The sequence below is a fragment of the Aotus nancymaae genome, unplaced genomic scaffold (assembly GCF_030222135.1).
Source record: "Aotus nancymaae isolate 86718 unplaced genomic scaffold, 86718_ANA_hifiasm-v0.15.2.pri h1tg000040l, whole genome shotgun sequence".
In the NCBI taxonomy this organism is placed as follows: domain Eukaryota; kingdom Metazoa; phylum Chordata; class Mammalia; order Primates; family Aotidae; genus Aotus; species Aotus nancymaae.
Genome location: NW_026988454.1, coordinates 19,124,683 through 19,701,398, shown reverse-complemented (window position 1 = coordinate 19,701,398; position 576,716 = coordinate 19,124,683). Strand labels below are relative to the sequence as shown.

Here is a 576,716-nt window from a genome sequence, read left to right as displayed (position 1 = left end):
ATTAGTTCTGTCCCTCTGGAGAACCCTGACTAATACAAGTACTATTAAGGAAGACATCTGATTTAAATAGACAATATTCTACATTGAGAAATCAATGAAATAGACCAACAAGGCGGAGGAGAGTACCTATGAGTAGGCACTTAGCCGTTTAGAGATTAAGAAAGATGCCCGTAGTTTCATTTCAGTCATTTTTTGTACACAAATAGAGAGTTTAGAATAGAGCCAGGTTTTTAAATTTCCCAACAGAAAGCAAGTAATGCAAGTCCAACTACAATGGGAAATCACTTTCTCAAAAAGCAAAAACCAAAGATAACCCAAAAAAGAACCAAAAAATACAGGTATATGACAATATGTTTCTTCTCAAGTCTCAAATTTACATGCAGCGATTGAGGAGATGACATTATCATCAGTTTATTTTGCATTTGTGCCTTTGTGGTAACTATGACTGGTCCATTAAGTATTTCTGAAACAGACTAGCAGTTTGCCTGAAAGAAGGTGGGAATGAAAGTGGTGATGTCTTCTTTTAAAGAGATAGGGATAAACGACTTTTCTTGAAAAAAAAAAAAAAAAAAAAAAACCCTTTTTCCTTTAATTCACGAAGATTCCTGTCCTGGATGTCCAATTAATCTATCAAGTACAGGATCTTTCAGATTTATCAATTGGAGAGAAACAGGAGTTGCCTAAGTCTGGATTTTTATTATTTATTTCTTTATTTTAAGAGAAAAAGTCTCTCTCTGTCTTCTAGGCTGGAGTACAGTGGCACCATCATAGGTCACAGCAGCCTTGAACTCCTGGTCTCAAGGAACTCTCCCACCTCACCCTCCTGAGTAGCTGGGACTATAGGCATGTGCCACTGCAACCAGTGGTTTCTGGATTTTGATGAACCACTTCTTAAACTGCAAACATAGAAGTACTAATAAAAGACTCCTTAGAGAGAATTTAATCTTAAAAGGAAGAATAACTTTTACCCTTTAAGATAAACTGTACCCTTCATGCATAAAATGAATTTTATATCATTTGGAAATTTTATATCATAGAAAAAGAAATTTATGTACACCAACATTCAAGCTTCCACGAAATATTGAGCTGGGAAGCTGTGTGAAGTCACCAGAGGGCTGGATGAGGATAGGTAGGAAAGAGGTACAGGGGTGTGAATTTGAAGAGAGCGCAATGAACCCAGGCAGTGTTTTTCTCCTTCCACATGCAGGGGAGGAACAGGACGACAGCGGAATGTAAATGGGTTCAGACTTTGTCACGCTGGTACATCAAAAGAGGAGGACACTGAAGATATATGCAAGGGGGTTATTCTAATGGTTGCCCGTTATGTTTTTAGCTAAATAGAGAGGGAAGTAAGGACATGGGGACAAGTGAAGTCATGAAGAAAGAGGGAGAGACAGAGAAGAGAAGATTGATGAATTTTAGAGCTGACGGAACTAAGGATTGGAAGGGGGATCATAGAAGAATTTGCATAAAATATGATGTGTTGGTCATAGAGCCAGGTGCTGAAAGTTAAGGTTGTGTAGTGGGTATTGATACTGAGAAGGTCTAGGTCTGATGACCATGGGAGTAAGTGGCTGAAGTAGGTGGAGGACAAGATCCTTTGAAGAGAGGAGGTCAAGAAACTGAGAGGCCAGGAAATTGGGTGAATTTCTTACAAGGATATAAAAATCACAAACAATTTTAACAGGAGTAATTTTGCAGAGTGAGCCAAGCCCCAGGAAGTGAGATTTCTTACTTAAAATCTTCAAGTAAGAGCAAATGTCCTGGGGCTTGGTAGATAACTGCAACAAGATGTTACAGCTTGAAAATTGAAACTCAACAGTGCTTATTTTTTAAGGAAGAAGGGAGGAAGAATGATCTGGAAGGAGCAACAAGGGACAAGGAAAACTCATACCTCACCTCTGAGACCAATGAGGGGAGGATTATGGGACGAAAATGGCTACTACTTGAAAGGGCATCAGAGGAAACAGTTTTCTTGGTGGGAGCCAAGGACAAGATGCAAGGGAAACATTCAGAAAAGAGGTCAGGGTGTGGGGATTCTGCCAATGACTGTGATTTCCAGAAGGCACAGCAGAAGGTTTCCCACAGCCTTATGGGAATTACTGTGCAGGAGAGGAAGGCAGACCAGGGCTTCATATGGTGGCTGACATACTCGGGTAATAGCCATAATGACATTAGTCCTGAATGCCTCTAGGCAGAAAGTGGTGAGAATTCTTTGAATAATGTTAGGCAGATCAGCGAGTGGTCTTGCCAGAAGTGGGCAAAATTCTGAAGATCTCTTTTGGCCCCCGACAATGAAGGCAGTATCATGCTAGAAATCTCTGTATCTATATTATACACAGCTGAATTGCCACCTACTTGTGTGTGCCTTGACTTTCCAGAAAGACTGTGAGGTCTCCGATCACGTGTCATTGTGTTTTTGCATTGTACTTTCTTGCTCTACTTGATTATCATACTTGTTAAGGCTTGAACTGCCTCCACTCCCCAGATTCAGATGCCTTAATCCCCAGTACCTCACAATGTGACCTTATTTGAAGATAGGGTTTTCACCTTACTTGGAGAGAAGATAATCAAGTTAAAGTGGGGTCATTTGGGTGGCCCTAATCCAACATGAATGGTGTTCTTATTTTTAAAAAAGGAAATTTGGACACCCAGAGAGACACATACAGGGAGAACGCTACGTGAACATCAAGTTGGCCACTTACAAGCCAGCCAGAAAGGCCTGAAACAGATCCTTCCCTCACAGCCTCAGAAGAAACCAACAGTGGCAACAGCTTGATTTTGGATGTCCAGCCTCTTTAACAATGAGACAATAAATTCCTGTTGTTTAAGCCATCTAGTTTGGGATACAGTGTTACAGCAGACCTAGGAAGTTATTAATATTATAATAATTCTATATGAGAAAATCAATAATTCTCCTTGAGAGCAGGAACTAAATTTCGTCTGCATTTCCAAGACCTCAAAACCCTGCACATAACCTTACTCTCACTCAGATTTAACTGCTATTTATCTCCCGTATAGGTTTACTTTTGTATTTCAGTTTACTTGTTAATTGTAAAGCCATTAAAGAAGGAACCAGTGGCAACAGCTGAGGAGTTAATTTGCAGTGTTAAATGATCAGAGGAATCTTTAAAGTTACTTTCAGGAGTTGGATTATAGCTGTGCCACTGCCTGCAAAAGCCAAACCCAGTACCATAGACCAAAGTTCAGCTACCTGCCTTCAGCTTTATGCTGACATCAAAACATCCTACTTGCATTTCTCTCTCATTTGCTCAATTGTTTAGGTGACTGGGCCCAATTTACACTAACACAGATCTTTCCTTTGGATTCCAGTTCACAGGACTTGTATTGACCTCATATGTGACTTTGTGTCTTCATACCAAATAAATTGGAGGCTTTTTTTTTTAGAAAACCTACTTCTACTGAAAGGTAGTCAGGGGAGACTTGGTTCAAGTGCACCTTTGATGTATTACTAATTATATTCTTATAATTTATTGAAAAGAGGGAGAATAATTTGGGGAGCTTTGGCAACCTAGATGAGTAGAATTGATGATGGAGGGAAAACCTTATTATAAATAGCCTTGGAAGTGGAATATATTTGAATGGATTAAAGGTATTTATCAGCAGTAAGGGTGACAGTTCACAGAGTGATTTGCTTGGCTGTACACCTACCGAATCTGATGAGATCCCTTTAGCTCAACTTCCATGGTAAATCTCAAAATTCATAGTTTCGATGTCCACAAGCAGTAAGATTATCATTAAAAACCAAATTCAACAAGAAACAAGAAGCAAGAATGTCAGCAGAAATGCAAATTTCTAACTTAAATTTGAGAAATTATTATGCAAGATTTGAACTGCCTGAAGTGTACTTCAGATGTTCTCTCTCTCTCTTTATACATACATATTACACATAAAACTTTTGTTAGAAGGGGAGAAACCTAAAGAATTTAACAACCTTTTTGAGGCTTTATGCGTCACTGGCCTTTTCTCAAATGCAATATATGTATATAAGGTTACATAAAACTTTAAAACATATCAAAGCAATAAAAGTGAATAGGGTGCTGAATGTGAGAGAACTAGTTGCTTCCTTTCTCTATTATTGTATAACAAATAATCCCAAAACGAAGTGGCTAAAAACAGACATTAACTCATGGATCAGGGGTTGATTGGGCTCAGCTGGGTGGTTTTCACCTGGGGTCTGTTATGCAACCACAGTCAGACAGTGGTGCTAGATATGGAGTCATTTCAAAAAATTTCCCTCTCGCATGTCTGACAACTAACATCAGCTGGAATCTTGGCTGGGGCTTTCTGTAGAATACCTATAAATGGCCTCTGCTTCCTCATCACAGAGCACCTGGGTTCTGAGAGCAAACATCTCAAAAGAGACCAGATTGAAGCTCTGTCTTCTTGTATGACCATGCCTGGGAAGTTACATCACTTCCTCTGCAGTCACATGCCTGCCCACATTCAAAAGAAACATAATGCCACCTCTCACAATGTAGCAACTACATTCCTCCCGTGAAAGACCTTCTTGTGGTCATCTTGAAAAAGAGAATCTGCTACAGTCCTCTCTCTGGCCAAGATAATTCACTTCCTCCCACATGTAAAACATACTCATTCCCTTCCCTCAAGCCCCCAAGACAACCCATTATGGCACCAGGTCTAGGAATCATCATCTAAATCATGTCTGCATGCTAATTAGAATCCTTGGATGTGCTGGGTTTGGCCCCTTAAGTACCATTCCTCCCTATCTGAAAACCTGTGAATTAGAGAGTCAAGCTGTCTGACCTCCTCTCTCCCAGTTCCCCCACATACAATAATGAGACTCAGATCACCACTTTGCTTACTCTTATTCAAAAAAGTGAAGAACTGGAGGCAAACAGCAGTCACTGTCTCATAGCAATTCTGAAATCCTGCTAAGCACATACTGCCAGTTCCCTAAGTCATGCTCAGTCCTACTGTCTTGTTCATTGTGGCTCTTGGCTCTTCATTCTACCTTCTATGTCATACTTTCCTTCCCAAAAGAAAACTGAATTTGTCACTGAGTGGCTTTCTCAACCTGCTTTCTGTCCATAAATGTGTATGCATTTATGATCCACTCTATTAGAAAAGGTCATATCTACAAATCTCTTGGAGATAAACCCTTCTCCATCTAGAAATCCTGGTGAGACTCCTGTGGGACAATGTCCTTAGCATGCTGGAGGAAAGAGGGGTTTGTCTGTTCGAAAACACAGCCTTAGATCTTTTTAAGGTGGTAACAAAGCATTCTACAGTCACACCTGTGGCTTCATCCTTAGACCACATTTTCCTGACACTTTTTACCACTTTCACCCTGGATTTGATCTGTGTGTGTGTGTGTGTGTCTGTATGTGTCTGTGTGTGTCTGTGTCTGTGTCTGTGTCTCTGTGTCACCACTCGAATCTTATGTTATGTTAAATTGTAATCCCCATGTGTTGAAGGAGGGGCCAGGTGGGAGGCGATTGAATCATGGGGGCAGTTTCTCATGGCATAGCACCATCCCCCTAGTGATGTTTTGTGAGTGAGTTCTTGCCAGATCTAGTTGTTTGGAAGTGTTTCAGCACTTTCCCCTTCACTCTCTCTCTCTCCTGCCACCACGTAAGACATGTGTCGTTTCCCCTTCCACTATGATTATAAGTTTCCTGAGGCCTCTCCTGCCATGTGGAACTGTGATTCAATTAAACCTCTTTTCTTTATAAATTACCCAGCCTCCAGTAGTTCTTTTTGTTTAATTTAGTTAAGTTTTCTGAGAGCAGAATTTGATTCTTTTTTCATTAACTTTTATTTTAAATTCTAGGGTACATGTGGAGAATGTGCAGGTTTGTTACATAAGTAAATGAGTGCCACGGTGGTTTGCTTCACAGATCAACTTATCACCTAAGTATTAAGCCCAGCATCCACTAGCTATTCTTCCTTATGCTCTCCTTTCCCCGACCCCTCACGACAGGCCCCAGTATGTCTTGTTCCCCCTGATGTGTCTATGTGTTTCCATCATTCAACTCCAACTGTAAGTGATCACATGCAGTGTTTGGTTTTCTATTCCTGAATTAGTTTGCTGAGGATAATGGCTTCCAACTCCATCTATGTTCCTGCAAAGGATATTATATCATTCTTTTTTATGGCTGCATAGTATTTCACAGTGTATATATGTACCACATTTTCTTTATCAAGTCTATCATGGATGGGCATTTGGGTTTATGTCTTTGCTATTGTGAATACTGCTGCAGTGAACACGGGCATGCATGTATCTTTGTAATAAAATGATTTAATTCCTTTGGGTATATACCCAGTAATGGGATTGCTGGGTCAAATGGTATTCTGCTTCTGGATCTTTGAGGAATCACCACACTGTCTTCCACAATGGTTGAACTGATTTACATTCCTACCAGCAGCATAAAAGCATTTATTTTTATTCACAACCTCATCAGCATCTGCTGTTTCTTGGCTTTTTAATAGCATTCTGACTGGTGTGAGATAGTATCTCATTGTGGTTTTGATTTGCATTTCTCTAATGATCAGTGATGTTGAGCATTTTTCATGTTTGTTGGCCATATTAGAACTGTCCATTCATGTCTTTTGCCCACTTTTTAATGTGGTTGGTTTTTCTTCTTGTAAATTTTTTTAAGTTCCTTGTAGATTCTGGATATTAGACCTTTGTCAGATGGGTAGGTTGTAGAAATTTTCCCCCATTCTGTAGGTTGTCTGTTCACTCTGATGATAGATTATTTTGCTGTGCAGCTCTTTAGTTTAATTAGATCCCATCTATCAATGTTTTCTTTTGTTGCAATTGCTTTTGGTGTTTTCATCATGAAATCTTTGCCTATGCCTATGTCCTGAATGGTATTGCCTAGATTTTCTTCCAGGGTGTTTAATGTTTTGGGTTTTACATTTAAGTCTTTATTCCTTCTTGAATTAGTTTTTGTATAAGGTGTAAGGAAGGGGTCTAGTTTCAATTTTCTCCCAATTCTCCCAGCACCATTTACTAAATAGGGAATCCATTCCTCATTGCTTGTTTTTGTCAGGTTTGTCAAAGATCACAGGGTTGTAGGTATGCAGACTTATTTCTGAGTTTTCTATTCTATTTCATTGGTCTTCATGTCTGCTTTGCACCAGTACCATCCTGTTTTTGTTACTGTAGTTTTATAGTATAGTTTCAAGTTGGGTAGTGTGATGCCTCCAGCTTTGTTCTTTTTGCTTAGGATTGTCTTGGATATTCAGGCTCTTTTTTGATTCCATATTAATTTTAATGTAGTTTTTTTCTCATTCTGTGAAGAATGTCATTGGTAGTTTGATAGGAATAGCATTGAATCTATAAATTACTTTGGGAAGTATGGTCGATTTCATGACATTGAATCTGCCTATGCATGAGCATGGAATGTTTTTTTTCATTTGTTTGTGTGCTCTCTGATTTCCTTGAGCAGTGGTTTATAGTTTTCCTTGAATAGATCCTTCGTTTCCCTTGTTAACTGTATTCCTAGGCATTTTACTCTCTTTGCAGCAATTGTGAATGGGAGTTCATTCGTGATTTGGCTCTCTGCATGTCTATTGTTGGTGTATAAGAATGCTAGCAATTTTTACACATTGATTTTGTATCCTGAAATTTTGCTGAATCTGCTTATCAGCTTAAGAAGCTTTTGGGCTGTGTTGATGGGGTTTTCTAGATACAGAAACATAATCTGAAAACAGAGACAGTTTGACTTCCTCTCTTCCTATTTGAATGCCCTTTATTTCTATCTCTTGCCTGATTTCCCTGGCCAGAGGTTCCAATACTATGTTGAATAGGAGTTATGAGAGAAGGCATCCTTGTCTTGTGTTCGTTTTCAAGGGGAATGCTTCCAGCTTTCACCATTTAGTATGATGTTGTCTATGGGTTTGCCATATGTGGCTCTTATTATTTTGAGGTATGTTCCTTCAATACCTAGTTTATTGAAAGTTGTTAACATGAAGGGATGTTGAATTTTATCAAAGCCTTTTTCTGCATCTATTGAGATAATCATGTATTTTTTGTCTTTAGTTCTGTTTATGTGATGAATTACATTTATTGATTTGTATATGTAGAACCAACCTTGCACCCCAGGGATAAAGCCAGCTTGACCACGGTGGATAAGCTTTTTGATGTGCTGCTGGATTTGGTTTGCCAGTGTTTTATTGAGGATTTTTGCACTGATGTTCATCAGGAATATTGGACTGAAGTTTTTGTTGTTGTGTCTCTACCAGGTTTTGGTATCAGCATGATGCTGCCTCATGAAATGAGTTGGGAAGGAGTCCTTCCTTTTTAACTGTTTGAAATATATTTTCAGTAGAAATGGCACCAGCTCCTCTTTGTGCCTCTGGTGGAATTCAGCTGTAAATCTCTCTGATCCTGAGCTTTTTTTTGGTGGTAGGTGTATTCATTCATTCTCATGCTACTATGAAGAAATACCCGAAACTGGGCAATTTATAAATAAAAGGGGTTTAATTGAATCACAGTCCTGCATGGCTGGGGAAGCCTCAGAAAACTTACAACCATGGCTGAAGGCCCCTCTTCACAGGGTGTCAGGTGAGAGAATAAGAGCTGAGTGAAAGGGGAAGCCACTTATAAAACCACCAGATCTCATGAGAAATTACCTACTATCACAAGAATAGCATGAGCTAAACTGCCTCAATGATTCAATTACCTCCCATCAGGGGAACTACAATTCAAGATGAGATTTGGCTGAGGACATACCCAAACCATATCATTCTGCCCCGGCCCCTCCAAAATCTCATGTCCTCACATTTTAAAGCACAATCATGCCCTTCCAAGAGTCCCCCAAAGTCTTAAACATTCAAGCATTAACCCAAAAGTCTAAGTTCAAAGTCGCATCTGAGACAAGGCAAGTTCCTTCCACCCATGAGCCTGTAAAATCAAAAGCAAGCTGGTTACTTCCTAGATACACTGTGGGTATAGGCATTGGGTAAATATAGCTGTTCCAAATGGGAGAAATTGGCCAAAACAAAGGGGCTACCGGCCATATACAAGTCCAAAATCCAGTAGAGCAGACATTAAAGTTCCAAAATTATCTCTTTGACTCCATGTCTCACATCTGGCTCATGCTGATGCAAGAGGTGGGCTCCCATGGCCTTAGGTAGCTCCACTCTTGTGGTTTTGCGGCCCCACTCCTAGCTGCTTTTACAGGCTAGTGTTGAGTGTCTGTGGCTTTTCCAGGTGCACAGTACAAGCTGTTGGTGGATCTACCATTCTGGGCTCTGGAGAACGGTAGTCCTCTTCTCACAGCCCCATTAGGCAGTCCCCCAGTGGGGACTCTGTGTGGGGTCTTCAACCCCACATTTCCCTTTCATACTGCCCTTGCAGAGGTTCTCCATGAGGGCTACATCCCTGCAGCAAACTTCTATATATATCCTCTGAAATTTAGGCCAGGGTTCCCAAACCTCAATTCTTTACTTCTATGCACCTTTAGGCCCAACATCACATGGAAACTGCCAAGACTTGGGCTTTCACCCTCTGAGCCAACAGTGTATGTTGGCGACTTTTAGCCATGGCTGGAGTGGCTGGAATGCAGGGCACCAAGTCCTAAGGCTGCACACAGCAGAGTGGGGCTGGACCTGGCCCAGGAAACCATTTTTCCCTCTTAGGTCTCCAGGCCTGTGATGGGAGGGGCTTCCATTAAGGTCTCTGACATGCCCTGGAGACATTTTCCCCGTTGTCTTGGTGATTAACATTTGGCTCCTTGTTACTTATGCGCATTTCTGCAGCCCACTTGAATTTCTCCCGAGAAAGTGGGGTTTTCTTTCCTGTTGTGTCATCAGGCTGCACATTTTCCAAACTTCTGTGTTCTGCTTCCTCCTGAATGCTTTGCTGCTTGGAAATTTCTTCTGCCAGATACCCTAAATCATTTCTCTCAAGTTCAAAGTTCCACAGATCTCTGGAGCAGGGGCAAAATGTCATCAGTCTCTTTGTATAGCAAGATTGACCTTTACTTCAGTTCCCAACAAGTTCCCCACCTCCATCTGAGACCACCTCAGCCTGGACTCATTGTTCATATCGCTTTCAGCATTTTGGTCAAAGCCATTCAACAAAGTCTCTAGAAAATTCCAAACTTTCCGACATCTTTCTGTCTTCTGAGCCTTCCAAGTCTCTTGGAAGTTCCAAACTTTCCCTCATGTTTCTGTCTGCTTCTGAGCCCTCCACACTGTTCCAACCTCTGCCTGTTAACCAGTTCCAAAATTGCTTTCACATTTTCATTTACATTTATAGCAGCACCCCATTCTCTGCAGTACCAATTTACTGTATTAATCCATTCTCATGCTTCTGTGAAGAAATACCTGAGACTGGGCAATTTATAAAGAGAAGAGGTTTAATTGACTCACAGTTCTTGGAGGCCTCGGAAAACATAACCATGGCTGTAGGTACCTCTTCACAGTGTGGCAGGGGAGAGAATGAGAGCTGAGTGAAAGGGGAAGCCCCTTATAAAACCATCAGATCTCATGAGAACTCACTCATTATCACAAGAATAGCATGGGTGATGATTCAATTGGCACGCCTTGATGATTCAATTACCTCCCACCAGGGATTATGGGAACTACAATTCAAGATGAGATTTGGGTGGGGACACAGCCTAACCATATCAGTAGGCTATTTATTACTGCCTCAGCTTCAGAACTCTATCGGTCTATTTAGGGACTCAGTTTCTCCCTGATTCAGTCTTGGGAGGGTGTATGCATCCAGGAATGTATCTATTTCTTCTAGATTTTATAGTTTATGTGCATAGAAGTGTTTATAGTATTCTATGATGGTTGTTTGTATTTCTGTGGGATCAATGGTGATATCCCCCTTATCATTTTTTATTGTACCTACTTGATTCCTCTCTATTTTCTTCTTTATTAGTCTAGCTAGCAGTCTATCTTATTAATTTTTTCAAAAAATCAGCTCCTGGATTTACTGAGTTTTTGAAGGGTTTTTTTGTGTCTCTATCTTTTTCAATTCTGCTCTGATCTTGGTTATTTCTTGTCTTCTTATAGATTTGGGGTTTGTTTTCTCTTGCTTCTTTAGTTCTTTTAGTTATGATGTTAGGTTGTCAATTTGAGATCTTTTTAGCTTTTTGATGTGGACTTTTAGTGCTATAAATTTCCATCTTAAAACTGCTTTAGCTGTGTTCCAGAGATTCTGGTATGTTGTCTCTTTGCTCTCATTATTTTCAAAGAACTTCTTGATTTCTGCCTTAATTTCACTCTTTAACCAAGAGCCATTCAGGTTGTTCAATTTCTATGTAGTTGTGTGATTTTGAGTAAGTTTCTCAATCTTGGGTTCTAATTTGATTGCACTATGATTTGAGAGACTACTTATTATTATTTCAGTTCTTTTGCATTTGTTGAGGAGTATTTTATTTTACTTCTGATTATGTTATAACTTTAAAGTAAGTGTCATTTAGTGATGAGAAGAATATATATTCTGCTGTTTGGGAATGGAGAGTTCCGTAGATATATATCAGGTCTATTTGATCCAGAGCTGCATTTAAATCCTGAATATCTTTGCTAATTTTCTGTCTCAATGATCTGTCTAATTTTGTTAAAATTAGGGGTGTTCAAGTCCCCCACTATTATTGTGTGGGAGTCTAAGTCTCTTTGTAGGTCTCTAAGACCTTGCTTTATGAATCTGGGTGCTCCTGTATTGGGTGCATATATATATTTAGGATAGTTAGCTCCTCTTGGTGAATTGAACATTTTACCATTATGTCATGCCTTTCTTTGTCTTTTTTTAATCTTTGTTGATTTAAAATCTGTTTTGTCAGAAACTAGAATTCCAACCTCTGCTTTTTTCTGTTTTCTATTGGCTTGGTAAATTTTCCTCCATCCCTTTATTTTGAGCCCATGTGTGTCTTTGCACATGAGATGTGTCTCTTGAAGACAGCACACCAGTGAAGCTTGACTCCTTATTCACTTGCCATTCCATGTCTTTTAATTGGGGCATTTCACCCATTTACATTTAAGATTAATATTGTCATGTGTGAATTTGATCCTGTCATGATGATGTTAGCTTGTTATTTTGTAGACTTGTTTACGTACTTGCTTCATGGTGTCACTAGTCTGTGTACTTCAGTGTTTTTTTTTGTGTCTGGTAATGGTTTTTTCTTTCCATATTTAGTGCTTCCTTCAGGAGCTCTTGCAAGGCAGGCCTGGTAGTGATGAATTCCTTCAGCATTTGCTTGTCCGTAAAGGATCTTATTTCTCCTTTGGTTACGAAGCTTAGTTTGGCCAGATATGAAATTCTTGGTTAGAAATCCTTTTCTTTAAGAATGTTGAATATTGGCTGTTAATCTCTTCTTGCTTGTAGGGTTTCTGCTGAGAGGTCTGCTGTTTGTCTGATGGGCTTCCCTTTGTAGATGACCTGGCCTTTCTCTCTGGCTTTAACATCTTTTCTTTCACTTCAAACTTGGAGAATCTGATGATTATGCATCTTGGGGTTGATCTCATGGAATATCTTACTGGGGTTCTCTGGATTTTCTGAATTTGAATGTTGCCCTGTTTTACTAGGTTGGGGAAGTTCTCCTGGATGATACCCTGAAGTATGTTTTCTGACTTGGTTCCATTCTCCTTCTCTCTTTCAGGCACTCCAATCAGTTGTAGATTTGCTCTTTTTACATAATCTCATATTTATATTTACATAATCTCATATTTGTTCATTCCTTTTCATTGTTTGCCTCTATCTTATCTTCCTGTATTATTTCAAAAAGATAGTCTTCAAGCACTGAGATTCTTTCCTCTGTTTGGTCTATTTGGCTATTGATACTTGTAATTGCATTGTAAAGTTCTCATGTTCTGTTTCTGAACTCCATCAGGTCATTTATGTTCCTCTATATACTGGCTATTCTGGTTATCAGCTCCTGCAATATTGTATCACGTTTCTTAGCTTCTTTGCATTGGGCTAGAACATGCTCCTTTAGCTCAGTGAATTTTGTTATTGCCCACCATCTGAAGCTACTTCTGTCAATTTATCCATCTCAGCCTCAGCCCAGTTCTCTGCCTTTGTTGGAGTGATGTTGTGATCACATGGAGGAAAAGAGGTTCTCTGGCTTTTTGAGTTTTCACCATGTTTTCATTGATTCTTTCTCATCTTTGTGGGCTTATCTACCTTTGATCTTTGAGGTTGCTGACCTTTGAATAGGGTTTTTGTGAGGTTTTTTGTGTTGATGTTGTTGTTGCTTTCTGTTTGTTTTTCTTTTAACAGTCAGGCCCCTTTTCTGCAGGCTGTTGCAGTTTTCTGGGGATCCACTCCAGGCCCTAGTCACTTCAGACCCTCCCATACCTGGAGGTATCACCAGTGAAGGCTGCAAAATAGCAAATATGGCACCCTACTCCTTCCTCTGGGAGCTCTGTCCCAGGGGGGCACCAGCCTGATGCCGACCCCAATGTTCCTGTAGGAAGTGTCTGGAGACCTCTTTTGGGAGGTCTCATCCAGTCAGAAGAAACAGGATCAGGGACTTGCTTAAAGAAGCAGTCTGACTGCCCCTTGGCAGAGTGGATGTGCTACACTGGGAGAAACCTGCCTCATCCATACTGCCCAGACTTTTCAGAGCCAGGGGGCTGAACCACAGATACAGTGGCTGCCCCTCCCCAAATGGCTCCATCCCAGGGAGAGATCAGAGTTCTGTCCATAAAACCTTGGCTGGAGTTGCTGAAATTCCCACAGGGAGGCCCTGCCAGATGAGGAGGGATAGATCACGGTCCCACTTAAAGAAGCAGTCTGACCATGATCTGCCACAGCAGCTATGCTGTGCTACAGGGAATTCTTCCCAGTTCAGACTACCCAGATTTCCCCGAGTTGGCAGGCCAAAATGGCAGACTCAAGCCACGGAGATGGTGGCTGCCCCTTCCTCCAGGAACTTGGTCATCTCAGGCAATCTCCAGTCTGTTATTGCTGGCCGGCTGGAATTCCAAGTCCGTGGATCTTACTTTATGAGCTGCCATGTGAGTACAGCCTGCAGAACACGACTTGGCTCCCTGGCTTCAGCCCCTTTCCTATGGGAATGCAGACATGATTTCCTATCTCACCAGAATTCCTGAAACCAGGTATGCAAAAGACTCCTGGGTCTCCATACATGCCTGAGTGGCTGCCAAGAGTCCACAACACTCTATGCTTTGGACCCAAGGCCCTGGTGGTGTGGGCCTACGAGGGGATCTCCTGATCCATGTGTTGCAAAGATCCACAGAAAAAATGTGATTTCCTGGGTGGAGTTCCATAATCACTCATCACCTCCCTTGGCTAGGGGTGGGGACTCCCCTGGTTCTGCCCTACTCAGGATTGGGCCATTGCCCCACCCTGCCTTTCCTCACTCTCTGTGGGTTATGCCAATTGCCCAGTCAGTCCCAACCAATTTCACCTCTTAAAAGGCATTTCTTAATGTTAGAATCATTTGCCATCCAGAAAGCCTATGAGAAAATGTATTATTTCGAACCCACCAAATTTGGGGCCCTTTAAATATAATAGTTCTTTCTTGGCTTACCTCTTTCCTTTCATATTTAATCACAGGCCACAAGAAAAAGTCAGATGGCAATTTTAATATTTTGCCTGGATCTTCTTCCTCAAGTATCTGACATTTAATGCTGATTGTCTGCTAGAACCTTAGTGGAAGCTGTTGGCTAGAACAGCTACATGTGGCCTGGGCTCCTTCACAACATGAGAGGTGGGTTCTAAGAGCAGGTGTCCCAAAAGAGAGGCCAGGTGAAAGATGCATCATCTTTTAAAATCTGCTTTAGAATTCCGGGCGCGGTAGCTCACACCTGTAATCCCAGTACTTTGGGAGGCCGAGGCGGGCAGATCACAGGGTCAGAAGGTCGAGATCAGCCTGGCCAGCGTGGTAAAACCCCATCTCTACTAAAAGTACAAAAAAATCAACTGGGCATGGTGGCATGCACCTGTAATCCCAGCTACTTGGGAGACTGAGACAGAAGAATTGCTGGAACCCACGAGGCGGAGGTTGCAGTGAGCTGAGATCATGCCGCTGCACTCCAGCCTGGGCGATAGAGCAAGACTACATCAAAAAACAAGACAAACAAAAAAAAAACCTGTTTTAGAAGTCACCCAACATTTCTTCCCATGTACTCACAAGCCTACCCAGAATCAAAAAGCAGGAACACAGAATTCACTTCTTACTGAGAAAAGTGGCAATGTAACATTGTGAGAAAAGCCTGCAGGATGACTGATCTTGTTGCAGCCACCTTGGAAAATCCAGTCTGCCAAACTGCTGGTGTCCACAAACCCGGCCATAATAGTTGTTGAGCTGAAATTACCAAATCACTCTAAGAAGTTGGTGTTTATCTGTAATCATATAACAGTTTATCCATGGAATCCAAAATAAAATTTATATTTTTCCTGTTCTCAATCTGTAATACCAAGCTCTAGGCTAAAGAGCTTATACCCAAATATCAGGATTAACAAAGAGGGTGGAGAGGGATAACATGGGGAGAAATGCCAGATATAGTATGCACCTAAAGTAAAATAAATAAATTAAAAAAAACAAACAAAGAGATGGATGAAACTAAAGAAATTTATTTTTCTTTTTGTGTTTTAAAGTCTGAAAGACACATGACAGTGGATAAATCCAATGAAACCGTGCCATGTAGGTAACTTGATAAGACAGGCGGGATAGAAGCTTCCTTAACGCAATTGTATTCTCTATACCTTCCCCCAAATCACCCGTGATGAACTCAGCCTACATCAGAGAAAGCACTCTGACCTCTTCCATTTAAATACTGATGCAAGTCCTTGAAGTGGAAATGTGGATCACAGTATCACGGTCAATATGTGCGCTTTAAGTGTTCATAATTTTCAAGTGAAAATTTTATTTATTTGAAGCCTAGTCCAGAAGAACCAGTTGTAAGAGAGAAAACCACTATTGCAGGTACCTGCTCTGTGAATCACCAGGCACTCAGAGACATCTAGAGACCCACAGGGCTCCATGGGCACCAGGCTGGGGAGTGCTTGAAGCCTCCAGTGTCTTGAGTTTCAATTCTTAACGGAGCCGCTGGCAGCATTACTGAAATAACTTCTCCCACTTCCAAGCAAGCAAAGCTTAGTGTTTCAAAAAGCTTTCATTCATTTTGAAGCCTTCCCTGGAGCACAAGTGCTGATGAAAACCCCTTAGAATCTTACACTTGTGGCCTGAACCAAGAAAAGAGTCTCGCTGGGCAGAGAAGGGAATATTCAGTACTCTTCATTAATTCTCCCAAATATTATTAAGACTACAACCATCATTCTTTTTTTTTTAATAGAACTAGTTCTTTCATGTCCAGTATCATTCCATTTCTGTCAATACCTCTTAAAGAAGAGAACTCTTTTGAAGTGAGTTTCAATGTTAAAACTATCTTTATTAAATTCCACCAACATTTTTTCAATCTTGATTGTGCTCCAGGCACTTAAATCTGCATTCCACCCCCTAACCCCACCCAAGCCGCAGTGGGTACAATTGACAGATAGTCCTTGCCCCAAGAGAATTTACACTCTAAAGAGGGAAGTAGGTGCAAGGAGCAGTGGGGTAGATGTAGGATACATACATGACCTCTAAGAGATGATTGGACTCAAAGTCAGAAGAACCCTGTTGTAGCCACTGTTTAGGTCTGCCATTAAGTAGGATGTAATTTAAGGCAAGTCACTATGTCCCCTTTACCCTAAGTTGCTTCATAGTTAGTAAATACTAATTATTAACACAGTGATAATATCTTCCTCATAGATTCTTTTGTTAAAAATACCTGAATTGGCTCATGTAAAATGCTTAGCACAGTTTCTGAAATTAACATTTATTGAGTGCACACAGTATGCACTCGATAAATGTTAATTTCATCGTGGTGTAGAAGTAGTGGTGATAGGAGTACCTCAAAGTGCTTTGTAAACTGTGAAGTCATATCAACATAAGTATTTCCGTTCATAAAAGGCAAAATATGTAACATCCTACTGAAACCTATCATTCTCTGCTCACCTTCCAGCTCTGCCAGACACTACCTTTTCATGACTCACACTTTAGACTGGATAATTTGGAGAATCCTTTCTGGCAGCAGGCCATCCTGCACATTAGGATGTGTAGCAGCATCTGTGGTCTCTGCCTACTAGACACAAGTAGCATCACGTGCTCAGTTATGCCAATCCAAAATGTCTCCAGATATTGCCAAAAGTCCCCTGTGGGAAAGGTTCCCTCACCTTCCAGTTTCCCCATTCCCACCACTGAACTAGACTGAATGGTACGTGGGCTGAACTTCATTATTGATATGGACTGAATGTTTATGTCCTTGCCCCACTCATGCCCAACAAAATTTATATGTTCAAATTCTAACCCCCATATGGTGGGATTAGGGACCTTCGGGAAACAGCAAGGTCATGAGGGTGGTGCCCTTATGAACAGCACTAATCCTCTTCATAAGGGCACCACCCTCATGACCAGTTATTTCCAGAAGGTCCCTCTCTCTTTGCTCTCCGCCATATGAGGATACAACCAGCTGTGTGCAAACCAGGAAGCATAAATGAGCCCTCGTCTAACAGAGATCTGTTGGTACCTTGATCTTGGACTTCCTAGCCTCCAGAACTGTGAGAAATAAATGTCTGTTGTTTAAGCCATCCAGTCTATGGGTCTATGATAATTTGTTATAGCAGCCTGAGCTAAGACAATTACTTTACAGAATCCAGTTTTGAATCAAAGAAATATTTACCTAATGAAGTTAGAAAGTAAGACGTCAATTGTGAAAGACTCCTTTTCTCCCTGGGTGAGTCCTCTGTCCCTCAAGCTCACCCTCACTGGAATATAACCATCTAAGGCTTTGTCTTAGGCCTGGGATAGGTGATTATCAAAACGTCAGAGCAGGAAATGCAATGTTATGGTTGTGTTACACGAGTGTCCTTGAAATTCAGAGCTACATGTTTATCAAGATGTATTCCTCTGTCACCATGGCCACCCCGTGTTGCTTTGGACTGCAAAGAAAAGACAAGGAATGATCGAATGCGTTTTTTTTCTGTTCATGTATTGTACCTGAGTTCTGTCTTAGTCGGCTTCCTAAATAGAATAATCAATGCCATTATCTCTTCCTCCCTCATCTAAATCACATCAGGACTCTACAGTAGATCGATAGTTACAACAAAGAAGGCCCGAGCTTTCATTCCAGGGGGACTCATTACTCTGCCGCCCAGTATCTGCGTATGGATTCCACATAAGGTTATCTACTCTTCCATAGGAGTTAACAACAGCTGTCAGTTATTAATCCTGTGCCGTGACCCCACCTTCCAGGGCTGCGTGTGTGCAGAGAACACATCCGGAACAAAATAAGCCTCCTTCCTTCTTTCCCTCTTCTTTTGGCTTCCTTTTCCTTTTTGTATTTAAAAATTGTCCTGTCTAGCAATCTAAAATGTTTGGGACTTCATTGAGATTCTCAGCAAGTACAGGTTGTATTTAAGTGGACTCACATCTGCTGCAGTATTACAAAGACTCATTAAAATAAATTCAGATCTTAAATTAGTCCTTTCAGTAACATTTATTGCCTAAGCTGCTGGGGTGATAAGGTATATAATTCGGTTAAGTTGAAGAGAAAAGTGATATTTGGATTATGTTTCTTGACCAGCCCCCTAAAGAAGGGTAAGATAAGAGAATAATTATAATCTCAGTTGCTACTTTTCCCAGTGGCAGATATTTCCCCCTAATGATTCTTCGTAGCCTGGGAGCGCTCTTATTTGACTGACAGGAAGAACTAGCCTATCTGCAGTGTGAGCTAAATCATGCTGTGGTAGATCAGAGGGCAGACCTCTCAGTGAACAGGTTGGTCACTATCATCTCCAGATCCTCTCACCACTCCAAGATTCTGCAATGACCACTGTTCAGGCCAGAGTCCTCACAGAGCGATATTTTGTCAGAAAAGGCCTGTAAATCAGGGAGAACCAAAATTATGTTTACTTGTCTCCAGGTCTTCCAATGCCTCATATGGATTTTTTTTAGCCAGCTGCCAATGTGATATTTTAGTAATTTCACTCTATGGCTGGAATTCAGTACTGCTCTGGCCAGCTCTATGTATCCCATTGTGTGAAAGTGAGTTTCCCATAGACTTCAAAGAACTAATCTTTGCTTTATCAAATAAGATTCATTTTTTAGTTCAAGAAGCTATTACTGGGAGTTTGCAGAGTGCTCAAATTCTGGCCTATGTATATTTATTGCTCTTTGGGGGATGGTTTTAAAGAAAATTATAGCGAAGAACAGAAGTGCCATGGTATTTTTATAACTCCATACAGCAATCCACATAGTTTCTTTTTTAATAGTTACCAGCTAAATGTCCTTGACATGTTCTGAAATACCCTGGAAAAGGCGGCCAGAAAGCAGGTCCATTCAATGTATTATGAGTTGGGCTGTGTTGCTGTTGCTGTTGCTACAGGAGCGCAGGGCCTACCATGATATTTCCCTCTCTGGCATCTCAGGAGGACATGGAGCAATGAAGCTTGAGCCAGATGTGTTTCCCAAATGCACAGTGATCAGAACAGTTGGTACATCTACCACCATAAGCATGCCTTGGAAATGGGACCAGAAATCCAGAGACATAGAGCTTTCAAACTGTTTGAGTCCCTTGAATAGACAGACAACCTCCGTCTCCAGGGCTCTGGCTGCTAACTGGGCAAACTTTGCTATCTGGAATTCAGGTCATTCAGAAATGTATTAACTCGTGAGATTTACTCTGGAAATGTTGCCTCTTACAAATTATACTTTTTAAAAAATTCCCTCCATTCCCTCTTACAGTATTGTTTACATTATTTTTTTTTCTGTTTTCCTTTTTGATTTTAATTTTACTTTAAGTTCTGGGCTACATGTGCAGAACATGCAAGTTTGTTACATAGGTATACATGTGCCATGGTGGTTTGTTGCACCCATCAACCCATCATCTAGGTTTTAAGCATCACATGCATTAGTTGTTTGTCCTGATGCTCTCTCTCTCCTGGCCCCCCTCAACCCCTGACAGGCCCCAGTGTGTGATGTTCCCCTCCCTGTGTCCATGTGTTCTCATTTTTCAACTCCCACTTATAAGTGAGAACATGCAGTGTTTGGTTTTCTGTTCCTGTGCCAGTTTGCTGAGGATGATGGCTTCCAGCTTCATCCATGTCCCTGCAAAGGACATGAACTCATTCTTTTTTATGGCTGCATAGTATTCCATGATGTATATGTACCACAATTTCTTTATCTGGGCTATCATTGATGAGCATTTGGGTTGGTTCTACATCTTTGCTATTGTAAGTAGTGCTGCAATAAACGTATGTATACATGTGTCTTTGTAATAGAATGATTTATATTCCTTTGGGTATATACCCAGTAATGGGATTGCTGGCTCAAATGGTATTTCTGGTTCCAGATCCTTGAGGAATCACCACACTGTCTTCCACAATGTTTGAACTAATTTACATTCCTACCAACAGTGTAAAAGTGTTCCTATTTCTCCACAGCCTCACCAGCGTCTATTGTTTCTTAAGTTTTTAATAATGGCCATTCTGACTGGCATGAAATGGTATCTTATAGTAGTTTTTAATTTGCATTTTTGTAATGATGTTGAAATTTTTTGTAGTGATGTTGAAATTTTTTCGTATGTTTGTTGGCTGCATAAATGTCTTCTTTAGAGAAGTGTCTGTTCATATCCTTTGCCCACTTTTTGACGGCGTTGTTGTTTTTGTTCTTGTAAATTTCTTTAAGTTCCTTCTAGACTCTGGATATTAGCCCTTGTCAGCTGGGTAGATTGCAGAAATTTTCTCCCTTTCTGTAGGTTGCCTGTTTACTCTGATGATAGTTTCTTTCGCTGTGCAAAAGCTCTTTAGTTTAGTTAGATTATATGTGTCAATTTATGCTTTTATTGCAATTGCTTTTGGTGTTTTAGTCATGAAGTCTTTGTCCATTCCTATGACCTGAATGGTATTGCTTAGGTTTTTTTCTACGATTTTTCTGGTTTTGGGTTTTACATTTAAGTCTTTAATCCATCTTGAGTTAGTTTTTATATAAGGTATAAGGAAGGAATCCATTTTCAGTTTTCTGCATATGGCTAGCCAGTTTTTCCAGCACTATTAAATAGGGAATCCTTTCACCATTGCTTGTTTTTGTCAGGTTGTCAAAGATCAGATGGTTATAGATATGTGGTATAATTTCTAAGATTTCTTTATATATATAAATATGATATATATAATTTCTGTTTCATTGGTCTATATATCTGTTTTGGTACCAGTACCATACTGTTTTGGTTATTGTAGCTTTTTAGCACACTTTGAAGTCAGATAGCGTGATGACTCCAGCTTTGTTCTTTTTGCTTAGGGGTTGTCTTGGCTATATTGGCTCTTTTTTGGTTCCATATAAAATTTAAAGTAGTTTTTTCTAATTTTGTGAAGAATGTCAATGATAGTTTGATGAGAATAGCATTGAACCTATAAATTACTTTGGGCAGTATGGCCAGTATAAATTAATTTTTTGTTGTTGTTGAGATGGAGTCTCACTCTTGTTGCCCAGGTTGGAGTGTAATTGTGCAAACTCAGCTCACCACGACCTCTGCCTCCCAGGTTCAAGCGATTCTCCTGCCTCAGCCTCCCGAGTAGCTGGGATTATAGGCATGCATCATCACACCCGGCTAAAAATTTTTTTTTTTTTGTAGTTTTAGTAGAGATGGGGTTTCTCCATGTTGGTCAGGCTGGTCTCGAACTCCTGACTTCAGGTGATCTCCCCACCTCAGCCTCCCAAAGTGCTGGGATTACAGGCATGAGCCACCACATCCAGCCTAAATTTTTTAAAGTTATATTTTTTAACAGTTCCTTCTTCACGGAATTGCACCCACGTGTATTCAACTTAATATGTTATTATATTTCCCTTGAAAATGATTAGCATTATACTTACTTATTCCATTTACCCTTGGCCTTAATTATTCAACAGCAATTCTTGCTATGCATTCTTAATGTTTTTCTCCATTCCTGTGGTGTTTCTACTCTACCTGTTTAAAGTTGGAAAATGGAACTTTGTGCTATAATGTTTTCCTTTGTGATTCAACCCCAGCCTTCTTCCCATGCCCTTAGAAACAAAAGAAGTAACAAGAGTAAACTTCCCATGTGCCTTCTTACCTGTTTCTTGGAATGCCTCCATTAGTAACACCTCTGGCTTCTCCCCACTAGCTGCCCCACCCGAGGGATTGTGGCATGAATGCCCTGCCACGCTCACCTTTCAGTCTTTGCAGATGTAAAGTATTTTCATTAGACATTTTTCCACACATTTCTCCGAGGCCTTTTCTAATTAATCATCTGGCACCTGTCTTGGTATTAAAAGATGCTACTTGCCTTCCCGCAGTGAGAAACTAGATCAATGGAGAAAGGCTTGCTTTTCTGGGTATTTGTTTGATTCCTGTGTTAGCGTTTCATTTCAAGAATGATTTATATCCATTTCTAATTTCTCCTGTAGTTTTTTGCTTAGAATTTATTCTTCCTAAGCTGCAATTAGAGGAAATAGTGTGTGCATATGCATAAATGTATAAATACATTGTATAAATACACACATTCACACACATTAAACCGAGTGCATTCAGAAGCATTTTGAGATAAGAATATGGTCCCTGATGCTCTGCTCTCTCTTGCTTTAGGATAACAACCACTAAGGGATGTGTTGGCAACTCCCTCGTGACCCTTTCAGAAGCCTTAATTAGAGTTAATTTTAACAATTAAATCTTGTCAACATTATTTGTTTAAACAATATCCAAAAAGCTGAAAGACTGAGGAATACTTTAATTTCAGTAAAACACTGGCCTGAACTGACCACAAAGACATCCTCCCTCCATAAACTATTTCCCCACCAAGATCTTGCAGGTCTCTGGGGGTAGAGTTTGGGGTGAAAGGGTTCTTTTTTTCTTTCTCATTTTTCTTAAATTTTTTTGGTTATAGAATTCCAGTGTTAGATATTGACTGACCAACGCCTGTGTCCATTTTCACCAGACCACTCTAATTAGAGGCTGCTTAATCAATTGGGACCGTGTGCTGCCTGCAGCTTTTTGACCTTTGCTCCCTGATTGTCTCTCATTAATCCCCTTGCTCTCTGGTGTTGAAACCTTTAAACTTTGGGAATTCACCGATGCTGGTTCGATGTGCGGACCTTCCGAGCTTGCTCAAGCCCTTTAGGAGGTTTCCTTGTGCTAATAACCATCTGTCACTGCCCGTGTTTCACGGCAGTCAGGGCCCTGAGCAAACGCTTGCACCTTTAAATCAAAGCATGATCGTTAAGTCACACCCACCCCCCTCCAAATGCCAACAGCATCTTGTCGTATAAAACTGCAAAGTTACATTAGGTGTAGCACTTTAACCTTTGCCGTGTTGAAGAGGTAATGGTTATCAGAATTTAGTTTCCATCCCTCAAGGGCCCATAAACACACTGTGTGGAGGCCAGGTGATAGATCACAGGCTTGTAATATGTACAGTTCTCCGGGTTTCTGTACCTCTATTGCTTTTAAAACAAGACAACTGGTAAATTACACCACATCATGAACAATCCACCTCTGCAACGCACCTCTTCAGGTACCTCTGACAGTGTTTGGCATTCAAAGGAAGGATAGCTGCCAGCCTCCTCGTCTGGTACCGCTTAGCACCGCCTGAGATATTGACCTTCTTCCCCAACACGGCCTGCGCGCTGGAGGTGTGTTCTGAGTTCTCAAGAAGTTTTGAGTGCCATTCAACTGCTTCACCATGTCAGAGTTCCCCTTTACAAGGTTTGTGAAAGGCAAAGAGAAAAAACAAACATAAAAAAAGAAACTTTTTTTTTTTTTGAGATGGAGTCTTGCTCTGTCGCCAGGCTAGAGTGCAGTCGTGAGATATTGGCTCACTGCAATCTCTGACTCCCAGGTTCAAGCAATTCTCCTGCCTCAGCTTCCTGAGTAGCTGGAATTACAGGTACACACCACCACATCCAGCTAATTTTTTTTTTTTTTTTTTTTTTTTTTTTTAGTAGAGAAGGGATTTCACCATGTTGGCCAGGATGGTCTCAAACTCCTGACCTTGTGATCCGCCCACCTTTGTCTCCCAAAGTGCTTTTGCATACAGTGTTTTTAGGAAAATTTAAGTAATTCGAGTCATTTTAATTAGAGAGATTGGGGCAATGAGGGTTGGGAGAACACATTAACTGCAGAAAGATCGTATGTTCAATTCTACTGTAAGTCATCATAGCCCCAGGGCAAATATCTCATGAGATTTTAAAAACATAAGCAAAAAAGTTTGTTATAAATATCAAAGTCTGTTATAAATATCAACATGTACTATGCATTTCTCCCTCCCTCCCTTCTTTTCCTTTTCTTTGCCTCCCTCCCTCCCTTCCTCCCTTCCTTCCTTCTTCCTTCTCCCTTCAGTTTCTCTTCCTTCTAATGCCCCGTGTACTTAAAAATGTCTCCATTCAGGTACTATGCAATTTCTTCACTCCACTTCTCAAATGTAAATTTCTGGTCAGAGTGTTCTATTCTTGCTGTATTCATTTTCCCACCTCCTATTCACTCTTGAATCCACAGGAATCTGGATTCTGCCCCCAACAATTTGCAAACGTTTCTTTTACTAAAATCACAAATGGTACTGCTCCTAATTGGGAAACCTAGTAGTCACTTTTGAATTCCTATCTTATTGTTCTCTGCATTGGTTGAACTTCTGAATTATTTCCTTCATTGTAGACTTCTCTATTTCTTCAAAGTTCAAAGCTTCACATTCTCCTTATAGCTCACTACCCACTCTTCTTCTGTTTCCTACATGGCCTCTGCCAGTGTCAAAAATGTGAAGTAGAGCTGTGCAAATTCCATGGAAACATAAGGGAGTATATTTATGAATTCTGCAAGACACGTGTACATACAAAGTTAAGCACAACAAAAGGAGTGTATTCAAGAGAATACACGACAGGAAATGTGGTTCAGAGGAAGAGCAGATGGAGAGTGTGGGTAAGAGTAGACCTGGAAGCGTCATGACAATATGGGATGAGTGTGGCATTGGGGCTGCAAATGCCACTGCAGTGGGATCCCAGCACTGACAGCCACAGGACCTTGGGCAAGTTACTGAGACACAATGAACACTCTGTGGGAATAGTAATACTTATGTCCTGGGACTGTTGAGAAAATTCAACAAAATCATTAAGCCGTTTTTTGCAGTAGTATCTAGTATGTGCTTCATGGATATATGCTCATTTTCATATAGAAAGAAAGTCTTGAGAACTCTTTTCTCTGTCCTCCATCCAAGCCTGAAGAGGGAGAAGGAGCTCCAGAAGTTGAATGGAAGCGCACAGAAGGGAAACAGTGAGCATTGTCACTGCTGCACCCTCATCCCCACTATGATCTGCTAAGCCTCAGACAGCCTGAGCCGGGGAAGGGAAAGTGTTAGATGACCAGCAGGTTAGACAAGACCTTTGACCATGTCAGAGGTGCCTGGAGAAGGTTTGAGACCTGGCTAAGATTTCACCTGGGTACAGAGGATAATTTAAAGGGCGGGCTTGCTGGAAGGCAGTGGTATGATGAAATCATGCCATTCTTATTTAATTTTAACTATATCAGTTCTGTCTTGTTCAATAAATAAGTTATATATACTTATAAATCATTAACAGGTAGTACTGTCAAACCATACTTTAAATATTCATGAGATTTTTATCCTTTCCTTTTCTAGATAAAGAAATAGCAATAGAGGCACCCCAGTGGATGTCCCTGCACACCTCCACTTTAGGGAATATTCTAAGAGCAGGTCCCCAATGGGGGCTGCAAATGCTACCGGAGGGCAGGTGATCCATGATGAGTGGAGGCAGAAAAAGAGAAGGTGGCAGTGATGGAGGTCGACATTGCTATGGTAGAACATGGAAGGAAAATGAAGATGGGAAAAAGTGAGGCTCTTCAGTTGCATTCCATGTAGGGGAAGGAGGGGCAAAAGTAAGAGCATTGTTCAAGAACAACCAGGTAGAAAAAATAAAAGGAACAGAGAATGCCTTGGCCTCCAAGGGAAGAGAGGAAGCAAAGTCATTTGTGTGACAGTCCAAAGAGGAGAGTCCAGAGTAACAAAGATGGAGTCTTTGAGTATCCCCAAGAGGCTTATGAAAAGGAATTTTACTTACAGATAAGCAATGATGGTGTCAAATTGAAAAGAACAAAAGAGAAAGAAACTAAGAGAATTGACAGCCTGGATAACAAGTGTATGAGCCCTTACTATAGTCATGCATTCTCAGCAGAGCTGCTAAACAAAGCAGTCATCTCAGTAAAGCAGGACTAGGTAAGAATTTAAGAATCTATCAGTCCCGGGTTGGCAAGTGATGGGCAGAATAATTGGCCGGACCCCCTCCAGCTCAGTTCCTGGGATGCAGAGAGGCTGGTGGAAGCACTTTGCAGCACAGTAAGGTGAGCGTTTGAAGGGGCTTCACTTTCTGAAAAATCTCTCTTCGTCGTCCTGTTTTTGCATTTCAGAAATAATTTAAATTAAAAAAAAATTAATATTCTTGTCATCTCTGAACACATACTGAGTGCAGGGAAAAGCACCCTGCAATAGGAATTTGTGATCTCCCTTTTCCTTTGTTGTCATTCAAGAATCCCAGCTCAGCTTTTACAATCTGGTGTCCTTCTAAATTGAGGAAGCCATGCCGTTACGAACACTCCCCTTCCCTTAGAAGAAGACACGTGAGTTGGGTCTCAGGGAGATTAAGGAAAGAAAACCTCTTTGCTGGGGACAAACAATATCCCAGAACACTGGATTCTCTGTCTGTAGCTTATGACCCCAAGAGTGTCACACGGAGCTTTGGACTTAGGAAAAGTCACATAGCATCTTTGAGCATGGAGTCCCCATTGGTAATGATGATATATGTTGCTGCCTGATGGTTCAGGATATTTTCTTGAAAGACCAGTTTCCACAGTGCTCTGATTACGCTGTTTGGGATTAACAGAATAGGCATAGCAGTTTAGACAGGAAATTTTAGGAATGACAAACTAAAGAACACTGGAAAATACACTGTACATTCTGCCAAGGTTTGTCAATATGGATGCTGGCATAGTAATAAGAATAAATCGGTAAATTCTTTTTATAAAATGAAGGAAATCAATTACTATGTACTCTTAAAAATGTGTTGCCTCAGTGCATGATTTGATTTTAAGGGTCACATCCTCAAGACATGTGATACCACCCTAGCGCTGTGTAATGTTGTAAAGTTTATAAATTGCTTTCACTCAGTCTTCTTCATCTGATTCTCACAATGACCCTATCCAATTGGGAATATGGGTTTCATTAGCCCTACATTACTAAAGAGATTCAGAGTCTCAATTGACCAACATCATGCAGTTAAAAATGACAAATGGGAATTCTGAACCCAAGTCTTCCTGACCCCAGAGCCCATGATCTTTGTACTGTATCATGCTTCCTGAGAAATTAAATGGACCTGTCTTGCAGAACTATTCTTATTCTAACTAGGGAACTAGAGGTGTCTCAAGTAAATAGGTGGGTGGCCTTAGGGAGGGATGTCTGGAAGCACCTGTTTGGAGTCCCAGCAGGCTGGCGATACTCTGTCCATAGGTCTGGCAGCTGGCAGTGGTAACTTAGCCATGGCAAAGGGTCTGCAATAGGAGGTCCTCAGTGCTCAGACCCAGGGGAGAGAACTGTGGCTTCTGTTTGTTTCTACAGATCTACTCTCTACAAGTCTTCACCCTGCTCTCTGTTTGGGATGAAATCAAAGAACCCCCTTACCCTCTGGCTTGGGGTTGCCTTTTGCCAATGAAAGCAGCGACAGAGCATCAGATCAGAGGTGGGAGTGAGGAAAGAGAGTTTATCCCTCTTCACTGTCCTTCCACCTCTGATCCTCTGTCGCTGCTTCCATTGCCATCTACTCCTTCCATTGGCAAAAGAAAGGTTGCCATGAGGTTGCCATAAGCGTGCTGCAGCCCCCCAGTCTCCTATAAAACAGCCTTCCCCATGGGGTCCTTTTCCTACTCCTCCTCTTGCCCCTTCTGACCTTGCCCCAGGTACAGCACCGTATTACTTATCTTTTCTTATACCTTTTCCATACCTTTGTCAATGGTCTCTTTGTTGGACTCCTCACATTACCCAGTTCGAGTGTGCTTTGTATTTCCTGATGGACTCCAGGCTGATCAGACCTGACCCCAGAGGACCTGGGTACCAGAATCTAATGTCTAGATGAAGGCACATGAGCAAAACACAGACCCTGCTAATGGAATTGAAATTACAATGACCTAGAACGAGGGAGACAGGGCCAAGCATGCCCTAGCGGAACAAGGGACTAGAATAGGGTAGGACTGGGAAGAAATCTGACTTGAGACTGCTGGGCCACTCTGCTAGAAGGGCTTTTCTGGTCTACTGAGATAAGGCTATTCACAGATGCTGCAAATTGGTGGTGCAAGGAAGGCAGCAGGAACTCAAGAGGGTACAGCGTCTAAGGAGAGCCAGAGCCATGAACCAAGCAGAGTGGCTGGGTGTTTGAATCCTTGCTGCTAGTGCCAGACTGACTGGCTGTTCATCAAACCCATTTTTATTTCCTCCTGGGCACATGGACTATGGTCCTCGTGTGCTTGAGCTCTGGCCAATGGAATGTGGGCAGAAGAGATGTACTGGCCCCTAAACTTTCCTTACTCTCTCCCACCTCTTGCCAGCTGTAATGAAGAGTCACAATAACATCTATTATCCACTCATTCATTCATTCATTCATTCATTTCTTTCATTCCCCAAAACAAGAGCCAAGCGTACAGCCTCTTAAGGAGCTGACTCACGTGCCCTTTCATCGTGCTGGCTTAATAATAATGGAGATGCAGTAGGCCATTGTAAAAACCTACAGAGACAGAGCAGAAGTGGCCAGCATTCCTATGGCAGTTCAGGTGTAGATCCTGTGATGGCTGCAGCATAAAACACCTTAGTAAGCTCCATCTCCTATCCTTTTTCCCTTCAAAAATGATGATCATTTCATTGAACGCCCACCCTGCACCAGGTGCTTCTGAAACCTTATGAAAATACAGTATTTTAAATGTGAAAACGGGGGCTTACATAATGCTGTGACTAATTTGAGCCTCGCTCAGCAGTTAGGCAGCTTCAATCTTCTTATTAATATACAAGGACTGGTTGCTGATAATAGATACGTTTTCAAGCCCAAAGGTATCTTGACTGTGCATGCTGAAGATTGGGAAACAGGAAACTTCCAAGGATTTCTTCTGCTATCTTTGCATCCGTATACACACATGAGTTGTCTTCGTGTTTTTATCATAGAAGATCCTTAAAAGTTGACACAGGCAATCTCTGGGTATGTGCATCGAGAGATATTTCCCAGAGTCTGTTTTTCTGACATCCTTTCATCATCATTTTATCTCTCAGCATGAATTAGTCACCCAACAACTCCTGTGATCATCTATAAGCCTCTTTAAATACAGTTTTTGATGTCTTGGGGTAATGTATAAAGAAGGCAAAAACAAAAGATTATGAGTATCACTATTCATGGATACTAATTACCAAATGTACTTTTTAAATTAAATCCTTGTTTGAATGGAGGTTGCACAGAAATGAATGTTTTGTTGGCAGACTTCTTGAGACCAGAATGGGTTTAAGTAATTTTGCGCCATGGGAGAAAAACGTTCCTGATGTTGGAATCCTAATGTGGGTGAATTATGTGAAATGCTGCTTTAGCAAGGAGCTGACTTCCGGGCTCCCTTTTCTGACGGAGTTGGGCAGAGGTGGGGTGGTGACAGTATGGTGGAGGCAGAAACTTCTATGTCCTGATTCCCTTGTACTAGAAATTTCATTACAGATACTTTTGCACATCAAACGCATTGTTGGATTAAAGTGTCACATGTTCCTTCACAGATGTTATTTCAGATTAAGCCACAGACAGCGGGGAGTGGACGTGGCATGCATTTTCCTCTTCACTTGGTAGCATCTCATCTCCCAGCAGTCATTTGCAGAGCAACATTGCTTGCATAACAATTGAGCCGATCTGATATTTTAGGTTATGATGTCAAGATATTATACTGCAGCCTACCGACTTTATAAAAAAGTAGCCAAAGAAAAAAAATGACTAGGGCCACGTTGGGATTGAAAGGGACCTAAAGGGATGTCATCTGTTACGTGAATCCTAAAAGCTTCTAATGACCCAAAGGCACTTGCTACTGTGACGATTGAATTTATTTTTTACTAAACAAGCTTTGCATTTAATGCCATCCTTTTTTATGGTCTGAGACCCACAAGACCGTATTTTACTTTTTTCTGAATAAAATACTTGGTCAACAGTTCAGCATACAATCATCTTTCTTTATGATTCCATGACTCTATTTAGTATTATTAAGTATATTTGTGAATTCTTCTGTTATAATACTTTTCTGCTCAAGAATGTTTGATGTGGTATATTTTAAAGACCAAGTGTCATCTTTGCTTTTGTAAATATATTTTATAGTCTTAAACTGAAGATGTTGTTGGTGAACATTTTCATGGCATAGAATGTATGCACAAAGCTTAGAAATAAAGTAAGCCTTTTAAAAACAGCAACAGTGATTATCACCAAATCACAGTGTTTTTAGGGTAACATGGACTATGGTCCTGTTGTGCTTCCTATGAATAATCCCACCTCCCTTCTACCTGACAAGGTCTATAACAGAAGATGCTGTACGTAATAGGTATTCAATAAATATCTGTTGGATGGATAGATGGATTAGTGGATGGATAGATGGAGGAAGTAGATATGTGTGTGATTTGGGGTTGAGGGCTGTGCTTTTTCTGTGAGCCCAGACTTAAGTCAGTCTGTTTTGCATCACTGAGCTTCACAAACATTTACTGGAAGTCAATGCCCTGCTGTTCATGTGAAGAAACAAAAGTGCAGAAGGCTAATGAACTCTTAGGAGGATGGCACTGCTTTCCATTAAGCAAAGCCACTTTATTTTTGGCTTAGAAAATGAGTTCAAATTTGAAATTGCTTTCTCCAAAATGGTTGCAGTCTTTCAAATGAAAGAACCCTCCTGGAAACTGGAGAATAAATAAAGATGCAAGGATCCCTGCTTTGGTGAGTAAGCTCACAAGGATGGAAATAGGCACAAAGGAAAAAGTGGCAGTGGCTCTGAATTGTCATTGGATCTGAGTTTCTTACAGAACAAATCACTTTCATGCAGCCGTGACAATAAGTTGGTCAGTTCCACCCCAAGAAAGACTCTGAATAGGGCTGGAAAGCAGAAATAATGTATTATTTTGTTGAGCTTATTAACATTTGGGCAGAAAGGATAGATTCTTTTTACATAGTTAGGCATCATTTTAACATGCACATTATAGGTGGTGGCTTTTTTTTTTTTTAACAGAAATAAATGTAGCTATCCCCTAACGAGAGCAATTTCCCTTCATATTTCTTGCAGCTCTTGTCCCATGAGGCAACAGATGAGTATGTGATAGCAATACTGATTCCAGTGCTGAGATGCCATCTGATCCACTGGGAGAGCTGGTGGATTCAAATCAATGTCAGCCCATGCCTTCTGGGCAGCAGTCTTTCAGTGCAGGATTTGCTCTGTGGATCAGAAAAACAGCTGGTGACTTGCAATATGTTATACAAAAGACCCTTAAAATGTTTTGTTGTTTCCAGCTATGATGTAGTGTGAGTCACTTCAATTTTTTTTATTTGTGCGCCTTTCTGATGGAACAAAATTCTGTAAGGCAACTGGTAAAAACATAATAGTAATTTAAACTGGTGCCTGTAGAATACTGAGGCTCAAGAGTGACTAGAAATAAGGTTTTGCTTTAATGTACATTTTTAATGTAAAAATTTTACCCATGGAAAGCTTTTATTGGAAATCCACTCCCGAGATTCCCTGTAAAATATGCCAAAGCCAATAATTCTTGTGGGTTATTTGGAATTCTTGGGAAAGAAGAATTTTTACCGAGTTATTTTGCTAAGTTGTGGGTTACAGTTATTTGTTTCCAGGGTATTTTGTTTGTGTATAACAGAACTTTGGACTTTTTTCTTTCCTTTAGTCAAGTTTTTCTCCATAAAAGATGTATAATAATTCCTAAGAACATTAAAACATTTATTTTTGGAGGAAATACTCAATGATTTTAGTCCCAGAACTAATCTTCTTTCCCTCATGGAGTCATTTTTGGTTTTTATACTTTCATTTTTCATGGAGTTTTTAAAATGAAGTTTCTTTCTCACTTTAAAAAAATTTTTATTTTCTGTCTCTGTAGTCCAAGTTTCTGGTAACAATTAGGATCACTAGTGCAGAAATACAATGTGTGTCTAGAAAAAGGGGCAAAAATAAACTAGCAAGATTCTTGGATGGTCTGGATACCTAAAAGACAAGGGATTTGAAATTTTCTGAGTGTTGGTGAGTCCAGTTAGTGGATATTTGGTATCAAGTGGGTACCCCAAATCTAATGTGATTAGCCAAATTTCCACACCAATCATCCAGAGCCAATGCCAGAATGATGCATCAATTCAATGGCTATAGTTTCCTAATTGCTTTCTATAGTTCTCAGTTGAATACTTTAATGAAATAACTAAATAGATGCCAGCCATCTTGGACATCTCTGTGGATAAGGAGCTATGTGAAATACTGTCGTATTCAATATTGGTAGGAGGTGAGTCTTAAGTCTGTGGTCCTGTCAAGGAGTCTCTCACTACATTTGACTGCAAGCCTAATTAGCAGTTGGTATTCAGTGTGCAAGGAATTTTGGCTGATTGGGCTGTATTTTAGGCCTTGTCAACATGAACAAAACGTATCATCGAGTTCATCCACCTTGCATAGCTATTTTTATATGTACTTGAATATTCCAGCAATGCTAATGTCCACTGATCAATTAAGGAAGCAATCCTAAAGGAAGATGATAATAAAAGAAGGAAAAAGACTCACAAACCAACAGAGCATTTCCTAAAGTGTGTCTGAGAACATTAATTATTGGAGAAGTTAGTAAGATCTGGGTGGGAGGGAAGTGGGTAACCCAGTGAGATAAGGTTGAGAAATGCTGAGATAAGCCAAGTCAGCATTTTTTTCTGTATTTTAGGGCTCATCAGAGCTTTTAACATGCCATGAACATTATAAATCTCAAAAAGGGAGACCTAGCTTCCCCAGCTTAATGGAACGCCTCTCCTACTTCCCACCCTCTGATTTTTTCCCAAAAAAAATATTTTGAAAAACAACCTTTTGGGATGTTTACTTAGTATAAGCAGACTTAAAATTAAATACTAATAATTACAAATAACTAATTTAGTTTTTGGGCTTCATAAATAATTCTTTGATTTATCATTTATTGAAAGCCTGCTATGCACCAGACACTGAGTTAAGTACTGTTACATATATTAAAATTGTAATAGCCCCATAGAGTAGGTGCTGTTTTACCATTTTAATGAATAAGGGACTAAAGCTTAGAGAAACCTGGTAATTTTCCCAAGTTTGCAGAAGTAGGAAGTGGTAAAGTTAGAATCCAAACTCAGGCTAGAACTGTTTACCATGAGACTACAACAAATAGTATAAATAAAAATAATAAAAATTGTATGTTTGTGTGTGTAAGAGAAAGCTGGACCATAGCTTTCATCTGATCCTTGAAAGGATCTAAGACCTAAAAAAATTTAAGAATTATTAAATCCACTTCTCAATGTTTAGAGACCCACAAGAGTAATGTCATTTTCTAATGATAACACCATTAATTGATGAACAGAAAGGAGCTGGTACCGTACTCTTTTTTGCTGCCTTTGTTGATAAGATGCTACATCATTCTTGATGACTTTTTAATTAGTTGACTCCTGAAAGTGAAGCAAGATAATATTGCTTTAAAAAGTTTAGATCTGTAAACCAAACACCACATGTTCTCACTCATAAATGGATGTTGAACAATGAGAACACACAGACACAGGGAAGGGAATATCACACACTGGGGCCTGGGGGGTGGGAGTCTAGGGGAGGAATAGCACGGGGTAGGGGGATTGGGGAAGAATAGAATTAGGAGAAATACCTAGTGTAGATGACAGGGTGATGGATGCAGCAAAGCGCTACCATGGCACATGTATACCTATGTAGCAAACCTGCACGATCTGCACATGTACCCCAGAACTTAAAGTATAATAAATAAATTTTTTAAAAAAGTTTAGATCTGTTTTGTTATTAGATTATAGGAATTTGCTATTAAGTTCATTGTTTCATGAAGAAAAAGCAGACTATAAATAAAAGCATATTTAAAATATTTAAAATCATCTGAGTGTTAAGGTGAGTGAGAAAATAGTGTCCAGGAAAAGTAATATCACACTATAGCATTTGAATAATAAATGACTCAACTGAAGTAGAACAGAGGCTTTTTTTTCTCGAGGATCAAAGCATAACCTCAGCTTTATTTATAGGGGTAATAGTCCCCTCTGTAGTGTGAAATGAGATGGGGCACTATTATGTTGCTGCACAGTCTAAATTTCTACTCTTACATGCATTATATTACATTAAGGCAATATATTTCAGTAGCCATCTGTTTAAATGAAAATAACTCTGGAGCAAAAATACATACATACAAATATTAAACCCAGTCTGAGCTTGCGCTTCGCATATCTCTTTTTATTGGTGTCAGGAAATATAAAAGATAAATTTTGATGGGAGGAGGCTCATATGGAAATGGTCAGAAAATGAAAGAATGCCTGGGGCAGGCAGTCTAAGTACAGGCAGCAATTTATCCCAGAAGAAAGGAATGCAGGAAGTGAGGTCACCCAGAGGAAAGATGATCCTAGGAGATGCTGGATGGCACTAAAGACATTCAATATTGTAACTTTCGACGATATAATCCAATCTTAGGGATTATCTCTTTACCATCGAGAAACATATATTTTCAACCTTCTCAGCTTTTGTAAATTGTTACACTTTTTGAAAATGATTGGTAAAGAAAAGTCTGGAGGAATCTAACTCTAGCACTGTCCTTGAGCAGCTCTCATCAGGTATAACAGCTGCAGTGTCTGTAAGAGAAGTGGGGGATGGCTGGGAAATAAAATAAGTTGTTCTAGTGTGATCTCCTGAAATAGATAGAAGACTTGCAATTTCACACCGAGATCCACAGCCTGGCCTTGTTGTCTAGTTGCAAATCTGAAAGGGTAGTAATCCATCTGTCAGCCTGACATCTTTTTATGCACCCTTTCAATCACTCCCAGAGGGAAAAAAATCTTTCAGATTGATTCTGATTTGGGCAGCTTTCTTATTGCCTAACACTTTAAGGACATTAAAAGATAGTAGCAGATTTCATTTTCTCTCATCCTGCAGGATTTTAAAGTCGAAATTTTACCCATTTTTTGGGGTCCTAAGAATAGTAATATAACTTACAGACAACTGACTAATAAATAAACTGGAGAACAACTATTCTGTTTGTCTTTACACACATGCTTTAAAAAGTGATAGAATTGGTTTATTCACTCACTAAACAGACATGACCCAAGTGCATAACAGTACATTGGAAAGTTAAATTCCTATGAGGGAGATGTCATTCTGGGCTGAACAAGGCTGTTCAAGAAGAAACAGGCCCGTTCAAGAAGAAACAGGCCCAAGAATCTGATTGAGAATGAAAATGATGATGGGCACCCTGTGTGGATGCAAAGATCATAAAATAGGCATTTTGTGCCAGAGAGATTCAAGTGGAAAGATTGTTGGGAATTCAGAAAAATCCTCAAGGGCCGGGAGACTAATTAAGGTCAAGGCCTGTGGGGAACAGAATCTGGGAGATGTATCATCAGTTGCCATATGAGGAAGTGGGGATTCACAACCAAAAAACAGGCTCTTTGCTTTCCATCTCACTTTGTTTTGCCTATTGGGTTAGGATGATCCTTATACATGAAAAAACTAAAAAATAGACTCAAGATTCCAGGTTTTGGAAGAGAGCCATTTATGTAATGCCAAAGTACACATCAAAATGTGCAACAGAGAGTGGGTAGTGACACCATCAACTAAAGAACTAGTCAAAGTTCCTTCGAGCATGGCGCCACAGAGCCAAGCTTCCTTCTGGGTTCTCAGTGTCTTTGAGGGTAGCTCTGTCAGAGTGACCATGAATTGTACAGGAATCCTGTAGACAGAAGATCAAGCCTTAAGAAATAGCGTATTTATCTATTTGGAGGTAGAAGTATTGTTTGTTTTTGTTTGATTTGGTTTAGAAGTTTTGGCTATAAAAGAGTTTCATTTTGTGATTCAGAAATATTCACTCTTTAAAATGTTGGTTTCATTTTTAGCATCCTCACATTCTTTTGGCTCCTTTTATTAGAATTCCATCTTATAACCTAATCCTATTAATATGTATAGGATTCACATGAATATGAAATTAGCTAGAAGGCTCCATTTATGAAAAGGGACTAACTATTAAGTCCTATACTTTGTTTTTTAACTTTGGAATTTGATTCATGATATCTTGTAAAGCTTTGAAGTCAACTGACAATGTGACAGATTTACAAAGATCTGTTTGAATTTGGAGGCCTTCCCTTCTCTTCTGATTGAAAGTAATTATACTCCCCTCCTGCACCTTTTGCATTGTTTTATGTTGTCATATACTCGTTGAGTGCATGTACACATATCTGTCACTTCACTTAGATTGAAAGCTTCTTCCAGACAGAAATTGGGTCATTCATCTTTGGATCCTCAGGGGTACTCACAGAGTCTGGCATATAGTTAATGCTCAGTGTATTTCTAAGGAGGGTAGAGATGACATCATCATAGTAATAAATAAGAGGAACTTTTCTTAAAGACCTGATTTTTTTTATTTATTTATTTTTCCCCGAGTGAGATTTTTTTTTTTTTTATTGCATTTTAGGTTTTGGAGTACATGTGAAAAACATGCAAGGTTGTTGCATAGGTGCATACATGGCAGTGTGATTTGCTGCCTTCCTCCCCTTCACCTATATGTGGCATTTCTCCCCATGCTATCTCTACCCAACTCCCCACCCCCTGTTGTTCCCCCCACTCCCCGCCAACAGACCCCAGTGTATAGTGCTCCCCTCCCTGTGTCCATGTGTTCTCATTGTTCAACACCCGCCTATGAGTGAGAACATGCGGTGTTTGATTTTGTGTTCTTGTGTCAGTTTGCTGAGAATGATGGTTTCCAGGTTCATCCATGTCCCTACAAAGCACGCGAACTCATTGTTTTTGATGGCTGCATAATATTCCATGGTGTATATGTGCCACATTTTTCCTGTCCAGTCTATCATCGATGGGCAATTGGGTTGGTTCCAGGTCTTTGCTATTGTAAACTGTGCTGCAATGAATATTCGTGTGCATGTGTCCTTATAGTAGAACGATTTATAATCCTTTGGATATATGCCCAGTAATGGGATTGCTGGGTCAAATGGAATTTCTATTTCTAGGTCCTTGAGGAATCACCACACTGTCTTCCACAATGGTTGAACTAATTTACACTCCCACCAACAGTGTAAAAGTGTTCCTATTTCTCCACATCCTCTCCAGCATCTGTTGTCTCCAGATTTTTTAATGATTGCCATTCTAACTGGCATGAGATGGTATCTCAATGTAGTTTTGATTTGCATTTCTCTAATGACCAGTGATGATGAGCATTTTTTCATATGGTTGTTGGCCTCATGTATGTCTTCTTTTGTAAAGTATCTGTTCATATCCTTCGCCCATTTTTGAATGGGCTTGTTTGTTTTTTTCTTGTAAATCTGTTTTAGTTCGTTGTAAATTCTGGATATCAGCCCTTTGTCAGATGGGTAGGCTGCAAAAATTTTTTCCCATTCTGTTGGTTGCCGATTCACTCTATTGACTGTTTCTTTCACCGTGCAGAAGCTGTGGAGTTTGATTAGGTCCCATTTGTCTATTTTGGCTTTTGTTGCCAATGCTTTTGGTGTTTTGGTCATGAAGTCCTTGCCTACGCCTATGTCCTGAATGGTTTTGCCTAGGTTTTCTTCTAGGGTTTTTATGGTGTTAGGTCTTATGTTTAAGTCTTTAATCCATCTGGAGTTAATTTTAGTGTAAGGTGTCAGGAAGAGGTCCAGTTTCTGCTTTCTGCATATGGCTAGCCAGTTTTCCCAACACCACTTAATAAACAGGGAATCCTTTCCCCATTGCTTGTTTTTATCAGGTTTGTCAAAGATCAGATGGTTGTAGGTATGTTGTGTTTCCTCCAATGCCTCTGTTCTGTTCCATTGGTCTATATCTCTGTTTTGGTACCAGTACCATGCTGTTTTGATTACTGTAGCCTTGTAGTATAGTTTGATGTCTGGTAGTGTGATGCCTCCCGCTTTGTTCTTTTTGCTTAGAATTGAATTGGCTATGCGGGCTCTCTTATGGCTCCATATGAAGTTTAAGGTGATTTTTTCCAGTTCTGTGAAGAAGGTCATTGGTAGCTGGATGGGGATCACGTTGAATCTGTAAATTACTTTGGGCAGTATGGCCATTTTCACGATATTGATTCTTCCTAACCATGAACATGGAATGTTCCTCCATCTGTTTGTGGCCTCTCTTATTTCGTTGAGCAGTGGTTTGTAGTTCTCCTTGAAGAGGTCCTTTACGTTCCTTGTTAGTTGTATTCCTAGGTATTTTATTCTCTTTGTAGCAGTTGTGAATGGCAGTTCATTCTTGATTTGGCTCTCTTTAAGTCTGTTGTTGGTTTATAGGAATGCTTGTGATTTTTGCACATTGAAGACCTGATTTTAATACTTAGGAAATGGATATTACCTCAAAGGGGAGAAGAGAGTGAGAGCAAGAGTGAGAAAAGAAGAAAATGAATGGAGTTTATGAGTACCTAGGAGTTGTTTGGCTGCAATAAAACAAGTGTTCCATTCCAGAAAATGAAGATACTATAAAGAGCTACTTAATTTTTTTTTAGTGGACTAAGTAAAGAATCCTGGTAATATAGAGTTTCCATCCCTGGGTAGTCATGCCTTCCTTATAGTTATGGAGCATGTGGTATGAACGGGGAATAGTTATCTATCTGAGTTGCCCATATTAACCTAAAATATGGCAGTAAAGTAACCATGCATACCTACTGCACATCAGTAATAAGGCAGTGCTTATTTCTTTCAACTTTTTAACAGATGTCTTGAGCTATAATCTACATACCGCAAAGTTCACGTGTTTAAAATGTACAATTCAAAGGTTTCTAGAATATTTTCAAAGTTGCACAGCTGTCACTGTAAACTAATTTTAGAATAATTTCATTATCATCCCCCCAAAATAATCACTCTCCATTCTCCCCTCACTCCCAAATCCTAGGTAACCACTAATCTACTTTTCTCTGTACATTTGCCTATTCCAGATGTGTCATATAAATGGGGTCTTATAATATGTGATCTTTTGTGACTGGCTTCTTTCTCTTGGCATAATGTCTTTGAGTTTCATCTATGTTGTAGCATGTATCAGTACTGCATTTTTTGTTGTCAAAAAATTCCGTTGTGTGGGTATGTCACATTGTGTTTAATCAGTTGACATGCACTTGGATTTTTTCAATTTTTGGCTGTTATAACCACTTTGTTTAAATCAATAAACCACAAATGTATGGGTTTATTTCAGAAATCTCAATTTTATTCTATTGATTTATATGCCTATCTTTATGTCAGCATCAGAGTCTTAATTACTGTGGTTTTATAATAAGTTTTAAAGTTTGGAAGTGTGACTGCTTCATCTTTTTCTTTTTCAAGATTATTTTGGCTATTTGTGTTCCTTGAATTTCTATACAAATCTTAGGATCAGGTTATTATTTTATGCAAAAAAAGCTAGTTAGTATTTTTATAAGAATTGCATTGAATCTGTAGAGGAACTTAGAGCATATTGCCATCTTTGTAACATTAAGTCTTCCAGAAGAATAATGTCAGCAAAATGGAGGAATACAGGAGCTTTCTACCCTCATCTCCCCACTGTGCACCAATTTAGACAGCCACCCATAGAAGAGATTACCTTTGTAGGAGTCAGGGAGTCCAGGGAAGTTCAGCATGCTGTTGGAGCAAAAATCTAAGAATTGATGCACTGAAGAGGGTAAGAAGAACAGTTTCATTTTACCCGCATTACTCCTCCCCCAATTTGGCATGGATCAGTGGCAAGAGAGACCCCCATGGTCCACAAGTTCCTCCCATGAGGGGAAGTAAAAAACATAGTGAATGAGCTCCTGGCTTTCCCAGCTGGGCAGGATGCTGCTCAAGAGGCCTGCCTCTTTCTTGCCCACCCAGAATAATGGGGGAAAAAATCAGCATAACTAAGTAGCTGGGAGATGCTGGTAGCAAGGAAGACAGGAAGGGACTCGCAGCAACCAACCAGGAAACTCAACAAAGGGCCGTGTAACCTACTACCCATCTTCTCAGATTCCATCAGGTAGCCCACTTACAAGTCAGTTGGGATTCCTCAACAGCATGCTCACCCCGAATGGCCCCAGGAGGACTTTGAGTCTTCGTCATGGCTCACCTTCACTCACACTCTGTGACTGGATGCCCGTGCATTTCCCTCTCATCCCCTCCAGTCTTATTCCCAATGGACAGTAAGTGTGAGCCTTTGCAGATGGCTTGGGAGCCTGCACCAACATCCAGCTTGCCTCTGCAAAATTAAGAGAAGACACATAAACTTGAGCATTTTTTCCCTAGGGTATCACCCTAAGCAACAAAGCAGAGGCACTGAGCATCCACTGTGACTAAGTGTGACTGAGAGAAGGCATATAATCTTAAGAATTCCTCTTCAAAAGAGAAGAAGAAAGTAGGATGGATGCATCCATAGAAAATATCTGAGACTATGTGCAGTGGCTCATGCCTATGATCTCAGTACTTTGGAAAGCCAAGGCAGGAGGATCGCTTGGGCCCAAGAGTTTGAGACCAGCCTGGGCAACCTACAAAAAAATATTATTTTTAATTAGCTGGGTGTGGTGGTGTGTGCCCATAGTTCCAGCTACTCCAGAGGCTGAGGCATGAGAATTGCTTGAGTTCAGGAGGTCAAGGCTGCTGTGAGCCATTATTACACCACTGCACTCCAGCCTGGGCAACAGAGCAAGGCCTTTTCACAAGAAAGAGAGAGAGAGAGAGGAAGAAAGAGAGAGAGACAGGAAGGAAGAAAGAGAGAGGAAAGAAGGAAGGAAGGAAGGAGGGAAGGAGGGAAGGTGGGAAGGAGGAAAGGAAGGAAGCAGGGAGGGAAAATCCAGAGAATACCTAGCTGGACTGACTGGCCAAGTTATTTATCTCCCTAAGCCAGTCAGTAAAAATTAGAGGAGATGACTGCTTATTTAAATGCAAAGACTTCAAGGAACATGAAAAACTAAGGAAACATGGCATCACCAATGGAACACAATAAATTTCCAGTAACTAACCCCAAAGAAATGGAGATTTATGAATTGCCTGATAGTAGTATTCAAAATAATTGTTTAAAGAAAGCTTAGTAAGCTATAAGAGAAGCACAGACAACTAAACAAAAGCAGAAAAAAGTACATAAGCAAAGTGAGAATTTTTGTTTTGTTTTTTTGTTTTTTGAGACAGAGTCTCACTCTGTAACCCAGGCTGGAGTTCAGTAGCATGATCTCAGCTCACTGCAACCTCCTCTTTCCACATTCAAATGATTCTCCTGCCTCAACCTCCAGAGTAGCTGGGATTACAGGTGTTCACCACCACACCTGGCTAATTTTTGTATTTTTAGTAGAGACAGGGTTTTACCATGTTGGTCAGGCTGGTCTTGAACTCCTGACCTCAAGTGATCCACCTGCCTCAGCCTCCTAAAGTGCTGGGATTATAGGCATGAGCCACCATGCCCAGCTTAGAAGTTTAACAAAGAAACAGAAATAATTAAATAAACAAACTCTCGGATACAATAAATGAAATAAAAAATGCAATAGAGAATTTCAACAACAGAGTTGATCAAGCAGAAGAAAGAATGTGTGAACACGAAGACAGGTCATTTGAAATTATCCAGTTAAAGGAGAAAAGAAGAAAACAGAATTGAACAAAAAAAACTTATGGGATTTATAGGTCACCACCAAACAAAATAATATATGCATTATAGGAGTCTCCAAATGAGAATAAAGAGAGGAAGGAAAATAAATTTATTTAAAGAAATTATAGCTAACATTTTTCTAAGTTTTGGGTCAAATGTGGACATCCAGATACATGAGGCTTAAAGGTTCCCAAACAGGTTCAAGCCAAAGAAACATTATAATCCAATGTCAAAAAGCAAAGATGATGAATTTTGAAAGTAGTATGAGAAAGATCTGTCACATCCAAGGAGAAAAGCAGGAAAGAATGGGATCATATAGTCAAAGTGCTACAAAAAAAAAATGCCAACCATAAATGCTTTATCTAGCAAAGCTATCCTTCAGAAATGAAGGGGAAATGAACATTTTTTCCAGACAAACAAAAGCTGAAGGAGTTTATCACCACTAAACTGTGTCTTAGCCCATTTGGGCTGCTGTAACAAAATGCCATAAACTAAATGGCTTTTAAACAACAGATATTTATTTCTCACAGTTCTGGAGGCTGGAAAGTTCAAGATAAAGGTGTCTAGTGAGGGTTCACTTACTGACTCATAGACAGTTGTCCACACTGATGGAAGAGGCAAGAGCTTCTTATATAAGGGCACCAATCCCACTCATGAGGGCTCTACCCTCATGATCTAGTCAAGTCCCAGAGGCCTCAGCTCCTAATATCATATCATCACATTGATTACTACATTTTAACAGGTGAAATGTAGGGAGGCATAAACTTTCAGAACATAGCTATATGTTAGTGGGCAAAAGAAGCCTTAACAAATTCAAAAAGACTGAAATCATATCAATTATCTCTTCCAACCACAAAAGTAAGAAACTGGAAATCAATAACCAGAGGAGAACTGGAAAATTCACAAATATATGGAAAGTAAACAACATACATATGAACAACCAATGAGTCAAAGAAAAAAATTGAAAGAACATTTTAAAAATATTGAGCCAAATGAAAATAGAAACTTAACATACCAAAACTTATGAGATGAATCAAAAGCAGTTCTAAGAGGGAAGATTATTACAATAAACACCTACATTAAGCAAAAAGAAAAATCTCAAATGAACAACCTAACTTTAAACTTTAAGAAACCAGAAAAAGAAGAGCAAACTAAGCCCAAAGTTAGCAGAAAAAAGAAAATAGCAAAGACTGGAGCAGAAATTAATAAAGACTAGAAAAACAATAGAAAGGATCAACAAAACAAACAGTTGATGTTTTGAAAAACAGAATTGACAAGCTGTTAGCTAGACTAAGAAAACAATAAAAGGCTCAAATACATAAAGTAAGAAATAGAGGAGAGATTACAACTGATACCACAGAAATACAAAGGATAAGAGACTACTATGAACAACTATATGTAAGCAAATTGGATAACCTAGAAGAAATGAATGAATTCCTAGATACATACATCCTATCAAGACTGAATCATGAAGAAATAGAAAATCTGAAGGTACTGCTACTAAGTAAGGAGATTAAATCAGTAATCAAAAATCTCTCAAAAGAGAAAAAGTGAGGACCAGATGGCTTCGCTGCTGAATTCTATCAAACATTTAAAGAATAATTTATACCAGTCTTCTCAAACTCTTCGAAAAAACTGAAGAGAATGGGAACATTCTCTTCAAAAACTGAGGCAATATTGTTGATGTAGCTGGGATGAAAACTAAAGTGTGTCAAAGATGGAGTCAGAAATTAGAAGATAACGTCGTTTGATGGGAAGAACAGTAAATGAAGTCTGCAAATCTGGATTCAAGTTCCAGCTTAGCTGTTAACTAGATGCATGTCCTTAATTAAATATTTATTTTAATTATTTTTATTTTTATTTTTTGAGATGGAGTCTCACTCTGTCACTCAGGCTGGAGTTCAGTGGCACAATCTCAGCTCACTGCAACCTTTGCCTCCCAGGTTTAAGTGATTCTCCTGCCTCAGCCTCCCGAGTAGCTGGGATTACAAACACACACCATCACGCCCGGCTAATTTTTTTGTATTTTTAGTAGAGATAGGGTTTCACCATGTTGGCCAGGCTGGTTTTGAACTCCTGACCTCAGGTGATCCACCCACCTCTGCCTCCCAAAGTGCTGGGATTACAGGCTAATTAAATATTTAACCACTCTATTCCTGTTTCCTCAGCTAGAGAGAGAGACTGAGTAGATTATCTCAGACAACCACTTTGAGAACTGAAATACAAACCAAAAAGAAGGAGGAGGAGGAGGAGAGAAATTGAGACAGCTTATGTAGATATCATCCAAGATAAAGATGATTAAAGAAACAGAGCAACTGGAAGATAATAATTTAAGAGAGTTTTGATTTTAGGAGATAAAATGTCTTGTAGAAAAAATTTACATAACACATTTTTAGGTGTTCAGGATATCCAAATCCCGGCACTTGTTATTCTTACCTATAGGGTTCCCTGCCAAAGAACACCTACAAAAGGATCAATAAACAAATAAGAAATCCAATATCAATTTTGTCAATATCTGGACAACTCCCTGAAAATCCAAGGGAAAGCTGGATGGCAGGCGTAATTTGGCACAAAGAAGATATGGAGTCTCTTATGTCCCATCCAAAATGTAGTCCTTGGGATCCTATGCTCATGTGTGGGGGACAGTGTGTATACATATGCTCTCTCATGTTCAGAGGGCTGGTGGATGGAGGAAGAGGGAAAAGGAGAGGCCAAGGACAGCAGAGAGAAAGATAAAGAACCTGAATGTGTGGGCATGCTCACCTGTCTAATATCAGGCTAAACTGAGCCCAGAGATACCCATTATATTTCTGTGCAGCATTACTGATCACTAGGGGAAATATGGCCCTGTACGTAACAGATTTAATCAGATAAGCAGCTCCTCTCCCATCAGAACAAAAATAAAATGCTGGCTGTGAGGGATTCATCCAAGAATCCACTGATGAGCCAAGCAGGGATGGATACTTTCTTTCATGTGCTGAGATAGAAAGCCGGGAAGAAAAGGGAAGTGTCTTACCCAACAGTATTATTTTGCTACTTCAATTTTTACGATATCATGTCCTTTGATGATGGGAATTATGTCTTACCCATCATTGCTCCTAGCTTACTGGGCTACAGTGAATGATAATTGAATCAATAAATGTATTAATAATCAGGATTGATTGGATTTAAATAAGATTACTGCAACTCAAAGAATCCTTAGAAGAGCATCATCCATCTTCACCATTTGCTATGAACTCCTCATGTGTATTAATTCACTTAATGCAATAACACTGTAAGGTGGGAACTATTATCATTCTCCCATTTTACAAATGAAGAAACGGGGGTCTGGAGGACCCACCTTGCCCCATCACACAGTTAGCAAGTGGCAGAACAGGAATGGGAAGCAGGTATTAGATCCAGAATCTATGCATTTGCCTCCACACACACTGTCAGCCAAAAACAGGCTTTTCCTCTCCAAGAGCACAACCACTAGCTTTCCTTACTGGCTTATGAAAACTGGAAACCCAGTTTTTAAAAGACTATGAAAATTAAGCCAATATGTTCAACATTTTAAAAGGTACACCATTTAATTGAGGATATATGTTTTCATACTTTTATTCCCAAATGGCTATCACTTCCTTAAGTAATGCATCAATTATATTTGTTCATAAATATGTATGTGTGTGTGTGTGTGTGTGTGTGTGTGTGTGTGTGTGTGTGTGTGTAGTGGGCCCTCAATAAGTATTTGCTGAACATTTTTCTTTTCTGCAAAATTAGTGTTTGCTAAATTAGTATACACAGTCCTTCTACTGCTGTTTAGAGGGAAGGTGAGATGATTTCCTGTGTTTTTAAAATCAGATGGTTCGATATGTTCATGCCACATTTAGAGAAGAAATCAATTCATAGTCTCAAAGGCTTTAAGTCTCAATGTAATTTATCAGTTTTACTTATCAGCAAACTTTTATTTAATCCTCTCTGTATACAAAAAGCTTACTAGCAATCACATTATAAAGCAGTTTTTTAAATAGCTAGCGCCTTAAAATGCCCACAGTATAGTCCAGAAAGAAGACATGAATACAATTGGATTATGTAGCACAGTATTTAAAGGTTTATTCACACTTTACACCCTCCCTCTTCCATTCCTACCTATTCTTCTAGCACACAGGGCCAGGTCCTTTCCAGCCGCCTGTCTTTCCTCACGCTACCTTGGCCCACTTCGCCAATTTGGTGCATGCAGACGTTGTTCATGCAGAGAGGAGGCTAAGGAGGAGGTTTTAGAAAGAAGCTGATGAGCTGAGTGATGGACATGTTGAGTTTAGGTGCCAATGAAAAAGTACAAGTAAATATATTGAAGGACAATTGAATAATAATGTTTAACAATTTGATAACTATGTGTGGAGTAAGGGAGAGGGAAAGTTTGAAGCCTAAGATGTTGGAAGAAAGATGATAAAGAAAAAAGTAGGAATTCAGTAGGAAAGTTGATTTTCAGAGAAAGATGCTGAAATCAGTTTTAGATTCGTTGCGCTTCCAAAGGTGATGCGACATTAAAACTTATGTTGATAATGTAATCTTCAGGATGAAAATGAAGTCGAGATTGAGGAACTGATCTAGATTGAAGGAGACAGAGAGAGACCTGGAATTGAGAAGTGAGAGCCAGGTTTTCTGACTTCACCAGTGACAAGTCATTCTCCTGTCTCTCTCCCTTTCCTCAAGCCTTCTTATTCCCTGAGACACAACATTGAAATTAGACCAATTAGTAACCCTACAACGGCCTCTAAGTGTTCAAGTGAAAGAAAGAGTAGCATGTCTATCACTTCAAGTCTAAAAGCTAGAGATGATTAAGGTTAGTGAGGAAGGCATCTCAAAAGCCAAGATAGGCTCAAAGCCAGGCCTCTTGTACCAAACAAACAAATTGTGAATGTAAAAGGAAGAGTTTTTGAAGGAAGTTAAAAGTACTACTCCAGTGAACACACAAATGATTAAAAAGTGGAACAGCCTCTTTGCTGAGATAGAAGTTTTAGTTGTCTGAGTAGAAGATCAAACCAGCCACAACATTCTCTTAAGCCAAAGCCTAATCCAGAGCAAGACCTTAACTCTCTTTAATTCTATAAAGGCTGAGAGAGGTAAGGAAGCTATAGAAGAACAGTTTGAGGCCAGAGGAGGTTGGTTCATGGGATTTAAGGAACGAAGCCATCTTCATAACATAGAAGTGCAAGGTGGAGCAGCAAGTGCCGGTGTTGAAGGTGCACCAAGTTATCCAGAAAATCTAGCTGAGATCATTGATGAAGGTGGCTACACAAAACAACAGATTTTCCCTAATATGAAACAGGCTTCTCTTGGGAAAAGATACCATCTAAGATTTGCATAGCTAGAGAGCAGAAGTCAATGTCTGGCTTCAACGCTTCAAAGGACAATCTGCCTCTCTTGGTAAAAGCTAATGCAGCTGGTGACATGAAGTTGAAGCCAATGCTCATTGACCATTCCAAAACTCCTAGAACCTTTCAGGATTATGCCGAATCTACTCTGCTTGTGCTCTACAAAAGGAGCAACAAAGCCTGGATGGCAGCACATCTGTTTACAGCATGGTATACTAAATATTTTAAGCCTATTATTGAGATCATTGCTCAGAAAAAAAAAAAAAAATTATTCCCTTCAAAGGTTACTCCTCATTGACAATGTAGCTGGCCACCCAAGAGCTCTGACAGAGATGTACAAGCAGATTAATATTGTTTTCATGCCTGCTATCACAGCATCAAGTCCTAGTATTTAAGAAATACATTTTTTAAGGCTAAACCTGCCATAGATAGCGATTCCTCTGATGGATCTGGGCAAAGTACATTGAAAACCTTCTGGAAATGGTTTACCATTAAGAATATTTGTGATTTATGAAAGAAGGTCAAAATATCAACATTGACAGGAATTTGGAAGAAGTTGATACCAGCCCTCCTGGATGACTTTGAGGGGTCAAGACTTCAGTGGAGGAAGTAACTGCAGATGTGGTGGAAACAGCAAGAGAACTAGAATTAGAAGTGGAGTCTAAAGACGAGACTGAATTGCTGCAATCTCATGATTGAACTTGAATGGATAAGTTGTTTCTTATGGAAGAGCAAAGAAAGTGTTTTTTGGTTTTGTTTTGGTTTTCTGAGACAGTGTCTCACTCTGTCTCCCAGGCTAGAGTGCAGAGATGTGATCACAGCTCACTGCAGTCTCAACCTCCCCAGGCTCAGGTGATCCTTCCACCTCAGCCTCCTGAGTTGCTGGGACTACAGGTGCTTGTGACCACACCCAGCTAATTTTTGTATTTTTTGTAGAGACAGGAGTTTCACCACATTGCCTAGGCTGGACTTAAACTCCTGGACTCCAGTGATCCTCCCGCCTTGGCCTTCCAAAGTGCTGGGGTAACAGGCATGAGCTACCATGCCTGACCAGAAGGTGGTTTCTTGAGATGGAATCTACTCCTGGTGAAGATGCTGTGAACATTGCTGAGATGACAACAAAGGATTTAGAACATTCCATAAACTTAGTTTAAAAGCAAGAGCAAGGTTTCAGAAGATGGACTCCAACTTTAAGAGAAGTTCTATCATGGGTAAAATGCTATGAAGCAGCATCAGATGCTGTGAAAGGAAGAGTCCATCAATGCAGCAAACTTCATTGCTGTCTTACTTTAAGAAATTGCCACAGTCACCCCAATCAGCAGCAGTCACCCCAATCAGCAGCCATCACCCCAATCAGTCAGTAGCCATCAACATCAAGGCAAGACCTCCACCAGCTAAGAGATTATGTATGACTCACTGAAGGCACAGATGATCATTAGCATTTTTAGCAGTAATGCATTTTGATTAAGGTCTGTACATTTTTTTTTAGATATAATGCAATTGCACCCATTTAGACTGTAGTATAGTATAAACATAGCTTTTTTTATTTAGATGGAGTCTCGCTCTGTCATCAGGCTGAAGTGCAGTGGTACAATCTCAGCTCACTGCAGCTTCCACCTCCCAGATTCAAGCAATTCTCCTGTCTCAGCCTCCTGAGTAGCTGGGATATCACAGATCCACACCACCGCACCCAGCTAATTATTTATTTAGTTTATTTATTTTTGTATTTTTAGTAGAGACAGGGTTTCACCATGTTGGCAAGGCTGATCGCAAATTCCTGACCTCAAGTGATCTGCCCACCTCAGCCTCTCAAAGTGCTGGGATTACACGCGTGAGCCACCGCACCCAGCCTTGCTTTCATGATTTTAAAGGTATTTTAAATCAAAAGGTCAAGAAGTACACAAACTCAGGATTAATGATTTGTATTTAGGATTATTTGCCACAGAGTTGCAACCACGGTGGCCAAAGTATTTGAAGAATAGACTATAGAGAGAGGAGATCAGAGTGGGTCAACAGAAGCACTGCAGTGACCCACATTTGGAAAAGGAGAGGAATGTGCTGAGCAGAGCTGACGGATGATTAACTAGCAACGACGGCCCTGAAAAGTGTATGTCTGCTAGTGTTGCTGAAAAGGTTGGAGTGTGGGTGTATCACATCCCAAAAAAGGCTAAGGAGAAGAGGAACTGAAGAAAGGACCTACAGATTCACTATAAGGATTTCCCACCAAGAGGCCTTCAATAAAGACAAACTGGCTTTTATAATGCAACTCAAACACAAATTATTTTTTAAATTAATTCCTGTGGTTTGCATTGATATTTTAACATGAGGCATGGAGTTCAGAAACTGCAACAAAAGGGATTTGAGCAGTGCTAAAATATTTGTAAGCCTCTCCTGATGACCTTGCCACTGAAAGCGAGTGTTCTCCTGTGTCGGAGAAGGTTCTGGACTGCCTTTCCAGCAGCGTTTTATCATCAGAAAACTGCTCACTTCATAAGGTTTATAACCTTCCATAAAACTGCAGAACATTTTATTCTTTTTTCATTAAGCCACCTTTGGAATCATTTTGGTCCCTTTATAGTCTCTTACTTAATCTGTTTTTTCATAGACTAAAGGAAGAAAAAAATTCTATCAATGGTCAAAATAGTAATTGGATAGTAGAAGTCACAGCCTGACGGCTTCAAGGCATACATACTTACTACCTATCTCCTCCATCTACCTTCATCAGCGAATTCTTTTACTCTCAAGCACATCTTTACCTTTTTCTTAAACAATGGAAAAAAGAAATTACCAAACTGTGCATTTTCCCAATTATAAGAGTTACTAATGTTTATATTCTTTTCTATTAAAGCATCGTTCCCATGGTGTAAAAGCTCTTTTTACCAAACTCTAAGGAAAGCATGAATTAATAAAACATCAAGAGATTTTATTTCCTAAGTTGAAAATTCCCTTTATTTGCATAAAATCAACAACTGAATCTTTTGGAAATACATTTAATCACAAGGAGAGGAACATTAAAACAGATAAACCCACTGCAAAATAAATCTTAAAACCACGTTCAGGTTTAAAAAAGAAGAAAATATCATTTCTTCTTATTCCTGAAGGATTTTTTTAAAAAATCTTTTAATTAATGACAGCCCTCAGGGCACTGAGCAATTGTTAATTAAAACAAGGAGAAAAGGAAGAGGAAGTAGGCAAAAATGCTAAGACGAACACGTTTCCTTTTCTCTGCAGGGGAATGACATTACCAAATGAACATTAATAAATATGAAGACTATTGAGCAGAAATATACAAAAAAAAATTTTTTTAACTCCTAACTCAGCTTGACACACACTAGCAGCTACATAAATTCATTGGGGTGCCTCACGAATTATAAATCCCTGGTGTCCCCTTTTGTCTAATTGAGTAGCGGCAGCCACCACCCACCCTCAACAGGATGGATTGCTTCTTTCTCGGTGCAAGCTGACTTCTGTCAGGGGGTAGTGCTCGATCAAAGGTCTTCTAAGGGATTTCATTCACTTCCATTCTTGCAGTGGGCGGGTGTTCAAGTGGGCAACCGCCATCATTATAAAATGTTTCTTAAATGCGAGTTACAAGCCAGACTCGCTGCCCATTCAATTCACTGGTCTTTTTCTTTTCAGCCATTAAATTTTTACTTAGAAAAAAAATAATTATCAGGTCTTTTGGTTCACCCCCTGTGCACACCTAATTTGGGCAGGTTATTAGTAATAACATTTTCCCGGTCCTTCCCTACCACTTTCCCCTGAAACCCACATGAAAAAGGCTTTTTTATCTTTCTCATATGCTCAGAAGTCCACTTAACAAGCAGAGCTTTAGAAGCCAAGCACGAGAGAGAAAAAAAAAAAAAGTAGGAGAATCTGTTTTCTACTTTATTTGGAGGGTGACAGAACCCCAAATCTCATAGGCTGTATGTTTAGCATGAAAAAAAAAAGTTATCATTTGAAATTAGAACAACCTGGGATAGTTTTTCCCAATGTTTAAATGACCCCAGTTTTACATAATTTTATGGGCTTTTTATCAAAGTTGTTTTTCAAAAATAGAACTCCACCCCTTAGGGTTTAGGAGATTTTCCCCTTTTGTCTTAGAGCACACACCCCTTTGATCTTCCGCATGCTAGCGTATCAGGGTCAGTGCATGGGGCCAGTGTCATTTACAGAATTTCTCAGATGCCAGCTAAGATCAGTAGCTAGGAGACAACTTAGAATTTCATTTTGCTGTTTGTAGTCAGATGCATTCTTCACCACAGATAAGATCTTACCTCCTCAGCAGTCTATCTGTAAAAGAACAAGCTCTAGGTAATCAAAAAGCTATATTCTACCCCTGACCAAAAAAAAAAAAAAAAAAAAAAATCTGCTTATTTTAGCCAATACCTGGTCAAGTATAAATGCCAGAGTAGAAAAAAAAAAAGTTAGTTTCTCTTTCCCTTTCCTTACTATAATAATATATATCTGTTGAAAACTCCTGATTTTCCTCAGATGACCTGAAAAGCTTTGTCCATTGCTTATGGTCATGTAGTAACTAAAGGAGGTTATTTACAAGGCACAAAGGAAAAATACATAGCCCATCTATTCTGCATCACTTTTTTGTTCTCTTTGCTTGTGCATGGTATCTATTAATGACTATCTGGGGATAGCAATTTACATAACTTTGAAATGGAAAAATTAAAGGAACACTTTTGCTACGTTTTTCAAAGTGGATTTACCTAAGAAGCACCACCATGCTTATTAAAAATGCTTTCTTGGTTCTCCTCCCTGATGTCACAAATCTGGGGGTGGAACCTAGAAATCCATTTTTTGTTTTTGTTTTAGATCAAGACAGGGTCTCCCTCTATAGCCCAGGCTGGAGTGCAATGCTGCAATCATGACTTACTACAGGCTTGAACTCCTGGCCTCATGCAATCCTCTCACCTCAGCCTCCCAAAATGCTGGGATTATGGACACAGGAATCTATTTTTTTAACTAGTATGAGAGCCACTGATAGGCCAAATTTATTTATTTATTTATTTATATTTATTTATGATAGGATCTCGCTCTGTCACTCAGACTGGAATGCAGTGATACAATCACAGCTCACTATAGCCTCAATCCCCTGGACTAAAGTGATCCTCCAACCTCAGCCTCCCAAGTAATCGGGACTACAGGCATGCACCACCACACCTGGCTAATTTTTATTTTTCATAGAGATGGGATTTCACTACGTTACCCAGGTTGGTCTCAAACTCCTGGGCTCAAGCAATCCTCCCATCTTTGCCTCCCAAAGTGCTGGGATTACAAAAGCGGGCCACCTTGGCCAGCATGTTTTTTGTGGGATCTTGTGATTTTTAACTATCTTGTATAATATCTAATAATAAAATGTATATGTCTTCTTCATTTTATTTCTATATAGAGCATGTATTATTAATACATGTCATTATGATGTCTAATTGCAAATACATATGAAACTCTATCCAAACTCCTATTCAATCTCTTGGTAGTAGTAAGTACATCAGTCTCAGGAATAGAACCCAGAGTCAAGGTCCTGGAGTTTGGGCCTTGGCTAGAGAGCAGAGTAGGCTCAGGTCACAACACGAGGATGGGATACATGGAAGAGAAGAAGGAAGATGGGAGGAAAGCAAGACTATAGGACTGCCCAAAGAGATCAGGCAGATAAAACTCAGAGACCTTCCAGCAAGACCCAAAACACCACCAGCCACATGAGAGGTTTCAGCAATTGACTCATCTGCCCCTAGTGGGGTTTTTAACTACAGACTGGTATTAGAGTTGACCTGTTTAGGCTCACTCTCAAACCTGCTGTCTTGGGCCACTCCAATTTAGACTACACTTTGCTGAAGTTCTGAAATTCAAGAATTGCTCCTCACCTCCTTGTGACCTATGAAGAGATATCATTATCTGGGTCCACTCACATTCACTTGGGAGTTCATTCAACAGAACTTTGCAGTAAAATTTAATGGGTGTCCCATAGGGGTTAGGGACGGAATTATTTTAAACTCTAGTTTTGTTTCAAGTAAGATAGACAGTAACTAAATTTTCCAGAAAAATTTAAAGATGCTTTTATCTCTCAAAGTGTTTTTTTAGTCTACTTCAATCCCACTGATGTTTCCACTAGCTTGCCTCCAGGATAATGCATTTGATATCAGTGAATGTGAATACATCCTTCCAAATGCTATGCGCAGGCTGATGCACAAGCTCTCTTTAGACTTTTGCTAATCAGAAATTGCTCAAGAGGGAAATCTGTGAGCTGTTTCCAAATTGCCTACTGCCTTAGACTTATGTAACTATGACAGGTTTATTGATGCAGCTGGGAGCAATTTTTTAATCTTAAAAAAAAGCTTACTTATAAATAGAGATGCATATACTTTTCATAAAAGTATTTCTAGAGGCCTTTTAAAATGCATTCATCACTGCATTTTAACTAATAGAAATAATAGGTTTAAACTAATAGAAATAATAATCTTTAAATATGTTTATCAGTAGCATCACCAGAATTCACATGTTTATGTCTTTGTATGAATTAGATTTCATTGCTGAACCTGTGAAAAATCTCATGGTATTAGGGAATTTGAAATTTTGTTTCTTCGTATCATTCAGGAATTACATATTTTTAATTTTTTAAAAAGTTAAATACCTGGAGAGAATGTTGCACTCTGAAAAGGCAGACCTGAGACCTTATAACCAGTGCTTGGTGGCTGTTCTGTATTCTCTGGGGCAGAGCTTCCTGAGTTAGTCCCCACGGTTACTACCTCTCCTTCCTCACCTTTCCTCTCTTGCAGCTCTCTCCTTCCCATCTTCACTCATTTCTCTTCCCATGTCGATCCCTTAAATGCTGCTGCTCTTTCATAGAAATCACCTCGTGGTCCCCCTCCTCCACCACTCACATTCTATGTTGGCAGACAGAGACCACAGAGATAGTCCCCCATGTCTGCTGTACCGTGGGAGGGACATGATACTCTACCATGTCTACCGTCAAATATTTTTCACTTCATTGTGCATAGTTACCTACTACTTACTCACTGGGAGTAGTAATTTGCAAATTATTTAAAAGGAAAAATTTGAAGAAAAAACTCTTTGCTCTAGTTTTCAAAGTGGACTTACATCAGAATCACCTTGAGTGCTCATCAGTGTTTCTGGTCCTTTTCCCTGTGTCAATCTGGGGCATGTCCCAGGAATCAAGATTTTTCACAAGAAGTCCAGTGATTCTCATGATTACTCAAGTGTGAGATCTACTGATAGGCCAAATGTTTTTTATAAGACAACATTTTTAGGGAGTCATCACCATCTTCTCATTTTTTCTCAACCCCAACCCCGCATCCAGTAAGTCTTGAAGCCTTGTTGATTCTGAATCCTCCCCCTGTACCCCTCTTCTCTGTTTCATCCCGTTTTCCTCTTTTTGGATCCATCATTCATTCCATCTGTGCCTCCGTTTACCCCTCCATCCTACATCCACAATATGTGTGGTTTTGGTTAACACTGAAATCTGATCATGTTTTACCTGCTTAAAATAGTCACTGACCCCAGGTGTTCACAGGTTGAAACCCAAACTCCTTCATGTTAGCTTGCAAGGCTTTGTCACCTGCCCTCAAGCTCCCACTCATGCTCACATGATCCTGCTTGGCACCCTCTGCATAACCACACTGCATAGTCTTTCAGTTTCTGAAGACACACTCTCTCTCACCTGGATACTTTCACACATGTTTACACGCCGGAAATAACCACCCTCACCCTCCCACCTCTCCACTGCTCTCATCCACTTGGGGAAATTCCATTTGGCTCTACAGTTTCTGCTATGGTTTGAATGGATCCCCTCCAGAATTCAGGCATTGTCAATGTGATGGTATTACAAGGTGGGCCTTTAAGATGCGATTACGCCATAGGGGCTCCTCCCTGGTGAATGGGATCCCCTCCAGAGGCGATACCAGATACCAAATACCGGTGCCTTGATCATAGATTTCCAGACTCCAGAACTGTGAGAAATAAAACTCTGTTCCTTATAAACTACCCAGCCTTTGGTATTCCATCATAGCAGCACAAAATGAACTAAGATGTTCTCCTCCTCTTTGACATGTGACTCCACCAGAATGACTTGGGTGCGTCTTCTGTGCACCTACAGACCCTGTGTAGATGTGCAGACATCAGCATCAGCTCTTTCCACACCATGTTGCGGCTGTGTGCTTGTCTCCCTGTGGCCCATTTCCCATGCATAGGCTAAGGGACCAAACAGGTATCCAGGACCTGGCCAGGTGGGGTGCCAGCGGCCAGATAAGAAGAAAGGTATCGATCCTAGGCAGTCAGAAACAGCTCTAGTCCCAGAAGTGAGTGTTCATTAAAAGAAGGAAGAAAAATTTGGTCCCAGAGAGGATTGTCGCCTTTTAATTTAATGAAACAATGCCACGGAGTTATTCATTGTGTCCACTTGAGGCCAAACATGATCTTAAATTAAAGCAGGGTGTATTTCAGTTAGACATGTGAAAGATGGCTTTACTGCGAAGTTGATAAAAGACCGAAATAAAATAGCAAGAAAAGTGATGGTGTAAGATTCTCTTCTAGTCTCTCTTTAAAATGAGAATAGGTAAATGTTTATCTGTGACCCTGGGAAAGGTATTATATTTTACATTTTCAGATCTTTCCATATATCTTGAACAATGTTGAATTTCACTGTTAAATGAGTTCACATTTTTTATGATTTCTGTAGGAAAATTTCCTAGAAGTAGAATTAATATATCAAAACATATAAAGATGTTGAATGTTCTTGATATATCTAGATAAGTTGTCAATATTTTCTCTTCTGATAGTGAAAATGGTACTAATTATTATTTTGTTTTTTATTTCTTGATTAACTTGTTAAGTATTTATATGCTTATTAGCTACTCTTATGTCTTAATTTATAAATTAACAGATTATTTTGTTTTAATTTTTGCCCACTCCTCTTCTGAGATCTTAGCATTTCTCTTATTTATGTGAAAGAGTTCCATGTAAGTAAAAGCAATTAACCTTTTATCTCCGGCATTATTCCTTTATTTGTTATTGGACTTTTTTATTAATGCTGTTTTTGCTATATGGAAACATACCTGGTTTACAAATTCAGGTAATACTATCTTTCAATGTGGAGATATGTGGTGTGTTTATTTTATCTGTAATTATCCTGGTCTTCCTTATAAGCTCATATTCACTTGGTAGAGAGGCAGAAATGAATGTTAGGCCTTTTTTATTTTTTAATTGAGCCTGAACTTATCCTTTAAATAGCCCTTTATAGTAATGTTTGGTTTTTTGAGGTAATTGCTTAGTCTCTCTTGTTCTCAACTTCTTCCCTGGCTCCTTTCCAAGATGGAGTTAAGTGTCTCAAGTGGAAGGGACTCAGGTAACCTCTGAGTGCAGTGAAGAGCAACTTGGATTCACAGGATCATTGGGCGAGCTGCCAGCCTTTCCACCTAACGGCTCCCTCCCTCCCTCCCTCCCTTCCTCTCTCTCTCTCACCTACTTTCTCCTCTCTCTCTCCCCGTCTCCCTCCCTCCCTCTCCCTCCCACTACTTTCCCAGCTGGCTGGGTTCTTCTTGAATGTCTGCTATAGCACCCTCTGCCTCTCTGCCTTATTCTTCTGGGGATGAAGCTGTCCACCTCCAGCCCCTGTGGAGAGGTCCTCTCACCTTACCATGGTAAGCCTATGCTGGGCCCACAGGCTCTTAATTCAGGTCCAAGACCGTCTAGTCGGCAGGTCCCCACGACATCATATGGGAACAAAAAGGTGCCAATAAAAGCTACATGTCCAGGCCTCCCTGTGCCTAAGCAGCCCCACCACGAAGCATATCATGAAGCTGTACCACGAAGCCGTACCTTGAAGCGGCTGCACCTAAGTAGGTAAAAGAGCAGCCAAGGAGTCATCTCTTTCTAAAGCACTAGCTGGAGGCTGAGACAGAGATCCTTCCTCCCTCTGAATTCCTCGTATCACGGGCCAAAGCAGGACACCCACTTCTGACCACTTCTCTTCTCCTCCCCCTTGCTTCCCTGCTCCTCATACGATCCCTCTGGCTGTTTATTTTTAACTTCCCCTGTGTTGGATAGTCTTGCTAGCACAGAAACAATAGGCCTCCTGGACTCATGGGCAGAAGTACATCTTCACATCCCAGGAGAAGCGTAGGATCTGATGGGCTATGCCCATTCTCTGATAAGTTCAACTGTGACTAAACAGATTTCAGCATTTAGCAATCCTCTTTATCCTGACTTTCCAGCATTGCTCAAGAGAGCAAATTAACATCCCCTCCTTCCCCCCGCCCCAATCTGGAAGTCTTTCTGCAGCTTGGCCTTGGAGGGGTGAGGCTACAAATAGGACACAAATAAAGGGGGATATCAGGATGTATCTATGTAATCTTTGCACAATATTTTCCTGGTTATGTAGATTTTTAACTTTTTTATAGCCATATCTCACATTGTATGGTGATTAATTTCATGTGTCAACTTGACTGAACTACAGGGTACCCAGATATTTGGTCAGACATTATTCAGGGTGTTTCATTTGAGGATTTTTTTCCAGATGAGAGTAACATGTAAATCAGTAGACTTAGTAAAGCAGATCACCTACTCGAATGTGTGTGGGCCTCACCCAATCAGTTGAAGACCTAAATAGTACAAAAAGATCCACCCTTCCCCAAGTAAAAGAGGATTCTTCCTGCATGAGTGCGTTCTGACTCATACTGAAACATCAGCTCTTCATGGGTCTTGAGATGGGGACTACATCATCCATTCTCCTAGTTCTCAACCCTTTGGACTCAGACTGGAACTGTACCATGAGCTCTCCTGGGTCTCCAGCGTGCCAGATCACCCTACAGTCTGAAGATTTGCATGCTTCCACAATCTCAGAAGTCAATTATTTATAATAAACTTCATTATATGTGTGTACATATATAAATGTGTTTATATATGTGTATATGTATGTATACATAATGTGTGTGCATATATATGTTTATATGTGTATACATATGTAAATATATAGAGAGAGAGATTTATCGTAAGACATTGATGTGAGATTATGCAGGTAAGAAGGTCTCAGGATAGATGTATATCTGTGTGCACATATATCTCTTATTTGTTCTGTTTCTCTGGAGAACCCTGACTAATACACTTTGCTTTTACTCTTAGAAAGTTTTTTCCCATTCAACCATCAAAAAAATATTTATCTGTGGCTTCTTTTAGTTTTTAAAATTTCTGTTTCTCTTTAAAAGTCTTTGGTCCATATGGGATGTATTTGAGCAAATGTTGTAAATTAAAAGTCAAAGCAGTTGTGATTTTTAGACGTGAGTCAGTGCCCTCAAACCTTTCATATGCTCGTTTCCTTGGCTTCCACATGCTACCATTTTCTAGGATTTTGTTTTCTTTCCTTTCTTTCTGCTCCTACATGTGAACATTCCATATGTCGCTATCAATTTCCCATTTCTTCTCAACCCTCTTTTCCTTCAAAATTATACATATTCTATGTCAGCCATCTTCAATAGGTAGGCACTGAAAAAGGTTCAAAAGGCTGGAGGCTGTGTTGTAATCTACCTGTCGGACTTCTCCACTAGGATCTTGCCCCAGCTCTGTAACTTAGCATGTATACACCAAAGTGTTCATCTTCAATACAGCCTTTTTGTGCCAAACCTCAACCTGTTTCTGCCTCCCCTGCCCCATTCTTGTTGATGGCATTTGAACTCTTGGATTCTTTTGTCCCTTGAAATCCTGCATGTTCTTTGGGGCCAATTTAAAAGATAGCTTCTTTCTAGCACTTTTACTTTTTACTCCTCCCAAATCAAAGCAATCTCTATTTATCCAAATTCTCATAGCACTTTGTACTTTTCTGAAAGGACTATCTCACTTGACCTTGTATGACAGCTATTTATACATGCCAATTTCTCATTCTATATTTATATTCTATATTTCATTTGTAAAATTTCTCGACTACCTGGTAATAATACAAAAAGAATGATACTTTCTAAACAAAGCTGATATTTAGAAATAGGAAACCTATAGAATGAGTATGAGATAAACCGATCTGACAATTAACAAAACTATTAATAACATAGTGAAGTTCATGATCGGCTTTTGACCATGGCATGGATTCTGTCCTTTGCTCCCTCTTCTGTCTGACTCCGCTGTCCATGCTCAAACTCAAGGACAGACTCTATCTATATCATACACTTTTGTCTAATCTGCATTACCAGAATGGTATCTTAGATGCAATAGAACCTCAACACATATTTGTTAAAGGAATGAATGAATGATTGAATGATTGAAGGAAAGCAATGGTCATCTACAAATAATATGTGATGTATTGATATAGTACCATATTAATACATGTTTCTGTGTTCTCCTGTCTCTGAAGATTCCTCTTAGTGAGTTGGTATGGGCACCTCTGCCCTGCCCCTTAGCAGCCCAGGGTTACAAGCAGGAGCCTGCCAGCCTGGGGCCCCTTCTTCCCAGGTCCAACCACACATACATAACCAACCTTTATTCATAAGTTTTATGCTACTCACCCTAGGTTCCAAAGTATTACTTGTAAGAAATGACTAGAACCATAAATAACAGAGGTTGGAGGAATTCACTGGAGGTGTGGATAAAGAAACATAAAACCAACTTTCATATGCAATGAATAAAATAATTCCATATAATCAAAATTACACATAAGCCGAAGCCTCCCCCACAGTGTGACAGAGTGACAGAGTGACTAGTGAGTCAGCCTGTGCTTCTAATTTTTTTTTTAAGAGACAGGGTCTTGCTCTGTTACCCAGGCTGGGGTGCAGTGGCACAATCATGGTTCGCTGCAGCCTCAATTTCCTGGGCTCAAGGGATCATCCTGAGTAGCTAAGACAACAGGCACACACCACCACACACAGTTAAACTTTTTAAAATGTTTTGTAGAGACTGGATCTTGCTATACTGCCTAGGCTGGTCTCGAAGTACTGGGCTCAAGCAATCCTCCCACATCGGCATCCCAGAGTGCTGAGATTACAGGCGTGAGCCACCATGCCTGGCTGACTGTGTTCCTTTGTTATGACCACTACTGGCATTTAAATGTCTGATGAACCTCCATATTAATTGTGTGCAACCTATATAGCCAGAAATGTCAGTAGCCATACAAACAGCCCCTCCCTGGTTAAGGGGGCCAGGCTTCCACAAAGTAATCCCTCCCGATTTAGCTGTAAATGGGTTGCTAATCAGAAAGGCCTCAGGACAAAGGAAAGTGGCATAAATTCCTATTTACTGAATTAATACGACTGGTTCCCTGGGTGCCCTCCTTCTACTTGGAAGCACTTTTGGCGGTCTGATTTGGGATTTTTATCTGGCACTGTTCTGAGACTGGGGCTTTGGGGCCTATATTAATTTTAGATCCTAGTCTGTGGAGATTAGTCGGTTCTATGAACTCTAATGTAGTGGTTGAAATAGTTTTCAGGAGCAAAACTGCTTGCTTATCCAATCCATACTCTTCCGTGTGGATTCCACCTTAACATCCTATGTTAAGGATGGGTATGATTAATTCATTACCCAAGATTACAGCAGTATGCTAAAAGCTACCTGGAGGCATTTCTTTCGGTGTGAAATATTAAAGATTCAACATTTTTATCAGTGCACCTAATTCATATTCCTGAGCCTGTGGGCTGAAAAAAGAACTTGGAAATATTCAGTCGTTTTTTACCATCAGCTTGTTAAAATGTTTAAGAAGGTTATTGTTTTAACTACCTGTGAATACGAACAAGGAGAATTCTCTTCAGGAAGGCTAAAACACAAAAACTAAAAGCTATAATGTCTTTTATTTCTTAAAACTGATATAGGTAGGGCACAATGGTTCACGCCTGTAGTCCCAGCACTTTGGGAGGCCAAGGCAGGCAGATCACGAGGTCAGGAGATCAAGACCATCCTGGCCAATACAGTGAAACCCCGTCTCTACTAAAAATACAAAAATTAGCTGGGTGTGGTGGCGTGCGCCTGTAATCCCAGCTATTCAGGAATCTGAGGCAGGAGACTCGCTTGAACCAGGGAGTAGGAGGTTGCAGTGAGCCGAGAATGCACCACTGCACTCCAGCCTAGGGAACAGAGCTAGACTCCATCTCAAAAAAAAAAAAAAATGTATAAAATATATTTGCCAAATGTTAAGAATAATTTTAAAGCTAACACGTGTGTGTCTGCCACCTATTCAAGAAACAGAAGCATGCCCGTCTGCCCGCGCCTCCTCCGTCCAGTTTAGGTCCCTGTGGAGTCTAAACTAGAAATATTTTATAGAAGCTCAAGTGGAATATTGCCTTTCTCTTGTCTTTCAAATCATACTCCCACTAAAAGTTTTTGCTGAGCTAGAGATCTTGTATAAAAGGGTCATCATTGACTAAAAATAAAAACAACGTATTCTTCCCTGAATGGCAAACATTCAAAGACTTATTGAAAATTAATCCCTTTAGAAATAGTCTTTGGGAGCAAATCATCAAGATACCATGGAAGAATCTGGGTAAAGTACACATATAGAAGTATTTTAAAGAAATTTACACAGTCAATGTGTACCAATTCAAATTCTTAGGCAACTACTGAGCACTGTATTAGGGTTCTCCAGAGAAACAGAACCAACAGGAGGTGCACACATTGAAGAGGAGATTTATTATGAGAATCGCCTCACACAGCTGTGCAGGCCAAGAAGTCCCACAGTCTGCTGTCTGAAAACTGGAGAACCAGGAAAATCAGTGATGTGTGATTCAGTCCAAATCTGAAGGCCTGAGAACCAGGAGCACTGATGCCAGGGGGCAGGAGAAGATGGATGTCCCAGCTCAAACAGTAAGAGCAACTTCATCCTCCTTTCAACATTGTGTTCCATTGGGACCTTAATGGATTGGAGGAGGCCCACCCACACTGAAGAGGGCACTCTTCCTTACTGAGACTATCAATTCAAATGCTAATCTTCCAGAACTGCCTTCACAGACACACCTGGAAATCATGCTACTCAGGCATCCCTTGGCCCAGTCAAGTGGCAGATAAAATGAACTATCACAAGCGCCATGCGAATGCAAGACAGCCTACTGGGTGTTCTAGAGCATGTGAATAGTTATTATTAAAACATCTGCTCCACACACACAAAGTTTCTGTGGCCAAATGCATTTTCTAAAACTTTTCTTTATAGAAAAATTTTTATTTCTAAAACAGGTATATAGCATAAAATGATTCCCCAAGTTTTCTGGCTAAACATGGCCAACATGGTTCTTTTACTTTGTTTTTTGGAGAAATAGTCAAAAATGCTGATGTTTTACAGAAATACAGGAAAAACCAAGGATAGCAATATATATTATCAATCAAGTACCTACAGATCCCCAAATCCAACTTGAAGTAGACTAGGTAACTCAGTCTGTTTGTGTTGTTATAAAGGAATATCTGATGCTGGGTAACTTATAATTTAAAAAAAAAAAAAAGGTTTATTTGGCTCACAGCACTGCAGGCTATACAAGAAGTATGGTGCCAGCATCTGTATCTGGTGAAGGCCTCAAGCTGCTTCCACTCACAGCAGCAGGGAAAGGAGAGCCAGCATGTGCAGAGATCACTTGGTGAGAGAAAGGAAGGAGGCAGGGAGGGGCCAGGCTCTTGTTGACAACCTGCTCTCCCTAATAGAGTGAGTACACTCCCTCTGCCCCCACTGAAGAATGAGATGAATCTATTCATTAGGGATCCGCCTCCACTACCCAAATATCTCCCATTAGACCCCACATCCAACACTTCAGAGAAAATTTCAACATGAGATTTAGAGACGATGCATAAACCAAACTATAGCACTAGATATTTAAAAATCAGAAAAACGGCCAGGTGCAGTGGCACATGTCTGTAATCCCAGCACGTTGGGAGGCTGAGATGGGCAGATTACGAGGTCAAGATATCGAGACCATCCTGGCCAACATAGTGAAACCCTGTCTCTACTAAAAATACAAAAATTAGCTGGGTGTGGTGGTGTGCACCTGTAGTCCCAGATACTCAGGAGGCTGAGGCAGGAGAATCGCTTGAACCTGGGAGGCGGAGGTTGCAGTGAGCTGAGATCACACCACTGCCCTCCAGTGTGGGCAACAGAGCAAGACGCCGTCTCAAAAAAAAAAAGAAAAAAAAGTATAAAAAAATTTTTTTGAGCCATCCAAAGAAATCTGGAAAATAGTTTCGCCACTGTCCCTCCATTACAGCTGGCCTCTGAATGAGACGCCACTGGCGACACACTCTGGTGGAAAGAGCCCTGGCTTGTGAGCCAAAAGTCAGTGTTATTACCTCTGTCACCTTGTACAAGGCAACCAAACGTGCAGGGCCTCCGTTTTCTCATGGGTATAATAGAAAGGTTTAGATGGGATTCTTCTAAATTACCTAAATCAGTGTCTTCATCTTTTTTAAGAGTTGAACTATCTCAAACAAACTGGCTTTTGTCTCAAAATAAATGACCCTGAACTAAAAGAAATAATGCAACAAACCCATGACATGTCAATTTTTTAGCTTTACTTTTGTGGTGTGGTGTTTTTTTGTCCTACTGATTGTTTAATTAAATGTAAGCATGTTTTCCACGCCTCAGGTAAATCAGCACATGCTGGATTTTCTTATAAGCCACGGTGTAGTTTTGCTGGTCATTCCTGGAAGGTGCGAGATGAATTGGAACCAAATTTCCGCACGGTTTAGCAGGGCTTGGTGTGCTTGTTTACCAGATTGCTCTTCACTGTACATAAATAATTAGTTAAGTCTTATCAGACCCTAAGGGTAATTTGTCAAATAATGTGTGTTTTTCCATTTTAGTGTTAAATCCCATTACACATTATTAATAGATTATTAACTTTGTTTAAACATTTTAGGGAAAGCCATTCAGTTAGATTTATTTATTTTCCAACATTTTAATGAGACAAGACAAAGTGATCTTAACTACTGAACAATTATACACAGTTAACAAAGTTTAGAGCAAAAATTAAGACATCTAGCTCATAACATAAGCTGGCCAGAGGGTATTATTTGATCAGTTACAAATTGTGAACTCCAAGAAAAAATATTCTAAGTCCAAGGCAGTAGCAGTATCCCATGGAGAATAAAACCTGGAAAATATAAAAATGGAAATGGAAAATATGTATTTGAATGTCTCCTTTAGTTAGAGCAAAGAAAATAGAACAGCATGTCTTATCTGCTTTGGGTTATTAGAAGACTTTTAGAAATGCTGGCCTTTCAGAAATCCTAGGCCCACCTTGGTTGAGAGAAGAATGGAAAGTGCAATTTTGCGTTTAACTGAAATATTCAGTCACTATTTTTTTTCTTCAGAATTTTGGTCAGAGCAGCACGTGCTTTGGGGACAGGAAAAGACCAGATCAATTAGTAATAAAGATCTGCTTCTATGCTTGAGTCCTGGCTTTGGGGAATAAGTAGGAGATCAAGATACATTTTCACAGTTGAGCACAGACAAGCAAGACAGATTGCTCTGGAATGGTTGATGGCTCTGCAAACATTGATGTTAAAAAAAAAAATAGAGCAATGATATTCCTGGAGTGGATATTTACAAATGTAAATGCATTCCGCTTTGCTTGTGAGCACAGAGCACCTGGCAGTAATATATTTGCTTTTCTGGGTGAAGATCACTAGAGTATACTCTTAATGGGAAAATATTAGAGAAATTATAGGAAATTTGTGATCTGATATGCATTAAGAAAATATGACATGTTTACAATAATTTCAGCAAAGGATCTTTCAATACTTCAACAATAGGATTGTCCATAGGCTTTGGAAGGAGAAATGAATGCCAAGAGGTGAAATTCATATTCCAGTAACAGTGTAACTGAAGAAAGTGAGTGATGGAATTTTGATTCTTCTAATTCTTCTCAGATTTGCTAACAGATTTCTCCTTCCACATGGCATTAATAGAAAATCAGTAGTTTCAGTTGTAGATTTTTAGCCACATCTCCTCCTTCATTTTTTTCTAAGGAAAACAGATGTTGTCTGTGTTGTGGGTTGAGGTACGGTATCACATAAGTAACTCATGAAGTTCCTCAGGGTTATACCTCTGCATGATGGGGCCACAGGTGAGCTAGTCAGACTGAGGATAACACTGAGTCGGAAATACCTGGTCATCGTATTAAGGTTGAAGATTTGCTGCCTGGTTATTTTGTATCATTATTTCCTCACAGTTATCTATTATAGCACATGTTTTACCTTTTAATTGTTTGAGTAGATTTTATGTGGAAGGCACAATATAGATGACCCAAGTGTTAAATCTGGGCTCTTTGGAAAAAATAGTTCATTGATTTCTTGGGGGCAGTTCTAGGGGTTAAACCTGGATAACTTCTATTTTCGTGGTGGGGGTGGGGGGTTACTGGCTATTTGTCATCTCTCTTCTTCAACTGACTGAGAGACTTGAGGGGGATGATAGGAAGTTTAGTGCTAGGTTTACATTTTAGGACGTTCTGTAAACTTTTCTAGTACATTAATTCTGAGTTCAATATTGCATGTGATTTCTGTCATTGACAACAAAAGGGAAAATGTCCCTTATTGTCTGGTGGCAGGTTTGTTTTGTTATATCTTCAATTGAATATGGATGTAAGAAAAATGTTCTTTAAGATTTCTTGTGTGGTTGTTAAAACTTTGATTGCCAACTTCATTGGAAAAATACAACAAATCGTGTGCAAAACTGCACTGATTTCAGAAAGTGAAAGTATCACATCCCTTTTGAAAAGGGAGGAAAACCGTTACTGGAAGTTAATCTAAAAGGAATGCCTTGGTTATAATGAAAGCCCTCTGCTCTAATTCAGAGTGAAGCAGACCTTATTGTCTTTTCAAAAAGTCACCTACTAATCAATAGGACCAAGATTTCCTGGAAATTTAACTGTAATTTTTAAAAAGTATATATATCAATCACTACTTTTTTCCAATTTGTATTCATAACAAAACTTGAAATAAGTAACTAAAGTCAAAAAAGATGGCCCCTTGATAACAAAATCACACTTGAGAATGAAACTAGATTATTAAAAACTTATAAATTTATAAACACTCTTAAGTTGTAGATCCCACATTAAGAAAATTTTGAAAAGGAAGAAGTTACATCTCTCAAAGATAATTGCTATTCCCAGTTTAATTTTTATTATATTGATTTTTATAGTTTGTATAGATACAATTAAAATATATATGCTTAGCTACATATTTTTAACTTAACACTAAAACTTAAGTTTTTCTGTGTTGCAATATAATATTCATAACCATTCATTTACTGGCTACCCTGGGTTAATACATTAAAATAATCATTTCTTTGTTGTTGAACTTATAGGTAAACATGACCAAACCTGTTAATATACATATTTAAATAAGAATCGATTGCATTGGAAAAATGTATTGTATTTACTAAGTAATAAAATGAATATACAGCAGCTGAGATACCAAGACAAGGGCTGGTCTTTGGTCAGGCGGGTTAGCACTTGCTCTGCTTCCCCAGGGCACCTGTTATTCTTGTTGGTTTCATTTGAATTGCGCTTTCTTCTGTCAGGCCTCATTATCAGCTTTGGAGTAAAGAGGGAAGCTTCTTCTAACACTGTACATCTTCAAATTTTATTTTTTCTTCTCTTTCCTTTTTAAAACTTCATTATAGTGCCCTATCACCTTACTCTACTATAAAACAGTGTAACAAATGCCTCTTATCCAAAAAATGTTCTTTTAATGGGGAAAACATTGAAGGTAAACTTGGCAGCGATACATCCACCACACATGTGCATTCGTCTTATAGAAAATTAGAAGTGGTGCACCTATTTCAACATGGTAGTTATGCTTTCCTTCCTGGGACACTGTTGCCAGGTCAGTCCCAAAACACGTGGAAGTTCTAAAACTTCTGCTCTGGTCAGTTAAGGCAATAAATAGGTAAAGACTATTTACCTTTTCCAAGCATCTTGCAGGAGAAACAAGTCCTGTGGCTAAACAAGTTTCTGAATCCTCAGTGCTGCAGCCATCTTTCAAAAATTCAAGTTGTGAAGGGTCCTGCAGTTTAAAAAGTCCCTCTCGCTTGGTTGAACCCAGTACTTAGCAGATTGATTTCACCATGGAATCTTGTTTTCAAGTCAAAATTTTTTTTTTTTTTTTTTTTTTTGAGACAGAGTTTCACTCTTGTGCAGAGTGGAGTGCAATGGCCGAGTCTCGGCTCACTGTAACCTCCACCTCCCGGTTCAAGTGATTCTCCTGCCTCAGCCTCCCAAGTAGCTGGAATTACAGACGCCTGCCACCACATCTGGCTAAGTTTTGTATTTTTAGTAGAGACGGGGTTTCACCATGTTGACCAGGCTGATCTCGAACTCCCAACCTCAGGTGATTTACCCACCTTGGCCTTCCAAAGTGCTGCTGGAATTACAGGCATGAGCCACTGCACCCGGCCTAAAACCTATTTTTTAATTTATAGTGTACCTAAACCCTACCATGAAAAGCATACATGTAGTGCAAAGCTGTATTTTGAGTTACACATTTTTTAAATGGCACATTCCTCCTCATTCTTTCATTTGTATTCCACAGTATTAAGCACTTCTTGTTTACAAGGCCCCGGGTTGCACTTGACCTTCTTTCACAATCTCAACCTCCAGTCAAAAGAGCATTCCCAGGAAGAAAAATGTTATAACGACCTTACAGGCACCTTTGACCGTGTGACTTATCTTTGGAAAAGCGAGGAGAGATTTGTTAAGGAGCAAAGGTGGTGCTCTAGGGAAAGAAGCCAGTAAAGAGAATCCTCCCCACTCACCTTCAAGGACTCTGGTCTGGAGAGGTCCAGGGCTTGCCTCTCCTTGGGAGAATTTTAGACTATTAATCATGAAGAGGAGTTCCCTCTCCTTTCATTCATCCCCAGGGGATGGATACCACTGGGTCCCAGATCTAGCATTCCTTGCAACACAGCAGATAAAGGGGCATGTGGTAAGAGGATCCATTTCAACGAGCTGGTAGAAGATGATCAATGACCTAGGAAATCAGCGTTGAAGAAGGAACATCAGTGCCTTGAAATGTTCCCTAGAGCTCTGACCCCCGCAAGGGTTTTAACTAAATGGCTACTTAGTTTATTGGATTTACCCACATAACACATATTTAAATGGAATGGATGGCAGAAAGAACCTCTGCACTACATGGCAGAAAAATGACAAAAAGCTTTTGAAGGTCAGGGAACATAGCACAATCACTTTAGACTAGTGAGAAAATGAAATTCTTCTCAAGACCTTGTAGACCTGATGGTGCTATCAATTTTAAAACCAAGGTAGTGCTGTAGGAGGCGTGTGTTTCATACTAAGTGACTTGCACTGAATTATAATAGCTTTGAGCATCCACTTGAGACCTTAATGAATGAGTTACATAAAATGTTAATATCATTAATGCCAGAGAAATTATTTATTTATTACTATCATCACATATTACAAAGCAGAGCTACCAAATTCTTGGCAAAAAAAAAAAAAAAAGAAACCCAAAAACTCAATCTTATTTTAGTGATTGTCTTTAACAGAGGAACACATCCAGCAATACTCACCCAAAAGAAAAAGTTGACTATAGAATTCATTTTTGCTCCCCAAATTCTTTCCGTTAGCCAATCTCATCATCTCTATATAACCCTGCATAGTATAAAATATTATCTGAACTTTCTTTAGCAAACTGAACAGACATGAAGGAGTCTGTATCACTCAATGCATTTTTTTTTTGAGGCAGGGTCGCCTCTATCACCTAAGCTGGAGGGCAGTGGTGTGATCACAGTTCACTGCAGCCTCAAGTGATCTGCCTGTATCAGCTTCCTGAGTAGCTGAGGCTACAGGTGCATGCCACCAGACCTGATTAATTATGTTTTTAGTAGAAACGAGGTCTCACTATGTTGCCTAGGCTGGTCTTGAACTCCTGAGTTCAAGCGATCCTCCTGCCTCAGCCTCCCAAAGTGCTGGGATTACAGGTATGAGCCACCACTCCCACCCTGATTTTTTTTTTTTAATACAGTATTTTCCAGGCTCAACCTACACATTTTACTATGAAATGAAAACATCTATCATATATAATAACAATGCACCAAATTCCAAAATAGTTTGGTGAAGGGCTATTTTCAGTGTTTGGCAATGCCATTAAATGTATCAAAACACTTTCAACTGAAGAAGGTAATCATCTGTGAGGAGCATGTGTGGACAGTAGCGGTAGATGAAAGCGCCATTTTCTAGAGGGTTTGTGTATGTGTATATGTATGTGTACATAACGTTTGCTAGGGCCACGTTAACCAAATACCACAGACTGGGTAGTTTAAACAACAGGAATTTATTTTCGACTTATTCCAGAGGTTGGAAGTCCAAGATCAAGGTGTCGGCCTGTTTGATCCCTTCTGAGGTCTCTTCTTCCTGTGTCCTCACATGGCCTTTCCTCTGTGCATCAATCCCTGGTACCCCGATTTTACATCCAAGGTTTCTTTCCTTATAAGGATAACCAGTACGACTGGACTGACCCACCCTAAGAGCCTTGTTTTATGCTAACCACCTCTTCAAAGACCTTGTCACAAATACAGTCACTGAGGTGCTGGACGTTAGGGCTTCAACCTAGGAATTTGGGGGATACAACTTACGCCATAGCACATAGTATATATAGAAATGCGTAATTGGAAGGAAAATTATAAGTATTGTTACCACTGTTAACATTTTTCCTCTATGTGTGTGCCATCATTAAGACTGTTCAAGTGAGATGCCAGCGTAAAAAACGGTAAATCAATTTTCTTCCTAAAATTAAGTGATGATCAATAGTTCGTAAGGAAAACTTTAGTCTAAGCAGTAGTTTACTTAAAACTATCACTCCAAAAAGCCTTCTGTATTCTTTCTTATTAAAATAATTATAAAATAATTTGCATCCATACATGATTCGTTAGGAAATGAGGGAAAATGCAGAAATATGATTTCAAAGAAAATGTTGACTTTGGATGGAGCAGATGAGAAGAAATTCTAAGAAGTCCTTTGATTTAGCTTTGGAATCGTATTTCAGTAGTTCCCCCATTATCCATGGTTTCACTTTTCACAGTTTCAGTTATTCAAGGTCAACTTTTGTTCAAAAAAGTTAAATGGAAAGTTCCAGAAATAAAGAATTTAAAAGTTTTCAGTTGCGCACTGTTCTGAGTAGCATGATGAGGCCTCTTGCCATCCCACTGTATCCCGCCTGGGACATGAATCACCCCCTTGTCCAGTGAACCCACACTGTCTACCCTGCCCACCTGTGGGTCATTTAGTAGCCATCTTGGTTGTCAGATTGACTGGAGGGGTATTTCAGTGCTGTGCTCAAATCGCCCTTATTTTACTTTATGATGGTCCCAAAGTGCAAAAGTAGTGATACCAGCAATTTGGATATGCCAAAGAGACACATAGAGTACTTCCTTTAAGTTAAAATGTAAAAGTTCTCAATGTTAAAAGGAAAGAAAAAATCATATGCTGAGGATGCCAAGATCTACCATAAGAACCAATCTTCTGTCCTTGAATGTATGATAAAGGAAAAAGAATTTCATGCTAGTTTTGCTATCGTATCTCAGATTTCATCATAGGTATGTATGTACAGGAAAGAAACAGAGTTTATTTGGAGTCTGGTACTAGTCAATGTTTCAGGTATCCACTAGAGGTCTGCAACTTATTTTCTGCAGATAAGAGCGAACTACTATATAGCTTTTCGTTTTCAAGTACACTCCCTTTTTTTCTTTTTTTGAGAAGGAGTCTTGCTCCTTGGCCCAGGCTGGAGTACAGTGGCACGGCTCACTGCAACCTCTGCCTCCTGGGTTCAGACGATTCTACTGCCTCAGCCTCCCAAGTAGCTGGGACTATAGGCGCGTGCCACCACGCCCGGCTGATTTGTTGTATTTTCAATAGAGATGGGGTTTCACTGTGTTAGCCAGGATGGTCTCTATCTCCTTTCCTCAGGTGATCCACCTGCCTTGGCCTCCCAAAGTGCTGGGATTACAGGCATGAGTCATCGCACCCGGCCGGGCAGGTGTACCCTTTTTAAAAAACTAGAATATCATGTGGAAGTATTAATAATGTTTCGTATGCTAAAGAAATTACATTTCTCAGTAGTTTTATAAATCAGTTTAACTTAGATTTATTTAGCCATGATGTAATCTTAGGATTTTAGGGTTGACAAATCTTCAGGAATTCCAGAGAAGGGATCCTAAAACCCTGTTGCTCCATAAAAGGCCTGAGAGGCCTGGGGGAGGGAGGGATACTGAGCACTTGAGGCTCCTGCCTTCATTTCAACCAGTGGCCCCACTCTTATGTTTAGTACGTATTGAAAAGTCATGCACAATTTCTTGTGAAATCACTTTCTGCTGCTTTAAAACATTAAAGAAAACCTGTAACCTAGTGTATTCCCAAGGCACAGCCGGGAAACTGAGGCTCGGACAAGTTAAATGAGCTGCCCAGGGTTACACTGTTAGGTTCTCTGATTCTCCGATCAATCTGTCTTCCTCTGACTATACCGTATTACTTAAATAATGTTTGATTAATTCTTTTTTTTTTTTTTTTGAGACAGAGTCTTGCTCTGTCACGCAGGCTGGAGTGCAGTGGTGCGATCTGGCTTACTGCAACCTCCACTTCCCACGTTCAAGTGAATCTCCCACCTCAGCCTCCGGAGTACCAGGCATCTGCCACCATGCCTGGCTAATTTTTGCATTTCTATAGAAATGGGGTTTCACCATGTTGGCCAGGTTGGTCTTGAACTCCTGACCCCAGGTGATCCACCTGCCTAGGGTCTGAAAGTGCTGCAGTTACAGGCATGAGCCACTGCACCCAGCCTGTTCGATTAATTCTTATGCTCTCCATAAAAATGAGATTTTACCGTGGTTTTGCTTGACAGGTAAAAGTAAAGGTTGAAATTTTAACTTTACTGTGATCATTTGGGATATGAACGGAAAGCCAGGGTAGGATGAGGTCCCCTCATTTGTCATTCTTGGATGACACTACCTTTTTTTTTCAATTAATATGATTTTAAGTACTTTTACTAGTTCTATATTACCCGTAATTAAAGTTTTGTTTCCTCTCCATTGGCAACTTTTTAGGTAGATCTGGGCTGAACTTGCACCCGGGAAATTGCTCTGATGGCAGTTCTTGCTGACGTTCAGCAGAGCCTGTGTCTGTTTCGTTTCGTTCAGCCTTCTCTGAGACGTGTATTGCTTTGTCTCTGGTTCCAGGATAGGTATGTTTGATATTGTATGCAGGTTAATGTATGTAAACCTATACAATGAACCAAATATGCTTGAGTAAATGTATTTCTAGAAAAAAGGCACCCCATGACCTTGCAAAGTAACTACATATTTTAGAATAACATTTGTTCTAGTTAAAGTTTCCAGAGAGCAGAGAGAAATGAGCCTTACCTTGTGTTCTGCTACTATCATGCTTGCTTCCTTCCCTCCCTTCCTGTTTGGGTACCTCCTTTTACTGGACAGTGGGTGGGAAACAGAACAGGAAAACCTGGAAAAGATTTGTTTGTTTTAAAGAGGAACACTCCTAAGCCTCACCTTCGAACACTGAATTCAGAATATCTATCTTCTTTTTCTTTAGACAGTTTGAAAACTCCTCCCACGATAAAAGCAAAGACAGTTTTATTGAAGGCAATTGTTGTTGAACAAAAATTTTAAGATCTACTCTTTGCTAGGTATTAGCCCTATACCTGGAAATTATTTTATTTCTCAGCGACAATTAGAAATCAAAGTAACTGAAGCAATCAATGAAAATCATATTAACTTTATAAAAAGGGGTTATGGGTAGATCAAACAAGATTGGCGAAATTGATGATTGTTGAAGCTCAGTGATGGGTTCATGGAAATTTATTGTGTAATGAATCATTCACCAGGTAATGATTATTTCCCTTTATGCACATTTTAAAACCTCCTAAATAAAGAATTTTAAAATATATATGCCTGGTGAAATCTGGGTAGGTAAGAGCTCTCTACCAAAGGTAAAAACTCCGGTGTCAAGACCAGAAAAACAAAGCAAGGAGGCTTAAGAGGAAAGAGTCAGATCAAAGAAAAAGGAGGAAAAAAGATTCAGAGCCCACACAGAAATGAGAGGATTCTCACTAGGGTTTTGTAGTATCGTGCTGGGGTAAAGCTGGTAGCTTGAAGCAGGACCAGGCTAAAGCTGTGGTTGAATAGCATTTCTAGTGCTCAGTGCATGTTTGTAAGTAGGATAACTGCTCTGCAACTTATATGTAGTTCTCTTCAAAGTATACAATACTTCTTTTCCTCAGGTCTTTTTTAATCTCCTGAAGGTCAGAGGCTGTATTTTGCTTATGATTTGAGCCTCAATAATTAGATCAGTAATGGCACATACTGGATATAGTAGTCCCCCCTTATTGGAGGGGGAACATTCCAAGACTTCCAGTGAGTGCCTGAAAACCACAGAAAGTACTGGGATATATATATAGAGAGAGAATATATATATAAACATAGAAACATATTTGAAAAGTATATCTATAGTGTGTATATATAGTATATATAAAACCTATATAATTTTTATATGTATTTATGATATCATATATATACTATGTTTTTATATGTTTTTATGTTTATATCACATATATACCATGTTTTTATATGTTTTTATGTTTATATATGGTGTGTGTGTATATATATACACACACTATGTTTATTCCTGTACATACATACCTATGACAAAGCTTAATTTATAACTTAAGCACAGTAAGAGATTAACAACAACAACTAACAACAAAATAGAACTATAACAATATGCCAGCATCACTACTCTTGAGCTCTGGGGCCATTACTATAATATGGGTTATTTGAGCATTGCAATACCATGATGATCAATCCAATCACCAAGTAAGCAACAGACAGGTGATCCGTGTAAACAGTGTGAATCCGTCTAAATAGCGTGGATCTGCTAAACAAATGGATGATTCACGTCCTGGGCAGGATACAGTGGGATGGCCCAAGATTTCATCATATTACTCAAAACTGTGTGCAATTTAAAACTTATGCATTGTTTATTTCTGGAATTTTCCATTTGATATTTTTGGACCTTGGTTGACTGGTGAATAATTGAAACCTCAGAAATCAAAACTGCAAATAAGCAGGGACTGCTATATTTTAAAATAGTTGTTGAATGAAGGTTTTGAATATCCCTATTAAAAGTTCTTGTCATTTTTCCTTGAGAGGAGCCTGAGCCAGTAACCTTACTGACATCTTTATGTGGAATTCTGGAAACCAGGTGGGTAAGGCAGATACACAGTTACTCCTAGGGAATGTGCCATGATAGCTGTTCTTTAGACTAAAGTGTGCCTTGAATCTAACCACAGATTAATCTGTTTTTCATCATACCTTTTTCCTTTCTGGTTCTTGGATGGATGCTGAATTACAATGGCCTTGTGTTTGATTCAACAGCAAGATTTCCTCTGTGCAAATTTAGCAGCATTGATCCCTTTATACTAGGCTGGTGAGCGTGTCGAATTGTTGGCATCATTGTTTGATGAGTTTATTATTACTGGCCAGGGAAAGCCTCATAGGATGTTCTAAAACCTGAAACTTGAGTTAAATGGCATTTTTATTATTTTTTAAGAGACTCTTACAAGTTAGTCTGCAGGATTTATGTAATACTCACTCTGCGGAGCCCTATTCAATGCCCTGAGTGCATGCAAAGAAATCAGAGAAGCGGTCCTTGTCTATGAAGCACTTACCACCTAGTTTGGAATTTTCAGTCTGTCTAGCATGAGTTAAAATTACACCCTCTCCTTGAATACTATTTTCTTGTATTAATTTAAACTGTGATTAAAATAGGTTGATAACTGGTTTATAGCCTTCTTTATAGAATTTTCATTGTCGCTCAAGGCCTGGAAATAGCAATTTAATTAGAGACTTACAGCCATGCATTTCATTGTGATAAATGTCCTGTGAATATTTAGACTATTAGCAAAGGTAAAATATTTTTGGGTTTCCTTTCACTTATTTAATATTCTTTGTTCCTGTAATTTACTTTACAAGCAGATTTCAAACTATTATTCCAGAAGAAAATAGTGCCAACGATGTTCTATTTTAAGGATAGGTCTAACACTGCTACTTCCCAAAGAATCCCTACTATGTCAGAAAAGACCATTGTTACAGTTTTTCCATACAAACATTAATAATAGAAATCTATAGGCCGGGCACGGTGGTTCATGCCTGTAATCCCAGTATTTTAGGAGGCCCAGGCAGGAAGATCACTTGAGGTCAGGAGTTTGAGACCAGCCTGACCAATAGTGACCATCTCTACTAAAAAATACAAAAATTAGCCAGGCATGGTATCAGGCACTTGTAATCCCAGCTACTTGGGAGGCTGAGGCGGGAGAATTGCTTGAATCCAGGAGGCAGAGGTTGCAGTGAGCCGAGATCATGCTATTGCACTCCAGCCTGGGCAATAGAGTGAGACTCTGTCTCAAAAATAAAATAAATCTGTAAAAAGAAATATTCTCTTTGCTCTTTATTTAAAGGTTTACTTGTCACAAAACTCATTATACACATACATATGTAAATATATATACATATCTCATATATGTCCATTCTATTTGAGAAAGACACGTTTAACAAATACCCAGCTATTGTATGAATATTTAGTTTTGAAATATTTCTATGACATAAATGTATAGTGATCTAGACAGCATTTTTGCCTATGTTATTTCAACTGTTTAACTAAAAGAATTTCTGACCAGTAATATTTCAGCAAGAGCTGGTACCAGCCACACACAGCCATTCTCTGCTTTCCAGCAAAGGAGTAAAATCTGGGTTACAATTTTAGTGACAGGGGCTGTGCCTCTGTCTTTGTCACCACCAGAAATGGGAGCGACCCAGGTCTACAGGTCTTCTTAATTTATACACGTGTATGTGTATGTGTGTGTGTTCAACATCTGGAGTACCCATGCGGGGCACACACGTGCTTGTACACAAGACTCCTCTGCTACCTTAGTTCAGTTCCTTTTGCTTTCTTCCTCTCTGTCTGCTGCTGAGCATTCATAGCCCTGAAGGTGTGTATGAGATGCTCTCGGGTCTGGGAAACCATTTCAGCCACTGCTGGAGCTCTGGCTGCCACCTCCTCGGCTGTGCGGTGGGGACCGTATTTCTGTCAGCCGAAGGGTCTGCCCGTACCTTGGTCAAGACGTTCATCCTTCCTGCCTGCTCAGCTACAGGCTGTGTGCGCCCCATGTGCAAACCAATTGCAACAATCACCTTAAAACATTTGATCTCCCACATACTCTCCTCCCCATAAAAAACAAGACTACCTTCTATAATGGAGCAGCTATAAAACCCCCAAACATTAGTCTTGCCAACGTTTTTGTAAAACAACCGTTTAATGTTTACTCGCTGTTTTATTTTAGCTCCATTACCTTAAGATTCATGCATGAGTCCTGGGGGAGTTGAATCTGTAGTTTCTTGGTGTCCGATTTGAACTGGACAGTACAGTAGTTCCTTTGTTTGAGACTTAAATTGAGAACATATTAGTCTCAGAACTGTATCATCAGCCTTAGAAGCGTATCCTTTACCTTCATTGTCTTATTATCACGGAAGTTCATGCACTATGCATGAGTGTCCTTACTTACCCTCCGGGCCCCTCTAGGGTGGTTGCCACCCAGATACAAGAATACAGGCTCACAGTAAGTCAGGAAAGACACAGTTTTGCGCAGCCCACCACTGCCCAGCTAAGAAGCTGATCAGCCCAGCCCTGCATCCACACTGGTTTTATATACCAACCAGTCAACCAGTAACTGTGAGGAATGAGCAATATTTTTATTTCATACATGTACAATTCAAAGGTATTAACCATAGTGTTATGTTCACCTGTTTATCAAATCTCCCAGCAGTAATCTGAATTAAGGACTACTTTGTAATCTTTTTTTTTTTTTTTTGAGATGGAGTCTCTTTCTGTCACCCAAGCTGGAGTGCAGTGGCGTGATCTTGGCTCACTGCAACCTCCACCTCCCAGGTACAAGTAATTCTTCTGCTTCAGCCTCCTGAGTAGCTGAGATTACAGTTGCCCACCACCATGACTGGCTACTTTTTTGTATTTTTAGTAGAGACAGAGTTTCACCATCTTGGCCAGGCTGGTCTTGAACTCTTGACCTCGTGATCCAACCACCTCAGCCTCTCAAAGTGCTGGGATTACAGGCATGAGCCCCTGAGCCCGGCCCGATGCCCAACTAATTTTTGCATTTTTTGTAAAGACAAGGTTTCACCATGTTAGCCAGACTGGTCTTGAACTCCTGACCTCAGGTGATCCACCCACCTCAGCTTTCCAAAGTGCTGGGATTACAGGCATGAGCCACCACGCCCGGCCCTGCAACCCTATAAAATAAAATAAAATAAAATAAAATAAAATAAAATAAAATAAAATAAAATATTGGCTATCTTAAATCAAGATTTTTAAATTCAAAATTTCCTTGACGAAAACTCTGTCATTAAGTTCTTCAGAATAAAAATTATATTTACTTTACAAAAGAAATATTTACCAAATTATACAGACAGTATTTCTGTCTTTGGAACACTGAATGTAAACATTTGAGGAATTCAACATGCCATTCCCTTGAAGGTTTGAGTTTAGCTAGTTATGAGATTTTCTTTTTCTTTTGATAAATCTGGATATTTTCACCATGGAAAACACAGCTCCCTCTAAATCTGGTTTGCGGGAGAGCAACTGGCTGGGACATGTTCACATCCCTAAGAAGACAACATTTCAAGAAAAAAAAAAATCTGCTGCTCTAAATATGTTTCATTTCTTTCTTTTTTCTTTTCTGTTTTTTGTTTGTTTGTTTGTTTGCTTTTGAGATCGAGTTTTGCTCTTGTTGCCCAGGCTGGAGTGCAATGGCACAATCTCAGCTCATCACAACCTCTGCCTCCCGGGTTCAAGTGATTCTCCTGTCTCAGCCTCCCAAGTAGCTGAGATTACAGGCCTATGCCACCACGCCCAGCTAATTTTGTATTTTTAGTAGAGATGGGGTTTCTCCATGTTGGTCAGGCTGGTCTCGAACTCCCGAATTCAGGTGATCCACCCGCCTCAGCCTCCCAACGTGAAGGGATTACAGGTGTGAGCCACTGTTCCCTACATTTATTTTTATACTGTTTCAGCTTCAGTATGAAATGCCTGGGTAGAAAACATTTTCGTTTCATTAATAACTTCTGGGCGTGTGGCTAATATGTAGCTCTAAGAAATAAATTTCATGCATTTATTCTAGTGTATATTTCACTAGTTTTAAAGCAAGAGAATTTTGAAAAACAAAATATGGGTTTTTGCATAGCCCTACTACCGCATATGAAGGTGACAATATTGTGTAGCGTGCCATGGACAAATTCGCTGTTCGACATGTAAGTACCATAGACAAAGTTATGACTACAGGCAAATCTTACCGGGTGTGACAGGCACTTTGCTCTACACAGAACCGGTGTCCCTCACCAAGGTCTTCTTCTTGGGCATCTCCTCCTTCCTTCAATATTTTTGTCCAGAAGGCCTCTTGGTCACTCTCAAAAGGGGACCCTTTCCCAGCATTGCACAGGCACATCGGAATACTAGTTTGAACACAACTGTTGTTCAAATGGCTACTACAGCAGAAATACTGTAGACTGGGCTGCATATGAACAACAGAAATTTATTTCTTACAGTTCTGGAGGCTGGGAAGTCCATGATCAGGCACCAACTGAATCAGTGTCTAGTGCAGCTTCCTGGTTCATGGATGGCACCTTCTTGATGTATCCTCACATAGTGGAAGGGAGAGGGCAGTTCCCTGCAGTCTGTTTTATAAGGACACTAATCCCATGCATGAGCTCTTATGGACCCAATCGCCTCTCCAAGGCCTCACCTCCAAATACCATCACACTGGGTATTAAGTTTCAACATGAATTTTTGGGTTACAAACACATTCAGTCCATGGCTCCCTGCTACATATATTATACACATTATTCTGTCACCATATGCAGTGGAATATGTACTAGGTGATTCAGTATGGGAGACCTGAGCTCTTAAAGAGCGTCGGTAAGAACAGAGTGCTGGCTTTGCTATTTCTCTGCAAACAGCAGTCTTTACAACCTTCTTGGTTATCTGTGTCCAGAGAGGCAGAAAGTGGTCTTGACCCTCTTTAGAAGGACAGTTTCCCAGGATCAACCACTTATAATTGTAATGAGGCACTTAGCACCCCACCTGCAATCTTAAATACTAAAGATTTTCAGCTTCTTCCTTAGTAAGCATGAATCATTATTTACTTTGTGTGACTAAAACATCCCTAATTCATTTCCTGTTGTGGTAAGCTTGTTACCTTTTACTAACTACATTCAGATCCTCTGTGAAAGATAACCTTTTCCCTTTGAAGATACGTGTTGAATTTTTATGGTAGACTCCCCTTTCATTAAAAAATGATCTGGGCTGGGCGCAGTAGCTCACACCTGTAATCCCAGCACTTGGGAGGACGAAGTGAGAGGATCACCTGAGGTCAGGAGTTCAAGACCGGCCTGGTCAACATGCGAAACCCTGTCTCTACTAAAAATACAAAACTTAGCTGTGCGTGGTGGCAGGCGCCTGTAATCCCAGCTACTCGAGAGGCTGAGACAGGAGAATTGCTTGACCTGGGGAGGTGGAGGTTGCAGTGAGCCGAGATCATGCCTCTGCACTCCAGCGTGGTGACAGAGTGAGACTCCGTAGATCTGTCCCCATGCACGGCATCCCATCTTTGCATGCTTGGCTTGGCCATTCATGTCCAGTTGCAGACCACAGCACTGCCTCCGGAATCACACTGCTAGATGTGGTCATTGTGTCTTTAGTCAATGTTTAAGCAGAGGTTAAACAAGAGCCCTATTTCTGGGGCATTACAGGTTACTCCTGTCATGATTCATAATTCTTCAAGGAAAGTATACAGCAATCTTGTCCTATAACTTCAATGTCAAGGACTTTGGGTTTCTCCTCATCTTCCACGTGCTTTACACAATCTTCATTCACACTACTGCTTTCCCCCATCTACAAGAATATAAAGGAAAATGAATTCTATAAGAATTGGAATTCCTACAGAGATAGGTGCCATCTAGATGTAAAATGTAGCATCTATTTTCCTAATAGCCCTAATAACAAAATAATGACGAAATGGTTTGTGTGAGCTATTTCCCAGTGTATTATCACTACCCGTGAACAGTAAAATGCCTCCTCTCCAGCCTAGAGAACCGCCTACTAGCCAAGTTGCTCCTGAAAGTAGCTGGGATGCATTAAGAGGTATGGCTGAATCAGCTCCTCGCCTCCAGCCATTCTATCACCTGCTGCCGTAGTTCATTAATTGGCTGAGAGGGCTTTTGAGAGTGGTTTGAGTGAAAAAGAAATAGTTTAGCTGCATAAAGACAATTTCTTTCCTAGTCTCCAACCCCAGTTTTTACTACTACATCAAAAAATACTTTTTGGCCCATATTCCTTTTGTTATTTACATGCAAAAAAAAAACAAAAGCAAAATTAAAACTTGGTTGACCTTCGGGATCAGGGATGAGGACAGAGTGGAAACAGTACTGACTTTAATGTTCTGTAACAAACAAGGGGAAAAGATATAGAGATACCGACTTTGAGGGAAATGTTAATTATCTAAAGCTTAATTACAGATAACATCATGAGGAGAATACATAAAAGGCTTGAAATGCAGCCAAACTGTTTCCCCGAGAACATTAAAAAATGATTGTTGTTTACAATTCACAAATCGCACAGACATAAAGTTGAGACGGGAAAAACGGAGTCAGGCTTGAAATAAGGGCCCAGCCTGCTGTTTTAAAAACCAGTTCAGGGGAGAAGCAATAGCATTTGGAGTTAGCTCATGCTTTGGATGTAAATGAGATTCTGTTCATGTTTCCCCTTTAAAATAAAAATTAGCAGATCGCTGGCAAACACATTGAAGTAAAATCCTAGGAGACAAACCAGCCCAAATAAAAATAAATAATTTATGATATCTTAGAATGGGAACTACAAATAAAACAGAACACACGGACATTTATCTCCATGTAAGTACAATAGAAATAAAGGAGAGGCAAGATTTTTACGTGCCTGTCACTTCATTACCATCCAATGATATAAAAATACACCTTTTCACTGAAACGTAATTTTTACTTGGCGTAGCAATGAATGGCTTACACTTATCTAGTCGGCCTTTACATATGCGCTTCTGTCTCTTTTTTTGTACAACTGGTATCTATTCACGTCCCATTACCTTTAAAGGTGAGTTTCAGGATAATGGAATGTGGCATTTTGGAAGTTTGCTTTTAAGGAGGTTTGAGGAAATAAATACCGGGCGGTTCTTATTTACCTAAAGTCAGTGAGACACATGTTCTAGGCAGGGACACATTCCCAGATTCCAGGGTCTTGGGGGTGAAGACCAGAGCTCCAGATCCTGGCAGGCTGGGCCCTTGAGGTGTTGCATCAGAGTTACAGACAGGTGTTGAGAAGCTTCATGCAACAGTTGTAACCGGAGGTCTCAACACTTAATACTTTTATAAAAGAATAGGAATGGAGAATGTTTCTGTGTCACAGGAATTTGTGTGTATACATTTGGGTGAGTGATCAGAGAGAACTGGGTTATCAAAGGGAAAGGACAGGCCGGGCTCAGTGGCTTACATCTGTAATCTCAGCACTTTGCAATGCAGGCAGTTTGCTTGAGCTCTGGAGTTTAAAATCAGCCTAGGCAATATGGTAAACCACCATCTCTACAAAAGAAAAATAAAAAAAATTAACTGGGCAAAGTGGCACACACCTGTGGTCCCAGCTACTTGGGAGGCTGAGGTGGGAGGATGGCTTGAGCCTCGGAGGTGAGGCCGCAGTGAGATCTAGACACTGCACTCCAGCCTGGGTGACAGAGTGAGATCCTGTCTCAAGAGCCAAAGCGGAAGGAAGGAGGAGGGGAGGAAGGACAGTGACAACTATGAGATGAATTACATGTTTACTGAGATGACAGTTAGAGATACAGCAATGACGATTCGCTGAGCTCAGAGAAAATATACCAAGAACGATTTTTAAGCTCAATAAACATTTATTAAAAGAATGAATGAATGAATAACTAAAGAGATTGGAGATCTCTATTTGACGACAACTATTGAGAAAGAGTTGCTCTTTGTCCTGTTCATGTGGGGTTTTTTCTCTCCTCATTCCTCTCACTTTCTAAAACTGAGGTAAATTCATATAACTCGTATTATGACATTTTGGAATGAACCATTCAGTGGCATTGACAGCACTGGGTAACCACCACCTCTATGTAGCTCCAAAACATTTTGATCACACTAAAAAACATCTCCTGCATCATAAATGACACAAAAAATGTAAAATAAAGAATTGATTTAAACTTACAAAATCAGATTTTTAAAAAATTAGACATTATAATTTTTTAACAAAATGGTTTCAGAGGAGGACATTTCCAGCTGGCTTAAGGGAGCTGCTGACAAGTTCTGACTGCCCTAGGGGCTCCTTCTGAGGTCCAGCCACAACCCCTCTTCACCACTGAGGCCCCTTTCCTCCTTGGGGGTCCCCAAACCATGTCCTCACCAAAAAAAAACAACTTTTTCCCTGATCTTAATGGCTGGGGGAGGTGAGTGGTGTAAAGCGTCCATTTGAGTCCATTGACTTGGCTGTGTCCCATGAGCACACACACAAGCTGCGCATCCCTCGGTTCACAGCTGGCTCATTTTACCATTCCCTCGGCAAATGATTATTGAGAGTCTCATCCCTCAGGTCTTGCTTGGTTTGGTGATTAGTCACTCTGTCCCTGTGATTTTCCTGTCCAATTATCAATCTGAGGGATTATTTGTTTTGTTTACTTGCAAGGCTTTCTGGCTTTATAACAAAGAAACATGCTGCGGAAGGCTGGAGTCACTTTGCTGATAGGTTAGAAATACAAGGAAAGGGGCACGAGCTAACTAGGTGGCTTTTTATTATGGAAATATGACTATTTGCAAATGTTAAAAAGAAGAAGCAATTTTTCATCAATTCTAAAATCAGACTGCTTTTGTCAAGAAATTGTTATTTAAGCCTGCGTTAGAATTACATGGAAAAATGAACTATCAGTATCATACTTTCTGATTCAGAAATGTAAAACAGTTGGTGAATGATCCACCAGACACAGCACTTTTGAGGTCTTACAACTGAGACATATAGTGTTATCTTATGAAAATTGCTGAGTGGTCTCCTCTAGAAAAATTGAATGAACCTGCATGGATCTATTCAGGGTAGGTAGCACAGTGAAGACTACATTTCAGTTCAGATTGAGACTTGGTGATGGGACAACAGTTAGGCCTTTGTTTTAAATAAGCCCATGGTGGAAATAAAAGAAGACCAACCAAATGAGAACAAGCAAAGACTGCTTATTCAGAGCTTACTATGCAGCAAGGGAGTCAGGCAGTGTTACCTGCATCTGGCAAGACTCACAGGCAGGCAGAGGACTGGGAGAGCTTTACAGTGGAAAAAAGAGAAAGTTTCAAGTATACTCTGATTGGAGAGTTTTGGCATGGGGAATCTGGACACAGATTCTATGCCTAGAAGCAGGATATCCTCAGTGACTGGTCAGGGCTTTCTCTAGTTAGTCCTAAGTTGTAAGCATAGACAAAAATTAGGGAAGCTGTCAGTTATTAATCAAATCCTGGCCATCTCAGGCAGATTGTTAGAGGAGTTATTGTTTGGGTTTCTGAATTGTTACTGGAGATAGTGGTCTGATTTCCCATGACTCTGACCTGCAGATAGCAGGCTGGCTTTCTGGCCTGGCTGCTGTAGATAATAGATCAGTTTCCTGGGCTGGTTGCTGCAGATTGTGGGTCAGAGCTCTATTTTTACATATGGTTGGCCATTGTCCATTTGCATATACAGTCTCTTACCATCAAACTGAGCTCCATGTGCTCATCTCCCCTTCTGAAGGTCACTTTCATCCAGGAATCATTTGTATTTCCACCCTTTCCAGCAGCTATGGGCAGATCTACAGGGGGCAGTAACACTGAAGGCATCTCTGCTGGTGTTGAGTGAGGTGACCAAGCAGGGGCTCCATCACTGAGCGGAACTGCTGCCCAGCTGCTCAGCCTGGTACAGTGCACTACACACCATGCCCCATAGGGAAGCGTCTTAGATATAAGAGGCCTGGACTTTTTCCACAGAATTGCAACCAGTAGCATGTAATGAATTCTTACTACATGCCAGCCATCATAAGAAATATTTAAAGATATTTTCTCATTTATTCCTCACAATAAAACTGTGAAATAGATACCATTATTTCCCATTTACAAATGGTTAAACTGAGGCTGGGAGAGATTAAATAATTTGTCAATGATCACTCAGCTAAGAAGAGGTGAGTTTGGTATTTGAACCCAAGTGACTTTAATCCACATTGAATCGTTATGCCACTGTGGGAGAAAGAGAGGGAAAAATAGACCTCTTTCTGTACTAAGCGCCTAAGAAGGAAAGCTCATCAGAGTGCTTTGCTTAAATAAGTAAAGGAAGACATGGAAGCCTTCTGAAGTCTCCAAGAAGAGCTGGTGATAAAGATAGCTAGACAGTCAGGGGTCTCAGAGCTTCCTGTGGGCCCAGTCCTCTGAGGACACAAAGAGATGTAAGAAATAATTCCTGCCTTTAAAGGTTTTATTTTCTGGCAGTGGAGCCCAAACTAGCACAAAGGAAACTAGTCTTGAAAAATTAAGTGCTACCCTTTGTATGTATCACCAGTAAAAAGGAACTAGAAAGATGAGAAACAGATAAAGGCAGAAAGTAGATAGTATTTGATGAGAAGGGTGGTCCGAAGCTGGGCTCTAAAGGGCAAGCAGACTAGACAGGCCTGGCTGGGGATGGAGAACATTCCAGAAAGGGTCTTTTAGGTTTAGCACATGGATGTGAGACAAAGTGTCCATATAGAAGGAGTTAGGAGAGTTCTCCATTGTGTAATGCTTTATTCTCCTATATAAATATTTTCTGTAACTACTGAAGTTATTTCCACTGTAATTATTTGAAACTGTGGCCTCTGAAGTTTTCTCACCTTCCTAGAAATTTCATGGCTGTTTTTTTCCTTTTTTCTTTCTGATCCAAAATAAACTTCTCTGCTGTCATGAAAATTGCAGTTTCATAATGGAAAAAAAAAGATATTGCTATTTCATTTTTGGAAAACTGAGCCTTTTGTCAAGTGTAATTGAAGTGGCTCAACTGAGTTTTTGCCTGAAAGTGCAGTTAATCCATTTTTGAACAGAGACAACTGTGTTTTTCTCCTTGAGTCTAAGGTTTAGAAATGTCATTCTGTTCGTGTCCCGTAAGCCACGTTGTTCTATATCTCATCCATACCACTGGGAGACCTTTGACCATCAACTTTTCTAGGCCTCCTTTTTCTAGTCCTTGAAATAAAATATAGAGTATGGATCAGCCAAGTGCTAAATTGAGCTACTTGCTTTTTTGAAAATACAGTTAGAAAAGCAGTGGCATCAAAACATTTGAAATAAAAGCAGTAAAAATGTCTGCTTTATTTTAATTATTTTATTTTCTTCTATTATTAAATTAATTCATGGATAATAGAGAACTTTTAAGATTTTACTTAACTCAAAATTGACGAAAAGACAAATTATCCTGCTTTTTAAAATTCATAACATTGAACTTTTATTTTGTGAACGATTAAATAAAATACAAACATGATGTGATTCTCTTGCTGACATTTGATAATCAAAGTGTGGTGTGGTAAATCTTTCTTCAAAGTGGCTTGTTGGCTGGGTACAGTGGCTTATGTCTGTAATCCCAGCACTTTGGGAGGCTGAGGCAGGCAGATCACTTGAGGTCAGGAGTTCGAGACCAAGCTGGCCAATATGGTGAAACCCTGTCTCTACTAAAAATACAGAAATTAGCCAGGTGTGGTGTTGCATGCCTGTAATCCCAGCGACTCAGGAGGCTGAGGCAAGAGAATCACTTGAACCCGGGAGTCAGAGGTTGCAGTGAGCCGAGATCACGCCACTGCACTCTAGCCTAGGCAACAGAGTGAGACTGAGTATCAAAAAAAAAAAAAAAAAAAATCAAACAAAAAAAAAATGGCTTATTGATTTTCAGTAGTTCAAAGTGGCAGATTCTTATTGATGGCACCAAAATGCCCATTTTAACTGCCACTATAGTTTAAAAACAACTATTTTTATATTTAAATGTTCTTTTATTTAGTTAATATTCATAGAATGGATACAATTTTATTATCTGCATTTTATACCATATACCATTGCTAACATTGTTTTTATTTAGTTTTTGTATTTAGCAACGCAATGCATATAGATAGTTTTCACAGGTAGGCCTGATAAAGAAAAACAAGTATTCATTCCCATCTCCTTGCTCCTAATTTCCCACTCTACAGAGACAATCACTTTCAAGTCCTTTAGTATTTACCCCCATATCAGTACATTACATGCTTAACTGTACATTTGTTTATTTATTTTGAGACGGAGTCTGACTCTTGTTGCCCAGCTTGGAGTGCAATGGTGCGATCTTTCACAGCAACCTCTGCCTTCCAGGTTCCAGCAAGTCTCCTGACCCAGCCTCCTGAGTAGCTGGGATTAGACACCCACCACCACACCCGCCTAATTTTTTTTGCAATTTTAGTAGAGACAGAGTTTCCCCATGTTGCCCAGGCTGGTCTCAAATTCCTGACCTCAAGCGATTCGCTGACCTCGGCCTCCCAAAGTGCTAGGATTACAGGCGTGAGCCACCGCACCCAGCTGATGTATTATTTATTTTTAAATTATAGGCATTATTGATTTCCTTCTTGCCCAACCTCAGCCTTTTTGCCCCATCCCCCAACACACTCTACTGTACCCCATAGTTCAAATGAAATTTAATTACAGTTTTTATTTATATCAATGCTACATTGCTTATAATTCTGTAAGTACCGTTCACAGCTGAGTCATGTAGTTTACTATCTTTTTTTTTCTTGCTCAAGGTTTTGTTTTCGCTGGAGTTAATAATTTCCTTGGTCTCTTTGCATGTTGGTTTGCTTCCTTTTCTTTTTATTCATCATGAATTCAGCCCTAACGTTTCCAAAGGAAATATAAAACTTTTCCTAATGTTGTCAAACCATCAGATAATAAAATAACTTCCTTTTTTGTTTTTGGAAGCATTCCTTCTAAACCCCTTGCTGTTTTGCTCCACCCTACAAACAACATATGTTCTGGAAGCTACCATCATCATTATTCAGGGAACTCCCTTCCCTTTGCTCCCATATGGGATTTCCTGTTTCCCTGATTCCATCTTTCTCTCATGTGACCTGCTCTTTGATTTTGGTGGTGCACACTCACCAGCAACTTCCTGAGAACAAATGCGACAGGGGCAAATTTTTGTGTTACTATTACTATTGTGCCTGAACATGATTTGTTTTGAGTCCTACACTTGCTAGTTGGATCAACATTATATCTAGATGGCAAATCGTTTTCTCTAAGAATCATTGAAATCTTTGCACTATTTTCAAGCTTCCTAGTGATACCATTGTTCAAAGCCATTTTGATACCCAATTCCTTGTATGTGATTTAGTGTTCCTTGTCCCGAGAAAAAACATTTAAAGAAGTTCTCTATAAACCTTAAAATTTCACAATGATATGTCTTGGTACGAATCTTTCTTATTTATTGTGCTACACATCTGTGGGCTCTCTCAATCTGTGAATTCCTGTTTCTCGTAAGTTTCTTCTTTCTTTTTAATCTAGCTTTTTGAAACTCCTGTTTGTTAGATATACGATCATATCTGATATATGGTATTCTAGTATTCTCATCTCTTCTCCTCTATTTTTCATCTCTTTAGCTTTTCTTTCTCTTTTTTATTTATTTATTTTTTTTGAGCTGGAGTCTTGATCTGTTGCCCAGGCTGGAGTGCAATGGTGCAATCTCAGCTCACTGCACCCTCCGCCTTCCAGGTGCAATCTATTCTTCTGCCTCAGCCTCCCAAGTAGTTGGGATTACAGCCACTTCCCACTATGCCTGGATAATTTTTGTATTTTTAGTAAAGACAGGGTTTCACCGTGTTGGCCAGGCTGGTCTTGGACGCCTGACCTGCCTGCCTCAGCCTCCCTAAGTGCTGGGATTACAGGTGTGAGCCAAAGCGCCCAGCCTGGCTTTCTTATTTTACTTTCTGGAACATATACTAAACTTTGTTACCCAGCTTTTCTATTAAAGTTTTAAAATTTTTATTATTAGTGTTTTCATTTCTTTTTTTAAAAAACTTCATTGATATGTTACAATTGTACATATTTTGGGGGCACTTGTGATATTTTGATACCTGGGTACAATGTATAATGATCAAATCAGGATAGCCAGGTTATCCATTACCTTAAACATTTGTCTCTGTTTGTGTATTGGAAACATTACGATTCTTCTAGTTTCTTCTTTTTAAATATCTAAGAGCTCTTTCTTGTTGTTGGGGTGCTTTTGTGTTTCTTTCTCCTTTTTGTTAATGAATGCTTTCCTCTTATAACTTCATAAGGACACTAATAATAATCCTTTAGGAATTTTTTTTCTGCTCTCTGAATTAATCTGTTTCTTCTGAATTCCGTCAAATGTTTTGGGGTTTTCTCACAAGTCCCACGATCCTTAATAGCCCATTAGTGTCTAAGAGAGAAGTGTTGAAATCTGATCAGATGCTCTTTGTGCACAAATGAACTTTGTGTCTTACCAACCTAAACATTGCTTTGGAAACCCCAAGTATTAATCAGGGTCGCCCCCCACAACCAACCCCTTGCTGATCCATTGCCCCTGAGTAAAACACTATAATTTCTCCTGAATAGAGGTCATAAACTCGGATTATCAGTTATCAGACAATGTTCTGAGATGCAGATGGGGCACAGAGATGGGGAGGATGCACCTTATCCCAACCCCTGTGTTTGTATCACCTGCCTCCTTCCCATGTCCACGGCCTCTGTGATTCCTCCTCTCCAGCAAGTAAACTGCTTCCTCTGGGAGCTGAAGAGACTGGGTGGGGGAGGAGGATGGAGGGTCCAACTGCGCCAATTCAGCTAGTTCCATTTCAGCTCCAGGTACCTGTGGCTTCCAATTCCTAGGACATTCTGGAGATCTGTGGTGCAAAACACGTATTTTCTGGTTGGCGCTCCACTACAGCCTTGAGTTTTGGGTTTCTTCTCTCTGCTCTGTTACTCCCTGGTTTCAGCTGTCCATGTTTCAGAATTTAATCATCTTGTCTGCTCTCTCATTCTCTCTTATCCCTTGGGTGCTTGTACCATTTTTGTTATCTTTATTACCTTTTTAGAGAAATTTGGACAGAAGCAAAGATAAGCACCAGGGTTAACCTGGCATGGCTTCATTAAAAGTTTCTCCCTCTCTTGGATTTATACTACTATTTCCCACACTCATATCCTCCAGTTTTCTTCCATGTCACAGTGGTGTTCTGAGTGACGTGAGATATTCCAAGGGAAGAGGGCGGGTTCTGTGGTCAAGGAGCAGAGTACACTATTCCTTCACCTCTTGCTTCTAGTTTCCTTTGTGACGTCTGAAATATTATGTTTTTTATTCCCATTTAATTTTTTGTTATGTCTCCCCAGCTATAGTGTTAGCCCCCTGAAATTACAGTGCAATGCTTGCTTGTGTTTTCTATTATGCTTGCTGTATTATAGATGTACAACCCTTCAGATATCTCACTCCTGCTTAGAATGTAAGCCTGTTGGCCTGGGACAGTTCCTTATCCATCTCTATCCTCTGTATCCCCAGCACCTGGCAGAGTAGCTGTCATATCACAGGGATCACTTGAGTGTCTGCTGATGAGTGAGTGGGTGCAGGCCATGCTTTCTCGTACAGACATTCCATAATCCCTTTCTCACCGCATATCTGGGGAGAGTCCCTGAAAGCACAGTAGATGCCATCGCATCTTTCGGCTGAAGTATTTACCTGCTCCTAAATGCAGAATCGTCTAATACTGAGCATTATTCCCATACAGTAGGATAGGGACATAGTGATTTGGGGAAACGATATGAATTCTGCCTTTCTCTCCTCACTCCATGCACATGCCTGCACTTCAAGTACCTGCCTGATCACTCCAGCCAGACCCCTTGCCGCCCCCCAATCAGAAGCTAGGTGGTCTCTGTACTTCTCTGAAAGAGAGGAGTGTTTCAGGTAGTCCTAAGGTAAACCTCAGAATTAATTTTCCCAGACAAATTTTAAAAATGGTTGGCCAAGTTTAGTAGAAATGGTACTGTTGGTAAAATATTTCCAGTTCAGGCCAGGCGCGGTGGCTCATGCCTGTAATCACAGCACTTTGGAAGGCCAAGGCGGATGGACCATGAGGTCAAGAGTTCAAGATCAGCCTGGCCAAGATGGTGAAACCCTGTGTCCACTAAAAATACAAAAATTAGCCAGGTGTGGCGGTGGGCGCCTGTAATCCCAGCTGCTCAGGAGGCTGAGGCAGGGGAATTGCTTGAAGCTGGGAGTTGGAAGTTGCAGTGAGCCGAGATCATGCCATTGCACTCCAGGTTGGGTGAAAGAGCAAGGCTCCATCTCCAAAAACAAAAATAAAATTATATATATATATATATATATATTTCCAGTTCAATCTCGGTTAAATCGATTTTAGGGGTTACCCTTGGAAACTAATTATCATATCTTAAATTTTTTTCTGTGAGAAAATGTATTTTGAGTTCCAAATGACTAAGTTACATATACACCTTAGGAACACTGCTCATTCGTGTGTTTGGGACTGATTATATTGTATTTGTAGTCCATCTGGGGCTGTGAGAACAAAAAGAGAATCAAATCATCAACTGGATAATATTACCACTGGGAGCAACAAATCTAAAGTAACAAAATAGTCCATAATATGGAATATCACATCAGAATAAAAATTAATGTATTTTACACAGTTTGTGATATTGGTGGGCTGGCTTGGTGTCTGCAAGAAAGAATGTCTCATAGAATTGTACTGAGTTGGTCTAATAAGATTATGTTTGATCCTGTGCTAAGGCCTGAGATAGTATAACTTAGTTATGAGTCCAGAATAAAATGATGATGGGCAGTGTGCCATTTACCACCTATATAGAGGCCTGAATCGTTACACAGTGTATTTTTTAAAATCTTTTGAAGCCTTGTGAATGGACTGAGATTGACTAAGTGGTGGAAGAAGAAGCTCAGAGGTTAAGGTCCTCTCTCAATTTTGTTTTGTTGCTTTTTTATTTTGATCACATTAATATGATCATATTGATAGTCAACTCAATTATTTCAAGCAAAATGGAGACAGAATTCTGGACATTCCGAATTCTGGTGAAACAAACACTTCACACCAGGGGGCGCAATGGAGCCATTGCTTTTTATTCACACAAGCACATCGATAATGTCTACGAGCAGCAACTGGTGGAACAAAAGAGGAAAAACAAAATAGGAGAGTTTTTCGTAAGAATAAAGTCTGCAGAGAGACTAACTTCTCCTAAAATTAAAATCATGCTACCACAGGCTTTATGTTCAATTGTATGTCATTTAAGTGGCCTGAATACTTTTTACTTGGTAATTAATCTATAGATCCAAAAATACAGAATGAACATTGTTTATTTTGCTAAAGTCTTAGTGTTATAAAATAATTTATAATCATGAAACAGATTCATTATAAGCCAAGCTCATTCAGTTATCATTCAGAGACTATATATGTTTTTTGGGTTTTTTTGTTTGTTTGAGACTATGTCTCACTCTGTCACCCAGGCTGGAGTGCAATGGCGTGGTCTTGGCTCACTACAATCTCTGCCTCCCAGGTTCAAGTGATTCTCCTGCCTCAGTCTCCCAAGTAGCTGGGATTACAGGTGCCTGCCACCACACTCGGCTATATATATGTATAGCATTTTTTAAAGGTATAGATTGACAACTACAAATTCTATGTATTTATGATGTACAACATGATTTTTTAATACAGGTACACGTTGTGAAGGAGTTGAAGCAAGCTAATCAGGGAACATGTATTGATTGAATACTTTATTTGAGCCATTGAATACTTACTTTATTTGAGCCAGACGCTGTGCTAGCTGCAAGCTTTAAATTAATTACTGTGGCTACAGGGTTTAATAAAACCATTTCATAATCTGTTGCTGCTGGAGTACAAAAAGCTGAATGACCTTACAAATTAAGTATCTCTATATTTGTCACTATTTATTTTATTGAATATGTTGTTTCCTGCATAGTCCTAATATTACAGTTCTTTTATGCTTATATTCTAATTGAATAAATATTTTCAATTGAAGAAACATTTTAACATCTTTCACATTTTAAACTAGAGCCAAAGTACAGGTATGCTTAGCAGTTTACAGTTTTCGAATTTTCAAGTCATGTAAATTTGATTAATTCCATTTAATAAATGGAGAAGAGATTGGGTACGGTGGCTCACACCTGTCATCCCAACACTTTGGGAGGCTGAGGCAGGAGGATTGTTTGAGGCCAGAAGTTCGAGACCAGCCTGGGCAACATAGAGAGACCCTGTCTCTCCAAAAAATAAAAAAATTAGCCTGGTGTGGTGGCACACTACTGTAGTCCGAGCTACTCAGGAGGCTGAAGTGGGAGGGTTGCTTGAGCCCAGGAGTTTGAGGTTGCAGTGAGCTATGATAGCGCCACTGAACTCCAATCATAGTGAGAGAGCGAGACTGTGAAAAAAAAATGAAGAAGAGAGTAAAACATGATGCTAAGTTACTAACCAGATACTTGCTAAAAGGTAAATGATAGATTTTAAAATGTAAAAAGTTTTTGACTCTTAATATCCCATGGAAGCACAAAAACCCACAGAGGTTTGTAGATGGTGATAACTTTTTTTCTTGGCATCTCTAAGAATCTATTACCTACCATAATGATTGTATACTGTCAGGAAATAAAACATTTTTAAATAATATTTTTAAAAAACCTAGTCTCATGAAAGGCAAAAGTTTTTAAGTATTAACTACAAAAAGTTCAGTTGTAAATTTCCGCTCTTCTGAGAGGTGTCATCACCTGAGTAGCTCCTAGCTCTGACCTTCATGTGACCTCATACATCACCTTCACCTCTCTCAGAAAAACTATTTCTTCATTCTTAAAGGTGAGGACAATAATCTACTTTGCCATAGAGGAAGGGGTCAATTAAAAGATGAGATTACCTGTGTGTAAGCATTTTGTACAGAGGAAGCACTTTTTTTCTTCCTCTCATTTTCATCATTGCCTGGACTCATTTCCTGTTGTGCCCGGAAGGCGGAGGCACCTCTGAAATTAGAGTGCAGCAGAGCAGGGGGTTTTCATTGGCTCAGTTCCTGCTGGTGCTGCTGGGTAACTTCACTCACATCCTGTCTGGAAGGACAGACATAGATCAGACTGGACGCAGGCTGGGACACCATCAGCCTCTCACGGTTGCGTTTTCTCTCCCCATCATGGGTCTGGCCTGTTCTTAGAACTGAGTCTCCGCTGATTATTCTTCCAAACAGGAAAATCCAGGATACCCTAGCGTGCCCACTTTTATGTGCTGACACATTCCAAGCCTCACACTTCATCCGTAGTTTTAAGAATCCCCTTGAACCATGGAAACGAGAGGGAAGTGAGAGGAAAGAGGCGGTAGGCAGCTCTGGCAGCAGGTGTTTTCACCAGGGGAGACCAGTTCTGCTGGGCTGCATCCCCACCATCCTTCAGACTGATGAGCTCTAAAGAAGGGATTTGCTCTACAGTGTGTCAGTTAAATGTAGTAATCACTTTTCTTTGAAGGAAAAGGAGGCAGTAAGAAGCACATGCTCACTCACCAGCATTACAGCTTTTGAACCCTGATCACAACAATATATTTGGGCTGATTTCCTATTTTCAGGCAATCAGTGATGGGAGGAGAGGGAGCCATTAGCAGCAGCCCTAGTTGACCTTCAGCTAAATTATCATCCCTTTCCCCTCCTGCCTTTCTTTCAATACAAGGAGAAGGGGAGGAGAGTAGCTCTACATTAAAAAAAAAAAAAAAAAAAAAAGAAAAAGGAAAAGGAAAAGGAAAGGAAACAGGTGCATGGCCAGAGCTGTCTAGCAAAGGATATAATTGATGGTGACAACAGCATTCTGAATCTGACAGCTGTTTTGGTTCTTCCCTCTCTTTGTGTCATCAAATAGAAAAATAATTTATTAGAGCTAGTCACATCACAGATAGTCAATAAATATCAGTTGGGCTACAAGTATATTGGATATTGCTTGAAAAAAATGAGGTTTGTTTTTGGTTTTTAATTTTTTCTAAATCCCTAATGGTAAAGGCAAAGATGCAGTCTAGTTAGCTTTGGCATCCCAACACAGTCCCTGAAAGTAGTTTTTCCAAATAAAGCGCTGCAACCAAATGACAATCAGCAGATTTCAAATACACAGTTTTTGACTCTTGCTATGTCAGAGAGGGCCTATCCAAAGAGAAGATGGAGACCCAAAATATTGAAAGCTCAATTCATTGTCATCTCAAATAAATATCTCTCAGGCTGTGCAAATGAGTTACCAGTAAGTACAGTTTGAAACTTGGATAGAAATACATTACTTTCCAACAATTCTTATTGAAAATAAAGCTACTGACAAATAGAGCCATTTGTGGAGATTGGATGTTCTCCTGTTATAACTTTTGGTGCATTTTATATCACTTGGGGAAGACCTAGAAGTGTTTTTCAGTCGTGCTGTGTAAGATGAATTCTTCCTAATAGCTTACCTCATTGTTATTACACATGAGTTCAGCATGAGTAGTCAAGGAGGTAATATCACTGCTAATGGCACTCAGTGCTAATGGGTATTGGGGTAGCTTAGGTTAACATAAAAAGCAGTTAGGTAAAGTGTGGGGCAGGCCACAATTAATCTCAAGTAGAACCCAAATAAAGACAAAGACCATAAACATCAATAATGGCATTCTCTTGTAGCTCAAAGGAAGAAAAGTTGAGAATTCTTTTTTGTTAAATATTTTTAACTGCAATATGGAAAATCCCCACATAGTTAAGTGCTTCATGTCCATTGACTTATAAAAAGTCTACCTCATGATGCTCATGACACATAATGATCATCTCTGTGAACTTTCTAAATTTACTGCCAAAAGCTGAAATCAAGCTATAGATTTAAAGGCAATCAATATTCTATAGGTTTCCATTAATGCATTTTATAAAGGAAACATCTTTCATTCTCATAAAATGTTTGATACATATATATTTTATATAATATATATAAATTTATATATGATCAAGTTACAAATTAGTATTATAAAAAAAAAACAAAACATGAACCCATTACTCCACTTAAGAAGTAGAACATTACCAATACTGTTGCGATTTTCTGAGAGTTTCCTCTCCATTCTTATCCCTCCAGCCCAGCTAGTTGCTATCCTGATGTTTTTGGTTTATGTGTTTTTTAAAAATTTTCCATCCACTTTGTCATTCATTTTTTCATTACCTTTATGGTTTACCATGTACAAGTGTATGTGTCCCTAAACAATATACTGTTTAGTTTTATACTTTATAAAATATGTAATACTGGCCGGGCATGGTGGCTCATGCCTGTAATTCGAGCACTTTGGGAGGCTGAGGCAGGAGGATCATGAGGTCAGGAGTTTGAGATCAGCCTGACCAATATGGTGAAATCTCATCTCTACTAAAAATATAAAAAATTAGCTGGGCACGGTGGTGCGTGCCTGTTGTCTCAGTTACTTGAGAGGCTGAGGCAAGAGAATCACTTGAACCCAGGAGGCAGAGGTTGCAGTGAACCAAGATCGTGCCACTGCACTCCAGCCTGGGCAACAGACTGAGACTCTGTCTTAAAAATAATAATAATAATACATGTATATTCTTTTGTTGCTTACTTTTCAATGTAATTGTTATTTTATCCAAGTTTCACAAACACATAAAGTGGCTAATAGCATCCCAAGTCTTGATATAAAAAAACTTCAGTTTCTACCTAACACTCACCCCAATTTCCTGCTCCCTGGAGGCAGTGGCATTCAACTTTCTCAATGGAATTATTTGAATACTTACCTAAATATCTTTAAATAGTATGCTTATTTGTGACTAAATGATTTTTTTCAGATTTAGAAAATACCTGTTATCTTCTCACTTTGGAATATGAGAATTTCACTCTTTCATAATTTTTCCGTTTCCGCCCTTCTCTCAGCAGGTTAGATCCTATTTTGGTAGATCATTAGCCAGAGTTTACATAATTATGACTACATGAACATTATTCCCTGCCTAGCCATGGGTACACTATGATACTACAATTACTTTTTTATCTGTGCAATGTTGGGCTTTCCCTAAAATTAACAATTAACTTTTGTTTGATTCATTTATTTTTCTATATGACTATCATGAATTTAATTCCCAAATGTCCCCCAGTTGTGTAAATCTCCTTTCACAATGTTCAAGCATATTAATTAGTCTGTTATCTTTACCATCTTGAAGAAATCTTCTGACCTGTTCCAATCTGGATGATTGCATTAGCCCATTTTCATGCTGCTAAGAAAGACACACCCAAGACTGGGTAATTCATAAAGGAAAAGAGGTTTAGTGGACTCACAGTTCCATGTGGCTGGGGAAGCCTCACAATCGTGACAGAAGGCAAAAGGCATGTCTTACACGGTGGCAGACAAGAGAGAATGACAGCCAAGTGAAAGGGGTTTCCCCTTAATAAAACCATCAGATCTCGTGAGACTCATTTACTACCACCAGAACAGTATGGGGGAAACTGCCCCCATGATTCAATTATCTCCCACGGGGTCCCTCCCAAAACACATGGGAATCATGGGAGCTATAATTCAAGATGAGATTTCCGTGGGGACACAGCCAAACCATATCAACGGTCAGCAGCTGTCATTAGGGATCTCCCTTCACGGTCACTCTACGGACTGCCTTTGTGTTTTTTGCTGCATTGGATCTCCTGTTTCCTGGGTTCTACATTTTTCTTTCTCTTGTTTTACAACCTTGTCTTTGTGAAACACATGTGCCAGTAGCTTTGTAGGAAAGGATGACAGATGATTACATTTTTGGTATGTGAATGTCTAAATGTGACTTTATTGGCTGGTTGTAGAATTGTAGGTTGAAAATTCTTTCCCTTGTGAATTTAGAAAACATCTACTTCCAGTCATGCTATTGAAAAGTCTAATATTTCTGTGTTTTGATTCTCTGTATGAATGCTGTATTTTTTTCTCTATAAGTTTGTTGTTGCAAATCATCTGAAATTTATAACAATGTGCCATTCAGAAAGGGGCTATTTTCATCCATTCTGCTGCATATTTGGTGAGCTTTTCAACCTGAAAAATCATGTTGTTCAGTTCTGGAGAATTTTCCTTCAGCTATTTCATAAGTATTTTTCTTCTGTTCAGTTTCTCTGATCTGCTTATGTTGGGCCTTCTGGTATAATTCCCGCATTTCTTTAGTTTTTTCTTACCTATTTTTCAATTGTTTGTCATTTTTTTTCTATATTCTTGGGGACTCTTTCAACTATATTTTCTTATCCTTCAATTGAGCTTTTCATTGTGCCAAAAAAGCCTTTACTTTTTCCAAGGGCTCCTTCTTTACTTGGAATATTTGTTTGTTAAAGCATCCTGTTTTTATTTAATAGATGCAATTCTACATATATCTAAAGATATTGATTATACTTTTTAAGTTTTTTTCTAGCATATTCTCTCCATGCTCTAAGTTTTTTCATTTTTCTTGTTGTTACATTGATCTTTGTCTTTTACATATAATGCTTTCCTCAAAGCCTAAAGATCTTTTTCTGCCTGCTCATCTTTGAAAGTAGTGTGCTAAATAGAATTAGAATTCTAGATGAATGTGTTAAAAATATCTTTCTCAAACTCATGGTTTGTCTTTTTGCTTTCTTCATTCTGTCATTCCATGAAAGACTTTCTTAATTTTAATATAGCATATTTTAATTTTTTTTCTTTAGGTTTCTTTGCCTGTTACTTCTTGTTTGATAAATCTCTCTTCATCTTGTGGTCATAAAGATCTTTTTGTATTGTCTTTTAAAAGTCTCATACTAATAATAGTTGTGACTCTGTAATTCACCTGGAATTAAATATTCACCACATGGTGAGAGAGAGACATCCAATTTCATCCTGTTCTCATATGGATAACCAACTGCCCTTAGCACTGTTTAGTGAAAAGTCCATTCTTTCCCCTACTGGTTTCAATGGCAAAAATGTCATAACTCAAGTTTGTAGTTGTGTCTATTGCTGGGATATCTATTGTGTTTCATCGTTCTAATTGTCAATTTCTGTATCAACTCTATTTAGTTGTATAGGACTCGATATTTAATAAGGACAGATTTCCCCCACCTTATTCCTCACCTAGAATAGCGTTCTGAAAATAAAGGGGAGAAAAATCTCCTAATGTGAAAGAAATGATAAGCTTAACTTCATTCATTCATTAAGAATGTATTAAGTACCATGTTTCAGACAAGGTCTAAGAATCAAAAAATTAAAAAGAAAAAATTCCTGCCCCAAAGGAATAAACAACCTAGGAGGGAAGACTGATAAAGAATTGCACTTTAATTCTATTATGAGGAAGAATAAAGGATACACAAGAAACTGTGCATAGAGAGAATGGAAATAATTATGCCCTGAGACAGTTAGGAAAGTCTTGACTTACTTTCCAATATGTAGTAGTTTCAACTTGGTCTGAAGACAAGAAACCGGCATTTTATAGGAGAGAAAGGGAAAGAAATTCCAGGCAGGGGGCGCTCCATGGAGGTACGAAAGTGCATGACGTTTCCTAATGAAGGATCATGCAAAAGACATCAGGTTAGAGAGGAAGTTATGGCCAGATAGGGACGGGCCTTGTCTGCCCAGCTGAAATGTCTGAACTTTATACTGAAGACAGAGGTAGACCCAGAGGATTTGCAGTCAAAAGGCAATGACACTTTTGTCCTGTATTTGATGGTGTAAAAGCAGAGGTAAGTAGGGCCTGGGGAGGGCACTGTGTATGGGAAGTCCAGTTTGGAGGCTGCTGTATTCTCCAGGGGAGAGATGCTGAGGTCTGAGCCTATGTAGGAATCAAAAGAATGGACCCGGTGCGGTGGCTCACGCCTGTAATCCCAGCACTTTGGGAGGCTGAGGTGGGAGGATCACCTGAGGTCAGGAGTTCGAGACCAGCAGGGCAGGCCAACATGGTGAAACCCCATTTCTACTAAAAATACAAAAATTAGCCTGGCGTGTTGGTGGGTGCCTGTAATCCCAGCTACTCAGGAGGCTGAGATAGGAGAATTGTTTGAACCCGGGAGGTGGAGGTTGCAGTGAGCCGAGATTGCGCCACTGCACTCCAGCCTGGGGAATAAAGAGTGAAACTGCATCTCAAAAAAAAAAGAGAGAGAGAGAGAAAGAATGGAGAAATGTAATAACAGATCAGAAGACATTGAAAGGGAACTAGAACAGGGCATGGTGACAGTTGTGGTTAGATGTAAGGGAATGGGTTGAGTAAATGACAATAACTACTAGCTTGTGTAACTACATGGATGGGGACATGACTCACTGACCTTTGGAAGCAGCAGAAGGAATACTACAAGGTGTTTGGCAGAGACAAGGGACGATCCATGACTTCCAGTTTGATCAAGGCGTGTGAGTGGAGAGACAGGTTGGCAGTTGGAGGCATAGGTTTGGAGCTGAAGAGTTATCCACCATCCAAACCTAAATCTCAGTGCCCTCTCATTAGGTCGTTTGGAATAACCTGGCTCCTCAAATATGCTCAACTCTTTGTTCACATCCCACAACTGTTAAGGACAGATTTTCCAGATGAATATACCCAGGGTTTTAGAGTATTCGTGCTTTGTGCATTTTTAGCTTTAAGACATATATAGGACAATACCTTATGCTGCTTTTCATGGGGAGGTTAAAGGGGAGTGGGGACCAGCTCAATGACGCTCTAGGACCTAGTAACAAAAGAGGTGCTGCCATGGAAAGAGTTGAGTATCAATTCCTCAACACTTACAGAGTCTCCTCCACAGTGATAAGAAGAGAGGTGGCATTTCAGTGTGTACCTAGCCCTTCATCTCCTACAGACACTCTGCCAGCATGCTTTGGAGGACCTTTGGGGGCCCTCAGCTCATCATGGAGAGAATGATATTGGGACGAGAAAAAGCACTTGGAGTGCATGAAGGCAAAAAGGGGTTTGTTTAGTTAAACCCTGGGCTATTAATATAGGTTTCTATTTGTCTTACCTTGTGATTAGGATGTGATGATTATGTTTCTAGAGTAAAAATAGTATAATGAAAAGAGATTGATTTCAAACTACTTATAGAACACTTAAATATATGTTTTCTCTATTTCATAAAGTATCTATGGCAATTTTCTAATGATTGCCATTATGCATTGAATTTTAAAAGGGCCTAGCCTGATAGGAGTTGGACTGCATCCCCCTCCCCAAATGCCCATGTTGAAGTAACCCCTCTTACTTAGAATGTAATCTTACTAGGAAATTGGTTGTTGCAGATGCAGTTACTTAAGGTGAGGTCATATGGGAGTAGGGTGGGCATCTAATCCAGTAGAGCTGGTGTCATTATTAAAAGGGGAAATTTGAACACAGCCAGGCAGTCAGGGAAAATGCCTGTGAGCAGAGGCAGAGATGGGGTAATGCACATACCAGCCAAGAGGGGCCAAAGGTTGCCAGCCAACCACAGGGAGCTTAGGAGAGAAGTACGGAACAGATTCTCCCTCACATCCCTCAGCAGGAATCTGCCGTGCCAACACCTCCATGTCAGACTTGAGACAACAGCCTTCTGCGATTTCAGCCACCCAATTTGTGGTATTTTGTTAGGAGAGCCCTAGCGAACCAACATTTAGCCTATATCCTAAAGAAGAAGGAGGGGAATGACGAGGTGATTAGTATCCATTCGTAAGAGCAGAAATGACAACTTTCTAACAGAACAAAATTAATCATTCTTCGATTATCCACTTTATGGCCTTCTGATTCCTAAAACCGTAATTGCCATATGTAGTATTAGAGATGGAGTGAAAAAAGGTCTGATGGAAACCTGTTCTTTCCATGAGTGATGTACATTACACTGAGGGATGGTTGATGGATATATTTGAGAGAATGAGGGCCTGTTCTAGTAAAACAGACTCAGACCTGCATATAATCTAAACATATTGGTGCCAAGGGCCCAATACATAAAGCTTCTGCTTTGACATTAAACTGAGGTATGTGTTTAAAAGATACTAAAGGCAAATGTTCAAAAATAATCATAGACCGGTTTTTCTATTCATAAAGAGGAGGAACCCGTATATTTCGCTCTTGCATAGCTACGGTCAGAATTGAATGTGAAATACCAACAATATCGGAAGGTGAAATTGACAATGAAATAAATATTCTCTATTCTTGAGTTTCCTAGGAGGGAATTGAAAGATCACAAGTTTTGGAGTCAGATAGAGCTGGGTTCTATTCCACTTGTACTACCTCCTACTTATTTAACCTTAATCAAGTCATTTAACCCTCTGAGATTCTGTTTGATTACCTGGAAAATGGGGAGGATGATAGCTCCCTCAGAGAACTGGTCTGAAGATTAAATGAGATAATATTAATAAAGTGACCAACACAAGGCCTAGTAATATACTCAATGGTGATGTTCCATAAATGGTTGCTGCAAATTTCATGTTTGTCTCAATTAGCATTGGATGCAATTGTTCTGTATTCAGACACAAATCACTTTGGCAGCTCTGAACTAGGAGATCCATTTACTGGTGTCTAAATGGGAATGACCATGGTGAAGCCTAGAAGAATCACTGAAGTTGCTACTACTAACATGTCCCTTTTTCTTTTCTTCCTTCTTTTCTTAACCACAGTATATACCTAGATTGTGAACTGAAGCCCTAGAGTATAATGGCATAGCATATACTTGGGTTTGAATCAACCCCTGTTAAAGTTGATCCAAGTGAATCCTCAGTCAGAAATACTTCTTATTCTAATGGACAAATTAAAATGAAATAGACCTGTTCAAGAAAAGGTGATTCCGAGATAAAGTTTTAGGAAATTGAGACTGCACAGCTTGGTGTCCTTAACCTCAAGGCAGTCTTTCTTTCACTCACCCGATTATAAGCCATGCCTTTAAACTTGATTCCCATCAGTGTCATCTCTGTGCGTAGTCTCTGAAAAAGTTGTGCTTTGAGAACTGGAAATACAAAGCCAGCAAAAGGTTTGAAGGAGAAAAGTGTGTCTCTCCTGATCATCTCCAGCACATCCCTGGGCAGCCTTTTTCTGCAAGGAAAATAGTTATGCTCCATTGTGATTGCCAGTCAGCAGACTCTAAATTATGCCAGGTAGTTTGGGGTTTAAAATAACGATTTCATGGGGAAGGAACTAGCCAACCAACTCATTTGATGTCAAGGCACCGCTTATTGGAGGGCTGTGCAGTGAAGCTTCTGATACAAGTGCTCTCTTGCCATTGGGCAGCTCCAGGTCTCCAATGCCCCTTCAGCGTTTGAACTCTGTCAATTCAGCATTGCCACGTGTTTTCCTGAAAAGAGGTTAATATTTTCTCATTTGAATCTAGTGAAATACTCCAGGTAATATCCATCCATCCCCTTCTGCCGACCCCCTCTACCCTCATGTCCCCCACTGTAACTGCCCATTAATCAGTCCTGAGCTTGCCAATAGGAAAATGCATCCACGGGGCTGTGAACTCAATGGAATTAGAACAAATTAGCCTGTGATGTGCAGGGACAGGCTCAGGTTGAGGGACAAGGCTGGAATGCACAATTGGGTGGACAGAACACCCTTGAGCAGAAGGGGCTGCAGCAGAGCTGTGGATGTGAAGCATCCGTTTGTCTTGTACAGAGACAAAATGAAATCTGAGCTGCTTAACAAATTAAATAAAATACCACTAGGATAGCTTTTACATTTAGCACTCCAAAACCAAAGGAACTTAGACGATTTAAGAGCTAGACGGGACCTTACGCATAGCTTATCTAAGTTATTTATTTTATAGATGAATAAACTGACGTCCACCCTGGGAAAGTTACCATGTATAAGGTCACACAGGACTAAAGCTCCACTCTCCTCATTCCTAACTAAGGAAACTGATCAAGTTATCAGTATAGGAAAGAGTTCATTCAAGCACAGCATGTCTAGATTCTAATGTTGCCTTGTAAGCAAGTTATCCGTCTACTTGCCCGGTGTCGGAGGCCCTCCTTGCCACATGAAGTGCAAACTCAACAGAGCAGGTCAGGGCCCTGCCTTAGTTTCTCCCTTTCCTCTTCTGTAGCAGGGCGCTTAGAGTACTGAAGAGCTGGGAAATTCTTTCCTCCCCTACAGAGGGGCTTCAGGTTCTGTCCTCATCTGCTAGAATCTGAGCTATACCACATCCCCAGCACCGAGCACATTGTGAAGGGGCACATTTTAGACTCCCAGAAAACCAGCTGGTTGTCATTTCTCTCACGTAGTAACTAGTGGTGGCCTGAAATGGCCAGAAAGAAAGGTGACCCAAATGACTCAGAGTCAGGTGAGGCAGTGGATGCGCTCTGCTGATGAGCAGCTTACAGGCAGCACTATGAGCCTTCTTCCCTGGATTCTTCTAAAAGGCCACCACACAGCCAGGTGCAGTGCCTCATGCCCATAATCCCAGCACTTTGGGAGACAGAGGTGGGCTGATCACCCGAGGTCAGGAGTTTGAGACTGGCCTGGCCAACATGGTGAAATCTCATCTCTACTAAAAATACAAAACTTAGCCGGGCATGGTGGCTCACACCTGTAATCCCGGCACTTTGAGAGGCCGAGGGGGTGGATCACTTGAGGCCAGGAGTTCAAGACCAACCTGGTCAACATGGCAAAACCCAGTCTTTACTAAAAATACAAAAATTAGTCAGGCATAGTGGTGCACACCTGTAATCCCAGCTATTCAGGAGGTTGAGGCAGGAGAATCATCACTTAAACCTGGGAGGCGGAGGCTGCAGTTAGCTAAGATTGCACCACTGTCCTCCAGCCTGGGCAACAGAGCGAGACTCCGTCTCACTAAAACAACACAAAACAGAGCAAAACAAAACGAAGGAAAACAAAACAAAACACCAGTATTGCTAACGCTCATTTGTCTTTATTATTAAAGCTCTATCTGGAGTTGGAGAGTGGAATGGATAAATGACACTATTAAGTCCCTGAGGAACTTGAGATGAATTTCTTTTATGTTAAAGACAAAGATTGTTAGGGGGACAGTGGCATCCTGAGGGCCTCTGCAGCTGGAAAGGAAGGCGCGAGTTCAGGCCACTGGGGCTAGCGGACCTCAATGCCAGCTCTGTGTCTCCCTGCCACCCCTCTTTACCTGGCACTTCCAACTGCCACATTCAGATTTCTCAGAGATTGGGGTAACACTTCCTAAATACACTTACTTGGAGCAGAAAATCAACATCCAATCTGTCCGTAGGACCCTCTCTCCTCTGTCACACACAGTTAGTAGCCCTGTTTCTGGACCTCTGCTTATTCCACTCTGTGATGTAGAATCACTTATTTACATGCTTGTTTCCTAGGAGACGGGAAAGCCTTTGAGGATAGAAATGATATGATAATAGTTCACCGATTGCACCCGTTACTTATTATAGCCTGCCGCGCTTTGTGCAGTTTTACTTCCTCTTAAAAAAGAAATTCAGTTCTACTACATGAAGGGTTCGAATGGAATTTTAAAATCTACTCTTAGATTTTAAATATTTGTTAGAATGCAACCCTGCTGTTTAACACTGCCCAAAATTTCACAGAATTTTTTTTGGCAGGTGGTTTGTGACATTTATCACTGGAAAAGCCTTATTGTGACACTTAACTCCTTCATACCAGTAGCAACAACTCCTAGCAGTCACCAGATGGTGAAGGAACTAGGGACTCTCTTATATGTCCATATGCGGGCTGAATCTTTGAGGATCAACATTCTGCCTGCCGTCCAGGCCACAGTGCCGCTTGCAGCATGGAAAGTTCTTCCAGCTTGCGGCTTGCTGGGCACGGGAGTTGTTGCCACTGGTTCTCACGTGCATGGCCCAGTGGGTGAGTCTCCTTAGAATTTGCACCCTAGGCGGGCCCCTCACTTGTCTCATGCTAGTCATAGCCCTGATCCTATGTTAACTTTGAGCCCTCTATCCTCATCTTATGGATTCTCACCCTCATTGCATCGTCCAGCACAGTGGTCAACATCCCCTTAGGAAAACAAGGGTGTCTACTGTCACCATTTTTATTCAGCCTAGTAGTAGAGATCCTAGCCAATGAATAAGGCAAGAAAAAAAGGTAAAACATAAAAATTCTCAAGAAAGAAGTAAAACTGCCTTTATTCACAATGGGATCATTTGCTTAGAAAATTCTAAGGAAGGAGCCGCAACACCACCACCACCACCGCCGCAATAAAATATATTAGTACTGGTAAGTGAGTTTTAGAATACAAGGTCACTATGTAATACAAAGCCATAAACTCATCATCCATAGAGTACGGTCTTAAATAAGCCATAGTATGTGGCCGGGCGCGGTGGCTCACGCCTGTAATCCCAGCACTTTGGGAGGCCGAGGCGGGTGGATCACGAGGTCAAGAGATCGAGACCATCCCGGTCAACATGGTGAAACCTCGTCTCTACTAAAAATACAAAAAATTAGCTGGGCACGGTGGCGCGTGCCTGTAATCCCAGCCACTCAGGAGGCTGAGGCAGGAGAATTGCCCGAACCCAGGAGGCGGAGGTTGCGGTGAGCCAAGATTGCGCCATTGCACTCCAGCCTGGGTAACAAGAGTGAAACTCCGTCTCAAAATAAATAAATAAATAAATAAACCATAGTATTAGGTTAGCCATATGAAATTGCTACTCAAACAACAATTTATGTAGTTTTACCTAAGGGGAAGTAAAGTTTGATTACATAGACTTCATAGATCAACCATTATTTCTAAGGAATATTGGTTATCTACATGTAGAATATTTGCATATACTAATATCTAATTTGTGACCTAAGCGAGGTGAGTGGTTCATTTATATTCCTTTTTCCTTTTAGCTTTAAAAAGAAGTTTTTATTAAGGTATAATTGATATACAAAAGACCATGAATATTTAATGTATATAAATTGATGAATTTAGACATATGCATACACTCATGAAACCATCATCACAATCAAGGTAATAAATATATTCATCACCTCCAAAAAAAAATAAAAAAATAAATGCAGATTCTCACGTCTCAGCTCAGACTTGCTGAATCAGAAATTCTGAGGGTGGAGCCCAGCTATCTGTATTTCCCTCTGGGTGATTTTGATGCAAGCTTAAGTTTCAAAGCCCCGGGTCTAGAGGTGGGGGAGGTGGGTACTGATTGTTGAAACAGTTTGGGGCCTGGTATGGTGGCTCATGCCTGTCATCCCAGTGCTTTGGGAGACTGAGGACCAAGAATGACTTGAGGCCGGGAGTCTGAAGTTACAGTGAGCTAGGACAGAGCCACTGCAATTCAACCTGGGTGACCGAGCAAAACCCTGTCTCTAAAAAAAGGAAGGAAAATAAAAAGCAGCTTGTCCAGTTTTCTGACTGTGAATCTTCTGGAGTCACTGCCTCTCACCCCATCAAGCAGACTCCAAAGTGCAGCCTGAGAACAGCTGGTACCTCCCACCCCCTGCCTGGCTCTGGTTTCTGGAATATGGCAACCTCCATCACCCCCAGTGTCAGAGCCCTAAGCTCCCAGTTTTTGGGAGAGAGGTCCGAATATGTCAAGAGTATGAGAAAAACTGAAGTTCAGTCTGAAGAAGGAGAAGATTAAGGATGTGATACATGACTTCAGATATTTTAAGGACCATTATGTAGAAGATTTAGAATTTTTCTGTATTTATATGTTAGAAGCAGGACCAATAGACAGAAGTTACTGGAGCTCAAATTTATACCAAAGAATAAGGAAAATCATCCTGACAATCACAGGTCCACACATAGAATTCACGGCCTATAGGGATCATGGGTTCCCTCACTGCTCTTGTTCAGGCAAGGGGCATAGCATTCTTGTCAAGGATAAGATAGAGGAACTTCACCTAAGACAAGGGTTACCTTAGATTACCTTAAGGTTTCTTCTGACATTCTGTAATTTTAGTACCTTACATTTAATAGTTACTCAATATACATAGGAAGGAAGGAAGAAGAGAAAGGAAGGGACAGAAGGAAGGAAAAAGGAACAGTGTGAATCATCCAAAAAGTATTGGTACCGTGATTATTTGGTTTTCACTGGTATTGATTATGTAACATCAAGCTCACCTTCCTACTATGTGTTGAGTTTATACAGTGTTACTTTTTATAATAAATATGCATCTGTGAGCACATGTAAACTGTGATTGGGAGAAGCAAAGGGGTGATTTATTGATTTAGGCAACATATGCAGAGATGCCTCTGGAGCCAGGCATTGGCAAAGTAGGTGATGGGGATGCAAAAAACAGCAAGACACTGAGGCTCAGGCCTGTCTCAGACACGTCCACGTAGACAGCTCCCTAATGAGGGAGGCCCCAAGATGATGAGATATAAGAAAAGAGCTGAGTTCAGAAAGGTGTGATGGCTAATCTAAAAGCAGAAAATAAAATTCACTAATTCTCGATTCATTTTCCTCTTCTGACTTTTCCAAAATTACTTTTTGTATTAGTTCATTCTCACGCTGCTAATAAAGACGTACCCAAGATTAGGTGATTTGTAAAGGAAAGAGATTTAATTGACTCACAGTTCAGCATGACTGGGGAGGCCTCAGGAAACTTACAATTGTGGCAGAAGGGGAAGCAAACATGTCCTTCTCCACATGTGGCAGCAAGGAGAATAATGAGCAAAAGAGGGTCAAGTCCCTTATAAAACCATCAGAGCTCATGAGAACTCACTCACTATCACAAGGACAGCATGGAGGTAACTGCCCCCATGATTCAATTACCTCCCACCAGGTCCCTCCCATGACACATGGGAACTATGGGAATTATAATTCAAGATGAGATTTGGGTGAGAACACAGCCAAACCATATCACTTTTAGTTTTTGCTTCCTTTGGGAATTTCTTTTTCTTATGTCCTGTACCTTCAGTAAACTCATAGCCGTATCGTCTACTAACTTCCCAGCATATTGTAGAAAACAGTGCTTTTAATCATTACGTTAATGTTTTTAAAATAAGAAAGAAAACTAGATTTGGCAAAAAAAAATCTGGAAGAAGAAAAAGTTGTATAGTACTTCTATAATGTTTGTAGTAAAAGAATAGTTAATATTTTTATTACTAGAAAAATGAATTTACTGGTGGTTTCCCAGATGTGATCTTACTTTTCATATTTGTCTTCAGACTCCCTACTTTTCCCCAATCCCTGACACTTGAGTCACTCCATGCTCTCATGAAAAGGATTTTAGATGTCAGAAAGTCTGGAAACCAAATGCAAATTCATACACAGTTCCAAATACAAACACGAAAGTGAAGACGGCCAGAGATTTTACTGTAAAATTAACCTGCTTAGGAATATTTTAGCTTCCTGTATTAAAGAGCATTAATTCCTGTCTTAAAAAATACATGTATATGTTCTTTATGTGGCAAATGCCTGTTGATGCAGAAAGGTTGAGGATGTGTAATATGCTGATACATTGAACACTCTAGAAATAAACTCACTACATTCAGCACATGAAATGAAAATGTCCACTTCACGTTCAATGCAGAGCACTGAGCAGTATCACAAAGACTTTAATCTCTGGCGATCTGAAGGCACATCAGTGTCCACCCTCCTACCCTAGTGACCCCTCTGAGCATCAGCTGTCATTGTCCAGTGTTGCGGTCCTGGAGATTAGCCTGAAACTGTCTGATCTTCCCCTGTGACTGCTCTGGAAATTGCACTTTTGAATCCACTCCCCAAAACTGTTTGTTAACTTCACGTTTGTCCTTGATGCACAACAATCTAGTCAGAAGTGGGCGGAGAGAATCCCCCCAGAACTGGGTTGCTTTCATTGCTGAGATAACTTTGGGACTGAGAACGGGGTCCTCCATGATGATTCATGAAGCCTGTGCTGCCTCCACACTCTCCTCTCAGAGGCTGTGACTCTGGGAGCACATGTGGTGGCCCAGGCTTCATGGGTCACGACCAGCAAGAAAGCAGTTGGGAGCCCTGCTCCTATGAGGCACATCCATGGCGCCATCTTTGTATACAAAGAGCTGCCTGTTTTGCATCCATTCCAATACCGCATTTAAGAGCCTTTCTGCCTTCTCTGGCAACATTATGTGTGCTGAATGCTACATTTATTAAGAGGAAAAGAATGGAAACCTCCATGATGGTATTCGGCTACCTCTTCGGATAATTTATCCAAATCTTTCAGATACATGTCAACAATTCTTTTGTCCATGATTTAAATGTTACAAATAATGCCAGTGTTCAAAGCTGAAAATGTATTCCTCACATAGCTGGCATTGCCATTCTCTACTTACAGTCCCACTGTCATGCTAGGCATACAATGTTCTTCTGCATAAAATGTTCTTTTGCCTTTGTCTCTCTTCTCTGCTTCCTGCCAAGCTTCGATTCCAATGTCCCTCCATTCTGGCTCCAGTCAGATACCTGGTGCTCCTCTGCCTGCCATGCTAATCTCTCCTGCATCTATTCACCTGTCTCTATACCCCTGCTATTATCCTAGCCAGACCTGTAATTTTTGGAGCTGAAAAGGACCACCTGGTCCAAGCCTTTGCTTTTGAATGAAGAAAATAACCTAAAGAAACGAAGTTAATGGTCCTCGCTTTAGGACTATAGCTTGACTATGACCATACCGTAAGGTTTGTTCTTGGGTTCTTGCTGAGTTTAAAAAGAAGAAACTGAGGCCAACACAAGAAGATCCAATATGAAGGAATTTATTCAGGCTCCCGGGTGAGGTTCTGCGGTCCAACAGGAGGGGCCGGAGAAGTTGCACAGACTCCTCTCAGACGTGGGGTTTTATAGGGAGTGAAGGAACTTGATTGGTTGTGGGAGAGCAGGACTACTATTGGGTAAGGTTAGAAGCCTTTGTTTGCATACAGGACTTGGCTGCTATTGGTTAGAATTACTCGGCTGCTATTGGCTAGAAAGACTCGGCTGCTATTGGCTAGAATCACAAGACCCCGCTTGCATACTGGGTTAAGGAAAGGCCAGGCTGTGTGAGAAGGGGAGAAGGGAACATGCCCGAGCTTGTCTGAGCTTTTGGACAAAGCCGGGGGAGGGGCGGTGTGCGTCCGAGCTCCTGGTAAGGCACCCGGGCTTACACATATCATCACCTCCCTCTAGACCTGTATACACTGTCACACAGCCAGTCTCTCTCCACCTCAATACATCCTGCACAGATTCCAGGCTTTTCTTTCTGAGCTACTGCCACTAGGCTACTTCTCAGCTCAAAACCTTCAGTGGTCCTCCATTGCCTCCAGAAAAAAACCCCAAACTTCTAAACCTCCCATTCAGCCATCAAGCTGACTCTCTTCCCAATCCTACCCTTTAGATACACTTTGTAACCAAGTAAACTGACCTATTCATCCCCAAGTACTCTTCACCTGCCCAGGCAAGCTTTTACTCTCTACCTATGAGCAGGCAATTCACAAGTCTGTATCCCACTCCCAGATCAGAGCAGATGTTGAGCGCCCCCTCTTTCCAAACACGCCTTCCCGGTTCCCGCCAATTAAAAATAATCTCTCCTCCACTATATCGACACAGTTTCTCATTCATAGCTCCCTTATGTCACCCATTAGCTTGTATAACAATTAGGTGAACACTCACTTGATATTCTCTGTGGGTCTAAAGCTTCTTACAGAGACCATCCTAGTGTGCTTGGCTTTTGTATCGCCAGCAACTGCTTCATACAGCACCCACTCCCCCAGGATTCAGAAACACCAGTTTGTTCATATATTTTCAAGTATTAGACAGTAAAGTTAGAACTCTCTAATTCCTCATAATCAAATGTTAACTTTTTGTTCCTCCTTTTTGTTATTTGCAGTTGAGATGGCGACTATGTTATTTTGTTAGGATACACAGCTGAACTGTTAGGATAATCAGTGTAACTGTCACCCACTTAACAGCATTTTAAATTAATTATGTGCTAGTAGACTTATTTGACATAAAATGTAAAACAATGTAAAACATCAGATAAAGAAAATTTTATTCTAAAGGAAGTCTCACCACCACCCCCCCCCACACACACACACATTTACACACAAAAGACTAAAGTTATCATAGAAACTCATCAAACGTTTACTGCCATCTTGTGGACAGACACGTTAGCAAAATACCTAAATGGAAGAACAGCCTTTTATTTGCCTAAGCAGCCTCTGCTTAAACGTTGTATGATTAAACCAAAGGAAGCAGCCTCTTCGTTAATTAAACCATTTGCCCAGAAAGTGCTTAGTCAACGCCAGAAAGCCTTTGTCAATTGTTCTTTATCATTACAGAACCCTAAAATGGTTATCAGAAATGTGCATACAAATTATCTTCATGTTCTCATTCCAAATATCCAAGAAGGGGCGGGGGCTGGGCGGGGGCAGGTCAGGAAAAGGTGACTGGATAGATTTGTATAGGCTTTGCTTCCTGAAGCAAACAAGCACAAGAATGTTTTAATTAATGCATTAGCAATTAGCAGTTTGCACCCCAAAGTAAACAATTTACTGTTGATGGTTCCACAGTCTCTTTGCTGAATTGCTCCCAAAGAAGTAGACATTGAAGATGAAGAAATGCCTGTTTCTCCACGTTAGCATAAAATCCATTTCACAGAAGGGTCTACCAAAGGCCATGTCATTACCACTTGCATATAGGAATTTAAATTAATCTATAAGAAATGAGCATGAAATAGGGATAACAAAAGAAAACATTAAACAAGTGCCATTTCCCCTCCATGCCAGGAGACCCCATCCCTACAAACTTTTTGTTCTTTGGGTTTTCATTGGTATATCAATGATCTCTTTCAAATGGCATAGTTGTTTAGAAGGTTTTCTTTTTCTTTCTTTCTTTCTCTCTTTCTCTCTTCCTCTCTTTCTTTCTCTCTTTCTTTCTTTCTTTTTGAGACAGAGTCTCATTCTTTTGCCCAGGCTGGAGTGCAGTGGCACGATCTCCGCTCACTGCAACCTCTGCCTCCTGGATTCCTGGGTTCAAGCAATTCTCGTGCCTCAGCCTCCCAAGTAACTGAGGCTACAGGCACATACCACCAAGCCTGGCTAATTTTTGTATTTTTAATAGAGACCAGGTTTTACCATGTTGGTCAGGTTGGTCTCGACCTCCTGACCTCAAGTGATCCTCCTGCCTCAGCCTCCCAAAGTGCTGGGATTACAGGCGTGATCCACCGCACCCATCCTGGAAGGTTTTCTTTCTGTTAAATACAGTCCTTTGAATAAGGACTGTCCTTTGAATAAGGACTGTATGACTGTATAAAGTTGGACCATAGCTCCAAACATTTTCATGCTATTACTTTGTCTCCAGGACACTTTATTGCCTTCTGTTGGCCTATAATGAAACTCGTATGTGGCATTTGACTTGTCTTAAAAATAAAAATGATTTCTTATATACATAAAACTAGACCTGAAAGAGAACAAACCAAGGTGTGTAGCGCTAACCTGACCCATGTAGCAGGCACTTTCCCTGCGGTGTCCCTGCCCCTCTGCCCTTCCCTGCCTTGGCTCTCTGGGCCTCAGGATCACTGTGTTTTGTGTTTCTTTCTTTCATCTTTGCCTGCCTGTGTTAATCACCCTAGGAAAGTTGTTCCGAAATTAGCTGTCAGATAAGGCCATGCCCAGCAGTCAGAAGAGAATCAAATATTCACTTATTTATTCATGGAGCCAAAATGATTGACCACTTACTAGGTACCAGATTCTCTGTAGGCCTAGGGATCCAAAGGTGCAGAATCACTCACCTGCATCTGCTCAGGCTGAGGGGAGTCAAATAGTAGACAGGACCAGAATTGCCTGGTAGGTGCAATGCCAGAGGTCTGTGCACAGAGGTAGCAGTAGCTTGCGGTACTAGAAGCTTGGTGCACGAAGAGGAAATCAGGGGTGGCTGTCCTGAAAGAGTAGGGGAAAACCTCATGCTAAAGGAACTTTGATCCATGTCAGGGAGCTGTTACGCTCCCGGGGAGTGGTGGTTGATGGTAAGTGACGTGGCCAGAGTTTCAGTTCACGTCTTTGGGAGCAATTTAAATGTAAGAAGGGAGAGGACACATGCAAAGGGACCGAGACTGGAATCAAGAAGAGTCGACCTGGTGCAGGGGCTGATGCCTGTAATCCCAACACTTTGGGAGGCCAAGGCAGGTGGATCACCTGAGGTCAGGAGTTTGAGACCAGCCTGGCCAACATGGTGAGATCCCCGTCTCTGCCGAAAATACAAAAATTAGCTGGGCATGGTGGCGGGCGCCTGTAGTCCCAGCTACTCAGGAGGCTGAGGTGGGAGAATCACTTGAACCCAGGAGGCGGAGGTTGCAGTGAGCCGAGATTGCACCACTGCACTCCAGCCGGGCGACAGAGTGAGACTCTGTCTCAAAAAAAGAAAGAAAGAAAGAAAAAAGAGTTGTTATGAAAGTCTTTCATTAATCCTGGCTACCGTGGTCATACCCTGAGGCAGGCAGTGGAAATGGAGGAGACAGATACTCGGCTCCTAAAGAGGTAGAAATAGCAAGGTTTAGTGACAGGTTGAATATGGAATCTGACTGCAAAGTGTTGACAATGACGCTCTGGTTTCTAGCGTGGGCGACTATGTGAAGTGTGGTGCTACGAGGGAGAAAAAGTAATATCTTTTTCTCACCCATCGCAGTTCATGGCTGAGACCCCTATCACAAAACACAAATTAACAAGAGGAAAGCATACAGATTTATTTAACCTAACTTTTACCTGACATGGGGGCCTTCGAAAATGAAGACCCAAAGAAATGAGGATAAGTGTGTATGTTATAGACAGTCCTGAAGAAGTGTGATTGGAGGACGAACCGGTATGATCTAATGATAATCAACTGGGGAAGCAGAGCAAGGCGTGTTTGTTCAGATTCTTCTTGACATCTCTGTGTGACAGGCTTTTCCCCCAGGTACGGATAGGAAAGGGAATCCTTCATGGTGAAAGCTCTAAGAGGAAGTGGGAGGGACAGGGGAGGATTTGAAATTAGCTTTGAATGGAAGGAAAGATATCTGGAAGTAAGGTTATAAGAAAAGATGGGTGTACATACAATTAAGTTTGTAGGTGGGAGGGCGAGAAGACTCTTCATTATCAACATGACAGTAATTAAATGCATCCTCAAACAGATCAGTTTGAAATGCCTCCTACTGTGAATAAACAAACTCGTTATGAAAACATCTCAGGAGCCTCCTTGCAGGAAGGATGGGTAGATAGATGCTCAGATTCCTCCCAGTTTCTGCTTTGTCTTTACTTCCCTAATTCCCACCCCGCCCCCAGGGCTAACCCATTCTCAACTCAGAGTGGATCTTGCCCAGGTAGGTGATATTCTCTTTCTATATCCACTACTGTTTTATCTTCTTCACTGCCTTCATCAGTACACATTAGGCTTCAGGATAAGCCACGGAGGCCTCATCCTGCCTTCTGCACATTTGTGATTTGACAGACAACAGTGATCTAGATGGAGGAGCTAAATATTAAACACGTGACAATACTGTTGATGGTTATCTCAATTCTGTGTGTGTGTGTGCATGTGTGCGCGTGGGCGTGTGCGTTCATACGCATGCATATGTGTGTCTATACATATATTTGGGGAGGGACGGGGTAATGGTTGCCTCCATTTGCAAAGCTCAGTGCTGTATTTGGCTCTACCTTTTCATCCCAGGACAGTTTTGCTCACACACACCAATTGCAGCTCCGTTTAAGGCACTGAACTCTGATGTGTTGGCTGCTAATATTGCCTGGAAACCAGTAGCTCTGTGGTCATTCTTCAGGCTGCCTTCATATTGTTCTGGTAACACCCCCTGCTGTGAAGATCTTTCTGCTCCCTCTGCTACAAATGTAGAGGATAGCTACGATGCTGTCTCAGTCACTGTCACCTTTCTGAGCAGTACAGCCAAGCTATGACACATGAAGTCAATTTAATAGGCATGACCGCTCTAGAACCTTTGGAGAAATAGCCATCCTGGCCTCCTCAGAAACTGTCTTTATTGACCAGATTTCCACACTCAGAACCGTCTCTGATTGTTTCTGTCCTGTTGAATCTGAAATTAAGACATTCAAATGACAGCAAAGTGAAGCTTTTTACACTTAAAGGTGTTGAAACTTACTCTCGACAAAGTCTATTTTAGGCTTCTATTTCATGAAAAAAACATGATCCACGATAAACTTTGATGACCCCACACATTGATCCATTAACAAGATCATCGTCTCATTTTCCTGCTAGAATCATGAAACACAATCTGTTCCTTTGGGGAGTGCCTTAAAAACATATAACCCTAATTGGAACTGTCTAGAGGTGTTTTCTTAGTTCTCTTTCAGCCCCTTCTTTAAAAGCTGCATATTTCTACAGATAAGCACAGAAACTTTGGAATGAGACAGATTACTGACCCACCAGATGTGTCCCTCCTGCTCCAAGCCTATCTTCATCTATCAGAAGCCAATAGTATTTGCCACCCTGTCACAACTGTGTTATCATCATATACTGAGACCCTGTAGGGACAGTAACACAGTGCCTTCCTCACAGTGAGGGCTTGGTAAACATTAACTTTTTTTTTTTTACTTTAAGTTCCGGGGTACATGTGCAGAACATACAGGTTTGTTACATAGGTGTACATGTGCCGTGGTGGTTTGCTGCACCTATCAACCTGTCATCTAGATTTTAAGCTCCAGGTGCATTAGGTATTTGTCCTAATACTCTCCTTCCCTTGCCCCCCACCCCACAGCAGGCCACAGTGTGTGTTGTTTCCCTCCCTGTGTCCATGTGTTCTCATTGTTCAACTCCCACTTATGAGTGAGAACATGCGGCGTTTGGTTTTCTGTTCCTGTGTTAGTTTGCTAAGAACGATGGCTTCTAGCTTCATCCATGTCCCTGCAAAGGACATGATCTTATTCTTTTTATGGCTGCATAGTATTCCATGGTATATATGTACCACATTTTCTTTATCCAGTCTATCATCGATGGGCATTTGGGTTGGTTCCAAGTCTTTGCTATTGTAAACGGTGCTGAAATAAACATATGTATGTATGTGTCTTTATAGTAGAATGATTTACAATCCTTTGGGTATATACCCAATAATGGGATTGCTGAGTCCAATGGTATTTCTGGTTCTAGATCCTTGAGGACTTTTATTGAGGGAAGACAAAAGGGAGGAGAAAGTAGGATAAAGATTCTGCAAAAGGAAAGAGCCTAGGTCTTTGTTCTACTATATCCCTTACAGGCTACTATAAGGAGGAAAAAAATCCTGTGTGTAAAAATCTTGTGTCAGGCAGAGTTTTTTACTTGAACTATTATAGATTTTTTTTCTTTCTTTGCTTTTACTATATAAATAATGTGACTCTGCAATTGATCATGTTTTCCTCTTCATATTTTATGCTAGAAAGCCAACCACAAGCAAAACTCCTTTTTGATACTAATCTCACTTCTGGCACTATCTGATTTTAATGCACAATTTTTCTTTGCCTTAATTTTTGTTTTTATTTTAAATCTATAAGAGATAGCTGTATTATGTGCAACCATGTAAGCTGCTCTAAATCACTTTTTGGATAAAGGATATCGTTGATCAAAAATAAATAATGGATAACCATATTTTTTCCCTTTGGGTTCTGGTTTGGAATAATCCATTATTTGTCTCAGAACTCAGCAAGTCAGAATCTTGCTCCAAGCCAGCAAAATCATCTAAGAGAATCCTCCAGAATTACTGCAAAGGTCACCTTTAGGCGTGAATGGACAATGCATTTCAAATGGCCCATTCATTCTGTCCTTGGCACAGATGCTGTTGTGGGTAATTATTTTGATGCTAATATATGTGTATATCTTTTTTAATGTGGATACCAGACTGAAAAATTGGACTGAGACCAATAATCAACAGATGGCAATCACTCGGGGTCATGACTATTCTGGGCCACATTTCCAATAGTGACTTTCAATTATATTGAGACTTACAGTCCCAGTCTGGCCTAGCAGTATCTTCCCCATCGTCTGCACAGCCACCCAGCCCCATCCCACTGTGACAGTCTATGGATACTCGCCTTAAAGGAAAAAAGACTTTCCTGTATGTGCCTGCACAAGAATCCCAAAGTAGAGATTGTAGAAGTGTTTCACCCTCAGTAAACTTGAAGTATCCCCTATTTTTATTCCTTAGTGTTATTACATTTAGTGTAAGTGACGCTTCAAAACCTATCCTTTGTAAAAAGCATCTGTCTCAAAGAGTATCATTTGGAAATAGCACCAAAAAAGTGTGGTAGGTAATTGCAAAAATAGATTTGACCTGTGTCCGTGATATTTGAATGATTCAGTTTAATCTCACACTTTGCTATTGAACACATATTCTTTCCAAGCCACTTTGTGTGTGCTACAGGAGGGCTGATCTGCAGGAGTCCATGATACCTGTGGGGGCAACATTGTCTCGTTATGATATGTAACACGGAGGACATAGAGATGAGGATTTCCCACCATGCTTCCCTTAACTGTGTAGAGCCTTATTCACGCAATGATAGGAACCAGCTGAGGCAGCTGTCACCTCAGAGGCAGCTCAGTCATCCCCAAATACCTTGGATCTGACCTCTTGAACAACAGTGATAAGATATCCAACTCAACCTAGATCAAGCCAAAACGGGGAATTTATTTTCCAATGTAATGAAAAACTCAGGGCTTGGAAGCTACTTCAAAATATTCTAATCTTGTGGCTCAATGTCACTAGGATCCCATCTTGCTCTCTCAGAACCTGTAGCTCTGCCTGCCTGTGCTGGCCTCAGCCTCAGACACATCTTGGTCACTTGGCAGCCCATGAAGCTCTATTTTCACTTCCTTACAACTATGAGGGAAAAGGCATCTTCTCTTTCCCAGCTGCTTCAGTACAAGTCCTGGGATTCATTCTGATTTGCTGAGCTTGATCATCCCCACATGAGTTTGCTAGGGCTGCGTAACAAAGTACCCCACAATGGGCGGCTTAAACAACAGAGATTTATTGTCTCACCATTCTAGAGGCCTGAAACTGATCAAGATGTCAGCAGAGTTGGTTCTTTCAGAGGCTATGTGCATCTGCTCCCTGCCTCTCTTCCAGCTTCTGGTGCTCTGGCCTGTGGCTGGCTTTCTCCCTGTGTCTTCACATTACCCTCCTCTATATGTGTCCAAGTTTTCTTTTTTATTAGGACACCAGTTATACTGGATTAGGTCCCACTTATTTCATTTAAACTTGGTTACCTCTATAAAAATTCTATATTCATCTGGGCACAGTGGCTCATGCCTGTAATCCCAGCACTTTGGGAGGCCGAGGCAGGTGGATCACTTGAGGTCAGGAGTTCGAGACCAGCCTGGCCAACATGACAAAACCCCTATCTCTACTAAAGATACAAACATTAGCCAGGCATGGTGGCACATACCTGTAATCCTAGCTACTTGGGAGGCTGAGGCAGAAGAACTGCTTGAGGCTGGGAGGTGGAGGTTGCAATGAGCTGAATTGTTCAACTGCACTCCAGCCTGGGTGACAGAGTGAGGCTCCATCTCAAAAAGAAGAAAGAAGAAGAAGGAGGAAGGGGGGGTGGAGAAGAAAGAAGAAGAAGAAGAGGAAGAAGAAGAAGAAAATTTATATTCAAATAAGGCCACAGTGTGAAGTACTAAGGGTTAAGACTCCAACCCATCCTTTTTAAGGGAGACACAATTCCCCATAACAACCCAACAAAAATCACTTTTTGGCCAGTTCAACCCCAGAGCTGACAGTGGTGTTACCTCCTTAAACATAAGGGGTAAGAGTGAAAAAGGATTGGTTCTCCCAGGAACAATCAGACTAATCTATCCAAAGAACGGGGACCAGGTGCTGAGCAGGCAAAAGTAATATTAATTACAGTTTATTTACATCAAAATAAAGTAGTATGTCTTATGTACATACCTATATCTGACCTACATATGAACAGCCAAATCAATTACTGAGTGCACATACTGTATTATTTAAATAGAATCATAGCATTCGCATTTCTCTCTAGTACTCCACTGCTTAAGAGAAGTCTTGCATTTGAGCATCATTTTAATAAGGTGAAATTGCATTGGGCTGCTTAGATGCCAACAATGAGGAGAGTAGATCTAACAAGAACAAGAAGACAATATTGATCGCCTACTTTCATCGGTTACCAAAGAACAAAGCGTCAGGCTGGCCGTGGCGGCTCACGCCTGTAATCCCAGCACTTTGGGAGGCCGAGGTGGGTGGATCACAAGGTCAGGAGATTGAAACCATGCTGGCCAACATGGTGAAACCCTGTCTCTACTAAAAATACAAACATTAGCTGGGTGTGGTGGTGCACGCCTGTAATCGCAGCTACTGAAGAATCGCTTGGATCCAGGAGGCAGAGATTGCAGTGAGCCAAGATCGTGCCACTGCACTCCAGCCTGGTGACAGAGTGAGACTCTGTCTCAAAAAAAAACCAAAAAAAAAAAAGATCAAAGCATCAATACTTGAGGAGCTGAGAGATGGACATGGCATCACCTTTGGCTGCTGTCTGTCTGGCCATGGATGAAAGCAGGAAGGAGCAGCGAGCTGTCAGTCAGGGATGTTGAATTTGCAGCGGGGGGTCTTCCCATCCTCCCTCATGTCACAGTCAGCGTTACACATCAACCAAGGCATTTGTTTCCAATGAGCCTCAGTGGAGCTCAGAACCAGGCAGGTGTGTGGTCTCGGCATCTGTTGCACCCAGGAGTCACACAGCCCACCTCTTCATGCCCACGCCTGGCAGCCAAGTGCCAGTTTCTTCAGGCCAGGCTCCAGGTAATCTTTACTACCCAATCAGAAGTGGCTCCGGAAATGCAAGCCACTTGCCTTCTGGGCCTTAAATCCTCCACTGGGCCTTCTAAGATTTCTTTGTTTTTCTTTCTTTTTTTTTCTTTTGCAAACGGTTTTGCTTTGTTGCTCAGGCTGGAGTGCAGAGGCATGATCACAGCCAGACACACTGGCTCCTGCCTGTCATTCCAGCACTTTAGGAGGCCAAGGTGAGAAGATCACTTGAGCCCAGGAGTTCAAGACCAACCTGGGCAACATAGTGAGATCCCTGTCTCTACAAAAAAATTTTTTTAATTAGCCAGGCATGGTGGCATACACCTGTACTCAGGAGTGTGTGGTGGGAGGATTTCTTCTGATATTTCTGCCCTACGAGTGCTTCCTCTCCTGATCTCTCTTAGGCCCATCTTTTTTCTGGATGCTTATTTTATATGCATTCAAATGTGCACAAGACATATATTCAGTATCACAAAATAGTAGCTTAATAGTATGTCATAAATCCTCAGCTTGGTGCCCTCTTGTGTAGATTAGAAACAGTATTCTTTATGTCAGTGAATGTCACCACTTCTGTCAACTACTTCTAGTTTCTACAGGCTCAAGAATGCCTTTTCTTGACAATGGCTCAGGACCTAGGCTGGTATTCTGCCAGCCTTCTCACTGTTAGTTCATTTCTTTAATAGCATCTTGGTAAGAGTCTTTTCAGAATGCAGGGACTCCAGCCTCCACCCCTTCTATTAACTAAAAATCCCTGAATAACCCTCCATATGGTGCTGCCATGGCATTTGATAAATACCTTGCTGATTATTTATCTGACTTTACATTTATTTTGACAGGTTGAGCGCATTAGTCCGTATTGAAAGCAAGCTCTTGTTGTAAATGTCTTCGCACGGCTCTCTGCGGCTGTTAGGTGATCTCCTCAACTTCTGCCACAGCAAACTTGGGGGAGATGAGAAAAAGGAAGGCACGCTCAGAAACAAAAGCAGACAAAAGCAATTCTGAAAAGCAAGAAAAGGGACGGAACTCTACTGGAGGTCCTGGTGAATATATTTGTACCTTCTGTCAGCATGTCTCCTGACTGTAAACTGCTTTAACTACCAGGATCGATAAAGGGCAAGGCCTCGAGATAGTAATTATGCTAATTGGTAGTGACTAGAAAACACGCAGGCTGCAGGATAAGCAGACAGTGTCTCGGGAGAAACAGACACATTTGTTAAGAAGGGCAAGGTCTGGTACCCTTCGTGAGACGTTTCCTATAATCAGTTTTCTAAGAAACATCACATGTATCAGCCAACATAGCTGAGTTCTTCCCTCAGTGGAAGACTGTACCAGGCACTGCAGAACAAAAGAAAGACTCAGCACCTGCTTTCTGGAAGCTTACAGCTTAGTTCATTCTAGAGCATGCCCAAGCACATGCATGCACGCATGCGCGCTCGCGTGCACACACACACACACACACACACACACACACAAATTGAAAGACATTTTTACTGTAAAAAAAAAAAATGTCAAGAACTGAGAATCATCCAGGCATGGTGACTCATGCCTATAATCCCAACAACTTGGGGATGCTGAGGCGGGAGGATCACTTGAGGCCAGGAGTTCAAGACCAGGCTGGCCAACATAGTAAGACTGTCTGTTTAAAGGAGAATAATAATAATTTTAAATTAGCTGGGCTTGGTAATGCACACCTGTAGTCCCACATACTAGGGAGGCAGAAGCAGGAGAATCACTCGAGCGCAGGAGTTGAAGGTTGTTGTGAGCTCTGATTGTACCACTACACCGCAGCCTGGGCCTCAGAGTAAGACTCTATGTTAGAAGATTTTAAAAAGAGAGAACTAAGAACATAAATACCAGAGTGCTATCCAAATGAGACGGGACCAAAGTCAAGTGGTTTGTAGGTACCATGTTTGAGATGGGGCTTTGACTAGAGAGTGGACGAAGGCATCTCAGGGCCATCATCAAAAAGATTTTTGTTCTTGGTAAAGAAAGTTCAGAATCTCTGACTCAGAAGCTTCCCAGTAGTCACTGTATTACAGTTGTGAAAAACACCTTATTAGATGTGGAAGCTTAAAAGCTGTCATTTACCATGTCCATGAATGTAACATGGATACTGCAATGATTGTACCAGGCACTGCAGAACATTATCAAAGAAGGACTCAGCACCTGCCTTCTAGAATCTTACAGCTTAGTTCATTCTAGAGCATGCCCAAGCATATGCATGTGCATGCACGCGCGCGCGCGTGCGCACACACACACACTGAAAGACATTTTTATTGTAAAAAAAAAAAAAATGTCAAGAACTGAGAATCGTCCAGGCATGGTGACTCATGCCTATAATCCCAACAACTTGGGGATGCTGAGGTGGGAGGATCACTTGAGGTGATCCTGAGCTGAAAGTTTGTGTCCCAGCAAAGTCCTTATGTTGAAATCCTAACTCTCAATGCAATGGTATTGGGAGATGAGGCCTTTGGGAGCTGATTAGGTCTTGAGGGTGAAACTCTCGCAAAATGGGATTAGTGCCCTTACAAAAGAAACTGCAGCGACCTCTCCATTCTCTTTCTACCGTGAGAGGCAACAATAAGAGAGAAATCTGCAACCTGAGAGAGAGTCCTCACCAGAACCCACCCATGCCAGCACCCAGATCGTAGACTTCCAGCCTCTCAAACTGGGAGAAATAAATTTCTGTTGTTCATAAAACGCCCAGTCTATGGTACTTTATTATAGCAGCTCAAACTGGCTAAGACAGACACTATCTTGGAACTGGTAATTAAAATAGTTAACCAAAGTGTGTGGATAGGTACCATAAGAATAGACAAGCCAGATAATTTCACATTAATTACCTTGCTGGGCCACTGTGAAATTCTGAACTTTCCAATAAACATTGACGATTAAAATTTTAGACAAAATTTTCTTGATTATTTGATTTATAGTGAAAATTCAAGTATTAATAAAGCCTAAATAAAACTTAGTTAAATACATGAACATCTAGCAAGACTATTGGAACATCCTCGCTCTGTAAATATCAAATTCCTTTATCTTAATTGCAGCCTCAAATCACTAGCTCCAGTTATGAAAGATTACTTTCTCCAGAAACTAGACTATAGAATAGTAAGTGAAGTTTCTGTCGTTTTATTCCATGAAAGAGATGTGGGAAATCGTAAATACCACACATCCTAGGAATCACGTTTCAGTGTTTAAAGAAAATTCTGACAGTTCTAATTAAATAGGTCAGATCCGAAGGATAAGATTCACCATAGAGGTCTGGACTCTCATATGTATCTTTAAACAGAATGTCCAAACAGCAGTATCATGTTAAACACTACCTATTTTGTGAATTTCGTGTGTTGGGTGTGTAGAAAGAGACCTGAACTGAAACCTGTGATGATTGATAAGTCATTTCCCCTCCAAGGGCTGGCTGCAGCTTCCACTCTGCAGAAGGGGTGAAGCGGAGCAGGGAGAGTGTGACCTGGATGATCTCTTTCGAGTTCTGAACAAATGTTGGAAACGGATTTAGGGAACATCTGTTTGCAAGGTTGCATAACTGCTACCAGCAGGGGGCAGCACGGCTCAGATAATTACTATTTCTTGCCCTTCGTCATTTAGGAAAAACCTATGGAAAATAGAAACTTAGCCCTCAGCCTTCAGTAGTCCTGTAGCACGTAACGGACCAAAGCCAAGGACTGCCCTCGCCCCTAAAGGGTTTGATTTTTCAAGGCACAAACACCTGATAGGTGCATAGTCAACCACACTTCCCACAGATACCTTCAATGATGGTGTGACTCAGCGTTGACTTTCCTTTTTATCTTTGTCTTCTCTTTATTTCCTAGTTTTTTTTAAGTAAGAACTCTTTACCAATCCTTCCTTCCCCAACATAAAGTCTCCTATTTGAAGTGGAGTTTGAGGCAGGGACTCGAGAGGCAGTGCCTCAAGAAAGCCATACACCGTACAATGGAGAGCAGGGATGAAAACGTTGTGTGGAAGGAAATGACTCTTCCTTTTGTTAGGAAAGGAAAAAAGAAAAAGAAAAAAAGCCATTAGCTGAGCAGTGCTGCCCCCTGCAGCTGAAAGGAAGTGAGGAAAGAGGCTGAAACAATTGAGCTGCCTTGTTCTATGAATGGCGTTTTCTTTGCACAATTACATGTTTATTTCAAAATCCAACTTGCATTATAGCAGAATACTAAATTCCATCTTCTAATTAATTTTTAAAGCTCAGATTTGATAGCCGAATTAATCTTAGCCTTATTTTCAAGACAATTTAAAAATTACCAAAGGACATTTGTTCCATTTAATAAGAACATATTACCCTTCAGTAAATTGCAATTTAGATTATATGTTGAGCTTCCATTTGTCTGAAGTGTGCACTCTTAAAATGGTTCGTCTAAAATTAGAGACCATTTTCCTATAAAACAAGAGGGCTTGAGGGCTTGAACATCCAAAAAATGTTACCTAAAGAGTAAGAGGGGCTGTGGTATAGAAATTGCCATCATCAGATAATTACAGCTACTTAAATGAAAGCACCTTTCTCTGCTTCTTTCTTTCCCTTTCATCTCCTTTTCTTTGGGCATCATTCATATGCTGTCATAATTCCAGGCAGAGTTGCATAATGGGAAAAAAATAAATAAAACCTGTGCCGTGAGCTAAGGATACCAGGATTTAACACCCTACTCTGCCCTTTACAGTTTGACCTTGAACCGGCCACATTAGTATTTTGAGCTTATTTTTGTCTTCTCCAATATAGGAGAAATAATAAGACCTATCTTACCAGATTTTTGTGAGAATTGACTGAGAAAGCAAAGAGCTCATAGCAACCACTGGATGATGGTAACTGGGGTACTTCTCAAGAGAGGAAGTCTGCAAGATGGCTGTCACCGATTCCTCTTCTCCATATGTGCGTATCAAGAGACATAGGCTAATTCTTCTCTTCTGAAACTGGGCTGGCCCGAGTGACTAGTTTGACTGATAGAACCAATGGCAGTGACATTCTGGGACTTCTACGGCCGGGCCATGGAAGTCTTAGAGCTTCCTCCTGGGTCTCTTGAATGCCTGCTCTTACAATGCTGTCCTTCACAACCCAGCCACCAGGCTGCGGAAAGCCCAAAGCACATGGAGAGGGCACGTGTGGATATTCCAGTTGGCAACCCAGCTGAGCTCCCAGTTGGCCGCTGGTGTCAACACAGGCCACAAGAGTGAGCCATCTTGGGCATCTATCCCACTTGGGCCTTTGGGCCCTTCAAACTCCAGCCATATGACAGATCCTGGACACAAACTACCCACTGAGGCCAGTCAATCTTCTGGGCTACAAGAGAAAGCATAAACTGTTATGTTAAGCCACTGAATTTCAGGGTATCCGTTACACAGGCAACGATAGATAACTGGAGAGTGCTACAAGGCAATTTTCTATTTTAAAGAGCAAATAGAAAAAGCTCAGGGAAACAGCTGAGGGAGGGGGTCTTACTATAAGCTTTTATCTATATTTCATCCTTTCGCCTCTCTAGTCATTGTTTCAAAACTTCCAGATCAGTTCAATTAGATTTTGAAGGGACGTAGTGGGAGTTGAACAAATGTTGTTTGGATGACTAAGAAAATGAGCCAATGGATGATTGTTTGCTCTGACATTAGTCCTCTAGTAGAAAGTATCTAATGATCAAAAATCAGTCAAAAATTTCCTTAAGAATTTGTTATTTATTGGCTATTTTGGAATATAACCCTATCCCAAAGAAGTTCAAGTCTTATAAATATCAATTAAAAGGACATTCGAAATAATAATGTGACCGGGCTTGGTGGCTCACGCCTATAATCCCAGCACTTTGGGAGGCTAAGAGGGGTGAATTGCTTGAGCCCAGGAGTTCAAGACCAGCCTGGGCAATATGGGCAAACTCTGTCTCCACAAAAAAATACAAAAATTAGCTGGGTGTGGTGGTGCATGCCTATAGTCCCAGCTATTTGGTAGGCTGAGTGTGGAGGATCATTTGAGCCCAGTGAGGTAGAGGATCACTTGAGCTGCAGTGAGCCATGATCACGCCACTGCACTTTAGCCTAGGCAACAGAGTGACACTCTGTCTCAAGATAGATAGATAGATAGATAGATAGATAGATAGATAGATAGATAGATGATAGATAGATAGATAACAGATAGATAGATAGATTAGACAGATAGATAGAATGATAATATGCAGATTTGTTTGGTAGTAATTATAGACAGAAGATGGATTGGGGATGAAGAAATGCACTCAGATTGCCAGAGGTAGGAAACACCTTTTCTGGGATATGGATCACCCTGCACACAGGAGACTAGGTGAGATGACAGAAGGAGTGCTCTGGAGGCTGGATGTGGTGGCTTCCGCCTGCAATTCCAACACGTTGGAAGGGTAAGGCAGAGGATCACTTGACACAAGAAATTCAAGAGTCTGGGCAACATAGCAAGATCCCATCTCTATTAAAAGAAAGAAAGTGAGAGAAGGAGGGAGGGAGAAGGAGGGGAAGGAAGAAGGGAAAAGAGGGCGTTCTGGGTGAGATGTTTAGGAACCAATAAGAAAGATTTTATGGTGGGGATTAGTACTCACATGAGTAGGTGCCCAACACCTGGAATGAACGCAGGATTGCAAGAGGCACAAAGTCCAGCATGATCAGAGCCCCGTCAGGGCCATGACAGACCAAAGTTCCCCTCTGTGGGGAATTCAGTACGGTCTGGAGACAGGAAGAAGGGGAGAGAGCAAGCTGAGAAGCTTCAGTCCCTAGGGGTTGCAGGTGTGTGGGGTGACCCATACATTCCCCTGGCGTAAAAACTCAGGGAATTGGAAGGGAGGGGCACTTATTCATGCTGGGAGGGGCCTCATACCATGAGGGTGTTGCGTCACCACAGGCACATGATGCCATGGGCATTTTCAGAGGATCTTTCTCTTTGCTGCCATCTCTCTGAACCCTGTGAAACAGGGAACATAGGAAACTGAACGTGGGGTGTGGCCAGGCCTCCTGCCCTATGGGTCAAGCTCACACCAAACCGCTCCACCCTCTCCAGATTTTATTTTGTTTGGGGCCCACCAATGTCTCCAATGACCTTGTTTACAGCACAAAATAATGTGACCAGGCTGCTCTTTAAAGCTCCTTTGAGAAATGGCATATTACTCTCTGTTAGAAATAATGATTCTGATTGCTGGACCAAAATAGAGTACGTCTATCACCGAAATAATTCAAAAAGCTATTTTTGTGGGTCACATTCCATGTGATAAAAACCGTCATTTTAGTTGACTTTAAAGGACACATCTCTCCGTAAATCCATACAGTGTGCTGTAGTCTGTCGGCTGAATGTGACACCTTCCACAGAGAGTATATAAATGACTCTGATTCAGAACGGAGGTTGAGCAGATAGATAAAGTTGACAGTTCACAGAAGAGGTCTTCATTACTAAATTATTTGGGGAGGTTTTGTAAGTCAGGAAAACTAATCTGTAACTAATGCCCCTTTGGTGCCACTTACCCCATATCCATCTCCTCACACTGACTGCAAGGAGGCGCATGGAGTTTTACCTTCCCCTCATCAATTACAAATATGTCCTTTTTTTTCCTCCTCTCCGTGAGATTGCATCTCTTAGAAATTGCTCCACGCCGGGGCTTTGTGATGTCAACATCCAAATTTCAGAGGCATCTGTGTCCACCTAAGCCAGAGAGTGACGGCCACCCTCCTGGAGCTGCTAGAGCCAGGCTGGCCCCACGCGTGGTCCGACACAGTGGGAGGAGGAGGGAAGCCACATGCTAGGTCACAAAGCTGCGTGTCCACATCCCACGTGATGGATCTGCAGAGGCTGCTTGGCTTGTGACAAGCTGATGGTCACAGACACAAATCAAGCCAGTACCCTCTGCCAGAGCCCTAGAGCAGACTCTTCCTGCGGCTGTTTGGTGGCAAGGGTCAGGGACCTTCTGCAGCACAGATGGCAGGAGAGCTGCTTGTGGATGCCACGAGAAGGCGGACACCATTGGTGGGTGTCCACTGGAGGCCAGTCCCCTGCTGAGGAGTGTCATGCTCGGTCCATCAGCTAGGAAAACCATCACTGCACACGGTTTAAAGACCTGAAAGGATCAGCTCTGTGTGTTGCTGTCAATCATTTGCTGGGTGACATAAAGGGTTGATGTGTGTAGGAGAAATCTTTATTTTGAAATCTAACAAACTGTCTAAGAATGTTCACAGGTTGCTTACAACAAATAGACTTAAATATAATGATTTATACTAATTTTTAGAATTTAGAAGATACAGAAGAAAATATAGTATAGGAAGATAATCTATATTTTTTCCTTTGATTCTTTTCTTCCACACAGGGTCTGGCTCTGTCACCCAGGCTGGAGTGCAGTGGCACAGTCTCCGCTCACTCCAGCCTCCACCTCCAGAGCTCAAGTGATGCTCTCACCTCAGCCTCCTGAGTAGCTGAGATGCAGGCACAGACCACCATGCACAGCTAATTTTTGTATATTGGGTAGAGATGGGGTTTCGCTATGTTGCCCAGGCTGGTCTCAAACTCCAGAACTCAGGCTATCTGCCCAACTTGGCCTCCCAAAGTGCTGGAATTATAGGCATGACCCTAAAAAAGGCTAGGCCTGGCCTTTTAAAACTCTTTATGCATGGCTCCACGTGGGTGCTCCTATCAGAAAAACCTATTTGATTTGCTTCCCTGCATGAGTATTGTGTGCAAGGTAGAAATGGCTTGATATGCTTCTTCCCGTCTAATTCAGTTTGTTTCCTTGTGTTTCCATGGTTCTCAAAAGTAAGGGCACGTCAGCATTTGACTTATAACATGTTTAGTGAATGTTTGTGCTTCTTCAGCCAGGAACGTGCCCTTTGAAGTTACCAAGAATTTAAAAGATTATCAACTATTTGATCAGGTTCTGCTTAAAAGAACATGAATTAGTCCACAACTCAGCTCAAAGCCCTGGTTTTCTGGAAGATCGGTGTAAAGGCAGTTTAGGCAGAGTACATAGGAATGGCTACTTTTTAGGCCTTTTCTAGGGTACAAGAAAACAATGTAACTGAGCTTCTTAATGTTCTCTAAATTTGGAGACCACTCTTATTTTATTTTATTTTTATTTATTTAAATAAATATTTATCTTGAGACACCTTTTATTTATTTAAAATAAATTTTTTTATTTTTTAATTTTTTTTAAATTTTATAATATATAAAATTAAATATTAAATATTAATATAAAAATTAATAAAATAAAATTAAATATTTAAATAAAATGTTTAATATTTTATTTAAAATATTTAAATAAATATTTATCTTGAGACAGAATCTCACTCTGTCACCAGGCTGGAGTGCAATGGCATGATCTCAGCTCACTGCAACCTCCACCTCCTGGGTTCAAGCAATTCTCCTGCCTCAGCCTCCTGAGTAGCTGGGACTACAGGCATGCACCACCACACTTGTACAGTTAATTTTTGTATTTTTAGTAGAGATGGGGTTTCACCATGTTGGCCAGGATGGTCTCAATCTCCTGACCTTGTGATCCGCCTGCCTCAGCCTCCCAAAGTGCTGGGATTACAGGTGTGAGCCACTGTGCCTGGCCAACTGGAGGCCACTCTTAAGGTGACAGAGGATAAGCCTTGGTGGATGTTGATTAGTATGGGTTTGAAAGAAGATTGTGGTTTCTCTTCATGAGAGTTTAGATGATCAGGGCTAGACCTGGTATTCTGCTATTGATGTGCCAAGCTGAGGAATGCCAGTCATCTCCCTGTCGATGGCTGCAGGGGCTGCTGTGACATTTCCAAATTAACTCCCAGCCTGACACTAGAAGCAGAGAGAGCAACTAAATGCAGCATTAACCCCAGAATCATGGAGCTTCCTGGTCTTACCATGACTTTACGTGCCTAGTTTTAGTTAGCCACTCCCATTCTTCTCTTGCTCCCAATAGGACTGAACTCAGCACACCTTTTTATTTTTCTTTTTTTCTTTTTATTTATTTATTTATTTATTTAGACAGAGTCTTGCTCTTTCGCCAGGCTGGAGTGCAGTTGCACAATCTCGGCTCACTGCAACCTCCATCTCGCTGATTCAAGCGATTACCCTGCTTCAGCCTCCTGAGTAGCTGGGACTACAGATGCGTGCCACCATACCTGGCTAATATTTTGTATTTTAGCAGAGATGGGGTTTCACCATGGCCAGGATGGTCTCGATATCCTGACCTCATGATCCGCCCGCCTCGGGCTCCCAAAGTGCTGGGATTACAGGCATGAGCCACCACGCCCAGCTGAGCACACCTTTTTAAATGGTCCTCTTGCACCTTTTATGGGAAAGAGATGTGGATCTTTTTTTAAGACAGCTCATTATTGTAATACCCACAAACTAATGCTTCCATGGAGAGCAGCTGAGTTTACTAAGCTGGGCTTAACAAGGTTGAAGACTGCTGGTCCTCTAACTGGCTTGCTGGACTTTTATTTCAATTACCAAAAAGCCATTTTTCCCCTTGGATATTAGTAGCTGCTGGTTCAGGTTTTTGAATCAACATGTTTAAGAAATGTATACCAACTAGAATTTCCCAATAATGAACACCGTCTTATAAAAGCAGTGTATTCCCCTTAGAGAATGCCCTTTGATGATGGCAAGGTAACCAAGTTAAGGGGTTCTGTTTTTTAAGGCTGAATTGCACTCTCTGTTCTAATTGCCTCTGCAATGAGTTCTTCCGGTGCACACTGTCCTTCCTTCAGCACAAACGAACCTGTAGAATGCCAAACGGGAATCAGACTGGAGCTCAAAGGAAAGGAGGCATTTGTCAGAATGCAGAAACCTGACTGGGCATGGTGGCTTATGCCTATAATCCCAGCACTTTGGGAGGCTGAGGCAGGCAGATCACTTAAGGTCAGGAGTTTGAGACCAGTCTGACCAACACAGCAAAATCCTGTCTCTACTAAAAATACAAAAATTAGCCAGACATGGTAGCACATGCCTGTAATTCCAGCTACTCGGGAGACTGAGGCAGGAGAATCACTTGAACCCGGGAGGTCGAGGTTGCAGTGAGCTGAGATCCTGCAACTGCACTCTAGCCTGGGTGACAGAGAAAAAAAAAAAAGAACGCAGAATTCTGATTTTATCGTAGACCTAACCAGAGGGATAAATGATGTCTTTGTGGCTCAAAGACGTTGAAACTTCATGTAATAGCCTGAGAAAATAAACTGGGAATTGGGATGAAACTGATGGAACGTTCTTCTGCCCTTAAATGTCCTGTGAGAAGTTTCCATGAAAGACGATATGTACATTATGAAGAGTTACAATAAGAATTGGGGATTCCATATTCTAGCACCCCCATCTCTGTCCATCAGAAACAGGGTTAGAATATAATGCCAAAGCAAGAAGATTGCATCAGTGCAAAATGGGACCAAACTGTACCCTTCAGGATTCTCTATGATTGCTAATAGTGGGTCACAAATTTGGTTTGAATCAACTTAGCAGCTATTGCCAAGAAACGTAGACCCTGTCCCTACAGCACATTTTAGGCTACATTTTGCTTGACTTTTTGTATGGGTAGATTTGATTCCAAAAATATATTTTAAGATCATTGGAGGCCAGGCACGGTGGCTCACGCCTGTAATCCCAGCACTTTGGGAGACTGAGGCAGGCAGATCGCATGGTCAGGAGTTCGAGGCCAGCCTGGCCAATATGGTGAAACCTTGTCTCTACTAAAAATACAAAAGAATTATCTAGGCATGATGGCACACACTGGTAATCGCAGGTACTTGGGAAGCTGAGGCAGGAGAATTGCTTGAACCCCAGAAGTGGAGGTTGTCATGAGCCAAAATTGTGCCACTGCACTCCAGCCTGACGACAGAGAGAGATTCTGTCTCAAAAAAAAAAAAAAAGAGTGGTCTCCAATATCCAGTAGTTGAATTACACTGTTTTCTTGTACCCTAGAAAAGACCCAAAAAGTAAGCCATTTCTATGTACTCAGTGAGCCGAGATGCCACCACTGCACTCCAGCCTAGGTGACAGAGCGAGACCACGTCTAAAAAAAAAAAAATCGTTGGAAACAAAGAAGCTTTTTAAGTTAATAGGCGATTTGTTTTAATGATTAATTTCTCTTTTTTCAAGGGAGGGAATGAGCAGAGCGAACAAAACAGCAGAGAGATGTTGCCAAATAACTGTGCCCTGACATGTCCACATCTGGCGGGAGGGGCCCAGGAGGCAGCTCGGGGCTTCTGTTTCTGACAGAGAGCACCCTCGGCATCTAGAGCTGGTTGTGATGTTCCGGAGACTTATTCTCTACCTGGCACTGTGTCTGTAGTCTAGGTTCCAAGATCCAGACACTGTGATTCTCAGAGAGGCATGAATAACTGAGACATTTTCTACTCAATTATCCTTTTCCAATTTTTGAGAAACCTATCTCTAATATTTATATTTTAAGCTGTGAAATATAATTCAGAGTAAAATATAAAGAAATATGAATAAGTAAAGCAATATCAGCCAGATAGTATTGGATATCTATTCTCCTGTGGTCTTCAACCATTGTCAATCACTATGTAATTTAACCTTGGCACAGTTTCTGTGCTGATAGGAAAGAAATCAGTTAGACTTTCTTAACCTAGAGTTAGGTCTTTCCTGCATCCTTTCAGCGACTCCAGCACACAGTGACTTTTACCGACTTTTATCCAAGGGCTTCTTAGACATCCTCTGTTTAGACTTGTACCTTTTCTTTAAAAGAACAATATTGTTACTTACAATTTAGAGGGAAAGGGGCATCATGAGATAATGGAAAAGGCATGAACTTTGAGGCAAATCAGACTGGGTGTGAATCCTGGTTTAATATCTAAATGACCACAGTCATGTTATTGAAACAGTCTGAGATTCTCAATTTGCACGATTGGCGTAGACCTTACTTGGTTATTGGACAATTAAATAAGTATGTAAAGCTCCCAGCACATAGAGAAGTTGTGGTCTTCCTTATTACCAGCAGCTCAGCCATCTCCAGTAAGTTCACTATTACAAGTACTGCCAGCTAGCTGACTGCAAGAAATCCAGGTAACTCTCTGAACCTCAGAGCTATAAAGACCATGAAATGCTAACACCTAAAAAGTGCTAGGAACATGGCATGTACTCAATACATTTTAGTTCAAAATCTTTTCCTCTTTTCCCCTCTTCTTAAAAGTAGCAAGAACTCTTCAGACACTGTTGATATTCCCAGGCTCGTAGTTCACTCTGATCTTGAGATTAGATTACAGCCTGGAGGGGCATCTTAAATGCACTCTAAAATAAAACTGATTCAGGTCCAGAAAAGATTCACGCACGGCTCCCAGATTGATCCACACGCTACTACCTACTTCGCTAGGTCTGAATCAATCTTTAGGCTATAGAGAAAGCAAGAAATGTGTGTAGCACATGAATATTCCTCTGAGCAGATCTTTCTCCTTTTCCTTCAGGGACTCTGCATGACCAATGTCCAATACCTGGAGAATAGGCAGAGAATATATCTCCACCTTTCCCCAGGCCCCTGCCTGTGCTCAGTGGTTAGAGAGTACATCCTCCTCTGGATGTTTCCTGGCCTCACTCACCATGTTCTACTGACAGAGGCGAGAAAATAGGCCACCTTTCCAAGCACATTGGGATCCTGTATTGTCCACCAACAGCCACCTAATGCAGGACAAAACGTGGCTGACCACGCAACCTGGCAATTGTCAGATTCTTACACTTTTTTGTTTGTTTGTTTTGAAATGGAGTTTTGCTCCTGTTACCCAGGCTGGAGTACAATGGCACGATCTCGGCCCACCGCAACCTCCGCTTCCCAGGTTCAAGCGATTCTCCTGCCTCAGTCTCCCCAGTAGCTGCGATTACAGGCATGCGCCACCACGCCCGGCTAATTTAGAATTTTTAGTAGAGACGGGGTTTCTCCATGTTGGTCAGCCTGCTCTCAAACTCCCGACGTCACGTGATCCGCCCACCTTGGCCTCCCAAAGTGCTGGGATTACAGATGTGAGCCGCCGAGCCTGGAGATTCTTACCCTTTTTATAGAAACAGTCAATGAATATGAAGACGCAGCCTTGGTATATACCTTATCTTGCACCCACACATAGGCCATCCATTTCCCTCCTCTTTTGCTGCTGTGCTCTGTGTATGAATACCTTCCGTCCATGAAAGGAGAAGCCTGGCTCCCCTCATCTGTGCTTGTGTGGCTTCCTATAGGAGGGGGTTAAGGTTTTCTTCTAGCTCTTGGTATTCATGTAAGGTTTTGTAAGTTTCATCTGTTACACTTCTATGGATCGTTTAAAGAAGTCTGAAGAAGATCCGATTTTCTGTTTGGTAGGCCCCAAGCCATCATGGCAGGGCTCTTGTTTAGTTTTATTTTCTATTTGCATCTGTCAGTGGTCCTGGAAACTACTTGGCAATGAAGATAAGCAATATGTGCAATACATTTTCAGAAACTACTGTGCTTAACACTGGAAGAACAAGGCCAGGTTCACTTCTGGGGTGACAGCTCAGTGCTTATGGTCCTGTGGAGTAACTGAGATCCTAAACGGATCTTTTTTTTTTTTTTTTTTTTGAGACGGAGTCTCACTCTGTCACACAGGCTGGAGAGAAGTGGTGCCATCTCAGCTCACTGTAGTCTCCACTTCCCAGGCTCAAGTGACAGTCCTGCCTCAGCCCCTCAGGTGCCCACCACCGCGCCTGGCTAATTTTCGTATTTTTAGTAGAGATGAGGTTTCGCCATGTTGGTCAGGCTGGTCTCAAACTCCTGACCTCAGATGATCCACCCACCTCAGCCTCCCAAAGTCCTGGGATCACAGGAGTGAGCCATCACGTCTGAACTAAATGAATCATTTTTTCTGCTATAGAATTTTATTTGGCATAAAATAAATGATGTGCTATCATTTATAGTTCAAAAGCCAAAATTAAAAGGAATGTGATAATCACCTCTAATTCAGAAATTTCACAATCTCAATCTGTTGTTTCATCCTCTGCCCCTTAACTCTTCAGGGTCAGGAAACAACAGCAGTAAACTGTCCACCTTGGGTCCCCGTGGTAGAGTCGAGGTACTCCCCAGACACTTTTGGATGACCTTGAGTCTGGGGAGAAAGTTACACAGAGGGCTATCTGCTAAGACGCTCTGGTTCTCTAGTTATAATGCTAGGGACATGACTCCTCCTGCTTACTCTTCAAAAATCTGAGCAAAAAATTGGCCTTGCCCCAGTGTTTGGCACCAGAATGAATGCCTGGTATGAATCTTTATCCTTAAACACTTATATTTGTTTTAAAGCCAATGGGAGCCCCTAGCTGTTTTTCATTTTTGTCATTGTTGAGCTCCCCTTTCTTTCCCAGAGTTGCACCAGATTCGAGGAAGCTTATACAATATCCAGTAAGGCAAACGGCCTTGGCTGTGGTCTCACCAGCACACCCCACTGTCCCAGACCACAGTGGCCCCTTGGACGCCCAGCAGTTCTCTGCTTCCTCTTTGCCCTCTGGAAATAGGAAAATCCTTGTGGAAGCTGTGAATCCCAGTCCCGTCACTTCTCCTCCTGCAACATCCCACAAGCTTTCCTTCCTAGGGTCTTCTGCCTCCCAGAGGAAAGCCAGGGAACCACGCTTCTCTACGAGCTTTGGACCTTGCTCTCCTCCTAGACCAGGGGAAGCTGCTTTTTCCTACACGAAAGCACCACCACACCCCACCATGACTTGTTTCACAGAGACAGTCTTTCCTCAAATTCCATCTCCCCTTTGGAAATCAGGCTTTTAGAAAACACAATCTAGGAAGCCTTGCATGCTAGGTCTGTTTTCTACCATACTGAGGCATGGAGGTATGGAGAGACATAGGAAAAGGAGAAAAATACACAGAAGGAGAAGAAGGGGAAAAACCCTAAATTAAAACCTCCCCCAGCACTTGGGGAGGCTGAGGCGAGTGGATCACGAGGTCAAGAGATCAAGACCATCCTAATCAACATGTTGAAACCCCGTCTTTACTAAAAATACAAAAATTAGCTGGGCATGGTGGTGCGCACCTGTAGTCCCAGCTACTCAGGAGGCTGAGGCAGGAGAATTGCCTGAACCCAGGAGGCGGAGGTTGCGGTGAGCCGAGATCGCGCCATTGCACTCCAGCCTGGGTAACAAGAGCGAAACTCCTTCTCAAAAAAAAAAAAAAACCTCCAAACCTTGTTGCTATGGTAGTGATAAACATAGCACTTTACATTCCTCGTGAGCATCTAGCCTGCTCTTCAAAAACTGAATGAACATTTTGCAAAGAGAAGGAACTTTGGGTTTCCGTTTTGTGTTGTTAAGATGGAGTCTCGCTCTGTCACCAGGCTGGAGTGCAGTGGCGCAATCTCTGCTCACTGCAACCTCTGCCTCCCGGATTCAAGTGATTCCCCTGCCTCAGCCACCCAAGTAGCTGGGATAATAGGCATGCACCACCATGCCCAGTTAATATTTTTTGTATTTCAGTAGAGACAGGGTTTCACCATGTTGGTCAGGATGGTCTTGATCTCCTAACATCATGATCCCTCTGCCTCAGCCTCCCAAAGTGCTGGGATTACAGGTGTGAGCCACTGTACCTGGCTGAACTTTGGGTTTTCAATGCCCTGGTTTTGTAAAAAAGGGGCAAGAAGGTTAAAGGTTTATCTTCAAGGCACCACTGCCTCACCCTTTACAGATTGCTCTTAAAATCATTTTAATTTGTTAAAAAATGTAAACTGATTTTGCATCCTCTTTTTCCTGTAAATTGTCTACACACGAGTAAAAGTCACTAATACACAAAAACACTTGGGTTTTTTTGTTTTTGTTTTTGTTTTTGTTTTTTGAGATGAAGTCTCGCTCTGTCACCCAGGCTGGAGTACAATATCATGATCTTGGCTTAGTGAAATCTCACCTTTTGGGTTCAAGCAATTCTCCTGCCTCAGCCTCCCGAGTAGCCGGGATTACTGGTGCACACCACATGCCCAGCTAATTTTTTGTATTTTTGTAGCGACAGGATCTCACCATGTTGGCCAGGCTGGTCGTGAACTCCTGACCTCAAGTGATCCACCTACCTTGGCCTCCCAAAGTGCTGGGATAACAGGTGTGAGCCTCTGTGCCCAGCCTAAAAAAAGCTTTGATAACTCTCCCTGGAAAAGGATCAGTATTTACCTGTAGAGCCACTTTTGTGCTCTGGTGACCTTAGTTGAGTTCTTCATAGGCCAAATAGGCTGAGCTAGTGTCCCTCAATTTAGTAAATCACAGTCTATAAAATGCCACACTTGTAAAACATTCATTTGGCAAGTGGTTTTGCAAAAGTTGTAAAACCTTACAAGTGGATATACCAGGGATTCCTTTAAGTGTCAAGATGTCCTTGAGTTTTCAAAAAATATGACTCAATTTCGAATCATGGGTTTATTGTAGCTTTGCAAAAGTATATCTTTGTAAAGGTACATGTGCCTGTACTCAGTGAAATAAATATTAAGCCAGATAGAACATTAGATTTCACCAATAGGAAAGAAGAAAACTCCCTGCCAGACCTAAATAGTTGTTTCACGTATTTGGAAGAGTTGCACGGTATGCGGGTGACTCACCAAGTCACACACACCAGCACAGAGGTGGACTTGGTTATGAGGCAGGGCTTGTACAACAGGTTCTGAAGGCGCAGTGGTTAATGAGGTAGTTAAGCTAAGGGTAGCCCGCCCCAGGCTCCTGGGGAAGGAAAGTAAACAAGGACTTTTAGATATCTCCCCAGCAAAATCCTATTTTTCCTCTCGAAAAGTTACTATATTTTGATGAGCTTTCCCTTCTCCCAAGTCTCTTAGTTTGTTAATAATTGTTTTTGTGTAGTTAAGCAGTTAATCTGGCAAAGCTAATACTAATTTGACATAGCCAGGGAACAGAGAAAATGTACCAGACATAACTGTTTTCCTGGGAAAATTTTATAAAACTAAGCATTTTAGAAAGCCCTACTCATGTTTAGATGTGAGAGGGAGGGTGGACTCTCCCTGAAGGAGAAAAACTGTCTAGGGGTGAATTCCACACTGGAACAATATGAGGCTGGCTTCTGATTTTCCACTCCAGGCTTTGGAGGTAAAGTTCAGCGTGTGACCACGGTTATGCTGTGCTATAAAGGGCCACTACACAGCAAGTCCTGTGGAATTAGGAACTGGCAAAGGAAGGGAGATGTGGTCAGAACACTCAAGAGAAGGCTTATTAAAGGGTAAAAGCAGTTTTCGCATTTGAGTTTTGCTTTTCATCATAACCTTTTACAGCTTCATTGGATCCAAATATCCAAGAAATGCTCATTGAACATGTAAAGTCCACAGAAAGAAAGGACCAGAATTCTTCTAGGTCTCTACCATCAGGCTTCATCTGGGTTCTGCCTTTCCTTGTTTGTTCCACTTGCAGGAATGGTGGGTAGTAGTGTTCGACTTCTCTGTTTATAAGAATGTTTCTTCTGAGTATCATTAGAGTAATCAGTACGAGTAAAGATGAGTTGTGCCTAAGGTAATAACCATAGATCCAGTTCTCAAGGATATTTTGAAGAAGTTCTATCTTCTCCTGCCTCGTTTCAGAAAAAAGGAAGACTATTATAAGCACATAAATCTTCATATGGCTGTTTAAAATCCTATTTTACCTGTTCTAACAAAGTAGCATGAGGATGAATCATTTGGTCGCCAACCTTGGTTAATTTTGCCCACAAGATTGCCAAAAGTTTTCTTCCAGAACTTGCACTTCTGCTTGCATGCCAGGAGTCCATTCTTGTGTACCAAACACACCTTAAAGTGAGCTGGGAGATTTATAATTACTAGAGTCAAAAAAAAATGCCAGAAGGAAACTTCACCGCCCACTGAAGGATTGTCGTTGGCATGATGACTGAGGCGTGGCACCTGTGGACATGGCAGTGTGAGTTGCCCTAAGTGGCAGCAATGCTAGGGGATACTTTTCTTCTTTGACTTATATTATTATCTTCTTGAATAAGACATATCTTGGTTTTGAATCATAACTGTGAGAAATGCCCACACCCATCTCACCTCAACATATGTAAATTCCATTTCTCCCAAGACTCCCAGCTATGAGGGAATGCAACCGTCAATATTGTGAAAGTGGCTCAGCTAAAATGTTTGCTTCCCTGTGCTCAGTCACTTGAGCAGCACAAGTGACACATTTGACAAGGCAGAAGGAGAAATTTATCCCTTCAATATGGAGCAATTTACGAGGGAAGCTGAGTTTTGGAGCAAACTAATGGTAAGTTGAATAAAGTGTTTAAATATCAAGGACATCAAGCTGGCCATTTTCCTTGTGGCTTTCTATAAAATAAGATGAAAGGGGAATTTATAGTCAAAGGATTGTGGTCTTGCTCATTACTTTAAGTGAAACATGCCTTCTACATATTAAATTTTGTTAGTGATGAGTGGCTTTGAATGAATGGTTTGGGAGGAACTTTTAAAAATTCTATTGATGAAGAATACTAATGGCTTATGGGCATGCAAGACTTTATGACTTTATGGAAGCAATACAGTTTGCTGGCGGAAAAGAATTCTAAGATGTTTAACATAAAGGAAGGATTTCTTAGAACTCTGTATTGGCTTTTTACTTTTGGTTTTCTTTAACTGTACCTCCTTTAGGATTTTCTCTAAGTTGTGTATAGATACATATGATCAGAAGGGCATAGTAAAGGAGGATTCTAAAGTCTAAGACTAACCTTTATGATTTCTGAACTGAACATATTCATACCTGCCATGTTCCTTTTATGTGACCAAGAACTGCTGAGTTTACTTTAGATGACTTGGTACAGTGTCGAATGCATCAAAGAATGCAGAGGTTCCCTGACTTTGGTGATTCAAGCTGATGATGTCATTTTATAGTTGAGTAAACTGAAGTCCCTCTATTCAAACAACCCGTAGTCTGGCTACAAGATCCAGACCCCACCCCCTATTCCAGTGGTTTTGTTGTTGTTGTTATATTTCACTGTCTCATAGCATAAAATTTCATTTTGTTTTCTCCTTTCTAATGTAAATTTCAGCTTCAATGGAAATAAAAAAGTTCTGTTGCAAGCAGGTCATTTTTAGGCTGGATGGTATAACAAATTATCTTTCGGTGGCAACAGTAGGACTTTTTCCTGGCAATATGACCTATCTACCTTCTTTTATGACACTAAGTTGACTCTGTGAACATCCTGAAACACTGGTTTCTAGAGTAGTCACTTCTATTCATTAAAGAATGTTCAGTATCTCTGATGTCTTCAATTACAATGCTATATCTAAGCTGGTAAGCCATTCTGTGTGATGTTCTGGAGAAAGGAGGGTAAAAAAAAGTACTGTTCTTTCTAAACATAACTAAAAAGCACAATTTTCAGATCAATATCCAAACATTTAATACATTTACTTTTGTGTATCCAATTCTTTCACTCATTCACAAAGCAAGCATATCAATACATTATATTCTGGAAACTCAATCATTTCTGTGCTCTTACAATACTTCAGTTTTTAAAATGTCTGTATTTTTGTTAAGAGTTCATTTTGATGAACTATAGAAAAATTGAAAAGGTTTTTTTTCTGCGTGTCCTCCAGGCAGAGAGGAGCATCTGTGCTCCAAGGAGCTGGGAGCTGATGTAGCAGTAGGTTCTGACTGATTCGAGTCTTAAACCTGTGGGGACTGAGCAGAGGCTCAGGAAATTCACAAAGGAATGAGATGTGGGCATTGGTCCTGTCCACCCAGAACAGCCCTCAACCCCATTCCTGCCCGAAGAGTTTTCCAAATAAGATAGTCACACGAAGGAACATCGGACGTATAAGCAGCTAAGCAGCTACCACGCAAATTCAAGCTAGCCTGTTGCTTTGTTAAATCATGGTTGTCCAAACTGCCATTTTGAAGATTCTGCCCTCATTTTGAACCTCTCTTTCACCCCTGGCTCCACCACGGCCACTGCATGTTGTCGCCAGTTCCCCTGGCAGGTGGATGGTGGCTTCCCGTGAGACAGCCAGGTCAGCAGCCCCAGAGACTGCCTCAGGGAGCTGGTGGCAACTCATTAGCCTCTCCTAAGCTCCTTCCAGGCTGTGTCATGGACAGAACACCTGCCAGCACAGACACCCAGTAACAGGCACAGCCCAGGACAGGAGGGACTGCAATTTACTATGAACCGATGGCTACTCAGCCTGTGTGAACTAACAGAAATTTTGGAGGGCCTGGTATATTTTCACAGTGTCTTTCTATCACAATGAATGCACCCAACCTCTCTTGTGGTCAGCAGGTTATTATCTGAACTGTGTAGATCGTGAGACATAGAGATTTAATAACAGGCTTGGCGCTCTCTGGTTAGTGAGTGAGCTGGGAGTAAGAAATCTAAGGTTCTGGTGACTTCCTACAGGATATTGGACATTGTCTCTCAGCCTTCTCCACCAGGAGGATCAGAGTGGTTCTTCCATCAAGAGTTCTCTCATCATTTTTTGCTCTTAGTGCATCTGAGTTCTTGTATGTCTTCACTCTTGCAGAATACTTGAGTCACCTAGACGTTCACTTCCATGTTGGACATAACTGGATCATGCTTCTCTCAAAGAGGACAGTAGTGACCCCTGGGAGCTCTAATTCAGAACCTTGCCTCCAAGTGCAGCTTTAAATCTCCAAGGCTGTGAGCTGGTCCAGGACAGTTGGTGGATCAGGTCTCCCCTTGCTTACAACCCAGTGCAACAATTCAATCTAGTACAACTTCAACAGCATGAACCACATATGAAAGTGCAGGCAGCAGAGGGCATGATGGCTCATGCCTGTAATCCCAGCACTTTGGGAGAACGAGGCGGGTGGATCATGAGGTCAAGGGATCGAGACCATCCTGGCCAACATGGTGAAACCCCGTCTCTACTAAAAATACAAAAGAAATTAGCTGGGCGTGGTGGTGCGTGCCTATAGTCCCAGCTACTTGGGAGGCTGAGGCAGGAGAATTGCTTGAACCCGGGAGACGGAGGTAGCAGTGAGCCGAGGTCGCGCCACTGCACTCCAGCCTGGTGCCTGGTGACGAAGTGAGACTCGTCTCAAAAAAAAAAAAAGAAAGAAAGAAAGTGCAGGCAGCAGAGGGCATGATGGCCATGCATGCTTACTTACTTGGGGAAAGTGGACAGTGGTACCTCTCTACATAGTCCTGTCTGATCATCTCCTCCCAAGAGACCCCAGCCTTCTTTCTTGGCCCCATCCTCTTTCTCCCAGTGAGCTCATCTGAATATCTGCCTCAATGAAGCATCAAGCAAGTGCTCACTGAGCCCAGGCCTATGACTAAATCCACTGTTTCTATGGAGAATACAGAGGAAGAAGACATGATCTTTACTCAGGAAGGTCAAAATGTAATTGTGAGACAAGACAAACATGCATGAAACAATTAGAGAACAGAATAATATATAATTGATTGGCAGAGGGCATGGTTCAGAAATTAAGTGGAATAGCAAGTATGAAGTCAGGGAAGTCTGTGAGGCTCAGAAGAGTCAAAGAAGGTTTCATGATGGAAACCGATGGACAGAATGTGAAAAGGAGAGGGAAAGGCACCCAGGTGAAGGGGATGGTGTTGAGTGTGGGAAGTAGAAAAGTTCCTTTTTAAAGTTTCCTTTCTTGTTAAGGAATAAGTGTGCAATAACTTTGTTAAGCCCTATCCTATGTAGCTATTAAACATGCCATGCTTACAGGCATGTGTTACATTCTATGTCCTTGTACTTTAACCAAAATATCTGTGCTGGTCGTGCTCACAGGCATGTCCCAGTTCTCCATGGCTTTTACCTGTTTAGAAAAGTTTTAAGTTATTACCCAATCGGATTTTAGTTTAGATTGTGAGGTCTGGCTCCAGCCAACGGAGATCAGACACAGCAGTAAGGACGACCCCAAATGCGTAAAAGATAAATTTGTGTGTTTTCCTTTGTTCATTGTACTCTCGTGGCATGATGGCTAGCAAGGGTACCCTTCCTGCAGCCCAGGAAGTAAAAAATTGCATTGCTGAAAGATCCTTTTTCCCAGTGCTGATTTTCTTTGTGGCACTGAGCATCTATTTCCAACATTGAGTAAATGCTGGGAGGCAGAAATGCCTCTGGTGATGGGATACTACTGACTGACTGAACAGGAAATAGGTATGAGGGACTGGGGAAAGACAGAGAATCGAGCAGATCTGGAGAGTCTTGAGGTCAAGCAGAGGATCTTAGACTGGGGAGGACATGGGAGCCATGGAAGGAGGCAGAACAGTAGAATGGCTTGATAAAGGCAGCATTTAAAGAAAATGAGTCTGGCAAGGTAGATTGGATTCTGAAGATTCTAGGGGCCAGTCAGAAAACTATTGTTACAGGACCTACACATGAGATGGAAGTGGCCCCAGACCAGTATGGTACAAGTAGAAGAAGGAGAAAAACATATCTTTAAGGAAAAACATGAAATACCAGTCAACTGATGGGATTGTATAGGATACAAACTACATAAAGTCAGCCCCTTATGGAGATCTTCTGTAGACAGCAGTCTATGTTTGCTCAAGATAAGAGAGAAGTGTAATTATTTTCCATAGATTTACTCCTAAGACCAGCAGACCTGTCTCATACTTCTCTCCCTGTCCCATGAGTTAACCAATCCCTTTCTTGATAATTCTCCAGGCATCAGTCCCCATCCTCAGAGTTCAGGCCAAAATTTCTCTTGCAGGTAACCCTCCTGCCACCTGGAGCATTCTGCTCCCTCAAAGCTCCTCCTTCCTCACAGCTGGATTCAGGCTCCTGAGGGTCATTTTCTTACTACCTGCTCCCAAGCTACTGTTTGATGAACAGGAAACATTTTTCCTCTTTCTTCCTCACTGACCAATATGGCTCGGCTCTGTGTCCACACCCGAATCTCATCTCTAATTATAATTCCCAAGTGTCAAGGGAGGGAGGTGATTGGATCATAGGGTGGTTCCCCCACGCTGTTCCCCTGATAATGAGTGAGTTCTCACAAGATCCAATGGGTTTTGTTTTTGTTTTGTTTTGTTTTGTTTTGTTTTGAGATGGAGTCTCACTCTATCACCCAGGCTGGAATGCAGTGGTACGATCTCGGCTCACTGCAACCTCTACCCTGCATGTTCTAGCGAATCTCCTGCCTCAGCCTCCAGAGTGGCTGGAATTACAGGCACCCACCAACACACCTGGCTAAGTTTTGTGTTTTTAGTAGAGACAGGGTTTCATGTGTTAGCCAAGCTGGTCTCGAACTCCTAACCTCAAGCGATCCACATGCCTCAGCCTCCCAAAGTGCTGCGATTACAGGCATGAGCCACCATGCCCAGCCTGAGATCTGATAATTTTATAAGGGGTTCTTCCCCCTTTACTTGCTCTTCTCTCTCCTGTCGCCATGTGAAGAAGGTCCTTGTCCCCCCTTTGCCTTCCACCATGATTGTTAAGTTTCCTGAGGCCTCCCAACCATGTGGAACTGTGAGTCACTTAAACCTCTTTCCTTTGTAAATTACCCAGTCTCAGATGTTTCTGTATAGCAATATGAAAACAGACTAATACCCTGACTTAGTTTTATTTCTAGTTTGTGAGCTTCTCCCATTACTCCCTTCTGTCTTTATTCACATCAATGCATCCACCCACTGATATTTGGCTGCTTGGCAGCATACTTCAGGTCAACATGATTAACTTTTCTAGGCATATACATAGCTGCATTTGACATAAATAAAGTGTCTGCTACACACAGGAAAAAGGGGTACACAATCCACCTGATGTTTTGAAAGCGGAAGCAAGCCACCACAGCAGGTACACAGATGATGAAAATTAAGGTCTAAACCTGATGTTTAGACTGACAGGACTTAGACAGGTTTCAGGAGAAATTTTGAATCACAGAAGGCCTATCAACATGCTCTGTTTGACCTACATATTGTTTTGATAACTGTTATTGTTTTATTTACATTTTTAGAAAATACTTAAAATTAAGACATTTTCACATAACAATCAGGGACTTTTTTTTTGAAACAGAATAAAAATATGACAATTATCAGCTGGCAGTGAGTATAGCTGTCCCCTGTAGACAGGGTAAGCATTCTCCTCCTTATCTACATTTTTGAGTACTTACTGGGACCTGTGAACGTTTCAGCTATGACCCCTGATTTAGTCAATCTCTCATTTTATAAAAAAGGGAAACTGAGGCACAAAGAAGTTAAGTAACTTTTTCATTATTGCCCAAGGGGCTTGGTATCGGTACAAGGATGAGAACTGAGCTTTGCTAGCCAGGCGTAGTGGCTCACACCTATAATCCCAGCACTTTGGGAGGCTAAGGCAGGTGGATCACCTGAGGTCAGGAATTCGAGACCAGCCTAGTCAACATGGCGAAACCCAGTCTCTACTAAAAATACAAAAATTAGCCGGGCATGGTGGTAGATGCTTGTAATCCCAGATACTCAGGAGACTGAGCAGGAGAATCACTTGAACCCAGAGGCAGAGGTTGCAGTGAGTCGAGATTGTGCCACTGCACTCCAGCCTGGGCGAGAGTGCATGACTCCGTATCAAAAAAAAAAAAGAACTGAGCTTTGCTATAAGGCCTTGCCCCCTTTTCTCTCTTTTGAGGACTGTAGTTGTTTCTTGAATACAGAATCCAAAAGGCTGGTAACTGGGGCCAGGAGTTTGAAACCAGCCTCAGCAACATAGTGAGACTCCATCTCTACAAAAAGTTTAAAAATTAACTAGGTGGGATGGTGCACACCTGTAGTTCCAGCTATTTGGCAGGTGGAGGAAGGAAGACCGCTGGAGCCCAGGAGTTTGAACTATGATGAGCTCTGAGCCGTACCACTGCGCTCCAGCTTGGGTGACAGAGCAAGACTTCGTCCTGGGGAAAAGCAAGCAAGCAAGAAAGAAAGGCAGAGAGAGAAGGGAGGGAGGGAAGGAAAGGAAAGAAGAGGGGGTAGAGAGAGTGGGGAAGAGAGAGAAAAAGAAAAGGAAGGAAAGAAGAGAGAGGAAAGAAAGGAGGAAGGAAGGGAGGGATGGAAAGAAAGAGAAAGAGGAAGAAAGAAAGAGAGAGAGAAAGAAAGAAAAAAGAAAGAAAGAAAGAAGAAAGAAAGAAAGAAAAAGACTGGCAACCTGGAGAAACGCAAAAACCAGCATGTGGAAAGAAACTCATCAGTCAAAATTGATATTCTGAATATCAATTGAGGGATATTGAATAGGTGACCCTGAGAACCAGAATCTGAGAAACCCCAGAACAGTAGTATTTCTCATCTGCGACTCTTGATGGAGTTGTATTTTAAGTGATTGCACTTGCTACTTACAATGCCAAGAAGGAACATACTTCAGAATTGGCTTTTTCCTTTGATTATACTTCTTTGGGTTAAAACAAAAAAAGTGGACTTGCAAATATGGCAGTTGTGATTGCAGCATTTTAAACATTTGTATTGAAGATGTCCCAAATTTCTAAATGAAAGTTACTAATAAAAAAATATTTGTGGATATTTTCCTGTTCGGTTTCTCCTCCTAACCTATCGTGTGTCTTTAGAACTCTGACCTGAAAAGTTGGTTCAGCTAGTTCGTCTTGAATATGTTAAAATGACATTGGCTGTTGGCTAGAAGCTTGAGGCTGCGCTGCCTCCCACAGACTCAGCGGTGCTGTGATCTCTGCAGCTCACAGGGTGAGCGGGAGGGGGCCGTGATCATCTGCTTATCATTATTGATGTGGCTTCGGCGACCTCTGCTGTGTTTCTGTCCAGTGCGATTCTGGATGCAATTCAGAAACACCTGCTGAAATCCTGGCAAGAGATGCAAGTGCATGCCAAGGCGAGGTGATTGGTGTGGCTCTTGAACAATGTGAAGGTCAACCTCTTGGCTCTCCTTTAGTAGTTATTTTAATGAACGTCAAAATTCTTTACTGAGTGAATTTCAGCACAGACCTCGCACAGGCTGGCGTTTCTATTTTTTGGATAGTAACAGTCAAAATAGCCTTTTGTCTAAAATGGAAGAAAGATGGAGATTTTACAGGGCATTAACAATTGGAGGACAGAAACAGAAGAGAGATTCTCTGTGTTCTTTGAAATATAGAGAAGCTTTAAAATTAATTTTTGATCTTTCCTTTCACTACTCCACCCACGTCCTCCTCAAAGAATCAGACCTCTGTGACTGCTTTCTTTTATTTTGGGGAGACTTTTCTTCCTCCTTCTCAAGCTCTTAGAACTTTTGGCTGATGTAACAAGATCACTTCCTCTCCACTGGTAAGGGAGTTTCAGCCCCACCACTTAAGCTGTTGTATTCAGTATAGATTCTACACTTCCATCTACCATGTAAATATGTGAGCTATAAATGAGAGTTAAAAAAATCACCGTAGGCCGGGCACGGTGGCTCACGCTTGTAATTGCAGCACTTTGGGCGGCCAAGGTACACGGATCACGAGGTCAGGAGGTTGAGACTGTTCTGGCTGACACGGTGAAACCCCATCTCTACTAAATATACAAACATTAGCCAGGCATGGTGGCACATGCCTGTAGTCCCAGCTACTCAGGAGGCTGAGGCAGGAGACTCACTTGAACCCAGGAGGCAGAGGTTGCAGTGAGCCGAGAACGCTCCATTGCACTCCATCCTGAATAACAGAGCAAGACCCTGTCTCAAAAATAAATAAATAAATACTGTAGAAGGTTACTATATGTAAAAAGGTCATTTGACCTTGGACCACACTGATTAATATTAATGATTACACAATCACAATAATAACTAACATGTATAGCAAATTTAGCTTGTGCTAGAAACTGTGCTGGATATTATCTAATTTTGTCTGCACAATGCCCCTATGTTTCTCTAAAATGAATAAAGGTGTTAAGGTTTATTTTTAGGGACTGAAATTTAAGAGAGATACAAGCAAACCAAAGCACATTGCTATCCAGGTGGGACCACTTGAATAGAGTAGTGATTCTCAAACTTGTCCCTGCAGTGGAATCTCCTGGAAGGCTGATTAAACCCAGATGATGGGCCCACCACTGTGCACCTCCCCCCAGAGTGTCTGATTCAGTGGCCTAGGGTGCGCCCCCCAAATTTGCATTTTTCTAAGTTGCCAGGCAATGCCTATACTGCTGATCTCGGGGGCACACTTTGAGAATTGCTATCCTAGAGTTCAAAACCGTATCACCCATGGAACAGGTGCAGTGATCCAGAATGCTTTCGGTAGAGAAGAGACTGCTCTGGGGTGCCCAGAAGCCTCCTGGGGCCTGTCGAAGGCCTGGAGGGTGTTGGTGATAGCAAAGATCTGAACCAGGGCCAGGAGAAGTGACACTGAGACAAACATAGGCTGAGAGTAAAGGAGAACAGATGGAGTGGGGGTTGCCGGGGGAGGCCACAAAAAGAAAAGAAGTGGGGCTGTGCTTGAACATAAAAGCATGGCGGGTTGCTGAGCAGGGATGGTGCCCCGGTGGCCCTGAGGCTGGACACGCCTGCAGATGTCCCCTGGTGGGAATGCACAGGCTGTGAGGCGTTTTACCTTGAATGTTATTAAAGGCGTATATCCTCCAGTTCACCCAGTCCATATTATCTCTTAGCCCTTACGTAGTCACCCACTTATACTTACTAGCCTGACCACATGTGGTCCTGGAGCTGAAGGGCGTACGTGCAACAGGGTGGTCAAGCAACAGGCAAATGCTGGATTCAATTTTTTCTTTTTTTTTGAGACAGTCTTGCTCTGTTGCCCAGGCTGGAGCATAGTGGCGCGATCTTGGCTCACGGCAGCCTCCAGCCTCCACCTCCCAGGCTCAAGCTATTCTCCTGCCTCAGCCTCCTGAGTAGCTGGGATTACAGGTGCCCACCAACACACCTGGCTAATTTTGGTATTTTTAGTAGAGACGGGGTTTCACCATGTTGGCCAGGCTGGTCTTGAACTTCCAACCTCAGGTGATCCGCCTGCCTTGGCCTCCCAAAGTGCTGGGATTACAGGCATGAGCCACTGCACCTAGCCAATTTATTATTATTATTATTATGATCTGTGATTTGAACTCCAAAGAATGAGAGTCGGGTTGCTAGGTGAATTGTTCACTTGCAGGGGGTAAACCTGCAATGGTACACCAAAAGAGAGGACCCACTAAAAACTATTCCACAACGGAAGCCGACTCTAACATTGCCAGCCAGGACAGAATTTCCTAGTGTGCCCTTCTCAGTAGGGCACAACGCTGGTTCCACGTTAGTAGAGCTGACCCACAGGGCCTACGTAGCAAAAAGACACCCAAGGGCTGCAGCTGAGCCCACCCTTTCCATCTCCTCCTGCACACCACCCGGGTCTGCCCTCCCTGAGCCCTGGTGGGCTGTTCCACCCTGCTGGGAGACAGGTGGGCTCCCGGGAGGCTGGAAAACCAGGCAAGAAGTCTTGGAAGGCAATCCCCAAGCCTCAGCAGAAAGAGAGATAAAGGAGGAAGGTTTAGGATTGAGTACAAAATACCTGGCACCAAGAATGGAAGGTTCTTGTGAAGAAAAGCTTATACAGGAATTTCTGGGGAAAGAAAGAATATAAGGCCGGGCGTGGCGGCTCATGCCTGTAATCCCAGCAACTTGGGAGGCCGACACAGGCAGATCACCTGAGGCCAGGAGTTCTAGACCAGCCTAGACAACATGGCAAAACCCCATCTCTACTAAAAATACAAAAACTAGCCAGGCATGGTGGGATGTGGCTGTAATCCAGCTACTCTGGAGGCTGAGGCATGAGAATCACTTGAACCTGAAAGGCAGAGAGAGATTGCAGCAAGCAGAGATGGTGCCATTGCACTCCAGCCTGGGCGACAGAGTGAGACTCTGTCTCCAAAAAAAAAGAAAGAAAGAATATAGAAAAATGGAAATGACAGCAAGAGGTAACAAGACGAAATTAAGAAATGGGAAATCTAGATATATTGTCATGAGAACTATATTGACTGTAATGGACTCTTTGTCCTTGAAACATTCCAAATAAGAGCAAACTGGAGGTATGCTTCAGAAGAATCCTTCACTGACCTGTCTAAATAGCCTGATTCCATCTTTTCCATCTTTGCCTTCTAGTTTTGGTCACCAAGTATTTGGCATTATAATTCTCAGGCTAACACATCGCTGTTGCCATTGTGAGAATTCTGGGGTGGAGGAACAGCGAGTTTCCCCTTCCTTACCTCCTCTCTTCATTCACTCTCTTTCTTTTCCTTTTTCTCCTTCTTCCCATCTTCTCTCCTTCCTTTCTGCTTCTCCTTTATCACGTTAAATGCAGCTGACTGCAAATAAGGAAAGGAAAACTTGGGGAACGCTGTGTTGTGGGTTTCTTCCAATAATAACCTTGGCAGGTAATTTTTGCACATACAGAGTGAGTCATTTTCTTATAACTGAGATCAGGGCCTGGATTCCTCCCAGGAGGAAAAACACTTATATTGACATGTTTATGTTTTGGAATAATAATATTTGTCCATGTGAAAATATGTGTGAGTCCTTTCTGCCACACCATCTGGCTTATAACTATTCATAATCCAAACAGTAGCAGCTGCTGCAGAGCACGAGAATGAGTTTTCTTGAAGTAAAAATGGGCTAACTATTGGATGCCACACGTAGCTTTCACAGCATCACCAGTTACTCGCCAGAAAACCTACATGTCAGTCCACTATCACTCTCTTTTTTTTTTTTTTTTTTTTTTTTTGAGACCGAGTTTCGCTCTTGTTACCCAGGCTGGAGTGCAATGGCGCGATCTCGGCTCACCGCAACCTCTGCCTCCTGGGTTCAGGCAATTCTCCTGCCTCAGCCTCCCGAGTAGCTGGGATTACAGGCACGCACCACCATGCTCAGCTAATTTTTTGTATTTTTAGTAGAGACGGGGTTTCACCATGTTGACCAGGATGGTCTCGATCTCTTGACCTCGTGATCCACCCGCCTCGGCCTCCCAAAGTGCTGGGATTACAGGCGTGAGCCACCGCGCCCGGCCTATCACTCTCTTATATTAATCCATTAGGTTCTTTATTAATGTCGCAAAAGCTCACTTTGCTATCTTCTTCCATTCCATCCAGTAGAGAAACTCTATCATGTAACCTTTGTCTCAACCTGTGGCCCTTGTACCTTGGGAACGTGCATGTGTTTTACCCAAAACTGTTGGCAACTGAAGGTGTCAGTTTGGGTTTTGCTGACTGATGACAGCTGTCAGAAAAATTGCAGGGAATTTTTGCCGCAGTTCTCCACTGTGGCTTCTTACACTGCTGAACCACATTCATTATGTATTTGTGGCTAATCAGACACATGGGGACACGGCAGCAGTTAATGATTCCCTCTCGGGCCACTTGGCAAGGCTCTGATGTCATGGAAAGTGTAGGGTAACACTTTCTGCAGATCATTCAAATACGGTTTGCAGAAACCCTTGAGGTTTAAGAAGGAAGTGGTTTGTGGAATAGGTGCTGGATGCTACTGTTGAAACCACAGCAATCGACAGCACAAGAGACCGATTTCACAGGGGAGAAGTGTCTGCAAGGCTTGGTCTTTGTTTTGTTTTGCTTTTTCATTACATAGTCATTCTGAGTCTCTCCTAAAAGTTGAAGGTTTTCGAAAAATAAAACTCTTGGCCGGGCACTGTGGCTCAGGTCTGTAATCCCAGCACTTTGGGAGGCCGAAGCAGGCGAATCACCTGAGGTCAGGAGTTCAAGACCAGCCTGGCAAACATGGAGAAATGCCATCTCTACTGAAAATACAAAAATTAGCTGGGTATGGTGGCGGGCACCTGTACTCCCAGCTACTCAGGAGGCTGAGGCAGGAGAATCGCTTGAATCCAGGAGGTGGAGGTTGCAGTGAGCTGAGATCGTGCCATTGCACTCTAGCCTGGGCAACAAGAGTAAAACTCCATTTCAAAAAAAAAGAAAGAAAGAAAAAAACTGTTTATGCTGATTCTACACATCACTATAGTAAGTATCCAGACCATTTGGTTTAAAAAAAAAAAAAAAAAGAAAGAAAAGTCTTAACCCCAATGGCCCAAAATTTGTGCCCAAAATGAAAGTATATAAAATTGTGTTAGTTTTCAACACTTCAGTTGGTTGAGTCATAATAATACTTGCATTTGCACATGTTATTAGTAATTAAGACTTTTTTCCGAGAAGGCTGTCAGGTGACCTGCATCCGTGGGCACTCGGGAGATTGGGCTATTATCTCTGTCCAGCGTGCTTTGTCCTGTTCTCTTCACAATGGGTATCACTGATTTCCAACTTGTATCAGGCGACTTCAAGCAGCCATTTGTCTTTTCAGATGTCTATTGGTCAGTCCTTCAAGTACCTGCTGCTTTTATCACAAGTTATAATAGGGTGATTTATCAATGTCATTCGCCTTGCTCGGCAACAAGAGAGCAACTATGAGATATTATAGAAGTGGTCCGCATACCTGGCCTTTAACCACACTCCTCTGATTCGAAATCACTCATACCTCTGTCATCCCAGAACTTGTCAAGAGGTCTTGGGTCAGCCTTAACTGGGTCTTGCACTTAGTTGCCCATCAGCCTTTGCCTTCAGGGTGCATTAGATAATTGTTTCATAAACTCCTTTTTTCCAAAAGCAATATCTGCCAGCATTCTGAAGTCCCATTTTGTGTTTAGGGGTTGCATTATGTGTATCTCTGGTTCTCATTTCTGTGTTTCTTATCATCATAATTGGCCTGACTCAGGCAAAGTAGGTGATTGTCTCTATACCTCTATCGTGATGTCAGGGCTAAAGAGTCCTAATAGGTCTTCCTAATAGAGGATGCCCTATGTCCTACCTCCCATCCTTGCCTTTCCCTCGTCCCCAGAAGATCTTCACCCTAAATGCTCAGCTCTGACCACCACTCCCCCAACCAATCCTCCAGCCAGTCGTCATTACAAAAGCAGTGACTCATCCTACTAACCTAAGCCTGGTGTCTGCTGGGCCTGGCTGAGCCCCGGGCACCCTCTCTGCTGACCTGCCCTGAGCCTGTGCCATACTCAGCAGGTGAGCGCACATGGAGCATTGCTCTCTGATTATACTGATGCCCTCTTGCTCGAATCCAGCAACTCCACCCCTGCTCACTGTGGGTGCAGCTGAGCAAGCTCTACCCTCTTGCGTTCCATTGCCTCCAAGGTTCCTTCCTGGTTTGCCTAGGAATGGGCTGCATTATGATTTTCATGGGCTCTAGGCACTTTTGCCTTCAGGAACCCTTTCCTCTGTAAAAAAAAAAATATACAGAAAGTTGCATTTTACAACTGTCAGTGTAAAGATAAATAACATTCTATATTAAAATGTTTTCTTTGACATTTATTTTTTCCCTGACTTAATCTCTTTAAGAGAAAATTTATTTTAATACATTTTCATGGGCCCTTGCTATATTGTCGTTAACCTGCTAAGCCTGGAAACATGATGGCTGTCAGTGCTGTGCCTCGCGCACCTGATGGAGAAATCAGCCCTACCTAGAAACAAACCTTCATAGCGGATCCTGTTGCTTTAAATCAGGGTTTCTCAAAGTTCAGCAAACCATATGAAACTTTATCCCATATTGCATTTCACCTGTACAAGTCTTCATCTAATATTTTTCTTCAAATCTACTTCCTCTGAAATTTTGATAGCTGTATATTTAAGAAATTTAATGTCACTGGTATAAAGGCAATATAACTTGCCATAAATAGAAAATTTACATTAATACAAATTATCAGGCCAGGTACAGTGGCTCATGCCTGTAATCCCAGCACTTTGGGAGGAGGCCGAGTAAGGCGGATCACCTGAGTTCAGGAGTTCAAGACTAGCCTGGCCAACATGGGGAAACCCTGTCTCTACTAAAAATACAAAAATTAGCCAGGCGTGGCAGTGGACGCCTGTAATACCAGCTACTCAGGAGGCTGAGAGAGGAGAATCGCCTGAACCTGGGAGGTGAAGGGTGCAGTGAGCCGAGATCGTACCACTGCACTCTAGCCTAGATAACAGAGTAAGACTGCATCTCAAAATATATACATATATATATACACAAATTAACATAAATACATTATGCATTTTTTTTTTTAAATTCAGCTTGTTCATGTTCCACCCAACTCCAGGCATTTTGCTGTCCTCAGCACCTCTTGTCCTCTAGTGATCCCTGTGGAGTTAATAATTGGGTCAATCCCTAGCACAAATGGGCCCCCTCTGTGCAGAGTTTTTTATTTGCTCATTGTCTACCCACTGACACCCCTACCCGCTCCAGGCTCCTGCTCCAAAACAGATGAGCCAACCAGACCTTCCCAAACAAATTAAGCGATGGCAGAGCATCCCATCACCTTGGGTTTTCCTGGGAACAGCACTATCTGTCCCACCCTGATTCCACGTTCCCCAGAGCAGCACTGTCCATGCGGACCTTCCATGCTGATGGAAATGTGCTGTCTCTGCATTTGCCAACACAGTACCCGCTAGGCGCAGTAACTACTGAGCATTTGTAATGTGCTAGTGTGACTTAGGAACGAAATTCTTCCTTTCATTTCATTTTAAATCATTTAAATGTAAACTCTACAGCCTCATGTGGCTAGTGGCTACCATACTGAACAGGGCAGCTCTGGATGCTGTCAGTTAGACTGATGACTGTCCTCCTTGGGTTCTAGATCTCCATCCTGATCAGTTCTAAAATTCTTTCCCTTTCCCTCAGATCTATTTTGCCACGTAGCCAAACTTATTAGTGAAATGATGATACTTAAGCTGTTATAAGTTATTCACACCTTAGTGTGAAAAAAGGCTCTGGGAGGAGGTAAGGCAGAAGGACACACAAAGAGAATATGGGAGCCCTGTGTGCTGCCCCAGGATCTAGGGATGTCGGCGGGTGGAGGTACAGACAGAATGAAGAGGTCCATCAGTTTGCCCCTGCTTTTCAGTTATGCAAGAATGCCCAACATCTAAACTGTATTAACATTTTATTTCCTGAACATCCTTCTCTTTGTCCCTTGTAAGGCATTTGTGAGTCAGAGTCAAGATTCAGGTTCAGTGTAAGCCATCTGCTCAATCATTTGTCATTCACCTTCTGAGCTCAGAAACTGTTTGAGCTGGCTTGAGTCCCCAGACTTTAGTGTTCAAGTCTGTGAAGCGATGGTATTGAATTAGATTCATGACAAAACCTGGCACTCTCTCATCAGTCCACTGAGGCCCCAGAGACCCATGACTGCACTTAAGTAGACCTTTAAGGATCACGGCAATGGCACACGTCTGTCTAGCACACACGTGGATGACCACCCACCCATTCCTGCCCCACCTCCTCCTGCTTCCTCACCAGCTGAGCCCCCGTGCGGTGTGGTGCCCAGCCTCTTCTGGGAGACCATAAGCTCAGGACGTCAACACGATATGGAGGTCAGAGGATGAGATGGTAAATCTGATTAAGCCAATCAGAGAATTCCTCTTCTCTAGCCACTCAATGATTTTGGAACAGGAAAATGACCTAATGCTGGCCAGTGCAATGCTAAAGGAAATCTGCTAAAGGACTATTAGGAAAACTTTCCTACTGACAAAAAGAGATGCATAGGACATGATCCTTCTCCCCCTACTGGCATCGTTGGGTTCCCAACTGAAGTCAGAAGGTACAGCAGCCATTTGTCACCTTTGAAGTGCAGGGATGACCTCTGGATGGTGGGCGGGAAGAGGGGTCAGGGTCCCGGACAGCATAATAGAACTGTTATTGGGAACTAATAAACCTCCTAGGAGGTTAAGGCATTTTGAATTCTTCTTTTCTTAGCAGCCGACGTCATTATTACTGATAAAAGAGTAATAAATGATGGTATTTCTATTGCCTCTAATTTGACTTAAACTTTTGCTTCCTCGCCCGTTCCAGAAAATGAAGAGGGGATGAGTTTGGCTTTTTCTTGCTTTGTAAATTGGAGAAATTGTCTTTTCCGGTACCATTTGTTATTTTACTTCTGGAATGCCTTTCTATATAAATTACTACCAAACTTTGCCTATTTCTTCATCTTTGACATGGGAATAAAGGACTCAACAACTGCTCTTTCAACTGTAGAGAAACTGACTGACACAGTTACTACTAACAATAAATCCCAGATGACACATTCTAAATAGCAGTAATAAGATGTGGCCATTTGCTATAATGCCTTTAATTACAAATATAAAATATGGTTTTATTAGCATCCTTAAAAATAAGGTCTTTTTCTGCTGAGCATAGATATTGAACTTTTGTTTAATAGGCAGAATTCTATTTCCATTGTGCAAAAGACACAAATAGTAGCTTTCGCCCCAAAGCAGAAACCCTTCAGGGAATCTGTCTCCACTAATGCATGTATTGATACACATGCATATTTCCCATTAATACTAATAGAACTTAATGTGCCTTTATAAATCACCTGAATTTTGATTCAGTGTGAATCTGATGCCAGATGATTCAAGACGAACTGACAAAATACATTTGTCTGGAAGCTATTCCGTAATACACCTTCATCTCATAGCCGAATTCCTGTCCTGTGACTGAAATATTAATCAAAAGCTGTTTCTTCTTGGTCTCATCTCCCACACACTGCCTCTTACCATCAGAAGAAATGAAGTCGACTCATCTATGTGACTGCGTACCTCTACTCAGTCAAAATTGAACATTCTATTGAATAAAATAAAGACGGAATGAACAAAGAAGAGAAATCCAATTCATAAGCATTTTTCTTTTCATGGGAAGAAGTATGCGGGCCTTGGTTAAATCGAGTGTACACGTGTTCTTGAGTCCTGGAAGGAGTGCTGAGCCACAGAGCCAAGTGTGAGGCATCCACATATCTTTATTCCCGTCTTTGTCCTCACCCATTGTCAGCTGTACCAAGCGTCTTCCCTCTCTGTATCTCAAGCCTCCAGAATAGCAGATTTTACATCTAGCATCCATGGACTCTCTGGGAGAAATGCATTTTAACACCTCTCAGAATGGTGAAGGGCTCCTCAGCCCGTATGCCTCCCTCTTCCAAGCTTGGCTGTTCTGGTCGCATCTAACTTCAGCTTCTTTTCCTCTCTGATCTTTCCCTTCTCTTTCTAGGATTCCAGTCATAATGATTGCTCTTGGAGAGAGTCTTTGGTTTTACTCTGTTATAGGTGAAAAAGAAGGAGTGTGACCTAAGAAAAATGAAACACATACCCACAGTGTATTTTCCCCAATGTGTCTTTCAGAGATAGCAAAAGGAAGCATCAGACAGAAAGGAAAATGTAGATTGTAAGCAAAAACCCTACATAATCTTTGTTTATGGCTTGACCACATATTGAAATTATGAAAAATTAGCACTGAAAGGGCCTTTGGCAGTATATTACAGTAACGTTTCACCCAAGAGATGTGACTTTTCACAGTGGCCAAGCCAACTATGTCACCAAGGTGTTTCACACAAGCCTGGCAAAAACTGCTGATGCCCCTTTTACAGATAAAGAAACTCAGGCTAATTGAAAATGCTGCAAAAACAGACTGGGCATGGTGGCTCATGCCTGTAATTCCAGCACTTTGGGAGGCCGAGGCAGATCGAATCACCTGAGGTCAGGAGTTCAAGACCAGTCAGCCTAACAACATGAGGAAATGCTGTCTCTGCTAACAAAAAATTTAAAAATACAAAAACTAGTCAGACATGGTGGCACACGCCTGTAATCCCAGCTACTTGGGAGGCTGAAGCAGGAGAATCCCTTGAACCCGGGAGGCAGAGGTTGCAGTGAGCCTAGATCGCACCATTGCACTCCAGCCTGGGCAACAGAGCAAGACTCTGTCTCAATTAAATAAATACATAAATGTTACAAAAACAATATCATTGCTGTCTATACTAATGCATTAAAAGTCATTTGGTTTTCTTCTCTATTCCAAGAAAGTTGGGGAGTAATTAACTATAGAACTGCTTGAATAGGCTTTTAAATTCAAAGTGTCTTAATTCCCAAAACTTATGTGACACCTCGAATGAATCTTGAGGTCTACAAAACCTTTCAAAGTTAGTTTGGTCATTATAATCTGCTTGAACCCAAGGGAATGTTGGGATTAATTAAGCTCTAATTACTAGTAGTTGAGGATTCATGACAAAGGTATAGAATTGTAGGAGATCTTCAAATATTGCTCTAAATTGACATATTTTCTTAAATGGAACACTTTTCATCCTGGTTATTGGGATGTGTTGCTCAGTGTATAAAATTTAAAGTTCTGTTAAAAAAGAAAACATTGTTGAGTGGAAGAGCTTATAACAGTCTAACTCTGTTATCCATGTCCAAGGGAAATATGGTTATTTGGATTATGAAGCTATAGCCCAGCCATCCTCACCCTAGTGGCTTCTTATCAAATGGTGGATATCAGATTTAGGAGCAACTAAAGATGTGCTACCTACCTCAGAAAGAATTACATTCATCCATTCATTCAATCAACAGTTTACTACCTGTCTGCTGTGGACCAGACCCCGTGCTAGGAATAAATACAAAGAGAAGACAGGTTCCTACCCTTTGTGGGTCTCCCGGACTGGCAAAGAAAAGCCTTTTGAAGGGCACTAAAGAAGGCCGGGCACAGTGGCTCACACCTGTAATCCCAGCACTTTGGGAAGCTGAGGTGGGTGGATCACCTGAGGTCAGGAGTTCAAGATCAGCCTGGCCAACATGGTGAAGCCTCACCTCTACTAATAATACAAAAATTAGCCAGGATTAACCTGGGAAGCGGATGTTGCAGTGAGCCAAGATCGCGCCACTGCACTCTATCCTGGGCGACAGAGGAAGACGCCATCTCAAAGGAAAAAAAAAAGCACTAAAGGAAGGTACCAGATATTTATTAGGGCATTTATATAGGTTAGTCCCTATTTCATAGCTGAGGCCCAGAAAATTTAAAGTAGCGTGCCCCAAGTTCACACAGTATGTGAGAGAACTAGAAACCCAACCCCTGTGTCTCTTCATGCTCTTTCCACTACACCAGTGATAAGCTGCATGATCCCCACAGCCATACGGTACGATGTGGGTGGCCTGTGACGGCTGCTGCCTGTCATGACTGCCACCATGCACTGGAAGCATCTCCCCAGCTGTTATATGGATGCTGGAACCCCACGTTCCTTCTCTCAGGGCACTCTAGAATGGGGAAGAGAAGCCAGGAATGCTGGCCTCAAGAGGACCTGCTGCGTCATTGCCAAGCCACCTGGAAGCAGCTCTTGGGCATACCTGGGTAGGACTGAGGAATGTCCCCTCTCTGCTTCAGGAAAAGAGTGTTCTTCTAGCCAGTGAACCAACCAGCATCACTGGGAGTCACTCTGATAGTTCCCTGAGAATATATTGGGCAGCAGACGGCACTGGAATAGCAGAGCTGTGGCCAGAAGGGTTGCCCATGGAATTGGGAGTTTAGGAGAGCCTGGAGGAGAGGGAAACTGTCTTCACCCAGAGCATCGGCAGGAAAGAGGAGCCACGAGATTAAGCCAGACACTGAGCAAAATGAGCATGAAGGTAGGAGAAATACATGCAGGAAGCAGGTGCGGCCAGGGGGCAGCGCTGATGTCAAGAGATGGGAAATATGGGGACAGGCCAATGTGGGTGGCACAACAGTGATTAAGAATTAGGACCTTGGGGACTGAAGAAAGTAGGATTCAACCAACAATTGTTGAAAAAAGACGTCTATAATTGCTTCTTCTCAAACTCGAAGTCCGAGATGCTCTGAAAGCTGAACATTTTTAGTGGCAAACCCCGCCCCGCATTGACGTACGGCTGTCTGTAATCTTCATTCCTCTCCCTTAATGTGACTATTCATAGTGTTTTGCTATAGAAATATGCACATATCTGATTATGGATGATGCGGGTGGTATTATAGAATAGTGAAGATAAAAATACAATTACATGTATGAAATCCCAAAGCCTGAATTTCTAAACACATCTGTTCTCAAAGGTTTCCAACAGGGGACTGGGGTCATGGGCTCAATTCCTCATTATCTCATTTAATCCCCACACGAATCTTAAGAGGAAGGTATTATTTTTCTCATTTTGTAGATGACAAAAGTAAGATAGGGAGGCATTTATTTGACCCAGGTCCCACAACGAGCGGAAAGTAACAGAGTGAGGCTTGAACCAAGTTTCTGTGCCTGAGCCAGGCATTCTGCTGACGGGGACTGCAGAGCAGCAAGCAACGACTTCAGGGCAGGGGACTCAGGGACATGGCTAAGCTTCTCCTGGTAAGAACAGGATAGCTCATGATCCTCCTTTTATATTCTCCTGCCTCTGCCTGTGACACTTCCAACAGTTTTGGGTTTTATTTCAAAAGAAACAACAGCTGGACAAGAGCCTCCTGTCAGCATGAAGTTCTAGCAATGCTGAGTTAGAGTGAAATCAAATTAAAAAAAAAAAAACTCTAGTGTCTTTCAGATACATCAGCAGACCCCTAAGACCGCAGTTTTGAAACTTGAAGCAGTCTCCAATTCCTTTGCAAACTTGATGAGGACAAAGAACCCTCTCCATGGGATACTGCACAGACACCTCCACAGACTTAATTTTTCACTCTATTTCAGAGGCTCCTACCCACAAACCCCAAATTCAGAATCTCTGTTCTCAGCTTTTATGGGATAAGTAAATTTTCCATGACAAAATTAATAGCAAAAAAAATTCAACTGGAAAGAGTCAAGATTATTTCAATTAATATGTCAGTGACTCTGTGGTGATGTGATTGCTGTAGAAGCCTGGAATTCCCTACCCAAAGGGTGTGTATGTGTGTGTGCATGCGTGTGCATGTGTGTGTGCATGTGTGTGTGTGTGTGTTAGAGTGTTGAGAAAAGCAGGGCAAAGGAAGGCTCAGGGGATCATTCTCATTTCTCAAGAAAATTGCCCATACGGGTATTATTAAATCCTTTAAGTTCTTTTGACCTCTCTGCTCTTATAAACAACCAACTGGTCAGTCCTGAAAACAGGCACTAGATTAGAGGTTGCTTTCAGTTCAGGATCTCATCGTGATCTCTGGTCTGTACGTGCTTAGAGACCTCAGATCTCCTAGGCAGGTTCCTTTTCATCATCTGCAATACCAAACTCTCACACCACTGTCAGGCCCCACTATAAAAAATCTCCAGCTGGCATCTTAACTGTCTGGTTTATTTCCCCATTGCTCTTGATTTACTAGAGTTCTAAGTCATTATTTTCTAAAACTAAATGTTTCCTAGTCTTTTATATCTCTGCTTGATAGTTATGATAACCTGCTCCCAAGAGTATAAAACTAGAAATGATGAATAGAACAAGCGTGTTCACCATTAGCCAGCACAGAAAACAGCTTCTTCTCAGAAATTCAAAAAGTTGATAATGGCAGATTGGGGTTTTTACATGATTACCTTTATGACAGTTCTGTCACTCCACACCAAATGCAATATATTCAGGCTGGCTTTTCTCTGACAGGGGTATCCATCGCTCGTGACACTGGACTGAGGTCTAATTCTGATTTGGTAATTGACAGAAACTGATGGGGCGTGCATGTTGATGTGAAGCAAAAAAAACAGACGTTCATACAAAATGCTTGTGTGCCCCTTATTTCCCACGTGTTAATACTAGAAGATTAAACGATAAATGCAGTTGAGTGAAAATGGTTAAGTTCTTGAACTCTGTAGGTAATTTAACCTGGATTTGGATATTGAACCACTTTTCTGCTATATAACTATAGGTAAGCTACTCTATATCTTTACCTCATTCTCTGGCATTAAAACTAATATTACCCCATAGAGGAGCTTTAAGGATTAATTGAGATAATACATGTAAAGCACTTAGAACAGTGACTAGTTCAGTATGTGTTTGCTATCATCAATATTACCTCTCAGAATAATAGTGGTTTCCCAGCTCTGTTCTCCCACCAGATCCCTCTCCAGCATTGTTTGGACCCAAATACAACGGAGCCCCAAAATGTGCCAAGCTGTAGATTTGGTATTTCTCCCAGCTCTGATACATCAGAGAATTAGTGCATGGATGAGGGAGGGGGGAGGTAATTCTCATGTCACCATAGTGATTTCCATGACGTGAGATTTCATGCCTCCATTACACATAGCTTTTCTTGGGTACTGTCTAGCAGTCTGTAGGTGCTCAATGTATTTCTGCTGAAGTGAACTGAACCAGGAGACAAAGAAAATGACTGTGCTTATTGTACCTGCTTGCACTCTGGGGCCATCCCTGCCCTGGCCCTGTGGTCATCACCGGTGGATGCATGTAGAAGAGCTATTCCAGAACAAAGCATTCTGAGGAGTCTGGCAGGCTCATTCCTATCACCCCAGTGCCCAGGAGCCCAGAGATGCCTGGTGCATGTGGATCATCACGGGAAATCTGCCATGCTGTCACCTGGCCCCGTGGAGAGTTAGGCAGAAGACTGTGAGGGGTCTGCCAGCATCTGGACAGGCTCCCTGTGAGAAGGGCCACTCGCCTTGCTTTATGCTTGTGTCAGCTTTAAATTGCTTTCAGCCTAAAACCACGTGTCTTATTCCAACTGAAATTCAATAAGCATCTGAAAAAAAAAAAACCAACCCAATTTGGAAACCAGTAGGAAACCCAGTCAATAGCTATCTTAGTTTGGCCAAAGTGTGCAAATCTTAGTTTTTTGGGAAACTTACAAAATTTCAAAATCTGTATGCCACTGAGGCAGTCATTCTAGAAAAGGAAAGGTTGATAAGACCTGGAATGTTTAAATCATGGTAAGTCAGTCTTCCACAACTTGGTCAGCCAAAGCTAACGCTCTGGGCTTCTTCTGTTTGGGATGGGTGCTCTGGAGGGGAAGAAGTTTGTCCTCATGAGGACAGATGCAGATATTTTGCCAGACTGCTGATAAGGAAACTTGTAATATTTTAAAACCTTTAAAAATTAGATTCTCAGTAATAAATCGCCTTGTATTAGGTATCATAGAAAGCAACATTGTAATGACTGTCTTATTCCTGATGATAAATTGTGATGTCATTTCATGGTATCTCCAGATGTCAGGTTCAACTGTAAAATCAGAGACAATGTGCTGTGCTGGCTGGAATTTTTCCACAGCACTAAAATTTTGCTATGGTGGATAGTGGGCAGAGATGGCAGAAAATACCTAGTTTTTAAATTTTATTTATTTATTTATTTATTTACTTTCAAGGCAGAGTCTTGCTCTGTCACCCAGGCTGGAGTATAGTGGTGTAATCTCAGCTCACTGCAATCTCCACCTCCTGCGTTCAAGGGATTCTCCTACCTCAGTCTCCCAAGTAGCTGGGATTACAGGAGCCCACCACGCCTGGCTAATTTTTGTATTTTTATTAGGGACGAGGTTTCACCACGTTGGCCAGGCTGGTCTCAAACTCCTGACCTCAAGTGATCTGCCCACCTCAGCCTCTTAAAGTGTCCGACTTTCTTTTTAAAAAAGAAAACCTTTTCTCTGGCAGGACTATACCAGCAATACCTTCTAATGCGTAACAGTAGATGGTAAGTTTCTAGAATATGGATAACATGAAGGAATTTACAGGATTACTTTTCCACATCTACTTGGATCACTTTGTTGCTTGTTTTCTTTTTCCTACCACTTTTATAGTCTAAAGACAAGTGCTCAGATGTCTTGCTTACTTGGCCTTCTGTACCTCCTTGTGCTTGTGCAGATAGGATTTTTAATATTTATCTATTTTGGTAAGTTTTTGTTGTGATAAGACTGGCTGGAGGGGGAAGAAAAACATGAAGCATATTGAATTACTTACAGTGGCAAATGATACTGTTATTCTAATACCATGAACAAAAACAAAAAACAATGGGCTAGAGACAGGACATGTGGGTTCTAACTCCTGTGCCTCCAGGAAGACTGCTGGCATGTGGGGGACATTTGTGTGAGATGACCATTCAGGTCCGTCAGCCCTGAATGGTGGGGACAGCGTCCCACAGTGCAGGAAAGAGGTGGAGATGCCAGTGCTAGAGACCAGCCTCTTTCAGCTGCACATTCCCTCCCTGACTTCATTTGGCCTCTCTGATGTCTCCTGACTTCATTTGGCCTCTCTGATGTCTCCCATCTCTGTCTCTCTCTTTTTTTTTTTTTTAGACAGTCATGCTCTGACTCCTAGGCTGGAGTGCGGTGGTGTGATCTTGACTCACTGCAACCTCCACCTCCCGGGTTCAAGCAATTCTCATGCTTCGGCCTCCCAAGTTGGTAGAATTATAGGTGACCACCATGCCTGGCTAATTTTTTTATTTTTAGTAGAGACGAGTTTCACTATGTTGGCCAGGCTGGTCTCGAACTCCTGACCTCAAGTGATCATCCTGCCTCGGCCTCTCAAAGTGCTGGGATTATAGGCGTGAGCCACCACACCCAACCTGATGTCCCTCATCTCTATCAGGAAGTTGGTAATGGCGTCCCTCCAAGCACCACTAGAGACTTAGGTTAGGGAGTTACATGAAATCCTGGGCTATAAAGCGCTTACCACTAGTCCCTGACACTGAGTCCCTGAGTATACTGCTTATTATAGACCACACGGCCCCACTTAATCCTGAATAGCAACCTAGACAGACTCTGGAGCCAGACTGTGCCACCTTGGGCAAGTTACTGGACCTTTCTGAGCCTTGTCCTTAACACAGTGATAATAATATTCATCGCATAGGATTGTTGTAAAGACTGTTTTATTTATTTATTTATTTATTGATTGATTGATTGATTGATTGATTGAGATGGAGTCTGGCTCTGTCACCCAGGCTGGAGTGCAGTGGTGCAATCTTGGCTTACTGCACCCTCTGCCTCCAGGGTCCAAGCAAACAATTCTCCTGCCTCAGCCTTCTGAGTAGGTGGGATTATGGGTGCATGCCACCACACTCAGCTAATTTTTGTATTTTTAGTAGAGGTGGGGTTTCACTATGTTGGTCAGGCTGGTCTTGAACTCCTGATCTCATGATCCACCTGCCTTGGCCTCCCAAAGTGCTGGGATTACAGGCGAGAGCCACCATGCCCAGCCTGTTGTAAGGACTTTAAAAATCTAGATAGGAATATTGCTTACTGTTTGGCACGTACTGTATGCTTGCTCAGTGCCAGTCCATAACTCAGTGGTGGTTATTGAAGCAAAGTGCTTTACCACGTTATCACTTTTCATCCTCACAGTAGCCTATGAGGTATCATTCTGTTCTTATCCGCATTTTAGAGGCAGGAAAACTGAGAGCATCGTCCAGATCACACAGCCAGCACGTGGCAGAAGCAGGTTTCAAAGGCAGGTCCTCCTAATCTAAAGTCTGCCAGCCTTACAGTCTGTGCTGGGCCTGTATCCCTCAGGAAACAGCTGGGGCAGTCTAACCTGCTAAGATACTTCCAGCGCAGGCCCAGGTACCAATATCTTGAAGAACGATGTCAAGAATCTAGAATACTCAGGCCAGATGCAGTGGCTCTTGCCTGTAATCCTAGCACTTGAGGAAGCTAAAGTGGAAGGTGGGAGGATGGAAGGTGGGAGGATCGCTTGAGGCCAGGAGCTCAAGACCAGCCTGGGTAACATAGTGAGATCCCATTGCTAAAAAAAAAAAAAAAAAAATAGCCAGGTGTGGTAGGGTGCGCCTGTAGTCCCAGCTACTAGAGAGGCTGAGGCAGGAGGATCACTTGAGCTCTGGAGTTTGAGGCTACAGTGTGCTATGATGGTACCACTGCACTACAGACTGGGTAACAGAATGAGAACTTGTCTCAAAAAAAAAAAAAAAAAACAAAAACGGAAAATGAATCTTGAGCACTTGTAGTTCAAGAAGCTCCCATTCCCAGCACCCTAGTACCCTCATTTGCAAACCAGATTCACGGCTGCCAAGAGGGCACTGCACACACTCTGCTTAAAAGTCAAGCACTTTTGAAAACATCTGCTTGAAATTGTGAGCCACTGATTGAAATGAAAAAAAAAAAACCCAACAACAAACTTAGCTGCCAAGCAACCGTGGAAAGTGGAAGAGGAGAAACAAGCTAGTGACAAAAAACTAGTTAACACATCGCCACAGATGGTCACACAATAAGAACCCAACCCAAAAACGTAAGCTAGCATGTAAAGATGACCGAGGTTTTTGCCAAACATTATTTTACACTCAGTAAGGGGAATAGAAAACTGTTCTTTTTCTATTTAATGGCACAGATCTCTAGGCCTTGTTTTCTTTAGTGGGACATTCCTCTAATTTGTTGGTTCTAACGCAACACGGCTGCTCCCGTGCAACTGAGCTGATGAGCTGGTGGGTATCTGACTTTTGCAGCAAAGAAAGCTCCCTGGCCTTTGTCCTCACTGGTCTGGTGGCAGAAGGAGGGCTGGTGCTGGGACCTTGGAGGGATAGCTTCTTCCTCGCTCCCAGCTCCCACATCAGGACAGAAAATGGACTCCTGCTAGCAGTACTTTAGAAGAAGTTCTGCTCTGGACTTTCTAGGTCACATAGTCAGAGGAATTTAAATGCAGGCAGTCCACACCACCTTGTGAACCCTTCCGCTTCTCTGTGATGATAGTGTAACCTTATCTGGCCATGGCTAGTGTGCCTGCCTCAGAGAGGACTTGTTTATCCATAACTAAAAGGATCTTGCATTTTTATAAACTCTGAAATATCCTCTTTCAATCCAAAATGAACATAACGTAGAACTGAGAGCTAAAATTGCATGCTCATGCTCAGCCTGAAAGTGGATGGGGTTGCCAAGGTAAGAACGGGGCTTCCTTGGAAAGACCTGAAGAAGGACCACGGGCTCATGGGAGCCAGAATTGGCCTTGGTTATAGGAACAGTCTTCAAAACACACACCCACACAGCATCCTCGATTCTCAGAAGAGCCTTCCCAGGAATCAAACGGCCTGGCCACATTTTATCTCGCAAAACTATTTGGCCTAGGTTCTCCATCTCCCTCACCTCCCACATCTGATTGATTCTCTCCTCGTTGTAGAAACTCCATGAGCCCCCTTCTGCTTTCACTTCTTATTACTTCATATCTTCAACTTTGCAGTAACCTTGCCAATCTCCTTGTTTTCTCATCCACCCTGCACAGAAATGTCTGATTACCTCTTCCCCTATGCAGAGAATTCAGACCTCCCCATTCCCCCTATGATCCAAGTTCAAAGTGTTTATCCTCAAATTCTTCTGATACTGTAATGATTCCTACTCAGCTTCATGCATTATCTCCTCCAAACTCGTTTTTCCCTATGCCCTTAACATGCCTCATGATTCTCACCTGTCACCTGTCACCTTTATCCTCCTAACCAGCACAAATACAGGTGAGATTGGCCCTCACTCTGGCTCCACACTTAAGGGACCCTCCTCTGGCCTGACCCCTCCTTCTAGGGTGAAAAATTGTCAGAGCTAAGGGAATGTGCTCACTCTGAGCCCAGAGCCTGCTGTCTAGTCCATGCTTGGGACACCTGAGACCCTGCTCCAATGGATCAATGGCAGTTTTCGTGGCTGTGCAGGGTTGAGGGTGGTGGGGAAATGGACTGAGTTTAGACATGCAGGCCTGGGTGTTTCCCCGTGTGCACAGGAGGCTCTCTACAGCACATGTGGAGCCTGAGGGGAGAGTTAGGGATGCGGGTGTGACGTACAAAATGGTGCACGGTATTGAGGAAGCCAAAAGGTTTCAAGAAGAATGGAGTGGTAGATAGTGGCAATTGTAGCAAAGGTGAAATAGGAAAGGCACTGAAACACACGTGTGGGTTTGGCTGTTTGGAGATCTCTTCATCTAAGCCTGGAAAAGCACCTCCAATAATTCTCATTTTGAAGTCAAATGTCTTTTCTTCGTCTGTTTTTGCCACTATAACAAAATACCACAGACTAGGTAATTTATCAAGGATAGAAATTTTCTTTTCACAGTTCTGGAGGATGGAAAGTCCAAGATCAGGACACAGGCAGGTTCAATGTCTGGTGAGGGCCCCATCTCTGCTTCCAGAATGGCACCTTGAACTCTGTATCCTCATATGGCAGAAGGGATAGAAGAGCAAAAGGGGGATGAATGCTACGGGCTTACATGCCAAAAGTGCAGAAGAGCAAAAAGGTCTGAACTTGTCCTCTCCGGCTCTCTTGTAAGGCACTGATCCATTCGTGAGGGTGGACTTAATCACCCGTGACCATCACTTCCCAAAAGACCCTGTCTCTTAATATCACCACAATGACAATTAAGTTGCAACATTAAATCCAGAGGGACATATTCAAACCATAGCAGTACTCTTATATTATTACACTACAACACTACTAGTTGTACCAGTAGTTGTGATAATAGCAATGGTTGGATGGGGAAAACAGGAGTGAATTACCCTAATGATATCATCAGAAGGGATTATTCTAAGGAAAGTCTCTGAAGGTAGAGTTAGTATGAAAGACTGTGATGGACCCTTCATTCATCAGCGCTATAGCAATCCACTCTATGAGCTGATTTCTTAAAAGTGGCCAATACCAACAGATATATGAAAAAATGCTCGGACTGGACATGGTGGCTCATGCCTGTAATCCCAGCACTTTCGGAGCCTGAGGTGGGCAGATTGCTTGAGGCCAGGCATTTGAGACCAGCCTAGCCAATGTGGTGAAACCCTGTCTCTGCTAAAAATACAAAAATACCAGGCATGGTGATACATGCCTGTAGTCCCAGCTACTCAGGAGACTGAGGCATGAGAATCACTTGAACCCAGGAGGCAGAGATTGCAGTGAGCCAAGATAGTGCCACTGCACTCCAGTCTGGGCAACAGAAGGTAATTGTGTCTCAAAAAATAAAATAAAAAGGCCAATATGCTCCACCTCTAATAAACGATTTCTGCGTAGTTCATCATTAAAACAAAATCCCTCTTTTTTCCCCCCAGTGATATAAATTTCATGTATTCTCATTCATTAAAGCTACTTTCTGGGACTTGAAAATGCTTTCTAAATGTTCGTTCCATTTTTACATTCAAAATCCATTCCATTCAACACGTCTTACTGCAGATTGAATTGCTTGCTAAATTTGAAAGAGATCAATAAATAGCAGCAGAAACTACAGGAGGTCATTTATTATTTTTTTTATTAACAGGCCCAATAAATCTGAGCCTATTTTCTTCAAATAAATCAGCAGGAAATAAAAAATTGCTTTTGGGCAATTTACAAGGTTAAACCTCAAAATAAAATTTTACTTTCATTTGTGACTGGTATTAACATGACAAAGCCTCGACAGAGCTTGCTTAGTGCTGAATTTATGTCCACCATTTGCACAAATATCTTTTGCATAGCTGCATGCAAGTGAATATATCTGAAACAGAACAGAGTGAGACTAAAAACACAGTCAATCGGCAGAAGTCCTCTGTATTTAAAGGGTTTGGGGAAACACATGAGAATTCTGATTTTTATACAACATTTCACCAGGAACATTTCATTTTGAAAATGACCTGGATCGCATAGAATTGACGGTGGCTACTTTAAGTTTGATTTGAGTTCATCTAGACATGGGGCGATATTGCTTTGGCTACAGCCCAGAGCATAATTTTCCCTTTCGTGAGTTGCGGTGGTTGTGAACAGTGATTAATTGGCTAATTAGAATTTCAAAGGGCAGTGATAACAGTGGTGAACAGAAGGAAGTGACAGGAGAAGTTCAAGTCCATTAAAACACTTCACAGTGACTGAGTCTTTCTCCCTTTCTGCAAGATTCCTTTCCCTGCGGGTCTCTTAGCCTATTCCTTCTCATTCTTCCTCTTACTAGCCTTGAGTTTCTCTTTATCTCCTTTCTTCAACTTCTTCCTTTGCATCTTTTTTCACTACCCATAAAATAAAATTTAAAAACATTCCTCTCTTCCTTTATACAGTTTTATTTTCCCTCTTCTTAAATTCAAAAGCAAGATGGGCTCAGTGGCTCAAGCCGGTAATTCCAGCACTTTGGGAGGCCGAGGCGGGTGGATCACGAGGTCAGGAGTTCAAGACAAGCCTGGCCAATATGGTGAAACCCCGTTTCTACTAAAAATACAAAAATTAGCCAGGCATGGTGGCAGGCGCCTGTAATCTCAGCTACTCAGGAGGCTGAGGCAGGAGAATTCCTTGAACCTGGATGGCAGAGGTTGCAGTGAGCCGAGATTGTGCCACTGCACTCCAGCCTAGGTAATAAAGTGAGACTCTGTCTCAAAATAAAAAGAAAAATTCCAAAGCAAGGTGAACATTTTCTCCCCTTCTAACTTATGGGCTCCCTGGTCTATGTGTGGAGCACCTTGAGTTTGCTTTTCCTCCTTCACATTAAGGCACCACGATATCAAATGTATTCCCATGCAGTGGAGCCCCTTAGGTAGCTGAGGAATAGTGAATGTGTTTGGGCAGATAAATCAACAATTAGGATTTTTCCCAGACACAATCCATGTTCGTATCTTTAATACCATAGTCACATAAAAACATTTCACACATTTTCCTTCTTGCCTTGATTAAAACTACTTAGGCAAGTGAATGAAGTGATTTCTTAGGTGAGGAAGGTGCCAGCGCAGAGGCTGGAGGTACTCCTGTCTCTGCAGCCTTCTAAGCTGGAAAGGAGATTGGGGCTGCACCCTCAGGAAGAGACACCAAGGTCGCTCAATGCCATGTGCACTTCAAATCACCTCCGCCCCACAGAGCTGCTGAGATTTTGCACCAAATAGTGAATTACATAAGCCTCTGACTTCCGGAAAGATTTGCAACTTGTTTGTCAAGTTAATACCAAAACATTACAGTTATGACTACATACATAATACATAAGGAAATGTTGAATCATTACATCAAATCATTTTGTTACCATTGTCTTATGTATTGCAGGCAAAGTGTTTTGTGTTTTAGGTTTTTTCTCCATACTTCCCCTTCAATATCTCTCTCTCTTTCTCTCTCAATCCCTGGAAATCTGTTTACTAAGCAACTCCTAGTAAACAAGGGAGTGGAAGCTTCTCTTATCATTATATCACACGGCTGGGGGCTTCTGTTTCTGACTTTTCGGGACCTCTTGGTTCCTCCTGTCCTTATCTACATAATGAGGATAATGGTACTTCGCATGCAAACTGAGTCTCAGATGAACAGTAACTAATGTTATTAAATATGATCATCATCCTGAAACATTCTGGGCATGGCCAAGGCAAACAAGGGATGATGCTGAGAACTCCCTTAAAAAAGACCCAAGAATTGAGGAAAGTTCCTGGAGAGGCAGCAGAGCCTGGTGGATAAGAGCCGAGAGAGAAAGAGCTGAGCTGTCTGGATTTGGATGCCAGTTCTGCTTCTAACTAACTAGGTGGGCCCCCACTCTCAGTGTCCCCAAATGTGAAATACAGGTATAGCTGTGAGCCCCTCAGAGGCCTGTAATTAGGATTATACAAGTTAATATTCATATGTTTCTTAGAACAGTGCTTTGACTATCAAAGTGCTGTGTAAATAAAAAGTTCACATTTCAGATCATGCTGGAATAAAGTCCCTGCTTGGTCTGAAACATGCAGGCTTGATTGTTGTCACTCATAAGCAAGACTGAGTTCAGCCAAGAGGCTTCCGCTGATGTGGGCAAGAAGTGACCTCATGACAGAGGACACAGCGATCCATTGACTGTTGGTCTGTAAACTATGTTGCTTCTCTGCCTCCTAACAGTGTTCGCTCAGGTAACCCACTCATTTTAAATGTGATGTCTCAGATTCGATTATAACTTCACGTAAGTTTATTATCTTTTTTAACTAGGAGGTAGAATATATGCAAAGAGAGAAAACAAGCAGTGACTAATTGCAGAACATATCTCACGACACAATTTGAAAAAAGATAGATTTTACCTACTTTATTCAGTAAAGCATGACCAAGCTCAAAGAAATGACATAAAATATTGAGATGTGGATTTATCAGTTATATCACCAAAAATTTTGGTAAACTGGGTTTACCATTTTGTGGGTTTACCACAAAACATTCTTGTGGCATTTTAAAAGATCAGCCTCAATAATCTATACTGCTTTGGCTCTTCGGAATTGAGAACATTCATCTCTCTATATATGTATAATCTAAATTATCACTTTACCAGCACCAAGATTCTATAGAATTTTGTATATGACAAAGAAAGATAAAAAGTTTTACATGGACCAGGCACAGTGGCTTGTGCCTGTAATCCCAACACTTGGGGAGGCCAAGGCAGGAGGATTGCTTGAGGCCAGGAGTTTGAGCCCAGCCTGGGCAACATGGTGATAGCTTGTCTCTACCAAAAATTTTTAAAAATTAGCTGGGTGTGGTGGCTCACACCTATAATCCCAACACTTTGGGAGGCTGAGGTGGGTCACTAGAGCCTGGAAGGTCAAGGCCACAGTGAACTGTGATGCCACTGCCCTCCAGCCTGCCCCTCCCAGCAAAAAAAAGAAGTAGAAGAAAGCCTTATGTGTTTAAGTTGCCATAATACTTTGATAAATCATTAAAGAAAGAGGTTTTCCCCAACCCCCCACCCCTTTTTTCTTTATACAGTCTTGCTCTGTTGCCCAGGCTGGAGTACAGTGGTGCAATCTTGGCTCATTGCAACGTCTGCCTGTGGGGTTCAAGAAATTCTCCTGCCTCAGCCTCCCAGATAGCTGGGATTACAGGTGCCTGCCACCACATTCAGCTAATTTTTGTATTTTTAGTAGAGACAGATTTCACCATGTTGGCCAGGCTGGTCTCAAACTCCTAGGCTCAGGCAATCCACCCTCCTAGGCCTCTCCAAGCGCTGAGATTACAGGAGTGAACCACCGCACCCGACCTCCGAAATTTTTATTTATACCTTTGTTTAACTCTCTAACAGTTTTCACACCCTTGAGCAATGCACCATAGTAATAGTTGAGATTGGAGATGAGCATAATTTTATTTTTTATAAATCGATAGAAACAATTTTGCCTAAATGTTTTCTAAGCAATTACGAACCAACTCTTCCTGAAAATAGATCATCTTAGGAAAAAATATTATGGAAGTTGAGAATATCGAAACTGATTCCTTCCCAAAAAATCTGGGCCTTTGTATAGGTGACCCATCGTGGCTCCACAGCTTCTCTCTTGCAGACAGATGGGGAAGACGGGGTTCCCAAGGACTGCTGGGGTTAACCAGCAGGAAGTGAGTAGGAAGAAATATTATGGTTTCCTGTTACAGGCGAAGATAGAACAAACTGAAAAGCAAACAGAGCAGGAGGAGCCCCTGCTTATGAGTAGAAAGAAGGCCTGTGATTGTCTTGAGCATTGAAGTGGCTATTTTTTAACACGACTCTATCACTTTCTTCACCCTGCACACTTCAGATACCAGTTGTAACTGTGTTCCTAATTGCAATCTACCAAAGGTTATGGATAGAGTTACACTTACAGAAGTAATTTGTGAAGAATATGTATTTAAGTTTTTTATAAATCCATCTTTACCATCTATACTTTACAAATAAAGATTGAGAGTGGATAAAGAAAATGTGGTATATATACACCATGGAATACTACTCAGCCATAAATAGGATGAAATAATGTTTTTTACAGAAACTTGGATGGAGCCGGAGGCCATTATTCTAAGTGAAGCAACTCAGGACTGGAAATCCAAATATCATATGTTCTCACTTCTAAGTGGGAACTAAGCTGTGAGGATGCAAAGGCATAAGAATAATATAATGGACTTTGGAGACTCTAGGGGAAAGGGTGGGAGGGGAGTGAGGGATAAAAAAACTACACATTGGGTACAGTGTACACTGCTCAGGTGACAGGTGCTCCAGAACACCAGAAATCACCACTGAAGAACTTATCCATGTAACCAAAAACCACCTATACCCCAACAACTATTGAAATTTTAAAAATAAAATAAAAACAAAGGTTGAATTGCTAGCTAACAACCCAGTGAGGTTGTTACTGCCTTTCTGGTCTTTCTCCAAAAAATAAGAAATCTATAAATATTCAAAAGCTTTGACTATACCAAAGTGACCAACAGAACTTTGCAAATGAGAAACAGAAAATATTTGCAAGACAATTGGCATTTCATTCTTAGAGAAAGCTGTTTTCTGACAACAATAGGTTAGCATTTTTGCTCTCATTTTATTTAAAAGTGGACCCAATGGAGAAACTGTAGTTTAGAAGAAAAGACAGTATGAAAAGGAAGCCACTTCCCCCTCTCATCTCCACACATAATGTGTGCTTGTGGGAGAGCTTTCTGGGGAAACAAACGGGCGATTGATTGCAGTGACTATTCTCTATTTATCCCAGTGATAAACATGAAACACTGGACTCAACATCAGATTTTTTTTATTAAAGAACTTATAGAAAAATGGTTTATTTGATGTCTTATTACATCTTAAGCACTTAACAAATTTGTAACCATTCATTTTATTTTAGAGTAATACTACTACTTAATGAATTGATTTTTTAATTGTAGGAAATGCCAGTATTTATTTTCAAATCCTGATTGTTTTAAATTCTATAGTTGCTTTTCCCTGAAGTAAAAATAAATGCGACAATCATAAAGGGAGTGGGGAGGTAATTCATGCCCACATACGCATTTAATCAGTCAGTCAGGATACTCATTATATATGTGCATTTGTATCTACTTTTATCTGTCAAAATGCTTTAGGCTGCTGGTAATAGAAAACTCAGCTCAAAGTGGTTTAAGCAGCAAGGAAAATGCATTATGTCTCACGACTTGAAGTGGGGCACCACCGGGGTTGGACAATTCTGTGGCTCAATTTTGTCATCAAGAATATCGTTTTCTCCCTTCTTTCTTCTGTGCCTTCGAGGACATGTAGGCTGTGTACTCCCACTGGCTTCTTTCTGGTTGCGAAATGACTGTTGTAAGTACACTTATGTCACTCAGGACACCATCTGATTTCCAGTGGTAGAAGAGTTTATCTCTTTTCCAGTGTGTTTTTTTTTTTTTCCTCTCTCTCTGTTTTTTGTTTGTTTGCTTTGTTTTGTTTTTTTAAATTCAGACAGAGTTTTGCTCTTGTTGCCCAGGCTGGAGTGCAATGCGTGATCTCGGCTCACCACAACCTCCGGCTCCCAGGTTCAAGCAATTCTCCTGCCTCAGCTTACCCAGTTGCTGGGATTACAGGCATGCCCACCACGCCTGGCTAATTTTGTATTTTTAGTAGAGGGTGTCTCCATGTTGATCAGGCTGGTCTTGAACTCACAACCTCAGGTAATCCACCCGCCTCAGTCTCCCAAAGTGCTGGGATTACAGGCATGAGGCACCGCACCCAGTAGTCTTTCTCTTTTTAGGAGTCAGGCCACCTCTCCAGAAGCTCATGTCCTACCTCAAGTCTCATTAACAAGGATTAGGTTATATGTCTCTACCTACAACAATCACAATCAAAGAGAATAGGAATGCCCTGACGGTTTAGAGTTCAGGTTAACCCTTAAACTCCATTGGGGATGGGGAGGTGGTATATTCAACAAAATTTTGGATTGATGAGCAGGGAAACTTGGAGTCAGGGGGTGGTCAGAGGTGGCTGTTGGAGAGGCAACAATACCAAACGTATATTAGCATAAGTATAGCTCTATGAAGTATGAATGTTACTGACTCTGAAGAGTTCCTTGTGGTTTTAGGCATCCTAGCCTGTAAAATGAGCAGCCTAGAATTCAGACACCATGTTGCTTTATTTTCTTAATAACGATCAGAAAAGATTTATGTACAAAGCTGTTTTTGTCTTTCTCCTCCATTAGAAGGTAAATTCCTGGAGAGAAGAGACTATATTTGTCTTGTCCCTAGCTGCATCTCCAACATCTAACAGTCAAATCAGCACATGGTAGGCATTCAGGAAATATTTACTGAATAAATGGCAAAAATTACAATTAGAATGTTGGAATTTCTCTCCAATCACAGTATATGTTTTTATATTGCAAACTGAACTTGTACATTCCTTTATCTTTTTGTACACATGTGGCTCCGTTTCCATCACCTGAAATGGGAGAAAACCACAATAGTTATTGTCCACTCTTCCATTGAGGTGGTTCTGTGACATGGTGCAAAGAAGAGGTTCGATCGTGTCATACTCCAGTACAACCTCAGCATAGAAAAACACAGCTGGAAAAACACCCGTAAGCACCACAATAACGTGTAAAAAATTACCCAAGCATTGGACCAAGACTGGCAGAGACAAAGCAGGGAAAAATCAACCGCAAGAAACATTATATTTCAAGTTAGTACGGACTGGTTTGAAAACCGTAAGAGAATTCATCCTCTAACCTCTAAACATACAATTTTTGATGTGCCTGCAAAAATTATATCATGAATAATTGAAGTCCATTGGAAAGAGTTACCTACTGTAGCAGCGCTTTTGACATGGACTATTTTAATTTATTTTAGAATTTATATACATAGATGATACATTTTTTCAGATATGTAACCTCTGGAGGTGTTGTGATTTAATAGTATTTTCAATAGCACTGAATATTTTACTTATCTGTTATTTCCAATACTTATTAAGCACCCTCACCCTTAAATTCTAAGAGGCAAAGCCATCAAAGAAATCACAGTTCCTCCTTTTAAGTATCTTATGGTCTACAATAAGTGCTGAGGCACCCATGTGAGCAGTTATAATTCAAGGTCGTATAGGATGTCTCAGGAGCAGTACGAACAAAATATTGTAGCAAATTCAATAGAAGATAGATATTCTGAGAAGATCAGAGAACGGTCCGTGAAAGAGGTGGTATTGGACTTGAGCTTGTCAGATGGATTTGGGGAGGTGGATAGAAAGACTCCCACAGATGTTCCAGCCACAGGATTAGACATGGTACAGTTAGCCGGAGCCGTTACCAAAGCATTCTTCAAGTGAGTGTTTTATGATCCACCAGCGTTTGACTTTAGCTGTTTTCTCCATAAAAACATTGTCCTACAGTTTAATGTTTTTATGGAGAAAGATGGCATGCTTATTTAAATTTGTTTGTAATACAAAGCAGGTAGAAATAGAGACTACACCAAATGATAGAGAAAAAATTCAAGAAAATCTTGGCCAGGTGCAGTGGCTCATGCCTGTAATCCCAGCACCTTGGAAGGCTGAGGCAGGTGGATCACTTGAGATCAGGAGTTCAAGACCAGCCTGGGCAATGTGGTGAAACGCATCTCTACTAAATAATGCAAAAATGTATTAGGCATCGTGGTGCATACTTGTCATCCCAGCTACTGGGGAGGCTAAGGCAGGAGAATTGCTTGAACCTGGGAGGCGGAGGTTGCAGTGAGCCAAGATCGCACCACTGCACTCCAGTCTGGGCAACACAGCAAGACTCTATCTCAAAAAAAATAAAAACTTAACTGGCTAAAATGACTGATAGGTTCTAACATGATAAAAATTTTAAAATAGGCCAGGCATGGTGGCTCACACCTGTAATCCCAACACTTTGGGGGCGCTGAGGCGGGTGGATCACAAGGTCAGGAGATTGAGACCATCCTGGCCAATATGGTAAAACTCTGTCTCTACCAAAAATACAAAAATTAGCTGGGCATGGTTGAGCATTCATGTATTCCCAGCTACTCGGGAGGCTGAGGCAGGAGAATAGCTTGAATCAGGGAGTTGGAGGTTGCAGTGAGCTGAGATCGCGCCACTGCACTCCAGCTGGTGACAGAGCGAGACTCCGTCTCAAAAAAAAAATTTAAAATAAATGTAAACTTTTAACTTTAATTTATTTTTTCAAGAAATTACTGCGCAAGTACAGGATGGACTTGTCCTGGCTTAGCAACAACTCACATAAAAGAGACTTGGGGAGGGTTGGTTGATTGCATGTGACATGTCTACCCCAAAGCTGATATAAACTGTATTCATTTAGCCTAAAATGTATTCATTCAACAAATACTTTTAAATTAACACTCTGGAAAAAGAACTATACGAGGAAATGGAGGTTTAACAATGGATAAAAACAATCCCAGTCCTTAGAGACATACAGCTTATATAGCCTATGATAGAGGTGAACACACAAATACTAACTGCATAAATACAGCATAGGCCCCCAAAATAACAAACAATTTCCCAGTACAAATATTGGTCAGATAACAGAAGAGTTATGCCTCAATAAAGCTGTTTTTAAAAAAAGTGATATCCAAATTTAGCAAATGGCTTTATTGAGATACAGCTTGTATATCTTATAATTCATTCACTGTAAGTACACAATTCCATGATTTCTCATATATTTACGAAGTTGTGCAACCATCACAATAATAAAACTTTAGACCACTTTTTTTTTTTTTTGAGACAGAGTCTTGCTCTGTTGTCCAGGCTAGAGTGCAGTGGCACGATCTCAGCTCGCTGGAACCTCTGCCTCCAGGTTCAAGCAATTCTCCTGTGTCAGCCTCCTGAGTAGCTGGGATTACAGGCACCTCCCACCATGCCCAGCTAATTTTTGTATTTTTAGTAGAGACAGAGTTTCATCATGTTGGTCAGGCTGGTCTTGAACTCCTGACTTCAGGAGTTCCACCTGCCTTGGCCTCCCAAAGTGCTGGGATTACAGGCGTGAGCCACGTACCTGGCCAGCACTTTTATCATCTCTAAAAAAGAAACAGTAACCATTAGTAGTCATTTCCTGTTCACCCCTAACCCAGCCCCTAAGCAACCACTAATCTACTTTCCGTCTCTATAGATTTGCCTATTCTGAATATTTAGTATAAATGAAATCATACAATATGTGGTCTTTTGTGCTGGACTCCTTCATGTAGCCCAATGCTTTGAGGCTCATCCATTGTGTATCCCGTGTGTTTCATTCGTTTTTATTGCTGAGTAATACCCCATTGTATGGATATATCACACTTAATACGAACATTTGAATATTGATCAACATAAAGATTTTTGGGGTTTTTTTTTTGTTTTTGTTTTTTGGAAATGGAGTTTCACTATATAGCTCAAGCTAGTCTCCAACTCCTGGTCTCAGGTGATCCTCCTGCCTCAGTCTCCCAAGTGTCTGGTACTATAGGTGGGTGCCGCTGCTTCTAGCTATAAGTTTTTATGCCAATATATGTTTGATTTTTCTTAGATATACGCGTAGGTCATAGATTAACTGAATGTTTAACATTGTTAGATATTGTCGGATACTAAGTTTTCCAAAGTTGTAGCACCCTTTTACACTCTCACCATCGCTGTGCAAACAGGTTTTGAATTTCTCCACATTCTTGTGAACGCCTGTCAATGTCATCTTTCTTTTTATAGCCACTCCAGTGGGTGTCAAGTGGTATCTCATTTAAATTTCCCAATATGTCTTCTCTGAAAAAATGTCTGTTTGGATCTTTTGCCCATTTTAAATTGAGTTATTTATCTTATCATTGTTGATTTTAAGAATCCTTTATATATTCTGAATACAAATTCCCTATCAAGTATATTATTTGCAAACATTTTCTCCCATTCTCTAGGTTGTCTTTTCACATTCTGTTTTGTACTGTTTGCTGCACTAAAGTTGTTAATTTTATAAGATCTAACTTATCTATTTCTTCTTTTGTTGCTTGTGATTTTGGTGCCATATCTAAGAAATCACTGCCTAACCCAAGATTATGAAGATTTACTTCTGTTTTCTTCTAGGAGTTTTATGGCTACAGCTCATATATTTGTGTCTATTATCCATACGGAGTTAACTTTGTGTGTGGTGTGAGAAAAGGGCCCAACTTTATTCTTTTGCATGTGGATATTCAGTTAATCCCAGCGTTATTTGTTGAAATGTCTATTCTTTCTCACTTAATTGTTCTGATACTCTTGTTAGCAATGAATTGACCACACAAGTTGAAGTTTATTTCTGGACCCTCAATTCTATTCCATTGATCTATGTCTATTCTTATGCCAGTTCCATGCTGTCTTGACTATTGAAGCTTTGTACTAAGTTTTGCAATTGGCAAGTGTGACTCCTTCAACTTTGTTCCTCATTTTCAAGATGGTGTTTCCTAACCTTAGTTCATTGTATATTCATAATCAGCTAAGGACAACATGTTTAAAAGAATATTGATAGCTGGGCGCAGTGGCTCACGCCTGTAATCCCAGCACTTTGGGAGGCTGAGGTGGGCGGATCACCTGAGGTCGGGAGTTCGAGGTCGGGAGTTCGAGATCAGCCTGACCAATATGGAGAAACCCCATATCTACTAAAAATACAAAATTAGCCAGACATGGTGATACATTCCTGTAATCCTAGCTACTCAGGGAGGCTGAGACAGGAGAATCGCTTGAACCCGGGAGGCAGAAGGGTGCAGTGAGCCAAGATTGTGTCATTGCACTCCGAACCCTGGGCAACAAGAGCGAAACTCCATCTCAAAAAAAAAAAAAGAATATTGATAAAGTGGAGTGAATCCAGGACATTGGAAGAAAGATTACAACAACTTGTGATGTTTAATCTTCAAGATGAAATATAAAAGTGGAGTGCAAGAGATGATTTCACAGGCTTAATATGTTGCTGTAATATAGAAAATGATGTCAGTGAATTCTTTGTTGCCCCAGATAGTTACAATGTTAGGTGAACATCAGTTCAGTGTAAGGATGACCTTTAATACAAGTAAATTCATTCATCTCACATTTTCTCACACACTGGCCCACCTATCCTTGAAAAGATTCAAGTCAAGGCAAGATGACCTGTTCATCAGGAATGTTGTAGAAGAAATGTCATCATTGGAAGGAAGAAGATGTACTCTTTGATATGTGAGCGTGGATGGCAGTGAGAAATGGCTGCTGTCAGTGGCCATTATCTAATAATCATCCAAACATATGAGATGGATACTATCATTATCCATTTTGCTAGATAAGGAAAAAGGCAAAGGGAGATTTAGCAACTTGTCTAGCAGCACACAGTTAAAAAGTGACAAAGCTTGTCCTTCAACCCAGTTCTGTTTGACACCAAAGTCCATGCTCTTACCCTGTATGATCTGGACATGAGTTGTAGTGGCAAATATAGGAAAAGAAATTAATATGAAAGATCACATCACAGAAAAGGAACAGAAACCACTGAATTTGCTGAATGCAGTCACTGACTAAGAGTATATTGCCAAAGATGAGTTTGAGGTTTCAAGCTTTATAACTAGGAGAGAAGGGAGGATTTATTAATACAAATATGGAAGGCAGGCCGGGCGCAGTGGCTCACGCCTGTAATCCCAGCACTTTGGGAGGCCAAGGTGGGAGGATCACAAGGTCAAGAGATCAAGACCATCCTGGCCAACATGGTGAAACCCCATCTCTACTAAAAAAAAATACAAAAATTAGCTGGGCACCTGTGGTCCCAGCTACTCGGGAGGCTGAGGTGGAAGAATCGCTGGAACCCAGGAGGCGGAGGTTGCAGTGAGCCGAGATTGCGTCACTGCACTCCAGCCTGACAACAGAGCAAGACTCCGTCTCAAAAAAAAAAAAGAGAGAGAGAAATATGGAAGACAATAGGAAAAGCAGGTTCTGGTGGATGTGAAAAATAAGGTCATCCATTCAACAACAGGTAACTGTTGATATTCAGACTTAGGCTCACGCCTACTGGCTCAAGAAGCCATGGTGTGATCCTTCTTCTAGGTGAGTCAAGGGTAACTGATTCTGAGGCTCTGAATCTGGAGTTCTAGGGAACAGAAGTAAGATTAATAGAAAGATAAACTGAAAGGAGACACTCTTTGGGGAAGAAACATGGTACTCGGTGTTGTTAGGTCTGTTAAATTTCGGCTGAGAGTAAAACATGCAACTATGCAGAAGGTAAGTAAGACAGGGTAGAACCTTAGATCGGTAGATGGGATTGGCCCTCAAGAGGTGGCTGAAGACAAAGTATTAAATCTCTAAGCCAAAGACTGTAAGGAAGGAAAATCAGAGGATTTGGCACTTAGCTTTTCATCCTCCAGCCCCACTGTGCATCACCTAAAACTTGCAACTTGTATGTCAAAGATTTCCTAAACTCAGTGCCCATGAAAAAATAGCTTTTAGTGTTTCTTTATTCAGAACTCTGAGCCTGGAACCTAGCAAGAGCTTTCATGTATAGTATATTATCTAGTATTTACAACGAAGTTTGGATGCAGTTGGTATTCTCTCCAGTTTATGGATGAGGAAACCGGAACTCAGAGAGGTTCAACAGTGAAGCATAGCCAAGGGCAGAGCAAAGATTGAGACCCAGTCTGTCTGACACCAAAGTCCATGCTCCTTTCAGTACTGCAAGGCACCATGATGGACGGCTTGGCTTTTTTGCCCTCTCACCTGCCAAAGAGGGGAAAGCTTTCAAGCAGGCTGGAACCTTCACCTACCCAATGCCTACCTTTTTTCCTTTCTTCTTTCCTTCTTTTTATTCTTTCATACATTCATATCATTGAAAAATGTGTATTGAGGACTACGGCCATACCATCCTGAATGCGTCCGACTCATCTGATCTTGGAAGCTAAGCAGGGTCGGGCCTGGTTAGTACTTGGATGGGAGACCGCCTGGGAATACCGGGTGCTGTAGGCTTTAAGAAAGGAAGAAAAATGTGTATTGTGTATGTGCCGTGTGCCAATCATTGGTGATACAGGGAGGAACAAGAATCAACTCCTGCTTTCATGGTACTTACAGACAAGAGAGAATTTAAGGCATTAAGCAACAAATTACACATTAATTAAAACTATCTAAATCAGCCAGGCTTAGGGGCTCACGCCTGTCATCTCAGCACTTTGGGAGGCCAAAGAGGGAGGATTGCTTGAGGTCATGAATTTGAGACCAGCTCGGACAACATAGGGAGCTATGACAGCAGCTTCCTCTCTACAAAAGAAACATAAAATAATGAGGAGCTGGTGGCACACACTTGTATTCTTAGCTACATGTGAGGCTGAGATGGGAGGATCTGTTGATTAAGGCTGCAGTGAGCTATGATGGCACCACCAAACTCTAGATTGGGTGACAGAGTGAGACTTTGTTTCAAAAAAAAGAAACCTCTAAATGTTCCTCCCTTTATTTGATCTGCAGAGAAAGAGAGAAAAAAAAAAAGAAAGAAAAACTAGAGAAAGAGAAAAAAACCTAAGTGGTACTAAGTGCAGGTAGGGGTGCAATTTGAAACAGGGTCGCACTCTGTTGCCCAGGCTGGAGTGCAGTGGTGCCCTCATACCTCACGGCAGCTTTGAACTCCTGGGCTCAAGGAATCCTCTCACATCAACCTCCAGTGTAGCTGGGCCCACAGGCACTTGCCCCACCACCCCCGGCATACCACTTAGCTTAATTGCAGTATCCTAAGTTTGCCTTAGAATTACTATTTCTATCGAAATGTGCATTCTGAATTACAGTCTCTTTAAACCATCTTTTTAAAAAGCTAGCAAACTTTGCAAAGCTGTTTTTTTTTTTTTAATTGATTCAAGTGGTAAGTTTGAATCTCACTGTTGTGTGTGCATGTGTGTATTTATGCTGAATTTCCGTATTTGGCTTCTACCACTGAGGTTTCTAAAAAGCATCTAGGGCTTGGCAGAGTCCCTTCCCTCACTCAGGGCATATCTGGGCTAGCCTGAGTTAACTTAGGGTGGAAGGGTGAGGATAAGAAGGAAGACCTGGCCAGGAGCGGTGGCTCACGCCTGTAATCCCAGCACTTTGGGAGGCAGAGGCTGACGGGTCACGAGGTCAAGAGATCGAGACCATTCTGGCCAATATGGTGAAACCCCGTCTCTACCAAAAATACAAAAAGTTAGCTGGGCATGGTGGCGCGTGCCTGTAGTCCCAGCTACTCAGGACGCTGAGGCAGGAGAATTGCTTGAACCCGGTAGGCGGAGGTTGCAGTGAGCCAAGATCACGCCACTGCACTCCAGCTTGGCACCCTGAGACAGAGCAAGACTCTGTCTCAAAAAAAAAAAAAAGAAGAAGAACTGAAACTTAGGCCAAGAAGCTGGAGAACTGGGTAGAGTCTGAAAATGCTTATTCTCTAACATTAGAAACATTATCTAAAATGTACTCATAATGGGTCCATGGGCTATCTTTGGTCCCAGGTGAAGTAGAATAGTATCCATTTTGGGAGAATCTGATAACAAGCACCCAACAATACATGGATTCTCCATCCTGCTCCATTCGGTGATTTTGGCTCAGAAGTTTAATAAAAACAATGATCCAAACCCCAGGGGCACTTGTGCCATAATGCGTCAATGGTAATCACAGGACTAAACCCAATTCTGCATAGAACCTAAGTTTTGTTGTTGTTATTGTTTTGTTTCGTTTTGAGATGGAATCTCACTCTGTCATCCAGGCTGGAGTGCAATGGCGTGGTCTCAGCTCACTGCAACCTCCACCTCCACCCCCACCCCCACCCCCAACCTCGCATCTCCCTACCTCCAACATCCCACCACCCCCGCACCTCGTTTCAAGCGATTCTCTTGCCTCAACCTCCTGAGTAGCTGGGACTACAGGCCTGTGCCACCACACTCGGCTAATTTTTGTATTTTTAGTAGAGACGGGTAGTTTTCCTACGTTGGCGAGGCTGGTCTTGAATTCCTGACCTTGTGATCTGCCTGCCTCGGCCTCCCAAAGTGCTGGGATTACAGGCGTGAGCCACCTCGCCCAGCCAAGAACCTAAGTTTTAAAAGACAATTGGTGTATGTTACCATGGAGGTGGGTGGGGGTTGTAGGTAAATTAACAGCCCCTGATTGCTGACTTTATATTATCACGTGACATTAATCATTTGACCTTAATCTTCTCAAATGTATTTAACTCATTGAAAGAGAAGACAAAATCAGAAAAATAAAATATCTCTAATCAAAAAGGTATTTTCTGTTACTGTAACTTCTTATTGTCCTTTTTGACCTACTCAATCACGGAGGGATAACACTATTATTTTTTCAGCATGATTATTTTCCACAGAATATGTTAAGCTGATTAGAAACTGCATAATTTTTAAAATATGTATTTGTGCTTGGCTTTACATGTCTTAATTATACATGAACTCAGCAGTTTCCAGGCTATAATGACATGTCCAGGAACCCTATGGTTGACTCTTACACATATATTATGATGAGTCAAACCCACACCTCCTTGTATTTCAGCCCACTTATTCACAGGGGCCAGTACAAACATGTTTGTGGAAATGCTATTCAGTAAATAATAGTAGATGCAAAGAGTCAGAGAACATTTGTGAGTTAAGACCTTGACTCTCTTAAGAACCTCTGCCATTCCAAAATGGCCTTGGATTTTCCCCTTCACTAGTTACATGTTATTTCTAGAACCTCTATTTTAAATGTACCGGTGGACAAAGTCAATCAAACCTTATCATGTCTCTCACTATTAATGAAAATGTAAAAGATACACCCAGAGACACTGTAGGCTAGTTTTCTTATATTTTAAAATTCCTTCTTTCTGTTCAAGGACTCTGAAGGACCCTGTTCATTCATTATGAATACTAGGATTCAGAAAATAAGGGTCTAGTCAGGAACTCTTGGAGACATCATAGCACAGTGGGCTTTGCACTTGCATGGCAAGGGTGGGGTGTGGGTAGAAAATGGTGGCACACAGGAGACCATCCCAAGCTATTCCAGATGTCAGGGCACAGGAAGGAACATGGGCTAAATTGGGCTGCTGAAATCACACAGTTTATTAAATTAAAATTTGTTTTTCTTTTTGAGACAAGATACTTGCTCTGTTGCCCAGGCTGGAGTGCAATGGCGTGATCTTGGCTCGTTGCAACCTCCACCTCCTGGGTTCCAGCAATTCTCCTTCCTCAGCCTCCCGAGTAGCTGGGAATACAGGCACCCACCATCATGCCCGGCTAATTTTTGTTTCTTTGTAGAGACAGGGTTTCACCATGTTGGCCAGGCTGGTCTTGAACTCCTGGCCTCAGGTGATCCACTAGCCTCGGCCTCCCAAAGCGCTGGGATTACAGGTGTGAGCCACCACACCCAGCTTCACACAGTTTATTAATTTAAAACACACAGGAAAAGCAAGGGGAGGGAGATAGGGTCAGTTCGTAAGGATGGGTTGGGTTGCAGGCAGGTGACAGCACTCCCTACTTGAATTCTGGACTGTGCAAGCTCCAAATGTCCTGTCTTTCTCTGCACTAACAGTGTGGTTAGGGGACCAGAACTGAGGTTTGAGCAAGGGGGCCCACAGACACAAGGCCTGCTGGGCCAATGACACACATGTGCTGTGTCAGAGAGATGCAGGGATGCTATGGTTTCAACACCTCTAAGGAGGTGTTTAGGTCACGAGGATTCCATCCTCATGAATGGATTAATGTGGATTATAAAAGGGCTGGAGGCTGTGAGTTCTGTCCTCTCTCTCTTGAACTTGCTGTCTGGCCCTTCCACCATGTGATGATGGCAACAAGACCCTCACCAGATGTGGGCCCCTTGACCTTGGACTTCCCAACCTCTGGAACTGTGAGAAATACATTTCTGTTCTTTATCCATTATCCAGTCTGAGATTATTCTGTTATAGCAGCAGAAAATGGACTAAGATAAGAAACAAGGACCTCCTGGCCAATTCACTTACTGAACTGTGAAAGGTTTTGTCTGCATTTTTTTAAAGCATAGTTCATGTGAGGCTCAGAGTGAGCCCATATTGAGTTTACCAATGAATGGCTAATCTAGAGATGACTGAACTGTCAGCCTAGAGGTAGAATGATCAAGACAAATGACTTGACATTTCTATCCGTAAGTCATACTCATGTTTATTCCAGCATGTAGTCCATGTATTCTGTTTATCTTTAACATGTCTCCGTATATTCTATATTACTGTCTGTCTGTACTTAACACATCCGATGAGTTTTGCCTATGTCACGTGAGGCACCTGCTTACTTACCACCTATGCCCTGGGTTTATGATGGATTTCATTATTCCATTTTTTTTGTCCTCTACAACAGAATTGAATATTCTCAACTAATGTAGTAATTTCACATTATAACCAGTGTCGATTCTGATAGAAATTTTTATTCCCACATTCATCAGGGAGCTGGAGAATTGAAAAAACCACCATGCAAAGACACGTCACTTGTCCTCATGAAGCTCACTTATTAACTATCAAACCCAAGTAGCCTAGACACAGCCTACCCGCTTTTAGGTCATGTGGTATCAGCAGACACGGACAATGGGACTGTCTAAAAATTCCTTGAACAGTCAGCTAGCTTTCCCACAGAGTTAGTTGAAAGAGCCTGAAAATATCTGGCCCTCCATTTTCTCTCTGACCTTCCCCTACCCTTCCAGGCTTCCTTGCTGTTCCCAGAGTGAATGATCCTGCTTTATGACAGGTCTGCCAGGTTTTCCAATGCACTGTTCACAACACAATTCCAGTGGACACCACTTACACAGGGTACCGTGAGAGTGGCACACCCTAAAAAATGGGCATCAGGGTGGCCCCAGCTCAGAGCCTCTGCACTTGCTGTTTTGGGGGCTGGAATGCTCTTCCCCATATGTCCTACGGCTTGTTACTTCTTCTAAGTTTTTGCTCAAATGTAATCGTCTCACTGAGTTTTAGCACTTTATTTAAATTACATCGATCACCTTCCACCTCAAAACCTATCTCCTTTTCCTAGTTTTACCCCATAGTACTTATTTTATTTCATTATTTATGTGTGTATGTCTGTGTGTGTCTGTGTGTGTATTTTTTTTCAGATGGAGTCTCACTTATTGTCCAGGCTGGAATGCAGTGGTGCAATCTTGGCTCACCACAACCTCCGCCTCCCGGGTTCAAGTGATTCTCCTGCCTCAGCCTCCCAAGTAGCTGGGATTACAGGCATACTACACCCGACTAATTTTGTATATTTAGTAGAGGAGGCTGGTCTTGATCTCCTGACCTCAGGTGATCCACCTCCCTCAGGCTCCTAAAGTGCTGGGATTACAGGCGTGAACCACTGTGCCTGCACTTTTATTTTCTTTTAATATACTATATGAAGTTTTCCACATATTTTGGTCATTATGTGTTACCCACCCTGTCCCTAATGTGTGTATGTGTACACACACACACACACACACACACACACACACCCGAAATTGTAAATTCGATCAGAGAAGGGATTTTTACGACTTTGCTCATTGCCGAGTTTCCTGGACTAGAAAAGTGCTCGGCATACAGTGGGTTCTCATTAAATATCCGTTTAATACATCTACCCCGCTCTTTGTTGCATTTACATTCCTCTGCTACTCACCCAACCTCCATTCCAGGTGAGCTGGAGAAGGACAAATATGGGTAAGCTCAAAAATAGCTCCCAAAGGTCACTCTGGAATATGTTGTCATTCTGTGACCAAATGAGCAGGCAGATTGCAGGGAGCTGGGCATGGGTAAGGTTGGATAGAAGCAGAGACAAAACTGGATCTGCAAAGTACCGAGTATTCCCTGGCCCATGAGTTTGCCATGCCAGATGGTTAGCTCAACTAGGAACATTAGAATTACTGAAACTAACACAGGACCTCATTTTGAGGGGCTTCTGAACTTATTTGAGGTAGGGCTTTGCACTCACTGATTCTAAGCATATTTGTTTGACTGAGAGACTTATTCCTTTGGTCTAAGGTGAGGGTTGTTTGTTCCGTAGGGACTCATCATGGCTAAGTACTTCGGGGATGTGGGCATTTCTTAAAGGAAATGATAACATAACAGGGTGATCCTTCCAATAGGAGTATAATAACTCTGACCCATTGTCACCATGATATGGCCTTAGGATGTTTTTCTAGAGAGAGGGTTGGCTCAGGGCTGCCCCTCCCACACGCTCCCAGCCCCTTGCTTTCCCATAACGGGGAGTGGATTTGAAAGAAGCCTGACCAGCTGAACCCCTGTGAAAGGGAAGCTGGCTTAGTTTCTTAAGTCTTCTTCATTCTCAAAATCTGGACTCCTTTTCATTGTCAGAGCTCTGGAGCAGGTGCCAGACGTTTTGAATTCTACTCCAGGTCCTGCTCAGACTTGCCAATCAATCTCCAGCAAATCACTGTGCCCGAATCATTGTCTTTCTTTTTTTTAGTTCTTTCATCTGTAAAAGCAGCACCTTGCTAATCAATCTCTCAGCCATGACACAGATCGGCTCAAAAATGGGTCATAAAAATGACTCTAGGAAATGTTTTCATTCTGTAATCCTGCTTCCTTTTTATTTCTGCTTGCAAAACCTATCTTGAGTCTCTGCTCTGCCCAGCTAGGATGCCTAGGGAATGCCTAGACATCCAGCAAACATTGTCCCTGCCTTGAGCTACAGGCGAGTGCTCACACGCAAGCGAGACGGGAGCTGAGGAGTGTCAGCGTTGACCGGTGCTCATGCCCCAGCCCTGGCCCTCTCACCCCTTCGGCACCACCTGCATCTGGTCCATCTCCCAGGACACTGACATGTGGCAGTAAGACAGAAAGCTTGTACCATGTGTCATTCTTTCCCTTAAAAAATCAGAGTTATATCAGAGATCTATCATTCAAAGCTTCTAAATGAAGTAATTCCTATGCCTAATAGGAAGAATGTTTCTGTTGTTTTCTTTGCTTTTTTTTTTTTTTTTTTTAACCCTGAGCTAGTGTCTCACTGGAGAAAGGAGACACTCAAATGCTCAAAGCCTAGGTCTAAACATTCTCCCAACAGTGTGGATCAACCCTTGGCCCGAGGTTGCACTGCAGTTTTAGTTGTCTGGGTTAAGTGTAGGGTAAATTCAAATTCTCACTGTTTTCACGGAATAATTGCTAATGAATATAATCATCTTCCAATGTCATCTGTTTCATTTGAAAGTTGGCAGGAATGAAGAAGGCAGCTTTCTTTAGAAATGATTAGAACATGGTTATTAGGGTGAGGTCATTGGTTTACAATTAAGTCATTTTTTTCCCCCTACAGTTATAATAACAGTGATGGAACCCAGAATCTTGTTGCTGGCTCTTTGGCAAAAGAAGGAGATCAAATATTCAGAGTTTGGACTGCCTTCCCTTAGTTGAAGGAATATTTTCCCACACCCGAGGCTGCTGGTGGGTGGCTGCCCCTCATACCACATGCATTTATCTATGAGTCAGGGCTCTGGGGGCCAAGGCGGTTCACAGTATTCACCAACTTGGAGCTGTAGGCTTTTCAACCATGATAAAGACAAAGATAGTTTAAATTAAATTCCCGGTTGGCATTATTGTCACTTGATCTGTCCTGAGCTAATAAAGGGAAGAGATATTCTTTAAAGAAAGAGAAAAGGGATAGCCAATGATTTTGTGCTCCCCATGAAAGAAAAATATCTCCCTGCTGGGGTCAGGAAAAGTTATCAGTTTCAGACCTCTGGGCAGGATTTAATTTCCCACATCATTATTTTTGCCTGCATAGTCACCATTTTTTCAAAGTTATGTTTTTATCTTTTTTCCTCTCTTACAAATAAAATATATCAAATTCTTCACAGACCTATTTTTGGCAAGCTCTGAAAAATCTGTAAAATATTTAAAGGCCATCAAGGGGAACAAAATATCCACTGGAATTAGAACCATCAGATTCTAGGTACTCGTTGAAATGAGTACAATTTCAAATTCTGCTGCCCCATTAAAGATTGCTTTTATTTGTTCGTGAGTTTGAGATGAAGAAATAGTGGGAAGAGTCTGGAAATGGGAACTGAGTCCGGCCTTCTCATTCGAGCTATGTGATTAACTAGTTATCAGGCCCTGAACAGGCCCCTCAACCTAGCTGAACAGCTGGATTACAAACATTTGAAGAACTCTAACAACCCAAATGCCTCCAAGCAAGTGGGCGCATACAAGTGCTGAAGTCATATATTTTGCAGTTGCACGTCTAGAATTTTCCTAAAATACATGCTTTGAGATGGGAACTACTAGGCAAATGGCATCTCCTCTTGCTTTTAAAACTTGAGATTTATAGACCCCTTGAATTGTGTCTGAGAAATTCATAGCAATATGCCCATTGTAAAGTCTCAGGGTACACATTTATATTCTGTATAAATATTTAAACAGAGAATTTGAACACAGATAGTCATCAGAAATGAAGCGAGCTGCAATATCATATAGCTGCATAAAGCAATAAAACGTTATGGTTAAGAGGGTAAGTTCTGGAGTCACGCAATTGGGGTTCAGATCTCTGTTCTGATATGTATTAGCTCTGTGACCTTGAGAAGTTAACTTAACTCCTTCATCCCTCAACCTCCTTATCTGGACATGGGGCTAATTCCAGGACCTACCTTGTATGACCGTTGTAAGGATTCAAGTAGAACATACATTTGTATCAATTACCTCTATTACTGAAACAACAGCAAGCATTCACTAGATGTTAAATATTATTTTTATAACCTGAGAATTGGGTGAAAAATGAAAAGCATGAGACCCTCATCCATGAATGATTCCTTTCATCTTCTTATCATTTCATGTCTAATAGAAAGAGTTAAATGAAACCATCGTGAATGGCCTTCGTTTCCTGGTGCCTTAGGTGTTTCCAGACATAGACATTGTAAGATAATGTGGGACTATTCAGAGTTGTTATATTCCTATTATAATGTGGGACTATTCAGGATTAACTGTAGTCAACCAGTCTCTTGCTATTTATAAGCAGTTAGCAAGCAAATGGTGAGGACTTGACTAGTAGTGCTAAGGGACTATTTTCCTTATGTAAGTAACAAGCTAAAATAAAGTCATTGTGATTCAGAGAAACAGAAAGGGTGGGAAAATATGTGAACAACTTCTCCATTCCAGTGGGAACCTGGATGGAAACCCTCTTTTTGGAAGCCAAGAAGGCAAAGTTCCATTTTTTCTTGGCAAGGCACTTTACGAGATTCTGAGTGTCTTTGGACTCTGTATTTTGGTAGCTTGGAATTAGCCTGGGAACACGTTCATGCCCAAGTGATTTGAGAATCTCTCCCTTAATAACAAAGATTCCAATTTCTAGTGTTCAATTTCTCAAGGCCAAGTGAAGCATCTGTTTGCATCTATTTCAAGTCCCCTTTCACTTGTTTTTCACACCCCAATGTTTATTATAACTTTCAAAGAAAGAGCATTTATCATTCACAAGGTTATTTATAAGTTAAGAGATGACCTCAATATTCCATTAGTATTTCTGTCAAAAAGGGTTGCTGCCACTATAACAAATACATATTGCAATTTATTCTGATCTCTTCTCTGGTGGAATATACTATGGGAGCCTCAGGGTCCCTTATGCCATTGGTTCATCTACAGATGGGCACAATTCTTTTAGGATTCTTTTTCTCTATGAACCAGACCAAGCCAAAAGAGGGAAAATCGTTTCTTCCTGAAGGACCATGGGCTAAAGCTCTATGCTGTGTAAATCTCTGTTCTCCAGTTTGTTGGCACTCACTATGTGATTTTTTTTTTTTTACTCTTATTAATGGCATAAATCCCATAGGTTGGCTACCTCTAAAAACAGGGTGTTTTGGCTGGCTGATTTGTATGGGAGAATTAGAATTCCATGTTGGACAGGTGCAGTGGCTCACACCTGTTATCCCAGCACTTTGAGAGGCCGAGGCAGGCAGATCATTTGAGGTCAGGAGTTTGAGACCAGCCTGGCCAACATGGCGAAACCCATCTCTACTAATAATAGAAAAATTAGCCAGGTGTGGTGGGATGTGCTTATAATCCCAGCTACTCGGAAGGTTGAGGCAGGAGAATCACTTGAACCCAGGAGGTAGTGGTTGCAGTGAGCCGAGGTGGTGCCACTGCAGTCCAGTCTGGGTAACAAAGTAAAATTGTGTCTCAAAAAAAAAAAAAAAAAAAATTCAATGTGATCAGAAAACGAAATCCTCCTATAAAGCTGGACTTTCACTCTTAATTCCCCAAACAATCGTGACGGCCATTATTGAGCTGACAACATGTTTATAAACATGTTAGTAATTGGGAGACTATATGGAAATGAGGAATGGCCAGTTTTACGTTTTACAGAAATGATGCCAGGAAGCCCGCTCTTTCATTAAATCAAACCTGATCCTCCACATCAGGCTATGTAGGGAGACTTGCCATTTGGGAAGCCCCACCATGTGGGAAGCTCCTTGCTCACCTGGCCAGGATCTGGAGTCTCTCCTGGGACACCTACACCAGGCAGGACACTTCTTGCCCCTAACTCTGCTGGCAACCGCTGACCTGAGATTGGTCTCCTAATTCCACAAAGCACTCTGAGACGAGGCTGGAACATGTGAAGAAAACCCTACTAGGCTGGGCACAGTGGCTCACACCTGTAATCCCAGCACTTTGGGAGGCCAAGGCGGGAGGATCACGAGGTCAGGAGGTCGAGACCATCCTGGCTAACACGGTGAAGCCCTGTCTCTACTAAAATACAAAATAATTAGCCCAGTATGGTGATGCGTGCCTATAGTTCCAGCTACTCAGGAGGCTGAGGCAGAAGAATCGCTTGAACCAGGGAGGCAGAGGTTGCAGTGAGCTCAGATCACGCCACAGCACTCCAGCCTGGTGACAGAGCAAGACTCTGTCTCAAAAAAAAAAAAAAAAGTAAAAGAAAAGAAAACCCTACTAAATGAATAGGAATAGCAAAAAGAATCAAATAACCCACAATTTTATTCTATGCCCTCAACACGGCACTTGAGCATCTTCCCCTTTTCCGGCTCTAAGCCTGCGTCCACATGGCAAGGCCATTATTCCCCGCTACACCGCAGGACCTGGAAACATGCTTAGACTCCTGGAAGCCTAGACCTTACCACCTCCTCAGTTCTGCTATCCTGTCCTCAAACACATCTTTTCCCTTCATGTTTACACTGGAAAACGTATCCCTATCATGCAGAGGAGACTGACTTTATTCACAGCCTATGGCCTTTCCCATGGCCTTAACAAGACAGCCACATCAGAATACTACATTCACATATTGATGGGTGCACCTGCCCAGTGGCAGGACGATGTTTTATTATAAAGGGTTATTTCGGTAATACAGATGGCACAGACATTGAGAGAGTGGGCCAGTGTTCCTGAGTACTAAGGTGTTGTTTGCAACTCTAACAGAAGGCAGAGGAAGGTACACGTTGTAGGCCTCCAGTTAGGACCCTATTAAAGGGAAAACCCTATTAAAGAGGGTGAAGCAGTTTGGAAAAGAAGCTGCTGCTGTTGCTGCTGCTGCTGTTGTTTCTGTTGGGGCCACGTGTGCTGGGGCCACGTGTCTGATTGCTGCGATTTCAAGGCAACTGGGTCACAGCTGTGCTGCCGGCCACAGGGCTTCTCTAAGCACAGACCCCAAGGGCGACCTGAGAAAGGCCTCCTGACAGAGTGGATTCTTGCTTTGCCTGGGTGTAAGGAAGAAGGAACTTCAGTTGCTCTAAGCTGTTCACAGGTTCTGGGGCCTGGAGCCTGAGGCCTGTGTGTGTGATTACAAGCTGTATCTTGGTATTCCTTTTTCAAGTCCACATTCCATTACCCCATGTTCAATTCAGTTGGCTTCCAGGAGCCCTCCCAAGAGAAACAGCTGCTTCATGCCTTTAAGAGGAAATGCGAAAAGCTCTTGAGATTTGGAATTTTGGAATCCACAGGGTTGATAACTTCCTCTCCACTTATGAAAACAAACAGCACTGACTCCTCCTCTTTCTCAACACAAACACAGTTCCCAAATGATTGTTTTCCTCTCTCACACACAGTTCCATCAAGGAAGAGCAGATGACACCAGGTAGCCTGAAATTAAGTTGTAGATGCTAATAATAAAATCAGTTCTTGCTATTATAGCATAGACACTTGTCATTATGTTGCAATTGAAAAGTGATACAAAGATAGAGACCAGAGGACTTCCGCTTGAGGTTAGACAGTTTCCTGTCTCACCTTTGAGATACAAAGGGTCAATCTAATGCAAGTGATTACTGATTTGAGAACATTTACTTAGAACAATTAATTATCCCATAGTAAATGCATTGCTGGTTGTCTCTGCTAGGGTTCTTTAGTAAGGCGAGCTATAGAACTGACAATGTAGCTCTTGATAACTAAAGGGACTTTTTTCTTTCAGAAGACATGTTAGTGAGAAGGGGATAGAGTGTTTTGGTTTGATTTGGTTGGGTTTGGGTTTGGTTTTCAAGTATGAGAGAACAAGAATTAAGCTGGGAAACATCTGCTTGTCCCTAACACATACACAAACACACACATGTACACATACATGCATGCTCAGACTTTATCTTCTCTTTTTTTTCTCTCTCTCTCTCATAGATTACCCATATCCTTGAGAGATTGTCCCTAATCTCTCATAGATTACCCATATCTTTGACAGAACAGTAGATTCAGAAACGAGAGCTAACGGGAATAAGTAGAAGTCTTTCATTATCATTTCTCTTATCATCATTGAGTTCATGCATTTTCCCCTGGCTATTCTTTTTAAACAGAATATTTCCATTACAATTATTTCTTTCTTTCAACTTCAGCCAGAAAATTTTAAGGTAGGGGATAATGTTTGTGTGTGTGTGCTTTAAAACGAACAGTAGAATGTTATGGGTGTTGAAAATGATCTGTGACAGCATCCATACCATTCATTTGTGCCATTTCACACATTCTTCAATAAAGGGATTCATCCCAGGACTCGCTTATTAGTGATTCAACTCACTTCTCGTCAGTAGCTTTTGGTGCCAAGTACAAAAAGAGTTCCAGTCCTCCTAAACATGTGTAGATCAGATAGACATAAAATAATGGGGAGACTATTCCATAGTGAAAAAGAAAATATTTTAAGGAAGGGATTACTTTGTATCAACCATGGTCAGGTTCATAGTTCATCTGACATGCTTGTAAACAAACTGCTGAAAGATCTTCAGCCGCCAAAGTATGAGGAATACTTTTGCACTGAAAAAGTAAATGCATTCAAAAGTGAAATGATTTGTAAATTTCACTGAAAGTTTGCATCACGACGAGTTTACTGGTATCCAAAGAATATCACACACTTTTTGTTTCCATTTACTCATTAATCAAATATTTACTAAGTCCTTAATCTATGCTATGTACTTGTACTAAGTGGTTGGAACGCAGATGGCCCTGCTTTCAGGGAGTTTACAATCTAGCGGGGAGACAAATAAACAGTTTCAATAAAGTGCTGCTGAAAAGAAGGGAAGAAGGCCAAGGCCAGTGCAGCGGAGTGTCTATCTCTAAGGACACGATGTTTATTTTAGTCCATTTGCCATGGTCCATGGACTAGCTTCACAGACTCAGACACCTTGGCATAGATGAAGATCGTCTCTCAGAAGTGAATTCCCATTTACCAAGTAATTAGAATAATTTATAATAAACTAGAATGCTCATTCATTCGTCCTGAGAAATAGAACTGCCCAAGAAACAAAACCCTCAAGTTCAAGGTCCAGCACAACATAGGCAGCCACAATGCAGCTAAAGTACAATAAGAAGTCTTGATGGTACGCATGAAATAGAAGAAATTAATGTTTGATGAAAGATAATGAGAAATTATAATGGTACCAAGCTAAGATAGCCTGGTACATCCATATTCTACAATGGTGAGACCTGACACTCTGATGGCAGAAGTCAAAGCTGGGGACAGGGCACCTTGTCTAGTGGACAGTGAGCACCTTCAGGGCACAGCCAGAATTGGCCCATCTCGATTTCCTTATGGAGATACCTTTAATAGTTGCCATCCACTGTTATTGGCTGGGCTGATACTCAGCTGGAATGCAGAGTTATAGTCATATCGGGGGTCTGAAATCTGGTTTCGTAGGGGCCTAAACCTTATTCACATTTGTGGGACCTCTTAAAGAAACAATAAACCTTTATGAGTAAAAAGTAATTATGAAAGTAAATATGTATTTGGAAAGTTCCCATGCAAGTGGGGACCTATTTGTTTCATAGAAAACCCACCTCTGCAAATCTATTGTTAAATGATGGAAATACTTTCATGCTACTGCAGTTGATAAAGTGCTGCCACCCTGGCCACTCTGGCCCCTTCCCTGGGAAACCCTAGACCTCCCCCCAAATTCCAGCAGTTAAAGGATGAAAGGCTGAGAGTTTACCATCTGTTCTGAGCATGGTAATTGGTAAATGTGTTTAATGGATATCTCTTTTTAAGACATTGGTATATATTTCTGATGTAATGTGTTATATATTGATTTTGTCATTTAACTCTCAATGCTAAGCCCTTATTTCAAGTTCTTGATGGAAACCTCACAGTCACCCCTGAATGCTAACAATTAATACTAGTCTGAATGATTTAATATTTCTTTTACAGTCCTCCAAACTGCCAAACAATGGAGCTGAGCGGAGGCTTTAATCTCTTAAGCAGTACTAGTTTCTAGGGCATTCTCAGCAAGATCTCCTAAGGGAGAAGCTTGGTGAGGGTGGTGATCAGTGATGGTGCAGCACAGGTTCCCAAAACACTAGGAGAGAAGGCAATAAGGGCATCTTCCTGTTGGTTTATTTTAATCCAAGAGCTGGTACAAAGCTTTTCCCAGGGGAAATTCGATATATTGTTAAAAGATGAAAGACTGGGTGTTCTGTGAACAACAAACAGCAAACACATCCTCAGTGATTCTAACTCTTTGTGGCATAAAATGCAGAATTCATGCCATAAGCGTACAAATCCTCAAAATCTACCCTCTCCCTGATGTAGGTACATTTGTCAGAGGCTGGGTGGAACACTTGTATTTTTTTAAAGAAGCAATTACCATATTTGACTATCATACTTAATTTTCCACAAATTTCCCATCAGCTTGGCGTAATGTTGCTTTTTGGAACATTTACAACCTTTTCAACTTCATCAAGTCAAAGAGAACAGTTTGTGAAAGCAGTCACTGCCCGCCCCCACCCCACCCCCGCCTCAGAAAGAGCTTCATTTGGCAATAAAACATCTCCATATGATTTGTAGTTGTGTTTCCCAAGGGGAGATATACAAAGGACATTGTGAGAAAATCTGCTCCTTATTTAAACTGTGAAGTGTTGATAGAACTATCTGCTTCTGACAGTCAGTGACAACCACTGGGGATGTTAAATGCAAACAGCAAACATTATTATTTTTTTCATTCTGTCCTTTTTAAATTAATTTGTACAAAATCTACAATTAGAATTAAATATTTTACATACTGAGAAAACATAGCATGTGGTTCCTAGAAATTTAACAGTTTACATAGTATAGAACCTGGCTCACAGTGAATGTTTGATGAATAACTGATGAATGAATGAATGAATGAATGATTGAATGGCTAAAGAAGCAGGCCAGCAAAGTGGCTTTCCCCCTGAGAAGGCTCACAGATTAAAAAAATAAATTTACATTTTTTACCTACTGTCTAGCAAAGAATATACAGATCCTAGAGCAGTGGATGACAACTCTGCTAAATGAATGAATGGCAGCATAATTTCCCTGAGGAGAGAAGCTGCTTATCAGAATGAATACTCCTGCAGAGACTGTAGATACGAGTACATGCACATGTGTGTGTGTGTGTGTGTACGCGCGCGCGCCTGCACGCACGCGTGCACACGTCGGCTGATAGGGGAGACTTAGGGGAATTGGAAAGTGGCATTTCAGAGCTATAAAAAAGCTCATGTGTAAACACTCGGTGTGATCAAGCCAGGTGTTCAATGCTTCTAGGAGGCGGGCACCAAGCTACACTGGGAAGAAAATAGACTGTGACAGATAGGGGTACCAATCAGCAACTTACCAACCATTTGACCTTGACCAATTTACCTTACCTCCCTAGGCCTCAGTTAACTCACCTTAAAGTAGTGATAATATCATTTACCTCTCCAGGTCATGTCTGAGAAACAGAAGTAATGATGGCAAATGCTATTACATGCCAAGCACTATTCTGAGAGCTTTATGTACATTACCCCGTTGAAACCTCTCAAAAGCCATGTGAGACAAGACTCTCTCTTTGCAAATAAGGAAAACTGAGGCAAACAGGGATTAAGTAATTGCCTAAAATATATAGCCTAGGGCCTGTGCACAGCGGATTCTCGATAGACAGTAATGGTCATTATTTATGGTCACAGTCCTAAGTGCTTTACATTCATTCTCTCGTCTGATCCTCGAAGCAAACATATGTGCTTAGAATGGTGCCTGACATAAGGCAGGCATTTGATAAATATTTGTTAAGTGAGTGAATGAATCTTCACTGTACAGCAGAATTAACTGAGGGTTAAATAATTGCCCAAAGCCACACGGCCTGAACGTGAACCCTGCAGATGAATTCCAGGCCCTGTGTTCTTAGCATTGCCAGTCATTTACAGTCTCTGCCCTCAGCCCCCTGGCATCAGAGAGAAGAAAGGTGCAGATAGGGGGAGGGGCACAACACCTGGGCATATCAGAATCATCTCAAGAAACCCAGACAGACCGCCTTCAGGGTTGTTTAGAAAACACGGAAACCTTCGTCTTTTCCTTTCTCTTGTTCTGTCTTTTTCATCTCACCCTGAATATCTGCCTCAGCTCCTAAAAATCTTTGCTCTGCAACCTCCAGTTTCTCATTCTGGCTAACAGAGAGAAAAATATTAGAAATCGTACTCTCAGCTATCCATCATTCGGCTAAGACTTCTTAAGGGTTCTTAAGTAATCAGCCATTTGAGGTTTAGGATTATGTTGGAGAGAAGAGTGCTGTGATGAGAGTGAAGAAGTTTGCGATCCATTTGAATACACAATTCTCACAGGCTGCAAATAACGAGGCCTAAAAAGCCTCAGTCTTAAAAAAAAAAACTGTATTAAAAAAAGAATGAAACATTACTGAAAATATTATACAGTGGCTGCAACTGAACATTCCTATTGAATTAATTACCTTGACATTCATTATTTCTATAGTATTGGTAGGTGGACAGAGCTTCCAAAAACTATTTCTTTGATTTAGAATTGGAAACCATCATGGGAATTTGCTTTTAGCTTGGTGGACTAATTGTTAAATTCTGTCATCCCTGGTGTTTCAGTAAGTTGGTGTGATTAACATGGATAAAAGCTAAAATTTTAAAAAGAAAAGCTCATTACCAAATCCTAAACAGCTTCAGTAACTTTGTGCCAGTCTCTGAAGGACATTTGTGCCTTGTTATGACAAGGAATTATTCATAATGTGTGCCTAGCATATAGAGTGCATCCTTCATCTGAAACAATAAAAGAGTCATCCTTAGTAGCTGATGGAAATAAATAGGCAGGCAAAATTTAAAGGGAAGAGAAAAAGACCAACCAGTAGGCCCCTATAATAATTGCTTGTCACTGTAACATCAAGTAGTTCATCCTTTTAGGAACTCGTTATACGGCTAAGCCATTATGTTCTCCAGATAGAAAAAAAAAATGCAATAATTCACAGAAGGCAATGACAGGATTCTGCCAGTTTACCTAATAGTATTGACTAGACAGGAGAATTATGGCTTACAAACAAAGAGTGATTCTGTATTTGGAATTGTTTTGCTCCCTTTTTGTCCAATCAGAATTTTTCTCATTTAAAAAATATCAATACCCCTGAAAAATATCAAATACACCACCAACAGTTTTTTGATCTGACTGTAAGAGTGCACGGTTTCTAAATTCTTGCTCAATTACTTGCTTGCCGAAACCTCTGCTGTGGCTTGAAGAAAATAGATGCTATACTTTAGTGCCCCTTGCTGGTCAACCTGAAGAAAACCTGAGCATAATGACTCCAAGAACCCAGGTTTCAATAAATGGAGTGTCACATTCTATTCAGATGGGTAGGAAGCAAACTGATTTGGCCAAAACATCTGCAGCTAGTATGAAGAATCATTACAAGGATGAGATGAGGCATTTTGAAATGCACATATTTTCTTAGAGAGGAAAAAGTGCAATAGAGAGAAAAGCTACATGTTAAATCTTAGCCTAACTTAAATCCGGGAAATGCATTCCGATGAATGCACCCATATGAAGTAAACTCTTTCTAGGCCTGAAGTAGGATATTGCTTGATTATGTTTCCAAAAATGTGTCTGGCCTCTCAGACCACAAGGGAAATGATAGATACCCAAAAATCCCTAGTGGAATTCTCAATTCAAATTAAATTCCAAAAATAATGCAAAAACTTCTTTCTACAGAGGAAAAAGAGTATATGTACAGTAATGCATTCGATAATTGAAAATAATATTATAACCTATAACAAGTGAATTCTGATTGTGGTGAACTTTCTTCCCTGTTTGCCATTTCTTTAGGATGTGATTATATTACTTTTATAATTCAAAAACAACTGCTACAGCATGGCTATACTGATATCATCAAAGCTAATTATTAATAACTCTTAGGATTCCGGAGTGAGCCATCAGATCTAACACATCAATCCTATTTGGAATGCCACGAGAGCTGGACTTAGAATTTCATCTCCTGCTCCCTCCCAAGGTACCCATCAGGAATTAGGATCCACGAGATCTAGCTCTAGGCGCTAGAAAAAGTCTATTCAGGTAGACTGAATAATTCAGAGGCACATGGGGACTAGCCCATGGGGCAGCCTGGGCACATGTGAAGCCGCCCTCAGATGCTCAGCCTGCAGAGAGATTCTGGGACCAGGTGCCAAAGAGAGCTCCTTCAAAAGCCATGCAAGCTTCGTGGGACCTAGAATAGCCAAAACAGTACTAAAAAAGAAGAGCAAAGCTAGAGGACTTACATTTTCTTATTTAATGCTTACTACAAAGCTACAGTGTAGTGCTGGCATAATAACAGACATATAGATCAGGAAAATCGAATGGGGAGTCCATAATAAATCCTCACCTTTATGATCATTTGATTTTCACCAAGAGAGCCAAAAGGGTCCAACTGGGAAATGAATACTTTTCAACAAATTTTGCTAGGTAACTGAATGTAAAGGAAAGGAATAAAGCTACCTTACTCTGTATACAAAAAGTTAACTCAAAATTAATCAAAGACCTAAATATAAGAAAACTGTACAACTATTAAAAGAAGATATATGAGATCTTACCTTGAATTTGACAATGATTTCTTAGAGATGACACAAAAAGCAGAAGAAATGAAAGAATGTGATTTGACTTCATTAAAACTAAAGGTTTTGTACTTGAAAAGACATCATCAAGAAATAAGATGCAGGCTGTGTGCGGTGGCTCATGTCTGTAATTCTAGCACTTTGGGAGGTCAGGGTGGGCAGACCACCTGAGGTCAGGAATTCAAGACCATCCTGGCCAATATGGTGAAACCCCATCTCTACTAAAAATACAAAAATTAGCAGGGCGTGGTGGCATGCATCTGTAATCCCAACTACTCAGGAGGCTGAGTAACAAGAATCACTTGAACCTGGGAGGTGGAGGTTGCAGTGAGCTGAGATAACGCCACTGCACTCCAGCCTGGGCTACAAGAGTGAAACTGTGTCTTAAAAAAAAGAAAAGAAATAAGATACAACTCATTAAATGCAACAAAGTTTTTGCAAGTCATTTATCTGGTAAAGAAACTGGAGCTAGAATATATAAAAAAGGATAATGACTCAATAATAAGATAAATTAAACATGAATTGCCACCAGGCACAATGGCATGCACCTGTAGCCCCAGCTGCTTGGGAGACTGAGGCAGAAGGATTGGGCTGTCATGCATTGTGATCACACCTGTGAGTAGCCACATACTCCAGCTTGGGCAAGGTAGAAAGACCCCATTATTAAAAACAAAACAAAATTAATTGCCAATTTAAAAATAAGCCAAGGATCTGAATAGATATTTCTCCAGAGAAGACGTGTGAATGGCCAATAAGCACATGAAAAGATGCTTAACATCACCAGTTATTGGGGAAGTGAAAATCAAAACCACAGTGATTTGCCATGCCACACTCACTAGGATGACTATAGTAATTTTAAAAAGACAGTAAGTGTCAGCAAGAGTGTCGAGAAATTGCAGCCTCATTCATTGCTGGTGAGAATGTAAAATGGTATAGCCGTTTCAAAAAAGAGTATGGCAGTTCCTCAAAGTTATACCCACAGTTTTCATGTGTTCTAGAAATTCTACTTCTAGATATATACTCAAGACAAATGGAAACAATGTCATACAAAAACTTGTACATGAATGATCATAGTAACGTTATTCATAATAGCCAAAATGTGGAAATAACCCAAATGTCCATCAAATTAATGGATAAACAAAATGAGATGTATTTATACGATGGAATATTATTTATCAATAAAAAGGAATGAAGTACTAATCCATTTTACAACATGGATTAAACTTTGAAAAAAATGTGCCGGGGCTGGGCGAGGTGGCTCACAACTGTAATCCCAGCACTTTGGGAAGCCGAGGCGGGCAGATCACAAGGTCAGGAGATTGAGACCACCCTGGCCAACATGGTGAAACCCCGTCTCTACTAAAATACAAAAAAAAAAAATTAGCCAGGCATAGTAGCACCCCCTTGCAGTCCCAACTACTCGGGAGGCTGAGGCAGGGGAATTGCTTGAACCCGGGAGGCAGAGGTTGCAGTGAGCCAAGATCGCACCACTGCACTCCAGCCAGGCCACAGAGCAAGACTCCATCTCAGAAAAAAAAGGGAAAAAAAATATGTTAAGTAAAGATGCCAGACACAAAGGATCACATATGGCATGACTCCACTGTGTTAGTGTGCAAGACCTTAATCATGGTTCACATACTCAACAGAGATATGACTCATCCTAGCTTTTCAAGTAGATCGGTTTTAGAACACATTAATTCTAACTAGACTATTTTACAACTATTTAAGACAACTTTATAAACTGCTTATAAAGTTTGTTTTAAAATCACAGTCTTTTGACTCTTCTAAAGATTATTTTACAGTGTTCTTAAATATGTGCATTCTTAAATATTCTTAAATGGACTTCTATGAATGTACATCTGTTGTACAATGTAAAGCTACCTTCATTTTGTTGGTATGCTAAAGAAACTTTTTAAAGTATCTCACTTTTAAAAGTTAGTTTGTGTGTTTTGTATGCTTACAAATTTTTCCATAGTACCATAGATCATTTTAGTGATAAATTTTGACCCCTTTGATGGGCGTGGTGGCTCACGTCTGTAATCCCAGCACTTTGGGAGGCTGAGGCGGGTGGATCACGAGGTCAGGAGTTCAAGACAAGTCTGGCCAAGATGGTGAAACCCCGTCTCTACTAAAAATACAAAAATTAGCTGGACATGGTGGTAGGCACCTGTAATCCCAGCTACTCTGGGGGCTGAGGCAGAGAATTGCTTGAACCTGGGAGGCAGAGCTTGCAGTGAGCCAAGATCATGCCACTACACTCCAGCCTGGGCAACAGAGCAAGACTCCGTCTCAAAAAAAAAAAAAGGTTGACCCTTTTGATAGAAAAACAGGTCAGTGAGTTCCTTGGGATCCAAAAGGAGTTGGCTTTTAAGGGGCAGGAGGGAATTGTTAGAGTGATTCTGTAATTGTTCTGCATCTTGATTATGGTATGACTATGCATTTGTCAAATCTTATACTTGGGTGAATTTTACTGAACATAAATTCAGATTTCAATAAACATGACTTTAAAAACTTACAAAATGAATAAATAAATAGGCAAATCTATAGAAATGAAAAGTAGATTAGATCTGGGGTGATGAGAGGTTTGAGGGTGACAGGTAAAGGGTGTGAAGTCTTCTTTTTGGATAATAATCAGAGGTTAACTGTGATAATAGGTGCACATCTCTGGAATATACTAAAGCCATTAAATTTTACACGTAAGTGAGTGCATTGTATACTATGTGAATTAAAATATCAGTAAGGCTGTTAACAAAAATAGAAGCTTAAAGGCAAAAGAAGTCACTGGTGCAGTCTCTAAGAGGTAGCAGGAGTCTACCCATAAGCACGGAGTTCAGAGCCAGGACTAGAGTCTTTACCCACGTATAAGGAAGAGCTCAGTTCTGATCTTAAACCTTATGGATTAAGGAATCCCAAGTAGAAGGGCAGGCATCAGATCTCTGGCACATGGTTAGGGCTTCCTTGGTGGCAAACGTGGCTTGAACCTGAGTCACATAGGGTTGGCCTAGGGCTTTTAAAATTCCTATCCAAGGCTGGTATTCATCTTAGAGCCCAAAGTTGACATCTGCCTGGGAAGAAGAGAGTTCCCAAGGCCAGGCCTAAAGTAATCTTTCATGTGTTCCTGACTTCCGTCGCCAATTCCTTTGGAATTCGAATATTGGACTTTAGTAAGCATGTAATCCTTTCAGTATGCTTCTCCCACAAGCTCTGGGTTTTCAAAGCATAGGTCTGCCAAACTGCATTTAAGCACACATGCTATATTGTCATTGTCAGCTTACTTATTGATCTGCTCCACTAGTCTTTAAGATGCTGAAAGATGGGAACCGTTACTTTTATACCTGCTATCTCAGTGCCTCGCCCACTGCCAAGCACGTAGAAATGTTCCATGTTGTTTGATGAGTAAATGAATAGATGAGTACTTGGCTTGCCCTTTTTTTTAAGAGACGGGATCTCACTATGTTGCCCAAGCTGACCTTGAACTTCTGAGCTCAAGAGATCCTCCTACCTCAGGCCCCTGAGTAACTGGAACTACAGGTACACCACCACACTCAGCTTTCCATTTATTTCGCGTTAGAATGCTCATCCTATCTTGCTTGTGCTAGATTGAGCTGTTTTCAAAACTAGCAAACTAAAGAATCCTAAATCACTGATTTTTCCAGAGTTGACATAATTTTCAATAATAACAGCTTAACATTCATTGAACATTTCTGGACCAGGCTGTACTAAGCAATTTAAAGCCATAATTCCTTTGTAATCCTCACAATAAACCCCTGAACAGATATTTTTATTACCCCCATTTTACAGACGTGAAACTGAGGATCACGGAGATTAAGTGACCTGCCCAAAGCTGCAGAAGTAATAGCAGTGGAACCATGATTCAAAGCCTCCTCAAACTCACACAGAAATGTTCTGCGATTACCTTACTCTGTACATAAAAATTACTGTCTAAACAGCCCCTTATATTGAAAAGGGAAGCACAGAAATAAGGCACACATAGAGAGAATGGGTGGGTTTCTTTCCCTTGGGCATAGATTCCGTCTGTAATCAACCAAAACCAGAAAGCCTTCTGCGATGGTTTTCACTGCCTACTGACTCACAGCTTCCACGGTTTTCATTTTATCGTCTTTCATTCCCCTTATACATTTTAGCTGCACTTCACAGAGTTCTGCACAAAGGGAAAACTCAATACGAGTTGAATGCTTACCAAAATGGAACATTCTGACATTTCAGAACAACAGGCTCAGCTTGAGGTGTTTCAAAACGGCATGCACCAAACATCCTGAAAGTTGTTATAAGAGATTCAGCAGCTTTCACGTTGACCTCAATAGACAACATTAAATGTTTGCTGATTTCATGGTTACCATGTTCCAATGCAAAGAGCCTGGTATTTTTCCTCTTTTCTATTCATCTCCATTACCTTGGCCATGTCTATGTTATGACTGGATGGGACTCAAAGATCGTTGTCTGCGAGAGGGGAGGGAGAGATGTTTACTCCCATAGTGGTTTACTCCCATGTTTCCTCCTGTTTCAGGAAAGCTTGGACTCATTCAAGGCCAATGCCTACAGATTTGGAAGGTTAAAGCAGAGCCACCAAAGTTAATCCTCACACTCAAGGCGTTCAGTGTGTCTAGTACTAAGCCAAAATTCTATGAAAGGACAGGGTTGCCAATGCTCACGGTGTAAACTGTTCCCAACTTCTACTGAACTGCACGGCTGGAGAGATAGGAAGTCCAGATATCACTCTTGAATTTTTTCTTTTTTTTTTTTTCTTTTTTTTTTTTGAGAAGGAGTTTTGCCCTTATTGCCCAGGCTGGAGTGCAGTGGTGGGATCTCAGCTCACTGCAACCTCCGCCTCCCAAGTGCAAGCGATTCTCCTGCCTCAGCCTCCAGAATAGCTGGGATTACAGGCATGCACCACCACGCCTGGCTTAGTTTGTATTTTTAGTAGAGACAGGGTTTCTCCAGGTTGGTCAGGCTAGTCTTGAACTCCCGACCTCAGGTGGTCTGCCCACCTCAGCCTCCCAAAGTGCTGGGATTACAGGCATGAGCCACTGTGCCTGGCCACTCTTGAATTTTTTCAAAGCAAGGGCAAAATGCCCCCACTCCCCTACTATTCTCCCCAATATACAAAAGTAGGTGAGCCACTCCTGTTGAAGGTCCCCATGAAGAGCATTCGGTCCTTCACCCATCCTGGCCTTGGTTTATGGCTTGTAGTGCCACCTGTTGCTGGGTGCTCTGTGAAGTCAGGGCTAGGTCTGTCCTGCTCATTATTGTACCTTCAGAACCAAGCACATGCCTAACTTAATATGCTTTCATTCGTTGCATAAATGAAAGATAAGGTCAATGGAGAAGAAATGCCTGGGAATTATACAGCTGGGAACTGACTCTGCTTTCATAGAAAAGACTTTTGGATGCCACAGAGGGTACTCCTTATACTAAGAAGGCCCCACCTGATCTGCTGTGGGGAGACTTCTGTTGGGATCATAAGCTCTTTTAAACATTAAGGTGATTTTTTTTTTTGAGGCAGAATCTCTCTCTAATGCCCAGGGTGGGGTGCAATGGCATGATCTCAGCTCACTGCAACCTCTGTCTCCCCAGTTCAAGCGATTCTCCTGCCTCAGCCTCCCAAGTAGCTGGGATTACAGGTGTGCACCACCACACCCGGCTAATTTTTGTATTTTTAGTAGAGGTGGGGTTTCACCATGTTGGCCAGGCTGGTCTTGAACTCCTGACCAAGTGATCTGCTCACCTCATCCCCCCAAAGTGCTGGCCTAAACTAAGGTGATTTTTTATCATTTTAACACCATTTGAAAGCACTGTAAAGCTTGGCTTTTTACTTATTTATTATTTTAGAGACAGGATCTCATTCTGTCACCCAGTTTGGAGTGCAGTGGTGGAAACACAGCTCACTGCAGCCTCGAACTCCTAGGCTCAAGTGATTCTCCTGCCTCAGCCTCTTGAGTAGCTAGGACGACAGGACACGTACCAGCGCACCTGGCCAAGTTCGGCCTTTTAAATGATTCTTTCCCTGTTTTTATTTCAGAACAAAATGGCATATTTAAAAACCAACATTTTTATTTCATACAAGTTTGAATATAATATGCATATACATTTGAAATATATACTATTTTGAAAATACTAAAAGAACAGAGATCAGAGGATACCATTTTCATAATGTTTTTTTCAACTTTCATGAAATTTGAAGAAGCTTTATTTTTCCATTATGAAATATTTGTTGGAAAGGGTTTCTATTTTTTTTTTTTGAGATGGAGTTTCACTCTTGTTACCCAGGCTGGAGTGCAATGGCGCGATCTCGGCTCACCGCAACCTCCACCTCCTGGTTTCAGGCAATTCTCCTGCCTCAGCCTCCTGAGTAGCTGGGATTACAGGCACGCGCCACCATGCCCAGCTAATTTTTTTTTTTATATATTTTTAGTAAAGACGGGGTTTTACCACGTTGACCAGGATGGTCTCGATCTCTTGACCTCGTGATCCACCCGCCTCAGCCTCCCAAAGTGCTAGGATTACAGGCGTGAGCCACCGCACCCAGCCCTCTATTTTAAATCAAGATTATTTTTACAGTTGAGTGCAGCGGCTCACACCTGTAATCTCAGTGCTTTGGAGGCCAAGGCGGGAGGATCACTTGAGCCCAGGAATTTGAGATCAGCCTGAGCAATGTAGCAAGAGCCCATCTCTACAAAAAAATCAAAAAATTCGCCAGGCATGATAGAACAGCCTGTAGTCCCAGCTCTTAGGAGGCCAAGGCAGGAGGATCACTTAAGCCCGAGAATTTGAGACTGCAGTAAGCTATGATCATGCCACTACACTCCAACCTGGACAACAAAGCAAGAGATTATTTTAAAATATTGCTTAAAGTTTCACGTTAATCATCTTATGGTTGCTCCCCAAAAAAATCTTATGATACAGTTTATGCATGCGATGTATAAAGATAATTTTAGGCATGTGATATATAAATATATAACATTAATCAGTTTCTCATGCGTCTTGTTTAGAATCTGCATAATGTTTGGTAAAGGCCCCATAAGAACTTTTTTTTTTTCTTTTTTGAGAGAGAGGGTCTTGCTCTGTGACTCAGGCTGGAGTGCAGTGGCGCGATCTCAGCCCACTGCAACATCTTCTGTCTCCTGGGTTCAGCAATTCTCCTGCCTCAGCCTCCTGAGTAGCTGGGACTACCAGCACGTCCCACCATACCCAGCTAATTTTTGTATTTTTAGTAGAGACGGGGTTTCATTGTGTTGGTCGGGTTTCATTGTGTTGGTCAGGCTGGTCTCAAACTCCTGACCTCAGGTGATCTGCCCACCTCGGCCTCCCAAAGTGCTGGGATTACAGGCATGAGCCACTGCACCTGGCATAAGGGCTTTTTAAATACTAATATATTGTCCAAATTTTCTACCGTTGAGTTAATCACTAGGAAGATTTCCACCTGGTACTTGACAAAAGAAAGCCTGTGGCAAATCCCAGTCAACCCTCACACCTGTGCATTGTATCCAAACAGCCTCTCCTCATTGGAGTGGCTGCATCACCCAAGCAAGCTTCCTGAGTCGAGAGCGCCGCGCTTTGACACTTCCTTTCTATTGTCTGCTGGGTCTCCATGTGCTTGCCTTCCTCCTGCTTATAAAACATGTGCCTCTCTGCCTATGAGAAGGGAGAGCCAAGTGGAAATGCAAACAGGGCAATGCATGTGATAAGTGGAAGTGGAACACGTGGTGCAAGCTAAACCTGGGAGGAGAGGAGATTGGAAGCATCTCTCAGCCTTAGCAAAGGATTTATAGATACAGGTGGTGGACACAAATTGCCTGTCAAGAGATTCACTTCATAATAAGGCCAGCCATGTAGAACAGCCCCAGCGCCACCAGGGGACTGCCGCTGCCCCTGGCCCAGATCTTTGGGGCTCCGAGGCAGGCTGCAGGAATGACAGTCCTACATTCTGCCACAACGGCCACATCCCTGTGGGGTACGGGGGACAGACAACAGGGTTAGTGCCATCAGCCCCTTTGTGCTGCCCCTGCCAAACCATCAATCAAACAAGGAGTAGAAAAGGCATGGGAATAAGAGAAAGGAAAGGAGGAAGGGCTCTGAAATCAGGCATGGTGGGGGATGGGCTTGGGTAGGAAGAAAGGCAATGGAAAAGGACATCTATTTGTCTTCAGGATCTTTCTGTTATCTTTGGTTAACAGTCGAGGGGCACGCAACAAGCAAAAGGATGGAAGAATTGAATCACACTCTATCTTGACTGTGCCTTTCTCATGACTTCCCCCAGCTTGGTGCACTCAGATGCCCATGAAAACACGGCACTCTTCTCCAGGCCCACACGGAAACTGCACATACACACACACACACACGCACATGCTCACACGTGTTTCCCGGTGTCTTGCTCATGTCTGTTCACCTCTGTGCTTAAAACTGAAATGACAGTAGGGAGGCTGTGTGGTGGACAGTGTGGTGATCTCTTTTCCTGCTATTTAGTTCCTGTATAAAAGATCAGTTTTCCTGGCCGGGCACGGTGGCTTACACCTGTAATCCCAACACTTTGGGAGTCCGAGGTGGGTGGATCACGAGGTCAAGAGATCAAGATCATCCTGGCCGACATGGTGAAACCACATCTCTACTAAAAAATACAAAATTAGCTGAGTGTGGTGGCACATACCTATAATCCCAGCTACTGTGCAGGCTGAGGCAGGAGAATCGCTTGAACCTGGGAAGCAGGTTTCCGTGAGCTGAGATGGCATCATTGCACTCCAGCCTGGGCAACAAGAGTGAGACTGTCTCAAAATAATAATAATAATAAAAAAGAGATCAGTTTTCCTGAACGGCAAGGCAATGTCACTCTCAAAGTCAAGATCAATTCTAAATTTCTCCCTCGTGCTGAGGAGAACCCATTTTTCCTCCTGAGTCATCATGCTCTCCCTAACAAACTTCCCGGACCTCTCATTGAGGACGCAGACAGGTGTAGTGTTGCATCCACAGTGGCATTCCCAAGCCAGTTCTCAGCACCCGAGCTACCTGTTGGCTTGACAGTGTCAAGCCAGGCCACTAAGCTAACTGCAGGACCTGAGGCTGCTAGCTTTATGGAAAATCTGGCTTCAGTCAGACTCAGACAGATCGATCCCAGGGACCAAGTTGAATAAAAAGAAGCTCAATGAAGGCCAGGCAAGGTGGCTCACACCTGTAATCCCAGCATTTTGGGAGGCCAAGAACTGAAGATCACCTGAGGTCAGAAGTTTGAGACCAGCCTGGCCAACATGGGAAACCCTGTCTCTAGTGAAAATACAAAAATTAGCCGGGCGTGGTGGCAGGCACCTGTAATCCCAGCTACTCGGGAGGCTGAGGCAGGAGAATCGCTTGAACCCAGGAGGCAGATGTTGCAGTGAGCCCAGACTGTGTCACTGCACTGGGTGATAGGTGTGAGAAGAAAGAAAGAAAGAGAGAAAGAGAGAGAGAGAGAAGGAAGGAAGGAAAGAAAGAAAAAGAAAGAAGGAAGGAAGGAAGGAGAGCGAGAGAGAGAAAGAGAGAAGGAGGGAGGAAGGAAGAGGCCAAATTAATGAGGGGTGCAAGTTTAGAGGAACGGAGCTGCTGGAGTTGTAAATTCAACACTAGAAAAACACCATAACGTTGAACTAGAGGTTCTGGGAGAGGCAATGCAGATGCATGTTGTGAGAGTTGATTCTGAAGAAGTTGGAAGAGGATGGAAACAGCAGATAGCACTGCAGGAAGCCTGCAGGCAGACTCCTTGGCAGGATCACCCTTGGCTCCTCCAGGGTACCTGGCACAGGATAGGTGCCCAGGAAAAACCTGATGAGTCAATGAATGAGTGTGCAGCGACTGAAGCCTTCCCAGAAGGAGCAGAAGGTGGCAGGACGAGTTCCACATTCTTGAGAAAGCCTGTGCCTGCCTGTGGAGAGCCCATCCTTCTTGCATTCTTAAGCGGGTTTTCTGAACACTCGTGTCCTGGGGAAGCAGAAGGCAGTTCTGAGGTTCACTGAGCTAGAACAGCGTTTTGATACAAACAGACCTGGGCCCACTGAAAGAGTTATGCACTTGGCAGGAACACCACCTTGAGTTCAGACAGAAAGCACATCTGTGCCTCATTGATAATGTAATAACCTACATTACATTCTTGGCGGAGAGCACCTGTGCACAGCCCAGAAAGTCAGCCCAGGGCAACCATTCTGATGGAGGTGATATTAACAGCTCTCATTAAAACTGATGACTCTAGCGGTGCCCAGTAGCGCAGCTACAGTGAAGCGTCTGTCCGCATTTCCATTACAGGCCCCTGTTTTTGGAGTTCATAACTCAACCATAGAAATATGCTTTTCATTGAACTGAAATCTGGAAAGAAAACTGTTCCGGGGTAAAGACAGTTGGACTTTTAGAGCGATAAATTGTGTCGGTTGCCCATTCTCATCTGTACACATCCAACTCCATGTTATAAGGAATGTTGCTATTTTCCTGCGCCCGTCTGGACTGTGGAAATGGAAGACCTCCACATGAGGGTGGAGGATTCATTTCTGAGCCGGTCTCAACTTTTATGTATATTGGGGATGAGAAGCTCTATCCGTGGAAATAACACTTGTATGACAATCATTTATCCTAGGTGTATTTGTTTACTGTTACCTGCACAAAACCAGCAAGCAAAGAATGCCTAGGCCTCAGCCTGAGGCTTAAGGAAGTTACAGAGGGCTGGATAGGACTTTCAACACCTTTCTCTGATGAAAGGGAGACCTGAAGGCATGCGTTTCACTGACGTGATTTGAAAGGACTCTGTTATCTTTTATTTTGACCAAAAAAAAAAAAAAAAGTCTGTGAAATGCATTCCTGTCATGACTGGGCAGGTTAGAGCTTGATAGTCTATAGACCTATATCTATGTCCCAGCTGGGAATGCAGAACAACCCTTATCCCTACAAAAATAGGACGGATGGCCGGGCGCGGTGGCTCATGCCTGTAATCCCAGCACTGTGGGAGGCTGAGGAGGGTGGATCACGAGGTCAAGAGATTGAGACCATCCTGGCCAACATGGTGAAACCCCGTCTCTACTAAAAATACAAAAAAAAAATTACCTGGGCATGGTGGTGTGTGCCTGTAGTCCCAGCTACTCAGGAGGCTGAGGCAGGAGAATTGCTTGAACCTAGAAAGTGGAGGTTGCAGTGAGCCGAGATCACGCTACTGCACTCCAGCCTGCCGACAGAGCAAGACTCAGTCTCAAAAAAAAAAAAAAAAGATTAGGTTCATAGAAGACCACTTTAAAAATATAAGCAGATTATAACTTCTGCTTTTTCTATCAAGTATTGCTTGGGAGGAAACAGGTCATTATTGTCTGCAATATCTTCCGAATCTTTCTCTACACACCACAAGAATTACATGAAGACTGGAATCAGATCATGCTGTTGCTCTGCTTAAAATTCTTCAATGGCTTCCTATTAGGTTTCGAATAGCATTCACACTCTTCGCCATCGCCCGTGAGGACTGTGCGACCTGCCTCTCCAGAGTCTCGCGGCCTCTTGTCACGCTTCCACATCCAGTCATACTTGACTTTTTCCAGTTTCTCAGCTACATCGACCCTTTTCCTCCCACCTCAGGGACTTCGCATTTACGAGTCTCTTTGCCAGTTACGTTTCTCTTCCCACACTCAGACAGCTGACCTCTTCGTATCCTTTGAGCTTAAATGTCACCTCTGCCTGCCTGCTCCATCACCTCCCCTAACAATCTCCATCTCAGCCCCCTGTTGGTTTCTTTTTAAAAACTGAGCAGAGCTATTTTTTTACGAATCTGTTTTTGTACTTGTCCTCTCTCTACGGCCATCTAAAAAGTATGCTTCATGAAAGTAGGGACCTTGGCCATTATCCCAGTGTCCAGTACAGACTACGTGCTCACTATTTGCTGAATAAATTGAGATTTATATATAGCATAATGCATTATAAGTTTAAGCTTCGAATGTCAATATTCTCTTTGTAGCATATATAATAGAATACTTTCTCCTTTTTATATAACCTCCACTTTGCAAAGACAAACTGGAATTCCCACACTAAATGACAGTCTTAGAAACTGGATGGATAAACCAGACATGATGTCACACACTTGTAGTCCCAGTTGCTTCAGAGGCCAAAACAGGAGGACTGCATGAGCCCGGGAGTTCAAGGCTACAGTGAGGTATACTGCACTCCAGCCTAGGCAACAAAACGACACCCTGCCCAGGAAGAAGAAGGAAGGGTGGGGAGGAATAAATACATTGGATGGATAAAGAAATTCTGTTCTCTCACCTTTCACTCTCTTTATAGCATCATAAAACTGTGTCGAACTTCTGTAAAGAGTTTATATACCTAACCAAGGTGCTCTCCATGCCTCTTGAACTTCTAAATCCCAGGTTCTGCTTTGATTTACTTCAAGCTCTGAATACTGAGATAACAAAAATTATACTCAGTATTTTGGAAACCTTAGAAAAGTAGATATAAGAGCATTGATTAATGTTCCAGCTGGCCTGATTCACTCAGAACAGAAAGCCTTGTCCTGGATATGACTGGCTCAAGATCCCACAGCTAAAAAAAGCCATTGAGACCCGTGCCCAAGCCTTCTAATGCCAGATCTAGGCCTTAATTCAGGGAGCTACTGCTGTCTGTGGAAAGGGAGGGTTAGGAATTAACAACCCAGGATTCTCCAGTTGAACTCTTCAAGCACTAGATCCTCATGCTTTTGTATGACTGGCTCCAGAAGTTTCTTTAAAACTCCAGTCCCCATATTAGAAGTGGCAATACAATTCAAGGAAGCTGTCATTGTCAATCATCACTTACTCAGAAATACTTTTTTTTTTTTTTTTGAGACAAAGTTTCACTCTTATTGCCCAGGCTGAAGTACAATGGTACAATCTCAGCTCACTGCAGCCTCTGCCTCCCAGATTCAGGTGATTCTCCTGCCTCAGCCTCCCAAGTAGCTGGGATTACAGGCACCCACCACCACGCCCAGCTAGTTTTTTTTTTTTTTTTTTTTTTTGTATTTCTAGTAGAGATGGGGTTTCACTAGATTGGCCAGCCTGGTCTCAAACTCCTGACCTCAGGTGATCCACCCGCCTTGGCCTCCCAGAGTGCTGGGATTACAGGTGTGAGCCACCACGCCCAGCTGAGAAATACTTTACCTGATTCTTTTCCTTTCTGCCACTTGCTAAAATTTGGTTCACTGGGAGGAAAATAAGAAAGGGTTAGATAAAATAAGAAGAATGTTTGCATAGGAATATGACCTTTAGCGAGTTGCTTCCTCTCTAAGACTCAGTTTCCTAAGCTATAAAATGGCAGTATGACCTATATGACCTACCTCATAGGGTCCTCAAGACAACTAAGATAATGCATGTAGAACACTTAGCTCAATGTATAGAAAGGGCCCAATGTCAGCTCCTGCTGCTGTTGTTAATATTAATAACATTCCAATGTAAGAGAAGCTCTAGAAACAAGAGAGCTTTTCTCTTCTTCTTTTCTTTTCTGACATGGTCTTGATCTATTGCCCAAGCTGGATTGCAGTGGCATGATCATGGCTCACTGCAGCCTCAACTTCCCGGGCTCAAGTGATCCTCCCACCTCAGCCTCCAAAGTGCTGGGATTACAGGTGTGAGCCACCTACAGAATCAGCCTTCGAAGGGAAGGGAGCTGAGCGTCTATTCTCAACAGGCATGCTTAGCAGGCAGTCATGAGAAACTATGTGTTGAATCATAGTCTGTGAGTTGGAAGGGATATTGTTTAAAGTCTTCCCCCTTGAATCATCTCAAAACCATTTGAAACTTTATGAATCTCATGAACGAAAGGCCAGTGTGTGTTAACCCACTATATGAACAATCAATAATACGACTGTCAGCTATTTCTCTGTGCTGGAATCACCACCAGGCTTTTGGCTCCTTTCAGTTCCTGAACTTTTTAATTCAGGAAATTTTGACTGACAGAAGAGATTTGCAATGGTATGAAACTCTTCTGAATCAAACAATTTGTGATGCTAAGCAATGCATAGAAAAAATCTTTCACTTAAAAAGAAATGTTCAAATATTGTGAAATAAAATAATAAGCTGAGCCTTTTGATGGGTATAAAGAGACTGACCTCCAGATGGTACAGACACAACTAAATTGTTACTGTTTTTCTTTCAAAAGGAAATATTGCAGTTCTACAAAGCGTACCCCATTACTTGAAGCTCACGTGGGAAAGATAGGCAGATCACATTTAACATAAATAACATGCAAACAAGCTACTATGTTGCAGAAAAATTGAAAATATGAAGAAAAAACATAATCAACTGCTTATATGTAAGTTGCAAAACTTCGCTCAATTCTGTGCAATTTCCCTCATCCACCATTTTAAAAGCATCAAACGGCCAGAACAGTTGGTCTATCAGCTCCTGCTGAACATCTAATACTGTTACTGAGAATTTAAGCCTTGCGGAATTCCATTCCCTCTGGGGTCCCATCTACCTGCATGGCCTAAGTAGTTAACCTTAAAATATTTTCTCCTTTATTTTTCCTGCACTGAGTCCAGCCTTCATCTCAGCTTTGTTTGGGCCATAAATACTGTCAATATTCAGAGACTATATTTTATTTTTAAGCTTTTTAAAAAGAAAGATAATGGAGATTGATTTTAATAAATAGATTAGTTTGAGATATTTACATTTCCTTTATAATGGCTTCATATAAGTTACTCAGTTCTAAACTTTGTCAGATAAGGCACTGGGAAATAACGATGCTGGATCCAGTTTGAATTATATCTTTGGAAATTACAGCCACTTGCTTTCTGTAATAAGCGCTTGTTTTAATGTGCATTTACCACGCCCATTTCTTAGCATCTCTTTTTATTTTTGATAAAGTGTTTTCATAGAGGATAGCAATGTAGCCCACCTTTTAATAGTATGAAATAACAATACATTATTGTCGGATTTGTTTACATTTGGAAAAAGTCCTGATCATGTATAAAAGGGTATATTATAAATGCTTGAAGTCCCAGGCCCCATGGAGGTGTGGCAGCTAACAACTGAGAGCTGACTTGTGAGGAGCTAGTGTACGTGATACCTTCAACAAGAACAGAACTATGGGCACTCCCAGTTGCGTACTCTCCCTCTCAATTCGTTGTTGTCTTTTTTTTTTTTTTCTGGGCTGGGATACTGCTCTGTTGCCCAGGCTGGAGTGCAGTGGCACAGACCTCCTAGGCTCAAGAAATTCTCCCACCTCAGCTTCTCAAGTAGCTAAGACCACAGGCACACACCACTATGCCCAGCAAATTTTTCATAGAAACAAGGTCTCATCGTGTTGCCCAGGCTTAACCAATCCTCCCACCTCAGCCCCTAAAAGTGCTGGGATTATAGGTGTGAGCCACCACCCCCAGTCTAGTTTCTCTTTTTTTTTTTTTTTTTTGAGACAGAGTCTCCCTCTGTTGCCCAGGCTGGAGTGCAATGGCACAAACTCAGCTCACCACACCCTCCTCCTCCCAGGTTCGAGTGATTCTCCTCCCTCAGCCTCCTAAGTAGCTGGGACTACAGGTGCTCACCACCACGCCCGGCTAATTTTTGTATTTTCAGTAGAGATGGAGTTTCACTATGTTGGCCCGGCTGGTCTTGAACTCCTGACCTCGTGATCTGCCCACCTCAGCTTCCCAAAGTGCTGGGATTAGAGGCGTGAGCCACCACCCCCGGCCGCCTAGTTTCTTTAGGTTTGTATCTTTTTGTACTTTCCTGTGCTTTGTTGAGTCATTTCAGTGTTAGATTGCATGTTTGGATTCAGGCCCACCCTGATTGCCTCATTTTAATTTAATTACCTCTGTAAAGATCCTATCTTCAAATAAGGTCACATTCTGAGGTATTCAGTATATGAATCTGAGGGGCGTTGGTGGGGCACAATTCCACCCTCAACAGTAGTACTATACATGATTATTTTAAAGATTGTTCCTCTATCCTCAAATAATAGCTGATGAATGAAAACAGGTTTGTGGAAAGAAAACTGTAATTGTGCTGATATTCTTTGGACAGGACTTTACTGGTATTTGGCAGGCGAGTGGGTACCTCCCACAACTGTGAAAATGATCATCTCCCAGTTAGCTGGCTCCCAGTGTACGGCTATTTCTGTTGTACACCATAGACCGATATACACTGGTGTATAGACTTGGCTTCTTTGCTCCTAGGATAACAAACTCTATAGCAAAAGCTGCATCCAATGGGGCAGAATTTCTCTTTTGGTTGCTGGGACAGCAAGAGGATGGATAGACTAACACTTTCCTGGTATAGATGAGGAAACAGGCCAGAAACAGGGAAGAGGGTGGCCAAGGTCACAGGGCTAGTTAGTGGAAATCCTGGAACTAGCTCTTGGGTCTCCCGACTTCTAAGCCAGTGTTCTTCCGCCAAATCACACATCCTCCACCCTGTGTATCCCTCACCCTACCCGCCAGCTAAAACTACCCGCTACTCACTGACAGTATCTGCTTTTCCTTACTCACTTTGATATTTTTAAAGGCTTTTTTTTTTCTTTTTATAGAACTGAACCCAATTGCTTTGTTTTTGTTTTTCGTTTTCTGGGTTTTTTCTTTTTTTCTTTTTTCTTTTCTTTTTTTTTTTGAGACAGAGTTTCACTCTTGTTGCCCAGGCTGGAGTGCAGCATCACGATTTCAGCTCACCACTATCTCCACCTCCTGGGTTCAAGCAGTTATCCTGCCTCAGCCTCCTGAGTAGCTGGGATTGCAGGCACACGCCACCACACCCAGCTAATTTTGTATTTTTAGTAGAGACGGGCTTTCTCCAAGTTGGTCAGGTTGGTCTTGAACTCCCAACCTCAGGTGATCCACCCACCTCGGCCTTCCAAAGTGCTGGGATTACGGGTGTGAGCCACCGCGCCCAGCCCTAATTGCTAAGTAAGTGCATTATTGACACCCAGGAGCAGAATTAAAATTGGGGAGTTATGCCTTTGGTGATTGTTTCCCTAAAAACCTGTCAACCCAAAGAAAATGTGGGCATCTAATTGACATAAGGTAGTGGGTTTCTTGACCCTTCAGATCCAATTTTTTGGCTAAAACTTACTTTATCAGCCAGAATTGTAGATATATGCTTCAAGGTAGAAAAAAAAATTGTCTGAGATGTCACACTGGTGGCAGTTAGTTATTACTTTTGAAAACAAAAAAAACAAAAAGGCTCTTACTTTCTGTTTTGCCAGTTCTTGGTTAACACATCATCACTGGTATTAGAGGTTTGGATTTTAGATATCATCTATTCAATTCAGCCACTTTACAAATAAGGAAATGGTAGCCTGGGCAATGGCGTGTCCAGGGCCACTCAGTCAAAGAGAAATCTAGGGACAGGTCTCTGTCTCTGAACATCTCACCCATAACTCTAAATACCATTCTACTGCTGCCTAATGGTTATATTAGCACATTCCCAAGCTACAGAGAGTTTAATTTATTTTTCCCCATGAAGACAGGAGAAATGCTAGCCCTAATGTTTCTTAGTGACTTTATGCTTTACCATGTAGCCCTGTTATGTCACACCGACGATATTAATTTTAAAGAAAAGACTGTGGCTGGGTGCGGTGACTCACACCTGTAATCCCAGCACTTTGGGAGGCCAAGGCGGGTGGATCACCTGAGGTCAAGAGTTCAAGACCAGCCTGGTCAACATGGTGAAACCCTGTCTCTACTAAAAATACAAAAAATTAGCTGAGCCTCGTTGCCGGCACCTGTACTCTCAGCTACTTGGGAGGCTGAAGCAGGAGAATGGCTTGAACCTGGGGGGCGGAGGTTGCAGTGAGCCAAGATCCATTGCACTCCAGCCTGACAGTAAGAAAGAAAATCCGTCCTCCCCGCCCCACCAAAAAACAAACCAGACTGTGTTTTCCAAATATATGTATTTAATGTGACTGTCTTCTGACTATTACCTGATGTTACCAACACCTAAACTTATTTGTGTAGGGAAATGCCATGCACATTAACTTTTAATATTTTTAAGACTCTATCAAACTTTTGTTTCATTAAAAGGAAAATGTTTTTATGTTTTCTTCAGATGTCTTCAAAATTTGTACTTTTATAACTTCTTTTCAGGGTTATTAAATCAGGTTAAACTAGATTAAGCCCCAGCGAAGGTGTTGAAGTCTGGCAGATCAGCCAAACCTACAAAGTGGTCTCAGAACAGAGGCCGTTCAGAGATGTAGAGTCCGTGCATGAACGCTAATTCCAGAACATTAAACTTACCGTGTTGAATGGATTTCTGGATGTTTCTCTGTGGAAGTCTTGGAATAGTCCTCCCTTCCTTATCTTGAGCCAAGGAAACTCTGAACCAGAACAATTCGGTTTCAATTTGTGGAAAAACTATACTTAATGAGCCAAACACCACGTGGAGAGTTTTGTAGGGGCGGGAGAAAGGGGCATTTTCATCACTGTTGTGTGTTAGTTACTAAAATATCTGGATTTCTAGTTAAATATTCTGAGATGTATTTTCAAACTTTGTTTCTGAGGCGTATTTGCAAGCTTCATTTTAAAGTCTGAGAACCCAAAGAATGAAACTTGCTTTCGTGTCATAGTATTGTGTTATATGTTAAGCATTTGGAAGGGACCCCAGTGAGGCCTCAGGAAGCAGTTACTGCCTCTCTTATCGTCCTGAAGGCAATTTGTTTTAAAGCTGATAATCCCTAGGGCTGTGAGAATGTCCCACATCTGCCCTGAATTGAAAACAGATTCCCATTTAGAGCCTTACATCAGTGCTGTGGATTCACGCGATCTGAGTCAGAGAGGAAGTCAGAGACCATTTGAACGTATGGCCAGCAGCTCCCTTCATGGAGGAACAACATTACAGGGTACGTAGGCTGTCTGTTTTCAAATTTTAAGACTGCTTTTACGTGTCCTTCTGACATTTAGACTGGTATATTCAGGAAGGATCTATTGTGGGAAACAGGTATAAAGTAACTGTCAGTATCCAGGGGTTTTCAGTGCTACCGATGCATTCATCAAAATTCCGAGAGGGCTAGGCAGTGTCGGTATTGGAATTCCTTCACCAGGATTTGCCATTTTTCTGACTTACCAATTCATTATATAAGATATATTTATATAATTATGTAGCTATTTATTTTCCCTCAAGACTTTAAAAAAGGTTTTGTAAGCCAAGAAAAGTTTTTCCTGTTAAAGACCAGAGCTTTTCCAGCCTCTGCTTATCTCTGAAATTTTTTTTAAAGATTTGCACACACGCTAAGAATGAAGGATGTAATGATGTACTTCACATTGCAATCCCCACGGGGTGGAGACCAGACGATTAACCATTTCGCATCTATTATTCTATACTGAAGGAGTTTTCTTCTCGGCTTGCTGAGCAACTGTGTTTCCGTCTTCTTCTTCTCTGGGGAACCGGTATTCTATAGATAGTGAGGTTCTTTTTCTTTTAATTAAAAAGGGCTTTCACTTTGGGCCAAACGTGGGGGCTCATGCCTGCAATCCCAGAACTTCAGGAGGCCAAGGCAGGCAGGTTCCTTGAGCCCAGTAATTGGAGACCAGCCTGGGCAACATGACGAAACACTGTCTCTACAAAAATTAGCTAGGCATGGTGGCATGTGACTGTAGTCTCAGCTACTTGGGAGGCTGAGGCAGGAGGATCGCTTGGCCCAGGAGTTCAGGGCTGCAGTAAACGATGATCGCACCACTGCACTCTAGCCTGGGTAACAGTGAGATCTTGTCTCTTTTTTTCTTCTTCTTTTTTTAATTTTTTTTTTTAAGAGTCAGGGTCTTGCTTTGTTGCCCAGGATGTCTTGAACTCCTGGGATCAAGCAATCTTCCTGCCTAGGCCTTCCAAAGTGCTGGAATTTCAGGCATGAGCCACCCAGCTGATCTTGTCTTTTTTTTTTTTTTTTTTTTGAGATGGAGTCTCCCTCTGTCACCCAGGCTGGAGTGCTGTGGTGCAATCTCAGCTCACTGCAACCTCCACCTCTTGGGTTCAAGCAATTCTCTTGCCTTGGCCTCCTGAGTAGCTGTGATTACAGTCACCCACCCACATGCCCAGCTAATTTTTGTATTTTTCATAGAGACAGGGTTTTACCATGTTGACCAGGCTGGTCTTGAACTCCTGACCCCAGGTGATCTGCCTGCCTCGGCCTCCCAAAGTGCTGGGATTACAAGTGTGAGCCGCCATGCCCAGCCTGACCCTATCTCTTAAAAAAAAAAATAGATTTGTTCATGAAAAATAATTCAAGAGAAGAGTACAGAGATCACAAAGTAGGGTCTGAGAGCCAACAGCTAGATGCCTGGGTGCTGAGCCGCAGCCTGGACTGAGGGCCCTTCCTGTCCCTTCTCAGCTTCTAGCCTGGGCTTTGGTGAGTTGAGTCCTCTCAGGTGGGCTTCTGGAAGGCTATTTTGCTCACTATTGTCTCTGAGGAGCTGAGACCAGTGCCCAGTATTGTCAGTGCCCAGTCAATACTTGTTGAATGAAAGTAGAATTAGCGGTTGGGCACGGTGACTCACACCTGTAATCCCAGCACTTTGGGAAGCCGAGGTGGATGGATCACCTGAGGTCAGGAGTTCAAGGCCAGCCTGACCAACCTGGAGAAAACCATTCTCTACTAAAAGTACAAAATTAGCAGGGCATGGTGGCATATGCCTATAATCAATCCCAGCTACTCAGGAGGCTGAGGCAGGAGAATCGCTTGAACCCAGGAGGCGGAAGTTGCAGTGAGCTGAAATCGCAACCTTGCACTCCAGACTGGGCGACAAGAGCGAAACTTCATCTTAAAAAAAAAAAGAAAGAAAGAAAGTTGAATTAGGGAAGGGAGCCCTAGAAGAAATGTCAGTTTGAGCTTTTAAGCTAGTGAGGCTTTGCTTGGGCACGTTTCTCCCATCTTCTTGGTAGGATTGCCACCAGAGGAGAGACTAGGTCATTGAGAGAACAGTGCTGACTGCCAGTCAAAGCAACTAGGTGTGACACGTACAACTCCACGGTCATGGGATGAACAAAGTAAAAAGTATCTGAAATATGAGTTGTGAGAGGTAACAGTCGTGCCCTAGAGGGTGTTCAGGAGTCCAGGGGAGGCTGGTAGACGGGAGAAAGTGAACAGACACGGCTGGCCGGTTCTCCCTTCAACTCGGGGCAGATGGGCTCGTCAAGAATGTTCCAACAGAACAAAGCCTGCTCTTGTTACTTGCGCTTCCCCTGGTTTGAGAAACAATACGTTCAGAGCAGCCCAGTTGGCAGGTAACGTTTTCAGTCCGAATGCCAGAACTCGGGTCCCTTTTGACTGGTTGCCCACAGTTCTTTAAAGAGGGAAGGGTTTTCAGGTGCCAAAATTCGACGGCAAACTGTGCCATGGGACCATGCCCTCTTAATCCCAGCGAGACAAAGGCTTTCTTTTAGAAAAGGAAGCAAGCACTTTGGGTTTTTGTGCTGAGGATGCAAAAAGACGTATTGATCAACTCAGACAGAAAGGGGAATTATCAGGCTTAGGAACGTCATATCTGTCCTAAGGAGAAAAGCGAATGGCCTTGAAATCTATGGAAACAGTTCCAGTTCAGACAAGCTTGCTTTTTGGGAGGTGATTGTATATATATCTTAATTTAACTAACCTAGTTAATCTACCTGATTAAGTGATCAATCTCAGAAGTTTGGGGAGAAAACAAAATCAGTGTGGCAGAGACTTCCACAGTGATACCTGAATTATAAATGTAACTACTGTTACCTCAAGGGAAATCTAGATCCAAAATGTCTCTGCCTCTTTTCCAGTAACAAACCCACCATATCTTCATTTAGTGCAATATCCTCTTGCTCTGCCCCTCCTGTAATTTACAGCCCCATATTTGGATGCCAGAGATTCGATGACCTACCACCAAGGCACCAATGGGGGGTGCCATCATGCCAATTCACAGAACTCCTGGCTCTTCAGAACTTTTGTAAGCCATTATTTAGAATTCAGGACACATTATTCCCCAGAAACAAGGTTAGGCTCCCAGCTCTACTCCTGAATGCAAATTTATCCTAAAATACAGAGAATTTGCTACAAGCATCTGGAAAAGGGAAGAAACAACTTCCAGCATATTGTTTAATGGCCTCGGAGAACACGTTTTACAATGAACGGTAATAACGCTCTCGAGAGCATTTTTAATATCCTTGAGAGTTCATTCTTGGCCCTGGACATCATTTGTTTCTTGGTCTGGACCTTAACCACCTATCCTAGGTGCTTTGTCTCCTGCTGCTTCCTTGAATGGTACCCTAGGCTGAAGTCCAAGCAAATTATTTGCATGTACTTTTCCACTTGTGGTTTCTTTTGCCTAGTCCTCTTCTAATTCCTGGCAAACTCTTGATCAGCTCAAACATTCACACAGTTAATACTCCTCTGTGCTGCCCTGGTCAAACTCCCACCTCTCTACTCCCTTGGCCACAAACCCCTCTGAGAAAATTTTGCAGACAACTTCAGGTGTTTCCTCCACTGACCTTCCAAAATTCCAAGGACCCCAGTTTAAAAAGCTGCCCTAGGAAATATTAGAAATTCCCCCTCCCTACCTCTCTTACATTTCCATAAGATATTATAAGTACCACTTTGTACTTGCATTAATTATATTATATTGCAATTCTTTTAGGGGGCGGGGTCTCACTCTGTCACCCAAGCTGGAGAGCAGAGGCATGATCATGGCTCATTGCAGCCTTTAACTCCTGAGCTCAAGCAGTCCTCCCATGTAGCAGAGACTACCGGCATGCATCATCACACCCAGCTAATTTTTTATTGTTTGTAGAGACAGGGTTTCACGTGTTGCCCAGGCTGGTCTCAAACTCCCGAACTTAAGCAATCCTCCCGCCTCAGCCTCCCAAAGTGTTGGGATTTCAGGTGAATCACTGTGCCCAGCCTACTTCTACTTTTATGTGTGGGAGGAATTATGGGTAGCGGGAAGAGACTGAAGCTTAGAGTTAGAATGTGTAGGTTCCAACTCTGGCTCTCTGCTTTCCAGTTGGGTGGCCTTGGATAAGTTAATTCTCTTTCTATTTTGGCTTTTCTTCCTTTGTAAAATGAGAGTGATACCTGCCTTTAAGGAGTTGTTGTAAGGGATTACATAATAATCCATTGAAAAACCCTAGCCTAGGGCTTAAGCCATACAAAGTGAAAGATAAATGTTAAGAAAATATAAATCTAAATCTGAAATGGCGGTCACAGAACTCTAAAGCCAGAAGGAACTTGCGTCTCTTCTGTCCAGCCTTGGACTTTCTCCTTTTGTGACTCACCCCCTTCAGTTTGAGACAGCATATCAATAGCCCGGTGTTACCTTTTTACAGCCACTTCTCAGATCACTTACGTGACTAAAATAAAATAAAACCTAGCTGGGCGAGGTGGCTCATGCTTGTAATCCCAGCACTTTGGGAGGCCAAGGTGGGTAGATCACAAGGTCAGGAGTTCAAGACCAGCCTGGCCAACATGGGTGAAACCCTACACTAAAAATACAAAAATTAGCTGGGCGTGGTTTCACGTGCCTGTAGTCCCAGCCACTTGGGAGGTTAAGGCAGGAGAATCGCTTGAACCCAGGAAACAAAGGTTGCAGTGAGCCAAGATTGCGCCGTTGCACTCCAGCCTGGGCGACAGAATGAGACTCCGTCTCAAAAAGAAAAACAAAACAAAATAAAATAAAACTTAGAAGAGTAAAAGAAAGGAGGAACAGTATCCAGGCGATTTGTAAGTGTGAGAAAGAAAAAGTAAGCTGGGATGGAGGAGAGGAACCAAGTTCACACAAAGGAAAGAGGGAGAGGATGATGAGAAAGCTGAGAGCAGGTAGTAGCAAAGGGAAAGGCGGAGAAGAGAAACTGCACCGTTGGGTACATCCAGGATCGCAGAAGAAGCAATTGTTCCTTTAAATATATACACCTGGGAGTGCACTCCTGTGCATTTTTTACTCAAGAAATGCCTTGTGTAGTTCCGAGTACTTCACATAAATAATCACGGTAGCCTAACACGGTGGTTTGTACCTGTCATACAAGCTACTTGAGAGGCCAAGGCAGGAGGATCACTTGAAGCCAGGAGTTAGAGACAAACCTGGGCAACATAGCAAGACCCCATCTCTAAAAAATAATAATGGGCCGGGCGTAGTGGCTCACGCCTGTGATCCCAGCACTTTGGGAGGCCGAGGCAGGTAGATTACCTAAGGTCAGGAGTTCAAGACCAGTCTGACCAACATGGTGAAATGCTGTCTTAAAAAAAATAAATAAATAAAAATAAAAAATAAAAAAAAATAATGATGATAGTTATACGTTGCTAAAACTTACATACAATTTACCATATGCCAGGCACTGTTCTAACTCTTTAGACATATTAACTCATTTAATCCTCACAGTAACACTGTGTGATAGATGCATAAAAATTCCCATTTTACTGATAAGGAAAGGAGACACACAAATAGTCCCATAACTAGGATATATAGGAGCCAGTATTTGAACCCAGAGAGTCTGGCCCCTGAGCCTTGCACTCTTAATCAAAATGACAACCATCACACAGAAATGCACCTGCAGCTGAAGTGGCTCCTGGCATGGGTCAGGTGGCCAATGTGGCCGCTACAGTCAACAGCACAGTAAAGTCTAGCCTGGTTGACATCCCCACCGATATACTTTCCAAAATACCACACTAACACCTGAGAAGCTAGATTGGTAGAATTGTATGGCATGGAGGGACATTGGGTTCACTGTGCTCAGACCAGCCAGCTGCTTCTGCTGAGAGTGTCAGGAAAAGCTGGACCCAGGGGCACTGGTCAGACTCCCTGGGGACAGACACAGGGCAGAGGTGAGATGATCTCAGCTCCCATAAAACACTGTAGCGTCAGAAGGACATCATCCTCATTCCAGATAACGTCCAGGAAATTCTACAGAAATTCTTTCTGAAAGTTTGCAGGCATTATTATGTTGACACTCCAGTAGTTTTCCAAATACGAAAATAAAGACACTTGTGCTTTATTTTGAAGAACCATCTATTTTGACCTTTTAAAAGCGACAAAATATGCAGGTTTGTTTTGTTTCATTTTTGAGGCGGAGTTTTGCTCTTGTCAACCAGGCTGGAGTGCAATGGTGCAATCTCAGCTCACTGCAACCTCCACCTCCCAGGTTCAAGTGATTCTCCTGCCTCAGCCTCCTAAATAGCTGGGATTACAGGCATGTACCACCAAGCCTGGCTAATTTTTTGTATTTTTAATAGAGACAGGATTTCATCATGTTGGCCAGGCTGGTCTTGAACTCCTGACCTCAGGTTATCCACCCACCTTGTCCTCCAAAAGTGCTGGGATTACAGGCATGAGCCACTGTGCTCGACCAAAATATCCAGTTTGTGTGTACTCCGTTTATGTTTCCTAGATTGGATTTAACAGATTCATGTTCTTAAACAACTCCGTTACTCTTATACTGAACCCTGAGTTCCTACCTCTCCCTCAAATTGCTTTCAGCAATTTGATTTTATTTTCTCATGTCAAAAATAGAGACTTGTTCAAATAGTTAACATAATTAACAAATTTTAAAATCCTGATCCAAGGGTGTGTTGGGCAGGCAGGAGTAATGTAAGTTCTCCCTTTTTCTATCTGTTTGAATGATTATGAGCATTTGTGCAATAAATAAAATCACTATGCCAATGCTTCAGGGTTATACAATTCGCTGCCTATTTTAGTCATGCTCATTTTCAGTCATTCACATGTCCCACTGATGTTGGAGGGCATGGTTTATGGATGAACAGGAGGTAAGAATGTTTGAAAGGTTGCCAAGTTTTCTCTGCCCCTAGTACATCTACTCAGCAACCTACCAGACTACCTTCCTTCTGACTCAGGGGGACATGAAAATAGCATTTGATACCTAGGATGGTAAAAATCAGAAATCAGGAGCTCCAGCCTCCTCCTCGATGGCTGACAGTGCGGAGGGGAAGGGAAAGGAAAGGAAAGGAATGAAGGAAGGGAGAGGCTTACTAAACATCTGCCTACATCTTGGTCTCCATTGTTTTCTCATTACAACCTAGCTGGGGAACATCTTACCTAAAAACCCATTCGTTCGAAATTCTGTCTCCTTTGGAGCATTTTTATGTCTTTTCACATGTCCTGGAAAGAAGTACTGAATTAAATTTAATTTTAATTTTAATTTAATTTACTTTTAAATTTAATTTAAATTCTGAATAAACGGCCTTACATAATAAACTGACTAAAAAGAGCTTAACCATGCAAAAGTAGGTTAAATAGAACAAGGAAAGGCACTTTCAAGTATGCAAAACAATCCTATCATTAGAAAAAAAAAAATTCTGGGCTCACTTCAGCAGCACATATACTAAAATTGGAACAATACAGAGAATGCTAGCATGGCCCCTGTGCAAGGATGATGTGCAAATTTGTGAAATGGCCCATATTTTTAAAAAAGCAGTCAATAAAAAAAATCTGCAAGTTCAATAAATATGTAATATAAATACTAAATAAAGTTAGGTAATGCCCTTGGAGGAACGAATTTTTTTCATCATTGAACTGCTCTCAAATGCCAAGAAAATATAGAACACTAAAATGAAACCTGGACTCTCAAAGGTCTAGACGCTGAATTTTAAGCAAACTCTTCATTGAGCAAATGAATCTTTTTTTTTTTTTTTTTTTTAATGGAGACGAAGTCTCGTGCAGTTACCCAGGCTGGAGTGCAGTGGTGCAATCTCAGCTCACTGCAACCTCCGCCTCCCGAGTTCAAGCAATTCTCCTACCTCAGCCTCCCGAGTAGCTGGGACTACAGGTGCATGCTGCCACGCCCAGCTAATTTTTTATATTTTAGTAGAGACAGGGTTTTAACGTGTTGCCCAGGCTGGTCTCAAACTCCTGGGCTCAGGCAATCCGCCTGCCTTGGCCTCTCAAAGTGCTAGGATTACAGGTGTGAGCCACCGCACCCTGGCCAAGCAAATGAATCTTTAAGAAACTGGTTTTAGCTTTGCGCCGTGGCAGTATCGTAGCCAGTGAGGTTTATCCGAGGCGCAATTATTGCTAATTGAAAACTTTTCCCAATATCCCGCCATGACGGCTTGAAATAAAGTCGGCATTGGCAATTTTTGACAGTCTCTGTGGAGACTGAATTAAAAAAAATAAAAAAAAAGAAAGAAACTGGTTTTAGGCCAATTGGCTACTCGACAGGGCCATTGTGGGGACAGCATAAGATTTAATGAATGTAAATCTCTCAGCCTAGTGCCTAGCACATAGTGGACACTCACTCAATAATATTTTGTTGAATAAATGTTCAGTCACTTAGCCAAACCAACTCAGCTATCCTGTTGGGTTCTGGTTGCCAAAGGGTAGTATGGGTTATCATCATGGGTAATTCCTAGATTACACAAAAACGATTCCTAGAAAGACCAGTCCCCTGGCAAACAAAAATCCCAGAATGCAGGGATTTGCTTTCTAACCTTTTACAAAAGGGTTAATTAGAGTTACAACTGAGTTGCTCTGAGAATTAAATGAAATTATGTTCATCTATCCATCCATTCATTCATCCTTTTAAAAAATATTGATTGTCGGGAGCAGTGGCTCATGCCTATAATCCCAGCACTTGGAAGGCTGAGGCAGGCAGATCACTTGATGCCTGGAGTTTGAGACCAGCTTGGTCAACATGGTGAAACCCTATCTCTACCAAAAATACAAAAATTAGCTGGGCGTGGTGGTGCACGTCTGTATTCCCAGCTACTTGGGAGGCTGAGACAGAAGAATTGATTGAACCTGGGAGGCAGAGGCTGCAGTGACCCAAGATTGTGCCACTGCACTCCAGCCTGGGTGACAGTGAGACTGTCTTGAAAAAAAAAATTCCCACCCCTGCAACATTCCCCCCTCCAACATTCCCCCTGACATTCCCCCCCACACACACACATTTTCCCCTCAACATTAAAAGAAAAAAAAAAAAAGAAAAGAAAAGATTGTGTATTTTCAGCACTGCAAGGATTGTTCTTGTGCTTGGTTGATGGTGGTGATCAGACCAGCCAAGGTCTCAGCCCCCATGGAACTTACATACCCCTATGAAGCACTTGACATGCAATCCTGCCGTCACCTAGCACTGGGACCCGCCTCTGGGTGGTTGCCCTGGAAAGAGCAGCCAGCTTGGAAGTCAGACTGATGCCCACTGCAGGCCAACCTCCACCACTTGACAGCTATTCACCTGTCAGAGTTCAGTGTCCTGGGAAAAGCTTCTGAGCAGCAGTCCTGGCCCGCAAATGGATATAATAACGCTCGCCTTGCAGGGAGTCTGTGAAGGTGAAATGAGACATACTGAGTAGAAAGTACAATACGTGGCACATACCAGGTGCTCGATCTTGGTAGTCCTTTATTACCTTGATGAACAAATAGATCAAAAGAGGATCAATAAAGAGGATGTGAAGACCCCACAGGGGTGAGCCACCACACCCATCCCTAGGATCGCTTGAGCCCAAGAGTTTGAGATCAGCCAGGAAATAGAGAGACCCCCGTCTCTACCAAAAGAAGAAAGAAAAAATTAGCTGAGTGTGGTTGCACATGCCCATAGTCCCGGCTACGCGGGAGGCTGTGGCAGGAGACTTGCTTGAGCCTGGGTGGTCGAGGCCAGGGTGAGCCATGATGGCACCACTGCACTCCAGCCTGCGTGACAGAGTGAGACCTTGTTTCACAACAACAACAACAACAAAAGGGACAGAGAGAGAAAGAGAAAAAGACCTAGCACCAGCACAGAGAATAAGGCACATCATTGTGAACTTTCAGAGCAGTGGGGTTAAATAGGAGAGTCTTTTGTTTTGTTTTGTTTGAGACAGTCTCGCTCTGTCACCCAGGCTGGAGTGCAGTGTCATGATCTCGGCTCACTGCACCTCTGCCTCCTGGGTTCAAGCAATTCTCGTGCTTCAGCATCCCAAGTAGCTGGAATTACAGGCATGCACCACCATGCCCGGCTAATTATTTGTATTTTTAGCAGAGACCAGGTTTTGCCATGTTGGCCAGGCTGGTCTGGATCTCCTCACCTCAAGTGATCCACCTGCCTCGGCCTCCCAAAGTTCTGGGATTACAGGCGTGAGCCACCATGCCTGGCTGGCATGCACTGACTTTTCTTTTTCTTTTTTTTTTGAGACAAAGTCTCGATCTGTCACCCAGGCTGGAGTACGGTGGCACTATCTTGGTTCACTGCAACCTCTGCCTCCCGTGTTCAAGAGATTCTCTTGCCTCAGCCTCCTGAGTATCTGGGACTACAGGCGCCTGCCACCACGCCCGGCTGATTTTTGTATTTTTAGTAGAGACAGGGTTTCACCATATTAGCCAGGCTGGTCTCGAACTTCTAACCTTGTGATCCATCCACCTTGGCCTCCCAAAATGCTGGGATTATAGGCGTGAGCCACTGCACCTGGCCAGCATTGACTTTTCAATAGGAACACTAGCATCCAGGAAACAACAGCCTGGAGATTCTGAGGGCAAATGATTTCTGACCTAGAACCCTCAGTTAAGGGTCAGATGGGCTAGAAACATAGAAGGAGTCAAAGCATTTACATCACCTACATCCCTGTGCCGCAAGCTCCTGGGGATGTGCTCCACTAAACAGGGAATGAGCAAAGGAATGAGCAAAGCACAACCAAGTCAGACAGGGCTCCCGGAGGCATGTTTCAAAGAAGGAAGAAACTGGACCGACTCATGAGCCTGAGGACTTCATCCTCCCGTGGAGTGTGTCATGGTTCTGTCAGAGTTTGGACCAGAATAATGGATGGGGACATAGAGAAGTGAGCAAATTTTAAAAAGAAAACAAGAAGTCACCGGGTGTGGTGGCTCATGCCTGTAATCCCAACAATTTGGGAGGCCGAGGTGGGCGGATCACCTGAGGTCGGGAATTCGAGACCTGCCTGACCAACGTGAAGAAACCCTGTCTCTACTAAAAATACAAAATTAGCCAAGTGTGGTGGAGCATGCCTGTAATCCCAGTTACTTGGAAGGCTGAGGCAGGAGAATCACTTGAACCCAGGAGGCAGAGGTTGCGGTGAGCTGAGATTGTACCACTGCACTCCAGCCTGCTGACAAGAGTGAAACTCCGTCAAAGAAAAGAAGAGGAGAAGAAGGGAGGGGAGATGAAGGGAGGGGAGGGGAGGGGAGAAGAAAGGAGTGGAGAGGCAGGAAGGCAGGAAACAGAAAGAAAAGAAAGGACGGGAGGGAGGGAAGGAAGGAAGGAAGGAAGGAAAAGGAAATGTGAGTATAGTACACAATCATGTCAGCAGTGATCTAAATGAAGCCATAAATAAGAATGTAACTGTCATGGCCACTGAGGTGAACCAGGAAGATCTCCTTTCAAAGAACAATCTTGAGGGACGTATTCCCACTTCAGCATCCCTGGCTGTCTTAGTGGAAAGGTCCCCTCCCCTGGGCTGCTGTCAGCCAATGGCTGAGCAGGGCAGGAAGACTGGCGTGGCCATTGCTGTTCACTGCAGGACTTCTCCAGTGGGCACTCTGTACTCTGGGTCTCCCCATGGACCTGATGGTGAATTTCTCAGGACTACACTGAAGCCTGAAGCTCTCCGACTCGACCTCCTCCCTTGCTGCTCTCCTTCTCAGGCTCCATCCTTTACAGGCATCCTGCCCAGGAGATATTCTGTATTTCTAATTCTGTCTTGGGAAATCAAACTGTCAGAGGATGGAACTAACACAATCACTATATTAGGAGAAGAGAAGAAGGAAAACTGGGGGTTAGAGGCAGAAAGCAGTGTTGGGTTCTTTTAGTTTAGATGTAATATCCCTTCACCAATCTACAGCCCAACCCTAGCCCCTCTTCCCAAACTCACTCCTCCCTGTTAGAACTTGGCTGAAGCCACTGGTTCTAAGTGTAGCTCATTTCTCTGCCAGAGAAGACACCCTAAAGGTGTATCCAGAGAGCACCTGAAGAATACACTCATGTATCCCAAGGAGGAGACAAAGTGATCCCAAGCCAACTGCTTCCCAACTTTATCTGGGGACTCCTTGCCAGAAAGCTTATGATGTGTTTATGGTGAAGTGAGGATTTGCTTCTTTTTTCTTCAGAGAGGTCAGCAGCTGGTCAAACTAGTCAAACACTGTCCTCCCACATGGCTAAGTGCACTGAATGAAGAGGACGGGGACAAAGAGCAGAAAGAGATGATTGCAAGGCAGCTCCCTCCTCCTCCCCTCCCCCACCTCCCCTGCAGCTGCGACCACTGCTCTGCGGCCACTTGGGTCTTGAGACAGCTGCCCCAGAGGCCCCCAGACTCCTGCTGCATACCTTCCTTCCAGAGCAGTCAGGCTGGGTGGAATGCAGGCAGGGAGGTAGCAGGTGTGTGCATGAGTATGCCTGTGTGTGTGCACAGGACAGAAACCACACAGCACATCGTCATAGGAAGAAGAAGAGTATTCCGGCTGGACTCAGTGGCTCCCACCTGTAATCCCAGCACTTTGGGAGGCCAAGGCAGGTGGATCACGAGATCAGGAGATTGAGACTATCTGGCTAACACAGCGAAACCCCATCTCTACTAAATACAAAATATTAGCCGGGCATGGTGGCACATGCCTGTAATCCCAGCTACTCAGGAAGCTGAGGCAGGAGAATTCCTTGAACTGGAGAAGCAGAGGTTCAGCGAGCCAAGATCGAGATGCTGCACTGCAGCCTGGGTGACAGACCAAGACTCCATCTCAAAATTAAAAAAAAAAAAAAGTATTCCCCACTTGGTGTGTCTGTCCACCTGGCTTTCATATTAAGCCAGTGAAGAGCTTTCCTCATCTACTTCTGGTCTTGCAATAGATGGAGCAATACAGGAGCACACTGAATTGCGTGGGGGGATATATCATATCTATGTAATTTTTTTTTGAAGTGCAGTAACCAGAAGGAGCCAGAAATTCCAAAATGCCTGCCCTTAAACCTGTGAGGTAGCTATAATCTGTTAGCAAGAATAGCATATCATCCACTTCAGGCTAAGGACAAAATCATTCCAATGACCAATATAGGAACTACCAGAAGAATTTTGATGACAAGAACCAATAGGCAGGCTAAATTTTATAACTTTTTTATTATACGAAAGTAATACATGGCCAGGCAAGGTGGCTCATGCCTGTAATATCAGTAACTTAGAAGGCCAAGGTGAGCAGATCATCTGGGGTCAGGAGATCAGCCTGGTCAACATTGTGAAACCCTGTCTCTACTAAAAATATAAAAATTAGTTAAGTGTGGTGGCGCACGCCTTTAGTCCCAGCTACTCAGGAGGCTGAGGCATGAGAATCTCTTGAACTCAGAAGGTGGAGTTTGCAATGAGTTGAGATCGTGACATTGCACTCCGGCCTGGGTGACAGAGTGAGGCTCCATCTCAAAAATAAATAAATAAATAAATAAGTAATACATTCTCTACTGTATAAAAATTAAAATTTATAAGCAAGGATAAAATAACCATAATTGCATAACCTAACCCAGAGGCACCCATTACTTTGTTTCCTTTTAGTCTTGTTTCAAAGTATTTTCCAGAGCTTTGAAATCTTATACATAATTTCATATCCTGATTTTCCACTTAAAATTTTATCAAATGAGTTTCCTTGAACCATTACAAACTCTTGTTTTGAAGTTTGTATAATATTCCAACTCATAGAAGTAGCATAATTTGCCCAACCATTCTTCGTTGGACCTTTAATGTTATTTCAAGATTTTCAAATATAAACAAATGCTATAATGAGCTTTTAGTGTATAAATCTTTGTCCTCACTTCTGATAATTTTCTCCAGTAGAGTCCCAATAGAAATGGCGCTCCTCAGCCAAAGGGTGTGAACATTTTTAAGGCCAAGTAAATCTTTTTAAAGACAGATTTTTAAAAGTTTGTTTAATATTCAATACTTCTTCAAACAAAATGAACAAACCAACAAGTGCGTGCCCATTACCCATTATCCAGCTTCAGAAAACATCTTACCTCCACAGCTAATGCCACTCCGTATCTCTCCCATATCCACGCCCCCCTCTCAATGCCAAAGGTAGCCATTTTTCTGCACTTTGGTTCTTTGGATTATTTAAAGGTGCAGAACTTCAAGGATATATGGTCTTCCTGTTTTGTTTTGTTTTGTTTTTGAGATGGAGTTTCGCTTTTGTTACCCAGGCTGGAGTGCAATGGCGCGATCTCGGCTCACCGCAACCTCAGCCTCCTGGGTTCAGGCAATTCTCCCGCCTCAGCCTCCTGAGTAGCTGGGATTACAGGCACGCGCCACCATGCCCAGCTAATTTTTTAGTAGAGACGGGGTTTCACCATGTTGACCAGGATGGTCTCGATCTCTTGACCTCGTGATCCACCCGCCTCGGCCTCCCAAAGTGCTAGGATTACAGGCGTGAGCCACCGCACCCGGCCCTGGTCTTCCTGTTACAGAATAAGAGAGAACAAGAGAGAGGGAGGGAGGGTTCCGACAGAAGTGTTGAGCCCCACAGGAAGACGTAGGTTTGAGGTAGCGCTGCCTGCACTGGAGTCCAGCCTCCAATACTTGCCAACTCTGACTCTAGAAAAGTTGCCTTGCCATTTCCAAAGTCCTGTTTGTTTACCTGGAAAAGAGGTTCTATCTCCTCGCTGTGGTTGTGGCATGGTTTGGCCAAGATAAGCATCTAGCGTCCTCCAAGGATAGCATATTGCTTAACAGAGCGGCCTCTGGCGATGGGGGCCCCAGGCAATGCCACTTTCTAGGATAGCAGCCAGAGAACACTTTGTAGGTTTTGTTGGGGGCGCAGTAGTGATGCTGCCCTCGCTGTTTTTCCCAGAACAGTGAGAGGCCGTGTTTCCGTTTGGCTGGTTGGTTGGTTTGTTCTTGTTGCTGTTTGTTTTCCTCTCTCTTTTCTGCAGTTTTCCTTGAGTTCTAAAACAGACATTCATCAGATGTCTGAGTAGTTTTCTTACAGATAATTCCAGTAGTAGATGTTTTCCCCTTTTTTTACTTTTCAAGTGAAAGTGAAATTATCTGAGCATATATCAGTCCTGCAACCCTGGACTTACCTCCTTATGTTCTTACCAAATGAGCAAAGAAGCACCAACAGTTTTCAGTGCAAACACGTAATTAAGGTAGTCAGATGTCTGGGTTACGGACTTGGTGCTCTACAAGAGGAGGTGCCTCAGATTCTGTTTGTATTACTGAGGTCTCAGGTTGCTTGCATGGGTTGGAAATTGCAGGGATTATAAGCATTAAAAATTGAAGTTTACTTCTATAAGGAACTTTAGCAATAATCTAGTGATAGTCAATGGACGTTAACTTTCTTTTATTAGGAACATCCCCCAAATTATGATTCTATTCTAAAGAATGTACCTTTCTCTAAAAAGTGCCCACATGCACGTCTACATAAAATCTTTACAAACATCAGGGGATTTGAGATCTCCCTGAAGCGGATTCATGGACCCTCCATTAAGAGTTCTGTATTAGATCACGGCACTGCACTCCAGCCTGGGCAACATAGAAGACTTTGTCTCTAAAAAATCAAATCAAATAATTTTTAAAAGAATTTCATTATCCAGGCTATCCAGGCATGGTGATGGGCACCTGTAGTCCCAGTTACTCAGGAGGCTGAGGCAGAAGAATCACTTGAACCTGGGAGGCGGAGGTTGCAGTGAGCCAAGATGGTGCCACTGCACTCCAGCCTGGGCGACAGAGCTTTAAAAAAAAAAAAAGAATTCTGTATTAGTTTGCCTAAGGCTGCCATAACAGAGAATCACAAACTGGGGTGGTGGAGAGGGAGCTTAAACAGCAGAAATTAATTTTCTCACTGTCTCAGAGGCTTGAAGTCAGATATCCAAGTGTCAGCGATGAAGGCATCAGCAGGACTGATGCCTCCAGAGACCTCTCTCCTTGGCTTGAGGCTCACTGTCTTCTTCCAGTGTCTTCCCATGGCTGTCTCTGTGTGTGTCTGTGTCCTAACCCTCTCTTCTAGAATGACACCAGTCACACTGAATTAGAGCCCACCGTAGTGACTCATTTTAATGTAATTACCTATTTAAAAACCCTGTCTCCAATCACAGTCATATTCTCAAGTCCTGGGGATTAGGGTTTCAACATATAAATTTGGGGGGATGGAACACAAATCAACCCATAACAAATCTCTAAAAGCTAGTTAGGGAACTGCAACCCAGAGCGGTCCAGAGATTCGACCACAGGCACATGAGTGTTTAGCAGCAGAGGCAGAACCACAGCCCAGGGGTCCCATCACCCAGGCTTCCATATCACCTATCACCTTGTGCCTTCTCCATGTGCTTTGGCAGACCACGGCATGCTGTTCCAGGATCCTATGGGGTGGAGTCGAGGGTCTGACTTGAGGGCTGAGACGTGGGTGGAGGTGCTGTTCTTGCCCCGGGTCTCTGATGGCATCAGGAGGAGACTTCAGCTCCAGGATGCTCTCCTTCCTCCAGATGCTTGGGCAATTCCCAGGACAATACCGAAGAAGTCAGCTCCTAATGACGGCTTCTTGAGGATCAGTGGGGCAAATATGGGGTGCTGATGTGATCCAGTGTGATCTTTCCTCTATCAGCAGGATTCACGGTCCTCTGGACCAATAATCCCTACGACTTGGGAAATTAAGGATTTTACTAACAAATACTTAGAATCTGTCGGCATGTCAACATCAAGTGTTCTTCAGTCTTGGTGTCCAGCGGCCCCTGCTCTCTCTCCTTCTAGGTGTGTGTCACGTCTTTTCCAGGATCCTTTGAGGATGGCCACACCCCCTGCCATCATGGCCACAGTTTGTCTCCCTAGGGACATCCATCAGAGATGGCAATTTGCTGCTCTTGAGCTGTTTCCTCCGTTCTGTATTAAATCTATTCTAATGCTCTCTTTGAATGTCTCTATTTAAGATCATTTTATTTTGGGTCTGTTTTTGGAGCAGATCATTACTTCACACTTCACTTTCTGCTCTGTGTGTGTGTGTGTGTGTGTGTGTGTGTGTGTGGTATTCCTCTGTTGTTTTCGACACCTCCCAGTTGGGGATCATTTGTAAATTTAGTTAATGAGCATTTAACACATTCCCTTTGATGAAGCTGTTAAATCTGAGTGCACACTGGCATCCTCCCAGACCTCTCCCGTCTCTCAAGCCATTTGTGTTTCCCTCTTTTCAACTGCTTAGTTATGGTTTCTTGTTTGTGGGTACAGTATGGAACTAACCTTTAGTCCTCTCTGGAAAAAGTAGGGCTTGAGTTTTGTAAGAAAAACTTACGTCTGTATTCAAAGCAAATCTGCTCTTCTGGTGGGCTTTCCTTCTCATCAAACAAAATAAACTGGAAACAGAAGGGTATTTTATAATCGCCCTACCTGATCGTGCATGTGGCAGGAGGGAAATCAGCTATAGCTGTCGACTTTTGCAAGAACAAGCACCAAGCTCAAAACCCGTGGGCTCTGGCTGTCAGGGAGTTTCCCTGGATTTAATTATAACTTGATCTCTGAAGAGGGAGTGTATGTCAAGTGTGCTTTTCAACCACTTCGAGAAATCAGAGTAAATGACAGAGCGGCCCTGGGATTTGCCTGTGAGATGAGCCCTCATTACCATTTCCTATAGTAGAGGCATCACGGGAATCAGCCCAACCCTGCAACAGTGGCAGGAACACAGGCTGTCTCCAAAGATGCAGATTAGAAAAGAAACAGCTCCCGAGTGACTCTAAAAATCAATTATCTAAAATTCAATATAATTAAAAATATAGAACTAAACCAAAGGAAGCGGTTGAACCATATGCATCTGTACATGAAACAGTCAGCCATCTTTCGACATAAAAAATCCTGGCCGGACGCAGTGGCTCACGCCTGTAATCCCAGCACTTTGAGAGGCTGAGGTGGGCGGATCACGAGGTCAGGAAATCGAGATCATCCTGGCCAATATGGTGAAACCCTGTCTCTACTAAAAATACAAAAAATGGCTGGGCGTGGTGTTTCACGCCTGTAATCCCATCATTTTGGGAGGCCGAGGGGGGCGGATCACAAGGTCAAAAGATCAAGACCATGGTAAAACCCCATCTCTACTAAAAAAAAAATACGAAAATTAGCTGGGCATGGTGATGCGCGCCTGTAGTCCCAGCTACTTGGGAGGCTGAGGCAGGAGAATTGCTTGAACCCGGGAGGCTGAGGTTGCAGTGAGCCGAGATCACACCATTGCACTCCAGCCTGGGCGACAGTGTGGGACACCTTCAAAAAAAAAAAAAAAAATCCTGCCACTGTTTTATTCCTTATCTACCACATTCGTGCTCCTTGTTTGCCATTCCTGACTTCAAGAATATTTGACTTCTATCATTTCCTACACCTCAGCAAATCCTACGCCAACACTAGAGCCATCACAGATTCACACAGAATACACACATGTGTGTACACACACATACATGTACACATACACGTACACACCCACACGTATACACATACACACACATACACTCTCCAGGCTGAGGCTACTCTAAGATCAGAAATGTCCTGGTAGTAATTAGATTGACACTTCCAACCTGGTTCTTAGCAGCTAGCCCCAGAGTCTGTGTTTCTAAATGTGAACACCACATGTTGCCTGAATTATTTGCATCAAAGCCTGGGTACCAAACAAAACTGACCAGAGAGATCTCACCTCCTACCCTTTAGGTTACTAGAGAGGCAGTCAGGTGGAGACAGCTGAATCCCACACAGTGCACAATTTAGGGCATACCTGTGCCCTTATTCTTTTTCACTGTGCCAAAAACACAAAACAAAACAAAGCGCTAGAATACGACATGAGTTTCAAGGGATCGTTTGCATTCATTCCCAGTCCAGGTCACCTCACAGTCCGTAAGTGAGAAGCATTTTATACTTTGAGCTGATGGAAGGCAAGAAAAGAGAAGGGAGGGCTGGCCCGTGTTGACTCAGGCGGGGACAATGGCACACTTGGTGCCAACACCCCACTGGTCCCTTCCTGTGGAAAGGCGTGAGCCTACCTAACTTCACATGCTTCACAATCTCAAGCCTACGGCCTCTAACCTCATTTTTGTCGCTGTTTTCCTTTCCTGTTGACTTTGGGGTAAAGGCAGTAAAGTGGTCAGAGGAAGGGTCTGCCCCTCAGGCATCTCTGGTGGATTTGTCTGGTCCAGGAACAACACAGACTTCGCAGTAACCAATGCCTTTGCCATGGGAAAATAAGTCACAGCTGGCTTTTAGGCAAAGGTTTCTTTTTAAGCCCGATTAGCCTTAGAGACATAGATAATGGTGACTGAAAAGGCTGTCAGACCTGGAGAACATCTGAAACACAGAAACCTAAAAAGAAGTGCAGGGAATTTTGTGTGTTGAGGAATAGGGTCCAGGGGATTCGGTACCCTTCGACAAATTACCAGAGCGTGATTGCATTTCTATCCTGACAGCATACACATGTTGTTAGCCTCTGTGAACACAAATGGCAGCCGTGAGTTCTATGAGAAAAGTATGTTGTTGTTGTTGTTGTTGTTGTTGTTGTTGTTGTTGTTGTTTGAGGCAGTCTCGCTCTGTTGCTCAGGCTGGAGTGCAGTGGCGCGATCTTGGCTCACTGCAACCTCCACCTCCCTGGTTCAAGCAGTTCTCCCGTCTCAGCCCCCCGAGTAGCTAGGATTACAGGCATGTGCCACCACACCAAGCTAATTTTTGTATTTCTAGTAGAGATGGGGGGTTTCACTATGTTGGCCAGACTGGTCTCGGACTCCTGACCTCAGGTGATCTGCCCGGCCTCCCAAAGTGTGGGGATAACAGGCATGAGCCGCCATGCCCGGCCTTCTGTGAGGAAAATCTAAGTGTTAATGAAATATTTAGTTTTTATCTGTGATCACAGCCAACACTCTTTAGCCTTTCTGTCTTTGATTCCTAAATATATGGGGAAAATTTCACTTCTCTCTCCCAGTTGAGAATTGGGAATTAATGAAAAGTTTCTTATAAATCTCTGTATGTTTTATGAAAGAGATAAAAGGCTTTTCTTATGCTTGCCTTCTTCCACTTTCTCTCTCTCTCACTGAGACGATATTGCTCTGTTGCCCAGGCTAGAGGGCAACAATGCAAATCACGGTTCACTGCAGCCTCAATCGCCCCTGCTCAAGCGATCCTCCTGCATCAGCCTCCAGAGTAGCTGGGACTATAGACACACGCCACCATGCCTGGCTAATTTCTTGGTTTGGTTTTGTTTTGTAGAGACAGGGTCTCGCCATTTGCCTAGGCCGCTCCTGAATTCCTGGACTCCACCAGTCCTCCCTCCTCAGCCTCTCAAAGTACTAGGATTACAGGTGTGAGCCACCTCACCCAACTCACTTTATTCTTCACATCATTTCACCCCACACTGTTTCCAGCATTTTCCTTTCCACCTGTGATAACCAAGCCAAATGAACCAAGCCAAAATAACCACAATGGCACTCTTTTTAATAAGGTGCATGGTGATTAGGACTTTTTGTGGTGCTCATTCTCTTTCTTGGTGTTTTTAGAATGTTATTTGATCCGTGCCCATGTTCTTTTAAATATTTTTCATATTGAAGAGTGACTATCATAAAGAGTACATTGTGACTGTAATGTTGCTTTTTGATCCTCACATTACAGGCCACCATTGGAAAATCTTCAGAATATCTTGAAATTTGTGGTCCAACCCATGTGGTCAGGACTGGGCGCCAGGAGGCCGTGAGGATCAGCCTCCCACACACTTGCATTTCCTGTCAGGCAGCTCAGGTGCTGTCACACTGAGGGGGCACAGTATGACATGTCTCAGTGTGTCCTTGATATTAGATAAACCCGAACTTCTGCAATTTGAGAACCCTGAAGTAATATCATTGCTTGGACTTGTTTGGAATCAAGTTCAAGATAGTTTAATTCCTATTTAGCAAAACACAAATTACATCACAAAAGAAAAAAATATTTAACTTTATTACAAAATGCCAAGGCTTTTGATATGGCTGAGAGCCAATGGATTTCTTCTGTGGTGCATTTTATCTTGAATTCTTGCTAGCTTCAATTAGGAAAAAAAGAAAGAAGAAGAATTTTGCTGAGACTGTTGGAAAAGAGGCTCTTTGTTGTATAATTTCTAAGATGACTGGTTTAAGCCCAGAGCTGCTGATGACCATCTTCCCACCACACCAAAAAGCCTGCCTAGGCCAGTCTTGGTGGCTAATGCCTGTAATCCCAGCACTTTGGGAAGCCAAAGCGGGTGGATCACCTGAGGTCAGGAGTTTGAGACCAGCTTCACCAACATGGAGAAACCCCATCTCAAATTTTAAAAATAGAAAATTAGCCAGTCATGGTGGTGCATGCCTGTAATACCAGTTACTCGGGAGGCTGAGGCAGGAGAATAGCTTGAATCCGGGATGCAGAGGTTGCGGTGAGCTGAGATAGCGCCATTGCACTCCAGCCTGGGCAACAAGAGTGAAACTCTATCTGAAAAAAAAAAGGCTGCCTAAGATAAAATCACCACAAAGAAAGCAGGGCTTAGGTAAAGAGAGACGCAGATCCCCAATGACAACCCAAGCACTTGGCCCCACTCCTGATATTTCAGTGATGGGAACCAATCAGTTCCCAATAGGGGCCGGTGCAGTGGCTCACACCTGTAATCGCAACACTTTGGGAGGCTGAGGCAGGTAAATCACCTGAGGTCAGGAGTTCGAGGCCAACCTGGCCAACATATTAAAACCCCGTCTCTACTAAAAATACAAAAAATTAGCCAGGCGTGGTGGTGGGCACCTGTAATCCCAGCTACTCAGAAGGCTGAGGCAGGAGAATCGCTTGAACCCAGAAGGCAAAAGTTGCAGTGAGCTGAGATCACCCCATTGCACCCTACCCTGGGCAACAAGAGCAAAACTCTGTCTCGAAAAAATAAAAAGAAAGAAAGAAAGAGAGAGAGGAAGGAAGGAAGGAAGGAAGGAAGGAAGGAAGGAAGGAAGGAAGGAAAGAAAGAAAGAAAGAGTTCCCAACATGACCAAGGTCACTTGCTAAAAAGAGATCCCACACTCACCAGCAACCTAAACCCAAACGTTTCCATCTCCATCCTACAGTTGCGTTTCATCCTTTTTATGTAACCCCAGCATGGTTCTCATCCACAACATCAGAGCCCAGGAATCAATTACTTGAGGCCTGCAGCATCCAGGACATCTAAGGAGAGGGAAAAGCACAGCTTCAGCAGCTGCTCAAGGACCACTTCAGGGTGTGAGTTTGGGATTAGAAGGTGCAACTACAATGGACAGAATCCAAGATGCAGTTATGCTAGGGTAGGGACTGGGAGAACAGGATGACAAGGAAAGTCTAGCTGTTGAGCGAATAGGTGCAGGACATTGTGCCAGTCAGCGTGTGTGATGATGGTGATATATGCAGTGAGAGGAAACCGTCCACATTGGTACCCACCATACATCTTTGGAAAGTAAACACAATCGAGGAAACCTAACAATTTGACTGTGTGAAGTCCTAGCAATTATGTTTCCAATGACTGCTTCCCATTTATGCCTAATTACCGTGCAACATCATAATGATTATGTACTTCATTAAGTATGTGTCAGATGAATTTAATTTCTTAGATTTTATTTGATGGCATCTGTCAACACAACACATGTGTGCTCTGGCTTCCCACTTTGTTCTTAATACATATGAAATGGTCATTTGCCTACAACTTTTTTTTTTTTTTGAGAGAGAGTTTTGCTGTTGTTGCCCAGGCTGGAGTACAATGGCGCAATCTTGGTTCACTGCAATCTCTGCCTCTCGGGTTCAAGCGATTCTCTTGCCTTAGCCTCCCTAGTAGCTGGTATTACAGGTGCACACCACCATGCCCAGCTAATTTTTTGTATTTTTTGTAGAGACGGGTTTTCACTGTGTTGCCCAGGCTGGTGTCGAATTCCTGACCTCGGGCGATCCACCCACCTCAGCCTCCCAAAGTACTGGGATTACAGGCATAAGACACCGCCCCTGGCATGCCTACAACTTTTTTAAAAGTTTATAATATCTAAGCATTTGTACTTAAGGAAATGAGGGACCATAGACTGATAAATTAGTGGCATTGTTCCTACAGTTTTTGTATCCACAGGGAGGCATCACCATCATATCTTGAGCAATCAGGACACGGCAAAAATCAGGTAGTTGATCAGTTGCTCATTCTGGCTTCAGACAAGACCTTGCCTCAAAAAAAGAAAAAAGTTATATTTATGAATTGGGACTTTTTTTAAAAAAAAAAAGAAAAAAGGAGAAATTCTCTTTTAAGTCAAATGAAAACCAAAAATAAAATATAAGAATAAGATAGTCACAGCTTGGGGTATAAAGTATTTATTGTAATTGTTATTCTTCTTGTTGCTGGTTTCCCAGGGGGTGCTGGGGATAAGGTTAAAGAAAAAACCCAGAAATCCAGTCTTGGAAAAGAAGAAGGAAGAGCTTAGAGCCAAGAAAAATAGATACTAGTATTTAAAAGAATTCGGTTATTTTAAGGTCCTCCTGAGAAAGAGCGGCTAGCATCTTTAACACTGGTAGCAAAATCAGGCAAAGGAATCTAGGAAAAAAACACTGAATATGGAACAGGAAGGAACTAACTTTGTCAAATGTACTTAATGAAGTGTTTTTCAGGGTTACTTGAGATTAGAAGGAAGACAGAGCTGTCTTCTGTGACGATCTTTTCATAGAATCATGCAGCTGAGAGAAATAGTTTAGTGTTATTTCCTGCCTCGGGGAGCTATATAACTAAACCATCTCATCTGGATGGTTATTCAATTCATTTTTTTTAAGCTTTTAAACCATCATCTGCCCTGAGCGCTGAGCTTGCCTGCCATCCACAAGGGCAGAAGGTGATACATTTGCCTAGTGGCTCCCGACTATCCAGACCCTGCCTGCTTTATCCTGGGATATGGGCTAACGAAGCCTTCCACAGAAATGGGATCTTCCTTGGGATATGGCTCTTATTACAGATATTAGCGACACTGCCTTCAGTCTCTGCCACCCGCTTATGAAAATGCACTGGCCTGTGAGACTCTACACCTCAAAAAATAGCCTTGAGAAGACTCTGCCCCGGGAAGAGGGGTGTGAAGGGCATGTTACTCAAACACTGACTCTCATGGGGACTCGGCTGCTCCACATGTGGCTGGAGCCAGGGTTGTACCCTGGCCGCTCAGTTCCTCTCTCCAGCAAACTACCATCAGGGCAGAGCAACGGAAGTGGAATGTCAATTCCATTGATTGTAGTTTCAATGCCAAGCTTTGAAAGATCTATGTGAATCAGGGCTGGGCATGGTGGCTGACACCTGTAATCCCTGTACTTTGGGAGGTTGACGTGGGCAGATTACCTGAGGTCAGGAGTTCAAACCAGCCTGGCCAACATGGCAAAACCCTGTCTCTACTAAAAATACAAAAAATTAGTCAGGCTTGGTGGCATGTGCCTGTAATCCCAGCTACTCAGGAGGCTGCAGCAGGAGAATCACTTGAACCCGGGAGTTGGGTGTTATAATGAGCCGAGATCGCACCACTGCACTCCAGCCTGGGCAACAGAGTGAGACTCCATCTCAAAACAACAACAACAAAAACCCTAAAAGGTCTATGTGAATCAACAGCAGCCCAGAAAGAGGGATAAGATCTACCATGATCTGTAATAATCCCAAAGGGCTCTTTTAACCCAGGTATAGTGGCCACAGAGCAACCTGCACACCCTAAATGATCCAAACCCTGCAGGTGCTCAGTGATGCTGGGAACGCCCCTCTAGATGTTCTCAGGACCAGAGCACTCCAGACTAGCGCTGAGCAAAGATGTTGCCCTCTTTCTCTTCAGGCGTGGCTCCTTGCATGCAGCCAGAAGTCAGCAGCCAGTGAAACATCTCCTATTGGTTTGCGGCTCTGCCGGATGCATGCTTGGTGTGAAGGGGTGTCCTTAAACTGTTTGCTTTCCTTCCCTTCTGAATGGAAGTGGAGTGATTGCGTCTCGCAGGTTTCAGAGATGGCATTGGATTGGCGCCACTTGCTTGGCCCCGGACACTGAGCAGCACTGTGTGTGGAAGCTTTCCACCTGCCTTCTTGACAGCTGTACTTTCCCAGGCAACATGGGCAGAGCCGGAGCCAGAGACTCCACTAGTCCTGGAGGGGGAGGGAAATTGGAGAAATCTTGTTTATGCCACCGATGCCAGGATCGAAATTTTCTACAACCCGCATGCCAGCGCCATTTAAGCCTGCTCAAGAGGTGCTGTGAGTTAGAATTCTAGGAGAACCCATAGGCTAGAGCTTTCCCCAAGGGACAGCAGTGCTCCAGATTATCTGTCAAGGATGCTGTTACGGTCCTTACCTTAGAACAACTTTGCCAGCTATAGGAGGAAAAGCAGAGGTTCTTGTCTCTCACTGGAACTTAGGAAATATTAATTATTCGAGTATACTCTTTGAGCGTTAACATTTGTCAAGGGAGCAAGAGAAATCTGAGAAATCATCATTGGCCTAATTTGGATGGCTGAATTGATTCATGAAAAAGTCTGTGAATTGCAATTGAGACCTTAGCATGAATCTCGGGAGGCAAAGGGAATCTATTCTCTGAAAAGCACCATACAACTATGCCTGCCACACCTGGGCTGGCCCCACCACTCGAAGATGCCCAAGTGGCACCGGTCATTTCCACATTTCTAAAGTATAGTATGCTTGGGTTTTGCACAAAAAAAATTGGTTCCATGGCCACAGTGGCTTTGCAGATGTGTTACTGGCCACAGGAGAAGGCAGACAAGAATTCAAATGAGGCTCCACAGCCAAGAAACGGTCACAGGATCAGCAGTCGAAATGGAGACCAGTGGCAGAATCCAGGAACCACTGAGAACACAGACTTCAGGGTCAGAGTCGTGCAGATCCTGGACCCTTTCCTTACCAGCTTGGAGAGTCTGCACAAATGACCGAACCTCTCAGTAGGGTTGGATGATACAGCTCTTTCTCACCAGAACGAGGTCCAAATAGGAATGACAGTAATAGGTCCTTTCTCACCAGGATGTAGGAAGATTAAGCAACAACTGTTGAAATGCTTTCTTAGCACCCTGCCTAGAACATAACTAAGTATGTGATACATAGTTGCCATTGTTCTATTTATTATTTTTCCTGCACAGAAAAGCCTGCATGAGGCATGGAATTGCTAATGCCCCACATTTTACATAACACTTGATAAATGTCTGTGTGGAACTGGGACCCTCAGCCTGTGTGATCAAAGCCCAAGATCCTAATCATAAGGAGGAACGAGAGGGGAGCAAAAATGTCTTAAACATTTGAGTTGCCCTTATATCTTATTGGATGGAAAAAAGAACCAGGGGAAAGTGCTGAGTTTCTTTTTGAAGGGGTTCAACAGCTCAGTGGGGTATTCTAGCCTCCACTCCCCATGCTCTATATTGACACTTGCCTTTTCCAAAGAATGGGAGTTAAAAACCTCTGGGACAGCCATTTTGCGAAAATGCATGGAATCTGGTTCCCACTTTTGAAATAGTCAAAGAAAAATTAATGGATGCCTAGTAAGTCTTTTCCACTAATAAGACTTCTGGTCTTTCTTTCTTTCTTTCTTCTTTCTCTTTCTTTCTTTCTTTTCTTTTCTTTCTCTCTCTCTCTCACACACACACACCATACACACAACCGTCTAATACAGTGTCCTCATTTTACAGATGAGCAAACTGAGGCCCTGATAATGAAGTCAATGAGCACTGGCATTCCTGGCTACCCACTTCTAGGTGGTTTAAATGTAGCTCTGGGGGAAAAATAGCCCTAGTCTTGATTCCACAGTTGGGTGGGCAGGCTCATTACAGAGGCATTTTAAACGCTTAGAGAAAGGAGTTCTCTGTTTGCACACACACGTGCATACTTTATCTCTCTCTCTCTTCCAATTTTTGCTTTGTCCCCAAAATTCTGATACTCTCCTTCAGAGAAGGAGCTGAAGTAAACAAATCAACAATCAAGGCATTTTCTGAACAGAATGGATGCATTATTCTTTGGGTAAGCAGAACCCAGATTCTGATTTCTGTTCTTAACTCAGCTGCTTCTCCCTTGGAGAAAGGGAGTAATGGAGAGAAGCGGAAACAAGTGATATGACTAATAAGAACCCTTCCACCTCTGTTTTAAGTACTGATCAACCAGGTCACAATCCCACGGGGCAGAGAGTTATTTTCTTGGCAGCCTGTGATACATTCAGTTTAAGCTGACGGCAGCGTATGGCAGCACAGCTCCAGCAGAAAAGTACTGTCCCCCGTCTGAGGAAGCGCGGTGGCCCGAAGAACAGGGCAGAATTGTTCCCGCCCTGCCTCTCTCCTTCAGACCCCAGCACAAAGGCGGGCTGTGTGTTGACAGGAGCCAGAACGTCACCTGGTGGGTGGGGACAACTGCTGGATTGCCCACACCTTGCCCCTTAGTGAAATTGTTAATTTTCAATATTCCGACAGTCTGTATTCCATCCTTTGCACTAGTCCAAGAGAGAGTTCGCATTTTTCTAAATAATGAAACAAAGTTTCATATTATTCTAATACCATTCATTGTATGTATTGACTTTTATAGGCCTTTTGTTAGTTACCATCAAACCTATTGGAAATCATAGTTACTTTAAAGGAGGGAATACTTGTTAAAAAGCAAATTTCTATGGGATATTTGTGTTTTTTGGTTTTGGTTTTTGTTTTTTGAGAGAGTCTCACTCTTGCCCAGACTGGAGTGCAGTGGTGTGATCTCGGCTCACTGCAACCTCCGCCTCCCAGATTCAAGCAATTCTCCTGCATAGCTGAGATTACAGATGCCTGCCACCACACACCGGTAATTTTTGTATTTTTAGTAGAGACGGGGTTTCACCACGTTGGCCAGGCTGATCTCGAACTCCTGACCACAGGTGATCCGCCCACCTCCACATTCCAAAGTGCTGGGATTACAGGCTTGAGCCACCACACTGAGACCTTGTGTATTCTTAAGTATATATCTTATTTTTTATTTTATTCTTTTTTTTTTTTCCCCAGACAGAATCTTGCTCTGTTACCAGGCTGAGTGCAGTGACACGATCTTGGCTCACTGCAACCTCTGCCTTGCAGGTTCACACAATTCTCCTGTCTCAGCCTCCTGAATAGCTAGGACTATAGGTGCATGCCACTACACCCTGCTAATTTTTGTATTTTTAGTAGGGATGAGGTTTCACCATATTGGCCAGGATGGTCTCAATCTCTTGGACCTCATGATCTGCCTGCCTCGACCTCCCAAAGTGCTTTGATTACAGGCATGAGCCACCACACCAGGCCCTTGTGTATTCTTAAGTATAAATTTTATTTTTTATATTTAAAGTAGTAGCATTTACTTAGCAGTTACTATGTTCTTAAAGACTTTACAATAATATCTTATGTAACTCTATGGGATAACTATGTTCTTAAAGACTTTACAATAATATCTCATGTAACTCTATGGGATAACTATGTTCTTAAAGACTTTACAATAATATCTCATGTAACTCTATGGGATACATTGTATTCATAGCCCCATTTTATAGATGAGAAAATTGAGACTCAGTAGGATTGAGTGACTCACCCAAGAACAATTGGTTCTAAATGCTCCTCTCTCAGACTCAAAAGACAGCATGCTGGGACCTGCAGTCTCCCTCAACTTGCTTATCTAGAGTGTTACACATATGTGGGCACATGTCCAAGATCCTTTTGGTGGGCCGGGCGCAGTGGCTCACGCCTATAATCCCAGCACTTTGGGAGGCCGAGACTGGTGGATCACGAGGTCAAGAGATCGAGACCATCCTGGTCAACATGGTGAAACCCCGTCTCTACTAAAAATACAAAAAAATTAGCTGGGCATGGTGGCGCGTGCCTGTAGTCCCAGCTCCTCTGGAGGCTGAGGCAGGAGAATTGCTTGAACCCAGGAGACGGAGGTTGTGGTGAGCCGAGATCGCGCCATTGCACTCCAGCCTGGGTAACAAGAGCGAAACTCCGTCCCAAAAAAAAAAAAAAAAAAAAAAAAAGATCCCTTTGGTGTGGCAGTTTGGAGAAAGGGGTCAAGGACAAGGGTTTCTCTCCACAGGGCATTTAATGAGAAGGAGCTGGCATGAAGGATACCCAAGTCTGAAGTAGTTTACTACTCTGCCCTGTCGCTCCTGGTTGAAAGGATTTGGGGAATTTAGCAAAATATTGAAAGCACACATCTCCATGCTTGCAAAGGCAAAGGCCAAGAACCACAGGTCTGCGCTGTGGATGCTTTTCCTCGGCATGGGGTAAGCCTAAGGATAGAAAGGTCTTCAGGGAAGAGAATCTCTTTACTGTTGCATTCTTAAACTTTCTAGTATTTCCATATGGACAGGGCTGCTGCTCTTCCAGGAGTGGGAAGAAAACTTGTGGAAGAGCACCCTGAAGAGAGTCTGTAATGTGAGCTATGGCTCACTCTGGGCATGGTGCGTGCTGTCGTGGGGAGTGGCTGACCTTCCAGAACTACAAAGGAGAGGCCCTGTGGAGAGGGTCGCACCAGGGCCTCACTCAGGAAGTCATTTTCCTCTTTTGTTTGTTGATTTTCCTGAAGAAACAGGATGGTAAAACAACTTAGACTAAAGATACTGTGTATAAAGACAGGTTTATGTATTAAAGCTTTATTTGATTGCAACAACAGTTTAAGATGAGAACAATGATACTAACTTTGAAGCTAGGATTGTAAAAAAACATAGGACAGCTAGTTAAATTTGGATTTTATGTAAATAACAAATATTTTTAAGCATACATACATCCTATGCAATATTGGGGATATATAGGCATACTAAAAAATTATTGGCTGGGCGCGGTGGCTCACGCCTGTAATCCTAGCACTTTGGGAGGCCGAGGCATGTGGATTGCCTGAGCTCAAGAGTTCAAGACTAGCCTGAGCAACATGGTGAAACGCTGTCTCTACTAAAATACAAAAGAAATTAGCCAGATGTGGCAGCGAGCGCCTATAGTCCCAGCTACCTGGGAGGTTGAGGCAGGAGAATTGCTTGAACCTGGGAGACGGAGGTTGCAGCGAGCCGAGATTGCGCCACTGAACTCCAGCCTGGGCAACAAAGTGAGACTCCATCTCTAAAAAAAAAAAAATAATATTTTATCTGGTGGACACTGTTGAAGCATCGATGTTAACAAAATACCACCACTCTTGGTAAAAATTAGTGCATGGCTATAATTTGCAAGTTTTAAGGGAAATAGCGTTCATTAAAATAGAATATAATGAAATATTGATTTGCACCTAATTTTATTCTTATTATTATTTGAGACAGAGTCTCACTCTGTTGCTCAGCTGGAGTGAAGTGGCGCCATCTTGGCTCACTGAAATTTCTGCCTTCTGGGTTCAAGCAATTCTCCTGCCTCAGCCTCCCTAATAACTAGGATTACAGGCGCTCACCACCACACCCAGCTAATTTTTTTTATTTATTTATTTTTTTGTAGAGACAGGAGTTCACCATGTTGACCAGACTGGTCTTGAACTCCTAACCTGGGGTGATTTGCCCACCTTGACTCCTCAAAGTTCTGGGATTACAGGCATGAGCCACCACACCCGGCCTTATTATAATTTCTTACGTGGCAATTTCTCATTTTAATCAGGCACAGTAGCTCAATCCCAGCACTTTGGGAGGCTGAGGCAGAAGGATTGCTTGAGCCCAGGAGTTGGAGACCAGCCTGGGCGACATGGCCAGACCCTGTCTCTACGAAAAATGTTTTTTTAAAAAATTAGTGTGACCTGGCATGGTAGCATTCACCTGTGGTCCCAGCTACTCAAGAGTCTAAGGTGGGAGGATCACTTGAGCCTGGGAGGTAGAGGCTACAGGCCACTGCACTCCAGCCAGAACAGATCGAGAGGGACTCTGTCAGAAGGAAGGAAGGAAGGGAAGGAAGGGAAGGAGGGAAAGAAAGAGAAAGAAAGAAAGAAAAAGAAAGGGAGAAAGGGTGGGAGGAAGGAAGGAAAGAAAAGAAATGAAAGAAGGAAAGAAGAAATAAAAGAAAGAAAGAAAGAAAGATTCCCACTTTAACTGAGTGTAAGTTTGTTAGCAGAGAGCCATTAGGTTACGTTTTCTCTTGAGTCAAACTATCATTAATTCATACATAAAAGCATACCGACAATTTTGCAAGCATTTAAAAATACTTTAAACTGTATATAAATGTTTTTGAGTTAAAGGAGGGAATTCATTCAACAAATACATGCTCACTCTGTGCCCAACACTGTTGAAGGTGTTTGGGAAACAGCAGGAACAAAATGACCTCTTTCCTCGGAGGCCTGTGTTCTAGAGAACGGTGAAGTTCAAACTATAGCCTGTTGCCAGAGATGTAATAAAATAGGGAAGGGACAGTCTAACATTACAAAGATTTCTTTGGTAATGATTTTAGGGAAGAATTTCTTTTTTTTTTTAGCCTTTATTGGTGCTACAAGAATTAGATATCCTGATATCATTAAAGGCCTTTCAAGGTTCTCTGGGGTTTTATGCTTGAAAATGATATAAACATAAGAAGCCTTTGAGTATCAGGTCAACCTGCGTTAGGTGGGCCTGAGAAGAAAAACATTCATTCAGGATGCTATCTTTGGTCAAAAGGTCTCAACTTTTAAATCAGAATAAATTTATAGGGTGCCTGTGTCCACTAGCCACGCCTCCCCCCTCAACAACACCCACACCGCCCCACCAATCAACAATTTGGGGGAGATTTTTAGGAGCAGATAATGTTGTCAAGATGTTGGGGAGGAAAAGAAACTCTCAGTGCCTAGGGCCGGTTTCCACTGATGCATGGATATCAGTTCAGCAATACACTGTAGCTCTTACTCTACACTTGAAAGGTAGTCAATTGCTTTGGGGTAGAAATGAAATCACTCTTTTCTTTGACTACATTACCATAACATGCTGTCAGAAGTGATTTAGTAAGCTGGATACGGAAGGCTAAAAACCTGAGTATAGTAGCACGAAATAAATTGATTAATGTGCCCTTCTTTCATTAGGATGATCTGATTCACAAGATGATTTTATGCTAATACTCATTTTCATGGCCTCTGTTGTCCACCTTGGTAAAGTCGAGGTTGGAAGGATGTTAAAGGTTATCCACTCCTTCCTGTGCCCATCAGAGATGCTCTTTCCCCTCCATAGTATCCTCATCAATGGTCCAGTCTTTTTAGGTGCACTCGAATGAGCTTTAGGGGACTGGTCAAACAAACAACAACTTTACCTGTCAGAAATAAGACATTATTTTTTTTTCTTTTTTTTTTTTTTTGGAGATAGATAGGGTCTTGCTCAATCACCCAGGCTGGAGTGTGGTGATGTGATCTCAGCTCACTACAGCCCTCACCTCCCAGGTTCAAGCGATTCTCTCACCTCAGCCTCCCAAGTGGCTGGGATTACAGGCATGAACCACCATGCCTGGCTAATTTTTTGTATTTTTAGTACAGACAGAGTTTCACCATGTTGGCCAGGCCGGTCTCAAACTCCTGACCTCAGGTGATCCGCTCAGCCTCCCAAAGTGCTGGGATTACAAGTGTGAGCCACCGTGCCCAGCCAGAAATAAGATATTCTGTTCCTTTCATTTAGACCACGGAAGCAAGATGAAGCCATCGTTTCAAAAACCCTGCAACACTGTGAAAAAGAATTCCCTATTTATTTTACTATAGAGAGGAAGAGGACTGGAAAAACCCTTCTTTATTAGTAGTCACTGCAGTTCTATCTCTTTGTTTTTTGTTTGTTTGTCGGGTTTTTTGTTGTTGTTGTCATTGAGACTGAGTCTTGCTCTATCCCCCAGGCTGAAGTGTAATGGCACAATCTCAGCTCACTGAAACCTCCACCTCCTGGGTTCAAGAAATTCTCCTGCCTCAGTCTCCCGAGTAGCTGGGATTACAGATGCCCATCAGCATGCCTGGCTAACTTTTGTATTTTTGGTAGAGATGGGGTTTCACCATGTTGGCCAGACTGGTCTCTAACTCCTGACCTCAAGTGATTCCCCTGCCTTGGCCTCCCAAAGTGCTGGGATTCCAGGTGTGAGCCACCGTGTCCAGCCTGGGTTATTTGTTTGTTTGTTTTTGAGACAGGATTTTGTTCAGTAGCCCAGGATGGAGTGCGTGTTGTGATCGTGGCTCACTACAGCCTCAACCTCACAGGCTCAAGCGTTCCTTTGACCTCAGTCCCCCAAGTAGCTGGGACTATAGAAACACACCACCACACCTGGGTGATGTTTGCATTTTTTTGTAGAGATTGGGTCTTGCCATGTTGTCATATTGCCCAGGCTGACCTCCTGGACTCAAGTAATCTTCCCACCTTGGCCTCCTGAAGTGCTGGGATTACAGGCACGAGATACCATGCCTGACCTGTAGTTCTGTATTAAAAACAACTGACATTCACTAAATGACCATTATATGCCAAACACTGTGCTGAATAATTTTCATGTAATTTCTTATTTAATCAAAAATTTATCATTTACATGACCCTTTAGAAGCTAGTAGGCTGGGCGTGGTGGCTCATGCCTATAATCCAAGCACTTTGGAGGCCAACACAGGCGGATCACCTGAGGTTGGGAGTTCAAGACCAGCCTGACCAACATGGTGAAACCCTGTCTTTAAAAAAATAAAATTTAGGGGAGGGACAGTGCGGGGTGGGGAGTTGGGGAGAGATAGCAAGGGGAGAAATGCTAGATACAGGTGATGGGGAGAAAGGCAGCAAATCACACTGCCATGTGTGTACCTATGCAACAATCTTGCATGTTCTTCACATGAACCCCAAAACCTAAAATGCAATAAAAAAATAAAATAAAAAAATAAAAATAAAAATGAGAACTCTCACCTCAAGAAAAAAAAGAAGCTAGTAACATTATGAACTTGGTTAATAGAGACAAAGTGAGAGGTAGAGAAGGTAAGTAACTGCCTACCATTTTAACATCAGAAGGGACCTTTGGACTCCAAAACCACTCTTCTAATTCTTTAGGATTTGCCATGATATTTGTGTTAAAGAGTCAGGGCTGGAAATTTTAAATCTCTGCGGTTTCTGTTTCTTCATGCTACTTTATTTTCAAACTAGTATAAAAAATCTTCATGCTGCAGAAATTATACACACACACACACACACACAGAAATGATATATATGTAGGGTACGTGAGATATGTGTGTGATACAGAGAGGTGTGTGTATATATATATATTTCTGTGTGTGTGTGTATATATATTTCTGTGTGTAAGTATATATATATATACTGTGTGTGTCTATATATACACAAAGAAAGAAAGAGATGCTGGCAACTGTTCTTCTTCCGATTCAACAATGGGTAAGGTGAAGGAGATAAGAATGTGTTTGATTCCAGGCACCTCTGTATTTTAAAATTAGTTAATTAATTAATTAATTTACTTATGAGATAGCATTTTGCTCTTGTTGCCAGTCTGGAGGGCAATGGTGCAATCACAGCTCACTGCAACCTCTGCCTCTCAGGTTCAAGCGGTTCTTCTGCTTCTGCCTCTTGAGTAGCTAAGATTACAGGCGCCTGCCACTGCGCCTGGCCCGGCTAATTTTGTATTTTTAGTAGAAATAAGGTTTCACCATGTTGGTCAGGCTGGTCTCAAACTCCTGACTTCAGGTGATCCACCCACCTCAGGCTCCCAAAATACTGGGATTACAGGTGTGAGCCACCGCACCCAGCCTCAAATTGATTTAAAAATCAATCTATTGCTCCATCCAACAGCAGCCAAGTACATATTCATCTCGAGCACAAATGGAACATTCTTCAGGTTATACCATATGCTAAGCTATAAAATAAGACTCAAGATAAGGGCTGGGCGCGGTGGCTCACACCTGTAATCCCAGCACTTTGGGAGGCCGAGGCGGGTGGATCACGAGGTCAAGAGATCGAGACCATCCTGGTCAACATGGTGAAACCCCGTCTCTACTAAAAATACAAAAAATTAGCTGGGCATGGTGGCGCATGCCTGTAATCCCAGCTACTCAGGAGGCTGAGGCAGGAGAATTGCCTGAACCCAGGAGGCGGAGGTTGCGGTGAGCCGAGATCGCGCCATTGCACTCCAGCCTGGGTAACAAGAGCGAAACTCCGTCTCAAAAAAAAAAAGACTCAAGATAAAAGAATCAAAATCATGCAAAGTATGCTTTCTGACTACAATGGAATTAAATTAGAAATTAGTAACAGAAGGAAATTTGAGAAATTCAGAGATATATAAAAATTACTCCTAAACTGGGCGCAGTGGCTCATGCCTGTAATCCCAGCACTTTGGAAGGTTGAGGCAGGTGGATCACTTGAGGTCAGGCGTTCAAGACCAGCCTGGCTAACATGGTGAAACCCCATCTCTACTGAAAATACAAAAATTAGCCGAGTGGTGGCAGACACCAATAATCCCAGCTACTTGGGAGTCTGAGGCAGGAGAATTGCTTGAACCCAGGAGATAGAGAGAGATTCCAGTAAGCCAAGATTGTACCACTGCACTCCAGCCTAGGGGACAGAGCAAGACTCTGTCTCAAAAAAAAAAAAATTACTTCTAAATAATCAATGGATCAGAGAAGAAATAACAAGGAAAATTAGAAAATGCTTTAAGATGAAAAAATGCAACATACCAAAACTTATGAGATGCAGCTGAAACAATGCTCAGAGGGCAATGTATGCTTTAATTGTGGTATTTTGCCACAATTAAAAAGATAGTAACCCCCCCAAAAAAGTATAATAATGGTTAACAATATGGCATTTTAAATAACTTGCTCTATAATGGGTCCCAGGCAAAGAACCTTGCAAATTACTTTCTCATTAACATTCCTGAACTGAGGCTTATTTCCTTAAGTTTTTTGCCTCTTTTATCTACTGCTGCGTGGGTTCCTGAGGAAAGTTAAAGGTTCTATTTGTTCCTGAGTTTACAATCAGAAGGTCACCAAAGCTCTTGCTCTGTGGAAACCTTGAAAATGATCTCTCTTTCAGTCAGGATTCAGCATTAAACAGCCGGCAGACCCAATGAGTTTGACAAGAGTCAAGTCAAGGCAGCATTTAACAGAGGTGTGGGCAGGATGAACAAACAACCACGGATAGTGACGGGCCAGAAACTAGCAACATCAGAAAGCCTTTACTATGCTCAAGTCTGAAGGGGAAATAGGAGAAAACACTTGTTAAATCAGGCGCAGAAACGTTTATGTCTTAGAATAACTCAGGGAGAACAATGGGGATGTCCATGGCACAAAGAAATGATGAGTACTTGAGGTGACGAGCCCCCATTTACCTTTGTGTGATTATTACTCATTGTATGCTTGTATCAAAATATCTCATGTGCCCCATAAATATGTACACCTACTATGTATCCGTAAAAATTCAAAATTAAAACAATTTTTTTTAAAAAAGAACGAGCATGCTGGAAAAAGGGGTTACCTCTACTGATCCCTGGCCTTAGAGGAATGTAGCAACTCTAAAACTTTGGCAGGTGTGGGGCACAGGTAAGAATAGATGTTAGTACCCTACCTACTTCTTTCTCTTTCTACTCCCTTGTTCCCTTGACCCAACCTGAAAGAAGTCAGAGAACCCGGAAGTCAGGACGCCATCTATAGATGTCCGCCTTTAAGGGGACAGATGGCAGAGAAAGCAGAGATATTGCTAAGGGGAAGATGGAAATGAATCAGGACAAGTCCCCCAACCAGCGCCACAGGCCTCAGAGCCCCAGGGTTCCAGTCCTCAGTTGGGTCCCAGGAAAACTCCTTGATTGGCAAGACACTTCACCCACTGCCACTTCCTCTGTTGCTGATGTTGCTTTCTGCTTACAGTATTTTGTGTTCTCAAAAGCAGCTTCTACTTCAATCTACACTAAATTTCTCCAGGGAGTCTTCAATGTTGCTGCTGTAGGGGAGGCATCCGTCCACACTCCTACTTACAGCCTTTCTTTTGCTTTATTGAAGCACTCTTTTCCTCCTATTCTTACAGTCTCCTCTCCAGGAACACAAATTCCCCCCGAGCGATACAGGGTCATGTTTCCTTCTTCATCCCTCCTTTCCCCTTGAGAAAGAGGCTGTAGAACACATCACCCAACAGCCCATGCAGAACCACTGCAACCACGGCACCCAAGAGCTGGGAGAGCTCCAACCTGGCCACAGGAATGGGTTTGGACCTCTAGGAACTCACTCTGTGCAGTGTGCTCAAGTAGGGGCGGGTCAGATGACCAGGCCATGGTATTTGTAAACATGCATGGTGACAGCTCCTCTTAGTCATCCTTGAGTGACCCAGAGAACTGGCTACTTGCCACATTCTCAGCACAACCTTTATAGGCAACTGGAGAGGAAGCTGGGAGCCCTACCCTAAAAGAGCTTACAGTATAATGAGCTGCCAAGCCCATTAAATAATAGCATCCTCCTGGAACAAGATATTTATGAACCAGGTTCCATGGCTGCCCCAAGGCTCCATGCATCTTATTGTATTTACTGTTATTCCACCCCTCACCGAGCCCAGGCTTCACAGGCTGATGTATGACTGATCCTGAGAATCCAGCCCTACCAGAATGACCTGTCATCTCCCTCCTGCTGCTTGTTGAATTAGGCAGCTGCTTGTTGAATTAGGTTATTAAAATTTCTGCTCAGCCTCTTAGTCAACTTAACTTGGCTTTATTTTGGTGGAAAGCAAATCACTTAGAATTTTGCTTAATTGGTCACTTGGCTCAGGGCTTGATGACTTTTTCCAGTAACATTAGCACAACAAATGTATTTTATTTAAATTTTTCTGAAACAACTCAGCTGACTCTGAATGTTCGAGATGTGCAAAGCCCCGAAGAGGTGCCGTGATCCTAACAGGGGTTCTACGGTAATTTGAGGGCAGAAAACATGGAGGAGACACAGCCTGAACGCTCACAGATTTACCATGGAGATAAGTAAGAAGTACGACCAGCCACCGTGTCCTCACTATCTTTGATCTCTTTCTTGGGTGTGTCTGGATTCATCTTTTTCTCTGGATTCCTAACCTGTTTCACTTCTTCTCTGGTATCTCATATATGTTTGTGTACATGTGTGTATGCATGCACACATATATGTATATATATGTATTGCACCTTGGGCAAAATAATGGCATTTTGCCACAGTTAAAAGGATAGTAACTTCCCCCCGCCAAAATGTATAATAATGACTAACAATATGGCATTTTAAAGAAATTGCTCTGTAATGGATCCTGGGCAAAGAAACTTTCAAGTATCAAATCAGTTGTTCATCAAAAACTTAGGAGATTTTTAAAGTATTTTCTGCTTTGCTGTTTTGCAATGGAGTTTCTCATATCTAGAAAACAGAATTGTTTCTTGTCAGTCCATAATATCCTCTTTCTCGGCTGGGTGTGGTGGCTCACGCCTGTAATCCCAGCTTTTTGGAAGGCCAACGCAGGTGAATTACCTGAAGTCAGGAGTTCAAGACCAGCTTGGCCAACGTGGCGAAACTCCGTCTCTACTAAAAATACAAAAACTAGCCAGGCATGATGGCATACTCCTTTGTCCCAGCTACTACTCAGGAGGCTGAGGCAGGAGAATCGCTTGAACTCAGGAGGTGGAGGTTGCAGTGAGCCAAGATCACAATATTGCACTCCAACCTGGGTGACAGAGCAAGACTCCATCTCCAAAAAAAAAAGATTATCTTTCTCTAAGTGGTCCCATCAGGAATGGCTTGGTGCTTGTAGTTATGCTGTCTGGGGGGACAGGGAGGGAAGAGTATGGAATATTGAGTGAGAACTGAAGGTGATTATCATCCAAAAAGAGTGATGGAGTATAAAGACAACATCCTTTGAAACAGGCTTTACAAGCCTTTCTGCCTTTTCAGTGGTAAAGGCTAAGCAATGATTTGCTGGCCTTGCCCTCTGTGACTTACAGAAAGGCCTTTGCTTATAAATCCATGGAGCTGAAGGTCACATGAAGGGCTTGGCTGCACTAGCTTATTTACTCTAGGATCAGAATCAAGACCTCAGTTAATCTCAGCTACACTAGTGTTGCGTATTTTCCACCTCCACCCATATCCACCCACTAGTTTTGGCCCCAAATTTTCTCTGAGCTGACCCTGCCCACTGGTCAGAACAGATTGGCAAATGATCATTCCTTAGGACAGGGAGGGCTTGTACGACAGACAGGAATGTGGTCAGAAGAAAGGCAATTGTCCTCATACCATTGGTAGACAGAGGTTACCTTCTCATGTTGCTTTTAAAAAAAAAAAAGAAGGGCCGGACGCGGTGGCTCAAGCCTGTAATCCCAGCACTTTGGGAGGCCCAGGCGGGCAGATCACGAGGTTAAGAGATCGAGACCATCCTGGCCAACATGGTGAAACCCTGTCTCTACTAAAAATACAAAAATTAGCTGGGCATGGTGGCACATGCCTGTGGTCCCAGCTACTCGGGAGGCTGAGGCAGGAGAATTGCTTGAACCCGGGAGGTGAAGGTTGCAGTGAGCCGAGATTGTGCCACTGCACTCAAGCCTAGCGCCTGGCAACAGAGTGAGACTCTGTCTCAAAAAAAAAAAAAAGAAGAAGAAGAAAGCTAGTTCCTCTCTCCTTATATAAAAAGGCTTAGGGTATGAAAGTCAATTGTAAATATTAGACGGGTGACCTTTGCCAGCATGTTGGGTGGGTCAGAGCTCTAAACACATAGGCACCATGTAAGAGGATATCATTCATTTCTTGGGCAAAAGAGAGCAAGGACTGGCCAGCTTTGAGTAATGAATACTCCATCTTCCATTTAAAAGTCAACCTAGGAGTATTCAGTGAGGACATAGGACGTTCAAGACACCATGCTGTGGGGAATGTAGGAAGTCTGGCAGACTTTAGAATCCAGTAGAAAATAAAAATATAAACAAGCATAGTACAGGAAGTATATGGTAAAACTTAGCCTCTAGGCTGAGCGCGGTGGCTGATGCCTGTAAATCCCATCACTTTGGGAAGCCGAGGCGGGTGGATCACCTGATGTCAGGAGTTTGAGACCAGCCTGGGCAACAGGATGAAACCCCGTTTCTACTAAAATACAAAAATTAGCTGGGCGTGGTGGTACGTGCCTATAATCCCAGCTACTTGGGAGGCTGAGACAGAAGAATCTCTTGAACCCGGGAGGCGGAGGTTGCAGTGAGCTGAGATTGCGCCACTACACGCCACCCGGGCAACAAGAGTGAAACTTTGTCTCAAAACAAAACAAAGTAAACTTAGCCTCTAGAATCAGAAAAGTCTGAGTTCAAATCTCTGCTCTATCTATTTAACAACTGATGCTGAACAGTGGGACATCCATATGTGGAAAAAAAAAATAGATCATAGGCCTCAATGTAAAATTGCTGTGCCTTTGGTAAATAAGATTTTTTCACTAAAACAAGATATGATTCATAAAAGAAAAAAAAGTGATAAATTGGACTTAGTCAAAATTTGAAATTCTCCTTGAAAGATGCTAGAAAATGAAAAGGCAACCACAAAACTGAGAGAAAATATTTGCAAAGCATGTTTTGATAAAGCACTTGTATCCAGAATATATATTTAGTTATCTCAAAACTCAATAATAAGAAAACAGCAGCTGGGTGCAGTGGCTCACGCCTGTAATCCCAGCACTTTGGGAGGCAGAGGCGGGTGGATCACGAGGTCAAGAGATTGAGACCATCCTGGTCAACATGGTGAAACCCCGTCTCTACTAAAAATAAAAAAAAAAATTAGCTGGGCATGGTGGCGCGTGCCTGTAATCCCAGCTACTCAGGAGGCTGAGGCAGGAGAATTGCCTGAACCCAGGAGGTGGAGGTTGCGGTGAGCCGAGATCGCGCCATTGCACTCCAGCCTGGGTAACAAGAGCGAAACTCCGTCTCAAAAAAAAGAAAAAGAAAACAGCATAATTTTTTAAATGGGCAAAAGATTTAACAGAACACATGAAAAGATACTCAACATCAGTCATAAGGAAAATGCAAATTAAAAATCAACAAAATTACTATTAGAATGACTTTTTAAAAAGTGAAGGATGGCAATAATGCAGGGCAAAGGAAACTCTCAAGCATTGCCTTTGGAATATACCATTTGGAATATACACCGTTTTGGAATATAAAAAGGTGCAGAAAATTAGTCTGAGGTTTTTTCATTTGTTTATTCTTTTGGTTTGGTTTGTTTTTTGAGCTAGGGTCCCATTATGTTGCCCAGGCTGGTCTCAAAGTCCTGGGCTCAAGTTATCCTCCGGCCTCAGCCTCCTGCAACCTCTGCTTCCCAGGTTCAAGTGATTCTCCTGCCTCAGCCTCCTGAGTAGCTGGGATTGCAGGCTCCTGACACCATGCCCAGCTAACTTTTTGTATTTTTAGTAGAGACAGGGTTTCACCATGTTGGCCAGGCTGGTCTTGAACTCTTGACCTCATGATTCACCCACCTCAGCCTCCCAAAGTGCTGGGATTACAGGCGTGAGCCACTGCATCCAGACACTAATACACCTTAGTTTCTAATAAAATTAAATATACCTGCAAACTTGCACTATGACCCACCAATCCCACTTCTAGGTATTAAAAGGTGAAATGCAAACCTCTTTTCAAATAAAATCTGTCAGCCAGATGCAGTGGCTCACACCTGTAATCCCAGCACTTTGAGAGGTCAAGGAAGGAAAATTGCTAGAGCCCAGGAGTTTGAGGCTAGCCTGGCCAACACGGTGAAACCCCATCTCTGCTGACAATAGAAAAATAAACTTAATATGGTAGCCCACACCTGTAGTTGCAGCTAGTCCACTGCACTCCAGCCTGGGCAACAGAGTGAGATCCTGTCTATTAGTAAAAACAACCGCCACCACCAAAACCCAGGAGGGCAATATTTGAAAAATTGTGCTCTGGCACTTAAAGCTGAGTGAATGACCATAGGCAAGTTTCTTAACCTTTAGAAATACCCATTTCCCCATCTCTAAAGTGAAACAAAAAAAATAGTAGTAGCATTGAATAAAAATATGCTCTGAGAATTTAACTACCTAATGCATAAAGTAAAATTAACTAAAGTTTATTGACCATTTACTCTAAGCTAGGCTTTAGTTGTGGCTTTATATTCATTATATAAGTTAATTCTAACCCTAGGAGACAGGTTCTATTAGTCTATAGGGATAAGAAGAAGAGGGAGGAAGAGGAGGAGGAGGAGGAAGAAAAGAAGGAAACTGTGGCTGTTGCTGGATGAGAAGAGACAGTCAAGAAAAGCTTCCTTGGGAGGTAGCATTGGATTGTGTCTTTTTTTTTTTTTTTTTGAGATGGAGTCTCGCTGTGTTGCCCAGGCTGGAGTTCAGTGGTGGAATATCAGCTCACTGCAACCTCCACCTCCCGGGTTCAAGCAATTCTCCTGCCTCAGCCTCCTGAGTAGCTGGGATTACAGGTGCCTGCCACCACACCTGGCTAATTTTTTGTATTGATAGTAGAGATGGGGTTTCACCGTGTTGGTCAGGCTGGTCTCGAACTCCTGACCCCAAATGATCCACCTGCCTCAGCCTCCAAAGTGCTTGGATTACAGGTGTGAGCCACCGTGCCCTGCCCTGGATTGTGTCTGGAAGGACAGGTAGAAGTGTCAACAGATTCAGTGGGATGTAGAGGGATTGAGGAGGGAGCTTCACCAAATGACACCAGGAAAAAAAACAAAACAAAACAGCACCCCTCCCCAACAAAAAAGGAGTCTTAAAAGTTAGTGGCAGAGAGAAGAGAGACCAGTTGAGCCAAACCTCCCATTTGGGCACAGATGTTGTAGAAGGGGGAAGTTCATTAGCAGAGGCTAGGAGGAAAGCTTGCGGAAGCTGACATGATGTCCTAGTTTGGACATACTAATTCTAATGTCCAGATCTTTGGAAAAGAGCTTTCATGATCTCCTGTATAGCCATTCCAATGTCTTAATATTCACCTGGAGAAAATTCATTAAGCGCAAATCCTCTCGGCTGCACTTTTCCTTCATGTTTATTTGTGAATGCAAGTGGGGAATGGCTCAAGAGTAGCTTCAAGCTATGACTTTCCCTACTAATTGGGGTATATCGCATATTTTTTTAATGTCCTGTGATTCCTGGGGCATGGTATTTAAATGCTCTTCTGGGTGGAAAATACTGATGCAAAACTATTTGAAAAGATTTCTGGCAAAGGAAGGGAAGAGAGGGTAGTGGGAGAGGGAAGACATTGAATCAAACGGCTCTTTGTTTGTATAAATACACAAACCTGTGTCGAGACTTTTTACCCTTCCACTGCCCCCACAAGCCCTCAACAGGTGGCATGAGCTTGATGACATTTGTAGAGCAGATGGCATGTCATTTGAATGCTGTTTCTAATTGAAAGGGGCCTCGGTGACTGTGGCACGCGCGGCTGCATGCAGGGTGTAGGGTGGGCAATGGAATTAGACACTGCTACCTACTCCTGGCAGAGAAGTGGGAGCTGTAATTGTGTCAACTGGCTTGAACACATTGCATAAATTCCTATTCAAAGGACTTATTTTGCTGGTTTTATTTCCTTTAAGTTGCTAATCCTTCCCTCCCCCTTGCATAGCTCTCAATTTTGAACAACTTCAACAAGGAAACCTTGTTCCTCTGAAAATCACCTTTAGTATAAGCTCAGTGTTTTCCTGTTCAGATTTTCTTTTTTTTTTGAGACGCAGTTTCGCTCTTGTTACCCAGGCTGGAGTGCAGTGGCGCGATCTCAGCTCACCACAACCTCCGCCTCCTGGGTTCAGGCAATTCTCCTGCCTCAGCCTCCTGAGTAGCTGGGATTACAGGCACGCACCACCATGCCCAGCTAATTTTTTGTATTTTTAGTAGAGACGGGGTTTCACCACGTTGACCAGGATGGTCTCGATCTCTTGACCTCGTGATCCACCCGCCTCGGCCTCCCAAAGTGCTGGGATTACAGGCGTGAACCACCGCGCTCGGCCCCAGATTTTCTTTCTTTTTTTTTTTTTGAGATGGAGTCTGGCTCTGTCACCCAGGCTGGAGTACAATGGCACAGTCTCTGCCTCCTGGGTTCAAGCAATTCTCCTGCTACAGCCTCCTGAGTAGCTGGGATTGAAGGCACCCACCACCACACCCAGCTAATTTTTTGTATTTTTGTAGAGATGGTGTTTCATCATGTTGGCCAGGCTGGTCTCGAACTCCTGAACTCGTGATCCGCCTGTCTTGGTCTCCCAAAGTGCTGGGATTACAGGTGTGAGCCACCACGCCTGGCCTCCTGTCCAGATTTTCATAAGCATCTCAGGTTGCATTAAATTTACATCAGAAACAAGCTTTTGCATCTCAGAAATGGTCCAGAGAGAAAACAGGAGTGGGATGTAGCCCAAGCGACACGGGAGCCTAACCAGGTATTCTAATCAGAGTATAAACAGCACGGAGTCAGAAGTCCTGTCCCGGAGCAGCCATAATTGTTGTAATTCTCATTTTAGAAGCCATCTGGTGAGTGGCAGCAGCTCCACTTCCTGAGGGGAACTCAGGCTCCTCCAAGGCCACAGCTACACACTCCCTCACTCAGTTTCCATGAGGAGCTAATTCTAATTCTAATCAGAATACTTTTGTTTATACAAAACAAGAAGCACTTGATCAATTTAGAAATGGTCCTTTAAACTGTATCAGCTTCCCTTCAATCATTCAGCTTCTTGGAAGAAAACAAATCCCAATTATTAATCATATCCTATTAGATCAGACTTGAAAACAATTTATATGGTAATGAGGAATTTACTGAGCCTGCTGAGTGTATTATGTTGTGCCTGAATTTAGGAGTTATTTCTAAGACATTCACGGTCATTTTCCTTTAATCTACAGCATAAGTTTTCATTTTAGGCCCTCAAACAAAAGTTTGGAAATAGGCATTCTTTTTATTTGCTTTCTTGCTTCTCCAACCGACATCATTACTGTCTGCAGCTCAAGAGGAGGGACAAGAAAGAGAGGGTGGGTTTAGAATTCCTTTCGCTCTCCTAAGTTTCAAGTCTATTAATGAAAAATGGTATAAATTATTATTATTATTTTTGAGATGGCGTCTCGCTCTGTCACACCCAGGCTGGAGTGGAGTGTCGCGATCTTGGCTCACTGCAACCTCTGCCTCCTGGGTTCAAACGATTCTCCTGCCTCAGCCTCCAGAGCAGCTGGGATTACAGGAACCCGCCACCATGCCCAGCTAATATTTTATATTTTCAGTAGTGACAGGGTTTCACCATGTTGCTCAGGCTGGTCTTGAACTCCCGACCTCAGGTGATCTGCCTGCCTCGGCCTCCCAAAGTTCTGGGATAACAGGCATGAGCCACTACACCCAGCCAGGTATAAATGATTTTTAAACTAGTTAATGATCTGCAAGCATTTAAGGGATTAAATGAGCTACTATTTATTACTGTTATTAAATAGAATTTAAATGAAAAATTTAATAACCACTATGATCATATATTAACTATGACTGCTCCCTTTATGCCAGGTAGAGATTATAGTAAGTACTTTTTCACATAATAATTTTTAAAGTTGCTAATATGTTTTTGTTGATCATTTACTACGTGGCACTCATGGTATTCAGTTCTTTACAAACTAACTTTTATTTGTCCTATCAACAATATGTCATAAGCACTACTATTGACCCCATTTAATAACTGAGAAAGTGAACCTTAAAGAGTAACTTTCTGGGAGTTGAACTTTATGTAACACCAAAGCCTATCTGTTCAACCACTACCTTAGATTGTTTGATGAATGTTTAAAAGGACAGTACTGCTGGGCACGGTGGTTCACGCCTGTAATCCTAGCACTTTGGGAGGCCGAGGCAGGCGGATCACGAGGTCAGGAGTTCAAGACCAACCAGACCAACATGGTGAAACCCTGTCTCTACTAAAAAAAACACAAAAATTAGCTGGGTGTGGTGGTGCGTGCCTGTAATTCCAGCTACTCAGGAGGCTGAGGCAGGAGAACTGCTTGAACCCAGGAGGCGGAGATTGCAGTGAGCCGAGATCATGCCACTGCACTCCAGCCTGGGCGGCAGAGTAAGACTCAGTCTCAAAAAAATAAATTAATTAAATAAAAATAAAAAGACAGTACTTTTTTTATGATGCAAGTAACCCCATTAGTTGATCGGTTTTATATAAATTCAAACTTTTTTAAATTTAAGAGGTTTTCTTGCTCTAGTTATGGGAGCTTTCTTGCCCTGTCAAAATCTCAAAACTAGGCCAGGCACAGTGGCTCATGCCTATAATCTCAGTACTTTGGGAGGCCAAGGCAGGAGGATTGCTTAAGCCCAGGAATTCAAGACCTGCCTGGGCAACATAGTGAGGCTCCATCTCAACAGAAAAATTAACAGTTAGCTGGATGTGGTGGTGCATGTCTATAGTCCCAGCTATTCAGGAGGCTGAGGTGGAAGGATCATTTGAGCCTGGGAGGTCAAGGCTTCAGTGAGCCATGATTGTGCCACTACACTCCAGCCTGGGCAATAGATCAAGACCCTGTCTCAAGGGAAAAATAAAAATCTCAAAGCTAAGAATAGCTTGCCACACCCATGGGCTTTTCAACCTTCCTAAATCCCTGTGCTATGACCAATAGATTCTTCCCCTCACAGCCTTAAGGATACAGTCATCTTTTTGTTCATGGATTTCCTGGAGCACCAGCGTTTTCAAAATAGAATCAAAACATAGTCCAAACATTACTTCTGCCTAGCTTGATGTAAAACCTTTATTATTTTCCCAAACGATTTACTGAGAATATAACATTACTGGAGTCAGATTGCAATGTTTACAATTTCTTGTCAAGTTTTACCCTTATCTAGGTTTTTCCAGTTGGCAGCAGCTTCCACGGTTGTCCCTCTGTTTCTGCTATTTTAGATGAGAGAGGCTGAGAGGGAACCCACCAGAGTCCCAAGCATAGGCAGCGTGGGGCAGACTGGCCTCTTTATTTTTAATGCACTGAATATGAAGGGAGCCACTCTGAAGCTGTTTTCAGTCTAGACAGGATATGATGATAATAGCACAAATAAAAGTTCATGTATTCCAGCCAGGGACAAATTAAGCGGGTACAGAGCAGAGATATATGTCACACTGTTATTGACTTCAAACAGCACACGGCCCACTTCAGGGCATCACGCCCAGATTAATTGGTTTGCCCAGAATGTGTCTAAGATTAGCAGAAAGCTCTCAGGAAGTGCTAGGTAGCAAGCATTATTTGGAGTCTCCATTTTTCTCCTCCTAGGCACTGAAAGTGAGACATTTTGTTTTATACACCAAGAGAGTAGTGGTGTTGGACACCATTGGCTTATGAAATGTTTTGCTGTTTTTTCTTCATGGATTATAAATGTTTTTGAGAGAAATCAGTCATCATATGTTGAGATAATGCAGGTAGTGTTTATGATTGCTTTACAGAGGTGCCTGAGCTCTGGTATGTCAGATTATAGAATTACGAGAAGAAGTGTGTGTCTTGGGTACAAATGTGCACGAAAGATCAAAATGAAGCTCTTTGTCATATGAGCTACTGACACAGAAGAACCTCTGAGATTGCTGTGCTTAAAAATACTGCCATTTCTGCCTTGAGGAATAGGATGGTGATCAGACATGGCACCTGGCTGACTTTGCACTCCATTCTGAGTTAGCTGGAAAGGGAAGGAATCAAGAGAAATAGCCAACGGCACAGAGCAACTTCAAAAATAGTGGCTTTCACTGGAAAATCTAGAGATGAATAGCAAAGAAGGTAGACTCTGTATCCAAGAAAAATCAAGGGTGAAATTGCTTGTACTATTGACCAAAGGCTAAATACTTCTCTTGGATGAAGTCAAGAAATTCCAATGGTCTCTACAGAACCCTTGCTTGCATACGCCAGTGATAAAATTTGGTCCAATAAGGAGCTCTTGTTCCTCTGTGACACGATGTTTATCGTGAAACCTGAAAAACCAGGAAAGTTAAACACGATGGGTGGATCAAAAGAAGTGGTTCCTGAATATTTGTTATTATTTAGCAGGTTTGAGAAAATATTGAGGAAAAAAAACGTAATGGGACTCCCAACCTCTGCTTGCTTTTGTTGGATACTGGATCCATTCAGGTTCCACTCATGAAATAGTTGACATAGTGCATTCCTGCCTTTTTGGAAACGCTATAATGTGTCAACCTTTAGCAATGCATTCCATTATTTAACAGGGAGGCACTCAGGAACTATCATAAGTCAGGTAAAAGGTTGTGCTTTCTGAAACTGTTTAGAAAAGAACTCTTTGTTTCTCGGCTTCAGAAACTCAGTCATTCACATACTAGCCATTACTTACATAGAGAATCTAGAAGCCTAGGACTTAGACTGAGGATTCACACCTATGCATCACACCAGAGACCTTTTGGTCTAAGGCCCTAGTATCATGGGCCTCGGTTTCTGCCACTGTCCCTCATTGAGGCATTTATTCATTCATTCACCAGACTAATTTTTAGGGCACTTCTATGTCTGGCATTGAATTTGTTTCCATGAATGCTTGAGTCTGGAAATAGCAGGCATATTTTCCAAGGCAGTGAATAGGTAGCATTGCAAAATATCTAATATATAGGATAGTGCCTGTACACAGTAAATAATCAGTTTACTATTAACATTGTGCTTATCATTAAACAGCATAGGAACAGTATAGGAAAATTTTCAGATCGTTTAATTCAAAATCTTACCATCTGAATGCATCAGCAGCTTTCATTTGACATTCATTTATTTGTTTGTTCAAAAAATATTTATTGAGCTCCTTACTGTACTGCAAACGTGGGCATAGAACATTTGTAGTTTCTTTTCTCACCTTTGTGCATGTACACTACCAATTTCTTAAAGTTAAGTTTTTCACACAGAGAATATTTTCCCATGCTGTTGCATATTTTACACAGTATAAACAATTAAATCCTTAGATATTATTCCTTCAAGACATCACGTCATCATTCATTTAACAATTCTTCTATTATGGAATATGGAAGATGCCACAGATATCTTTTTTTTTTTTTTTGAGACAGAGTTTTGCTCTTGTTGTCCACGCTGGAGCGCAGTGGCACAATCTCTGCTCACTACAACCTCCACCTCCCTGGGTCAAGTGATTCTGCTGCCTCAGCCTCCCAAGTAGTTGGGATTACAGGTGCTCACTACCATGTCTGGCTAATTTTTTTTTGTATTTTTAGTAGAGACAGGGTTTCTCCATGTTGGTCAGGCTGGTCTCGAACTCCCAACCTCAGGTGATCCGCCTCAGCCTCCCAAAGTGCTGGGATTACAGGCATGAGCCACCGCGCCCGGCCAGGTATCTCTTTTTACCCCCTTCAATTTGGAATTAAGGAACCTGGGAGATTGTGAATTACTGTAGTCCCCTCTTATTCATGTTTTTTTCCTCTCAATTTTAGTTACCCACAATCAACCTCAGTCTTAAAATATTAAATGGAAAATTCAATAAATAAACAATGTATAAGTTTGAAATTACACGCCATTCTGAGGAACATAATGAAATCTTGTGCTGTCCAGCGCCATCCCTCCCAGGGTGTGACTCCTCCCTCTGTCCAGTGTACCCATGTGGTCTACACAGTAGTCACTTAGTAGCTGACGCAGTTATGATTCACTGTCGCTGTATTGCTGTTCAAGTCACCCTTATTTTGCTTCATAATGGCCCCGAAGTACAAGAGCAGTGATGCTGGCATATGGTTATAATTGTTCTATTTTATCATTAGTTGTTGTTGTTAACTTATTACTATACTTAAGTTATAAACTTTATCATAAGTATCTACGTATGAGAAAAAACATAGTATCTGTAGGGTTCAGTACTATCCACGGTTTCAGGAATTTACTGGGGGTCTTGGAATCTATCCCTGCAAGGATAAGGGGAGAATACTTTACTTCAGATCCCAGAGCTGGTGGAAATACCTGGACAAGACACTCTGAAAAAAGCTGATTGGTGCTGCTGCTAGAAAATATCAATGCGGGTAGTGGCCCACATACCAAACAATGGAAAAAAAATCACATTTCGGTATATGGGCCGCCCCCTTGATAGCGGTACCACTTCTGCCTGGCCTTTGGGCAGCTGTAACTTGCATGTTAGTGAAGTGTTCCAGATTTCACTCCCTCTCCCCTAATGTGTGTATTCTGTTATAGCAGGCTTTGGAATCGTCTACTCAGCCGAGGGACTGTCCCTGGTACACAGTGCTCTTCAAAATAAAGTGAAGATTACCACCCCAGAAAAAAATTAGGAAGCACCAAAAGAAAAAGGGTGGGCTCTTTCCGGTCCTTAAGACCAACCTCCTTCGCTTACAGCCTACAAGGCGGAAAGTGACCATCCACTTGCCTTGAACTTTGGGTTCAGCCATTCTCTCACTTGTATTGGTCTGAACTCCTGGGCTTGAACTCCTGGGCTCAAGGCATCCTCCCTCCCTCAGCCTCCCAAAGTGTTGGTATTACAGGTATGAGCCACCACACCCAGCCCTCCCTTGCATTTTTTAAAACAGAGAGGTTCAAGTCCCTCCAACACATAATGTCACTTTATGTCTTTGTGCCTTTGCTCCTGTTGTTCTCATAGTCTGAGTCCAGTTTAGCCACCACACGGCTGGATAATTTTGATTCTTCCTTCAGTACTTCTTATTAATTCAGATGAAGCGTCTTACAAGAAGTCTTCCATGATGCCTCAAGCCTGCACTAACTGTCCATCTCTTTGTTCATAAAGCACCTTGTGCATTCCTTTATCACATAGGATTGATAGTATTAGGTTGGTGCAAACGTAATCACAGTTTTTGCCACTGAAAGTAATGGCAGGCCAGGTGCCATGACTCACACCTGTAATCCCAGCATTTTAGGAGGCCAAGGCAGGCAGACCACTTGAGGTCAGGAGTTCGAGACCAGCCTGGCCAATATGGTGAAACACTGTCTCTACTAAATACAAAAAATTAGTTGGGCGTGGTGGTGCATGCCTGTAATCCCAGCTATTTGGGAGGCCGAGGCATGAACACTTGAAACTGGAGGTGGAGGTTGCAGTGAGCTGAGATTGCACCATTGCACTCCAACCTGGGTAATAAGAGTGAAACGTTGTCTCAAAAGAAAGGAAGAAAGTAATGGCAAATGGGTATGTATGTGCATGAAAGATCAAAATGAAGCTCTTTGTCATATGAGCTACTGAAATAGAAGAACCCCTGAGATTGCTGTGCTTGAAAATACTGCCATTTCTGCCTTGAGGAATGTAATGGTAATCAGACATGGCACCTGGCAGAGTGCACTCTTTGAAAGTAATGGCAAAAACTGTGATTAGGTTTACACCAACCTCCTTATGGGTCTGTCTCCTTCACTAGACCAAGCTCACCAAATTCAGAATTTGCAACTTATTTTCACATTCCCAATGCTTAGTACAAAATAGACACTTAATAAATATTTATTGAACTGAAATCCATTGAAGATGATCTGGGCATAGCATCAGGGAAATGTGATTAGAATGCAGTCCTTACCTCCTTTCTGAGAATACTTAAATCTGACCAATTCTATTGTTATGATTGGGTAAGAAAAATGTGATAATAGGAAAGGTGGAGTCTATTTGACTTCTAAAAGAGAAAAGTCCGACAGTGATCATTTCTTATACATGTAAATTTTTAGCTTTCATATGTAAATGGTAAACATATATACATTTATTAAAATATATGTATAAATGATGGTGACAATAATATCAACACCTTCATCTCCTCTGGGATCTTGGTCTAACAGTAGCATCTCTTAAATCTTCCATCTCTCAGCTGGGCGCAGTGGCCCACACCCATAATCCCAGCACTTTGGAAGGCTGAGGCGAGTGGATCATTTGAGGTCAGGAGTTCAAGACGAGCTTGGCCAACATGGTGAAACTCTGTCTCTACTAAAAATAAAAAAATTAGCCAGGCGTGGTGGTATGTGCCTGTAACCCCAGCTACTCAGGAGGCTGAGGCATGAGAATTGCTTGAACCCAGGAGGTGAAGGTTGCAGTGAGCCGACATCGTACCACTGCGTTCCAGCCTGGACAATAGAGCAAGACCCAGTCTCAAAAAAAAAAAAAAGAAAGAAAAGAATTCTTCCAGCTTTCCTTCTTTACTTAGTTGTTTTCTGCTTAATTTATAAATTTGCTCAAGTCTTTCACCTTCTTTTTTTTTTTTTTTTTTTTTTTGAGATAGAGTCTCACTCTGTCACCCAGGTTGGAGTGCAATGGTGTGATCTCAGCTCACTGCAACTTCCGCCTCCCAGGTTCAAGTGATTCTTCTGCCTCGGCTTCCTGAGAAGCTGAGACTACAGGCGCGTGCCACCATGCCTGGCTAATTTTTGTGTTTTTAGTAGAGATGGGGTTTTGCCATATTGGCCAGGCAGGTCTCGGTTTCTGACCTAGTAATCCGCCCAGCTCAGCCTCCCAAAGTGCTGGAATTACACATGTGAGTCACCACGCCTGGTCAAGTCTTTCACATTCTTAACTATCTTCTTCAAACTTCTTCACATTTGTTTATCTATTTTTCTTCCAGCCATCCTTCAGTCTGCTGCAATCCAGTTTCTCCTCCTTCCCTTGACCCTGAAACTGCAGAGGCTGAGTAGATTGCCATCGACTCAGCTGACATTTCTTGCTGCTGTGACTCTTCTGTTGCTTTGGACACTGCAGATCCCTTACTTGTTGCTATCATTCTCACCTCCCTTGACATCAAGTCGTAATTCTCCTCTTACTTCTAGGACCACTCTCTCTCTCTCAGACATTGTGTCATTTTTCTTTATTCTTTTGAATCTGATGTTCCCCATCTTTTGTCTTTCACAGTTTTCTATTCTCACTTACACAGATGGACTTCATTCCTGACCACCCATCCCCATCAACTGTGGCTCCCTTTCTTTCTTTCTCTTTCTTTATTCTTTTGTTCTTTCTCTCCTTCTCTCTTTCTCTCTTCTTTCTTTCTCTTTCTTTCTTTTCTTTCTTTTTTCTTTCTTTCCATCCTTCCTTTCTTTCTCTTTCTTTTTCTTCTTTCTTTTTTCTTTCTTCCTTTCTTTTCTTTTCCTTCCCTCCCTTCCTTCCTTCCTCCCTCTCTCTCTTTCCTGCCTTCCTTCCTCCCTGTCTCCCTCCTTCCTTCCTTCTTTCTTTCTCTTTCTTTCTTTTCTTTTTTCCTTTTTTATTTGAGACAGGGGTCTAGCTCTGTCACCCAGCATCTCAGCTCACTGCAACCTCTGCCTTCCAGGTTCAAGTGATTCTCCTGCCTTAGCCTCCCAAGTAGCTGGATTTCAGGGGTGTGCCACCATGCCCAGCTAATTTTGTATTTTTAGTAGAGATGGAGTTTCACCACATTGGCCAGGCTGATCTCAAACTCCTGACCTCAAATGATCTGCCAGTCTCAGCCTCCCAAGGTGCTGAGATTACAGGCATGAGCTACCATGCCTGGCCAATGGTGGCTCTTTCAAAAAATAAAAAAATAAACATAACTGAGCTGCATCTCCAATGATTTTGACACAGTTCTACCTAGGGCCAGGACACCTGTACTTTTTAAAAATGTCACAGTGATTCTAATGTGTACCCTCATTTGATATTCACTACTTGGCTTTGTCCCCATTTGTGACTTCCTTTATCAAATACATAATATATGAATCTCTGCTATGAGCCAGGCTGATGCTGATCACTGGAGTATTAGCAGTGAGTAAGACTCCATGGTCCCTCCCTTCACAGAGCTTGCAATTAAACATGAGAGATCCAACTCAGTAAACATTTACAAAGAAGCAGGATAGCTGTTGTGTTAGGAAAATAGCTGGGTTGCTACTGAGATGCAGAGCAGGATCAATTCTCCCAGATCTGAGAAAGGCCAGGGAAAGCTTCCTGGAAGACATGCCTGCAGGCTGACACCAGTTAAAGAGAGGCGCTGCTTGGGCATACATGAGCCAGAAGTATGGAGGCTACATGTGTGACCCACATGAATAGAAGAGTGAGGTTCTCCATTAAAAACAAGCATCAGTGCGGTATGACTCAAGAATGGAAAATAGGAGGGGAGCAGGCTGGAGGGACCAGGTCATGAAGAACTGAGGAGAAAGTGGTAGAAAATCATTTAAGAGACCAGGTCCGTGGTGGCTCACACCTGTAATCCCAGCACTTTGGGAGGCTGAGCTGGGCGGATCACGAGGTCCAGAGATCAAAACCAACTTGGCCAACATGGTGAAACCCCGTCTCTACCAAAAATACAAAAATTAGCTGGGTGTGGTGGTGCACGCCTGTAGTCCCAACTACTCGGGAGGCTGAGGCAGCAGAATCGCTTTAACCTGGGAGACGGAGGTTGCAGTGAGCCGAGTTTGTGCCACTGCACTCCAGCCTGGCAACAGAGCAAGACTCCATCTCAAAAAAAAAAAAAGAGAAAATCATTTAAGGATTCCTTTGTAGTCAGGACACATCTCTTGCCCAAACTGCCCTCCTGACTTCTGGATTATCCATGAGCTTTGGATGTGCTTATTCCAAAAACAGTTAAAATTCCACACAGGTCAAACTGGACTCCTTTTCCTTCTCAAACCTGCTCCCACATCTGTGTTCCCTGCCTTGTTGAGTACCACTGTCCCCTGCCTGGTTGCACAAGCCAGAAACCTGAAATTGGCCTTGATATCCTTTCCTTTCTTCAACTCCGCCAACCAGTAAATCACCCAGTCCTTCCAATTCAGCTTGGGAATGTTCTCGAATTATTCTTCTCCACTCTGTCCTTATAGCCATTGCTCATGGCTGTCTTCCTCCAAGTTCTTAGCTGCAGAAAAAAAGTAGATTATTTGTTTGATTTTTTTAAAGGTATTTATTAAGATACATAGATGGCTTGAATTGTTAGGAAGACAAAGAAACAGACTCTGGGCTGAGCTTTCAGGAATAATGCAGCCTTATAGTGTGACTAACAGTCTAGTTAGCCTGAGCGTGAGCACTTTTCAGAATGCAGGATTTCCAGTGCTAAATCTGTGGTAGTTTTGGTCAACCTAGGATGGTTGGGCACCCTAAGTCTGCTAATCTCACCTGGAACTGGGCCACCAAGAACTAACCCATGCCTCTGCCGCCATCGGCAGCCCCCAGAGCTGGAAGCCAGCGCTGTGGAATCGAGATCCGGAAGCCAGCGCTGTGGAACCGGGATCCGGAAGCCAGCGCTGTGAAATTGAGATCAGGAAGCCAGTGCTGTGGAATTGTGATGCTTCTGTTTCCTTCTGTGCCAGCCACACAGGCACTGAGCCACACCCTGGTTACCAACAAAAGTCTTAGGCAAATGTGTTAACTTGGGAGAACCTCAATTACATCCTTGACCTCTGTATTAGTCTGTTTTCATTTTGCTATAAAGAAGTGCCTTAGACTGGGTAATTTATAAAGGAAAGAGGTTTAATTGACTCACAGCTCTGCATGGCTGGGGAGGCCTCAGGAAACTTACACTCATGGCAGAAGGGGAAGGAAACACTTCCTTGTTGACATGATAGCAGGAATGAGAAGTGCAGAGTGAAGAAGTGGGGGGAAAGCCTCTTTTTTTCTTTTCCTTTTCTTTTTTTCTTTTTGAGATAGAGTCACCGTGGAGTGCAAGTAGCATGATCTTGGCTCACTGCAACCTCTACCTCCTGGGTTCAAGCGATTCTCCAGCCTCAGCCTCCTAACTGGGATTACAGGTACCCACCACCACGCCCAGCTAATTTTTGAAATATTTTTAGTAGAGACAGGGTTTCATCAAGTTGGCCAGACTGCCATTGAACTCCTGACCTCAGGTGATCCACCTGCCTCATCCTCCCAAAATGCTAGGATTCCAGGCATGAGACACTTTGCCCGATAGGAAAAGCCTCTTATAAAATCATCAGATTGGCCAGGCGTGGTGGCTTATGTTTGTAATCCCAGCACTTTGGGAGGCCAAGGCAGGCAGACCATGAGGTCAGGAGTTGGAGACCAGCGGGGCCAACACAGTGAAACCCCATCTCTACTAAAAATACAAAAATTAGCCGGGCGTGGTGATGGGTGCCTATAATCCCAGCTACTTAGGAGGCTGAGGCAGGAGAATTGCTTGAACTCTGGAGGCAGAGGTCACAGTGAGCCAGGATTGTGCCATTGCACTCCAGCTTGGGCAACAGAGCTAAACTCCATCTCAAAAACAAAAACAAAAAGCTGTCAGATCTTACAAGAATTCACCATCATGAGAACAGCATGGAGGTAACTGCCCCCATGATTCAATTACCTCCCACTGGGTCCCTCCCACAACATGTGTGGATTATGGGAACTACAATTCAAGATGAGATTTGAGTGGGGACACAGCCAAACCGTATCAACCTCAGTTGCAAGGAAACCCTGAAAAATGTACTTTTTAGCCTCCCAGCCCCTGCATGCTATATAGGAGTCAGAATGGGTGTTAGGTGAGCAAATCCACTGTATTTGCCCCAATGCCATGGTAACCTCTTGTCTGGGTTAGTAGCGTGACTCTTAGAAGTTGTCTTGTCTCAAATTCCATCTTCTTCCAGGTTAGGCTCCTTATTGCCATTAATTAATTTTATTTTATTTTATTTTTTTACTAGAGAACAATTGCCATTAATTTTAAAATGAACCTACATCAGACAGGTTAGCACTTCCCCATGTACAATCCTCAGTGACTCCATATTGCTCTTGAACTTTTTTTTTTTTTTGAGACAGAGTCTCTCTCTGTCACCCAAGGCTGGAGTGCAGTGGCACAGTCTTCACTCACTGCAACCTCTGCCTCCTGGGTTCAAGTGATTCTCCTGCCTCAGCCTCCTCAGTAGTTAGGATTACAGGCACCTACCACCATGCCTGGCTAATTTTTGTATTTTTAGTAGAGACAGGGTTTTACCATGTTGGCCAGGCTGGTCTAAAACTCTTGACCTCAGGTGATTCACCCGCCTCAGCCTCCCGAAGTATTGGGATTACAGGCCTGAGCCACCATACCCAGCTATTTTTTTTTTTTTTTGAGACACAGTCTCGCTCCATTGCCCAGGCTGGAGTGCAATGGCATGATCTCGGCTCACTGCAACCTTCGCCTCCTGGGTTCAAGCAATTCTCCTGCCTCGGTCTTCTGAATAGCTGGAATTACAATCACACACCACCATGCCTGGCTGATTGTTGTATTTTTAGTAGAGCTGGAGTTTCATCACATAGCCAAGGCTGGTCTTGAACTCTGACCTCAGGTGAGTTCACCTGCCTTGGCCTCCCAAAGTGCTGGGATTACAGGTGTGAGCCATCACCACTGGCCACCACATTGCTCTTATCACAGTAGCTGTTAAGACATAATGAGATTTTATCATGCACTTGGATTACTACTCAGCTTTCTTGCTTGAAAGATAAATGGGGGTGGAGTTATAGCAATGCATGCCACTAAACAGAGCATACATAATAAAATCCTCCCTCCGAGCTTGGCATACAGGGCCACCCTCGTTACTGCTTCCTACTTCCACCGTCCCATCCTGCCCTCCACACTAGGACCTTACAATCTTTAACATCTCCAGACTTTTCCTTTTGCCTAGCAAATCTATCTTTCCTTTCACTTCCATTACTGGCTGGTGAGTCCTGTGCTCCTCAATCCCTTCGTAGGGCTCAACTCCTTCATGAACTCTTCTTGCTCCCCACCATATTGGCCATTCTCTCCTCTGAGACTCTCTTTGTGGGATATATATGCCCATTATTTGCTTTTCTGTCTCCCTTACTAGACTAGATGATCCTGAACACCAGGCCTGACACATTTCAGACATAATGGTACTCAATCAGTATTTGTTACATGTATGAATGAATGAAAGAATGAACGGATGAATGAATGAATGACACATACAATACAAATCTCCATAATGTATACTGGTAGAAGAAAGATTAGTCAAAGTTATGGAATATTTTTAAAGCACAAAAAAAGTTGCCAGGTGCAGTGGCTCACGCCTATAATCCCAGCACTTTGGGAGGCTGAGGCGGGCAGATCATGAGGTCAGGAGATCAAGACCATCCTGGCCAACATGGTGAAACTCCATCTCTACTAAAAATACAAAACATTAGCTGGGCATGCTGGCATGTGCCTGTAGTCCCCGCTACTCGGGAGGCTGAGGCAGGAGAATCATTTGAAGCCAGGTGGAAGTTGCAGGAGGTGGAAATTGGAGATCACAACACTGCACTCCAGAGCGAGGCTCTGTCTCAAACAAAAAAAAAGGTAAACTGAGTGGCAAATTAGAGAATCATACAGTATTTCATGGCACATTTTGTTTAAGGGATGGGGTCTCACTTTGTTGTCCAGGCTGAAGTTCGGCGAATACACATGCAATTAGCGCACACTGCAGCCTTGAACTCCTCCCCTCAAGTGATTCTCCAGCCTTAACCTCCCAAGTAGTTGGGACTACAGGCGTGCTGCACCTGGCTATTTCATGGCACTTTTAAACAGCTTTAAAAAAATTCCTTTCTTATGTAGATTAAACACCCTCCTAATTCTCTTCAAGTTTTATCCTGTTAATTTAGTTATTAAAAGTATAAAAGTAGCGGAAAACCCGCAATTACTTTTGAACCTAATAAGTTTTTTCCTGACCCCATTTCTCAGCACAAAAGTAAAACTTGCCCAGCCTGGAATGAATCACCATGAATTGTGATTAGTTGGTCTAAATTAAAGTAGATTTATTTATTGATTTACCAGTGAATGATTGATTTGCCCCCTTGCTGTCATTTATCTTTACATTATTACAGAAGAAAATCTTTCATCCCAGTATTTTACTGTTTTTGTTGGTTTTGATCACTGAAGAGTAGCTCTTTTTTGGAGAATCTTTATCTTCTGTTGAAGAATTCTTCAGCAAATGAGGATCTGTATTTTTCATCTTTTTTTCTTTCATGTGTGCTCCATTTAGATCAGGAAATTGACATTTTAGCTTAAAAGACTTAGGCCAGATGTTAGTTCACTGGCTGAAAGATGGATTTCCTGCCCCAATAGGTGACCTCTGAAAGCAAAATAGGCTTTTTCTTAATGGATAGACTGTCCAAATGACCTCATTTCTAGAACAAGGGTTCTTTGTTAAATGTCTCTTTGCTATTGGAATCAACATCATCTGATTTTTGAGAACATTCATTAGATAGCTAGCACCTAGCTGTTTCATTTATAAGGCATAGGAAAAAAATTATGCCTAGACAATCCATTTTAAAAAATTGCGTTCATTGAGAGGGAAATGGTGCAGAAAATCTGGTGCCTGCTCACCCATATTAATATGTCTTTTAGATTTCAAACCTCATTCAGGCCAGCACTAACCATAGGAGCAGAGCATGTTATGTGCTTCCCTTAACAGGGATTGTTTCACTCAGCTTGACCAAGGCACTATTTAAAAAGTAACCATGACCCCAGTGTCCTGTCACTTGAAGCTTCTCTCTCTATATGTGAGAAACTCATTGAGACATTGTCATGGTGCCATATCTTTTGATGAGTTCTTGTTGGAGTTCATTTATTTATATCTTCAATTGTATAAGGCAGCTCAGAAAAACTGAGATAATTGAGCCTTTGTGTGTGTGTGTGTGTATGTGTGTGTGTGTCTGTCTGTGCATCTGTGTGTGTCACAGGAAATGCAATTTGAAGGAAAGTACTCTGGAGAGGAACATGGCCTTCAACAGGGGTGAGTCCATATGACTTACTGTACTTGGTAAGAAGAGTTAGATGGCATGAGGAGAAAGATATTTGTTTCTGAGATTCTAAAACAATAGAATTTTACAGCTGAAGGAAAAGTTAAGTTTTCTTTTTTTTTCAGGAACAAGAATTCAAGTGTCTCTGTAAGAGTTGGCAGATGAATTTCACTAGTATGAAAATCATGCTCCTTCTGATACAAAAATGTTGGCATTTCCATGAAAGACAGAGAATAGACATAAAGAGAGTTAACCTCAGGACTCCACAGAGCCTCAGACAATCATGGGTCTTCCTCAAGTAATAATCTAGTAGATCTGTGACTTAAAAAATGAGTAGTAAGAAAGGATATCAAACTTTCCTTTGTAATGACTTAACACATATTTTTCCCAGAATGTTATATTCAGCTCACTGCCTTTTTAAAAAACTCATGCAAATGTCATTAATCATGCATGTGGTGGTGTTGTTCACTCAAAGTATTGTGCAAGTATACTTCAAATCTGGACGAGACTGTAATGATCTTCTGTTTCCTGGGATTAATTATGTGAGCGAGAATCTTTTGTTCTACGTATATAACATGATGGCACCGCAAAGAAGCAGAGCAAGGGTTTTCACTGGAGTTTTAAAATTTATTGGAAAAAAATATTTTCCATAACTATGTTTAAGAGCAAGAGAGACAGCCAAGTAGGCATTCTCCTAGGATAAAGTTTATTAGAAGACAAGATTGATAAATCAATTTGGTTGGTGGATACTTCCCAGCTGCACTTTTAAGTCTTTTCTTGCACAACTTGAAAACAGTTAACAATCTCCGATCTCTTATTAACACATTTCTTTTCATTTTTTTATTTGTGCTTTTTTATTTTTTCTGAGATGGAGTTTCGCTCTTGTGGCCCAGGCTCGAGTACAATGGTGCGATCTTGGCTCACTGCAACCTTCACTTCCCCGGTTCAAGTGATTCTCCTGCCTCAGCCTCCAGAGTAGCTGGGATTACAGGCACGTACCACCACACCCAGCTAATTTTTGTACTTTTAGTAGAGATGGAGTTTCGCCATGTTGGCCAGGCTGGGATCGAACTCCTGACCTCAAGTGATCTACCCATCTTGGCCTCTCAAAGTGCTGGGATTACAGGCATGAGCCACCGCGCCCAGGCCCTTTTTATTTTTTGTATCTCCTAAGCTAAAAAGAGAAATAGCAAGAAGTGTGATTCTAAAAATTATTTCCCTCTGTGTTTCTTTTTTTTCTTCTCCTAAGTGTCAGGTGGAGACATGACACTTAGGAGAATTTCCAATAAATTTTAAAACTTTCATATAATCTTACGGTTCTCTGTAGGAGAGGCTGTTCTCATCTTAATTCAGAATAACTTTATGGTGAGTTGAAGTCTCTTGGTTCCTGCCTTAAACAGTATGGGATGCAATTCATATAACCTACTTTTTTTGATCCTCATGGGTATCTTTAGACATCTTGCCAGAACTTTGCTTGTTGTCTATAATGTGTTACCAAATCATTTTGAATCTTCATAGTTCATAATTACAAGTGGCTTCAGAAATCGTCCAGGCTGACCCCACTGTGTATAATAAAATACTTGTTGTGGTATTATTGATGGAATAATTCCCAGGCAGAACTTGGTCTTTACATAACATCAACACAGATGAAAACCTAACTGGCTATTGCTTGTCAGAGTCAAAGAAAAGATTTCAGAGAAATTTTTTCTCACTTTGTGGCCCAAGTTGAATTGGAAGTGGCACAATCATGGCTCATTGCAGCCTTTACCTCTCAGGCTCAGGTGATCCTCCCACCTCGGCCTCCCCTAGCTAGAACTACAGGGACATGCCACGGCACCTGGTTAATTTTTTATAAAGGCGGAATCTCATCTTGTTGCCCAGGATGATCTAGAACTCCCAGACTCAAGTGATCCTCCTGCCTGAGCCTCCGAAAGTGCTGGGATTACAGGCGTGCGCCGCCCCCGCCCTACCCAGCCCAGAGAAAAGAATTTATGTCCCTGCAGTTTCTCTATGTTTCTTTCTCTTCTCTCCCTAGGCTGTTCTGCTGTCTGTACCTTGTTTTAATTTCTCTTTAGTTTGCTCTTAGCTCTTCTCCCCACTTCTTTCACCAAACACTCCCTGATGAAGGGCTTTTTAACAGGTAATGCTTTAGCATGGGCTTGGCTCACCTGTAAGGCATTTGTAGGAAAAAAAAATGGTGTGAGTTTGTGATGGGGAAAATGTTTTAGCACATCAGTCTTTCCTTGAAGTCAGTTCTCCCAAGGCATTGTGGAATGCCCCATGTAGAGGGCTGCTGACTGTAGGCAAAAATTAAATGAGCTTATCTGCTTTCATTGCTCAATTTCAGCAGCAGGCAGTATGGTAAAAAATAAATTGGACTATTTTTAATCTTTCAGTTTTAATCTCTGCTACAAGCAGAAAATGTGTTGTTGTCGTCTGTAACAAATAATAAGTATTTAAATGAATCTGTGTTCCTAAAACATATGCTATTCTTATAGAGAATGCATTTTTTTTTTTTTTTTTTTTTTTTTTTTTGAGACAGAGTCTCACTCCATCACCAGGTACCAGGCTGGAGTGCAGTGGCGTGGCCTGAGCTCACTGCAACCTCTGCCTCCCGGGTTCAAGCAATTCTCCTGCCTCAGCCTCCCAAGTAGCTGGGACTACAGGCGCGTGCAACCACGCCCAGCTAATTTTTTGTATTTTTAGTAGAGATGGGGTTTCACCATGTTGGCCAGGATGGTCTCGATCTCTTGACCTCGTAATCGACTTGCCTTGGCCTCCCAAAGTGCTGGGATTACAGGTGTCAGCCACCATGGCTGGCCTGAGAATGCATTCTAATTTCAATATTTAATTGTCTGCCCTTTAAAACCAAGTATCTCTTTTTTTTTTTTTTTTTCCTAAGATGGGGTTTCACCATGATGGCCAGGCTGGTCTTGAACTCCTGACCTCAGGTGATCCACCCACCTCGGCCTCCCAAAGTGCTAGGATTACAGGCGTGAGCCACCGCACCCGGCCGTAAAACCAAGTATCTCAAATCCAACAGAGCTTAAAAAAAAAAAAGATACAACCAAAAATCTTTAAATACCTGATTTCTTCATTCACTTGTCTCATGACAAGTGGGTTATTTTGCCAGTGAGTTTTTGAAAACAATCTACTAGCCGGGTGCAGTGGCTCATGCATGTAATCCCAGTACTTTGGGAGGCCAAGGCAGGTGGATCACTGAGGTCAGGAGTTCGAAACCAGCCAGACCAACATGATAAAATCCTGTCTCTACTAAAAATACCAAAGATTGCCAGGTGTAGTGGCTCACGCCTGCAATCCCAGCACTTTGGGAGGTCGAGGTGGGCGGATCACCTGAAGTTGGGAGTTCAAGACCAGCCTAACCAACATGGTAACACTCCTGTCTCTACTAAAAATACAAAATTAGCCAGTCATGGTGGCTTGTAATCCCAGCTAATTGGGAGACTGAGGCAGGAGAATTGCTTGACCCAGGAGGCAGAGGTTGTGGTGAGCCGAGATAACGAACGCCATTGCACTCCAGCCTGGGTAACAACAGTGAAACTCCGTCTCAAAAACAAACAAACAAAAAAATTAGCTGGGCTTGGTGGCATGCACCTGTAATCCCAGCTACTCAAGAGGCTGAGGCAGGAGAATCCCTTGAACCCAGGAGGCAAAGATTGCAGTGAGCCAAGATCGTGACTGCACTGCAGGCTGGGCAACAGAGCAATATTCCATCTCTAAATAAATAAATACAAATAAAAACAATCTACTGGTGTAGATTTTTAATATACTGTATTCTATTTTAAAACTCTACATTTTCTCAACTCCTGTTCCTTATTCTGACATACCTATAGTCTGCAGCGGCTTTCAAATTTGAACACTAGGCACTATCCTCTGTGGAACTTGTTAAAAAACAGATTGCTTTCTTCAGCCCAAGGAGTTCGAGACCAGCCTGGGCAACATAGGGAGACCCTGTGTCTACAAATAATAATTAAAAAAAAAAAAAAATTAGCCAGGCATGGTGGTGCATTCCTGTAGTTCCAGCTACTTGGGAGGCTGAAGTGGGAGGATCCCCTGGGCCCAGGTGTTCATGCCACTGCATTCCAGACTGGGTGACAGAGGGAGACCTTGTCTCAAAGAAACAAACAAACAAAAAACCAAAAACAAATTATTGGTCCCACTCCCAGGGTGACTCAGTGCAAAGCTTGAAGTGGAGCCTGGAAATTTGCATTTCTAACTCGTTCCTTGGTGATGCTAATGACTGAGTTGTGGGATGAGTATTTTGAGCACTGCTCTAGATAAAAATATCTAGAATTGGTGGCAGTGTGGTCTCTGGTGGTAATGGAGGTAAAGAGAAGTGGATGACTTTGACCTAGTTTAAGAATTCTAGGCCAGGCATGGTGGCTCACTCTGGTAATCCCAGTACTTTCACTGAGGTCAGGAGTTTGAGACCAAAAGGGTGAAAGCCTATTTCTACTAAAGATACAAAAATTAGTCAAGCATGGTGGTGCATGCCTGTAAATCTCAGCTACTCGGGAGGTTGAGGCATGAGAATCACTTGAACCCGAGAGGGGAGGTTGCAGTGAGCCGAGATTGCACCACTGCACTCCAGCCTGGGTGACAGAGCAACACTCCGTCGCAAAAAAAAAAAACAACTTAGAATCAGCAAGGCTTATCTGAAGTTTAGATTGCAGTGATGGTGAGGGAAGGGAGGGATGAAGCTGGTAGTTTGAATAAATGAATGGTTATAATCAAAGACTGAAGTAAGAAAAGAGCAGGGAGGGAGGGTTGGATCATGGTGGGAAATCATAAGTTCCATTTGGGGAACATTAAAGTTTCGCTGAAATACTTGTGAAACTCAAGCTCAATGATTGGCAGAGAGTAGGTTTTCCATAAATGATGACAACGATTGTTATTGCTGCTATTACTACCTTTACTATGAAAACTTCAGCGTCCTAATCACCCCTCCCCACCAGAGGTAAACTCCCAGCTCCATTACTCAGCAACTGCATTTCAGAGCTACAGTTGACTCCTCTGTATGATCACAAAGACTTAGGTATGAACAAGGAAATTTCCTATTTATAAATGTAGCCTCACTGGATGAGTGGTAGACCAAGGAAAAGCAAAAAGAGGGTAAAAAGAGAAAGGTTGTAATGATGAATTGTAATTCATCAAGGTGCCTGTGTCATCACAGATAACCTCACAACTATATTAAATAGGTGAAATTTTTCCTGTTTCACAGATAAGATAAATAACTCTCCCAATGTCTTATAGAAACGAGTAAAAATTGAATCCTAGCTTTGTCTTGACCTCATTACATGTGTGCTTTCTATTATGAAACTGTATCTTTTTTTTTAATTTTTTTTTGAGACGGAGTCTTGCTGTTGTCGCCCAGGCTGGAGTGCAGTGGTGCAATCTCGGCTCACTGCAACCTCTGCCTCCCCGGTTCAAGAGATTCTCCTGCCTCAGCCTCCCCAGTAGCTGCGATTACAGGCGCCTGCCATGATGCCCAGCTAATTTTTTTTGTATTTTTAATAGAAACAGGGTGTCACTGGGCCCGGCGTGGTGGCTCATGCCTGTAATCCAAGAACTTTGGAGGCCAAGGTGGGCGGATCACCTGAGGTTGGGAGTTCAAGACCAGCCTGACCAACATGGTGAAACCCCATCTTTAAAAAAAAAAAAGAAACAGGGTATCACCATGTTGACCAGGCTGGTCTCAAACTCCTGACCTCAGGTGATTCGCCCACCTCGGCCTCCCAAAGTGCTAGGATTACAGGCATGAGCCACTGAGCCCTGAAACTGTATCTTTACTGCTGCTAAAGAGGTAAATGGAGGCACAATAAACATTTTTAAAGAGTTTATTTGAACAAACATTTCATGGACTTGACAGCTCTACACCAGAAGTGGTTCAGGAAGGCCACCAAGGGAATCTAGGGGGAGGCTTTTATAGGATGGACACAGAAGAAAGCAAGGAAAACATTTGATTGGATACAATTACACAGTTGCCTTATTTGATGAATCTCCTATGAAAGTCCCTAGCTGCAGGGCGCGGTGCGGCGTGCCTGTAGTCCCAGCTACTGAGGGATCGCTTGAGCCCAGGAGTTCTGGGCTGTAGTGCGATATGCTGATCGCGTGTCCGCACTAAGTTCAGCATCAATATGGTTACCTCCCGGGAGTCAGCGACCACTAGGTTGCCTAAGGAGGGGTGAACCAGCCCAGGTCGGAAACGGAGCAGGTCAAAACTCCCGTGCTGATCAGTAGTGGGATCGCGCCTGTGAACAGCCACTGCACTGCAGCCTGAGCAACACAGAGAGACCCCGTCTCTCTAAAAAAAAAAAAAAAAAAGAAAAAGAAAAAGAAAAAGAAAGAAAGAAAGGCCGGGCGCGGTGGCTCATGCCTATAATCCCAGCACTTTGGGAGGCCGAGGCGGGTGGATCACCTGAGGTCAGGAGTCTGAGACCAGCCTGGTCAACATGGTGATACCCTGTTTCTTTTTTTTTTTTTTAAAGATGCGGTTTCACCTCCTGGTCAACATGGTGAAACCCCGTCTCTACTAAAAATACAAAAATTAACTGGGCATGGTGGCACATGCCTGTAGTCCCAGCTACTCAGGAGGCTGAGGCAGGAGAATTGCCTGAACCCAGGAGGCGGAGGTTGCGGTGAGCTGAGATCGCGCCATTGCACTCCAGCCTGGGTAACAAGAGCGAAACTCTGTCTCAAAAGAAAAAAAAAAAGGAAAAGAAAGTCCCTAGTTATGAAAGTTTTTTGTCTACTTCTGGTTGGCTGAGCTTAAGTTCTGTTTAAGTTCTGTTTTTCTGTAGTACAGGCATTTATGAGAATTAGCTCAAGTTGAGTTTTCCTTATGTTGGCAAATCAAGACAGGTTGAGTTCACTTATGAGGGCTGACTGGTTTTGTCTCTCAGGGATTCTTCAGGCCTCCTCTCTATTTCAGGGTGCTTTAACCCTGTCCAGCAGGAAACTAGTTACATTTCTTATATTGGCATAATGACCTAAATAGGATGCACCTGTACTCTAAATACCCCACAACTTCCAGACTAGTGGCTTTTAAACTTTTGTAATTCTGGCCCACAGTAAGAACAAGTTTTTTTGTTTTGTTTTGTTTTGTTTTGTTTTGTTTTGTTTTGTTTGAGACAGAGTCTCGCTCTGTTGTCAGGCTGGAGTGAAATGGTGCAATCTCGGCTCCCTGAAACCTCTGCCTCCTGAACTCAAGCGATCCTCCTACCTCAGCCTTCCAAGTAGCTGGGACCACAGGTGCCCGCCACTACACTCAGCTAATTTTTGTTTTTTGTTTTTTATTTTGAGATGAAGTCTTGCTTTTGTCCCCCAGGCTGGAGTGCGGTGGTGTGGTCTCGGCTCACTGAAACCTCTGCCTCCTGGGTTCAAGCAATTCTCCTGCCTCAGCCTCCGGAGTAGCTGGGATTACAGGAGCCCACCACTACACTTGGCTAATTTTTGTATTTTTAGTAGGGGCGAGGTTTTACCATGTTGGCCAGGCTGGTCTCAAACTCCTGACCTCAGGTGATCTGCCTGCCTTGGTCTCCCAAAGTGCTGGTATTATAGGCATGAACTGGGGACAGGGGTGAAAAAAAAAAAAAATATATATATATATATATTAAAAAGGCATGAACCACTGTGTCTGGCCTTAAGAACAAGTTTTTACAAAGCAAGCCAGCATAAATATTTGTCTGTGTGTGTGTATGTATATATGTGCTGTACACTTATGTGTGCAACAGTATGATGGAGACAAATTTTCAATAAACAACACTGAGTTTGCTACATTGTCAGTATTCTCAACGAATGCATTGCAATAGTTTTCAATCATTTGTGACAATAAGTGTTTATTATGAGCCACAGAATTGATTGTATAATTAATTTTTGGGTCTCTACAGGAAGTCTAGAAAAATCTTCTGGCTGGGTGCAGTGGCTCACACCTGTAATCCCAGCACTTTGGAAGGCTGAGGCAGGCAGATCACGAGGTCAGGAGTTCAAGACCAATTAACATAGTGAAACCCCAACGCTACTAAAAATACAAAAATTAGCTAGGTCTGGTGGCACATGCCAGTAGTCTCAGCTACTCAGGAGGCTGAGGTAGGAGAATTGCTTGAACCCAGGAGGCAGAGGTTGCAGTTGCAGTGAGCCGAGATCACGCCACTCCAGCCTGGGTGACAGAGCGAGACTCCGTCTCAAAGAAAAAAAAAAAGAGAGAGAGAGAGATAAAAAGTCCCTGAAGAAACTTTTAGAAGAAAGGAGTGACATTAACTAAAACAGAAAAGAGTTAATCTTGGGAGCAGTAATCAGATTATGTTGAGTTAACACATGGAAATTGGTAAGTAAAGAGTAGCTGGGACTACAGGTGCATGCTGCCACGCCCAGCTAATGTTTATATTTTTAGTAAAGACAGGGTTTCACCATGTCGGCCAGGCTGCCCTCAAACTCCTGACCTCAGGTGATCCTTCTGCCTTGGCCTCCCAAAGTGCTGGGATTATAGGCATGAGCAACCATGCCCAACCTAAAATTTCACATGCTATTCACAGGCATCAATATCTCTGAAAACATTATCTCATTTCCCTATCCATTGATTAAGAAGCACCTGGAAAAGAGCTTAAATATCTAGAATAGATTGATTTCTACAAGAGCCAAAATGCTGGTTAAGGTTATATATATATGTATGCGTGTGTATATATATGTTTGTATGTATATATATGTGTGTAAACATATATATATATATATATATATATATATGTTTTATTTGTTACTTTGTTTTTTAAGATGGAGTGTTGCTCTGTTGCCCAGGCTAGAGTGCAATGGGCCGATCTGAGCTCACTGCAACCTCCACTTTCCAGGTTCAAGTGATTCTCTACCTCAGCCTCCCAAGTAGCTGGGACTACAGGTGCGTGCCACCACACCTGGCTAAGCTTTTTCTGTGTGTGTGACGGAATCTTGCTGGTCATCTAGACTAGAGTGCGGTGGCTCAATCTCGGCTTACTGCAATCTCAATCTCCCAGGCTGAAGCTATTCTCCTGCCTTAGCTTCCCGAGTAGTGAGACTACAGGTGTGTGCCAGCATGCCGGGCTAATTTTTTGTATTTTTATTTATTTATTTATTTATTTTGAGACAGAGTTTTGCTTTTGTTACCCAGGCTGGAGTGCAATGGCGTGGTCTCGGCTCACCGCAACCTCTGCCTCCTGGGTTCAAGCAATTCTCCTGCCTCAGCCTCCCGAGTAGCTGAGAATACAGGCGCGCACCACCATGCCCAGCTAATTTTTTTTATTTTTAGTAGAGACGGGGTTTCACCTTGTTGATGAGGATGATCTCGATCTCTGGACCTCATGATCCACCCGCCTCGGCCTCCCAAAGTGCTGGGATTATAGGCGTGAGCCACCGCACCCGACCCAATTTTTTGTATTTTTAGTAGAGATGGGGTTGCATCATGTTGGCCAGGTTGGTCTCGAACTCATGGCTTCAAGTGATCTGCCTGCCTTGGTCTCCCAAAGTGCTGAGATTACAGCCATGAGCCACCACACCTGGCCAGTTGATGCATGTGTGTGTTGTCACTAAATTGTACGTGTCTTTTAATGACCCTGAAACATACTATAACCTGTGAAGAAGTAGGTGGCAATTAGTGTGGCGTTGCCTCATCTTGGATGAGGAAACTGTAGCACCAGGTCAAATGCTTTGCCCCAGGTCATCTGATGAGTCAAGAAGAAAATAATTCTGAATTGGTGCTGGAGAGTCAGCTTTCACCCTAACTCTAGCCCCCACTGCCCGGCTTGCCTGACTCCTTGCTGGGTCATTTGCTGGAAAGTAGGCAGAGAACAGGCTGCCCCTTGGAAGCAGCACAGTCCTCTGCATTTTCTTAAATTTAAGAAAGTACCATGTAGTGAATAAATTGAAATTCTTTTTTTTTTTTTGAGATGGAGTCTCGAGATGGAGTCTCACTCTGTTGCCAGGCTGGAGTGCTGTAGCGAGATCTCTGCTCACTGCAACCACTGACTCCCTGGTTCAAGTGATTCTCCTGCCTCAGCCTCCCAAGTAGCTGCTATTACAGGCACGAGCTAACACACCCAACTAGTTTTTGTATTTTTTTTTTTTTTTTTTTTTTGAGACGGAGTTTCACTCTTGTTACCCAGGCTGGAGTGCAAGGGCACGATCTCGGCTCATCGCAACCTCCGCCTCCTGGGTTCAAGCAATTCTCCTGCCTCAGCCTCCCGAGTAGCTGGGACTCAACCTCCGCCTCCTGGGTTCAAGCAATTCTCCTGCCTCAGCCTCCCGAGTAGCTGGGACTACAGGCGTGCACCACCATACCCAGCTAATTTTTGTATTTTTAGTAGAGACGGGGTTTCACCTTGTTGATGAGGATGATCTCGATCTCTGGACCTCATGATCCACCCGCCTCGGCCTCCCAAAGTGCTGGGATTATAGGCGTGAGTCACCGCGCCCGGCCTAGTTTTTGTATTTTTGTAGATAGGGAGTTTCACCATGTTGGCTAAGATGGTCCGTCCACCTTGGCCTCCCAAAGTGCTGGGATTACAGGTGTGAGCCATCGCACCCGGCATGAAATACTTAAATATACCAATGCAGTTAACTGTAGAGGCTATTTATCTTTTCCTATCATTTACTTATATCTATCTCTTTATAGAAATGACAACTTAAAAAATGACAACTAAAAAAAACTCATCAGCTTTAAGTGAATTTATTTGGATTCACAGTATCACAGAGCACGAGGGAGCCTTGATAATCCGTGTGGCCTAACTCCGGTATCAGCCTAGGAGAGCACAAGAGCTGGCTGTATTGACTGGCAGTTTAGCGCTCTTTCTACTTCAACACAATGTCTCAATGCTATCAAAAAGAAATTTCATAATTCTTCTGGTTTGCTTTTGAAAACATTATCATCAGGGACTGTAAACTGTGGTTCATCCCCAGCTCCTGAGGAGACCAAGGAGGGAAGATCTCTAGAGTATAGGAGTTTGAGACCAGTTGGGCAACAGCAGGAGATCCTGTCTCTCCAAATAAAAAAAAAAAAAAATTGGTTTGGTTTAGTGGTGTGCCTATAGTCCCAGCTAGTCAGGAGGCTGAGGCAGGCGGGTTGCTTGAGCCCAGGAGTGCAAGGTTGCAGTGAGCTATGATTGCACCACTGCACTGCAGCCTGGGTGACAGAGCAGGACCTGGTCTCTAAAACAGTTTTTTAAACACAGATTTTTTTCCTTCTTTTTTTTTTTTTTTTTTTTTTGGAGACAGAGTCTTCCTCTGTCACCCAGGCTGGAGTGCAGTGGCAGGATCTCACTGCAACCTTTGCCTCCTGGGTTCAAGCAATTCTTGTGCTTCAGCCTCCTGAGTAGCTGGGATTACAGGCATGCCCCAACACTCTTGCTTTTGTTTTTTGTAGAGAGGGGAGGGGGTGGTTGTGTTGATCAGGCTGGTCTCAAATCCTGGCCTCACATGATTCACCGGCCTCGGCCTCTCAAAGTGCTGGGATTACAGGCACGAGCCACTGCACTTGCCAAAAACACACAAAAGTTATCAGGGATTGGGCTTATAAATTTAGTTACATTTGAAAATATTTTTACATTTTGAACTTTCCTGTAAGGACTATTCACCCATTGCATTGATTGGTGCTCCTAGCACTTAATGCTTTAGCAAGGGGAATTCAAGGACATGCTCTTATCTCCTTTCTTTTAAGTGGCCTCAGAAGGAAAAACAAAACAAAAACCACAAACAACAAGAAACGGGGAAAACATGCAAGGGCTCTCTCCCTGGGGCATCTCACTTTTTTTTTTTTTTTTTTAAAACCACAAGGCCCTAACAGAGGGGCAAACTCCATGTGGTTTCTTAACTATTTAAAAAGTGATCAATCACCAAATCGAATGTGACGTGCATTGTCACTTTCCAAGGAAAATTCTGAGTGGTTTTGAAAGATAGAATCACAAAAAGGAAAATCACCCCTCCAGCGCTAGTTCCCTTGTAAAACAAATCCTGGAGCTTCCCCTTGGAAAAACACACACAGGGCCCCACGTGTGTGTAGGCTGAGTGCCTACACGATCATTTGAATTTAGTTTTGAAAATAGCCTTTCCCTGTGTCCTTACTGTAAAGGAATAATTAAGACCCAAAGCGCATTTCCCCTAATTAGCCGAAAGCCCTAGCAATGCATGGCACTGTAGGCACTCAGGAGACAAAATGCCCCCACTCATAAAAAAATGATCCAAACAATGGCTCGTGCCCAAGCTTTCACACTCCTTTTGCAGAGAAGTCTTGGCTGGCAGAGGCAGGGTTGTAATTCCTTGGGTCGCTTGACTTCACGAGGGCCGAGGCGGGGATTGTAACGACACGGACTACTTGTGAAGCCTTTGGGCGGGAGTCGCTTAAAAATTAACTTTGCCGGGTTTCTGTGACCAAAAAGCATTTCCCCGTGAATAGCGTGATTGGAAACTTGTGAGGGCCGGAGACCGCGGCGCGGCTGCTCTTTCAACAGGCGATTTGTTCTCCTGTCCGAGGCTCATTTCCATGCAAAGAGCCTGACATCAGAGCACCTTTTGTTGCTAAACGCTTTCTTTAGCCTCGAGGGGAGAGAGTCATGTGGAGCTGGAAGAGCTCATTTTGAAGAGAGGGGTCCCGGGGAGCTCCCTCCGAGATCCAGAGCGCCGCGGTCACCCCTGCAGGGTCCTGCCCGGACTTGCTGCAAGGAACGAGTCGCGTGCCTTCGTTAGCTCGTCCCCGTCACAGGAAGAAACGCCTCTGCCGTGGGTTTAATTGCTTCGGGACCGAGCGAATTCCCCGCCGTAAAACTCAGTGGTGCGGACTTTGCCTCCTGCTACCCTGTTGCTTCGCGGAGCGGGGTGGGAAAGTTTCTGGAGTTGTCAGTCGCGCAGCCCGCGGCCACCTAGAGCAGAGGTGCGGGCGCCTGCGAGGGGCCCCCGCGGGGTGGCCGGGGCCGCCGGGGCATGAGGCGCGGGGGCGCGGCTCGGTGACGCCGCGGGCGGGCGGGGACCCGGCATCGGGCCGGCAGCGCGCGGGTGCGGGGCGAGGGCGCCGCGGGGACCCGGACGCACGGCCCGCGCGCGGGACACGGCCATGGAGGACGCGGGAGCGGCTGGCCCGGGGCTCGAGCTGGAGGCCGAGCCCGAGCCCGCGCCGGAGCCGGAACCGGAGCCCGAGCCCGGCGCTGGCACGTCCGAGGCGTTCTCCCGACTCTGGACCGACGTGATGGGCATCCTGGTGAGTTACCTGGGGAGGGGGCGGCGCAGGAAGCGGGTTCGCGGCTGCCCCTCCGAAGCCGGGGGTTCCCTTCTCGCCCACCCACTGGGCAGCCCACTCCGCAGAGGCGTCCTTCTCTGGCTCTGGTTCTTTGGGGGCGGGGGGTGGTTAAATACACACGGTATAGGGTTTCAAACCCTAATTAAAAAATAACCAGTCACAGGTCCCTTCAAAAGGTATTTTTTAAACAATCGGCGTGATATTTCACAGTTTACTCTGGGACACCTGCTGAGATGTTGGTGTGGAAAAGGCGAGAAAGAGGCCTTCAAAGGGTAGATGTAAATAAATATTGGGTTGATGCTGGATGAGGGAAAAGGCTGATGTTACTGATGTTTATCTCTTCACCTTTTGTTGTGTGATCATGAGAGGGAAAACAAACATTTCCTTACTCAGAACTGCCAAAATGTTCGCCTACTGTTTGCACTTTTTCGGTTTGTGCAGTTACAGGATATATTTCTTTTATATGTTTCGGGCTAAAACAATAGGACTTATTTTGCTAAGTCTGTGCTGTCATGTATTTTGAAATGTCCAGTGACTAAAACCGCCCATGGATTTGGCATAGTTTCTGGGAAGCAGTTCATCTGTATGGAGGATGAAGTTTTAACCTGCTCAGAGTTGAATACCTTGGGGAATTAATAGATTTGCTTTGGCGGAGCTCTGGTTATGCAGGTAGACTGGAATCGGATGGGTAAGGGTTATTACTGTTAGACATCTTAATCCACACATAGAAGACAACTTCAGTTTAAAGACTTGGAAGTTGCCAGATGTGCAGATTATCGGAAAAGGCTCTGGATTTGCTTTTTTTTTTTTTTTTTTTTTTTTTTTTTTAAAGACGGAGTCTCACTCTGTCTCCCAGACTGAAGTGCCCTGGTGCGATCTCAGCTCACTGCAACCTCCGCCTCCCAGGTTCAAGCGGTTTTCCTGCCTCAGCCTCCCCAGTAGCTGGGACTACAGGCGCACGCCAGCATGCCCGGCTAATTTTTGTATTTTTAGTAGAGACAGGGTTTCACCATGTTGTCCAGGATGGTCTCGATCTCCTGACCTCGTGATCCGCCTGGCTTGGCCTCCCAAAGTGCTGGGATTACAGGTGTGAGCCACCGTGTCTGGCCGAGATCTTGTATTTTTCCAGTGGGAAGAGATGGAGTGAAAAAAGTTCTTTGGGAATGATAAACCGTGTACAGTTTTTAGCACAGTGATTAAATTCTTGGGCTTTGAAGTAAGTTATACGAGGTCAAATATCAGCTCTCCAGTTGACTGTTTACATGATCTTGGCCAAGTTATTCAACCCCTCTGATCCTGTTTCATCACCTGAAAGTTGAAGAAAAGAAGACTTGCTTCATGGGGTTTCTGAGATTTAGCTGGGTTGACGTGTGCATCACGTACTCAGCAGACTGTCTAGCATATACTAGAGACTCAGTAAATGTAGCTCTCTTTCAGGTTGTTTGTTTCCTGCAAACAGTCTTGTGCCTCTTCCTTCTAGACATCCTAAAGGCTCAGTTACTCCATTTTCAGGTGACCACTGGTATTTATGATTCTTGCTATACAGAGAACCAGGGAGGGTTGGTTAAAGATTTCTATCTTCTCACAGGGCACTGTGGCTCACTCCTATATTCCCAGCACTTTGGGAGGCTGAGGTGGGTGGATCACTTGAGGTCAGGTGTTTGATACCAGCCTGACCAACATGGTGACACCCTGTCTCTACTAAAAAAATACAAAAATTAGCCAGGCTTGGTGGCTTGTGCCTGTAATTCCAGCTATTCGGGAGGCTGAGGCATGAGAATCTCTTGAACCCGGGAGGCGGAGGTTACAGCAGCTAGCCGAGATTCCACCATTCTAGCCTGGGTGACAAGAGCGAAACTCTGTTTCAAAAAAATAAAGAAGTTTATTTTCTCTTCTCTCTCTCCAGTATTTAAATTTGTATATAAATATGCATACAATGTACATTTACATACTAAGTGTAATATATATATATATCTAAATTTAATATATATTTTAGATTTAAATGTTTTATTTTTGCATTTTTCTGAACTTTACAGATGAATATGATCCTTCACCGAAGTTCCAGAAAACCCAATAGACATTTTAAAGTTGTGGTGATAGACTTTGTTGTTGTTGTTATTGTTGTTGTTGTTGTTTGAGACAGAATTTTGCTCTTATTGCCCAGGCTGGAGTGCAATGGTTTGATCTCAGCTCACAGCAGCCTCCACCTCCTGGATTCAAGCAATTCTCCTGCCTTAGCCTCCTGAGTAGCTGGGATTACAGACATGTGCCACCACGCCCGGCTAATTTTGTATTTTTAGTAGAGATGGGGTTTCTCCATGTTGGTCAGTCTGATCTCGAACTGCTGACCTCAGGTGATCCTCCCGCCTCAGCCTCCCAAAGTGCTGGGTTACAGGGTGAGCTACCGTGCTGGGCCATAGACTGTTTTTAAATTATCTTATTTCTTGCCTAAATCCAGCTCTAAGTTTTCAGTCACTGAGGAAATTGGTTTGATAGTATCCCATTGTATCCCTTACTCTAGGGTGTTGGGCTGAGGGTGGAGAGGGTCAGGGGCCTGCCAAAATGAAAGCTGGGCTGAGGGTACTTTTGGGGAAGAGGGTTGGCAGGTGGCATTTTCTGCAGATTTGCTTTCCCTTCCCTGGCAGATTCCAGCACTGTTGGGTCAGAGTGTTCTTTGGCTGAGTTAAAAGATGGGGTGGGGCTTCAGAAGCTCAAACCTGCTATTGAAAGGGCAGATGCAGGAGCAAAGAAAATATGTACTTCTGCTAATCATTCAGTGTCAGGCTGGGAAGAATGTAAACCTTATCCCAGACGGCTTGTGTCTGCTCATGTTTTTCTCTTGTTTATCTGGGGTAAACGGACATGGAGATTGTTTCTTAGTAAAATTCAAGGAAGGCATGGCTTAGTGCTCCTTTGTAGAGGTCCTGTAGGGAGACATCAGGCTAAAAGGGAGGGAAAACTGTCATCCAAGTGTTTATAAAAACTGCATCTTTGGGGAAATACATCAAGACACAAAATTGACAGTTTATTCTCGATGAAACAAAAGACATCATTTCCTTCCCTTTTTATTTAAAATATGAAATTTTGAAGTCATTTTGTCAGTCTAGACAGGTGAAGTGACTTGGCCAATGGCCTATACCTTGTTAGTGACAATGTTAGACCTGTCTCCAGTCGCTGGCCCCACCAGTAGGGATCCTGATGTCATGAGGCTCTATAGTTAACTATCTCAGATGAACTCAGTAGAAATGTAATTCAGTACATTTAGAAATCCTGTGTGTTTTAGGTGAAATGTGATTTACAAGATTCTTTTTCCATACTGAACTTGAAGAGGAGAGGCGAGGTAGTGGGGAAAGTATACATCTGAACGTTTTCCTTAGCAGATTTCAGGCACAATTCTACTTTACTTTTTCAGATTCTTCTAATTGTGGAAATCAAACCACACAGCCTATCAATGCTGTGTGTGGAAACTTGACGAAACTCACAGCTTAGTAGGTAAAACCATTTTTAGGTGAATGAGCGCTACTTTACTGAGCTGTTGTCCTCCAGGGATTTTGTTGGTTACAACCCAGTGAAAGTATTGCCCCAGAGTCATGGATCTCCGTAAATACAGGATGGTTGTTTGACTTCATTAGGACACATTTTGCATTTAGATTAATTCAGTCCATGCACAGTTAAGCACCAAATAGTTGCTTTCAGATAATTGTTAACAAAGTGCTCATTTAGAAAAGAAATAATAGTATAATTTACAGCATGAAAATGTTTGAGCGGTGCTAGAATAAATAAATGCTAATAAGTGAATATATAAATGGATATAGAATTAAGAGAAAACAAACTTGCAAAAAAGAAAAAAAAAATTACTAGATTGTGAGTGCCTGGAGGGCAGGGTCAGTGTCTTACTCATTTTTCTATCTCCAGTACGCCTGACTTAACTGGGTGCTGAGAACAAGGCTTTGTTGAATGAAAAAGGGGAGGGGGATAAGTGTGTATTTCTTAAATGCAAGAGTCACATCAAAACATTGTTCTGTCAAGACTCATGTGCCTGCTATAATATGATGGGATACATTTATAAAGACGTGACTAAATTCTGCTGTGGCTGAAACTACATTTTGGGCAGTTTCATCAGGCAAATTAAAATCCTGGTGCTTCCACTGGAAAACTGTAATGATAAACTGCAACGTGTTTGTAAGCTCTGAGCTCTTAAACCTTGGCGTTCTTGTGAAATGTGCCATTCTGTCCACTAACACTACAACATGTAGTCACCCCAGGTTTTCAAAGCATTTCACCTTTCCGTGTGACCTGCGTAGACAGATGTGCAAAACAGTTAGAATCCTGTGGAATTTTACTCATTTTTCTTTACTCCATAGTTGGCAGACACAGCATTCCTTTTTTTTGGTAGGGGAGGGTTGTTTTTAAGAGCAGGAATTGCTAAGGTTGGTAGATACGGTTAGGTGTGGAAGATCCTTTTTTCAGGACTGATTTATCCATTTGGTAAATTGTGATGGTTCTTCAGCTTCCGCCTCCAGGATTTGAGGCCTTCTAAGGTGAAACCCAGCCTTTAAATCTACTTGCTGACTGGGAAGGGGGTTAATAAGTGCCGGTTGTTTGCAGGACCCTGCAAGATGCACCTCCCCCAAACCTGAAATTTCCTCTGTTTTGCTCTGTTTCTAGAATTTACACCCATTTCCCAGCATGCCTAGAAAGTATCCACTGTGTAGAGTTACTGCGAACCTTCCCCTACCCTGACTCCTGTGAAAGCTACAGAAAGCCAGGCATCAGTCCACAGAACTGTTATCTTCATTCTATCTCACTGTTTACTCCAATCCTAAAAAATTAACAAGAAAACCCCTAAAATAAGCAAAACGTGTCCCTCCTTTCCTTTGTTGTTTTAGGCCGAGTGTGGGGGAAGGGGAGATGTTAGTGAGATCCTGAGGGGGCTTTTAAAATGCTAACTCCTTTGAAAGCAGTTAATTTACATGTTCTCTTGGGAGGTGTCTTGTGTTGTGCCTGTCAGCTAATGACTTAATTTTACAGCTTAGAATTTCAGAGTCAAGCCCATTTCAAATATTCTGACTTCATCTTAATTTTATGATGTTCCTTTTAGCCAGCTGAAGAAAGCCTTGTGGACTTTCAACGTGAAGTTGCAGGGTTATGTAGTGGAAGGGACTGAAGCGCCCTTGGAAAATGCGCCCTCAACTCTCGTTTGGAGAGGAGGGTTTGGAGGGCTTCTGGGTGTGAAGACTTGCTCCAGAAAACAGAGGGGGCAGAACTCAGGCATCTGGATGCTCACTTCTTTGCCAAAGACTAAGTCAGTGGCTTTAATACTTTTATTTATTTATTTATTTATTTATTTGAGACGGAGTTTCGCTCTTGTTACCCAGGCTGGAGTGCAATGGCGCGATCTCGGCTCATCGCAACCTCCGCCTCCTGGGTTCAGGCAATTCTCCTGCCTCAGCCTCCTGAGTAGCTGGGATTACAGGCACGCGCCACCATGCCCAGCTAATTTTTTTGTATTTTTAGTAGAGACGGGGTTTCACCATGTTGACCGGCATGGTCTCAATCTCTTGACCTCGTGATCCACCCGCCTCGGCCTCCCAAAGTACTGGGATTACAGGCGTGAGCCACCGCGCCCGGCATTATTTTATTTATTTTTAAGAAGAAGTCTCGCTCTGTCTCTCAGGCTGGAGGCTGGAGTGCAGTGGTGTGATCTTGCTCACAGCAACCTCTGGCTCTCGGGTTCAAGGGATTCTCCTGCCTCAGCCTCCCAAGTAGCTGGGATTACAGGCACCCGCCACCACGCCCGGCTGATTTTTGTATTTTTAGTGGAGACAGGGTTTAGGCTGGTCTCCAATCCCTGGCCACAAGTGATCCACCCACCTCAGCCTCCCAAAGTGCTGGGATTACAGGCGTGAGCCACCTCGCTGGGCTGGAAAAGTAACTTTGGTAGGCGATGGCTTGGTGGTGAGGTTGAAGGAAGATTACTTTAGTGATCCAGGTAGGGATGGTGAGAGCCTCAATCCGATGTTTATGCATCACGTCATTACCTGCTCTCCGTCCTCCAGAGACCCCACACTTCATGCACTGTCTATAGTCATCAGGACTGCTCCATGGTAACTTTCTTTTGATAATTTTTTTATACTCAAGAGTGGGCTGAGTTAATGCAAGACATTTTAGAGATGTTGTATGTCTTGTGAATTTCTTTCTTTCTAAAGGACAAAACGACCAGGCATAGCGCCTCATGCCTGTAATTCCACCACTTCGGGAGCCCAAGGCTGGAGGATCGCTTGAGGCCAGGAGTTCCAGACCAGCCTGAGTAACATAGCGAGGCTTCTTCATCTGTAATTCTTTTTAAATAAGAAAAAAGTATCTATCCATGTATATATGTACAAATATCTGTGTACCTGTCTCTCTATAATGATAGAATGTGGTTCCTTAAAAGAGAGGAATTATTATTTGTAACAACATGCACACCACTAAAAGATCTTTAAATCGTTCTTTTAAAAACTAATTGTAGAGTACAGTAAATAGTGGGAAATATGTAGTCAATGCAGATTGATTCATTTGCAAAACCATAACTCAATTTTGTAAATGATTTAAGAGGAAAACCTGTCGTGTATCTTTTGTGTGTGTGTGTGGTGGATTTTCACTCTTGCCTAGGCTAAAAGTGCAGTGGCACGATCTCAGCTCACTGCAACCTCGGCCTCCCAGGTTCAAGCGGTTCTCCCACCTCAGCCTCGTGAGAAGCTGGGATTACAGGCTTGTGCCACCACATCCAGCTAATTTTTGTATTTTTAGTAGAGTTGGGGTTTCACCATGTTTGCCAGGCTGGTCTCGAACTCCTGACCTCAAGTGATCCTCCCACCTCTGCCTCCCGAAGTGATGGGAGCCACCGCACCCAGCCTGTATCGTTTTTAAGAGTGCTGTGGTGCTACCTGATTGCTTTCTGCTTAAGACTTGACTGTCATAATCCTGCTGTAATAGATGATGTGCTTACATGGTTGATACACATTCTTGTCATTAGTAAAAATGAAATTGGTCTCAAAAGAGTGAATATAAATGGATAGAGACTGGCTCTCACAATCAGTGATACCATTTAATACCTATGAGTACAGACTAAGACTATAAGAATTAACAAAACCTTCAGACTAATTTTGAGATAAAATGTATTTTTGTGACTACATAAATTACGGCATTTTTCAAGTGATATGCTCATCTGTTTATTAATTCACTTTTGTAACAAGACCTGAAAATGGTGCGTCTGCTCATCATTAGCTTTGCTCCTAGCCAGATATCCAATGTTCCTTCTTTTGTTCTCTGAAGTGTTTCACTGGGCTGCATTAATTCTTTATGAGGAGAGACGCCTCATAGAGATAACCTATCCTGTATCTTTCCTGGCATGTCAAGTCATGTAATACAGACATCTCCATCCTGGAGACTGGGTACCCAGGCATTATGGTAACTCCGAGACTCAGAAGACAAACGCTTGAGAAAGGGCTGGTTTTTCCTTTCTGTAATAGTAGTTTTTTCTTTCCTGAAAGGCTCTTCTATGGCTTTCAGCTTTCCAAGATGATTGGTGAAAACAGAAATATGTGTGTATTTATGTTTGCTCTTCAGACTAACGTTCTCTGTGTTCACAGAGATACATTGCACTTCTCCTTGGCTGTCAGATGCAAATTCTATTCATGGTTGATTTTGATGTTTCATTCACTATTTGCTAGTTTCGTTTTACAGCAAGTAGTGAGTGAGTAAGTTTCCATGTGTCCACCCATCACTGCCTGATTGTGGCTTCATTCTTTCTCTTGCATGAGGGTAGTAAGAGAGAAAATAAATGCATTATGAGAATCACATGAATTTTAAGGGCCACTGAGGAGCAGAATAAAAAAATCTTGGGATATGCCCTGAGTCCTAGTTACCTTTTCATTTTTTGAACTGCCCTTAATCTAGTAGGACCTAGTTTTCTTTAAAATTTATCCTAAGCACCCTTGACTTTGTTGACTTTAATCATAATTTTGCATTGGTCTTGCTATTAGCCAACAATTTTTTAACCTAGAGCTGAAACATGTTTATGTTTTTTTGTATGTGCAAATACAGTGTTTCGATATTAAATTATTTGTAGAGGAAAGGAATATTCTAGTTCAAGAATATTTATCTTTGCTATATGAGTTTGTCTTTGTCTGTTTTCATTGTTTTTTTTTGAGACAGAGTCTCTTGTTGCCCAGGCTGGAGTGCAATGGCGAGATCTCAGCTCACCGCAACCTCCACCTCCCAAGTTCAAGAAAGTCTCCTCCCTCAGCCTCCCCAGTAGCTGGGATTACAGGCATGCACCACTATGCCTGGCCAATTTTTGTATTTTTAGTAGAGATGGGGTTTCTCCATGTTGGTCAGGTTGATCTTGAACTGTCGACCTTAGGCTTCTACTGCGCCTGGCTGTTTTCATAGAATTTTAAAGACCTCCCTTTTAAAATAAACCAACAACTTTGTGGCATTCCCTGTTTGGAAATGCCCCGTCTTCAAAAGAAAAGTTTCGAAAGTGAAGAGTAACAACCTTAATCTGTGAGTTGGAACATTTAGAAACAGTCAGACCAAAGTTAATTGAACATCTCTAAGAAAACTGAAAGGTAGAATAGTAAAGAAGTTAAGAGCAAATAAACTATTTTAGATGGTTTGAGTTCAAATTGTGGCTTCTATCCTTACTGTACATGAGACCTGGGTGAGTTATTTAATTATTGTGTGCCTCAGTTTTCTTATCTGTAAAATGAAGTTGACAGCCACCCACATCATTGGGTCCTCGTGAAGATGATTTAAATAACGAGAACAAAGCTTGGGTGCAGTGGCTTATGCCTGTAATCCCAGCACTTTGGGAGGCTGAGGCGGTAGATCACCTGAGGTCAGGAGTTTGAACATCCTGGCCAACATAGTGAAAACCCGTCTCTACCAAAAATAAAAAATTAACCAGGCATAGTGGTGGGCGCCTGTAATCCCAGCTACTTGGGAAGGCTAAAGCAGGAGAATCGCTTGAACCCAGGAGGTGGAGGTTGCAGTGAGCCAAGATCGCGCCACTGTACTCCAGCCTGGGAGACAGAGCTAGATTTTGTCTCAATAAATAAATAAATAAATAATGATAACTGCGAATGATATATGATGAGCAGTTCATAAATGTGAGTTATTGGCTGGGTGCAGTGGCTCATGCCTGTAATCCCAGCACTATGGGAGGCCAAGGCAGTAGAATTGCTTGAGGCCAGGAGTTAAAGACTGGCCTGAGCAAGATAGAAAGACCACACCTCAGCCAGCCCGGTGGCTCACACCTGTAATCCCAGCACTTCAGGAGGCTGAAGTGGGCGGATCACAAGGTCAAGAGATCGAGACCATCCTGGCCAACATGTTGAAAACCCGTCTCTACTAAAAATACAAAAATTAGCTGGGCATTGTGGCGCATACCAGTAGTCCCAGCTACTTTGGAGGCTGAGGCAGGAGAATTGCTTGAACCTGGGAGGTGGAGGTTGCAGTGAGCTGAGACTGCGCCACTGCACTCCAGCCGTGTGCCTGGTGATGGAACAAGACTTTGTCTCAAAAAAAAAAAAAAAAAAGAAAGAAAGGAAGAAAGACCAGATCTCTACAAAAAAAAAAAATTAATTTTTTTAAAAGTTAACCAGGCATGCATCTGTAGACCCAGCTACTTGGGAGGCTGAGGCAGGAGGATCCCTTGAGCCCATGAGGTCGAGGCTGCCGTGAGCTGTGGTGACACCATTGCACTCCAGCCTTGGTGATGGAGCAAGACACTGTGTCAAAACAAAACAAAACAAAACAGAAAGACAAAAAGAGAGAAAATGTGAATGGTATCTGCATTGCTATTTTTAGTTTTTTTAAATGTGTCTAAGTGACATAGTAATATAAGAGAGCCTTTGAATAGTTTACTTATTTAGAAACATGTAAAATATTAAAAGCATCCACTTAACTAATGATTTCATTTTTTGTGTGATGGATTCATGAATGTACTAAATCGGTTTTTTAATCCTGATTTTTTGTTTCGTTTTTGTTTGTTGTGTAAACTATTTTCCCAGGGTTTCATTCAGTTAGCAGCTAGTTTTGTGAGGGCTGCGTATCATTCATTCTGTATCTTTGAGCTTTAATTAGGAGTCTTAGGTTTCCAGTCAAGAATTTATAAAGCCATCATATAATGACGGCTGCACCAGACTTACGAAGAACTTGACCATGCATTTTGTGTAAATATGGCAGAAGTAGGACTCGTTATGGTTTGAGGAAGAACTATAAGCCTGAAATAAATAAACCTGTCACATCGTTATTATTATTATTATTTTTGCTACGAGACGGAGTCTTGCTGTGCCGCCCAGGCTGGAGTGCAGTGGTGCGATTTCAGCTCACTGCAATCTCCACCTCACCGGTTCAAGCAATTTTACTGCCTCAGCCTCCTGAGTACCTGGGATTAGGGGTATGTGCCACCGCATCCAACTGATTTTTGTAGTTTTAGTAGAGAGGGGATTTCACCATCTTGGCCAGGCTGGTCTTGAATTCCTGACCTCATGATTCACCCACCTTAGCCTCACAAAGTGCTGGGATTACAGACATGAGCCACCATGCCTGGCCAAACTTGCCACTTATGTAAATTTTTATTTTGGGATAATTTTTTATGAATCTAAAGAGAGCTACAGGAATTTGAAATCTTTGGGAAAGTCTGTAAAGACCATATATATTTATTCTGAAAAGGTAAAACATTTTTTCTTTTATTTTTATTTATTTTTTTTAGAGATGAGGTTTCACCAGGTTGGCCAGGCTGGTCTCGAACTCCTGACCTCAGGTGATCCATCCCCTCCCACAGTGCTGGGATTACAGGCGTGAGCCACATCGCCCGGCCCCAACATTTTGTTTTAAGGCTCATTTTATTGTGAATTACAGTTAAAAAAAAAACTTTCTAAGAATGTATGACATTAAGACATAGTCTACTGGGGTATGGTCATTACTGTCTTCTGCAACGTCAACTGTAACTCACCTAACATGTGGCACCCAGGTGGTGATTTACTGGCAGAGCCTCATAACACTGATGTGTAGTAGCAATTTGCCTTGATTAGAACATTATGAAACTGAGACTTCATGATGAGCATTAAATAGGTGTCAAATGATTCATAAATGATATGTAGCGGGTGTTGTAAAATTCTCATGATGTAACTTTAGCATTGGCAAAGAACTGGCTCCTTTTTCAACAGAACAAAATGTCAGCTAGTAACCCCACATTATTAACATCTTGTATCAAGAACTCGTTGGCTTGTCATGCCCCTGAGTGGCTGCATATTCTGAGTTTGCATCTTCAGAAAGCAGGATGCCTTCTATAGTGGAAGAACTTCCATTGAGACTGGGAGGGGAGACAAATAGAATGAACACATTCTTTAAACGTCAAGAGAAGGTTACCAGGTCACACCCCTTAATCTAGGAAGTGCTGCTCTAGAGATTAGAATGACCATATTTACATGGTATGATTTCTTGCATTTCATATATAATTTTACATATGTTAATTGGTTTATTATATTTAATACAGGGTTAAAACAATTTTCAGTAGTTTTTGGGGAACAGATCAGGTGGTATTTTGTTACATAGATAAGTTCTTTAGCGGTAATTTCTGAGATTCAGAGATTCACTTGAGCAGTGTACATTGTACTCAATGTGTAGTCTCTTATACCTCACCCTCTTCTACCCTTCCCTATAAGTCCCCAAAGTCCATTGTATCATTCTTTTCTTTTTTTTTTTGAGAAGGAGCCTTGCTCTGTCGCTCAGGCTGCTGGAGTGCAGTGGCAAATGTTGATGTACTGCAGCTTCTGCCTCCCAGGTCCTGGTGATTCTCCCGCCTCAGCCTCCTGGGTAGCTGGGATTACAGGCACACACCACCATGCCCGGCTAATTTTTGTATTTTTAGTACAGATGGGGTTTTGCCGTGTTGGCCAGACTGGTCTTGAACTCCTGACCTCAGGTGATCCGCCTGCCTCAGCCTCCCAAAGTGCTGGGATTACAGGCCTGAGTCACCGTGCCTGTCTCATTGTATCATTCTTATGCCTTTGCATCCTCATAGCTTAGCTCCCACTTATGAGTGAGAACGTATGATGTTTGGTCTGCCATTCCTGAGTTAACTTCACTTAGAATAATGGTCTGACTCCAGTCAGGTTGCTGTGAATGCCACTAATTCACTCCTTTTTATGATTGAATGGTATCCCATGATCTAAATACACCACATTTTCTTTATCCACTTGCTGATTGATGGGCATTTGGGCTGGTTTTATATTTTTGCAGTTGTGAATGGCGCTGCTACAAACCTGCGCGTGCAAGTGTCTTTTTCATACAGTGACTCCTTTTCCTTTGGGTAGATACCCAGTAGTGGGATTGCTGGATCAAATGGTAGATTTACTTTTAGCTCTTTAAGGAATCTCCACACTGTTTTCCATCGTGGTTGTGCGAGTTTACATTCCCACCAGCCGTGTAAAAGTGTTCCCTTTTCACCGTGCACACACCCACATCTATTATTTTTTGATTTTTTGATTATGGCCATTCTTGCAGGAGTAAGGTGGTATCACATTGTGGTTTTGATTTGCATTTCCCTGATAATTAGTGATGTTGATAATTAGTGATGTTCCATTTGTTTGTTGGCCATTTGTATATCTTCTTTTGGGAATTGTCGATACATGTCCTTAGCCCACTTTTTGATGGGATTGTTTTTTTTTTTTCTTGCTGATTTGTTTGAGTTCCTTGTAGATTCTGGATATTATTTCTTCGTTGGGTGCATAGTTTGCAAAAATTTTCTCCCACTCTGTGGGTTGTCTGTTTACTCTGCTGATTATTTCTTTTGCTGTGCTCATGTGCTGATTGGTTTTATGGCCTCATAGCTACCAGAAACTTCCTCTTGTTGGCATCCACTCTCCTTTGGCCATGTAAATAATCTAGGCTTCCTGGTTTCCTTTTAAATACACCCACATTTTATTCATTACCCATAATTCAACAATTGCTGGCTGACTTTGGCTTCTGCAGATTTTAGCCTTCCAAGTTCGTCTATTTTATCTGTAAAACAGGTAAAACACTGAGCTTATGTATCTTTGCAAAAAGCCCCCCAGGGTGGACCTGACCCAGATGGATTTGAAGCCAGAAAGTGATCCACATCTGGGTTTTCCAGTATCTACCCAGGATCCCTGGATCCTGGTGTCTTGGATGCCAGCGTGGGTCAGTGTGGCAAACACCCAAGGCTTTGCAGGCCCATCAATTCAAGGAGGTGGAGAGAAGCACAAACACCTACTCCTCATTGTGGACTGCTTGAGACAGGCTCCAGAACAGCACTCACGACTATCCGCTTTATTCCTCCATTGTAGAAAATAGAAAGGCCCACTTCCACGACATTGGGAAAGACAGCATTCTGTTGTCACTTAAAAGATTTTCAAGCTGCAGAGCAGTTAGGTTTTATATTAGGTTTGGCTTTTTTTTTAAAAAAAAATCAAGATTTGAAGGCACATAAACCTGTTGTTTGTACTACTGCAGACAGACTTGCAGACAAGTTTGAGTATGTTTTATTTCAAGTCTTGACATACAAAGAAGATAATCCAGGGCGAGAATTGCTCAAGGGCTGTGGTCACTGATGGCTCCTGAGGATCGGCCAGAGACCAGTGAGCAAGTGAAAGCAGATTGATTTGAATCCTGAATTTGCTAGTCGGGTCAAGAGAAATAAGCATTGAATTATGCAATGCAGTTGGCAGGGAGGATTGAAGAGGCTCGGAGTGTTGTTTTGGCAGAAAAATGACTTAGCAAAATGAATGAGGGGAGAGGATAGTGACACGCTACCTTCCGGGGTCCCAGGAGGGTCTGTTTCAAAACAAGTTTTATGAAGGCAGAGAGAAGCACACTGATGTTGTACCAGTGCCTTGGTTGTGGCAGATAGTCACTGTTGTACAACTAGGGAGATAGCCAGACTGTTAAATATCTTTTAAAACTGGAGGCGATTACTTTATTGTTTTCCTTTAAATTTAAGTCACCCCTCCTTAGATGGCTGGTTGGTTCTTTGGTTTCCTGTTTTCTAATGACATGTGTAAACATCTGTGGTCCTTGGACTTTTTAATTAAAAATAAAAAATACATACAGGTATGTATATATAGGCATACCTCATTTTATGTGCTTTGCAGTGATGGCTTGCTTTCTGTTTTTGTTTCTGTTTGTCTTGACAGTGTCTTGCTCCGGGCTGGAGTGCAGCCGTGCGATCTCAGCTCACTGCAACCTCTGCCTCTTGGGCTTAAGAGATTCTCCTGCCTCAGCCTCCCGAGTAGCTGAGATTACAGGCATGTGCCACCACACCCAGATACTCTCTGTATTTTTAGTAGAGGGGTTTTCGCCATGTTGGCCAGGCTGATTTCGACCTCCTGAGCTCAAGTAAGCTGCCCACCTCGGCCGCCCAAGTGCTGGGATTACAGGCAGGAACCACTGCACTTGGCCAATTGTTAGCATTTTTAGCAATATTTTAAAATTAAGGTCTGTGTGTGCGTATGTGTGTGTATATGTGTATTTTAGACATAGTGTTATTAGACAGTAGACTACAGCATTAGTGTAAACGTAACTTTTGTATACACTGGGAAACAAAACAATTTATGTGACTGGCTTTATTGTGATATTTGCCTTTTAGTGGTCTGGAACTAACCCCACAATATCACCAAGGTTTGTCTGTATTCCTTTTGGTGCTGTGGGGAGAGTGTGCAAGGTAGAATTGATTTTTTTTTTTTTTACACAAACTGAAGAATCTAGAAATTTGTTGTCTGCTGCTTCTTTGGAGGACTTCCTTTACTGATTCCTACATAGCTCTGCATTCCATGCTTCCTTGATGCTTCAGAGCTCGGTAGACAGAACGAAGAACATCCTTCATTTTTTTTTTTTTAATCTAGACAATCATTGTAATTGTTGTTTTCTCCAAGGAATTGGATTGGAGGTTGTATTTTTGTGTGATAGCTGGAATATTCTTTGAAACTTGGCTGCCACAAGGACTTGCTTTTTTAAATGCATATCTTTTTTATTTTATTTTTTTGAGACAGGGTCCCACTCTGTCATCCAGGCTGGAGTAGAGCAGTGTGATCTTGGCTCACTGCAACCTCTGCCTCCCAGGTTCAAGCTATTCTCTGCCTCAGCCTCCCCAGTAGCTGTGATTACAGGTGCCCGCCACTATACCCAGCTAATTTTTGTATTTTTAGTAGAGACGGGGTTTCATATGTTGGCCAGGTTGGTCTTGAACTCCTGACCTCATGATTGCCCACCACAGCTTCCCAAAGTGCTGGGATTATAGGTATGAGCTACCACGTCCGGCCTAGGACTTGCTTTTAAAGGCTTTCTTTATTTTTATTTATTTATTTTTTTGAGATGGAGTCTTGCTCTGTTTCCCTGGCTGGAGTGCAGTGCTGAGATCTTGGCTCACTGCAGCCTCCATCTCCTGGGTTCAAGCAATTCTCTAGCCTCAGTCTCCCAAATAGTTGAGATTTCAGGCATGTGCCACCAAGTCCAGTTAATTTTTGTATTTTTAGTAGAATCGGGGTTTCACCATTTTGGTTGGCCAGGCTGGTCTCAAACTCCTGACCTCAAGTGATACGCCCATGTTGACCTCCCAAAGTGTTGGGATTACAGATATGAGCCACTGCCCCAGGCATTTAAAGCCTTTTCAACAAAGATGCTGTGGGGCAGAAAGAATGGAAGACCTAGTAATAAGAATAAGTATAATATTGATATTAGCTGCTGGTATTTACGGAGCATGGGTTATGTGTTAAACACTATACTAAGCTCTCTCCACACCTTAACTCATTCAGTTGTTCCAGTGACCCTATGAGGTGTGGTTGTGAGCTGATTTTTTATTCCCCTCACAAAAGCATACCTTATAGTCCCAACCCCTGGTATCTGAGCGTAACTTTGTTTGGAAATGGCTTCTTTTCAGATTTAGCCAAGTTCAGATGAAGTCATTAGGGTGGGCCCTAATCCTATGTGATTGGTGTCCTTATTGGGACACAGACACAGATGTGCACAGAGGGAAGATGAAGTCAGGACACCCAAAGAGAACACCACATGATGCTAGAGAATTTCAGTGATGCATCTGCAGGCCAAGAATGCAGAAGATGGCTGGCAGCACCCAGCAGCCAGGAAGTGGGGAGGACTTCCAGCTTCTAGAACTGGGAGACAATACATTTCTGTAGTTTTTTGAGATGCAGTCTCGCTCTGTCGCCCAGGCTGGAGTACAGTGGCACGATCTTAGCTTACTGCAACCTCCACCTCCCAGGTTCAAGCTATTCTCCTGCCTCAGCCTCCTGAGTAGCTGGTCTACAGGTGCCCACCATCACACCCAGCTAATTTTTGTATTTTTGGTAGAGACAGGGTTTTGCCATGTTGACCAGACTGGTCTCGAACTCCTGACCTCAAGTGATCCACCCACCTCAGCCTCCCAAAGTGCTGGGGTTACAGGGGTGCACCACCGTGCCCGGCTTCCATCTTTGTTTTAAAGTAGTGGAATTTTGCCTGGATAACATAGTGAGACCCCTTCTCTACAAAAAGTACAAAATTAGTCAGGTGCAGTGGCCTGTGCCTGTTGTCCCAGCTACTTGGAAGGATGAAGCAAGAAGATCACCTGAGCCCAGGAGGTCAAGGCTGCAGTGAGCCATGATTGTGCTACTGCACTCCAGCCCAGGAAACAGAGCAAGACCTTGTCTCAAAAATACACATTCATACAAGTAGTGGAATTGAATTAAAGTTTCCTAAAGAAGATAACACCTCTTTGTTTTCCTCTTCCCATCTCAACTGCTACCCAAGACAGAGCTGGGAGAGAAGGTATGGAGAGAAAGTTGTAGTGCAACATAAAAGTCTTATTGGTGCAGAATTTCCTGAAGTAACTTTTTAGGTCTGGGCAGATAACGCTGATGTGGGGCAGGGACCCTGGCCAAAGGTTTTGGGCATGGGCTGCGTGGCTGCAAAGGAACATTGGTAGCAATATCCATAAATGCAGGGCTGCCCTGCCTCACCTTCTGGCCTCGCCCTTTGAATTCCCTGTCCTCAATCCTTTGAATGCAACATCAGAATCACGGTATTCTGGAGGACGTGGCGGTGGACGGTGTTATGGAAGGAGTGATGGAGGCTCCTCTTAACCTCTGCTTGAGACCCCTCCTGGTACCACTTCACTCCCTGGTCCTTGAGGCTGTGTAGAATGTGCAGGCATCTTACAAGATTTGGAGAGTCAGAAATCACTCCTTACTGGATTGCTGAAGGTTAGCAATGAAAGTAAAAGAGGATATGGTGAAAATGGAAATCACTTATAGTATATTTTATTCCCTGTGGAGTCTATACTGGACATTTTAATTAAAATCTAATGGGACATTCATTCTAAAAAGTTCTGATCCCTGAATAAATTAATTATAATGCCCACCATTCATTCAGAGTAAATGCTTTGAGATAATTGTCCTCGCCAAGTAATATAAACATGCAGAGTTAGAAAAATAAAATTTCCCAGCTCATCTACAGCCCATCCTGTTGGTGAAGGACTGCTCCCTCTGGTCCATTACTGCCGATTACTTCCTCCAGCTCCACTTCAATGACTCATGCCAAAACCTCCATCACTTCCCTTTGGAGATTATTACACAGCTCAGCAGACATCCTATTAAGAAACTTCTCATTAGCAGAGGAAAAGGAAAGTTCTCATGTTGAGATCGACAAGGAAGGTGATTCATGGTCACGAAGGGAAGGGTCCCCTGAAATCTTGAGAGATAGCTCACCTCTGCTCTCCTTTCCTTTGGGGACACACACACGCTCACCATTAGCTGTGGAAAGTTGATGGGGTATGTGGATAGGACCACATTCACTTAAAAGAATGACAGTGGAAGCAGTAATTTTCAATCAAGCTCCTCGATGGATTAAAAAGCAAGAGTGTGGACTCTTAACTAATGTAGAGTGGAAGTTGAAATGTGAAAGTTGCCTGTCCTGAGCACGTTTATAGTTTACAAGTCAATATCCGAGAAGAACATAAGACTAGCAGTTGCTTTAGTTGGGACAGGAAATAACTCAAGGCCAAAAGGAAGGTTTCTGTAGACGCAAGGTCAAGAGGAGAATAAGTTTTTCCATGGGAAATGGGAAGAACACAAGGATAGAGTCTGCACCGTCTCCAAGAGTTCTGACAACTGGAAACATTGCAAAGTAGCATGGAGTCAAAGATATCAATATTAGAAAATAAAGAGCAGTCCATGATTAGCAAAAATTTTCCTTCCGGCCAGGCATGGCGCCTCACGCCTGTAATCCCAGCACTTTGGGAGGCTGAGGTGGACGGATCACCTGAGGCCAGGAGTTCAAGACCAGCCTGGGCAACATAGCAAAACCCCTTCTCTACCAAAATACAGAAATTAGCTAGGCGTGGTGGCGGGTGCCTGTAATCCCAGCTATTTGAGAGGCTGAGGCAGGAGAATCATTTGAACCTGGGAGGCAGAGGTTGCAGTGAGTTGAGATCTCGCCACTGCACTCTGGCCTGGGTGACAAAGTGAGACTCCATCTCAAAAAAAAGACAGAAAATTTTCCTTTCAAGTATTTTACTGTGTCAGCTACTGTGACCAAACAAGCTCCCGGCTGTCATGCTTCACTGTCATATGATTTACAACCCATGAATTTTTTTTAAATAGTATGGTCTGTTGACATTGAAAAATCAGTATTTCTCTTCTTTGCACATTCTTTAGCCCCTACTATTTATATCATTCATTTGAGATTTATTGTCTTTAGGAAGCCTGATGGCCATTTTGTGTTTTGTTGGATCAAACTCTTACTACCTTTTATTTATTTATTTAATTTATTTTTATTTTTTATTGTTATTTTATTTTTTTTGAAGACTGGGTTTCACCATGTTGGTCAGGCTGGTCTTGAACTCCCGACCTCAGGTGATCCGCCTGTCTTGGCCTCCAAAGTGCTTGGATTACAGGCGTGAGCCATCACACCTGGCCTACCTTTTCTTTTTTTTTAACTAAGACATCTTGGGGGACACAGAGCTCCCTACAAAGATACTGTGGGTTCTCCTGGTAGAGGTGATGGGGAGGGGTCATACTGAAATACTTCTCATCCTTTCCTACCTCATGACCGTAATTCTCTTTAGGAATGCAAGTGATGCATTTGCCATGATGGATCCTTAAGCATCTTTGATGTCTTGCTCTCCCTTGCTGAAATGGCTCACGTAATGGGAGCTTTAACTGAAGGAGGAATGGGGCTATGTATATAAAGATCATTTTTGGCTGGATGTGGTAGCTCATGCTTGTAATCCCAGTCCTTTGGGATGCTGTGATGGGTGAATCACTTGAGCTCAGGAGTTTGAGACCAGCTTGGGCAGCATGGTGAAACCCTGTGTCCACAAAAAAAGATACAAAAATTAGCCGGGTGAGATGGCTCACGCCTGTAATCCAGCACTTTGGGAGGCCAAGGTGGGCAGATCACCTGAGGTCAGGAGTTTGAGACCAGCCTGGCCAAAATGGTGAAACCTCAACTCTACTAAAAATACAAAAGTTAGCCGGGTATGGTGACACATACCTGTGATCCCAGCTACTCGGGAGGCTGAGGCATGAAAATTGCTTGAACCCGGGAGGCGGAGGTTGTAGTGAGCCGAGATCACGCCACTGCACTCCAGCCTGGGAGGTAGAGTGAGATTCTGTCTCAGAAAAACCAAAACAAAACAAAAATTAGCTGGGTGTGGTAGTGCTGCCTGTATTTACAGCTACTTGGGGCCAGGGGTGGGGGCGTGAGGTGGGAGGATTGCTTGAGCCTGGGAGCTTGCGGCTGCAGTGTGCTGTGTTCATGCCACTGCACTCTAGCCTGGGCAGAAGAGGGAAAGCCTGTCCCAACACAGAAGCGCGCGCGCGCACGCGCACACACACACACACACACACACACACACACACTAAATAAATAAAAACCATAGAGTTCATTTTTGAGGAAGAAGTTTAAGAAAGGAAGACACTGTGCTAAGGAACTTAGTTGCTAATATATAGACACAAGAAAATACTGGATACTTGGAAGGAAACAAGCAGAAGACAGAACTAGAGGAAGCTCATTTACAGTCTTGTCTGGGCTTGGTGGGGCGATGGTACATTTCTGGTGTCTGACTTGCAATGTCTGGACCCTGAGTACGGGCTCGGCAAGTGTTTAGGTTTGGGCCTGAATTTTGTCTTTTGTAAAACTAAAAGAACATAGGGATTCCATTTGGATACCCTTCTGCAAGTAACTTCCCTTCCTTCTCATCATCTTTGGGTTCTAGTGGATTCTGGAACTAGTGGGTAGCTCTTAATACTAATTCTTTTGGGTATTTAGGACATTTTGTATTGCCCTATTGGGCTTTTAAATTATTTTTATTTTTATTTTATATTTTGAAATGGAGTCTCTCTCAGTCGCCCAGGCTGGAGTGCAATGGCGAGATCTTAGCTCACTTCAACCTCCGCCTCCCAGGTTCAAGCAATTCTCCTGCCTCAGCCTCCTGAGTAGCTGGGATTACAGGTGCCCGCCACCAAGCCCAACTAATTTTTTTTTTTTTTTTTTTGAGACAGAGTCTTGCTGTGTTGCCAGGGTGGAGTGCAGTGGCCCCATCATGGCTTACTGCAGCCTCCACCTCCTGGGTTCAAGCAATTCTCCTGCCTCAGCCTCCCAAGTAGCTGGGACTACAGGTGTATACCACCATGCCTGACTAATTCTTTTGTATTTTTAATAGGGATGAGGTTTCACCATGTTGACCAGGATTGTCTTGATCTTCTGACCTCATGATCTGCCTGTCTCAGCTCCCAAAGTGCTGGGATTACAGACATGAGCCACTGCGCCCGGCCAAATTTTTGTACTTTTTAGTAGAGACAAGGTTTTACCATGTTGACCAGGATGGTCTCAAACTCCTGACCTCAAGTGATCTGCCCACCTCGGCCTCCTAAAGTGCTGGAATTACAGGCTTGAGCCACCATGCCCAGCCTTATTGGGCTATTTTTTTTTTTTTTTTTTTTTTTTTTTTGGTGCATGTGTATGTGTGTGGCTTCACTTTTAGATTGTGGTTTTCCTGAGAGAGAACATCTCCCACAGCATGCAGAACTGTATACCCTTTGCGGAGATGATCATGTTAGTGGCATTCTTTTGAACTAGACCATGGCAGATGAATAAAGGATGGCTCTTTCTTATGTATTCATCATGTATTACTTTGAATTGCCCCCTTCAATTTCATTGTGCAACAAGACAGGTATAAATATATTACATAATTTATAATTCTACAGTCTTTTAGGTGCGAAACCATAAACTCCTTTCAACAGTTTTTTAATTAATTATTATTTTTTGAGACAGTGCCTCATTCTGTCACCCTGACTGGAGTGCAGTGGCGCGATGATAGCTCACTGCAGCCTCGACCTCCTAGGCTCAAGTGATCATCTCACCTCAGCCTCCTGAGTAGCTGGTACTACAGGCATATGCCACTATGCCTGGCTAATTTTCTTGATTCTTTTGTAGAGATGAGGGCAGGGGGGCAGTCTCACTATGTTGCCCAGGCTGGTCTCAAACTCCTGGGCTCAAGCGATCCTCCTGTCTTGGCCTCCCAAAGTGCCGGGCTTACAGGCATGAGCCACTGCCTCTGGCTGCTATAAACCACTTGAGGAATATAGTCTGGATTCCTTTGGGCCTGATTTAGTTAGACAGGGTGGTCAAGGAAGAGGTTGAAGTGAACAGAGCAAATGAATGTCATGGGAGAGAGTACTTTCAAGGCATTGAGAACGTCAGCCTAAGTGGCCTCAAGCTGGGAATGTACTAGGTGAATTCTAGGATTAGAAGCATGGCCAACAAAATTATTGCTTAGTGGGTGTGAGAGATTTTGAGACTGGGTCAGAGTCAGCCTGGGGCCAGATGATATGGGCCATAGTTAACCTACTATTGAAAGCATGACTGGAATCCAGGGGAGAGTTTAGAGTAATTGATATTTTTTTTGAGATGGAGTTTTGGTCTTGTTGCCCAGGCTGGAGTGCAATGGCACGATCTCTGTTCACTGCAACCTCTGCCTCCCAGGTTCAAGCAATTCTCCTGCCTCGGTCTCACAGGTAGCTGGGATTACAGGCGTGCACCACCAAGCTCGGCTAATTTTGTATTTTTAGTAGAGATGGGGTTCCACCATGTCAGTCAGGCTTCTCTGGAACTCCTGACCTCAAGTGGTCCACCCACCGTGGCCTTTCAAAGTGCTGGGATTACAGTCGTGAGCCATCGCACACGGCCTTAATTGACATTCTTGAAAAATCACGGACAGTGTTGTGGGAAGTGGAGTTAGTGTAAGTGGGCTGGGAGGCTCCTGCAAGTTAGAGATGGTGGTGGCTTCATCCAGGGTGTGGTCCTAGAGCTGGGGAGGAGAGGACAGGTGTGGACTACATTTGGGAAGTGGAGCTTCTAGGCTTGGGCTGGATGTTGGCAGGGTAGCGCAGGGAGGTAAGGAAAGAGGACCCTTGAGGCAAATAATGAGGTGCTTTGCCTGATTGTCTAGGTCAACTGGAGTTGTAAGGATGGGGAACCCAAAGCCAATGCCATTAAACCAATTTTCAGTGAGAGTTTAAAACTGCCGAGCAGACTGGACTACCATGTTGTTCTCTTTCCTGTAATGAAGTCAACTTGGAAAGTTTCATTAGGACCAGTCTCAATCATGCTGCCCATGTTCCTCTTAGAGAGACCTAATGAATGGGACAGAAGACTCACCTCTCCTGGGTTGGCGCGAGAGGCTTAGCCACTTGTGTTGGCTGTGCCAGCAAGGGCAGTGAGGCTTCGTGCACAGGGTGGAGGTGCTGGGCGAAGACCCATCTCAGTGACAATGAGCTGGTTTCCATGCGAGGCTGATAAGCAGGGAACTAAAGTAACGGGGTGAGTGAATAGGCCAGGCATGGTGGCTCATGCCTGTAAGTCCAGCACTTTGGGAGGCTGAGGTAGGTTGATCACTTGAGTCCAGGGGTTCAAGACCAGCCTGGGCAACATAGTGAGACCTACCCTCTTAAAAAATAAAAATAAAAAACAAACAGAAAAAATTAGCCAAGTGTGGTGACATACATCTGTGGTCCTAGCTACTAGGTAGGCTAAAGTGGGAGGATCGCTTGAGCCTGGGAGTTTGATGCTGCAGCAGGCCATGATCGCAGCACTGTACCCCCTCCTGGGTGACAGAGTGATACCCCACCTTAAAAAAATAAAATAAGGAAAATAAAATAAAAGAGAAAAATGCTGGGCCTTGGGATCTGTTTCAAGGTAAATGAGAGGGAGAGGGAGGAGAATGGCATGCTGTTTGCATCTCAGTGAGCCTGGCGCACGCTGGGGAAATGGGTGATACAGCTCTCTTGTGGAGAACAAAAATGATGAGTGACCTTCATATGGGTACACTCTTCCGCTAACATTTTTTTTTTTTTTATTTGAGATGGAATCTCTTAGCCGGGTGTGGTGATATGTGCCTGTAATCCCAGCTATTTAGGAGGTTGAGGCGAGAGAATCGCTTGAATCCGAGAAGTGGAGGTTGCAGTGAGCTGAGATCGTGCCACTGCACTCCAGCCTGGGCGACAGAGTGAGACTCCATCTCATTGAAAAAAAAAAAAAGGCGGAACCTCACTCTTTCACCCAGACTGGAGTGTGATGGCACGATCTTGGCTCACTGCAACTTCCGCTTCCTGGGTTCAAGCCATCCTCCTGCCTCAGCCTCCTGAGTAGCTGGGATTACAGGTGCCCACCACCACACCTGGCTAATTTTTGCATTTTTGGTAGAGACGAGGTTTCACCATGTTGGCCAGGCTGGTCTCAAACTCCTGACCTCAGAGGATCCACTTGCTTCAGCCTCCCAAAGGGCTGGGATTGCAGGTGTGAGCCTCCATACATGGCTCATTCTCTTTACTTTTCTTTTCCAATTTTTAGGGCAACGTTCTTCTTATGTATGAGCATGTATCAAATTGGGAAAGATTTTTCTCACTTTGGAGAGACAAGCTCTCATTCAACAAATAACGGTTCATTTGCCACACGCCAAGCACCCTGATAAAGCTGGAGGAGACACCAGGAAACTTGTCCCTGACCATGGGGAAGTTACTCTCTAGTTAGGTGGGAATGAACCAGAGCAGGACTCATTATAGGCTGGAAATCATTCTGACCTCTGGTTAGAAAACTTGCTTTAAGAGTGCAGTGTGCCTTTTGTTATTTATTGTATTAGGTTGATGCTAAAGTAATCACGGTTTATAATTATGCTTCCTTACGCTAAAAACTTAGGTGACAACACACCTCAGTTCTTTTAGCAATCCTCAGTTGAGTCTGACCATGCACATTCTTACTTTTAAGTTGTAGTTGTCTGAGTCACTGCTCAGCTTGGCTTTTTAGTTGCATGGCTGCCAAAGAATTGTTTAGCCAGAGGCCCTGCACAGGTCTGCAGGGAAGCAGAACAAAACACACTGCTCCTGTTTACATCCTTGGGCTGAACCACCCATTTCTCTGTAGCAGTCAGGATTTCCTCAGGAAACTTTCCTTGGGGAGGGTGGGCCAGGGTGAAGCAGGATGTGATGACACGCAGCCCTCCGGCCCTCTGCAGCCAGCTGAGGTCAAGCCCCTATCTGTATCTGGCCCATGCTTCCCAGTCTGTAAGTTACAAGTCCAGGTCTCCTGCCCCAGATTGGGGTGGAGGTGTTGGTGGGGATGGACTGGGCTGCTGCCCTCTTCCGCTGGGCTCCTCGCTCCCATTTCATCCTCTCATCAGCAGTGCTGGGGTAAAGAGCCCAAGAAGGGGACACCCCTCGGAGGCCTCGAGCGCCTGGGTGGCAGCGGCTATGTCAGCATTTCCGAGTCACAGCTTTTCCCACGGGGCCTGTGGGTGGGGTCACTCGGGGCTGCAGGGTCCGCTGCTAGTCCAGCTTCAGGAAGAAATGATGGAGTGGAGGATGTGACAATTTGTCTGGCCTGGCCAAGCACCCAGCCATATGTTTCCTCAACTTAGGTTCTAAGTGAATTATTCAACTGTACGCCGTAGGCATCTCAGGAGTACAGTTAACTAACACTGAGTTTTATTTAAAATTTTATGGGGTGGGGATTACCTTCTGTGGAAGGCTTCACTTTCTGTGGAGGGCCTTGGTCGATGGTTTTATAATTTAAAGAAGCAGTAAGGTTAGCTTAAGCTTGTTGTGTGTCTAACTGTGGTGAGCCTGTACGTTTGAGGTGGTGAAGACAGATTTTAGAATAGGCATGGATTTGAAGCCAGGATCTGCTCTTTTTTTTTAGCTGGAGTCTGTCGCTCAGGCTAGAGTGCAGTGGCATGATCTCAGCTCACTGCAACCTCCACCTCCCTGGTTCAAGCAATTCTCCTGCTTCAGCCTCCTGAGTAGCTGGGATTATAGGTGCATGCCACCACACTCAGCTAATTTTTGTATTTTTAGTAGAGATGAGGTTTCACCATTTTGGCCAGGCTGGTCTCGAACTCCTGACCTCAAGTGATCCAGCCACTTCAGCCTCTCAAAGTCCTGAGATTACAGGTATGAGCCATCATGCCCAGCTAGGACCAGCTCTTTATTAGCCGTGTGGCAGGGGACATGGAACTTCCCTGTGTTGATGTCCTCATTGATGTTACGCATAATTGAAATGACGTACAAGAATACCTGCAATATAGTATACGTGTAAAGATGCACATGTACACACACACACACACAAACACACACACACACACGGTTCTATTTGTTGTCTGACATAGATACAGGAACCTTCCTGGGCTCCGAATCCAAAAGTATCAGGAAGTCAATAGAAGGCATTTAGCTCGTTCTAGAAACTTGATCAAATGGAACAAAAATAATTTTCAAGGCATCCATATGATGTAGGAAGTTGCATACTGCCTCTTACTCTGGAAGATACGGATCCATTCAGTTGTGAAGCTTTTAGTAAATGCTTGCCTTGTGCAACTTTGTGGTGGAACTGCAAAGAGTTATGAAGGAAAGAGATACATGCATTGGCCTGGCAGAGCTGTACCTGTTGGGGAGAGCACCTGGATGTGCTTATGTGCAACAATTAGAAATCACCGTGTGCAAGGTGGAGAGACTGGCTACGTGTTCCGGGAATGCAGCACAGAGGGGGCATCTGCCTTTAGCAGCATCCCCTGCTATGAGATGAGAAAAAGCTATTTTGGAATCTGGGTTTGTCAGGAGTCTCTGGGACTTCTGCAGACTGTTTTTATCTGTAGTCACATCTGCTTCACACATTGAAACTGTTTCTACCCAGGCAAAGGTGATTTCATTATGATGTAGGGAAATTTTTTGAAGATAGACAGTTTAAGAGTTGGTCATGATAGTCTATTAAAATTCTAAGCAACAGTGGCCATTATTAATGATAAGAGTAATCATTATGGAGTTCTGGGTATCAGACGCTGTTCTGAGTGTTCTGTATGGATTATGTTATTTATTTGGCAGCATTGCGAATAATACCTGAGGCAGATACCTTTCTTTAAGGCACAAAAAAATTTCATCACTTTCTTAAGGGCAGAGCCTGGCATCTTAACCACTCCCCATACTGGCTATTCCCTTTCCTGATGGAAAACCCACGGTAGGACGTGGAGGCTCATGCTTGTAATCCCAGCACTTCGGGAGACCAAAGCAAGAAGATTGCCTAGGCTGAAATGTCTCGATCTCAGGTTTTTCCTTTTCTTGTCTCTGAACAGTGCCATCTTGGTTGTCCTATTGAATTCTCTCTTTGCTTTGGAGTCTCCTGCTTTTTCAAAAATATATTCTGACCTAAAAGGGTCTTATATTTTTTCAAAAATATGTTCTGACCTTATAAGGTATTCTCAAATGAGGACTAAAACATGTTTTTTATAGAAGAAGTGAAATGCTGTCATGAAAACAGAATTGGTGAAAGATCTTACCCAGTGCTTCATGCTTACTGCCTTTCTCTTGGCGATCTCCTGGAATATTGCTGTCAGAATGCCAGCCTCACAGAACTGTGTTTCAGGAGTGGCTAATCTCCCCTCCTTCCTCCATGTTTTACCTTCTAAGGCCTTTGTTGCTGCAGAGGAGGACGGGGAGAGAAGAGACCAATGTCACTGGGCTAGTATTTAAGGGAAAATGAAGTTAAGTTGAAATTAACTGACTGATCTCTTTTTGAGCATTTTCTGAATTATATCTGTGGAGCACCTACTTGGCTATTCTTTCTTTTCAAGATGGTGTTTCACTCTTTTTACCCAGGCCGGAGTGCAGCGACACAACCTCTGCTTCCTGGGGTCAAGTGATTCTCCTGCCTCAGCCTCTGGAGTAACTGAGATTACAGGTGCCCGTCACTAAGCCCAGCTAATTTTTTTTTTTTTTTTTTTTTTGTATTTTTACTAGAGATGGGGTTTCACCGTGTTGGCCAGGCTGATCTTGAACTCCTGACCTCAGGTGATTGGCCTGCCTTGGCCTCCCAAAGTACTGGGATTACAGGCGTGAGCCACTGTGCTTGGCTGCAGAGGGACATCCGCACCGCCCCCCCCCCCGCCCCGCCCCCGTGCAGTCAGAGCGGCAGCTGCAGGGCCACCGGCAGGAGGTGTGTGGGCTCAAGTGGTCCACGGACCACCAGCTTCTCGCCTCGAGGGGCAACGACAACAAGCTGCTGGTCTGGAATCACTCGAGCCTGAGTCCTGTGCAGCAGTACACAGAGCACCTGGCGGCCGTGAAGGCCATCGCCTGGTCCCCGCACCAGCACGGCCTGCTGGCCTCGGCAGGCGGCACGGCCGACCGCTGCATCCGCTTCTGGAACACGCTGACGGGGCAGCCGCTGCAGTGTATCGACACGGGCTCCCAAGTGTGCAATCTGGCCTGGTCCAAGCACGCCAATTAGCTGGTGAGCACGCACGGCTACTCGCAGAACCAGATCCTCGTCTGCTAAACTCTTCTACAGTTTAGCATGAGAGTCATATCGGGTCCCCACTGCCACTCTTGTCTGTAGGGAGGTGGGTACAGATCTGACTTCAGTTTAGGTCAGAGCCAGGATATCTTCTGGGTTCATGGTGATCCTAAATAAGGAAAGGCAGAATGGGGGCAGGGAATCTTCTGCAGCCCAGGCCTCCCGTGCACCTGCCTCCCTGTGACCCAGGAGGAGGTGAAGTACCTGCCAGTTCTTGGAGGACAGTTAATTCTAATGGCCTATTGAGAATCTTTATTTCCTGTATTTGTGGCCCGAGTTTGCTCTTGGAGGTCGTAGGCCTTATTCTGGGATATTTACTAACAGAACCATTTCCTCTCAGTAGTAGTTATTCACATACAAAATGCAAAAAATTATCCAGAGTTCTCAATCTAGATCATTTATGACCTGGATACATGAAATGCCTGGAAATAGTCCTCACTGATTTTTGTAAAATGGGATAATGCAAACACTTCTTTTCTGATTATGTAAAATTGTTTAGAACGCAGTTACATAAGGAAGCTGGGTACCACCCTCCCATGAATCCAGAAACACTAGCATGTAAAAACCTGTTTCTGCTGCCATGCTCTTTCCCTTTCAGACTTACACTAGAGCTAGTTCTTAATAAAGCTTGTTTATGTTAGGAAATAATTTTCCTTTGGAAGTGGCTGTTTTGCAATATTATGCTTCTATAGTTTACTTTCTCACAGATATAAAACTAATAAACTACATAAACATAGATGTGCTAAGTGTTAGAATTGATACCTCTTAGGAGTTTGTTTTTAATAAGCTTATGTAATTAACACCTTGATCTATATTCCATTTGTTTCTTTTGAAACCATACAAAGAGAACAGGATAATATACGTACATAAGGCACCAGCATAGTTAATATTGGCTTTTAAAATTATGATGAAGTCATGGATGTTTTACAAGTTAAAACTTGCTAGTTACTCTTAAGTCTGAAGACTGAAGAGTAGATATGCTACTTAGAAGGAAAAAATTAAAGCATAAAGCAATATATACATTGTTTATATTCATCTTCCCAAGGGCCTGAGCATAGTGCCTGCAGGGTGCTTGCTGATTGATCGCTTCATTTTTTCCATTTGTTCGTTCATTCATTCATTCATTCATTCATTCGATGCATTTATATTGGGAGCCTGCTAGGCACTGTCTGTCCTGAGCACACTCATAAGAAAACACTTAGTAAAATCTTTGCCCTCCTGGACTCGATACCTTAGTTGGGGGAGGGAGACAATAAAAAGCATACACAAATAATAGGCAAAGTATTTCAGATGGTGAAAAAACAGCAAGAAGACATATAAGGCAGAAGCGGTGTGGACAGGGCAGGAAGCTGCACTTTTAGACGTGATATTCTTGAGAAGAGGGTATTTGAGTGATATCTTCAGAGGATGAGGGTAAGAAACTGGGAAGAGCCGAGGAGGCAGAGAGGGGAGCATGTTCAAAGGCCTGGCCAAGGTGGAGCGGTGCTGGTGTGCTGGAGGAGTAGCAAGGTGGCCAGCGTGGCCGGGGCAGTGAGCCTGGGAGAAGCCCGCGTTGAGGCAGGAAAGATGCAGGAGCGCGCAGATGTGAGGAGCCTTCTATGTCATTCTGGGCGCTGCAGCCTTCCTCATCTGAATGAAACAGGAGCCTGAGTAAGGTTTTTGAGCAGAGGGACACAGTCTGACTTAGGTTCCAACAGGATAGCAGGATCTCTCCAACTGTTGTGTTTAGAGGGTGCAGTGGGGAGTCCAGAATTTGATTTCTCTATAAAATACAGTTGAACTGGGCTGGGCGCAGTGGCTCACGCCTATAATCCCAGTACTTTGGGAGGCTGAGGTGGGCAGATCACTTGAGGTCAGGAGTTCAAGACCAGCCTGGCTAACATGGTGAAACCTCGTCTTCACTAAAAATCCAAAAAAAAAAATTAGCCAGGCATGGTGGTATGCGCCTGTAATCCCAGCTACTCAGCAGGAAGCTGAGGCAGGAGGATCGCATGAACCTGGGAGGTGGAGGTTGCACTAAGCTGAGATTGCTATTGTACTCTGCACTCCAGCCTGGGCTACAGAGTGAGACTGTCTCAAAACAAACAAACAAACAAAAAAACAACAAACAGTTGAACTGATGTGCTCTGCAAATGGAAATACATAGTCCATCCTGAAAGAATCAGCACTTTTTCCTTTAAAGCTAGGTGTCTTGATAGTACATTGAATTTTTTGCAGGCTTTCTTCCCATAATGTGTCAAACAATTAAAATAAAAGTACTTGTATCCACATCCCAGAGAAGAAAGTGAAATTACCCCTTTTTATAGGGCAATTGAGAAACATAAACAAGTTTGGGTGGGTGGTAGGCGTGCCTTAACTAGTTCATTTCCTTTTAAGAGGTTGTTGCATTGTAAATCCAAGAATATGAATGGAATGGGGGGAGTATGTATGTCCAAGCAGACATTGACCAGTAAAACTGTTAGCCAAGTTGAACTGATAAAAATGTTACTTCTTCAATGAAATGAATTGCTCTTATGCATTAGATGTCAGCGAGAAAGCCAGTGGTGATGTCAGTAAATTCTCACCTTGTGAGCAAACGGAGAAAATGGGTATTTTCATTCTCACAGTAATTGGTTTAGGAGAATGATGTGAGAATTCGTTGCAGTTTTTTTTAGTTTTCTTAGGTAGAAAATGACTGTCAAGTTTACATTGTAACCCTCTATAGAATGTGACACAAAGCAAATAATCTCCACTCTCAACTTCTAAGATATTTTTATGTTCAAAAATAAATTTTACTGTGTGTATTTGAGGTTTACAACATTATGTATTTTTTTTGGTTTGTTGATTTTTTGTTTTGTTTTGTTTTGTTTTTGAGATAGAGTCTCAAACTCCACCACACTTGGCTAATTTTTTTATTTTTAGTAGAGATGGGGTTTCACCGTGTTGGCCAAGCTGGACGGATCTCAGGTGATCTGTCCACCTCGGCCTCCCAAAGTGCTGGGATTACAGACATGAGCCACCGCGCCTGGCCTTGTTTTGTTTTTTTTGAGACAGGGTCTCACTCTGTCTCTCAGGGTGGAGTGCAGTGACTCAGTCATAGCTCACTGCAGCCTCAACCTTCTGGGCTCAGGTCATCCTTCCACCTCAACCTCCCAAATAGCTGAAACTACAGGCATGCACCGCCACACACATCTGATTATTTGCACTTTTTGTAGAGATGTGGTTTCATCATGTTGCTCATGCCGGTCTCGAACTCCTGAGCTCAAACGATCCACTCCCCTCAGCCTCTCAAAGTGCTGGAATTACAGGCACGAGCCACCACACCTGGCAGCAACATGATGCAGTGGGTGCATAGAGACATAGAGATACATTTAGATAATGCAGTGTAATGAAGAGGTTAACACCCTGTTATCTCACATAGTTAACTTTGTTTTTTTGTGTGTTTTTTGTTTTTGTGACAAGAACAACTAAAATCTACTTACTTAACAGAAATCCCTAACAGAAGACAATTTCATTAACTTCCAAGATGTTTTAAATCTAAAATAAGAACAGATTCATGTGCTTCAGCTGCTTTTTCAGAGTACTTTCGCATTATTTTTTTGGCAAAAGTAAAACCCTTTTATGATGAAAATTGAGATCATCTTGAGGGGAAATGATGTAGTTAGGAAAGAACTCTTCTCCCCCCAAAAATGGAAATGAATGTGTGGCCATCGTGTCATATATAATATTTTATATAGTTACGTGGATAGATGGACAGACGCATAGATATGGGTACAGATAATACACATGTGCCAGAACACGAAGAGTTATTTTGTAGGGCTGACATTTTCTCAGTTGGATTTTTCCTGTATGTTGTAAATCAGAGTGTGGTACAGGATGAACCCAACAGAGTTCCCCTACACCTGACATTCATTCGCAAGCTGGCCTCTGAGTCCCTGAATGGCAGGTATCCTTAGTGCACTCCCTGTGGTGTGATTCATCTAGAGATCAAGCATCCCTCAGAAGGGCAAAAGCCAGAAGCTAACTCATGCGCCGCCGTACTTGGAGAGGGTTAGGTGTGTTGTGAAAGAGTTGCTTGGGGATTACATGACATTTTTTCAGACAGAGGGGGTAAATTGGTTTCTTTCTTTTCTTTTTTCTTTCTTTCTTTTTTTTTTTTGAGACAGTCTTGCTCTGTCACCCAGGCTGGAGTGCAGTGTCACACTCAGTGCAACCTCCACCTCCTGAGTTCAAGCAATCCTCCCACCTCCGCCTCCCAAATGGCTAGGATTACAGGTGTGTGCCACCATGCCCAGCTAATGGTTTTGTAATTTGAGTACAGACGGGGTTTCACTGTGTTGACCAGGCTGGTCTTGAACTCCTGACCTTAAGCGATCCACTCTGATAGGACTCTCAAGGTGCCGGGATTACAGGAGTGAGCCACAGTGCCTCCTGCATCTTTCTGCCTTTGGAAATGCACTATGCAATTGGTGTCATATGCATGGTGGGTGCTAAAATCGTTTCTAGTAAATAGAAACAAACAGGTTTCCCTTTAGCTTCTGGGTGGGGCTTATGATAAGTGCTCATCACCACGAAAGGAATATATGCTTGTTTTCCCTGGCTACACCATTGCTCTTAATTTGTTTTCTCACAACACCTGATCCAAGCCATATACGGTGGCTCATGCCTGAAATTCCAGCACTTTGGAAGGCTGGGGTGAGAGGATCACATGAACCTAGGAGTTCAAGACCAGCCTGGGCAACATGGTGAAACCACCATCTTTACAAAAAATACAAAAAATTATCCGGGCATGGTGGTGAGTACCTGTGGTCCTAGATACTCAGGAGGCTGCCTTAGGAGGGATGATTGCATGAGCCCAGGAATTTGAGGTTACAGTGAATGATGGTTGCACCACTGCATTCCAGCCTGGGTGACAGGGTGAGACCCTGTTTTTAAAAAGAAAGATGAAACTCAAACCTGCGGAGGGAACCCATGGCATTCCTCCTGGTCTCCCTGATGGTAGGAAACTGCTGAGGACTTCCTGGATAAGGAATGCTGAGGACTTCCTGGTGTATTGAGTGCCCTTCTATATGGGCTATCTTTGTTTCAAAATCTTAGTTGCCTTTTTTCTGTCAGGATATGAGAAGACTGTGAGACTTTCATTAAGCCCATTGCACCAAGGAACTTTTCCTTTATTCCTTTTGGTGTGGGAAGCATCTTTGGATTCAGGAAGATCTTTGACCCTCAAAATGTTAAGAGTTATCAGCAATAAATGTAAATAATTAGGAATCAATAATTCTTATACTTGGATTTAAGAAGCTTGGCTTCTTGTCTTCTGGGACAAGTCACTGAAAACCCTGTGGCCTTTGGTTACTCTTAATTCATCTTTGAAGTAAAGTTATCATCATTTTTAAGGACCTTCCCTATATTGAAATTCTAGGTCTCTATGTTTATAATAGGTTGGAATTCTGTGCCCCTCATGTGATAGAACTTGGTCCCAAGAAATAATAGGGGAAATTTTAACCTTCCTGTTGGAGGAGTGAGGACTCCATTTAATGAATGCTTATCGAATGCCAGATGATCTGTCAAGGGTTTACAAGTATTTTTATTTAATCCTATGACAGCCTATGGGGTAGCTTTGTAATTACCATTTTACAGATGAGGAAAATGAGGCTGTCCACATTTAAGTACCTTATCCTGGGTCAGTAAGTGGCAGTGGCAAAGAAAGCAAGAAGGGTTCAGATGCCGAGCTTCCTCATCCATGGACTGGAGTTCTCAGTCACCTCCAATTTTTTTTTTTTTTTGAGATAGTTTCGCTTTTGTTGCCCAGGCTGGAGTGCAGTGGCGCGATCTCAGCTTACCGCAACCTCCACCTCCCAGGTTCAAGTGATTCTCCTGCTCAGCCTCCCAAGTAGCTGGGATTACAGGCATGTGCCACCTTGCCGGGCTAATTTTGTATTTTTAGTAGAGACGGAGTTTCTCCATGCTGACCAGGTTGGTCTTGAACTCCCGATCTCAGGTGATCCGCCCACCTCGGCCTCCCAAAGTGTTGGGATTACAGGCGGGAGCCACCATGCCCGGCCACCTCCAGTTTTTTTTTTTGAGACAGGGTCTTCTCACTCGTCACCCAGGCTGGAGTGTAGTGGCATGATCTCTGCTCACTGCAACCTCTGCCTCCCTAGCTTAATTGAACCTCCCATGTCAGCTTCCTGAGTAGCTGGGGTACAGGTGTGTACCATTAAATGAAGATCTGAGGGAAAGGGGTAGGAAGAAGATTCAAACAGAGGGAATAACAAACGTAATTCCTCTGAGTCCGGAGAGAGAATAACCTGTTCCAAGAGGTAAAGCGACCCTGGGTGGCTAAAAGGTCAGAATGAGGTGTGGCAGGACAGGGGAATAGAGAGACAGGAAGAAACCCAGGTTTGGTGATTCCTCAGGGATTCAATAGCCATAGAAAGATATTTAAGCAGGGATATAGGGAGCATGCAGTTTGCTTTAAATAAAGTACGAAATTCCCTGTCATACACTTCAATGACAACCAAAACACAGAGATTTTGAAAGCTGTGGCCCTGATTTTATTAACTTTGCATGCTACACAAAAACCTCTTACCAGAACATTCTCCTGCATCTTACTTACCAGTTGTGCCGATGAGCTGTGTAAGGAAGTCAGCAGAATCAAGCTCAGTCTCGTGCCGTGAGTGGTCGCACCTTGAGGCTCTCTAGTCAAGCTGTGGCAGATTAACTTTCTCTAAAACACAAAAACTCAAATATCGTATATCATTTAACCACACTGCTAGAAATTTTAGATTGTTCTGAGATCAGTATTTTCACTTCCAAAATTCTGGTCATATCACATTGAGACCTTGTTGGTCAAATGCTTGAAAACGTCCACATCCAGGCACCACGCAGGCCTGGCACCGTAGCTCACGCCTGTAATCTCAGCACTTTGGGAGGCTGAGACGGGCAGATCATGAGGTCAGGAGATTGAGACTATCCTGGCTAACACGGTGAAACCCTGTCTCTACTAAAAATACAAAAAATTAGCACATTCCTGTAATCCCAGCTACTTGGGAGCCTGAGGCAGGAGAATTGTTTGAACCGGGGAGGTGGAGGTTGCGGTGTGCCTAGATCGTGCCATTGCACTCCAGCCTGGGCAACAAGAGCGAAACTCCGTCTCAAAAAAAAAAGTCCACATCCTTAGGTGCGTGTGCCAAAGGCGGCCAGAGAAAACTCAGTGTAATTGATACTCATCAAAATCTGTGAATGTGGTCTAAAATTGTGACTTCATTCCCACCCAATTAGCTCTGCTGCTCTTTTCAAATCTGTGATTCTATTAAGCTCAGGGCAGATTAAAAATGGAAAATGAGTTCAGTCTAAAACTGCCATCTGCTAAATCCAAATGTCCACTTTGAGTCTGAATCTATGCTTGTACTTTTTAAAAACTGATGATCAATGTTGCCATTCTTTTCTCTGCATTTTCAAGTTCTTAGGGTTTTTGTGTAATACTCTTTTGAGCCACTGATAGCCAGCAGATTGGGTTTTGCAGAGCCTTTCATTCCAAAGAGATCTAATATTAAGCACACAACTTAGTAAATTCCTTCAACAAGTTCTCATGACTTAACCATATGACTGCATTAAAATAAATGAATGGCTCCACTTTGCTCTTCTGTGCAATAGCAGTAAACATTCATGTTATTTGATTTCATATTCCATACTTAACACTAGCACAGCATCCAGAATATAGATGTTTAGTAAATATTATTTGAATTAATGAAATATCCTATAAATTGTTGATGATTGAAGGGCATAAACATGAGCTAATGTTACAGCTTTCATCAGTTTCTTCATCATACGTGACAATCAGTGTGCTGTGCAGAGGTGCTAGCATATGCTCTGTATGAGGGATGTGCAGTAGGCCCTCTTCTTCATTCCATTTATTAGAGCTGCTCCTCTGCCTGGCTAGGAAACTGAGTTTGTTCATATTCAGACCAAACTTTTCAGATTTCTTTCCAGTAGGTAATTGGGGATGACTTGTTCATCCCCAAAAATGTAATAACATTTTTGCTACCAGTCTCAAGTCTGCTGAATCCTAGGGTCAAGCAGGCTGCACTGGGCCTGCAGGAAGTAGAGGAGAGGGAAAGTGTTTCTGCCAGGGGCTTTAACTCCATCCTACCACCAATGACATGTCCCCAAGGGAGCAAGGAGTGTAAGAAGAGAAAAATGCTAAGGACCTTGGGGAACAATTGCATTTAAGGGTGTGCAGAGGAGGAGGGGCGGATAGCGACAGGGAAACCCACAGGCAGTGGGGTTCTAAAATAGAGACAGTGTGGGCCCCCATGACTGTCGCCTAGGAGGTGAATTCCATCAGTGACTTTCTTTCCTTTCTCTCCTTCCCTCCCTCCCTCCCTCCCTCCCTCCCTCCCTCCCTCCTTCCTTCCTTCCTTCCTTCCTAACTCCCTCCCTCCCTCTCTCTCTCTCTCACAGTCTTGCTCTGTTGCACAGGCTGGAGTGCAGTGGTGTGATCTCAACTCACTGCAGCCTCTGCCTCCTGTGCTCAAGTGGTTCTCCTGCCTCAGCCTCCCAAGTAGCTGGGATTACAGGTGTGCGTCACCACACCCAGCTAATTTTTGTACTTTTAGTAGAGATAGTTTCACTGTGTTGCCCAGGTTGGTCTTGAACTCCAGGCCTCAAGCTATCCACCTGCCTCAACCTCCCAAAGTCCTGGGATTACAGGTGTGAGCTACCGTGGCCGGCCTTCCATCAGTGACTTTCAAACTTTTGTCACAGATTCACTGGAAGGAATACATTTTACATTGTGATCAAATATAGTACTCTGTACACAAAACATCATGAGGCATGCTCCAACATTTTCCATTCTGTTCTGTGCTCTTCTTTCTTTTTGAGACACAGTCTCACCTATCACTTAAGCTGGAATGCAGTGACGTGATCTCAGGTCACTGCAACTTCTGCCTCCTGGGTTCAAGCGATTCTCCTGCCTCATGTTCCCGAGTAGCTGGGATTATAGGCACCCGCCACCAGGCTTGGCTAATTTTTGTATTTTTAGTAGAGACAGGGTTGGTTTGTTTTTTGAAATGGAGTCTTGCTCTGTCACCCAGGCTGGAGTGCAATGACGCAATCTTGGCTCACTGCAGCCTCTGCCTCACGGGTTCAAGCAATTCTCTGGCCTCGGCCTCCTGAATAGCTGGGATTACAGGCATGCGCCACCATGTCTTGCTAATTTTTGTATTTTTTTAAGTAGAGATGGAGTTTCACCATTTTGATTGGCCAGGCTGATCTCGAACTCCTGACCTTAAGTGGTCCACCCACCTTGGCCTCCTTAAAGTGCTGGGATTACAGTTGTGAGCCACCATGCTTGACCTATCTGTGCTCTTCTGATGTGCTATGCAATACCGTTTAAACAAATGTAGGTCTCAAATGTTTACATTTATCTTAAGACTCTGGGGGGGCTTGTACTGCGTTCACCCTTTCCAGTGTGGTTCTGGGTTAGTGACTTTCGCAAAAGACAACTTGTGTGAGATTTGGGAGCTGGAAGCGAATTAACAGCATATATTTCAGACTCTGAAGGTTGGTGGGATACCAGGCATTGTGGCTGCTTGCTCATGTTGTCACTGATATGCCAGCTTACCTTGCTGGCATGAGATGGCATCTGAATCCACAGCAGCTCCAGAACCTGCCACATTTCTGCCTTCTGTGTCCTGAGCCGTGTGTGCAGGTCCATTGTGAAGAATGCTAGCTTCTCTATGGGTCGCCCATGGCATCGAGGTTGGAGTTGATGAGAAACACATGTGGACTCCAGTGGTCATGGTTTCAGTGTCGTCATGGGCTCTCTTTTGTCCTTGCTCTCATTCATATCCAGCTTCCTTCATAACTGCCAGGCTGGCTGACCTAGAGTGACCCTAAGTCAGTACTAGGCACAGAGGCAGCAGGCAGTGCCGGCTGCTTCAGCAGCTCCAGCATCATCCGTAGCCATTGTGCTTCTCTCATCCAGCCTTGACCCATGCAGCGCCTAATGGGTCATGATCCGCAGGGTGAATGACACTGCAGTTGCTTATCCATTTGGGCACAGGAAAGAACTTGGCACTTTTAGTGTAAACTTTTAAAAATCATTTAAAATGGCCTTTTTGAGGCAGGGTCTCACTCTGTCACCCAGGCTGGAGTGCAGTGGCACGATCTCAGCTCACTGCAACCTCTGCCTCCTGGGTTCAGGTTCAAGTGATTCTCCAGCCTCAGCCTCCTGAGTAACTGGGATTAATTACAAGTGCCCATCACCACGCCTGGCTAATTTTTATATTTTTTAGCAGAGACAGGGTTTCACCATGTTGACCAGGCTGGTCTCAAACTCCTGACCTCAGGTGATCCGCCTGCCTTGGCCTCCCAAAATGCAAGGATTACAGGCATGAGCCACTGCACCCGGCCCTGTGTGTATTTTTAACGTAAATATGATTGTAGCTATAAATGGATGTAACTGATACTAAGAAGTGCTTCTAGCTGTACATAGCTGTAATGTATATGCATAAATAAATATAGATATATTGAGGGGAATTCTGTGCCCCAATTTTTTTTCCTGATACTTTTTCCTTAGATATTTGGAGACCTAGAATCAGGAGCTAAGAGAGCTCTGAGAAAGTAGGGTGTTGTCAGTCCTGTCTTCTGGGAGGCCATTCATTCTTCAGGAGGGGATTTGTGGTAACCGGGACCGACCTATGGGCAATAGCATCGCCATGACGACATATGCCAGAGCAAGGAGGATTAGACATGGGTGCTGGCAGGCTGCTCTGGCGTTTTTGGGAGAGGGGATGGAAGGTATGAAATAAGCCCCACTCCAGCCACCTGCCCTATGGGTGTGCCCCTGGGGTCCTCACTTGCCATTTGCATGACCTAATATGTCCCTCTGATGTGTTCTTCGTTGTTACATGTTAAAACTTTTTCCTGAGACAAACTATCCTTCCAGCTCAAGCCATCTGAAGAAACACTGGGAAGGACACCTCAGAGAAAAGTATTTGAGATCAGTTATTACAGTCTGAATTTCTCCAGAACAACAACGAGGTGGCAGGAAGTGATGACAGAGCTGGTGAGAACAGTAACGTTACACGGATTAAGTGAGGCCGAACAAGAAAACCAGAATTAAAGTCATTTTTATGGTTGTAGCAATTTCACCTGAAAGGTTGCTGAAAGTGTTTATTGCCTCAAAAATCTTTAAACAAGCTAATGAAGAGTAAAAACACCTTGTGATGTCATTCAAAAAATCAGGTTTCGATTTCTTTTTTTAGTGGATTTAGCTTAGAGGGTATATATATATCTCCATCCATCCCTCTTCAAACAAGGAGCAATGTAAATATAACAGAATTTATATTATATCTGTATACACACATACACACTTATTATTAAAGGCGGAAAAGGTAGAGAAACAATAAATGAGTTCTAGGAGTCTGTCTTCATTACAGCTTTGGGGAGTTAGAGCAACACGTCTGAGTTTCCCCTTGGGGAAAACTTTATGGATCCATGAACTAGGAGGACCACACATTCATTTGCATACGATCTGCATGCAACAGATCACACTGTATCTCCTGATATTTTCAAATGATTTTCTTTTCTTTTTATTTTTTTTCCCCTCCCAAGCCTGTCAACTTATTCTAAACTGGAAGTAACATCTGGGGAAAGAAGAGCAGAAATAACAAAAGTAATGATACAAATGACTTTTGTTTTTTTGGTAGTTTTAGGTTTTCCATTTTCCAGAGACAGAAGTGAATTGGGATAAATCTCAGAAATACTGTGAAACCGATTGTTGAGGGAACAGTGCTCTGTGTCTTTTCTCCTTAATTGCAACAGCAGTCCACCCGATCTGAACTGTTCGGTACAATGCCCGTTATCTCTGTATTTTTATCTTGGTTGTATGAAAGACGGGTGTTTGGGACAAATGAGCTCTGTGGCTTTGGGGGAAGGTTACGCAAGTTTGTCGTCTGCTGAGCTGACACTGGTCGTAGCTCGACAGATTTAAGTCTGCAGCAAGTGAATTGGATTGTCATATATACGGACAGATGCTGTGACCAGATTCTGTAATAAGAAAAGGAAACAGAACTTGAATCTGCATGTATCTCTTTTCTTATTTTTAAAGACAGGGGTGGAAAAATTCTCATAAAAAGATCGTGTGACTCAAAATTTCACAATTTTCTTTAAAAATTATTTTGAGGAAATAAAATTTTCCCATGTTCCTAATCTTGAACTAATATTGCTTAAGCTTAATGCCAGAGAACCAAAGGGGGAAAATAAGAAAGAAGTGAAACAGATGAGGCAAGTAATCAACTCCAGTCCAGAAACTTTCGAACCCCTTAAAGAAAAGGCTTAAAAAGGAATCCATTTCTGTGTTTTAATCATATTTGTTCTAATAGATGCAGAGATGATTTAAAGTCTTATTTAAAGTCAGTGCTTGACATTAGTACGGTGGGATGTTGAGTCAGACGTAGACTTTGTGTTTCTGTGAAGATACAGTATGTGGGCCTATTGAAACCTCAGCTGCACTACTGAAATTTCCTACACACTCATGTAGCCAGTGTTTTTAGTAAAACTAAATATTTTTATGGAGTAGGTCTGTAGCTATCTCAAGGAACAAGCTGAATAAAAATAATGCAGACATTGTCAGACAGTCCTGAAAGAGTATGGCTTTCTTTTTCTTTTTCTTGAGATTGAGTCTTGCTGTGTTGCTCAGGCTGGAGTGCAGTGGCGCGATCTCGACCCACTGCAACCTCTGCCTTCCAGGATTCAAGCAGTTCTCTGCCTCAGCCACCCCCTGCCTCCAGTAGCTGGGATTACAGGCGCCTGCCACTGTGCCAAACTAATTTTTGTATTTTCAGTAGAAATAGGGTTTTACCATCTTGGCCAGGCTGGTCTTGAACTCCTGACCTTGTGATCTACCTGCCTCAGCCTCCCAAAGTGCTGGGATTACAGGCATGAGCCACCTCGCCCAGCCAAGATCATGGCTTTTTAAAAACTGCTTTATTGAGGTATGATTGATATGTAAAAAGCTGTGCATACTTGAGTTTGGGAATAAGTATACGCCACTATCATCAGCTACCATCAACGTCATAGCATATTTATCACTCCCAACGTTTCCTCACACCCCCATATAACATAGGAATGATGATTATTCTTATTATTTGATTTTTTAAAACCTGAGTTTTGAGTGGGTAAAGAAAATAATCAGGTAGTTAGTTGGTTTCATTGATTGGAACGTAAAGGATTCTTTTTGTGGGATGGCAGACAAGACCCACTCTTAAAAACACACATGTACGTTCTTTTATTCTGTTGCCTTTCCTGGCATTTAAATAATCAGGACTGATGAAAGTGGTAATGATGAGGACTGACTGCACATCTGGAAAGTAATTTGGGAAGACGTAAAAGCAGCTGTGCCACCCTGTTCTAAATTACTATCCGGAGTGAGAAGTGGCTATTACGGCATGTTGTAGGGTGTGAGATGCTGGCTTTCTTTGGCCTAAGTTGAGTTGAACAGCTGCTCTTTTCCTGGGGAGCAACAAATATATTTTTCAGGTCTCCAAATGATTGGGGGAGTTTCGAGTGATTGAGAATGGGATAGAGAATTTCACTCGTAGGGAAGACAAAGTTTGATCAGCACCTTGCAGTTTAGAACTGAAGTATAGAGTTGGCTTGTTGGTTTTATGATACTGTGAAATAAAGAGTTGGTCTTAATCTTGTTTTCTGGCAAATAACTCCTAAAACCCTTTAATTGCTGAAGTGATAAGTGTCTTTTTGGTATGCTAATGAGTTGACTGATGGCTAGTCACTCTGGGTAGCTTCAGAATGGGGCTGATCACAGGAAAGATCCAGGCTGGATTAGAGGGTTGGGGCTTTCAGTCCTACCTCCCAACCTAAGGGAAGGGGAGAGGAGCTGAAAGTTGAGCTGATAGTCAATGGCCTTTGATTTAATCAATCATGCCTACATAATGAAGCTTCCATAAGAACCCCAAAAAGACTGAGTTCTGGGAGCTTCTGGATAGCTGAACACCTGGAGGTTTGTGTAGGGTGGAGCGTCTGGAGAGGGCAGGGAAGCTCCAACTCCCTTCCCTTATATTCCACCCTGTGCATCTGTTCATCTGGTGTTCATAGGTATCCTTTGTGAGTTCCTTTAAAATAAGTCGGTAAATGTAAGTATGGTGTTTCTCCGAGTTTTCCGAGCCACTCTAGCTAATTAATTGAGCCCAAAAAGGGGGTGGTGGAAACCCCTATGTGTAGCTAGTAAAACAACCTGGAGCTTACTTCAGGCATCAGAAGTGAAGAGCAGTCTTGCGGGACTGAGCCTTCAGTCTGTGGGATATGAGGCAGTCTCCAGTCCGGTAGTGTCGGATTTGCACTGGGAGACACCCAGCTGGTGTTCGCTGCAGAACTTCCTGCTTCTTTGGAGTGTGGAGGGAGGGGACCTACCTCTCCTGCCCAACCACGTCTGGTGTCAAAAGTCATCTCTGCGTCAGGCGTAGAACACACTGAGTTTGGTTTTTCCACATCCTCAGAATGTTCTTAGGATATATAAGAGAGAAGAGAAAAAGGGGAAGAAAGCAGTTTGGGCAAAGCTTTATAAATAATTGTATGAACAATATATAAATAATTTTTTTCCAGTTGTCTTGGTTAGTCCAAGAGACGGTTGGTTGTGGTAAGTGGGACGGTTCACAAATGTGAAAGTGGTTGTTTTAGAGAAAAACCGGTATTCCATGTTGGAATACCTCAGTTTGGACCTCTGTGTGAGAGACAGGGAGAGTGATGGATTTCTATTCCAGAACAGCAAGCCTCAGGGTAGTGTGTAAGCCATAACACCCTTAACAAGGTCACTTGGGCACTGGGAGACATGGACTTTCTTTTTTTTTTTTTCTTCATAACAGCTTTATTGAGATACAATTCATATCTTACATTTAAAATGTACAATTCAGTGGATTTGCGTATATTCAGAGTTGTGCAGCCTACACCACAAGCTAACTGTAGGATATTTTCATCATCCTGAAAAGAAACCCTACACCCATTAGCAGTTATGCCATTCCACCTACAGCCAGCCTAGCCAACCACTAATCTTTCTGCCTATTCTGGACGTTTCATGCACATGGAATCATGTGATCTTTTGTGACTGGCTTCTTTCACTTAACATTTTCAGGGTTTGTCCAGTGTTAGCATACGTCAGTCCTTTGTTTATTTTTACTGCCGAATAATGGTTATGGGCCTAGGGGTAGAATGGCTAAATCATACAGCAGCTCTGTTTCATCTTTTGAGGAACTGACAGTCTGATTCCTGATGTGGCTGCACCATTTACATTCCCACCAGCAATGTATGAGGGTTCCAATTTCTGCACATCTTCACCAACACTTGTTATTATTTCTCTTTTTAATTATAGCCAATCTAGTGAATGTGAAGTGATATCTCATAGTTGTGTGTGTTTTTTTTTTTTTTTTTTTTTTTTTTGGGAGATGGAGTCTCACTTTGTCACCCAGGCTGGAATGCAGTGGTGATGTCAGCTCACTGTAACCTCTGCTTCCTGGGTTCAAGTGATTCTCCTGCCTCAGCCTCCAGAGTAGCTGGTTCTCCAGGCATGCACCACCATGCCATACTAATTTTTGTATTTTTAGTAGAGTTGAGGTTATACCATGTTGGCCAGGCTGGTCTCGAACTCCTGACCTCCAGTGATCCACTTACCTCAGCCTCCTAAAGTACTGGGATTACAAGCTTGAGCCACTGCACCCCACCTGATCCACACTTCCCTAATGATTATATCCAGCATCTTGTCATGTGCTAACTGGCCATTTGTTAGTGGTTTTTGCTTCTTTTAAAAACTGCTGAGACATCCATAAACATTTTCAAAATGCAGAGTATGTTTTTCAGTGTTAAGGCAACTGTTTTGATATGTTTTCCTTTGCTCTCTATCACCAAATACTGTACATACAAATAGCAAGACTGGGCTTTGTGCTGTCCATCATTAATCCTAAATGCAACAAAACACATGGAGACTTGGAAAATCCTTCAGAATAATGCTATAGTTAAGATTTTGCTAAAGCAAGTGTTTTTTTCTAACTCCTTGAGCTGCATCTTGCCTTGAGTAATCACCATCCGGATTGTGCCCTCTTCGGTGGCACTTTTGTTTCTTTTGAATTCTTCCCTTGCTCAATCCTTGTTATTTGTGATCAGAATCATCTGGAATTTGCCAAATTGTTTGCAAAATCATTCTGTAGAGAAGAACTTGTTGCCTTCTTATGAACTGCTTTAATGTTAGCGTGGTTGAGGGTAAGCGGGAGGCGGCCATGACCACCAGCGGTCCGCCGGAGCCTCAGCAAAGACATGGACTTTCTATTTGGTCAAAGTGGCAGGTGTGTTTTGTTTCCTGGCTGGATGAAGTCAGAAGTTTCTGGATGAGGATAGCATCCCATTCCTAAGAGACCAGGACAACTCTGAAGACCCCAGGATCTTCCAGGGGCCCCGGTTGTGATAGGGATGAGGTCTCTAACTCATAAAAATGTGTCTTCAGGTAAAGTTGCTCCCCTTTGCCCTTGCACTCACACATGGAAGGGAGCTCCTTTGTCTTTCTCAGTCTCTGCTGGGAAAAGGAGCTAAGAAACTAGGAGAGGCTCCATGGTGAACAGGGATGGTGAGCACTTTGTTTCTTTGAAGTGTCAGCAAACTTCTCTAGGTAAATCAGGGTGGATGCCCTGGTGCTGAAGGTAGCCCAGCTCCCTCTGTCTTGGGAACTGCCTGGGTGCTTGCCCTTTTTTTTGAGACGGAGTTTTGCTCTGTTGCCCCAGCCCAGGCTGCATTGCAGTGGCGCGATCTCTGCTCACTGCAACCTTCACCTCGTGGGCTTAAGAGATTCTTCTGCCTCAGGCTCCTAAGTAGCAGGGATTACAGGCACCCACCAACACGCCTGGCTAATTTTTGTATTTTTAGTAGAGACGGGGTTTCACCATGTTGACCAGGCTGGTTTCAAACTCCTGACCCCAAATGATCTGCCTGCCTCGGCTTCCCAGAGTGCTGGGATTATAGGCGTGAGCAACTGCACCTGGCCCAGGTGCTTTCTTGAATAGCTGAGGCAGCTGTAGCGTCCAGCCCTTGTCTCCCAGGGCCTGGCACTTTGCTCTCCTAGTCGCAGCTGTCAGGAGCTGGTGGTCAGAACCCATGCCCTTCTGCCCTCCTTCTCTCCTAAAGTTTCCTCCAGGAGTTCCCTCAGTTCTCTTGGGGGTGTGTGTTGATGGGGTTACGGGGGATCATGGGAGAAGGCCTGCTTTGTGCCTCCTGGAGAAGCTGCTCGTTCCTCTCTGGGTCCTCGGAGGCCTCTACTGCATGCAGGTGAAGGGAACTGAAGGGCTGGGATGTTTGGGGTTTACATTGTAGGATGGGTGATGGGCATGGAAGGCTCTCAGTGGGGGGACTCGGTCAGATCTGTTAGCAAGGTCATTGGGGTGGCAGGTTGGGCAAGGTTGGGCCATTGGGAGGCCATAGATGGAGCTGGTTGAGTTGTGACCCCGGGACATGTGTGGTTGAGTAGTGATGAGTCGGGGATCCTCAGGATCCTAATATCAGTTTATCATGCGTATTTCAGGAACCCCACCTAAGACATTCCGTCCTGGCTCCCTCTTCTCCCAAGACAGAGTCTGGGTTTTTGTTTTGTTTTTGAGACAGTCTTACTCTGTCGCCCAGGCTGAAGTACAGTGGTGTGATCTTAGCCCACTGCAACCTCTGCCTCCTGAGTTCGAGCGATTCTCGTGCTTCAGCCTCCTGAGTAGTTGGGATTACAGGCGTGCACCACCATGCCCGGCTAATTTTTGTATTTTTAGTAGAGATGGGGTTTCACCATGTTGGCCAGGATGGTCTCAAACTCCTAGTCTCAGGTGATCCACCCCCCTCGGCCTCCCAAAGCACTGGGATTACAGGCGTGAGCCACCAAGCTGGGCCCTGATTCTGTTTTCAGGCAGTTTCCTCTCTTGGAGGCAGTACTGCAGAGGCGAGGAGGCTGAGTGCCACGGTGCATGTCCTCAGAGGGGCAGCAGGAGATTCTGTCTTGACCTTTGTTATTTTTCTACTGGACACTTGACAATAGACATTTTGAAGAGGAGGGGTTCTCCCACCTTGCCTGCTGTGTCAGTCCAGGCTGTCGACTCAGACAGACAAGACTGACTGTAGTGAAGGAGTGACTTTTGTCCAGACATGTTTCTTACTGGCCTTAGAAGAGTCCTTCCTGTCTCCACACTGTGCTAGGAACTCTAAGGCAATCAGCTCAAATGCAGAACATGTTATTGGTGGGGAAGCAAGGAGCTTGTTTTTTTTTTTTTGAGATGGAGTCTCGCTCTGTCGCCCAGGCTGGAGTACAGTGGCACGATTTCGGCTCACTGCAACCTCCACCTCCCAGATTCAAGTGATTCTCCAGCCTCCCGAGTAGCTGAGACTACAGGCATGTGCCACCATGCCCAGGGAATTTCTGTATTTTTAGTAGAGACAGGGTTCACCATGTTGGTCAGTCTGGTCTCGAACTCCTCACCTTGTAATCTGACCACCTTGGCCTCCCAAAGTGCTGGGATTACAGGTGTGAGCCACTGCGCCCTGCCAGCAAGGAGCTTTTTTCTAAAGCATCATTTTTTCCCATTTCTGTTTCTCCTCTCTCTTGGTTCTGTAAAATCAGTGAATGCAGAAGTGGGGTAGAGATGATCCTTGCTCTGCCGCAGACCTCCTGACCAGGGTGTAGGTCTTTAGCAGAAAGGCTTTGGGAGGAATCCAACTCCCAAGCCCCGCTTGCATCTAAGCCTGCTTTAGACGTGTAAAGCGTTTGTTGCAGTGTTAGGCGTGTGTTGCTACGGGCAGTGCACCAACATTAAATAACCGAAGGGGTTGGCAAGCAGTCTGTAAAATGGAAAATGTGTGTGTGGTTTTAGGTGGTCTAAAAGTCGTAGTTTCCTTGGTTATCTTGGCAAAGTCATTTATTTATACCAAAGAGCAGACATGTTGAGAGGTTAAAAAAAAAAGAGCCAAGGAGAAGAAGAGGTCTTTCTGAATGAATGAATTGATAGAAGAAATGGCATAACTTACTAATGTACAAAGCATTTCTGTCATCCTTCCTGTTCAGATGTGTACCTAAATATCCATTGCTCTAAAGGAAGACTATAGTGTGGAACATAGTCTTGCAGTGAGTATCACACTGAAATAAATTTTTTAGCACTTATTATATGCTGGGTGGACTACACGAGCCGGCTAAGGTCTAAGTGCATCGTCACACGTGTTATTCCAGTAGTCCTCACTGAAGTAGGTGCTGTGATTATTCCAGTGTTCCTCAGGGGCCGAGGGATGTGCCTAAGGCCACTTAACCAGTACCAGGCACAGTGAAGCTGGGTAGAAACTCAGAATGAGCTCTAGAGCAATTACATGGCACTTGCCTTGGGGAAAAAAACAAGTGACATGTTTACTCATTTATGCAGGTGAATTTGTAACATGTACTCTTGCACCTGGACTTGGAATGCCTAATGAATAATAAGTCTAATGAAGAATATGAATATTGATGACATAATAATAATAATGAATATTAATGAACATTAATGACTAATGAATAAAAAGATTTTCCACTGTTCTGAGGGTCTCCTGAGAGGTGCAGTGAGATTCGTCTCAGATGCAATTCTCGTTTGGTTCCTGAATTCTCAGGCTCCCATCAGAATCCCTGGGAGGGGTCCTAACATCTGTCTCTTTTATGAGCTTCTCAGGAGGTGGCAGTGGGCATTAGGGGCCTTTTCCTCACACAGCACCTCCACTGAAGGTGCTTCCTTGGGGTTTCCTTTTTAGCCCTGCTAGGCAGGTAGAGAGATGGGGGTTGAGGACCCTGGCGTTGGCACCAACCATCCCGGGTTGGAGAGCTGGCCTCTGTGCTTCTTAGTCCTGGGATTCATGGCTTTACTTCTTTGAGCTACTGTTTACCCATCAATACAAGTCAGGAAAAAATAGGTCCTTCTCAGAGGGCTGTCCTGAGGAGTAGGAGATCTTGCATTAAAATAACCTGGCACTTGATGTTGCCTACTTAAATGCCAGCCATTATTACCGTAAACTCTGCATAGAGGGAGTTCCAATGACTGTGGGCTTTTCCAGCGTGAACTGACCTGACCGCTTTCATGTTTCTACCCTTTCAGGACGGTTCACTGGGAAACATCGATGACCTGGCGCAGCAGTATGCAGATTATTACAACACCTGTTTCTCCGACGTGTGCGAGAGGATGGAGGAGCTGCGGAAACGGCGGGTTTCCCAAGACCTGGAAGTGGTGAGTGGGAGCCCTGGGGAGGTGCTTCTGTGAGCCGGGCTGCTCCGATTTGGGCTTCTCCCTGGTCCTTCTCCCAGTGCTCGAAGTTCCTGGGGTATCAGTCGGTAGGCTGCTGCACTTGGGTGGGGTAAAGAGTTCAGATCCCTAAAGGACTGACCCAGTTCTGCTGCAGATATCAAACTGAGTGAGTGTTGGCTGGGGCAATAGGATGGAACCTTTGCATTCATTAAAAGAACAGATTTTTATTTTTATTTTTTTAACTCAAGGGAAAAGTATGTTTTTACTGTTCACCAGTGTATGCTACATTTTTTAGTGACTCAGCCCAAAGGGTGTCTAGGCTGGTTCCCCCCGCCCTGTTGTTCCTTTTTTCTTTTCTTTCTTTGGAAAGCAAGATAAAACTTAAAGGAACAATAAATCACCTGTAGTCTCTCACCTAGCAATCACCACGTTGGCATTTTAGGCAGTATCCTTTCAGTGTTTTTGTGGGCATTTAAAAATCCGCAAAACCAGTCCACTACTAAAGACGTTTTTGTAAAAAAAAATCAGCAGAACAATGCTGTATCTATATATTTTTAAAAATCACTTCTTCCTTTATTACTTAACTTTTTATTATAGCTCATATTCCCTGTCCTTGAGACTTCTTTGCCATTACCATCTTTCATGGCTATATTCTCCTCTCGTTCAGGTGCATTGAAATAAATTTGGCTGTTTGTGAAAACCTTTATGTGTATAATCAGTGGCACATTTGGACTTGTATGTGATAAACAGTAACTAAATAGCGTAGTGCTATATATATAATTTATGTGTGTACTAGTTGTTGAAAATTGTATATTTGTTATAAAATAGCATACTGAAGCTTCTGCATTTATTAGCTTAAATATCTTACTGTTGGATTCATTTTAGTTTCGTGCCTTTCAAATAGTTTTGTTTCATTATGCCAACCTCAGGACCTCCTTAAGAAGTGGGGTTGAGGCAGAAGAAAATGTTCAGCCCTCTGTATCTCCCTATCCAGACCCATTCCTTTTGAGCATCTCATATAGTGGGGGGGTTGCATGGATATGTTTTAAATAACAGAGTTCCTCTGCCTTTAAAAAATGTTTTAAAAACTGCTGATTCAATTGAATCCTAATTTAACCTCCTCCCACCTCCTATTTATCTACCTAGGGTGAGCACACACACACACACAAATAATTAAGTAACTAATTTAGAACTAATTAAGAACAGAGAATTCTTTTGTTAATAATTACTTTTATGTTATATACAAGGGTTCTGTGGTTCCTCTCATATAAAGACCCAGCAAGTGGTTGGGAACCACTGCTATATATTCTATAAGTGAACACAATCTGTTTCCACTGTAAGACTATGATGTTCTTATGTACTATTATTTCTTTTCTTAACCAAGTAAAGATTCCTTAGATAAGGAGTCACATGATATCATGACTGCCAAATAGTAATTGATTCTCTTTGTTTTATGTTCACCCATTTAGTAGTTGCAGGGATGGGAGTTAAGGTTGACTGAGGCCGAGAAGTGTCATCCAGGGGCCAAGAGCCATCACCTGGGGAGCCTGACGCCTCGGCCCAGGTGGGCGGCAGTGCTGTCAAGGGCTTCTTTCCTTTAACTTTGTCCCTTCACATGTGTGAATGCTGGGGTTCTTTCCTCCTTTAGAGGAAAGTAACTTCATGTGTCTAAAGACTCCCACACACTCTCTTCCTTTTCTTTTCTTTCTTTTCTTTTCTCTCAGAGTCTCGCTCGTTTCGTGCCTCATCAGCCTCCCGAGTAGCTGGGATTACAGGTGCATGCCACCACAACCCAGTTAATTTTTGTATTTTTAGTAGAGACGGGGTTTCACCATGTTCGCCAGGATAGTCTTGATCTCCTGATATCGTGATCCACCTGTCTCGGCTTCGCAAAGTGCTGGGATTACAGGCGTGAGCCACCGTGCCCGGCCCACATTCTTAAAATTCATTAGGCTCTCCTGATGGAGCATAGTTAATGAAAAAATACTTTCATTTTGTCAAGATTACCACAGGACAACTTAAATATTGCATAATGCCCTAAATTCTTGAACGTTGCGATTCTTGCCTAGAATGAAAGTCTGGTAGGATTCTTTGTGGCGTCCTCAGATGTTTTACTGTGTGAGGAAATGATTGCTGTGAGCTGGCAGAAGACGGTTGGCACAACACTAAACTGCTCTTCTCAGGATTCTAGCTGGTTAGGAGTTGGGGTTACCATCGTCATCCCCTGGTGTTTGGGAACCTTGGAAGGCAGCTTCCAGGTAGGAGGGAGAGCTTGCCTGTGGGTGGTATAAACAACCTCCTTCTCATTCAGACAGATGGGGCTAATTTGGTGTGCTCTGTTTCAGAACGACAAAAGACAGTCTGGGGGGAAAAAAACACCACATGAGCTTAATTAGTTCCCATCAAAGGTGCAAGAATTTGGTGGTGGGTAAAATTGATAGGAGCTGATTCAAGCCTGGCTGGAAGCATGACTGTTCATTCTTTAAATTGTAGTTAGCAAGTAAGACCCCAAGTTGGCATATTCACATTCTCTTTCTATGAAGTTCCAGACAAGTTGCAGTGGAAAAGGGAAATTCTAAAGCTGGCAAGGATCAGATTAGGTGTCAGATGGTTCATGTGTTAATCACATGACTCAGGAGTCTAGATGTCTGTGTTAGGTGTGTTTTGAAGTCAGTCATCATTTAGGCTACACACACAACACCGTCAGCCTACTGAAAGTTCCCTCTCACAGTGCTTAGCTCATCACACGCTTAACTCCTGATGGGAACTAATTTCCTTGAAAAGCTGTGACTTCCCATCTGTAATGTTCCCTTTTATTGTGTCGGAATTTTACATATATTTCTAATCTTTCAATTCTGCCTTCAGACAAGTAAATAATCTGCCTTCCCTTCGGCCGCTTGGTTGGAGCAACTTCAGGTCTGAGGACCTGCCGTTTAATAATTTCTTTCTTTTCTTTCTTTCCTTTTCTACAAAGTTTTGCTCTTGTTGCCCAGGTTGGAGTACAATGGCGCCATCTTGGCCCACTGCAACCTCCACCTCCGGGGTTCAAGCGATTTTCCTGCCTTAGCCTCCTGAGTAGCTGGGATTACAGGTGTGCGCTACCACTACCAGCTAATTTTTTGTGTTTAGTAGAGACAGGGTTTCACCATGTTGGTCAGGCTGGCCTCGAACTCCTGACCTCGGGTGATCTACCCGCCTCGGCCTCCCAAAGTGTTGGGATTACAGGCGTGAGCCACTGCGCCCAGCCAATTTCTTTCTGTGTTTGTTAGCAGCCCTGTCAAAGCTGAATGCAAGATGGCTTTGAGAAGAAATAATCTGTTAAAAGCAGAAGAGGAAATATGCAGTAACATATTAGAAGCCTCAAACATTTTACAGGGGAAAAGTAGCGTTAGATTTGTAGTGTTCGCTCTAGAAAAAGTCAATTAGAAGACAGCCTTGACGAAGAGAATTTTGGGTGATGGGTTGAATTGGTTTATGGCTTTGTTTCATTCTAAGTCTTCTGGGTCAATTTTGGAGATTGAGAAAATGGTCTGCAGATAGAATAGATTCTTAGATATTTGTGTTTGGCTTTAAAAAGTCAACAAATGCATTGTCCTTAAGAGCTAATTATGTATCAACTGGAGAACAAACAAAAGGACACTCAGCCCTCGGAGTGGCTTGACTTACTCCTGAAAAATAAAAGGTTTTGATAATTATATTAGTAATTGACTTTCTGGACTGGATGTCAAGCTCTTTCTCTAGGACTTAATCACCCGGATCCTGACTGGAATAATGCATTTGATAAAGTGTCTTTGGGGCCAGTTAGTTTTCATAAAGACAACGGAGAGTACAGATGGGTAAAAATTCAACAGTATAAACAGAGATTATGATTCACATTTACAACTATGGTGAGAGTTTTGATTTAGCACCAAATGGGCCCTTACAGGAACCGTGTGTTTGGCCCACAGCCGCTCCTTCTGCTGGGGTTTGGGACATTGGTGTTTGTGAACAGCAGGGAAGTTGCCCATATCTCTCCACATTTGGCACAATCCCTGGGCACCGTCTGTTTTTTTGGCTGGGAGAAACCGCAATCAGAAATGGCAGTAGCTTTCCAAGTCCATAATGGCCCAACTCGAGTGATGCTAAGTCTGACACCTGTCAAAGTGACACGGTGGTCAGGAAAGGAACACCCTCAAGGTGGCCTCTTAATACTGGCAGTATCAGCTCCTCAGCATCTTTTAGGTGGAATCTGTGTGGGTTTTGGAAGAAAACTAGTTTGTGCAGTTGTTGATGTGGCGAGCTGACAGAGAAGTCCCTGCCTCCAGCAGTGCTCTGTTGATGATGACATACTCATCAGCAGCTGAAGGCTAGCCCAGCTTCTGTGCCAAGTTGTTGTCATGACTGTGTGAATACAAGGAAAAGGGAGCCCAGGTGGAGATGCACTGAGGTCTTTAAGGAGCGGGAATGTCAATACAAATATTACATATTGTAACTGTGAAAGGTCATAGCAGAACCGTTGCTGGCCGGGTGCAGTGGCTCACACTTGTAATCCCAGCACTTTGGGAGGGCAAGGCAGGCAGATCACCTGAAGTCAGGAGTTTGAGACCATCCTGGCTAACATGATGAAACCCCATCTCTACCAAAAATACAAAATCAGCCAGGTTTGTTGGTGTGCACCTGTAATCCCAGCTTGTTGGGAGGCTGAGACAGGAGAATCGCTTGAACCTGGGAGGCGGAGATTGCAGTGAGCCGAGATCATGCCAATGCACTTCAGCCTGGGTGCTAAAGTAGGACTCCATCTCAAAAAAAAAAAAAGAAAAAGAAAAGAAAGAAAGAGAACCATTGTTTATGGTACAGGAATGACTTATTATTCCTGGCAATTTTAATAACCTAAACCTTCCAAATGTAGTTCTGGATGAAGACAGAGGCAGTAAGAATAGTGTCAATTGTGACTAGCCCTAATGTCGGAGCCTTCTTTGACTGTCGCACCCCCTCTCCAAGCTGGTGCAAGAGCTACCCTGGGCTTGGTGCAGCGGGCAAGAGGGTGTAAGAAACAGTGATGGAAAGAGGCTGAGGGAGTCACAGACTTGGTTCAAATTCTGGCTCCTTTACTCACCTGGCAAGTGGAGTAACCTCACCTGGCCTCAGTTTCCCAGTTTATAAAATGAGGGTAAAGTATCTCAAAGTCATTAGAGGGTTAAATAAAAATAAAAAACAAAAAACTGCTTCACTCATAAGTGACTGTAACTGTTCATTTCTTTCCCTTCCTTTCTTCTTTCTGAATTGAAAAATTCCTGCAGTAATGCTGAAGAGTGTCCATTACTTATACTTCATTAATATTTATTCAAGTGAGTGCAGGGAATTTTTTACAGCTTTTCTACTTTGGAAATGTGAGCATCTGTAAGGATCATATCATGAACGTCCTGTGCGTGTTACCCCGCATCCACAGCCGGCAGCATTCTGCCATCGTTTCACCTTTACTCCCCACTCACACTTCATGATTACTATGTTTTTAAAAAGTTTGTTTTGAAGTATAACTTACATACATTGAAATGCACAAATGTTAGTTGTATAACTTCATCAAATAGATATACCCACATGATAGCAAACACCTCCAAACACCTGTAAAGTTGCTTCTTGTCCCTTCCAGTGGGTCCTGCCTGGTTGCAGGGCAGGGATTTTTGTTGGTCTGTTTTGATCACTACGATACCCTTGCATAGAGAACAGTGCCTGGCACATAATAGGTGCCCAATAAGTATTTGGTGAATTCATTCATGTATGTGAATATTCAACTGAGCATTTAAATATATTTTTTTGTTTATTTGTTTTGAGACAGAATCTTGCTCTGTTGCCCAGGCTGAAGTGCAATGGCACGATCTTGGCTCACTGCAACCTCCGCCTCCCAGGTTCAAGCGATTCCTCTGCCTTAGCCTCCTGAGTAGCTGGATTACAAGCGCACACCGCTACATCCGGCCAATTTCTTTTTTTTGTATTTTTAGTAGAGACGGGGTTTCACCATGCTAGTCTGACTGGTCTTGAACTCCTGACCTCATGATCTGCCTGCCTCAGCCTCCCAAAGTGCTGGGATTACAGGTATGAGCCGCCGCTCCCAGCCTATTTGAAATATTTAATAGCATTGAGCCTGTATTTGAGATTTTGCCTTTCCAGAATCATAGACAAAATATGTATTCCCTGCCCACACAGAGGCCACAGTTTAGTAGGGGGATGAGATAAGTAACAGACTACTACCGAGCTGTGCAGGTGTACAGAAGAGGGTCTCTGACGACTCCTTAGAGGAAGTGATACCCAGGCTTCCCAGTCAGAAGGCACAGGGAAGACTGACCTGGTTGAGGGAGTGTGGACAGTGGGGAGTAACTTCAGGCAGAGGTCACAGTTTAAGCCAAAGCCAAAAATTGAGGGTAAATGTGGCTAGAAACTATGGTATAAATGATGTGAGGGGGTAAAAAGAGGCAGGCTGTTCTTTCACAGGTCCTTGGATTATTAATGATATAAAGAGATAAAGCAGAATATTCCGATTCATTACTATTCACAAGGTGAAGCAGAATAAATGCCATTTCGCAATCATTGACCGCTGGGCCAAGGTGAACTTGTTCTTCTTTGCACGTGGCTCCATGCAGACATGTGCATATAGTCCGGTCTGTGTGGGTTTTTGTCCAAACAGAACCCATTGAGTGCTCTTCTTTTGTTATTTGCTACAGACGGCAAAGCATGTGGGAAACAGGTTTCCTATTATACATTTGAGCTTCCTGATTATTCAAGAAAATGATCAGGAAAGTGAGATTCTGCCCAGCTCAGTCTACAAGGTCACCATTGTTTTTAGGGAACACAGGTCTGCCCCTAGAGCATAGAAACACAGAAGACTTATGTGTCCCTGAATTCTTATTCTCATCCCCATAGGATAAGAATGAGAACTGTGCCGCACGCTGCCCCGAGTTATCCTGCTGAAGCCCAGATGTTTCTCTGAATGGCATTTGTTTTTGTTCTGTTTCCTTTTGTCTTCACTTACATTATTTGTGAGCTTTGGGCTACAGTTGACTTGAAGATTGTGATCAGTATCTGTGGGCATTAGATGGTGAGTCTGAACACCATTCTGCTGCGGGATTCACACACTTGATGTCAAATACACTGAGGCATTATATCTTAAGCCAGATGGTAATACAGTTCTGTGCTCTGGCCCCTCTCAGACAAAGTCACATTTGTAATCAAATGCCCAGTTCCAATTTAGTCAGTATTTTTTGTACATGGCACTGTGTGAACGTGGATATCAACAGATCTTTTGATGCCAGAATTGATCTTGGCATTTCATACCTTTGGTAATTAAGAAGGTTTTTTATTAACCCTGCAGTCAGTTCAGGTGTTTCCATCCTTACACTTAGGCAGTAGACACCTTTGCAGACTGTTTGTGCAATTACGGAAACCGCCAGGATGCCTGTGCTGTGTATGATATGACAGTCTAAGAGTAGAGAGGGCGTCCAATTTTTCAAATGTGCATCAACAATTTCAGCTTCTTTTTTTTTGAGACAAAGTTTCACTTTTGTTGCCTAGGCTGGAGTACAATAGCATGATCTTGGCTCACTAGAAACTCTGCCTCCTGGGTTCAAGTGATTCTCCTGCCTCAGTCTCCCAAGTAGCTGGGATTACAGGTGCCCGCCACCATACCTGGCTAATTTTTGTATTTTTTTTTTTTGAGACGGAGTTTCGCTCTTGTTACCCAGGCTGGAGTGCAATGGTGCGATCTCGGCTCACCGCAACCTCCGCCTCCTGGGTTCAGGCAATTCTCCTGCCTCAGCCTCCTGAGTAGCTGGGATTACAGGCACGCATCACCATGCCCAGCTAATTTTTTGTATTTTTAGTAGAGACGAGGTTTCACCATGTTGGCCAGGCTGGTCTCGAACTCCTGACCTCAGGTGATCCACTTGTCTCGGCTTCCCAAAATGCTGGGATTACAGGCTGAGCCACTGTGCCTGACCAATTTCAGCTTCCTTTTTCTCTCACTCCTGAGCATTTAGAAATGGTTTTTGTTTGCTTGTGTTAATAAAACGTAGTATGCCTGGGAGATTAAAAAACAAACTAGTCTTCTGCTTAAATAAAAGTACTTGCCAAAAAGGAAAAAGACTGAGCTTTGTTCTTTTCATTTGCATACTACAGAAAGCATTCCTGAATGTTAAGGAAATTGACACTAACTGGGGAGAAGAGTTAGGAACTCATGTGAAAGTGGCCACTTTGATGGCAGAACCTAGCAGGTAGCCAGGGCTTGGCCATGGCTTGGGAAGGAAAGGAGCATCCCTGTTTTTGGAGTCAAGATCATTCAGAGGGTGAATGAGGCGCCGGCCAGGTGCCTTTTTGGAGCCTGGAATATTAAAACCAGGTTGCCAAAATTGTAGTGTGATCTCAGTGTTTACATTTAACAATTATACACTTTTAACAGGGAAGATTACAGTGTAATTTATTTAGGCTAATCAGAAGCTAATTATAGGCTATTTAAAAATGTTAATTTGTAGCACACTAGAGGCAGTATGGTCTTGAAGTGAGACAAAATTTAAAGGAGTGCAATGAGTGTTTGCTTATTTCTAGGCCCTCAGAGTGGGTCTCTACAGCTGTATCTATGTCATTTAGCGATGATGTCAGCAGTCTAAATTTGGGCCTGTTGGAGATGACTGAGTGGCACAAGTCAAGTGGCTCATCTATTCTGCAGAGCCCTGTGTGGGGCCAGAGGCAGGTTGGCATCTGGAATGGAATTAGGCAGACACCTGCGGGGCCTGGCCTAGAAGTCAGCAGAGCTGGGGCAGGGCCCTGAGCCTATGCTGGTATTGTCACACACCACACCTGACATTGTCCTCCTGACGCACACAGTCCGTATTTTAGACTGATATCTCACGATAGCTCCTGTGTACTGAAATGACTAACAGTAGAAAGAATTGAGCTCCGGGCTGGGTGTGGTGGCTCATGCCTGTAATCCCAGCATTTTGGGAGGCCGAGGCAGGTGGATCGTTTGAGCCTAGGACTTTGAGACCAGCCTGGGCAACATAGCAAAACCCTGTCTCTATAAAAATATGCAAAAATTAACAGGGCATAGTGGCACATGCCTATTGTCCCAGCCATTGGGGGTGGGGATGGGGGCCGCTGAAGTGGGAGGATCACTTAAACCCAAGAAGTTGAGGCTGCAGTAAGCCATGATAGCGCCACTGCACTGCAGCCTGGGCGACACAGAGTGAGACCAAGTCTTGGGGAAGAAAAAAAAAATTGTTGAGCTCTGAGCTCTGGATCACCACATACATCAGTGGGAGGTTTCTCTCGCTTCCTCTCATTGGAAGACCATTGCCCCCATTCCAGCAGTATGTTTGCATTTGGGATTGTCTTTTCTTTCAGTTTGGAAGTTTTAAGAATTTTAAGTTGAGGAAGACAAGAGAGTAGAATGTTGAGCAAATTTGTTTGGTGCTGGCCAGGTGCAGTGGCTCATGACTGTCATCCCAGCACTTTGGGAGGCCAAGGCTGATAGATCGCTTGAGCTTAGGAGTTTGAGACTGGCCTGGGCAGCATGGTGAAATCCCATCTGTACCAAAAAAAAAAAAAAAAAAACCCAAAAAACAAAAATTAGCTGAGCATGGTGGCGTGTGCCTGTAGTCAAGCTACTCTGGAGGTTGAGGTGGGAGGATGGCTTGAAGTTTAGGAGGCAGAGGTTGCGGTGAGCCGAGATTGCACCATTGCACTCCAGCCTGGGTGGTGGAGCAAGATCCTATCTCAAAAAAAAAAGAAAGAAAAAAGAAAGAAAAAAAAAACTGATGGCAGTTGCTTCAGTTATCCTGACTTTTCAACTCTTCAGTATTAGGAAGGACACAAACTATCTCATGTGATAACTTTGGAAAATAAATCTCAATATACCCCAGAGCACAGCTCCTGCCTTTCCTTTAGTGTCTCACTGCACTTCTCAACAAAGAAAATTAGGTTGTCACTTTTTTTCTCCCTTGATATGTCAATCTGTGTATAAGAATTGGAGGCTTACTTTACCAACTCTAGAATGGTATAAGAATCTACGTTCAGGAGTAAGCCGCTGCTCCTGTCTCTGGCTATTCTGAGACCTGTGCATAAGTAATTTCTGTATAAGGGATAGTTTGAGAGACCGGAGCAATTATTTAGAATATGAAGATGTTCTAAATTTGTGTTACAGCAATGCCATCCATCCATCTCATGGGCCCCAACAGAAGCTGATGAAACTTAATCAAAAATAAATCAAGAGCAAGTCCAAACCAAATTGGAAGCACATCATGAATATTCGTGAACATCTGGATGTGTCTGGGGGGGGGTCTATGTTTTTTTTTAATGTGTGTGACAGCAGAGACATGATTTTTTAACAAAGATGCCAAAAGGAAGACAGATTTTCATCTGTGATTTCAAAGGGTATTTTTGTTTGTATGTTTATGTCCTTTCTCCTTAGGATGTGGGTTTCTTTTCTCCAAGATATTCCTTTGATCTCTTTCATCTTTTGGGATCTGTTTGGGTGTTTTATTTGAATTTTTCATTGGAGTCAGTCACTTGATTCATGAAGATTAAACATTTCCTTCTAAAGGAGAATTTTAACTTAAGGAAAGTTTTACTATTTAATATTTGTGATAAATCTTTTTAATGCCAGTGATATGATAATTATCAATTAAGCTATTCTGCCTCATTGATCATCAGTTTCACTTCTCACATCTAAACCTCAGGGTACTTTATCTGCTTTGCTACCTAAAGTACTGCCAAGAACTAAAGAGGAAGGAGCAAAGTGTGGGGAGGCAGTAATAACAGCCATGCTGATAACTAGCACAAAAATGACTTTTTTTTTTTTTTTTTTGAGACAGTCTCACTCTGTCACCCAGGCTGGAGTGCGGTGGCATGATCTCAGATCACTGCAACCTCCGCCTCCTGAGTTTAAGTGATCCTTCTGCCTCAGCCTCCCAAGTAGCTGGGATTATAGGCGTTTCCCACCACACCAGGCTATTTTCGTATTTTTAGTAGGGACAGTGTTTTGTCATTTTGGCCAGGCTGGTCTCAAACTTCTGACCTCAAATGATCTGCTTGCCTTGGCCTCCCAAAGTGCTGGGATTACAGAAGTGAGCCATTGCGCCTGGCCAAAAATGACATTTTTAAAAGCACATTAGAGTTGGTGAGACCTGTACATCTATTACCCTGTTTAGTTGTTGTAATAACCCTGTGAGGTAGTTATTAGTAATCTGATGATTAGGTTGGGCAGAGGCAGAAACCAGTGCCCTGAAAGTACCACCTGGTGGGGAAGACCAAGGTCGCACCACACACCAGCGTGGACCTCACTGAGGTGCCACCATTCCAAGACTGACTGATGGGGAAGACGATGCCTTCTTCGTCCAGTTGTTGTGTAGGTTGAATAAGATCACATTTATATATATAGCAGTCGGCGTAGTTCCTGAGTACATGCTAGAGCTCAATGAATACTTATCATAGATATTATTATTTATGGCAGAGACATTATTGATGAGGCTAGTTATATAAAGTTAGCACTTGTTAAAAGTTAGTAAGTATCAGAGATGAGACAATGCCAGATCTTCCTGGCCACTCCCTAACCTTGCATTTTCCTCTCTAGAGTTTCTTTAGAGCCTTCTGGAAGAGTCAGTTTGTGTTGAATGAATTTACAGATTAGTTTATGTCCTTGGGTATATAATATCAAATTGTAATATTATAAAGCATGATTTATAAGATATTAATATAAGAAAATATATGTATGTATATTTTAAGAGATGGGGGTCTCACTATGTTGCCTGGTCTGGCCTCGAACTCTTGGCCTCAAGCAATCCTCATACCTAGGCCTCCCAGAGTGCTGGGATTACAGGTGTGAGCCACTGTGCCCAGCCAAAAATAATTTTTGCTATACAATTACAACATTACATTCATTGTAAAAAAAAAATTGAATAAAAATTCCAACATAGAAGCGTAACAGTCTCCTGATACTCAGTTCCCAAAGATAGCAATTGTTAACACCTGGGTTTTTGTTTTGTTTTTTGGAGTTGCACTCTGTCGCCCAGGCTGGATGGCAATCAGTGGCACAATCTTGGCTCGCTGCACCCTCTACCTCCCAGGTTCAAGCGATTCTTCTCCCTCAGCCTCCCAAGTAGCTGGGATTACAGGCGCACACCACCACACCTGCCTAATTTTTGTACTTTTAGTAGAGACGGGGTTTCACCGTGTTAGTCAGGCTGGTCTTGAAATGAGTTTTTTAATTGAGATATAATTCATATACAATAATAGTCACCCTTTTTAATGTACAATTCAGTGATTTTTTTAGTACCTTTATTTCTAATTCCAAAATTCCATAGTACTTTAAAGCTATTTTTCACTTTTGTATAGTGAATACGTCCATTACTGTATTTCTGTGGCCAGAACAATCCCCTGAATATAGTATACGAGGAATAAATTTTTGTGGGATGAATGAATGACAGTAGCTGTGCATTTGGAGATATTTGCATTCTTAGACTTACAAAGTTAGACTTTCTTATTATACTCTTGGGTTTTAAAAATAAACATAAATATTTAATAAGAAATGTCTTTAAGCAAGAAAGTTTTGAAAGTATAATTCTGGAAAAGAAATGCCTTTATTACAGAATGAACCTGCTGGCTAATAAAAGCATAAAATATGTTAAGAAGTTCAGACTTCTAATTAGAGGAGGAAAGGCTCCCAGCTAAAGTATATTTGATAAGACAAAAGTCTTTCATGCTGTAAAGTTTGCTTATGTAAATCTATTTTTTAAATATAGTTCTAAGGGATAGGCTGTTGTCTAAAAATGGGTATACAAATATAAACATCCAGGATCCACTGAGGATAAACTACAAAAAACCAATACAATAGAAAAAAATGGGCTTGGTACTTCCGGTCCTTTCCAAACTGACTTACCACCCACCCCCAGCCCAGCCCAGCCCAGCCCAGCCCTGCTCCGCCCCAACCCCCACCACCTGCCCCGCCCCATCCCCGCCCAGCACCACCCGCCTCCCATACTCTCACCCCCTGTCCCAGCCCCGTCCTAGCCCCCACCACTGCCTGCCTCTCAAGCCCAGCCCCTGCTCTAGCTCCACCATTCCCCACTCCCAGCCTATGCCCCACCCCAGGCCCGCCCCCAGCCCAGTCCCCAGCCCCCCTCCCAACACCCCACCTGCAGCCCCAGCCCAGGCTGTGGTTGCTGGTGCCTTCTGCCTGGTTGGCCTTTCTGTTCATCTGATAGGGAACTGTCCAAGACAGCAGCAACTTTTGTGTTTTTGTTTAACACAACTGAGTGTATTGTGCGGTCGCCTGGAGCTGCAAAATAGCAGAAAGGAAAAAATACTACTGCAAGTGTTGGAAGCAGAGTGGAACCAAGCTAGCTCATCACAGTCTAGGAAGAGATTGTTGATTCTGCCCACAGGGCAGCTTGCAGAACTTCCTGCTCAAACTGGGGGTGCTCCTGCCTTCTGCTCTTGCCTCTGCTTCCCTCTTCCTTTTCCTCTTCCTACGCCACACCCTGGACATGGGGTGTTTCTGTGTCTTTCCTATTTTTTTTTTTTTTTTTTTGAGACTGAGTCTTGCTCTGTCGCCCAGGCTGGAGTGCAATAGTGTAATCTCAGCTCACTGCAACCTCTGCCTCCCAAGTTCAAGCGATTCTTCTGTCTCAGTCTCCCAAGTATCTGCGATTACAGGTGCATGCCACCATGCCCAGCTAATTTTTGTATTTTTAGTAGAGACAGGGTTTCACCACATTGGTCAGGCTGGTCTTGAACTCCTGACCTCGTGATACACCCGCCTCGCCTCCCAAAGTGCTGCTATTACAGGTGTGAGCCAGTGTGCCCAACCGGTGTCTTTCTTAGGCCTGACTTTCTTAGGTGTGACTTTCTGTGCCTTTCTTAGGCCTGACTGTCTCCCAGTTCTGCCCACGTGGTCATCCCCTCCTGCCTGTGATCACCTCTGTGTGCATGTATGTGTGTGCAAGTAAGAATATTAGCAAATCATGGTTGCCAGGAGAAGTGGAAAACAGAGAGAAGGAGGCACAGAAAGAAAGGAGAATAGAAAGCTTCCCTTCCACCCTTGACCCTTCTTCCTTCCCGCCTTGACTAGGGTGTTTGAGTTGAAAGGCACAGAGTACAGAAAGTTCTGCCCCGTCCCCACTGCGTTCTGCTCCAGGCTCAGGTTAGCAGGGCTGAGAATGAAGATACCAAGGAACTACCCTGGCAGCCTGCTCCTTCTCCCTTTCCATCCGTCCCTCCGCACAGCCCCACCTCGCTCCTGCGGGCCTTCCTCCTTGCCACCTCTGGCTTTCCGATCCCTCCTCACACTGCCTGGCTGGGTCTCCATCCACCTAGAGCCCATCCTCACTCCTGGGTCCTCACTGCCTCTACCACCCAGATGAAAATGGCCACCAGTAATGACCCTAGGCTGAGGCCGTATGCACTCACTCTTTCCCTCTGTGGAGTGGATTCATCTTAGAAACCCCAGTTGGACCCCTGACTCCGTTTTCCCATAGAAACTTGTTATGCCTGGTGGGTAAGTTCTGTGATTCTGTACCCCAGCACATCATGAGAAAAGCTACGCTTAGTGGTTTGATCTGGGAATGAGTCTTCCTTTGCTAACTTTTAAGTGCAGTTTGTTACTTAGGAAAAAAAAAATCAGAAATTGACAACGTAATCTTTGGACTCCAAACTCTTGTGCTGGAAGTGGCTTCCATGGTCATGGAAAACTTAGAGACATTTTCTGCAGGCAGAGATGTGCCCTGGGCCCTTGCCATGCCAATTTCAGAATGGGACAGGGCAGGGCAGGGCTGTAGAACAGGCCAGATGGGCATTCTTCTCATTGCTGGGTGCCAGTCACCTGCCCCGGCCCCAGGAGATAACAATTTTGAACACCAGCCAGCATTTTAGTCAGATTTGAATTTATTCAGCAATCCGCTTGTTTTTGTTTTGCTTGTTTGTTTTGGCTGGTCTCAGGAACCTCAAAGAATACCTCTGAAGGACTTCATTTGGGGCCCCGGTGTGAACATTGCTGATATGAGCGAAATCTGTTTCTGAGCTGCAAGAGATTAAAAAAAAAAAAGAAGTCATAGGTAAAAGCAGTTGGCATATGTTTAATGTCATTTTAATCTGTTGCGTTATGTGAAATAGCATTATAGTTTGCATACAGATTCCTAATTGCCAGTGTTCAAACTTAGAACAGCGTCCTCTCCATCAGCACCCAGTGGAAAAGGCAGCCAGCATATGCCTGTCACCTTCTACAACAGCTTGTGGGGATCATGAAGCACAGATGCAGGGTGCTGGGCTTGGGGATCCAGGTAAGCAAGGAAGGGTCTGGCCCCAAGGGACAGGTGGAGCTAGGTGCCAAGCGTAGGAATCATAGTGAAGGCAGGGAGGAGCAGAGAGAATCAGGCGCTCCGAGGGTCTAGGAAGGCCTTGTCCATGACAGGAGTGGTGTAGAGTAGGGTGGAAGTTTTTTTTAAAATTAATAAATTAATTAATTTTTTTTAAAGACGGGGTTTCACCATATTGGTCAGGCTAGTCTTGAACTCCTGACCTCAGGTGATCCGCCCGCCTCGGCCTCCCAGAGTGCTAGGATTACAGGCGTGAACCACCGCGCCCGGCTGGGTGGAACTTTTTAAGTTGAGTTACTCTTTTAGTTTTGTTGTTGTTGTTGTTGTTGTTGTTGAGACGGAGTCTTGCTCTGTCGCCCAGGCTGGAGTGCAGTGGCGCGATCTCGGCTCACTCTAACCTACTCCCCATACCCTGTTCAAGCGATTCTTCTGCCTCAGCCTCCCAAGTAGCTGGGACTACAGGCACATGCCACCACACCTGGCTAATTTTTTTTTTTTTTGTATTTTTTTTTTTTTTAGTACAGGTGGGTTTTCATCGTGTTGGCCAGAACGGTCTCAATCTCCTGACCTCGTGATCAGCCTGCCTCGGCCTCCCAAAGTGCTGGGATTACAGGCGTCAGCCACCACACCTGGCCTTATTCTTTTAGTTTTTTAAAAAAGTTATTTAAAAAAATTATAGTAAAATATATATAACATAAAATGTACCATCCTAACTCATTTTGAGTGTGTAGTTCAGGGACAGAAAGTATAATTACATTTTGTTCCACCAGCACCACCAACCGTCCACAGAACTCCTTCTATCCTGCAAAACGGAAACCCTGGACCTATTACACAACTCCCTATTCCCCCTCACATCAACTTGACCATTCTCAATACCTCCTGTAGGTGGAACTCTACAGTATTCGTCCTTTCGTGCCTGGTTTATTTCACTTAGCATTAATGTCACTTAGTTTATTTCGTGACTGGTTTATTTCACTTAGCATTAATGTCCTCAGAGTTCATCTGTCTTGTAGCCTGTGTCAGAATTGTCTTCCCTTCTGAGGCTGAATGATATTCCGCTGTCCCATATGCCACACTTTGTTCGTTTATCCATCAGCAGTTAGTGGGGTTGCTTCCATCGTTTTTCTGTTGTGAGTAATGCCGCTATCGACAGGAGTGTACAAATATCTCTTCAAGTCCCTGCTTTCATTTCTTTTGGGAATATGCCTTAGAGGTGGAACTGCTGGATGATCCGGCAGTTCTACTTTTAGTATTTTGAGGAACCTCCATGCTGGCTGCACCATTTTACATTCCCACCAGAAGCGCATGGGGGTTCTAATTTCTCCTCATCCTTGCTAACACTTGTTTTTCCTTTTTGATAATAACTGTCCTAGTGGATGTAAAATGGTATCTCATTATGGTTTTGATTTGCATTTTCTTAATATTAGTGATGTGGGGCATCTTTTCTTTTCTTTTTTTGGAGACAGAGTCTTGCTGTGTTACCTAGGCTGAAGTGCAGTGGCACAATCTCAGCTCACTGCAACCTCCGACTCCTGGGTTCAAGCCATTCTCCTGCCTCAGCCTCCCAAGTTAGGACTATAGGCACCTGCCACCATGCCTGGCTAGCTAATTTTTGTGTTTTTAGTAGAGACTGGGTTTCACGATGTTGGCTAAGCTGGCCTTGAACTCCTGACCTCGTGATCTGCCCGCCTCGGCCTCCCAAAGTGCTGAGATGACAGGCTTGAGCCACCATGCCCAGCCTGTATATTTCCTTTGGAGAAATGTTTATACAAGTCTTTCCATATTTATGAGTTGGATTGTTTATTTCTTTGTTGTTGAGTTGTAGAAGTTCTTTATACATTCTGGATATTAATCCCATATCAGATACATGATTTGCAAATATTTTCTTCCCTTCTCTGGGTTGCCTTTTCACTCTTGAACATGTCCTTTGATGCACAAAGGTTTTTATAATTCGGATGAAGTCCATTTTATTTTTCCTTTTGTTCCCTATGCTTTTGGTGTCACATCCACCGAAATCATTGCCAAATCCAATGTTGCGAGTCTTTTCTCATTATGTTGTCTTCTAGGAGTTTAATACTTTTACATTTTACGTTTACCATTTAGAGTTAATATTTGTATATGGTATAAGGTGCCCTCTTACTTCCATTATCTTGCAGTTTTTACATTGTCACATAAACTGAAGAGATTTGCTATGGAGAAAAACAGCCCCTGCCCCCCTCCCACCAGCTTTTTTCCCTGCTACACTTGTCACTCGGCTACATTCACCTGCTATGTTTGTCACTCCACCCTGCTGTAATGCCACTTCCTCTGCAGGTGCTTGTTGGTTCCCCAAGCTAAGTGGCTCTTGTCCTTCTGTATTTTCATTGCACTTTTATGATACTTCTCATATGGTGTCTGTGCTTTCCTACCATGCATTATTATTCATGTGCCTGTCTCATCTCTTCTGCTAGATTCTAAGCATCTGGATGGTTGGGTTTAAGTTGCGTCTCTGTGTCCTTCAGACCATATGCCGTAGTGCCTTGTACCTCACGGTGACTCGTGTTTTGCAGAAGCTCAACAAATATTAACTGGATATCCAATTACAAAGATTTGTAAATAGATGGCATTATATGACTAACAATATTAAATGTAGAAGTTGATTTAGTTCCTGCATAAATTAACTTTCAAATTCAGTTTTATTTTTTTGAAAGTGTCTGAAACTACTCTGAAAGCTGCCATCCATATTACTAAGGCAAGAGAAGGGAAGCTGTTTTATACCAATATCACCTCAGGGCTATGCAAGAAATTTCGTACCTGAGTGACTTCAAGATTGTCATTAAAAACCACAATCCATATTTGAAGCCAGACAACAGAAGATTTCCTTGTGTTTTTAATAAACATGAATGGCTATGGGCAGTCACGAAGCATGTATCAAGTGACCACAAGTCTGGTCACTTTGAGAATCACTTTCAACTGGGCGTGGTGGCTCACCCCTGTAATCCCAGCACTTTGAGAGTCTGAGGCGGGTGGATCAGGAGGTTAGGAGTTTAAGACCAGCCTGGCCAACATGGTGAAATCCTGTCTTTACTAAAAATACAAAAAATTAGCTTGGCGTGGTGGCAGGCACCTGTAATCTCAGCTACTCAGGAGTCTGAGGCAGGAGAATCTCTTGAACCTGGGAAGCAGAGGTTGCAGTGAGCCGAGATCGTGCCATTGCACTGTAGCCTGGGCGACAGAGCAAGATTCTGTGTCCAAAAAATATATATATACAAAAATTAGCCAGGCATGGTAACACATGCCTGTAATCCCAGCTACTCGGGAGCCTGAGGCAGGAGAATCACTTGAACCTCGGGAGGCAGAGGCAAGGGTGCAGTGAGCCGAGATTGCACCACTGCACTCCAGCCTGGGCAACAGAGCAAGACTCTATCTCAAAAAAAAAAAAAAAAAAAAAAAAAGAGAGAGAATTACTTTCACCACAGACTATAAAGGAACCTTCTCTTAGCTTGATACAAATTTGAGTACCTCTTAAAATCGAAGGTGTGAGTGCACCTGTGCGAGAGGGACATTGAATCAGAGTGCTTTCCAGAGCAGTCCTGATGAGCCCTCCCTGTAAGAAACTGCTGAAATGGTGGGGCAGCTGTATGTTTTCGTTATAAGGAAAAGGTAATATTTGTGGAAGGCAGTACTTAATGGTTACATATCCAAATCTCAAAGGAGATTACTAGTAATCTAGAGCAGATGTTTCTTATCCCAGAAAGTTCTCAAAGTTCTCAAAATTGGTTCTCTTGAGACAAGAGCCATACCTTCCTGTAAACTGATGAATCCTAATTTTTAGGATTACATTTTCTCTATATGACAAGCCTAATTATAAGTTGTACGTAAAGTGACATTCCATAGTAAACAGAAACTTCATAAGGAAATAAACAACCATATTGCATTAGATATGAGTGTTCAGTGCAAGGAGGATTCGTTGTAAGGAGGACCTCATGGTGAGCTAACACGTTGTAGTGCCACAAGCTACCCAGTGGTATAGTATAAAAGCTTTGCCCACACATCTGTGACAGACATAAAAAGGGCTTCCAGGTCTGCATTTTTGTTTAATGTACTTCATCAGTTCTAGTTACATATATAATTCTGTGATTCAATCAGTCACTAAATATTGATTGAGCCTTATTAGGTACTGTGGGGACCAAGAGAAATACAATATAAAAACATATCACCACTAAACAAACACACATAACATAGGAGACAAGATTTATGGCATTCAGTATTATGCCGTTATATCCAGTCAATGTGTGTTGAGCCCTCAGTATGTACAAGGCTGTGTCTAAACTTCATAAAAGAAAACAAAAATGCCATTTGGCCTTTTAGTAATTGTCTTTGTAAAACTTGATGAGTTTTTATTTTATTTTATTTTATTTTGTTTGTTTATCTGAGACGGAGTCTCGCTCTGTCACTGAGGCTAGAGTGCAGTGGCCCAATCTTGGATCACTGCAGCCTCCACCTCCCAGGTTCAAGCGATTCTTCTGCTTCACCCTACGGAGTAGCTGGGACTACAGGCATATGCCACCACTGCACCAGGCTAATTTTTGTACTTTTAGTAGAGATGGGTTTCAGCATGTTGTCCAGGCTGGTCTTGAACTCCTGACCTTAAGTGATCCGCCTGCCTCGGCCTCTCAAAGTGCTGGGATTACAGGCATGAGCCACTATGCTTGGCCAACTTGATGAACTTAATATGAATCATGAAATCTCCCTTGAAATTCTCAGTTGTTTTAAAATTTATTCCCAAAGACCGTGGTGGGAATATTCTCCCAAGTGTCTATGGAGGTTTCACTCTTGATAGATTTTTCACCAGTTTTTCAAATACTTAGTCTCCATTTTGATATAGTTCATGTTGTTGCATAGCCCTTTCATAGCCTGAAGCCACACTGAATGTTGCCACTCATGACTTGTAACTTGTAGTTGAGATGTTAAAGGAATATATATATGTATGTATTTCAAGATGTTTAAGATGGATCCATTTTTTTGCAGATCAGAAGCATTATTTTGGCTAGATTTTGATAAAAGGATTGAGAAATTTACAGTTCACTTAAGAAATCATTTAGCACCTAGTGTTTGCTTGTCACATAAGTTTCAATTTGTATCTCATTCTATTCCGGGTAATAGTAGTAGGTATCTAAATGGGCATTGGCAGTTTGAGAGAAGAATTCTTTTTTTTTTGAGATGTAGTCTCACTCTGTCACCCAGGCTGAAGTGCAGTGACATGATCTCTGGTCACTGCAACCTCCGCCTCCTGGGTTCAAGCAGTTACTCCTGTCTGAGTTTCCTGAGTAGCTGGGACTACAGGTGTGCACCTCCATTTCCGGCTAATTTTTGTATTGTTTAGTGGAAATGGGGTTTCACCATATTGGACAGGCTGGTATTGAACTCCTGACCTCGTGATCCACCCACCTTGGCCTCCCAAAGTGATGGGATTACATGTGTGAGGCACCGTGCCCATCCGAGAGAAGAATTCTTTAATAAATTAGAGTTAACACCTACAGCATCCATGAATGAAAGAAATAGTTGCTTTAAAAATGATGTAAAGTGATTTGATGAAGCATTTAGTGTTTGGTTTTTCAACTTAGACTTTGTACCGTAGTTACTTCAATTCGCAATGCGTTCACAAAAGCTTTGTGTGTCAGTCTGTCTCGCGTTGCTATAAAGGAATACCTGAGGCTGGATAATTTCTAAAGAAAAGTTTATTTGGCTCAGGGTTCTTCAGGCCGTACAAGCACAACACCAGCATCTGCTTGGCTTCTGGTGAACTAATAGAATGAGTTCTAGTGAACTCAGTCATTACCATGAGGAGGGCACCAGGTTATTCATGAGGGATCCACCCCATGACCCAGACACCTCCCACCAGGCCCCACCTCCACCATTGGGGATCACATTTCAGCCTGAGATTTGGAGGGGACAGACAAGGGAACGCTATCACTGGGATACTAAATCATAAAGAATACAGAGAAAGGATCACAGGAAAGTTATTACTGTTGAAAAAAACAAAAGGGGTGTTCCCTAAAGCAACTCACTGTATCAGAATAGTGCTGAAGTTTTATCAGAATAGTGCTGATGAGACTCTGTAGGGAAATACCATTTTCTAAACTGTAAACCTGGTGTCTGTGTTGATTTCTTGTTGAAGGCACAGTTCTTTACTTTTAGTTTAGTAATTTGAGTTACTTTAGTATCTGATTAGTTTGAATCTTGTTTAGGATGCTCAAGGGAACTTAAAGAAGTTTGGTTTCTGTTACATTAGTGAGACTAAGTGACTTGGAGAATAGGTTCCATCCATAATGTGAACGCTTTGAATGCCAGTTTAATGGTTTGACATTGTTCTGTTGTTAAGAGGGGACACAGGAAAACTTTTTTTTTTTTTCGAGACGGCGTTTTGCTCTTGTTACCCAGGCTGGAGTGTAATGGCGCGATCTCGGCTCACCGCAACCTCCGCCTCCTGGCTTCGAGCAATTCTCCTGCCTCAGCCTCCCGAGTAGCTGGGACTACAGGCGTGTGCCACCATGCCCAGCTAATTTTTGTATTTTTTAGTAGAGATGGGGTTTCACCTTGTTGACCAGGATGGTCTCGATCTCTTGACCTCGTGATCCACCCGCCTTGGCCTCCCAAAGTGCTGGGATTATAGGCGTGAGCCACCGCGCCCGGCCTCTACAGGAAAACTTTCGATTGGGAGAATGATCCGAGTATTATGCTCTTGGGAGGAGGAAGAGCAGTCCAAAGGCTACTGTGCTGCTCAGATTAAAGCCGGAGCAAAGACGCTAAGTGTAGAAATGGAAATGAGGAAATGAATAGAAGAAACATTTTGTTGGAGGAATTTAGGTCTTGATTGACCTAAATTGGAATGGCTAGGGCTAATTGAAGATGCTGGGAGGGGAGTGTGGCTGCTAACAGGGGAGAGAGAGGAGGAGGAAGCAGGATGTGCATCAAAGATCAGGAGCTCGCTTTATGATACGTAGTTGAGCTATGCTGGGACATTCCTGTGGAGTGGGGACTCAAGAGAAGCAGCGGGAGCGAGAGAAATGCATCCAAGGCTCGTTCGTCATTGGGCTGTTAGCACCTAGCTTGATGCGTGGCCTGAAATGATCAATGCCAGGTGAATGGAGGCAGTAGATGTAGAGCATGTATTCAAGAAGTCTGCACTTTGGCTCTGAAGGAATGGATACAATGATGAGTAGAGAATTAATCACCCTACCTTCCTTCCTCCCTCCTCTCCTCCTTTCCCTCTCCCATTCCCTCCCCTGGCCTCTCCTCTGCTCCCCCTCTTCTTTCTATGGGGCGAGTTGAACCTGGTTGTATGAACATGCCAAGGGGAACATAAAAGAATGATGATGAAGGATTAAAAAAAAATAAAGAGAAAGAATAAATATATGGGGAATCACTCCTCCCTTTTATAAAGTCTGTGTAAAAACTATTAAAGAATGATGACTATCTCTCTTCGGAGAATGGAAAACACTGGAAACTTGGGTCACTTCTGGGACTCTCCTTAGCCAGGAGCACATCAGTAATATTTACAGCGAGGCCAAGTTGTCCTACAAGAGTTGTGTCTGTACTTTTGTCAGTATAATGTTTACTAAAAACAGAAATAATGATGTAAGGAAATAAAAAAGGCTCTAAAATGATTAGGTTAGAGAACCAAGGCATGCTGAATATTAGGTCTTAAGGCACAGCCAGAAAGAATATAATGGGAAGAATTTCTAGTCTTCCTATATGTGTATTCATGTGGACATTTTTGTGGATGCAAATGTCTTTAGCAGAGAATTGAATGAAACTTTTAGGGAGTCAGCAGAACGGTTCAGTGAGGGTGAGTGCAGGAAGAAGGTAGCCTGGGGTAGAAATCCTGGCTTTGCCACTTATTAGCTGTATGTATATGAGCGAGTGATTTAGTCTCTCTCTGAGCCTCAGTTTCTCTTTCTGTAAGAAGGGGATAAACACCATACCTACTTTTGGAGGCTGCAGTGAGAACTATGGGAAAGAATTTTTAAAAAATCGTCCAACACATATTTATTGAACACCTACAATGTGCCAGGCACTGGTCTAGGTCCTGGGGCTGCAGCAGTGAGGGAAGTGGGTGAAGTGGCTGCTCTTGTGGAGCTTATGTTCTTTTTTTAATTTAATTTTTGAGACAGGGTCTCACTCTGTCGCCCAGGCTGTAGTACCCAGTGCAGTGATGCAATTTTGGCTTATTGCAACCTCTGCCTCCTGGATTCAAGTTGTTCTCTTGCTTTAGCCTCCTGAGTAACTGGGATTACCGGTGCCTGCCACCATGCCCAGCTAATTTTTTTTCTATTTTTAGTAGAGATGGAATTTCACCATGTTGGCCAGGCAGGTCTTGAACTCCTGACCTTAAGTAACCCACCTGCCTCAGTCTCCCAAAGTGCTGGGATTACATGAGCCACCGCATCCACCCTGTGGAGCTTATGCTCTACCGAGCCCAGGAAGAGTTAATACATTTCTCAAGAGGGAATATTTTTAAAGTGCCAAGTATGATGCTTGGCTGTGCATTTAATCAATGTGAGTCTCCACCATCGACTTCACAGAGAGCGCAGGGTTTTCTGATTTTTATGAGGGCAAATGGGTAGGGCTTCCATTGACAAACGAGTTCAGAACTTTGCATTGAGTATTTTTAATTTGAGAGAAGAAATTAATTAGTGCTATTGGTGTGTGCATGCCAGCCGAACGATTTCCATGCTGATATTAGTGATAATCATTTGTTTGCCTAGGAAGTCCTGATTACTCTAAAGGGGCCTGGGCACTGATTTTCATGCATTATGCCGCTTCCTTTTTCCCCCTATTAAATGGTAAGCACAAGGAAAGAATTTCGTTTTTCTGACATTTGCTTGATACGGCCTTTTCTTTAAAGGGTCCCTGGGTTATGTCCCACAGCTGGGATGAAGACAAGATTGCTAAAGCAGTACTTAAGAATGAATTGTCTAGGAAATATAAATTAATTTTGTAGGAAATAATTTCGTAGGATTATTTTCTTTAAAAAATGAGAACCACTTAAGTCAAAGGAAGATCGCTCTTCAGGTTTGACTAAGTAACTTGGTATGATCAGTAATGTTGTCTGGGAGTGCAGATATCTGAAAGATAAATACAAATGGGTTTGAGCACATGCTAGCACCTGCCCTTGCAAGCTTCAAGAATTTAAAGATTGATAGCGATCACCCGAGAGCCAGCGGGACGAAGGTCGCGGCAGAGCCATCATGATATGGAGTGCCATAGGAGGGGAAGCCCACATCAGTGGCTCTTGTCATTGAGGTGTCACTCTTTGGGGAAACTACCCGAAAACCTCTTAGCCAAAGGCAGTCCATTACACATACCCACTCATTCAGAGGATTCCCTTTGGCAAAAGGAAGCTCTTTTCAAGAGAGAATTAGGGACCTGCCCTCATTAATTAAAAATAAACCTTTTATTTTTCCCTAAGCCAGAAAAGTTTTGTGTAATTATAGTGTGGGGAGGTAAAGGAGCTCCCACACTTCAAGCCTACACCCATCAAGGCATTTGGCTTAACTGCCCAAGCAAGTCTGGCTGGGGCTTCAGAAAAGCTGGCCTTTGTCTTAGCAGGTTACGGGCATCTCAGATGCCTCCTGAGTGTGTCCTCAGATGGCCCACCAGCGCTGTGACTCACTCACCTATATGGACATGACATCTGGGCAGACAAGATGCAATTTGTTCCCTCCTGTTCCTCTTGAATTGCTTGTTTTCAAAAGAATAGATGAAACAAAAGCAAACTCTTTGAGGTTTCCCAGAAGATTTGGCATGGATTGCAACAGGGTTTCTTTTCTTTTTTCTTTTCTTTTCTTTTCTCTTTTCGTTTCCTTTTCTTTTCTCTTTTCTTTCTTTTCTTTTCTTTTCTTTTCTCTTTTCTTTTCTTTTTTCTTTTCTTTCTTTTCTTTTCTTGTGTCCTTTGTATCCTATTTAATAATCCCCAGCAGTTGTATGCTCTTTTTGAGGAATTTTCAGTGGAGGAGTAGTGGGTTTAAAGTGGTCTGCCATAGGAGACACTCTTCAGTTTTGCTCAGCTGGTAGATAGAGTTTAAAAATAGCTCTTGAGTTTTGCAATGTGAAGCACCATGTGTGAGATCCCGGACGACATGTGTGCTATGTGTCGCAAAACCCTTCACAAGTGTTACCTAATTAACTGCACAATGTCTGACAGGTGGCAGGCCCCTCAGAGGCCTGCAGGAAGAGGGGGCTCCTGCACACACACCACCAGCTCAGAACGGTGGCTTTGTGTCTTGGGTTGCGCTGCCTCTAGAGAGAATGTGCCCTCATTGGATTGCAACAGAAACAGATAAATAACCCAAGATCCACCCTGGGACACAGGGACTCATTAAGTGAGATTCATTACCATTATTTTTATTTATTTATTTATTTTGAGACAGAGCCTCACTCTGTTGCCCAGGCTGGAGTGCAGTGGCATGATCTCAGCTCACTGCAACCTCCACCTCCCAGGTTCAAGTGGTTCTCCTGTGTCAGCCTCCTGGGTAGCTGGGGCTACAGGCGCCCGCCACCACTTCCAGCTAATTTTGTATTTTCAGTGAAGATGGGGTTTCACCATCATGTTGGCCAGGATGGTCTCAAACTTCTGACCTCGTGATCCACCCACCTCAGCCTCCCAAAGTGCTGGGATTACAGGCATGAGCCACTGCGCCTGGCCTCATTACCATTCTTAGCAACTTTTGGTTTTTGCCACACAAAGCCAGTTATTGATAGTCAGGTAGAAATTTGTAGGAGAGACCAGCCTGATTTAGACCTAGCCACTGGGGAAACCTCATCATGGGGATTGGAGAGGCTTAGTCCTCCAGTAGGTAGTCGAAGTCTGGGCAAGCAGCAGGCTATGGGTACCCTCAGGACAAAATAATGGGGTAGGAGTGGCCCTGGGAAACGGAGATCAGCCCATATTTGTTTGTCTGTTCATAGCTGTGTCTGTGAGTGGGTGGAAGAGACTCAGTCACTAGGCTGAGCATGGATGGGGCAGAACCCCTGCCCTGGGAGAAGGTAAGGGTTATTGTGTACTTACCAGAACAAGGCCTTGCAAAGAAGAAAACAAAACACACTTGGGTACAGGCTGGAGAGTAGAGGAGGAGAGCAGGGACTCAGGAAGCTAAAGGAAGCCTGTTGTCAGCACTGGAGCACTGACCAGGAGGGTCAGTAGATGTTAGGGTGGCAGTTAAGAGTGTGTATCTAGGCCAGCTGCGGTGGCTCACGCCTGTAATCCCAGCACTTTGGGAGGCTGAGGCGGGCAGATCACAAGGTCAGGAGATTGAGACCAGCCTGGCCAACATGGTGAATCCCCATCTCAATTAAAAATACAAAAATTAGCTGGGCGTAGTGACGCGTATCTGTAGTCCCAGCTACTCAGGACACTGAGGCAGGAGAATTGCCTGAACCCGGGAGGCAGAGTTTGCAGTGAGCTGAGATCGTGCCACTGCACTCCATCCTGGTGACAGAGTGAGACTCTTCTAAAAAAAAAAAAGTGTATGTATCCTGGAATCAAATCAGATAGACTCTATAGAGCCTGCTACCTTCAGACATGGTCTTGGGTGAGATAATTTAATCTCTCCATGCCTCAGTTTCCTCATTGGTTAAAAAAAAAAACAGGCAAAGTTTCTACCTTATAAGGTTTTTCAAATTTAATGGAAAAAAGAATAAAGTGCTTAGAATGATATATGGCACCCAGTTAGCATGAGATAAATGTGGCAGTGGTGGGAACGAAATGAAGAAGAAGATGAAGGTGGTGTTAGTCATGTTGATGGTGATAACTTTGATGTTGATGATGATGGTTATGTTGAATCAGAAAGTACTACAGAAACACCTCAAACTCCAGACTTGGCCCTGGCACACGTAGTCAATTTACAGGTGGAGATGTAGTGATGAACAGAAGGTGGGGAAGTGGGATGCAATCTGAAAACAAACCTGGGGGTCTTAGCGGGCACTTGGTGAATACTTGGGGCTTATGAGGTACATAGACCTGGTGTCCCCAAAGCCGTTTGTCACTGTTCTTTCTATAGCGTTTTGACAGCATCTAGGTGTATGTAACCGAATCAGCCATCGTTTCAAATTTTTGTGTACCACTTGAATATAGTTATTTAAGAGGGAATTTTCAAGAAAATAGTTAATTTACTTTTATGTATTCCCTTACCACTCCATTCAGCTTTTCCCTGGCTGCATACTTGGGATAAACAAGGACAAATGGCAGTCTCTGTGATCCCTGACAAACCCCTTGACACATGTGGTGGAAGATATATATAGCACTTAACACTGTTTCTGTCCTTCCGTGAACATGTTTCTGTCATTGTTTTGCTTTACTGTTGAACATACTGTCTTTCTGATGCTTCGTGGGTCAAATGATACAGCATTAATACCCAGGAACTAAAAACACAGTAGGACTTTAAGTGACTTCCATAGTAAGGCACTGGGCTTTATGTGTGATGGTGTCTCCACTTCCAATCTTCTCTACTCTATTCCTTTTTAAATTCATGATACAAATATTTATTAGATGCTTAGTTTGAACCAGGCACTTCTCTAGGTCCTGAGATGTTGATGGTGAGCAACCCATAGCCTGTGCCTAGGGTACACTGAAGCCTGAAGACACAGATAGCGTGGTCGAATATTCCAGTGGGAGCACCCAGTCCAGTTTTAGGGGAACTGGGAAGGTCCAAGAGGAAGCGGCATCTTAATACACCTTAATCTCCAGACCCCAAATCATAACCCTTCCTTCACCCTCAAATCATAACTTTGAAAGCCCTCTGCAGTTTCTGTGCAGCCAGTCCTTTCCCCAACACTGAGTCTTCCCTGAAGCTTATTCTCTTCCCATCTCCTGTCCATTCTGACGTTGTCACGTGGTCTATTGCTCATCCTGGCTTTGTAGTATTTTTGGTGAAATTTGAAAGGTTTACTTGTTGCTCGGTAAATAATTTAAGGAAAAAAACAGACAAATCCTCTCCATTTCCAAAGAGCATTTTCTCTCTCATGTAATAAGCATTTTCATGAAGGCCATTTGTCTGGCGATTAAAATTTGGACGATTCAAAGAGAGTCTTCATAGCAACTTTCAAAACGTATAGGTATTATATTTAAAATCTGTACTGAGATGTTAATGGCTTCTCATTCTTGCTTGGGGCTTTGTGGCAAAGGTGAGCACCCTCTTTGGAGTCTCTTTATGTTTTATAGAATGAATGAAAAATTCAAGTGTTAGTGCTTTGAGATTGCATACGTTGTTTTAGGGCTTGACAGAGAAAATATGGATGACTTTGAGGTTGATGCCATATCACTACAGGGATTATGGCTCTTTAAAAATACACATCTGAGGGCACTCATTTAAGACTCTTTATTTTCTCTGTTCTTTAAATAACAATCACATCTCTAGGTTCGCGTCATCTTTTTTAGATGACCACGTAATATTGGGGATGCAGTCTGCCCTCCTGTCCTATTTCTCAGCCACATCAGTCATTGTGTTGAGACTCACTGCTTTTATCTGCTCTGCTACAGATACTAGGAAAGGACCATCCATCTGTTTTCTGCCCTTGGAGAGCAGGTCCTCATAGCTTTCCTGTTTGTATTCTTCTGGGTTTTTGCTTCCTGAGAAAAAGAAATGCTATGTGCTGGGGAAATTGGCTTTATGTTTGTATACATGCAGATTTTCTACACAGTAATATGCACATCCTTATATGAAATCACTGTTTGGTAGTTAACACCCTGGTGGTATTTAGTATTTAGCTGACTGAGGCCAGTTAAGAGACAACAAAAAAAATACTTTAGTTCTTCCTTTCCGTGCTACAAGAGAGTTCAACACGGCATTTTAAGGAAAAGGGAAAGCAAAGCAAAATTTCTGTGAGAAAAATTCTGCGTTATTGATGTTCCAAAAATCCTTATTAATATAACACAGTAGAAAAATAAGTCACTGTGACATACGTGCATATTGAATAATGTATCTTTAAATGACAAGTACCCCACAAAGATCTATGTGTAGAAAAGAAGTTTATTATGTATGATTTTTAAAAGTTAACATAGATCTTCTCTGTCAGGGATCTATATCCCAGCTGTGGTATAGAATCTTGATAGTGTGCATGTATGTGTGTGTATGTAAATTTTGGATCAAATCTGACTCTGGGATTATAGAAGGAATACCATTAAGGAAAACAGATTTTAAGCAGAAACATATTTGTTTTGCTTTCGACTGTAAAATTTGTACATATACGTGGTAGAAAAATCAGAAAATTCAGAAGGCCTAAAAAAAATAAAGATGATACGTAAGCCCCCTACTCACACTTACAACTCAGATGTAACCACAAGCTTTTGTCCGACCTATGTATCTGTTCTGTACATATTGAGTATCTGTTAAGTGCCAGATACTCTGCTGGGTTCTGAAGATAATACACCAGTGAAGAAAACATACAAAATTTCCTTCCCCAAGTAGTTTACATGCCGCTGTTTATATATGTTCACCATGTACCAAAATACACAATGACTTCAAGCTGTATATACGGTGTGCCAGTTCATATTCCTTAACCTTCACAAAGGAAGACCTTTCCCTTATGAATTATTGTTCAATATTTTTTAATCATTGTGTAACCTTTGGTCCTTGAGTATACCATAATTTGTGTCCCACAGTTTGAACTATTTAGGCATTTCCAATATTTTGTTGTTATAGAAATAAGTGGCCAGGCATGGTGGCTCACAGCTGACATCCAGCACTTTTGGAGGCCAAGGCAGGTGGATCATTTGAGATCAGGAGTTCGAGACCAGCCTGGCCAACATGGCAAAACCCCACGTCTACTAAAAATACAAAAAAATTAGCTGGGTGTGTTGGCACGTGCCTACTCAAGGTGACTGAGGCAGGAGAATTGCTTGAACCTGGAAGGCAGAGGTTCTGGTGAGCCGAGATTGTGCCATTGCACTCCAGTCTGGGTGACAGAGTGAAAACCTGTCTCAAATAAATAAATAAATAAATAAATAAATAAATAAATAAATAAATGACTATGAACATCTTTAAATGTATATCTTTACCTTAAGAGTTCACTGTCTCCTTAGGGTCAGTTTTATTTATTTATTTATTTCTGAGATGGAGTCTTGCTCTGTTGTCCAGGCTGGAGTGCAGTGGTGCGATCTTGGCTCACTGCAACCTCTGCCTCCCCAGTTCAAGTGATCCTCCTGCCTCAGCCTCCCAAGTAGCTGGGACCTCAGGCATGTGCCACCACGCCCAGCTATTTTTGTATTTTTACTAGAGACGGTGTTTCACCGTGTTGGCCAGGCTGGTCTTGAACTCCCAACCTTAGGTGATCCACCTGCCTCAGCCTGCCAAAATGCTGGGATTTCAGGAGTGACCCACTGCACCCAGCCAGGGGCAATTATTAGATATGAGTGTAGCAGGCTGAAAAGTAGGAACATTTTAAAGACTCTTGAAACTGTTTGACCACCTGGAAATATTCTCTAGTCTGCATTCTCACCAACAGTGCTCCTTCCCTGTTCTTTTATACTGCCCAGTATTCAGGGAGAAAAAGTTACCAGTTGTAAAGGTAATCTTACTGTGCTATTAAACAACTATATTCCTCTCATTATTTATAAGAACACACATATTTTTCTATCCTTATTTGTCTGACTCATCTCTTTAAGTCATTTGCCCATTTTTCTATTTAAAGTAATATCTTTCTTGTTTATTTATCCGCACTCTTTTTTATAGTGAGCTATTTAGTCTATTATCATGAATGTGGCAGATTTGCTCCCAGGTAAAGAATATGCATTTCTGCCCAACTTCAGGTAAATGATGAGGAGGGAAAGGAGAGAGCCTTTCTCTTGGTATGGAGGAAAGGTTGGCTTTTGAACCAGAATCTCTCTTCCAGAATCTCCTGCCTCAGCCTCCCAAGTAGCTGGGACTACAGGCATGTGTCACCTCACCCAGCTAATTTTTTTATTTTTAGTAGAGACAGGGTTTCACCATGTTGGCCAGGCTGGTCTTGAACTACTGACCTCAGGTGATCTGCCCGCCTCAGCCTCCTAAAATAGGACGGACAGCAGCAATGACTCAGTCACTGTGATAGCAGTGCCCACAAGCACCAATGCCCAAGAATCCCATTTGTTTTGCAGACAGGGTTACTTTTATAGTGTCAATCTATGCTTTCTGCCTGAGCTACCAGAATCACGTGGGGTCCAAGTAGGCCTGTGAACATGGGGATGAACTCTGTTCTGGATAAACAGTACTCCACCTTGTCCCCTTCCTCCCATATTGGTAGTCAGTGATCCGTGTGAATTTAATTGGTTTCCAGTGTTATGTGTATACGTCACTGTGCCACTTTAGAGCTGCAGAAAGCAAACACTGGGCCTTGTGGCTGTAGATGAATGAACACGACCCTGACAAACAGCTGCTGCTCTGAAGAGCGGGATAAATTTATGTTTAAACCAGAGTAAACTATGCAACCAGGTAATAATTTTGAGCAATGAAGTATGTTTGCTATGGTAACCATTATAGACACAGATAAATCACAGTACTTTCAACATGGCACTTTTGCCATTCAATAAATGGGTATTTTAAATTTCATTTGCTTTTAAACTAAGTTTCATAATTTATAGAGTAAGTCATTCAAAGATTAATGCTCAGAAGAGAGGAAAATCACTATACAAGAACAGAAACATATCACTTATGTATATTACATTGGGACTTGGTCTGCCTGTGTTTCCACTATAAACCTGATTTTGCAAACATTTATAATAGACCCACGAAAAGTTTGCCCTAGGCTGAAGTTTGCCATTTGTCTCTGAGATTCCAATTTTTATATAATTATTTTCTTTCTCAAATAATATGATATCTATCTATGGTTATTTTTTGTTTGTTTGTTTGTTTTGAGTTTTTGCTCTTGTTGCCCAGGCTGGAGTGCAATGGTGCGATCTTGGCTCACCACAGCCTCCACCTCCTGGGTTCAAGCGATTCTCCTGCCTCAGACTCCTGAGTAGCTGGGATTACAGGTGTGTGCCACCACGCCCAACTAATTTTATATTTTTAATAGAGACATGGTTTCTCCATGTTGATCACGCTGATTTCGAACTCCTGACCTTAGGTGATCCACCCGCCTCAGCCTCCCAAAGTGCTGGGATTACAGGCGTGAACCACTGCACCCAGCCTATCCATATGTTTTTTAATTTGCTACTGTAATATTGGGGTTCAGGTGCCCAATAAACACCGGACTCAAAAGTGTTTGTAGAAAGTGATTTTATTTAAAGAGAGAGAGAAACAGGAGGAGAGAGAAAAACAGCTAACTCTCACACTGAGTGAGAGAATCCAGAGAGATGGAATCCAGGAGAGGAAAGCAGCTTCCATACTGAGTGGAAGGGAATAGAGAGAGGTGGAATTTAGGAGGGGAAGACAGGCTTCCATGAGAGAGTGTGGAAGGGGACTCCAGAGGGAAGATCCAGGACAGAGAAAGATGGCTTCCACGAAGGGAGTGTTGGTGGAAGGGGACCCAAACATGGAGTCTGAAGGGGTATGGGAGAAGGGGACTTTTAACCTAGAAGGAACCCCCACCTTCTCTAAGACCCCAGGCCAATGAAAGGAGTTCCTTAGAACTTCCGCTGGAGTGATTGACTCTTAGTTTCTTCCCACGCAGTGAAATTCCAACAGAAACTGTTAAATCTCCCGGATGGAGAGAGATGGGAGCCGGCCATGGTGCTGGAAAGGTCTTGCCCTTAAAACTACGCCCCCTTGTGGACCCGGAAAGAGAACACATTCCCTCACTACATCATTATACAACATGACTAATTTAAAAGTTGATTTATTTTAAAAGCAAATTTGTGGCTGATGATTTCAGAATGTACTGGCTTGCAATTAATTCTGGAGCTTAAGATGGTTCCAAAATATGGTTCACAGAATGAGAAAGAAAAGTGGTTAAATGTCATGATTTTACAACAGCAAAGACGACAATAATAGTGACACTTCATTAGGACAAAATGTGAGCTGATCTGTTAGAGGAACCATTCAAATTTAGCACCTCCTTTTGGATCAGTCTACATAATTTTGTAAATCCCCCATTCAATCACCCAGTTTGCATACTCATCAGTTCAGAGGTTACGTGATAACACGAAAGCCTTTCGTTTTTTATATTCTCAGTTACTGTTCTCTTACTCGACTGTGAGCTCCTGAAGGTCAGTGACTATGCTTTATACTCCCAGTACCCAGCACGTCAACTGAGTACAAACTGGTCAGGAAACTGGTTGAATAGATGAATACATAAATGTTTGTCCAGTTATAGGCTGTTGCCAACTTCCGAAGGTCGTCTGTTTCAAACGTTTGAGTCATTGGGTTAGAACTTGTAGTTCCTTCTCCCATTTAAAAAATACCATGTAAAAAATAAATTATACCACAAAAACTTAGTTTAATTTCCAATGATTACTCTCCAGTCAAGTAGTGGAATTAAAGTAGTCGGTCAGAGCTCTGACCAGTTTCTGAAAAAAAAGTCCCCATCCCAGATGGCAGACAGTCCTGCAGTCAAGTTTGAATGCTCCATTGATGTGGTTTCCATGTGTTGTAAGTAATTTATTCTATTGTTGGACACCTGGCGCTATTTGCCCTCCTCCCCCATCCTTTTTAATAAAATAACAGAGAGTCTATCTTAGTCTTTTTAATTTTTTTTCTCCTAGAGTTGGTGTCTTCTTTTTTTTTTTGTGAGATGCAGTCTCACTCTGTTGCCCAGGCTGGAGTGCAGTGGTTTGATCTGGGCTCACTGCAACTTCCACCTCTCAGGTTCAAGTGATTCTCCTGCCTCAGCCTTTTGAGTAGGTGGGAATATAGGTTCGTGCCACCATGCCCAACTAATTTTTGTATTTTTAGTAGAGACAAGGTTTCACCATATTGGTCAGGCTGGTCTTGAACTCCTGACCTCATGATCTGCCTGCCTTGGCCTCCTGAAGTGCTGGAATTATAGGCGTGAGCCACCACACCCAGCCTTTTTAAGACAGGCTCTCACTCTGCCGCCCAGGCTGGAGTGCAGTGGCACAGTCTCAGCTCACCATAGCCTCCGTCTCCCAGGTTCAAGTGATTCTCCTGTCTCAGCCTCCTGAGTAGCTGGTATTTCAGGCATGTGCTACCACACCTGATTGTTTTATACTTTTAGTAGAGATGAGGTTTCACCATGTTAGCCGTGCTGGTGTCGAACTCCTGACCTCAAGTGGTCCACTTGCCTCAGCCTCCCCAAGTTCTGGAGTTAACAGGCATGAGCCACCATGTCCAGCCAGATGGGGTCTTATTCTGTTTGCCCAGGCTGGAGTGCGGTGGTGCAATCATAGCTCACTGTAATCTCTATCTCCTGGCCTCAAAGGATCTTCCTGCCAGGGCCTCCCAAAGTGCTGGGATGACTGGTGTGAGCCACTGAGTCCAGCCCCCTTTTAACTTTAAAATCCTTAGTCTTGATCATGCCTTTTGGAGCACTGAAGACCAGGCCACATACCCCTTCAGCTGCAGGCCACTGAATCTGACTAGAAGTAGCTCTGAGCAGCCTTCTTTGGACCAGTAGTTCTCAAAGTGTAGTTCCCCAGCCTGCAGTCAGCGTCACCTGGGGACTTGGTAAAAATGCAGATTAAAGTCTTGGGTAGGACCCAGCAGTCTGTCTTTAAGAAGTTCTCTGGGATTGCAATGCACTAAGTTTGAGAACCACCAACAGGGCTTACTGGAACATGGCTCCAGGGCAGAGTGGTATATGCGATTCCCAGGAGCAGTGCACAGGACAGGCGATACGCACACACTTCAGTGGCAAACTTGGCCATCACGGTCAAGGGTCCCTGAAGCTCATGGAAGGGCTGAATTGAAGCTTCAGGCATGGAGTCCGGGGTGCAGTGCTCAGATGTGGTAGGGGGCAGCTCTGGACCACAGCGGCCAAGCTAGCTTCAGAATGAACACTACATGTGCAAGGCTGCGCAAAGGAGCTTTGTCAGTATATTGTAGTACCTAGTTGAAAAATTAAACTAGATTTAAAATCTGTTATGTTTTATAAGAGATTTTACTATGCCTGTTAATGAAATAAGGTACTGTTACATCCTTGAAATAAAAATTGCCATATTTCCGTTGACTATAAAATGGTTAATAAATTTAAAATGGTTGTAAAAAAGGTTAAAACAATTTTTACCTCTTAGTTTGAGTAAAACTTCTTGTTACTAATGACCAACAAGAACATCGAGAGGTCATCATTAAGTGTCTTGATCTGGAATGCCGTCTAGTTCTTTCAAGCGTATAGACAGTTATTTCAAAAAGTTATTTTCAAAGAAGTAAGCTCAAGGTTCTTAAAAAAATTGGAAAATATTTTATTTGGAAGTATATGCCAATTCAGAATTTAATGTCTTCACTAATACTCTGATTTTCTTTTCTCTTTTCTCTCCCCCCCCACTCTATCACCCCTTCCTTTCTTTCTTTTTTTTTTTTTGGAGACAGAGTCTCACTTTGTCCCCAGGCTGGAATGCAGGGGCATGATCTTGGCTCACCGTAACCTCTGCCTCCCAGGTTCAAGCGATTCTCCTGCCTCAGCCTGCTGAGTAGATTATGAGAGCTCACCACCATGCCTGGCTAATTTTTTTTTTTTTTGAGACATAGTCTCGCTCTGTCACCAGGCGCCAGGCTGGAGTGCAGTAGTGCCATCTCGGCTCGCTACAACCTCCGCCTCCAGGGTTCAAGCAATTCTCCTGCCTCAGCCTCCCTAATAGCTGGGACTACAGACGTGTACCACCATGCCCAGCTAATTTTTATATATTTTAGTAGAGATGGGGTTTCACTATGTTGTCCAGGATGGTCTCGATCTCTTGACCTCATGATCCACCCGCCTCGGCCTCCCAAAGTGTTGGGATTACAGGCGTAAGCCACCGCACCCGGCTAATTTTTGTATTTTTTAAAGTAGAGATGGGTTTTTCCATGTTGACCAGTCTGGTCTTGAACTGCTGACCTCAAGTGATCCATCCACTTTGGACCCCCCAAAGTGCTAGGATTTCAAGTGTGAGCCACAGTGCCCAGCCTGATTTTATTTTCTTGGTGGTCATTAGATATTATTTTAAAAGACTACTTGGCTGGGCGCAGTGGCTCACACCTGTAATTCCAGCACTATGGGAGACCGAGGCAGGTAGATCACCTGAGGTCTGGAATTCGAGACCAGCCTGGCCAACTTGGCAAAACCCTGTCTCTACTGAAAATACAAAAATTAGCCAGATGTGGTGGTGGACTCCTGTAATCCCAGCTACTTGGGAGGCTGAGGCAGGAGAATCGTATGAATCTGGGAAGTGGAGGCTACAGTGAGCTGAGATTGTGTCACTGTACTCTAGCCTGGGCAACAAGAGTAAAACTCCATCTCAAAATAAATAAATAAATAAAATAATAATAAATAAATAATAATAACACGTCCCCACCCCCCTAATTTTAAATGTTATCTCTTTCTCCTGGTGTGCAGTGTGCTGTCATTGTGAGGGGACAGCTGTGGGGAAAGAGGTTGGGCAGCCCTGCCCTTGACCATTCCCTGCTCCCTGGAAGTCTTTCCCATGTTTATATTTTTCTTCCTTTCACTGAGTAAACAGCCCTGTTTCCTCCAATTGATCCTGTGCATTTGATACCATTTCCAGACACCACTCTAGTGAAGGTGCTCTGGTTTCCACTGTCCCTGGGAAATGTGGCATCCAGAGCTGAGCAGAGTTACCCAGATGTCATGTACCTGGTGCCAGTACAGAAGGAATGTTACAACTATGACTTAGACTTGAAATGCAAAATGAGCGACTTTAGAATTCACTAGATGGAAGCCCCACTGAGCCAGTGTGTGTCTCTTTCACTGTTTTATCCTCGTTGACTTATGGGCTCAGTAAATATTTTTAAAATTATGGAATGATCAGATGAAAGAGGAGATGGAGAAAACCGGAAAGCAAAAGGAAGTGAGCTTATGTAGTGCTTCCTGTCACTTTGTCTCATGTTAGTCAAGCCCAGTGAGCATCTGGATGTACTCTGAAGATCACTTGGTGGTCCAGCATGGTGGCTCATATCTGTAATCTCAGTACTTTGGGAGGCTGAGGTGTGCTGATCACTTGAGGACAGGAGTTCGAGACCAGCCTCACCAACATGGCAAAACCCCATCTCTACTAAAAATGCAATATCTATCTATCTATCTATCTATCTATGCCCGGTGTGGGGTGGGTGTCCTGTGCCTGTAATCTCAGCTACTGGGGTGACTGAGGCAGGAGAATTGCTTGAACCTAGGAGGCGGAGGTGACAGTGAGCTGAGATTATGCCACTGCACACTGCATTCCAACCTGGGCGATAGAGCGAGACTGTGTCTCAGAAAAACAAGGAAGATCACTTAGTTTGGTTGGGATGAGAGCAGGGAGGGTGAGAGGATTCCAGGGATGGCCACTACCATCTAGAATGGCCAGGTATCATAGTCTCTACTCCTGGGAAATGTACCCAGGGAGTGGATGAGAGTGTAAATATGCCGCGTCCTGCAGGTAGAATGAAAAATTGAATTTTAGAACTTGTTGGATTCTTTTTTTAGGATAACTAAAATGTCTTCATGGACACTGTGCCTTTTAATGTTTACGTTTATATAACATGACACTGGTGTTTTGTACACTGTAAGAGGTGATTCTTCCAATGTAATACTCACATCTTATTGAAATGTTCCATTGCCATGTTGTGGTTTATAGGTCTTATTTTTTTTTTTCTTGAGATGAAGTTTCACTCTTGTTGCCCAGGCTGGAGTGCAATGGGGCAATCTTGGTTCACTGCAACCTCCACCTTCCTGGTTCAAGCGATTCTCCTGCCTCTGCCTTCTGAGTAGCTGGGATTACAGGCATATGCCACCACGCCCGGCTAATTTTGTATTTTTAGTAGAGACTGGGTTTCTCCATGTTGGTCAGGCTGGTCTTGAACTCCGGACCTCAGTTGATCCGCCCTCCTCAGTTAATCATCTTAAAGTTCTGGGATTATAGGTGTGAGCCACCTCGCCCTGTTGTGTATGTCTTCCTCTTATCTCCAAGCAAAATGCTTGGTATGTGGTATGTACTCAACATTGGTAAAGTTGTAGCTTAAATGATCTAGTACATAGTTCTAAACAAAGACAGTTTAGAAATTAAAGGATTATATGCCTTGTTTGACGTTAGGTGTGGGAGCACCAAGCTTGACCCTCTTAGATTCAAATTACCACTGAATTTAACCAATTCAACTCTGATGTATTTACAACAGCCATGCTTCAAGATGGTGGAACTTACCCTCCTGTCTCCCCTGAGTGATTTCTGCTCCTGACTCCTTTGAATGGGTAGGGGAGTGTGGACCTCAGAGAGGCCCCCTTGGTATGTTCTTCCATTTTCACTAGGGGATCTTAGACCTAATTTCAACTTTGTCCAGTGTTAAAGCATTTCCAGAGCAAGGTGAGTTCTGCAGGAATTTTCCATGTGACGTCTTTCAGAATAATAGTGTGTTATCTGTGCCAGAAGCCAGAGGAGAAATTATTACTCTCAGAAAGAGCCATTTTCCTATGGCTACCTTAAGACATAAAAGTATGGTAACATCTGTCTCTTAAGGGGCTCACCGCTTATGAACTAACCTAATCCCTGCGCCTACTCTGCTTTACAATCTTGTTCCCTCTGCTATTTCTATCATATAAATTAATTAGCTCTTTGGCTTTTCTACTTTTATCATGTAACACTGAACTAAGTTACTTGTCATTTTTTGGAACATGGTGAGGCCTAAATAAATTAGTAACTAATAACAGCAGAATATAAACTATCAGGCTGGGTGCAGTGGCTCACACCTGTAATCCCAGCACTTTGGGAGGCTGAGGCAGGCGGATCATCTGAGGTCAGGAGTTCGAGACCAGCTGGCCAACATGGCGAAACCCTGTCTCTACTGAAAATACAAAAATTTGCCAGGTGTGGTGGCGCACATCTGTAATCCCAGCTACCTGAGAGGCTAAGGCAGGACTATCACTTGAACCCAAGAGGTGGAGGTTGCAGTGAGCTAAGATGGTGCCACTGTACTCTAGCCTGTGTGACAAGAATGAGACTCCATCCAAAAAAAAAAAAAATTATATATATATATATATAAACTAATGCAGCGAAAGACTCCATTATTTTAACACAGAGCATTAATAGCTGGGTGGAAATTGCCACTTCAGGTTTCTTTCTTATGAAAGCTTTCAGAAATTACTGATCTGCTAATTATGGAGAGACTGTAAGTTTGCTGTTAGTGGAATAGAATTCGTCAGCTATGAAAAAACATTCCCCTTAGACCTTTTCTTTTTTGATATGATGGGATGAGAGTACTTTTCCTTCCATTTCACTTGGAAGAAAATTTCTTATGCCAGGCCAAGAGTTTATGGGCGCCAGCAAAATGACGAACATCTTCTGTTACGCCTCGAGCAATGTGGGTAAAATGAGACATGAAAAGGTGAAGAGTTAGGTATGGATGAAGAAACTGACAGGCCACTACTGATTTCTACCTAAAAATGATTAAACATAACAACATTTTGTTTTAAGTTCTTATGTATCTAAGTTGTAGATCTTAAATATTTATTGAATTACTTTTACTTACTAGTGTAACTCTGCAGTCCAAAAGTAAATCTTAAATAAAAACATAAAAATACATGTCCTGTACAGTAAAATTGCAAGCACAAATTAAAAGAAGGAAGCTGGACATGGTAGTACATTCTTGCAGTCCAGTCTATCCAAGAGGCTGAGGCAGGAGGATCTCTTAAGCCTGGGAGGTCAAGGCTGCAGTGAACTATGACCGCACTCCAGCCTGGGCCTGGGTGACAGAGCAAGACTCTGTCTCTTAAAAAAAACGGAATAAAAAAAGGAATCAGAAGAAAAAAAAAGACTCAGGCTTATTGGCAAAGTGATCCAAGTTAAACAAAGCAGGCCCAGCACAGTGGTTGACACTTCTAATCCCACCTCATTGGGAGGCTGAGGTGGGAGGCTTACTTGAGGCTGAGGTGGGAGGCTTACTTGAGGCCAGGAGTTTGAGACCAGCCTGGCCAACATCGCAAGACCCCATCTCTTAAAAAAAAATAAATTAGGCCTGGTGGTGTGCACCCATAGCCCCAGTTACCTGGGAGCCTGAGGCAGGAGGATCACTTGAGCTTAGGAAGTCAAGGCTGTAGTGAGCTATGGTGACACCACTGTACTCTATCCAGCCTGGGCGACAGAGCAATATACCATCTCTTTAAATAAAACACAAACCAAATCAATAGATACCCGTCAGCACTCCCTTGTGCAGAGCGCATGTGCAAGGCTGCAGAAAGTAGCATTCTCGGGGGATGTCTCGATCACTATTGCAACTTTAACACTTAAAATGGGGACCTGGCAGATAATAAATGCTAAGTAAATAGGTTTTGATGGATTGTGGCGGCACACAGTGAATTTCAACAGGAATTCATTAGAAGGCCATTGGCAGTCTAGTTGAGGTAAACCAGTAAGTGAGTGGGAGAATTGCTACCCATAGGTACATTTAATAAATACATGATGTGGCTCGTTATTGGTGTGCCCATACTCGGGCATATCATTTGAGGCACAAGTGGGCAGAGAAGGTTAATAGGAGCATGTATTAGAATTGGAGCTAAACGATGAGTAGGATTTGGATGGACAGAAAGGAGAAACATTCTAGGCAGGAAGTGAGACACTAGGCTCAGTCCGCACTCAGGGAGCAGAGGACGTGGTAACTGTTCACTAAGAGCGTTCGTCATCAGGCCATTTAGTGAAGCGGCTTTTTCAGAAATGTGGACTTCATTCTGTCAGTATTGTGTTTCCATGAAACATTTTGTAGATGTTGTTTTGTTATGTTTTAGTCAGAGTCTTGCTGTGTTGCCCAGGCTGGAGTGCAATGGTGCCATCTCAGCTGACTGCAGCCTCTGCCTCCTGGGTTCAAGCAATTCTCTTGCCTCAGCCTCCCAAGTAGCTGGGATTATAGGCGCGCGCCACCATGCCTGGCTAATCTTTGTATTTTTAGTGGACATGAGGTTTTACCATGATGGCCAGGCTGTTCTCGAAATCCTGACCTCAAGTGATCCACCCACCTGGGCCTCCCAGAGTGCTAGGATTACAGGGGTGAGCCACTGCACCCGGCCTCTATGAAAGATTTTGGAAGAGAAGTGACACAAAAGCAGTGAGTTTCTCAAACAGTACACATCACTGGGGAATTTTGGCAAATTGCAGATTTTGATTCAGGAGGTCTGGGATGGGACCACAGCTGGATGTACAGCAGGTTCTTAGGAGTTGCGGATGCAGATGGTCCACAGATCACATTTTGAATAGCAGAGACACAGATACTATTTCCAAAAGATGGATTTGACAGAAGCGATTAGAGAGTCATGACACCACTGATCATAGCCCTTTTAGAGTAAAAAAGGACCCTACAGATTATCAAGTCGTACATTTGCCTTTTGTTGCCATTGGAAAAACCAAACCAGACAAAATAAAACAGGTTCTAAAGTCTGCACTACAGTAGGGAACAGAACTGGACCTCAGTCCCCCAGCTCCCACACAGTACAGTAGCCTAGGTAGCTGTGAGGCGGAGGATTGCAAGTGGAATGGGTTCACCGGATAGATGCAAGAAGCCTTGGGAAGAGAAAAGCAGTAGCTTTAGGCAGCTGATTTAGTGGGAGTGAGAAGACTCCTAAGACAATATTAATTTTTTTTTTGTTTGGAGACAGAGTCACACTGTTGCCCAGGCTGGAGTGCAATGGCGCGATCTTGGCTCACTGCAACCTCTGCCTCCTGGGTTCAAGCCATACTCCTGCCTCAGCCTCCCTAGTGGCTGGGACTACAGGCGCCCGCCACCATCCCTGGCTAATTTTTGTGTTTTTTTTTTTTTTTTTTTTTTGAGACGGAGTTTCGCTCTTGTTACCCGGGCTGGAGTGCAATGGCGCAATCTCGGCTCACTGCACCCTCTGCCTCCTGGGTTCAGGCAATTCTCCTGCCTCAGCCTCCCAAGTAGCTGGGATTACAGGCACGCGCCACCATGCCCAGCTAATTTTTTGTATTTTTAGTAGAGACGGGGTTTCATCATGTTGATCAGGCTGGTCCCAAACTCCTGACTTCAGATGATCCGCCCATCTCAGCCTCCCAAAGTGCTGGGATTATAGGTGTCAGCTATCATGCCCAGCTGACAGTGTTGAATTTTAAGTTCTGGAAAAATCGACACATGTTTCATGAATTGACTGGAAGAGAGAAGTCAGACAAGAAGGGATTGATTTCCTGGCAAAGGTGAGAACTGGAATTCAGATATGTTGACTTTCAGGTTGCCCAGGGATCTTCATCCCTGATTGTCCTGTGCTAGTCCACGTGTTGGCTGCTGGAGCTCATCTGGTAGGATGGCTGGTTCCTCTGAGACAGGTCAGCCAGGACTGAGAGGTTCAACAGCAGTCAGCAGGTCATGGAGTCAAAGTTTGAACTTCCAGAACTTTGTAAATAGTTAGAGTCTCTTTGATTTTTCAATAAAAATAAAAATGTGATTGTATTTTTAGGTTTAAAACATGGAGAAAGGGGCCTCCTTTAAAAGGTCAGAAATAACCTACTAGAATCTGATCATGCAGACCTATTTGTAATAAGCAGGGAAACCAAATAAAAGCCAAGACTAGATAGTGTAGTGTACAAGGTAATATACACGTTTTTAAGTAGACTTTACCTGTAAGTTTCTGTTCATCTGGTTTATCTGTTACTCGGTAAGGATCTCTCCTGTGAAAAACATATATAGTATAGTTTGCCAACTGGGAGATACCACAACTCTACAGCCTTCTTGTAAAGTGGTACAAACCACATGAGTCTACGACCAGCAGCAACTTTCCCCAGCAGTTCAGAGCTCGGGTCCCTCCATTAATCGCAGGCATCAGTAGTAGCATGTGGCATTTTACTTCTAGCTGCATGTGGCTAACATCCGGTCGCCTCTGGCTTTTTCCACCTCCTCCTTCCTGTACCTAGTGTGGAGGAGGAGAACTTGGCACTGAGCTGAGCTGGTGGGCGCCTGGTATTCTCCTCTCCATTTTTGGAACAGAACGGGGATTTGTCCCTCCTGCTTTTCCACCTGTGAAGTTCATTTGGCTCAGAACCTTGACAGCATTAAAGGAGGGGAGGAACGTGTGGATTTCCACAAGAAGGTGGAAACAAAGTGGAGTGGGGATGAGGGCATGATATTTGTTTTCCAGGAGCTTATTCTGTCCCCGGTGGGTTTTCGAATCTGGTATTTTGCACAATGGGATGTAGTGGCTTTTAAGCCAGAATGTCATCATTTAGGGTCAGAGCCTAGTCCCTTTTAGTGTGGCTGCAGATGTGTGTGTGTGTGTGTGTACACAAGCAAGTGAAAGCACATACATGTACACATTCGTTTTGGTTTGGGCATACTACTGATGTCATCTTGCAATACTTGGGTTTTGATTTTGTTCTTGGATTTATTTATTTAGCTTCTGTGTTAGACAAAATAAATATCTGCAGAACTATTGTTTCTACAAATTCTCCAGTCTGACAATAAATGAAGTTTTTCTCCCCAGTAAGATTTTTGATCACCTGAATCATATTTCTTTTTAACTATACCATACCATAGTGGAGCCTCTTTTAGTCAAACTATGAATATGAAATCATTTTAGCATGGCCCTTTTCTATTAATAATAAAATATACAAATTTTAACACATCAAGAAAATATTTTAACACTAGCCATGACCTAACTAGAGAAATAAAGTTTTAATGTTTACTTTTTTTTTCCTTTTTGAGACAGAGTGTTGCTCTATCACCCAGGCTGGAGTGCAATGATGCCATCTTGGCTCACTGCAACCTCCACCTCCTGGGTTCAAGCAATTCTCCTGCCTCAGCTTCCTGAATAGCTGGGACTACAGGTGTGTGCTACCACACCCGGCTAATTTTTGTATTTTTAGTAGAGACAGGATTTCTACTAATTGTGTTAGCCAGGATGGTCTCAAGCTCCTGACCTCATGATCCACCCACCTCGGCCTCCCAAAGTGCTGGGATTACAGTGACTGTGACTGGTCATATTTAAAATTTTCTGTAATTATGGGTTTGAAATGAGAGACATGATTATTGCAGCCTAATACAGTGCAATATTTTGATCTTTAAGTGATAATTGAGGCTGACTGTTGCCAGGACATACTTGAGCAAATGTTGTAAAAGCCACAAGATAATCCTTACAAATATTGTCATGAATAAATGATTACACCCCATTTCTCATTTTGAAAACTCATGAGCAGGCCCATTTCCTTGGCAGTCACCATGGCAGACTATAATGTCCAAAGCTGGCCACATTGCTGTCTGCATCCAAAGCTGCTCTCCTGGTGTGGCTTTGTCACTCCCCCAGCTGAGAGAGGGGGCCGTGAACTCCCTAACACCTGGGAGGGCTTGTGACTCTGGCAGATGTCTTACCATAGGAGGCTGTCATAGGAAGCAATACAAATATCAGCACTTTGGGAGGCCAAGGTGGGCGGGTTACTTGAGCCCAGGAGTTTGAGACCAGCCTGGGCAACATGGCGAAACCCCATCTCTACAAAAAGTACAAAAAAATTAGCCGGGCATGGTGGCATGTGCCTGTAGTCCCAGGTACCTGGGAGGCTTAGGTGGGAGGATCACCTCATCACCTTGAGCCTGGGTCAAGCCTGCAGTGAGCCATGATCTTGCCTCTGAATTCCAGCCTGGGCAACAGAGTGAGACCCTGTCTCAAAAAAAAACCAAAACAAAACAGGCAATACAGCTGCTACCTGCCTTTCTCCATGTGCTTACTCGTGCAACCCAGCATCCTGCTGTGAGGAAGCCCCAGCAACCCATGCACCCCTACATGGAGACCCATGTGTAGGTGTTCCAGCTGATCACCCACTGTCAGCCAACATCAGCTTCCAGACATGGGAGTGAGCAAGCGTTCCAGTGATTACAGCCCAGCCCATCAAGTCATCCCCCGCTTTTGAATGTTCCCAGCTGAGGTTCCAAACACTGTGGAGCAGAGACAAGCCTTTTCTGCTATTGCCTTTCGGAATTCATCTTCACAGAACTTGTGAACATTATAAAATGCTTGCCGGTTTATGCCACTGCATATGGGGTGATTTGTTACATGGCGGTAGTAACTGCAACAGTCGGCGTATGTTAGGGGAGGAGAGAATGGTCTTACTTCTCAGTGATCCTTTCTTTCTGCACCATGCCCCAAAGTTACACATATTTATATGTATACTCAATGATTGTTTTGATGGCATTCACAATGTTTACTATTTCTGTCTACCTTGTGACATCCAGATCAGGAGCTATATTGTAAACTATCAGCTGTTCTCTGAATAAAGGAGTCGTGGCTGGGCAGTCAGGTGCATGGCACATGGCACATTATAGTAATTACTCTTCTGCACTTTTGTCATTGACATCATGCGACACCCATCAGTGTCATAATAATGGAATTTTGCCAATAATTTATTCTGTTATTTTTTTCTCTCCAAGTATTCATAGGTCCTTAACTTAGTGGATAACTTTACAACCTTCTCCTCAGTTGTGGAAATTTTTACTTTAGAATGTGTTTGCTATAAGACTTGCGTCTAAATGATACCTGTAATCTCTTATCCTTGGTGGATAAAATTAATAAGACATCCTGAAAAAAATTATCCTCTTGGTTGGTCTTAAAAAAAAAATCAGTTACTTGAAATATCACTATACAAGATCTCCTGCTCAACATCAGTAAGCTGCCCTTGATAAAGCAAACTTTTTTTTTTTTTGAAATGGAGTTTCACTCTTGTTGCCCAGGCTGGAGTACAGTGGTGTGATCTTGGCTCACCGCAACCTCCACCTCCTGGGTTCAAGTGATTCTCCTGCCTCAGCCTCCCCAGTAGCTGGGATTACAGGCATGTGCCACCACGCCCGGCTGATAAAACAAGCATTCTACATAAAAACATTAACTGTAACCATGACTTTAACATTATATGTCAAACTATAACCCCAATCAATTTTCTGAAAAGTAGCTAAACACGCTGGGTGTGGTCATGAACTGTAGTTCTAGCTACCCAGGAGGCTGAGGAATGGCTTGAGCTCTGGGGCACAAGACGACAGTGCATGATGATCATGCCCATGAGTAGCCACCGCACTCCAGTGTGGACAACACAGCAAGACCCTGTTTCTTTTAAAAAAAATTGTCTAAGTAGTTAAAAGAATCAAATGCCTGTTATAGGTAACAAATGAACATGTTAAGTTGAAATGATTAAAATGTTGCTTCCTTATCATCAGACATTTGATAAGGTTGTTAACAAGCAACTACTTCGTATGCAGGGACAGGTGCATTTTGAATAATATACCATGCATGTTACATTTGTGACGTGACACAGCAAATGATGCCCTTAGCAAATCAAATGTATTTTTAAAATGCAGATAAACAGATATAACAAAAGAAGATCATTTCCTAGCATGACTATCACTTACTATTACTAGTGAAGTAGAAACTTAGAGCTTGAAGAAAAGATAAAAGTGGAAGGGAGGTGAATTGAATGAGTCATTTTTGCTGATGCTTACAGAAGGTCATAGGCTGCAGTTGGGTGTTAAAGGAGCAGTTTCGGAGAAAATTTCAGAGGTACTAACAGTTTAATTTCAACATTGCTCTGAGTTCTCTGTACCAACTCCTAGATAGGAAGATTTAGGATTAAAAAATTGCTAAGGATACTTTTGCTTACCTCCTGCTGTTTAAGTTTGTAAATTTCTCTATGTGAGGTGGAAAGGTTAGGTCCTGGGAAATTGTGATTGGTCTCTAAGCACCAGAAATGTCCAAAGTCTATATATCCCCTTTGTTAACTGCAGCTAAGCCTGGCATCCTACCAATCACACTTGGAATATATAACTCAAAACATTGTCCATATACTGTTTGGTAGAAATGGTGTATCAAGTTTGGTACAGAAATACAAGTATGTCCTTTATGAACAACGGCAGCGATAAAAACCAGGAGGATGTTAATGAGAGTTCTGTGGCGCTTTCGTGCCACTGTGATATCTTTTTATGACAAACAAGGGCCTGAGATTAGGGGATGAATGAGTTGCCAGTTCATCATATCCCTGTTCATGAAAACACATTTCTCTTTCTGGCTGCTTGTCTGCAACCATCCCATTCTCAGAGGTACTCATCCCAGCATATTCTTTCTTAATTATTGTGGCAAAAAAACCAAAACAAAACAGAAAACAAAAAACCAAAAAAACTACATAACATAAAATTCACCCTCCCAGCAGTTTCCCCAAGTGTACGGTGCAATATTGTCAGCCACATGCACGTTGTTGATTGAGCAGGAGATTCTTGGAACATTCCTCCAAGCCCTACATGAAAGTGCATTCATTTTGATACTCTGTATGCATGCTGGATTCCTATTCCTTATTTAAAAGAATAACTTTGCTTTGAGTTATGCTTATTTTAATACTTTATTGCTACTTTTATACTTCAACAAAAGTTTTAAGTATTGCTGTAGTTTTATAATTGTGTTAATGATGAAATGGGCGATTAAACAATCAGATGCATGTGAAAATGCATAATTTGCCTAATTTTATCACGAGTAATTCGTTTATCACTCTCTTTTACTTTCTCTCTCTCTCTCTCTCTTTTTTTTTTTTTTGAGATGCAGTCTTGCTTTGTCACTCAGGCTGGTGTGCAGTGGCGCGATCTCGGCACACTGCAACCTCTGCCTCCTGGGTTCAAGCAATTCTGCCGCAGCCTCCTGAGTAGCTGGACTACACGCACGTGTCACCACATCTGGCTAATTTTTGTATTTTTAGTAGAGATGGGGTTTCACCATATTGGCCAGGCTAGTCTCAAACTTCTGACCTTGTGATCCACCCACCTCGGCCTCCCAAAGTGCTGGGATTACAGGTGTGAGCCATTGTGCCTGGCCTTCTTTTACTTTTGAAGGCGATACAGCCTCCTTGAACTATGAAATAAGGGTGTTATACTATATGGTTTTGTCCCTAAAATTCTTTGATTCTTCTGCATCTCACAATTTAATGATATTTCAGTGCCGCCTTTTTTTTTTTTTTTTTTTTTGAGACGGAGTTTCGCTCTCGTTTACTCAGGCTGGAGTGCAATGGCGCGATCTCGGCTCATCGCAACCTCAGCCTCCTGGGTTCAGGCAATTCTCCTGCCTCAGCCTCCTGAGTAGCTGGGATTACAGGCACGCACCACCGTGCCCAGCTAATTTTTTGTATTTTTAGTAGAGACGGGGTTTCACCATGTTGACCAGGATGGTCTCGATCTCTTGACCTCGTGATCCACCCGCCTCGGCCTCCTCAGTGCCTTCTTAATATCAAGTATTTATATTTCATTTATCAGCTGGATACCAAGAGTGTTTGTTTTTAGATTTCTAAATGGGTCAGTTCATCTGCATTATGGAAGTATAGTGATTTTTAAAGGCTGCAAGGTAACATTCAGTTAGCTTCCCAACTTCTAAAGACATTAACAACTTCTCCTAAGTTACTAAGTACTCTGAATACATTTAGAACTTAAGAATTGTATCGCAACTCCAGTGCCATTGGAGAATAGCTAAACTCAAATGGGTTGCAGTAAATTCAGTGTCCTAGTAATCAACTAAGTATATTCACAGAATTATTTCACCATGAACTGTCTGTTCCTTTGACTGAAATTGTGCTTTTTTTCTTTTCCAATAAAATTATCAGCAGCATCTGGCAGCAAAGTTTGGAAAATAGTTCAATCTTAGGGGGCCATAGCTTTCATTTTAAAAGCATTTTAGTTTTCCCAGAAAATCTGTTTATCTCCGCCATCTCCTCCCACTCTATACCCCAACCTTTCCCGAATCCTCCCCCTCTCCTTACGCGTCTATTTGTCCTTCTTGTGTGTGACATGTTTGGAAGTCCCATTAAACCAGCATCTGTTCTGTTTTAGGAGAAACCCGATGCCAGCCCCACGTCACTTCAGCTGCGGTCCCAGATCGAAGTAAGCACAATGACTTTAATCTACTTTTGCTTCTGCCTTTTTTTTTTAAGTGATACTCTGTACAAATCAGATGAAGCCTGCTGCTCTGACCACACTGACTATACGAACCTTCTCTCGTAGGAGTCACTCGGCTTCTGTAGCGCCGTGTCAACACCAGAAGTGGAAAGAAAGTAAGTCTTCCTCCCTCTGTCCAGGATCACTTTCCAAGAAGGTGCCTTTTAGGTCCCTGCTGACGGAAGTCAAACAGGCGGTCGTGTGCGTATGTACTATGGAGTTTGATGTCATTTTCCTTAACATGTTGCATGTGTCCGTATGTATCTAGGTGGTTAAGAGTGTGTTTTGGAACGCGATCGTTGATGCCTAAGGATTTTGTGAAGAGTTACTGATTTTCTACTGCTTATTGTGAATAAACTCAAAATAAATCTCTGGAAATAAAAGAGAAGGGGAAAGAATAGGTGCATTAACCAAGATGGATTTTCCTTTTTTTTTTTTTTTTTTTTGTGAGACAGAGTTTTGCTCTTGTTGCCCAGGCTGGAGTGCAATGGCATGATCTCGGCTCACTGCAACCTCTGCCTCTAGAGTTCAAGGGATTCTCCCACCTCAGCCTCCCTAGTAGCTGGGCTTGGGCTTGCAGGCATGCGCCACCATGCCTGGCTAATTTTGAATTTTCAGTAGAGATAGGGTTTTACCATGTTGGTCAGGCTGGTCTCGAACTCCCAACCTCAGGTGATCCTCCCACCTTGGCCTCCCAAAGTGCTGGGATTACAGGTGTGAGCTACTGCGCCTGACTGGATTTTCATCTTTTACGTTAATTTTTAATATACAATGAAAGTTATCAAGAAGCAAGATACAAAAATAAAATATGCTGTGTTCCAGAATAAATCAATGATTAAAAACCCCTCTTCTGTACCTCATTTTGGTAGGTGACCTTAAAACAACAATGAATGTCTGTATTAAAAAAATGGCATATGATCCCCAGCCTTTCTTGGTAAAGGTAATATTTTTGCTTCCTTGACCTAACTTGGACCCTATAATTTCTGCTCTCATGGAAGCTAATTTTATGTTTCATGTTGTATTTCCAGTATTTCTCTTAGGCAACATAAATAAGACAAAAACAAAGGGAATCTTTTTTCTAAAACCTTTTGTTTTTCTACTTTCTTGCATCATCACGATGCTCGAATGTTCTATTTGTGATCTTCTGTGGTAAAAAAATGTAAAGAAAGTCCACGTCTCTAAACAGACGGTTCCTTTGGCACGGAGCCAGTTGTACGTTCATGCCAAGGGAGGCGTAGACGTGGTTTAGGCATCAAGTATTTCTGGAATGCAAAGCACACGTTGGGAGAGCGTGTGTGTGCTTTAGAGCACAGCTTTGCCTAATCCATCCACGTGTGTGTGCTGCTGGCACAGGCGGTTCAGGGAGGAGGGCTGCTTTGCCAGAAAGCTACAATTAATTCTAAACTTAAGAGGCTTTGTGGGTTTGGTTCCGGACTGAGGAGCGTCGGGGGTGATGTACCACAGCCAACCAAGGCCACTGCCCACTCAGGGTGAGAGGATAACTTGTGTACGTCCAGCAACTTTTTTTTGTTTTGCGTGCCTTGCCTCCTCCCAGGAACCTAGCAATGTGGAGGCTGAAATAGACAAAAAAGACTCAAGTTGACATTGATTTTGAACTTGGAGGTACCATGGTGGGGTAGAAGCATTGAGTGAATGGGCTGTAGCATTTCCTGACCTAGTTTATTACTTATGTAGCATGATTCAGGCTGAGAGCTCAGGTGTTCCCTCCGAATCCTTCAGGAAACAAGAAATGTTTGCTCTTCCTCCTGAGAGGAAGTGACTCACCAAATTTGTACTAACCTTACTTAGGCTGGGTAGTACTTCTTCCCCTCAATTGTGGAGAGTCATTCTTTCCATGTTTATATCCCTTACTTAGTAAAATGTGGCATGGCTCTTGTGGCCAAGAGAGAGACTGATGGCCTCCTCTGAGGTTAACGAAAAATTTTAAACACACACCCACTGTCTCCATTTGTAATATTGTCATTTTGCGTAATTTTAAGTGCTTGAAACTTAATGTGTTTCTAAACAATTTGAAAGTTTAAAAACATTTTGTTTTTTATTTCTCTGTTAATGGCTTTTGAAAACTATGCTAGCCTTCGCTTTTAACTTAAAAACACTTTCTTGGCTGGGCGCAGTGACTCACGCCTGTAATCCCAGCATTTTGGGAGGCTGAGGTGGGCTGATCATCTGAGGTCAAGAGTTCGAGACCAGCCTGGCCAACGTAGTGAAACCCCGTCTCTACTAAAAATACAAAAATTAGCCGGGCATGGTGGCAGACACCTGTAATACCAGCTACTTGGGAGGCTGAGGCAGGAGAATCGCTTGAACTTGGGAGGCGGAGGTTACAGTGAGCTGAGATCACGCAATTGCACTCCAGTCTGGGCAATAAGAGTAAAACTTCGTCTTAAAAAAAAAAAAACCACTTTCTTTTGAAAACTTTTATGGCTGGGTATAGTGGCTCAGGCCTGTAATTCCAGCACTTTGGGAGACTGAGGTGGGAGGATCACTTGAGGACAGGAGTTTGAGGTCAGCCTGGGCCACATGGTAAGACCCTGTCTCAACCGTGCCACCCCCCAACCCCACAATGCCAAAAAAAAATTAGCCAGTGTGGTGGTGCCCACCTGTAGTCCCAGTTACTCGGGAGGCTAAGGCAAGTGGGTCCCCTGAGCCTAGGAAGTTAAGGCTGCAGTGAGCTGTGATCATGCTTGGGTGACACAACAGGACCCCATCTCAAAAGAAAAAATAATGAAATAAATTTAAACTTAAAGAAAAGTTTCAAGGATTGAGAAATGTGCAGTGAATGTTTATGTAATCTTCACGCAGACCACCAGTTGTTGACATTTGCACAGCCCTGAGCTTTCTCTCTCTGTCACACACACACACACACACACACACACACACACCACCACCACCACCACCAATTATTATTACTGCTGGCCTTTTTGAGAATAAATGGTAGACATCACGACTGTCACCCCTGAATGCTTAAGCAAATATTTCCTAAGGACAGTGACATTCTGGTACAGAATGATAATGTGTAATGCCCAAATGACATTCTGTTACGGAATAATAATGTGTAATGACCAAATGCAGGAAACTTAATAACTTTTTCTAATACATAGTTCCTATTCAAGTTTTTCTTTCTTTTTTTTAAGAGGGAGTCTTGCTCAGTTGCCCAGGCTGGAGTGCAGTGGCAACATGTCAGTTCACTGCAGTCTCCCACTCTTGGGGTTCAGGCGATTCTCCTGGCTCAGCTTCCTGAGGAGCTGATATTACAGGCACCCACCACCATGCCTGGCTAAATTTTTGTATTTTAGTAGAGACGGGGTTTCACCATGTTGGTCAGGCTGGTCTCGAACTCCTGACCTCAAATGATCCTCCTGCCTTGGCCTCCCAAAGTGCTTGGGATTACAGGCATAAGTCACCGTGCCTGACTGTATTCAAGTTTTTCTAATTGTCCCAATAATGTCTTTTATAGCACTATTTTTCCAATCCAGCACTTTTTAGGAAAAAAAAATCACTTGTGGCATTTTGGTGTCATGTCTCTTGTCATATTTAATCTGAAAGGGTTTCTTAGCCTTCCTTTGTCTTTGACAGTGTTGACATTTTTCAGAGTGTAGGCTAGTTGTTTGATGAAGTATTTGTTGTTTGGGGTTTCTTTGGTTCTTTTTTGCTCCACGTGCATTACATCATGGGGCACGTGATGTCTGTTTGTTTCATTATTAGTGATATGAATTTTTGTCATTCAGTTAAGGTGGTATCTGCCAAGTTTTTTCTGAGAAGTTAAAATTTCTTCTTTGTCATGAATATATATATATAGTGAAGTGATAATCTGAGACTGTGAAACTATTATGTTTCTCATCAAGCTTTTACCTAATGGTTTTAGATTCTTTCCATGATTGTTGCCTGAATCCATATTGCTGTATTGCTGTAATGGTTGTAAAAGGGTGATACTTATTCTTGCATTGATGATTATTTTGTATAAAACTCCCAAGAGGTTTTGTGTTTTTATTTCATTTGTTTTTAAAGACGTATCACTCTGAAAATCCTAGGTCAGGATTTTGAATAATTTGAATAGGTTTGATGCATTGTTTCTATTGAATAATTTATTAATTGTATTTGAAGTTGCAAATAGACAATCTCACTATTCCCTACATCAAAATGCTTGCTGGGAACCCTGCAGCTGAGTATGGGAGCCTCAAAGGCTGACCTGGCGAACCAGTTGGCTGTGTCTGGTTGGAGTCTGCAAAAGTCTCTGCCAACCAAAATACCATTCTGCGTCAGAGTGGTGTTCTATGGGCAGAAGTTTTCTCTGCTTTTTATTCCAAAGGCAAGAGAACTTAGTAAACACATGTGGGCAAGACCTTCAGGGGCCCACCCTTAGAAGCAGAAATGCGGAGAAGGAGGCAGCGCCAAAGCTGAGCCCTGCTCCTGCGACTCCTGCCTCGTGTATCCACAGTTCCCCAGTTTGTCTCAAGGACCCTTGTGCACATGCCTCCATCCTCCTTGCCCAGCTAAAACCTATTCCAAGGGAGGTATCTGGCCTTAATTATTCTTCCAGTGTCTGTTTCTAAAAAATAACATCACTTCTCTCAGTAGTATTTATCATTTAACAGGGTTTAAAGTCTAAAGTTACAGGAAGTTAGCTCTGACCAGAAGAGGGGGAGGGCCAGAGACAAGCAGTGAGAATTCCGACATACCTGGCATCTCAGCATCGGTTAGAGATGCCCTTGCCAAGTGGGGCTGCTGGCCTCTAGATTTGCTTGACCTGCATATACAAGAGGTAGGTTGAGAGGTAGGTGATAGTTAAGTAGGTGGGTGGAAAGAAAGAGCAGACCCTCCCTACCCTGTCATGAGTTTGGTGGGGTCCCCATTCATCCTTATTTCCTTACGCTATCTGGTCACTCCATATGCTTCACTGGAAGTTTAATAAAGGAGGCCAAGGAAGCTTTCATTTGAGCCTCTTCTGTTTATATCTATCTACATTGCTTGTTGATGAGACTGCTTATTGATCTACATTGCTTATTGATGGTACTGGACAAAGGTCCTGATCCAGACCCCAAAAGAGGGTTCTTGGACCTCGCGCAAGAAAAAATTCGGGGCAGGTCCATAGGGTAAAGTGAAAGCAAGTTTATTAGAGAAGTAAAGAAGCCAGAGAATGGCAGCTCCACAGGCAGAGCAGTGGGGTGGGCTGCCCTACTGAATAGACTTACAGTTATTTTTTGATTATATGCTAAACAAGGGGTGAATGAGTTTTCTGTGGAAGGGGCAGGCAATTCCCAGAACTGAGGATTCCTTTCCTTTTTAGACCATATAGGGTAACTCCCAGATGTTGCCATGGCACCTGTGAACTGTCCTGGTGCTGGTGGCAGTGTCTTTTGGCATGCTAGTGCATTATAATTCACATATAACGAGCAGTGAGGATGACCAGAGGTCACTTTCATCATCGTCTTGGATTTGGTGGGTTTTGGCTGTCTTCTTTACTGCATCCTGTTTTATCGGCAGGATCTTTGACTTGTGTCTTGTAATACCAGTCCTGCCACTCCTGTCTCGCTCTGTGAGTAAGAATGCCTAGCCTTCTGGTAATGCAGCCCAGCAAGTCTCAGTCTTATTTTACCCAGCCCCAGTTCAAGATGGAGTCGCTGTGGTTCAAATGCCTCTGACGTACCTGCTTTATTACTCAGTCTTGGATTTGTATGAGCTGGCCGAACAGGTGACCTTAACTAATTTTCTATTACTAGACACTTTCAAGAATATTTAGAGAGTAAGGCTTTTTTTTGAGGGTGCTAGGAAATAGCTTTATAACTATGACAAATGAGTTTAGCTATGAGTAGCAGAAAACCTGACAAGTAGACACATCTGAGATGTTCCATGAATGGGTCCAGGGCTCGCTCCGTGACTCAGGTCAGCCTTCAGAAATCCAGATGGCTGGACTGCTTTTTTTCTTTTTCTTTGCTGTCATAGCCTCAAAGTGGCTGCTGCATCTTCTAGGTGGGAACAAAAAGCAGGGCGAAGAAAGGGAAGAAGGCCACAGGTCACAAAGCGAAACCATGTGCTTTGCGGAGCTTCCCTAGAAGCGCCGTTCACCGCCTCCGGTGTTCGCCGCTCATTTCCTCATGGAGCAGCTGTTTGCTGAGCAGCCACCTGGTGTGGAAGGCACCTTTCAGGGCACCCAGGATATCGCGATGGACAGAGCTATCATGAGCTATGTGCAGCTTATGTTTGAAGACAGGGGGATATAGTAGAACAAAAGATACACATTTAAAATCATGGTATGGAGAAAAATAAAGCAAAGAAAGGGGACCCAGAATTGGGTCACTTGACCACTATAGCCGTAAGGGAGTTTAGAGAAGTGAGCATTTTTAACAGAGCACATTGCTGTCCTGAACAACAGGGTTCTTTTCTTAAGGAGAGATTGCGAATAGACATTGCGTAGGAGACTAGCAGTATTTTCTGTGAAAAGTTGAACTTTTATTTGCATGCATGGAAACAAAGGAATCTGAAAATTAACTAGATGTCTGACAAATAAAACTGTGTGACAAGATTCTTTTTTTTTTTTTTTGAGATGGAGTTTGGCCCTTGTTGTCCGAGCTGGAGTGCAATGGCATGATCTAGGCTTACTGTAACCTCCATTGCCCGGGCTCAAGCAATTCTCCTGCCTCAGCATTCCCAGTAGCTGGAATTACAGGCATGTGCCATCACACCCAGCTAATTCTGTATATTTAGTAGAGACGGGATTTCTCCATGTTGGTCAGGCTGGTTCTTGAACTCCCGATCTCAGGTGGTCCGCCTGCCTCGGCCTCCCAAAGTGCTGGGATTACAGGCATGAACCACCGCACCCGGCCTGTGTGTCAAGATTCTTTAGTGTCATTACATTCAAGAAAGCCAACTGTAGGGAAGGCCACCTGGCTATTTCTTCGTATGTTTATGGAGGAAATCTTCATGGGGTGGTTCATGTGGACTAAAAATTGAAAAGGCATAAACAGGTAATAATAGGTGATGTCTACTGAGTTCTTATTATGTGCCAGGAACTGATCTAAGCACTTAGCATTGACTCATTTAATACAACAACCCTATTAGATGGCAAATGGTATGCTTCCCATTTACAAATGCAAAACTAAGGGACAGAGGTAAGTTACCCAGGACCACAGGCTTACTACGGAGCAGTACACAGATTTGATCCCAGTTAAGAACCCATAACCCTACCCACAGAGCTATAATTCCAAAGTCCTTAGAATGTATTGCTTATGCAAATACAGAGGCTAGGGACAAATCATGTTTATTGGCATTAAATAAATAGCAGCAGTTAAAACCTACACTTCAGGGTTCCCTTGAAAATAGGAGAAAATTCTACCCTCATCCAGATATAAGCTGGCCCCAGTTATTTATCTGTGCAGGCAGGAAGGTGCAAAATAAATTTCAAAACTTCACCTTAACCAATATTTATAACTTCTTTTCTACTAAGTCTTTCACTGGAGTTGAAAATTCACTGATTTAGTTTTGCTTTTTTTCATTATCTGTGGCTACACGTGAACTATTTTATGGTGAAAAAGTCCAAAAATATATAGCATGATGGAAAAGGAAGGTAAATAAAAGGAGAGAAGGCCAATCGAGCGGTGTCCGTGGTTAAATAAAGAGGATCAAGTGTCGTTTATAAATGTTCTGTGCGGACGCTTACTCTCCTCGGACAGTGCTTCGCTCTCAGGTACCTTTTATCTGGCAAGCTGATTACTCTTTTGGTTATGTCAGCTTTCCTTTTCTCCCTCTCAGAGATCGTTGTCTTCACCCTCTTTCCTCTGACTGCAGGGAAGAAGCCCCAGCACACATGCCTGTTCTGGTGCCTCCAACTCCCTGCTTTGCTCGGGTCATCTGCTGCTCTCTGGATTGCTTGCACCTCTGATCTGATCTTCTCCTCCTCCTCCTTCTCCTCCTCCTCCTCCCCTTCTTCTTCTTCCTCTTCTTTCTCCTTCTCCTTCTCCTTCTCCTTTTTCTCCTCCTCCTTCTCCTCCTCCTCATCCTCATCCTCCTGCTCCTCCTCCTCCATCTGCCATCCACTTACCTGGCCACCTTAACCCTTGCTACCTGCTCCCTAGGCAGAGCAAAAGGTCTGCAAAAGCGTGCTGAGCCTCAGAAATGCTGCTCCTCCAGCAGGATGCTCTGTCTCCGAGTCTCTTACCATCCCTCCCACCCCTTTCCCCTGAGCAGCCTCCATTCAATCTTAAAACCTCAGCTCTGGGATTGGCCCCTTTCAGAATTCTTCCCTAATCCACAGACTTGAGGTGAAGTGGCCTGCTACTTGGGCTCTCTACCCCCTGGACTCTCTTGCTCCAGTTGCAATGGACTGTGTGCATGTGTGCGCATGCATGTGTTCTTGTGTGTGTGTGTGTGTGTGTGTGTGTTGTCACCTTCACCCTGAACTCCTTGAGCTCTGGATCTTTTGCTTCTCTTCTGGCACACAGAAGACATTCTGTAATGTTGAATACATCGATTGAATGAGTGAGCATGCACAAACAGGCTTAGGTCTTCTTTACTTTAGAAGAATCTTCTTGCCATTCTTGCACACTGTATTTCTATTTTTCTTTCCCTGGTTGGTAAACTTTTCCCGTGAAGCCTGGCTCGTGTCTTCATTCCCTGATGAAATGTTACTTCAGAGGTCAATGGCTTTGTAGTGACCTAACCAGAGGCCTCTCCCCGCGTACAGTCCCTGTTGCGTTGGGTCCTGATGACTTTTCCTCGGGCCGCGCTTCTCGCATCTCCCTTGGTGGCTGTGACTTTGCAGCTTCGAGTTTCTCCTCCTTTATGTGCACTCTGTGCAGCTCTGCCCAGCCCTTACTGTGAGTGCACCCCAGGCTTTTTACCCAGCCCGTGAGCTCTCCCAAGGTACTACCTGTGCCCATGGCTTTGAGCTCTTTAGGTACCCATTGTAGATATACCTCCCTAGCTCTGACCTCTGCAATCTGATGGCCTGCCTATTACAGCCTTTTGCTGAAAAACGCCTGCTCACTAATATCTCATCCAAACTGCCCATTCATGTACCGTAATTCATCACGCCCTCTTGACTCCTCTCTAGCCACCTGCTCTTTGTCTGCACTTCCCTCTCTCTGTCCTTGAGAAACTTTTCTTCCCTTTATCCAAGCTTCTTCATCATGATGTCCTGCTTTTTATCCTTGACCCCAGATGTTAATTGCCAATTCCTGTTTTTCAACTTCCATAATTTTTTCTTTGCTTCCCCTCTGTCTGTCGCCTAGGCTGGAGTGCAGTGGGACAATTTCGGCCTCCCGAGTAGCTGGGATTACAAGCATGTGCCAACACACCCGACTAATTTTTGTGTTTTTAGTAGAGATGGGTATCACCATGTTGGCCAGGCTGCTTATGAACTCCCGACCTCAAGTGATCCTCCTGCCTCGGCCTCCCAAAGTGCTGAGATTACAGCATGAGCCACTGCGCGCAGCCTGAGACTGGCTAATTTCTAAAGAAAAGATGTTTATTTAGCTCAGGGTTCTGCAGGCTGGGAAGTTCAAGGGCATGGCCCTGGGAGGGCCTTCCTGTGGGGTCATAACATAGTGAAAAAGGCCGAAGAGGAAGTGAACACAAGTGAAGAGCTGGGAACAAACAAGAAGGGTAATCTTGCCTTTTAACAGCCTGCTCTCTCGGGAACTGATCCATTTCCACGGGAGTTAATCCAGGCCCTTGAGAGTGAGAACTCACTCACTACCACAGGAATGGCAGTAAACCATTCAGGAGGGATCTGCTCCTGTGACCCACCACTTCCCTGCATCACCACACTGGAAATCAAATTTCATCGTGAGTGTCAGTGGGGACAGAAAGACCATCCCCAAACTCTAGCACCCTCTGTTTATTTTTAATCTTTATTGTTCCAAGTGAGACCCTTAATGTTCTTTTCATGAACTAAAGAACATTCAAGAAATGGCTTTTGGATTTGTCTCCCTAGTATACACTCAGGCCACAACTCATGGAGGGGATGCTCAGCTCTCCCCGGTGACATCTAGAGACTAAGACCTTTCTAGGTTTTCACCTTGAAGTCAATGTCCCCTACATTGATCCCTGGCCCTTCTTTACTGCTGCGTCTTCATATAACCCCAACTCCAGCCCAAGTGGATATCCTGATTGCCCAAATGCCCCCGTGGCTGTCATGCCTTGGAAGCTTTCATGCCTTGGAAGCTTTTCCTTCATTCAAGTCCTATTTGAAGGACTGCTTCTCCGTTAATGCTTTCTCAGTCCCTTCACTGGCTATATCCTCTCCTCTCCGTGGACTCCCGTAGCATTTTCCAAGGATCTGATGTCTCTTAATGTACTGTAACTTATCATATCATCAATGTTGTCAGCATCATCGTAACTTGGCTTCCTGGGTGATGTCTATGTATTGGGTACTATGCAAATCTCTTAGTATATATGTATTTTTTTTATATAAACTCATTGAGGTATATATTGTATTTGAGACTCGTTAGCTTGCCTAAATTCCCAGAGCTAGAGACAGACATCTCAATTCATTCTGAGTGGCATTACAGCCTTGGAATTAAGATGCCCTGCCTGGTACCAGACTCTCTGGGTTCAAATCCAGGTTGTCTTTCTTACCGGCTCTGCAAGTCTTGGGCAAGTCACTTGACCTTTCTATCTATAGTTTCCACAATTGCAAAATGAAGATGATAATGATGATGCTTGCCTCACTTGGTAAGCCATCAAGAGCATAGTAAACGTTTGAGAATCTTGCCTGTTACCTGTCCTGTCTGGCCCACGTTCATGCCTTTGCCTGTGGCCTGAGCCACCTGCGTACTTCTCTAATCCCAGAAGAACCGACAGTCATGAGCTCTGAGGCTGAGAGCTCACTCTTCCAATTGTCTTCAGTGACCGGAATAGTGGTTTGCACAGAGCAAGCTCTCATTTAGTACTTGCATTGAATTCATTGAATGCCCCTAGTTCTTTGAAATAGAACTAAAAATGGATTGCTCCCAGGACTGGAATTTCAGATAAACTACCTTGGGCTTGCTTGTTATCCACGATGTGTTAGTGTCTCCCCAGACTGATAGTGTGAATAAAATGTGCTTTCTGCTTGTAAATATCAACATTGTAAAGACACCTGTAAATAAACATTTAACAGAATAGTAGCATCCATAAATTGCCAAATTTCTTTCTAAGGGCTGCCCCCCTTTTCTTTTTTATTTTTTTTGGAGATGGAGTTTTGCTCTTGTTACCCAGGCTGGAGTGCAATGGCGCGATCTCGGCTCACCGAAACCTCCGCCTCCTAGGTTCAGGCAATTCTCCTGCCTCAGCCTCCTGAGTAGCTGGGATTACAGGCATGTGCCACCATGCCCAGCTAATTTTTTGTATTTTTAGCAGAGATGGGGTTTCACCATGTTGACCAGGATGGTTTCGATCTCTTGACCTTGTGATCCACCCGCTTTGGCCTCCTAAAGTGCTGGGATTACAGGCGTGAGCCACCACGCCCGGCCCTGTTCGCCCCCCTTTTCTTACCAGATTTTATTTCACAGTCTGGTTTAAGTCTGCCTAGATTTTCTTCTTGTAAAATAGAAACACTGCTGGGCATGGTGACATGCGCCTATAGTCCTAGTTACTTGGGAGGCTGATGCAGGAAGATTGCATGAGCTCAGGAGATTAAGACTAGCCTGGGCAACACAGCAAGACCCTGTCTCTTAAAAGAAAAAAAGAAAGAAAGGAAGTCTGTTTTCCCCTAAACAACAGACTACATAATACCTTCAGATGAAGGTACAGTACCAAGAAGCTCATACATAATATCGTGATTTAGAAAATCATGCTGTGGAATCGTCAGTCCTCCTTTGGAAGTATACCAGATTCAGTGAAAAGGGCCGATGGGGTCTGTGAGTTTGCTAGGAAATCCAGGTCAAGCCACGTCCCCTGGAGCTGACATGAATGCATCCTGTCTCCACATCCTGTTTGTGGCAGGGCTGTGATATAGATGGGAACATCCACGTTTTCCTCTGGGGAGCGTGTGTGTGCGCTCTGCACCTGGGGCCTGCATCTGTGTATGGGAGTGAGGACGTCACGTGGAGAGATGCCTTTCAGAGTGGGTCATAGGATGCTTCTGCCCCACTGAGGTAGATGTGCCCTCACTCTGTGCCCGGCGTCCTCCTGGTCCTTTTGGGTGATTAGAGCGTCACCGCGAAGATAACCAAAGGCAACTAGAGCCACCATTATTTGGTTTTTTAGGCTCACCAGGGTGGGAAGCATGGGCAAAACAGCAAGCTTAGGCTTCAGAAAATAGCGGATGGGCCCAAGAACCAGGTGTTATTATGATATTAGGTGCTCTTCTGTCTTAGTAGAGGCTGAGGGCATGAGGGCCAGGTCACCATCCTCCGGGCTTCAGCTCCCTCATGGGCACAGTGAGGAGTGTGAGTCAGGTGGTCTCCAGGGTCCTTCCAGTTCAGGTCATCTTTGGTTTTCTGTTCCAGTCTAAAGCATGCCCTGAACCTACCAATTTACCTTGGACTCTGCACATCCACTGTGTGCTAGCTGGCACAGGCTCTGGAGCTGATCAGAATCTCAGCATGAGTTTAAGCTCTGCTAGTTGTGGGATTGGGAACAAGTTATTGGAATTCTTTATGCCTCAGGTTTCTAGTCAATAAAACGTGCACGAAAACCGCTCTTTTCCAGGGTGGTGCTGTGGAATGCCCAGCACACTGCCTGGCACGCAGTGGGTGTTCACATTCTGCTGTTCGCTCCCTCGCCTGCTCTGTAATGTGCAGTGCTGCCCGCAGTGAGGGCAGTGAGTCTGGGGTTCTCAGGCTCATTAGACGGTGCCTTGCACCGAGCTTATCGGTGGCCATGGTCCCCTAAAATATGCGCTTCCCACATGACCTTTAGTTTCTTTTCTGATGCCTCAAATGCAGGCAGCTGGGAAACAGTGGCTATTTTGCTAGAGCCTGTGTGGTAGCAATGTGCTGAAGTATGTGTTTGTGCAGGCATTACTGTGTCCACACGTGTGTGTGTGTGCGTGCACCACTGCACAGCATATTTGAGGGGCTCAGCATTCCAGAGTGCAGGGGCTTGGGGTAGGAGCAGCTGGGCCAGAATCCTCCTCCTCAGCTGTTCCCAACTGGAAACTCTGTTGCCCTTCCCTCTGTCTGGCGAGTGAGCCTCCAGCCGACCGGACACAGCTTGAGTCCGCATGTCTGCCCTGTGTCCTTTGCCGGTGGCAGGCTGTGTGTGCTCTTGCTGGGATGGCTGGGGACAGGTGTTGCTGCCAGGAATTGTTTAATATACGGAGGTGGCTGCTGTTTGTTCTCTCTCCTGCGTAAGAAGAAACAGAATATTAGGGCAAGGATGGGGTGATGGTGGGAAGGTGTCAGTAAATGAAGAGCGTTCCTCTGCTGGCAGGAAGACGGGAGACTCACACCTACAGCTCAGTGAGTGCTCCCTGCAGATCTTATTAATTCTCCTAATAACTCTATGATGTAGATGGAATTCTACAGTTAAGGAAACCAAGGTTTGGGAAGGTCATTGACTTAGCAAGATCACAGACCTTGGGCAAGGCAGAGCTGGATTCCGAATCGAGGTCTGTTTATCTGCAAGGGCCAGACTGCTTCTCATCTGCCCAGCTACAGGTACAATCAAAGACTGGTGTGCTTGCAGAGACTGGTGATGGGCCAGGCAGCTCAGGAAGTTTAATTTCATAAGCATTTATCCAGCAATAAGCCCTGGAAAGATGAGTAGGATAGGAAGGGTAGCTGTCCTCTTCAATCTGAAGACATGGAAAGATGCTTATGCAATGTGAAAACCATCAGGACGGTAACTGGAGAAGGAGGGATGGTGAACCCCGCTTGGCGGTGCTGAGGACCCTGTATTTTGACATCAGTCAGGGTTTTATTTGAGAAATAGAATGTTAAGATAGAATAAGGACTTTGTTATGGGCTTTTGACCTCATGGATCACAGCCTGTGCTGACTGCACAGCCCAGGTGAGGCTGTTCCTCCTCCTCCTCCTCCTCCTCCTCCTCCTCCTCCTCCTCCTTCTCCTCCTCCTTTCTACTTTCTTCTTTCTTCGTCTTTTTTTTTGAGATAGAGTCTCTCCCTATGGCCCAGGCTGGAGTGCAATGGCGTGATCTTGGCTCACTGCAACCTCCACCTCCTGGGTTCAAATGATTCTCCTGCCTCAGCCTCCCCAGTAGCTGTGATTACAGGCACCTGCCACCACGCCTAGCTAATTTTTGTATTTTTAGTAGAGGCAGGGTTTCACCATGTTGACCAGGCTGGTCTTGAACTCCTGACTTCAGGTGATCCGCCCACCTCAGCCTTCCAAGGTGTTGGGATTACAAGTGTCAGCCACCATGCCCAGCCAAGGCTGTTCCTTCTATGTGAGGTGGTGCAGCCCGAAGTCAGCAGCGCGGGCAGTTCAGCAAAATCAATGCCTGCAAAGAGAAGAGCGGAAGGACAAAGTCCAGCCTGCCAGGGTGGGCTGACACCCATGCCATCACTCATCATCTCCAAGCAAATCTTCAGCTTCGTGGGTGCAGAGGACCTGCAGGGGTTGCTGGCATCCTTCCTCAGGAGCTCTACCCGTCACAGGCCCAGGAGTTGGAGGACCTGAGGAGGAGACCCAGCAGGAACGTGAGCGCTGTGGATTCAGCTGCTGCCCCAGGCCACCCCCGACCCAGGAGCCCATCAATAACACATGCCAGCTATAGCAGGGCCTCATGCCCACACTGACCATGATGCACGGAAAGAAGAGAGCTACTTTCTGCATTTCATGTCAAGTCTCTCTTGCAGCCCAGGTTAACCTGGAACTGCGCAGGGAAGACTATTCTGAGAAATGGAATTCGGCTGTTATAAATTGTCAAACTCCAAATTGACACAGGGTTCCCATAGGAGTGAGCACCTGAGGACTGACTGAGGGTTCTTTTAGGCAAAAGCAGAGAGGAAGGAAGTTCCAGGTGGAAGAAAGGGTGTGCGAAGCCTTGGGAACACAACATCTTGGGGAAATGGGTTGTAGAGCCCCAGGCCTGGCTGGTGGGAGGCCTTCAGAGCCAGCTCAGGCGTTTCCTGGTTTGGGGCTTTGTATTTTAGATGGGTCACTGTCAGTGTGAGGAGGCGGGCTGTGTGCCTCCCAGGAGGCAGGGAGAACTGTGAAGGAAGGGAGCGATCTGGAAGGTCTAAAGGCCTTGTTAAGCCTTGTGATGTGCAGATATGCTTGGAACCACCGGCTTAGCTTATTTATTTACTTCTTTATTCTACTTCCACTTTCTAAATTCTTTTACTGACCAGCTGATTAGTCACTTCAAATCTTTAGGGAGTGTCTCCTTCACATCAGGAATGCTTGATAGTCAAGACAACGCAGCCCCCAACCTCTCATCTAAAAGCGTTGCCCAAATAAAACCTTACAAGTCAGGATAGTGCTTGAAAAGGATTGGCCATTGTTTAATTGGATTACTCTGTGTTCTTCTCTGAAAATCTCACTTGCAGTATTGCTTATTTTATTTTGGAGGTGTTGGATACACGTTGGGAATAGAGGAGGAGGTATGGGCATTGTGATCCTGGCCTCTCCTAGGCTAAGCCGGTGCTTCTGAGCACATCTGCACATCACGGATACCTGGAGAGCTTGTTGGAGAGACAGATCCCCAGGCCTTGCCCAGACCTAATGCATTCGACCCCCAGATGTGGAACCCTGGAGGCTTCCCAGAAGTTTTCCAGGAGACTCTTAAGCAGCCAGCTTGGCTTTATGAATCACTCCCCAAATCAGTGTCTTGTCAGTTTCAAGCTCTTGGCCTTTGCACCGCATCTTAGGCACAGGTGGAATTGGGGGCTGTTCAGCTGATACCTGTAGAAGTCATTTCATCGTCGGGATGACCTTGGAAAGCTTTCCGATGTCTGAATCATTTCCAGCAGGTGCTGGTGTGCTCACAGAATCAGAAAGGGAAGAACATGAAGTAATCTGAGGGCGGGGTGAGATCAGCGAGCGGAGTGACCACTCATGAGAGGGCAGTGTCCACTCTGAGTGGGCGCAGGTGTGGAGGGCGCATGGAAGTGACAGAGATTCTTGGGAGTTTAAAAATGAGTTCTGAAAAGACAAAGCTTGAGTTTTTGTTTGCATAGTAACCATGTTTGAATGAATTAGAAGTGGGGTTGGGGAAGGCTCAAGTGGTTGCCACTGGCTAGACGCGGATTCCGGGCTGCCGTGTGTCTGGGCTGCCTACTGGGAGAAGTAGGGCAGGTGGGTGGCTCCCCCAGCAGTGGCCTGGAGGGGTTGCTGGTCACTGTGCTCTGGCAGCAGGAGGAAGGGCCCTCCGTGCCCGCAGTGCCTACAGCCTTGGCCTTCAGTGCTGCTTCCCCCAGGCTCCCCTGCTGCCCTCAGGGCAGCTGGCAGAAGAAAAGCGGCAGCCCTGATCCCCACATCCCTCCAGGGTCCTCTGTGCCCAGACTGCACAACGGCCTGCATGGCCAGCAGGCCTCGGGGATGGTGAATGAGAGCCACTGTTTGTTTCTACTGAGAAAGTCCTGACCTGCTTCCGGAGCTGTCGCCATGGAAACATAAGGAGGAGTTCCTTGAATGGAGCCTCTTTCCTCCCCATCTGCCCTACTCTGTTCCCCACCCCAGGCTGAGGCTGGTCAGGGCCGGCCCCCTGCTGCCTTGCTTTCCCCCTAGGTTCCTGCACATTTGCTAAAAATACTAAAAGCTGGGGGCCCTCCCTGCCTGTCTCTGCGGGGATCGGTGACCCCATATCCATGCCACCCCAGCGTGTGGCAGTCCCTTCTCACAGCGGCTCTTAACCTGGGCCTGCCTCAGGCAAACAGAGAGCCAAAGGGCTTTCCCGAGGGGCCCCTCCCCACCCTTAGCCAGAAGAAAAGCCTCTCTTGGACCCCATATTTATTACACATGTGCAGGGAATTTTAATAAAGGAAATAGGGCACACAGTTTTGCTCCACTTACAAAATAATTGGGGACCATTTAATAATGTAAATAGGCCAGGCATGGTGGCTCACACCTGTAATCTGAGCACTTTGGGAGGCAGAGGCAGGTGGATTGCTTGAGCCCAGGAGTTTGAGAGCAGCCTGGGCAACGTGATGAAATCTCAGCTCTACAAAAACAAATACAAAAATTAGCTGGACATGGTGGTGCGCATTTGTATTTCCAGCTATTTAGGGGGCTGAGGAGGTAGGAGGATCACCTGAGCCTGGGGAGGTTGAGGCTGCAGTGAGCTGTAATTGTATCACTTCATTCCAGCCTGGGCAACAGAGTGAGACCCAGAGTGTCTCAAAATAATAATAATAATAATAATAATGTAAACAAAAGTACTTTCTTTTTAGTAGGCTGCTTAAGCTCATAAGAAATGACCTTTTTTTCCTCATTTTTATAATAGCTAGTTTTTGTGGTGAAAATAATATGCTACAACCCTGTTTTGTTTTATTTTGCTTTTGACAATGATTTAGTAATTCTTAAGATTTAAAAAAGACATAAGTAAAATTTAAAAGTCACAGCGAGGCCATAAAATGAAGGCATTTGTTTTTACCAGTTAGATCAAAACCAGAATAAAAAGCAGAATTTCAAGTCTCCCCCACTTTTTTTACACTTTAATTTGTATGCGTACTGAAGAATCATCTAACGTCAGAATTTGTCCTGAAACTGCAGACTCCAGGGGCCACATTACAAACTTAAATTGCCAGTAATTAGAGACAATGCAGTTTTCGCTTTAGGCTCACAGTATTGCACCGGGTACTGTGAATACTATGATCAGTAAGACTAGTGAACCCCTTGAGTCTGCGAAGCTCAAGTTTTACTGGGAAGAACATTGGTTTAGGTGTCCGAAGAGCGGAGTTGAACCTCCAGTTCTGTGACTTACAATGACGAATTGCGTGACCTTGGACGAGTCACTTACATAAAGACTCTAGGCCAGAATCTCTTTATACATACAGCGGGCTAGTTTTTTTCAGGGTTTCTGTGAGCCTGAAATACAATGAGATATATGAATGTGCTTGGTAAGCCAGACCAGTGCTTTGTGGAAGTTAGTGGTTTTCGTTTCTTAACCACTAACTGTGTATTCATCCGTTCTCACGCTACTAATAAAGACATACCAGAACTGGGTAATTTATAAAGAGCTTTAAATGACTCACAGTTCCACATGGCTGGGGAGACCTCAGGAAACTTGCAATCATGGCAGAAGGAGAAACAAACACGTCCTTCTTCACATGATGAGTGGAGGAAGAGAATGAGTGCCCAGCGGAGGGGGAAGTCCCCTTATAAAACTATCAGATCTCATGAGAACTCACTCACTATCACTAGAACAGCAAGAGGGTAACTACCCCCATGATTCAATTACCGCCCACCAGGTTCCACGCCTGTTGGGACACAGAGCCAAAGCATGTCAAACTGTTAGGATGACATTCACCTGCACGTGCCTGACACCTGACTTCAGTGTTTAGATGATGGGGGCGTCTTCTCATATAGCAGGGAGTCTGGAGTTGGGCTTTCCAAGGCTTGAGCAGCTGCTCAAGGAGTTATTCCTTCTCCTACTCTACCATTCTTAGTATGGGACTTTCTTCCTTGTGATAAAATGATGTCTGCTTGGGCATTGTTCCAGGAGGGATAATGGGAAGAGCCGGGCAAAAGATGTGTAGAGGGAGTAAATACTTTTTGTGATAGAAACACTAGCTTTCTTAGAAACATCTCACCATGAAGTTCTAGTCTTTCTTCTCTGCCAGACACTGACACTTGGCCTCAACTAACTGCAAAGGAGTCTGGGGAAGTGAATATTTTAACAGGGTATACTGCTACCCCAAGCAAAATCAGGACTCTGAAAGTAAGAAAGAAAAGGAAATGGATATTGACATGGGAGGCAACTAGCTTGACTATTTTTATGTTACAGTGAGATCTTCTTGAGTATTGTAAACTCTTGGACGGTATGGGCCATGTTGTGTGCAGTTTCTTCATCCAGTGGCATAGAGCTTCATTATCTATACCAAGCAAACAATAAATCATTGATTGTACATGAAACTGGTCAGTTGCTGATTCCTTTTTATATGACTTTGCATTGTAAAAAAAATTATGTGGGCCAGGCATGGGGGCTCACACCTGTAATCCCAGCACTTAGGAGGCTGAGGTGGAAGAATTCCTTGAGGCCAGAAGTTCAAGACCAGCCTGGACTATATAATGAGACTTTGTCTCTACAAAAAACAAAAAGAAAAATAAAAAATTTAGTTGGGCATGATGGCATATGACTAGAGTCCCAGCTGCTTGGAAGGCCAACACAGGAAGATTGCTTGACTCCAGGAGGTAGAGGCTATGATTGTGCCACTGCACTCTAGCCTGGTAATAGAGCAAGAACCTATCTGAAAAAAAGAATTATATACACACACACACACACACACACACACACACACACACACACACGCCCTCTAGTATATATCATGGGATATTATGAACATTAGTTATTAACTGAAGGAATTGGGAAGGCATTTATAACTTTACAGTACTGGAATAGATGCTGTTACTGTCAACAGTGTTATTAGCATCAAAGCTGCATTCACAGAGCAATTTTATCTCAACTTCTTAGACAGTTCAGACCCATGAAGCCACAAAGGAAGAAAAATATGGCCCAGATGGAGAAGAGAAGACCCACTGAGGGGCTTTTGGAAACCTCAGAGGATGACTGAATCGCATCCCAGATCTGATTCTCCCTACCCTGAGCCCACATCGCTCTTGCACTTGGATAGTCCTGGCGTTACTGAGGCTGTGGCCCAGATACAACCAGGCCATGGGCCTCCCCTGTGAAGAGATGGGATTTGGCTGCTTTTCAGACGTGAAACTCTAAGTTTCTGCCAGTGACCCACATCATTAACTTTCGGTACAAGTTACCAGTTGGTGAATGAAAGGACACAAATCTCTTTCACTGCACCTTTGTGGTGGTTTTTCAGAGTCAACAGGGGTGGACCCTGTCCTTGGCCTGGAGAGCCTGTTGGCCATTCCTGAGGTGCCAGAGAACCAGCCCCTTACAAGTTAAGAAATGGAAGTACATTTGGAGAAGGACTAAGGATGTCTTGACTTATAGGTAGAGTGGTTGAAAGAAAAGGCCGGTAATAATAGCTAGCTTATTTTATTTAACTTTTTTAGTGCTTAGCATGTACAGGCGTGTAGTAAGTACAGTAAAAGCCACAACTCACGGAAAACTCTAAAAATTCTGTGTGATCAGTAGCATTATTGTCTCTATTTTGCATAGCAGGAAACTGGGATTTGGTGGGAGTACATAACTTGCCCAGAGTTACCATCAGCAGCGGGTAGAGCTTGGCTTTGAACACTGGCATTTGGACTCCTGAATCCACGTTCTGAGCCATTTGTTGTGCGATGCCATTTCCCGGGTAGTGGCCTTATGACAACATTTGAGACATCCTTCACATCGAGGTGCCAGCCAGCTGCTCATGATCTCTACCACAGACAGAACAAAAGGAGGCAGGCTGGATTTGCAGCAGGAAAGATAATGTTTACTTACCTACAACTTCCATCTGTCTAATACAATTAGCAGGGGATTGAAGGATAACAAAGGTGGTTGTCATTAGAACTAACGCTGCGTGTCTAAATTAGATGTATCTTTCTCCTTATTTTTCTGAGCAAGACGCCCTTTTGAGATATCTTATATAGAAGGAATAGGCTGACTTAAAGTGGTTCTGGTATCAGTTGTAAACCAAAGATATACAAAGAGGGTGGGGTAGAAAAGTCAAAAATTCTGCAACTCACGGCTGGAAATTTCAAAGCTTTCAATGTCCTTTTAGCACCTCCAAGTGTAAGAATTTGGATTATGGGGCCAAAAGTCCCCTTTGAAACAGAATTAAAGATTAGATGGTATTACTGTTTAGAGACAACATTCACACTTCATACCTAAAAACCCTGCCATTTCTTTTGGAGAGTTAATGTTTTGGAGAGTTAATGATAATTGAGGTAATTGATGGACCCAAGCCATTTCCCATGATATAAATATGTGCCTATATTGAAAAGCTACGCAACGTCAATAAAAAGTTATTTGGTATACAATGTGTCGAATACAATAAGCTAAATACTGCTTAAGGAAGACAGTAGGATATAATAACACGTAATAATGGAAATAATAGGCTGAAAATCCATTGGATAAAGAGATTTTTACATCATGCTTAATCATTAGGTGTGTTATGTTTTGTAATTCTGAGAAACATACAAATTGCTTTTATAAAGTAATTGAGAAGTCAAGGAGAAATTCTTGTGTCCTTCTCAATTATTTGAGAGAAGTCAATGATAAAATAATTTACAAGGAGGAACCTTAGTGATTTGGAAACTTAGAATCTAGAATAGGAGATACGTAATGGCAATATTTGGGGGGATAAGAAGAGCGAGCCTGATGGAGAAAACTAAGACAGTTCGTCAGTTTGGAACGGCTCTCTGAATAGTTTTTACAAGAAGTAACATTTACATGGAGCTTCCCTAGTGCGAGATGCCGTGCAAAGCTCTTAACATTCACTCTGATGTACTCCTCCTAATGATCCATTAAGAGGTACTGTTTTTTTTAATCATCACACTTGCACTTAAAAAGACAGTCAAGGCTTAGATTGGTGGCAGCGCTGGCATTTACCCCTAGTTCTGCCTGACTCCTGAGCGTGTGTGTCTTGTATTTGGCACTGCAGATACCTGCCTTGATCATATATAAAGGTGACCTTGTAGCAAAAAGCCAGCAAGTCCAGACTGGGAATAGACTGTGAAATGAAAGAAAAAACCTGGATGGGGTTGTTTTGACCAGCTTGACAAAATGTCACCCATGTGGTCATTGATACTGAATATTCTTGGAGTTCTAACAGTATGCCAGATTTCGGCAATAGAATTACTTTCCAGTCTCAGCCAGTGAATTCACAAGCTAAATCATGGGCCCAAGCAAGAGAGGTGCACAGGGTGTGGAATTTAAGGAGGCACTCACTCCCTGCACCTGCCGGTTTCTGAGGGAGCATCTCATAGCTTAGGCTCTCGTTGTCTCTCCGGCATCATCCAAGTCCTGGCCCTGTGGCTGGAGAAAGGGTGATCCTTGAATTTTTATGGCAACTAGTGAATAGTATGAATTGAATTTTGTTTCCTATCTATTTCTCTTAAACATAGGAGATAGATTTGTATGATGAAAATATCTTTGATACTCAACAAATAGTTAAAAATATTAAATTGAGGCATTATTTCCTTAACATGAAATGCTTTGTCAGGAAAGGAGCAGAATATGAAGGTACAGAGTTATCCATACTTAAGTAGGCCATAAAGAAAAGAAAATCTTAACTACTTATTAATGTAAGTCCTTCAACCTCTTAACCTTCCCCCACCTACCCCTGTACACGCACAATTCAGTAGCACAGATGTGGCAGGCATTTTTGAAATCGTGGAGAAAAGACTGCTACTGGCTTTGGGGACTGCCTTGGCAGGCCTGGGATGATGCAGGAAAAGACCCAGACACAGCAAAAGCCCAGATTCCAAATTCAGCAGGAAATCAACTAATGGAGAAGTTTATTTCCTGAGACTCAAGATTAAGGAACTTTGAAAGTCCCTTAAGTACAGGATTTCCAGTAACATATAGCAGATGTTCCTTTCTTGGAAGTCAGGTTATAATCGCTTTCATTTTTTTTTCTTTTCTTTCTTTTTTGTTTTTTCTTTTGTTTTCTTTTTTTGTTATAATGAAGTTTCTGGACAGCTCACCAAAGCCAAAACATGAAGTGTATTTCAGGAATTTCTCTATGCTTGGCCATTCATTGTGCTTTTCTGGTGTGCTGGACACAGCATGTAGAAACGAGACAGAGTTGTCTTTGCCTGCATGTAGCTTAGACTATTTGTGCATAAATAGAAGAAAAATAAGTTTGAGCCATAGTATTTGGTCTCCTTTCCTTCTAGAAGCAGATGGGGGGTCATGCAATAGTCATAATGTCAATTCCTGAAAAGTGTTCTTGGAATATTTAGTTCTGATACTTCCATAGGTCATGGTCAGATTTGGTGTTGAAAACTTTCTATTTTTGCAAGTTCTTCTGAGTATCAATTTTGCAAATTCTTCTGAGCAATTTACTCAAGAGCCGGGCCAGTATCTAATGGTATCCCCTTTCTGTCTGTCCCTTAATTAGTAGAAGAGGAGCATCATGTTAAAGAATGTATACAATTTGGAATTCTCCTATGTAAGTGAGAAAGAGTCTGGGGAAGAGGGCGAGGTGTTGGACTCAGGAGTCAGAAACGTGGCCACCAAGCCCAGTTAGACCCTTGCCCAGCGTGATTGGACCTCAGGCATGTTATCGCTCCCGTCCCCGTGATAGTCCTATTCTGTGATGCGGAGTAATGAGAGTATTGCATTGATAGGTGGGATTCTATACAAGTGAAAAAAATTTCACGTTGACCTGTGTGTGTTCCTCCTCCTACTATTTGGTCTTACAAGGATCTCCACTGTAAAGCAGGAGACTCACTGGAAAAGAAAATATGGCAACGTAGAGTTTCCGCTGTGTGGAGTATAAGGCTGCAATATATATTTTTAAGTGTGTGTGTGTGTGTGTGTGTGTGGCGAAGTCTCACTCTGTTGCCCAGACTGACGTGCAGTGGCATGATCTTGGCTCACTGCAACCTCTGCCTCCCGGGTTCAAGCGATTCTCCTGCTTCAGACTCCCGAGTAGCTGTAATCACAGGTGCTCTGCACCACGCCTGACTAATTTTTGTATTTTTAGTAGAGATAGGGTTTCACCATGTTGGCCAGGCTGGACTGGAACTTCTGACCTCAGGTGATCCGCCCACCTCGGCCTCTCAAAGTGCTGGGATTACAGGTGGGAGCCATGGCACCCAGCTGCAATATAATTTTTGTAAAATTGAGTTTAATGTTATTCAAGCCAGAAAAGTAAAAGGAGCACTCTGCCTGCTTTTCCTTCCTCCGCTGGCCGCTCATCTTAAGGGAACTCACCTTCTCTTTCTGACCCCTAAAAATCAGGTTGCCCCAGAGCTCAGTCTTCATAATGTTTCTCTCTTTGTCGTGTTCAGCCAATCTCAGAGCTTAGAGTACGCAAGTGACTTACAAATTCTTATCTGCAGCTCTCGACTCGCATATCCAACAGTTTCTTTACTGTCTCCACAGGATGTTTAATAAGCACTGCAAACATAGCATGTCCAAAATGGACCTCGTGTTCCCTCCCCTGCTGTTACCCTGCCCAGCTTTCCCCATTTGGGGAAGTGAATGTTATTTCAGCTCATTGTTGAGGTTTCTGCTCAGAGATGCCTTCTCTGTCCTGTCATCTCAACTTCTCCCCACTCCTTGACTCTGCAGTCTCCCTCCTTGAATCTGTCTTGTTTGTTGCTGTGTTCTCAAGACCTCAGAGGATGCTGACTCCTACTGGGAGGTGAATAAATAAACACTCAATGAAAGAATGAGTGAAAATGAATACACAAAGCAATTTAACAAAGAATTTGTTAAAGATGGAGGTAGGAGGAACCAAACTAGTTCAGTTCTGGGGATGCTGTCTCTTACTTTTTTTTTTATTTAATGCAATTGATAAATTCCTTAATGTAGGAATTTTCTTAAGTGAATTTTGCCTTCGGGAACAGCTAAAGCAGTTTAGGGATCTTGAGGAAAAATGTTGACACTTAAGCAGGTTTGGGGTCTTAAAATAGTAGGAGTTACTGATGACAAGTATTTGTTAAGGTTTATTTCTGAGACTTTAAATCCAATACTTCATGATAATTAAATGTTTAAATGGAGTTTTAAAGCGCAGCAGAATATTAATTATTGCTTCCTGGTCATCAAAATCCATGCTGAAGTTCCCATCCTTTTTAGCCATTGACATTGAAAAAAATGAGTCCAAAGAGCAGATCCACCTGCAGCACCCACCATCCTCGGGCCTGGGGCATCTGGCTGGAGGAAGGAGATTCTACCAGGAGGCCTCTTTGGAACTGACGTCTCAGCATTAATTTCTTCCACCAGGAGATCAGTAAATGACCCCTTCCACCTGCTGCCATCCACATTTGCACTGGGGTTATATCATTGATTTTTGCTCCTGCTGGATGAATTTTAATAATCAGTCTCAAGGAGAAAGGAGATGGCATTTTGCATTGCTTCTATGCCAGCTTCTGTTTGCAGGGAGAAGTCACTGCATCCAAATTCATACGGTGTCATTTTCCTCCTTTGCAAATTTGATGAGCTGGGGAGCCTCACACTTATGAAACATGGGATTGTTATTCTTTGGCCAGCATCTAGGTGGTGAACTTGTGAAATTTTAAAAACAAAATCCCACTCACCACAGCAAGATGAATAAAGAAACTACAGTGCCATCTGCTGGCATCCTGGGGAAATTCAAGCAATGCCTGGGACAAGCTTAAACCAGAGGATATAGTTATTCAAAGTGTGTGACAATTTGAAGACTGTAGATTAAAAATAATGAAAATATTGTCAGTCATCATTTTAGAGAGGAAAATATGATTACATTTTGTGATAATGGTGGAGCAGTGAGAGCGTACGTTTTTCTGCAGTGTACTTTTTGAAGTATTTTGATGACCCTTAGGGAAAGTAGAAGTTCACAGTTTGTTTTGACTTATTACATAATCAGTTTTATCCTGAGGTAGGGCTATTGGTCCTTAGCAATTAGATCAAGACTTCTATAGTCCTGGCCAGGTATAGTTGCTCACGCCTATAATTCCAGGACTTTGAGAGGCCGAGGTAGGTGGATCACCTGAGGTCAGGAGTTCCCAGCCTGGCCCACATGGTGAAACCCCCCATCTTTACTAAAAATGCAAAAATTAGCCGGTGTAGTGGTCCTACCTGTAGTCCCAGGAGGCTGAGGCAGAAAAATTGCCTGAACCTGGGAGGCAGAGGTTGCAGTGAGCCGAGATCGCACCATTGTCCTGCAGCCTGAGCAACAGAGCGAGACTGTCTCAATAAAAAAGAAAAAAAATTAGCTGTGCATGCTGGCATGTGCCTGTAATCCCAGCTACTCGGGAGGCTGAGGGAGAAGAATCGCTTGAACCCAGGAGGCAGAGGTTGCAGTGAGCCAAGATCACGCCACTGCACTCTAGCCTGGGCAACAGAGCAAGACTCCGTCTCAGGAAAAAAGAAAAAAAAAAAAAGACATCCCTAGTCCTTATTGTGAGGACAAAAATACATATGGGGCTCCCTGTGCCTCTGACTTCCCCTTACAGAAAACACGGTTTACCAGCTGCAGACCCCGGCCCGCTGAAGTAAGGTGAGCAGCTGCACAGCCCCATGACTTGAAGTGCAAAGTGCAGCACAGTAAGATTAAAAAAAAAAAAAATTAAGAATCTAAACTTAGCAGGTTTCTTTCTTTCAGAAGGATTTCCTGCCTCAGTCTCCAGCCTACTAGCTTGCTCTTATTTTGCTCCGGCTTCTGCTGCTGCCCTGAGCGTGTCACATTTGCTGCTCCTCTTCCTCATTCCTCTCATCCCCCACCCCCATCCTTTCTTACGCTTTTCTGTTCCAGTCTCCCCTCCTCCCCAACCTGTGGGTCCCCTTTCTTCCTGTTCATCCATGTCCCTTACTTGTGGTGGTGTTCGCTACATTTTGGATGAATGATTTACATTTTCAAATGGCTACCTCCTAAAAGCCTTGCAGGTAAATATAGGGATTTTCATTGTTGTGGGGATAGGAGGCAGGAAAGTAGGTCCCAGCCATGTTGTGGCACAATTTGGTGGTAAGTGGGATTTTCCTTACATGTTCTGCATTCACAGCATAGGAGTAAGGGGAAATAACTAGAATTCAGATCTAGCTCTTGTCCTCTGCCGCGGTTTCTTCCCTGATTCTGTTCTTAGCTTGGACTCTTCCCTAGTTTACAATAGAAGGCTTTCAGATTTTTGTGCTGGTCATCCACAGTTCACTGCACTCAGTCGTGGAGAATGGTGGTACTTGCAGGGCTGGGCCTGCCACTCAGAAATGGCACCCAGTATCAGCCCACACCCATGTAGCTACCAAAGGGTGGTGGCTTATTAAAGGTGGCTCTGTATGAAAACGTTTCCCTCCCCTCTCTCTGGTCACCTTAGATTCTCAAGGCCCTTTTATCCAAAAGGTAGGCAGAAAATCACTTTAGGTGATTAGGATGTTCAGTTTCTCTTCCTGTACTGTATTTTGTTTTTTAAGAGACAGAGTCTCATTCAGTCACCCAGTTTGGAGGTCAGTGGTGTGACCATAGCAGCCTACCGAATAGCTACGACTATAGGTTCATGTCACCATGCCCAGCTAAACGTTTTTAAAGTTTTTTTTTTTTGGTAGATATGGTGTCTTACTATGTTGCCCAGGCTGATCTCCTCCTGCTCAGCCTTTCCTCTAAAATTTTTTTAGTATAACTCATCTCTGGCCTCCAACTCTCTTGTCTTTTCACTCATTCAGATGTGAAAATCACCTCTACCATCTTCCTTCCTGGCGGTGAACTTGTAGTGAAGATTCGGGTTTAAATACCCAAGGATACTGTGCTTTCCTTCTGGGCCTTGGACCCACCTAATGAAAGATTTTGCTCCGCGCTCCTCCCTCCCTCCCTCCCTCCCTTCCTCTTTCTCTCGCTTTCTTTCTCTCTTTCTCCCTCCCTCCCTCCCTCCCTCCCTCCCTTCCTTCCTTTCTTTTCTTTCTTTCCTTCTTTCTTTCTTTCTGGCACATTTCACTCTGTCACCCAGTCTGGAGTGCAGTGGTGCGATCTCGGCTCACTGCAACCTCTGCCTCCCGTGTTCAAGCAATTCTCCTGCCTCAGCCTTCTGAGTAGTGGGAATTACAGGCGTGCACCACCACACCTGGCTAATTTTTGTATTTTTAGTAGAGAGGGGTTTTGCCATGTTGTCCAGTCTGGCCTCAAACTCAAGTGATCTGCCCACCTTGTTCCCTTTTTGATACAACCAACTTTTAACTTTCTTTGGTTTTCCCACTTTCTTTCTTTAAATTGTGTTTGTCTGAGTTTTTTTTCTGGAGAAATGCTTAATGAACTGGTTTTGGGCTGTGTACACTTTTCAGATTATTTGAGTTCATCTGTCTCTGCCTTCACAAACTGGCAGCCAAAGGTGTTGGGGTAGGGGGCAAATTCGATGCCCAGACATGTATTGATTAATTTGGACACATTTAAAAAAACTGCTTTGTTTGCCACCACTTAAAAATGTTAGAGTTCTCATATAAAAACTCAGATTTCTGACCAGGCACAGTGGCTCAAGCCTGTAATCCCAGCACTCTGGGAGACTGAGGTGAGTGGATCATCTGAGGTCAGGAGTTCGAGACCAGCCTGGCCAACATGGTGAAACCCTGTCTCAACTAAAAATACAAAAATTAGCTGGGCATGTTGGTGCATGCCTATAATCTCAGCTACTCAGGAGGCTAAGGCAGGAGAATCGCTTGAACCTGGGATGTGGAGGTTGCAGTGAGCTGAGATCGTGCCACTGCACTCCAGCCTGGGCAACAGAGCAAGACTCCATCTAAAAAAAATGCAGATTTCTGGCTTCTCTCTGAACATTAGAAGATTCAGCAGGATGGACATTGCACTTGCCAACTGGAGGAACTCCGTACTGGCTGCCCCTGTTAGGGGCACTCAGTCTCCTGTTGCGGGTCTCTCCCCCGCCTCCCCGCCCTCTTTGTTTCCCAAGAGCTGACCCCTGTACTCATCTGTGGGCCCAAGTGGCATTTGCGGTGCTGAGTTTATGTTTTTATTATTATTTGCCCTCTTTTCCTCTTACACAAGAGACTTCCCAATGGCAGCAATTTCACTTTTATTAGTAGTTCACAGAATGAAAGGTACTTCAGCAATCATCTAGTGAAGAAGTCTGTCTTCTTCATTTAATATTACAGGTCTCACCTTCGAGTGAGTCTTTAATAAATGTTGGCAAATGGCACACGAGTCTATTTCTAGGAAGTCAGCAGATGGGTAAAAAAAGCCAGTGGTAAATAGCCTATAACAATTTCCCTGGCTGTATTAAGTAGTGTTGATGCTGGTTAGACTAGTTAGGAGGGTTTTCAGTTCTCCCATGAAAGCAAGTCTCCCTGGTAATCTGATTTGTTTTTCTTTTCTAGGCACCCTCTTCATAAATCAAACTCAGAAGACGGCTCTGTAGGTCAGTACCACTCTTCTTGGTTTACCTATTTAATTATTTTAATACTTCATAGAAAACACAAACGTGAAAACATAAAAACCACAAATAATCCTTCTGCTCAGAAATAAACACTGTTAAGATTTTGACGTACAACCTTATTCTTTTTCTAGGGTTTAAAAAAAAACATAATTGTGATTATATTCTGCATACTGTTTTATAGTTTTTAAGTTGAATATGTTATGAGCATTTTCCCATGACTGAATATTCTCTACATTAGTAGAGAAAAAACTGGAAGCAACCTAAATATCCAGCAAAGAACTAATTGGTTAATTGACTTATGGCACATCCAATATGGTGGAATATCATACAGACTTTAAAATGTACTGCTGCTGTAAAACTCCTGGGGTCTGTATCTCTGATAATGTCCTTAGGATAAATCCTTCAATTTGGAGTTTTTTAGATCCGAGATTATGCACAATTAAGCATTGCATATTTTATATATTCTTGATTAGAAAATTCACTCTTGGTTTGTCTGGGTCAGAGGGTGGGTGGGTGATAGTGATTAGGAACATAAGTACTCAGTTGAATCTGGCTGCCTGGCTTTGAATTTGCCAACCGAATAGCTATCATCTTGTGTAGCTCACCTGTACCAAGCCTCAGTTTTCTCATCTGCTAGGTTGGTGCAATAATGTATCATATAATTGAATATAAAATGAAATATGTCATTAGCTAGCAAAGTACCTGGATATAATAGCTGAATAAATGTTAGCTATTACCATTTATTAGGCTGCATCTCTGTTTCAGAAGCATGAAAATGGGAGAAGGGAGAAGGGAATATAGCTTCGATATATTCTCAGCCTGTACAGTGGTTCAATTCTCTTATCCCAGCAATCTGGGAGGCCAAGGCGGGATAATTACCTGAGCCCAGGAGTTCAAGACCAACCTGGGCAGCATAGCAAAATGCTGTCTCTACCAAAAATTTGAAAATTAGCTGGGCATGGCAGCATGCACCTGTAGTCCCAGCTACTTTGGAGGCTAAGGTGGGCGGATCCCTTGAGCCCAGGAGTTTGAGGCTACAGTGAGCTGTGATTGCAACGCTGCGCTCCAGTTTGAATGGCAAAGACTGTGTCTCTTAAAAAGAAAATAAATAGGCCGGGCACGGTGGCTCACTCCTGTAACTCCAGCACTTTGGGAGGCCGAGGTGGGTAGATCACGAAGTTAGGAGTTCAAAACCAGCCTGGCTAGTATGATGACTGTAGTTCCAGCTGCTCAGGAGGCTGAGGCAGGAGAATCACTTGAACCTGAGAGGCGGAGGTTGCAGTGAGCCGATATCGCACCACTGCACTCCAGCCTGGGCAACAGAGCAAGACTCCGCTTCAAAAAATAAAGAAAATAAAATAAATATTTCTGAACTGTCCAAGAGAAAGGTTGAGTTAATAATAACTAGCCTGCTTTAACCCTGCATGGCTGACATTTGCTTCAGTGTTAAGCTCAAAGGCAGTGGGCAATACAAAACTTGCACAGATTTCTGTCTTTGGCTGAAGGTTTCATTCCCATAACTCTGAGGGCTGTCAGAACTTAAATGCAGGCATCCTGTTTTGACAGACGATGCCTTTTCTGGCCTGGAAGCACCATAGACATGGTTCCCACGTGTCTGCTTCATTGCTTGGCACCGCCAGTCTAGACTAGGGAAACCCATCACTTTGCTGGGCCCTGCATCCAGTGATGATGGAGCCACCAGACAGACACCAAGTGGTGACAAAGCAGCTATTTTGAATGTGCCGCATCAGCATGATGGCAGACACCACTGCTGCTGCTTTTCATCTGTGAAGGATAAAGGACTGCTCTATCCATTTGTTTTACTTACTCTCGCCTTTTGCTTTGCTTTTAAAAAGGTATCACATATTATTGATGATCGGAACCCTACTACATATTAAAAATGTCTCGCTAGAGCAGCGAATTTGTTTTCCCTTGAAAGTCACTGCAGTGGTTTGGAAAGGATGGAGGTGGGGTGGGTAGAGGGAAACCCATTTGGGAGATGCCACAGCCGGATTGCAGTCCTTCTTGTCTTTGTGCGCTGGGTAAGCTGTAGGTGGGTCACCAGGTAGCCCGAATGCCAGGGACATGGGAGTCATGCCATACCGAGAACCTTGCAGACCACACTTGAGAGAGTAACAGTGGGGGCCAGACCCACAGACCCAGGGGACCCACTCCCCTGACCTGTGGGCCCAGGACATACCAACCATTCTGTCCGTGTCATTAAATCTGGAATAACAGAAATAAACCAAGGGTAGATCAACAACAGAAACAACAACAAAACAAAGTGAACTTCTTAAAATACCCTGTTTGTGGTATAGTCGAAATAACTGTGGCTAAGACCGAAGTGGGGGAAATACACTGCAAGACAAGGCCAAATTAGGCCTAGTAGTTAAACAAACATCAAAGTAAACACAAGAACTCATGGTTTGCCTTCCTTTTTGATGTTTCTGTGTTTCTCATCTTAACCCCACTGCACCATTTCTTGCTACTGGAAAATTTGCATTTCTTTTAAATAACTTTATAGGCACCTCCCATTCTTCCACTAACTGAAAGAAAAAAAAACTGTCCTTTTGTGAAATCAAAGTATTCTTACCAGCTTCAAATTATAAGGAAGAGGCTACTTTTGTTATTAATGAATTTATTGCTTGTGCTTTTACTTCCTTTTTTTTTTTTTTAAGGAAAAGGAGACTGGAAGAAGAAAAACAAGTATTTCTGGCAGAACTTCCGAAAGAACCAGAAAGGAATAATGAGACAGACTTCAAAAGGTACTGCAATGCAGCTGGCGGACAGTAGGTCCTTATAGCTCTAACATGTGAAGAAGCCTGTGCTGCTAAGTTCAGTGCATGCTCTAAGTTAGCATAACTCACTGCACGTGCCCATAAAGTGTTCAGCTTTTCTGACATTCCTGTTGTTCCTTTAAGACTTTGTCCCAGTGATTTTCCTTTTTTTAAGTCAAAGAAAACAAAAGGGGGCAAGTTCACGGTTTTTTCCCTTCATAGATCTGACAGCAGAGGCCAAATCTTTAGTTTTTTCAGTCGCACCAACCTCAGAAAGATCTTTAGTCTTCTCTTGTCGAGATCTAACCCGAAAGGGTCTAGTGAGCCCTCGCATATCTTGGTTTGGGGCTCTAGTGTCTGCATTCCCACTTAGAGCCTTTGCATTCTTCTGAACGTTTGACGCTCTTCTGCGGTGGGACGGTTCTGGGTGTTGCCCCTGGAAACTCTAGTGGTCTGACATCATGGGAATTTGCCCGGGAGGCTTTGTGAAGGGAGTTCTGCCCTAGTCTCTGCTGTGTCTTTTGTTGTTGTTTATATAGTAAGTAAATAAGTCATCCCTTTGAGGCTCAGTTATATAATTTATGTTTCCCCAGTATTCAGAGAAGAAACCAGAACAAATCTACTTCCAGATTCCAGTCCAGCTGAATGAAGTTATCAATAGATAAAAAGTTTTCCTTGATCACCAGTGACACTACTTGTTTTCCTTTACAAAATCTTAGGGTCCTGCACTGTGTGGAATGTGTCTAATTATCCATACACGTGGAAATGAGAAAAATGGATGTGAACAGCACACAAGTCACCGCACACCTGGGTTCTTTGGCAACATTCCACTTGGCTCTGTTTTTTTTTTAGTTTTCCTACTTTTAAGCATTCCCAGTTTTTTTTGTATACACTCAGCATCACTTGTGATTCAAAATAAACCTTGGATTCTAAAAAAAAGTCTAATTTAGAAAGAAAGCTAAGGAGAAAGGGAGAGGTAAAGAGGGAGAGGGAGGGAAGGAGGAAGCCCACAGTTTACCAGATAACGTGGATTTTTAAAAAATTCAACCAACTCCCCATCACCCTCTCTGCCATGTGAGGTGAGACAGATAGTAAAAAATGAAACCAGCAGGCTTCTCTCTTCACCCAGCACATGCTATTATTCCCCCTGTGTAAGTAGCAAAAGGAACTTGAGGAGTATTTTTGGATTGATTGATTACAAAATGGAAATGAGATAGGGAAATACAGGGCAATATAAATTTTAAAGTCAGCCATGCCTGAAATGGTTCCCTACAAGTCTACAGGCAGACTCTTCTCTCTGTCCCTAACACCAAAGGCAAATTAAGCCACAGCCAGGCATCCTAATGATACTGGAAGCTGGTGAAAAGTAGAAATGAGAAAGATGGGGAGGAGAGGAGGATGTGGGACTGGAGTGGGGATGTTACAGCTCATGTTCACTAGTGAGCTGTAGTGTCCTTCCCCACATGCTGACCAGAGGCACCACTGCCCAAAGTGGCTCAGATATACTGGAGACAATAGTAATCTGTTCACTCTGTAGGAAAATCTTAGGAATCTCATGGGTCATTCTCTTCTCTGCAGTTCTAGCTGCCTACAGGTGTGAGTTGGAAGTTGATTTTCCCTCAGTTGGAAACCAATTTATGACAATAATGCTTTCAGATACAGACCTGTATGGCATCCTTCTTTTGATTGACTCAACATGCTTCGTGTCTGTGATTTGCATTTGGGTTTTTTTGTTTTTTGTCTTCAGACGGAGTCTTGCTCTGTCACCCAGACTGGAGTGCAGTGGTAAGATCTCAGCTCATTGCAACCTTCGCTTCCCAGGTTCAAAGCAATTCTCCTGCTTCAGTTTCTTGAGTAGCTGGGATTACAGGTGCCTGACACCATGCATAGCTAATTTCTGTATTTTTAGTGGAGATGGGCTTTTGCTTTTTTGGCCAGGCTGGTCTCGTACTCCTGACCTCAGGTGATCCACCTGCCTTGGCCTCCCAAAGTGCTGGGATTACAGGCGTGAGCCACTGCACCGGGCTGCACTTAGTTTTGAGGAATGTTAACAGTGACATAGCTTAGTAGGAAGGTTTTGCCAGGCTGTGGATCTAGACTCTGTGACCTTCCTCCCTCTGTCATGACCTAGGGTTCTTTCCCACTTCTTTGCAAAAATATTTTCTTCTCACTTATATTTCAAATGAAAGGACACAGAGAACTCACAGCTGAAGGAGCCTTGGAATGTTTGTGTGATCCAGTTGGGTGTATGAATTAGATCTTTACTCCACTTACATTGCGAAGCTCTCTCTCACTTTCTTCCAAAACCCATCCACTGGGTGCTCCATCTCAAAGGCACTCTGATCATCTTGAAGGATTTGTTTCTACCGTGACATCCACATGTTCTGCAAGCCTGCTTCTCCATCAGAGGTGCTTATTGGCCTCTTAAAAAGCAGCGTACTTTTGCTACCCTGTTGCTTCCTCAGTAACATTCAACATAGGTAGTGTCCTGAGCAACATTCTTCCTTAGCCCGAGACAGCAGGTGTCAGCATTGACATTCTGTTTGCTCATTCGTGTTTTCATTCCTGTTATTCTTTGTCCTCAATCTCTAGGAGAAGATGTTGGTTACGTTGCCAGTGAAATAACGATGAGCGATGAGGAGCGGATTCAGCTAATGATGATGGTCAAAGAAAAGATGATCACTATTGAGGAAGCACTTGCTAGGGTAAGCATGCAGATACCTGGTTTATATTTGTGAGGACTTGGCTTCCTGAAGTGTAAAAATGTTTGGGGCCATCAAGGGGTATAGTACTCAGGTATCCCTGATATCAGATAAAATATTTATTCTGTTTACTTGATACAAGCATTCTACCTTGTGAGGTAAAACTTCCAGTCAATGAAAACATGAATGAATGAATGGCAGATATTTTTGATCTGTGGACCACATTAACAAGGAAAATGGCCTTTTGAAAAGAATATAATCAGTGTTAAAAAAATTAATTAATAAATAAGAATCCTTCTGAATGCAACTGCAAAATCCACAAGCCTTTTGAAAAGAATGTAATCAGTAGTAAAAAATTAATTATTAAATAAGAATCAAATGGAAAAGCATTATAAACATCAGGTTTTTGTTTCTGTTTTTTTTTTTTTTGAGTTGAGGTCTCACAGTGTTGCCCAGTCTATAGTGCAGTGCAGTCACAACTCACTGCAACCTGACCTCCTGGGCCTAAGCAATCCTCCCATGTCAGCCTCCTGAGTAGCTGGGACCACAGGCGTGTGCCACCACACCTACTTAATTTTTAAATGCTTTAAAGAGAGAGTCTCCTCATGTTTCCCAGCCTGGTGACAGTGAGACTCCCTCTCAAAAAAAAAGATAGTGAACATAATGAATAAATGGATGTGCTCTGACGGCTCCACTGACCAGCCGTTCTCTCATCTCTCTCCTTCTAGCTCAAGTTTCCCTATTTCTTGAAGCACAACGTATTTAAATTAGGCCAGTTAATAGCCCTGCAGTCACCTCTATGCATTTACTTGAAAGGAAGAGTAGCATGCCTCTCATTTTAAATCCAAAGCTAGGAATGATTAAGCTCATCGAGGAAGGCCTGTTGAAAGCCAGGGTAAGCCAAAAGCTAGGCCTTTGGCGTCAAACAGTTAAGCTGGGAATGCAAAGGAAAAGTTCTCGAAGGAAATGAAAAGCGCTACTCCAGTGAACACACATATGATAAGAAAATGGAACAGCCTTACTGCTGACGTGGAGGAAGTGTGAGTGGCCTGGGGAGATCCTAACAGCCATGACACTCTCGTAAGCCAAAGCCTAATCCAGAGCAAGCCCCTAACTCTTCAGTTCTATGAAGAGATAAGGAGGTGCATCTTATGATAAACAAGAAACTTTTTTTGAGAACACCAGCAAATTCATAAGATTCACTTTACTGCAATGTTCCCTTTATTGCAGTGGTCTGAAATCAAACCTGCAATACCTCTGAGGAATGCCTGTGCACAGAAATTGTTATTTAAAATCTGCCTATGACCTAGATCTCCCTAAGCAGCTTTTTAACTAATGAGCTTGACTTCTTTAAAGCATGTGTATTAATTACCCATAATAAAGCTATTAGAAAATGTCTGTTAAAGCCATTAGATGGGATGAAAGCATGCAGTATATAAAATATTGAAATCCTAAGTTAAGCTATCTTTTAAAATTACACTAAAAAAGACAGTACACTGAGGTTTGTTTTGCAAATTTCATTCTTTTCAAATGCTTTTTCAGCTTACAGTGGTGTTTCACATATTAATTCTTTTTAGCCTTTTTCATTTTGATCGTCATTTGTATGTGATAACTGGGTTTTAGGGGTGTGATGAATCACGGTTTTACAGTTTACAGTGGGAAAATATCCATCAATGAAATCAAATTCATACGAATGAAACAGAGTGGACCTAATTGTCTTGATTTGAACATGGGCAAAATTTTTCTCAACATGATGATGTCTGCCTCCAAATGGTGCATAGACCATCTTCTCTTCTGTTGAGTTGTCCTATAATCACTGATCAGGATTCAAAGCCACAAGCTCCACCCAGGTGTATTGAAACCCTTGATTGACAGTGGGAGATAAACCCATCTGGGAGCCTGGAGGAGTGGTGTGTCCTATCACACCCTCTGAGGCAGTTTAGCCATTCTCAGTATAGTCAGTACAGGAAGTCTGAGTCTTAACTTCTATATGGTGATCAAATAAGTTTCCATCTTTCTTTTCCTTGAGACACAGTTTTGCTCTTTTTGCCCAGACTGGAGTGCAATGGCGCGATCTCAGCTCACCGTAACCTCCACTTCCTGGGTTCAAGCGATTATCCTGCCTCAGCCTCCAGGAGTAGCTGGATTACAGGCACGCGTCACCACGCCCAGCTAATTTTGTATTTTTAGTAGAGACAGGGATTCATCCAGTTGGCCAGGCTGGTCTTGAACTCCTAACCTTAGGTGATACACCTGCCTTGGCCTCCCAAAGTGCTGGGGAGTTTCAGTCTTGAGCAGGTCATAAGTTAAAGAATGTAGATCCTCTCCATGGACAGTTTTCTGCTTCAGACAACATTTTTCATGAAGTATTTCATCTCTGGCTATGAAGCAGCTCATTTAGGCACCAGTAGTTGAGGATGTGTGCTGCCCTGAGAACAGTCTAATAAGCAGCTCTGTGACTTCTTCATCTGCCAACGGACGCTCTTCCTTGTCTGTAGAATCTACTAAAGTTTGGAGAATGCCTTGGATTTTTTCTTCTGGTTTCTTTGTTTCTGGGTTGCCTTACTGACAACAGTCCTGCTCTCAATGAGCTTTGTAGCTGCTTCTGCAACCACACAAACGTGGCCAAGGAGGCCGCACCCAGGGCAAAGGTTGAAGCCTCCACTCACATCTACACTCAGCTCACTGCAATCTCTGCCTCCTGGGTTCAAGCAATTCTCCTGCCTCAGCCTCCTGAGTAGCTGGGAGTACAGGCACTTGTGGCTAATTGTTTGCATTTTTAGTAGAGACTGGGTTTCACCATGTTGGCCAGGATGGTCTTGATCTCTTGACCTAGTGATCCACTCGCCTCGGTCTCCCAAAGTGCTGGGGTTACAGGCGTGAGCCACCGCGCCCGGCCTAAGTTCACTATCTTATATGTTCAGATTTGTGGTTCCCCAAAATAGTTAAAATATTAACATCCAGGGTCATGGATCACAGGTCACCATAACAGATGTAATAAGAATGTAAGGTTTGAAACACTGTAGGAATTACCAAAATGTGACGCTGAGACTCAGAGTGCACCTATGCTGTTAGAGGAATGGCGCCGATAAACTTGTTCCATGCCGGGCTGCCACAAACCTTCAATTCATAAAAACACAGTTTCTGTGATGTGCAGCAGAGTGAAGCTCACTCAGTAGAATGAGGTGTGCCTGCACAAATGTTCATTGCAGCACTGTTTACAGTAGCAAAGACCTGGGACCAACCCAAATGCCCATCGATGATAGACTGGACAGGAAAAATCTGGCACATATACAACATGGAATATTATGCAGCCGTCAAAAATGATGAGTTCGCGTCCTTTGTAGGGACATGGATGAACCTAGAAACCATCATTCTCAGCAAACTGACACAAGAACACAAAATCAAACACTGCATGTTCTCACTCATAGGCGGGTGTTGAACAATGAGAATACATGGACATAGGGAGAGGAGCACTACACACTGGGGTCTGTTGGGGGGAAATAGGGGAAGGACAGCAGGGGTGGGGAGTTGGGGAGAGATAGCATGGGGAGAAATGCCACATATAGGTGAAGGGGAGGAAGGCAGCAAATCATACTGCCACGTATGCACCTATGCAACAGTCTTGCATGTTCTTCACATGTACCCCAAAACCTAAAATGCAATTAAAAAAAAAAAAGAATGAAGTGTGCCTGTACCAGTTTTAAGGGCTTATATAGCTCTTGGCAAGTAAGTTCCAGATATTCAGATCTTTTACTAATTCTATAAGCTGTAGAAAGCCCATACTTGGAAGTTATCGGTTATTCATTTATGTGAGTAATTTGTGTGTGTGTTGGGGTGGGTGAAGATAAGGGAATACACTCACATTTTAAAGCCTTGGATAAAAGAGAATAGTAGTACGTTTTTTGGCATGATAATAGTCAGCATTGATGGAGCTATGTGGTAGAAAAATATGTCTTTTGCAATTTTAACTGGAAACACTGTCTATAGGTAATTGAGAGAGATCTATGACCATGATTTAATAATCACATTTCCTTAAAAGTGATTATTTACACTAAAGACTGCTCAAGTCAATGTGATCTAATTGTTAAGTATTACACATTGATTTATCTGATGATGTATGTATCTGATTCAAACACGATATCCATGTGAAAGTCAGAAGTAAAGTCCTTTGGAGATTGAGAAAAGAGCACTTAATGTTTGTCACTGTCACTGATATTTTGGCATCATGAAATTTTTTTTTTGAGACAGGGTCTCGCTCTGTAGCCCAGGCTAGAGTGCAGTGGCATGATCAATGGTTCACTGCAGCCTCGACCTCCCAGGCTCAATTGGGTCTCATGCCTCAATTTCCTGAGTAGCTGGGACTCTAGGCACATGCCACCACACCTGGCTAAATTTTTTTTTTTTTTTTTTTTTGGAGAGAGAGTCTCACTCTGTTGCCTAGGCTGGAACGCAGTGATGTGATCTTGGCTCACTGCAACCTCTACCTCTCAGGTTCAAGCAATTCTCCTGTTTCAGCCTCCCAAGTAGCTGGGACTACAAGCGTGCACCACCACTGACTAATTTTTTGTATTTTAGTAGAGATGGGGTTTCACCATGTTGGCCAGGCTGGTCTCGAACTTCTGACCTCAAGTAATCCACCTGCCTTGGCCTCCAGAGTGCTGGGATTACAGGCGTGAGCCACCACACCTGGCCTCATCTGGCTAATGTTATTATTATTATTATTACTTTATTTTTGTAGAGACAAGGTTTCACAATGTTGCCCAAGTTGGTCTTGAACTCCTGGTTTTAAGTGATCTTATCACCTCAGCCTCCCAGTGTGCTGATTACAGTGGCATGAGCCACTGTGCCTGGCCCAAACTTTTCTTAATTCCAGGTGTCATATATCTGATTCCCTGGAAGCAGAGCCTGAGACAGGGATTCTTGTGTATCTTAGTCTATTTACTGTTGCTATAAAGGAATACCAGAGACTGGGTAACTTAAAAGAGGTTTATTTGGCTCATGATTCTGCCTGCCGGGAGACTGGGCCATCTAAGGAAAACCTCAGGCTGTTTATGCTGGAAGGTGGTGTGTGCAGAGATCACTTGGTGAAAAGAAACAAGAGGGAGAGGGGAGGTGCCTGGCTCTTTTTTAACACCTGCTCTTTGGGGAACAAATAGAGTGAAAAAAATCACGTTCCCCACCCCTCCCCAGGGTATTAAGAAATTCTTAAGGGATCCTCCCCCATGGCCCCAAGCACCTCTCTTTATGCCCCCATCCCCAGTGTTGGAATTCAATTTCGGTGTATGGTTTGGGGAAAGAGACATCCAAACTATAGCATTGTGCAAGTGGCTTATTGAAAGAAGGCTTTTAAGAGAAACCTCTAAGTGAGGGACAAGGATGAGAGAAGGATGAAGTTGGACAGAGATGTGATTTCAGAAGGAGTCTAGCCTCAGCCTGATTCCAAAGGGAGTGGGGAGCCCTGGAGGTTGAATGGCATTATAGAATTTGTCATGCCAGGGATAAGGTGTCTGAAAGTTGACTGGGGACAGGGAGCAGCCATCTAGATATCTTTGAGGAGACAGCTTCTTTTAGTCATGTTCTCTAGAGCAGGGTGTGTGAATTTATACCGACTTGACATTCTTATAAAGTCGTAAAGGTAATCTGGGCATCTGGTTTACCAGAGCACAAGCTTATGAACCAGGGTCCTAGATGTATTATGATGTATTATTGAGTCATTTCCTTGTAAAAGCTATTGTGTATCAAATCACAGAGATTTGGACACATAGAGAAGCTCATAGAATCCATAGGAAGTTTTTAAAAAATTGATCCCATGGTGAGAAGTTGGAAAGGATGTATCTCAAAAGAAGCAGAAAAGAACTTAATCACATCTTCAGGTGTCTGAAGAGTTGTTAAAGAGTACATCTTTCGGATGTCCTGGACAATGTTTTGATTGTTTGTTTGTTTTTAAAATCTCTACTGAGGACAGATTTCCTTCTGAAATGAATTTAAAAAGCAGCTGGAGTGGATTTTGGTTTAATATAATATAAATGCTCTTTATAGTAAGTACTAGTAGAAATTGGAACATTATGATATATCTGTCCCTAAAGGTCTCCAAGATGGAATAAGCATTACTCTTTTAAAGATGGCCATCATTCTAAAAAATCGTGTCATGGACTTGAACTGTGAGAAAACAGTTAGAATAGGGAACAAAGGATGTGAGGGAATGTTTCTGCTTAAGACAAACACACACTCACATAAACACACACAAACTCATATAAACACACACACACTTTAAAATGTCATTATTTTTTAACTTCTGGAATTAATGTGTAAAACACTACAGATTTGCTTTAAAAGGTACACATTCTTTAATGAAAATCACAAATAGTCATGCCTTCATTAAATTATAATTAAGCCAAAACTTCCTGAAGCAAAGTGGAATATAAAAATGTAATTACACACGTAATTATCTACGTAATAACCTGTGTAATTACATAGATTTTTTTTTTCCTGCGCAGTACACTTAAAGAAAAAAAGAGATCTTCTTTTGTAACTTTAAAATACTCTGAGTTGTGTAACTAGGATAATTAAAAAACAGTTGCTGGTGCGGTGGCTCATGCCTCTAATCCCAGCACTTTGAGAGGCTGAGGCAGTGGACCACTTGAGCTCAGGAGTTCAACACCAGCCTGGGCAACATCTTGAAACTCCATCTCTACAAAAAATACAAAAAAAATTAGCTAGATGTGGTGCCATGCCCCTGTAGTCCCAGCTACTTGGGAGGCTGAGATGGGAGGATTGCTGGAATCAGGGAGTTCAAGGATACAGTGAGCCGTAACTGCACTACTGTACTCCAGCCTGGACAACAGAGTGAGACCCTGTTACAGAGAACAAACCAAAAAACCAGTTCTGTGGCAAAGTTTGGGTAGGGCACAGAATTAAAATCTCTATCAGAAGAGCACACGTGTTTCAGCCCCAAAGTAGATAGCAGAGATGAGCAAACAGCAACAAAAAAAATTGTCTATATATGATTGACTAGTTAGAAATTGGTACCTGTTTTCATTAACAATGAAAGTTATTTAGTGGCTCTTAGTAGTTGGGGCCAAGGTTGGGTATAAACATGGACTAAAGACCTGAAGACCTGATAATCTCACGATAATCCAATTTTCCAACAGGCAGATACTTTCAATCATACAGGGAGAACGTAGCATTTCACAAGCCAATATATCAAAATGGAAAGAACATCCTAGTGTATAACATAAATAGACTGTAAAGACTGGAACATTCTAAGTATCCCTAATGTAATACAAAGATTAAGATGATTCATACCCCTAGTACGAAAACATTTCAACATGCCAAGTTAATGTGAACTTTGAGCTTTGTTTTCTCTGAAAGCACAATGGTGACAATAATAGTACTATAATAACTCTATTGCTTAGATACGGTGTGCTAAGAGTTTAGCTGCATTATCTTAGTTAATTCTGGTAACAGCTCTGTAAGATAGATTTATTGTCATGCCTGTTTTCCAGGTGGAGGAACAGAAACATAGAGGGCTTAAATGATTTGTCCTCAGGGCTCCCAGCTGGTGTGTGGTTCTGCATTCAAGCTCTTACTATAATCAATACTGCCTACCTCCTCCCACATACATGCAGAGAAGAATTTCGTAGTTGAAATCACAGTTGTGAATGTGGCTTTTTCCTAGAGGAATATTTGTCATTGTAGTGGCGCTACCACCTCCTTAAGCTCCGGGGCTTCGGGATTGTCCAGTCACCGTGGCATGGGCTGTCAGGTTCAGTTATTTCTGTTTTTAAGTTGCTTGGCTCATGAAACATGATTTGATCACTGTCTTAAATTCATATCTGCACACTCCTTTATAATAGGATTTTAAGGCAGTGACAATTGTTTTGAACTCCAGAGCTCAAGTTCTGTGTGACACCTGGACTGTCTCACATATGCCATTCTGAAAGATCTCATCTTGCTAAGTTAAATTTGCTCACTTATTTGAGAAGTATAGTAAAAGAGGTTATAAAAATTTTTTTTAAAGTAACTCTGCTCACTTTGCTATAGCATATGTATATATTTTAAGGCAGAATTTCACTTGTGTCACCCGGGCTAGAGTGCAGTGGCACAATCTTGGCTCATTGCAACCCCCACCTCCCAGGTTCAAGCGATTCTCAACCTCCTGTGTATCTGGGATTACAGGCATACACCACCATGCATGCCCAGCTAACTTTTGTGGTTTCACCATGTTGGCCAGGCTGGTCTCAATCTTCTGACCTCAGATTATCCACCTACCCTCAGGCTCTCGCCCCGCCTGCTATAGCATTTCAGTTGTCTTTCTGTGTTTTTCAAAAACCAGAAACCTTGTTTCTGAACCTAAACTTTCAATATTTCAAAGGTCTCAATAGAGAGACCACCCTCAAAGGTCTCCGGGAAACCCCATAACGTTTATTAGCTGATAACATTGGATTAGCAACTTGAAGCCATTTTGAGCAAGACAAGCATGTGATTTTTAAAACTCTGTTTCAGGGCCAGGTGTGGTGGCTCACACCTGTAACCTTGGCATTTTGGAAGGCTGAGAGGGTAGATCACTTGAGCTCAGGAGTTTGAGACCAGCCTGGCCAACATGGCAAAACTCCATCTCTGCAAAAAGATAACAAAAATTAGGTGGGCATGGTGGTGCATGCCTGTAGCCCCAGCTACCCAGGATGCTGAGGTGGGAGGATCGCTTGAGCCCGGAAGGTCAAGTCTGCGTGAGCCATGTTTGTACCACTGCACTGCAGCCTGGGTGACAGAGTGAGGCCCTGTCTCAACAAAAACAACAACAAATATATATATATATATATATATATATATTTGTTTCAGGGTTTGACCCTGTTTCACTAAAATGTCTATAGTCTTATCATTTTCTCTTCCTAAAAAGGACATGCATGTTTTTGACTTACAGACTTGGGAAGGTAATTCAGAGGCCAAACTACAGACAATTTCTGTATAATCAAGCTGAAGAAACATTAAGTTTTGATGTTGGAGGGGGAAAGTGAAGATTCTTTCTGGAACACAGGATACCAAGAGTCCATTGTGCCTGTTGATTTGACTTAGATGAAAACCCAACGGACAGGGTCCTTACCTTCCTCTTGGTTTTGGGAAAGGTGTCTTTGGCTGACGCTTAGTTATCAATACTGGCATGAAGAAGGTGCCCAAAGTGATCTCTGCTGCTTGAGCACAAGATTTTCAACCAGGAACCTAGATGTATTATTTGAGTCGTTTCCTTGTAAAAGGTCTGGCCAGTGTCTGGCCATTATTTCCACTTCAGTATTCCATTTCTTCTTGTTGCAGCTGAAGGAATATGAGGCCCAGCACCGGCAGTCGGCAGCTCTGGACCCTGCCGACTGGCCAGATGGTTCTTACTCAACATTTGATGGCTCGTCAAACTGCAATGTAAGTTTACCATGACTTTCTTTGACATCTTGATCACCTGCGCCGACAAGGGACAGTCTTCACCATTTCAGCATTTGGATTTCTTCTTTTTTTCTTTTTTTTTTTTTGAGACAGAGTCTCACTCTGTCGCCAGGTGCCAGGCTGGAGTGCAGTGGCACAATCTCAGCTTACTGCAACCTCCGCCTCTCGGATTCAAGCAATTCTTCTGCCTCAGCCTCCCGAGTAGCTGGGACTACAGGCGCACACCACCATGCCCAGCTAATTTTTGTATTTTCAGTAGAGACGGGGTTTTACAATGTTGGCCAGGGTGGTCTCGATCTCTTGGCCTTGTAATCGGCCCGCCTCAGCCTCCCAAAGTGCTGGGATTACAACCTTGAGCCACCGTGCCCGGCCTGGATTTCTTTTCACAGCTTCCAGCTCACAACTGGGTCTGCAAAGAGGTGTCTATATAGGTTGCTTATTTTCTCTACCTGACAGAGACTCAGTTACAGTCAAAATAGTGTTATTGTGCTGGGGTTTTGTTTTTTATTTATTTTATTGCAGTAAAGTATCATAACATGACATTTACCATATCAACTATTTTAAAGTGTTTGGCGATACTGATACTGTTAATGATATTGATCATTAAGTTCACATTGCTGTGCAACCAGCATCATAATCCACTTCCAGAAGTTTTCACCATTTCAAACAGAAACTCTGTTCCGATTAAACAATAACTTGCCCTACGCCCCTGCCTCACACCTCCACACACACCCTGCCCCACACCTCCACACACACCCTGCCCCACACCTCCACACACACCCTGCCTCACACCTCCACACACACCCTGCCCCAGCAACCACCATCCTATTTTCTGTCTCTGTGAATTTGTCTACTCTCAGGAGCTCATATAAGTGGCATTATACAATATTTGTGTGTCTGGTTTATTTCACCTAGCATAATTCTTTCAAAGTTCATCCATGCTGCAGCGTATATCAGAACTTCATTCCTTTTTATGGATGAATAATATTCCACTATATGTATATACCATATTTTGTTTATCCACTCATCTGTTAATGGACACTTAGGTTGCTTCCAGCTCTTAGCCATTATGAACAATGCTACTGTTAACACTAGTATACAAGTTTCTCTGAGTCTCTGCTTTCAAATCTTTTGCATATACCTAGCACATACCTAGGGGCAGAATTTCTGGATCATATAATAATTCCATATTTACCTTTTTGAGGAAATGCCATATTTTTTTTCACAGTAGCTGTATCATTTTATCTTCCTGCCAATAATGCACAAAGGTTCCAAATTCTTTACTTCCTCATCAACACCTGTTATTGTCCTCTTTTTTGATGATAATTATCCTAATGGTTTGAAATGGTATCTCATCATGACTTTGCTTTGCATTTCCCTCAAGCGTCTTTTATATATTCACTGGCCATTCGTGTAACAGCTTTGTAGAAACGTCTAAGTCTTTTGCCTGGTCTTCAGCTCTGTTGTTGCGCTGCTGTTGTTAGGTTGCAGGAGTTCTTTCTATTTTCTGGATATTAATTCCTTATCAGATACACAGTTTGTAAATATTTCTTCCTACTCTGTGGGTTGCCTTTTAATTAAGATAGTGTCCTTAACGCACTCACTTTTAAATTTTAAAATCCAGTGTGTCAATTTGTTTTTTTGTTGCCCGTGCTTTTGGTGTCATATCCAAAAAATCATTGCCAAATCTAATATCATAAAGATGTTTCCCTCTGTTTTTTTCTGAGGGTTTCGTAGTTTTAGCCTTTAAGTTTAGGTTTTTAATCTCTTTTGAGTTAATGTATGTATATGATGAAATGTATGGGTCCAACTTCATTTATTTGCATGTGAATATCCAGTTTTCCCAGAACCATTTGTTGAAAAGAATATCCTTTCCTCATTTTATGGTCATGGCATAGTTATTGAAAATTAATTGATCATATATGTGATGATGTATTTCCAGCTCTCTATTTTATTCCATTGGACTATCTCTGTCATTTTGCTAATACCGTGCTGTTTTGATTACCATAGCTTTATAGTAAGTTTTGAAATTAGGAAATATGACACCTTGAATTTTGTTCTTGTTTTTTAAGATTGTTTTGGCTATTTAAAGTTTCCTTGCGATTCCACATTAATCTTAGTTTGAGTTTTTCTATTTTTAAAAAAATATATCTTTGGAATTTTGATAGGGATTACATTGACTCTTTAGATTGATTTGGGTAATATTATTTTAACTGTATGAAATCTTTCAGTCAATGAACATGGGGTATCTTTCCATTTATTTATGTCTTCTTTAATTTCAGCAGTTTTGCAGTTTTCAGTATACAAGTCTTGCTTCCTTAAGTTTATTTCTAAATATTCTTTCTGATGTTATTGTAAATGACAATGTTTTCTTAATTTTTTTCAAACTGTTCATTGCTAGTGTATAAAAATGCAGTAGATTTTCATGCATTGATTTTCTATCCTGTCACTTTGCTGAATTTATTAGCTATATAGGCCGTGTGTGTGTGTGTGTGTGCGCGTGTGTGTATAGTCTCAGGGTTTTCTGTATATAAATCATGTCCTCAGGAGGCTAAGGTGGGAAGATTGCATGAACCCAGAAGGCCAAGGCTGCAGTGAGCTGTGATCGTATCACTGCACTCCATTCTGTCTGAAAAAAACAAAACAAAAAAACCCAAAAACCAAGATCATGTCATCTGTCAAAAAAAGGAGATAATTTAACTTTTTCATTTGCAATTTGCATATCTTGTATTATTCACACTGTTTCAATTTGCATACCTTGTATTATTCACACTGTTTCAATGACCAAAACAGTGCATCTTATTCTACAAGTTCCACTGGGATGATAGGAATGAAGGCTTCAGAATTTCATATAGACTTATTTTTTTTTCTTTTGAGATGGAGTCTTGCTCTGTCACCCAGACTGGAGTGCAGTGGCGTGATCTCGGCTCACTGCATCCTCTGCCTCCCGGGTTCTAGCAATTCTCCTGCCTTAGCCTCTCGAGTAGCTAGGACTAAAGGCACGCGCCCCCATGCCTGGTTAATTTTTGTATTTTTTAGTAGAGATGGGGTTTTGCCATCTTGGCCAGGCTGTTCTCAAACTCCTGACCTCATGGTCTGCCTGCCATGGCCTCCCAAAGTGCTGGGATTATAGGCATGAGCACAGCTCCCCGCCTCATGTAGACATTTTAAGGTATCATCCTCATATTGTGTGGAGCAGAAACAGAAGGAATTACCTCTTTTCATGTATTAGGTAGTTGTTGTGTTTTGTTTTTAGGATATTTCATCCTTAAAATTTGGAAACAACTCCATCTCCCTGTCTTCAGCCTCTTGTCTTTTCCTATCTATGTTCCATACAACAGTCATCTTTCTAAAACATCCCTCTTTTCTTGCAATTATGTTTTGAACAGCCTAATGGTTTTCCATATCTATAAGATAAATTCCAAACTTTTTGGCACATTTAAGATTCTATGTGATCTGGCTTTAATCAGTTTCTTAAATCTCATATTCTATCTCCACACCCAGTACCCTCTACACCAGACATACTGAACCCCATATGCATCATGGAACAAACCTTGTACTTTTCATTCTTCTGTACTTTAACTCACATAATTTTCTTTACCTAAAATGTTTTCCTTCAGATTTTTCCTGGTGAAAAATCTGTAAGTTTCTCAAGGTGGAGTCCAACTGTCTTTTCATCTGTGAAACCTTCCTTCCCATCCTCAAGCGTATTTATTGCTTCCTATTATGTGCTTTTGTTAAACTGGCTTTATAGATTAAAGCTAAGCAGTTATCCTGGAATTTTGAAATTGATTGCACATATTTCAGCGTCCTTGGAAGTAGTTACCTCCTTGGGCAAGAAAGACTGTATTCTTTGTCTCTCCAATGTCCAGCTCCTATAGAAATATTTAAGAACATTGTATTTGAACATAAATTTTTTGTTGTTGTTGTTGAGACGGAGTCTCATTCTGTCACCAGGTCTGAAGTGCAGTGGCATGATCTCAGCTCACTGCAACATCTGCCTCCTGGGTTCAAGCAATTATCCTGCCTCAGTGTCCCGAGTAGCTGGAATTACAGGCATGCGCTACCATGCCTGGCTGTTTTTTCTATTTTTAGTAGAGATGGGGTTTTGCCATGTTGGTCAGGCTGATTTTGAACCCCTGACCTCAGGTGATTCACCCGCCTCGACCTCCCAAAGTGCTGGGATTACAGGCATGAACCACCGTGCCCAGCCTGAACATTCATTCTTCCTGGTTGCTTTAAGACCATAATTTATGTCTTGCAACTACAGATTCAGTTTTTACCTTTCTTTGCATCTGAACAACAAATGATGGTTTATCAGAAATGAATATAATCCTCCTAACATCTCCTTGATTTCCTGAATCAAGCACCAGATTTCCATTGCAGCTAAAAATCAAAGGATTATGAATTTGAAAGCCCTGCCTGGTTTACTTTTGTGTGAAAGAGACTGAGACGTTACCATTTATAATAATAAATGTGTCATAGGCCAGCCGGCAGTGTGTCTTGGGATGATGAGGTAATCAATAGAGCCATGTCCTCTGTTTTCAATGTGCTCTAATCCTCAAGTCCTAAAGTCTAACGTAATATGAATGTAAATCATGAACCTAAAGGATCATGAGGAATAAGTACAGTAACTCAGGACTGATTCAAACCCAACATGGGGAAGAAAACAAAGAGCCAGTTGTCCCTACTGGGTCCCTTAGTATAAGACCCACTGTATACTGCCCTGATTAATAGCATCTGAGTCGAGGGAGAGGTTAGAAGACTTTGAGCATTCAGAGAAACAGAACTGTAGTAAAACCTCACACATTTAGACTTCAAAGAGAGAAACTTGTTTTGTTTAGGAAGAAGTTAATGTAAGTTGGGTATTATCAAGCATTTAGAACAAGCTGCTAAGAAGGCATTATTAAGCATTGGTTTATGAGACCCCTTTCAGAGGGCTGGTCAGAACCATTACCTAGATAGAAGTTGTGAGAGTGAATTGGCTTCTTCTTAATAGTTGGAACATTTCATTCTCTTCAGCATTTCTCTGTTCATCTGGGAGGCATTTATGGAGCCCTTGGTATATAGCAAGCATTGTGTTAGATATTTGGGTTATAAAAGTAAAGGAGAAAGAGACAGGCCCTGTTCTGGCAGTTAATGCTTTAGAGCAGAGGTTAAAATCACAGCCATGTGGCCGGGCACAGTGGCTCATGCCTGTAATTGCAGCACTTTGGGAGGCCGAGGCTGGCGGATTACCTGAGGTCAGGAGTTTGAGACCAGCCTGGCCAACATGGTGAAACCCCATCGCTATAAAAATACAAAAAAAAAAAAAAATTAGCTGGACATGGTGGCATGCGCCTGTAGTCACAGCTACTTGGAAGGCCGAGGCAGGAGAATCATTTGAACCCAGGAGGCAGAGGTTGCAGGGAGTGAGATCACAGGACTGCACTCCAGCCTGGGCAATAGAGCAAGACTCCATCTCATAAAATATAAATAAATAAAATCACATTCATGTGTGTGCACACAGCTTTGAGATGCCATGTACACATTTATATTACTCACTTCTTACCAAATTGTTTCTTCATAGATGCCTCGCAAATAAATTCAGCCTGTCTTAGTTAGACCTAGGGCCAGAAATACCATATGCTTCTTCCTCTCAGAGCATAATTTTCCAGAAGTTCTCAAGAGTGACTTCTCTTTTGGCTGAGAGGCGTAGGTGATGATAGGCTACTCAGCAGTGCGTTTTCTGAAGCAGTTCATTAACCTTTGTATTTTGCTAGCTGACTGTCTGCCAACACCCATGCCCACCTCCGGTCATGCTGTTCAGAACTGCAACCCACCACCATCACCACTGAAATTTGCTTGACCTTGATCGTAGTCCTAAGGTATATATATATGACCCTTGCCTCTCTTACTCTGGCTTTAGCCTGTTTTGCATTTTTATGAAGAGTTGGCCAGAAACCCCATCCAATATATTCATTCTCATTATTTTAGATTTGCCTCTATTGCAGAGCAGTTAATTTCAGAATTCAGCCACCATAGGGAATAGGCGCTTTGGATACCTTTTGTGCAGGGGCTGGGGCGTTTCTGTTTTCTATCGATTCCTTTCCAGAGTACGGAGATGTGAATAGCCCACTGGCTCCAGTCAGGAATGCCCAGGCCATGAAAGTTTTAGGGATCATAAGGCCTTTGTCACCAGACCTCAATGCCTATATTGATGCCTGTCATGCCTTAGGATTTCATTTGCATTGATTTCACAGGCTTCCCTACCCCCGTCGCTGAAATTAGATAATCGCGTGTTGCCTCATAATAAATCCATATGCACATTCCTAGTTTCCAAGAGTGTAAAGTGCTAAAGATAGTTACCAGGGGAAGTGAAAAATAGCTTTCTCTCTGCCAGAGAAGAATCTGTTTTGTGCTGTTTTCCATTAATAATAAACTTCTGTTGGGAGTGCTAAAAGTTTTAAGAGAGATTTTTGGTTGAGAGCTTAGCTCAATTTCTTAGGAAATGTCTGCACATTTATTTATTATTTTTCATTTTAATTTAGCTTGGTGAGTTTATTTTTTCCTTTGCCTCCTGTGAGGGGGGAACGATTGTCAGAATTCTCATTTTATGCTATCAGCTTTGTGCTGAAGGTTCAGTTTACTTTCTAGTTAAGAAGATATTTGAAGAAATTATAATCTCTGTCTTACCGGATTTTCTAGTTTTTTACTAACATAAGTTTTAGCAAATTCTATTTTTAGAAAGCTGGTGGGTAAGAGTTAGTGATCTGTACCTGGTACTTGAATATTAATAAAAATGTTTGCAGTGAAAGATCTTTCCAAATGAAATGAAAGATCATTTGATTGTAATCTTACTTAAAATGTTTTAAAAATATGTAAAAAGCATGAAGAAAAATGAAAGCAACAACCATGATGACAAAGCACAAGATCGGCCAGAGTCATCTTTACCGCTCAGTTGCTTCACTTCATACAAAAACGTGTTCCAGGAAAAGTTGGAATTGCGTTTCTGTAGCTGGAGCTCGTCACCAGAATGAAGCATCTCTAGGGACCTGTTATTGTGAAGTGAGTAAAGCAAGTCATCGTTTCGTCATTGATCACTTTTGCATTTAGGGAGTTTTAGAGTTGGGAAATATTTGTGTAAAGAATGTTGTAACTGTGGCCTTGTAACACCAGCTTACCTCCATGTGTGCACCTCTTCATAGCCCTCCATTCGATCATAGGGCCGTTTTTGTCACTAACTTGGTTTGAGGTACGGAGAGCCATGTGATTGAACTGTGTCCAAAACTTTGGGCCACAGAGACAGAGTGCCATGGAGCTATTTTCAGTGTTTCCTTGATTGAGGACTTCCAGGTTCTCAACTAAAATATCCACAGATTATAAGATCTTTCAGTTGGCACCTTTTAAATCTTTTTGAGACTTTCTAAAATTGTAAACCATAAACATGTCTCTCTCCAATGACCAGGTTTTACTTAGAGTTTTCAGTGTCCTTTTACCTGCCTCAATAACAGACATTGTTTTCAAGCCAGAGGATTCAGGTTTGAGGTTTTGGAAGGAAAGGTTTTCATAGCCCTTGTTGAAATAGAACATTCTGAAAGATAATTTATTAAGAACAATTCTGATGTGCTGAAAGCCAGAGTACCTGCAGAAATCCCTTTTAAGTGGTTCTTATGGTGAATGGCTTAATTTCCATTATGACAAAAGAAAAGGCTAACAATGTAATCCCTTTATACAGAATATGGTGTGAGAACAGCACACACACTCCTAAGGCGCCCTGAGCAGTTGTGATTTCACTGCTTTCTGGAGCAGAGTGACAGCGTCCTTCTACTTGTATAACCACTGTCCTCTTTTTTAGAATCTGCTATTCTGAGCTCAACTTGAAATTTTAAAGATTGACTATTCTTGCTGTGTTTATTTTGAATTTTTTTTTTTAAACTAGAGTAACTTTTAGATACTATCAATAGGTTAAAGTTTACCAGAAGTTTTATTTTTATATTTCAAAGGTGTTAACATATAAACCAATATCATTAGCTTCATCATATGGAAAAGTCTGACTGCAAAGAAGATTTCTTTAATGGTAGCATATGATGAATTTACAAAATCTTCTCCCACCTGTAAATATTTCCAGCAATCCGCCAGGCGCGGTGGCTCACGCCTGTAGTCCCAGCACTTTGGGAGGCTGAGGTGGGTGGATCATGAGGTCAAGAGATCCAGACCATCCTGGCCAACATGTTGAAACACCGTCTCTACTAAAATACAAAAATTAGCCAGGCGTGGTGGCGTGCACCTCTAGTCCCAGCTACTCAGGGGGCTGAGGCAGGAGAATTGCTTGAACCTGGGAAGTGGAGGTTACAGTGAGCCAAGATTGCACCACTGCACTCCAGCCTGGTGACAGAACGAGATTCCATCTCAAAAACTAAAAATAAATAAATAAATAAATAAATATTCCCAGCAATCTCAAAAATGTGTGTGATTTTTATAGTTTCGCTGTCTTGGATGGCAGTGAATATTTACTGGATGCATAAATTGTGTGAAGAGTGACACATGCTATAGTACTTGAATTGGCGTTATAGGTACAATGAAACTATCCCAAAGAAAATGGTGGATTTTATTTCTACTGGCTTTCTCTTCTTGTAATTACTTATTTATTGATTTATTTTTTGAGAACGAGTCTCGCTCTGTCACCCAGGCTGGAGTGCAGTGGTATGATCTCAGCTCACTGCAACCTCCACCTCTGGGGTTCAAGCAGTTCTCCTGCCTCAGCCTCTGGAGTAGCTGGGATTACAGGCACCCGCCACCATGCCTGACTAATTTTTTTTTTTTTTTTTTTTTTTGGATTTTTTAGTAGAGACAGGGTTTCACCATTTCGGCCAGGCTGGTCTCAAACTCCTGACCTCAGGTGATCTGCCTGCCTCAGCCTCCCAAAGTACTGGGATTACAGGCGTGAAGTTTTTTTGTTGTTGTTAAGGAAGTTTAAGAGAGGATAGATTCCAAGTATAAAAATAACTTTCTTTCTGAATAAGCATTTTGCTTTTTAATGGTGTTTACTTTTTTTTTCCACTGCTTCTCTTTTCCTAAGGGATCTTTTCATAATTCTTAAGTGTGTGGGTTTAAATTTAAAAGGGTCCTAATTGGCAAGATGCTTTTTGGTTTACAGCTAGAAAATGGGTCTGCTTATTGAAGCTCCAATGATTTCTTAGCTGGGCTTACACATAAAGTGCTTGGTTATGTTCTTCAGTTCTTTATTTCTCACAGAAGAAGAGTTTACTTGTTTGACTTGTAATATGACCAGGAGAAAGAAGAAACAAGGCATAGCAATAATTTATCAGAAGGTGTTTATGCCCCGTATTCTTGGGACAGGTATCAGCAATTCTGTATACCATGCATGCAGTATTACCTGTGTAGATGAACCCTTTTCAGAAATCTTTCTACATGTAACTATGTTAAAATTAATTTTTAATGGCTGGGTGCGATGGCCCATGCCTGTAATCCCAGCACTTTGAGATGCCGAGGCAGGAGGATCACTTGGAGGCCAGGAGTTCACTATCAGCATGGGCTCTATGAAAAATAAAAAAGTTAGCTGGGCATAGTGGCACATGTCTGTAGTCCCAGCTACTCAAGAGGCTGAGTTGGGAGGATTCCTTGATCCAAGAGGCTGAGTCTGCAGCGAGCTATGATTAGACCACTGCACTCCAGCCTAGGTGACAGAGCGAGACCCTGTCTCAAAAAAAAAAAAAGTAAAAAATTTTTTAAAAAAGTAAAATAATGCATACTGATCTTAGTCTTTTAATGTGTTTGAGACCCTCATATGATTATTCTGATTTTTATGGATAATTCTTATAAATTTTCATTTTATTTGGCTGGGTAGGAGATTATAGGAGGAAATACTACTCTGTATTTTAATAAAACCATGATTCTGAAACTGATGATAGTAAAATAGGAATACATTAAAATTCTTATTAAAAGAATCAAAGTAACGATTCCTTTAATCTGCAGCTTAGGGTGAGACTAAAGGAAAAATCAAACCACTGGAAAAATAGACACAGTAAGATGTTTTGAGAAATACCCATTTTGTTCCAACTGGCTATAAGCTGCCCAGGTGCCATTGCTTAGGTGGCTTCTTGTCACTTCTTCTCTTCTGCTCTCCCATTCCCAGTCTTCTACCTGGGACAGGGGCCAAAGTTTCAGGCATATATTTGTTGAGTCCCTTCATATCCCCATGTTTCCACAAAGTTACGCAAGAAGGAAGCTGTTGCCTCTACTAGTCCCTGGAAACCAGGCTTTCGCCCAACGTGGGCAGGAGAGGAGACTGGTTAAGCTCAGACTTGAGTCAGACCTTGGGCTCAGATCCAAATCTGCCACCTATTTGCTCTGCATCTGTGGCCAGCCTCTTCAGCTCTTTGTTACTTAATGTGAAGATCTTCTGCCCTTCCCGTCAACTGCCATTCTTAAAATACTTGACTTCCCATAAAAGTGCTATTTTTGCACATGCCATTAACATGGTAGTAATGGCTTATGTTCATGTATCAGCAGATAGGCTAGAATTGTCGGAACAAGCTAATGTAAAAGTGCATGCTTACTTGGTTACACTTTTACCAAACACGTAACCAATTTGTTTTCTATTTTAGAAGGTATTATTGCATAAGTGGGTTTAAGGGTGGGTCTGGTATGGTTTTAGTAAGCATGTTTGAACTTAGAAGTACTGTCTGTGAAGAGTAAGTGGTTAATTGCACTGAAATAATCTGGGGCCTGACAGCACTGATGACGTGGTCTCATGGAGCGTGTGGGTGTGTGTTCCATACCTGTTATCTCCGAGGGCATGCTCATGGTAAGCCCATTTGGCTTTTTGTCTTTGGGAACTAACCAGGTACATCTTTATACTTACTGATTTCTACAGCTGCAGGAAGTTGAGGGTGCTTGCTGCCTGGAGGCCTTCCTCGACATATCAGGGGCTGGCCAGGCTTGGTGGCTCATACCTGTAATCCCAGCGTTTTGGGAGGCCAAGGTGGGCAGATTGTCTGAGCTCAGGAGTTCTTGAGCAGCCTGGGCAACATGGTGAAACTGCATCTCTACCCCCAGAAAAAACGAAAACGAAATAAACTTAGCTGGGCATGGTAGTATGCACCTGTAGTCCTAGCTACTTGGGGGCGCTGAGGCGGGAAGGTTGCCTGAACGAGGCTGTAGTGAGCTGTGTTCATGCTACTGCACTCAGGGTGACAAAGCAAGTCCCTGTCTAAAAAAAAAGAAAGAAAAATACATCAAGGGCCACATTAATAAAACAAATAATGACAAAATATCCAGGTACTACATAATCTGAGGGTACCTATTTTTAAAAAGTAGCTTGTGGATACAATTTGGTCAGTTGTTTCTTTCATTTGGTTGAACCTGTGGAACTGAAGATACTAGACAGCTTTTGATCTATAAAAGTGGTAATTTCTTTTGTCCAACCTAATACATAAATACCAAAGAGGTGATGCCACATTTCCCCTGCTAGCTGATTGTATTTCAGTACAGATATTTGTAATCTAATTTGGTTTAGAGACTGGCATTTCAATTTTCAATACCAGTTTCTGTTTTTGCTCTTGAGAACAACCCTGGGGAAGGTGGAGATAAGAGGATTTCCATTGCTTGTTCAATATTATTGATTCATTACATGTCAATTCCTTGTTAAATCGTTTGCCCTAGTGCCAGTTCTTATTTAATGGATGGGTTGGGAAGATACCCAGGCCCTATTGTTGTTCGTAAGTAGAAGGTAGACTGTGGGCCATCTCCAACCTAAGCTGGCTTATTAAAATCATAGGTTGCCCATCACTTGTTTTGAGTCTATTTGAATGTTCTCAGAATTACCCACTGTATCAAAATTCTTAGGACAATAGTCAGTCATCAGAAAAATCATTTGGAAAGCAATATTTTAACATAACCAAATTTTTCTACAGTACAATTTCTATAAAAATATCCTTTTATTCTCCTCTCTATCCGATTCATCTCCCTCTTTGTACCACAGCACAACTCCTAGCTTTCCAGTGTTCACTCTACTATTTATTATTAGTATTATGCTAATAGTATTGCACAATTAGTTTCTAAAAGGATGCAAATCACTTCTTACACTGTGCATTTGACCCAGAGTATAGGTTGAAAGCATGCCACCTTGAGCATTCTTTCATTTATTTATGTGAAAACATTTGTTGGGTGCCCATTATGTGCCAGTCCCTCTACACAAGGAGCTTGGGTTTGAGAAAAGGAGCCAGACTAATGAATGGCATGACTGTGAACTTCATTGAGATTTTCCTGCCTATTATAATAGGGGCACACAGAAAGTCCAGCAAGCCCCAGCAAGGAGGATCTGGGAAACCTTCCCAGATAAGGTGGTTGACGCTGAGGAAGAGTTTTCCAGAAGGAGAAATGTGTGGCAGGAGAGGGAGCAGCAAAGTCAAAGGTCTAGATGAAGAGCTGGGTAAATCTGAGAACTTGAGTCATATGAGAAAATCGGGTCGAGTAATCTGAAGCATTTCTCTGTATCAGTATTTTGACTTCGAGGGTATAGATTCTATTCTTTGTTTATTTTTATTTATAAATTGGCTCTGTAATAGGTCGTTTCCTTATTTCTGCAAACTTTAAATTCATATCATTTATGTTTTTCATCTTGTCTTTGAAGTCTCATTTAACAGAATTAGTATTCTTATTAAATTATTTTATAGAGGAAAGCAACTATTAGGAATTTCTTCCTGTTCCTTGAGTTATATTTTCTCTTGATGAAGTGATGAGCTCAAAAGATTGGCTTTTTGTTTTTATCTATGCTTCTTCTTTTTCCCCCTCCTTGCCATAGTTCGTTTGTATCGTTGTCATGCATTTTTTTCCCACCTTGTTCCTGTTTGAGTGGCTCTGATCACATTCTCTGTTTGTGCTGATATTGAACATTATGTTTTGACTTGTTTACCATGCTATCTGACAATAGTTGTTTTTTTTTTCCTCCTTTCAAGATACAGTTGAGGGCTTTGTTTTGTGGTCTGTTTATGTTTGTTGTTGCTACAGCCTGGCCATGGTATGTGATGGAATGTGGTCTTCATTGAGATACCTGGACTCTGCCTTTTCTCTGTTAAAACTGTGTTAAATGTGCTGTATCATAATTTATGCCAGCTGGTTCATAGCTGGGGTAATTGATGGAATATAGCCAGTCTGCCTTTAATTCATTTTTATAATTTTAGAGGCTGTCTTTCAGTCAAGAACAGCCTCACTTGACTTTCTGTTTTTTCACTCATTGCTCTTCTGTAGGCATTTCCATTGATCTTAGATCAGAAAAAGATAAAGAGGTCACACAGCTTCCTTCCAGATTTGGGTTTACACTAAAGGACTCTCTGGATTTTTGCCAGCCTGGCTTTTGTAGAAGTTGTGAGCCTTTTTCAGTGGGCTTCAGAAATTTGTTCTTAACTTGGTCATGGAGTTTAGTACATTAGATTACGTAGCTTTCTTTGTTTGGTTGCTCTTGGTGCTAAATTTTTGCTAGTTTTTTGTTTTTTTTTTTTTCTTTTTGGGGGGCTTTTGCTCATTTTGTTAGTTGTTGTAAGAAGAATATTCTGTGGTTCAGTGTTCAGCAGAGTTCATGACCTGATAGTTTTGCCAGTTGGATGACCTCAAACAACCTTTTTAGCTCTAAATAATTCCTCTCTGAAGGTAGGTATTCAGTCTATATTTCTTCAATTTGGAACTTGAAGTAAATTTACTTATTTATTCTGCAAACAAAAGAAGAATAATGTTAAGGTTGTAGATCGTCAGTCTAGAAGGTAACATTGGACTCTCCCACCTCCAGCTTAGACAGATGACCACTGACCTGGTGGCATGAGTTTGGCTTGGAGGAATGGTCTTGGTGGTCCCACCTTCCCTCCATTGCCATTTGGCCCCATCAGTTCTCTGTATTTCTACATTGCCATTTGCCTAGACAAGGTTGTTTGGCAGCCCTGAGAAGTCATCATGCCTGATACATGAGTCATTCAGTCTAAGATGCCATATAAGTAATGTGACTTTGCAAACACCACCCAATCCCTTAGGAGACTTACTACTTCTGGGATGAACACTTTCATCAGATCCAGAAACTAGCGCCTTAAACGCATATGTAATTGCCCTACTTGGCAGTCCTGTTCTGAATCATCCTTTTTCCATGGCATGTGAGAATCAGATGCCCTTGGGAGTGAGTGGGTTTGGTGTTTTGCTTTAGTCTTTAGTGTGTTTGGATAACATGACCCCACTCTGAACGGGGGGACCTGTAGAGCTGTAGATTACCTTCCCAACACTGTTTCCTAACTCAGTTATTTTATTTGAAACAACAGGTTTCTCTGGCCTATGATCAGGGTGACAAAGCCCCAGGCAGAAATGTCTTCCAAATATTTACAGAGTGTAGGAGAAGCCAGTCCTCTTTCCTCCACTTACCACTCTCTCCCCTGACCCTTCAGGAGAAGGAAAGACATTCTCTGCTCTGTGGCAACCTGCAGAATTGGGGGTGGGGGGGTGGGTGTTCACTTTTGTTCTAAGTCTCCCTAGATCTGGCTGTAGGACTCCTGAGATGTTGGATTTTCTCCCTTCTCCTCATGGGGGCGATTAAAAACAATTCCAAGTGCATGAGTTTAAGGTGTAGATTACAGTTGATTGTGAACGTAACATCCATTTGCTGCTCCTTTGGTTTTATGGTTAAATTTTAAAGCAGTTTCTTAAGTGAATTAAGTGCTGACAAGCCTTTGCCCCTAGGGAATGGTAATATTACCTCAAATTCTCACATACTTTTTCCAAATAAAACTATCATGTAATTATCTTCTCCTCTTCCGCCGCCCCCTCCTCCTCCTCTGTCTCTTTCTTCAAATCTGGCAACAACTAGTTAATTTTGAAACTGCCAGAGAGATTATTTCAGTGTTCCACTGCTCCTCTGGGAAAAGAATGGAATCTCATCTTTTTTTTCCATATGCTAACAAAAATCTCCTAATTTCAGAGGGCAATGATGTCACCAGCTAATGAGCAAAATATTTCTTCCCAAACAGCTGAGTCCTCCCCTGACTCCTTTGTGATAAAAGAAAAAAATAATTACCCACAATGTGTTTCATATTTTCTACTGTTACTTCTAGCAACTCATAAACACACTTTTAAGTAACTCTAACTTATTTGAACTGTGAGACTAATTTTTTTGTAAACACGAAGAATAACACATTAACCTGATCACTGTGACCAAAAGGCCTCTGCCGTGGCCGGTCCCCGCTCAGACCTCACTGTTAGGAAAATCTTGAACGTACTCAGCCAGGGTCAGTGCACTGCCCCCAAGGTAGGGAGGGACTTTCAGTGCCTCACTTTTTGGATCATGGAGGGAGATCAGGCATGTTGGAGAGATTATGAAATCAAGCTTGGGGAAGAGGAGGGCTGGGAAGCTCTTGTTGATTGGTGTCACATGCTGTTTATAAAGGCAGCAACATCAGCTGAGCTCTTCTTTGCCTAGATAGGAGGGCATCTAAGGTTGGGCTGGGGTGGGTGGGAGAAGTAGGGCCCCAGGACCACCTAAACACTGGACTAGACTCCTGTAGGCACGTGGAAATGCCCCTCTACCCATGGCAGGTACTCTTCCCCTCATGGAAGTGTGCCTCAGTTTCCCTACCCAGAGATGAGTCCTCCCGCATTGGAATTCCTATATCTTATGTTTTCTCATGCATTTATCATGATTGACTTTAACATTAATTATATTTCTGTACTTCTCTTGGGGCTTTCCCTACCCTTAGACTTCTAGATGATAACCGTCATAAATTCAGGAAATGCCAGCTTCCTCCTATTGGTATTCCTTGCCTTTCCTAATGCCTTGAATCCATGCATTTATTCATTCATCCCATTTCAATCAGGAAATATCTGTTTAACACAAACATAGATATTTATCTAAGTGGAAAAGAATATTGTAATTCTAACTGCTTGTGAGATTTTAAAACAATACAATGTTTCTGCAGAGCAAGTTGTTAATATGTATCAAAAGTCTTAAAGACACACCCTTTTACTCATCAATTCTACAATCCAATCATCTTTCTAAAAAAAGAATGTGTTAGACGTGTTAGCAATTTTACCACAATGTGTGCATCCAAGGAGTATTTGAAAAATTGGAAACAGGCAAATGTCTAATTATGGGGGCCATGATATCAGCAGATGATGCTGTACTTCATACTATTGAATCATTAATACATTGTATAGTATTGTATTAAATATTTGTTGACATGCAAAAATGTTCAAAACACAGAGTTTTTAAAAATGGGCTATAAAAGAGTGTGGGTGCGGCATACAGTAGGGGCCCAGTGTTTCTCTAAAGGAAAATCTTTTGAGGCAACCATGGCTCAGAAAGAGTCCCCACTTACAGGCAGATGTGTCATTTCTACTTGGACTGTGTGTGTGTGTGTGTGTGTGTGTGTGTGCATTTGAGGGAGGATTTGGGGACACTAATAGTGACTATAGGAGGTGGAAAAGCTAAAGATCAAAGATCATCCTTTCTTGTAAAAAAAAAGGAAACAGAGAAACATCAGGGTGTATTATGTGTGTGGAAAAGAATATTGTAATTCTTTTACAACATTTGTGTGTGTGTGTGTGCATGTGTTTGTGTGTGCATGTGTGTTTGGGGGGAAAGTAGAAAGGCATAAACCAAAATATCACCAAGTTTTCTATTGAGTATAGGATGATACTTCATTTCTCTTACTACTTTGTGCATTTTTGCATTCTCCAAATTTTTAGTAATATGTATCATGTGTAGTCAGAAACAATAAATGCTGCTAACATACAGATGTGGAAATGAATATGGTCGTGCTCACTGTCTGCATGGCAGTTAGTGATGGGCTAGGGAATCTAGCAATGACAATATATGTGCTAAGTCCTTGGGTAAAGTATATTTAGTCTAAGGGAGATGAGGAACAAAGCCAGGGGGGCTTTCCAGAGGAGACAGTATATGGACTGAAACTTGAAGGATACATAGGAGTTAGGGATGTGGATGTAATCAGCAGAGCTGTTTGCAGAAAAGAGCCATCAGGGCAGAGATGTGCATGGGGTGTTTGAGATGCTGTGAGGAAGCAGGAGGGGGAGAGGACCAGGTGCTCTGAGGCCCTTTCCACCTCATGGTATCTGAAGAGTGGAGCACAATGTACCAGAAACTGAATCTGACCAAGCACAGTCACATATTCCACGATAAGGCCTTTGGACCTTGTTTCAGGGAGCTAATGAGGAACAATTCCTCGCCATACGAGTCAAATACTGAAATCCCTTCTCAGCAAATTTGCACACCTACTGTGTGCATGGGTAAGTTCAAGCCGGCTACCCAGAGAACAGGGCCAGCAGTGGCCTTCCCTCACAAAGTCTATCCCCTGATCATCTCTCACCAGGAAGCTTCCCAGGGTGGCCTGGCTCAGTCTAGTCTTTCCAGTATCCCACAGTTTACTCTGACACATGGCCAGGGCTAGGAGCCACAGGGCTGGGAATCTCAACTTCTTCATTCCACAGTGATCGCACTGATATTTATAGGGGATCTACTATGGGTGGGCACTAGGAATGCAAGGAGAAGGAGAACAGACAAGGCTCCTGGCCCGGGGGAGCTTCCTGTCTTCTGAAAGTCAAGCAGTGGTGCATCCTCACAAAGAGCCCAACATCGACTATCTTGATAAATACCTGAGCCACCCTCTGAGAGGCGTGGCAGTGAGGTTTAAAAGGAGTGGACAAGGTCAGATCTCTTTCCCATCCTCTTAGGACACTCTCCAAGTCCTGTGCTATGAGGAGAGGCCGCTCGGGGGAAGAACTGGGGATATGTCCTTCCTGCCACCCTCCCCAAAGTATCAGGATAAATCAGTGCATGAGTTTCATGTGTATTTCACATGGATCAAAGACTTCCCTACCTATCAAGCTCTAGGCTTCACATTCACGGTCTCGTTTTTATCCTCTGGAGATCCTTAGAAGGCGTCTCACTGTCTATCTTAGAAATGAGAGAAGTTAAGAAACATGCCCACAGCCACACACTCTTCCCACGTGGCATAGAGGGGAGCTGAACCTGCGTTGGCTCAGTGCCAGTGTTCTGGCCCCTATTGCTTCTCAGAGTCTTCTCTGTAACTGAACAGGCTGTCCAGAGCCAGCCTCAGATGCTGACCATATTACTAGCTTTCACATGTAAAAACGTTGTTGGGTTTTTGTTTTTTAAAATGGAATCTTCCTCTGTCGCCAGGCTAGAGTGCAGTGGCGGGATCTCGGCTCACTGCAGCCTCTACCTCTCCCAGTTTCAAGAGATTCTTGTGTCTCAGCCTCCCGAGTAGCTGGGATTACAGATGTGCACTATGCCTGGCTAATTTTTGTATTTTTAGTAGAGATAGGGTTTTACCATGTTGACCAGGCTGATCTTGAACTCCTGGCCTCAAGTGATGTGCCCTCCTTGGCCTCCCAAAGTGCTGGGATTACAGGCACGAGCCACTGTGCCCAACTGGTTGTTGGGTTTTTGAATGGTCTTTGCTATTTACACAGCACCTTAAAAAAGCAGTTTGTGAAAATTAGATGTTGCTTGAACTCCAGTGAGTTGTGAATAGAAGACTGCAGAGTTAAGAATAAGGCTGGGCATGGTGGATCACGCCTGTAATCCCAGCACTTTGGGAAGCCAAGGCAGGCAGATCACCTGAGGTCAGGAGTTTGAGACCAGCCTGATCAACATGTTGAAACTCTGTTTCTGCTAAAAATACAAAAATTAGCTGGGCATAGTGGTGGGTGCCTGTAATCCCAGCTACTTGGGAGGCTGAGACAGGAGGATCACTTAAACCCAGGATGTGGAGGTTGCAGTGAGCCGAGACTGTGCCATTGCACCCCAGCCTGGGCAACAAGAGCAAAACTCCATCTCAAATAATAATAATAATAATAATAATAATAAGTGCTTATTGAACTCCAATTGTTGATTTCACGTAAGAAAAACGTTACTACACCAAATTTATGTGCAGGAATATTAAGACCCATAGAAGTAAAGTGATTTGCTAGAGAACTTGGAAATTAAACCCAGGTTGTTCTAACTCCTGAGACCTTGGGCTAATCCTCTTCCCTTTACCCCAGTCTCATTGGGGCACTCTCATTTTCTTCGTTTTTATCCTGTAACGAAGGCGTTCAGTGGAAAATGTCTACACTCAGGTTTAAGGAACTCTGAGCATAACTTTGCGCACAGTTGTCAGCCTTGGATGAAGAAAGGCCTTGTTGAGGTAGGGTAGTGGCACAGGAGCAAAACCACAAAGTCTCAGATTCTGCCCCTGTCATTGCTGTCTGTGAAATGGGATCATGCATGCAAATGTTTAGCACAGTACCTGGGAATGGTGGGCTTTTGACAAATACAAGTGTCGGAAGTACAGCATGGGAAAAGCAGCTGGGCTGTCAGGTGGTGGCAGGGGACGGGGAGTTTGTGGGAGAATCCATTTGTGAAATGGGGAACTGGGCAGTATAGGGAAGGTGTGGTGAGCCCTTGCAGGAGAAAGAAGAGGAAATTTCATAAAGGTTGGGAGGAGGTATTTCTGAGCAGAAGACGGGGAGAAGGGAGTATAATTCTTGCCAAGGAGTGAGAGATGCCAGACAGCCCAGGGTAGAAGAGCAGGGCAATAGCCGAGGAAAAGGGGGTGGAGCTCTGGTGATCTGGTGCAGAACCTGCAACGTGTGCACAGTAAAACATGACCTTTCACTTGGGAGCTTCGTATTCCAGTCCCCTTTTGTTGTTGTTATTTGAGACAGAGTCTCACTCTGTCGCCCAAACTGGAGTGCAGAGATCTGGGCTCTCTGCAGCCTCTACCTCCCAGGCTCAAGCCATCCTCCTACCCCAGCCTCCTGAGTAGCTGGGATTACTGGTGAATGCCACCACACCTGACTAACTTTTGTAGTTTTAGTAGAGACAAGTTTTCACCATGTTGCCCAGACTGGTCTCAAACTCCTGGCCTCAAGTGATCTGCCCAGCTCAGCCTCCCAAAGTGCTGAGATTACAGGCTTGAGCCACTGAGCCTGGTCATTTTGTTTAGTTTAGGTAACTTCTGCATCCTGTTTAACTCTAAAGTTCTGTCGTTTTAAGGCGGGAGAGTGGTTCGTACATACCCGTGAGTTCTGTGGAGCTAGGTATTTTATGTTGTGTGATGTCCTATAAGGAGATGGGCTCAAGCATCATACATAAAGACTCACACAATAAAAGGAATGTCTAGAAACAAGCAGCTTTAAGTGTGCAGTGGGAATAAATGACTTACCCAAGTGAATGAACTTAGCCCCTGGAAAGACAGACGTGACTTGCAGCCCACGTCATGGAGACTTTCTATGGGTTCTTAGCCCTGTGTTGTTTAGATGATGTTCTGTTTAAGTAACAGCATGTGCCTAGTGGCTCCCCTGAGATCCTTGAGAAAATTAAATGATCATCTTGTGACACAGTCCTCATGCTGACATTTCTAGAAGGCAGGAGAACTCAGATGCTCTGAAATGGTCATTAAAACAATTTGTTAAGGGAGTTTTAGAAGCTCCAATGAAGGGGAAATAACCTACATTTACTCTGGTTAAAATTTTAAAAAAGAGTGGGCAGAGAGAGAGAAAGTGACAACTCTAGGAGAAAAACCACAATTCTAGGTTTTAATTCAGTAATTTCAAAAATAGCCATTGGAAGGTGTCTATTTGCCATTGAGACTACTCCCTTACGGGGGTGTCCAGAAGAATGTCTGCAAAAGAGATCTTTTTTTTAAGTTCAGTCACTTTTAAGGGTTAGTCCTTGTCCTCCTTGTCCCGGATTTGCTCAGATTCTCGCGTTCTTTTTTCTGTCTCTGGAATTCCATAGACAGTAATTAAGGAACTGGAGGCCAGCAGGAGGTCAGGGAGCCTTCCTCGGTGAAAACAGGGATTGTTGGCCATGCACAACACTCCCTTTTTTCCTTGTGGTGAATAGGAGATTTGCTTAGAGCTGATGACTTATGCCTTTCTTGCAAGTTATGCAGTTAGCAAGCGACTAGGGAATCAGTCAGTGAGCAGAAAGAAGCTAATTGAATCCAGTGTCTTCCCCTTTCTCTTTCGGATACTAAGCTGTGACGGCGGAGCCTGCCTGATCATGTAACTCCAGAGAGACATGTTCCAGGAGTGCCTAATCCTAATTTCGAGATTGCGGAGTTGATGCCACAAGAGTGAAGACGCTCTCCGAGTGGGGAGGGGGGTGGGAGGTACTGGACGTCTTCAGAATTGCCCCTTAGGCTTGCTAAATGCCGAAGCCGGTAAGTCGCTGAATGCTTTTGACGGGAAAGAAAGAATGTATTTTCTGTTGCTTCAAGTAAAAGTTTTTGCTGCTCCTGCCTATGACGTTTCTCTCTCTTTTCTTCTTAAATTCCTCTAGATTTGTCCTTCTTTCCCCTGTTTTCTCCTCTACCTGGTAATCTTGAGCATTTTTGCCCTGCATGTTCACCAGTGAAAATGCGTAACTTTTGGTGAATAGCGGATTTTATTTTGAGAATTTGAGAAAATGAGCATATATGGCTCAGCTGTGAATTGTGGAGGCTTTTCCTGGGAGGACTTGAATTCAGACAGTGTTGCGCATTGCTTTTCTTTTCTTTTTTTCACCCCCCCCCACTCATGACACCTAGCATATTGCTTTTCTTAAGCTTAAACTTGATTGGCTTCCTTGTCTTAACTTTAAGATTCATGCTGTGACAAAGCAGACCTAGAAAGCCGAAGCATGGATGTCCGATCATGCGCTAGGTTAGAGAGACCAGTGTGTGAATTTCACAAGCAAGTACATTTCCAGTTTCAAAGTGCTTTTCAGAAATGTTTAAATATCTCTGGGTGTTATGTGGCACTGGGGGAGATAAGTGGGCTTAGTCTGGGTGTTAACCATTAACACCCAGACTAAGGGAAACAAGCTGAGTGAGAGTGCTTCTGCAAAAGGCACAGTTGTAATCCTGTGATCAGTGTAGTCTCCAGCGGTCCTCCAAAGGGTCTAGCTGCTCCTCACAAGTTTGTTGTAATCTTTATTATAGCACATTGCCACTGTGCCCGCACAACTGTGCCGTACGGCTTTTGGAAAGAATCTGCTCTGCACACTGTAGTCCCAAGAACTGTTACAGGGTCTGGTGAAGTATCTGTTACCTACCAGCCGCCACAGGCTTTCTTGGAGCAGTGAGGGGATGCTTTCAGTGAGCTCCGGCACACAAATGTTTGTACTTACAGATGTTATTCATTTTGTTCCTTTTTTCTGATCATCCAGCATGTAGCTGTGTTATAAAATGTTCTCCACGCTGGCTCCATGTCTTTCCTATTAGAACATTGCAGATGTGTCAAGGATGCACTTGTTCCAAAAGAAGCTGGGAAGGAAGGAGGCTCCACCCTCCTCCGAGTGCCAAACGGGCCCCATAGGTTCCTCATTCAGCTGCCTGGCTGGCGAATGGTGTGCTATCTCTTTAAAGCAGCTATAGCTTTGTGTCTTGGCTTGGTCAATTTGTTATGGTTTAAAACTGTGGAGCCAGCTGTCTGCAATCTGATGTAATGTTGCTATGGAAACCAGAAATGAAACACTTAAGCATTCACCACAGAATTACTACATATAGTATTAGCCAAAGTAATTAAAAGTTGAGCCATATGGGCTTTCTGCTGGAAAAATCTGCTGAGGAGAGGCTGGAAATCAAATGTTTCTGTTTACAGTATTGGAAATCCACTTTTCCACAATTTTTGGTGGGATAAGTTGCCTTTTTCTCTTGAAGGTGTTCTGGTGAGGGGCTGTCTTACAGATGATTGAGTTTACCTTCTCGTTTAGAAGATGATCTATTTAACTCTGACCCAGGGTGGGACAGGGAGGGGAGGCCACACTACCTCATGTTTGAATGTGTGTGAACATATACTTTTATTTTTTCACTTTAATTCATTTAAAGCCTTTTCTATAATAGTGTGGAGCCTATTTCTTAGAATCATCTATTTTATATACAATCAGATTTCTTCTATCTTCTACAAAGTTCTTCACATAGGAAGATTTCTTTTAAAATATACATAGTATTTGACTTTAAACATTATAAATTTTTTATGTTTATAAATATAAAAATTCCCAAGCCCCCATCCCTAGTGGTGTATTTCCTGAATAAAAAGACATGCTGGCCGGGTGTGGTGACTCACACCTGTAATTCCAGCACTTTGGGAGGCTGAGGCGGGCAGATCACCTAAGGTCAGGAGTTCAAGACCAGCCTGGCCAACATGGCTAAAAATACAAAAATTAGCCAGGCATGATGCTGTGTGCCTGTAATCCCAGCTACTCAGGAGGCTGAGGCAGGAAAATTGCTTGAACCCGGGAGGCAGAAGCTGTAGTGAGCTGAGATCACACCATTGCATTCCATCCTGGGTGACAGAGTGAGACTCCATCTCAAAAAAAAAAAAGACACGCTATGTTATTTTCAGCATTTGGGAAGTGGAATATACTTAAAAAGAAAAACATGACATGAGGAATTCAAGATTTACTCTCCAGTTTAGAAAAAATGCAAGCCTTTTACAGTGTTTTTGTATTAAAACAGCTGGAGAGAATTTTTTAAAGGCAAATATTTTGCAACCCTTTTTTCCTCTGGACTCAGGAGGAAGTGAGAAGTCAACACCTCTCCATCAATATCATGAACGCAGCAATGCATTCTTGGGTTGTTGAACTCAAGTAACTTCTAACCTGACTTCTAGGAAATTTTCTATTTAAAACACACACACACACACACACACACACACACACACACACACACACCCCTTGAATGACCTGAGTTTTCTGTTGCAATTTTCTTCATATAAATTGTGCCACATCTGTCTTGTCTAGTGTCCAAAACATGATCATGGAAAAGAAGGTCTTGGTTGCCATGGTTTGTGCTTTGTCAATGACAAACACCTCCAAATCTTGATTTTCCTAGAAAAATAAAAATAACATTCAAAGGTATGAAGAGCTCATGTTTCTTAAAAATAAATGGAACATGTGAAAACAATTAAATAAGTACCTGGAATATGTTACTTTTTGCCACAGTGAATCTGGGCAGAGGAAAGTAGAACTTTATGAGGCCTCCTGTCCTGGTTTAACCATTTTGATTTCAACTTGGCAAGTTCACTGTAATACACATAATGATTTGTGTCTTTGTGGATTACAATTTTTCTTTTACTTTTTTCTATACCTCATTTTTCTTCTTACCGCCCACTATGCCATATACACACCCCCCCACACCACCACCAGCAACCAGCAAACTAGGTATAAGGTATATGCATCAGTAATTTTCATCCTGTAACACAGCTTCTTGTATTTTGATTACAGACAATCTGTACTTATTTCATTTGCATTTGATCTCTAGAAAAATAGAAGGTTAGAGACATAGTCTAGCTTTGTCCCATTGATAGGTATAGAGACTTTCTGTAACATATGTTGATTCTTCTTCAATTAGAATTGCTTGTCTTTTGAGCTTCACCAAGAGGGCAGAATGTTTTTAAATGTTTATGTGTAATTCCATGCACTGTGGGTTTTTCAGGTGCTGCTTACCTAGAATGAGGGTTAACCAAGTTCTCATTCCTCTGGTTGACCACTCCACCCGTTTCATCACATGTCAACAATCCAACCAAGTAGAAATGAAACTCAAACCAGACAATACTATTCTGTATTAGGAGCGATACTTACTATTTTATTTTAATTTTTTACATTTTAAGTTTTAAGCTAATTGCCGGCATCCAGTATAGCCTCTCTACACTGTTACTGGGAGCCCAGTTTCTATTCTTTATTACCAGGTAACTAGTACTTGAACTCTGACATTTGCAGCCAACATTTCATGTAGGAATTGTAGAGAAATTGGACATAGATAATTTATACACTTCACAGAAGAGAAGTCTGAGAAACACTTCTGTCCTGATGACTTGCTGACTTTAGGTTTATAGTTAACCATAAGTGGGTAAACTGCTTGCTGATAGTCATACAGGGAGAAAGTACCATGGCTCCATGCCTTGAGTTCCAGGGTGAAGACAGAAGCCAGGAAATCAGTTGTTTTTATCCCTTACTATCCTTGTACTAAGGTTTGTGCCGTAGTGCAAAGAGGACTCACAATGCGCACCATTTATATGCCTAAGTAATGCATAGAAACTCTACCTCTTCTTCTGTGGAGTGATTCTCTGCAAACTCTTGCTTATCTGTTTTATTGTCTATAACACTGGGATTAGCGAGAGCTTTTCTTGGGGAGAAAAGTCTCTACATTAGGATCGTATTCAGAGATGGCACTTTGTGTTCATTTGAGTCATTGGTCTTCCTACTAGTCCATGAACTGGGTTGGAGGAAATGGAGAAGGTTGTTGTCGGGGCGGGCGACGTGAGCTGGAATTGCTCACCCGCTACACAGGGTGTGTCAAGGCGGCTGCTCGCAGGCATGCCTACGCGCTCGCGCTGCACACTCATTTAGCGGGAGACCTCTTTTGCTGTTTCACATTTTGAACAGATACAACAGAGGAAGCTGCATATTGAATGTTGGAGCAGACTTGGAAACGAAACCCTCATTTTGTTCACAAGGAAAGGATTGTTTTTAGCCTGGGTCACTGCTGCAGAGAGAGTTTTTTTCCCCCTCTCTCTGTAATGTTTGATACTTGAGGGAAAACAGCTGGGCCTGAGCATGCTGGCTCCCTGCAAAGTGCAATGGGCTGCTGGGGAATATGGATTGTACCGTATGGCTGAAAGGTCAGCTTTTTCCCTTGTCTCTCTTGGAGGAATGCAGGGTCTGTCCTCACATTCGCCTTGTGAGCCCTCAGAAGAAGCTGGGAGAGATGGAAGGGCTGGCTGCAATGTGGCAGACAGTCTTAGCCAATGGGATGGAAGAGGCTTTTTGCATCTCCTTCCCTTTCCTGCCCTGCTGTTTTTGATTTTCGGGGGGAGGGCTGGAAAAAGTCAACAGAATTTTGGTTTGGAGAAGTAGTTGATGACCACGTTAAACAGCAAGTCCTGATGGGCCAGACAGATGAGAGCCTGGCCCAAACCACAGCAGTGAAACTGGAACGACAGGGCCAGCGCTGGAGGGAGAGTCCTGCCGGAATCCTCCTCAAAGGGGGCAGGGAAGTAGTTGAGACAGATGCCCCCACAGGCCTGTCGAGGGCAAAAAATGTGCGTTTCGGTGCCTAGGACCTGATTCTACACTGAATTAGACCTTAAGATGATATGTGGAGCTTTGTCAACTTCTTGGACAAATTTGTTGATTCCCCAAGTTCAGCAACAGAGCTGCCGAGATTCAGACTGGCAGCAAGGCTGGCTACATCCAGCCGCTCGAGCGGAGCTTGAAGCAATTATCTGATTAACTTTTCCTTTGTTTCTTTGCCAGTCAAGAGAACAATCGGATGATGAGACCGAGGAGTCGGTGAAGTTTAAGAGGTTACACAAGCTGGTAAACTCCACTCGCAGAGTCAGAAAGAAACTAATTAGGGTGGAAGAAATGAAAAAGCCCAGCACTGAAGGTAAAAAAAAAAAAAAAAAAAGGCGAACTCCACCCTGGTTATTCCAGAAGAAATCATCTGGGGGTCAGTTTCTCAGTAGAAAAGGGATACAATTTCAAGTGGAAAATGCATGGAGCTCTGGCTGAGTCTGGCAGGACTGTGCCTGCTGGAAGAGTGATGCTCAGATGCGATGATGTGGTGGAATGAAGGATCCTGGTGTCAGGCGTTTGGGATGCTTAGTAATTTAAACTGAAATGATGGGAAATGGAAATATTCTCAAGGTGTGGTATAGCTTCATGTATGAGCTTCTACCATTTTATATACACTTTCTAACTTTTTCACATGAGCCTCCAATCCCAAAAAGGACTGTGGTTCTTGCTCAGTGAAATTTAGTTCAAATTTGATATACACACATCTTGAAGAAATGTCTAACGGTCAAGGCACTTGACATCCCTTTAAATTTCTCAGGGGTGATTTGTTCTTCCATTCAAATGGAGGCTTGAAGGATCTGGGATTCTAAGGCAATCTTTAAGAGCTGTGTTGCTGGGTTAGCCAGGGGAAACAACAGTGTCAAAAGATACATCAGCTTGGATTTATTGAAGCGGATAGTTAGCCTCTGAAGTAGAATTATGGCAGTTCAAATCTGAACCTTATTCATCTCTCTTGTTAGTAAAGTGCATTTGCGGCATCTTAAAAATTCTCCCCAAAAAGGCAAAATAAAAGAAAAAGATTTTCTGTTTGAAAAATGATAATAATTGAATTGGATAAAAATACTGGAAAGAATATGCCTTAAAAAAAACACATTAGTTGTGAAAATGTCATATCTATGTTATGAGGAATTTCAAAATTTTAACATGTATGTTTTAAAATTATTTTTGTAGAGGCCTTTTTGTTATATAGAGATAAAATCAAGCTGTGTAAAGAAATGAATTTCCCCTTATTTGCAAAGATAAAGGTTTTTCATTTTTATTGCTGCTTTTAATTTTTGTTTAAATTAATTAATTTTTGTTTGTCATTATTTATGGGTTTAAATCCCTTAGAATAATACTGAAGCTAAGTGGATATCTGTGAGAGAATGGGGATTAGAAGGGAAAAGGAAAACATGGGGAGAGAAATCAGCTTTATGGCCAATTTCATAAATTAGGGTTGTTTTCAATTCTGGGGTTTCATTAGGGTATCTTTTTTCATGGTAATTCTGTTTACATTTGGATGCAATGCTGATTTTACATTTGGGTGTTTTAACACCTGCCTGGCAGTCATGAATTTCACAGTATGGAATGTAGCCTGTGGCGGCTTTTACTGAAATCACAGACAGTGTCACTTGGTACTGTTAGGGAGAACCATATGGAATTGCCAACACTCAACTTTCAGGGCACATTTTATAACAAATTTCATGAACACTAGGCCAAAATCAAGTCCCAGATATAACAAATAGATGGAGGGGGCTCATTCATAACTGAGATTACGTGGGTAAAGTAACTAGTCCTGGGCCTGTGGTAGTGGTGTGTGAAGGCAGCCTTTCCACTAGAATAACGTGATGAAAACTACAGACGTTGTAATTTGCATATTTATGTCAGAATAAATCAATCCAACTATCTTTGAGAAGCATCGATTAAAAAGGAAAAATATACCAAAAGGGGTAACTCTAGAGTAAAAAGTAATAACCATATGGAACTCTGGCTCTGAACTCCAGTTCATCTGGGCACGAATCAGACTTCACAGATGGAAGATGGATTTAGTGAGCTCAAGTCCTAAGGTACACTGTGGCATCTGATGAGTCAGGGAGCCGAGGTGTCCTTGGCCAAGCTCACTGTGTTCTCAGGAGAGGCCCCAGGTGTGTGCGTAGCAAGGCGTCTGCTTTGGGTCGCCCTCCAGTTCCCTGCTAAACTGGAACTTCCTCCAAGCCCTGCACAATGGAGAACTCTCTGAGGGTCCTCATCTGGCAATGGTACTTGAGAGAGGCTACCTTGGCTCTCTCATCTTGCAAAGCAGGAAGGATTCATACTCCAGGAGCCCCTCCTCTCCCTGCCCTTGGACTTACAAAGAGTTGATCCTTTGACTTCCTGCGTGGCTGTGCTAATACCACGTTGTCTGCATGGTAATTATCATTTATTGAGGGCACTCCATGTGCCAGGCACTTTCCTAAACACTTCAGATTTTACGTTCTCTTTAATGTCACCCTCAGAATAGCCACCAGAGGCAAGCACTTATGCCATCCTCATTTCGTAAATGAGGAAACCGAGACTCAAAGAGGCTAAGTAATTGACTCCTGGCCACTCAGCCAGACAGCAGAAGGCCCAGCACGATGTCCAGGCGCCTGCTCCCTGACAGCAGCCTGTTCTCACTCCGCTGCCACCTCTGTCCCCCATCAGCTCTGGAGTCCTCGGAACGCCAGGAGAGAGATCAATTCTTCACTTATTCTCACCCTTGCATCTTGGGTTTCAAGTCCTTATCCCGGCATGGATGACCCTGGCCAATCTTTAGGTTACATTGGTGCCCTTTATCTGCCCATTTCTGTGTCTTTGCCCCACAACGGACCCCCTTCCTCCCCTCATTGCTCCAACTCATTTCTCTCCAGTAATGGATCACCAGTTTTTGTAGAAAGCTTTTCAGCTTATACAGCACCTTCACATAACTCTTCTATGGGAATAACATTTAGTGTTATTGTCACAACAGCCTTGCCAGGGATATTAGGCAAAGATAGGTAGGCATTATTGCAGATGAGGAAACAGAGGCCCAGGACCAGGAAGTAATTGCCCAAGGTCAGGGAGCTGTGAGTGGCAGAGCCAGGCTGGATGCAGAGCATACCTCTGAGTTCCTCACATTAAGTCAGCCCATAGCTTACCTCCTTCCTCCTGCCAAAATCACCTTGCCTTTGGTAAGCTGGTCTCAGCTAAGATAGATGGAGGCCTTCACGTGAAGCACATCACACCAAATGTGATGGAGTGAGCTCATCTTGAGGGCCACTCTTCCAATAGGAGAGTTGTACACTCAAATCAGAGGAGGATGGGAGAAGTGATGCTCCAAGTTCAAGCAGTCCAGGTCAAGGTTAGGATTCCGGGCCGCTGGTCAGGCCCAGACGGAAAAGCCTGCACTACAGAAGGCCTGTCCGCGGTGCCAGTGGATGCAGCCACTTGGGAAGTGTCCGCCACATTTCCCTCCCAACCCCTTACCAGATGCTGACTTTCCTGAACCCAAGAATAGAGCTACATTCGTCATGGGCATGCGTGCACCAGCTGGTTCCAAACTCAGATGTGACACTGAAGTACTGGAATCTCTGACGACAGTCCTAAGCACAGAGTCCAGAAAATGTCCAAAACAGCTGCTGAGTGACAGATCCTTAGGATACGCAGGGTAGACCCACCTGACTTCTCTGAAACCCCTCAAGACTGTGGGTGCCTTTGCACATCTGTGTGGACACCTGGGTAGATGGTGAAACCACAAGCATGTTGACTTTTTTTTTTTTTTTTTTTTTTGGTGAGTTGGAGTCTTGCTCTGTCACCCAGGCTGGAGTGCAGTGGTGCAATCTCGACTCACTGCAACCTCCGCCTCCTGTGTTCAAACGATTCTCCTGCCTCGGCCACCCAAGTAGCTGGGATTATAGGCGTGTGCCACCACACCTGGCTAATTTTTGTATTTTTAGTAGAGACGGGGTTTCACCATGTTAGCCAGAATGGTCTTGATCTGATTTGTGATCCGCCCGCCTCGGCCTCCCGACTTCTTTAACAGAGAAGTCCACGGTTGGGCTGCCCCTGCCACAGGTTGTGCCTCTCGTCTTGGCTCAGTCGCTTCTTCTTGGAAGTGGAGGGTAGACTGTAGCTAGAAGAGGTTGCTGTTTTTATTTCCAACAGCATAAGAACCCTTGGTCTCCACATTTTATCAGTCAGGTGTCCCGAGGAAGGAATAGGAAACTTCCAGCACATTTGTATCCTGCCTCTGGACTGATGAATTTCTGTTAGAACCCTGAACTCTGCCTTTAAACTCCCCCTGAAAGATCTCTGAACAATTCTTCAGGGGACTTGGGCCAGGCGGAGTTTTACATCTTTCTCACTTCCCTCCCTCCCCACCACTGCCTCCTGGACATGAATGTAAAGTTGACCTTGGGTTGTATTTGATAGCAGCCATTCTTTGTTGTTGTTATATTTGCACCTATAAATCCCATCAATTGGGAAAGTAAGCCATTCTTAGAATTTTAAAGGACGGCTGCGGTTCTTTTCCCCTCTGAGTTTTGCTCTGAACTGAGCATAGCTCTCCCTTTTTCTCTGACATTTAACTGCACACTGGCGCCCTCGTCCCAGCTGGTATATTTAGTGCCATCCTTCTGTTCCAAGGAACTTTTCCTTTTTTCCTCTTCACAATTCAGCGGGTGGAAAGCTGCAGAGCTCAAAGTTTCCCTGTAATTAAAGGGACACAGCGCGTTGGGATCGCTACACCCACAGTTTGACCTACTTCTTTTCTCACATCTGTTCACATAACACATGCGGAAAAGAACTCGGTTTTCCTGCCAGCAAGTCCAAACCTTTCCACTGGGCTCTGGAGGGCTTGGCTTGCCACCTGGCTCCAACGAGGGCTTCAAGAGCTGGAATCCCTGAGACCAGCGGGACCCTAGAGCTGCCTGCGTGTCAGGGCCCTTAAATGCCCTTGCTGCTTCCTTGTGAGGCCCGAGTTGATGGGAATATCTGGCCACGATCACTGAGTTCCCTAACTTTTTGCATTTGGCCTGTCAGCTGGAGACAATTTATCAGTCACATTTGCAAGATACAGCCCTTTTTAGTGTTTCTCCCCAGCAAAACTTCGTTGGAGATTTAATCACTCAAATGGCATATGTACCAATAAACCAATCACTGCCAGCCGCATGGCATTTATCACACTCCAACTATAAAAAGCCGCCAGAGCCAACATAAAGGAGTGCCTTTCAGAAGGGGGCAAGATCGTGATTCCTAGTTTCAGAAGGTTGCATTTGCAAACTGGGGAGGACATTATCTCGAAATGCTAAGGCATATCCTGATTATGGCTAGCTTAGATTTTGCCAAATGGTGTTTTAAATATGCCTGTGAAGGTGTTTGGTCTACGGAGATATATAAGGAAGAAGAAAACACATCTGAAACCTTTTAACATTAAGCTTGTGTGAAACCATATATTTGCACAGTATATTTTCATTTTTCTGTGCATATTTAAGGGGGAGCTGGGTTTGTAAAGAGGGTCATGATGCAGAGAAAGATACCACTGTAGGCTAGCTAGCTATATGGGTGAGCTTATTTTTTGCATGGTGTTGGGTGTAAAGAAAGATGTAACGCGGCCGAGCGTGGTGATTCACGCCTGTAATCTCAGCACTTTGGGAGCCTCAGACGGGCAGATCATGAGGTCAAGAGATCGAGACCATCCTGACCAACATAGTGAAACCCCGTCTCTACTAAAATTACAGAAATTAGCTGGGCCTGTTGTCATGGGCCTGTAGTCCCAGCTACTCAGGAGGCTGAGGCAGGAGAATGGCTTGAACCCGGGAGGCGGAGGTTGCAGCAAGCCAAAGATATTGCCACTGCACCCCAGCCTGGTGACAGACTCAGACTCCGTCTCTTAAAAAAAAAAATGTAATGCAAGAATGGAAAGGTGTGTTCACAAGAGACTCTGTTGGTTCCCCTGCAGGTGGGGAGGAGCACGTGTTCGAGAATTCGCCGGTCCTGGATGAACGGTCTGCCCTCTACTCTGGCGTGCACAAGAAGCCCTTTTTCTTTGACGGCTCTCCTGAGAAACCTCCCGAAGATGACTCGGACTCTCTCACCACGTCTCCATCATCCAGCAGCCTGGACACCTGGGGCGCTGGCCGGAAGTTGGTCAAAACCTTCAGCAAAGGAGAGAGTCGGGGCCTGATTAAGCCCCCCAAGAAGATGGGGACGTTCTTCTCCTACCCAGAAGAAGAAAAGGCCCAGAAAGTGTCCCGCTCCCTCACCGAGGGGGAGATGAAGAAGGGTCTCGGGTCCCTGAGCCACGGGGTAAGTACGGATGGTGTTTGCTTCTATGACAACCACCGGCGCAGGCACCACCTGCTGGTGTCCCTGGAGGAGTTTCAGAGTGTGCGGAAGCAAATCCGCTTGAAGAAAACGGATACTAATTATTCCTGTTCCAGAGCTTTTCTCTGCCAGCGTCCCTCCAGAAAAGGCGTCGCCAGCACCACCTGTGACCCGCAGCTGCTCCGGCAGAAAGGCAAAGGGGGCGGGAGCTGCGGCTTCCCCGGCAGGAGGGTGCGCGGGCGCACCTCGGTCAGCGAGTTCAATATCACCTATGTGGTGGAGCGGAGCCTGTACAGCCACCTGAACCTGACCCAGCTAGTGCGGCCTGCCTCAGACAGGACCCTGAGCAAGGCTGAGAGACAGGACCTGAGGCGGTGCCTGCTGGAGGAGGATGAGGAGGCAAAGAGGAAGTGGGCCGCCACGGTCGACCGCTGTACTAAAAGGGTTCTCTTGAGAATCCACCAGAAGTCTGTGAGTCACAAAGATGGTCCCGAGGACGGCCTTGTCATTTCTGTGATGTGCAGTCAAGCATTATGGCCTTTCTTCTGCGGGGACCGGCTTCCTCCCCTCTCTTTACTACTCATGACGTCAGGGACTATCCCATCATCACCTTCAATTTCAAACCCTGCTTTCACTTCCAGGCACCTTTCTCCTTCTCTTCCATGTCTCCTCTTGCCAGATGAAGCTGTTTGAGTTCCCATTAAAATAAGCATTGAAGCTGATCCAGAGAGGGGCTTCCAGGATACAGGGATGGGGTTTGGCTGCCTCTAAGAGTGGCTGTCTTGATTCTCGGCCATCGTGTCACTTGACCTCAAAGAGGCTGATTCAAAACAGAAGGGCATTTTGCCCTTGAAAGAGATGCTTGCTCTTGGTTTTAAAATTAAAACAATAGGAGCAGGCTCATGGAAAAACTGCCATCATCACAGTCACCAATGCGGTGATTTGAAAACATTATAAAGCACATTTATTTTATTAGTAGAGGCAAGCAAAAAGTTTGTAAATCCAACAACAAAAAAATGGGAGCTTTTTTGTATTACTTAAGTCTATTCAATGTTCTTATCTTTTTAAACAAATCAACATTTGGAAATGCCTTGCCCTAGCCTATAGTTTGTTCTATATGCAGCAAGCAAGAAAGGACTCACTCTCAAAGAATAGGATGTTTTTCACTTTTAATACCAGATGATCAGAGACCTAGCAAGATTTATTTTCAAGGCATGATTTACTTTGAACTTCGGAATATGGACAATTTTCCTTCTGAAATTCCCACCTAACTTTTAGTTTGCAAAGTGGCCCATATAAAATGGTGCAAAATGAGGAAGTAGAGTTCTTGGCCCTCTGTCACCTGGCATCTTGCTTAATCTGCTCGCGACGGTTGGCTGTGGGCCCTTTTAAAGATCGGAAAAAATAGAGTATCCTTCAATAGTGGCTTTTCCCAGGGAGCCTTCACATTCATGAACAGGATGTGCTTCCCCAGACGACTGGTGTAATTTAAATTCATTCAGTCAGGTTCTGCTTTTGTGAAAGTCAAGAATGGTTGGTCAATGCCCTCCTTAAAACGACCTTCTCCCTTGTAAAAGAATCATTAGGTCCTTCCTAGCCCCTGGGTTTTCCAGATATTTCCACATGTTGAACTTTTTCCCTAGATCTTGTTTTCTGTCCTTTCATAGTCATATAATTCCTGCAGCACTTTTAATACTAGTATGAGCAGGAACTTTTCTTCTGGCTCTTTCTGCATCCTGGCAACAGTTTTTCATTGGTTGAGGTTTTGTTTTAAAATAACGATCTCTTTCTCACCCATTCAGCCTCTGTTTGCTCTGACTCACAGATATTTTGAAAAATAACCAGTCTTAGTTTTATGTATTTATTTTATTTATTTATTTATTTATTTTTTTATTGCATTTTAGGTTTTGGGGTACATGTGAAAAACATGCAAGGTTGTTGCATAGGTGCATACGTGGCAGTATGATTTGCTGCCTCCCTCCCCTTCACCTATATCTGGCATTTTTACTTTCAGAAGTGTTCCGCCCAGTTCCTCTGCTCTTACACCTTTTGACATGACCTTGATAGAACAGACCCACTTCTTCTCTGTTAATTGATGACTCACCTCTGTGAATTTACATCATGTAAGACTGAGAATTTTCCCAGTTTGAGCACCTCGAATTGTTGATGTGCTTCTCGTGTTATTTATTGTCAGATTAATACCATAACTCCATGAGGGCTTTGTTTCTAGAATTTCTATCGCTGGGAGTTGTGCTAATCAGCATTGTGGGCCAGTGGTTAATTCTTCACTGACATTGAGTACGGACATCTGGGCAAGCTTATTTCCAGGCACTGCCCCCACCTAACATCGTGCTATGTAATCCCTATCCCAACTATCAGTCAGAGGCTGAGTATTTTTAAGATACTGTGAGCTTGAGACACTAATGGACAGTTTCAACACTTGCAAAAATATGTGTTTCATAAGAACTTAAATTTTGCATATGCCTTTTCTTATAGTACAATCAAGCAAAATTTTATTTTCTAATTATCCAGAGAATGTAAGAGGAAATAAGTGTTCTATCTTACAATAGAAAGAACTTTCTAAAAAAGGGATTAATGATTAATCATATTTCTTTGCTAGATTTATTTAAAAAGTTATTTTCCATTTTCCTTGTCATATATTTCTTTCATTTTCTCTAAAAGTTTCCTTTATTCTTCAACCTCAATCTTTTTGTCTTTCTAAAATGCCGTATTTGCTTGATGAAGCCTCAGGGAAATGATAATGCTTTGTATCCATTGGAAGTGGTCACTTGTCTTGCATTTTATTTGGTCATTCAATTTTTGTTTGGGAGAACAGACATGCATGACATTTTGCAATTTTGTCCATTTTTAAATTCAACCCCAAAACATGTGTTTGCAACTGCATGAGCATTCCATTGACTAGCCCTCCTCATCCCAAGCATCGATCCAAAGCGTTTTCATAATTATCTGTACAGGAGATGTGTGAACAACAAAAAAAATTCATTTAGGCTTCATTTATTTAGGTCATCAATGCCAAAGACTGGTTCATGTATTGATTTATTTTTTATGACTCTCTTTACAGTCCATTTTCTCTTTTGAAGGAATGCTATTTAAAGAACTACTTGATCTTATAGAGAAGTTAGAAAATAATTCAAGCAGTGTTTATTGTTATATTCTTTGTCACTCCCCCACTGTATAAAAAAGAGTCCATTCCAGGTATCTTAGCCTATCACTGGAAGAGGTTTTATTTAGTTGGTAGTTAAGAAAATTGGTCCATTCTTTAAGTTTTTCATTTTAGAAATAAATGCATACAACAGGCATATGAAAACCTAAATGAGATTCTAATTTATTGCAGTCATAGTTTCCACATAAATTCTTTGTTAGTTATTTCATACATATCAGAAATAACTTGGGCTCCAGTGTTGCAGTTGATGCTGTATTTTAAAGCAGGGACATGCAAAAGCCATACAGTGATGAGGCATCTGGGCGCCATACTGTGTCTGTGAAGCCCTGAGTCACAGGAAAGGAACTAGAATAAAGTCACTGCTTTGGCAAGAAAGAGGAAACGTACATGGCATTATAAGCTGGAAAGAGAAAGTTAATGTTAAAAATTAGCCTTGAGAGGTGGTCATAACATTGGTGAATATATTTGTGTAGAAAGGTTTTTCTCTTTCTATAGAATAGAGGTCCAGTGAAATTGACTATAAAAGAAATCAGATTGCCCATTGATATTTAATATAGAATTAGGATAATGTCTGTTAGAAAACAAGTCGGTAGTAGATTATTTAAAACGGTGACAACAGCAGCAGCAGCATTGGTGAAAAACAGCAGCTTTGAGACATCCTGATGTCGGTTATCTTGAAATGCTTCTTATCTCCTGGCCCACCCCTCTACCCTGCTAGCCATCTCTCACTTTGTGGCCCATTCCTGGAATGCTCCGGTTTTATAGTTGAACTCCCAGATTAGACTGTAAGGCCCAGAATGAAGCTCCAGCCCTGCTTTTGCATATTTATAATGTTAACTAAGCCTCAACTTCAATATAACAGATGCCTGGGTGACTATCACATTCTCAGGACAGCCTTAATGAAAAGTAATGGAAGAAACCAACATTCATAGAGTGTCTACCTTGTGCCAGGCAGTGTGCTAGAAGGTTTCAAATGTTATATAAGTGTTATTTGAATAATGAAGAATCTAGAGTTCAGAGAGTGTAAGTACTTTACCTGAGATCACACAGCAAGTAAGTGGGAGAACCAGGATTTGCATCTACATTTCTGTGATTTCAAAAACCTAAACATTCTCCTTCTAGGATGTTTTTACTTTCTCAATTCAGTAAATTTGTATATATGTATAATGTTTAATATGCTTATATGAATTTAATGTTTATATTTTGTAATATGTTTATACATATATAAACATATTAAATAAGCAATGCTTATAGTGTATTAGGTTGGTGCAAAAGTAATCACAGTTTTTGCCATTGAAAATAATGGCAAAGCCGTGGTTACTTTTGCACCAGCCTAATACATTGTACTTTTCTGTTCATTTCTTCCATTTAGTAGCTGTTTATTAGAGTTCTCTGAGAAGCTGGTAATACAATATATTGAAGCCTGAATCTGCAATTAAGCTTTTATAACTGATTTTTTTTTAAGATAATTAATTGTAACAACATCAGTGTGCGTTGCGGGGAGCGGGTGGTCATTCAGTGGCTTTTACTAGAAAAGCAGCAGTGAGCTTGAACCAAGTTCTGCAAATACCAAATCACTGAGATTTAAGCAGTTCCATGAAGTTTGCAACCACCTAAAAGGATGAGAAAGTTTTCATTCTTTATAACATCAGCATTTTTCCTATTGAAATTAAAGCATGTGGTCAAAGGCAGTCACTGAATCAACTGTTTTCTTTCTGGGCAAATGTGGCATCTTCATTCACTGAGAGAAAACGGTCATCGTTCATTAACTTGGGCAGTTAGATGGGAAAGTTACCAGCATTTTTGGCTAGGATGGGGAAGCAACGAGTGAGTAATTCTCTTGGCCTGATTGGACAACTGTAAACATAACCTTCCCCCCTTCCCCCTTCTCAGCGATTTAAAACTAAACAAACAAAAGTCTATTTGAAAAGCTTGCTGTTGGTGTCAGAGCCGTGGGATTTCAGACCCGGGTTTTCAAGATGCCTGAACACATGGCTCCTCTAACATATATCCCTTCATTATCTCTACTGAATGCAGCAGATGTTAGGGGAAGTTCTGTGCTAGGGACAAGAGAATCTGACAGCACTGGACTCATGGAGGGTTTTGTTGTTGTTTGGGCTTTTTTTAAGTGGTTGGTTTTTGCATGTTAAGGGGATTCTAGGCTTCTGGGGCAGGCGAAGTTCCGGTGGCCCCTGAAAGGGATAAATGAGTGAAGTTTCCTTACGACATGAATCATGTGTTTGTTTCTCATCATTTCTCGTTTTCTCCTTTCATCCTGTATGTGTATTTGTGATTCAGAGATGTTCTGCAAATGGGGGCTTTTGGGTTGGAGCACTGTGGGCTGGCTTAAGCATAACTGGAGTTTTCCTGCCCTGCCTTCTTTTCCACAGAGAACCTGCAGTTTTGGAGGATTTGACTTGACGAATCGCTCTCTGCACATTGGCAGTAATAATTCTGACCCAATGGTGAGTAATGTCAGAGGAAAGCAAAAGATTTGGATTCAGGCGATGAGGCTGACGATAGTTGACCCTTGAGCATCTTTGAGAATGGATACTGGGTAATGTTTTCCTTAGTAATCCTGAATCACATTTAGAAAAAAGCTCTATTTCACTCATCTTACAGATTCCACTGTTCCATGTGCAATGAATGGTGATCACTCTCACCGCCATCCCCTTCCTTGAGAGTAGCACAGTTCCTTTAATGCCTTTGCTTCTGGTTTTCTTCAAATAACAAATCCAGATAAGTCTGACTTCTGTGGTCTGAGTCATTTTGCACACGGCCTTTTCTTCTTGCTAGTTGCAAGCATGTAACTACTACACACACATAGCCCATGAAGTGGAGCCCTGTGATTTGGACCCTAAGAGTATGTGCTGGCCTTTTGGAACACCAGTCTTATTACAAGCCCAGTACCTGGCCCTGCCTGGCCTATACTAAGCCTAGAGTTTTGTAGTCTGGGGTGTCCTGGAATGAACCCAGTCTCTGTGGGGCCAAAGCAGACCAGACCCCTCACGGCCCAGGTATCTGCCCTCTCAGACCTGCTTCTGGGTCATGGTCTAGGGACAGGCCACCACGGTGGCACACACATTTTGTTCCCTGAAGTTTGCTTTCTCAGACCCCAAGGGTGAAGGTGAGTCTTACAGCTTGTCCCTTGTATTGTGTCATAAAACTGTAAAATGAAGATTTCATGTTTTATATTTGTTATGTATGTAGGTCAGCTAAAATACCCACCTGGGATATATATGAAGTGTTTGAAAATTTCCTGGAAGAGAATTAAACTATTTTACTTGGCTATCAAATTATATTGATTCTGAAGCCAATAGTTTTATGCTGTCTATCTTTTTTAGAAACGAGAGAAAGTATGATTTTTTTTTCTTTCTCAGGGAAAAGTTAGTTAGTTAGTTTGTTTGTTTGTTTTAAATGCAAACTAGAATGAGAGAAGACCACAATCTAGTTTGTAAAGAGAAGGATATTTACACACTGAGCGCTATAGTGATGGAAATCCAATCAGATGTTGCTCTGAGCTTTCACCATTTGTTCTAACCTCTTTCCCAGTGCAATTCAGTAGTATTAGCCCTCTTTTCTCCCCCACTGATGGGATTCATGAACACTGATTCATGCAAATCACGCTTCACTGATGAAATGCAGTCCCCTTGGGTGTTAAAAATAGTGGAAAAAATACAACCAGATAAGAATGTATTAAAAATAAATAAAATAAAAAGTGACTCACACCCCACTTTAAGCAAACAAACAAAAAGCCCAATAGTCAATTCATCAAAGAGATAAATAACAGCACTGAGTTAACACGGGAAAACCTTCAAGATCCTAAGGAATGCCAATATTTCTGAGAGCTAGGATGTCGGTGGTTGAAACAATAAAACCTGCTCTGGCCTTCATTTTCTGCAACTAATAGTACTTGCAACATTTGTTTTGCAGGGTAAAGAAGGAGACTTTGTGTACAAAGAAGTCATCAAATCACCTACTGCCTCTCGCATCTCTCTTGGGAAAAAAGTGAAATCAGTGAAAGAGACAATGAGAAAGAGGATGTCTAAAAAGTACAGCAGCTCTGTCTCTGAGCAGGTATGCAGCTCCCTGCTAGAATGTTCCCTTGGTTCTTCCTGACAGGGAAAGCTGAAGATGGCCCTCCTGAGATTTTTAATGGAGCTAAATACACATATTCCTTGGCATTAATCTGCTCCAAGTCCATGCTTTATTTATGTAGAGAAACACTGAATTCAACACACGTTTATTAAGCACTTTGGGCTATTCAGCACTGTGCTTGGTGCTAGGAATACAAAATACAGAACTTGCCTTCTGTGTACAGATGGAGGTAGACATGTAAAGAAATGGTTATTCTTCAGTGCAATAAGCATTGTAAATTTGAATACAAAGGAAGGATTTTATTTTCTAAACTATGCCTTGCTACAAAATGGATGTGAGCTGAATCAAACCTAAAACAATTTTTTTTTTTTTGGAACAGCAGGTTTGTCAATCACAGCATAAGTTCTTCTAGAAGCACAGAGCCTCAAAGTTCTTCCTGGGTACCAGACTTTGGTAATAATGTTTCTGAGAGGGGTGTTTTCCCTCATTGGCCCTATCTGTGGCCATGAAGGAAGGTATCACAGAATTGATTTTTCCCCTCTAGATCCATAATTTCATTGCTAGAAACACTGTTTTCTATCTTAATTGCATGGGTGGAGGGAGTAAAGAGAGTTGGAGAGCTGGGCCTCAAGGTAATTTTGACCATTCAATTTTCAAAACACTCTCCTCTGTCTGGCATCTATATAGCACTCATTTTGTAGCCTGTTGAAGTGCCTGTGTATGAGCTGGTTGTCTGCTTGAAATATGTAGGTAATGCACTTTATCTTCTAAATACAAACAGCAGGGAAAGCAGACATTTTTGCTCAGCTGCTGCTCTCTGGTGGGCACAGTGAGCTAAAACCAAGCATCGCTCCATGCAAATGACTGAACACCACCAGCCAGCCGCCACCCGCCTCATTTTGATTCAAACAAAGCCTGCTTCAGTTGATCACAGTGGTTCTCATGGGGAAGTGGGGAGAGGGTACCATTTTGCTCCCCCTTGGACCCAGGGCAATGTCTTTCCATGGGTTGGAGTGAAGTGGAGTGGATGTTGCCAGCATCCAGAGCAGCAGTGCCCAATCTTTTTGGCACCAGGGACTGGTTTCGTGAAGACAGTTTTTCCACGGAGCTGGGGTGGGTGGTGGTTTCGGGATGATTCACGTGCATTACATTAATTGTGCACTTTATTTCTATTATGATTACATTGTAATATATAATGAAGTAATTATACAACTCACCATAGCATAGAATCAGTGGGAACCCTGAGTTTGTTTTCCTGCAACTAGATGGTCCCATCTGGGGGTGGGGACAGTGACAGATCATCAGGCATTAGATTCTCACAAGGAGCACGCAACCTAGATCCCTCGTGTGTGCGATTCACAATAGGATACGTGCTCCTGTGAGAATCTAATGCCACTGCTGATCTGACTGGAGGTCGAGCTCAGACAATAATGCGAGTAATGGAGAGTGACGGTAAAAACAGATGAAGCTTCGCCTGCTCACCCACCACTCACCTCCTGCTATGTGGCGCAGTTCCTAACAGGCCACGGAGGAGTACTGGTCCATGCCCCGGGAGTTGGAGAGTGCTCATCTAGAGGATAGACTCCAGGGACGCTGCCAAAACATCCTAATATGCACAGGACAGTTCCCACAGCAAAGAACTGTGCATTCAAAATCAGCAGCGCTCAGGCTGAGAAACCGTGGCTTATTAGCCCTGCAGGGGATGTCTGGGCTACCTTCAGTGTCTCTTATCTATGATTTTTTTCTTTATTCTTTTCATTCTCTGGTCCCTATGGGTGAGGGAGTGATAGTGATTCTGTATTTCTATATTGAATATTCTATTCTATATTGAAGTAGTCAGCTTGCTAGTGAAAACATGCTACTAATTTAAAGCACTTTATTAAGTTTGCTTTTCTCCAAAATTGAAACAGCTACTAAAACTGTTAAGCTTATGTTCCAAGAAGTTTTCTGCTTTATGGATCATAAGATCAGAATTTTAATGTCATTTTGACATTTTTCTATAATTTTACTATAATATAGCAATCTTATATGCTTAGTTCTATTTTTTTAAAGCAGTCATTTCACGTAAGTCAAGGAATAAAAGAAAGAACTGATCATTATAAACTTTTTGTAAAGCAAAAAATAATGGAAAGTTTTGTGTATGGTTTGTTGTTGTTGTTATTGTTTTTGAGACAGAGTCTCACTCTGTCACCCAGGCTGCAGTGCAATGGCGTGGACTCGGCTCACGCAACCTCCGCCTCCCAGGTTCAAGTGATTCTCCCACCTCAGCCTCCCGAGTATCTGGGAATACAGGTGTGCACCACCACACTGGGCTTTTTTTTTTTTTTTTTTAAATTTTTGTATTTTTAGCAGAGACGGGTTTTCACTGTATTGGCCAGGAAACTTCTGACCTCGTGATCTACCCCACTCAGCCTCCCAAAGTGCCGGGATCACAGGCATGCGCCACCATGCCCGGCCTTGTGTGGTTGTTTTTAGAAAAACTTTTTAGTAAATATACCAACCCTTACGGTAGGGATGTTTGTTTTCTCTGATACTGCTATATGCCCAGCACCTGGAATAGTTCCTGCTATTGTAGGTAATCCATAAACATGTGACGAATAAATTAACAATTTTGGAAAGCATTTGAAAATATATCAGAGATCCACATTTACTATTGCTATTTTTCAAATGCGTGCTTTTTTCAGAAGCATTACTGAAGATTTTGATGGGAAAAAATTACTTATTTTACGATGCAGAAAGGAAGAATGAATTCTTTTTTCTTTTTAAGGAATTCATACTTTGTAGCTTCAGTAACTTCCTAATATCTGTTTTTCTTTGTTGCTTTTGAGGTCACTTGCTCACTTTCCTTACATATAAAGCACTAATGTGTGTTGGATCATAAGCTGCTATTGCTGATGTCCTCAGATGTTTGCAGGGCCTGTGTCAGCCCCTTCTGATGATTCGGCAGCATGCAAATAGCAGGTTTCGTTTAGTTGGTTTTGTGCTCACGTGGCTATGGCCATATGAAGTATGCCAGAGACTTTTCTATTTTGGCAAGTAAACAGTTCTCACTGCAAACTTTCCAAAGTGTGGTATTGTCTATTGATATAGCACCACAAATCAAATAAGCATGCTATACTCGAATATGCAAATGAGGAGCTGCTGAGCGGGTAATACTTAGCTACCCAAAATGCAGAAAGTACTTCTGAGTCACTCCCATCAGGATTCTGATCTGAAAGAGACCTCCCAGCTTTTTACTGACAACACTTTAGAAAAGTGAAAAAAGCTAAAACTTCAGAGTGACATGTGGAAATTTTATTGTAGACTGGAAAATAGTATGTTTGCTGTATATTTGGGTTTTTATTTTGTATTTCTTTAGCCAATGCCAATAATGTGTATAAATAGAAACAAGAATCTGGCCAATTTTTTTTTTTCAAGTAATGTTTTTTTAAAAGTGCAAGTGTTTCCCATCCAAGTAGATTAAATTTCCTCTGACTACACTCCCAGGTATTCCATTAGTCATGGATTGTACTTGATCTACACTTGAAATCCAGCCTTGTTACTGGGCTTTTGTGTATGCTGAGTCTCTAAGCCTTTTATTTTTTCTTGGAGATTTCAAGAATATCTATTTGAGAATGAGACATAATATTTGAGTGCTTAATAAATAGTAACATTGACCATGACTTTAAGCAGGGATGTAGGCTTAAAAGGAGGAGAATACTAGGTATAGAATCAAATATGGGTATAGATTGATTTGATTGATTTCACTGAAGACCAAGTCACTGAGAATTACAAGACAACGTCTGTCCACTCTGATGAACTTCTTCATTTTGTTGAAACCCGTGGCAGGACTCAGGCCTTGATGGAATGCCTGGCTCCCCTCCGCCTTCGCAGACTGACCCAGAACACATGGACAAGCCCAAGCTCAAGGCCGGAGGTTCTGTAGAAAGTCTTCGGAGTTCTCTGAGCGGGCAGAGCTCCATGAGTAAGTCTACTTTGTCATTGTAGATTATTTTCTATGGAGTCAATGTCTGACATATACTGAGCACGAGGTTCAGGCAATTTCAAGGTGAATAAGACCAAGTCCTGTCCTTCAGGTGCTATTAGAGAATCAGACCTGCAGACTCTCTGGACTCAGAATCATATATGTTCATTAGTAGACATGCAGCAGCAGCCAAAAAGAGGGGGTGATGAATTTTGATTGGAGACAATAGAGAAAGCATCTCAGAAAAAGGATCTAGAGAGCAGGGTGAAGAAGCCAGGGAGACAAGCACGTGAAGATGACCGGCAAAATAAAGGGAGTGCAGAAGGGAGGGGAATTTTTTATGTGACTGATAAGTTTTGTTCAAAAAGTTCAGGGCCAGTGGTAGTTGGAGTCAGCTGAATGGTATGAAGAAAAAGAACAAGTTTTTATTTTATTTTATTTTTATTTTTTGCGATGGGGTCTCACTGTCTCCCAGGCTGGACTGCAGTGTTGTGGTCTCAGCTCACTGCAACCTTTGCCTCCCTGGCTCAAGGAGTCCTCCTGCCTCAGCCTCCCGAGTAGCTACACTACAGAGGCACTCCACCATGCCTGGCTAATGTTTTGGTGTTTTTTTGTAGAGATGGGGTTTTACCATGTGGCCCAGGCTGATCGAACTCCTGGACTCAAGCGATCTGCCCGTCTGGGCCTCCTAAAGTGCTGGGCTTACAGGGGTGAGCCACCGCGCCCCAAGATCAAGTTTAAACCTACCACTTTAACTTCTTACCCTTGGGCAAGTGATGTGACCACTCTGAATTTTTTTCCTCATATGTAAAATGGTTAGGAAGAGTGTGCATTACCACTGAGAGGTCACGAATGTTAAGAGCAGGGTCTAGTTCCTGGTCCTGCAGTGTCCTCCATGCAGGAGCCTCCATGTCATGTGGATTCCAGCTCATGAGGGTAACTTGCTGTGAGTCTCCCGTCCAGTGAGGAGCTTAGGGATAACAATCAGAGAATTCCTCACTGGGCCCTGCTCTGGTCCTGACATAGGGTTGTGGTTCAAAGCTTCCTCTCTCTGGGCCTTCGTTTCCTAATCTGCCACGCCTTCAGTACCTTTCTGCTTTGCTGGGTGGGAAATCTGTGTCTACCCTTGTTCTTCCTATACAGGTGGTCAGACAGTGAGCACCACCGATTCCTCAACCAGCAACCGGGAAAGCGTCAAGTCGGAAGATGGGGATGATGAAGAGCCGCCTTACCGAGGCCCATTCTGCGGGCGTGCCAGGGTGCACACCGACTTCACCCCCAGTCCCTATGACACAGACTCGCTCAAGCTCAAGGTATCTCTCTTGCTGGCCTCAGAGCAGCTAACTGAGTTCTTCTGTTTCTCTAAGAGGCTTTCTTTCCTTCTTACTATTGAATGCTGGGCTACTATGGTACAGACTGCACAGTATCTTGGCTACCTTGCTCACTGGTCTCCTCTGCAGTAAAAAACACAACAGGAACCTGCCAGCCCACGAGGCAGAGGGTCTTGTGTTAATCCCTGGGCCATCATCAATTCACTCCTTTGACCCTATCCTCTGGCCTCAGCTTCCCTTTAGAATTTCCATTGCACACCCTCCCTCTCCCCGCACCGGCTCCTGCCCTACACACCTGGTTTCTGTGTTTTCTCCATCTGAAGAAAGATTTCTGCCTTCTGTGTGCACAGAGATACATTTACGGGACAGATGAGGTTCCACAATGTGTGTGCAGCCCTAACAGGGCAGGGATCGCCTGGTTAGGGCTGGTGGGGAGTGCCTTCTCCAAGAACGGGGAGCACTCTGAGGAGGGAAGACGTTCAGAGTGCCAGGTGGGCATCCTGGTCCTGCAGAGTACCCCAGGCACCCCTGGTCCTGCAGGACAGGAGGGTGGAGGGGCTGTGACCGGGGGCCTGCATGGAATCCCGTACAGTCAGAGACACCTATCATCTGGCCTCTGCCAAGCTCACAGTCGCATCCTATGTGGGTCACTCAGAAGGGTGACTTGTGGGACCCCGATTCTGGCCTTTGTGGCATCTTCGCTTCTGCGTAACCTGTGTATCTGCCAGATTCATGATTTGTACGTTCATGGAATGTACCTAATGGAAAGATCTTTGCTCCCTGGGCCACAGAAAGGAGATATCATTGATATAATCAGCAAGCCACCCATGGGGACCTGGATGGGCCTGCTGAACAACAAAGTCGGCACGTTCAAGTTCATCTACGTGGACGTGCTCAGTGAGGATGAGGAGAAACCCAAGCGCCCCACCAGGAGGCGGCGGAAAGGAAGACCACCCCAGCCCAAGTCTGTGGAGGATCTCCTGGATCGGATTAACCTGAAAGTCAGTCGCTTCTGATTCTTGCCACACGCTACTCCCTCATTGCCTTTTTCTCTCCTACACTAAGCAAGTGAGGGCATTTTTAGAGTAGGGTTGGGGCTGATCTGTGTGGTCCAATAAGGGCGGTCCATTACCATGATGAGCATCCGTTATTCTACAGAAAAAGTGACCGGTTTTCTAACACTGCCTTTGACCTCAGCTGTGGGTGACAGCATAAGCCCCGGGTCAAACCTTCCTGCTGGAAGGGCTCTAGGCGGAAACCCCTGGCACCTTGCCCGCAGGTAGCTCCACAGGGGTTGCAAAGAAACTCTGCTCCCACCTCTCTCCCACCATCACTGCCAGCATCTAGTAGCGCCAGTCTGCAATGAGAGACTGTGTTTCCTCTGCAAAACTCTTGATCCTGAGGAATTAAAAGCTGGATTTTAATAGCTCTACAAATGAAGGAGGAGTCTCCTCTGTTGTGGGCTCTGTGGAGGTACAGGAATTAGCTCTTACCAAGGGTACAATTATAACACGAGCCAGTGGAACCCATCACAGCCTACGATGTACATCTTCCCAACCCATGATTAATAAAACACCCTGCTTGCCTGCTGAGCTGGAGGACTGGGACGTACATTATCCATTGCAAATGATACTTACTAATCTTTTGATTAGCATAACGATGACTATGGGAAAAGCGCATGGGGGTGGCAGGCTAGTTGTTGCCAGTGTTATCGTGTGGCTGGGCTGGCTGACTCCCTTCTGTCTTCCTTCTCTCTCTCACAGGAGCACATGCCCACTTTCCTGTTCAATGGATATGAAGATTTGGACACTTTTAAGCTGCTGGAGGAGGAAGACTTGGATGAGTTAAATATCAGGGACCCAGAACACAGAGCTGTTCTCTTGACAGCGGTGGAGCTGTTACAGGAATATGACAGTAAGTCCCTGTACACACGGAGATGTTCCCTGTGAGGTCCACCACAGCAGGCCCCGCGTACGCTGCCAGCGTGTGCTAGGTCCCTGGAGTCACTTATTCTGTCCTGTTCTTTCCAAAGCCAAGGTCAAACAGCACAAAGCCATGAATTCCCAGTGCAGACTTGGGAACAAAAGAAAGCCTCCTGTGCCGCCGCTACCTTTCCGGGCGTGTTTCTAGATGATAGTTGAAGATGATCCTGCACCAAGTGTTTGCAAGAATGGAATGACAGTTTTCCCAAGAGATGGGTAGACTCCCCTGTAGGTACGATTGAGATGTGGAGCCCCCTGCAGGCCATGAGGACAGTTGAACACAAAAGTGACTGACCAGCTGGGAGTTTTTCGCCCAACTAAGGGGTGATTACTTCTCAGAGCACACGAGGAATTGTGTTCTTATTCCATAGACTGGTTGGTGAATACATGAAATTCATCAGCTTTCATTAAATGTCTCTCTGCAGTGAATGTGTAGAGCACAGAATTCCATATTGATTGGCCTGCAAATTCCCAACCTAAATGATAGCTTATTTTTACAGCCTGTGAACAGAATTATCAGTGAGCTCACAGCTTTTATGAAGTCTATTTGAATATACCATATCCTTTGCTCCATTAACTTAGTCTTATCTTACTCTGTATTTTTCAATCTGACATAAAAATATCCCTGAAATCATTCATCTTAAAGGAGTATCCTTTCCAGTTACTGAATTCAAATGTGTTTTCCTTCAAGGACTCTGCTTCAGAGATATCAGTAGCTAATAGCATTTCTGTTGCTAAAAGACACGCCAAAACCATGGTTGATGGTGGAAAAAAGAATTATACATTACTGAAATGTATCAGGCCCGAGAGACAATGGAAGCAAGTGTTGTTAGGTTAAATTCACTTCTGCTAAATAGGCAGTCCCTCTAAATTAACTGGTAAGATAGAGAAACACACACCATCAAATAGATGTCTGAGCCTAAGATAAACAGGCTGCCCTCAGGGATAGATTTGGAGGGAATTGTGATTCACAGTTAATATCACTTTATAACCAGGTCTTTTTAGTATTTGAGTCCCCCGGTAGACACGTTGGGGTCTGTGGCCAGTAAAGAGCCTGCACAGTGACTGGCGTACCCTACCAGCTCGATTAGTATGAATTAATATGAAATAATCTATTGTCCTGCACCACATCTGCCCAGTGGCATAGCTCACTTGCTCTTCCTCATTCACCAAGAGCAGCTGGTGTATATAGACTCTCTGTTACATGTCCTTTATCATCCACAGAATAGGAGGAGAAAAGCTAAGTCCTGAGTGTAAGGCAAGGATCTGTGCTTAGACTGTTCCATGCCACGTTGGCTCAGAACCATTATCCCTCCTGGAATCACATCCTGAGTGTTTTGTACCAAGGGGCATTTTGTAGGAGGGTATTTTATCCATCAGGTGGCTAACCTGGAGAGTGAAGAAGACCTCTTTGCCCCTTCAAACATTCCATTTTGGATCTATGCTGCTCTGTTGTTGAGAACTTCCCTGATATATAAAGTTGTACTTCCTTTTATTGGTTCTAAAACAAAGACTTCAAGGTTCCAGAGGTACCAATTAGTGCCAAGAGTCAGGGTCCAGACTTTTCCTAGAGCTATAGGATTTTACATCCAATACAGTTAAAGTCATCATGGCTAAGAAGTAGTGCCTCTACTGATAACTTAGAGAAACATGATAGGTTTCTATCAAACTGAATTTCTGTACAGTAGAGAGATACAGAGGTGTGTTGAGATCTTTGAAGATATGCAGGGATCTTGAAAGTTTTCTAGATTAGCCATCACTGAGAGCAAAAAGTATATCTCCAGCACTGCTTGGAAGTCGTCCCATCCAGCCTTCCTTGAAGCGTGAGAAAATGCCAGCCTTCACATAGGGTTCCATTGGGAAAAGACTAATTGTCAGATGGCTGTTCCTTACACCAACCTCAGACCTACTATCTTAGGTCTGGCAAATGAATGCATCTTACAAATTGCTAAAACGGTTTTTACTTGTGGTAAAATACAGATAATCTAAAGTTTGCTGTCTTAACCATTTCCAAGTATAAACAATAACTTTTATAAGAATTCTAATTAGGCATTATTTCAAACAAGCAGAAAAGTACAGAGGAAAAGAAAACAAACATATGTATGTTACATGCTAAAGTTAATATTTTGCCATATTTCCTTTAGTTCTTACATTTTAAGAAATATGGCATAAGCCCATGGAAAGTCCTGCTTTCAAAGAATCCCATTCCCGTCCCTTCTTTCCCAAGGGAACTGCTCCCTGGGCAATGGTATGTGCCCTTGGGTACCACTACCTTTTGATGTTGGAATAGCTCATAGGTATCTTAGAGAGAGAGAGAGAGAGTGTGTGTGTGTGTGTGTGTGTGTGTGTGTGTGTGTGTTTAGTGAAGCTGGAGGCAGAGAGAGCTTAGTCCAAGCAGGGTCCCTTCAGGTCATGCTCAAATGGGGTTTCAGCCTCACAACCCAGCACTTTGCTGTGATTTGACTGTGAGAATTTTCAGGGTTCCAGCTCATCTTCTTTCTTATCTTTTGCACCTTGGCACCGATGCTAACAAGTGTGGGAAAAGGTGATGGTCTTGATTCTGCACTACAGGGAAGAAGCACCACACCTCTTTTTCGCTTCTCTCCAACGAGGACAGCGATTCTAGCTCCCTGCCTTATGAACGTATAAATAGAACTGTGGTTTTCAGGTGACAGAATGGATCCCCTCCCTCTCCAAAATAATTTTGGGTATCCTGCTGTGTCTGGTGAGGCTGGGATCCCCAAAGATACAGGCACAGCATGCATTTTCCTGCTGCGGCAGGAGCAGGTCTTCTGTGTTACTTCCACTGGCCAGCACTCTGGAGTCTGTTTTGGCCACTGTGGTGCACTCAACTGTGTCACCAGGGACAGAGTACACCAACTCCTCTCTCTGGGTTGTAATGGATAGTGCAAAGCCCTCATTTTATAAGTATCATTTTCCTAAATAACATGCTAGGCTAGAACAAAGGCTACTGCAAAGCCACAGGCTCTTCCACACAATGAGGACACTGCTCTAGAATGTTCCACTATTAGGTGGTCGGAGGGACAGTATTTGCTCTTGTGCTTCCAATTAGTTAATTTTTCATTAGACATTTTAAAAGTAGCACTCTTAATGTGGGATTCGAATTGAGGGACTTACTCTGTCGTGATCTCTGCTGTAGTTGGGGCTGCAAAATGCTTTCCCCGTGAGAAATGCAAACAGGAAGTGGTGAGTGGACAGCAGGGGTGCTGCCAGAGCCTTCTCCTCCCTGCATTTTTATTTTGATGACCTGAGAAAAGGCATCACATTTCTGGTGTATTGATTTCTTTTTCCTTTGTGTGTGTGGTTGGAATGGGGGAGTTGGTGGGAGATGAAAAGAAAGGAAAATAAAGCCATTCATCATTGCAACTAGCTATTTTATGTAGAAAATGTTTTCTTGGTTTCTGTTTTATGTGACCAAGCACTTACTCTGCATAGTAATGCAAAGATGTTCTGCGTGTAACCTCACTGTCCCATGTAAGGCCACACGTGCCTTTTCTGCAACATGCCGGGTGATGCTGTTGGGGTGTTGAAGGCCCTCGTGGCTTTCCACATGATTGCCTTTGGGCAGATTCACTCAACAGAAGTGTCTGATGCTGCTCTTGATTTTTTTTTCCTCCAGCTTTGTTGAGGTACAATTGACAAATAATGATGCTTCTCCTTAAAAGCCTTCTTCAGAATGAGGTCTTCCTCTCTTTTTCTTTATTTTATTTATTTATTTCACTAGCTTTTGGGGTATAAGTGATTTTGGGTTACATGGATGAATTATATGGCGGTGAATTCTGAGATTTTAGTGCACCCATCACCCGAAGAGTGTACGTTGTACCTAATGTGTCGTTTTTTTAATCCCCAGACTCCTCCTACCCTCGCCCTTCTGAGTCTTTAACATCCATTATATCACTTTGTATGCCTTTGCGTGCTCACAGCTTAGCTCCTACTTAGAAGTCAGACCATAAGGATTTTGGCTTTCCACTTCTGTGTCACTTCACTTAGAATGATGGCCTTCAGCGCCATCCGAATTGCTGCAAAGACATTATTTCATTCCTTTTTATAGCCAAGTAGTATTCCATGGTGTATAGGTACTGCATTTTCTTTATCCACTCAGAATAAGGATGTCCAGCTTTCAGTCATCCATTTATCTATACCAGCAACCATGCATCTGTTACTCAGCTTCAAAGTTTGAAAGTTTCCTAAGCTTTCCCCATCTTTTACTTATAGGCAGGAGATAGAAATGTGCTGGCACAAGACGAAGGGAGAAGCAGAAAAGAAAGAACAACCCTTAACTCATCCCAAACGACAAAAGCAAAAGATTTGCCACTGGCCTCTCTTCAGTTTTGGGGTTTGCCAGCCTTACGCTTGCTGAGCTAATACCAGCACCCTCAGCGTGTGTCCCTGAGGGCTAGGAAGGCTCCTAAATGCTAATAAAATTTGTTATTTCATCTGACACTTTAATACTAGCTCCCAAATATGGAAAGTTGGCAACATAAATATCTTGAAGCACAAGTCTTAACAGATCTCCGAAAAACGTATGACCCAATCTCACCTTGTGAATAGGACGTTTATTCTCTCTTTGCTTCTCCTTGATGGTGCCATCACTCAGAAGGGACTGCGAGCCCCACTGCGAAAACTACACCCTGCCTTTCTCTTTTCCTCATAGCCCTGAGGCCAGGGTCAGCCTCTGTTCCGGTAACTTAAAATGCATCAGCGTATTCCAACTGTGTGCTCTCTCCAAACTTACCTTCGTGCAATTAATACTTTATTGGAAGAAAAGCTGTGATCACACTAGTTCATTTTGATCTCATCTGTTTTAAGATAAATTGCTCTCTTCTAAAATCTCAGGGCAGTAACTGAGGATAAAGTTGAGATCTGTTGACTCTGAACCCTCTGCTTTTCTCCCCTTGTTGATTTCGTGCTGGGTTCTCTCCTCTAGGTAACAGCGACCAGTCAGGATCCCAGGAGAAGCTGCTCGTTGACAGCCAGGGCCTGAGTGGATGCTCCCCCCGAGACTCAGGATGCTACGAAAGCAGTGAGAATCTGGAAAACGGTAATGTCAGCATGGGTCGCTGGGAACCTGCTTTGACTTGATTTCAAAGCACAGTTTCTGCAAAAGGATGATTGTATTCTTATCATGAACTCCGCAACCATCTTTTTCTTTCTGACCTCTACACCATTCTAGTCCACAGTTAGCCTCCCTTTTTATTCTCCTGGCTGCTGGGTGAGGTTAATAAATTCCGTGTAAAACACCTGCAGCTGTAAAACCTAAACTGTGTGTCTCCTATGCCCTTTTCTTTATGCAATAAAAACCAACATTTGAGCATTGGGAACTATTAGGTCCATAGGAAAACAATTTACCGGGTAGACCATCCATCAAGGTCACACCAGCAGCAGTGTCTTAAATGCCTCAGCTGCATGGCCTGAATGTCGAGGCAGTTACTGCGGAGAGAAGGATTGTCTCGTTTGTGGCCTCTCTGTACAGCCAGTCGGGAAGTAGTCAATATGAAATTTCAGAAAACGTACTTGTCTCAAACAGAAGAGGAGTCTTAAGTGGTATGGGGTCAGGTGGGCTAAACATTATCATGGATGCCTCTGTGGCTTCCTGTTGTGACCCCAGAATTCAGATTGTAGCAAGACGAGAAACAGTGGAAAGAGGCTCAGGCTGCCACAGTGACCTAAATCTCTGTCAAACTCCTGAAGGCCGTCTTATAAAATGCCCAGGTTTGATAGTTTTTAGCAGCCATTGGAGCCCTATCTAATAGCCCATTTGTTAAGAGATTTACTGAGCACCTACTAAGCAAACCTTTTAAACCTACAGGTTGTACTTTATTAGTAGGTTGTGAAAACAGTTTAGTAGGTCGTGGACAGCAGTTTTGTAAGACAAAATAGAGTAGAGAACATCCCCCGGATAGCAGTTAGTACTGCTGGCACTGTCACTTGTAATCCTTGTTTGAGTTATGTCTGTGTGTGTGTTTGCGCTTGCGTGCGTGCATGTGTGTCTCTGTGTAGGACCTGTTGAATGTAAAATGTGTTTCTTACTGGGGATCATGGGAAAAAATAGTTTGAGAGCCATTGTGGGCACCAAAACCAGGGCTAAGGAAAGGAAAGAGGGTGTCCAGGGTGCAAACCCTAAGCAGGTGCTCACTCTCGGGTACCAGCCCCGTGCTCGCATGACTCTGGGCATTCATCTCCTTAGAGTTCATCCTCTGGGCACCTTGTTTGCCTCACTCTAATTCCAGTTCTAATCAGCATCTTGGGGATCTGCGATGCCCTGCCATTCAAGGTGTTCTATTAACTCGGGAAGATGGTTGTTCTCCTCAAACTGTAATATTCAGGTAGCCTCAGTCAAGACAGTATGCAAAACCCACCTAGTATCCCGGTACAGCCTCAGTTTTACTAAACATCACAATCCTTATGTAGCTTATTTAGGGTCTGAAGAATTTTTTTTTTCTGTTAATAACCTTTTCATATCCAAAAGTTTTCAGGAAACTAATTTCCCCAACTGTTGGTGATTGGTAAGGATCTCACAGATGTTACTGGCAGAGTTTTTCATGCCCAGATGAATTCAGGTGTAGCCGCTGAAGAACTAGATTGCTAGGAACCATACTTTGAACTCAAAATAAATTCAGGGATCTTTCTAATATAATGCAGAATGTAGAAATGGAACTTAGACGTATAGTTTTATATTGGGAGTTAAGGGAAAAGAAAGTCATATTTCTAAAATTTATGCTAAAGAGGTTTTAATAATTTGCCGCTTCAACTTACTTTTAAGTTTTGATGCAATTTTTTTTTTCTGAAGAGGCATTTCTTCATTTATTTGTGGTAATTTTTCCAATAATGAAAAATGGGACCATGGTCAGTATCTTCAGTAGTAACACTAGGCTGATGATCTTTATGTAACAACAATAATATCCTACAAATTTGAGCCATGACGTCCTGCCATTCAAGGTGTTCTATCAACTTGGGAAGATGGTAGTTCTCCCCAAACTATAATATTCAGGTAGCCTCAGTCAAGACAGTATACAAAACTCACATAGTATCCCTGTACATCCTCAGTTTCAGTAAACATCAGAATCCTTGTGTAGCTCGTGTGGGTTCTGAAGAATTTTTTTTTCAACATGCCTAGCATGTTGGTGTTTGTCAGTGTGGAAAATACAGGTGGACAGGGTCAAAGCACACAACAAACAGGTTATTAACCAAAAATGTAACAAGGAACAGTTAGTGTGTGTGTGTGTGTGTGTATGTGTGTGTGTAAGTACTGATGTGAACAAAGAGTTCTGTACATTGCCTGGACCATGCATTGTAAGTTTTTGGCAAACATATCCAGCAGCAGCAATTTCATATCAATTACCAGTCAACAGATAAATAGATTATGTCTGGTTGATAGTTCAGTTATCAGTCTGACAGTTTTAACCAAGGGTGTTGCTTTGCTGGGTTCCAAAACTTTCTCAGTATTTTGTAGGTTTTCTTTGGCAAAGTACTTACGTATGTTTACTTGTCTGTGTCCAGGTTGGTTGCTTGTTTCTAGGATAAATTTATTAGAAGGAGGGGCTTCAAGGAAGGTGGGATTTGAGTATTCACTGATCACTCTGAAGCGGGTACCATTTATAGAACCTGTTCTGGAATTCAGTCCAGTTCTCCTTTTCAATCATGACCTTGAAAAATTGTACTCATCCAACAAACCTCATCAATATGGGCTATGGATGAGCAACCTCTTTTCACAGCGAGTGCAGCTGCGCACAGACTTAAGCCAAGATTTATTTCCCTGCTTGACACAGCATATTTCTCTCCCATGTCACCCAATTAATTTCAGTCTTCATGATTTCTTTAATAAGACTAAGGATTCTTTCTAAAAATAAAAATAGAACCATAATAACCCTGTATCACTCAGTGTCATAAATGGTGATTGTATATCTTTAATGTAATTGAACAATAGGATATGGGAGTTGGAGATTTCAATTATGTTAGTACCCCTTTATGCATCCGTTTGATTGATTTGCTTTTAAAATGTGATTGTAAAATATTCCCTTGTCTCACAGGCAAGACTCGGAAAGTGAGCCTCCTATCTGCCAAGTCATCCACTGAGCCCAACTTAAAGTCTTTCAGCAGAAACCAGTTGGGCAACTACCCAACGTTGCCTTTAATGAAATCAGGGGACGCACTGAAGCAGGGACAGGACGAGGGCAGGCTGGGCGGTGGCCTCGCCCCAGACACATCCAAGAGCTGTGACCCACCTGGTGTGACTGGTTTGAATAAAAACCGAAGAAGCCTCCCAGTTTCCATCTGCCGGAGCTGTGAGACCCTGGAGGGCCCCCAGACTGTGGACACCTGGCCCCGATCCCATTCCCTGGATGACCTTCAAGCAGAGCCTGGCGCTGAGCAAGATGTGCCTACCGAGGTGACAGAACCGCCCCCTCAGATAGTACCCGAAGTGCCACAGAAGACGAGCACCTCTGCCACAAAGGCCCAGCCCCCAGAGCGAGACTCTGCTGCCGACAATGTATTGCTACTGACCCAAAGCAAGAGATTTTCTGAACCTCAGAAATTGACAACTAAGAAACTGGAGGGCTCAATCGCAGCCTCTGCCCGTGGCCCATCACCCCCTCAGTGTTTGCCCAGAAACTATGACGCTCAGCCTTCTGGAGCTAAACATGGTTTAGCAAGGACACCTCTGGAGGGCCACAGAAAAGGACATGAGTTTGAAGGAACACACCATCCCCTGGGCACCAAAGAAGGGGTCGATGCTGAGCAGAGGGTCCCTGAGACAAGAACGCAGCCAAAAATTCCATCACAGCCTCCACCTGTTCCTGCCAAAAAGAGCAGAGAACGCCTCGCTAACGGACTCCACCCTGTCCCCATGGGCCCTGGTGGGACCCACCCCAGTCCCGACGCGCCATGCCTGCCTGTGAAAAGGGGCAGCCCTGCCAGCCCCACCAGCCCCAGCGACTGTCCCCCAGCACTGGCTCCCAGGCCTCTCTCAGGGCAGGCGCCTGGCAGCCCACCAAGCACAAGGCCACCCCCCTGGCTCTCAGAGCTCCCTGAGAACACAAGCCTCCAGGAGCATGGTGTGAAGCTGGGCCCGGCTTTGACCAGGAAGGTCTCCTGCGCCCGGGGAGTGGATCTGGAAATGCTCACTGAAAACAAGCTGCACGCTGAAGGCATCGATCTCACGGAGGAGCCATATTCTGATAAGGTATCAAAGGCCCTGGGCCCACCACATGCACAGGCCTTTGTTTGTAGAAGTCAGGCAGCCAGGTGAGATGAGCCCACAGCTGCCCCTGAAGCCAGCCCGGTAACGTGGGCAGCCCTGAGAGGGTGGAATGAATGATCCGCAGCCAGCAGCTTCTGATGAGGGAGACCAGGCTCCAGATTAAATGCAAATACAGCCTCTCTGGAGTTTTCTTTGTTTTGCTCTTCTTGTTTCCTTTTAGTTTTTGGCAGCTATGCTTCGCAGGGAGAATGAATAGTACCAAAACTGGCTTCTGAAAAGGACGGTTGAGCGGACAAGGGACACCTGAATCCATGTGTCCACGCCTTACTGGACATGCATGTGTTCAGATACTCACACCTTCCATTTCATCTCTCCGTGGGTACACTGAGGTTAAAAATAACCTGCGTGAAGACCTCTTAGAGGGATTACTGAGAGGAAATAAAATAAATGTGAACATACTTGGAAAATTATACAACCCTATTCAGATGTGATCATTGGATTATACAGTTATCTGAATGGGTAATGGGAAAAAGATAATATAAAATCCCCCATTGTACCAAAAACATTTAGCTCTATAATGAACAATTATTTCTCATTAAAAAAAAAATGAGGTCTACCAATAGCAAGTGACTCCGAAGACAAAGCAATGCTAACAGATACAGCAGTACTTTACTCCAGGAAATACAGGCCCTGTTACGATGCATTCCTGAGTCCTTTATTATAAAATTCTCATGACAATGAATGCCTTAGAATAAGATCCTCTTCTACCTCCCTGAGCCTCCTTGATATTTCATGGGTAAATCTCTTTTTTGTTTGTTTGAGATGGAGTCTCACTCTGTTGCCAGGCTGGAGTGTAGTGGTGTGATCTCGGCTCACTGCAACCTCTGCCTCCTGGGTTCAAGGATTCTCCTGCCTCAGCCTCCCCAGTAGCTGGGACTACAGGCGCCCGTCACTACACCCAGCTAGTTTTTGTATTTTTAGTAGAGACAAAGTTTCACCATGTTGGCCCGGATGGTCTCGATCTCTTGACCTCGTGATCCACCCGCCTCTGCTCCCTCGAGTGCTGGGATTACAGGCATGAGCCACCGTGCCCGGCCAAGATTTCATGAGTAAATCTCTTTAAATAAAAAGTAAAGAGAATGACCGTACAGTAAATGCTGGCTTAGTGAGCTGGCGGTATAACTTGTAGCAGATGAAGTGCAAACAGTCGAATATCTGTAAAGTAGAAGTTAGTCCTTCTCTCCTGCAGTTTAGAAGACTATCTTCAATAACATTGGAGGAATTGTATTTTGCAAAATGATCTAATTGAGTGAGGTGAGGGCATTGGCCTGAAAAGTGTAAGATAATTGTGTTCTGCCTTAACTATGCTTCCAAACATTTTCCTAGAGCTCATCAGTACAAGACAAAGATGTAAAAGTATTCCCTCTAAAGCATCCATCCTCACTCAAAGAAAATATATTCATTTCAGATTAAAACTTCTGGTTTGGGTGCAGTGGCTTATTCCTGGAATCCCAACAGTTTGGGAGGCCAAGGCAGGAAGGAAGATTACTTGAGCCCAGGAGTTTGAGGCTGCAGTGAGCCGTGATCACAGTACTGCACTCAGCCTAAGTGACAGAGTGAGACCCTACGTGATGTTTGGTGTATCTTAGGGAAAGAAAAAAAAATCCTTATAACCGTTGATGCCACATTTCTGTTCTCCCTGGCAGCATGGCCGCTGTGGGATTCCTGAAGCCCTGGTGCAGAGATACGCAGAGGACTTGGATCAGCCCGAGAGGGACGTCGCCACCAACATGGACCAGATCCGGGTGAAGCAGCTGCGGAAGCAGCACCGCATGGCGGTGAGCAGCCCACAGTTCCCCGGCTTCCTGAGGCACATTTAGTTATCACGCTTAGTGATGAGCATACTGACAGCTGCCAAGTAGGCAAGGGCTTGTGTAGCTGTGGAAAGGAGACCGCTGGGTCAGCCTAGAAATGTTTAAAAATACACTTTCAGAAAGAAAAAAAGAAAAAGAAAATTATCCATAATCCCAACACTGTGAAAAACTTTTTAAAGATTAGTCTAGTGCTAGGCGTGATGGTGCACACCTGTAATCCTAGTTACTCGGGATGCAGAGCAGGAAGATTGTTTGAGTCCAGAATTTTGATGCCAGCCTGGGCACCATAGTGAGATCCCATTTCTTAAGAAATAAAATCCATCCGAATGACACAAAGTGTCAGTTAGAAGCATAACTTCAAGAGATCTATTATTCAACATGGTGACTCCAATTAATAACAATGTATATTTGAAAATTGCTAGGACAGCAGATTTTAAGTGTTCTCACCCCAAAAAATAGTATGTGAGGCAATCCATGGGTTAAGTAGCTTAATTTAGCCATGCCACAATGTGTACATTTATCAAAACACCACATTTTACACCATAAATACACACAATTTTTACTTGTCCATTAAAACTCTGTCTAATCGTTTCTCTGTACACGTATAATAGTAAATGTACAGTACTGAAACCTGATTGTTTGCTATTATCACATCATAAGTCTGTTTCTTTGTTACTAAAAAAATTTGTTGATATTATCAATACAGTAGTCTCCCCATATCCATGAGGGATATGGTCCAAGACCTCCAAGTGGATCTCGTGAAAGCCTAGAGAGTACCAAACCCTGAATATATTATACACACATTTCTTTTTCCTTCTTCACAATTTCACGGATAGAAGATTCGTTTTCACCGTAGATCTTAGGGATGTCAGCATATAATTTTTTTTCTTTTCTTATTAAGTCAAGAACTTTCACCTTTTTACTTAAAGGAAGCACTTAATGGCTTCTCTTTGCCACGTTCCAAATGACCAGCATCACCACTCCTGCACTTTGGGGCCATTATGAGGTCAAATAAGAATGACTTGGAACGCAAGCACCACAGTACTGTGACAGCTGATCTGATGACTCGGGGCCCCTAAGTGACTGAGGGATGGTAGTGTAGACAGTGTGGATCCACTGGACAAAGGGATGGTGGCCCCACGTGGGACAGAGCTGGACGGTGTGAGATTCCATCACACAACTCAGAATGGCATACAGTGTTAGACTTACGAGTTGTTGACTTCTGAATTTCCCATTTACTATTTCAGGCTGTAGAAAGAAAACCGTGGATAAGAGGGATGCTATTGTATTTCAAAGTATTCTAGTAGGTGAATGTACTCTAGCAGTCAGTCTTGTAGTTCAAACATTTAGATTTTCCCAGCCTTTTACATCCTTATGAATAAATCTTTGTAGACTTTCATGGTTAATTTCTGAGGATATATTCCTTGAAAAGGGTTTGCTTCATGAAAACTGTATCAAATCCCAAAGATTTTCATTCTCGTTAGCAAATCACCTTTCTGAAAGGTGTAGGCCCTTTATATACTCAGTAGTCAGGGTTAAATGTCCATTTCCTTGTTCCAGCCAACCCTGATACTACTGTATTTTAAGTTCTTTTTAACTGTATTGACTAAATATTTAATTTTCTGGTTGTTAACATAGATTCAAAATACAGTGAAAAGTCTACTTTATAAAAACCCTACCCATTGAGTGTTATCTTTTTTTTTTTTTTTTTTTTTGAGTTGGAATTTCGCTCTGTTGCCCAGGCTGGAGTGCAATTGTGCAATCTCGGCTCACTGCAACCTCTGCCTCCCAGGTTCAAGAGATTCTCCTGCTTCAGCCTCCCGGGTAGCTGGGACTACAGGCATGTGCCACCGTGCCTGGCTAATTTTTTATATTTTTAGTAGAGATGGGGTTTCACCGTGTTAGCCAGGATGGTCTTGATCTCCTGACCTTGTGATCTGCCCGCCTGGGCCCCCCAAAGTGCTGTGATTACAGGCGTGAGCCACCGCCCCCGGCCTGAGTGTTACTTTTCACACGATCACCCAGATTTGTCTCTTCAAACTACTTTAGGGCTCCTGTCAAGAGCATATCCACAGTGAAACAAAATATTAGAATATGTAAATGCTTACCGTTTGGAGACTTGGACACATAAGTGGGATTTGATCTCATTCCAAACACCTTGGAGAACCCTGTGGAACACTTCCTTAAGGATTTGCTTCATCTTAGAGTCTTCCTGCTAGTCTTGATCTCTGACACTCACTGTATTGTCGCTTTCTGATAACAGTCTAGCAATGCAGTATTTCAGTGCTGTCCCTTTTAGACACACACAAAGCAGCCCTCTGGTGACACATGGAGCATTTCTATCATATTGCTTTCTTAATTCATCCAGATTCCAAGCGGTGGTCTCACGGAAATCTGCCGAAAGCCTGTCTCTCCCGGATGCATTTCGTCTGTGTCGGATTGGCTCATTTCCATCGGTCTGCCCATGTACGCCAGCACCCTCTCCACCGCGGGCTTCAGCACCCTGAGCCAAGTGCCTTCTCTGTCCCACACTTGCCTTCAGGAGGCTGGCATCACAGAGGAGAGACACATAAGAAAGCTCCTATCTGCAGCCAGACTCTTCAAACTGCCGCCAGGCCCCGAGGCCATGTAGCCAGGCCCGAAATGGGCCTCTCTGGACCAGAGCCACCCTTTCACTGTGCAGATGATGCTGATGCAATTCCTCCATCTCTGGACGTGCAGACCAGATCCAGAAGAAAGGCCTGGCGTGTGGCCCAACGGCGCGAAAACTTGGCACAGGACTGAGGCTCCTCTCCTCCAGAAAAGCCCCCTCCAGGAAATGAGTGCGGTTCTCTTTGACCTCCAAAGACAAGACAAGCACTTATTTTTATTTTCGGAAGACGAAAGAACCAAGATGCCAACTAGCTGTGAATGCTCTGGCTCCAGTCTGTCTCTCTGTACTGGTAGAGGCTGGGAGGCGTGGGGGGCAGCCTGTTGCATCTCTGATAGTGCCCTTGCCCTTCTGTCTGTCACCCTGCAGGATGCCCGAGGGCCAGGCGGGCTCAGCTAGGCCAAAGGAATAGACTCAAGAGTTATTGTATGTTGTTGACCACGCTCATTTGTTCAAAAGTTAGAACATCTGGCTACACCAGAAAAAAAAAGTCCTATTCTTCTTTAGATAAACAAGAGACATTTTAATAATTGCTTTCTAGCAATCAGCTTTTATTTGCCTTAATATAAGCTTTGAAGCAGTTATCTAACTAGTGTCCACAATCCTGTAACCTTAGTTCTACATCTTCAGCCTAGGCTCCCATGTAACCTATCTATCTGGGATATTTTCAGCAAAACTGGGCTTCTCTAACCATCTCATTGTAACATGGCTTATTTGGTAGAGGTAGTCATCAGCCACACACTTCATGTTGGTTTTGGTTTTTAAGCTAACTACAAATGTACTAAAAAGCTATCTGAAATTCACAGAGGTGTGTGTGTGTGCGTGTGTGTGTGTGTGTGTGTGTGTGTGCATCTGTATTCATAGTAACTGCTTTTTGTTTTAACCAGTTTAGTATCGTTACTGTGTGGGTCATTGTGCTGCAGTACTGACTTGGAACCTGACCATGTCCATCCTGAAATTCAGCCCTCAGTTAACAGATCATCTTTGCAAAAGGTCACTGTGAGGTTGCACATTTCAGAAAGATGTTCTTAAAAAGGGAGTCATTTAGAAGATGTTTTCTAAAAGAAGTCTTTTCAGTATTGCAACTAATACTATTATCCTTTTTAAATTTAGATCATTCATTTAATTTAAACAAAGGTTCAATATTGGAGTCAGACAAACCACATTAGCCATGTGTTAAGTGCTTGCATACTTTAAATTGTTTTACAACTGATTTCAGCATGTTATCTTTTTTTTTTTTTTTTTTTTTTTTGAGATGAAGTTTTGCTCTTGTCACCCAGGCTGGAATGCAGTGGTGCGATCTTGGCTCACTGCAACCTCTGCCTCCTGGGTTCAAGTGATTCTCCTGTCTCAGCCTCCCGAGTAGCTAGAATTATAGGCATCTACCACCACGCCTGGCTAATTTTTGTATTATTAGTAGAGATGGGGTTTCACCATGTTGGCCAAGCTGATCTCAAACTAACTCCTGACCTCAGGTGGTCCACCCGCCTCAGCCTCCCAAAGTGCTGGGATTATAGGCACGAGCCCCAAGCCCAGCCTCTATCTTCTGTTAGTCTAGTGTCTGCTTTTCTAGCAAACAGCAAATTTAAACAAGTAAACTATTTAGGTTTCTATTGCTTACAAAGTGATTTTCCTTTACATTCTTATGAACACTATTTTAAGCATCAAATGCAATCATTTATAATATAAACCCCTTGACCACAAGCCCTTGATTAAAAGTTTTATAATATTTCATCTGCTTATTAAAACAAATTATTTCCCTTGGGTTGGAGGGGAAGTGATTTCATAAATTACAAAGCCATCTTTAGCACAGTGCTTATGTCTGGATCCATGTTTCTGAGGAAAAAGACATTCTCAGGTGATGTATTTTTTTTCATGAATTAGTATGCATTTTTTTTTTTAAAGAAATGCATGTTTCTTTAATAATTTTCGTCCTCTGTAAGATGCCATATGAAGAAGTTGTGGAAACGTAGAATGAAAAGCTAAAGCTGCCAGATTTCTACTGAACTCTTAAAAACAGCTCATGTTTATCTTCTCGGATTGTGGCCTAGCCTATTTGCAATGTAACGAAGCTGCAGGGTTCTCGTATAGCTAGAGCGTTCAGTGCATTTCACGTGCTGTGGTGGAGGTGGGTGCTGTAGACAGGCTTCTCTTCCTACTTTCAGAATACCTCGGCTTGACATTCGAACAGATCCTGTCATTGTTTAAGCTGAGCAAAAAAAAAACACACAGAAGTCGTGTGAGAGGTAACAAAGGAGAGGGAGAAATCTCATGTGAATTTCCAAGTTTTAATTCATTCTCAGTGAAGGATTTTCATGTAAGTGAAAGTCGCAGCAGAAGAGGGAACTTTCTGGAGATTTTGAGAATGCCAAACTATATTTTTATCACTCTTCTTTGGAAATCAATGCCTTTGCATAGAAAATCAAATTCAGGGACCACAAAGATTTTTCAGTGGGAATGTCTAGTCTGAGGGGTCTGAGGTTGTTTTTACTGTATTGTGTTGTTTTAAATATTTTTAAAAATATCTTTAGTGTTTGATCTTTTTTTTTTTTCTTTAAACGCTTAATTTGGTCTGAGAAAAGCTGAATGTTTGGGTGTGACGTTTGACTGAGGTGGTTTGGGGCTGCCTGTGGATGTTAGCGAACAGGTGGTAGGCTTCAGCGATATCCAGTTTTAATCAGTTGCATTTGGTACAGAATTTTGAGTAATGGTGAAATTGTTGTCTTTGGAAAGCACAAAAGAAACCTGGAAAGGCAGTTTGGCTCAGGTAGCTACACATAACGTTGTGTATCATTTTCACTTCAAAGCTGTCTGGAATGAAATGCAGTCAGCTCCAACTAGTACAATTTACGTACCCAGATAACCAAGATATTGTTTCATGGCCTTGCCTTAGTCAGAGGCCCTTTTCTCTGTCCTGACCCCCGCCCCCCTCTATGGGTGAAATTGGAAATTACTAACCTATTGGAAATCAGTTCCTGACATAGTAAAGTTTGCTTTCATAACTGCAGCAAAACAGATCAACTCACCAAGTCACTGCTGCCATGCGTGTACTGTATTATTTTCAGAAAAAAATATAATAGTCTGAGTCCAAGTTATCTTGATTTAAAATTGATAGAGAAAAGAAACTGTCAAGCAAGTTATATAACAACTAACAACATTGCACTTTCTGTATATGAAATCAATATTTAAATAACTTATTTTTCTCCATTGCTGTTCTTAAAAACATTGTAAGTAGCTGTAATATACCAGTACCAATGTGTTCTTGCAATTGCTTCAGCCCAAGAAAGCTGTGTATTGTTTTAAAAATTGTAAAAATTATTGTGATGATTCATTTAGCATAAAGAGAGGTGGACAGAAGGGTTTTCCTATGTATCAAAACTTGTCTATAATTATGTCATCTATGTACCTAGAAAACAAGTAAATAAATTTCTTCACTTGAATATGCTTTTTGTGTTGTTTCTTGGGTATTTTAAAGATAATGGAGTAGAAATGAAAGAGAATTTATAAAGCGATCAAATAATGAAATATATTGGGAAAATGGTAGTTGTATGCAATTCTGCCATATCACCAGAAATCACCCTCTGACATCCACCCAGATTCTCTTTACCACTTCATTGCTTTGTTTTCAAATATGCATAATCGAGTCATATAATGATAGTACCTTAGAACAAGAAGATATTTTTTGGAAGTCATCTTGAGTCTGAGATCATCATTTTCAAATGAAGAATCTTGAGTCCACATGGATGATTGACTTTCTCAATATATACAGTTAAATGACACCACCACCCACATCTACGGAGAAAGAGAAAAAACAAGTCTAGGTCTGGATATTCTAGAAATTAATCAACTTGACAATAACCGGTTTTTAATGGCAGTGTACCACAATTGATACAAAGACACATTTTTTTATAGGGAGAAGAGGGTGTTTGTAATAAAAAAATTTTGAGGGGTAATGTATGCATTTGAGAAACTATTTAAAAATCACCCTCTTCTTCCCCCCCCCCCAACCATGTCGTTCATTGTTACAGGCAACCTGCTATAACCAGTGTTGGCCTATCTTTTCAGAGAAGCTCTTTTGTATTTATAAATATAATTGCGTATGTATTTCTCCATACAGAAATGAGAGCGTATTTTTCATGCTCTTTACCCTACTTTTACATTAATATATCTTGGAGGTCCTTCCATGTCAATATTCTCCCACTCCCTTAAAGGCTGCGTAGTATTCTCTCATGCAGATCATTTATTTAACCAGTACTCAAAGTGCACCCTTCTGCTGTTAATGTAAGAAAAAGCTATCATAGATATTCCTATACCTATATCACCATGCATGTGGAATTGCTGTATTAAAGTTATGTATGTGTTTTATAGTTTGACAGACTAAGGTGGGTTTCATTAAAGGAAGCTTAATATAGGTTTCCCTTTTAAATCATCTTACTCCCAATTCCTCCCATCCATTTTGTGAATGGGGATATTTTATGTATTCTAGGAGTGGGTATTCACCTGACTGCTGCATCATTTTAAAGAACTAACCATAAACCTCAGATCTTTCCAATCCCTTGCTAACTCCTACGATTCAATAGTTCAAAGAAGATACTCTTTTTCTTATGATTCCTAGGAAAACCCTGCCAGAGTCTTGGTATTTCTTGTAACCGCTCTTCGTATGTAGATACCTAGGTTGCATTCACTTATAAAGAACATGAATTTGATTAGAGAAAGAAGAAAAGAGAAGGGGGTTGGTTGTCATTGTTCAACCACACAATTCATTTTGGAACCCTCAGAATTATGACTGTCTTCACTCTTAGCTGTGAGGACCCTCAGAGCAAACTGTACACTGCTTCCTAGGGCTTAGAGTGTGTATGTGCGTGTTTCTGTGTCTGTGAGAGAAAGAGAGGAGAGGGAGGAGGGAGAGAGGAAGAGAAGATGAATGCTCATTCAGGTGTAGGTCTGAACCGCTCACCAGGGAACCCTGGGCACCATTATTTGGAAGTATTCCAACTCCCCATACAGCGCCCCTCCCACGTGACTTCAGAGAAGAATGCTCAGAAAAGGGTATTAGCTGTCACCTCCTGCACACTGTAACAAAAGCACTGGAAGACCCCAACCAAACTGATTTTGAGTTCAATCTGGAAGGATCCCAGGGTACTGGCGTGAGAGCCACAGCAGTTAAGACTAATCTAGTTGGATTTTGCCACCATCGCCATTCATCCTCAATGGACTTTCCCCAAAACTTGGATGATGAATACAGTTGGAGCCATAAGAGAGATGTGTACAAAGGGCTGAGTGAGGATGGATTCAGCCTGAGGAGAGAGAGGGCCAGAGAAGGTGGTTATACGGATAACAGTGTGCTGTGTCTCAAGCATCAGACTTGGTTAGAAACACAAAAGTTTTAGAAATAACAAGCAAATCATTAAGCAACATCCTCTATGGCTCCAAACTCCTGATCCACCTGGCCCTCAGCCTGGCTGAGACTCTCCCCGACGTCACAGAATAATGGAAACCCTCCGTTGGGCCTCACTTGCAAACACCCAGGCATCCTCATCTCATCTTTCCTCGTGGCTCCTGCCGTGCCCAAGGAGGAGTTTCTCCATTCATCTAACCCTACTTAGCTCAGGATGCTGTCCTGGGACCCCAGCCCCTCATTTACTCCCTCACTTCTCTGTACCTTCCCTTGAACATGCTTGCAGCAGGTGATGCTGCGCTCTTCCGCCAGCCCACGGTCCTCTGTTTTGATACTGACATTCTCCCTTGGGGAAGACGGCGCTCCCACATCTCAAGTCGTTCCTGGCATCACTTTCCCATCACGTGTCCCCAGCTTCCTCCGAGCAGAGCTCAATGCATGCCTGGCTAAAACAGTGTTCACCACTCCTTCCTTTAAAAAATTCTCTCCCCAACCCACGTTTTCCTTGTCTAGATAATCCACTCTCTTGCTTTTCACAGCCAAATATCTTGAATGACGTTTCTGTCTATTGTCTCTTCTCCCTTATCCTCCATATATTCCTCAGCCCACTGCTCCCTGGACAGAAGCAACATCGTTAAATCCAGTGCAGCCTCCCCAGCTTCCACCTCCTTGTCTTCTCTGCAGCGTTGCATGCAGCTGCCCTGTGCTCCCACCTCCCCTTCTTGATCTTCCCCGCTCCCCTCTTGCCCTCTCCCCTCTCAACAGCCACTGCCTCTCAGCACGCTAGGCAGCCTTTTTCTCTGTCCACCCTTTGAATATTCAGGGGCCTCAGACTTCTATCCCAGGGACTCTTCTCACCCTTGGTGGTCTCTCCGTGGTTGACTTTTCATCTCCAAGAGTTAAAGAAGCAATCCCAGACATCTGTCACCTAAGAAGAAATGCAGTGCTTCTATCTAAGAGGACGCTGATTACAGTGAGATCACACTGCACGTTAAGGTGCTGCCCCAGCTATTTGCTCGTTAGACTCCCCATGCATCCTCAAGCACCAGCTCAATTTTGGTCATTATTGTAGTGTCCTTGAGCTGGGTGTTCTTGAGCTGGGTTTAATATCTAGGCTCCAGAATAAAGCCAAAGAAGATAAATCAGAGGCGGTATGCTGCTATGCAGGCAACGTATTATTCTATAATTTCTGGTCTTTGGGACCACCTTCTAGTCTTGGGGAGTCGGTTCTATAGTTTCCGTGTCACTGGAAGGCTGTCACCCAAAATGTCCTCTAGACTCTTATTGGTCAGTCCAAGTATGTGACGCAAATTGTCCTCCAATGGGTAGGAAGCAGGGAAAGGGTGGAGAGGTCAGCTATTCACTGGGCAAATCACTACATCGAGTGCCTGAGGCAATGTATACACTTCATTCATTCAATGAACACTAAGTAGACAATTATTCTTATCCCCATCTGACCAGAGTGTAGAGTCCCTGAGCACAGGGACTTTGTTTTGCTTATTTTTCCAATCCCAGCACCTGGAACAGTGCCTGACACATGAGGAACTGAAAAAGTAAATATTGAATAACAAGGCTCAGAGAAGCTAAGACACTTTTTCCGGCTGACAAGTAACAGGACTGAGATTTGAACACAAATCCACCTGACTCTAGAACCCGTGTTCTCTATGAGATGAGAATTACCTCCAGTAACAGCTCTCCCTGAATTTCCTGAACTTCGCACATTCATTTCTCTCTCATCACAAATCACTGTCTTAAACTTTATCGACACGTCCCACGTGAAATGTCTTGTGGGCCTGCAGATCTCTGCCACATCTGCCCCAATTTCCCCTCTCAACAACCTCCAGTTACTGAGTTCAGACTTAATCATCCTTGACTTCTTCTTCCTTCCACACTCTGCAGTCAACCTGCCAGGAAATCCTGTGGTCTCTGTTTTCAAAGTCTCTCCAGAATCTGACTATCCTTCAATGTCCCCACTGCTACCGGACCAGCCCAGTCCACAGCCACCACCCTCGCCTTGATGCTCGCTGTGGCTTCCTGCTCTTCCTGCCCCTATCTCCCCCACCCTTGTGATCTAGCTCATACAGTAGCCTGGGTGACCCCATTAACACTTGAATCTCCTCAAAATTCATATGTTGAAGCCCCAACCTCCAGTGTGATGGTATTTGGAGGTGAGTGTCTTTGGAAGATGATTAGATTTGGATGAGGTCACACGGGTGGGGCCGCATGATGGGATTAGTGCCCTTATAGGAAGAGGGAGAGACATCAGACCTCGCTTTCTCTCTCCACCATGTGAAGACACAGCGGGCAGGTAGCCAGCCATATGCAAACCAGAAAGAGGTCCCTCACTGGGCTTTCTTGGACTCTCCAGCCTCCAGAAGTGTGAGGAAATGTTTGCTCTGTAAGTTACGCAGTCTATGGTATTTTGTTATATGTGGCGGCCGGAGCAGACTAAGACAGACCCTGTGAAAACATCAGGCAGGTCACACTGCTCCTCTGCTCAAACCCCCAGTGGCCCCGTTTCTTTCAGAGTCAAGGGCAAATCCTTTGCAGTGGCCCAGCAGGTTCTGTGTAACCATCTCTTGTGAGCTGCTGGCCTTCCCACCCATCGCTACCCTTCAGCCACTCTGATTCAGCCACACAGGCTTTCTCCTTGGCCCGCAAGGTTATCAGACAGCTCTCACCTTGGGCGTCTGCAGGCTTCCCTCCGCCTGGAAGGCTCTTCTTCAGAAAGACCCTGTGGTTTTTCTTTTGCCTTTCTCCTACAGGTCTTTGCTGAAAAGCCGCTTTTCAGAGGCCTGGCCTGATGTCGTCATCAGAAACCGCCCTTTGCCTGGGCCACAACTCTCAAGTCCCACACCTGCGCCATTTTCCACCTGGCGTTCATTCTCACCTTTAACACCCTGTGGTATCTTTAGGTTTATTGCTTATTACCTTTCTCCCTTGCTACAGTTTAAGATTCAGAAATGCCCAGGTTTGCTCCCTGGTGAACCTGAACCCTCTCCGGTTGACACACTGTGTTTGCTGAATGAGTGACTATCCCAGAATGACTAACTCCTGGATCCTGAATGTGAAAGCTGAAGAGGCCCCCCCTTTTTTTTAGATGGAGTCTGCTCTGCTGCCCAGGCTGGAGTGCAATGGCACAATCTCGGCTCAGCACAGCCTCCACCTTCCAGGTTCAAGCAATTCTCCTGCCTCAGCCTCCTGAGTAGCTGGAATTACAGGCATGTGCCACAATGCCCAGATAATTTTTGTATTTTTAGTAGAGACGGGGGTTGCACCTTGTTGATCAGGCTGGCCTCGAACTCCTGACCTCATGATCCACCCACCTCGGCCTCCTGAAGTGCTAGGATTACAGGTGTGAGCCACCGCGCCCGGCCAAGAGGCTCTATTTTAACCCTTTTCTTTCCTGGGTTAGGAGACGGAGCCCAGAGGGGTGACACAAGGGGCTGAGGTCTATAACTGGAAGGCTAGTGGCAGGGTAAACAAACAAAGAGACGGCTCCTCTCGGCCCATCCAAGGCTTAACTTTCATCTACAGAGTATGGAGCGACCAGTCCTCAGGACTGGGAATTGTGGAAATGGCTAAGAAGGATGGTTTTGTGCACGTGTAGCTCATCACTGAAATTAACACGGAGTTTCCCTGCTTTTAATGCAGGGTCACCTTCACATGTGCAGGTGGTAAATGTTACATCCTCATACCGTGCACTACCGCGAACAGAAACATCTAATTTCTTGTCTGTGGAAAATACAAAAATTTTCACAAAAAAAGAAAAAAATATACAATTTTGGATTTCCTAAAAACAGAGGCTTAGAAGGAAATCAAAGCCCAGAGTCGGTTTTCAAGTTTTGGCCTCCGTCTTGCAGAGCGAGCCGCTGCTGCAGCGAGTGGACGCCAGAGGGCACTGCTCCGCTAGGCTGGAGGTCGAGCCGGCCCGCGGGGAGGCGCGAGTGGGAGGCGCGGGAGCCCCCAGGAGGAGCGCGTCCACGCCGCGCGGCCCGGAGCAGCAGCCCCGAAACCAGGTGCGGCAGAGGCAGGGCCGGCAGGGCCGCCACGACTCACCAAGTGTCCAGCGATGCCTGGAGTCCTGTAACCAAAACATCTATTAAAACTTGCCCAGAAGAGTGAGGATGGGTGACCGATGGAACTCCTGGCTGCTTTCATGGCCAGAGCTGGGTGGCCGCCGGTGTCCTGCACCTGCCGGGGTGCAGCGCCCGCGTGTCTGTGTGTGCGCAGGTGCCCTCCTGCCCACTGCAGGAGCAAGCTGGGGGAAGGCAGATGAGGTCACTCCAAGGCCTTAAACTTTGGATGTCAAGCAATGGGGAGGTAACACCAGGCTCATTTTTGTTCTGAACATTTACTGGCTCATGGCCCGAAATAGCAGGGCAGTATAAGAGCAGCGGCCACCACTCAGTCCCCAGGTGTAATAAATGTACAGAGGCCTGAGAGCTCTTACCCTTCCCAGGATGCCTGTGCACTGGACTCCGAGATCCCCACTTTATAGCTGAGGGAACTGCAGCCACAGACGTCGCAGGGAGAGGAGATGAGATTTGACCCTGGGTTATTTTATTCTGATACCCTTCGGCTTAACCACTACTGAATAATTCCCTGGTTCTCAGCAGAACCGGTGAGAGATGTATAATCTGAGATTTATTGCGTGGAATTGGTTTAATTGCGAGGTGTGAGGAGGCAAGTCTGAAGTCCACGGGGCAGACAGGCTGGAACTCGTGGATGTCGGCTGACACTGCTGTCCACCATGAAATTTCTTCTTCATCAAGGACATCTCAGTTTTGCTTCTAACGCCTTCTGATGCATTGAATCACGCCCTCCTAGATTGTCTAGGAAAGGGGTCCCCAACCCCTGGGCCACAGACTGGTACCCATGCGTGGCCTGTTAGGAACGGGGCTGCACGGCAGTGCATGAGTGGCGGGCTAGCGAGCAAGTCTTCGTCTCCCCGTCACTCCTATGACCACCTCAACACCGCCTCCTGTCAGATCAGTGGCATTGGATTCTCACAGGAGCATGAACCCTACTGTGAACTGCACATGCGAGGGATCTGGGCTTCATGCTCCTTATGAGCATCTAATGCCTGATAATCTGTCACTGCCTCCCATTACCCCGAGAAGGGACCATCTAGTTGCAGGAAAAGAAGCTCAGGGCTCCCACTGGTTCTACGTTATGATGAGTATGTAATAATAATAGAAAGATGAACAATAAATGTAATGTGATTGAATCATTCTGAAACCATCTCCCCGCACCCGCCCCATCTATGGAAAAATTGTCTTCCATAGAACTGGTCCCTGGTGCCAAAAAGGTTGGGGGCTGCTGGTCTAGGATACTCTCCCTTACTTAAAGTCAACAGATTTGGGGCTTTAATCTCGTCTACAAAATACCATCATAGAAACACCTAAGTTTGTGTTTTATGGAATAACTGGGGAGAGTAGAACATCAATTTACCTGGGAGGCTTTGAAAACGAGGCTGCCTGGGGCCCACTGCAGACCAATTGAATCTGAACTTCAAGGAATGAAGTCTGGACATCTATGAGTTTTTGCAATTTCTCCAGGTTATTCTGATGCGTAGTAAGGGCTAAAAACTATGAGTATCTTCAGCAAAGGAGTTCTTGGAGCCTTGAAATTTACATTGAACCCTCAGTGCTTGGTAGACTGTGCTGCGATCACAGGAGAAAAGACAGCGCCCAGCCTGGAGGTGGCGTGCTCTGGAGTTGTGCTTGCCCTGCAACCCCAGGCAGGTCCTTTCACTGCTCACCCTCACTGACATTATTTGTGCAAATAGTGGATGCCGAGAAAGGACCTGCCTGCCCCACTGACCTTTCTCCAACAGCCACCCCTCTGCTGTCTGATCACAGAATCTCTGCTTTGTTCGGCCTCATTATTTCCAGTCCCAGGGCATGAATCGTGATTGGCTCAAACCAGTCCTAGCAGCATTGGCCCCTCCTCCACGGCCCCTTTTGCCAGCTTCCCTTGCAGCCAGCAGTGTCCACAGGACACAATTATATCCAGTGAGGCATAGGTGAAGGGAAACGCTCCTGCTGCCTCCCAGGCTGCAGTGAAGATGAGGGTGGAGCAGCAGCCACGTGGGACCACTTCAATGACACAAGCCCACCCACCAGGGAGGGAAATCAGAAACTAGACAGAGCTTGGGTCCTCGATGCCACTTTGGAACCAGGGCACCGTTTTCCTCCTGCAATTATAAAATAGGTGCAAGAACACCTGCCCTGATTAACAGTAGTTAAGGCAGGGAAGGGGAGGGACAGATTCTGTAGCTGTGTCATTTCAGAGCTTTGCAATGTGTGGAGTTGGCAGGGATTTGGGAGAAGGAAGATTCAGAACTCATATCTAGATGAACATGGATTCTCCCTGGCTCTAGCGCATCTGCATAGAGAAAAACCTCTTATGTGCCACAGGATCCTTCAGTAGGTAACAATTCATCTTGAAAGGAACATTCAAAGCCTCCATGGTTCAGCCATTCCCCCTCCCGGCCAGATGCACCCTGTCCCCTCAACGTCTCCTGAATATCCCATAGTGACTCCTATTTTCCTCTGTGCTTGAATTTCCCTCCCACCCTAGAGTCCTCTACCCATTCTTCTTTCTCTGCCTGTCTGAATTTTACCATCTGAAGTGAAGCCTCCTTCAGCAAGACTCAAGTAACTCCAGTCAACAGCAACCCTGCCTGACAGCGCACAATGCCCTTAGCGAAGGCATCGGATCTCAGAATCACAGAAGAGCCCCGAGGAGGGGACCCACACACCAGTTCACACCCGCAAAGCATCTCATTTATTCCTTTGCTTTTTCCTAAATCATCAATTCCTAACCAATCCATTTAAAAACACATCTGAAAGTGTCACAATGTGGCTGAAATTCTGTTGGAGGACATTTTGCTGTCTCTCATACACGCTCCTGTTTAATGAAATATGTTATTAACTAAAGGTCCTGTAATAGAGGAAAGAGAAAGCTGAGAACTTCCAGTTTGTCGTAACTCTGAAAATAACCAGCCTATTTGATCTGCTTGACCAACATGAGGTTGTCTTTTTCTTTTTTGAGACCGAGTTTTGCTCTTGTTTTCCAGGCTGGAGTGCAGTGGCGCGATCTTGGCTCACCAAAACCTCCACCTTCCGAGTTCAAGTGATTTTCCTACCTCACCTCCCAAATAGCTGGGATTATAGACGTGTGCCACCACGCCCGGCTAATTTTTTCTATTTTTAGTAGAGACAGGGTTTCTCCGTGTTGGTTAGGCTCATCTCGAACTCCCGATCTCAGGTGATCTGCCTGCCTCGGCCTCCCAAAGTGCTGGATTGCAGGCGCGGGCCACCGGAGCTACTCTTTTTCTATCAAATTGCCTCAGTCTCCACTTGCCCAAATTACAAGCCATCCCATATCTCTCCCTAAGACGTTCCTGCAAAAAAATTCCCCTAGAATCCAGGATTAACTCAACTCCAAAGGCCTGCCTTGCTGAGATTAAAGCCAGAGAAGTTTGCCAACTACTGACAGGCCTCTATTTTCCACGATCACAGTTTGTTCTGCCACAGTGTCACTGTTGAAAACTGTCACTATGTTCAGCGTGTCCTTGCTTTCATCACTCCGGATGAACTCAAAACCGCAGTGATACTTTACTTTGAAGGAGGACAAAGGGCAACATCAGTCTCTCCAGTTAAGTGTTGAGGGTTTAAAGTTTCAAAAGGGGGGGTTGCACTCAGCCCATTAGACACTCTCTTTGTAGTTTTATCGGGGGCACTTGGAGCCTCGGTTAAATAATCTCCCCAAACCAGCCCCCAGACAGAGGCTTCTGCAGGGGGAATTGGGCCCAGGTCATCGCCCGGACTCCTCCTTCCCTGGAATGTACTTCGTGGGCGCCCTGAGTCACCGTCTGAACTCTCACTCTAAGAAGTTTCAATTATGTTGCTTTCTAGAAAAGTGAAAAGGCTGGGGAACTCTCATCCTTTCTTTTTCAGGTGGCAAGTTGGTCCCTGGTCAAACTTACATTCTTCCAAGCCACCACTTTCCATAACAAGGAATACAGGGAGACTGAGTTTCTCAGGCCACAAATGTCACTGGGTAATTAACGACTACTTGCCTTAAAAGGGAGTCACTAGGAGGGGCCACTGAAACTGCACGGGAGTGACTGGGTGTCCACCTAGGCAGAGAACTGGCGGGTCTTTTGCATTTGGCAGCTTCTTCAAGTCCTGCTTAGCCAGGCTGGTCAGAGTTCAGACTCTAAGCTAGGAAAGGGCTCAAGCTCCCCGCACCTTAGGAACTCTGGTCAGAACTCAGTGAAGCCGTGCAGGGGAAGTTAGGGACTTTGCACTGGTCCTGGCCTCTCTCCTCCCTTCCACTGTAGCCTGGGTGCATCTGTCTCATGCAGCTGCCTGGGAGGGCAGACCTGGGAATGTCTCCCTTGGGAAGACAAGAAGACCATGTGGGCAAGGGGCAGGCCCAGGACGGCTGAGGGCAGGCTGGAGGCTGACCTCTCTCTCCTCTTCGCAGGTGAAAGATAGGGGTTTGGAGTTTCCACACCAAGGTCATAGGGCACATCAGAAGATGAGACCTCACTGTCCCTTTGTCTTCTGGAATAGCTCTTCTGAGATTCATTTCACTCACTTCCCCATTGGCTAATTCCAGTCCTCTCCTAGCTCCAGTAAGCCTCCTCTGGCTTTATGTGCCAAGGTGAAAATCTATCTCAAGGGATTGTTTTAGAAGCAGTGGGTGTTGGTGGGAGTGTAAATTAGTTCAACCATTGTAGAAGACAGTGTGGCAATTCTTTGAAGACCTAGAGGCAGAAATAACATTTGACCCAGAAATCCCATTCTGGGTATATATCCAGAGGAACAGAAATCATTCTGTTATAAAGATACATGCACGCGTATGTTCGTTGCAGCACTATTCACAATAGCAAAGATGTGGAATCAACCCAAATGCTCATCAATGATAGACTGAGTAAAGAAAATGTGATACATGGGAGGCCAAGGTGGGCAGATCACAAGGTCAGGAGATCAAGACCATCTTGGCCAACACAGTGAAACCTTGTCTTTACTAAAACTACAAAAAATTAACTGGGCGTGGTGGCACGCGTCTGTAGTCCCAGATACTCGGGAGGCTGAGGCAGGATAATTGCTTGAACTGAGAGGCAGAGGTTGCAGTCAGCGGAGATGGTGCCACTGCACTCCAGCCTGACTCCGTCTCAAAAAAAAAAAGAAAGAAAGAAAAGAAAATATGATACATATACACCATGGAATACTATGCAGCCATATAAAGAAATAAGATCATGTCCTTTGCAGGGACATGGATGGAGTTGGAAACTATTATCCTCAGCAAACTAATGCAGGAACAGAAAACCAAACACCTCATGTTCTCACTTATAAGTGGGAGCTGAATGATGAGAACACGTGGACACATGGAGGGGAGGAACACACTGAGTCCCGTCAGAGTGGGGAGTGGGGGGAGGGAGAACACCAGGAAGAGGACTAACGGACATGGGGCTCAACGCCGAGGTGAGGTGATGGACGATCTGTGCAGCAAACCACCATGACACATGTTCATCTATGTAACAAGCCTGCACGTCCTGCACATGTCCCCCAGAACTTAAAAGCTGGAGGGAAAAAAAGAAGCAGTGGGTAATGGTAGGTTTGGAGGAAGAGAAGAAGACATTCTAAGTTATCTCAGATCTGAGTGCAAAGCCCCCTTGGAAACGTTAAACCCTTGACCTGAAGCTTGGATCAAAAAAAAGTCGTCTTTTCTCTCGGTTTGCGTTCACGCCTGCAGAACCGTTCACTGCATCTGCATGGGCCCCTGTGTCTGCCAGAGTCCACTGAGGGACCAGGCGCAGGCTCCACATCAGACAGTGCAGCTCCTGCGATGCCCTGCAGCTCTGTACAGAGCAGATTCGGTGCCGTGGCGCTGGACACAGAGACAGTGTGTGGCTTGTTTCCATCTTCCGAGGGGAGCTTTCCACAAGTTTTCCAAGGGCCCTTTCAGCTGCGGTCTAAATTCAGGGTCTTGGCACCACCCCAGGGAGGAAGCTCATTTACTTTGGCACCTGGGCATTTCCTAGGTAGCCCCAGCTCCAAATGTATGGAATTGGGCTTTGCTGAGGTCCGCGGTAGTAATTCTCCGCGCTGTCAAGGCAGATGGAGACTGTGGTTGCCCGAGCCGTTGGGGACCTCCCATTCTCCTTCTGTAGAGTTCCTCCCCTGCTGGCTTTGAGGTTTAAGGGAGTTGCCCACAAAAGAACGTTTGATGAGGGGTTCATGCTGGTCGGATCGTAGAGCATGTTACAAATACTCAAATTTTCCTTGCAGATATTTTCCTCTCCAAAAATTAGAGAAAATGCATAGCACTCCTTTTGGGAATCTTTTCAAAAATATATGTAATGAATGATTTTCACAAACCAAGAAACCAAATTTTTTCTTCTGGCACAGCCAGATGAGGCCAAATATATGTGCAATGGTGGAAAATGGATGGACTGGTTTCTATCATAACACTCTCTAAAAGTGTACAAATTGGACAATTAACTTACTCTCATATTTGGCAGAGAAAGGAGAGGTGCCGTTGCTAACACCCATTACCTTCCCAAAGCTGGCCTCAGAAACGTGTTCATCACTTGGGTGCCACGAAGGTGGCCACTTGTGCTAGTGCCCACGTTATCAACTCAAGCTTCTCTCTCCGATTTTTCCACCCAGAAAAACAATAGTGGTCACGGAGAAGACACGCAAGAGGCCGTCCCTCCACCAACATTAGTGGAAAGATCTCCGCGTTTCACCCAAACGCTGAGCCCTCCAATCTCTCTCCCTCTCTCATTCTTTCTCTCTCTCTGTCTTTCTCTCTTTTGCTTTCTCTCTCTCTCTGTCTCTCTCTCGCGCAGCCCGAGTTCCCCAGGGACCAGAGTGCTAAACCACACTGGCGCTGGCCTTCCTTTAGCACCTGCGGAACCGTGCGTGCAGGGGCTGTGCTGGGTGGTGTCTCAGAGGTCTGAGCTTCCATCCCCGTTTCCTTCATTCACTGCCAGATACTGACTTGCTCATTTCTCTCAAAGGGATGGCAACCAGAATTTGTCTTCAAATTTCGTTGCTTTGTGGGATTTTATGGACTGCTTTATCATTATTTTTGACTTAGTGGTGTTTTTATTGACTTTGCAGGGAGTGGGGCTGGACCTTGGAAGTGAGAGGCGGTAGAAACCGACTGCTTTCTCCAGGTGATGACAAGTAATTCAGACTCCATTCTTGCCCTCGGCTTAATATTTGTTGGTTATGTTTTTGTACAAGATAAAATTCCTAAAAAGGAAAGTAGCTTAAAGTTTAGACAGGGTTTCATTTTAATATTAAAGCATTTTGCATGTCAGTTTTCAAAAAGTGGAGTCCTGGCCGTGTGCAGTGGCTCATGCCTGTAATCTCAGCACTTTGGGAGGCCAAGGCTGGTGAATCACCTGAGGTCACGAGTTTGAGACCAGCCTGGCCAACACGGGGAAATCCCATCTCTACTAAAAAAAAAAAAAAAAATAGAAAATTTAGCTGGGCATGGTGGTGGATGTCTATAATCTCAGCTACTCGGGAGGCTGAGGCAGAATCGCTGGAACCCGGGAGGCAGAGGTTGCAGCAAGTCGAGATGGCAACATTGCACTCCAGCCCAAGCGACAACAGCAAGACTCCATCTCAAAAAAAAGAAAAAAAGAAAGTGGAGTCTCTATTTAAAAGGAGGAACAGGCCCTCCTGCCTCCCTGCTTCCACAGCCTCGGGACAGACTTCACAGCCTGTGGAGTCATCACACCCACTGTGATTAGTCTCGGTGGATCGTCTCCTCCCTGGTCTGAGCTTCCAGGGAGCAAGGATTGGCATGCTGCCTCATTTCTACCCCCCACCCAGCGCAGCGCCTGGTCCGTGCCAGCGCTCCACAGGTATTTGTTGGATGAAGAATACACAGCAATAAAGAACGCCAGCACCTTTTTTTTTTTTTTCCCTTTTCAGGAGGCTACCCCAAGGGAGAGTGAAATTGGGCAAGAAATGAATGTGCAGCCTCTGGACTTTAGGTCTGCGCTCCAGCCTGTGCCTGCCCGCCTTGGCCACTCCGCCCTAACTTCTAGTTCTGCCTTCCGGGACATGGCTTTACAAGCTGTGCACCATGCTTAGGAGGTCAGTCAAGTCTTTATCCTCACCAGCCAAGTGGTCAGTGGGTCAGTTACCCCACCCAGCACCACCCATGCAAATGCACAAGCACTTCCTCTTTGACTGACTCACTTTGGCTAAGGCGTGGGCAGAACCACACGACCCTTCCACCAAGGATGATGAAGTGCTTGATTGTGTTTTCATGTGAGCAAGCATTGTGAAGCCGGGAACTTTCCTCTTCCTCACATTTCAGACCACATGCATTTGTGTTTTGTTTGCTTCCTCATGCAGGAGGCCTTTCAGTGGGTCATCCAGAGAGGCACCTAAAGCTTCCAGAACAGCATCTGATGCATCTAAAGGCCATAGAAATGGCTGACACTTGTGTTTAGGTAATTAGTTTCCCTGGTGCGAAATCTAGGTCAACCTCAATGCTCAATGCCTTTTGCACAGGGATTCTTAACTCAGGGGTCCACAAAGTGAACAGAAGAATTGTATCATTTTTTTCCTTCCCACTAACTTCGGACTGCAATTTAGCATTTTCTTCAACTATGCAACAGTTGCCAGTATTAGCACTCTCTGTGACATCACCCATACAAACCAGATTTCTTTTCTTTCTTTCCTTCTTTCTCCCTTTCTTTCTCTTTCCTTTCTTTTCTTTTTTTCTTTCTTTCCCCTCTCCTTTCTCTTTTTTCTCTCTTCTTTCTTTCTCTTTCTTTCCTTCTGTCTTTTCTTCCTTTCTTCCTTTCTTCTTTCTTTCTCTCTTTCTTTTCTCTCCTCTGTCTTTGTTTCCTTTCTTTCAATTCAAACAATCCTACAGCATTTACTGTCATCTTGTAACGACATAAGGGTAATCAAAACAATGTGAATCGATGTTCATATTAGACAAAGGACATCTAAAAACAAAGCGTATCCTTCTCAACAATTTCCCACTTCATTGATCATTTCTAGTTGGAGACACTTTGTAGCAGAATAATTGTATCTTCTTTTACTTTTAGCTTGATCCAACCCAGTTGTTTTAGAACGGATCTCTTCTGCATCAGGTAATACAAGGTTCCTTGAGCACCAGTAGGAGGCTTTTGGAGGCTTCTGCTGCCAGCCTGAGAGAGGCAGTGGCTGTTTCCTGCCAGCTCAGCCCCGTGACTTGGACCACTTTCGGCCTGGGCCAGTTCAGGAAACTGATCTATCACCCATCAAGCAGCAGCCGCACCTTCCCCAGTGAGGCCTGACTAACAGACTGGGGGAGGAGGCTTCTGCAGTCGTTTTCTGGGGCTGGTGTAACAAAGTTCCACCAACTGGGTGGCTTAACCAACAAAGTGTATTGTCTCACCATTCTGGAGGCCACAAGCCTAAGGAGGAGGTATGGGCAGTGTTCGTTCCTTCAGAGGCTGGGAGAGAGACTCTGCTCCTGCTTCTGGGGCTTTGCTGCAATCTTGGCATTCCTTGGCTTGTAGAAACATCATCTCAATCACTGCCTTCATCTGCACATGGTGTTCTTTTCCCTGTGTGCACGTCTGTGTCCAAATGTCCTTCTTCCATAAGGGACACAAGTCATATTGGATTAGGGGCACACCCTGTTCCTACATGACCTTACCCTAACTCAATTAATTCTACCTGTGATGGCTTCACTTCCAAATAAGCTCATCTTCTGGGTAGGACTTCAGTGTATGTATTTTGGGGGACACAGTCGGTCCCCCTTTGAAGTGTGTGTCTTCCTTCAGGACTCTCAGCCTTAGGCTGTCCTTTAGCGATGTGTTTTACCCCTTCACCATTGACCTCGGTCCACAGGTGTTGTGTTTTACTCTAATTTGGTCTTGTGGTCTCTCTCAGCAGAGTGGCCAGGAACGTTAGTCCTGCCCTTGAGGGGGCTCCAGGGAACTTCGTCATGGATGTTTATAGTGAGTCCTTCATGGGGTACCTCCTTATCCTGGCAGACAGCCTAATGTTTAAATGTGTGGCCCATGGCCAGGCATCCCTCTCACAGAACACCTGCTGATACTGGCAGGTCCGTCCCCTCACGGCTCTTGTCTGACCTGTGTCCAGTTTATTCCTGACAGGATGGCCGTGCTCTCTCTCTCTTTTTTTCTTTTTCTGAGACAGTCTTGCTCTGTCGCCCTGACTGGAGTGCCGTGACACAATCTTGGTTCACTGCAACCTCCGCCTCTTGGGTTGAAACGATTCTTCTGCCTCAGTCTCCTGAGTAGCTGGGACTACAGGTACCCGCCACTATGCCCGGCTAATTTTTGCACTTTTAGTAGAGACAGGGTTTCACCATGTTGGCCAGGATGGTCTCAATCTCTTGACCTCGTGATCTTCCCACCTCAGCCTCCCAAAGTGCTGGGATTACAGGTGTGCGCCACCGTGCCCTGCCTAAGATGGCCACTCTCTAGGAGAGCCCTGACCAGGAGAGAAGTTGGGGGAGACACAGAAGAGGCAGCTCCACAGAAGCAGTTCCTCACGTACAGACCCCAGATGGGACAGGGCAGTGGCACACCTGGCAGGACCAACGGGAAGAAGAGGGTGTCATCCATGACATGCAAGCTCAACCAGTCGGTGGAGCACAAGAGAGAGAGGGAATGGGATGTGTGGGACGAAGCCTTTATGAAGGTCCAGGGTGTTACCTAACCAGGTTCCATATGCTCAAGGGCACAGCGGTGGCTGAGGCCTCATTCTCTAAGAGCTGAAAGTGTGATAGTGGACACTGAGAAGGGAGAAACGTGTTAGTTAAGTGCTGTAGGACTGCTTTACTGAGAAGGTGACTCTTTTTTTTTTTTTTTTTTGAGACAGAGTCTCACTCTGTTGCTGAGGCTGGAGTGCAGTGACATGATCTCAGCTCACTGCAACCTCTCTGCCTCCTGAGTTCATACAATCCTCCTGCCTCAGCCTCCTGAGTATCTGGGATTACAGGCGTGTGCCACCACACCCGGCTAATTTTTGTATTTTTAGTAGTGACAGGGTTTCACCATGTTAGCCAGGCTGGTCTTGAACTCCTGACCTCATGATCCACCCACCTCGACCTCCCAAAGTGCTGGGATTACAGGCGTGAGCCATCGTATTCAGGCTTTGTTTGTTTGTTTTTTGAGACAAGCTCCCTCTGTCACCCAAGCTGTAGTGCCGTGGTACAATCTCAACTCACTGCAGCTTCTGCCTGGACAGCTCAAGAAATCCTCCCACATCAGCCTTCCCAGTAACTGGGACTACAGACGCACACCACCACACTCAGCTAATTTTTAATTTTTTGCGAGGGGCCAGGCGCGGTGTCTCCTACCTGTAATCCCAGCACTTTTGGAGGCCGAGGTGGGTAGATTGCTTGAGTCCAGGAGTTTGAGAGCAGCCTGGGAAACTAGCTTGTCTCTAGAAAAAAAAAATTAAAAAAAAAATAGCTGAGTGTGGTGGCGTGCACCTGTGATCCCAGCTACTTCAGAGGCTGAGATAGGAGGATTGCTTGAGCTCAGTGGGGTTGAAGCCACAGTGAGCCATGATCGTACCACTGTGCTCCAGCCTGGGCAACAGAGTGAGATCCTGTCTCAAAAAAACCCGGAGATCTCATTATATTGCCCAGGGTGGTCTCAAACTCCTGAGCTCAAGCTCCTGAGCCACTGTGCCCAGTGTGAAGGTAACTCTTAAATCTAACTCTTGAACTCTGAGTCTTGAAGGAGAACAAACCACGAAGAGAATGAGAGAAGAACATTCTAGACAGAAGAAAGAAATGGAACAAAGACATGAAATAAACTGGGCGTGGTTTGTTAGGAAAACCCTGTCAGGAATGGTTGAAGGAAGTAACGGTGTTAAACCTAGAAAAGAGATCATGTTTCGCGACACATAAGGTTCCCTTGTCCTTAAACTGCTTGTGTTCTGAAACCATGCAGAGTTACCGTAGAACTCCCAGAATGTCATGCTCCCAGAATGTCAGAAAGTGTGCACAGGTCACGTGCACAGGCAGTGACTCCTGCATTAGGACTGCCACCTGGGCAGAAGCAGGGCTGAGACTTCCCTCTGTTATAAGATGCAGCCCAGCATCTGAGATTTTCAGGTGTCACACAACTATACGTCTTAGGGATAGTAGAGCAGAATATGCGTGGAGTGAAAAGTTGAGTTGTAAGAAGGCCGACTTTTATGGAAACTCAAGGCAGGATAATATTAAGAACATGTGCTTTGGAGTCAGTATGACCTGGGGGTTCACTTACAGCTAAACATAGCACAAGTTACTAAACCTGGAGAGTCTCAATTTCCTCATCTCTAAAACACGGAAGGAGAGAAAGTATGTGAAGTTCACATTTGACACTAAGACCATAGCCGTGAACAAGGAGGAACAGTAAAGCTACAGTGTGGCTCCTCGCTAGGCCATCCGAGACACAGCAATCCCTAGTGCCAAGAACGTCCCACGCAAACACTGAAAAGTGGCTGGGCGTGGTGGCTCACACCTGTCATGCCAGCACTTTGGGAGGCTGAGGCAGGGGGATCACTTGAGCTCAGGAGTTTGAGACCAGCCTGGGCAACATGGTGAGACCTCATCTCTATTAAAAAGAAAAAACAAATTAATTAGCTGGGTATGGTGGTGTGCACCTGTAGTCCCAGCTACTCAAGAAGCTGTGGCAGGAGAGTCGCTTGAGTTTGGGAGTTTGAGGCTGCAGTGAGTTATAATTGTACAACTGCATTTTAGCCTGAGCAACAGAGCGAGACTCTGTCTAAAAAAAAGCAAACAAAGCACTGAAAAAAATGATGGTTTATAATCTCAGTGCTCCCCAAACTTTTTTGACCTTATATGCATTATAAATCTTTGAATACATACCACAGATATCAGTGCATTTATTTACTAACAAATTTTGTTTAAGTATATTACTATACTAATATCTATTATGAAACCAACAAGATTTAAAATATGAGATGAAGACAAACAATGATGAAAATAAATTGTTTTACTTTATTAATGGTACCCAAAGCCCTTGACGTATTACCAAACAAAAAAATGCTATTTTTCTTGACAGGGCTCTAATTATATGTGGATGCACTGTTTCTGAAAATCTTTTTTTTTTTCTTTTCTTTTTTTTTTTTTTGAGACAGAGTCTCACACTGTCACCAGGTGCCAGGCTGGAGTGCAGTGGCGCAGTCTCGGCTCACTGCAACCTCCGCCTCCCGGGTTCAAGCAATTCTCCTGCCTCAGCCTCCCGAGTACTTGGGAATACAGGCGCACACCACCATGCCCAGCTAATTTCTGTATTTTTAGTAGAGACAGGGTTTCACCATGTTGGTCAGGATGGTCTCGATCTCTTGACCTCATGATCCGCCCATCTTGGCCTCCCAAAGTGCTGGGATTACAGGCTTGAGCCACTGTGCCTGGCCTGTTTCTGAAAATCTTGATTTACAGTTTGTGATTCTGGGATCAGGGGTTTATTTGTGTGCTTGGTTTTAGTGGCATTAGCAGTAGAAGTTGATCCCTCCAAAGATGCAAACAGAAGTGCAACATTGGCTGGGCTTCTGAAATTATAATCACAAGGGCTTAGCAGGGCTGAATGGTGCCTGAGGGCAATACAATGATGTCCAATGTCCCTAGACTCACCCAGAAATGAATAAATACATATAAAATTAGGGTGCACTCATGTGTTCAATGTTCATCCAAGCTAAGAGTGTTAACTCAGTGCAAAATGGAAATTAAAATTTTCGGTGTCTTTGCTGCTCCCCAATAGATTGACCTATGAGGACATACGAACCTTTTTACTCCCTTAGCAATCAAATATTCTGTTTCACTTCCACAGAGCAAGCAAGTTATTGGAAGAAGCAAGCAGGCGCCACGTGCCCCTCATGGCTTCACCTCTGCAGTTGCACATCATCGCCTTCCCTGTATTCAACGGACCACACGGGGCATCCCTGGCTCAGTATGGGAGGGGTCTGAGCCAGGCACAGACATCAGGGATTGAGGATCTTTGGGAACCATGGGAGGCTGACTACCACAGGGAAGCTCCTGAAGAATGTGCCAGAAAAATGGGAATAGGCTAGGGGCAAAGAAAATTTAAGAGCCTGGAGGCAGAGACTCTGACACAATAACGTAAAAAAGACCAGAATAGAGCCTGCATGGCAGGCTTAGAAAGCAACCAGATCCAATCATAGGTGGAGGATGGCGGATGCTGAGAGGGAGGTCTCCACGACAAATTAAAAATAATAAAAAGTAGACTAGTGCATACACTTGAGCATTTGAAAGTTGGGTGAAGCCTTCCATTTAGAGACAACTATACTGACAGAAAACAAGACAATTGTTAAATCCAAGAAAAACTTAACATTTTGAAAGAAGGAAAATATAATAGCAGTGGATTGCTTAGGCTTTGTGGTGAATATTATTTACACAAACACAGTAATGTCAATACCTTTATTAATTTAGCTAAAGATGGGATATAATGATCGGGAGGATGGCAGAGAGGAAAGAGGGGTGGGGAATACAGGAGCACTAGATCTTCATCCAGCACAACAGAAAATCAATAGGTAATGTCCAAGCTAAAGGAAACCCCTCACATTAGCATACTACTTAGAAATCTAGAAATAAGCATGAAATGAAACAGTCAAATAATTGAAAATCATCTCTTTTGAGGATCAGCACCAGGGGTGGGGAAGATAAAAGATGAGGCAGGGAACAACCATTTCTGGTTATAAGCCATTTGGTACTATCTAATTTTCTTTGTCATATAAAAAAATAAGACTAATGCAAACAATATGTATGAAGTAGAATGCCCATGAACCAGCAGCTAGCATTTCTGAGCTCCTGCATCATACTTTAAAATCACTGCATTTATGGCTGCAAATATATATTTATTTAGAGAATAAACTGCCATTGTGAGTCAAATAAAAAATGTTTCCTGGGGAACATTTGAATAAATTTGGTCAATAGCTGGCTTTCTTTAGTGATAATTTCAGATCAACCTTATTCCTTTATCCTACAGATGTGCTTTGAAAATGAGATACTAGAACAACGCGCAGGCTTCTGCCTGAATTATCACTTTGAGTTTGATGCAAATGTGTTTGATTAATGCATGCATAGGTATAACGTTCTTAAATAGAAGACAAACTGCATAAAATGTTTAAGGTAAGGCAAAAGAACTCAAGGAAATGACTCCATTGCTCCACCTTGCCCAAAGCTCCTTTTTCCTTTAGAGGCCTCTGTGGCCCATGCTCCCTCCCTTCTGACTCAGAGACATTTTGGAAAATGCGGAGAAGCAGAGCATGGAGGTTGGCCCTTTAAAGACACACTTTGCAATCCAGAGTGGGGTGTGAAAGGCAAGGCACTAGAATGAAGGATGAAAATACAGAACTCCTGTGCATATTTAAACTTTATATTAAAAATAAATGAATCACGACTACTGTTACACGTATGGGTCATCACTGACAGTATCATTAGGTCAGGTGCCTCCTGTCACTGTGAACCCCAAGTGAAGAGTTCCACAACATCGCAGGGCAGGGCGTGGCAGTGTCCCTCATTCATTTGTTCTCTGGTGAGTTTCCAAGGCGTTGCTCTTTCTGTGTGACCACGGGAGGGGTTTCCAAGATTTTATTACCAAATTTCACTGACAGGATTCTCATGGAATAGACAGGTCAACACTAATAATGCAAGCCCAGTGAACAACCAACCAGAAAGTGGTACCATGGACAAGTGGTCCCAGAGTGATTCGTCAACTCTATAATGATGTGGTAGAAAAAAGACCGTTTATATTTTATAAGAAGTTGGTCTTAAAAATTCAAAGTCATCAAGAAAAGACTCAAATTGGGCACTTGGATCCATTTTCTGAAACAAAGAACCTTACCTAAGTGTATTGGGTGCCTTGGGAAATTGGCTATTGGCTGTGTAAAGCTTCCTGGAAGAGCAAGACATTTTCAAATTGAGTATCTAGGACATGAAAATAGACCTTTATAATTGGTGTAATGAAGGAGATGATATTTATTTCTAGATTTCTAAATAGTATACTTACAGAACTATTTTGTTATCTGGAACATTATCTATTGATTTTCTGTTTTGCTAGATGGAGATTTAGTGCTTCTCTATTCTCTGAGAATTTCTAGGGAATAGAGAAGCACTATTTCACCCTTCTTCTGCTCTCGCCATCCTCACAGTAGTTTTATCCCACTTTTAGCCAAATCAGTGAAGGTACAGGTATTGACACTAGTATGTTCCTGTAAATAACATTCATTGCAAAACCTACATAATCCACTATGATCATGTTTCCATTCTTGCAAAATGTTTTGTTTTCCTGAAATTATCATGGCGTTCCTTTCTATATACTGAGACTTAATTTTTTTCTGCTTAGGATTATTTATCTATCAGAGGATTTTTTTTTAATGCTGAAGAATATCAGATAGTCTATCATTTTATTATTTATATTTCTCTAAAGACCCCCCTGTTTTGCCCATTCTCCACATACAATCTAAACCGTTTGCTTTCTAGGCAGTGTTTTCCTGTATTATTCCAGGATAACTGTAGAACTAGATGGAAAAGTGAGTTGGAGCAAGACCGTCCAGAGTTGGTTTGCCACAAGGAGTTTGATTCCTTTAAGTTACTGGAGAACCACAATAAGCGATCAGATGAAATTAGTGTTTGACAGTGTCATTGTGCCAGAGTAACTGTGGGTCAAGTAGGCCATGTCTATCCTGAAGTTCATGGTTTCAGGCTGCTTTTACCTGCACACTGTTGTTCCTTAGAACCGCCATACATACATTTAGGCGATACAAGCAACGATGTAGAGTCAGCAAATGCTGATCCTGAATCTAACTCTGAGGCACTTACAATAGGAGGAAAACAATCTCTGATGAAAAGTAATGGATAAGGAATCTTCAATGTCACAGAAATTCAAAGTTCGGGTCAATGTAAATGTCTAAATTTCCTCATACATTTAACACTTTCAACACTCCATGTCAAAACAGGCATTATTTAAAACATCAAACTTTGGACCAGGTATGGTGGTGCACACCTGTAATCCCAGCACTTTGGAGGGCTGAGGCAGACGGATCACTTGAGCTCAATTTTGAGATCAGCCTGGAAAACAGAGTGAGACCTCATCTCTACAAAAAAAAAATAATAAATTGGCCAAGCATGATGGCCTGTGCCTGTAATTCCAGCTACTTGGGAAGCTGAGGTGGGAGAATCACTTAAGCCCAGCAGGTGGAGGCTGTGGTGAGCTGTGGGTGGCACCACGTACTCCTGCCTGGGCAACAGAGTGAGACTCAAAAAAAAAAATAAATAAAATGTAAAGTATAAAGTCGGAAATGAAGCTAATCAGGACAACTCAAAAGACCACTGAGCCAACTTGAATTTTAAAGGCATGAGAGAACTGGAGAAAATTTGTTCTGATGGCCACATCACAGCAGGCGGAACCAGAAGAGCCACCAGCCCACTCTTTGCCCCCTCTACCCACTTTTGTCATCTATGTTTTTTTCTATGTACATTATTACAGTTATATGATCATAAATACTGTACTGTCTTACAGTACTTATGATTTTCCGATGCTTTCACAAAAGTCCTGAAGCCTTTGACAGCATATTTGGTAGATAGATAGGGTCAGCTGTGTAATTCCGTTTCTGTAGGTAAGGAAGCTGGGACCAAGAGAGGCTTGGCTCTCTGAGAGTTCCATCCGGTTGGCAGCTTCAACAGCTTGGAGGAGTGCAGTCTTTAACAGTAGACGGTTTTATCTTTGTCCCCCAAAACTCCTTGTCTTTCTTTCCCATTTCACCTTCAGTTCTTTTCTCTCCCTCTTCTTGAACACAACTATACAATGGTGTATATTATTATAGCAGAAATCTGTTGTTTTTGATATTTATGAAGTTTGTTTTCTGTTGTTACTCACTCTAAACAATTAAACGATATTTTAATAATTGTGAAAGTTGCTACATATAATCACATTTAATATTTTAATATAATTTAAACATAAATTAAGATATATCATAATTTATATTTAAAAAATATATAACATTTAATCAAATAATTTTAAATAATTATTAATGTAAAATGTTTTAAAAGTAAAATTATTTTTTTCTTTAATAAACTCATTCTTTTTACTTTGTATATGGTTCTTAATTTTTTTCCCCCAGCTCTGCCCTGAGATTCCTGCAGTTCTTGGTGAGGGGTATTCCCACTCCTGAAGCAAAGTCTAAATGGGTCCCCTCGGACCTCTCGCTCACACGTTCACTTTGTGATTCAGAAAACCTGGTACTGATCATTCTGAATGTATACAAGAATTTAGGAATTCAGGCTGGGGCATGGGTTACCTATTTCCCCAAAAGATTCTTTGACTTACGAAAGGGTTTCCCACAGAATCTGTATACATATCAAGTTAATTGTATTTTTAATTCAGTTCAATTCAGTTGTCATCAATGCAACTTAAGAAAATCACATTTTCTGGGTCTGGTTTATTCCAGCAGCCTGTGCGGAGCTACGAAGCCTGACCACACAGTGGTGCTGACGCCCTTCGGTGACATGGGGCAGCTCCGCAGCGCTGCTCCTGGACACAGTGTGAAGGAGGCAGTGGCCCTCCAAGCAGCAAGGAGTTCTGTGGAAATGGGGCAGCGACTTTGCTTGAGCTCTGCCTGCTTTAGGGAAGAATGAGGACGCCACCTCATGATGAAGACGGTCCCAGCAGTAATCCATCACCATGTTACCTGCATCTGTTTTGGTTAATGTTTGTTGAGTTCCAGGGCATCAACCCTCCCAGCTCTCAAGTAAAGAATATCTGCACATGCATGAAAAAGTGCCCTGAGTGGTGGCTGCTGGACTCCGATGTGACACAGACAGTTCTCTGTAGGTGACTATGCCATGTGGACCTAATCCCGAGTCATAGATTGTCCACCTGGGGTCAATTTGGCCCATGCACATGTTTTATTTCACTTTTAAGTTTTGTAAAACTTGTTAAGTTTTGTAAACATAAGCATCCAAATTTTAGAATGAAAAGAGTCCCGTGTTTCCATTTCTTTTGAAAAATAGGAAAATCTGGCAACAGCCACCCCAAATTCTTGCAGGACAGCTGTGGGGCTGGACTGGACATATGCTCCTCAGATTTTGTGGACCCCACTGGCCAGCCTGGCATACGCAGGTCGTGCTTGGACACCACAGGATTAGAGTGAGTGGCGCTTGTCCTAATGTCCTCCCTTAGGGACCTCGTCCCCTGCTCAGCCTAGGCTGTGTGCATTGGTCTGCCTTGGAGTATCTGTATGTGTGTTTTCTGGGGAGGAGTTCAATGACTTCTCTATGATTTGCTTATCACTGCAGTAAAAATAAGTTTTATTTGGTATATTTGAGGTTTACAACATGATGTTATGAGACACGTGTAGATAGTACAGTGGCTACTACCGTGAAGCAAATTATCATATCCATCATCTCACATTAAAATCTACTTATTTAACAGAAACCCCCAATACAAGGCAATTTGATTAGCTGAAGTCCTCATGTTCTGCTTTAGATCTCCGGATGTATTCAGCCTACATAGCTGCTACTTTGTATCCTTTGATCTACATTTTCCATTTTCCTCCACACTCCTTTGTCCCTGGTAACAACTGTTTCAGTCTCTATCTCTGTATATTTGACTTAAAAAAAAAAATTCCACATGTAAGTGAGATCATGCAGTATTTTCTTTCTGCATCTGGCCTCTTTCACTTACCATAGTGTCCTCCAGGTTCATCCATGCATGGCAAATAGCAGGATTTGAATCCTGCCTTTTGAAGGCTCAATAATATTCCACTGATATACATATGCCACATTTTCTTTATCCATTTGTCCTCCAACGGATACTTAAGCTGTTTCCATCTCTTGGTTATGGTGAATAATGCTGCAATGAACAGGGGAGTGCAGATATCTTGACAAGGCTGTCATTTCATCTCTTTTGGGTATATCCCCAGAAGAAGAATTGGTGGATCATGTCATAGTTTTATTTACAATGTTTTTAGGAACTTCCATGCTGTTTTTATAATGTTCCAATCTACATTCCCACCAGCAATGTACGAGGGTTCTGTTTCCTCCACACCCCCGTCAACATTTGTTACCTCTGATCTTCTTGATGATAGCCATCCTAACAGGTGTGAGGCGATATCTCAGAGTGGTTTTAATTTGCATTTCCCTGATAGTTTATGATGTTGAGCACTTTTTCATACACCTGTTGGCCATTTTTATGTCTTCTTTGGCGAAAAGTCTGTTCAAGTCCTTTGCTCATTTTTAATTGGAGTATTTGTTTTTCTGCTACTGAGTTGTAAGGGTTTGTTATAAATGTTGGGCATTAACCCCTTATTAGACATGTGGCTTGCAAATCTTTTTACCCAGTCTGTAGGTGGGCTTCTCATTTTGTTCACCGTTTGTTGTGCAGGAGCATTTTTGTTTGACGGAGTCCCATTTATTTATTTATCTATTTTTGCTTTAGTAGCCTGAGCTTTTGGTGTAATATTTAAAATATCATTTCCAAAACCAACGTCCAGGAGCTTGTCTCCTATGTTTTTTCCTAAAAATTTTATGGTTTCAGGTCTTACATGCAAGTATTTTACCTTTGAAATAGCTCATAATCTTCCACGTGTGGTTCCCTGACTAAGATGGGGACCTCACTCCTCAAACTTGATAAGATCATCAAGGACATGCACACCTCATTTATTGCTCTCTGCTTTGTTGCACTTCACAGATACTGCATTTTTCACGAATTGAAGGCTTGGGGCAACCCTGTGTCGAGCAAGTCTATTGGCATCATTTTTCCAACAGCATCTGCTCACTTCATGTCTTTGTGTCACATTTAAAAAATTCTCACATATTTTTTTTTTGGGGTCATATTTAAATTTTTTTCCTCCAACTTTAAGTTCAGGCTTACATGTGCAGGATGTGCAGGTTTGTTACACAGATAAATGTGTGCCATGGCGGTTTGCTGCACAGATCATCCCATTGTTACCGGTGGAAGGTATCCGAGTTACCAGCAGTGAATCTGTATGGGTCTGCAGCAGCCTACGTTCTTGCCTCCTCAGAAGAAAGCGTTAGACTGAAGGGCATAAGGCAGAAAAAGACACCAAGGAGAGTTTCAGAGCAGGAGTGCAAGTTTATTTTAAAAGGCTTTAGAACGGGAAAGAAAGAAAGGAAAGAGAAGAAAGAAAGAAGAAAGAGAGAGAGGGAGGAAGGGAGGGAAAGAGGGAAGGAAGGAAGGAAGGAAGGAAGGAAGGAAGGAAGGAAGGAAAAAAGGAAGGAAGGAAGGAAGGAAGGAAACTACACTTGGAAGAGACCCAAGTGGGCACTTAGATCAAGTGCTCTGTTTAACCTTAATTCTAGGACTTTCTAGGCTGGCCCTTTCCTATGATTCTTCCCTTAGGATGGGGTGCCAGCATGTGCAGTGCCCTCCTTACGCTTGGGAGGAGAGCACGTACAGTGTGGTTAGGAAGTTGTACGCATGACCATCTGAGACTTCCCTCCCTTTTCTGGTGGTATGTCCCCACAAGGCCATATTCCACCCTTTGTCTTAATGCATATGCACAGGAAGTTGTTTCTCCCTGGCATAGGAATTCAATCAGCACTTGAATTGGGCAGGTGTTGACCATCAGGAAATGGCGCCTTCCTGGCACTGGCTTCCAATTTATTGCTTTTAGGGAGGCAATGTGATAACTGCCGAAGCATCATCCAACATTCCTAGTGGGTGGAAAAGAGTCCTCTCCGGTCCCACTTACGTCTGCCTAACTAGTGGAAATACCATCACTAGCTAATCTTCCTGACGCTCCCACCTCACACCCTCTGACAAGCCCCAGTGTGTTTTGTTCCTCACCATGTGTCCATGCGTTCTCATCATTCAGCTCCCACTTATAAGTGCAAACATGTAGTATTTGGTTTTCTGTTCCTGCATTAGTTTGCTGAGGATAATGGCCTGCAGCTCCATCCATGTCCCTGCAAAGAACCTGAGTCTCATTCCACTTTATGGTTGCATGGTATTCCATGGTGCATATGTACTACATTTTCTTTATCTGGTCTATCATTGATGGGCATTTAGGTTGATTCCGTGTCTTTGCTACTGTGAATAATGCTGCAGTGAACATGTGTGTATGTATCTTTATAATAGAATAATTTATATTCCTTTGGGTGTATGCCCAGTAATGGAATTGCTAGGTCAAATGGTATTTCTGCCTCTAGGTCTTTGAGGAATCACCAAACTGTCTTCCACAGTGGTTGAACTAATTTACACTCCCACCAAAAGTGTAAAAGCATTCCTCTTTCTCCGCAACCTTGTTAGCATCTGTTGTTTTTTGACTTTTTAATAACCTCTGTTCTGACTGGCTTTCAATGGTATCACATTGGGGTTTTGATTTGCATTTCTCTAATGATCAGTGATGTTGAGCTTTTTTTCATATGTTTGTTAACTGCATGTACGTCTTCTTTTGAGAAATGTCTGTTTAGGTCCCTTGCCCAATTTTTTTTTTTTTTTTTTAGGCAGAGTCTTACTCTGTCACCCAGGCTGGAGTGCAGTGGCACTATCTCGGCTCACTGCAACATCCACCTCCCCGGTTCAAGCAATTCTCATGCCTCAGCCTCCTGAGTAGCTAGGATTACAGGCGCCAACCACCACACCCAGCCAATTTTTGTATTTTTAGTAAGAAACAGGGTTTCACCATGTTGGCCAGACTGGTCTTGAACTCCTGACCTCAGGTGATCCACCTGCCTCGGCTTCCCAAAGTGCTGGGATTACAGGTATGAGCCACCATGCCTGCCTCCTTGCCCACTTTTTAATGGTAGTGCTTTTTTTTTTTTTTTTCCCTAGAAATTTGTTTAAGTACCTTGTAGATGCTGGATGTTAGACCTTTGTCAGATGGATAGACTGCAGAAATTTTCCACCATTCTGTAGGTTGTCTGTTCACTCTGATGATAGTTTCTTTGGCTGCGCAGAAGCTCTTTAGTTTAATTAGATTCCATTGTCAATTTTTGCTTTTGTTGCAATTGCTTTTGGTATCTTTGTCATGAAATCTTTGCCTATACCTACGTCCTGAATGGTATTGTCTAGATTTTATTCTAGGGTTTTAATAGTTTTGGGTTTTATATTTAAGTCTTTAATTCATCTTGAGTTCATTTTTGTATATGGTATAAAAAAGGGGTCCAGTTTCAATATTCTGCATATGGTTAGCCAGTTCTCCCGGTACAACTTATTAAACAGGGAATCCTCTCCTCATTGCTTGTTTTGGTCTGGTTTGTCAAAGATCAGAAGGTTGTAGGTATGCAGTCTTATTTCTGGGTTCTCTATTCTGTTTCATTGGTCTATGTGTCTATTCTGTTCCATTGGTCTTCTTGTACCAGTACCATGCTGTTTTGGCTATTGTAGCCTTGTAGTATACTTTGAAGTTGGGTAGTGAGATGCTTCCAGCTTTGTTCTTTTTACTTCGAATTGTCTTGGCTATTTGGGCTCTTTTGAGTCCCATATGAATTTTAAAATAGTTTTCTTTAATTACGTGAATAATGTCAACAGTAATTTAATGGAAACAGCGTTGAATCCATAAATTGCTTTGGGCAATATGGCCACTTTCACAATATTAATTCTTTCTATCCATGAGCATGGAATGTTTTTCCATTTGTTTGTGGTGTCATCTCTAATTACTTTGAGAAGTGGTTTGTAGTTCTCCTTGAAGAGGTCCTTCACTTCCCTTGTTAGCTGTATTCTTAGGTATTTTATTCTTTTTGTGGCAATTGTGAATGGGAGTTTATTCATGATTTGGCTCTCTGCTTGCCTGCTGTTGGTGTATAGGAATGCTAGCTATTTTTGCACATTGATTTTGTATCCTGAGACTTTGTTGAAGTTGCTTATCAGCTTAAGAAGCTTTTGAGATGAGATGATAGGGTTTTCTAGTTATAGGATTATGTCATCTGCAAAAAAAGGCAGTTTGACTTTCTATCTTCTGATTTGAACACACTTTATTTCTTTCTCTTGCCTAATTTTCCTGGCCAGAACTTCCAATACTGTGTTGAAAAGGAATGTTGAGAGAGGGCATCCTTGTCCTGTGCTGGTTTACAAGGGGAATGCTTCTAGCTTTTGCCCATTCATTATGATAATTGGCTGTGGGCTTGTCATATATGGCTCTTATTATTTTGAGGTATGTTCCTTCAATGCCTAGTTTATTGAAAGTTTCTAACATGAACAGATGTTGAATTTTATCAATGGCCATTTCTGCATCTATTGAGATAATCATGTGGTTTTTGTCTTTAGTTCTGTTTATGTGATAAATCACATTTACTCATTTCCATAGGTTGAACCAACCTTGCATCCTGGGGATGAAGCCTATCTGATTGTTGTGGATTAGCTTTTTGATGTGCTGCTACTGGATTTGGTTTGCCAGTATTTTATTGAGGATTTTTGCATTGATGTTCATCAGAACACTGACCTGCAGTTTTCTTTTCTTTCTTTCTTTCTCTTTTTAATCTACCAGGTTTTAGTATCAGGATGATGCTGGCTTCATAGAGTTAGGGAGGAGTCCCTTCTTTTCCATTTTTTGGAATAGTTTAGTAGAAATGGTACCAGCTACTCTTTGTACCTCTGGTAGAATTCTTCGTTCTTTCTGGGCTCTCTTTGGTTGGTAGACTATTTATTATTGCCTCAACTTCAGAACTCATTGTTTCTATTCAGGGATTCAGTTTCTTCTTGGTTCAGTCTTGGGAGAGTATATGTGTCCAGGAATTTATTCATTTCTTCTAGTTTATGTGCATGGAGGTGTTTATAGTATTCTCTGATGGTTGTTTGAATTTCTGTGGGGTTAGTGATTGTATCCCCCTTATCATTTCTGATTGCGTTTATTTGAATATTCGTTCTTCTTTATTAGTCTACATAGTGGTTTATCTATTTTATTAATTTTTTCAAAAAACCATCTCCTGGATTCCTTGATTTTTTGAAGGGTTTTTGGTGTCTCTATCTCCTTCAGTTCAGCCCTGATCTTGGTATTTCTTGTCCTCTGCTAGCTTTGGGGTTTGTTTGCTCTTGGTTCTCTAGTTTCTTTAGTTGAGATGTTAGGTCATTAATTTTAGATCTTTCCAGCTTTTTGATATTGGCATTTAGTGCTACAAATTGCTCTCTTAGCACTGCTTTAGCTGTGTCCCAGAGATTCTGGTATGTTTTATCTTTGTTCTCATTAGTTTCAAAGAACTTCTTGGTTTCTGCCTGAATTCCATTATTTATCCAAGAGTCATTTAGTAGAAGGTTGTTCCATTTCCATGTAGTTGTATGATTTTGAGTGAATTTCTTAATCTTGAGTTATAATTTGATGGTAATGTGGTCTGAGAGACGGTTTGTTATTATTTCAGTTCTTTTGCATTTGCTGACGAGTGTTTTATTTCTGATTATGTGATCAGTTTTAAGGTAAATGCCATGTAGTGATGAAAATAATGTTTACTCTGTTGGTTTTGGGTGGAGAGGTCTGTAAATATATGAGGTTTACTTGATCCAGAGCTGAGTTCAGGTCCTGAACATCTTTGTTAATGTTCTCTCTTGATGATCTGTCTAATATTGTCAGTGGGTGTTAAAAGATCCCACTATTATTGTGTGGGCATCTAAGTCTCCTTGAAGGTGTCTAAGAACTTGCTTTTTAAATCTGGGTGCCCCTGTATTGGGTGCACATATATTTAGGATAGTTAGCTCTTCCTGTTGAATTGAACCCTTTACCATTATGTAATGCCCTTCTTTGTCTTTTTTGAACTTTATTGGTTTAAAGTCTGTTTTTTCAGAAACTAGGATTGCAACCCCTGCTTTTTTCTGTTTTCCATTTGCTTGGTAAAATTTCCTCCATCCCTTTATTTTGAGCCTATGTGTGTCTTTTCATGTGAGATGGGTTTCTTGAAGACAACATACTAATGAGTCTTGGTTCTTTATTCAGCTTACCATTCTGTGTCTTTTAATTGGGGCATGTAGCCTATTTACATTTAAAGTTAGTATTATTATGTGTGGATTTAATCCTGTCATCATGATGCTAGCTGTTTATTTTTCAGACTTGTTTATGTAGTTACTTCATAGTGTCATTGGTCTGTGTACTTCAGTGTGCTTTTGTAATGGCTGGTAACAGTTTTTCCTTTCCATATTTAGTGCTTCCTTTCAGGAGCTCTTGCAAGGCAGGTCTGGTGGTGATGAAATCCCTCAGCATTTACTTGTTTGAAAAGGATCTTATTTCTCCTTCACTTATGGAGCTTAATTTGGCTGGAGATGAAATTCTGGGTTGGATATTATTTTCCTCAAAAATGTTGAATATTGGCCCCAATCTCTTCTGGCTTATAGGATTTCTGCTGAGAGGTCCACTGTTGGTCTGATGGGCTTCCCTTTGTAGATGACCTAGACTTTCTCTCTGGTTGTCCTTAACATTTTTTCTTTCATTTCTACCTCGAAGAAACTGATGATTATGTGTCTTGGGGATGATTTTCTCGTGGAGCATCTTACTGGGGTTCTCTCATTTTCTGAATATGAATATTTTCCTGTCTTGCTAGGTTGGGGATGTTCTCCTGGATGCTATCCTGAAGTGTGTTTCCCAGCTTGGTTTCATTCTCCTTGTCCCTTTCTGGTACCCCAATCAGTGGTAGGTTTGGTCTTTTCACTTAATCATCTCATGTTTCTCAGAAGCGCTATTCATTCCTTTTTCATTCTTCTTTCTCTATTCTTAAGTTCCTGTCTTATTTCAGAAAGGTAGTCTTCAAGCTCTGAGATTCTTTCTTCTGCTTGACCTATCCTGCGACGGACCCTTGTGACAGCATCGTGAAGTTCTCGTGTAGTGCTTTCGAGTTCCATCAGGTCAGTTATGTTCCTCTCTAAACTGGTTATTTCGACTATCAGCCCCTGTATTGTTTTATCATGATTCTTAGCTTCTTTGCATGGAGTGACAACATGCTCCTTTAGCTCAGTGAAGTTCATTATTACCCACATTCTGAAGCCTACTTTTGCCTTTAAACCTCAGTTTTGTTCTGAGCCCTTGCTGGAGAGTTGTTGTGGTCATTTGGAGGAGAAGCGGCTCTCTGGCTTTTTGAGTTTTCAGCATTTTTGTGTTAATTTTTTCTTATCTTTGTGGGCTTTTTGACCTTCAATCTTTGAGGTTGCTGACCTTTGAATGGGGCTTCTGTGGGTTCTTTTTTGTGGATGCTGTTGTTGCTTTCTAGTTGTTTGTTTTTCTCTTCAATAGGGCTGCTGCAGTTTGTTGGGGGTCTATTTCAGGCCCTATTGCCTTGGTTTTTTCTGTAACTGGAGATATCATCAATGAAAACTGTGAAACAGTAAAGTTGGTAGTCTGCTCTTTCCTCTGGAAGCTCCATCCCAGGGGGATACTGACCTGTTGCCAGCCTGAATGTGCCTGTAAAAGGTGGCTGGAGACTCCTATTGGGAGGGCTCACTGATTCAGGAGGAACAGGATCAGGGACCCACTTAAAGTAGCAGCCCAGCTGCTTTTTGGTAGAGCAGGTATGTTGTACTGGGGATTCCTTCAGACCCCAATTGATATGGGGTCTCCAGAACCCATAGGCTGGACTGATTGAGAAGTCCTGCAGCCAAGGTGGTGGCTTGCCCCACCTCCTGGGCACCTTGATCTGGGGGAAATTAGAGCTCTGTTTATAGAAAGCTGGCTGGAGTGGCTCAAGCTCTGGCTGGGAGGTCCTGCCCAGTGAGGAGGAAGGGATTGGGGTCCTGCTTAAGGAAGCAGTCTGGCCACAATCTGGCAAAGTGGCTGTGCTGCACTGGGGAACATTTCTTCTCTGGGCCATTTGAACTCTCCAAAGCTGGTGGGGTGGAACCTCTGAGTTGACTGAGTTACAAAGATGGTGGCTGTCCCTCCCCTCAGGGGCTCCATCCCAGGGTGAGATCAGAGCTCTGGCTGTACAAAACTGAATTCTCTCATATTTCAAACTTCTTAATTATTTTTATATCTTTTATGGTAATCTGTGGCCAGTGATCTTTGATGTTTCTACTGCAGTTGTTTTGAGGTACCACCAACCATGCTCAGATAAGAGGACAAACTTCAGTGTGTGTTCTGACTGCTCCACCAATCTGCTGTTCCCCCTTCTATCTCTCTCACTGGGTTTCCCTATTCCCTGAGACAATAATATTGAAATTAGGCCAATTCAGAACCCTACGATGTCTTTCAAATGTTCAAGTGAAAGAAAGAGTTACAAGTCATACCCTTAAATCAAAAGCTAGGCATGATTAAGCTTTGTGAGGAAGGCATGTCAAAATCTGAGATAGGCTGAAAGCTAGGCTTTTTGTATCAGTTAGACAAGTTGTGAATGCAAAGGAAAAGTTCCTGAAGGAAATTAAAAGTGCAACTCCAGTGAACACACAAATGATAAGAAAGTAAAGCAGTCTTATTGCTGACATGGGGAAAATTTGTGTGGTCTGGAGAGAAGATCAAACCAGCCCCAAGATTTTCTTAAGCCAAAGCCTAATCCAGAGCAAGGACCTAACTCTCTTTACTTCTATGAAGGCTGAAAGAGTTAATAAAGCTGAAGAAGAAAAGTTTGAAGCTACCAGAGATGGGTTAACGAAGTTTAAGAAAAGATGCCATTTCCATAACATAAAAGTGAAAGTAAAGCAGTAAGTGCTGATGTAGAAGCTGCAGGAAGTTATCCAGGAGAGACAGCTAAGATCATTGACGAAGGTGGCTACACTAAACAGCAGATTTTCTATGTAGATAAAAGAGCCTTCTGTTGGAAGAAGATGACATCTAGGAGTTTCATGGGAGGAGAAGTTAATGCCAGGCTTCAAAGCATCAAAGGACAGGCTAACTCTCTTGTTAGGGCTAACGGAGCTGGTGACCTGAAGTTGAAACCAATGTTCATTGGCCATTCTGAAATCTTAGGGCTCTTAAGAATTACGTTAAATCTGCTCTTCCTGTGCTCTATAAAAGAAACAACAGGGCCCAGATGACAGCATATCTGTTTACAGCATGATTTACTGAATATTTTAAGTCCACTGTTAAGATCTACTACTCAGAAAAACAGATTTCTTTCAAAATATTACCACTCATTGACAATGCAGTTACTCACACAACAGTTCTGATAGAGAAGTGCAAGGAAACAAAATGTACAAGGAAATAAAATTAAAAAAAAATATTGCCTTCATACCTGTGAATACAACATTCATTCTGCAGCCCATGGATCAAGGAGTAATTTCGACTTTCAACTATTATCATTTAAGAAACACATTTTATAAGGCTTATAGCTGCCATAAACAGTAATTCCTCTGATGGATTTGGGCAAAGAAAATTGAACCTTCTTGAAAGTATTCACCATTCTAGGTGCAATTAAGAACACTTATGGTTCATGAGAAGTCAAAATATCAACATTAGCAGGAGTTTGAAATAAGTCAATTCCAACACATGGATGGCTTTGAGGGGCTCAGGACTTCAGTAGAGGAAGTCACTGCAGATTTGGTGGAAATAGGATCTTCAGATTCCACTTCTGATTCTAGTTCTATGGCGGAATCAGAAGTGGAACCTGAAGATGGGACTGAATTGCTGCAATCTCATGATCAAATTTGAATGAATAAGGACTTGTTTTTTATAGAGGAGCAAAGAAAGTTGTTTCTTGAGATGGAATCTACTCTGGTAAAGATGCTGTGAACCTTGTTGAAATAATAATGAAGGATTTAGAACACTATGTAAACTTAGTTTGTGAAGAAGTGGCAGGGCTTGAGAGGATTGACTCCAGTTTTGAAAGAAGTTCTACTATTGGTAAAATGCCATCAAGTGGCATCTTATGTTACAAAGAAATCTTCATAAAAGGAAGAGAGAGTCCATTGATACCTCAAACTCCATTGTTGTCTTACTTTAAGAAATTACCTCACAGCCACCCCACCTTCAGCAACAATTACCACCATCAACATTGTGGCAAGACCCTCCACTGGTAAAGCTTACCATGTGCCAAAGGCTCAGATGATTGTTAGCATTTGTTTTAGAAATCAAGTATGTTTTAATTAAGGTATGTACATTGTTTTCTTAGACATAACGATATTGCACACGGTAAACTGTAGTATAGTGTAAACATAACTTATATATACTGGGAAACCAAAAATTTTGTGTGATGTGCGTTTTTGTGACATTCACTTGTGGTTTGAACAGAATCCACAACATCTCCAAGGTATGCCTGTATACACCTGGACCTTCCTTACCCAGTGGGAAAAATGAGCAGCAAAGTTATCCTGGGTCAACTAGGGTTGGAAAGTGTTGGGACTGGAACAAAGCACCCAGTATCTGTGCCCAGTCCTCTCTCAGCTCCACTAAATAGCTTTCTTTCCTCCTGCAGCTCGAGGGCCACCAAAGTGAGGGCGGCTGGTGATGTCTGTGGTCACCCTGTCCATTCACACCCACCACAGGTCAGAGTGGAACCACACAAAAGTAAAAGTGGGAGAGGAGGAAATGAGGTTCAGAGGGAAAGAGTAGGGGTGCACCCAGGGAAAGGAAGAAAAACAAAGGGGGAACTTTCACAGATTGCCCAGCCATGGCACTGGCACAGGCAGTGAATGCTGTGGATTCTGTCATGGGTCATGCAGCTACTGAGAAATGCCATTTGCAAAGAAAAAAATTCATCACCTATTGCCTTTTAGCCCTCCTGGATATGTAAATTTAAAAAAATCAAATACAGAAATTGGATTATTTTCTCCAAATCAATTGAGAATATTTTATATTACTTACTGTGTCTTTATAGTAGAAGACGTTGCGACGTTTTCCTTTTGCTCTTGGACACACAGCTGGATTGCATTTCCCAGCCTCTCTCACAGGTAGGTGTGGTCACATGACTGAGTTCTAGCCAATGGAATGTGAGAGGAAGCCAGAGATGACGCACAGAACCTCTCACGTTACTTTTCCTTCCATGGTGACGTTGGAAGCACGCATTGAAGAGGGCAGGGCCAGGGGTGGGAAAGGAGCCTGATCCGTGGGTGACAGTCAGCCCTCCGAATCTGTGGGCTCCACATCCTCAGATCCAACCAACGCTGACTTGAAAATATTTGAGACAACAGCAACAAAAAATAACAATATAACACTAAAAAAAACACAAATAGGAAACAAGATACAGTAACAACTATTTACGCAGCATTTACATTGTATTAGGTATTTATTTTATGGTTTTTTTTTTAGAGTTGGGGTCTCACTATGTTACCCAGGCTGGAATGCAGTGGCATAATCATAGCTTACTGCCACCTCAAACTCCCAGGCTCAGGCAATCTTCCCACCTCATTCTCAGCCTCCCAAAGTGTTGGGATTACAGGTGTAAGTCACTGCACCTGTAATTAAGTATTATAAGTAATCTAGAGATGATTTAAAGTATACAGGAGGATGTGCATAGGTTATATGCAAATACTATGCCATTTTGTATCAGGGACTTGAGCATCCAAGGATTTTGGTATCTGCAGAGTTCTCGAACCAATCCCCCAGGGTGGCTGAATGATAATTATATTTTTTGTGTGTGTGAAGTATTTAACAGGTTTACATCACTGCTCACCACTAGGGAACAAATAAATCATTTTTTCTATGCCTCAGTTTTTTCCTTATCTGGAAATATTGACAGTAACTACCTCTTGGGGCTACTGGAAGTATTAAATGAGTCAATATTTTAAAAACACTTAGAATAGGGCTCTGCTTAGAGTAAGAACTACATGAGGATATGCTAAATAGTGAAAGCTCTGTAAGTGTTAGTATTATATTAGCCTTTATGGCTGTTAAGGACTGAATATTTGTGTATCCTCAAAATTCATATGTTGAAATCATAATCCTCAATGTGATAATACTTGGAGATGGCAACTATGAGAAGGTAATACAGTTAAACAAGGTCATACATGTGGGTCCTTAACCTGATAAGTCTGGTGCCGTTTTAAGAAGGGGAAAATATACCAGAACAGAGAGTCCCTGCACACGTGTGCACTAAGGTAGGCCATGAAAGGACATTGCAAGAAGGTGCCATCTGCCATGCAGGAAGAGAGTCCTCACCAGACACCAAATCTGCCAGCACCTTGATCTTGGACTTCTTAGCCTCTACAACTGTGAGAAAATAAATTTCTGTTGTTTAGGACATACAATCTGTGATACTTCATTCTGGCAGCCAGAGCAGATGAACACAATGGCTGTTCTAAACATTTTAAGAAATTTCCTTGAACGGTAATGAGAAAAACCTTGGTTGATACTTTTTTTTTCAGGATGGCATAGAAATTAGGAGATGAGGTTTAGGTGTCAGATGAGTTGGGCTGGATTCAAATCTTGGCTTTGCAGTAGCTGTGAAAAGTTTACTTAACTTCAGTAAGTGTCAGTTTTCGAATTAATAGGACCATAAGATCTATTTCATAGGGTTATTGGAGGATTTAATGATATAATGTTTTTAAAAAATTCAGTGGAGTGCCTGGCACATCGTTAGTCCTAATTAATTTCTGAACCTGTTTTTGTTTTGGTTTTTCCTTTTTGGCGGCAAAACTCTTCCTTTTAGCAAAATCTTAGATGAATATCGAATTCAGCATAGAGGGAGGCAGAGGGCAGAGCTTGGGAGGGAGGAGACCCTCTGTCCACCCATGGGCTTCTCCTCACACCCAGTGACATTCTCCAGAGTGTCCCTGAGTCACCTCTGTGGAATCCTAGCACTGCTCAGCACAGTTTGATCATTTATAGGACTTGAAGTTCCCTAAAATATGATTTTGTTCCAGCTTTAATATTTTTATGACTATGAGAAGTGGCACGTGGCCATGAAATGGAAGTTGAAATTATACTCACAAGAGCTGTTCCCTATGTTTGGGCCCCTTCTGACTTAGCAAATGACTTCCACCACTGCCTCTTACACTCATAGGTTAAGCCCCCTCTCTACAGGAACCAGTGCCCTTTCTCCCATCTGCCTCTGCTGCATGGAGGGACGTGGCAGGACGCTGACATGATGCTGTCGTCCTGATGCCTTGGGCCATATTGAGGGGTCCAGGCTCTGGATGAGGAGTGAGATCACATGAAATTGCATTTGTAAAGCCAGAGGAGGCCCTCAGCCAATTACAGAGCATGGTTGTGAAACTAAATTATCCAGGAAAAAAAAAAAGCTGTTTTGACACCCCAGTGTCATCATCCAGTCAAAAGTTAAATGATCACCCAAATTTCCCCTCTGTACCTCTGCTTAGTGGTACAAGTGTAAACCCTACATAAAACTCCAGTTACTCTGACTGGACAGAACTGGCTCCATTTCCCTTGTATTCAGAGGAGGTCTCGTAGCTGCTGAAACCCTTAGGGGACTTTGACTCCCACTGAGATGAAATTGTAAGTGCGAACCATGGTCTCTGACCTCGTCTCCCCCCCCCCCCCGCCCATCTCCTCCTGGCCCTTGCTGCCCCAGTCCCTCTTTTCTGAGGTTCCTCCAGCCCGTGAAGTATTTTTCACTACCTGAGCCTTTGTACATCTGTTCCCATGATCTTCCTCCCAAAGAGCCATGGATCTCTATTCTTTATCAACTTCCTCCTCAAAAAGACCTTCCTTGATTGCCATGTCTAAAACGGCATCGCTGATCCCTTTCTAAAAGTGTGCCATGCCAACATCCAGTTACATAGAAAGAATAAATTCAATGCTTGATACCAGAATAGGGTGACTGTAGTTAAACAAAAACGTACTGCACCCAGGAGGTGGACACCCTAAATACCTTAATTTGATCACTGCATTATATACATGTAACAAAATTTCACGTTCCCCACAACAAATAATAAAAGATAAACTTGTGCCTTGCTTTGCGTTTATGGCTCTTACCTCCACCCCACATGGAGTATAGACAAATACTGACTATTGCCTGTCTCCTATCCTCTTCACAGACATGGAGCAGAAACTGGATCTACTGCATTCATGACGGTATCCACAGGTTCTGGAATGGTGCTTGGTACATCGATGCTCAATGAGTCCATGCTGAATGCATGACTAGGTGACCTTACCTGTTACTTGTGCATCTGCACAGTTACAAACTTGCAAGCCTGCAGAGGCATACAGAGAAGTGGTGGCAGGTATTCGCTCTCAGCTGCTTCTACTTTGGTCAGGCCTAATGGTGCCTGGATTTGTGGTCTTTAGAAAACCCATGCAGGCCCAACAGAAAGGTCCAGCTAAGCATGACTTTAGAGATAGAGACTAAAGCTTCTTAAAAATTATTAAAAACAATCATGTGCCCTATATGATGTTTTGGTGGATGATGGACTGCCTACATGACCATGGATGGAACAACAGCCTAGGTACGTACTAGGCTCTACCTTCTAGGTTTGCACAAATACACTTAAGTACTCTCTATGATGTTCACATGACAAGGAAATTGCCTGAGAATCAAATCACCCAACGGCACATTTCTCAGAACGTATCCCCCTTGCTAAGTGATGCATGACTGCACTGTGAAGTAGAAAATATAATTAACATTGAAATTCATTCTTTTGTGAATATTATAAGTCAAAACAAAGCCAAATTTATCAAGCTGAAAGAGATAAGTAAACTAGAGGAGAGTATGAAGATATTATGAGAATGACTGGTATTTGGTGAACTTGGATACAGCCACCAATGTGAGATAAGTTCTGATGTGGGAGGCAGGAGACCTTGGTTGTGGCACCTCCTCCAGAGGACAGAGCTTCAGGGGCCGATGGGTGCTCTATGTGTGCAGTGCTGCACAACCTTTGAGGGCACTTGGCTCATCCTCCCACATAACCTGTCTGGTCCCAGCCTCTCCTTGGAGCCTTGCCAGCCCCTAATGTTCCAGCCTGCAAATGCTCCAATTACCCAGCACTTTCCCAAACATCTGCAATCACTTATAAACTTATTTCCACCACTTCTGTCTCTTACTACCCTACTCCCCTGCCACTCACAACTCGCATTGTCAAAGTTACCTTCTCTTTACACATTGTTGATTTCTTTTAAGCCACAACTGAACTGGGGATTTAAAAAACTGTTCTTAATTTAAAAAGAAGTAGATACTCACTGAGGAAGTTTGAACAATAAAATGTGCTAGTTTATCTTTGCTCCCCTACTACTTTCACTTAAATTTTATTTTCCAAGGACAATCTCTTCCCCAATTTGATACAGAATCTCCTATTTTTATTTAAGTATTTGCACGTAAGATTTTAAAAAAATGAAATGAGGTATTCTATGCTTGTTATTCAAGACTTTACCTTTTGCATTCATTAATGAATCATGGATATTCTTCCATGTTATGTACAAACTCACCTCATCTTTTTTTAACACATGTATAGAATTTTACAATGCGATGTTTGAAAATGACTCCCAAAGGCCATTGAACCACTCTCCATGTGATTACATCAAGTCCAAGGCCTGCATTGAGCCCCAATGCCCTAAGGCATTTATGGTATGTCATGAATTAACTTCGTTCCTAGGTCTCTAGAATGATACTAGAATGTAACATTCTTGGAAAAATTAGGAAATAGTCACTGGGATCACCTTCTGTGTTCTGTGGCTCAGATGAGAAACCTCACTTGAGGAAGATTAGATCTCAACACAACACAGCTTTGGATGCTCATCCCTCTTTGGCCGGAGAAGTCCACCAGATTTCATGGTTCCTGTTGTAACTGAACACAGGTTCGGCTGCTTGCCACCTGCAAAATTATAACCAGGATGAGGTGCTGTAGAAGGAAAGTGACTTCATTTTCCAAATCTAGCAGTGTGGAAATGGTTCAGGCTCCTGCCTGTTAAAAGAAAAACTTCAGCTGAATTAAATTTAAAGGCGTTTAATTGAGTAGTGAACGATTCATGAATCACACAGCCCCCAGAATCACAGCAGATTTAGAGAGACTCCAGGGATGCCTCATGGTCAGAACAGATTTAGAGACAAAAAAAGGGAAATGATGTATAGAAATCAGAAGTGAGGTATATAAACAGCTGGATTGGTTAAAGGTTGATGTTTGTGTTATTTGAACACAGTTTGAACACTTAGCAGTCTATGAGTGACTGAAGTCTGCCAACACTCAGCTACTTTTACAGGCACATACTCCTAAATTAGGTTTTCAATCTTGTCTGCCTATTAAGCTAGATAACAGTTCATCCACAAGGATTCAAATATACAAGTATGAAGTCCTTCTCAGGCCATGTTTAGTTTGCTTTAACACGCCTTAACAAAACTACTTAGAAATTCCCAGGCAAAATGCTAAGGTTTAAGAAGGAGAAATTTGGTATGGAGGGCATGTGGCGCAGGACTATGTGACTTGTTCCAGTGACTTATCCTGAGTATTGCCCCATCTGATGAATGGGTTGGCACCATCTTGGGCTTGACAGGGTTGTGAATTAGCTGTAGCCTTGAAGTAATCTCCTGGTCAAGGAGAATTCCATAGGCACCTGGATTGTCTCAAGATTCAGTCTCCGGAACTTCTAAGCAAACATAATTAGATAACCTAGCAATGCAAGGAAGTGCCTAGTGGAAAGAAGTAAAGGTTACTATTTCATTAGTAAGAAGTTAATACAAAGGGCCACAGAAAAAAGGGGGAAAAATAAGTAAAAATAGAATACTCAATGACACAATTGCACCCCTATGCCCACTAACCCTCATCTAATAAGCCATCAGTCCTGTGACTTTTCTTTACCTCCTCCATAGAGCCTTCCTGAATCAACAGATAAGATCAATATCCTCTAAATAGACAGTTACCACATACACACATATGTAGGGGACATTAAAAAAACTCTTCCTCTTCCCACTTAGCTTCTATGGCTGGGACCCTGAAAATTAAACTGAAAAAAGACAGATGAATAAGAGAAAAACACAGTTATTCACATATGTAGCATGAATACATTCAAGAGAAATCTGGAGATTGATCTCTCAAGGGGACTTTTAGAACTTGGGGCTTATAGAGCATGTTAACAAAGAATGATAAACTTGTAGAGAAGTGACAAGGAAAAGGGGTTTAGGCTTTCAAGGGTGGCAAGGTAAATGTGTGGGAAAGACAAGTTGTTTTTGTAAGGTTTGTTATGTAGATTTCATCTGTGGGCTGATAAGAATCTGATTATTAAGAGTTATTTTGCTCTTCCTAATCCAGGAAGGGCACTTTGCTCATGGGAAATTTCTTCTTTTAGGTAGAAAGGAGAAGCTCAGAAAGCTCTTCATGTATCTGCTATTTCTCAAGTGTCTTTAGCTCAAAATAATCCTTATGCCAATGGCATATTTGGGGTGGCACATTCTGATTCCCTACAATAAACACACAGTGAACTAAACTCCTACCTTTAATATTATTACTATCTCTCATATTGGCTCTGACTTAATATTAATAATTTCAGCTAATACTTTTGGAACACATTTTATATCCCAGGCACTGTGCTAAGCATGTCACATCATCTATGTCATTTCATTCTTTCAACAACTCCGTGAGACTCAAAGGGGTTAAGTAAGCCTTCTCGTTGTCACATGACTAGTAAGTGGGACTAGATTGAAAAACAAATTTAAGCCTGCAGATTAAACTAGTTCTCCACAGCCTCATCAGCACTGATGGGATAATCTCAGCCAAAAGTTGGAGTGAAGTTATCTCTTCTATGTTTGTGTTTTGCTGTGCCAAGCACCCTTTAGGGCTAAGACTCCTGTTATCCATCTTAACTTGTTAGCCTTGAGAGGTAAGGAAGGTCTTACATACAATGAGCACTTAAATCCATTGAATGATGACTCTGCTCCCTTTATAACCTGTCAACGGTTGAGACTAGAGTCCAACACTCTGCGCCGCTCAATAAATCCGTCAGAGTGATTGCTGATGGCTTGTTTTTTTTCATTTGCTGGAGTATTTATAGAAAAACTTTTAGCAGGCTCCAAAATGTAATATTCTCCAGAGATACATTTTTGGACATTGAAACTACATTCTGCAATGAAAAAAAAATTGGTAGGATTTCAAAAAAGCCTCCAGTATTGATTTGTAAATATCTCTCAGAATATTCAGCTATGTTTAATTTTGTATTATTTCTATCTAATTCGACCAACATTTAAAATAAGCTGTTAACATTTTATATTATTTAAAGTAAAAATTTTTAAATCATTTTAATCATTTTATTGCCACAAACAAGTTGCTGAATTGTTCCAAAAGTTTCTCAGAATCCAGGAGTCAAACAGGAAATTTGGAAATCATGTAGTCTGATACTGCTTTTTGAGAACAGTACAGAGGTACAGTGAGGAGCCTGGATTTTTCTGAAGTCACAAAGCTGGTCTTTGTCTCAGTTGTAACTAAACAAATCAAATTCATTGACAAAAGTAGAAGTTTTGGGATGTAGTTCTCCTTTTATTGAATTTACTGTTTATTTTTGTGTCTTCCATGCCTGGCATAATGCAATTACAATACGACTGCCCAAGAAACATTTACTAAGTTAGATGATGTCTCAAAAATGTGATCTCTTTTCAAATAAAATATTTGCTTTTATTAATTACTGATCCAAATAATTTTTAAAACAAAAAATGTAAACATATCATAAAAGAAAAATTGCACCAGACAGAGTTAAACAGTCAAGGAAGACTTTAGTCAAGACTGTTGCAATACGGGAAAGAGATTGAACTCCATTCCACAAAAACAATAGGTGGGAGAGTTTTTTAACTCTGGAATGAGCCAGTGGAAAAGCACTAGAGGGTGGGGAGGGATGGGTCAATGTGATTGGGCATCTGTGTTTGCTAGCCTGTGCTTATCAAAGCCAGGCTCCTATCCATCCACAGACAGCACCATCTTTCTCAGTGATTACATTTCAAAGGAATGGTTCCCAGGTCCTCAAGAAAGACATTCCTAGGTTGTAAAACTGGCAAGAAGCTGGGAGGAGATTTACATCTCAAAGCGGGAGAGAAAGAATTTACAATTGCAAATTTTCTAAATTAGGCGCTCTAAGAAAAGGAAAGTCAGGAGCGTAGAGTCAGGAAGAAACGTGTAACGTTTAGTACACCTGTGGGAGCCTTAAGGCTGTTTTGGTCAGTACTTGTTGGTAAAGATGGACAGTTAAACCCATATGTTTACTTTCACTGTCTCCTAAAACCCCAATAAAACACTAGCAAAGATATTTTTGTTAAGGCTTAAAATCACAAGGACAAATTGAACAGGAGTGGAGACAACAGTAATGAAATTTTGGAAACTGGGAAGCAGATAAAAGAGTAGAAACTGAGTCTTGGTAAAGACTAAGACACTTCATTCCCAGATTGGCTATATGGAAAGCCACAGAGCAACCCAATTTATATTGCAAAACTCACCAAAATGTTAAGGACTTGGCGACATTAGGAATCTCTTACTGTGTGTACGAAGATAAGGTTAAAAACAGAAAAGAAAAACTGAACTGGTTGGAAGATAAATTTGAGAAAGCTTAATGGAAAACAGAACAAAGATGAAAAAAGAGGAGAAAAATATATAGTAAAATTAAAGAACTAATCTCTGAAGTTGATTTTTTTTGTTTGTTTGCTTTTTGAGACAGAGTCTTGCTCTGTCACCCAGGTTGGAGTGCAGTAGTGTGATCTTAGCTCACTGTAACCTCCACCTCCCGGGTTCAAGCAATTCTCCTGCCTCAGCCTCCTGAGTGACTGGGACTATATAGGAGCACCACCATGCCTGGCTAATTTTTGTATTTTTAGTAGAGATGGTGTTTTGCCATGTTGGCCAGGCTGGTCTCAAACTGCTGGCCTCAGGTGATCCACCCACCTCGGCCTCCTAAAGTGCTGGGATTACAGATGTCAGTCACCACATCTGGCCTGAGTTGATTATTTTTTTAAAAAGCACTAGAAATAGGACAAGGAATATAAAAAGGAGGAAGTAAACAACCAAATAATTCAAGATAATTTGCCAGCAGCTTCCAAATTGGAAAGCACCCACTGAGTATCCAGCACCATAGATGGAAAGGCTCCCATACTAAGGTACATCGTTGTGAAATTATAGAAAGTTAGAATAAAAAAGACGATCCCAAGAACTTTCAGGATAGAATAAACAAGAATACATTTAAAGAATGAGGAATCAGAAAGATAGCAACATTTGGCCGGCGTAGCGGCTTACGCCTATAATCCCAGCACTTTGGGAGGCCAAGGCAGGTGGATCACTTGAGGTCAGGAGTTCAAGATAAGCCTGGCCAATGTGGTGAAAACTCATCACTAATTTACAAAATAAAAATACAAAAATTAGCCAGGCGTGGTGGTGCATGCCTGCAATTCCAGCTACTCAGGAGGCTGAGGCAGGAGAATTGCTTGAACCTGGGAGGAGGAGGTTATAGTGAGCTGAGATCACACCACATCACTCCAGCCTGGGTGACAGAGTGAGACTCCATCTCAAAAAACAAAAAATGAAAAGAAAAAGAAAGCCAGCAACATTTGACAGTAAACAAACAAAATTGCTAAATTGCTCCTAAATTGCTCCATTTAGGCAATGGAACAATGCCTAAAATCCTGAAGGAAAATCTTCTGAAGAAAAACTTTTCTAATAAGAATTTTTACCTATCCATATTATCATTTATAAGTGAAGTTGGGCTAAGGTGAGTTTTGGGAGTGCAAATTCCCCAAATTTTACCACTCATGCAATTTTTCTCAAGAAGTTAATGTGTACCACCAAAATAGAAGAAGGAGCCAAGACAGAGCAAGGCATGGAAAGTAGGAATAGAGATCCCATACAGGAAAGGGTAGAAAGACATCTCACAGTGGACCGGGCAGAGTGATCCCCAGGACACAGGTGTTTAGATGGAGACAGACTAAAAGATCCCCAGTAATTTTCCTTATGAAGATTAAAGTCATAGAACTTGAGAAGAGATTGAGATATCTGATGATGACTTAGGGCTTAAATTCAGGATAAGGTCATAGAAACCCGATAGACTGAATATATAGACAGTGGCCAGACCATACATAAAAATAGAACACTGACCCACAACTTGGAGCAACCAGCCCAAGAAACCAATTCATTATCTACAGCAACCAGCCCAGGAAAGCAGCCAGTTATCTACAAGTCAGATTGGTAGGAAATTAGACTATTATCTCTAGCAAGTGGTTCATGAAGGCAAACAGTCCCTGTAACAGTCGGTCAAAACAGCCAGGGACATGGATGAAGCTGGAAACCATCATTCACAGCAAACTAATGCAGGAACAGAAAACCAAACACTGCATGTTCTCACTCCTAAGTGAGAGTTGAACAAAGAGAACATGTGGACACAGCAAGGGGAACATCACACACCAGGATCTGTCAGGGGGTGTGGGGTTAGGGGAGGGATAGCATTAGGAGAAATACCTAATGTAGATGACGGGTTGACAGGTGCAGCAAACCACTATAGCATGTGTATACCTATGTAACAAACCTGCACGTTCTGCACATGTATCCCAGAACTTAAAGTATATATATAAAAAAACAGCCAGGATTTGATTAATAACTGACAACTTAATTTTTGTTCCTGCTTCCAATTTAGGACCAATCAGAGAAAGTCAAATATTCTCCTTTAACCAATCACATAGGATGTTCCACTTCCTGTTAACCTGCCTCCAGCTTTCTGATGCCAACAGCTTTTAACCAGAGCAGACCTGAAACCTTTTTTTTCCACTCTGAAGTTTCCCCACTCTTCTGCCTGCCTCGAGTTTCTGCCAAAATGCAAGTGATGGTGGCGGATTCCCTTGCTATTGCAAGTTCTGAATAAATAGACTTTGTTTGTTCTCATTGGTCGGTTTTTATTTCCACAAACCTAAATGAAAAAAACTTTTTTTTTAATTGCATACAAAAGAAAATAATAACCTACTGTGTGACTTAGCTGCGAATATCAACTTCATAATTGCAACAAAGTAAGCCCATTAAATATTAACCTATATTTTTATTTGTTTTTATTGAATGAGTTAAAAAGTATATCTAGTCTACTGCCCTGGAGGAGATAGAACACTTTAAGTCCTTTATAAAGAAATCTACACTATTGTGATATAATTTGTATGTAATAAAATGTAGCTATTTAAGTGTCAAATTTAGTAATTTTGACAGATACATTCACCCCTGTAACCACCACTACAATGAAGAACATTTCAGCACCCGAAAAGTTTCCTTGTGCCCGCCCTGCAGTTAGAGACCCTCTCTACACTCAGCCTCAGGCAACCACTGACCTGCTCTCTGCCATTGATTCGATTTCCCTATGAAGGAATTTCGTGTAAATGGAAGCATGCAGAACAATTGTTGTTCCCATTTACATCCTCACCAGCAATGTCTGCAAGCGTCAGTTACTTCACATTAGTCCCAGTTAGTCCTGCCAGTCTTCTAAATTTTAACTAATCGAAGTCAGTGCATAGAGATAACTATTCACAGTTTTGTTTGTTTTGTTTTATGGACATAGAACGTGCTTTTGTTTTCAGATGTTTCCTGTCACACAGACTTTCAACTATTGCCTTTCCTGGAATGGATGAGGAGTCAGGCATCAGCAGACTATACTTTTAAGGGTATTTTTTCCAGGTGTGGAAGTTGCTATGTACATTGAGTTACTATGGTTGGGTTTAAATGAGAATCTTAATTCATAGCAGCTTCTGAGCTTATTCAAATACAAGATTAAAGATGATCAAAGCGTGGTTCTCATGGTAAAGATCTGTAAATCTTGATGAGCCTGTACTGCTCCCTAGACCGCGCCTATCACTCTATGCACTAACCATTTTCCTCCCATTATCTTATTTCAAGTCAGGCTTATTGAGATACAATTTGCAATAGTGTAATTCACTCTTCTTAGGTGTACATTCAGTAAGGTTTAACAAATGTATATAGTCCTATAATCACTACCACAATAAAAATATAAACTATTTTTATGACCCCGAAAGTTCCCCTTACGGCCCTTTGTAGTCAATCCCCTCCCTCCACCTCCAGTTCCTAGCAGCTATAGATCTGATTTGCCTTTTCCGGAAGTTTCACATCATTGGAAGCATACCATATTGTAGCTTTTCCAGATTGGTTTCTTTCATTTAGCAATATGTATTTGAGATTCATCCATGCTGTGTATATTAGCAGTTTGTTTCTTTTTATTGCTGAGTAATATTTAATTATATGAATGAACCACAATTTGTTTATCCATTTATTAGTTGATGAACATTTAAATAACTTCCGTTTTTGAAAATTATGAATAAAGCTGCTATAAATTTGCATGTATATCTTGCTGTGAATATATATCTTTCATTTCTTTTAATTAAATACCTAAGAATAAAATTACTGGGTCCAATAGAAGAACTTTCTAAAATACTGCCAAACTGTTTCTAAGGTAACTGTCCAATTTCATATTCTCACTGGTAATATATGAAATTTCATTTGCTCTGCATTCTTATCTACATTTGGTATTGTTTGCTTAAAAAATGTTAGCCAATCCAATGTGTGTAATAATTTTCATTGTGTTCTAAATTTGCATTTCCTCAATGACTAATTATGTTGAGCATCTTTTTAAGTGCTTATTTTATAACTGTATTTCTTCAGTGAAGCATCTGTTAAAATTTTTGCCCATTTTTTTTTGTTTTGTTTTGTTTTTACTGAGTTACAAGGATTCTTTATAGATTCGGGACACAAGTCATTTTACAGAGATGTGTTCTGGAAAGATCTCCTAGTTTATTGATTGTTTATATATTTTCTTTGAGGTATATTTCAAAGAATAAAAGTTTATAATTTTTCCATAGTGTAATTTATCAATTTTTTAAATGGGATTTTCTTCTTACATCTTAAACTTTTGCCCACCCCAGTATCACAAGGATTTTCAACTATGTTTCCTTTAGAAATTATATAGTTTTATGGTTTACACTTAGGATTATGACACAATTCAAGGTAGATTTTGTATATGGTATAAAGTAAGAGTTGAGGTTATTTATTTAATTTATTTTCGTCTTGAATGTCCAGATTTTCTGGCACCATTTTTTAAAAAGTCTCTCTTCATCAAATTAACTTGGCACTTTGTCAAAACTGAATTGATCATATATGTTCAGGGTTTTTTTCCTTGCAATTTGTTTGTAATGCTCTCCTCATAAGAGGAATTGGGAAAAAAATCTCTTCTCTTCAATTTCTTGGAATGGTTGGGATAAAATTGGTATTCATTTTTTCTTAAATGTTTGCTAGAATTCCTCAGTTAACTCATATGGGCCTGGACTTTTCTTTGTGGGAAACTTCTTAACTACAATTTCTTAAATAGATAAAAGTTCTATTCAGGTTATTTATTTCTTCTTGCAGGAACTTTAGTCATTTTGTATTTCAAGGAATGTGTACATTTAATCTATATCATCAAATTTATTAGTATAGTATTTATTAGTATAAAGCAGTTAATAATTATCCTTTTTAATACTTTCTATCACTGCTTTAGCTGCATCATACAAGTATGGAGATTTTGCGTTTTCACCTTCACTTGGTTTAAAATACTTTGTAGTCTTTTATTTTTTGACTCATTGATTGGTTAAAAGTGTGCTATTTTATTTTCAAAAATTTGAAGATTTTTTTCCAGATCATTTTCTGTAATGGATTATCATTTAATTGCATTTTGGTAAAAAAAATATATTTTGTGAGACTTGAGTCCTTTCATATATTTTGAGATTTATGTCCCAAGAATATGGTCTGTCTTAAGAAGTGTTCTGTGTGCACTTGAGAAAAATGAGCATTCTGCTGTTTTTCAGTGGAATATCCCATAAATATCAATTAGGTCCTTAATTTGGTTGACAAAGCTGTTCAAATCTTCTATATCCTTACTAATTTTATGTCTACTTGTTTGATCAGTTACTGAGAAAGAGGTATAGGGGTGCTGAACTCTCCAATTATAATTGTAAATTGTCTATTCTTCCTTGCAGTTTATTCATTTCTGTTTCATATATTTTAAAGATCTATTAATAAGTACACATACATGTAGGATTTTTTATTCTCTTGATTAACTTCTATTATTATGAAATAATTTGTTTCTGATAATATTCTTTGCTGTGAAATTAATTTTGTTTGATATTAACATAGAAACAATATTTTTCTTATTTACTTTTTAGTGTTAGAATGATATATCTTATTTTATTTTAAAAAATAAATTTTTAACCTATTTGTGCTTTTAATGTGTAAAATGAGTTTCTTGTAGGCAGCATATAGTTGAGTCTTTCTTTTTATCCAATTTGACAATCTCTGTCTTTTAATCAAAGTGTTTGAACCATTTACATTTAATATGGTGTTGATCCTTATTAAATTTTCATGAGCTCTCTCTCTCCATGCACTTCCCCACAGCCCCCAGTACTCTGTTCTACATGTTGTAGTCAATTTGGCCTCCTCATAGTTCGGTCTGCATCTCCTCAAGTAAAATGAATCTCTCTCCAAGATTCATAATCCAGAAAACACTCTCAAGCAGATAGCTGAGTTCACTTCATTTGTCTCTATTCTCCCAGGAATCACATTCCTGCATTGCCTGTTCTCTAATATCTGAAAGCTATTTCCCTATTACTTTGCCAATTTTCTAGTAGTTTATGATGGGACAGTAAATTCAACTCTAATTATTCAATCACGGCTGAAATGGATGTCTCCTTCAAAATCTTTTAAATTAATAAATTAGATAAAGAAATCATGACATATATACTGCCAAAGACTAGTTACAGAAGGATAAAAATTTGTGGCTGGGCACAGTGGCTCATGCCTGTCTGTAATCGCAGTAGTTTGGGAGGCTGAGGCAGGTGGATCATGAGGTCAGGAGATCGAGACCAACCTAACCAACGTGGTGAAATCTCATTCTATTAAAACACACACACACACACACACACACACACACACACATATAAATTAACCCAGCATGGTGGTGCGTGCCTGTAGTCCCAGCTACTCAGGTTGCCGAAGCAGTAGAATTGCTTGAACCCAGGAGGTGGAGATTGCAGTGAGCCATGATCACACCACTGCACTCCAGCCTGGCAACAGAGCAAGACTCTGTCTCAAAAATTAAAAAATATATAAATTTGTATATGTGTGTGTGTGTGTGTATATATATATATGATTGGTACAAACATAATCACTTTTTTTTGCTATTACTAAAAGTAATAGTAAAAACCATGATTATGTTTGTACCAATCTAATATATAAATTTAACAAAAAATAATATAAATATGGCTGCATAGTATCTACTTCACTAGGATCCCTCATTTACTACCCATATCCTAGCACTGGATTCTCCCTCAGTGTAATGGAAATTGGCCTCCTCTTATCATTTGCACCTTTCAAAGTATTGAAAGTCACAGTGCAGATATATATACCCCTACATATCTCACTCTCTGGTCAAGCTTTTTCAATGTAACAAAAATGATTTTAATTATAAAAGTAAGGGTAAACTGCTAAAAATCACTGTCCAGGACTTACTGTGTCCCAACCCTGAGGGTAGTTTTGCTTGAACTGCTTTGGGATGCAGTTGTCCCCCCATGCTCACATTGTTTTGGGACTAGTGTCCTTTATAGCAATGTCCCTGAGAAGTCTCTATTCTCTTTCAGTCTAGAAAAAGCTGGAAAAGATTCATTTTTCACAGAGTGGAAATGATTTCTGCTTTATGCACTTCATGTGATATATGTATTCTTCTCCATCATCATCCTTTTCTACTTCATTGTCATTATAATTTTAACAGCAATGTTTTAAATGTTTTTTAACTTTTGATTTAGAAACATTGTATTATTATATACTTACAATTAATACAGTTTTGTAAGGAAAGTAATTATTAACTCCTACCCTATGAAAATGAAATTAAATACATAAATGTTACAAGACTTGCCCAAGAAAAGGTAGATATAAATAACAGAGCTAAGATTAAAATCTAGGCCTTCTGATTACAAATCCCATGTAGTTTTATCACGATATATCTTTTCTCCAGTCCCTCTCTCAATTAGTGATAAAATTGTTTTTTTCTCAACTAATCTTGCTTTCAAAATTCATGTTGGATATAACTTTTTAAATATTTCAGAAGTTTTCAACCTTCCTGGAGTCACAGAGCAGTATCCCTTACATAAATATGTTAGGAGAATCCCTTTTTAAAGAAGGCTCACAGTATCAATGTTTGCTGTTGGCACTTTTGTCTTGATGACACACAAGGATCTTAAAAGCTGTTTATGACTGGGCATGGAGGCTCATGCCTGTAATCCCAGTAATTTGGGAGGCCGAGGTGGGCAGATCACCTAAGTTTGGGAGTTTGAGACCCTGCTTCCACTAAAAATACAAAATTAGCTGGGAGTGGTGGCACATGCCTGTAGTCTCAGCTACTCAGGAGGCTGAGGCGGGAGAATCACTTGAACCCAAGGGACGGAGGTTGTGGTGAGCCAAGATTGTGCCATTGCACTCCAGCCTGGGCAAAAAGAGCAAAATTCCATCTCAAAAAAAAAAAGCTTGTTTATAAGTCCATTGGTTCATGAATCCAAAGTATCACTTTCAAATCAATTAATCAATCCATATCTGTGTAAAGTGGGGCTTTTCCAGAGAATGGGCATATTGATGGCATTAGTTCAGACTTTCTTAACTTTCTTGGCTCTCTTCTTATGACTCTCATCACTCTTCCTAGTTTGCAGTTTTTGGAAATGATGTTAATAAACTAAAAAAACACAAACACAGGCCAGTTGCAGTGGCTTATGCCAGTAATCCCAGTACTTTGGGAGGCCAAGGAGGGTGGATCACCTGAAGTCAGGAGCTTGGGACCAGCCTGGCCAACATGGTGAAACCCTGTGTCTACTAAAAATGCAAAAATTAGCTAGACATAGTGGCATATGCTTGCACTCCTAGATACTCAGGAGGCTGAGGCAGAAGAATTGCTTGAATCTGGGAGGCAGAGGTTGCAGTAAGCTGAGATCATGTCACTGCACTTCAGACTAGGTGACAGAGTAAGACTCCATCTCAAAAAACAAAACAAAACACACAAACACAATCTGGCCTGCAGATGTGCATGTGTTTCATCTACACAGTGCTGCTATGTGAATTAGCTGCCAAATTGAAAAACCAAGAGCATTCACATGAAAGTCAGAATTTTCACATGAATTTTCATACCATCTTGAAAAATCAATATATCTTACAATAGTAGGCCTCTAACCCCTCATGATAAGAATGCTCTAGAACTGAGATTTGGTTGTCCAGTTTTGATTGGGCAGACACTCCTTAGACCTTCACAGTTTCATTCCCTGTTGTCTTACCTCGGTCTTACTTCATTCATTCATTTCTGAGTTTATGATTTTGGCCACAGAGTAACAAACTTAAGCCCAGACTAAAATGTCTGTGCACTATCCTGGTGCCATCTGTTTGTCAACAGTAGAAATGATGGGCTTTTGTTCTGAAAAAAAAAAACAACAAACAAACAACAACAAAAAAAACTTTGTTCATCTGTACCAATGGTTTGAAAGTTTGTAAATAGCAAAGCACCAATATTTATTAAGTATGACTATATAGCAGCATAATTACTCCTCATGTATCCCACACCTATGTACCTACAATGGACTGTACTTCACCTCCTGATCCCAACAGGCTTTGCAGGGGTGTGTGTGTGTGTGTGTATGTGCGTGCATGCATGTGCATATGTCCTGTGGGATCCAGAAAATGAAAAGAAGTTAGCATTGTGTGCCCTTGAAACTCTTCTTGGAGACCTAGCGTTGCAGGAATTTGTTCATCTGTCTTTTTGGATGAGATCCCACCTTTTCTGCACTGCCATTGAACATGACTTTTAGTCACATAGCAGAAAAAGCATAGCATTTAAAACAAGAAAACCTTGGTAATAGCCTTATTTCTGCCATTTTCTGACTATTTGATCTGAAGCAAGCTACCAAATTTCTGTGGTCTTGGTTTTCTCATGTAAGAATCAGGATAATAATAACTGCAACATAACAAGATAGTTGTGGTATAATGTATGTCGGAGCTCCATAGAAAACCTACCCTACTTAGTCATAACATATTATTCTAGAAGCAGAGATGATGGAAGATAGAAGCTATGCACCCCCCTCAACACACACCATGGGTTTTTTTTAAAATGCTTATATTTGCCTTTTAAAATATATATACATATATATTAAAGTACAGATTCAGGGGATACATGTGCAGTTTTGCTACATGAATATATTGTGTAGTGGTGAGGTTTGGCTTCTAGTACCTATCACCTAAACAGTGAACATTGTACCCAACAGGTAATTTTTCAACCCTCAACCCCCTTCCACCCACATACCAGGTTGACTCACTTAATGCATCAGGCTGGGGGATTGAAACACATTCCATTAATTTTGAAATTCAATTTTAAAATTTATCAGAAGTCAGTATATTTTCAAACTATTTCTCACACAGTGTTTCAGTACTAAAAGGCTATTTGATCAAGTTGGTAAAATTATGTACGCAGCTCTGCTATTGTAACATCACTCATCACTGGACAGACCTTCCATGTAGGATATAACCAGTTTTCCAATTTAAGGGTTAAAAGGCTCCCTTCCTGGGAATGTTCAGCCTCTTTCATGCCTTCGGCATCACATTCTTGCTAGTGATTCCTTTTTTATGACTTTTCACCTGAGAAATATGCACCTCATTGATTATCTAAGAGATACTTTAATTTACTTTATCATCTTACAATCATAAATTCAAAACCCAAATTGAGTACTTCCTAAAGTCTCCTTTCTGTCAGTGGCATCAACATTCCCTTAATTTTCATGTAATATAGATTTATTCAATGATTACCATAGATGCAGTGGCTGGGTTTGGAGTAGACCATGACCCATTCTCCTTTATTTCTTGTACCTAGTCTTAATAGATCTTTTTCAATATCATTTACATCTCTCTTTCCTTTTCCATTTCACTTATACCAAGTTAGTCTAAGCCCTCCTTACTATCATCTAAATTATGATGAAAGACCTATATTTCATACTGCTTCTTATCCAGCTTAAGGGTCCTGAAATTTAACTCTCCATCAGAACATTTTAGTGGTTTCCCCCAGACTACTCCATTAAGTCTGAGTGCTTCTGCCTGTCCTAAGGCTTTCCATATGACCCATCTTCATTACTGTCTTGTCGAATCCGAGAGGCAGACTTGACTGAGTGATGAATAAAAAACATATACTGACACAGGCTTGCCAGTCACCATGGCCAGGGGACCTCTGCCAGAGTCAGAAGCAGCCATGATAAGCAGGTGATGTTCGCATTTATTTAGTACAGATTAAGTGACAAAGGTCTCAAATAAACACCATTAGAGGGTAATTAACATTGCTGACCCCCCAGAGTAGAGAGCAGTCATGTACCTGCAAATGATCAAATGTTGGTCTTAGGACCACATGAGTAAACAAGCTATTTAGATAAACTCCTCTACATTCTCTTGTTATCTGCTCTATGCTATTAGCTCAAGGTAAGAGGATCAGATTGTTTTCAGCCATAAATCTTTTCCCAAGACTTTTGTAAAACCTTCCAAGAAGGTTTGCGTCTTTCTATAATTTTTCCTCCACCCTGACCAATCTCCTACATTGTCTCCTTTCTCACCAGTCAAACCCTCCACTCCTGCAGCCTAATCTTGGTATATATGCCCACCACAGTCTCTTTGCTTCAGTATTTTTCCAATGTGGACATTCTTCCTCTGTGTCTGTCCAAGTTCAGCAAGACCTTAGAGGTCAAGATCATCTGCCATCCCCATTCTAAGACTTGTTTGACTATTTCTTCCTATATTTGTTCCTCTCTTCCTGAACTTCTACAACAGTAACAATCATGCCATGCAATTATTACACCTGCTTATCTATGCTTCTTGTTCATAATCATTCATAAGTCCATTATCTTCAACTAAACTATAAACTCCTTGAAGAGAGTGATCACAGCATGCCAAGTCTCTATCTCATCAAGTTCACTGAATGTGGTAAACACTGATTGAAGGAAAAATAAATGCCTTGTTGCTTTATTGGCATAAGTGGATTTATTATCACATTTCATTAGGTTTGACAAGGATGAACTTACTTTCCAACATATGCATCCCTCTTGGGCAAGTAACTTATGTTCTTTAATAAGCTGAATAGAAGAAATGCTATAACCTGCTTTTAAAGTAAAAATGGAGACATAATATGATGAGTATGATGCACTTTTCAAGGCAATGAGACAGGATACTTGAAATCAGGCCTGTTCTAGAAAAATCTAAAATATTTGGAAAAAATATAATGAGATCTCCTAAATTCATCATATTTCTAATACTTAAATATCATGAGCCCCAAGAAGGGAAATCAGGACAATATTGGCTATAGAAACTGACAATGGGATTGATGGCCCAAGGAAAGTGACAGGAACCTTCTGCCTACACAAGTACCATGTCATTTTTCCATGAACTGGGACTGCAGTGATTAACTACGTGTACTTGAGAATGCTTCCAAAGGTTTGAGCAATCCATCTGGCAGAGGCGTTTGACACTATGGGATTTGTTATTGCAGTGCTATGCCAGCACCAAGACTTATTTAATTGCCTTAGTCATCAGGCAGCAAGCAGTGCCACTAATCTTGGATTTACTGAGTGGTGTCTGGCTTGTGCATTTCAAAGACCAAACGAACAAAACCAAACAACTACAAAATTCTCCCAAATTTTAGTCTCAGGTCTGGAGGTTCTGACACCACCTTCCAACAATTCCTGCAGTAAAACTGTAAGCATCAACCCTGTGTGAAAGAAGCAGAACTGAGGTCAAAATGACAAGAATGGAAGGCTCCTAGAAGGCTTTTCTCTCCAGAACACAACTGCCCTGTCACACACTAAAGGTCTCCAAATTGCCAGTAATTTCTCTATATTTGAGCAAAATCTCCAGGATGCTTCAGTTTAAACACAAATATATTATCTGCCTAGTTACTTGTTAACTCCTTAGTTCTCTGCTTCTATCTGTGAGAACTAGCTAACTTCCTTAGGTTGGATAATGAGAGAATTAAAGTCAAGTGAATTGATTGTTTTGATGGGTTCAAATGCAAAGGCTGTGACCAAGGGATATCATGGGCTGGGAATAAGAGGTACAGAAGGAAGTGTTTTGAGAAACCAGCCAGTGTGATGAGACAGAAGAGGAGCTGGGAGAAGAGAAGACTTCCTGCTTCATGGTTTTGCCTATATCTGACTTAACATTCAAACCTTCACATAGAGCATCAGACTGGAGCTAGCCATTATTCTGTGACGCCCTTTAACTTTGCCAGTTGACACATTAGAAACTCACTCAAAACTTCCTCCCAAGTCTCTGAAAGTTCAGCCAAGAAAAAAGCAGTTAGAAGGCAAGGCAGGGAAGATAAAAACCAGACTTTCTGTTTTCCCAAAAATCAATGTCCTTCTTCCCTTTGAAAATCTCCTTTTCTGCAAAATGTTGCCCTTATATTATCCTATAAGATAGAAGATTTTGTTCTTCTGTCTTAAAAACTCCTGGAGTCCTCCTTGCACTGTTTTGAGATGTCTCCAGGATAAAATAATCCCGAGGCAGCTGAACTCCTTGTTGCCTATGGCAGGAGAAGAAAAAGCAATGAGATGGGAGTGAGAAAGCTCACGATGGAGTCTCACATGGATGGACAACCTCCCCTGGGAAGAATAACTGGCCAGAAGGGATATGGGGGACTCTGGGGGGTCAACTGTGAGGTAGGGGGCGGGGAAACACCTTGAGCCACACCAAATAACTCTCTAGAATCTCTCATCTGCCCATTATTGAGTTGAGACTTCTGATTTAAGAAACATTGTTTCAGTCTCATTTGAATATAATATTTGATTTATTTGAATATAATATTTTGGTATAATTTGAATATAATCATTTGAATAGAATATTTGGCACATAGTTGTTAAACTATCAGATATTGTAAAATTAAGCATGATGTATAAGAAATACCACTACCTTCCCATCCCTTTTAAACTGTCACTTTTCTATCTTACAATAAAATTGACTTTACTATCAAGACTCTGAGAGGAAAAATACCACTGGACAAGGTTACAAATATAATTCACATGTCTATGAAATTTTCAAAAGTGGAAATTAAGGCAAACTTCATTCATTAGCAAAATAAAACAAGGAATTAATTCTCCACAAAAATAAACTTTTGGATGCCCAGTTACATTGACAGTCAAAAAAGGAAAGAAGAAGAACAAAGATAATATTCCAGGTTGTGCCCTCTAAAAGCAATCTTTTGGCCACTGTGATGCACTGATCTGTCATAACAAATTCAGGTTGGCCCACCTTGGCCCCTTGGCCCAGCATGGAAGACAGTAGATTGGTTGCAGCTGGTCCACAATGGCGTCACTGGCTCACCCAGCCAGACCTTATGAAAAACCTCAGTCTGGATCGTCAAGATTTTTTTCCTCAAAATAATCCCACAGAGCTGCCACTCTGACAATTCCCAGAAGGTCTTGAAAAGGACAGGGTTTGGAATACTATAGAATCATATAAGTGCTTCCTTTGCAACTCATCCTTCACCTTGGCAGGACTGCATCCTCGAGTTCAGTTCAGGACTTGCAATGACCAAGAGACCAATTGATTTGGCTCCATTGACCTGGAGTAGACTCCTGGCTGAAAACCCAGGCACTGACTTGAATGGTCAGATTTCCAAAATATAAAAGGAAACATCAAGGGGAAAGGAGAAAGAGAACAGGGTGAGTGTGCACATGTGTGTGTGCAGGCACATGTGTGCGTGCAGGCACGTGTGTGTGTGTGTATGTGTTAGTGCTGTTTTAGAGGTGTGTGGGTGGGAAAGGAGAGTGACACAAAACAGATCAGACACCACGCCTGGCCTCCCATGTTGAATCTCTCCCCTTATTCCCTGTACTGGATGCTTCTTGTTTGCCTCTCCATCCTCAGTTTCTCTATATTGCCTTAGGAAGCTTGATATCAACAAGGATTCCCCATGCCCTCTGGCTTCCAGTGGAATCAACCAATGAATCAGCAGGCTCACTGGCAGGAGTTTTGAAAACTGGAAGAGAGAGTGGTTGTTGGCAGGGGTTGGCTGCATGCTTCTGTGAAAACCATAGCTTTTACCAGTTGGCTTCTCCATGCCACCCTCTCTGCATTCTGGTGACTTGGCTCTCATTTTGCCCTTCAGACCAAGAAGTAGTGATGATGATAATGGATCCTTGCTGTTGCCAGTTTGGGGATCCTGCACTATTCTTTGTTGGTTCCCCTAAACCCTGCCTCCACCTCTAAATAATTTATTAAACTGTTCCAAAATCCAGAACAAAACAGAGGCCACAGAAAGAATGCCACACAACTACAACCATCTGATTTTTGACAAACCTGACAAAAACAAGCAATGGGTAAAGGATTCCCTATTTAATAAATGGTGTTGGGAAAACTGGCTAGCCATATGCAGAAAGCAGAAACTGGATCCCTTCCTTACATCGTATACTAAAATTAACTCTAAATGGATTAAAGATTTAAACATGAGGTCTAACACCATAAAAACTCTAGAAGAAAACCTAGGCAATATATTCAGGACATAGGCGTATGCAAGGACTTCGCGACTAAAACACAAAAAGCAATGGCAACAAAACCCAAAATAGATAAGTGGGATCTAATTAAACTTAAGAGCTTCTGCACAGCAAAAGAAACTATCAATAGAGTAAATCGTCAACCAACAGAATGGGAAAAAATTTTTGCAATCTACCCATCTGACAAAGGGCTAATATCCAGACTTTTCGGAGAACTAAAACAAATTTACAAGAAAAAAAACAAACAACTCCATCAAAAAGTGGGCAAAGATATGAACAGACACTTTTCAAAGGAAGACATTTATGCAGCCAACAAACGTATGAAAAAAAGCTCATCATCACTGGTCATTAGAGAAATGCAAATCAAAACCACATTGATATACCACCTCACATCAGTTAGAATGGTGATCATTAAAAAATCTGGAGACAACAGATACTGGAGAGGATGTGGAGAAATAGGAACACTTTTACACTGTTGGTGGGAGTGTAAATTAGTTCAACCATTGTGGAAGACAGTGTGGCAATTCCTCAAAGACCTAGAACTAGAAACACCATTTGACCCAGCAATCCCATTACTGGGTATATACCCAAAGGATTTTAAGTCACTCTATTATAAAGACACATGTACACGTAGGTTCATTGCAGCACTGTTCACAATAGCAAATACTTGGAACCAACCCAAATGCCCATCAATGATAGACTGGATAGAGAAAATGTGGCACATATACACCATGGAATACTATGCAGCCATAAAAGAGGATGAGTTCATGTCCTTTGCAGTAACATAGATGAAGCTGGAAACCCTCATTCTCAGCAAACTGACACAAGAATAGAAAAACAAACACTGCATGTTCTCACTCATAAGTGGGTGTTGAACAATGAGAGCACATGGACACAGGGAGGGGAACATCACACAGTGGGGTCTGTTGGGGGTGGGGGGCTAGGGGAGGAATAGCAGGAGGTGGGGGCATTGGGGAGGGATAACATTAGGAGAAATACCTAACGTAGATGATGGGGGGATGGATGCAGCAAACCATCAACATGGCATGGGTATACCTATGTAACAAACCTGCACGATCTGCACATGTACCCCAGAACTTAAAGTATAATAAATAAATAAATAAACTCTTCCAAAATCAAATTGTTTAAATATGGCATTGATCCTAAATCTTCTTTGCAGTTGGGGTAGCTTCATTGGGTTTCTCTTTCTTGACAAGCCACTGAGCTTTGATTGGAGAGCCATCCTTAGCTACCATTTGTGGTCCTGGCAGGGCTGCTGAGACTGAGTGAGTGAAGCCTGGCCAGTTGGATGCCACTCAGCCACTGTGGGCCCGCCATGACCACTTTCCATGTGTCAGTTATGGCTTTGGGCTTTCCATATTTCTTGTATTCATAGACTTGCCTCTTGTTCATAACTTGGATCAAATCTTCTTTCATCTGCTGCACAGATGTCCCTTTTCCTTTGCCATCAAGTGTCATGGTCATTTTGTGGTTGGCCACTTTATTCCCATGGATCCTTGTACCTTTTCTCTATAGGTTCTTGCTTGCTGTATAATTTCTGATGCCTCACAAGTGTCCAGGGAACAGAGGAGAATAAGCGAGGAAGTAAAGAATGAAGACTTAAGCAATTAATGCAGGCCAGTCCTAAGCTTGGGGGACCTCTGGTCTTAACTTTGCCTCCCAGATCTGAGTTAGGGCCTGTCCTTACCAGGGGCCCTTGGTTGACAGTGATTCCGATGGGCCCAGCTCACACTGAATCAAAAAGACATCTTCATTATTGATTTGCTTCTGGGGTCTGGTACAAGGGAAACTTAAACTATCTCCTAAGGCAGTTGAAGAACCTGAATTCCTCCAATGCTTGGAAGCAACCTTTTCCTAGTTCTTGAGATGAGTAAATTCATGGGGACAGTTGTAGCACCGAGAGAGGGTCAGAATCAGAACTCATCTTACAACTCTAAGTTTAATATCAACTTTCTGTAGCAGTGCTTTGAGAAGTGATGAAGCAGAGAGGGGAACCTGAAGGGGGAGGAGGAGAAAAACGGGCTTAGGAGCAGATGCGCTGCTTTATTCCTGTGAAAACTGTTACTTTTTAGAAACTGTCTTGTCTATTAAGTAGTTTCTAAGGGAAAAACACATCTGAATCACAGCTGAAGAGCTGGCTTTCTGCTTTTAGGACTTTTATGCTAATGGATTTCATTAAATAAGTATCCATAATAATAGATTCATTCCATGCTTGATTAATTATTAAAGAAATGAAGTAATTACAGAACCCACTAATAACCTTTATAAATATTGCAAGTTGAAAATTTTCTGGGAGAAGTGGCCATTTTAAACTTTTCTTTCTTTTCATTTTTCCTTCATCATGGCTTTCACAACACAAATGATAGTACAGAAGAAATATTGACAGTATGACCAACAACTTGGCTTTACTTCCAAGGATCATAATTGATCGTCAGAAGTTATGTAATGAATGGCACTTGAGAGAGGGAAAATCCGAAGTAGGAAATCTGAATTCTTTAGCCAGATGTTCCATTTGGTCCCATCAGGCTCTTTCACAATCCCCCTTCCCTGACTGATCAGGTCTTCATTGCCGGTAGCTGTGTTACTCTTCAACACGTGAGCAAGTGAATATCCTTCGAACCTCAGAGTGATGAATATCATGTCCAGTTACAAAGGGGTTTGTTCCTTGCTTTAAAGTGAGAATCCAAACTTTGAAGTTTATTAAAAACTTTATTGCAAACACAGTAACACAATACTGTTCAATGTCACAGTTTTTTTTTTTTTTTTTTTTAAAAAGGAATATAGGTATCTTAAAAAAGAGGTAATGATAAACACATTTAACCTGTGGGTGCCTAATGAGCTGTGAATCAAGCCGTGAAATCTCAGGATGCTGGTAGCCTGAGAAGGATGTCTGAAATTACATTCTAGCTATATCACAAATATTGACTTAAGATGATTATTTAATATCTCTAAGCCTCAATTCCTTATCTACCAAAAAAAAAGGAGAGTGACATATCATTTCTCAGGGCTATCATGAAAATTTAAATAAATATTTTGTTTAAAAAAATGTTTACTGAGCCGGGCGCAGTGGCTCACACCTGTAATCGCAGCACTTTGGGAGGCCAAGGTGTATGGATCACCTGAGGTTGGGAGTTCGAGACCAGCCTGACCAACATGGTGAAACCCCGTCTCTACTAAAAAGATAAAAGTAGCCAGGCATGGTAGTGCATGCCTGTAATCCCAGCTACTCGGGAGGCTGAGGCAGGAGAATTGCTTGGACCTGGGAGGTGGAGGTTGCAGTGAGCTAAGATCATGCCATTGCACTCCAGCCTGGGAAATGAGCAAAACTCCGTTTAAAAAAAAATGTTTACTGCAATGACTGGGACACAGGAAGCCTAATAATAATTTGTAGGTAGACACACTGCAAACTCTTTACCACAGATATAACCATGTATTTCAGTTCATCTGAACCACATTCAGCAACCTCTGTTATGTAATCCAAACAGTGAGATACCCTGTTTATATGAACAGCTCACCTCTCATCTCTCCTGGAGGCCACCCCCTGGCAATCATATCACAGTCTTCCCTGGGCCTGGGCCAGTGGCCCAGGAAGGGGATGATCTGATTCACCTACTGGAAAGGAGGCAAGTTTTGTGCTTTTTGTTTTCAGTTTTTCTCTGTCTTTTGCCACTTGGCAGTTCATTTCCTTTCATACTGGCTTATTTTGTTTATTTCTCTGTCTTTCCTCTTTCTGTCTAATCCATTTATTACCCTCCAATTTCCTAATTATGGCTTGTAAGCATAAGAATAGCACTAAGGACACTCCTGTTTTAGAGGAAAAGACTAAGTATGCTGTAACGAAACCCAGTGCCATCATCATAAACTCCTCAAAGAGGCCAAGCTAATCTCTCTGGATTATTGCCAGAGCCTCCATCTTTTGTCCTCCTACTCCTAATGTCTCTCTCTTTTTTTCTAATTAATAACTTTTTCTCTACAAACATCAACATGCAAGGTAAAATAAAACCTTTAAAACCTAATTCATTAAAGCAATATTGGGTTTATTCTCTGTTTTATCTATTTATTCTGAAGCTTTCACCTTTTGACTCAGTAAAAACAGTAAGAACTACAGGGTCGGGGGAACAGCCTTATGCTCCTGCAGGCACTGACACAAGCCAGCTCAAGAAACTCAGTCTTGTTGGAAAGGCAGTGACGATGCAGAATGACACGTGCTGTGGTTCTTTAGTAGAAAGTAGTGCTGGCAAGTAGCGAAGGTTTGTGGATTCCAGGTGCGGTTGGTTATTACTTTTCTCTTTTAAGAAAAGTGTTTTTCAAAGTCTCCTTTGAGATAGGTTTGTGTATTAGAAACCATACGTGAAATGTGAGCTGGATTAGAGAAATGGTAGATAGTTTAGCAGCTGGCTGGCTAACTAGACCCAAAGGATATTAAGGAATAGTCAGGTTAACCTGAATAGATTTCTAGTGGTGGACCACAGGACTCTGAGGCCTCGTCTTATGAATCTTTTGTATTAGTGGTTCAAATAAAGCCAGAGAAGACATACTCATAAATGTGTGCAGAAGATATACACCTGTCAGAAACAGCTAATTCAAAAGATGATGGAATCAGGATTTAAAATGATCTCAGTATGTTGAGACATTGCATCAGAATAAATCAGATCCAATTTAAAAGGGAGGAGGGCCTCATTTATGATTGCCCTGCTGTATCCTTCCAGTGAATATTGTTATTTGTGCAAGGTCTGTGAATTTCGGGGCAACTGATCAAATGTGATCACATGGGTCTAGTTAATATGGATTTCTCTTCTTACAACCAAGGGATCCCAAACTGAAGACAACTGACAACATTGACTGCTCAGGGGCGTAATCTCGGGGAACTGCAGAGCTAAGAGGGAGGGGCTGTGGGGAGCAGGTTTGGACTCTAGGTCCTGGTCTGTTCTCATCACAACGTAGGCAAGGGCAGTGTGCTAATTAATTTTGTTTTAAGTAAAAAAGTGACATAAATAAAATTCAAAAACAAAAAGAACATATGTGAAATATCATACTTTCAAATTCCAGAGAGAAACCCACTTCTGTCATAGCTGAAGCCAAGCACTCAGTGCAGGCAGGAATCTGCCTTTCTCAAACTCTTGACTTTCATTTCTTGTGTGAGTCTTTCGTAGACAGGTTCTTACCAAGTGGTAGCAAGCATAGCCCTCACCTATGACGTACATTCTACTAATGTAGCAGAACCAGAACCCCATCAGAATAAAAACCCCTTTCCCATTAGTTCCAGCAGAGTTCTAGGGTGGGGTCTCGTTCACGTGGCTTAGCTCACATCCCTGAACCAATTGGGGTGAGTGGCCTTACGTAGGCCATGTGCCCACTCTGGGTTTGAAGAGTGTAGTGGCAGCAGATGGGATTATATCTATCTAAGCCACATGAGGTAGGTTTCCACATGAATGAGGAATTCTACGAATAGAAGGGGAGAAAAATGAATACTAGAGAGGCAAATATAACAGATGTCCACCATGGAGGGAATATTCCCATTTTCACGTTGCTAATTGAGAAGACTGGGTGAGAAATGGTTAGAAGAGCTGGAGGTGAGAAAATGAAGAGGCAGCGTGAGAGCAGCTTCGCAGCTTGTGAAGAGTCAAGAGTCTTTGTATGGAAGAGGGCACTGTCTTTCGTTTTTTTATATTCAAAGGGTAGAAATAAGCATTGGGTAGAAGATTCCAGAAGGCTGATTTTAGTTCAGTATATTAAAAAAACTTTAAAATAACTCAGGTTGTCCAACAACAGCTCAGGCACCAAGCAAGCTCTCCCCTTAGAAGGATGGAACAGGAATTCTCGATGAAGAACCTCTCCCTGAGTGAGAAGCTGAATGAGACAGCCACCAAGATATCTGTTTTGTCTTTAAGGTCCTCTCACTCTTTGATCTTTACATGATATGCCAGGTATCTGATGCACTACCTGGACAGCCTCATTGGAATCGGGCTACTTCAAACTTCTTGTTGCTGGAAAGGTCCAGGTAGCTTCTGTGCAATTGTTTTGTGTTTCTTAAGTTTAAGCACGAAGTAGTCTCAGATATGCACCCTGTGGCCTGACTGGGAGGTTTCTATTTACAAACTTCAATCACATTATGAGTGGGTGAAGTTGGTTAAGAGGAAGGGAGCTCAGGTTTATGTTCTGCAATGAGCAGATCTGGTGAGCCTGCAAAATTTTGTAATGCATGTTTCTCTAAACAACTTTCTAGTCTCTGAATGATGATAATGACGATGATAATGATTATAACGTCAATTTATTGCATGCTTACTTCTACCAATAGCTAACATTTATCGCTATTACAAAAAATAGCTGACAGCAGGTACCAGAAACAATTCTAAGTACTTTACATGTATTATCTCATTTAATAGTCACAAGATCCCTATGAGGCAGGTACTGTGATTATTGTCATATCATCTATATTAGCGATGAGCAGATGGAGGCACAGAGTTTAATACTTTGCCCAGGGTCATAAAGTTGTAAGGAGGAATACTGGGATGTGCCACAAATGTATTCATATGTATTATCTTCTTTAGATTATACAACAACCCTATGAAGGAGTTATAAATAGTTGCATTATGTAAATGATGAAAATGGAGACCAATAAATTACTTGCCCAAGGTCCCGTCACCCAGCTGGCAAGTAGTGAATCAGAATTCGGATCAATCTGCCTCTAGAACTTGTGTTTTACTGCCTTCCGCGTCCCCAAATTTAGAAGAATAAATGTACCTTCTAAAGCGGTTCTGGCTTCTGGTGTGAACTCTTTCTTCTTTGGGGAAGATTCTGCCACACTCTCCTCTGCTAGTCAGGAGCAAAGCTGGTGGCATCAAGTGCCCACGGAGCTCTTCCTCGGTTCCAGAGAGTGGCAAGGAGATCCTCAGACTCTCTCACCTGCTCTGTTTCAAGACTGAACTTCCTTGGGGGATACCACAGTTCTGTGACTCCTGATCTCTGGGGTTTTCAGGTACTCTCCCAAGAGTGGTGTTTCTTCACTGTTTTACTGCCAGGGACCATTAGAAGGAGCCAAGGGTCATTGCCCAGATGACATGTCCTATTTTCCTAGAGCATACGTTTATGTAGCAATTGTTAAGAATTTGGAGAAAGGAATGAAAGGCCATTAACTGTGACTTATCTCGCTGGAGTGTCTTAAGGTTATGGCACATCTGTTACATTTTCCATCCTCTTCTGGAGAAAACAAAGCATCTGGCTACCCAGGGGCCTCTGAATCTTCATAATTAATCTTTTGGTGGCCCTGAGGTGGTGAGCCATGTTCTGTAGATCAAGAATCAAGAAACAAAATAACCTCTGTAAATTCTCATAAATAACGTATATGACATCAGAAGAAATATATTTACACATATAGGATCTCGATTAAAGTATGTGTTGAGAATCTCTCTTTCTTTTCTTTCTTTCTTTCTTTCTCTTTCTTTCTTTCTCTCTCTCTCTCTTCCTTCCTTCCTTCCCTCCTTCTTTCTTTTTTCTTTTTTTTTTTTTTTTTGAGACAGAGTTTCGCTCTTGTTGCCCAGGCTGGAGAGCAATGGCATAATCTCAGCTCACTGTAACCTCCATCTCCCAGGTTCAAACAAATCTCCTGCCTCAAACTCCCAAGTAGCTGGGATTACAGAGGTGCACCAACGTGCTCGACTAATTTTGTATTTTTTTTAGTAGAGACGGGGTTTCACCATATTGGTCAGACTGGTATAGAACTCCTAACCTCAAGTTATCCACCTACCTAGGCCTCCCAAAGTACTGGGATTACAGGCGTGAGCCACCATGCCCAGTCTCTTTATTATCTCTTACTCCATTCTACACTTCATACACGTTATTGGGCTGAATCCAATGACTTTTCCCAGTGACCATCCTGGAAACAGTTCTAAAATGCTGATCATGACCTGGATTCTGGGTGGGAAGATCATCCTTGAAATGTGCCAGGGAAAGAAGGTCCTGAGTCCCATCAGCCTAGGAAATGGCCCTGTCAGTGTGAAGAAGGGGACCACGGTCATGACTGGGAAGGTAGGAGGGTAACAATAGAACAGAAATAATTAGAAATGAGCTCAGCAATAAGATCCCTAATAGATTTGCCAAAAACATATAACATCGGCTGCATTTTGTATTTGCATTTGTTTCCATACTGTAATTTTCATCAAGGTAAGAAGAAAAGAAAACTTATGAGCTCTTTTTAATAGCTGTCCTCCTGTACCACCTCTACTCAGATGGTATCCTTTCTGCCCAGACTCACTTCTGGCAAACAAATTTCTCAAAATAAAAGTCAGTTCAAAATTTCAAGATGATGGCGTAAACAAATGCACAAGAATTTAGAGATCCAGATTAATCTTAGCTCTTCACTGTTGCTGTACAAAGTTGAATGAACTGTGTATGTTGTTGTTATTAACTTAATTCATCTTGGCTGCTGCTTTCACGAGGCTGTCCAGGTCTCAGAGGTATTACCCATTACATTACTTCTGAGGTCCAGCCAAGGACTTCAGAAAGAACAGAATGCTCATTATCTGGTCTCTGGTGTCTGACAAAGTGTTCTCCAGAATCATGAAGGAAGAGAGCTCAAAGACCTGCCTGGCTGTCATTTATCTAGAATTAGTAACCAACAGGAAGAGCCTCACAGACCTAGTGATGTTGCAGAGAAGTTGGCCAAATTAGCTGAGAGATGAATAATATGTCATTTACTTAATCTCACTTTGAATAACTTGACTCTTTGGTTAGTATCCTTTGACACTGGGTTTTTTCAATATTTGACTCAAAGGGCCTAAAGCATTCTTTTTTGCTTACAAGAGATGTGTTGTTGGTATTTTTGGTGACATAGCTTAATAGGAAGAAATCGGCTAATTCGTGACTCAAAAACATAGAAGCTGTTTGAAGAACATCAACCTGAAATTTCTCAGGAAGCTTCTTTCTTGCCTGTGTCCTCTTCTGTGGAGATATCGCTCTACTGTGTACACGCAATTCTCACTTCCTTCATGTCAATCCTGTCCAAGCTTAATTCACGCGCCTCATCCATAGTGAGGATTAGCTGTAGAAGGGGATGAGGCTTGAGGAGGACATGAAAAGAAGGAGCTCAAGACGGCGTTCATAAGAAGGACCTGCTCCTATCATGTGGTGCTCAGGACATGCTTTGGAATTGGACAAAGTGGCTCAAAGGATCAGTGGTGGATTACAGAGTAACAGTGGATGAATCACAGATGAAAAGGATAAATAAAAGGGAGAAGGGTCAACATATAGTTACACATGCTGTTTGCTCAATAAATCCAAACATATTAGAGTGCTGACTGAATGCTTGTAGCCATGCTCAAAGGTCAGTTGCAACATTGCCCTAGGGAATTTAAATGACATGTAGACTCCCAAGTAGCTCCAGATAATTCTGATTCTGCAGGTCGGATAGAAGTCCAGCATTTTCTATAATACTCATATGACTCTAATGTAGTCAGTGAGGCATTTTTCACAATGCTATTTTAGGCACCATCGGGGGTTGTGTTATTCATATTGGGTTTAGGGTACAAAAAATAATTTTATCAGGCTATTTTTATATATGTGACTTGGTAATAAAGCTTACTATTTGATAAATGATTATCTTATCGTGACTTTTTTTTGTAATCATTGCAAAATATTCTCAGATGAATTAGTTGTAAAAACTCTAGAAAATAAGTACTTTTACATAAATTAACCAATTTGGAAATGCATATGAGAAAGATTGTGTAATACAAGGAATTTGAGAAGCCAGAATGTGGTGGGGGTGGGGAATATTTGGGGATGGGCGAGCTTGATGAGTATCAGGCTGTGACTGCACACAGAAGGGTACCAGGGACAGGCAGAGGGGTCAGTAACGCTTTGATTTATTCTGAGGCAAAGCAGAAATCTCAACTCGTTTTTTTTTTTTTTTTTTTTTGAGAGAGAGAGAGTCTCACTCTGTCACTCAGGCTGGAGTGCAGTGGCATGATCTTGGCTCACTGCAACCTCTGCCTTTTGGGCTCAAACGATTCTCCTGCCTCAGCCTTCTGAGTAGCTGGGATTATAGGTGCAAGCCACCATGCCTGGCCAATTTTTTGTATTTTAGTAGAGACAGAGTTTTTTGTATTTTAGTAGACCAGGGTTGGCCAGGCTGGCCTCAAACTACTGACTTCAGGTGATCTGCCCCGCTCAGCCTCCCAAAGTGCTGGAATTACAGGTAGGAGCCAGGGTGCATGGCCCAGAAATCCAATCTAAGAGCACAGCAAAAAATGAGTTTCGAACACTAATTTGCTTGCTGCATTTGACTTTTATTGCCTCAGTCACAAATGTGGGTGCTGTCACCCCAGGTAAAGCAAATAATTTTTAAACATCTATTTAAATAGAATTTTCAAATAGACTGTGAAATTGAAGCCACAAACAGTTCAGTAAAATGAGTATCATTTCCTAAATATATCACAGTCTCAGTTGTGACTAGAAGTTTTTATTTTGACTCTAAATTGTGTTTGGAGTTTGGTTATGCTATGTCTCTGGGAAATAGCTGTATCTTAATAATTTACGTCAGTTCAAAAAATTTGGATGACCCATACTAAGAGTTATTCTTAAGAGATTGATAGAATAAGCTTCTGCAGAAATTAAAGTTTGCTTTGCAACAGAAATTGCTCATAATTTTGCAAATGGAGTTAACTGAGCCATTTGGATAATGTTAAAAACTATTTACCTAAACATGTTTTAAAACTTCATTTTCTGGAATTCAAGTGTTTAAATAACTACACCGTGGTAAACACATGAATGTAATTTTTGCTGAAGAGTTTATTTTGGCCAGAAGCCATCAGATTGGTTAATTAGTGGAAGGATGACGTAGTCCTTGGAGAAAGAGTATTTAAATATGACATTTGAAGAACCTTTTTAAACATTAATGTTAATTAAAAAAATATTTAGATAGAAAAATTATAGGGGTGTAACACTGGGGAAGTTGCAGAAGTTTGATCTGTTCTAGTTCAAAATAATTATCATGTAAGTCCTATAATTCATCCAGCTCTGAAATAAAATAATTAGTATGACATAATTGTAGGGGATTTGATGAATATAAAGTCTCATTTAAGGGCAAAAGAATTTATTTTGATAGCATTTTTATTTGTTCATTTCACTTGTTCTAATGAAGATAATTTTCATATTTCTTGAAATTTTGAGGTTCTTTCTCCTTTGTAGAAAACATCTGTCAAATATGATAATAAAAATCTTACTGACAGCCTGGGCAACAGCCAGACACCTCATCTCTTCAAAAAAAATAAACAGAATTGGCCAGGTGTGATGGTACATGCCCATGGAGGCTGAGGTGGGAGGATGGCTTGAGCCCAGGAGGTTGAGGCTGCAATGAGTTGAGACTGTGCCACTGCACTCAGCCTAGGAGACAGAGTGAGACTCTGTCTCAAACAAACAAACAAACACAAACAAAACAAACCCAGACCTTATCGAAACTTTCTAAATGTTTTTTATTTTTTTCTGCCAATCACTGGTAGTTAAAACAGTGTAGTATTGTATCAAGAGCCTAAGACTACTGTAAGAATTGAGTGAAAATAAAATATTGCACTTGAAAGCCCCTGGCGCATAGTAGCGTCTCAATAATCAAGAGGTAAATTCTTCATGGAGCTGGAAATGTATGGGGGGAATCATTTATTTGGAAATATTACTTTTAAAAATCTTAAAATTTATTTAGTGTCAAACTTTGAAGAAACATATATTGTGGTCCTTACGCATTTGAAGAGTACTTTGAATGACATGGAGTTGTCCCACTGCAAGTAGTTCCTGTGCCAGTGATTAACTGGAAGCACTGTTTATTTTGTCTTCATTAGTGAGAGCTGACAAGACACCCAGTTTTCCTAGCCTCAGGAAGAGTCCGTTTTGATTAACTTGGAATATTTACTTCAATTTCCGTCAATAGCTATCTGGAATTAAAGACACCACACAAGGGATCTGTTTCTAAATTCACACAGAGGCCATAGCTAGATTGCACAGGTGCTCCGTTTTGCCATACAAAAATGTCACATATTTCTCTTGTGTACAGACCCTCTTAGTCTAGTTATTATACTTGGCTCCATCATTGAAGCCTCAGAAAGGAAGTCTATACTCATGTGAAAAACGATGACAAGTTTACTCATTGTCTTAATGTCTTTAGCAAAAGCCATGTTGGTTTTCATTTGAGAAGTCTGTTTAAAATACAAATAAGCATGCTCAAATGTGTGTTGAGAAGAGAAATAATTCTTACTGAACAGAAAAGGAATATCACAGCCGCTTTTTTTCTTTTTGCTTCTATGATTGACTTATAACCCTGATCAAAATCTTTGGTTCTGAGTTTTTCCAGCTGTTTCAAATGAATAATCATGGTTAACATCTAAAAAAGAGAGATTTAAGTATAATATATAAAGATGTTACAGGAAAAATTTGGAGGGAAAAATATTTTTCATTGTCTAACACCCTATTAGTATATTATACATTTAAAAATTTATACTAATAGGGTGTTAGACAATCAAAAATATTTTTCCCTCCAATTTTAATCCTGTAACAGCTTTATATATTCTACTTAAATCTCCCTTTGTAGCAACTCCATCCACCCACCCATAATTGTACTAGACACAATGAGGAAATTGAGGGAAAAGTTCTCAAGAAATTCAGAAATACCAGACATTAAAAATTAGAGATCATAACTTGGTATAAAAGAAAGCAAACTAAATATGAATCCCAGTCTGGGTCTTCTCTTTACTACTTATGTCATGACAGAGGTGAACTTCCGACACTCAGCTACTTTGTCCAAGAGGAAAGTGGTAACGCTGACCCCGCCTGCAAGATTTTAATAAGGACCAATCAAAAAACGTGCTTGAGCCCTTTGTACACTGTTAAGAGCTTTACACATGTTGACTATTCCATGTTAAGTGCACTGTGTGGTGTAGACTCCATGTTAGTTTCACTCAATCTTAAAACATTGCATCTGGAGATTCTGATCTGAAGAAGGGTAAAGGGCAAGAGAGGCTGCCTTTCACTGCCTCAAGAAGATTGATTTGTTTGCTTAGCCCTAACAACAGATAATAGGTTATTTTGAAATTTCAAAATATATCAAAATATCCTTTTCAAATTACACCTGATTCTGATGTGTTCTCCTCCCCCACCCCATCCCCCTTTGACTACCTGCTCAAATGCAGTGAACAGCTCTTCAGAAGCTTACTCAGAGACAGCTGTAGTTTTAGGGGCAGGCCTCCTAGAGCAAATGACACTTAAACTGGGCACTTTGGAAAAGAAAGAATGGTTTTCCAGACTAAGTCAACGACATAAGCAAAACCAAGGAGATGGCAAGAATGGAGTATACAGGGGAACAGCTAAAAAATATTCTAAGACCATTTTAAAATGTAATCCAAAAGATAACATTTCAAAATGATTCTCTCTGAGAAGTGAGTTCAATGAGAATTTTTGTTCTTCACAAATCCCAGCTATTTTATTTTACTCTTTTTCTTTCTGAAGAAATAATCTAATTAAATCTATTACTTTGAAGGCCAAGATAAAAGTCAAAATGATCACATATAAAGTCTTTTATAAGAATTCTATTCTCTCCTAACAGAAGGCAGCCTTAATTTGGCTGAATGCAATGGTAATTTTTTTTTCTTTTAAGTAAGAGCTTTGTGTAAGAAATAGTTATCCAGCTCTTCTTTTGAAAAATGTCTCAGCCAAACTTTTAGAATAAAAGGAAAATGATCCTTTTAGACATAGGCAGCAGAGTAATTCGTTAAGGTGCTTCACTGTTTTAGCTGTGAACCGAGATGTACGTTGAGTGTTTATTTTCAAGATGATGGAAAGGAAAGGACAATGAGACGTTTTCCTTTACTACTTTCTGTAAAACAAATTTGTCATTTTGCCAGGCTTGATACTATGAGATGGACAAAGCCTTTCTAGTGACATTTGGGATACAAACTATTACCACATATATGGATGGTATCTGTTAAATCTTCACATTCAATATAAATGCTACATGTGTTCCTCTTCCTCTCCGGAAGATTCTAGGAGTGCCTGGCAAGAGGAGGCTGCTGAATGAAGTCCAGAACAGAGCTCATCAACTCTCCTAAGTCAAAACAATGCCTGAATGATGAGTCCCCAGGCAGATTTCAGGAATGTAGAACATTCGGTGAGTTTGCATATTGTACTAGGAGCCTCTTGTTTGCTTTGCGGGTTAAACTAAAGCCAAAAGCATCCTGGGGAGCCAGCAACTTTGGGTCCTAACACAGCTCTTTTAGAAGTCCTCTTCCATCCATTCACTTACAAATGCACATCAGATTCCCACTCTGTGAAGTACATTGTGCTATGGGCTGGGGAAGACAAATGAGTTTAAACACACAAATCCTTGTTCTAGAGGAGTTTCATTTGTAGGGAGACACGCAGACTTACAAATAGGTAGAAGGAAAGTAGAAGGAAAATCAATGACATGAGACACATTCATTCTCTTTCAACAAATTTTATGAATCATTGTCTGCCAGACACTCTGCTTGCCTTGCTGAGGAGTTGAAACTTCATCCTGTGAGCACTGGCAGCCATTAAAATGTTTAAACAGGGACTAGCAGGTAAAGATTGTGTGCTTAAGAAGGGTCCGTCTCTTGTAAAGGAAGATTAGAATTAAAACAAGCAAATAAAAGTTGTTTCAGTAATCAAGGCAAAACACAGTAAGTCTGAGGAGTAGAAGTAGAGAGAAGCCAGCAAGATTAAGGAAGTACCATTGGAGAACATTGCCAATAATTAGATGGAGAAGGGGGAAGAGGAGGGAAAACCCCTGCTGAGGGAACTTCACAGAAGAAGGATATGGGCCTATGTTTGCAGGACATCTGGACACAGCACTGGGAGATAAAACTGGTATCCTACTTCCAGTTAAGGCAAGAAGTGAAGAGAGCTTTCAGTGAGAAGTTTAAGGATCTTGAGTTTAAGAACTTTAACTTCTTAAGTTTATGAACTTTCAGTGTGAAGTTTAGGAGAGAGTTTGCTTACTATACAATTAGGCAATGTTACCACAATAGCTCATGAGCCATTCGTGAATCAAGACATCAGTTTAGTAGGTTTTGACCTGCATCATTTTTAATTTTTAAAGCAGCTTTGTTGAGGTATAATTTACACACCATAACAATCACCCATTGTAAGTGTACAATTCAGTGATTTTTGGTAAATTTAGTTACAAAACCATTACCACAATCCAGTATTAGGACTTTTCCAACACCCCAGAAAGTTTCCCCTGCCCATTTGCAGTCCATCTCTGCTTCCATTTTTAGCCATAGGCAACCACCAGTTTGCTTTCTGTCTCCTTAAGTGTATCTTTTCTGGATATTTTAGATTTTATTTTATTTTTCTGGTGTGATCTGGACTCACTGCAAACTCCACCTCCTGGGTTCAAGCAATTCTCCTGCCTCAGCCTCCAGAGTAGCTCTGGATTACATGCATGTGCCACCACTCGGGGCTATTTTTTGTACTTTTAGTAGAGACAGGGGTTTCGCCATGTTGGCCAGGCTGGCCTTGAATTCCTGACCTAAAGTGATCAACCTGCCTTGGCCTTCCAAAGTGCTGGATTACAGGCCTAAGCCACAGCACCTGGCACTTCTGCATATTTTATATAAATAGAATCACACCATAAATATGCAGTCTTTTGTGCCTGGCTTCTTTCACCTATTTCACTGGTGTTTTTGAGGTCCATCCATGTTAACTGTGTATCAATACATTCTTTTTATTGCTGAATAGCCCATCATATGGATACACTGTATCATGTTATCCAGCCACCAATTGACAGACATTTGGATTGTTTCCAGTTTGAGGTTAATATAAACAATGCTGCTATGAACATTTGTGTATGTCTTTGGGTAGAAATATATTCCTACTTCTTTTGAATACATCTGTAGGAGTGGAATTGCTGAGTCATATGAAAAGCTTATATTTAACTTTTTAAGGAACTGCTAACTTATTTTCAAAGCGGCTGTACCACTTTACATTTCCACAAGCAATGTATGATTGTTTTAGTTGCTTCACACCCTCCAGTTGGTATTGTTAGTCTTTCTCAGTATAGTTTTTCTAGTGGGTGTGTATGTAGTGGTATCTCACTGTAGTCCTAATTCCCCTCATGACTAATGTCGTTGAGCATATTTTCATGTGCTCATTGACCATTCATATATGTTCAAATCTTTTGTGCATTTTGTCATTGGATTCTTAATCTGATTATTGAATTACGAGAGTCCCTGATATATTTCTTTATTAGATATGTTTTTTAAAAAAACTGTAGCAAGATTAGATTTAACAGTTTAACTGGGAAAAGAACGATTTGAGAATTGGGCAGTTTCCTGAGCCAGAGCAGGCTCAGACACTCCAGCATAGCCACGTGGTGGAAGAAGATTTACGGACAGAGAAAGGAAAGCGACGTACAGAAAACAGAAGTGAGGTACAGAAACAGCTGGATTGGTTACAGCTCGGCTTTTGCATTATTGGAACACAGTTTGAATGGTTGGCCACCTTTGATTGGCTAAAACTTGGTGATTGGCATAAGAGGTGGCCACAGTCTGTATACAACTCCATTCAGGCTACAACACACTATGATGCATAGCTCACGAAGTACAGGGAAACCTTTAGGCCAAACTTAAAATATGAAGGAGGCAGCTTTAGGTTAAACTTGATTTAACTGATATATGATTAGCAAATATTTTCTTCCAGTCTGAGGCATATCTTTTCATTTTATTGATGTTTTTTGAAGCGCAACAATTTTTAATTTGATGAAGTTCAATTTATCAATTTTTTAAAGAAAATTTATCTAAAAACGTTCTGCCCAGCTCAAGGTCATAAAAATTTACCCTTACATTTTCTTCAAGAAGTGTTTTTTTTTTTTGTTTTTTTTTTTTTTTGAGATGGAGTCTCACCCTGTCACCCAGTCACCCAGGCTGGAATGCAATGGTGCGACCTCGGCTCACTGAAACCTCTGCCTGCCAGGTTCAAGTGATTTTTCTGCCTCAGCCTCCTGAGTAGCTGGGATTACAGGCATGAACCACCACGCCCAGCTAATTTTGGCATCTTTAGTAGAGATGGGGTTTCATCATGTTGGCCACTCTGGTCTCGAACTCCTGACCTTGTGATCTGCCCACCTCGGCCTCCCAAAGTGCTGGGATTACAGGCGAGAGCCACCATGCCTGGCTTTTCTTCAAGAAGTTTTATAGCTTTCACTGTTACATTTAGGTCTACAATTCATTTTGAGTTAAATGTTGCATATGATATGAATAAGGATATAACTTCATGTTTTTGCATGTGGATATGCAATTGTCCCACAACCAATATTATTTTTAAAAAAAAGAGAAGACACCAAAATGCATTGCACATTATGTTACTAAACTTGTATATATTCCATGTGTTTTCTGAGTTGTGAAAAAGGAAAGGATTTGTTTTGTTGGTTTGCGTTTAGAACGTCTTTAAAGCTTCTGCAATATGACTTTCAGAGTGTATGGAGCAAAGGTTTGGGAAGAAAGAAAAGGAGGAGGTAGGAAGCATTTGAGAGCTATGGTCATGGGAGAGGAAGCCCAGAGGCAGGTATTACACTGAGGACAATGACCAAGCATAGAGTAATGTGAGCTGGTGACAGTCTCATAATGGGGAATTCGGGCTCTGGATAAAAGCCAGCCAGAAGGGAAAAAAATCTGTTAAAGTGCAATGAAGAAAAGTTGGGCACAGTTGCATGCACCTGTAGTCCCAGCAACTTGGGAGGCTAAGGCAGGAGAATTTCTTGAGCTCAGGAGTTTGAGACCAACTTGGGCAATATAGTGAGACTCCTGCTGTGCCCAGCAAAAAAAAAAAAAAAAAAAAAAAAAAATCTACTGTATCATGAGAAATTAGAATACCAGGGCTATCCCTTTGTGCTATCTTTCTTTTCCAATGCAAATAATCTGTGTTGGTATTTAATCCCCATTAGTACTAGCACGGTCTTCACAAGTTAAGCTAAGGTAATGGCAGTCTCACGTAAGAACTGTAACTAATTTCAAGCTTGGAGGCCAAAAAAAAGAATCATAAATGCATGCAAGTGCATGCAT

The 576,716-nt window shown here is 42.5% G+C and overlaps 1 protein-coding gene, 2 non-coding genes and 1 pseudogene across 7 annotated transcripts; all 4 read left to right on the top strand.

The window, feature by feature from the left end:
• The first annotated feature begins 181,797 nt into the window (after positions 1-181,797).
• LOC135268609 (5S ribosomal RNA) lies at positions 181,798-181,915 on the top strand (annotated as a pseudogene).
• A 37,995-nt stretch (positions 181,916-219,910) lies between these two features.
• SASH1 (SAM and SH3 domain containing 1) lies at positions 219,911-498,334 on the top strand. 5 transcript variants are annotated; one of them, XM_064360587.1, is made up of 20 exons: positions 219,911-219,992; positions 340,734-340,862; positions 390,091-390,141; positions 390,262-390,311; positions 419,191-419,231; positions 421,928-422,014; positions 424,619-424,731; positions 434,044-434,145; positions 460,466-460,598; positions 466,224-467,059; positions 472,163-472,237; positions 473,706-473,849; positions 477,699-477,834; positions 478,978-479,147; positions 479,957-480,166; positions 480,929-481,079; positions 486,096-486,209; positions 489,199-490,352; positions 492,077-492,208; positions 494,613-498,334. In XM_064360587.1, the coding sequence occupies exons 1-20, from the start codon at positions 219,972-219,974 to the stop codon at positions 494,874-494,876; spliced, it is 4,113 nt and encodes a 1,370-aa protein (XP_064216657.1). In that variant the 5' UTR covers positions 219,911-219,971; the 3' UTR covers positions 494,877-498,334. The 5 variants fall into 5 exon arrangements, with proteins under 5 accessions (XP_064216657.1, XP_064216659.1, XP_064216658.1 ...); XM_064360589.1 differs by lacking the exon at positions 219,911-219,992 and adding an exon at positions 292,286-292,662 and having other exon boundaries at positions 466,224-466,570; XM_064360588.1 differs by lacking the exon at positions 219,911-219,992 and adding an exon at positions 292,592-292,662.
• On the top strand, positions 227,420-227,526 carry LOC135268507 (U6 spliceosomal RNA). The gene has a single exon (XR_010336821.1). It is a non-coding gene; the product is annotated as a U6 spliceosomal RNA (small nuclear RNA).
• Positions 228,076-228,216, top strand: LOC135268432 (U4 spliceosomal RNA). Its single transcript, XR_010336761.1, has one exon. It is a non-coding gene; the product is annotated as a U4 spliceosomal RNA (small nuclear RNA).
• Positions 498,335-576,716: the final 78,382 nt, after the last annotated feature.

What these genes read in the sequence shown, in the direction of transcription:
- SASH1 (XM_064360587.1), top strand. Translation starts at nt 219,972, where the DNA reads ATGGAGGAACAACATTACAGG. An exon ending in AATGAGACAGACTTCAAAAG is followed by an intron (nt 422,015 to 424,618) that starts GTACTGCAATGC and finishes CTCAATCTCTAG; the next exon opens with GAGAAGATGTTGGTTACGTT. An exon ending in ATGGCTCGTCAAACTGCAAT is followed by an intron (nt 434,146 to 460,465) that starts GTAAGTTTACCA and finishes TTTCTTTGCCAG; the next exon opens with TCAAGAGAACAATCGGATGA.